At 42.5% G+C, this 547,601-nt stretch overlaps 5 protein-coding genes, 1 long non-coding RNA gene and 2 pseudogenes across 24 annotated transcripts; 4 read left to right on the top strand and 4 right to left on the bottom strand.

The window, feature by feature from the left end:
* Positions 2,863-3,699, top strand: Gm5147 (predicted gene 5147; annotated as a pseudogene).
* Positions 32,438-35,607, bottom strand: Hspe1 (heat shock protein 1 (chaperonin 10)). Its single transcript, NM_008303.4, has 4 exons — positions 35,343-35,607; positions 34,540-34,704; positions 32,953-33,042; positions 32,438-32,685 (listed from the first exon to the last, which is right to left on the bottom strand). The coding sequence occupies exons 1-4, from the start codon at positions 35,343-35,345 to the stop codon at positions 32,635-32,637; spliced, it is 309 nt and encodes a 102-aa protein (NP_032329.1). The 5' UTR covers positions 35,346-35,607; the 3' UTR covers positions 32,438-32,634.
* Positions 35,512-45,922, top strand: Hspd1 (heat shock protein 1 (chaperonin)). 2 transcript variants are annotated; one of them, NM_001356512.1, is made up of 12 exons: positions 35,512-35,766; positions 36,814-36,989; positions 38,970-39,222; positions 39,948-40,030; positions 40,593-40,688; positions 41,604-41,697; positions 41,927-42,095; positions 42,583-42,682; positions 43,408-43,653; positions 44,525-44,699; positions 45,048-45,226; positions 45,315-45,922. In NM_001356512.1, exons 2-12 carry the CDS (start codon positions 36,816-36,818, stop codon positions 45,465-45,467), a joined length of 1,722 nt encoding a protein of 573 aa, NP_001343441.1. In that variant the 5' UTR covers positions 35,512-35,766; positions 36,814-36,815; the 3' UTR covers positions 45,468-45,922. The 2 variants fall into 2 exon arrangements, with proteins under 2 accessions (NP_001343441.1, NP_034607.3); NM_010477.4 differs by lacking the exon at positions 35,512-35,766 and adding an exon at positions 35,823-35,976 and having other exon boundaries at positions 45,315-45,921.
* Positions 45,923-51,052: 5,130 nt separating this feature from the next.
* Positions 51,053-70,985, bottom strand: Coq10b (coenzyme Q10B). 2 transcript variants are annotated; one of them, NM_001039710.1, is made up of 5 exons: positions 70,765-70,985; positions 62,331-62,480; positions 59,382-59,574; positions 56,157-56,258; positions 51,053-52,119 (listed from the first exon to the last, which is right to left on the bottom strand). In NM_001039710.1, the coding sequence occupies exons 1-5, from the start codon at positions 70,878-70,880 to the stop codon at positions 51,952-51,954; spliced, it is 729 nt and encodes a 242-aa protein (NP_001034799.1). In that variant the 5' UTR covers positions 70,881-70,985; the 3' UTR covers positions 51,053-51,951. The 2 variants fall into 2 exon arrangements, with proteins under 2 accessions (NP_001034799.1, NP_080700.3); NM_026424.3 differs by lacking the exon at positions 62,331-62,480.
* Gm17971 (predicted gene, 17971) lies at positions 56,647-57,502 on the bottom strand (annotated as a pseudogene).
* Positions 70,986-96,253: 25,268 nt separating the features above from the next.
* On the top strand, positions 96,254-138,586 carry Sf3b1 (splicing factor 3b, subunit 1). Of its 4 annotated transcripts, none has more exons than NM_031179.2 (25): positions 96,277-96,416; positions 104,355-104,521; positions 106,872-106,976; positions 107,265-107,379; positions 109,193-109,272; positions 111,483-111,653; positions 116,038-116,275; positions 117,372-117,584; positions 117,832-117,953; positions 120,265-120,462; positions 120,550-120,651; positions 122,193-122,372; positions 122,657-122,743; positions 122,841-123,111; positions 123,368-123,513; positions 123,594-123,740; positions 124,003-124,128; positions 125,496-125,717; positions 126,561-126,743; positions 126,827-126,938; positions 128,269-128,389; positions 129,294-129,425; positions 133,180-133,452; positions 135,600-135,816; positions 136,263-138,586. In NM_031179.2, exons 1-25 carry the CDS (start codon positions 96,389-96,391, stop codon positions 136,419-136,421), a joined length of 3,915 nt encoding a protein of 1,304 aa, NP_112456.2. In that variant the 5' UTR covers positions 96,277-96,388; the 3' UTR covers positions 136,422-138,586. The 4 variants fall into 4 exon arrangements, 2 of the variants coding, with proteins under 2 accessions (NP_112456.2, XP_030099596.1); XM_030243736.1 differs by having other exon boundaries at positions 96,360-96,416; positions 107,265-108,886; positions 136,263-136,732; XR_003947333.1 differs by lacking the exons at positions 122,193-122,372; positions 122,657-122,743; positions 122,841-123,111; ... (9 more) ...; positions 135,600-135,816; positions 136,263-138,586 and adding an exon at positions 108,831-108,886 and having other exon boundaries at positions 96,254-96,416; positions 120,550-120,585.
* Positions 138,587-194,771: 56,185 nt separating this feature from the next.
* On the top strand, positions 194,772-478,415 carry Ankrd44 (ankyrin repeat domain 44). 11 transcript variants are annotated; one of them, XM_030254992.1, is made up of 29 exons: positions 194,772-197,615; positions 245,934-246,281; positions 295,060-295,143; positions 331,224-331,302; positions 345,398-345,468; positions 356,771-356,971; positions 357,318-357,405; positions 359,968-360,110; positions 361,282-361,494; positions 370,787-370,865; positions 380,327-380,441; positions 387,443-387,525; positions 388,696-388,759; positions 390,759-390,827; positions 393,881-394,021; positions 396,185-396,265; positions 400,630-400,741; positions 442,564-442,635; positions 456,182-456,383; positions 459,769-459,856; positions 460,984-461,101; positions 462,538-462,754; positions 464,749-464,836; positions 466,056-466,139; positions 467,949-468,094; positions 468,593-468,675; positions 469,930-470,012; positions 471,995-472,086; positions 474,155-478,415. In XM_030254992.1, exons 3-29 carry the CDS (start codon positions 295,108-295,110, stop codon positions 474,400-474,402), a joined length of 3,096 nt encoding a protein of 1,031 aa, XP_030110852.1. In that variant the 5' UTR covers positions 194,772-197,615; positions 245,934-246,281; positions 295,060-295,107; the 3' UTR covers positions 474,403-478,415. The 11 variants fall into 11 exon arrangements, with proteins under 11 accessions (XP_030110852.1, XP_011236840.1, XP_006496134.1 ...); XM_011238538.3 differs by having other exon boundaries at positions 388,642-388,759; XM_006496071.4 differs by lacking the exon at positions 245,934-246,281.
* On the bottom strand, positions 357,401-442,204 carry 4930444A19Rik. 4 transcript variants are annotated; one of them, XR_003948657.1, is made up of 6 exons: positions 441,833-442,204; positions 406,696-406,791; positions 406,105-406,244; positions 394,366-394,451; positions 394,186-394,269; positions 357,401-358,166 (listed from the first exon to the last, which is right to left on the bottom strand). It is a non-coding gene; the product is annotated as an RIKEN cDNA 4930444A19 gene (long non-coding RNA). The 4 variants fall into 4 exon arrangements; XR_003948658.1 differs by lacking the exon at positions 394,366-394,451; XR_003948659.1 differs by lacking the exon at positions 406,696-406,791.
* Positions 478,416-547,601: the final 69,186 nt, after the last annotated feature.

The following is a 547,601-nucleotide window of genomic DNA, read 5'->3' as shown; positions in this document are numbered from 1 at the left end:
TCAACTCATTTCCTTTGAAAAGTCTAATAAATGTTCATGATGATGTCAACTCTGACCTTCCTCACAGAACGAACCTTGCTCTTTAGAGCTGGCTGAAGCATTTCTACTTCACAACCTTCACATTTTCATTCCTGTCAGTCTACAGATGCTGATCTCCAGACTGAAGAGGTTTTTTAGCAGAGTAAGTTGATGGAAGGAGGGGAGAACATTATGAAAAGAATGAAGTCAAGGATGAAGTTACAGCTTAGTGCTACAGTCAGTGCTGACCCAGAAAGCAGAAAGCTTCAGGGTCCGTTCTCAGTAGTAAAAGAAAGAGACAGAGCTTGGGGAGAAGGAGGAGGAAAAGAGGAAAGGAGAGAAGAAAAAGAGCAAGAATTATCTTAATCATTCATCGGGCCAGAGAGATAGCTCAGTAATTAAAAGTACTTACTGCTCTTACAGAAGACTCAGTTTCAGTTCCCAGCACCCACAGGGTGACTCATACTGCCTGCAACTGCAGCGGCAGATCTAATGTCCTCTTCTGGCATTTATGAGCAACTGCACAAACATGCCCACACATACCCACAGACACCCTCACACCCTCACACACTATCTTAGGGTCATTATTGCTGTGACGAAACCCAGGGAACAAAAAGAGGAGGGAAAGGTTTCGTTGGCTTACATATCCTAAAGTGCAATCCACTGAGGGAAGCCAAAACAGGAACTCGAAATGGGCAGGAACCTGAAGGCAGGAACTTATGCAGAGGCCATGGATGGGTGCTGCTTACTGGCTTGCTTATTATGTCTTGCTCATCCTGTTTTCTCACAGAACCATGGATAGTCCCACCCTCATTGGGCTGACCCCTCCCACATCCGTCACTAAATAGGAAAATACCCTACAGATTTGCCTACAGAACATCTTTAGAGGCATTTTTTTTTAATCAGCTGAGGTTCCTTGCTCTCAAAATGACACTAGCTTATGTGAAGTTGGCATAAAAACTATCCAGAACACACACACTCATAAATACATAACATAAAATAGAATCTTTTTAAAAAGTCCTGATTCTCATGCTTGTAGATTATTAAGATTTTGAGCAAACTATTCAAAGTTTCTTCATTTGTAATGAAGACTGTGTTCAGCAGTTCCTTTCCTCGTCTCACAGAGTCTGAAAGCTATAATTAAACACTAATGGCAGATAGATGTGTGTAGGACAGACCATGTCTGCCAGAAAGCCAGGGAGGCTACCTGCAAACCTTTTCTTCTATGTTTCTCCAAGTCCAATCCCCCTCTCAGCCTTCCCTGCCCTCTCAATCCCATCTCCTGTGGATCCCACAGATCTTCCACGTCTAACCTTCCACTCTTCACTTGTTGCTTTGTCCCAGACCACAACTAAAGCAGGCACATTCTGCTTACCCAAGGGATGCTCCTCCCAGAGCAGCAAGTAGACTGAAGGCAGACCCACATCTCTCCTACTCTTCCTAAGATCCAATCCTCAAAGTCACATCGACTGCTCTGTAGTAGGAACCTGCTGTGGTTTTCCTTTCCTCTCTGAACCCATCCCCTAGAAATCACAAACCTTCTCCCCAAACTCATCCCATTATCCCAGCCTCCAACACCAGCAGGCATTCCTTGTAAACACACTAACTAAGCAGGGCAGAAAACAGGCAACATAGCCACCACAGTCTCTGAAAGCCCAGAGAGAAAACAGAAACCAAGGAACAAAACATACATCCAACAAAAACAAATCTAAAAATCAACATCTAGATATACCTATAATCATCCCAAACCCAGATACCTAGACACCAGAATAAAAACACAATAACATCCAGGGCAATATGTCTACACTAGATCTCAGCTTTCCTACCCCAGCATTTCCTGAATATTCTAAGATAACTAAAGCACACACACACACACAAAAAGACCCTAAAGCCAACTGCATAAAGATGATAGAGGTCCTTAAAGACAAAATAAATAAATCCCTAAATGAAATTCAGGGAAAATGGAAGAAATTAATAAATCCCTTAACTAGAACTAAGAAAACACAAATAAACAGTTGAAGGAAATGAATAAAACTGTTCAAGACCTAAAAATGGAAATAGAATCAATACACAAATGGGAAAAATTCTGGAAATGAAAATTTTAGGAATTCAAACAGAAATTGCAGAAGCAAGCTTCACCAACAGAATAAGAGATGGAAGAGAAAATCTCAGGTGTTAAAGATACAATAGAAGAAATTCATAGATGGGTCAAAAATGTTAAATCTGAAAAACTCTTGACTCAAAGCACCCAGGATATGTGGGACACTATGAAAAGGCCAAACCTAAGAATAATTGGAATGAAGGAAAGAGAAGAATTCCAGCTCAAAGGCCCAGGAAATATTTTCAATAAAATCATAGAAGAAAATTTTTCTAATCTAAAGAAAGAGATGCCTATCAAGGTACAGGAAGCATACAGAATATCAAGTTGACTGGACCAGAAAATAAAGTCCACTTGCCACATAATAATCAAAATACCAAACATTCAAAAAAGAAAAAGAATGATAACAGATGCAAAGGAAAAAGGCCAAGTAACATACTAAAGCAGACTTATTAGAATTACCTGACTTCTTAATGGAAATTCCAAAAGCCTGAAGGACCTGGACAATACGCAACAGACTCTAAGACCACAGATGCCAGCACAGACTTCTAAACCCAACAAAATTCTCAAAGACCATGAATGGAGAAAATAAGATATTTCACGATAAAGTCAAATTTAAACAATATCTATCTACAAACTGACCCTACACAAGGTATATAAAGAAAACTCCAACCTAAGGAGGTTAACTACACTCATGGAATCACAGAAAATAAAAAACCCCAGACCCCAAAAATCAAAGGAGACTCTCTCCACCAGCCAAGCAAGATGCCTAAGGGAAAGAAGGCCAAGGAGAAGAAGGTGGCCCTGGCCCCTGCTGTCATCACAGGAGGTCAAAAAGGTGTTCAATCCTTTGTTTGAGAAAAGGCCCAAGAACTTTGGCATTGGGCAGGACATCCAGCCCAAAAGAGATCTAACACGCTTCGTCAAATGGCCCCGCTACATCAGGCTACAGCGGTAAAGAGTCAGCCTCTATAAGTGGCTCAAAGTATCTCCTGCCATTAACCAGTTCACCGAGGCACTGGACAGGCAAACAGCTACTCAGCTGCTTAAGCTTGCCCACAAGTACAGGCCAGAGACAAAGCAAGAGAAAAAGCAAAGGCTACTGGCCCGTGCTGAGAAGAAAGCTTCTGGCAAAGGTGACGTCCCAACTAAGAGACCACCTGTCCTCGGAACAGGAGTCAATACTGTCACCACCTTGGTGGAGAACAAGAAGGTTCAGCTGGTGCTGATTGCCCATGATCTAGACCCCATCCATTGAGCTGGTGGTTTTCCTGCCTGCCCTGTGTCGAAAGATAGAGGTGCCCTACTGCATCATCAAGGGAAAGGCCAGGCTGGGGCACCTGGTCCACAGAAAGGCATGTACCACTGTTGCCTTCACACAGGTTAACTCGGAAGACAAGGGTGCTCTGGCTAAGCTGGTGGAAGCTATTAGGACCAATTATAATGACCGATATGACAAGATCCATTGCCACTGGGGAGGCAACGTCCTGGGTCCTAAGTCTGTGGCTCGCATTGCCAAGCTGGAAAAAGCAAAGACTAAAGAACTTGCCACTAAATTGGATTAAATGTACACTAAGTTTTCTTTTCTTTTTCTTTTTTTTTTTTTTTTTTTTTTTTTTTTTTTTTTTTTTTTTTGGTTTTTCGAGACAGGGTTTCTCTGTGTAGCCCTGGCTGTCCTGGAACTCACTCTGTAGACCAGGCTGGCCTCGAACTCAGAAATCTGCCTGCCTCTGCCTCCTGAGTGCTGGGATTAAAGGCGTGCACCACCACGCCCAGCTACACTAAGTTTTCTATACATAAATATAATTACAAAATTATCTTCAAAAAAAAAATCAAAGGAGAGAAACACACACACACACACACAGCATCACCACCATGACCACTAACACCAACTACTACAACAATGAAATAGCCGGAATCAATACTCATTGGTCAAGTCCCAATAAAAAGACACAGACTAACAGAATGAGTGTGAGAACAGGATCCATCCCTCTGCTGCATCCAAGAAACAAACCTTATAATATCAGTGATAGACATTATCTCATAGGAGTTGGAAAAAGATTTTTCCAAGCAAATGGACCTAAGAAGCAAGCTGTTGTAGCCATTTTAATATCTAAGAAAATAGACTTCAAACCAAAACTAATCAGAAGAAATAAGGAAAGATACTACATACTCATCAAAGGGAAAAAAAAAGCAAGAAGACATTTCTATTCTTAATACCTATGCCCCTAAACATAAGGGCACCCAAATTTGTAAAAGAAACAGTTCTACAGCCTAAATCATATAATTAATTACCCTCACACACAATCTTAGTTTAGGTTTCATTGTGATGAAGAGACACCATGACCAAGCCAACTCTTGTTTTTTGTTTTTTTGGGGGGGTTTTGTTTTGTTTTGTTTTTTGTTTGTTTGTTTTTTGTTTTTGTTTTTATGAGACAGGGTTTCTCTGTATAGATAGCCCTGGCTGTCCTGGAATTCACTTTGTAGACCAGGCTGGCCTTGAACTCAAAAATCTGCCTGCCTCTGCCTCCCGAGTGCTGGGATTAAAGGCCTGCGCCACCAATCTGGCCCAAGCCAACTCTTATGAAGGAAATTACTTAGCTGGAGCTGGCTTAGATTTTAGAAGTTCAGTCCATTATCGTTATGACAGAAGCATGGCATCACGCAGGCAGACATGCTGCTGGAGGAGCCAAGATTTCTGACTCTTGACCTGAAGGCAGCCAGGAGGAGACTATCTTCCACAGGCAGCTAGAAGGAGGGTCTCTTCCTCATTGGGCAGAGCTAGAGTATAAGGAGCTCTCAAAGCCCACCTACACCATGACATACTTTCTCCAACAAGGTAACATCTATTCCAACAAGGCCACACGTCTTAATAGTGCCACTTCCCATGGGCCAAGCATATTCAAACCACCATATTCTACTACTTGGCCCACATAAGCTTGTTCAAATACATGAGTCTATACATAGCCATAGCATAATGCAAAATACATTTAGTCTAATTTCAAAACTCCCCATGGTCTGTCACTGCCCGGGGCCAGCCCCAGCCTCTTGGGGTTTGGAGCTGAGGTGAAACACAGAGTTGCATGAAAGCCAAAAGACTAATGATCTCCAGCCTTGGAACTCTCCCTAATTGTACTGGGGGCTAGAAGCTGGTGGCTTCTGGAAACTTAACACTCTCTTGATCATTCTATGGCTGAAAACCCCCAGCTTCTTTTCTCTTTCACTCTCTATGCTTGAATAAACACTGGGGAAACTTAACTCTTTGTGCTTGAATTAGTGTTGATGAAATGTAACTCTTTGTTGCTTAAATAAGTGCTGGAGAACTACAAAAAGGATTTATTGCTAGTGCTCTTTTCTCTGGTGAGCCAGCCAGGAATTCCTTGCTGGCCAGGCTTGAGGTTCTGAGCTTGGTAACTCTTTTGAACCAGAGGGAAAAGATAGGAAAGGAAAGAAGCCACTCACACAAATAACAGACACCCCAGGTGAAGCAGAAAATGGCTATGCCACCTCTGTTGCTATCAGCCTTTTAATAGTTTGTTAACAAGTTTTCTATGTAAGAAAAAATTATCTCATAGATGAAATGTTACATAAAAGAGTTTCAGAAAGATATCAATAACAAAGCAATGTTTCATACTGTAATCTCATTATAAGTTCAAAGCAACAGTTTTTACATGGCCTTGCTTTATCATATAGTGCATACTTATGGCTTCTTGGACCTGAATGTTTTTCCTTGAACACAAATTTGTCCCAACCCTGTATCTCCTTTTGGTAGGAAAATTCATTGTATTTCTTACTATGCAGCCTTTACTTAATATTTGTGAGGAGTGGGCATATTCTATTCTTGATTCTAACTTTATTACATCTTTCTAGCAAAACAACTAAAACCACCTTTTAAAGATTTCTTCCTAAGATTATGTGAATCAAATCAGGAATTCTATAAAAATCACTAATTCATCTAAACAGTATTAATTCATGAAAGTTCATCTTTATGTTGATCTTTATGCAGGAAGTTTGCTCAATTGGGTGGGCTGATGCCCAGGAATCATTAGGATATGTAAAAAGACAGAAAAGTGACAGGAAGCTGCAAGAAACAATTCTGGGACAAAGTCTCTTAGGGCCTTGCCTCTTAGAACTCACCCTTTACAGACAACGCAAAAATGGTGGACCACCTCCAGGAAGGTTACTTGCTAGCCTTATCCTTTCCTAGATGGCTCCAGGCATATCACAGTCTCAATAAAGTTTAACAATCCAAAGTTCAAAGTCTCTTCTGAGAGTCATACAACTGTAGTCCCCTATAAAATCAAAATCAAAAGCAGACCACAAACTTCCAATAACATAGAATATACATTACCATTCCAAAAAAACATAGTGAGGAAATACTGGACAAAACCAAGATAGAAAATGAGCTAGGCACACTCTGAACTCTGCAGCTGGTGTCATGTCTGGTGTCAAAGTGTCTTCAGATCTTCAACTCCTTTCAGTTTTGATGATTATAACACAATTCTTTCTCTTGGGCTACTTCCACTAGCAGCTTTCCCTGGTAGATATCCCACAGCTCTGGAATCACTAACATATTGGGGTCTCCAAGGCACTTTCAACTTTACAGCTTTTTGTTCCAATGTCTGGGGTCCACACATGATCTTCAGGGCTCCTCGAAAGGGCTTGGGTCCCTTCTCCAGCTTTGCCCTCTCTGGTACTCTAGGCTCTAGCTTACTCTACTCCACTGCTGCTGCTGTTCTTGGTAATCACCCCATGGTACCGGCAATTAATCTGAATTTCTTCATCATAGTCTCAGGCAGACTCTTCAGACAAGGGCAAAAAGCAGCCACATTTTTCACCAAAACAGTATAAGAGTGATCTCCAGGCAACATACCAAAATTCTTATACTCTGAAACATCTTGAGCCAGACTCCCATAGTTCAAGTCTTCCATATTCCTACTAAGATGGCCCATTAAGCCCCACTTAGAGCATTCCACTGCTTTCCAAATCCAAAGTACCAAAATCCACACTCCTCCAAACAAAAACATGGTCAGGCCTATCACAACAATACCCCAGTCTCTGGAACCAACTTCTGTCTTAGTTTCATTGCTATAAAGAGACACCATGACCAAGGCTACTCTTATAAAAGAAAACATTTAATTGGAACTGGCTTACAGTTTCAGAGATTTGTCCCATTATCATCATGATAGGAAGCATAGCATATCTATTCAATATAGTACTTAAAGTTCTAGCTAGAGCAATAAGACAACTGAAGGAGAACAAGGGAATACAAACTGGGAAGGAAGAAGTCAAAATATCATCATTTGCAGATGATATAATACTATGTACAAGCAACCCTTAAAAAATTCCACCAGGGAACACCTACAACTGATAAATATTTTTTAACAGAGGACCTGGATACAATATTAAAAAGTCAGTAGTCTTCCTATGTACAAATGACAAACTGAAAAAGAAATCAGGGAAACAACACCCTTCATAATAGACTCAAATAATAATAATAATAAATACCTTGAGATAACTTTAACCAGGCAAGTGAAAGACTTGTATTATAAAAACTGTAAATCTTTGAAGAAATTGAAGAAGATATCAAAAGATGGAAAGATCTCCCATGCTCATGGATCAGAAATATTAATGGTAAAAATGGCCTTCCTACTAAAAACAATCCACAGATTCAATGCAATTCCCATCAAAAGTCCAACACAAATTTTTACAGATCTTGAAAGGACAATTCTCCACTTCATTTGCAAAAAGAAAAAACCCAGGGGGCTGGTGAGATGGCTCAGTAGGTAAGAGCACTCGACTGCTCTTCCGGAAGGTCTGGAGTTCAAATCCCAGCAACCACATGGTGGCTCACAACCATCTGTAACAAGATCTGACGCCCTCTTCTGGAGTGTCTGAAGACAGCTACAGTGTACTTACATATAATAAATAAATACATCTTTAAAAAAAAAAAAAAAAAAGGGCTGGTGAGATGGCTCAGTGGGTAAGAGCACCTGACTGCTCTTCCAAAGGTCCAGAGTTCAAATCCCAGCAACCACATGGTGGCTCACAACCATCCGTAACGAGATCTGACTCCCTCTTCTGGTGTGTCTGAGGACAGCTACAGTGTACTTACATATAATAAATAAAAATAAATCTTTAAAAAAAAAAAAAAGAAAAAAAGAAAAAACCCAGGGCAAGTGTAATCCCCAGAGCACCATTGTCTAGCTCTTGCCTTCCTCCACAGTCTAGAAGAGACCTGTGGGACTCCAAGAGCATCCTGTCTCCCCATAGAAACCTTTGGGGGCCCTAAAACTAGCCATCATGGAACTCTACTGGATCACCCATCTTAGTTGGATCTGACCAACCCCAGCAGGACTGCCTGGGACAGCCTGCAGAGGTGAGTAGCACACAGTCCCCTGAGCACATAAATTTAATTTTAAAAAGTTTACACATATAAAAATTGAGCTCACCATAAAGATGTTGATGAAAGAATAAAGCACACTATGACAAAATGGAAGAGAAGAGAAGAGAAGAGAAGAGAGGAGAGGAGAGGAGAGGAGAGGAGAGGAGAGGAGAGGAGAGGAGAGGAGAGGAGAGGAGAGGAGAAGAGAAGAGAAGAGAAGAGAAGAGAAGAGAAGAGAAGAGAAGAGAAGAGAAGAGAAGAGAAGAGAGAAAAGAAAAGAAGAGAACCCAGGATAGCTAAAATCCTGAACAATAAAGACTTGCTGGAGGGTACCATTTCCCTTTTTTAAAAATTATTTATTTTATTTATATGAGTACACTGTAGTGTAGCCTCCCCTCCCCAGCCTGAAACCTGCTTGCTCAGGGGTGGAACTTGCCGCTCAATTGTTCTGCCACACCCACAGCTCGAACCTGCCGCTTTGCTGTTCTGGAGCCATACATGTGGTCACCCTGCTACTGGACTCCAGGATTATTTGGTGGGAATCGGGCCCTTCTCCCTCCTTCATAACTGAGTGTCGGAATAGTAAAATTGAGCTTTGATCAGGATGACTGTCTTAGCTGCATCTTTCTCTCGCGCTGCCTTGCCCCTCTTCTCTTCCAGGTTTCCAAGATGCCTTTCCAGGCTAGAACCCAGACATGTGTTCTGCTAGCTGGACACAACACTGTAGCTGTCTTCAGACACACCAGAAGAGGGTATCAGATCCCATTATAGATGGTTGTGAGCCACCATGGGCTTGCTGGGAATTGAACTCAGGATCTCTGGAAGAGCAATCAGTACTCTAACCACTGAGCCGTCTCTCCAGCCAAACTTACCATTTTCAATTTCAAGTTGTATTACTGAGATATCGTAATAAAAACCTCATGGTATTGGCACAAAAACAGACACGTTAGTCAATAGACTCAAATTGAAGACTTAGACATGCTGGGAGCATGGTGGTGCACGCCTTTAACCCCAGCACTTGGGAGGCAGAGGCAGGCAGATTTCTGAGTTCGAGGCCAGCCTGGTCTACAAAGTGAGTTGCAGGACAGCCAGGGCTATACAAAGAAACTCTGTCTCAAAAAACAAAAACAAACAAACAAAAAAATGTCCAGCATCCTTAGCCATCATGAAAATGCAAATTCAAAATGACTGAGAGTGCATGTCACACCTTTCAGAAGGGCTAAGATCAAAAGCAAGGGATAGCTCATGCTAGAGAGGATGTGGAGCAAAGGGAACACTTCTCCATTGCTGGTGGAAGTGCAAACTAGTACAGCCACTGTGAAAATCAGAATAGTTTTTCAAAAAGTTGTGAATTGATCTATCTCAAGATCCAGCTATACTACTTTTGGGGATTTACCCAAAGGACGCTCCATCCTACCACAAGAACACTTGCTCAACCATGGACATTGTAACCTTAGTCATAATAGCCAGAAACTGGAAACAACCTAGATTGCCCCTCAACAGAAGAATGAATAGAGACTGTGGTACATTTACACAATGAAGTATTACTTAGCTGTTTAAAAACAATGACATCATGAACTTTGCAGGCAAATGGATGAAACTGGAGAAAACAATTATCCTGAGTGAGATAACCACAAACCAGAAAGACAAGTATGGTATGTATTCACTTGTAAGTGGATATTAGCAGTTAAGAAAATGACAACCAAGTTACAATTCATAGATCCAGCGAAGTTAGATAAAGAGGGGGGACCTAAGGGGGAACATGTAGATCTCCCTTAAGACAGGAAAGAGAATAGATTTTATAGCAGACTGGGGTAGGGAATGATGGAAGAGGGATCATGTTTGTGGTGAGATGGATGGAGGGAGAGAGTTTGGAGAGAGATGGCTGGAACTGGGGAGACGCTGAGGGGTAGTGTGGAAACCCAGTGCAGTGTAAACTTCCTGGAATCTATGAAGGTGATCCTAATGAGTGATCCTAATAATGGGGACTATGGAGTCTCTATAGTCTCTTACAGTCTCTATAGGCTGTCTCTTATAGCTAGGTACCACTTCCAGTGATGGGACTGGGGTTACATTCAATTGAGTTGCTGGCCAAGGGGGTTCCATGGAAATCCCCAAACAACACAGGCTTCTGCTAAGACAAAGAGTTCCTCTTTGCAAACTGACAGCAGGGACCTCATTGCTGAGGACAACACCCACACAACTCATTGAATACAGAGAAGTCAAGCTGGTGCCTGTATGGAGTGTTCACCCCTATGTTCTAGATTTTTAGGTGTTGGAAAGTACTCCACAGGCTACTAAAAGAGAAACATGGAAGCCAAACCATCCACAAAGCTTTTCACCTAAAATCTATCCAGCCTGCAAAATATTCCGTGGGACTATGAAAGGCAGCCTGTTTTCTGGTCAAGCGAGACTTATTATTACTACCAGTCACACCCCCAAACTCCTGGTATTCTGGCTAGACTCCACCCGCCCATGTGGGAACCACCCAATGCCCCCTCTCCTCCTACCCTCTTCTCCCTTAGGCCCCAGGGTTGACTGAGATGCCCCCAGGGCCCCACTTTGTTCTCAGCTTTTCCATTGTGTCCAGCGATATCCTGCGATGCCCAAGAGCTAGAACCTGTCATCTCTGGCCTCTGACGCCCAGAGACCTCAGATTGCTCCCTCTCCACCGCGCCCCGCCCCCGCCCCCGCCCCAGGACTGTGCTTTCGTGGCTTGCCACAGCCAGACGCCCACCCAGAGGGCCACTTGGAGAGCACGTGGCAGTTCTCCCCGCCTCCCACCCCCCACCCCATTTCTGCCTGCCCAGAACATCAGAACTCTGGCGGGACACGGGTTCTCTCCCACCCCCTTTATTCCTCCATGCACACTGATCCACAATATACTAGGACAACGGTGGCACAGAACTTGTGGGAGTAGTCAGGCCAATGTCTGATTTGACTTAAGGCCCACTGTACAAGAAGGTACTCATACCTGACACTGCTTGGGTAACCAAAACCAAGAGACCTAAGGTAAAACCAAATACTACTGGCCTAAATAATGAAAAAACTATCAATAAGATGACACCTAGTGATAGTCTGCTGCACTCATAGATCAGTATGAGTACTTTATCCAGTCATCATCAAAAAAGCTTCCTCCTGCAGCATATGGGAACAGATGTAGAGACCATAGTCAAACTTGCAGAGAGATAATCTAAATGGGCTGTCCTTCCCTCAGAGGTGAGAAAAAAACAAACAAGGAAGAGGAGTCAGAAAGATTGTAAGAGGCAGAGCGAATGGAGGACACCAGGAGAACAAGGCCCCCTGAACCAACTAAGCAAGGTGCACATGAGCTCACAGAGACTGGAGCAGCAAGCACAGGGCCTACAGGGGTCTGCAGCAGCTCCTCTTATACTACAGCATTAGCTTAGTATTTTATGGAACTCCTGGCTGTGAGAAGGGGTGGGTCTCTGATGATTGTGTCTGCTGTTGGGACTCTTTTCCTCCTGTTGGTTAGCATGTCTAACTTTAATATGATAGTTTGTGCTACGTATTATTTTTTATTTTGTCATGTTTGTTTTGGTATAGGGGAATTTTAATTTTAATATTGTTATATGGCTGCTTTGGCAATGGTTCACATCTGAAGACCTTCTAGGTCTTTGTGATCCAGCTAGGATACAGACATGTCCTTAGTACACGTCTTTAATCCCTAACAATGAAGGTAAGGTTAGTTTGTAGAAGGAGGCAGCCATGTTTGAAAGTAACTTTACCCAATTGGGGTGCAGAGAAAGCAAAGAATCAGAGAAATATTGACAGAATGCGTCAGAGATAGGATATGCCCAACTCTCACAAGGATGGAGAGGGAAGAGAGGTGCATGGGGTTGTGGGGAGGGGAGGAGGTAGCTTTATCAGGACAGCTTTACAGAGACACATTGCAGGTAAAGACAGAGTGAGCCAGAGAATGAGAAGGAGCCAGATGATTAGAACAGATTGCCAGAGTTAGTTTGAGGCAAAGCGGAGCAACTCAGTCAGAGGCTGAGAGAGAAGGCAGACTGAAGTTCAGAAAGAACTAGAAAGGGTGAGTTTGTCAGCAGTAAACCTCTGAGACAACAATTACATCTGGAGAATAAAAGTTACTTTTACACTTAGAAGCTAACTCTTTTCTAGTAAGAGAAAGAAAGGGAATGGATCTGGAGGGGGGAGATAGTGGGGTGGAACTAGGAGGAGTAGAGGGAGGGGAAACTATAATCAGGATATATTATATAAGAAAAGAATCTATTTTCAGTGAAGGAAAAAATATAATTCTAAAGAGCACTGACTGCTCTTCCAAAGGTCCTGAGTTCAATTCCCAGCAACCACATGGTGGCTCACAACCATCTGTAATAGGATCTGATGTCCTCTTCTGGTGTGTCTGAAGACAGCTACAATGTACTCATATAAATAAAACTAAATAAATCTTTAAAAAATAAAATAAAATTCACTTAGAGAATTTTGTTGTTTTGAGACAGGATATTGCTGTGTAGTCCAGGCTAGCCTTGATCTCTACCTAGTTCCTCCTGACCCTTAGCCTGAGAGTTGCGTACAAACTAGCATTTTGGGCAAATACTACATCTGGCTTGTTCTTTGGAGAATTTTAAAATCCAAGGGTAGTCATGTATCACTTAACATGTTTTGAATACATGCTAGAAACACCAAAAGTGATCTAGGTGTAATTACATAAACTAAGATGGCTATAAGTTCATTAGCAGACATGTTAAGGGCTTATGCATTGAGCTGAGCACTGAGAAATATGAAGATCCGTAAAATATAGAAACTTACTTCCAAGACTTTACTTGGTCTTGGTTTGGTCTGTGCTTGTTTGTTTGGGGGAGGGGCGGCATTGTTTAAAGGAGAGTTTTCCTATGTGTGGTGCTGTTTTATGCTTCTTCCCTTGGGATGTCTAGGTGCTGCTGCACACCAATGGGGAAGGATGGAGCAGAGCAGAGTCCTGAGGTCTGCCTCTTCCCTTGGGGTGTCCGGGACCCTGTGCACACAGGGTGAGAAAAGATGACTGGAAGTCAAGACTATATGGGTCAGCAGTGAATGTTGGGGGTAGGAGGTCTCCAAAGATTTTAGTTTTACAGCTCTTCCATGTTACAGCTCTTTTAGAAAACAGCTTTCTTAGAAGATGGTCAACAAAACAGATGGTGCTCTTTAGTCAGGGTGAACAAGGACTATATAAATTTTGGAAAATGGGAAGGAGTTCTTAGGGTAAAGTTTCATGGGCTGAGGTTTAAGGTTCTGGGGAGGGGATACCTCATTTGCATAGAGAGGCATCCCTGGAAGTTGAACTTGTAATTTTGCCCAGGATTGCATGGCATTCAAGGTAGAGTGTGGGGGTTGAACTCTCTAGATAGGGTAGAGAAGAGACAGCCCTGTTGGGAAAGGGAGTCCTCCGTTTTGTGCCAAGCTCAGGGGAACTATCTAGACATGGTAGATGTCAACCTTAAGCGGCAGGCAGGGTTTCCCAACAGCTATGTAGCTGTGGCTGTCTTTGAACCCATTATGTAGCCCTGAGAAGGCTAAGTTGATTCCATGACAAGCTTTAAGTTGCCAGTTCAGGAGACTGGGCCTAAGAACTGAGCAAGTCCAGGCAAACCCAGGCAAGTCAGTTACTAGCACAAAAACAAAAGCAAGCCAGGCTTCAGGCAGCTAGTCAGAAACTGCCCTGCCATCAGAAGCTGCCCCTCTGCCACCTGACCTGAGGAAAGGACAATGGGTCAGCAGTAGTTTCCAGACCTCCTCTGCAACAGTTTCCAGCACCCCCACCCCCACCCCACCCCCAGGCTCCAGCAGTGGTCCTGAAACATCCTTAGAGGTAGAGCCAAGACTAAGATAGCCATCACCAGCCTTTCCCAGGAATTCTCCTAATGTGCTTTAAGTCCGGCCTGAGAACTCACTTCAGGGTTTCTCTATCTTGGTAATGGGAAACCCCAGCATGCTGGATTTCTGCAGAGTAAAACACCCTTTGTGTTTACACGCTATTTGAGTCTGAGGTATTCTTCAGCAAATCATGGACCTTCACAGCCCAACCTGGCCTCAGATTTACAGTGATCGTCCTGTCTAAGCCACGTGAGTGCTAAAGCACACAAGACTTAAAATGAATGGAAATGCCAATGTGTAGAGAATACTATGCTACAGAGTAGAATGCTGAAGTTTTGAAGCAGACAGTTGGCATTTTGTTTAGGCTCCACCCCACAGTTACCTGGCAATAGCCATGTGCGCCTGACTCAACTATAATAGGGGTCGCTTGCCCCCTCCTCTCTCTCTTGCTTTCTTGTTCCTGCTCTATCCCCTTGCTCCTGCTCCCCCTCTCTTTCCCATCCCCCCCCCCCATGTGCTTATGGCCGGCCTCTACTCCTCTACTCTCTCTCTTTCTCTGCCTTTCTCTGTCTCTACTACCCTCTCAACTCCCTTCCCCGTGCCCCAAGGTCCTGACCCCCATGACACACTTCCTCCAAGAAGACCAAGCCTCCTAATCTGTTCAAATAGTGCCACTCCCAACGAGACTATTAAGGCCATTTTCATTCAAATCATCACAGAGTGAGGCAAAGTCAGAGAGAATTGTTGGAATGCAGCCCAGAGAACAAGGCTTGGTGAACAATGCCTTAAGGAACCATGATTGAGGCTCCAGAAAAAAAAAGGCAGAGGACCTTTTACCTAAAGTGTATTTTGTTCCCTGAATTGTTCTTGGACATGATTTCATGCCTCTGTGACAAATTTTTGCATTCAATTTATAAGACATGTTTATTCTTGTTGGATTTCAGAACATAGCTATAGAACCCAATCTGCTGAAAGGCTCTGCTGAGCGCTGTCCTCAGTGTACCCTGGATCTGGATCTGGATCTGGCCTTCTGCTTTGGTTTCATGCTTTCCCAGACAGAATCTATTGTATGTGCCAGGCAATTGTGTTTAAATCGATCTGTCCTGAGATGGCTCTGAGAAAGGGCTGCTCTGTTAGTATTTAGTATGAGCTTGCGGTCATTTGTTTACATAGTTTTCTGATTATGTTTTTCTGAACTCAAACTGTAAGACTCCGACCTTCAGTCAGTCCCTTCAAGACGCCCCCGAATGAGACACCAAGATGCAGATCAATGCAAACGCAAGAGGTTTATTTTCTGGCATGTCGGGGTCAACCCTCATCAGTCCCTTAAGGCAAGTGACAAGAAGGCGACCTCGACTGGCTATTACAAGCAGTTTTTATACTTTTTAGGGGCACAGGTTACATCAGCAAGGTAACATTCAAACTTATTGGGTAAGCTTATTGACTTTTAAATCTATTGGCTAACAAGCATGACACGCATTTGAACTCTACCTGGGACTTTCCAGAGGGTCAAATAACTATCAATCAGTACATTTTGAAAAGTTTTTACTCAAGAATGTTCCTTTGGGTAGAGAATGGAACTTGGCCTACCCTTGACCCCAGGCAGGAGGAGGAAGCTGTAAGGAGAGTGTGGGACTGGAACAAACCCTCAGGGGCCCTCATTCTCCCCCTTTTTCTTGTATAAGCTCCAATCCTAGAGCTATGCTCAGGGGTCTTGGGTAACTAACTCATATTCTTCAGGTCCTGTCCTCAGGGATATTGTTGGCACAGGACCATCAGTCATACTGCTCTTATTCTCTCTTTTATGACGACTACGCTTGGCTAGCCCTTCTTTCACCTTGGCCATTGAATCGTTAACTAGCCCCAGAATGGCCTCCAGTGTGTGCTTCCCAATGTTTCACATGCCCAGGTAGCACAGAAAAGGTGGTTGCTCCCCTCTCCCACTGATGGGCCTGCTACCGGCTTCTCCCATCTCAGGGGCACACATGTATAGTGGTTTCTCCAAGAAACGCCTCAACTTCAGCAGTCCACACCCTAAGCCCCACCCTCCAAGGCTGCTTCTGGGACACTGTTTAGATTCACAAGTCCTCGTCCCCCACATTCAGGCAATCCTTCTCCGTGTGTCTCCAGGGTGGGGATATTCCAGGAGTCAAAGCCCTCTGCTAACTTAGAGAGATTAAAGACAAGGTCCAGCCACCAGGTATAAGGCAAATGTTCCTCTGTAATGGACCAAGCGACATCCCCAGTGACAGAGTGAGTGATCTCTGACCTTGCAGAAGGGCAGGTGTCTGGAGCTTGAGGGGATTGCTTGGGTGTCTGGCTGCTATCCAGTTGGTGTCAGGTGCAGGGTCTGGTCTGACGTGAGTTACATGAACCCAGGCAGTTACTCCATCCACTTTAACTACTGTTGGGGTGGTCAACTATACCAGGAACAACCCTTTGCTTCTAAGTTTTTAGCACGATGTCTCTTAACATATACCCAATCTCCAACTCGGTACTTGTGTGGAACCTCTGGGGTACCTGCATTATACAGGGCACTAAGTTTAGGCCATAATTCCTGGTGACTGATCTGGAAAGCTTGCAATTGAGCCATAAGATCCTTGTCTGCCTGAAAAGTCACTCTGAGGGGATGGAGGGTGGGGTCAAGAACTGGGTCAAAGGAGTAGGGGTCCCATACAGGATCTCAAAAGGGGTCAGGTTAAAATGGTAGGGGGTGGGGCTGGTGAGATGGCTCAGTGGGTAAGAGCACCCGACTGCTCTTCTGAAGGTCCAGAGTTCAAATCCCAGCAACCACATGGTGGCTCACAACCATCTGTAACGAGATCTGACGCCCTCTTCTGGTGTGTCTGAAGACAGCTACAGTGTACTTACATGTAATAAATAAATAAATATTTAAAAAAAAATGGTAGGGGGTATTCCTGGCTTGGAACAGGGCCAGAGGAAGGAGCACCACCCAGTCAGCGCCAGTCTCCAAGGACAATTTAGTTAAGGTTTCTTCTAGGGTTCTATTTATTCTCTCTACCTGCCCTGAGCTCTGGGGGGTGATATGTACTGAAAGACTCTGAAAGGAGCCCCTCGCTCAGGCCTCAGGACAATAGCGGACACCCAAGAACTCACGATAGACCGAGCTTGATGTAAACCACATGAGGCTTTATTTGGGGGGAAAGCCAGAGCTCTGGGGACGACTCATATCCCACGCAGGGGTAGAGGAGTCGACCTTGAGGGGAAAGAGGTCCCAGTTTTTATAGGCCCTCGGGGGGAAAGGAGAAGGGGGAGAGTAGGGGATTTCCAGATCTAAACAATGTCTATTCTCAAGAAATGGGTATGGGAGGGGTACAAGGAAAGAGTCTGGTGCAGGTGTAGCAACTCAGGATTGGCTGGGCTGTGGTTGCTGGAGATTTTCTGACTCTTTCTCAGCAACCAATATCACAAACACCTGGCAATGGGCTTCATCAGTGGGCACACACATGGGTCAAGGAATGGTCAAAACATTGGCAGACACACGGGTTCAAGGAGTGGCCAGAGCATTGTGCACCTCTATTTTTCTAAATCAGTGAAGCTAGTTCTGCTAACAGTGACATCTATCTTGCCAATTTCAGGGCTTCTGTGACCTTTTACATTCTGTCAGGATCTTTCAGTACAATGGAGCTTCCAATTAGTCCCCAATGTCTCTGTCAACCCCTGACTTTAGAGATAAAAGCAGGACCAATATCTGATTCAATTACCTTGGGCACTCTGAACCTTGGGAAAATTTCCTCTAATATTTTCTTGGCTACCATGGTAGCTGTTTCCTGCTTGGTGGGGAAAGCCTCAACCCATCCAGAGAGGGTTCCACAAACACTAGAAGGTATTTGTAACCATATTTTCCTGGCTTAACTTCTGTAAAATCGACCTCCCAATATATTCTAGGCCGTTCTCCATTAGGTCTTTTGCCTTGTTTACTCTTGGCCACATAAGCATTCACTTGCTGGCATACCTTACACTGTTTTACTATCTCTTTGGCCCAAAACCTGAGGTCCACTATATATACTTTAAACCTCTTAACTGTTTGGACGAGCTTGTTATCCCCTAAATGAGTCCATCTGTGCATTTGGCCTAGTAAGTCTTTTACTGGCTTTTTTTAAAAAAAAGATTTATTTATTTATTTATTTATTTATTTATTATATGTAAGTACACTGTAGCTGTCTTCAGACACTCCGGAAGAGGGAGTCAGATCTCGTTATGGATGGTTGTGAGCCACCATGTGGTTGCTGGGATTTGAACTCCAGACCTTCGGAAGAGCAGTTGGGTGCTCTTACCCACTGAGCCATCTCACCAGCCCTTTTACTGGCTTTTTGAGGAGCACAGTTTTTTTCTTCTTGAATGCACCATTGCCCTTCTTCTCTAGGTAACATTTGGTAGGTTGGTTAGCAATCTGAGTCCTTTCTTCTTCAGTATATTCTAAGTGAGGCCATCCCTTAGTCCAGTTCCATTCCCCAGCGGGTGTCTCTTGCAGGCCCATAACTGTGATAGGCTCCTGCAGAGCCACTTGATCTGCCTGGTTATTGCCCCAGGCCACTGAGTCTCTTCCCTTCTGATGTCCTGGGCAGTGAATAATACTCACAGTTGCCAGCTTCATCAGGGCATCCAAGATAATCCAAGATTCCCTGCTTGATTTTTCTTTTCCCTCTGATGTGAGCAGTCCTCTTTCTTGGTATATAGCCCTGTGGACGTGGGCTGTGGCAAAGGCATACCTGCTTACTGTGTAAGCTTCGGCATGTAAAAGGCATACCGTGTAGATGTTAATTTATTTGCGGACCCCAAGTTCCAAGACTTTGGTGAGGACAATTAGCTCTGCTTTCTTCTAGGACATGTGCGGGAGAGGGGAGTGGGGGGCTCTACTAGATCCTTCTAGGTAACTTGGTCTGGGTGCCCAAGAGATCTTGGCCTAAAGACTCTTTCCCCGTACTGGTTTGATCACCTGCAAGTCGAAGGTCCCTACAGGTGGCCACCCTACTCTGAAGGTGGGACATTTGGAGGAGCAGAGAGTAACTAACTTGTCCTTCTTTACTACTACTAACAAGTTTTCTCCTCTTTCCTTAACTTCCCTCCAGTGGTTAACTAGGTTGTTTAACGGGATAGATTCAGTCTGTCCCATGTCCAAAAATAATGTCAGTCCAAGTCGAAGAACACAGAGAAAGACAATCAACACAGAGACAGTTTGCCCCTGCCACGGGAACAGAAACCAGGTTATAGCAAGACTCTGTCAGCTCCCACTGATAAATACTGTGTCTTGACATTTCCAAAAGGATCAGAGTCCTCCTGACTCCCTCCGGGGAGCCTGAAGCATCCTTCTGACTCCCCACGGTTACAGTGTTAAGGCACATCTGCACCCCACAATTGACCGCACAAGACCAGAGGCTTTCCAGCCAACATTGTGCTAATGAGCCAAAAGTAAAAGCAGAGGACAGAGAGACAAACACTTACTTAGGCACCTGTTTCTGGTGCCAAGCTCAGTCTTTTTCCTTCCGATCAGCCTAGTTGGTGGTTGCTCCGGGGTCTCCTCAAATCCCAGAGGAGGTCCGAAATGTAAGACTCTGATCCTTGGTCAGTGGAACTTACTTCGAGATGCCCCCTAGTGAGACACCGAGACAAAGATGGATGCAAAAGCAAGAGGGACTGCCGAAGTTGACTGATGGGGGATGGGGGGATGGGGGGATGGGGGGATGGGGGATGGGGGTGGGGGGGGTGTCTCCTGGACCTACATGGAGGCCGGGGACATCAGGTTCTCAGACTCTTGGGCACCCCAGACACTGCTGGATGCCGCGAAAGAGCTGGGAGCTGAGAACAGTGGGGGCTGCAGACTGGATCTAGCCAGGAGAGGAAGGGAAGGGGGAGAAGAAAGCTCCGGCTGGGTCTCTTGGCTTGGTCGGCGGGTGGCTTGGTTTGGTGGAGATGGTATCTGGGAGCACTGAGAGGCTTTCTGCAGGAGACTAGGCTCTTTAGACGAAGCCCTGCTCCATTGCTCCCCACAGAAGATCCCGATGAGAAGATCCACGGTTTTAAGGCATTTATTGTCATGACGAAGAGTGGAGATGAGAAAAGTATACCCCACTTTCTTAGAGAGGGCCTGAGGTTAAGTAACTTTTGCAGGAAGGAGTGTCTGGGAAGGAGAGCTTAATTGGCTAAGCCCTTCAGGCCTTTAGGTACCTCATTAAAATGGAGATCTGTCTTGAGGCTACATGATCTGGGGTCATGTCCTTTACCTGTGGAGGGGCTTGGGGCATTGCTCTTATGTGACTGAGGGCCACAGAAATTATGAAGAGCTGCTGCCTCGGGTCAGGGGCTTGGTGTCCAGGAGCGTGACAAAATGCCTACCATCACTTGCAGGCTACCCCCTGCGGGGACACCTGCAGGGTCACTGGGGTTTTAAGCCTAGCTCAACCAGAAACCAGACTGCCTTTCACAGTCCCACACTGGTTGACTGAGTTCCACACTCCAGGCTCAAGAGCAATGTAACCCCTGTAGCCTCCCCCAGCCTGAAGCGGGCTGGTACAAACCTTGTCGCCACTGAGGTGGGGCCACCTCCGGTGCAGCTTTCCGACTTGGCAGGCTTCTTTTGAGGTGACAACTGCCCTGAGATTCTGCTACCTCCAGGAGGCTGAACCTGTCTTCCTGAGACATTCCTGAATAAGCAACCAGCCTGGTGACCGAGTGCTGACAGAATGGCTCCAGGCACCAAGAGTGGACTGGCGGGGGCAGGGGTGGGGGTATTGGATGGGATGGGCTTTCCCCCTTATAAGCAAGGCAGAAAACGTGTCTTGGTCTCCATTAATTTCTCTTGCAGTCTAAGTCTCTTTCAGCCCCAGCCTACCTCCCAGGGGTACCCGGTTCATGTAGGCCGCGGGCCGGCATACAACAACTCCACTGTAAACAATGCATGAAGCAGCTGAAACATAGAAAACACCACTGAAGACTGAACAAAGTTGAAGCAGGGGAAATATGGCAGTGTATGTTCACAGCTGAATAAATTAATACCTAAATGTTTTTATGCATCTTCAACAAGTATTTCCTTTTGATGGATGTTGTTGTAGACATACTTTTGCACTTACAGAATATGTAACTTTGACCAAGTTGCCCCTGCTGATGATCATCGTGTAGTATTTATGCCCTTCTGCTATCATTCTCTACACTGAATAGAACCAATAGGGTAGTGTGGAAGTAACTGTGTCTTGGATTTGTTTTTATCAACACCAAGTCATCACATGTAGCCCAGGCTGGCCCCCCAAAAAGAAAAAGACAGAGGCTATCTACCAAATACAACATCCCATCATTAAGAATACACCTTATTTTTTTCTCTGCAGTATAATGTACACTTTTAATCTAGGTAAGTAGATTCAAGGTTAGCCTGCTCTACAAAGTGAGTTTCAGGCTAGCCCAGCTACATAATGAAACCACATCTCAAAAAAAGAACTTTTGAAAATATATCGTCCAATTCAAGTGAAACCCCTCTGAAAATGGCTTGAAGTGGAAACTTACAGTTTCTTTGCAAAGTAGTGTTAGATGGTGTTTTGTTAAGGCAAACACATAAAGGAACATTTCATTGAAACAGACACAGGTGAAAGACTAAGGCAGACTCATGAAGGATCTTTAGCTGAAGCAGACACAGAAGAAAGGATGTTCTGCTAAAACAAGAATGTAAAAGGACACGTGAGGAAGGATTCTTTGATAAGAACAATCATATATTGGTCTGCCTTACATTGCATAGTTGAGCCCTGTTTGTCAGGACTCCATAGAGAGAAACGTGCCAAAAAACAAAAAACAAAAAAAAACCAAACCAACAACAACCTTCTGGTGGTTGCAGTTTCTTGACACTTCCTTGGACTCAGGCTGATTAACAGAGTGATGTCAGCTGAGACAGACACATGTGCTGAGGCAAGACACATGGAGAACATGTGATGTTTTGAGGGAGTATAAAAAGGACTCACCAGAAAAAAAAGAGAAGAAAAAAGAAAAAAAAAAAGGACTCAACAGACAGTGACGGGAAGATGAGCTAGGCTTGCTACTAGAGCTACCTGAAATGCTTGTTGGTCTCAAGTCTTCCCTGATTGAGGCACAGCTGAGAACTCCTGGCATCCCTCTTGGTCCCCCCTGCTGATTAGTCTCGGAGAAATCAGGAATACAAGGCACATACATAAACACAATAAAAGCAATATACAGCAATCCAATAGCCAATGTCAGATTAAATGGAGAGAAACGTAAAAGCAATTCCATTAAAATCAGGGACAAGATGAAGCTGTCTATTCTCCCCAGATCTCTTCAATAGATTACCTGAAGTTCTACCTAGAGCAGGAAGACAACTGAAGGACATCAAGGAGTTATAAATTGGAAAGGAAAAAGACAAAGTATTGCTATTTGCAGATATGATAGTATATATAAGTAACTCCAAAACTCTACCAGAGAACTCCTATAAATGATAAATACCTTCAGCAAAGTGGCTATATACAAAATTAACTGAAAAAAAAAAACAGTAGCCCTGTTTTATACAAACAATAAATGGACTAAGAAAGAAATCTGGCAAACAATACCCTTCATGATAGTTGCAAATAATATTAAATATATTGGTATAACAGGTACAGGAAACAATTTCCTGAACAGAACACAAATAACTCAGGCACTAATATCAACTAATAAACTAATAAATGGGACCTCATGAAACTGAAAAAATTCTGTAAGGGAAATGACACTGTCAATAGGACAAAATGGCAACTTACAGATTGGGAAAAGATTTTTACCAACCATATATCTGACAGAGGGCTGATATCCAAATAACCCAATTAAAAAATGGGGTACAAGCTGGGCGTGGTGGTGCATGCCTTTAATCCCAGCACTCGGGAGACAGAGGCAGGCAGATTTCTGAGTTCGAGGCCAGCCTGGTCTACAAAGTGAGTTGCAGGACAGCCAGGGCTATCTATACAGAGAAACTCTGTCTTGAAAAACAAAACAAAAAAAGAGGGGGGTACAGAGCAAAACAGAGAATTCTAAACAGAGGACTCTCTAATAGCCTAGAAACACTTAAAAAAAATGTTCAATGTCCTTAGTTGTCAGGAAAATGCAACTCAAAATGACCCTAAGATTCCACCTTACACCAATTAGAATGGCAAAGATCAAAAAATCAAGTGACAGCACGTGCTATCGAGGACGTGGAGCAAGGGAAACACTTCTCTATTGCTGGTGGGATTGCAAACTTGTACAACCACTCTGGAAATCAATTTGGTGGTTTCTCAGAAAGCTTGGAAATAGCTCTACCTAAAGATGTAGCTATACCACTCTTGGAAATGTACCCAAAAGGTACTCCACCAAACCACAAGGACACTTTCTCAAATATACTCATGGCAGCTTTATTTGTAATAGTCAGAAACTGAAAACAATCCAGATGTTCAACAGAAGAAGGGATGAAGAGAATGTGGTTCATTTACATAATGGAATACCACTTAGCTATTAAAAACAAGGACATCATGAATTTTGCAGGCAAAATAGAACAGGATAGAACGACAGAAGTTTACCTCCGAGTGAGGTAACCCAGACCACAAAGAACATGCATGGTACTGGATACCCACACTATAATCCACAATCGCCCACAAAAGCTAAATAATGAGGGTTCAAGGGAGGATGCTTGACTTTTACTCAGATGGAGAAATAAAACAGTCATTGAAGTTGTATGGAAGGAGGGAACTGGGTGGGAGAGGGGAATGTGAAGGGGAATGGAGTGGGGGTGTAGGGAGAGCCAGGGAGAGAGGGCCAGGAGAGTGAACAGAAATAGGCAGAAGCTGGCATGGGGGAGCATCTCTAGGATGTGGCAGAGACCTGGGATGGGAGAGACTCTAGGGAGTCTATGAGGGTGACTCTAGCAGTAGGGGATATGGCGTCTGAAGTGGTCACTTCCTGTAGCCAGACCGGACTCCCAGTGGAGGGATAAGGACACCAACCCACCCATAAAACCTTTTGCCTAAAACATGTCCTGCCTACAAGAAGTGCAGGGACAAAGATGGAGCAGAGACAGAGGGAATGGCCAACCAATGACTGGCCCAAATGGAGACCCATGAGCAAGAATGAATCCCTATTAATCATACTCTGTTATGCTTGCAGATAAGACCCTAGCATAACTGACCTCTGAGAGACTCCACCCAGCAGCTGACTGAAACAGATGCAGAGACCCACAGCCAAACATTAGACAGAGCTCAAAGAGTCTTGTGGAAGAGGTGGGAAAGGATTAAAGGACCAGGAGGGGGTACAGACTCCACAGGAAGATCAACAGCGTCAACTAACTTGGACCCTTGAGGGCTCCCAGGGAACCACCAACCAAGAAGCATGCCTGGGCTGAACTTACCCCAACCCTAAAATATATGTAGCAGATGTGCAGCTTGGTCTTTTTGTGGGTCCTCAGGTAACTGGAGTGGGGCTGTCCCTGACTGTGATGCTTGCCTGTGGATCCTGTTCTCTGCTGGGCTGCCTTGCCTGGCCTCAGCAAGAGAGGATGTGCCCAGTCAGTCCTCCCATGACTTGATGTGCCAGGGTGGGTTGGTGCTGGGGCAGGGGGGGCTTTCCCTTATCAGAGAAGAGGGGATGGAAAGAGGAGTATGTGTTGGGAGGACTGGGATGAAGGGGTCTGGGATCAGGATGTAAAGTGAATAAATAAATAAATTAATGGAAAAAAATGCAGAACTCAGTTACTCCAGCACCATGTCTGCCTGCACACTGCCATGCTCCCCACCATGATGGTAATGGACTGAACCTCTGAAAGTGTAAGCCAGCCCCAATGAAATGTTTTTTGTTTATAAGAGTTGTCTTGGTCATAGTGTCTCTTCACAGTAATAAAACCCTAAGACACCCTTCATGGCCTCTGCAGCAGCTCCTGCCCTGCATGAGTTCCTGTCCTGATTTCCTTTGATGATGAACAGTGATATGGAAGTGTAAACTAAATAAATCCTTTCCTCCCAACTTGCTTTGTGGTTATGGTGTTTCATTGCAGCAATAGAAACCCTAAGAAAAACGTTAAAGTTTTTCATTTAATGTCTGTGTATGTGTAGGCATGTATGTACCATGTCGCACCTGCGGAGATCAGAGGACAATCTGAGGGAGTTAGGCCTCTCTTTCCCCTGCGTGGGTCCTCAGGTAATCAGGCTTGGAGGTAAGCTACTTTACCTGACTTTGTATTTTGTGTGAAATGTTTATTGTTGTTTTGAGGTTCAAGATAGGATCATCTTGTATAGCCATGCTGGCCTCAAACTCCTGATCCTTTTGCCTCAGTCTCCAAATAACTGGGATTACAGGCATGCACCATTATACTTGGGCTCCCGTTCCTGTTAAATATAGGGGAGCCTGGAGATGTAGCTCTGTGGTAAAGGCCCAGGTTCAATCCTTTGCACCAAGAAGGAATGAACAAACAATAAGGAGTGGATTCAATTCTTCTGTCTTTTACAGCTGAATTTAAATGTCACAAAGAATTAAGCTTTAGCTGGGCCTGGTAGAATTTGGGAGGTGCAGTAGGTAGGAGGCTCAGGTGTTAAGGCCAGGCACTGCTGCTTAATTTGAAACCAATCTGTGCTGCATGAGACCTTCTCAAACAAAAACAACACATGCGTGCACACACTCACACACCACACACACACACCACACACACACACACCACACACACACACACACCACACACCACACACACACACACCACACACACACCACACACACACACACACACACACACACACACACCACACACACACACAGCACACAGCACACACACATACCACACACACACACCGCACACACACCGCACACCACACACACATACCACACACACACCACACACCACACACACCCACACACCACACACACCCACACACCACACACACCCACACACACCCACACCACACACACCCACCCACACACACACCACAAACACACACCACACACACACACACACACACACCACACACACACCACACACACACACACACACACACCACACACACACCACACACACACACACACACACACACACACACACCACACACACACACACACCACAAACACACACACACACCACACACACACACACACACACACACACACACACACACACACACACACCCCAAATAAAGAAAAAGGAGCTTTGAGGCTTTGTTATGAAATACTTTTAGTTTTATTTAACTTTAAGATATGATTTGGAAGTTGGGTATAGAGGTCTCTGCCTGTAAAGAAAGCCAGCACTTTGGAGGTAGAGGCAGGAGGATCATCCAAGTTCATGTCTAGCCAGAAAGGCCAGGCTACAAAACTCAAACAAAAAGGAGGAAGAAGAAGAGCCAGAGAGATGGCTGGGTGGTTAAGAGCACGTGCTGCTCCTGCGAGCTGGAGAAATGGCAGAGTGATTAAGAGCGCTGGCTACTTCTTCAAAGGACCCATTTTTGATTCCCAGCACCCGCATGGCAGCTCATAACTGTCTGCTACTCCAATCTCAGGGTTTCTGATTCTCTCCTCTGGCATTCTAGGGCACCAGGCACATGTGATGGAGATATACGTGTGGCAAGATACATACACTAAAAATAAATAAAATTTAAGAATAGGTATTACTTGAGCATCAGCTTTTAAGAGACCATTACAGCACTTTTCTTGTCTATAACTGGTGTGGTAGTGCTTGCTTTTAGTGTCAGTACTCAGGAAAGAGGAGCAGGTAGAGCTCTGTAACTTCAAGGCCTGCCTGGTCTACATAGCAAGCTCCAAGCCAACTCACGTTACATGGTGAGACCCTGCCAAAGGGCTTCACATTGCAGCCCACCCTTGCTGGTGACTCATTATGTGGTGTAGCTTTTTTAATTTGCAGCAATCCTCCTGCTAGTCCCTAAATTCTGGGATTAGAGGCATAAGCTACTATGCCTGCTTTGGTTTTTTTTTTTAATAGATTTTTTATTTTATATGTTTTGCCTATATGCATATGTGTGCACCATGCGTGTGCCTGGTTCCTGTGGAGGTCAGAAGAAAGGTTTGGAACCCCTTTAACTAGAGCTGGTTGTGAACATCCATGTGCTGGGGACTGAACCCACATCCTCTGTAAGAGGAACAGATATCCTTAACTGGCAGATAATCTCCCAGCTCCCTTAGTCATTTTTATTTATTTTTATTTTTTTAAATCTTCTAAGATTTATTTATTTTTATTTATATGAGTACACTGTAGCTGTCTTCAGTCACATACCAGAAGAGTGCATCAGACCCCATTACAGATGGCTGTGAGCCACCATGTGGTTGCTGGGAGTTGAACTCAGGACCTCTGGAAGATCAGTCAGTGCTAACTGCTGAGCCATCTCTCCAGCCCCCTTTATTTTGTTTTATATTATTAATTTCAGTGGAAACTGAAGCCTTCTACATACACTACCCCTGGGCTACATCCCCAGTCCTCTTTATATTGAGATGGTGTCTAAGCAGCCCTGGTAGGCCTACAATTTATGACCCTCCTGCTTCAACCTCCCAAGTCCTGGGATTGTATGTCTGTCCACCAGGCCTAGGTTAAAACCGTTTTGAGCCCGGTGTGGTGGCACACGCCTTTAATGCCAGCACTCGGGAGGCAGAGGCAGGCGGATTTCTGAGTTTGAGGCCAACCTGGTCTACAAAGTGAGTTCCAAGACAGCCAGGGCTATACAGAGAAACCCTGTCTCGAAAAACCAAAACAAAAACAAAAACAAAAAAACAAAAAAACAAAACAAAACCGTTTTGGATTTTATGTGTACGAGTGTTTTGCCTGCATATGTATGTGCATGTGTGCACTGTGTCTGAGACAGGTAAAATATCAGATCCCCTTAAACTGGAGTTAAGAATAATTATAAGCTAAATATGGATGATTCACAGAAGACCTGTATTGTTTTTTTATAAAAAAAAATTAAAGAGCTGAGGATATGTTGATAGAGGCATGGTTTATTGAGGTGAAAGGGGGTGTCTCTGCGGGCCCATGCTAAGGCACCCCTTCCCCCTGAGGGACCAGTCATACGATGGGTTTAGTTTAGAGTTTATTTAGGGCATGAGAAAGGGAGTTGGGAAGGGAGTAGAGACAAAGAGAGGGAGAGGGAAAGAGGGAAGGAGGGGGAGGGAGGAAAAAGAGGGGAAGAGGGGAGGGGAGAGAAGGGGAGGGGAGAGGAGAGGGAGAGGAGGTCAACCAGGAACACAGGAAGAGAGTGGAGAGAGGGAGAAAGGAATCAGGCAGAGAAGGGGCAGAAGAGAGTAAGAGAGTGAGGAGGGGACGAAGAGCCCCTTTTATAATAGGCAGGCATACCTGGCTATTGCCAGGTAACTGTGGGGCAGAAGAAATGCTAACAACCTGAATCTAGGTCCACTGCAAAATTAGCAAGTACTCTTAACCATTAAACCATCTCTCCAGTCCTAAAACCACTTTTAAACACATCCCAATCACTGTTTTTTTTTTGTTTTTTTAGATTTATTTATTTACTGTATGTAAGTACATTGTAGCCATCTTTGGACATTCCAGAAGAGGGCATCAGATCTCATTTCGGATGGTTGTGAACCACCATGTGGTTGCTGGGATTTGAACTCAGGACCTTCGGAAGAGCAGTCAGTGCTCTTACCCGCTGAGCCATCTCTCCAGCCCCCAATCACTGTTTTATGTCTCATAAAAAATGAGAGAGGAACACAGGTGCAAGATTATGAAACTATCATTAAAAAAGGGCCTGGTGTGTAGTGAAAGCTGTTAATTCCAACACTTGGGAGGCAGAGGCATGTAGATCTCACACCCCATAAATGAGAGATCTGCATAGTGTGCACCCAGGGTTACATGATAAAGACTGTCTAAAACAAAACAAAACAACCTAAAAACATACCATAATAAGCTATATTAGGTGCCCTATTGAAATATGAAATGGTATTACTGTATTCTGTTGTAACTTGTCTCTTATCTACTGATGCATAAAGTTTGACCTAAATATAACAGCTTAAAGCACCAATAGAGACTAGTGAGTGGCTCAGCAGGTAAAATCCCACACTACCAAGCTGCACAATCAGAGTTCAATCCCCAGGACCCACCTGGCAGGAGCATCAGCTCTCTGAAGTTGTTCTCTGACTTCCACATGTGCACCATGGTACAAACACACACAAAGTACATTAAGAAAAGAATAAAAACCCAGCAATAGTCAGGCACTATAGCACATTCCTGTCATCTCAGCCACTCAGAGAATGAGGCAGGATGACAAGTTGAAGACCAAATGAAAGCATCTAGAGCCAGGAATGGTGGTGCAAGCATGCAATTCCAGCACTTGGGAGGCAGAGGGGGGAGGGGGAGGAGTTCAAGACCACCCTGAGCGATACGAGATAGTCTCAAAGAATACCCAGGGTTAGTTAGGGTTATAGCTCCGTCAGCTGAGTGCCTGATTGAGATGCATCAAGCCCAGGGTTTGATCCTGACCATGGAAGAGGAAGCAGTTGGTTGCATATACCTATAATCTCAGCACTTGGGAGGTGGAGGTGGGAAAATCACAAGTTCAAAGCCACCTTCAATTTACAAGTGAAGCTTGAGGCCATTTGGGGGTTACATGATACTTGTCTCAAAAACAAAACTGCATCTGTAGATGTACTTCAGTGGCAGAGTGATTGCCCATTGTATGTTAGGAGGGAAGAAAAGGCCAAGATTTAGCCAGGTGTTGTGAATCATACCTGTTGTAATTCCAGCACTTCGGAGGCAGAAGCAGAAGAGCTGCTGAGTTTGAGCAAACCTGGGCTACAGTTTTTTGTTTTTTGTTTTTTTAAATTGTTCCAAAACAAAACAGGAGCTGGGCGTGCTTGGCTTGTAAACATGAAGACCTGCACTTAAATCCCAAGCACCCGCATCAAAAAGCTGGGCATGATATACACATCTGTCCCCCAGGCTTAGCACTGTGGGGGCAGATAGGATTGCTGCTGGGGGTGGCTAGCCATCAAGCTAGCTCCAGGTTCAGTGAGACCCGACACAATACCCAGTTGTCCTCTTCTGGCCCAAACCTGTACATACACAAAAGCCAGGGACAAACTGAAAGAAAACACTTACCACAAAGAAAAACCCAAATTAGATGATTTCCTTAAGGTGGTGACTACTGACTACAGAAATCAGGAGTCCAGCCTACATCAATGCTTCCCTACTTATAATGCTGTCACTTCTAAGTAAACGTTTTGAAGACCAAGGTTAGGTTCTAAAGTTGGATTCCATTCCCATAATTACTTGGTATATTGAAAATAGCAAGGCCCAACCACACCTACTAAAAGCTTTGGGCCTCCTGTGATTCTTGACTAGTGTAATTCTTGAAGAGATAATTTTGAGACTATATTGGTAATATAAGACACAAAAGAAACACGTCTATAATCCAAACACCCAAGGAGGCTGAGGCTTCTGTCTAGTTTACAGAGTGAACCAGCACTGAGAATGTGGGCTGGTCTATCAGATCAGCTGCTTATCTTTTGTCCAACAGGAAAATAAAGAAGAAAAAGCCTGACTGGTAAAACAAAGGAAGGCAGACATAATCACACACATCTTTAAACTACTACTCTTGCTCCCGCCCTATTTTGTTTGTTTGTTTGTTTTTTCCACCCCTCATTACAGGTGGTTGTGAGCCACCATGTGGTTGCTGGGATTTGAACTCATGACCTCTGGAAGAGCAATCAGTGCTCTTAACCACTGAGCCATCTCATCAGCCCACATAAACAGATCTTAAGTCCCACCTGGTAAACACAAGTTCTAGGTCAGTTAGGACTGTGCTAATAAGATTAATTTCCAAGAACATTGTTAGCTATGTCTGCCAGAGTATAAAACTGATGACTCACTTGGATTTCTAAGAACTCATATTCTATCTAAATTTGATAACTAGGCCTTGGCATATCAAAAGCACTAAACATGTAAACACCCACATCCATACTGAAGGACACACAAGGAATTATGATTTATGCCCTCTTGTTCTGAAATTAACTGCATTCAAAATATGGAATGCTAGAGGTTTATCTCAGTGGTCGAAAGCTTCTCTAGCATGCAGGTCATGTTAGATCCTAGAACAAGAAAACAAAAACATTTTTGGGAGTGCTGCTAACCACAAAAAACTCAGTATTTTTTAATTACCTTGAACTGGATTTTATTCATGAATGTTGCTTGTTAGTGCACCACGTACACACAGGCAGGGCTTGAAGGCCCTGGAGTGGGCTACCATCCAGGTTCTGCAAGCCAAATCTGGGTCTTGGGTCCTCTGGGAGCAATGTCTCTGGCTTCCTCCCCAGCCCCTACCCCCAGAGACAGGGTTTTCCTGTGTAGCCCTGGTTATCCTAGACCTTGCACTACAGACCAAGCTGGCCTTGCATTCACAAGCCTCTCAGCCTCCTGAGTGCTGGGATAAAGGGATGAGCCATCTTTGCCTGGTCCTGTGCTTATTTTTTCCATACAAATTTTGGTTATGATTTGGAAATTAAGACATGCTCAGAAAACAAAATTTTCCAAAAATAAAAGCTTAAGGCCACCCCAATCGCTGTAACCAGAGGACTTGTACCACATGCTTCTCATACTTGTTTTACAATGCTGCTAACTTTACTTTCTGTCTGTTCCCTCCACCTCCAACTTTACACAGCCTTGGGTCACCCAGGAACTGTAAACTTCACGTGAAGTTGCAACTGAGAAAATGCCTTCATTAATTGGCCCATAGGAAAGTTGATGGCACAGAATCTTAATGATGGATGTGGGAAGCATCTCTGGGTCATGCCACCTCTCGGCAGGTGGCAGTGGGTTGTGTAAGGAAGCAGGCTGAGAAGGGGAGGAAGCTGTAACATTCCTCCATTGTCTTTGCTTCAGCTCTTGCCCAGTTTCCTGTAATACACTTGAAGCTGAGATGCACTTTCTTCTCCAAGTAGCATTTAGTCAGCAGTTTATTACAGGAATAGAATGTAAACTAAGACAGTATCTAAGTACAAGTTCCCGTGGCTTATATTATTCATCTATGTAATAATGCCAAATTCATCCCGAAAATTCATTTACCTAGAAAATCCTTATTTCTCAGAACTCTTAACTACGCAGCTTCCTTGGAAGAAAACGACCTTAAATTACCAAAGACTGTCCACTCATTTACATCATTTTATTTGGAAATGTTTGTAACAGTACAGTGAAACTAAAGGTCAGAGACAATGGCTGTCAGTTTAGGCATCATCTGTTTATTATAAAAGGGAGGCATGGAAATTATTTACATGATGAAATAGTTCAGACATCAGTGGAATGGCAGCTTCACGTGACACCATTTCAACAGTGATTTCAGTCGACATACTTTCCAAGAATGTCACTATCTCTAAATAAGAAATAATCCTGTGAATAAAGAGACTATTGGTTAAGATAGTCATAGCAAATATAACTCATTTTAAATTATTAGCTTTGCCGGGCAGTGGTGGCACACACCTTAATCCCAGCACTTGGGAGGCAGAGGCAGGTGGATTTCTGAGTTCGGGGCCAGCCTGGTTTACAGAGTGAGTTCCAGGACAGCCAAGGCTACACAGAGAAACCCAGTCTTGAACCACCCCCTCCCCCGAAATTAAAAAAAAAATAGATAAAATAAAAATTCTTAGCTTGACTTACCTTGTCATCTAGAACTACTTTGGTGCCTCCATATTCTGGGAGAAGAACTTTATCTCCAACTTTCACACTGACAGGCTCAATCTCTCCACTCTGATGAAAACAGTCACTTGTTAGCCAAGAGTCTGCTTGTCTTGTTCATTAGACACACAGTGAACTTTTTGTTTCAGTATGCACACCAGGGGCCTCCTGCCTCAGGTTTGTATTATAGGCATTAACCAGTCACATTAAACTCTGTAACTTTTAAATCACTAAATTAATGAAATGTGCCCAAACCAGTATGTTCTTAGGTACCTAATTAGTGGTTAAGCAATATAATTTACATTAAATATAGATCCCTACAATATAAGAATTGCATAGTTACAATATGAAGGAGACACTCACTAAAACTTCATTTCAGTGGACAACTAAGGCTGGCTAACTTTCTACTGTTAAATATTAACACACCCTGTAGACCAAGTAAAATAAAGCAGCTTGTACCACCAGACGGTAAATGATCATGTATGATTCCTTTCAACAAAAATTCGGCATTACCTTTCTCCGTTTAATATACATTTACTGACTGAATGCCCTTGTTATCTATCAAGAGACTGAAGTGGAATGTCTACTCCCCCTAATACTCTCGCGATTTAGTTAAGTAAAGAACACCCACAGTAGTTCCACCTCCCTTCTCAAGTCTCATGCCAACTAAAACTCAATGGTGTAAGATTAAAACTATTTCAGTGTCTGGGCTCCCCCACCCCTGCCACTTCACCCTTTCTTTTTGGGGAAGGGAGAGGGAGACAGGGTCTATATCAAAATTGACAGGCCATCAATTCCGGATCCTTCTACCTCAGCACTATACCCTTCTCCCAACCTGTGCTTAGAATTAGTTCTGTGCCTTATTAATAAATACCTCCTTCAGCTCTGAAATGGCCGTGGGGGTTTATCTACTTGCGCGATCTTTTTGTCTATTTAAAATTTGAAGAACAGGATATAAAATAGCTACAGAGGTTATTTCATATTGTAAGATTTTGTTTTACTTTTTTGGGACATGGTCTCATCCTGTACCTCCTGCTGGCCTAAAAAGATTCTACAGTCCACCTGCCTTAGGCTCCAAAGAACCTGGGCCACAGGCATGAGCCACCATCAAGGCAGGCACTTTTCAGCCTCTAGAGCTTGGGGCACTGCAGAGTTAGCTCAGTGGGTAAACAGGTAAGTAGACTTGCTATGAAAGTAGGGGAGCCCAAACCAGGATCCTAAAACTAGAGTAAAAAGGCTGTAACCCGCAACATGTTGAGGCCCAGAAACCAGACTAGTCAACACTTTACCCCAAAGGAGTAAGGTGGAGATGCCCCTGCTACACAGCATATAGACATGTGCAAACACGTCACACAAATACCTTTTGCCTTTCTTCAGAAACATAAAATAATTCTAAAACAATATAAAACAGTCATTTTCCTGAATGGGAGGTTCTTTGTGAATTGAAATTTGACTTGAAATTCTTCCCCCCAAAAATGCCATTGTAATTCATTTTTTTAATTACCAAAGGAATTCCCCTCCTTCCACATCACACTGGAATTCAGTACCACTCCAGGGGCACCAGTTTACCTTTCCTTTCCCTCCTGACCCCACAGCCACGACCGTTGCTTGCAACACTTTTCCTTGAGACTTTTCTGGAAGCATAATGCCACCTTTGGTTACAGTTTCGGCAGCACTCCTTTCAACCAATACTCTGTCAAAGAGCGGAAGAAACTTCCTAAAAGCTTGTCCAGCCTGTGGAGAGAAATGTGATCAAACAGAGTGTAAGTTCGAAGTGTCAGAACACGAACAGTTAAGACCACCGCAAGCCTTAACTCTCAACAGGTCAAAACTGACCTGTTCCAAAAAGGACAAGAAAATTCAAGTGTACTTTTAGAATATACTCAGTGTTCCACTCTATATAGGACAAACTGAGTTTCATTTCCCTGTCTGGTGTGTGTGTGTGTGTGGTGGTGGTGGTGGGGGGGGGTCTTCATTACTAATCAGCAATCGCCACCTTGATCTATTCCAAGGTCAAACATTTCTTTAATTTTTTTAAAAATTCGAATAACGGGGGAGTGGCGTCACTTTTCGAGCCTGGATCTTAGTCTTTCTCCAACATAGGACACATCCACTGAAGCCCTGCCAGGGCAGGTGGGCTTCTGCGTGTGCATCGGGTTCCCGCCCCCTGCCCCAGACGCTTTGTCGCACACGTGCGTGCGGCAAAGCCATGGTGGAGAGAGAAATGGCCTCGCTTCTGCAGAGCCATGGGCGGACACCGGACACTGACCAGACCCCGGACCCCTGTCCTATTAGTCCCAAAGCGCACAAGGGTTCGCCGTGGGCCGCAGGCCGAACTGGACCCGCAGGCCTGCCAACCACGAGACACTCACCATGACTCTCGCCTTCGCCGCCACCACCGCAGCTCCGGACTCTGAACTCGGGCCGCTGCTGCAAGGAGAGTCCTGCTGGCCGGCTGGGACACGTGAAAAGGCCGCGCAGCGCGCAGGCGCACTCAGCCCCCCGAGCGTGAGAGGGGGCGGCCACGCCGACGCGCGCGCCGATTGGTGGCGAGGGCTCCGCGCAAGGGGGCCGACGCGGGCGGCCGGAGGCGGAAGAAAAGGGGAGCACTTTCTAGGCTTTTCCAGGCCGGCCGCCGAGGTGAAAGAACGAGCCCCCCTCCCGGAAATGACGCCACTTGACCTTTCACCCACGGGACGCGCGGGGCCTTCCGGAAGGTTCTAGAACGGACCGTGGCCCAGGAACCAGCGTAGGGCGGCGGGAGAGGGCTGAGGCCGCAGAGCTGAGGCGGCTCTGGTACGGAGGGCGGGGCCGCGCGCGCCGCATGCAGATTGCAGGGCCCCGGCGTGGGAGAGAGCGGGGGGCGCGCGCGCGCACACGCGGGGCCGCGGGGCGGGGCGGGGAGGGAGGGGACTCGGGCTCATTGCGGTGCGCGCCCAGAGCTGGGTCCCTCACTCGCCGCAGACGGCCTGCCTCGCCTCGTGCTCTCCTGCCGCCGCCCCGCAGGTACGCGGCCTCGGCGTGCAGGGCGCCCCGGCGCTCGCGGGGGGCTGCTTGCAGCGCGGACCGAGCACGGAGGACTAGGGGGAGAAGTCTGGCAGCGACGCCGCAGGCTCGGCTCACTTGTCCAGGCCCAGCGGGGCCACGCTGGTTTCATCACGTGTGGCGGGGACCACGCGATCCAGGCCGAGCGCCGGAGCAAGGGCGGGCTAGGGTGGAAGCAACTTGGGCCCTCTGGTGCCACCTGCGCCTGGCGCACTGCAGGACTCTGTGGGAGGGTGGTCGGGGTCCTTTAGTCCCCGGTGGCCGCGGCGGTCCGGTGTTCACTTTGACCTTGCTCGGGGCTCCTGGTCGGGAAGACACGTGGGGCCGCGAGGCTGGACTGACCTACTGTCTTTTCCTCCGGCCTTGCTAGCTGCTGTGTTACCGTAGCTTCGGGTGGATACCTGGCGACACACTCAGAGGGTTTTGCACCGTCATGAGTACTTCTGTAGTTCTCTAGGCAATTGCATTTAGAACCTGCCTTGCTTGCACCAACTTGATTTTTTTCCTTTGGACACTTTTCGGAGTGGATCTGCTCCCAAGGCCGCTTTGGCAGTGAAAGATTAACTTGAGAGGGCAGAGTGGGTGGCCATGGGGATGTGGTTTTCTGTGCTTTGTGCTTATGCTGTTGGTCAGGCTTGGGGTCAGCCTCCATGATCAGTTGGCTAGCAGATTATGCCCTGAATCTGCAGCGCCCAGGCATGGTGGTTAGCAGAGGACAGCCCAGCTCCAATCTAGCCTCCCATGTTTTGAAGCACCGTTGGACAAGTTTGTAGTGATTTTTCTTTTTTCCTTCCCCAGAAATGCTTCGACTACCCACAGTCCTTCGCCAGATGAGACCAGTGTCCCGGGCACTGGCTCCTCATCTCACTCGGGCCTATGCCAAAGATGTAAAATTTGGTGCGGACGCTCGAGCCTTAATGCTTCAAGGTGTAGACCTTTTAGCAGATGCTGTAGCTGTTACAATGGGGCCAAAGGTACCAGTATACTTAAATGGTGTTAAAGAATATAGTAGCTGCAAGACAGCAATTTGTTATCAAGTTTTGTGAAAAATCTAATTTGCATGTGGTACAACTTAGTGGTCTAGAGGTGTTATTTAGTCAGGAGGTCTATTGGTCATTCTACCACCATGGTGTCCTTACTACTGCTCCAGGCGATTTGGGGGACTTTTGTACATTGTGATGTAATAGAGTAGTAATATCTCAAGGAGGATTTTCAAACTATAGTCATGATTTTGTGCATGCTTGCATTAAATTTTGGATCTCGTCCCAGTAGTTAGAGGGTATAGAGGGGAAAGTACAACTTAAGTCTAATAATACCTCAAAGTATATAGCTGTAATGTGAGAGTTCACTCATTGTGCTGAAATACTCCAACACATAAGGCAAAATGCACTAGCATAGAATCATTGGTTTCTGTGTTTTTTGTTTTGTTTTTTTAAGTAACTAAACCTTTTTTTTTCAAGATTTATTTATTATATGTAAGTACACTGTAGCTGTTTTCAGGCACACCAGAAGAGGGTGTCAGATCTCATTACGGGTGGTTGTGAGCCACCATGTGGTTGCTGGGATTTGAAGGTTGCTGGGACCTTCGGAAGAGCAGTCAGTGCTCTTACCCGCTGAGCCATCTTTACAAACTTTACTTTATGGGCTTTGTTGTTTGGGGGTTTTGTTTTTAAGACAGCATTTCTCCGGTAGCCTAGACTGTCCTGAGACTCAGAGCGATCCATCCACCAGCTTCTGCAACACATATCACCAGACTGTTTTCACTTGCCCTTGGGAGAAAACCTTTGTGGTCTTCCATTCGTCCCTTCATTGTACACCTCGTGATTGCTACAATTTTCACATTGCAAAAAAATTGTCCAGTTTTTGCTTTTGAGAGAGTCTCACTAGCTTAGTCTGAGTTCTAACTCCCTTGTGGCAAGGCTGTCCTTGAACAACTTACATCTCAAGTGTAGGAATTCAGTATTATACTCACAGGGTCTCTAACCATAGCTGGCCAAGTCAGCCTTGAACTCAGAGCAGTGCTAAGATCAGAGGTTGTGATCACACATTTGTGTGGCTGAATAGGGAGCTATAGTACTTTGAGGACACCATTGGATGTGGTGCACAGTCATTTTAAATTAATGCTAAACTGGTCTAAAGAGCTGCATAATCCCAACACTCAGGAGGCTTAGGCTGGTAGTTCTCTAAGTTTCAGGAAAGCATGGCAACAATAGAAATCCTGTCTTGAAAAACAAAACAACAAAAAAACCTGCATCTTTTTTTTTTTTCTCGTATTTTCCTCAATTACATTTCCAATGCTATCCCAAAAGTCTTCCACACATGCACCCCCCCCCCCAAAACCTGCATCTTTAAGAACTGTTTACATAGCTCAAGACAATAGAAGTTTGGTTCAAATCCAAAAGTTGCCAATACTTGTTGGTGTCATATTTGAAGTTTTTTATTGAGCGAACCAGAAAAGCACATTATCTTACTGGCTGATATTTAGTGAATGAATTTTAAAGCAAAACATGTTTTAAAAATAGTTCATAAGCAGGGCTGTAGTGGTAGTGGTGCATGCCTCTAATTCCAGCTAGCCTTTAGGAGGCAGAGGCAAGCAGATCTTTGTGTTTTGTGAGTTTGAGGACAGGAAAGGCTACACAGAAATGTCCTGTCTCAGAAAACAAAATAAACCTAGGTCATAGCCAAAACTCAAGTGCAAATGATGTGAAGAGTGTTCTGGGATTTGGCGATTAACATCTGTGCTTTCTTGTTTTATGGGTGGCATCTGTTAGTACCAGGGAATTCCTGTTGTGCTTCATTCAATGTTGGACTCCTGGCAAATGATCAGTGCTCATTTTTTATAGACCTAAGATGGTTGATTAACGTGGCTTTGAGATTCATGTTGCAGGATGGTTAAAAATGACAAATTTGAGGGTTATCATTGAGGGTTGCTTTTTTTTTCCCTGTCGCTGTAGGGAAGAACTGTGATTATTGAACAGAGTTGGGGAAGTCCCAAAGTAACAAAAGATGGGGTCACTGTTGCAAAGTCAATTGATTTAAAGGATAAATACAAAAATATTGGAGCTAAACTTGTTCAGGACGTTGCCAATAACACAAACGAAGAGGCTGGGGATGGCACCACCACTGCCACTGTTCTGGCACGATCTATTGCCAAGGAGGGCTTTGAGAAGATCAGCAAAGGGGCTAATCCAGTGGAAATCCGGAGAGGTAAGAGTATATCATTGATCTTATCCTGTAAAGAATTCTGTTGTCTTTATCTTTGTCCTTTTTATTACATTCGTTGTAGAGTTTGTGAGTGTTCATTCTTGGTGGAATTGCCCTTTCCTTACTTATGTGGGTTTCCAAGGTGGAACTGAGGCTTCATTCAGGCTTGTGGGTCAAGTACTTTTATCCCCTAGACCATCTTCCACATCTTGTTTTTTAACTTGTCTCAATTAATGGAAGTGAAAATTCAGGGTTCTCTGTAGACCAGGCTAGTTAGCTTCAAACTCAGAGATCTGCCTGCTTCTTCTGCCTTCAGAGTGCTAGGATTAAAGGTGGGCACTACCACACCCAGACCAAGACCCTGTACTCTTAACCTTTAAGCTATCTCTGCAGCCAAGAATGAGTAGGTCTTAGCCTTCCCTGGCATGGTGTCCTGTATAAATACATGCTGGTCTCAAATTTTTAGCCATTCTGTCTTAGTCTTTAGTCTTAGTCAGGTACTGGGATTACAGGTGTGAGCCACCACACAACATCTAGGTCAAGTTTTCAAAATGTTGTTGGTTTTCAACTTAATTATGAAATTCTGAGATTGATTGAGTGCATACTGTGTTGTTTGGTACAGTTAGGAGAGTGCTGGCACGAGGTTACATGTAAATGTTAAAAGAGTCTGTAAGTTTATACTTGGGGACCTTGATAAGCATTGTTAGTAACATACATTCTTGAACTAGGTGTGATGTTGGCTGTGGATGCTGTAATTGCTGAACTTAAGAAACAGTCTAAACCTGTGACAACCCCTGAAGAAATTGCTCAGGTAAGAATTTTACTAATTCAACCTATAGACCAGGTTGGCCTTGAACTCAAATTCCCCTGCCTCTGCCTCTGCCTCCAGAGTGTTTGGCTCATCACTGCCATGCCTACTAATTTGGATCTTAATAGGTGGCTTGTTGTTGTAGTTGTATGTGGCTGTAAGTAAGATTTGTGTTATTGTGCAGATATTCTTAGTGATATCAGTGTACTCTGTGCTGCGTGGGTTCAAACCTAGCCCTTGAAGCATAGCAGACAAGTATTTTTTTGTGTGTGCACCATATGCATGCCTGAACCCGTAGAAGGAGATGTTAGAGACAGTTGCCAGCCACTGTGTGGATGCTGGGTACTGACCTGAACAACAGCAAGTCATCTTAACCACTGAGCCATCTCTCCAGCCCCTTTAGTTTATTTATTCTTACTTTGTCAGATAATGGAAGGACTGAGGGTGTGTCTCCATTTAACCAGGACTTCATTAAAATTACTATTAACTGTAAAGTACTAGTATAGAGTGTCAAAGTTGAAAATACTAATCAGTATTTAATTTTGAAGTAACTTGGTTATTTCAGGTTGCTACAATTTCTGCAAATGGAGACAAAGACATTGGGAACATCATTTCTGATGCAATGAAAAAGGTTGGAAGAAAGGGTGTCATCACAGTGAAGGCAAGTATGGGATTTGATACGTTTTGATAGTACCTTCAATGGGGTATCTGTCACCTGTTTTCCAAATAAAAAACTTGAATCTCTTGTTTGTGCCCACACAATTCATTCCTCTGTCTTAACATCTGTAGTATGTGCTCACCATTAGTCTGAATCGGGAGCTTTGCCTCTTAACAATGAATTCATCTAACTTATTAGCTCTCCGCTAGCTGTAAATAGGCTGGTGCTTCACTCTGTAATCCTGGCTGGCCTGGAACTCTTAAGCTTCAACCTTAGAGGGATCCCTCTATCATCTCATGGGGACTAAAGGCATGTGCTCCTGTGCTCAGCTTTAGTGTGTGTCTTGAGATTTTGGTGGGAGTGTAGTTAAAGGTGCTGTGCAGCATTTCCATGTTGAACCCCTTAATGCCTATGCCATCTCTTGCTAGTTAGGTATATAATTTCAAGTGTTGGGTTTGCTCATGTTTATGAGACAGGGTCTTAACTTTGTAGATAGTCCAAAATAGGCTTGTGTTTGTTTTAAAAGATTTTTATTTTCTATGTATGAGTGTTTGTCTGCACACATGTGTATGTATGTGCACCATATGTGTACTGGGGCCTTGGAACCCAGAAGAAACAGCAGAATCCCTGGAGGTTGAGAGCCATTATGTAGGTGTGAGAACCTAACCCGGTTCTATTCAAGAAAAGCAAATGGGGCTGGAAAGTTGAATGGCTCAGAGTTCAATCCCCAGCACCCACATGCTGGTTTATGACCATCTATAATGGGATTTGGTGCCCTCTTCTGGCACACAGGTGTACATGGAGATAGAGTACATAAAATACATAAAATAAGCATATCTTAAAGAGAAGAACAGCAAGTGTTCTTAACCCCTGAGCCATCTTTAGGTTTAACTGGCCTCTAATTCTTTGACTTTGTAGGATGGAAAAACCCTGAATGATGAGCTAGAAATTATTGAAGGCATGAAGTTTGATAGAGGATATATTTCCCCGTATTTTATTAACACATCAAAAGGTAAGAGCTGGTCCAGAGATGAAATCTTTACACTATACTTTAAGCTATAAACTTACTGTCAGCTGTAGGCAGTGGATGTGGGTGGTACAATAAAAATTGTGATATTTCAAAACATTAATGATTCAGTAAATGAAGAAAAGATCATGAGTTACTGGTCTCATTGTGGAAGTAAATTGTTAATTTTCTCAGTACTGTTAGAATTTGGTTTTACTGCTCTCTGTATTTACAGGTCAAAAGTGTGAATTCCAAGATGCCTATGTCTTGTTGAGTGAAAAGAAAATTTCCAGTGTTCAGTCCATTGTCCCTGCTCTTGAAATTGCTAATGCTCATCGGAAGCCATTGGTCATAATCGCCGAAGACGTTGACGGAGAAGCTCTAAGCACGCTGGTTTTGAACAGGTAATAGATTGGGTTGTTATGTTTTTAGGTAGAAGGTGAATGCTGTTGCTTTTTAAAATTAATTCCCTGTTTTGCTTGTGTGTCTTAGAGGTGTAGTGTATGATATAGTGCTCTATGCATTATGAGTCCATCTTAAAGCGGTCTCAAATGTGCATAATCCCTGAGCCGCTGCTTCCCACAGCCTCCCAGAGAGAACTATACGTGTCTTTTAACACTGGTATGGTTAGTACTGACTCACAACTGTGTCTGCAATATAAGGGCAGCATTTGTTTAAGAAGGGGATCTGCTTGGAACAAGATTTGATGAGTAGAGGTCCCCATCTTGTCTTTTTTCAGACCAGGAGTTGTGGGAAAAGAGTAGGATTGGGATAGAGTTATATAGTACTAATAGTTGTATATAGTACTAGAACTTACCAGGAACTAAATTAGATGCTTTCTCCCAACTCCCCCTTCAGTTTACATCTTACACAGTTAAATGTTCTTTACAGGCTAAAAGTTGGTCTTCAGGTTGTGGCAGTCAAAGCTCCAGGATTTGGGGACAATAGGAAGAACCAGCTTAAAGATATGGCTATTGCTACTGGTGGTGCAGTAAGTAAATCTTGTCATACTGCTTTGCTTAGTGATGTCTATGCTTCCAGGCTGCAAATACAATGTATACTTCATAAATAGATAGGACTGTTGCTAAGTAATTTATTTATTTATTTATTTGGGTTTTTGGAGACAGGGTTTCTCTGTATAGCCCTGGCTGTCCTGGAACTCACTTTGTAGACCAGGCTGGCCAAGAACTCAGAAATCCACCTGCCTCTGCCTCCCGAGTGCTGGGATTAAAGGCGTGCGCCACCACGCCTGGCTTGCTATTTTTTTGCTTGGTACACAGGTATTGGATTAAGGTCATGTTTCTAACTTGCTGAGCCTGGCGTGAGAATGGACATAGTTAAACATTCTTCTCAAAACTTTAAGTGATTTTGTTCTGGTATACCAGTGGTCTTGACATCTCAAAGAAAAACAGCATTTCTTTTTCTGGATATTTTAAGCTTTATGTATATGGATGTTTTGTCTGCCTGTTTGTATGGTGTATGCATACCAGAAGGCGTCCATCCAGTCCCATAGGACTGCAGTTTATAGACAGTTGCAAGCTGCCATGTTGCAACTTGAACTCAGGACACCTGGAAGAGCAGAATAGCCTTCCAGTGCTCTTGACTGCTGAGACATCTTGCTAGCCCTGAAAAGCTGTTTCTTCTTACAAAATATCTGTGACATATAGTAATAAGCCTGGTATAATGGAAGCCACTAATAGCACACTGCTTTTATAGGTGTTTGGAGAAGAGGGGTTGAATCTAAATCTTGAAGATGTTCAAGCTCATGACTTAGGAAAAGTTGGGGAGGTCATTGTCACCAAAGATGATGCCATGCTTTTGAAAGGAAAAGGTGACAAAGCTCACATTGAAAAACGTATTCAAGAAATCACTGAGCAGCTAGACATCACAACTAGTGAATATGAAAAAGAAAAGCTGAACGAGCGACTTGCTAAACTTTCAGATGGAGTAGCTGTGTTGAAGGTAAGACTGACTTGCCGGTAAACATTTTAGGCTGAGTATCGTGATACTGGTTCTGTGGTATTTACCAATAGTAACTAAATGAATATCTCCTTTCCCAGAATTTTTAGTTTGTTTTGTTTTTTGAGTGTGCATATGACCAAACTTTCCATAGAGTACATGTAGCAATCGGGGGCAACTACCAGCAGTTGGTCATCTACCTTTCCACTGTGATTCCAGGAATACTCAGGCCATTGGCTTGCAGGGCAAGCAAGACCTTTGGCCCATTTGGGTTATATCCCAATGCCTTCTGAGCCATAAATAGGCATCTATCCCCTACTGGTATTATGCATGAGTATGAAACCGTTCTTGTGCTGTGTTGTGCAGTCTACCCCTACCCAATTTCCCAGTCTCGCTCTTTTCTCTTTCCTTTTTCTCTGTGTAACCCTGACTGTCCTGGAACTCATTCTGTTCACTCTATAGACAGGATTTTCAGTCCTAGAACTCAATTAGTAGACCAGGCTATCCTTGAACTGAAAATCCATCTGCCTTTGCCTCCCAAGTGCTGGGATTTAAGGCATGTGCACTGCTGTTTGGCTAGTATCCTTTTCTCACACAGCAGTACAGCTTGTGTGGGGAGGTTCAGGATTTTGTCAGTGGGACACATTATAATATATATGTTATTCTAGAGTTGCTTCTTTTGTTGTTGCTTTTGTTTTGAACTCTGCTGTAGCCCTAGCTGGCCTCAGTTGGTGTAACCCACCTGCTTTAGCCTCTCAACTGCAGGGGTCATGACTTACATGATGCTGTACCCAGCTTATGTCTGCATTCTAGGTGGCTTTAGGTGGTCATTGAATGGGAAAGGTCATGCTAACTGGAATTTCTTAATCTCTAGGTTGGAGGAACAAGTGATGTTGAAGTGAATGAGAAAAAAGACAGAGTTACTGATGCTCTCAATGCTACAAGAGCAGCTGTTGAAGAAGGCATTGTTCTAGGAGGGGGCTGCGCTCTGCTTCGGTGCATCCCAGCCTTGGATTCATTAAAGCCTGCTAATGAAGACCAGAAAATAGGTAAAGATCATCTTTCAAATGAGTTTGTGGCCTCATTCTTATTGAAAAGTATTGTTGATTAGCAATGTAACACATTTTACAGGGGGAATTATTTCACCTATGGTAGGATTGGATAAGTCTTCTCATTTACTAAACTCTTGTTTTCTTTTTAATTATTTTGTGTGTGTTGGGGGGTGCATTTTGCCTTCATGTCTTGTGTGCTATGCATTTACAGTATTCTCTGGGCCAGAAGGGAGCATTAGGTAGCCTGGACCTGGAGTTACATTGGTGCTAAGGATTAAACTAAGTCCTCTGGCTCCCCAGAAAGAGAAGACAAAGCAAATTTGTAAAAATGTGTTTGTTTTATAGGTATAGAAATTATTAAAAGAGCACTTAAAATTCCTGCAATGACGATTGCTAAGAATGCAGGTGTTGAAGGATCTTTGATAGTTGAGAAAATTCTGCAGAGTTCCTCAGAAGTTGGTTATGACGCCATGCTTGGAGATTTTGTGAACATGGTGGAAAAAGGGATCATTGATCCAACAAAGGTAAGTGATTCAGCATTTCATACACACTGGATGTCTTGCTCTCTGCATGGTTTTTATTCATAAATTATTTTACTAAAATTTTTTCTAGGTTGTGAGAACTGCCTTACTGGATGCTGCTGGGGTGGCCTCCTTGCTAACTACAGCCGAAGCTGTAGTGACAGAAATTCCTAAAGAAGAGAAGGACCCTGGAATGGGTGCAATGGGTGGCATGGGAGGGGGTATGGGAGGCGGCATGTTCTAACTCCTAGAGTAGTGCTTTGCCCTTATCAATGAACTGTGACAGGAAGCTCAAGGCAGGTTCCTCACCAATAACTTCAGAGAAGTCACCTGGAGAAAATGACTGAAGAGAAGGCTGGCTGACCACTGTAATCATCAGTTACTGGTTTCCTTTGACGATATATAATGGTTTACTGCTGTCATTGTCCATGCCTACAGATAATTTATTTTGTATTTTTGAATAAAGACATTTGTACATTCCTGATGCTGGGTGCAAGAGCCATATACCAGTGTCCTGCTTTCAACTTAAATCACTGAGGCATCTCTACTGTTCTGTGAGCATCAGGACTGTAGCGCTGTGTCACCACATGAGAGTTCAGAAGCAGCCTTTCTGTGGAGGGTGGGAATGATTGTGTACAAAGTAGAGAAGTATCCAATTATGTGACAACCTTTGTGTAATAAAATTTTGTTTAAAGTTTCTGGTTGTGTTACCCTTTCCATGGTCTTGATGGGAGAAATGAAAGCCAATCAGAGGAGCACAGTTGGGTATATAGAAACAGTCCACCTATAGTCTGTAGTCTCTTGCTTTTCCTTGGAGATAGGATTATTGCTTCGTGAGGTTTTACAGAAGGCACAACACTGGTTAGCTTGACTGATTTGGAGAGTATCATAAGTGATCATAAAGGAGTTTAGTCTTTCCTTACCATTTTGAAGTTTATGCCATAGTAAAAAGACTTAATGAGCAACTTAACATTTTAACCAGTCTTCAGTACTTGAATTTTTAAGTGAGTCTAGAATTACCAGAGATCTAGCCAAGCAAATAAGCACTATGAGGTTTAATCCCCCAACCCTCACTTTACCCTCAAAGAGTGAAGATTATTCATTTCTTGGTGTAAAAGAAACAAGAGGGCCAGATAGCAGGATGCAGAGCACCAGAAATAGTCTGAAGTCAGTTGGCCATTCTGTGAAAGCAAAAGCTGGTTGTAATTCCACAAAGGGTTTATTTGAGTAAAGGATGGAAATTTCCAGAATAGAACAAATAAGCCAGAAATGAAAAGGGGGAGCAAACACTAGTTCTTTAGTTAGTTTAGCTGTGGAAATGTACTTGCATCTACTTCAAAAATGAGTAACCAAGAGGAAAGGAACCTTGATGTACACTGCTTTGTCTGAAAAAATGCAATGGAGTGTTTCCACTGGCAGAGACCCCAGGGAAATGTGAGTGGGTCCGAAACCCTTCCAAAGTAACTGCCTGGCCTGATCTCATAGCTGCAGGTAGTCTGGTCTAAGTCAACCTGGAAGTAACAGGAAGTGCTTAAGGGCATTTTGATTGGTTCCCGCCCCCACTCCTTGCTATCCTGGTGACTGTAGACCATGCTGTTTCCCAAATACTGGGATTGAATATGTGTGCCAGTATTGCCTAGCCTTAATTTTTTTTTTAAGATTTATTTATTATATGTAAGTACACTGTAGCTGTCTTCAGACACTCCAGAAGAGGGAGTCAGATCTCATTACGGATGGTTGTGAGCCACCATGTGGTTGCCGGGATTTGAACTCTGGACCTTCGGAAGAGCAGTGCTCTTACCCACTAAGCCATCTCACCAGCCCAGCTTTAATTTTTATTATTAAACTTTTAAAAGTTTATTTTTAGCTGGATATGGTGAGGTATGCCTTCCATCCCAGCACTGAGGAGGCAGATCTCTTGAGTTTGAAGTCAGTGAATCCCAGGACAGCCAGAGCTACAGAGAAATCAGTCTTGAAACCTTGCCTTGAACTGAGGTTGGACTCTCCCATGATGATGGTTAATATTAACATGAAATAAAAAAAAGCCAGTGGTGACACATGCCTTTAATCCTAGTACCCAGGGGGTAGTAGAAGCCAGATCTCTGAGTTTTGAGACCAGCTTGGTCTACAAATTGAGTTTCAGGACAGTCAGGGTTACACAGGGAAATCTTGTCTAGGAGAGAAAAATGAAAAAAAAAAAAAACAACAGAAAACCAACTTGAAGGGCATTACAACCAACTAGGAGACAAACCTCTCAGCATGCATTGTGGTCTTTTCTTGATTAGGTTATCAAAGAGAACCACCCACCCTGACATTGTAGAACCATCCCTGCGCTTGGGTCCTAGGCATTATCAAAAGGGGAAAGCCAGTTGACCTTGTGTTTTATCACTCTCAACGTCCTGATTGGATACAACTGTCTGAAACGCCTCATGATTTCACCTTACACTTCATCTCAAACTGGGAGCCAACTGCTTTTATCTAAGTCAATGGGAAACTATCTGCAATGCACAGAAAGGTATAGAAATTGCCCTACAGAGGCAGTCTTTCTTTCACTAAGCACAAGGTGAAATAGTAACTGGTGGGTTGAATAAAAGAATGGCCCCAAGATGAGCAGTCTCAACTAACCTGGACCTCTGAGATCTCAGACACTGAGCCACCAACCAGGCGGCATTCACAAGCTGGTCCCAGGTCCCCAACACATATACAGCAGAGGACTGCCTAGTCTGGCCTCAGTGAGAGAAGATGGGCCTAACCTTTGAGAAACTGGAGGCCCCAGAGAGTGGGGAGGTGGACTTGCAACTTAGTTTTAATTTATGATGACATTTTTTTTTTCCTTTTTGAGTGTCTTATATGTAGCCCTCGCTGGTTAGATCTTCCTCTCAAGTGCTGATTAGAATTCCTTTAACTCTATTGGCAGAATGGCATGCCCTGCACCCTCTGCTGCATAAATCAGGTGTGTGGTTCAGACCTATAATCCCAGCACTGAGGCAAGGGCAGGATGACCAGGAGTTCAAGGTCATCCTAAAATACATAGTGAGTTCAGGGTTATATATAGATATAACCTGGAAAACATAAAAACTTGATTTAGATTCACTTTATATTTACTGAATGCTTATCACACATCAGCAGCCCTCACACATTAGGTAATGAAGGCATTTCCAAGGCACAGACTCCTAAAAAGAAAAGTGAATTAATTAAGAATTAAGAACAGTTCGCAGTGCAGGAAGACTGGGACAAGATGTGTGTACATGACACACTGGTCTTTCCAGGATTCCTCTGCCTTTTTTCTTTTTGGGACAATTTTACACATGGGAATCTTCTATACAAGTTGTTCTGGGTTGTTTGTTTGTTTGTTTTGATGACCCAAAGTTTAAGGTTGCTTGTATGAGCATGACTTGAGGAGTTTTTATTTTTATTTTTTACTGGATCATGAGTAATGTACCAGTGAGTACACAGTGAAAAAAATGACACCCTCTCCCTCCCTCCTCAGCAAGCATTAACTGCCAATAGTCTGTTAGGAATAGTCTGTTAGGAAGGGGTTGGCGCTCAGGAGCCCCTCCCCCATCCATCCGTGATGGAATGTGGATTTCCTCCACCTTGTACAGCTATGAGTTCCTGAGTGCAGAGGCCATGTCTTGTCCAGATGTTCCTCCAGCACTCTTATCTCCTAGTTCATAGTCTTTCTACTCTTTCACACAAAATGTCCCCTGAGCCCTTAGAGGGTAATGTAGAGGTCTCACTTAGCATAAAACACTTGAGCCACTCTCAGAAGTCTAACATATAAATCTCTGTATTAACTACCACTCATGGCACAAAGAAGATACTCTGACGAAAAGTGGCACAAATCCACAAGTAAACATAACTCCGTAGAAGGCAATTTGACAGCAGCCTATTTAGCAAATTAGAGTAGGATAGAGTATCAGGATTATGCTCCTACCCTGCGCTCCCAGGGCAAGGAGATGGCTCAAAGGATAAAGTGCTGGCTGTACATGCATGAGGACCAGTATTTTTTGGATCTCTGGCATCCATGTAAAAAGTCAGACAGAGATGGCAACATCTGGAATCCCAGCACTTGAGAGGCAGAGACAGATATCCCTGGGCATCCCATATAGCTCCACTAGCCAGAATCAGTGGGCTCCGGGTTCAGCAAGAGACTGCTACAATTTTATCGAAAGGACCCAGATGTAGCTGTCTCTTGTGAGACTATGCCGGGGCCTAGCAAACACAGAAGTGGATGCTCACAGTCAGCTAATGGATGGATCACAGGGCTCCCAATGGAGGAGCTAGAGAAAGAACCCAAGGAGCTAAAGGGATCTGCAACCCTATAGGTGGAACAACATTATGAACTAACCAGTACCCCGGAGCTCTTGACTCTAGCTGCATATGTATCAAAAGATGGCCTAGTCGGCCATCATTGGAAAGAGAGGCCCATTGGACACGCAAACTTTATATGCCCCAGTACAGGGGAACGCCAGGGCCAAAAAGGGGGAGTGGGTGTGTAGGGGAGTGGGGGTGGGTGGGTATGGAGGACTTTTGGTATAGCATTGGAAATGTAAATGAGCTAAATACCTAATAAAAAATGGAAAAAAAAAAAGAGACTGCTACAATAGCATGAAGAGCCATCAAGGAAGACACCCAGGGTCAACAACAGACCACCATATGCACACATGGTAGCTCAAATTTAGTGTTAGCATTTGGGAAGCTGACCAAGAGCCTCAGTAATGAGAGCATCTCCCGTGCCACATCGTGAGTTCCAGGCCAGCCTGGGTTAATGACATCCCATTAACACTAGATCAAATACCAAAGCTCAAATCAAATGCAAGGGACACAATTATACACAGGTCACTTTGCTCTGGCCGTGTGTGCCTTACCTACAAGTGGGAGATCCTGTTTCACTTGTTAAAAGCACAACTCAAGTCCATGTGAGCAGACCAGTGTGAGCTCCTCAAAACCACACAGCCAGTGCCTGGGAGGGAGTGACTGAGCAGAGACTAGAGCAAATTCCCACAAGCACCAATTATAGCTGAAAGCACTGTGGCTGGAAGTTTAGTATGCAGAGGTGATTTGGTTGCAGAGTGAAAGGAAGGGAGAGAATACTGAGTAAAGAATGTGTTCAGTTCAGATTTCTCTGTCTCTATGGAAGGTTTTCCCCTTGTTCTGGCAGTGCTGAGGATCAAATTGGGGATGAATATTGCATCCAGGAAAGTATTTGTAAGACATGATATTCTATAGTATTGCACTTTTATTGTTTCGGTTGCTGAAGCTGTCAATGCCACACATACCTAGTCACCTGTCACCTAGTCACCTGGGATGGGGTAGTATTAGTCAGAAACTTGCTGTCATCTGACTGACCTGGGGTGTGTCTGCGAGACATCCTGACAAGCTACTGTGGCCTATGCCATGCCTGAGCAGGTGGGTCTGCAGTGTAAAAGAAACTAACTGAACACCAGACAGGGAACAAGCCAGAAGGCCCATTCTCCTAGTCTCTGCTTTAGCTCCTGCCCTGGCTTCCCTCTGTGATAAGTGGTGAACTGAAAGCTGAAATAAACATACTCCTCACAAGTGCTTTTGCTCATTAGTAACAGGGAAGCACACTAGACCATCCGTCCAAATAGACATGAAAACTATACAGAAAAGATTAAAATAACAGCCAGTGGTGGTGATAGCAGCTATGCTTTCATCCCAGCAGAGAGGCAGAGGCAGGAGGATCTCTGTGAGTTAGAGGCCAGCCTGGTCTACAGAGTGAGTTCCAGGGCAGCCAGGGATATTACACAGAAAGACCTTATCATGAAAACCAAATAAAAAACAAAAAGATTTAAATAACCAAGGTCACTATACAAAAATAAACAATTTAACTTTATTAAGTCATGACTTCAGCCTTTCTACTGATTTGTGGTTTTTAAAAAAAAATCAGTTCAGAATATTATTGAAAGTGAATATGCACAATAAATAGAAAATGCCTTGTGTGGTGCTGGAGACAAATTAACTACTTACTTATCTGTTGCCTACAGTGGCAGATAAAATTTTGACACACAATCAGCACAAAGCACCTGGAAGGAAGTTTCAAATGTCTAGAAAAGTAGCTCAGAGCTCTGGACCACTCACCAAATAAAACAAAAAACAAAAAACAAAAGACCAGAACAAAAACCCCACTCAGTACATCTGGGAAACAACTTCCCAACAACACTGAATCATCTACTGCTACCCATAAGAACAATTAAAATACCCAAAGTGCTAAGACTTCATTAGCAATACTTTAAATCACAGTTTTAATGGTAAATATATGATTATTCAAATACCCTAAGCCATATGGCATGCCGAATAACAATAAGTTACAAATACTCTGAACCTAATAACTTAAACATGATATGGTTAATATAACACACATTGTATCTCAGCTAACCTTTTCATGTAAGGTGAGAATTAAAAGACTTGTTCATCTGTACACTCAAACGAGGAATGTGGTATCCTAGCAACAGTGATGACATCCGTTATTACAAAGGTGGTCGGAGCCTGCAAATGTACATGATACTTAGAGTCACACTTGATTGAAGAAATAATTCTATGTACAAGTGGGTCCATGTTCAATGTGCAAATTTTCAACAGCACGGGCTTAGAATCAAGGCAGGTTTAACAAATGCTTTCTGACTTCTCAACAGATGGTAAAAGGACTTCCTAGAAGTGAACAAACTAGCCAAGAGTAGGTGGAGGCAGCTAATATTTTCCTCTTAGGTGTGGTGAATTTCATGAAGCATTAATTCCCGAGGTATGTTTGTCTCTGGACCATACAGTTTACAGGCTCTTCTTTCAAAGGCTGCTACCATTTGTTTCACAACTTCATCGAAGAACAGAGTAGCGAGCTGAGAGTGCAGAAGGGAGCGGAATTCAAAAGAAATCTGTAGGAAAATGTTAAAAATTGTTTTACACATTTGCGAGGCACATCTATAATCCTAGCACCCGTGGAGGCTGGGGCATGAGTACTGGGGATTCACCACTAGCCTAGTATACACAGTGACTTCCAGGACAGCCTGAGCTGAAAACATAAACAAGGGCCGAGCAGAGCTGCCCATGGTGCCTCAGGCCTCGAGGTCCAGTTACTTGGAGATCCAAGTTCAAGGCCTGCCTGGGCTAGAGTTTAAACATCTGGTGATGTAGCTTAGTGGTAGAGCGCCTGTGCAACACACACACAAACCCTGGGTCTAAGGAGCAGTAGGAAAGTGTTATTGCCTATGCATGCACATGCATGTCACCCACAAACCAGGCAGCCAAAGAGTTACAGCTTTACATACCCATTGTTGTTCTGGACAGAATTCAAGGCACTTATTTTAAACAGTAGTATTGTAGCCTAACATCCTCTGGATATTAAAATACTTTAACTTTCTCTGATGGACTGACTGCAATGCTGACATCAAACTACAGCTTCCAGTGAGCCACACTCTGAGTACTACCCTGTATTTTTTTTTTCTTTCTTTCTTGCTCTTGATATTGGGACTTTTCACACACTGGGCAAGCTCTCAACTTTTTTATTTTGAGATAGGGTCTCACTAAGTTGTCTAGGCTAGGTTCAAAGTCACTGAGTGCAGGCACTGAACTCCTTCTTGCTTTAACTTCCCCAGTAGTTGGGATTACAGGCCTACACCATGAGGAATGGCTTCTAGCTTTTCATTGTTAAATAATTTTGTTTGTTTGTTTGTTTGAGACAGGGTTTCACTGTGTTGCCTTAGCTTCCCTGGAATTCCCTGTGTGGACCATGCTAACCTTGAACACAGAAATAAGCTTGCCTCTGCCTCCTGAGTGTGGGATTCAAAGTGTGTGCCACCACACCTGGCTGAATTACTTTCTTGTAATGCTGAGAGGGCTCAGTGGGGAAAAACATCTGCTGCTAAGCCAGATGACCTCAGTTTCAGCCTTAGGACCTGCGTGTCAGAAAGACACAACTGACACCCTTTAGCTGTCCTCTGACCTGTACACGTGTAATAAATTAAAATGTAATAAAATAAAAAAAATAGCAGAAACAAGATAAAGGATTTTTTACATACTCATCACCCCAAAATTTCCTATTTGTCTTATAACCATATAGCCATACAATTGTCAAAATCAGAAAGTTATCAGTTAGTAGGTAATAATGCTTTAATTTAATTAGCTATCCAGATTGTTTGCATTTCCAATCATCCTATTAATGTCCACTTTCAGAGTGCATCCAAGGCTCTATGTGCTACACTGTTTTGTTTTTCTGAGACAGGGTTTAACTGTACAGCTTTGGTTGGCTTCCAGCTTGTGGTCCTTCTGCCTTAGCCACAATACTGCAGAAATTACAGGCATGCCCTGCCTCTTAACTTTTTAATGAAAGTAATTCAAGAGCTGAAAAAAAAAAAAAAAGAGAAGAATATACCATTTACCCTAAATTACCAACATTTCTTAGGATTTAAAACCTGACTCACAAGTACAGAGAAAACTCATTTCCTCTTGGGAAACCAGTTAGAAATGGCTTTGCATTTACCACAGCGGACGTGATATAAGCAAGACAATTAGGAGATTCTAGATTGATTGATTGATTGATTGATTGTTTGTTTATATACTGTCTCACTATGCAGTCTTGTCTGACCTAGAACTCACTTGCTATGTACCAGGCTGGGCCTGAACTCATACAGATCACCTGCCTCTGTACCCTCAGTGTTGGCATTAAAGGTGCATGCCATCACACCTGGCAGGAGCCTCTAAATTAAAAATCATGTTCAATATTATTTCTGCATCTAATATGAAATATATAGATTTAATCTGATGCTAATTTTAGACTTCTAATAAGTTTAAATGTCTTTAGTATTGAATAGATAGTGAAATTACTTATGTTTGGTTTTGCTTGTTACCTATTTTCATTTAAGAAAAATCTCTGTAGCTTTTGCTGTTGGCAAAAAGCTCAAAGCATAAGAGAGTCTGAAACCCTCATAAAGATATAGGACATTCTGTGTAGTTAAGATGTAGGACATACTGTGTAGTTAATGGCTTTTCCCCTTGTGAATCCATACTGCTTTAATCAGTGTGTTAAAAATAAAAAAAATAGGGGCTGGTGAGAAGGCTCAGTGGGTAAGAGCACCCGACTGCTCTTCTGAAGGTCCGGAGTTCAAATCCCAGCAACCACATGGTGGCTCACAACCGTCCGTAACGAGATCTGACTCCTTCTTCTGGAGTGTCTGAAGACAGCTACAGTGTACTTACATATAATAAATAAATAAATAAATGAATAAATAAATAAATAAATAAACTTTGAGTCACTAACCAGGCCATCCTAAAAAACATGACTATGACTTCCTGCATTAAAAACAACTATTGGGAACTTAGTAAGACTTAGCAATAATGGCTAGTCCTTTTAATGGTGACCCAAATTTCCCCTACTTTACAAATACATTAGCAGATACATCCCTAAAGTGGGGCACTTGCATTGGGCTCCAAGACTCACAATGAAAGAGGCCCTAAAATTCCATGTGCTCTCTATATGCATTGCTAATAGCTATTTTAGTTCCATACTAACAAAGTAAGTTAGAATTACGGCATGAAAACATTGGTGGAACTTCACAAAAGAAAACTATCTGGACACACACACACACCTCAACTAAAAGCTTGCCAGCAAACTGTATTCAGGGGACAAGATGATGTTAACAACTTATTCTGCAAAAATTGGGTGGGCAGTTAATTTCATCTTACTAACAAAGCTTTAAAAAAATTAAGACATTAATAAAGAAAAGAGAGGGCTGGAGAGATGGTTCAGCAGTTTAAGAACACTGACTGCTCTTCCAGAGGTCCTGAGTTCAAATCCCAGCAACCACATGGTGGCTCACAACCATCTGTAATGGTATCTGATGCCCTCTTCTGGTGTCTCTGAAGAGAGCAATGGTGTACTCATATACATAAAGTAAATATATAAATCTTAAAAAAAAAAAAGAAGAGAAAGAAAGAAAGAAGGAAGGAAGGAAGGAAGGAAAGAAGGGGAAAGATTAAGCCCAGAGCCTAGGCATTCTAAGCAGACACTCCCCGCTGAGCTCCACCCACAGTCCTGGCATGTTTTATAATGTAGGGATTTGTAAACTGGAGAAAATACAGAAGGAAAGAATAGTATTGCAGAAAATAGAAGTGTTAGGGGCTGAATATGTAGATAGAGTGCTGACCTAGCATGTAGCCTTATTTGATCTCACTACCACGTAAAAACAACCGGGCATGGTGGTGCGTGCCTGTAATCCTAACACTCTTGTAAAGCAAGCAGGTGGATCTTAGAAGTCCAAGGGCAGCCTCAGCTACATACTAAATTTAAGGCCAGCCTAGGGTATATGAGGCCTTGTCTCAAAAAAACAATTAAATGACATGTTCATTAAGTAACGGTGTAGAAAACAGCATTCAATACTCAAACATTTAAGATGTTTTTAAACTGTAAACTCTCTCTTTACAGTTTAATTACAGCTTCTGGGTTTTAAAGTGTGTTAAACTAGGTGTGGTGGTGCAACACTTTACCTAGTACTTGGGAGGCAGAGGCAGGTGAATTCTGAGTTCAAGGCCAGCCTGATTTACACAGTGAGTTCCAGAACAGCCAAAGTTACATAGTGAGACAGTGTCTAGAAAAACAAAATAAAAACAAAACCCAAAACAAATCAAAACCAAAATGGGTACCATTAGCTGTGTGGTTTATATCTGCTATAATCTGCTAACACTTAGGAGACTAAAGGATGATAGTCAAGTTGAGGCCAGCCCAAGCTATGTAGTAAACTGCAGTCTAGACCAGGCTACAAGCAAAACCCTGCCCCCAAAAATGCATAAACTGGGGCTAGCAAGATAGCTCAGTGACACTTAACAAACAGGGACACATATGATAGAAAGACAGAACAAACCCTTGACCCCTGACCATAGCACACATACATAAACAAGAACTTTACAATGGACTTACTGAAAAATCCAAGGTACAAGTTCTTGGATAGCCAGGAAGACCTGGGCTAAAACGCCAAATAGTCTCCAAATGATTGAAAAGTTTCCCATCAGTACAAGATGCCTAGAACAAAATGGAAAGAAAAGAACAAGTTAAATACCTTTGATATGAGCAAGAATCTACTATGAATCAGCTCTGAATACAAGGGAAAAAGATCGCCAACTGCTCTCTCTTGCACGTGTTCACCCATTGTGCTACTTAGTTCTGTGCGGACGTAATTGCTCATGTGTGTTGGCCACAGGCATCGTTCTCAATCGCTACGCATCTTTTTGAGAGAGGGTCTCTATGATTAGAAGCACACTGGAGACAAATCTCTGGCCTATCTATAAAAGAGTATTTACATTAGGTTAACAGGGTAGCATGATTCCCAGAACCAGGACCCTGGACTTAATAAAGAGGAGGAGCTAAAGTACCGACATTTGTTGCTCCCTTATTCTTTTTTTTTTTTTTTAGCAGACTTAATTCATTTATTTTTCTTGTATAAAAACCCTTATGTGGTAGCCACAGCTGGAACCTGGGTCCTCTGAACCCAGAGACTCTGGTGTGGGTTTTCACAAGATGATCAGTGAATTCCTGATAAGGAGACTTGGTGAAGACGGGCTCTTTCCAGAGGTCAGGGGTCAGGCAGCTATAGGTCTTGGAGTTGGCATCAAAGGTGACCTTGGCAAAGTTGCCCAGGGTGGCTGAAGTGTACCAGTCATCTATACCGGCCATCATCAGTAGCTTCTTGGGCATAGGAGCAGAGACAATGCCAGTGCCTCTGGGGGCAGGGATGAGACGCACCAGCACAGAGCCACAGCGGCCTGTCACCTTTCATGTAAGTGTGGGGCTTGCCAATCTTGTTCCCCCAGTAGCCTCTCCGCACAGGAACGATGGAAAGCTTGGCCAAGATGGCAGTGGCAACCTCCTTGGAGCACTTAACACCAAGTCCAATGCGACCATTGTAGTCCCCAATAGCGACGAATGCCTTGAACCTGGTCTGCTGGCCAGCCCGAGTCTGCTTCTACATTGGCATGATTTTCAGAACCTCATCCTATAGGGACGTACCCAGGAAAAAGTCAATGATCTCAGACTCCTTAATAGGCATGGAGAACAGGTAGATCTCCTCCAAGGACTTGATCTTCATGTCCTTAACCAGGAAGCTCAGCTTGGTGACAGGGATCCACTCCTTGTCTTCAGCTTTACCTCCAATCCCTCGGCCCCTAAGACCGCTGCTGAATACTCCGCGGAAGCCCGGAAGCCTCCTAATCCTGGGCCCCGGGGTCCTCCAGGCCCTCCCGCTGCACCAGCACCATTTGGGGGCTCCCTGATTCTTGACTGTAGAGGCAGTCCAGCCAGTGAGCCTAATTCTGTTGCTATGACTTCACCAGCTGCCATGTTTTCTCTACCCTTACGAAAGGGTTCACTTGAACTGGAAGCCGTAACAAATCCTTTCTCCCTTAAACTGTTTCATGTCAGGCGTTTGGCCATAGCAACATGAAGTTAAAACAGTCTCTCACTGACCCTGGGATTCATCAGTCTGGCTAGGCTGGCTGACAAATGAGCTGAGAGATCCCGGCTCTGCCCTCCCGTCCTGGGGTTCCCACCCATGTCACCACTCCCAGCTCTCTCAGTGAGTGCTGGAGATCCAAACTCAGGGTCTTACACTTGACAAGTAAGTGCTTTACCACCTGAGCAACCCCCCAACTGCAATTCCTGTTCTGTCACTTACAGGTGATCCTGAGCGAGGTAAAATACTATATCACATTTCCTTAAGTTTTAAAACAACATACACTGTGTACCATCTCTCTGAAATGGATGACTAGTTCACAGAGCGTCTGGTCCACATCTCTAGGGTAAATTATTTTCCTGCCTGCATGTCTGTCCACTGCATGCATGCCTGGTACCCTGAGGTCAGAAGAGGGCATCAGATCCCCGGGAACTGACTAATAGATGGCTGTGAGCAAGCAGGTAAGTGCTGAGAACGGGAAGCAAGGGCCTTTACAAGAGCCACAGTGTGCTTAACCACTGTACCATCCGTCCTGACCTCTGCTTGTTTGTGTGAGGCTGTGTGGAATCATGTGTAGCCTGTGCATCCATTCAGGTGTGCGCCCACAAAGGCCAGAAGAGAGAAGTAGACACCCTCGGACTTCACTCTTTTATTTCAGAGTTCTCTATACAGTTTTGCTGAAAGTCTGCTTCTGATTCTTTGCTGTGACTAATTTTTCTGATTTTTTTCAGTGCACAATAAAAAAATGAAAGAAAACAATAAAAATCAAAGAAAAAAAAAAAAAGGAAAAGGGGGAGGGAGGATGGAATGCACGTCCATAACACCTTAAAATAAATCCCGGAAGGACGGGCATTATCCTATAGAACTTGGCTGGCCTTGAACTTGCACCTTTAATTCCAGCACTCAGAAAACAGAAGGTGAAGCTCTATGAGTTTGAGGCTAACTTGGTCTGTGATAAATTTTAGACCAACCCAAGTGAAGCCCGCAAAGAAAAAAAAAAGAAAAAAAAGGCTGGGTACTTTTCTTCATAAAAATGGTCCTCTGACAAGGGTAACACGGTTAATCTCATGTGACAGTACCTGGCAGGATAAGGATACTTTTAACTGTGTTAACAGTTTACATTTAGAGGATAAAAAAGACTCATTCGTTATTTGAATGTTTTTGCCTGCATATATGTATTTATACCAAGTGCATGCAGTCCCCAGAGGCCAGAAGAGAGCTTTGGATCCCTTGGAACTGCTGTCACAGACAGGAGCAAGCCACCACGTGGGTGCTGGGAACTGAACTAAGTCCTCAGAAAGAGCAGCGTAACACGGAGCCATCTCTCTGCTCACATTCCCCTTCTTAACACTTCTTTGACTGCTCACTGTCTTACCACCACTCCTCCAACTTACACAAAACAAACTCATATGTATGTGTGCATTCAACAAACCTATTTTACCCAGTGTATGGTAAAGTCATACATTGAAAATATTAAATATGTTAATTTTTCTTTCTTTCTTTTTAAGATAGGCTTGCTTTATAGCCAGCTAGCCTCACATTTAGAATCCACTTGTCTAAGCCGCTTTACTGTTAGGATTGCAGGCATGTGCTACCATGTCCTGTTTTAACAGGGCAAAAGTGAAACCATTTCTCTCTTCTGTGGGCCAGATGATCTATCTGGTGATCTAGCAGTCTTAAGCAAAAGAAACCCTTACCTTTACCAAGTGCGGTTTTACCAAGGTTACTATTGATGTGTATCTCTCCAGAACGGGGGGGAACCCAACTTCTAATCTGGTTTTACAGTATCCAGATCGCCTTGATATTATATCTGACTTTTTACACCAGGGAACGAAATGCTGATAGTCCTCCATTCCTGATACTACGTCATACATTTCTTGCATTGAGTACCTAAGAAGAAAGATAAATACTGTTAACAGCTAGTTCTATGAGATGAGTTTTAAAAAGAATATAAATTAATGACATGATGGAATGGCAACACAGGAAGTAAAAAGACTATAAATAGACATATATGGCAGAGGTCACAACTGGAACCTCAGGGGTACTTTTAAAATTTTTAATTACTGTCAACATTTTAAAATTGTTTCATTGGGTATGGTAGGGTTTGCCTGTAATCACAGCTCTGGAGAAACTAAGGCAACAAAATTCAAGATTTTAGGCTAGTAAGACCACACATCCCCTGACACCCTCCACCCCCACAAAAGGTCTGTTTTTTCTGTTTCTTTCTCTCTCTCTGTCTGTCTCTGTCTCTGTGTGTGTCTCTGTCTGTCTGTCTGTCTGTCTGTCTGTCTCTCTCTCTCTCTGTGTATATGTGTGTGTGTGCACGTGCACACGTGTGTATTAAGTTCCAATAGTATAAGAACTACTCCAGAGTCTGAGGCAGGAAGAACAAACCTGGTCAACATAAAAAGACCCTATTTGAAAAAGAACAAGGGCCAGGCTTGGTGGCACAGTCTTTAATCTCTGTACCCAGGAGACAGAGGCATATGGATCTCTGTGAGTCTGAGGTCAGTCTGGTCTATATAGCAAGTTCCAGGCCAGCCAGAGCTGCATAGCAACTGAGCCTCTGTCTCAAACAACAAGGCATGGTGGTTCAGGTCTTTAATACCACTATACCAGAGAAATTGAAATTGAAATTAAAGCAGGAGGAACAAGAGCTCAGTTACCCATTGCAGATTGAGTTTAAGGCCAGCCTGGACTACTAGAGACTGAAAAGAAGGAAAAAAAAAAAAAAAAACAGAAAAAGAAAAAGAAAAAAAAGCAAGAGCTGAGGACATAGTTCAGTTGGTAGAGCGCTTACTTCAGCATGCATGAAACTCTGGGTACAGAGCAACTCATTTAACAATATACACATGATTTCATATAAAAATATTACTTGGCAAAAAAGAGGAGGGGAAACCATAATTCTCATCTAGAAGCAGTCCCGTTAGGATCACAAAAATGCTATTGTAACAACCCCCTGAGGTACATACTGATGAGTTTCGATCCCTAAGAATCAACCCAGGGGTTAAGAATGCAGCCGTTCTTGCCGAGAACCTGAGTTTAATTCCCAGCACCCATACTGGGCACCTCACATTATCTGTTCCAGAACACCTTCTTCTAGACTCCAGTGATACCTGCACTTGCATGCACATACCTCTATCCCACATACACATGTGTAAAAATAAAGATCATAAAAAAATCAGAGCTCAGTAATATAGCCTACTAAGAAATATAAAAATCAATACCTTTTTTATATTAACGATAACCAGTTAGAAAACTCCAGCATAGAAATATAAAATAACAAAACCAAATTAAACAAAAACTTCAGGGCTCGAGAATGACTATGATGGTTTGAATCAAAATGGTCCCCATAAACTCATAGATTTGAATGCTGAGTTATCAAGAACTGGTACTATCTGAGAAAGATTAGAACAATTTGGAGGAATGGTGCCTTGTTGGTATAAGTGTGGCCTTGCTGGAGAAAATGTATCCCTGGGCATGAGGTTTCAAAAGTCTATGGCGGGCCCAAGTTCTCTCTCTGCCTGCAAATCAGGATGTAGCTCTCAACTATTCCAGCACTAAGTCTGCCATGCCTCATGCTATGCCTCCTGACAGGATGATAATGAACTGAACCCCTGAAATTGTTAGCAAGACCCCAATTAAACGCTTTCTTTTTTAAGAGTTGCCTAGGTCATGGTGTCTCTTCATACCAATAGACCAGCAACTAAGACAATGACCAAATAACAATAAAATCTTTGAATAGAGATAAAAGGGCAAACTGACTGAAAGCCAGACAGTTACTGTTCTTGCTCATAAAGACAAGGAAGCATGGTCGCACATACCTATAATGCTAACACTCTAAGAGGCTCTGGTAGGAGGGTTGCCGAGAGTTCGAGCCTGGCTTTCCTACACAATCAAGTACCAGGCCAGCCAGTGCTACACTTTCTCAAAACCGAAATAAGTAAATAAATAAATGCTGAACACAGTTAAAATATAACTTACCACACAATTATAATCTAACCATAAATTACAAAGAAAGTATTTTGAACAGGGTGGTGGTGGTACACACCTTTAATCCCAGCACTAGGGAGGCAGCAGCGAGCAGATATCTGAGTGTGAGGCCAGCCAGGGCTACACAGAGAAACCGCCTTCAGCCCCACCCCTCAACACAAGGGGTATTTTCGCTTTCTACAGAATTTGAGCCTTCATATTTAGTCTTTATAATCATGAAAGAATAACAAAAAATGTAAATCATAAATTATTTCCTTTAAATGTCATGGTCAAATCTATCCTATATAGTTAATATAACATTACAATCTTTTTTTTTAAATGGCACTCTCTCTTTTTTAAAAAAAAAGAATTAATGTATATGAGTACACTGTAGCTATATTCAGACACACCAAAAAGGGCATCAGATCCCATTACAGATGAGCCACTATGTGGTTGCTGGGAATTGAACTCAGGATTTCTGGATAAGCAGTCAGTGCTCTTAACCGCTGAGTCACCTCTCCAGCCCAATATTACAGTTTTTTTAACAGTATGTATAAAACAGCAAGGGCTATAGACAGGCTTACATAGCAGTGTGATCTGTAGAAAGAGAGAAAGCAGCATGCTACTCTATAAAAATGTACAAGTGCGCTTTAATAAAATGACTCTATACAAACCCTAGAATTCTTCTCTCTGAATACTCCTTTCGTTTATTTACTAGTGGCGCAGAGATTCTGAAGAAAGTTCTCGCACAGATCTCTTTAGGCAAAACTGCAGCACACGGTGGAAGGGTTCTGTTTATCAGTACACCACAGGCAGCTAAGTGTCTAAAAAACAACATTTAAAACACTTTAGATAAAAACTGAACAACAAAGTATACAGGCATTATAATAAGCAATCATATTCCAGAAGTTTGCTATTTTAGAGTAGTCCTGAAGACACAGGCATAGACTCTGAAGATATATGTCCTAGACAGCATAAAGAAATAAAACCCTCAGCTGGCAGTATAGTTACCATCTAGATTTGACTTCAGCTCGTACCTGTGTATTATAACATCCTCTTGTCACAGGCTTACTAAGTATATTCTCCACCTATTATCCAGCCCATCTTATTCACCCAAGTTGCTTCCCAGTGGGTTCTGGGGAATTTCCTGACTCCTGCTCCATACTAATGAGACCTGAAGCCAGGTCTCAGTCTCCAATCTAGACTATGGTGGCCATCAGAACTGCTGAGCCTTTGGCTCCCTAATCATTTATTCCAGCATGCCTGTCTTACAGGACGTCCATCCTGTCACACAGTGTTGGCTGTCTGAGCTGAATCTGCATACAGATGCCAGCCATGCTGCTGCTCACCCTTTTCTAACAAGCGTAGTGGGTAACTATTCTATACTCTCCAACCACTGTTAGTGTACACACTAATAAGCTCTTAGTTCACACGCATACAGCTCTTATTCCATGCTTGACTGTTAATCACTACAGTTATCGCAGTGAACAGTAAGTGTGAGTCTTACAAAGATGACACTGGAGCTAGGAATCCAAAGGGCACTGCACTCACACATCAACATTCACACACAGAACAGATACATAACTAAAAATAAAGCTTTTTTTTTTTTAAAAGTGTGTACTAGAGAGAAGGTTCAGCCTTTAACAGCGTACACTGATCAACAGAGACCGGAGTTCAGTTCTCAGAATGCAACTCTGACAGCTCACAATTACCTGCAACTCTAGCTCCAGAAGATCTGAACCCTCTTCAGGACTCGAGAGCACCTACACTCCTCTGTACATACTCACACACACACACACATATATGCACAAAATTTAAGAAGAATGTGTCAAGAGACCAGCAAGAAAACTCAGCAAGCAAAAGCATTAACTCAAAACCATGACAATCCCTAAAACCTGCGTAAACACGAAAGGAGAGAGCCAACTCCACCAAGTTGCCCTCTGACCCTCACATACACACAAATACAGAACACTTAAACCATTTTTTAAAACTGCTAAAAATGAGTGTGGGCACAGGTGATCAGAATCTTCAGATAAGATGCCCCTGAAAGCCCCGTTTTAGTGGCTTTGTCATAAATAGGACTGTGCTTACTGGCATAGGCCTGTAATCTCAAATATTCAGGAAGTTAAGGCAATAGCTTGACTTTAAGGCCAGCCTGGAGAACTTAGTAAAAGTCTGTCTCAAGACAAAATGGGCTGGGGCTATAGCTCAATAGTAAAATGGAAATACATAGGAATATAGAAACATACTTATATGTGAATAATGCAAACAAATGGGGCGGTGTAGTAGGCATTCTAGGTGACAGGAAAAGAGCTTAGCAACACCCGGACACTAAAACAGACTAACAGCCTGGCATCGCAGTACAATCCTGCAATCCCAGCACTTTGAAACGCAGAGGGAGGAAGATCAGCAAAACTTCATGGACAGCCTGGTAGGCAGAGTGTAGTCCAGGAAGCCAAAACCAGACAGGGAGACCCAGTCTCAACAAACAAGCATCGGGACTCAGGGCAGACACCTGTATTCCCGTAAGGAGGATTGGGGCTTAAGGCCATTCAATACAGAGAAAGTTTGAGGCCAGATGGGACCACATGAGAATCGGTCCCAAACAAAACAAAACAAAATGAACAGCAATGTAGGAGCAGCATGACAGGCCAGGAGGAAGAGTATTAAGAAAAACCAACCTGCAGGCTGAAGAGATGGTTCAGTGGGTAAAGCAGCTGCCATCCAAGCAAGAGGCTCTCAGTTCCCAAAACTCTACATGGAAGTCAGATGCCCAGAGCATGCTGTATCCCTGTACACTTCTGGAGAGATGGGTGGCAGAGCCTAGGGATGCCCTGAACGTTAGTGGTCGCCCCCATCTCTCTCTCACACAGACAACAAACAAAGGAAGAGAGAAACTAACTATATGGTTGTAGGGTAGCAGTGGGCTGTGCCAGAAAACTTGGTCAGGCTGAGTGGGTTCAGAAGGAAGGTAGGCTGGCTCTTCGGCTGCTCTGACCAGGCCCCTGTCATGTGACCACAGCACCCCATGGAGAGGATCCACATACAGATGAGGCATGCCTAACATCTCAGACCAGGCCAATAGAAAGCATCTGCTGTTAGACCCCTACCCACCCCATCCAGAAGAAATAAAGTGGCAGGAATTGTTTCATCAAGGATCATCTGAGAGCTTTTGGGAAAAGAGAGTTCTCTCCTGAAGCTTTTGCCATGAAAACCTCCTGGGCCTACTGTGGTCACTTCCCGAATGGCAGCCCCACCTTGGTTCCTAGTCACTGCACCTTCACTGGCTAGTGGTCGAGCACCCACCAGCTCCAGAAAAACAAGCTGCAGAAGAGAGCGGCCTCAATTCAACTCCTCCCTCCCCCTTTGGAGAGTGCAGCTCCTTGACCACTCCAGCCAGGCTGGAGTCCCTGCAGATCTCTGCAGATAGCAGATAGCATCCGGTCAGTCTTGTGTACAGACCAGCATGTGGTTGCAAGACAGAGAAATCAAGCTGAAACTGAGTTGGGAGCTTCCTCTCCACTCATAGCTACCTTCCTTTTTTCTTTTCTTTCTTTCTTTTTTTTTTTTTTTTTTTTTTTTTTTTTTTTTTTTTTTTTTTTTGGTTTTTCGAGACAGGGTTTCTCTGTGTAGCCCTGGCTGTCCTGGAACTCACTCTGTAGACCAGGCTGGCCTTGAACTCAGAAATCTGCCTGCCTCTGCCTCCCAAGTGCTGGGATTAAAGGTGTGCACCACCACTACCCAGCAGACAGCTAACTTTCACAGTGCAGGAAAGTTGCTATGGATCAAGTCATTAATAGTATTACCCATGTGAAAACCCTGTGAGCTACAATAACAACTTAACGAGGCAAGATATGCTCTCTAGTGCAACCTTGGTGTGACTACTATGTAGGTAATGGACTGTTTTCTGGTTGGATTGGAGGCCTTCTCCACAGGAAGAAACTCATGCCTGGTACTGTGAATCTTCGAGGTCACAGGCCTAGCATGGCACTTATTGTTTTGCTAAGTGGACATGTTGTCAACTGTTTTCTAAATACTTTCAATTATACCTTAATTTACTGCGGCATTCAGCCTCTGAGACTATTGCAGGATATTTGATCATACTATGAACCGAGTGGCAAACAAAGTAATAAATTAGAGAAATATTTGACAGAACAAGATATGCCCAACTCTCACAAGGGGAGAGGAAAGGAAAGCTACTTAAGAAAGAGCAGTATAGAGATTGGGGGAGGGGAGAGAGGAAGGAAGAGAGAGTTTTACCAGGAGAGTTGCACAGAGATAGATTGCAAAGAAAGAACAAACTAGACACAGATGAAGACAGAAAGAGCCAAAGAATGAGAATGAGTCAGAAAATTAGAACAGATGGCTAGAGTTAGTACGCGGCCAAGCAGAGCAATTCAGTCAGAGGCTGAGAGAGAAGCCAGATTGAATCAGTCAGCTTGGAGAGGATTTTGAGCCACAACAGCTGAGTTAAACCAACCAATCAGAGCTCAGAAAGAAAAGAGGTGAGTTTGTTCAGCAAGTCTCAGAGGCTGAAAACATTCTAGGCTTAGATTAGTTTGTACAGAGGCTAGAAGCTTCCAGGACCAAGTCTAGGTTAGCAGATGAAGGCAGAACACAGCCTAGACAACAATTACTTCTGGAGAATAAAAATTAGTTTTACATGAAACACAAGTTGTTCCTCCCCCCCCCCCCCCAAGTGGGTGAAAGTTCATAGAGAAACTCATAGCCGGTTAAGGTGCTAAGAATAAAAGACTAACGAGTGCTCAGTTCTAAATGGGACATCTATGACTATAGGAGTGGTTCTGATGCTAAGATACTGTGTTCCCCAACTGGTTCTTGATCTATCAGTCAAGAAGCCATGAGCCAACTGTTGGGCAGAAGTAATAGTTGGCACTTCTGGGATGCCACATGCAAGCTGGCAGACTCAGGAGAGGGAGGAAGGGACAGTTCCATGCTTCAGAGGAAAAACCGCCAACCAGCCATGTGAGATCTCGGGTGGAGCAGCCACAGGCCACTTCCACAGGCGAGAGACTGGGAATGATGACCTGGAACTGAAGGTGGCCGAGCAACTGAAGTTGAGTGCAGATTTAGGGTGCTGAGCTCGGAGTTCTGAGAAGGGCACACTAGCCAAGGTAGAGTGGGGGTGCCCAGCAATTGTGCCAGTAAAGCAAGCTGAAATTGAACAACTGTGTGTGTGTGTGTTTTTCATCCTCGGATCCAATGTTCTCTGGACGGGGGCTGGCAGCATGGTCTATTCCCAGGGCTTAGGTCGGGTAGCAAAAGCAACACATGCCAATGGCTCCAAGGCTCAGGGAAAGCAAAGGGGTAGTAAACAATCTAAAAACTGAAGGACGGACAGGGACTGCACAAAACAGTGTCTTCTGGGCAGAAGATGGCTGCTACACTCATGAACTCTCTACAGCTATGATTCCCAACACAAAACCAGGCCCCTTCAGGGGCTCCTAAGTTAGAGTGCCTCCTGCTGTTTCAGAGGACCTAGGTTGGGTTCCCAGCATCCACACCAGGTAGCTCACAACCATCTGTTACTCTGGTTCCTAACATCTTCTTGTTGGGGGTTGGTCTGCTGCTATATATTCAAATGCTAATTCTGTACCCAAGACCTGGTTGCCCCAAGGGGGAGGGCAATTCCCAAGTATACCACCTTTGCTGTGCAACCCTTAATTACCAATTACAAACCACTGGTTAAATAAAAACGGCTACAACCAGTTACTGGGAGAATACAGAGAGGTGGAGTTTGAGTTACCTGACTTGGGGTGGACACAGGGGAGAAGGAGAAAGGAAGAGTGCAAAGGAGTACACAGGAGGAGAAGAAAGAGAGAACAGGAAGTCTTCATCAGCAGGTATCAGAATAAAATGCCTCCCCAAGACACCAGGCTGCTAGAGCAGAAAGAACCCAGAAGATTCCAACAGCAGTTTGGGGAGCACAGTTGGAAAAGCAGCCAATCTAGTATTAGAGAATCAGATTAGAGGTAATCCTATTAGGAGTGACTGCACAGTCTAATAAACCATAGTTCAAGTCTCATTCACTTGTAGCTAGATGGGCATCAGAGTAATTCTATTATTATACACCCTCTGCCTCTATTGTACATAAACTCATACAGGTGCACATACACATACACACACATCCAGGGGGGAAACAGCCCTTAAAAAGGGGAAGTGGGTGCTGGAGAGATGGCTCAGCCTTTAAGAGCACTGGCTGCTCTTTCAGGTCCTGAGTTCAATTCCCAGCCACCACGGGGTGGCTCACAACAATCTATGATAATGGAATCTGATGCCCTCTTCTAGTTTACAGACAAACATGCAGACAGGGCACTCACATACATAAACAAATAAATCTTAAAAAAAAAAACCAAAACGAGCCTTTCAGTATTTCATCACGGATGGAGAAGGTATTCATGAGGTTCCATCCCTCGAGGGACTACTGGCAGTTGTTTGCTGGGGTGGTATAACCCCTGGTAAGTTGCCTATGCTCGCTACAAACAGCTTCCCACCCAAGCTCAAGCAGAAAAAGGAAGTGGGTAGGGAGGAGATGGCTCAGTTAAAGAACTTAATAGTTCAGATCCCCTAAGACTAGGGCCCACCTAATGCTCAGAAGGAGAAGTTGGGCTTCCACACTAGACCTATGAGTAAGCTCTGTGTTCTACTGAAAGACTGGAGGCAGAGGTAGGTTGATCTTTGTGAGTTCAAGACCAGCCTATTCTACAGAGAGAATTCCAGGACAGCCAGAGATATATAGTGAGATCCTGTTTCCAAGGGGGAAAAACAAACAAACATAAATATGATGACAATGAGCATTTATGAAAATAACATAAAATCTGTACCAAATTAATTTACAGCAAACACACACACACAAAATGAAAACCTAGTATGCAAAATGCCTAGCTGTTCATTTTCTAGGTTCAGTCCTAGCTAGCCTGAAACTTGCTAGGTAGACTAGGCTGGCCTTGAACTAGCAAAACTCCACCTGCCTCTACCTCCTTTCTCTTTTGCTTCTGTTTTTGAGACAGAATCTCATTCTGTGTAGACCTGGAAAGGCTTGACCTTGAAATCCTGTGTGTCAGTCTCCTCCAGTGCTAGGATTACAGGCATGCATAACCAACCTAGATAATAAGCCTTTTTAAAATGTTATTTGTAATTATGAGCATGTGTCTGTGTATGGGTATGTGCTTGTGAGTAATGGCGACTGAGAAGGCCAGAGGCCTTGGCTCTCCTGGAGCTGGAGTTGAAGGTATATATGAGACTTGTTCTTAGATAATAGAGGGTCCAGGTATGATGGCATACTTGTCTTCAATCCCAATACTCAAGAGGCAGGTGGATCTCTGCCTGTTCCAGGCCAGTCAGGGCTACACCATGGGACTCTTGTCTCTTAAAAAAAAAAAAAAAATGTTGCTCACAGGCAGAACATTTGCCTACCATGCATAAGGCCCTGAATTCCTGCCAGAAGAAAGACACACAAAAATTACTAAGATGCCTGTTCCTAAAGAGAAGAACTTAGAGTCAAGTTGAGTGGGAAATTTATATACAATACCAGGTTTTGTAACAAATTCATACATTGGTTTCTTAAGCCCCACAAGATACCCTTACCTAATCCTGATCATACTCCTAAGAAAACCACATATGCTTAAAACAAATTAACAGGTTTCCTGATCAGTATGCCTATTTGGTTATACTGCTCTGGGCAATACATCTATTTCACACACTATTAAGCGTTAGGGGTTGAGAGCTCAATGATAGAGCTGGTTGACATGTTCATGGCCCTGGGTTAGATCCAGCACCTCTCCCTTCAACTGCCCCATACAACTAGCTACATACACAGTCAAGCTAACAAGTGAGTACTGTAACATATTGAAAACAGACTTTGTAATCACTAATATTCCAAAACTACTCTCTCAAATAACATATTACATTAAAGGCCAGAACACAAGATAATGTAATACTTTTATGCATTTATATACCATTTTTGTTGCCTTTTTTTTTTTTAGATCCAGTCACTTGGTATTTCCCAGGCTGAGGCTGGTATGGACTTTCTGAGCATGAGCCTCGGACCATAAGCAGCAAAGCAACATTTAATCAGTAATATAAGCAGTATGTCCTGCTTGAAAAGCTATCTTTTGAGGATAAACTACCCGATTTCACAGTTTCAACATGTTTGTGTAAGATTTGGAGATGAAGCATGGCTGCTAGTTTCTGTTTGTTTTTGAGACAAATCTTACCTTGTAGCTCTGGCTGATATGCAACTAGCTACACAGACCAGGCTGGCCTCCAAAGCACCAGACCTGGCCTCTTGGCTGACATTTTAAAGTCTTCATTCAACCAAAATGTTCTGAAACCCAGGCAAGAGTTGGACTTTCTCCTCTGTAATGTATACATATTGATTCATCTCAAATACCAATTTTCTTTTCTTTTGGTCCTGAGACAGGGGCTCACTTTGTAGTTCGGGTTGGCCTTGAACCCACCGCGATACTTACTTGACTTTATTGCTAAAATTACAGGTGTGAGCCGCCACTCTGAGTTAATTTTAATTTTTGAGAATACTTTATTACAGTCTTATTTGTAATAGAAAACTGCATTGTAGACTTATAGTGTCCTTCAGGTCTCTAGGTTCATCTCCACCTAAAGGACCAAGCAGGAAAACCGAGGACAGAGCCATCTTCAAGGTTACAGGACCTCAAAGTTACAGTGTAGTGAAAAAAACAACAGGTCCTCTTTGTTGGCTGTGTTTCATTTTGCAAGCGCTGAGTGGCCGGGGTCAAAGAACTCCACAGCAAGTGAGAGAGCGTCTGACAAGCGGTTCACCGCCAGGACACGCACTCCCACGGCCCGGGAGCCGGCGCTCTCGGGCGCAGTTAAACTTTCCCGACGGCCGCCGCCCACCTCTTGGAGACCGGAAGGGCGGGAGCCGGAGACCCGGCTGCTTGTCCGTCCTCCCACGGCCGTCTCGTCGCTGACTCACCCCGATAATATGAGGTGCACGCAGACCAGCCGGCCGAGCGCCGCGCCCCGGGTCTCCGGAGCCGACTAGGGTCAGCGCCCCGGCCACAGGCCCGTCCCGAACCCGCCGCCCGGAAAACCTCCGCTCGCTACCTGACGTCGCGCGCAGACCCCCGCGCCGGGGCTTCCGTCACGGTGGTCGACTTCGGATGGCACCCCGATGCCACCCTCGCCAGGGCCCTCTGACTGGTCCGAGCTGCCATGATCATCTTTGTGAAGCCGGTAGCCAACGCGGGCACCCGGAACGAGGCGCCGCCCTCAGGCCGGCCTGGAGGGACGGCTCCTGCGCCTCTCAGCCAATCCGGGAGCCCTCTGAGCAGCTGGACACGCCTCTTCCCACTAAGTCCCTCCCAACCCCATGACGCCACGCTGACGCTAGGCTGACGCACGTGTCCAGTGCCGCCTCGGGACAGCCAATCGGGGCGCGGATCTCCGGGACACGCTCTGCTCCTGCCAGGAGTCTGCCACTTATGTAATCTTCGTGACGAACTCCTGGGTTCACCTACGGTCCGGGTTTTTTCCTGGAGCTATTTGGGGTCGAGTCTCGAGGCTCGGCTCGTGAGGGCCGCCCTGCCGGGGGAGGAAAGCCCAGGAGCTGGCTAATTATGTAACTGCCTCCCACACCCACCCCACCCAGCGCTGGCCCAGCGTGTTTTCGCTCCTGCTGCCGAGCCTGGCAGATTTTACTGTGTATTGACGATCTCAAACGGTACCTGCTGTGCTGACCCTGAGGTGTTGTTCAGAGAGCAACTTCGGGTCATACCGCCCCGAACAGGCCCAGTGACCTGTCAGTTCTAGCTGCCTTCTTCATACGTGGCCAAGATATGGTGTAGTGTTGCCTTTATGATCCAGGTTTTTCTCATTCTATACAAAGCAACAATTTTGCTTGCCACATTCAGGGATTGGATGAGGTCCTGACTTACATATAAGGGAGGGGCACACGTAACAAACGCATATGTGAAGGTCAGAGTCTTCCCATGTGGGTCTAAGGAATAAGAACTCACTTAACAGGCTTGCATAGCGATTGTTTTTTTTTAAATGATTAGCCATCTCACTGACTCTAATACAGTTTTTTAAAAAATAGAATTATATTTTATTACTATATGAATGTACGTGTGTGATGTGTGTTTGGCTTATGAAAGTCAGACGGCACATTTGTGAAGTCACCTCTTCACCTTCCATCTTTATGTGGGTTCCTGGAGATTCAATTTGAGTCATCAGACTTGCACAGCAAGTTCTACCCAGTAGGCCATCCTGCCTGCTGCATTTGGTTAGCAGAGCTTGAGGAATAAATGAGATTGTTGGTTAAACATAGGCAATAATATATTTTGAAAGACTTACTAGATGTTGGAGGTGTGAATGAGTCTGTCTCCTCACATAGCTCATATTCCAAAAGGGAAGATAGAACTAATGTGTACTGCATTATCGGGTAATTATGTGACTTGTATGTGGTGGTTTGAATATGCTTAGCCCATGGGAAGTGGTACTATTAGGAAGTGTAGCATTGTTGGAGTAGGTTTGGGCTTGTTGGAGGAGGTGAGTCACTGTAGGAGTGAGCTTTGAGGTCCAAAGCTTAAGCTTTGGCCAGAGCAGAAGAGACCCTCCTCCTGGCTGCCTGGAAAAGGGCATCTCTTCCCACCTGCTTCTGAGTCAAGATGTAGAACTCTTGGCTTCTCCAGGACATGTTTGACTGTACACTGTCATGCTTCGTGCCGTGATAATGGACAGAACCTCTGAAATCAGCCTCAATTAAATGTTGTCCTTTATAAAAAGTTGCTTTGGTCATGGTGTCTCTTCATACCAATAGAAACCCTAAGATGTGGAGAAAAAAAAAAAAAGAGTAGAGCACAGTGTGCTGTGCCTGTAATCCTGGCACTAGAGATACTGAAAGAAAAACTACCCAGGCTAGATTGAACTGCACAGGGAGATGCTTAAAAACATTGAAAATGAAATGATGATGTAGCTGGAGAGATAGTTCAACAACTAAGAGCTGCTATTGCAGGGGAGACCAGTTCCATTGCCAGAATTGATGTTAGGCAGCTCACAACATCAGTAACAGTTCGAGGATATCTGTTAACCTCTCCTGTTCTCTGCAGGCACTGACACACACACACACACACACACACACACACACTAAGGGTAAGGACTAGGGAGGTCTCTCAAGATAAAGGTGCTTTTGGCTAAGCCTGACAACACATGCTATAAATTCTTAAAAGCTTTACAAATAAAAATTAATCTTTACTTAAATCCCAGCACTCAGGAGGCAGAGGCAGGCATATCTGTGTGAGTTTGAGGCCAGCTCAGTTTAAAGAATGAGTTCCAACACAGCAAGGGCTACACCAAGACACCCTGTCTGGAAAAACACTAAATAGATAAATAAGTAAATATTTTAAAATCACTGTAAGAAGAAGGAAAGAGAAGAAAAAAACATTAAATAAATAAATTAGGTGGGTTGCTGTTTTTATTCGTTTATCCTGATTTATACAAAGCCTCTCTCATGCCCATTCTTGAGCTCAGGGAATCCTCCTCTATCAGCTTACTAAATAGCTGGGATGACAGAAGACTAATATTTTATATAGGATGGGCAGGTGGACCTCTGAGACCGTGATACTGAATGTATTCATATATATAATCACACACATGTGCATGTGTATACATAAATATACAAATAAATGTAAAACAATAGTATTTACTCAATTCCTTACCCTCTTTTCCTGTTTCTATCCTCTCTCCTATCTCTCTTCCTTAACCTAACTCCTCTTTGTCCTGTAAGACTTACCAGAGTTTCATTATCATGTTCATCTGTTTGTGTTGTCATAACAGAATGCCTGGTCTGGGGTTTGAATTCAGTAGTAAAGTTGCCTGGTGTGCATCCTGTCCCATTCTCCCAAAATAACATCTGAGACTAGGTAATTTATGAAGGTGATGGCTTGGAGCTGAGTGGAGAAGCTGGCACATGTACAGAGGGGTGTCACATGGTAATAGAAGAAGCCAGGTGTTGTGGTTGAAAAGATAATAAGTCCCCATAGGCTATGTGTTTGAATGCTTGGTCCATAGTTGGTGGAACTGTTTGGTAAGGATTAAGAAATGGACTTGTTTTCATTGGATTTGGGCACTGATATTTCAAAAGCCCATGTCATTCCAGTTAACTCTTCCCTTCTTCCTCCCTCTCCCCTCCTATTCTTCCTTTCCTTCACTCTCCCTCTCTTTCTATCCCTCCCTTTCCCAGTAACTTTTGGACTAGGATGTAGTAAGCTGTTAGGTACTGTTACCTGCCATGACAGACATGGACTGACCTTCTGAAACTATTTTGGAATTGGTATCTCTTCACAGCAATAGAACAGTAACTAATAACAGGTCAAGCTTGTTTGTTTTTAAGTTATTTTATTAGATTTGTTTTATGGGTGTGGCCTGTATATATATATATATATATATATATATATATATATATATACATATATATATATATATACACATACATATACATATATACACATATATATATGTACATATACATACATATATATATGAATGTTGCCCGTAGAGGCCAAAGGACAACCTCAGGTGTCATTCCTCTGAGGCCAAACATCCTGGTTTGTGTTTATGTTTCATTTATTGTTTTTCTTTTTTGAGTCACAGTTTCCCTGTGACCTTGGAGAAAGACTCAAAAGGTTGGAGGTGACTAATCACTAACTAAAGCTTAAGTGGAAAAGCTGGAGGCCTTTAGAGTTTCATTTCCTGCTCTGGAGACCAGAAAAGACTGATGATCAGGTCTAAGAACCTGACTAGCATAGTTTCAGATTGGGGAAATTTTCAGCGTATCTGTTACACTATGTTGCCCCAATTGGGAAAGGATTGTCATCCTGGAAAGGGATGTGAACTGAGGCCCCCAGTCCTCTGAGCCAATGGAAGTGGGCTAATCTTTCTTGTGGAAAAAAAAAAAAAACCAAAACAACAACTTGTTTTTGTGTGACTCATGAGACAGTGTCCTGTTCTAAAACTTCCTTTACTTTCCCTCCTGGGCACCAGACCAACAACTGGGTTTAAGTCATTTAGGACTGAGCCAAGAAAGTCCTGTATGTACTTGTGAGGAGGAGAGGATAACTCAGATGTGAGATCTAGCCGATAGGTACAACTATGGTGTAGTAAGACAGGCATGAATGGCTGTGTGATGGAACAAGAAGGGGTTAAAATTCCACTTAAACGTTTTCCATTAGAGCTAGAAGCTTAGTGGGGACAGGAAACATTTTACAGGTGTGCCTGTCAGAATAAGGTTGTTTGGGGCTGGAGAGATGGCTCAGCCATCTCTTAACCTCTCTACCAGAGGTCCTGAGTTCAATTCCCAGCAACCATGTGGTAGCTCATTAACCATCTGTAATGGGATCCAATGCCCTCTTCTGGTGTGTCTGAACTCAGTGACAGTGTACTCATATACATAAATAAATCTTTTTTTAAAAAAGAATAAAGTTTTGTTTGAGTTTGTTTGCTTGTTTGTTTTGTTTTTCAAGACAGGGTTTCTCTGTATAGCCCTGGCTGTCCTGGAACTCACTTTATAAACCAGGCTGGCCTCAAACTCAGAAATCTGCCTGCCTCTGCCTCCCAAGTGCTGGGATTAAAGGCGTGCACCACCACGCCGGGCTCAGAATAAAAATATTTTAATTGCTTGCACAGAAGCTGCCTGGTGCCTCTGTAACAATTAATATAAGAGCCCTTAGCCTTGGTTTCATAGACAATTTAAAGTCAGCCTGGACAAAATTTGTCTCAAAAGTCAAAACGGGGCTGGAGAAATGTCTTAGTAGTTAACAGTACCTATTTGTTGGTTGTTTATTGATTTCTGTTGTGGTTTACACTCATGAAGAGTGTTTTGATAAAGAATAGCAAGCTTAGAAAGGAAAAATACAAATTGCATGGTTAAAGAACAAAAGGTCACCAGGAAGCACAATGGAACTAAATCCAGTGTTCAAGGAGATAAACAGATTATGGAGTGGTGACTTTGGGGCAAGATCCCACCCAGCTAAGTTTCCTGTTTATACATTTGCCCATTGAACAAGGAATATCATGTTAGGTATTCTTACTACTTGGTTATTGTTGTCATTTGGACTTTTAATCTAGAATGAACAACAATCCAGATATGGATGACACACTTTTTTGATCTGGATAATGAGGAATAGTGGCCATGAAAAGCTTAGGCCCAGGCATGATGGTACACTCCTTTAATTGCAGGAGACAGAAGCATGCAGTTCTTTGAGATCTCAAGATCTGTTTAAAGAGCAAATTCCAGGACAGCTAAGCTTAGGCAGTGAGGGATATAATAGGACAAAGTGGGTTGGGGCATGTTCCAGGCCCAGCAAGCAGCAGAACTTGGCACTGGCTTTAGAGTCAAGAGTAGAAGGAGACTGCTGGGAGAGTTGGTGCTGGTTAGCTGGAGCTAAGAAATTAGCGGTGATTAAGAAGAGACCAGCATCACTGAGGTGAAATCTTCTAGGAAGTATTTTCTGAGAGCACAATGAAGCTGTGTTCCAGAGACAGCTGAGATTGTACCTCATGCTGCAGCTGGGCTTGGAGATGTGTAAGAGTCACCCAGGTGTTACAGGTTTTAAAGTCATGAAGGGGTCATGAAAAACTGCTCAGGCTTGGCACTGTGAGAGGCTAGGAAAGGCCATTGGTGAAGGTTCAGCATCAGTTGATAGCCCAGGACTGAGGGGATCATGCGAAGATGTTGAGTCTTAGCACATAAAAAGAGAGCATATGAGAGGCTATTGGTGAAGCTTAGTTTCAGTGGAAGACCCCAGCATATTGGAGATGCCAGTTCCACGGGGTGACACTAAGAACAGCAGTAGCAATGGAGCAGCAGCCAGATCCTAGAGTGTTAGAGCGGGCAGAGCTAGAGCAGTGACTTAAATCCTTTGGAGGAGCCCAAAAGATCATGTGTGGATCCCAGACATTGGAACAAGAAGCTGTAACATTAAATTCCCTTGGAGAACCCAAGATGTTAGAGATACAAGAGCCACGGAAAGCTACTAACAGGGGTGGAATCAGCTCCCCCACCCAAAAAAAAAAAATTGTGTTGCAGTCAGCAAAGGTAAAAGGAGTTGGGCACCAGACATGGAGATGCAGAGTTTGGAATTGAATTTACCCAGATGGTTTTTGGTATTGCCAGGATTTTTCCACTATGACGTTTTTAAATGGTATATATATCCAGTGATATTGGAGGCAGGTGATCTGCCTTTTGGTTTTGATTTTATAGGGGATTACAATTAAGAGATTTCATGACTCTCAGAAGAGACTTTGAACTTCAGACTTTTAATATTGTTGAGACTATTATAGACTATGGGACTCCTGAAATTGAACTAAATGTATTTTGCATTATGCTATGACTTGGTATGGCCCCCATAGATTCATGTGCTTGAACAAGTCTATGGGGGGCTAGGGAGTGGAATGTGGTAGTTTGAATATGCTTGACCAAAATAGTGGCACTATTAGGAGACATGACCTTGTTGGAGGACGTGTGTCACCGTGGGAGTAGGCTTTGAGACCCTCCTCACAGCTGCCTGGAAGCCAGTCTTCTCCTATTTGCCTTCAGAACATGTTGTAGAAATATTTACTCTCAATTGGGGTTTCTACCCTGCCTTTGACCATTCAATTCCTGGATAAAAGACAATTTTTATATTTATAATAAGTTTTAATTAGCACTAGAGCTAGTAGATATACTATTATATCTATTTCCCAAGCAATAATCCCTAGCAATATTATATAACTTGCTATGTTGCATCTTGGCTGCTACTAAGTCCAATTAGTGACATAGTGACATTTGAGTCTATGAGCAAATTCTCTCATCCCTGGGGGCAACCAGGTCTTGGGAGCCAGTATTTAGCTTTACAATACATAGCAAACAATCAAACCTCAACAGGAACAAAATGTAGGACTCTCAGCTCCTCCAACGCCATGTCTACCTGGACACTGCCATGCTTCCTACCATGATGATAATGGACTGAACCCTGAACCTGTAAGGCAGCTCAATGAAATGTTGTCCTTTATAAGACTTGCCATGGTCATGGTGTCTCTTCACAGCAATGAAAACCCTAACTAAGACATCTGCTGTTAGAAATCAAATCATCATCTATTTTGTAGTTTCACTGTGGCTCCTGGGTCTATTGGAGGGTAAGGATGGTCTGAGCCACCCATTGAGGTGCTAGATGAACTGAAAGGAAAACTGGTGGTAGGTAGTTAGGGAAGTAGTTCTGCTATTCTAGTGGCAACACCAGTGGTTATGCCCAAGACTACAAGAAAGGGTAGGACCTGAACATTCATCTGTCATGCCATGTGTGTGATGGAAGCCGGCATGGGTTCTCCACCAGGTACCACCTTTAGTCCCAGACCACCTCAGAGTAAGCAGGGGCAAACTTGAGTGCCATGCCACAGAAGACTGAGGCATTGAGTACATTTGGACATGGGGTCTGGGTAATAGTGCTCAGGGCATCATTACAGCTTGAGGAATTCAGTGTGCTCATAAAGTGTGACCCTGAGGAGTCAAAGCAGTCTCCAATACCAGAGACGGGAGGTGGGAGAGATGAGGGGAGGTAGTCATATTTGGCTCAGAGCTGTTAATGAGCTGTTGACTGACGGTAGGGCTCTCTCGAACATTAAATAGCCACATGTAAGAGTTACTCTGGACAGGAATAGGTAGGAAGAAATAGAGGAGAAGAGAGCAAGATTTTTGGATCATTTATTTGTTTGGCAGATGTTTTCACCATTGAAAAATCTAGCATGCTGATGGGCAGTGGTGCCTCATGCTTTTAATCCCAGCTCTCAGGAGGTAGAGTCAGGCAGATCTGTGAGCTTGAGGCTAGCCTGGCCTACAGAATGAGCTCCAGGACAGCCAGAGATACACAGAAAAGCTCTACCTTGAAAACAAAAGAAAAAAGAAAAAAAAGAAAGAAAAAAAAGGGGGGATCAAACATGCCAATTCTGGATATTGCTGAAGCCAAGCTGTTTGTAGTAACAGAATAAGGCTTTAATAAACTCCGAGTCCATGGAGGAAGAGTGGAAGAGTCACAAAACAAACTCTGGAGGGAGGTTCTATAGTTCCAAGTGGGAGCTGAGTGGCAAAAGAGAAGCTCAGCAGAGAAGCTGTGAAACTTTGAGGATAGAGCTGAGAGACCTAGGAGGGTCAAGGTTGAAGAAGCCCAGTAGGGCTTAAGGAAGCTTCAGTACTTAGCAGGCAGCTCCTAGAGAGAGGAAGTGTCTTAGTCAGGGTTTCTATTCCTGCACAAACATCATGACCAAGAAACAAGTTGGGGAGGAAAGGATTTATTCGGCTTACACTTCCATGCTGCTGTTCATCACCAAAGGAAGTCAGGACTGGAACTCAAACAGGTCAGGGAGCAGGAGCTGATGCAGAGGCCATGGAGGGATGTTCTTTACTGGCTTGCCTCCCCCGGCTTGCTCAGCCTGCTCTCTTATAGAATCCAAGACTACCAGCCCAGAGATGGCACCACCCACAAGGGGCCTTTCCCCCTTGATCACTAATTGAGAAAATGCCTTACAGTTGGATCTCATGGAGGCATTTCCTCAACTGAAGCTCCTTTCTCTGTGATATCTCCAGCTGTGTCAAGTTGACACAAAACTAGCCAGTACAGGAAGCAAGGAAAATTGAGCGGTATATTCCAATAGAGGGAAAGGAGCAATATTAAGCAAGTTGTCTTAATAACTAGAGCAAGTGGTGGGAAGAGGTAGGCTCTAGAATTTGAAACCAGATATAATGGGTAGCAGAAGCCAGCAGACACACCTGACACACCTTACACACCTGACCCTTACACACCTGAAGAGAGCCAACTCATCAATTTGAGTCAGTTTGAAATGCCGAGACATGGGCATGGCTAAAAGTAGAGTGGCATCTCTACCACTACCTGACAAAAGAGAGCTCTGGAAGAGAGTAGTGTTTGGAGATCCTTGTATGTTAGAGATAGGATAGCTGGTGAAGAGAAGACAGTAGTGGGCGACTCAAAGGATAGCCTTTTCTTCTTTGAGTATAAGAAGTCCAGCTGTGCCCAGATCATACAGACAAGGTGCCCGTCTTTGGATGGTATGGTCAAATATTTTTATGAGTATGCAATGGACATAAAGGAAGGTCCTAGTTGATGACTTTGGACCGTAGGGCATATCTCTCCTCCTCTGGAAGATGTAGGGCTGGGGCTTGGAGGAGTGCCTGCTGGAGCTTACAGAAGAGTTTGGCAACAGGCTGGAGGAGGGGGTCACTGAGGGACTAAGTGTTGGGTTTTTGTTGTTGTTTTGTTTTGTAACGAAATCTCAATCATTTTGGTTTTACCAACAAAGACTCAGGAGCCAGATGCTGCGGTGAAAGCCTGACAGCTCCAAGAGGCAGAGAAAGCTCCCAGCTGACCTTCCTCCTTAGCTGAGGTCCCACCAGGAATGCCCACCTCTCATGCTGTCTCAAAAAAAAATGCTTTTTCAACCTCCCTTCTATTTGTTGTGTGTGTCTCTCTATCATCCTCCTGACTCCCTGTTACACTCAGTGGTTTTTTTTTTCCTTAATAATCCCATGTTCATATCCTGTAAACTGGTTGCTTGCTCTGCTTCTTAACCTACAGTTGACTCTATTTAATGCCGTTTACAAGATTTAAGCAGAAAGCTCTTGGATTAAAGGTATGTGCTAGGGCTGAGCCACACCACAATTAGGTCACAGCATCCTGTAGTTTGAGGACACGCCCAGGACTCAGAGAGGACTGAGTGAGGACCAAACTGTTCTGTGAGTTGTCACCGCACTCAACAGGAGTCAGGGATAATAGCCCAGCTAACAGACTCAGTGTCTGGAACCTTGGCTTTCAATGGGGCCCAAATGCTTGCCTAAAGACAACAAAAAACTGAAGGCAAGAGTGAGATTTCATCCACAGGAAAGGGTTGGGGAATGGAGTTGCAAAAGCCAGAGTCCTAGATTGGCTGTGCGACTATGGTCAGCTCTGAAGGGAAAGCAGGAAAGAGGTCAGGAAAGGGTGCTGTGGTTGTTCAAATATCCTTGGCCCATAGGAAGAGGCACTGTTAGGAGTTGTGGCTTTGTTGGAGGGAGTGTGTCACTGTGGGGGTGGGCTCTGAGTTCCTATGCTCAAGCTCTGTTGTTAAAGAGTACCTCCTGCTGCTGCCTTTGCTCAGTTTTCTCAGCACTGTGTCTGCCTGGATGCGGCCATGCTTCCCACCATGATAGTGGACTGAACCTCTGAACCTGTAAGCCAGCTCCAATTAAATGTTGTCCTTTATGAGACTTGCCATGGTCATGGTGTCTCTTCACAGCAATGGAAACCCTAAGACAGTTGGGCCTAAAGAAACTGCAGGATTTCAGCTCTAAGGGTATGGGGGACAGGGTCAGGTGATGAGGACCAGCCATAGGCCTAAAGACAGTGGCGGGGTGGGGTGCATTTCCACCTCTAAGAGTACCAGGGTGGTGCCAGACACTCAATGGTCATTTTCTCAGACTCAAGAAAAGTGTTTATACTGACCAAAGGGAAACTTACATAGTTGTCACTGGTGGATGGGATGTCAAGTGATCAGTGAGCTGGAAGGTGAGTCTGTTCTTGGTGAACTGGAGATGGGGGATTAGGGTCCCAGTGTAGCTTAGACCACAAGGGGGAGCACAGACACCAGGAGAGCCTACTCGACCCACCTACCAAAGTAAGTCCATAAGTTTAAATTATTTAAAATCTACTTTTAATATGGGTTCTTAAATGCTTTAATCTCTCTTTTAGCTCACCAGAGGTAGTGAAAAAGAAAGGTTATTAGGATATGAGGGACTTGGACCTGTTTTAAAAACAATTTTTTTGTATAGGTTTTTTTTTTTAGATTTATTTATTATTATATTTATGTACACTGTAGCTGTCTTCAGACACACCAGAAGAGCGCACCAGATCTCATTACAGATGGTTGTGAGCCACCATGTGGTTGCTGGGATTTGAACTGAGGACATTTGGAAGAGCAGTCAGTGCTCTTAACCTCTAAGCCATCTCTCCAGCCCCTAAAATTTGTTCTTTAGAGCAAATTCAATCTGTGTTGTCTAGAAATCAACAATTTAATTCACAGAAATCAGCAGGGACAGCTTGATCCAATCGCAAACACTTTACAAATATACCAGCAGTCCAGTGCAGTAGTTTCAGGATAGCAACAGTGAATCAGCAGTGGTGGCATGACCTAGCAAAAACAGCCAGGTCTCAGTCGAATTAGCAGGAGTCAACAAGAACCAGGGCCAGCAGGTATGCCAGAAGCTCTCTGCTGTGCCTGTCTCCGTGAAGTGAAGACTAGGGAAGATGAAGATGTGAGACCAAAAGAAGCATTGCAAAGCTAGCTGTGCAAGCCCACTGTCTCCGTCCATTGAGTCCTTTTTATACTCCCTCTAAACATCACGTGTTCTCCCATGGGTCTTGCCTCACCATGAGAGTCTGTCTTAACAAAATTCCACATAGAAGTCCATCAGCTGACACCACTTTGCCAATCGGCCCAAGTCTGAGGAAGCAGCAAGAAGCTGTCAGAACACCACCAGAAGATTTTTGGTGTGTTTTTCTCTAGGGAGTCACGACAAACAGAGCTCAACAATGCAATGTAAGGCGAACCAATACATGCATGTTGTTAGCAAAATGTCCTTCACCATGTGTCCAGCAACAGTGTACCTACTTGTAATAATAAATAAATCTTTAAAAAGAATCTTTCATCTACTTCAGCAAAAACATTCGTTTGTGTTTCTGCCTTATGGAAACATCCTCTCACCTGTTTCTGTTTCAAGAAAACACTCTTTCACATACCTGCTCCAGCAAAAAACCATCTGACACAACTGACTTTCAAAAACAAAAACAAAAACAAAAACTCACAAAGTTCTACTTCATAAGGGTCACAGATCTGAGGGAAAGATTTCCCTAATAGTGTTGCAGCTCTAAAGGGAAAGGTATCCTGAAAGTTAGACCCACAAGGAATAACTCACGTATAAGATTTATTGGGTAAGACACAAGAGGGGAGCCGTCTCTGCTTTGGGTGAGAGGTAGCAAAAAACTGAGCAGGAAGTAGGCTTTATATAGGGTTTCTTTGTCATCCTCTGTTGGCCCAAAGGGCAATGTGGAACCTGGATGAATAGGTTCCACGGGGCTTAGGTCAGGTTGCAAACACAAGAAGTATTACAGCTTTTAGACAAGAAGCAAGGATGTTTGGGTAGCCTGTACAGGACAGGCAGCTGAGCTCCCAGGTCTCCCATTCACCACTGTGGTAGTGCCAGCACCAACAATAGGGACGGAAGAGACATGAGCCTAGCCAGCCAGATACCCTCTTACCCTTGCCCGCTGCCTTGCTGTAGTTTACAACATTGGGGAATCAAAATTCAGTGGAATCCCAAAAAGCCCAGCATCTAAGATCAACTACTTTATTGTGATATTTAAAATATCCAAAGCTTTTGAGTGGCTACTTTATTTCCCAGCTCACTAGCCCACATCTACTCTCACTCTAGTGGAGCCTTTCTGGAAAAGCTTACATTATGGTACTAGGACCCCAGATAATCAATAGTCACCAAAGCCACCCAAAGCCAGTATTGTCTAAGTTTGTTGTCTTATGCCCAAGAAGAAAAAGGAGACTCAGATGAGGATAGTAAGTAAATTCTGGAGAGTATGAGTGGCTCCAAGAGAAGAATACTTAGTTTTCATCTTAAATGTTCCTCAAAGACTCAGGTCTTATAGGCTTGGCCCCAGCCCATGGACTACTGAAGGTGAATTCATTTATTTATTCATTTTGCAGTTCTTGGGATGACCTACACCCACACATATTGTCTCAAATGGTTATGGAGGTGTGTCCTATGTTTTGAATTTTGAATTGATTAACTAGCAGTGTCAAGGGATGACAGAGTAGTTGGTATTGTCATTTCTATGGCCCATTACCTGCTTTCTATATGTAAATGCTACTTCATCACCTTAGAGAAGAGGATTCTCTAAGACTATCATGCTAAAAAAGCAAGCAGCTGTGGGGGAGGTCACGGAAGGTCAAGTTGCCCTAAGTCTGGCTAAAATATGGACTGGGTTTGTTTCTGCTTCTGGTTGACTCAGAATGAGCAAGCTGTGGAACCTCTCCTCCTATGCTAATAGTTTTTTGTATGATAAATTAATCTGGGGGTTCTGGTGAGATGGCTCAGCAGGTAAGAACACTGACTGCTTTTCCAAAGGTCCTGAGTTCAAATCCCAGCAACCACATGGTGGCTCACAACCATCCATAATGAGATCTGACACTCTCTTCTGGTGTGTCTGAAGACAGCTACAGTGTACTTACATGTAATAATAAATAAATCTTTAAAAAAAGAGAAAGAAATGAATCTGACTTTTTGTAGAATAAAGAGCTGATGGCTGAGGCTGGGGCAGAATGACAGGACAGAATGAGCAGGTAAAAGGAAATAAAACTTGAGACCTGAGATTCATGTAATTTATGTCAAATAGCCCAAAGAGTTGTTTGTGAGCTTTGAAACCTGGGGCTGAGAACATAGCAGAACAGGCCAGGACATGCCCCGGCAGGCCCATCATTGAGACATTCCTGAGGCTGCTTAGCCATAAAGATAAAGAGAATGACATACTGGACCGGATGGGCGCCTCCCTATCTCCCGCCCTTCTGACAGTCTGCTGATGTTTAAATGGACCAATCATGTGAAACCGCGCCAATTCCTCCCCCAGCCCCAGCCCCTTTTCTATAAAAACCCCTAGCTTCCAAGCCTCATGGTCGAAACCACTGTCGCCTGCGTGAGATGCGTTTCAACCAGGAGCTCTGCCATTAAACTACCTCATGTTTTTACATCAAGGCATTCTGTTCTGTTCGTGATGCTTGGGTGCACACCGAATCGGGAGTTGAGTGGGGGTTTCCCCACTAGGTTCTTTCACAGGCAGAGAGACAGACAGAGGAACAGAAGCATGGACAAGGACAGAGCAGGGAGGTAGAGCAATGAGAGCCACGTGGAAAGACACAATGACAGAGAAGCCAGCTTAAGTTAGAAGCTAGGTGAGACAATGCCCCAGCAAAAACTAGAAAGATGTCTCTGTGTCTTTATTATTAAACCACAAGTGGACCCCAGAAGCCCCACAATAAGCAGTGGACCCAACTTAAGGCTTTATGTTTGCTTGGCAACCACTTGATCACTGTACATTCAGTGGTGTTACTGGAAGATGGTAAAACCTTAAAGAAGTGGGACTCCATGAGAAGAAGTTAGGTCATTGAGAACATGACCTTGAAGGAAAAATTGGGACCCTAGCCTCTTCATCATTTTTGCTTCTCAGTCAATATGTCACATGCTCTCACCATGATATATAATGATTACCACAGGACCCAAACCAATCATGGGCCCAAATAATCTCTCCTTCCTTATAAGTTGATTATATCAAAATGATAGAAGAGCTATCTCCTAGATCAGCCCACTCCTTGCCCAAGATACACATAATAAATGTGCTGAAGCAAAGAATCCTTTTTATTCTACTTTGTCTCTACTCAGAAACTAAACCATTTGCTGTGTATCTTAAGTATAAGGTACTTTGCCTCCACAGCTGATCAGCCTGTCTGGGCTGCTCTGAGGCAAACAGTTGCAGTCTCCAGTTTAGCACCTCACAGTGAAACAGCTTTAGCACAGAATTGTACTCCTTGAAGTCTCAGGAAGAGAAGGGGAGGGAGGCCTGTCTCTGCCCTTTGTTTTCAGCACTTGTACAACTTTCAGAATGTGTTCACATGGTAAAAAGCTCAGTAAGAGTTTGATATAAATTCAGGCCATAAATTGAATAAGAGAGTTATATCTGGCTAAGCATTCATCATTTGTTAGTAGCTTACAGGTTCATGGAAAGTTAAAGACCACAACTAAGCTGTCCTTGAAGTTTTATATAGATAAACCCAGTTGAGATCTTATCTCCTGCTTTTGTACCTGTGGTCTCCTGTGCTGTATATCATCTTCATCATCATCATCTTCTTCTTCTTCTTCTTCTTCTTCTTCTTCTTCTTCTTCTTCTTCTTCTTCTTCTTCTTCTTCTGATTTATTTATTTTATATATGTGAGTACACTGTAGCTGTCTTCAAACACACCAGAAGAGGGCACCAGAACCCACTACAGATGGTTGTGAGCCACCATGTGGTTGCTGGGAATTGAACTCAGGACCTCTGGAAGGGCAGTCACTGCTCCTAGCTGCTGAGCCATCTCTCCAGCCCCGTATGTCTTCTTTATGACATCAGTTAATGGTTTCTGTAACCCCTTCAAATATGCCCTAGGTTTTAGAAATCTGTTTTTGCCTCAGAAGCAATTAAGCAGTTCCGTTATAAAAGAGACTCAAATGTCTTCATCTACATTGCCGTTCAGAAATGATGGTGACCCTAGCATGCTAGTTACAGAATAAATGCTCTGTTATTGCATAATATCCGAGTCTGGGGGCTTCCTTCAGCAAATTTCGGGCCCTTACAGAAGTTTGTTGCTGCATAGTTGGTGATTCTGTCAGAGGGGACAGAGTCACCCAGCTTTTCCGTCTTTGTGTCTGTCGTTTCTCCAGTGTGTCTTTCTATCTCCTTGTTGCCCTAGTTAGGCAACAGTGCCAAGCCAGGTGGAACTCCTCAGATGCACACACACTTCACATAGCGTGATGAAGGGAAACCGACAGAAGTACTGCTCAATCTATTCAATTAACAAGGTAGAGGATGACTAAAATGGCACCTATACCAGTTGTAGTAGTTGGTTCTGGCTCCACCTCCCAGTTCCATGCTCCCAGAAATAAGGTACAGATTCAACATGTATTTACAAATACCTTGTCCATAGAGCTAGGCCAAGTCTTCTCTGACTAGATCATAATTTAAATATTCCAATTTACTCTAATCCACATTCTGCTGTGTGGTTGGTTACCTGTGCTCAGATACCATCTGTCTGTCCCATCACATCTTCCTGGGTGAATCTCCCACACCTGGCTCTTTTCCAACATCCTTTCTGCCTGCCAGATGTCCCACCTTTTATTCTACCCTATCCTATATACCATAGGTTTTGTTTTGTTTTGTTTTGTTTTAACTGACAGGTGATGAATACATAAAATATGCAAAATATTCTCTCTACAGCAGTTTTTGTTTTGTTTTGTTTTGTTTTTAATGGTGATCTCTTGACTAAGCTACTTCCCAGCTATTTTTCAAAGCTAGACAAAGCCATTTGTCTTTAGACTATGTGACTTAAAGGAAAGCTGAGACCACAGGGTTAAGGACCACATGACATTACAATAAGAACATAGTGATAATCCCCGTGGTATTTATACAAAGAGACCTGCCATTTGCTTTAGTGACTGCACATTGATGAAAGATATACTAAATATTTTTAAAACTGTTGAACACAGGATCTCAACTGATAGTAATGTCTGAGGTATCATGATATCCCCTAAGAGTGAGGGCACACAGGGCTGGAGAAATGGCTCAGTGGTTAAGAGCCTAACTGCTCTTCCAGAAGCCAGCTCTTAAATGAAATCCTGGCCTAGATGTAGTTTATAGTGTAACTATTTTCCCCAAAGACTTCAAATGTATAATCAGAATAAATATATTCAAAGAATGGCCAAACTCCCACATCATTTCTTTGGCTTAGAATAAAAGTATGGTTATAGGAAAGATTGCCAAGATGCTGCTTAACCAAGCCTAACCAAGACAAAATATGAGGCATTATCCTATTTTACGAAATGTGACAGAGAATAAATGCCTTTATGCCTTTAAACCTAAGATCACAGGGATGTGGTACCCATCATATCCACATCAACTTCAGCTGTGTTACTGGGTGAACCTTGGAGGTCTTGTGTAGTTTGTGACCCCTGAAAAAAAGAACATAGACTCAGTCCAATATAATGAAAAGATTTATTGATTAGCTGCTAGCAGGGCAACACACTCTGAGTCAAATTAAAGATTCCATGCAAAGGGGCTGGGGGAGAGGGACGGGTTTTTAAAGGTGAAAACTGCAAGAAAACCTTGAGTATCTGCGCCAGTAAGCCTTGAGCTGTCTACTTTGCCAAGATTAAGTAGTCAAAGCAACCTCAAAATAATCCTTGACTGTTTGTATAAGTAGGTTGTAGAAGCTAAAACACATAATAATAACAGGTAGATGGTCATGGTGTAGTGGGTTGGCCTTATGCTGCTTGTATTCTAATATTTGGGGCCCTCCAAGTCTGGTTGCCCCAGAGATGAGAGATGCTAAGTGCCTGTCCCCAAGTTATTTCTAATTGGTAATAAAGATGCCAACAGCCATTATCTGGGCAGGAGAGGACATGGGTTTTCTGGGCTTGGGGTCAGGGGAAGGAGGAGAAGAGGAAGGTGCAGGAGAAGAGGAAGGAGAAGCCACCATGGGTTAAGTAAGGATTAAGAGACTGTGGCTCTGAGGGTGCCCAGTTCGAGTTAAGAGCAGCTCAGATGGAATGTAGTATATAGTAAGTAATAACTCGGGTTATCGATAGAAGAGTAGATTCTAACAGCATGGAGGATTGGTAGCTGCCCAGCTATTTTGCTGTTTAGGGCTTACTGTAAATATAAAGGCTGTGAGTGTGTCTTTTATCTGGGACCTCAACAACTAAATGTGGGGTAGAAACCCTGGGATTTAAATAATTTCTGCAATGCATAGTTGTACATTTCTGGGTGGGTGGGTAGTCACTGAGTCGTCTTCCAGGGACTGGAGTCAGAGACAAAAGTCAATGGGTACCAAGATGGATGCCTAGTATAAAATGGATTTTAAAAAAAGATTTATTTGTTTTATGTATATGAGTACACTGTATCTGTACAGATGGTTGTGAGCCATCATGTGGTTGCTGGGAATTGAATTTAGAACCTCTGCTCACGCCAGTTGGCCCCCCTCAGTCTGGCACAAAGATTTTATTTATTATTATAAATAAGTACACTGTAGCTGTCTTCAGACACACCAGAAGATGGCATCATGTGGTTGCTGGGATTTGAACTCAGGACCCCTGGAAGAGCAGTCAGTGCGCTTAACCTCTGAGCCATCTCTCCAGCCCTGATTCACATTTCTGTAGGACTAAATATTGATATCTTAATGGTGTTGACATTTATATGTGTGTGTGCATGCATATACACATGTGTAAGCTAGTTTATGATACAAGGGCATATGGTAACATCCAGAAGTGACAGGAGAGAATTTTAGTCCATTACATTCCCCGCTGGCTCTATGGTAATGAATTAGGAGATTTAATTTTAGGGCCCACGGTATTTATAGTGTTTTGTCAGAACACCACACAGGAATGGAGTTCTTTGAGGAGAATTCTAAGTGCTTGTGGGAACACTCCAAGAAAACAAGAGTCTTCTGACCTTAGTTTCTTCAAAACAAGGACTGTTCTTGGAGTGTGTTTTTCTAGCCCTCCCAGATGTAGCTATTAGGAATGAGTTTGCTTCAGATTATTCATTATTGCTTGCTGCTGTTATATGTCTTAGTTAAGGTTTATTGCTGTGAAGAGACACCACGACCCTTTGAACCTAACATTCTAAACTTTTGTTTCTGTAACTGTTTCTCAGCTGGAATTGGGGCATCACTGTTAGGGGCTGAGGAAGGCTGGGATGCTTGTCAAAAGCTGAGACAGGGCAGGGTATAATAGGCTTGCTGCCCGGGGTTCTTTTGTACCCCCCGGGGTTAGGGAAGTGCAGGTATCTTTGGAACAGTCTGGAATGCTGCTATGAAGCTGGGGCTCTAGCTGGTAGGAAATCTCATCAGAAGCATCTGGTTTACACAGGTGTCTTAGCTTGGGATTTATCTCTGTGAAGAGAAACCATGACCAAAGCAACTCTTATAAAAGAAAACATTCCAATTGGGGCTGGCTTACAGTTTCAGAGGTTCAGTCCATTATCATCATGGCAGGAAGCTTGGTAGCCTGCAGGCAGACATGGTGCTGGAGAAGGAGCAAGAAGAGTTCTATATCTTGATCTGAAGACAGCCAGAAGGAGACCTTTTTCTGGAGGCTGTCAGGAGGATGGTGTGGGTCTCACCGGTCAGACTTGAGCATATATACAAGACCACAAAGCCCTGCCTCCACTATGACACACTTCCTCTAACAAGGCCACACCTCCTCCAATAAGACCACAGTTTCTAATAGTGTCACTTCCCATGGGCCAAACATATTCAAACAATAACAATAGGCTTTCAGGAGGTCCAGGGTTTCTTCTCAATTTCAAAGGACCACCTGAGGCTACCGGGTTTGGAATAGTTGATTGAAAATCTGCTCAGACAGATATAGACTAAGGACAGAACATAAAATTAAGGAGATCAGGGGAAACCCTTTATCTTGGGTGTACATCTGAAACTCCTCGCTTCTGGTAGTTGGGAGAGTGGAAGAAGTCTTAAGATCTGGGGGAGACGAGATTTCCTTAGCAATAGGAAAAGGGCAAGAAAGGCTGTTGACCTACATGATAGGAGTGCTTATTTGGAGTTCGTTTGACCTGTAGCAGGTGGACCTGAGTCACAACCCCCTGAAGCTTACATGGAAAAATATTTTTTTAAAGATTTATTTTATGTGAGTACACTGTTGCTGTCTCTAGATACACCAGAAGAGGGCATCTGATCCCATTACAGATAGTTGTGAGCCACCATGTGGTTGCTGGGAATTGAACTCAGGACCCCTGGAAGAGCAGTCAGTGCTCTTAACCTCTGAGCCAGATTGGAAGACCAGGAGACTTTCCTATAGATGTGGAACTTGAGATAGTGCCCTATCTTGGTGAGGCAAAGAGGGGCAGTCAATTTTCCAGTGTTCCGCTTATCCATAGTTTGGGTACAGGCCTGGTGGTAGGTGAGACATGGGGCAGTTATTTGTCCAGTGGTTAGTGTTACCACAATCCGGATGTATTGTTTGTGTCCTGTCATCGTCGTCTTCTTCTTCTTCTTCTTCTTCTTCTTCTTCTTCTTCTTCTTCTTCTTCTTCTTCTTCTTCTTCTTCTTCTTCTCCTCCTCCTTCTCCTCCTTCTCCTTCTTCTTCTCCTCCTTCCTTTCCTCCTTCTTCTTCCTTAAAGATTTATTTGTTTATTATACATATAAGTACATTGTAGCTGTATTCAGATGCACCAGAAAAGGGCATCAGAACTTATTACAGATGGTTGTGAGCCACCATGAGGTTTCTCGGATTAGAACTCAGGACCTCGGGTTGTCGAGATGGCTCAGCGGGTAAGAGCACTGACTGCTGGCTCACAACCACTTGTAATGAGATCTGATGCCCTCCTATGGTGTGTCTGAAGACAGCTACTGTGTACTTATTTATAATAATAAATAAATCTTTGGGCCGGAGTAAGCAGGGACTGAGCGAGTGGGGTTGACTGGAGCAAGCAGATATCCTAAATTCAATACCCAACAACCACATGAAGGCTCACAATCCCCTGTACAGCTACAGTGTATTCATATACATAAAATAAAGAAATAAATCTTTAAAAAAAGATAAAGAAAGAAAACAGGACCTCTGGAAGAGCAGTCAGTACTCTTAACTGCTGAGCCATCGCTCCAGCCCACGTCCTGTCTTCTTTGGAGGAGAACTCAGTGCAGTGGTTCTTTGTCTAAGCCCCATGCTCTCAGAAATAAGACTCAGATCAAAATATATTTACAAATACCTTGGCCATATAGCTAGGCTCTTCTCTGACTAGATCATAAATTGTCTGGTTTATTCTAATCAACATTCTGCTACGAGGCTGGTTACCTGTGCTCAGGTACTATGCACATCTGTCTCTTCACATCTTCCAATGGGAGTGCCCTGTCCCCGGCTCTATCCCAGAATCCTTTCTGCCTCCTGGATGTTCCATCTTCTATTCTATCCTTTCCTATATGCCATAGGTTGTTGTTGTTGTTGTTTTTTGTTTGTTTTTTTTTTGTTTTTTTTAGTTGACAGGTGTTGCATCTATACAACACACAAGATATTCTCTCTACACCCCAGAGCGGCTGCTAGGAGTTAGGAGTTGGGAGTTCTGTTTATCATGGGACACTGATGTGCTCCATCACATGAAGGCACTTGGGAAGGAAATACCCCAAGATATATGTTTGCCCTTGGACATAGACAGGAGATTTGTAGGCAGAAAGTATGTCAGGATATATGCTTGCCTTGATTAGACCTGATGGGAAATATGGTGGCCCCATGATTTTGACATTTTAGGCCCTGGGAAACATGACTTGTAGCTACTCCCTGGGAACCCAGTGGTGGACTTGGCCAGAATCTGTCTTCCTGGCCAGTATTTAATTAAACCTTATTTCAAATTTGGCTCAAAACTCAAGGAACTGAGTTGTGGATTCTCTCAAGACTCTCAGGATTAACACTATCTAAAATATAAATCATTAACTGGGTGTAGTGGCATACTCCTTTAATCCCAGCACTCTGGAGGCTGAGGCAGGTAGGACTCTTGTGTTGGAAGCCAGCCTAGTCTACATAGAGAATGCCAGTCCAGCCAGTACTACATAGTGAGACATTGTCTCAAAAGATAAAAGGAATCCTTGAGGTCCATTTGCAGTGAGCTTATGGCTAGCAGTGTTAGAGATAAGCCTGAGGCCCAGAGGCTTTCCTTAGGGGGAGGTTGGCACAGGCTTTTCTCAGAGCTCTAAGAGATAGAGTTATAAGTAGTTGGCTATGTGACTGAGCCCAAGACCAGAACAGGGAACAGTCTCCAGCCTCTAGTTATTCATTAGAGTACCAATAGGATAGGGGTGTTTAGGAAGGGGGCTATGTTGATGTGAAATCTCTAAAGTCTCAGCCTATGGGATAGAGGGCAGGGAGGGATTGCTCTCCCTCTGCTCTCCCTGCTCTCCCTCTTCCCTTCCCCTCCCCATCTCCTCCCACTCCACCAGGTACTTTAAAAAAAAAACAAAAAACCACTATTCTGCTGGGTGTGGTGTGCTGGGTGTGGTGACATGACCTTTAATCTCTGCAGTTGGGAGGCAGAGTTACTTAGATCTCTGTGAGTTAAAGGCCAATTTAGGCTTTGTGGAGTTCCAGGACAGCCAGGGGTACAAAAAGAGACCCCATTTCAAAACAGACAAACAAAAAATCCAAAGAAGCAAAACAAAAGGAAACAAACAAATGAACAAACAAAACACATAAACAGAACCAAAATAAACAACAACAAAACCCACTGTCTTGTACCAAATCAGCATGCCAGACAGTCTTGCCTTTTTTTTTTATGCTGACTTTTTTTCTGTAGACTGATTCTATAGTTGGCTCAGTGATCAAAAGCACTCACTGTTCTTGCCAATGATCAGGGTTCGGTTCCCAGCATCAAGGTCATAGTTCCCAGTCATTTCTAACTCCGGTTCCAGGGAATCCAATGTCTTTTTTTTTTTTTTTTTTTTTGAGACAGGGTTTCTCTGTGTAGACCAGGCTGGCCTCAAACTCAGAAATCTGCCTGCCTTTGCCTCTCAAGTGCTGGGATTTAAGGTGTGTGCCACCACTGCCTGGCCCAATGTTCTCTTCTGACCTCAGCAGGTACCAGCCATACATGTGATTACACACATACATACAGATAAAACATCCATACATGGCATGGTGGCATATGTCTTTAATACCAGCGCTAGGGAAGCAGAGACAGGCAGATCTCTATGAGTTCAAGGCTAGCTTGGTCTACATATGAGTTAAGTGAGTAGAGATAGGAGATGGTTATTCTTAAATGGGTAGACAGCTAGGAAGAGTGGTCCGGGATAGGAGCCATCAAACTAACCAGATTCCCAGACTCTTGCCCAAAAGAAACTCCTTCATTACCCAGAACTTTTTCTTCACTGGAAGGTTACTGGGTTAACTTCCTCCCGGACCCCCTTGGGGGCCACAGACAACCCATTGGGTGGGCTTGGCAGGGTAAGCCCCTGACTGAGGGCTCATGCCCTCTCATCATTGTGGACCTCTGATAACAAAAGTGGCTTGGCTCTGAGGGAATGTTTGCCACAGGTACTTCCTCAGGTTCCCCCAACTTGTGTTTAGTCAAGTCCATACTGTCACTGGAGACGACCCAAGCAGCTAAAGGCATCTTAGCAGATCTAATTCAAGACGGAGAAACAGCTGGCCTGGGGTAGCACATGCCTTTAATCCTAGCACTCAGGAGCCAGAGGCAAGCAGATTTCTGAGTCTGAGGCTAGCCTGGTCTACAGAGGGAGTTCCAGGACAGCCAGAGACACACAGTCAGACGATGTCAAGTAAACAAACAAAAACAGAGCCAAATTTTGCTCCACACCTTATTTAAAAGCACAGAAGCAGTGTCTAGGGGGCTTATGGTGTTCCCTTTCTGTTCATCCGCCCTTGTATCACAGCTGCAAGAAATCTCAGATGTGATAGACTGCAGATCTCGACCCTGTGATTCTTTTTAAAATTTTATGTGTATGAGTATTTTGCCTGCATGTATATATGTGCACCATATGTGTGCCCCGTGCCCACAGGAGCCAGAAGAGGAAATCAGAGCCCCTAGGAGTTGCCCCATAGCTGGTTGTTAGTAACCATGCGGGTGTTTGGAAGTGAACCTGCATCCTCTTGCAAGAGCAGTCAGTGCTCTTAACTGCTGAGACATCTCTAAAACCTCCAAGTTGTTTTGTTTTGTTCTGAGACAGGGTGTCTCTGTGTAGCCCTGGCTGGCTGTCCTGGAACTCACTCTGTAGACCAGGTTGGCCTCAAACTTAGAGATCTGTCTCCCTCTGCTTTCAGAGTGCTGTGATTAAGGGGGTGTGCCACTAACCTACCTGCAGAAATTCTTTTGTTGATGGAGAAACAGACTTCCCGGGAGGAGCTATCAGGCAACACCAGAGACTACACAGCGAGACCCTGTCTCAAAACAAAACAACTACATTGCTTTAAGAAGTAAACCTGCTCTGCTCTTTTTTTTTTCCTGCTCTGCTCTTACTAGTCTCTTGACTCTGCTATCACAGTGTGAGAATGGTCTTTCCCAAAGTGTGTCTGTGGGTGTGCGGGCAGGTTGGTGGGAACAAGAAGCTGAGAGGTCATCTTCAGCCGCAGACATACGGCAGAGAGAGCAAACTGAAAGTAGACTGAGGCGAGGAACTCTAATCTTGTCTCCAGCGATGTACTTCCTCTTTCTGCAAGGCTGCACAACCTCCCCAAATAAGGAGCCTAAGGGAGCCGTCTCGGACTCATTTTAATACTCTCCTTCCTGTCCTGAACCATATTAGTATTCTTTCAGGAACAAACATACAGACAAGTAGGCTGTGGTGAGAAAAATCTTTTTTGTTTTGTTTTTGTTTTTTGAGACAGGGTTTCTCTGTGTAGCCCTGTGGAACTCACTTTGTAGAACAGGCTGGCCTTGAACTCAGAAATCCGCCTGCCTCTGCCTCCTGAGTGCTGGGATTAAAGGCGTGCGCCACCACGCCCAGCATGAAAAAATCTTATTTTTATAAAAGAGGATTCACAAGACAATTCTGGGTGATCTTTTAGTGATGTTTATCATTACTCTGGAACTCCAGGAAGTATTTAGCTTCTACAATTACCACAAATGCAGCAAATGCTCCTTTGAATCTGTTATAGAAATGATAAGCCTTCCCAGTGAGAAAGCATCCTGCACATTTGGAGGATAATAAAGGAAAAAGGTCTGGCACAGCTGGCTCTGGCTAATGCTCGGTAGGGCCAGCCTTGAATACATTTTGATAACTTAGAGACACCTTAGGCTTATTTTCTCCAAATATGAGGTTATCCTCAAATTTGTAATTTAGGTCCCAACCCTGGGTTACATTTAGTACAACTTAAACAGAGACAGAAGGCTGAAAATCTGGTCAATAGGTCACTCCTATTTGCCTGGTCATTTAGGCATCAGTTATTGCCAGAATTATTTTAAGTGCACCAGTGTTGTACTTTTTCAAATAGTTGTTACCTGGGGTCATCTTACCCATTTGGCAGAATTATGTTTCTCTCAAGAAAAGAACTGGGCTTTATTGTAGATCAGGACTTAACATTGCTTGTGACCCTATACTATTCCCTTGAGCTGCCTGTTAAGAGAAGTATTCTACCGTATCTAATGGCTGGTCAATACTGGTGAACCAACATTAACATCTTAGGCATCATAAACTTTATTTCTAACAGGCCTGGCTAGCATACTGTTTATTTTTTGGGTGTCTTGGAGGCAGTGTTCCTTTGGCTAAATTCTATTTTGTGTAATTTAATCTCTCTCTCTCTCTACTTTTTATTTTTGTTTTTTTCGAGACAGGGTTTCTCTGTGTAGCCTTGGCTGTTCTGGAACTCACTCTGTAGACCAGGCTGGCCTCGAACTCAGAATCTGCCTGCCGCTGCCTCCCAAGTGCTGGGATTAAAGGGGTGCGCCACCACTGCCAGGCTCCTTTGGTTTTATTAAAGACAGGCTTTGTCTGTACAGCCCTGGCTTCGGGAACTCTCTTTGTAGACCAGGCTGGCCTCGAACTGCCTCTTCTCTTCCGAGTGCTTGAATTAACGGCACGTTACCCACCACTGGCCGGACAGGCTACAGCCCTCTTGGGAAGTAGCCATCCTCTTCCGCGTTTAGTCTTCCCCGCGGTTTCGCTGGCTTTTTAAGGAAGCCGCCGGGAGCCCGCCCTGGCCCCGCCCACTCCCATAATGCCCCTCGCAGTCTCATATAGGTGGCAGTTGAAGTACGTGCTACAGTGCGGCGCGCGCTCCCGGGTGCGCACGCTCAGAGAGCGGCCTCTGTTTCTGGCGGCGGCGAGCGGAAGTCCTTGGGAGCGCCAGTTCCGTCTGTGTGTTCGAGTGGACAAAATGGCGAAGATCGCCAAGACTCACGAAGGTAAGCGGCCTTTCCCTTCCCACGCGCGACCTCGGCAGCCAGCCAGCCGCGGCCCTCTCTCCTGGCTTTCTGCGTCTTCGCGTGGCATCTCTGGTCTCGACCGAGGCCGCGCGGCGAGGCCTGCTCGGCTCGTCGGCGCAGGCCGCTGCCCGCGTAATGGCGTCCTCTCGCACTCCGGGACCGGCGCTTTGTTCCGCGCTGGCTGTTGGTGCTTCCGAGTTCTCTTGTTCTGACCGGAGAGCCTCGCTCGAGCGGCTTGCCCCGGGGGACTCCCGGGGAGGGAGCGGGGAGGCGGACGTGGGAGGCCGACTTTCTCGCCCCCCGGGCGCTATCGTCGGCAGTTCGTACCTGGAAAGCCCTGAATGACGGCAGCCGCTTTCGGGCCGCTCCTAACGGAGGCCGCTTCAGCGCAGGCCTGCCAATCCCAGCCTTCGCGATACAGGCATCTCCAAGGCGGCTGGATCGTGTTGTGGTGCTTGCACTAAATGATTCCGGCAGAAAATCTGGTAGTTTACTCCTTTAATCACTTGTGTCCTGGTGTTCTATCTTTTTCCCTTTGAGAGCTAGGTGTTGGAGAATCAGGAGGAAGAGAGAAGGAAAGGCAGATTTGACCAGTTGCCAAAGTTTTCTGGGTAGTCGCTTATTTTATGCTGCACAAGAGTAAACAGAGCTAGAAACATGTTGAGAAGCAACCAGATTCCATAAGGAAAGTAACCAGAGAAGACGGGAAGGAATTTGAGTCTGAGAGACAGAATCCCTGTTTCTTGGCTCCCGGTTAAGAAGCCAAAATTTACGCTGACACTAAGTCACTAAACCCGTCCTTTCTAAGTGTGTGTCTCGGTGTTAGAGAGAGGTAACAAGCTAAGGATGTCAGAAATTTGACAGTTTGATGTGGAAGCAGATGTGTGAATATTCTCTTAGAAAATCAAAGGAATGTGTACAGAGAAGTAAAGCCAGTACTTTCTGAGAAGCTGGGTAACGGAGCCATTAATTTATGCTTAGTTATTTTTGGGAGGTGGTGACGCGGCGCTGATAAAAAAGGATCAATCAGTTTTAAATTAGGGGAGGATGTCTGAGCCGGAGGGAACATCTTGTACCATGCAGTGAGTGTCGCTGTGGTAGGATAGAGGAGGGTGTAAGGAGGGAATTCCGATGCGAATCTAAAGAGATGGTTTAGGACCAATAGCTGGGACATTTGAGGAACTGAAAATACTAACACTTTTGAAAGCCAGAAATGTCCCTGCATTAACTAGTCTTTTGTCTTTAAACATGAAAGTACAACACATGTTTTTGTTTTCTTTTTTGAGATAGTCTTACTATGTAATTCCGGTTGCCCTGAAACTTCCTGAATAGAGGAGACTGGGTCCCACTTCAAAGAAACTCATCCTCCTGCCTCTGCTTCCCAAGTGCTGGGTAAAAGGCCTGTGCCTGGTTAGCCCAACACTTTTTTTAAAAAAAAAGATTTATGTGAATACACTCTGTCACTGTCTTCAGACACACCAGAAGAGGGCGTCAGATCCTATTACAGATGGTTGTGAGCCATCTGTAATTGAATTGAACTGAGGACCTCTGGAAGAGCAGTCCAGCCCCTAGCCCAACACTTTTTAAAGCCAGAAATGTTTTTGGCCTCATTATTTATCTTTAGACTACTTCAGATATTGTTTGTAAAATAATTAGGAAATTGAATCGTGTCGCTGTTTTGTTCAGTCAGTGGTAGGTTATTTATTTTAATTGTTTTCCATTGTGGGGAACCAGTGAAATTATTGGACTTCCAGAGCATGGGGGAGGGGAAGTGCTTACTGAAGGAAAGCATGGTTTACTCCTTACTGGCTTCCTTATAGCTGCATAGGTAGAGTCCCATACCCTAATAGGTTATTGATTTATGGAGATTTATGGATATTTTGTAGCTTTGATTGTTGGCTTATTGATATCTTCAATGTAGCATACTCCCAGTTGGATAAATGCAAAGTTTATTTTATGTGCATTAATATTTTTGCCTGCATGTAACGTCTGTCTGAAGGTGTCAGATTCCCTGGAATTGGATTAAAGGACAGTTGTAAGATGCCACATGGGTGCTGGGAACTGAACCTAGGTCTTCTGGAAGAGCAGCCACTGCTCTCAGCTGCAGAGCCATCTTTCTGGCCCTGGTAAATGTAAAGTTTAGGGTCCTTTCCTCTTTCCTTTCCCCTTCCCTTCCCTTCCCTTCCCCCTCCCTCCTCCTTTCCTTTCCTTTTTCATTGTAGAAGCCCAGCTAAACTTGTTTTCAAAAATTGCAATTGCTTTTTTTTTTTTTTTTTTTTTGGTTTTCGAGACAGGGTTTCTCTGTGTAGCCCTGGCTGTCCTGGAACTCACTTTGTAGACCAGGCTGGCCTCGAGCTCAGAAAATCCGCCTGCCTCTGCCTTCCGAGTGCTGAGTTTCGATTTTTTTTTTGTAAAAATTGCTATTTTATTTAGGATTATTTTATTATTGAATTAATAAAAAATATTATAGAAGTATGTCACAATTTGGTATAAGGTCCCTCAGTATAAATCTTTATTGTCTTAGTCTTTTTTTGTTGTTGTGTTGTTGCTACGTTTGTTTGTTTTGAGACAGAGTTTCTCTCTGTAGCTCTGTCCTGGAATTTGCTCTGTTTATCAGTCTGGCCTAGAACTTTTTTTTTTTTTTTTAGACAATCTCTTCATGTAGTTTCAGCTGTTCTGAAACACTCTTGGTAGACTATGCTGGCCTCAGATTGGCCTCCCAAGAGCTGGGATCAGAGTTGTGCACCACCATGCCTGTCTAAAGTAGAGTTTTTGAAAAATTTTTATATTTATATTTGCTTTGTGCAAAAATGAGAGGACAACTTGGAAGAGTCTGTTCCCACTTTGGGTGATGTAGGTTCTGGGATTCCAATTTAGGTTGTCAGGTTTGGCAGGAAGTGAGTTTACACCCTTAATCAGAGTAATCTCATTAAAGCTTTCTCTACTGTTGGTGTAAACAGGAATTTTATATACCTTAATAGCTCCAGTGTCTGGTCAGTAATGGGTATTTAAATGTTAAATCAACATTTACTTGCTAGATTAGCATGTTTTAGATTTACTTTACTACTTTTGGAGAAAGATTTTCTTGTCAACCAGGCTGGCCTTGACTTCTGATTTTCTACCTCTTAAGTGCTAGATTTATAGATTGGCCCGTGAATTCACAAACCCTGTGGTTTTTATGGGAAAAGTTTCACAGAAATGGGATCATTTATTTGTATTTTTTCCCTTATATTTATCTATTGTGTTTATCTATGTATTTTTGCTTCTATGTCCATGTGGAAGTCAGGACAACTTTCTGGAGTTGGATTCAGGTTTTCAGGCTTGCTGCAAGTGCCTTTAGCTGCTGAGCCATCTTGGTAGACTTCACTTTTGTTTTCTCTTGGAAATGGAATTATCGTGTGGGCCTGGTTGGCTGGTTGCTTTCGGTGCTTCCTTCCTTCCTTGTTTGCTTGCTTCCTTCCTTTTTTTTTCTTTTTTTCTTTTTTCTTTTTTTTTTTTGAGACCCAGACCAGATTTCTCCATGTATCCCTGACTGTCTTGGAACTTGCTTTGTAGACCAGGCTGGCCTCAGACTCACAGCGAGATCCATCTGCCTTTGCTTCCCAAGTGCTGGGATTAAAGGCATGCACCACTACATCCTCATTTTGTATCTTACTTAAGTTGGTCTCATACTTGGAGGAACCCTTTGCCTCCTGAACACTGGGATTTTTGGCATGTACCACCACTATGCCTTCTAGATCTCAAAGTTTGGGATCAATCCCCAGGATTTTGTATTTATACTACAGAGCATTTGGCATTGAACTACCCTCCCACTCTGAAAAGGGGTATTTAAAACCCAGTTTTGGTACATCAGTTTGGTCAGACAGGTAGGAAATAGCCTATTATTGTTCTGAGAATCTTCTGAATTGAGAGGAAAAGATGATTTAGCCTTAAAGTTGGAAGACTGTAGATAACTGCAAGATTTGGTTTTGGCTTCCCAGTGAATATATAATAAAATACGATCTTCCTTTCCCCAAGTAACAGATTAATATTTGTATGTGTGTCATGCATATGCATATGTGCATTTGTGTAGTATTTGTATGTGTGTAGGTATCTCCACCTGTGTGTGTGTGTTGTGTGCACATGGAAGCCAAAGGAGGCAGTTGGGCTTATTCCCTTGAGATAAGGTATCTTTTGGTTTTTCGAGACAGGGTTTCTCTGTGTAGCCTTGGCTGTCCTGGAACTCACTTTGTAGACCAGGCTGGCCTCCTACTCAGAAATCCTCCTACCTCTGCCTCCCAAGTGCTGGGATTAAAGGCGTCTGCCACCACACCCGGCCTGAGATAAGGTATCTTACTGAACCTGGAGCTATCCTGTTGGCCAGCAAGCCTGGAGTTACAGGTGTGCAGAACTATGCCAGCCATTTTAACATGGCATTTGGGGATTTGAAGTTGGGTTCTATGCAAGCATTTTTACTGGCTGAATCATCTCTCCACTCCAGATGATTTTTGTGTTTTAAGAAGAAAGTTATTGGATAATTTTATTGGAGGCAATCATTAAGTTATTGGAGTAATTGAAACTGGTCTTGGATTTGAACTTCCTGGTGTAACTAACTTCTCAATAATAGTTCTCCATATTATTAAGCACTTTTAGTTGTGTATTGTTTATTTTTTTTTAATTTTTAAATTTTTTGTTTGTTTGTTTGTTTGTTTTTGAGGCAGGGTTTCTCTGTGTAGCCCTGGCTGTCCTGGAACTCACTTTGTAGACCAGGCTGGCCTTGAACTCAGAAATCCACCTGCCTCTGCCTCCCAAATACTGGGATTAAAGGCTTGCACCACCACACCCGGCTATATTGTTTATTTTTAAAGAGATAGCTACCCCAGTTTTTACTTGAATCATTGATTATGGTTGTGTCTTCCTTCTATGGACATGTCCATCCATCTCCCCCCCCCCCCCCCTTGGCCTTTTTTTTCTGTTAATTTGAAGAGTCTCATATTGCCCAGGTTGACTTCGAACCTGCTGAGTAGCTGAGTTTGTCCTTGGATTCCTGATCCTCCTGCCTCTACCTCAGAAGTGCTGCCATGTTACCTATGTAGTATCATACCTCAGCCTCAGCTCAGCTTCCATGGTTGTGTTCTTAGGCTTTTGATTTGATTATTGAACCAAACTCTCTGTGATAAGATATGTTGCCCAGGATGACCTTAAATTTTCTTGCCTTTTTTTTTTTTTTTTTTTTTTTTTTTTGGTGACAGACTGTCACTTTGTGGCCTTGCCTGGCCTGGGTTTCATTATATAGACCAGGTTGTTTAGAGGTCCACCTGCCTCTCTCTTTTGTCTTTTGAGTACTGGGAGATAAAGGCATGGGCCACCAATATAAAAAGTCTTATCTAATGGTGGGGTTATAGGATGAACACAATACCTGATTTCTATGGGCAAAAGAACTGGAGGCTAATCTCTAATTCTAGTTTTCAGGAGGATTGCCAGTAATTTGAGGTTGTCAGCCCAGGTAACTTTGTAAAGATTTGTCTCAAGAAATAAAAAAATGAGGCGTGGTGGCGCACGCCTTTAATCCCAGCACTCGGGAGGCAGAGGCAGGTGGATTTCTGAGTTCCAGGACAACCAGGGCTATACAAAGAAACCCTGTCTCGCAAAACCAAAAAAAAAAAAAAAAAAGGAAAAAATAAATTAAAAAATGAGCTATATGTGTTATCACAAGGGACTCTCTGAGTTCCTGTGTCTGTGTGATGGTTAGGGTGCCACCCTTTTTATAGGTATATCTTTCTGATTTGGGTGGTCGTCATACTATACTGATGAGGTAGAAGAGGGATTGCAGGCTGTTGGGTGTGTTGGGTGGTGGTTTTGCTTTTTTGTTTTTTGTTTTTGCTTTTGTGTGTATGTTTTGAGACAGATCTCACTATGTATCCCTGGGCACATCTGAAATTTACTATAAAGACAGGCTAGCCTCAACTTATGTGAAATCTTCCTGCCCTGGCCTCATGAATACGGGGTCTCAAGCGTGAACTACCACACTTGATTCAAGTTTGGGTTTTTTTGGTTGTTGATGCTCAGCTTGGTTTTCTAGGGGGAGGTTTTGTTGTTGATTTGAGACAGGATCTCTAAGTAGCCTTGACTGTCCTTGAACTTGAGTTTGGCCTGGTTCTGTCTCTTGATTGCTAGAATCAAATATGAGACTCAAGTTTTAGTTTTTTGTTTTTTTGGTTTTTTGAGACAGGGTTTCTCTGTGTAGTCCTGGCTGTCCTGGAACTCACTCTGTAGACCAGGCTGGCCCTAACTCAGAAATCTGCCTGCCTCTGCCTCCCGAGTGCTGGGATTAAAGGCGTGGGCCACCACTGCCTGGCTCATTGCCTCTTTTTAATTCCTTGGGCCTGTCCCTTTCTTATTGGGGAAGGGGCCCAGCTATTCTTTGGCTACATAAACTTGTTAAGTTTTCTTAACCATCTACATTTGAGAATACAGTGTTTTTCTTAGCTGGGGCTCAGTGGGGTTGAGCAATTAATACGAAAATTTGTACCTGGCATTTGATCCCTCTAGTGAAGGAGAATCTGTCTGTAGGCTGTAAGACCTACCCATAAATTCTACCCTAACTGCTCTTAAAATTGTGATGTAGCCAACGATGTCCTTGAATTCTTGTCTCTTCTGGTTTCAAAGTTGGAGTTACTGCACTTGTTTATACAGTGCTGGGGCATTTGTTCATGCTAGGCAAGCACCCTAAGAACTGAGCAACACCTCCAAACCAATTAGTGTGTATTGAAAAAAACTAAAGAGTGCTGGTCATGCTAACTCAGACATTGTCTTAGGGATTAGGAATTTGATCCCTGAAACTCATGTGAAAAGCTAGATGTGTAAAAAGTTAGCTGCATGAAAGTGGATGTGTAATATCAGTACTTGTACTGCAAGAGGGAAAATAAAGACAGGAGAATTGGCTGGAAACTTTTGGGCCAGCTAACTACTGATACAGTTGACTCCACTGTACAGTTGAGAAACAAGACTTAGCAAGTAGAAGGAGATGGCTCAGAACAGGTCCTTTACCAGCTGGCCCATTTCACTGGCCCCAGCCTTAAGCTGTTTTATACTTGATCGTAGCTAAAGGACTGAGAAGTGATCTATGCAGTTAGTTTTACCTCTTTGGTAGTGGGTTTTATTTTGTGCTATAACATAATATGTGAAGCTGGGTACCAGATTGAGGACCTTATTCAATGCTGAGCAACTGATGTACCACTGAATTATGTCTCTTGATTAGTTCTGGTAGTGACAAGTTTAAATAATTGTGAGTACAGCCCTGGTTCTTAATACACATCAACAGTTTTAATTTTTTTGACTGCCAGGGATGGCTTAGCAAGTCACTTGTCACACAAGCTTAAGTGACCTCGGTTTGATCCCTGGAACCATGCAAAAAAGTAGAAAACTTGAGTTTTCTGAGTATCAGGCCTATAAATTTGTGCATGCTAGTGATAAATACATATATTTTTAAAGGAGTTATGTATTTTATGTGAGTACTGAAGACACACCAGAAGAGCGCATCAGATCCCATTACAGATGGTTGTGAGCTACTATGTGGTTCCTGGGAATTGGACTCAGGACCCTTGGAAGAGCAGTCAGTGAGCCATATCTTCAAGCCACTCACAAATACATATTTTAAAGTAGCTTTAATTTTCCCGTGGGGGAAGTTTTAGAATTTTGAGATTATTTTTGATAGCCCACCTAATGGTTAGGGAAAGTTGTTGAGATAGTAAATCAGCTTTGTGTTCCTTTCACCTGATGAGGTCAGGAGATACATGTGTAGATGTACTTTACAGCTAGCTCTTTTAACCTCTTACTAAAATTTTCTATGTTTCAGGATATTTTGAAAAGATCTAGTAAGGAGATAAATTATACTGAGAGCTCTTTAAAACATGAAATTTTTTTTCTTTCTTACAGATATCGAAGCACAGATTCGAGAAATTCAAGGCAAGAAGGCAGCTCTTGATGAAGCCCAAGGAGTGGGCCTTGATTCCACAGGTTATTATGACCAAGAAATTTATGGTGGAAGTGATAGCAGATTTGCTGGATATGTGACATCAATTGCTGCAACTGAACTTGAAGATGTAAGTTACAGATTATCTAGGAGGCAAGGATTTTTGTTTTGGTTTTTTGAGAGAAAATAAATAGGGGAATTTTCTGTTTGAGTTGATGGTTAAATGGAGAGAAACAGTTAATAACACATAGAGGGAAAACAGACTCTCTCTCTCTCTCTCTCTCTCTCTCTCTCTGTGTGTGTGTGTGTGTGTGTGTGTAATCCTAGCTAGCCTGGAACTGGATATATAGACCCATCTACACACATACTCATACCTGCCACTATGTGATCCTTTATGTAGTAGACCATGCTGGCCTCAAGACTCTACCTGTCTGTCTTCCAACTGCTGGGACTAAAGAGGCATGCTACAATAATCCTCCCTGGTTAGATAGAGTGTTTCACAGTTAGCTTGTTTTTGCCTGCTTAATACTAGGGTCCTCACTGGGCCCTTAGATACCTCCTAAAGTGCCCAGTTTTGAATATTTTGTGGAAGACTTATCTGAATATTGTTAGATGATATATAAAGCATTTTCACATCATTTGTGATTTAAATTCTTGTTACCTAATCCTGTCTGAAGTACCCTATGGAAGACATGACTGAACTGACTGTAAATATTTTTTTGAGATTTGATTTCTGTTTTTGGATGAAGCTTCAGGTCTTGTTCATTCTAACAAATGCTTTACCACTTGGCTAACCAACCCTTTAAATTATGTATTTTTGTTGTTATTGTTGTTTTGAGACAGGCTCTCCTTATAGGTCTGTCCGGGTGCTGGGATTATAGGCTTGTGCCACTATACTTAGCTTAAGTTTTTCTTGATTTCAGTTTTTTGAAAATTAAATATGCTATTTTTATTCTTGGAAATTTCATATTTGATTACATTATATCTTGATCTTACTCACCACCTCCTCCTCTTCCTAACTCTTCCCAGACTCACCTTATGACCTTTCAACTCTGTCTCCTTTTTAAAAAATAACTTATTGAGTCTAGTTTTTGCTGCTAACATACTCATGGGTGTGGAACATCTACTGTGGTATGGCAGCCATACCCTTAAAACTTCCCCTCAGAAGTCATCAGCTGTCAATAGCTCCTCAGTTAGAGGTTGAAATTCATGAAGTCTGCCTCATGCTGCAGTCCTGACTGGTTTAGTCTTGTACAGGCAGCTCTAAGGGCAGCAGTTCTCTCATGTCTAGAAGACACTGTTACCCTATCCTTTCCGGTATGCCTCTTAGAATCTTTCTTCCCTCTCTTCTGGAGAGTTTCTGAACCTTCAGAGGAATCTGTGATACAGACGTTCCATTTTGGCTGAAGAAAATAGAATATTAAAGTCTTTTTATGTAAATTCTACATAGTTTTCTTTTGACTATTTCAAACATTCAGATTTGTTGATACAGTTATTTAATGGGTTTTTCGTGATTACTTTTTGACACCTTATACTGGTTATGAAGATTTTTTAAAAAAAAGATTTATTTATTATATGTACATGAGGACATAGTTGTTCTTTTCAGACACACCAGAAGAGGGCATCAGATCCCATTACAGATGGTTGTGAGCAACCATGTGATTGCTGGGAATTGAACTTAGGACCTCTAGAAGAAGAGTCAGTGCTCTTAACCACTGAGCCATCTCTCTATCCCCCATGAAGATTTGTTGTTGTTGTTGTTGTTATTTAATTTTATTTAGAAATAGGATCTTACTATATAACCTTGGGTAGCCTCCAGCTTACTATGTAGACCAGGCTGGCCTTAAATTCGGAGACCTAACTGCTTCTGCCTCTCATGCACTGGGATTCAAGCTGTGTGTCCCTCAACCATGCCTGGCTCAACCTGGTTAGTTTTATAAAATTCAAGTCATATCTTGGTCACTGGCACTTTTCTTTCCCACTTGATAGAAATGTGTTTATATGATTGTCCCAAAAGTGAAATTCTAGAGACTAGTTTTTCAGAGGGTGTCTTCTTGCATATACTATCTCTATGTGTCTCTTGCTCTCTCTCATATTTGCTCGTGTTTTGAGATAGTTTTGATATTCTAGTTTACACTGATCTCATACTTAGAATCTTCATGTCTCTGCCTTAACCAAGTCCTAGGATTAGGAATTCTGTGTTGGCATGACCATACTTGGCCATAGCACTTGGTTTTCTTACCTAGTAGTGAAAGACAGTGGTGGCTGTATGTTCTAGAATTAAGAAACATTTTATTTTAAAGTAGAATGTATGAGTGTATAGTGATGTGTAAACATGTTGTTATGGAAGTTAATAGCTTTGATAACAATTATTGTTGACTTGTTTCTGTGGTTAAATAAAACTTAAGAGTTCCAAATAAACTCATGGGTAGTTGTCATGTTGCTTTTTATGTTGTGACCTTTTGGGTGTTTGATTGCAGGATGACGATGACTACTCATCATCCACGAGCTTGCTCGGTCAGAAGAAGCCTGGATATCATGCCCCCGTGGCGTTGCTTAATGATATACCACAGTCAACAGAGCAGGTGATGCCTCGCAGTTATTCAGCTTACAAAAAGGGAGTCAGTTTCCATGGGAGCACAGGAATTTTAGCAGTTCTGAGAATGTTTTGAGAGAAGAGCTGACTTGGGGGAGTCAGAAATAATTGTTTTGTAAAGGCATTCATTAAGCCAAACCTGGAGTTTTGGAAACTGATCAGCCACACATACTTTTTTTGTCTTAAATAATGGTTTATTCATTTGTGTGTGTGGTGAGGATGGGTTAGTTTTTTTAAATAGGGTGGGTATTAAAATGAGATGTGCCTTTTTTTTTAGTATGATCCATTTGCTGAGCATCGTCCTCCAAAGATTGCCGATCGGGAAGATGAATACAAAAAGCATAGGCGGACCATGATAATTTCCCCAGAGCGTCTTGATCCTTTTGCAGATGGTAATTCTTTCCCACTTTTCTATAAGTATTCAGAAATTTATTTTAATTACCTTGTCTTTAGCCCTTTGATTTTTTTTGGCATGCTTATGAATTTGCTTTTCGTTTTTAAAGACCCCTTTATAGATTTGTATAGATTTGGTTGAAGTCAAAGATGCCATATTCTTCATCTTTATAATGCAAGTTTTCTTTCCAGGTAGAAGGACAAGAAAATAATGAGCCAATGCCATAGAAACGCAAAGGGTTAAAGGTTTTTCTTTTACTTTTGTTTTGGGTACTCTTGGTATACTTTGAACAAATGTGTTTTTCTGCTCAAAATACTTTCAAATTATTGCAAAGTTTTCATTCCAAATTCTAGAGTTTTGGATTGTTACTTTTGAGAAACTATTTCTCACACTAGTTCCCCTTATTGTTATAGCTTAGTAAATGCACCTACTTTGCTCTAGTCAACTTTATATAGTTAAAACAAAGCTATATACAAAGACTTTGGTATTTAATAGTTGGAGTCTGTTTTGCTAATTGTAGTGTGCAAGGGGCATAGTGAGCCTGATGGAAGATTTCCTCAGGTGAGTGAGTCCCAGCATCAAAACTAAGTGCCTGTTCTTAAAATTAGATTCTGCTGCAGGTTTTTACAAATTAGACTTTCAGCCTGCATGAATTAATAGGGATATTCTTTGCTTTACTTGCATAATTGTAATTGATTTAAACATGTATGTCAGAATTCACAGGCCCATACTAACTGTCCTTAATTTCTTTCCTACAGCAGTACTGCTATATGCCAGTCCTGTCTGCATTCTTAAGGGTGCAGTTCAACACATCCTCTCTAGATTATGGTGAAAAAGTATTCCAAAGGAAGTCTTATCAGAGCTAGTGTTAGAAAGAATGACACTACCAATTGGGCATGATCGTCAGCATAGGAGATGTCTTAGAATTTTATTATTTTGTCCTAAATTGTAATGCTATACTACTTGTATAGCTATTGTCACTTTTCTAAAGCATAGTGTGCCTTCGTGTTCTTGTTATGCACTGTTTGGGCTTCTTTAAGATATTTTGCAATTTGAAAAGCAAATACTGAAATTTTAACCAAGAGACTGACACATCTCTTTGTACACCACTTTTCTTTTGTGTGCATTGTAGTAACTGGTAGAATAATATATCTTAAGTTGTATGTTTCCAGTTGTGATTGTACTTTCTAAGAAATAGAATTATATTTTGGGTCAAGGAAAAAACTTTAAAAAGCACGAAGCCCTTTTAGTAATGTGACGTGAGAATATGATTGTAGGTTTATTTTTTTATAATCAGAGTTTCTAAGTTACAACTGTTTAGATCACTGTATGAAGAACTTAATGTTAGTCAGTTACTGTAGTCAGGATTTTAACAGCTTGCAACAGGTAATGTTTTGAATATAAATATCTTTCCAAAGTGTTACTAATGGTAAAGAGATAATTTTCTAGGCTTCTATTCTGCTGCTTGAAGTCAGAACTGCTGATGGAGACAAAGGCACGAAAGTGTACGTATTCCGGATTAGCAACCCAGGAACCCATCACTTCTGAAGACTAAACTGTGCTGTCATTTTGCTTTCTATATGCATTAAAATAATTGTTTTAAACTGCTGTAGATATGTTTGTGTTCAAACAGGTTAAATTGATCAGCAAACTCAATAAAAAAGTAAGATGTATAATTATCAAAGTTTTCCATCAAAAACTAAATTAAATGATTATGGAATAACATAATATTAGAGCAGGGCAGAGAAATCAATTGAACCTAATACCCTTTATTTATTGTATTCTTGTCCTGTTGCTGTTCTTTTCTGCAGGAGGGAAGACTCCCGATCCTAAAATGAATGCTAGAACCTACATGGATGTTATGCGAGAACAACATTTGACTAAGGAAGAGGTAGGAACTGCTTTCTCAGTGTAATGGTTGTGAAATAATGTTGGAACATTTGAGAGAATTTTATATTTATCTAGGTTTCGATGTTCATAGCAATATTTTTTTTTTTTTTTTTGCTTTTTTCCACCCCTGAGAGAGGGTTTCTCTGTGTAGCCCTGGCTGTGCAGGAACTCACTCTGGAGAGAGGATGGTCTTGAACTCAGAGATCCACTTGTCTCTCCAGTGCTAGGCTTAAAGCTGTGTGCTACACTGTCTAGCTTTTTTTTGGGGGGGTGGCGGGGGGTTCGAGATAGGGTTTCTCTATATAGCCCTGGCTGTCCCGGAACTCACTTTGTAGACCAGGCTGGCCTCGAACTCAAAAATCTGCCTGCCTCTGCTTCCCAAGTGCTGGGATTAAAGGCGTGTACCACCATGTCCAGCTTTTAAATTACTTTTAAAAGGTGATCTCATTATGTAGCCCTGGCTGACCTAAAACTTAGATCTGCCTGCTTCACCCTCTGAAGTGCTGGAGTTAAAGGTGTGAACAATTGGACTATAGTAGTTCAATCATAGAAAGTTAAAAAAATCCCAGAATTATATGACCCTTGACACTTGATATTTTGATTTCCTGGCTTCCTGTGAGTGTCTGCTTGCCTGGGGAGGTGTTTAAGGGGTTACTAGCATACCTCATGAAGCTAGTGGTCACATTAATTTTTGATGAATATTTACTGGAGATTGGGTTTGGCAATAGATGGAGAATTTTAAATATTCCATTTGGCTTATAGAGATAATTCTGTGCTAACATGAATGCAATGCTAACAAGCCAACCCTCAACTGTTTTTGTATTTTTGGTCTTCTCATTACATTTATTTGTGTGTGTATGCTTGGTACATGCCATGGTGTGCTTGTGGAAGCCAAAGGACAACTGGCAAGAGTTCTACCAAGAGCGTTCCAGGGATTATCGGACTTGGTAACAGAAAGTGCTATTACCAAATGAGCTGTCTTGCCATCACTGGTCCTAATCTTTTTATTGTTGTTTGAATGAAGTAGGGTCTTCCTGTAGCCCAGGCTAACCTAGAAATGACTCTGTAGCCTCATAGTCATAGGCTGACGCTCCTACCTCAGTCTCCTGAGTGTTAAGGAATGACAGGTATACATCACTGAGATTCCCGTGGTTCCTGTAGCAATATTAACAATAAAAGTAGGGTTTGCTAGGCGATTTAAAGGGATCTGGAACCTCATTTTAAAATGAAAGGGTGAATTAAATGCATTTATTATGACACTAAGTTTTGTTTTCATGTTTCTAGTTCTTTTCTATTTTTGAGAAAAGAGTCTTGCTATGTATTCCTGACTGGGCTAGAACTCACGCATTGGTTGGACTTGAATTCAAACCAATATACCTGCCTAGTCTATGGATCATAGGCATGTGCTACTGCACCTGGCTTATTTTTGTGTCTTGAGTCTTAAAAACTTTCAGTTGCATATTTTTCAGTTCTCTGCTAAGTGGATATTTACTTACTGATTAGGGCGATTACAAGACTAACTTCACTAGTCTCACTGACTAGAGATTTTATTTTTCAATAAGACTTTCCCTAGCTTCAAAACATAGGCTGTTGCATGTGTACTGTTTAGAAAGAAAGCTAATGCTGTGTGTACACACACAGACACACAAACACACACAATATTAAAGATAAGGAATGATATCACTAGGAACAGAATGAGTTTTTTTTTTAAAGATTTATTTTAGTATGTATACAACGTTCTGCCCGCATGTATGCCTGCAGGCCAGAAGATGGCACCATATCTCATTACAGATTGTTGTGAGCCACCATGTGATTGCTGGGAATTAAACTCAAGGGCCTATGGAAAAGCAGACAGTGCTCTTAACCTCTGAGCCATCTCTCCAGCTCGAGTGTTTTTTTGTTTTTTTCCCCCCATTGTTTTGGAGACAGTTTTGTTATAGTCCTGGCTGTCCTCCTGCCTCTGCCTCTGCCTCTGCCTCCCAGTGCTGGGATTAAAGGCGTGCGCCATCGCCACCCATCCTGCTGTGAATGGAATACTAAATAGCGCATTGAAAAGAAATGATTATGCTAGTAGAATTAAAACTTAACTAAAGAAATTTTTTCTATTTCTGGTGCTGGGGATTGACTAGGAGCTTAAGCATGCTCGGTAAGCATAGCTACTTGAGTTTCCTCCATCTAATCAAATGATTTGCTGTTTGAAATGTTTTTCAGAGAGAAATTAGGCAACAACTAGCAGAAAAAGCTAAAGCTGGAGAACTAAAAGTCGTCAATGGAGCAGCAGCATCCCAGCCTCCCTCAAAACGAAAACGGCGCTGGGATCAGACCGCTGACCAGACTCCTGGTGCCACTCCCAAAAAGCTATCGAGTTGGGATCAGGCAGAGGTAATCTTTTATTTTTTTATTGCTATTTTCATATTTTTCTCTATGGACTGTGTTCATATTTGGGCTTGTAAAACAAGTTACTATTTACTGGATGGCTTAACTTTATATCCATTATTTCTCAATAATGGAGGTTTGAAGTAGAGGATGAAGTGGTAGCAGGATTGTTGTCTGGGGAGAATACTTTGTCACTGTTTTCTCATAACTTTTCCCTCAATCTTCTTCCGTTTCATCTAACCTTGAATGTCCCCAGCCTCCAAAATCGGTCACATTAGGGCTTACAACCTCAATACCTTAATAAGGCTTTGAGACATAGTCCAGTCCGTATGTTGAGGAATGGAACGTTCTTTTTTAGTTTAATTTTATTTGTGTCTTTTATTTTATTTTATTTTATTTATTTTTTTCTTGGAGGCATGTTTTGCTTTGTGGCCCTGGCCAGCCTGGAACTTTTTTTTATTAATAAAAAAAATTGTATTTACTTAGAAGCATTCAGAATGTCAACAAAGCAGCCACCAAACTACTGTCCCCATATATAACTAATTTGTACTCTGCACCAACAAGAACCTGCTTTAAATTTCCATGCCAATTTACAACCCTCAGACTGTACCAGGCAAGGTTAGTGGCTATTGAAAATACCACCAGGACAGGGCTATCACATTCAGTAGTGTGTTAATTATACAAAAAAAAGACATTGTACGGTTTAAAAACAAATCTTACACAGCCTTACATTACAATTTTTTTTTCTTTAAAAGGAGCGAGTTGTGTACAGGGGGGGTTAAATGCTTTTTTTGTTTTGGTTTGGTTTTTGGTTTTTTTTTTTTTTTTTTTTTTTTGGTTTTTCGAGACAGGGTTTCTCTGTATAGTCCTGGCTGTCCTGGAACTCACTCTGTAGACCAGGCTGGCCTCGAACTCAGAAATCTGCCTGTCTCTGCCTCCCAAGTGCTAGGATTAAAGGTGTGTGCCACCACCGCCCAGCCTAAATGCTTTACAGACAAGAAAAAGAAACTGTGCTACAACCAACTTTTTTTTTTCTTCTTCTTCTTCTTCTTCTTCTTCTTCTTCTTCTTCTTCTTCTTCTTCTTCTTCCTCCTCCTCCTCCTCTTCCTCCTCCTCCTCCTCCTCCTCCTCCTCTTCCTCCTCCTCCTCCTCCTTTTTTCTTGCTCTTTTCAGCCTTGACCACCCCCTTTTTTGCTGCATCAGGTTTTCCTTTAGCTCTCTAGGCAACAATTTCCTTCTCATACTTCTCCTTCAGCTTGGCAGCCTTCTTCTCATAGGCTGTCCTCGAACTCAGAAATCTACCTGCCTCTGCCCACCGAGTGCTGGGATTAAAGGTGTGCGCCACCACACCCGGCTCAGAGTTAAATATTTAAAGCCACAATAAATTTGCTCTACTCAAAGCTGCCTAGCTGTTTGTTTGTAATTAGATAGAAAAGTTTATTTTTCTTACAAGATTTACTTTTATTAGGTGTTTGTCTGAATGTACATCACATGTGTGCAGCTACTTAGGAGTAATTGTCAGATCCATTGGAATTGGAGTTAGAGGTTGTTGTGAGCTATTACTGTGAGTGAGTGGTAGGAACTGAACTCAGGTTCTATGCGAGAGCAGTTAAATGGTCTTAACTACTAAGCCTTCTAGGAAAGAATGTGTTTCTAGGAAAGTAATTAGGACTTAGACCTACCTTTCTTTTTTGCTCATTTATGGAAAAAATAGGATGCATGGCAGTAAGATTCATATTACCACCTTTTTTTTTTTTTTTTTTTTTTTTTGCATAGGAAGGGCAAATTAAGTTTGTGAATAATTCATTTTCATTCATTACTTACCTAATCCAGAGGTTTTTGTTGTTGTTACAGTTTTGAGACAGGGTTTCCCTGTGTAGCCTTGGTTATCCTGAAATTCCAGGCTATCCTTGAACTCAGAAATCCACATACCTCTATCCAGAATCATTTTTGTTTTCCCATCACGAATAAAAATCCTTATTAGCTGAGTGTGGTGAGAGTGAGGGAGGATTATGAGTTTCTGGGTTATCTTGTCTCAGGATGACTTACCCCACCTCCCCAAGCCCTGCCACCACCAAGACACTGGATATTCAGAGCTCTTTTACATTCTTGGATAAATTACTCAAATCCACTTCTAATCTTTCTTCCCTCTGAGCTTGCTGCAAAGCTTGATAGTGTGAGTTCCAGATACAAGATTCATGTGGTAGAGAGAGACAGTGCACTCCCATGGGTTAGTCTCTGATCTCCACGCTTGCTCAGTGACGTGTGTACTCAAACACAGGCATACAAATAAATAATCTTTTTTCTTTTTTTTCTTTTTTTTTTGTAGCTGGGATTAAAGGTGTGTGCTACCACGCCCGACTTTTTTTTTTCTTCATTAAGATTGGGTTTTACTACGTGGCTCTGGGTTGCCTGAAACTCAAGTCAACCAGATTGACTTTGAACTCACAGAGATGCACTTTTCTCTGGCTCATAACATATTTCTTTAAAGTATTTATTATAATACATGTGGATTCCTTCTTCCCCAGAGGTTCTAATGTCTCAGGGATCCAGTTTGGGGATGCACTAATTTCAGAGCTGAAAGTCTTGCATTGGAGTTGTAGATAGACAAAATTACATGAATTTTCTAAACTCAGAGTTTAAACTCAGTGTATATTTCAGGGTACCTTGTATCATCTGGAGATTATTACAGTAGCTTTGCTTTTAGTTTTCAATGAGCTTATTAAGTATATATCATATAAGAGTAAAAGAAAGCTACACAGCTTCCATTCCAAATGGCTGTTCTAACCATATAGAAGTTTAGTGAGCTTTGTAGACTTTTTAGGCCTGGTTATTCTGGTTATTTTGATTTATTTTTCTCAATTTACAATTTTTTTTATAATTTTTTTTTTAAAAGAGAAGTCAAAAAAAAAGAGAGGAGTTAAAGAACCATGGCAAATAATAGATTGATAGGTACAGCAGATAAATAAAACTTCATTGAATCAGGGTTTCATAGAATCAAGCACGGAGACCGCTGGAGTAGCCTGGTTAAGAGAACAAAGGTGGGGCTGTTAAGATGGCCAGTGGTTAAGAGCGCCGACTGCTCTTCCAAAGGTCCTGAGTTCAAATCCCAGCAACCATGTGGTAGCTCACAACCATCTGTAACGAAATCTGATGCTCTCTTCTGGAGTATCTGAAGACACACTACATTGTACATATAATAAACAAATAAAAAAGCCGGGCGTGGTGGCGCATGCCCTTAATCCCAGCACTCCGGAGGTAGAGGCAGGTGGATTTCTGATTCGAGGCCAGCCTGGTCTATAGAGTGAGTTCCAGGACAGCCAGGGAGGGCTATACAGAGAAACCCTGTCTCGAAAAACAGAGAGAGAGAGAGAGAGAGAGAGAGAGAGAGAAGAGGGGAGGGGAGGGGAGGGGAGGGGAGGGTCTTCTCATGGCGGAACTGCCTTCTCTTTCCTGCTGCAGCCAGATTTTTTTTTTTAAAGATTTATTTATTTATTTATTTATTTATTTATTTATTTATTTATTTATTTATTTATTATGTATACAGTGTTCTGCCTGCATGTATGCCTGCAGGCCAGAAGAGGGCATCAGCTCCCATTTCAGTTGGTTGTGAGCCACCATGTGGTTGCTGGGAGTTGAACTCAGGACCTCTGGAAGAACAGACAGTGCTCTTAACTTCTGAGCCATCTCTCCAGTCCTATAGCCAGACATTTTTATCATGGGGCAAATAATAGACGATTTAACTGTTTTCAAGAACAGTGTTTTATTTTTGGGCTCTTTTGCTATTCTTCTGTCTTCTTCCCTTGTAAAAGGGAGTCAGCCTGAGCCAGGATATGTGTTTTGGAAATAGTTTGAGACAAACATGCTTGGGTCTAAAATGGGGATTATTTCTCTTTCAGAGTTATCTTTTACAAGCTTAAGCAGCTCATGGCAAATTACCAACACATATATATTCACAAAGGTTTATAACCCAGAATGTTTTGTGTATCTTTAAAATTCTATTTATTTTAATTTGCATTTTTTTCATCTGCATTTATGTCTGTATTAGGGTATTGACTCTCATGGAATTGCAGTTACAGATAGTTGTAAGTCACTGTGTGGGTGCTAGGAATTGAACAGGGTCCTTTGGAAGAGCAGCCAGTGCTCTTAACTGTTGAGCCATCTCTAGCCTTGTGTTTTAATCTAGTGCTTTTTACATTGTTCAGTTCCAAATGAAAGCTGTAAATTTGTTTTCATCATAAGCATTTGCAAATCAGTAAGCAAAATGATATCTAACTTCCACTGAAAGATACATTTATTGTTTTGTTTTTTTTTTTGTGCAATAGAAAATTTGTAGTTATATCTCTAAGGTGTATAGGTATGTGAAACAAAATTCCTTTGCTTTGTACAGACCCCTGGGCATACCCCATCTTTAAGATGGGATGAGACACCGGGTCGTGCAAAAGGAAGTGAAACACCTGGCGCAACCCCAGGCTCAAAAATATGGGACCCTACACCGAGTCATACACCTGCGGGAGCTGCTACTCCTGGGCGAGGCGACACACCAGGCCATGCAACCCCGGGCCATGGTGGTGCAACTTCCAGTGCTCGTAAAAACAGATGGGATGAGACCCCCAAAACAGAAAGAGGTAGGTACTTTAGTGCAGTGTAGATGAGTGTGTGGATGAGGTGTTGACTCCAGCATTTTGTCTTCAGACTGAGGTCCTTATTTCCTAGTATAAATATAGATTTCTATAAATAACCAGCTGATGTGGATGTGCCTAAACCTACCAAGTTTATAAAACTTGTTTTTCTTGTACTGTTTGTCTCAGTACCCAAGCTGAAATCTGTTAGAACCTTTCTTAATAACCTTTCGACTTTGGACTGGTGACGTGGCTCAGAGGTAAAGGCTCTTGCCACCAACCAAACTGGAGGACCAGGGTATGATCCCTGGGACCCACATGGTAGAAGGAGACACCAGCTCCACAGGTAACCTCTAACCTCCACATGTGTATCATGGCATGTGCTCCCCAACATACACAGTAAAGAAAGGCAACACACTTCAACTTTGTTTAAATTAAAATTTAAAAAACTTAGGTAATATTGTACTCAATTAATTTCCCCTCTTTTGAAGAGGCTGAAGGTTTTAGGAAGAATCTTTTTTTTTTTTAAACTTAAAAAAAATTGTTGTGGATACTATTAGCCTTCTTTCTTTCCTCAGCCTCCTGTGAGTACGCTGTGTGTGTGTGTGTGTGTGTTTAAATGCACCCGTTTTAACCATTTTTAATGTGCACAATTTAGTGGCTTTAAGAATATTTCCAGAGTTGCACAGTTATGACTTTGACTGCTATTCACTTCTATGTTTTTTTCAGTGATCCAAACATACTGCATTCTTTAGATACAGATTTTCCTTTCTCCCATTACTTTCTGGCTTCTGCCAGGCTATATTTTATATCTCTCTCAGAAATTTGCCTAAATCTAGTGTTTGCTATATAGTGAAAATAGCTGGAACATGGCTCAAGATGAACAGTGAGGTGTGGATGAAGAAAGTTTTGTTTTTCTGTTTCTCATTAGTTCATATCTGTGGCTTTGTAGTCAGTGAAAAGGAAACAAATACTGGGCAAAACTTTAACTGGATCTTGTTTTAGAAATATACTCCTTTTGAACTTAATCGAATTGCATGTAGGGGAAGCAGCATTTTAAGAGTGTTAATAGTGTGGTTTTACTGATCCTTTGTCTTTCAAGATACTCCTGGGCATGGAAGTGGATGGGCTGAGACTCCTCGAACAGATCGAGGTGGAGACTCTATTGGTGAAACACCAACTCCTGGAGCAAGTAAAAGAAAGTCTCGTTGGGATGAAACGCCGGCGAGTCAAATGGGTGGAAGCACTCCTGTTCTGACTCCAGGAAAAACACCAATTGGCACACCAGCCATGAACATGGCTACCCCGACTCCAGGTACAAATTTTTTTCATCATTCTTTCTCTTACAGCTATTTTAATTTTTTTTGCTGTTTTTTTTTTTTTTTTTCTGGGTTCCACTAATGCTAGCTTTTCTATTAAGAATGTAAATATAAATATATAACTGCCTTGATTTGCATTTGCAATGTAAAAACAACTCTGATACGGACTGATGTTAACTATTTTGTATCTGAAGGGCCTAAGTCTTACACTGTTGGTCATTAACAATTTTGCTTTTTTGGTAGGTCACATAATGAGCATGACACCTGAACAGCTTCAGGCGTGGCGGTGGGAGAGAGAAATTGATGAACGAAACCGCCCACTTTCTGATGAAGAATTAGATGCTATGTTCCCAGAAGGATATAAGGTACTAGCAGTGAATATATGATGACTATGTTGTATTGAGGATATGAGTTTTAAATATTTAGTTAAAAAAGTTGCCTGGTAAATTAGCATTGGCCTTTCTGAAATTTACTAATTTCATATTTTTAGGTATTAGTAAGTGCATTTCAGTTTGAAAAAGTAATAGAGATGAAATAAGTAACATGGAGCTTTTATTACTTTGGCAATCCTAATGATTGGTGGGAGTCAGAAGTAGGCGGATCTCTTGAGTTTGAGGTCAGTTTGGTCCAGATAACAAGTTTTAGGCCATCCAGGGCTACAAAAAGATACTCTGCCTCAAACCCCTCCCAGCAGAAACTTTTATTTTGGGGGCTGGAGAAATGGCTCAGTGGTTAAGAACATGTATTGCCTTTAAAGAGCAGCAATGATCTCTTGGAAACCTGAGGTCTTGTGCTGGCCTTCCAGGCTCTGTCTTCAAGTGTACAAAGTTATATTCAGGCACACATATATACACAATTAAAAACTGTCTAAAAACACTATTTTATTTTTAATTATATGCATGAATACGTGCAGGTTTCTGCAGAAGCGAGTATAACCTTCCAGTAGAATTATAGGCAGCTGTGAGCACTGGGATCTCATTTTGAGGTGCAAGTGCTTTAAATCACGGAGCCATTTTTCTAATATCTGCTTTGAGAAAACAACAAAAGCTCATTACTTTTTGAGACAGTGTCTCACTATGTAACCATGGCTGGCCTGCAGTTCAAGGTACAGACAGACCAGGTGACTTTAAAGGCATAGAGTCTTGAAGGGTATGCTACCGCTACTGGCATTTATTACTCTTTCTGTGAGGCATCTTAAGGGCTTCTGGAGGTCCACAGACAGTGCTTAGAGAACCTCTAAATTAGTTTTGTGGGACTGAGCTCAGATAACATGCCGGTTTTATTTGTTAGTTCAATAAAACTTTGTCTCTAAATGACATAGATTGATGGTGACACAAAGAATGTTTTATCAATAATTTGAAATTTATTTTTTGTTTTATTTTACAACAGGACCTTACTCTGTAGTTTGGGTTTATTGAAGTTTATTTTGAACTAAGTACCTATTATCATGGAACTACTTGTTGGCAAAGAGCTGTCTGTGATGATAGCTAGAGTCCGGATCAAGACCTCAGGCTTACAAGGAATGGCCTTTAGAGAGCCTTTCTGTTGACTTTGTCAAAACAATGTGCTGATTTGTGTGCTACCCCCGTTGCACTTAAGCTAGTATTAGATTATTTGCTTTAGATGCACATGTCGTATTGCTTAGTGCTAGAGTATTTGCCCAGGAGGGCAAGGATTTGATTAACCACTATTAATCAGCAAAACTTTAAAAACCAAACCACCTATAGCCTCCTTGTAATATTTTGTATGTGGACAATCTAATAAATATATTTCTCAATTATAGTCCTTGGGTTCCTTAATACCAATAGGAGGAACATTTGTTCTTTTGTGAGTTTACTAATTAAAATCTTAAATACACCTTTAGGTCCTAAATGTAGAGTGACAGCAATGTGTTTGACATACTGTAAGACTCAGCGAATAAATTCTTTTTTAGTCAATAGTCCATGCTGCCCATGGACTGAAATATCTATCATTGACATTTTTAGATATGACAACTAAGGATGTTTGGAGAGGACCTGTGTTAGTCTTTATTGACCTAACAAGAAAGTGTAATTAGCAACAACAACAAAAAGAATCTTACAGCTTTAAACTCATATTTTTAAGACTTTCTTTTTTGCAATGGGTTTAATTTGGTGTTTCTTTCCAAGTGTCTTGACAGATACTTTAATTTTACTCTCATGTATTTAAGTCAAATCTGTAGAGTTTAATCTTAAAAAATGTTTTATAGTATTTAGGTCTTTATGTAAATGGTAATATGCATGATCTTTTTAATCTATTACATAAACCATATATTCATTTCCGCTGAAATGAGTAATTGTAGAATTTCTAACAGTGTCTTTTAGGAAATCACTGAATCGGGTTTTAAATTTTCCAGTTTTGTTAGTTTGACATGTTGGCTTGACAACATGATATTTCAAGCATGTTAAGGTGATGAGAATCTTTTAAAGAGTGCTTCATATATTTTCTTCTTTTCCACTTAAATTTTAATTAGCAAATAATATTTTCTATAATAATCTTAACTTTTAGGTAACATTGCATAGTGGGATATATTTTCTTCAGGTAAACTTGCTAGCTAATACATTGTAAAATCTCTTAAGTGCAGATGCTACTCATTCTGTTGTCTTAAGAGTATATGAAGCCAAGGGCGTTATACTAACATGTTTATAACTCTCTTAGGTACTTCCCCCTCCAGCTGGTTATGTTCCTATTCGAACTCCAGCTCGAAAGCTGACAGCAACTCCTACACCTTTGGGTGGTATGACTGGTTTCCACATGCAAACTGAAGACAGAACTATGAAAAGTGTCAATGACCAGCCATCTGGGAATCTTCCATTTTTAAAACCTGATGACATTCAGTACTTTGATAAACTATTGGTAAGTGGTGATAGCAAAACTAAAGTATTGCTCTTTGTTTGGGAGTTACAAATCATAAATTTGATCTATTTTGAAATTTTATTGTAGGTTGATGTAGATGAATCAACACTTAGTCCAGAAGAACAAAAAGAAAGAAAAATAATGAAGTTGCTTTTAAAAATTAAGAATGGTACACCTCCAATGAGAAAGGTAAGTTCTATTTATTTTTCTATCAAGACAGGGTAGCCCTGGCTGTCCTGGTACTCTGTAGACCAGGCTGGCCTCAAATTCACAGAGATCTGCCTGCCTCTGCCTCCCAAGTGCTGGGATTAAAGGTGTGCACTGCTACTTCCTGGCTTTTTATTTTTTTAGACAGGGTCTCTACATAGTCCTACTTGTTTTGTAATTTACTATATATAATAGGTAGACCAGGTGGCCTAGAACCTACAGAGATCCACCTGCCCCTTGTTCCCAAGTGCTCAGATTAAAGATAATGTATCCCCTTTAATAAACATTGAAGTTGTGTATCACATCTGATTCCTAGTTCTAGGTTTTTGATTTGTTATATTCATTATATTTGTTGGTTATGAATGAGATAGGTTCTTGAACTATCCCAGACTGCCCTGAAACTCGTAGCCCAGGCTGGATTTAGACCAATAGCAAGTCTTTTTGAAACCTAGTTACCTAAGTGATGGAGTTAGCAGAATAAGACATGACACTCTTCTGCCTTGGTTCTGTTAACTTTGTATATGGTTTCTGATAAGTTGCTTAGCTTGGCCATAAGCTTGTTCAGGCAGGGCTTGAGCTTTGGATCCTCTTATTCTGGACTAGCTGCTTGGGATTACAGTCTTATGCTCCCGGCTCAATGAATTTAATTCTTCTAATCAAAGGATTTTTGTTCTGATAAGGATATGAGAAGGCTAAATTCTTTTTCTCCTTGACAGCTTTAAAGTGTTTAAAACCTAGAGGTATTTTGTGGAATATAATATGACTTCCTATATTAGCATCAAATATGACTTGAACATAGAAGGTTGTTCAAGCAGAACTAAGGCATATGGCACATGGCTCCAAAGCTCTACTAAATTATCAAATTATCCTTTTTTTCTTTTTTTTTTTTAAAAACCATCTTATTTATGGGCATGTGCACATGGAGCACAAGTGGAAGGTCAGGATAACTTGCAGGATCAGTTCTTTCCTTCTGCTGTCTGGGTTGTGAGGATTAAACTCAGTTGATCATCAGGCTTGGTGACCTGCCAGTACCTTTTACCCACTGAGGAAGGAGTCTTGCTAGCCCTCTTAAGTTACCCTTTTTTCTTTTATGCTCATCTATTTATTTGTTACACACATGCATGTGTGCATGCATGGTGCAAGGATATGTGTGCAAGTGGACAGGTAGGTCATGCTCCAGGATAAACATGGAGTTCAGAGGACAGCTTTTGGAAGTTGGTTCTCTCCTTTTGTTGTCTGGATCTCAGAGTTGCAATAGAGTCATTATTAGGCTTGGTGGTATATGCACCGTTACCTCTAAGCCCTCACCTGCCACTAAATGAATTGCCCTTTTAAAATGAGTTGCTAATGTTGAACTTAGATAAGAGTTTGAATATCAAAACAATTTCGACAGAAACAAATTCAGACTACTTTATGTAAATTGTCTATAAAAGTATACAGTATATTATTCCTGGTGCAAATTGCCACTTTGGAATGTTTGCTCATAAAAAAATAACTTTTCTCATTTCTCTGATTTTCCTCAGGCTGCCTTACGTCAGATTACTGATAAAGCTCGAGAATTTGGAGCTGGACCACTGTTTAACCAGATTCTTCCTCTGTTGATGTCCCCTACACTTGAGGATCAAGAGCGACATTTACTTGTGAAAGTTATTGATAGAATATTGTATAAACTTGATGACTTGGTGCGGCCGTATGTGCACAAGGTTGGTTTGTTCTCGAAGTAGTGTTTAATGGTTTAACTTTTATTTTTCTGGTTCTATTTTTCCACTGTGTGGAATCTGGAAGTTGTTACTTTCCTTTGTGTGTATATGTAGCCCTGGCTGACCTGGAACTTAGTCCAGGCTGCCCTTGAAGGAATGTGCAATTACTGCCAGGGAATTAAAATTGTTTAACCTATCCCTTAATTAACAAATGTCTTTGATAAATTGATGTGGAAATGTATGTAATTCCTCTTTTTTTTTTTTTTTTTTTTTTTTAATTCTTTCAGATTCTTGTGGTTATCGAGCCACTGTTGATTGATGAAGATTACTATGCTAGAGTGGAAGGCCGAGAGATTATTTCTAATTTGGCAAAGGTATTCACATTAAATTCCTAGAAAAGGAAGTTTGTCTTTTGATGGGTTGAGGATTAATGGTACTAACTTAAGTGGCTGTTGTCACTTTTCTCTTTAGGCTGCTGGTCTGGCTACTATGATTTCTACCATGAGACCTGATATAGATAACATGGATGAATATGTCCGAAACACAACAGCTAGAGCTTTTGCTGTCGTAGCCTCTGCCCTGGGCATCCCTTCTTTATTGCCTTTCTTAAAAGCTGTGTGCAAAAGCAAGAAGTCTTGGCAAGCGAGGCACACTGGTATTAAGATTGTACAACAGATAGCCATTCTCATGGGCTGTGCTATCTTGCCACATCTCAGAAGTTTGGTTGAAATCATTGAACATGGTAAGTGGTGTATCTTTTATAGATCAGCTGTCCTGATGGGGAGAGGTGTATGTGTAATTAAATGAAAGACTTCTCACGCAAATTTTGAAATGGGGTTTGTAATATTTTCTGTTAACAAATTACCATTGCCTAAATTTTATGTACTATAAAAAAATTATTGCAGTTTGGATACATGGTTAGATACATTGCTAAAATTTGGATTGTATTATGAAAATTAGGTGTGGGTACCTACTCATAACCATGTCTGATTGTATAGGTCTCGTGGATGAGCAGCAGAAAGTTCGGACCATCAGTGCTCTGGCCATTGCTGCTTTGGCTGAGGCAGCAACTCCTTATGGTATTGAGTCTTTTGATTCTGTGCTCAAGCCCCTATGGAAGGGTATCCGCCAACACAGAGGAAAGGTGAATCGCTCATTAGATCAGTTTTTGTTGCTAGTAAGATAACCGAAACTTAATTTACTAACGTATATATTTTTAAATAGGGTCTGGCTGCTTTCTTGAAGGCTATTGGGTATCTTATTCCTCTTATGGATGCAGAATATGCCAACTACTATACTAGAGAAGTGATGTTAATCCTCATTCGAGAATTTCAGTCTCCTGATGAAGAAATGAAGAAAATTGTTTTGAAGGTAAGTAATTAGTTGCTCAGTTTGTGGGTATGTGCATGTTTTAGGAAGTTCAGAGAGATCTTTATAACATTAAAAACAAATCAAACCTATTTTTGTACTGTAAAAGTTATTACAGCTTGGATACATGGTTAGATACATTGCTAAAATTTGGATTGCATTACGAAAATTAGGTATTGGTACCTACTCATAACTGTGTTGGATTGTTTTGTGTTTTGCCAGTGCTGCATTTGATATATATATTTCTTTTTTATTAACCTTATAGGTGGTGAAACAGTGTTGTGGAACTGATGGTGTAGAAGCAAACTACATTAAAACAGAGATTCTTCCACCTTTCTTTAAACACTTTTGGCAACACAGAATGGCTTTGGATAGAAGAAATTACCGACAGGTGACCTTTTATTGCTAAACTTTGATTCTCATAAATCTTTTTGACTAATTCTTTACCTACTTAGAATGCATATTACATGCTATAATTTGCTTTGACTGTCTTAAAATTTATACTTGTATGTACTTTACTGTGACAAGAGATGGAATTTTTAAAGTCCATTCTTTCTGTTTGGTCTGTCTGTCTGAGATAGGGTCTCACTAAGTAGCCTAGAAATCACTCTGCAGACCTCAAACTGCTCCATCTGCTGCTGCTGCCATCTTCTATGTCCTGGAATTAAAGGTGTGCTCAGCCACACCTGGCCTCTTTTTGGGTGTCTTTTTTTTTTTTTCCCCTCCCCTCCCCTCCCCTCCCCTACCTCCAGATTTATTTATTCATTTTATTTATTTATTTAATGTAAGTACACTGTAGCTGTCTTCAGACACTCCAGAAGAGGGCATCAGATTTCGTTATGGATGGTTGTGAGCCACCATGTGGTTGCTGGGATTTGAACTCGGGACCTTCGGAAGAGCAGTCGACGCTCTTAACCACTGAACCATCTCACCAGCCCCCCCCCCCTTTTCTTTTAAAAGCATACATTTAATGTGAAATTCCCATTAACTAGTGTATTTAAAACTTAAATGTTTATTTTTTATGTGTATTAGTATTTTGCTTGGACATGTATCTGTGCACTATATTTGGTGTGTGTCATGCCTGCAAGGGGCCAGGCCATCAGATCTTGTATTGGAATTGCAGTTATGAGCCACCATGTGGGTCCTGGGAATTGAATTTGGGTCTTCTGGAAGGAACCCCACCACTATCCCCAGTTTTCTAGCCCAGGCCCTGTGTGTATGTATATATGCATATGTATTGTGTTTAAATTACACTTACTTACTTGGTCTGTATATGTGCCTCAGGGCATGCATGTGTGAAGAGAGCAGCAGGCAAGAGTTCCCTCTTCCAGATGGATCATGGAGATTAAACTCAGGTTATCAGATTTGTTGGGAAGTGCCTTTTACCTTTTGAGTCTTCCCTACAGCCCTGTTTGTTTCTTTTCTTTTGAGACAAAATTTTACTTTGTAGCTGAAGCTGGTCTCAAAATCTTGGTCTTTCTGCCTCAGCCTCCCAGCTCAACAGTACTAAGCTATGAGCTGATGGTTTTGTCTGGTAAATTGAAGCTTTAGCTAGCTGAAACCTAAGTATAGTTTTACTTAGAATTGTTTTTGTTTTGGAGATAGGATCTTAAGTTTTGGGCTGCCTTGGGCCTTGTCCATCCAGACTGGCATGGAATTTGAACGATCCATATCTAGGTGCTCTCACAATTAAAGTTTAGTATGTTTTATTTCCTTGGAAAAGTAATAGATTTAAAGAGTTTTGTTTTTGTCTTTCAGTTAGTTGATACAACTGTGGAGTTGGCAAACAAAGTAGGTGCAGCAGAGATCATATCTAGGATTGTTGATGATCTGAAGGATGAAGCTGAGCAGTACAGGAAAATGGTGATGGAAACAATTGAGAAAATTATGGGTAATCTAGGCGCAGCAGATATTGACCATAAACTTGAGGAACAACTGATTGATGGTATTCTCTATGCTTTCCAAGAACAGACTACAGAGGTAAGGGTAGCCAACCACCTTCTTCCTTGCTTTTAAATTTTATTTTGTGTGCATATGTGTGGGTGAAAATTAGAAGGAGATTTTGGGGATCAGTTGTCTCCTATCACCACTTGTCTCCTGGGGCATGGGCATGAGGCTTGGAAGCAGGCACTTTACCAGCCGAGCCATCACCCTGGCCTGTCACAAACTTGATTATTGTGGCATATTGCCATTGACTTTCATTTATGTAGAAAACCTACTTTTATTGCCATTGACTTTCATTTATGTAGAAAACCTACTTTTATTTCTTATTTTTTGAAAACCTACTCTTAAAAGCAGATATCCCTTTTATATATTTTTTAAAAGATTTATTTATTTATTTTATGTATATAAGTACACTGTGTCTGTACAGATGGTTGTGAGCCATCCTCTCGTTGCTGGGAACTGGATCAGCCCTGCTTGCTATGGCCCAAAGATTTATTTATTATTATACATAAGTACACTGTAGCTGGCTTCAGATACACCAGAAGAGGACATCAGATCTCATTACGGGTGATTGTGAGCCACCATGTGGTTGCTGGGATTTGAACTCAGGACCTTTGGAAGAGTAGTCAGTGCTCTTAAACTGCTAAGCCATCTCTCCAGCCCAAGCAGATATCCCTTAAAAGACATTTTAGTGACCAGTTGTCCTCAGTTTAACATGTTTTTTTACCTCAGATTTTTTGGTTTAAAAACAAATGGGATGTTTGGGTGGTTGGAAAGATTGAATATTATTGAACAATGAACTTTCAGTCAAAACTAAATTATATATTTTTAGTGATTTGTTTTTGTTTTTCTAAATATAACTTAACTTTTCTCTTTTAGGATTCAGTAATGTTGAATGGCTTTGGCACAGTAGTTAATGCTCTTGGCAAACGAGTCAAACCATACTTGCCTCAGATCTGTGGTACAGTTTTATGGCGTTTAAATAACAAATCAGCAAAAGTTAGGCAACAAGCAGCTGACTTGATTTCTCGAACTGCTGTTGTTATGAAGACTTGTCAAGAGGTAATCTATTCTACCAGATGTATATTTTTTAAAACAGGTATCTTAATGGAAAAAGTAACATTTTTAACATTCCTTTTATTTAGGAAAAACTGATGGGGCACTTGGGTGTGGTGCTGTATGAATATTTGGGTGAAGAGTACCCTGAAGTATTGGGCAGCATTCTTGGAGCACTGAAGGCTATTGTAAACGTAATAGGTATGGAATTTGCTGGTCATGTGAGAATTTGGCCTTTTAATTTTCTTTGTATTTTGAAAGCAAGATGTAAAGTTGTATTTAGGAGTTTGTTTTTTTTTTTTTTAATCTTCTTTTCTGGAGCACTTTAGGATTGTCAGATGTAACCAATCTCCCTTACTATTATCTATTTATATTTTACTTAAAAATGTTAAAAAGGAGAAATTTAGTACAGAAATTTAAAGTACAGAAATAGTAACAGCCCAAAATGTTTTGAGTTAATGGAAGAGAGGGCTCTAATAGAACTAGTGTATCAGCTGAAAAATAATCTAGCATCTTCTGTAAGAGGAAGGAGCAACCCTCAAGGTGTAATTTAGTTTTAGAAATTTCCTTTCTATGGTAAGGTATTTTGACTGGTTGAGATTTATTTATTTATTTTTTTTATACTATGAGTTCAAAGAAGATGACTTGGTTAAAAAAAAAGACTATCACGTCTTTTATCTATAAGTTAAAAACACAACAATCTCAGGTATGGTCACTCTTTTTCAAGGAATTATGATGAAGCAAACAAAAGGATTCCTGGGTTCAAAATCTCATTGTATTTAAACAGTGTTGAAAGTAACTCCTTTAGGACTGTGAAAGGGTTAGAAAAGGCTGAGAGTTCATAGGACCTGGCTGTTGGTAATCACTGTTCTTCCCATTTTGGGGAAAGGAGTAAGTAGTATAGAGCAGTTTAGAGCTTTAGCAGAATACTCTTTTAGCTCAGATATGTACAGATAATGACTTGCCAACAGTCTTTTAGCCACTTGTGATTCTCTGGTTTGCCAGAGTTGTAAACCATATGGTTAATCTGACAAACATGAGAAAAGCAGTGGAGAATCAGAGCTTCTAGTAATTCTAGTTAGATCAAGAGCCCTTGCTAGCTGTCTCTTTTTCTCTCTTCATAGGTAATTTCATGGAGACTAGAGGTCTGATTTGTTTTTCAGTTATAGGGACCCGTACTGATTTGATCTGACCTAGCTTTGGCTTATATTGTTGTGTTTGGCCACAACATAGGCTGTCCCCATATTTAAATGTCAGTGTACTAATAACATTTCAAAAGCAAATAAAATCTTTTTGTTACTGCATAACCCTCTTTTTTTTTTTTGTTTTTGTTTTAAAAATCCCTTCACTGATTTCTTTGATTTCTAAATGTAACAAGGAGCTGTTAATAGTTTTAAAAAATTGTAATTAGAATCTGGGGTCTTTATCCACTATCCACTGGTAGCTTATAACTTATTTTTACTGTACTGTAAAAAGAAAAAAGAAAAGTTGCAGTTCAGGTTTTAATAGTTCCTTGATTTCTGTCAAATAGGTATGCATAAGATGACACCACCAATTAAAGATCTCCTGCCTAGACTCACCCCCATTTTAAAGAACAGACATGAAAAAGTACAAGAGAATTGTATTGATCTTGTTGGACGCATTGCTGACAGGTAAACAGATTACATAGCAACAATTCTCGTTTGTATTTTAGTTCAAGTATAGGCAGTATTTCTTTTTAGATTAAGCAAGATTTCACTTTGAGTGGTAATAGGAAATAGTGGTATAGTGTTTTGTTTTGTGTGGGTGTCTTCCTCTCCCCCTCACCCTGGCACCCTGCACGGGGTTTTTCTGTATCTCTGGCTGTCCTGGAACTCACTCTGTAGACCAGGCTGTCTTTAAACAGAGAGCCACCTGCCTCTGCCTCCCTCCTGAGTGCTGTGATTAAATGTGCCACCACTGCCTGACTTAGCAGTATAATTTTTTAAAATATTTATTTATTTATTATATGTAAGTACACTGTAGCTGTCTTCAGACACTCCAGAAGAGGGCGTCAGATCTCATTACGGATGGTTGTGAGCCACCATGTGGTTGCTGGGATTTGAACTCAGGACCTTCAGAAGAGCAGTCGGTGCTCTTAACCACTGAGACATCTCACCAGCCCCCGCAGTATAATTTTAAAACCAAGTCAGGCTTGCTTTCTTTCTTTTTGTTATTTTCTTTTCTTTTGAGACAAGGTCTGACGGTATCCTTGGATGGCCAGGAATTCACTGTACAGACCAGGTTGGCTTTGAATTTAAATCAGGGATTAAAGCTGCACAGCATCACTTAACAAGTCAGGCTTTTTAAAAGGGTGATAATAGTTTTCATTTAATATTTAAGATGGATTAATAACGATTTCAGAATTGAATATGCACATTCACTCTCTAAATGCTCATTAGAGTAGTAGAACCCTTATTTGGCATTCATGGGCCCTGGGCTTCATCCCCAACACTACAAAAACAAAGCAAAACAAAACATCAAAATGCATTAACAAAATGTTAATTCATTTAATTGCATTTTTTTTTTTTAATTTAGGGGAGCTGAATATGTATCTGCAAGAGAATGGATGAGGATTTGCTTTGAGCTTTTAGAGCTCTTAAAAGCTCACAAAAAAGCTATTCGAAGAGCTACCGTCAATACATTTGGTTATATCGCAAAGGCTATTGGGTGAGTAGGTTATAATAAACCCATTGTGTTGGAAAGTACTTTCATGTAGACATATCTTTGGAGGCATAGTATAGTTAATCATTTGAAGAAAAAGCATTTTATTTAACCAGTGACCTTAAGAATATTTTCTTATATTTTTGTTTAACTCAGAAGGCTTTAAAATTTTCCCTAGCAAAGTATAGGTATTTTTAGAGGCACATTCAAGTTTTTGTTGGTCCTATTTTAGAATATTGCTTTTTTTTGTTTGTTTTTTGAGATGGGAGTCTATCCATGCATTCTTGGCTGTCCTGGAACTTGGTATGTAACCAGGCTGGCCTCAAACTCATAGATCTGCCTATTTCTGCCTTCCCAGTGCTGAGATCAAAAACATATTAAGAACATGTACCATTATGCCTGGCTGGAATATTGCTTAAAACATTAAGGAATGAGTATTCTACAGTCTTTTACTCTCCTCACATTGTCAGATTGTGGGCCTTGGTTTTAATTGCTCTTAACAAAATGAAGCTTCTCTGCGGCCAGAAAGGTGACTCAGCAGGAAAGAGCCCTGCCCATTGTTGCAGAGGAGCCAGGTTTGATCTCGGCCTCCACTTGGCTCACACAACCTATGACTATAAACTCCAGTGCCAGGGGATCTGATCCCCGGTGCAGACAGTGAACACATGCAGACAACACTCATACGTACAAAAATAAGTGAAGGTTCTCAACCTCTGATAAGGTCGAGAAGTGCACTGATTTATGGGTATAAAGAGGAAAAAGTTAGGGTGCAGTTTATCATGTCCATTAAACATAATAGTGGGCAATTACATTATACCCCTTATTCTCAAGATTTGGTGATCATTTTGGAAGAGGGGATGTAAAGATTGTAAAAGTCAGAGGTAGTAGGCATCTGCAGCAGAAGAACACTGTTTGGACACGACATTGCAATTGCACACATGAACTCACATCAGTCATGACTGCAAGGACGAGATCAAGTCAGCCAAACTAGCTGCATGGGTGGGAGAGGGATTCTTGAAGTCTCACTCTATCTGGGTAGCTATTGGCAATTGGTGACTTCTCCAGAGATTCAGTTTTAAGAGATGTGGCCCCTGAAAGTCTGTACATACTTCAGTAAACGTCTACACCCACGCACATACTACTAGCACTATCTGGACTTAGTGGGTTTAATTTCTTTTTAAAGATTTATTTATTTTATGTTTGTTGAATGTTTTGCATGCATATATATGCATGTGTGTACACCTGTGCATACCTGCTGCCATTGGCGCTCAGAAGAAGGTGTTGGATGCCCTAGAACTAAAGGTATGGATGGTTGTGAGCCATCAAGTGAATGGTGGAGTCAAACCTGGGCCCTCTGGAAAAGCAGCTAGTGCTCTTTACTACTGAGCAGACTTAACTCGGTGGATTTAATAAAAACAACATAAAGTTGGGGAGGATGATGGAGGAAGGGAGAGAGAGGAGACACATTAGAAAGGAGAGAAGGAGGGATGGATTTGATCAAACTACATTTATGTGCATGTATAACATTCTTAACATTAGGATTTTTTTTTATTAAACGTACTTAATCTTTTTTGTTGTTTCTAATTTTTATGTATATAAATGCTTTGGCTGCATATATGTTTGTATGCCACTTGTGTGCCTGTACCCTTAGGAACCAGAAGAAAGTATTAGATCTATTGGAATTTGGAATTAGAGATGGTTGATAATTGCCATGTGGGTGCTGAAAATCATACCCAGGGCCTCTGGAAGAGCTGCTGCATGCTCTTATTCTCTGATCTATGCATCCAGCCCTTCTTTTTTTTTTCTTAATTTTTTTTTCTTGTTTTTTATGTTCATTGTAACAGGTGCCACACATTTGCCATGTGGGTACTGGTAATTGAATATTTGTATATAATTTGTATCTTTTTTTGTTTGTTTATTTTTCAGGACAGGGTGTCTCTGTATAGCCCTGGCTGTTCTGGAACTCACTCTGTAGACCAGGCTGGCCTTGAACTCAGAAATCCACCTGCCTCTGCCTCCCAAGTGCTGGGATTAAAGACATGTGCCACCACTACCCGGCTTATAATTCATATCTTATATTCCGTGGTTTAAAAACTGCATTGTTCCAAGAACGATTCACATTCTCATTTGCTTTATGAATTCATTTGTGGTTATTTGCTTCTTCATCAGAACTAGGCCGAGAAAAGCAGTTAAGGTAGAAAATGAGACTATCAGTGTGTGTTTTCCAATGTTCTAATTAGCTTCAGCTGGAAGCTGGACACAGCCCAGAGTCACCTTAGGGAGACAAGGAATTGCACAGATCAGATGGGCCTGTGACCATGTGTGTGAGACGTTGCCTTGATAATTGATTCTTGTGGATAGTACATGGTCTTGGGCTATATAGGAAAGCAAGTTGAGCGTGAGCCAGTAAGCAACATGCCTGCATGATTTGTGCTTCAATTTCTGTTTGGCTCTCTGCCCTGACTTCAACCCTCAGTGATAGACTATGACCTGGATATAGAAGCTAAAATGTGGGCTGAAGAGATGGCTCAGTGGTTAAGAACACTGTCTGCTCTTAATAGAGGTTCTGAGTTCATCCTCAGCAACCAAATGGTGATTCACAACCATCTGTAATGGGATCTGATGCCCTTTTTTGGCACACAGGTGTACATGCAGATAGAGCACTTATTCATTATTTGAATTTAAATAAATTAAGTCTCTTTTTAAAAAAAGAAGCTGAAATAAACACTTCTTTCCCACATTTCTTCTGGCTAGATTATTTTTATCACAGAAGCAAAAAGGAAACTAGAATGGAAATAATTTCCAAAAACATGCAAAAGTCTGATGAGTTAGGTAGCATTCCCTTCAGGATAGGTAAACATCCCTTTTCATTTCTCAGGAGTAGAATAGAACTGTTTCAGTGGTGGTGTGATTTCCAAAAAATGCTGCAAATAGATACAGTGCAAAATTGATTAGCCCTATTGTCTCTAACTGTTAGCAAAGGAGTATGTAAAAGCTGGGTGTGGGGCAGCCAGAGCTAGGTAGGGTGACCCTGCTTAAGGAAACCATGGGAGTGGGCTAATGGGGAAGATGAGGAACAGATTGTATATGCTAGTAGTCCAGAGTTTTGGGATAGTTTTACATTTATAAGGCTGCATGGCTCTTGAGGCCATTTAGACCAGTCAAATTCCTTTATATTTCAAAAAATTTAAAGAGTAAAAAGAGTCTACCTGAATTAACATTAAGATGAATCTATTTGTGTGAAGCTTTTTTCCCTGTTTTCCTGTTTTGTTGTTGTTGATGTTTTTTTCTTTATTTACATTCCAGTCATTGTCCCCGTAGTTCCTCATCCCACTCCTCTTTCCCCTTGCCTCTAAGACGGTGCTCTCCTCCTGCCCCCTAAATAGGCATCCCCCTTGCCTGGAGCCTCAAGTCTCTTGAGGATTAGGCCCATCTTCTCACCGAGGGCAGACCTCTGCTATATACGTGCCAAGTGGGGCCTCCGACCAGCTAGTGTATGCTGTCTGGTTGGTGGCTCAGTCTCTTGTAGCTCCCAGGGATTGAGACTGCTGGTCTTCCTATGGGGTCGCCCTCCCCTGAAGCTTTTTTTTTTTTAAACCTTTTTTCCTCTTTAGCCTTTTTTATTTTTGGAAGTTGTAATGACATCCTTTAGTGATAAGAAAGTAGTGTGTTTTATCCATTCGCTTGCAGGTTTTGTAGTCTCTGAGAGCAAATTTCCTAAGTATGATAACATGCTGATGTGTTTCTTCTTTCTTTTTAGCCCTCATGATGTATTGGCTACACTTTTAAACAACCTCAAAGTTCAGGAAAGGCAGAACAGGGTTTGTACGACTGTAGCCATAGCCATTGTTGCTGAAACATGCTCCCCCTTCACAGTACTGCCTGCCTTAATGAATGAATACAGAGTTCCTGAACTTAATGTGCAAAATGGAGTGTTAAAATCACTCTCCTTCTTGTTTGAGTATATCGGCGAAATGGGGAAAGACTACATCTATGCTGTGACGCCTTTACTTGAGGATGCGTTAATGGACAGGCAAGTGACTAAAGGAAATGCAGAAAAATTATGGACAATTATGCGTCAGTGTAGAGTTTACTAAGATTACTTTAAATGTTGTATTGTTAAAGAAGAAATATTACTGTGATTATTTCACATAAGTATAATTTCTTACCTTATATTTGTTATAGTTAGGTACCCAGGTTTTCTCTCCCAGGTTCCCTATTCTTGTTAATCTTTTCGTATGTGTTAAGCTAAGTAGATTTTGAAATACAATAATGGATTTACTGTTTTTTAAAACAATTAGGGAAAAAAAGGTGAACATGAATTAGTATGGCAGAGAAGCCAATAGTTTTGTTTTTGAGACAGGGTCTCAGGTCACCCAGGGTGGCTTTGAACTTACTATGTAGCTGAACATGACCTTAGACTTCATTTCTCATCCCTCTACCTCCAGAGTTTCAGGACTGTAGACAGGTACCACTAAATGCCTGGATTTAGTTAGCACTGTGTGTAACTCCAGGGCTCCATACATACATGTTAAGCCAGTGTTCTACAAACGATCTTTATTCTCAGCACATCTGAGGTTTTTTAATCTTAACCTTATATTGAAGATGAAGATAGCTTGCCAGAGTCATAGTCTTTCCTCTGCAGCCCTCCCTCCAGTGTTCAGATGTTAGCTATTATTAGTTTAATACTACTTTTGTGTTACCTGATAGTCTTACATTTTATCTCTAGATTGAGGTCCAGAAATTAATTGTACCTACCAAGATTACAAAGGAAGTATAAGTAGTTTCAGTGCTGCTTAAGTTTTTAGCTGGTTGCTTTAGTGTACAGCTTAAAGTGTTACCTAAACTAGCCACAATGTAGCCTGTAATCTCAACTACTGTGGAAGCTGATGCTGGGGGATTGAAACTTTCCACGCCAACCTGTGCACCTGCCCTGTCTCACAACAACATTTTGAGAGTTAGGTGGGGGGTTGTAATTCAGTGGTAAAGCACATTTCTGTCATGCAAGAAGCCCATATATAGATTCAGTCCCTGGTATAGCCAGTTACTCAGGGACCTTCATAAAGGTCATTTTATAAACAGATTTAGTGAGGTACTAGGAAGTGCAGATGTAAGTTATGGAGTCAGTCTGAAAAGGCTACCTTTCTGGGACCAAACAAAATAGCAGTAAATCACCTTGCTTCTCCCTTAGACTGCTTCTTAGTGAGGAATTCCTGAACATTACAACTGTTGAGAGGTGGGACTTGAGGTTAAAAGTTTTGTTCTGAATGGATGGAATTTTGTGAAAAGAAAACATGACTTGTCTCTTCACATACTGACTACAAATAAAAGTGATAGTAGAATTGAAAATTTGGCAAACTTTCTGTTGTGGGGGCTGTTATTCATAAGAAAAAAAAGGTTCTTGAATATTATACTGCAAAATATATTTGAATCTCATATACTCAGTTAATATATCAAATTTATTTATAGAAAATTTAGACTCCTGTCAAATCTTTTTGTAATTTTCATGTAAATTTAATCACCAGAATAATTTTCTATTCATTCTTTATTGAGATCTCAACTGTTTTAGAAAGGTTTTCAAGTTCATAATATTTTGAAGTTCATAAAATTTTGAAGTTCATAATATTTGTTGCTTCTATATTTATTTTAAAAATACTGTGCTTTAGAGATTGTTTTCAATTCTAAAGAAATTTTTAGAAAGTGTGCAAGTTGAGGTAGTAACTTGAAAATTACTAAAAAGAATACTTCTTCAGCTGTGAAACATTGAAACTTTATCATTAAATAAGTTAGATAGCAAATTATAGTGTTCAGATTTTTTTCCTAATGCCTTTGAGGGGTTGTTAATATTTTGGCAGAAAGTATGAACACTATTTTGGTTGCACTCAGTATATGAATAATAGATTGATATGTCCTGGATACAAATTCAGATGCTGCTAGAGATAAAAATTCTTATTTGTGCAGGTTTAAAAACCTAGTAGATTTTTCTCTTAAATTGAATTTTTGAATGAAATCATACCAGTTTGAGAACAAATTTCATTTTGACTTGTGACTTAACTATCAAATATTTAAGGTTACAGAATTTAAAATGAGATTGACTCCTGAGAGTAATTAGTTCCGCATGTACAAGTGAATATAAAAATGGGACTGATTTAAAGAGACTTTTCCCTTCCATTATTACAGGGACCTTGTTCACAGACAGACAGCGAGTGCAGTGGTGCAGCACATGTCACTTGGTGTTTACGGATTTGGCTGTGAGGATTCTCTGAATCACTTACTGAACTATGTGTGGCCTAATGTGTTTGAGACATCTCCCCATGTAATCCAGGCAGTTATGGGAGCTCTGGAGGGCCTGAGGGTTGCTATTGGACCATGCAGAATGTTGCAGTATTGCTTACAGGTAGGTTAAATGTGGGTTTTTACTTTTTTTTTATTAAATGCGGGGATTGCTCAAAAAATTACTTAAATATGTTGAAGTCAGTCATTCCCTAATTACCATGTGGAAGACAGTTCTGTATTGAGATACAGATTAGATTAAATTAGGTTAGATTTTGTATTTACCCACCACAATTTTGTTACTCAGTTTCCAGACTTTTTTTCCTTCCCTCTTCAAAGTAAGTACTTTTGTTTTATTTTATTTTTTGAGCCTTGGCTGGCCTGGAACTTACTATGTAGACCAGGCCAGCATTGAAGTAGATAGATCCACTTGCTTCTGTTTCTAAGTGCTAGGATTTAAATGTGTGTGCCACCATGCATCATATTTATAGCTAATAGTGTATTAAAGTTTGTTTATTTATTTATTTTCCCCTTGAAGATAGAAGTAACTCTACCTTTTATTTATTCTAGGGTCTGTTCCACCCAGCTCGGAAAGTCAGAGACGTATATTGGAAAATTTACAACTCCATCTACATTGGCTCCCAGGATGCTCTCATAGCACATTACCCACGAATCTACAATGACGATAAGAACACCTATATTCGTTACGAACTTGACTATATCTTGTAACTTTGTGTCTAATACAGCTGTTTCACACCTTAAACCTGCTTCAATCTGATGATATAAACTTGTAAAACATTGCCGATCAGTGTAGAGCTGGTCATAGTGGAGGGATAGAAATCCAGTAGCATGATTTTTAAATAACTTTTGTTTTTTTGATGTTAAACAGTAAATGGCAGTAGTGACCAAGGACAGTGCTTATACACACTATACTGGAGGGATATCATTTTTTATTCATCTTTATGAAGATTTAGAATTCATTCCTTGTGTTTAAAGGGAATGTTTAATTGAGAAATAAACATTCGTGTACAAAATGCTAATTTGTGTGTGTTTTTTGAATATGACTTGTAAAATGCAAAACTTTGGTAAAGTACTGGTTTGTGTAGAATAAGTGGATTAATTTCATCTTTTGTCACCTAGTTTATTATGGAACACAGCAGCACGCAAACTATATAGTGATGGCCTGTTTGTCAAAAGCCCATTGTTTTGTTGGTAATGAAGAGTAGCTTGGGGTGCCCCTCCCCTCAGTGTAGCATAACAGTTCCAGCACCATAGAAAAGTAGCACTCTGACTGAGCTGTCTTAAGTATTATTTTGTACTTACATAGCACCTTTCACCTTGATTTCTCAAAATGCTTTATGAGCAGACATGAAGGATATATTTTACTTCTTGTCCAACTTTGGCCTGTGCTTATAAAGTGGAGAAGCTGTCTGTAACTTAGAATAGTGTATTTCCTGTTGGGAGTGAGGCTATCTAAGAAATAATTATATAGTAGGACAGTCTTTGGGCTTTTGTGTGATGCCTCTAATCAGTTTATTTATAAGCAGCTATTGAACACCTGTTGAATGCTAGCCACTGTCTGTTGAAGAAGGGGCTTCGAAGGTGCACATGATCCGGCCTTTCATGTAACGGAAGGGTGGGCGCAGATCCTTAGGTACCAGGGTGCTGTGCAATGGAAGATGCAGAGATGCCTAGATTTGCTTAGCTTGTATGTAGCAGTCAGATACTGTATTGGCTTAAGTGTGAGCATAAGCCAAAATGCCGTTCAGTTTATGAAGAACAAGCATTAAGGGGCTATTTTAATGTTTTGGGTCAACTAATGAATCAGCTTTTTTTTGTTGTTGTTTATTGTTTTTTAATTTTATGCCCCAAATTTCTTGTTTTTAAAACTTTTCTAGCCATCACTGTTTTGTCTCCCTCTGTACTTGTGTGGACTCTAAAAGGAAATAAATTCTGCCATCAGTGTGACTGGCATGTGACTCTACCACCCTCAGACTGTCAGGAGTGCTAGGCAGCTTGTGCTTCTGACTGTTAACAAGGAAGACTCTGGTGGAAGATCAGATTAGATTAGAGACAGCTTCTGCTCTGCTTTCTCAGAATGGATACTGAGCATTAACCGTCCCCATGCAGGACGCACGGATTCTTGTTCTTTGTATGTGGTCTGACTATCATTGTGTAGTAAACCATTTCCCTGTTCTTAGAAAATTCCTAGCCATACCTAAGCACTTTTAAATGTTTTGTATAGTTGATTTCAAATAACCCTTGGTAATTACAATCTTGAATTGAGTATATTTCTCAAAGTTAAAATTTGACTTTAAACCACTTGGGAACATTTTATTGTATTATTAATTAAAATACTTAAGTTTGTTTAACTTCTTGCTTTTTATTTAAAAATTAAATTTTGCAGTAGAACTACAGCTCACAGGAGACTGCTTACCCCTTAAGTGACATTTTCCTGATGGAGGTAATCTGAGAATGGATAAGGGGAAAAAATGCTGAAGGCTGCAATCTCAAGATTAGGACCAAAATAGATACTCAAAGATGTTTGGATTGTGAAATGCTCTTATTGAATAAGGAAAGCATTTTGGGATAAACCCTTGTGAAAGATGCTATGTCACGTTTTAACACTTCTCAACTAAGACCTTTTCTTTAGCACTTTGATGTTTCTTAAGGTGAAACTTAGGCAGGAGGAATTCATGTTCTTAAGGGGACAGAGGGGTGGGTTTTTCTCTGGGCTTTGGTTTTTTTTTTCTCTGGGCATTGCCCTCTGATGGAATTGATATTTCTTTGGCTGTTTGATTTTATTTTTTTTTATATTGTATTTTTAATATTTGTTGTATGGTGCCCTGTGAGCATCAAGTACCACCAGATAAATAAAACTTATCACATCTAAAGTCATAGTATACCAGTTCTTAATCTTAGTTGACTCTCTATGGTATCATGCTGTGTTTGCTTTGTTGTGGTTTACCATTTTAACTACTTAGAGCTCTTTGGGTTGTTGGTCAAGCAAGTGAACTGAGGCGGGCATGAGCACAGGCCTGTAATCCCAGCACTGGGCAGAAGCAGGAGGGTTACAAGTTTTCCTGTTTGGAGCATGTATAAGACCCTACCAAACCTGAAATAAGTTGGAAGAAGATAATTGCAGGTTTATCAGATAAGTAGGCTGGCTCAGGCTTCCAGTGGTGTTTACGTTTTGAACATTTAAATGAAGATACATTATAGCAATCCCAGAATCACTCTTGTTTCTGCACTAACAGTTTGTTTAGGCAAGAAAATCCTATGCTGGGGATGTCCTATAAATGCATCCCCAATTTTGGCTTAGGTGCCAGGAACACCCCATCTCCTTGCCTCTACGCACCATCTTTTACATGTGAAATTTTTGGGTTGAGAGACAGCTTCAGAGTTGAGATTTTGACTGGAAACTTGTAGCTCAGGCTAACCTAAAAATCTGGGCGGTCCTACCTTTACCTTCCAAAGTCTGGGATCACAGGCAGCCTTAGGCTTTCAAGTAGGACTGCTGAAGTATGGTGTATGTAGAAAGCATTTTGTTTTAAGCAATAATGCCTGCAAAGCAATTAGAAGCGATACTTAAAAATACGACACCTGCTGGTAAATGGCCACGTAAGTTCTGTGGAAGGGAAGCTGCAAAGGTGCATTCAGAGATGAGATGGCACACTTGGGTCTGGCACCCGAGGAGGCCTGCTCCATTTGGACCTCCTCAGGGGTCTCTTAAGGCCTCTGAGATGATCAGAGGTAAGTTTGGGCAGACCTCACAGCAAAATTAAGAACCCTTGAGATCTTTTAGGACTGCATTTAGCCTGCCGTCATACTGTGTATTCAGCCTGATTAGCCGGCCTCTAAGAGAATATAATCGACCTTACAATGCCTTCAATATCTCCTGTAATCATCTTTTAAAGCTAAGTTAATACATAGCAATTAAATCTTAACTTTATGTACTCTTCATGCTTCTGACCCAGAGTAATGTATATGTATGTTGCAAACAACCTTCTACAACAAATATATAAATGTTGGAAGCAACCTGTGGATACAGCTTGATAACAAAAGGAAGAAATGGAGAATTCAAGTTTGAGCACACTTTTAGTCAAATTCCAGAGGAAGTCTGTTATTTTAATGCAACAACACATCTTAGTTTTGGAGGTTGTCGTTGGTGCAGACATTCATGTAGGAAGCAGTGGAGGAGGGGCTTCTACAATCTCCGTAACCAACAGAGTAACATGCCATGGGAGCGGGTCCAGCATGCTGCTGTAGTTGGTTCAAACTTTGGGAGTCTGACCGAGTACATTTTTTTGTTTGTTTGTTTTTTACGGGTAACAGCACAACTTAGTGAAAGATTTCCTGGAAATAACTCAATCCTTGTGTGCACAATAAAGCACAAAGTAAAAGATCAGACAGGATAGTGCCAAGGTCACTTAGCTATTAACCATGTTTGCTCCCAAGTTCTGTTTCCCATCCTTTGAAAGAACAACCCTGTGTGCTTCGTTCCCCTAGTGCTTGTCTTCCTAGAGGGAGCTACTGAGTTGAGCATGACTTGCTGAGGAGTTAGTTAGCTTTGCCAGGCAGTCATGATTCATAGGCCTGAAGGAGCAGTGGCATATTTAGTGTTCATATTAGGAAATCTGGAGATTTGTTAGTAGTGTTTTGGATGTCGTGACCTGTTGGATATACACTTTGTTTTAGTCTGACTGCTAAGTTTAGGCAGGGTTTTATCTGTGGTGCTGAGGATGGAACCTAGGACCTCAGGCATGCTGCAGGGATCCTACCACAGACCCTCAGGCACGGGAAGGACGTGCTTAAAGAGATTAACCGAGTGCCTTTAGGGCTAGGGTTTCATCTGAAGTGTTATTCTGGAAACTGCTGGCGGGGGTGGGTGGGGGTAGTATCTGCAAATGGTAAATCGTTCATTCTTTGTGTATCATTACCACCTCTCTGCCACAAGCTAAAAATTGACAATAGTTTCCATGTAAAGTCAATAATAGTGTAATTCCCCAAAGGTGGCTTCCTGTAGTGAAGGGAGACCAGGCTGGGTCAGTGGGGGTTGAGAGAGGTAAAGCAGATCATTCCATTTGTTAAAGTTGTTTCGAGAACTTGGTACATGTGTGTAATGGTTTAATAACTCAGCCCCAATCTCTTCCCCTCCGGTTTCTCCTTTATCTGTCCTGCCACTTCCCCTTTCCAGCTTGAAGTGCTCTTTCTTGAAACAAGCAAACAACCCCACTGAGTCCACATAGTGCTGCTCAGACATGCATAGGTAAAGAACCTTCTACGGGAACATGCAAGGGAAGAGAACAGGGTGCTACCACAGTACAGGCTCACTCACTGCTTTTGGTGTTAGTCCTGGGTTTAGAACCTGGTATGCCAACTGTTGGTTGTGTGACCTTGGACAACTTCATCTCAGTTTTTTTTTTGTTTGTTTGTTTGGTTGGTTTTTTTTGGTTTTTCAAGACAGGGTTTCTCTGTATAGCTCTGGCTGTCCTGGAACTCACTCTGTAGACCAGACTGGCCTCGAACTCAGAAACCCGCCTGCCTCTGCCTCCCAAGTGCTGGGATTAAAGGTGTGCACCACCACACCCAGCACCCATCTCAGTTTTTCAATTCATAGAATGGACATAATATTTTTTTCCTCAGTAAGTGGCAATCTTAAGTGGAGAGGTACTGAGATAGTGTTATACATATCCCGGCATCCTGCTATAATCTTATTTTTTATTCTATTTATTGTTTCTATTGTGATGAAGGAGACTTTATGGTTTGAGGAGAGACCACTTTGAAAAAGCCAAAGAGGTCATCATAGTTAGGATCTTTATGCTTAAAGGAAACATTTTAAAAAACTATTTTATAAGCAGCAGCATGGCTTCCATACGATTAATGCTTGTACTGGCTGGTTTTGTGTGCCAATTTGACACAGGCTGGAGTTATCACAGAGAAAGGAGCTTCAGTTGGGGAAATGCCTCCATGAGATCCAGCTGTGGGTCATTTTCTCAATTAGTGATGCAGGGAGGGCCCCTTGTGGGTGGTACCATCTCTGGGCTGGTAGTTTTTGGTTCTATAAGAGAGCAGGCTGAGCAAGCCAGGGGAAGCAAGCCAGTAAAGAACATCCCTCCATGGCTTCTGCATCAGCTCCTGCTCTCTGACCTGCTTGAGTTCCAGTCCTGACTTTTATAGTGATGAACAGTTTGGAGGTGTAAGCTTGAATAAACCCTTTCCTCCCCAACTTGGTTCTTGGTCATGATGTTTTGTCCAGGAATAGAAACCCTGACTAAGACAAATTGGTATCAGCATAGTGAGGAATTCCTGTGCAAACCTGATCATGTTTTGGGGAGGGCCGTGGAAGGGCTTTGGACTTTGGAATGGGCTAGAAGGTCCATCCAGTGTTAAGAGCTCTGTGGGATATTGTGTAGGAGCTTGGAAGATAATGTTGAGAACAGTGCAGAAGATGAAGATGGAGGTCTGGCTTGTGAAGATCCAGAGGGAAGATTAAAGACTCTTATCAGGGCTGTTGCTATTTGATTGTTAAGATTTTGTGGTTCTGGTTAGCTGAGGCTGAAGAATCAGCTGTGATTAACCAGAACCACTAAAGTGAAACCTTTGCATTACTGAGACTATTGATGCTGGTTAGCTGGAGCTAAGAAATTAGCGGTGATTAAGAAGAGACCAGCATCATTGAGCTGACATCTTCTGGGAAGTGTTTTCTGAGAGCACAAAGAAGCTGTGTTCCAGAAATAGCCAAGGTTGTACTCCTGCTGCAGCAGGACTTGGTAATGTGTAAGAGTCACCCAGGTAGTACTGGTTTTGAAGGCATGAAGGGGTCATGCAGAGCAGCTGAGGCTCGGCACTGTGAGAGGCCATGGAAGGCCATTGGTGAAAGTGCAGCCTCAGTTGCAATTGATGGCCCAGGACTGAAGGGGTCATGGAGTGTTTTGGAGATGCCAGTACCATGAGATGACCACCAAGAACAGCAGCCACAGTGGAGTACATGCAGCTGGAGCCTAGAAGACAATGTGTGTGCTACAAAGGGCAGGGCTGGAGACATGACCTAAGCTCTTGGAGGAGCCCAGATTGTGAGTTGGATTCCAGAATTGGATGGTTGGTGTCTGCTTTTGGTTGTGACTGTGCCCTGATATTTTTCCCTCTTGAAGAAAGTAATTTAGTGGAGCCCACAGTTAAGAGACTTCTAATTTTAAAAAGACTTTGGATTTTAAAAGATATTTTAAAGGGATGGGACTTTTAATATGCAAGACTGTGGGACTTATAATGTTATTTAGATCTTGGGAATGAATACGAAAGTAAGGGTTGAGGCCTAATAGTGATGTGTTTGTGAAGTTGACAAGGGGTCAGTTTTACTGGCTGGTTTTGTGTGTCAACTTGACACGGGCTGGAGTTATCACAGAAAAAAGGAGCTTCAGTTGGGGAAATGCCTCCATGAGATCCAGCTGCAAGGCATTTTCTCAATTAGTGATCAAGCAGGGAGGGCCCCTTGTGGGTGGTACCATCGCTGGGCTGGTAGTCTTTGGTTCTATAAGAAAGCAAGCTTAGCAAGTCAGTAAAAAAAAAAAAAAATCCTTCCATGGCCTCTGCATCAGCTCCTGCTTCTTGACCTGATTGAGTTTCAGTCCTGACTTCCTTTAGTAATGAACAGTGTTTTGGAGGTGTAAGCTGAATAAACCCTTTCTTCCCCAACTTGGTTCTTGGTCATGATGTTTTGTTCAGGAATAGATACCTTGACTAAGACAATGCTTTGTAATTTATGAACAAATATCCATTGCTTATTTACTTTTCACAGCGGCCTTCGGAAGTAGACATTTATTCCTGCTGTCTGGAGGAGAAAGGGCTCTGGGAGGTTGGGAAGCGGCATGTAGTCAGCTGGCACTGGCTTGACTCCTAGCTGATATCACCAATGGATACATTTAGTATGCCAGGATTTTAAGTGCTGAAATTGAGTTTTGGTCTTAGTCTTGTAGAATAGTTATTTTAAAAATACCCAACCCAGGGACTGAAACAGTGACCTCATGTATGACCACACATGCTCTGTTTTGAGATGAGGTTTTACCAGGTAGCCCCAACTGACTTCAAACTGGAAATCCTTCTGCCTCAGTCCTCTAGCACTGGCATTATAGGTGTGCACTACCATGCCCAACTCAGTTCCTCTCTTGCTGTTACCTGAACTGGCTGCCCTGCCTTGGCATATGCCAAGGTTCATGGGTCCTCTTCACCTGACTGGCTCCTGCCAGTTCTTTGACAACAAGCTTCTTTGACTGTGTGGTCCAGCCTTTTAAGATATGGCAGCACCCACGATCCATACTGCCCCTCACTCTGCACTCAGGTTTCTCTTCACTCAGGTGGACTGTGTATATCAACAGAGCATGGAGGACTCCCTGCTTATCCTCCTGTCCATGGCACCTGTGCCAAGGGACTCAATCTGAAAGCTGACCCCTGAATTATTTCAAGACAGATTGTTGATGCCAAGAACTGTGCAAGAAATTAGAAGCATGAGAGTGGGCAGACATATTTTCAAGCAAACAACTCTTTGGTGGTAACTCACAAGGGGTGAAAGTTCACTGTGAAGAGCTTTGTTCAAAACATTCTGATTTCTGTAGTATACTTAGTTTCTGAAAGGGGGCAGCAAAGCCCAGGAAAACAGACTTCCCACTTTGAGTAATTTGAAAAGAGAACAGTCCTAGAAATCTGACAAGCCTTATGGATGAATAAAGGCTGCTAGGAAGGGTATATTTTTATTAAATGAATATTTACAATTACTTGATGTATGTTTTAAAAGACAAAGGCTGTTTAAAATAATGTAAACAAGCATTTCTCTCATTTATTACAAAAGTATTTTAAAATTGAGTGCTTTTTTTTTTTGCCACCATTTGACCATAATTTATAAACCTTCAAACTCAAACAGTAACTGGTAATATTCTGTGCCTAGAGCCAATGTGACTGAAGCCCTCAAGAACCACACAACAAGTCGGGCAGTGGTGTTGCACGCCTTTAATCCCAGCACTTGGGAGGCAGAGGCAGGCGGATTTCTGAGTTTGAGGTCAGCCTAGTCTACAGAGTGAGTTCCAGGACAGTTAGGGCTACACAGAGAAACCCTGTCTCGAAAAACAAAACAAAACAAGAACAGACAACATCACACACCTTTTAGGCGAGGGAGCCCGGATTCACACGTGAGCTGTTTGGCTCCAAGAGCTGATGTTTTTTGTTTTTTTCCCCAACATTTCACTCTGCTTCTTTCAGGATAAAGGTCCCCTTTTTGCTGTATATTGATTTAAAAATTAAAAATATTTATTTGTATTTTACATGGATGAGTATTTTGGCAGCAGGTATGATGTATATGCTGTGTAGTCAGGAGGAAGGCAGTGAGAGAGAGAGAGAGACAGACAAAACCTGCCTATTTCCTACAAGCAAGTAATCAAAGGATGCATTTTTAAATTTTGATTTAATAGTTTTTGAGGATACAAGGGAATACAGATTTTGCCAGAAGCACATGAGGGTTTCTTCCTGCAGTTCAGAACTGATATAGTTTAAGAGGAGAGGTAGAGAGCCAGTTGGTAGATCCAGCAAACATTAAGCTCCACAGAAGAGAGAAGTTAGGGAGAATGAGTGAGCAGATGCCTTAAAGATCTATAAAAATCTTGCCAGGACAATTTATCTTTGAACGTGGACTACTCATGGGATTCTTGGGATTTCTTTGCCTAATATGACAAAAAATAAAGCCTGGAAATAGGCTTATATAGTAAGTAGCGGGAATTTAATTGAAGTTACTTACAGAGAAATAAAAATATTGAGGCATTGGATCTTTAAAAATTAGATCAGGCTGGAGAGGTGGCTTAGCGGTTAAGAGCACTGACTGCTCTTCTGAAGATCCTGAGTTCAAATCCCAGCAACTACATGGTGGCTCACAACCATCTGTAACAAGAACTGATGCCTTCTTCTGGTGTATCTGAAAATAGCTACAGTGTATTTACATATAATAAATAAATAAATCTTAAAAAAAAAAAAAGCCAGGCAATGGTGGCACACTCCTTTAATCCCAGCACTTGGGAGGCAGTGCAGGCGGATTTCTGAGTTTGAGGCCAGCCTGGTCTACAGAGTGAGTTCCAGGACAGCCAGGTCTACACAAAGAAACCCTGTCTCAAAACAACAACAAAATTAGATCAAAGGCAGGGGGTAGGTCGCCTAGCCTATCTCAGACAGTAGAAATTTAGGCCTTGAGAATTATATAAGAGAGAGCCTGAAAACAGGTTTATATGTTAAGTAGACAGAGATATTAAATAAGTAATGCAGGCCTTGATCTCACGAAGGGCAGGGCAGGAGAAAGCAGAACACAGTCTCATCAGTTAATATTTGCTTAGATTGCTTTATTTACTTTGAATTGTTTTATTTATCAGAATGAGTGTGGTTATGAGTTTGGTGGTTATATTAAAATTCCTCTGGAAGAGAGGTCAAACTAAACATTTCATGATTTCTGGGTACTGGACCAAGGACTCGTGATGTTGAGAGTCTCTGAATTCGTGTTGACAGGATAGGAGAAGAGACTGGTGGACTCCATCCAGAGTCATATATATCAGGAGTCCTCCTGAAGAACTAGAAAAGTTTGAGAAACTCAAACAGGACAGGTAGAGATTCTTTGTGCCATCCTTTACATGACAACGAATGAAGACTTCTTATAATTGGTTATTGATAAAATCAACTCATAAAAAAGACAGCTATCCTTCACCTGCTCAAACAAGGAGTAGAATTTCATCCTTAACTGATTTGTGCACCCTGCACAATCTGCATGAAAATCTTTTTATTCTTTAAAAAATTATGTATTTGTTTGTTTATTTAATGTATGTGAGTACACTGTTGCTGTCATCAGACACACAAGAAGAGGGCATTGGATCCCATTTCAGATGGTTGTGAACCACCATGTGGTTGCTGGGAATTGAACTCAGGATCTCTGGAAGAGCAGTCAATGCTTTTTTAACTGCTGAGCCATCTCTCCAGCCCCCATATGAAAATTTTAATGGTACTAAAATTTTGGTTGTAAACACCATACATTGCAGAATGTACAGCTCTGACAAGACTCCTCTGCTGGGATGCTGAACCGACCTGCTGTGTCCTTGTTTCCAGAACAGCTTTAGGATCGCTGCTGATTCTAGGTCACCTCCCCTCATCCGACCTTTCAGACAGACTCGGTCAGAACTTCAGTCAAGTTCTGAACCTTCCAAATATGCAGAGACGGGATAACATGCTAAAGCTAGCTTTCTTAAGTCTAACCAGTTTTCTAGTTTTCCTACTCCTCTTAACCCCTTTAGAGAATTTCTCATTGCTCATATTCAGCAGGAAGTAGCTACGAAGAGTTGTTAGCCCAATTCCCTGGGTTTGGATGTCTGGTAATGGTTATTTTACAAATGATAGATAGGTTGTCGTTTTGAGGGATAATTTAGAAATGGTCATAATTTTGAACAGGGAGGAAATAGATGGGATGGATTACTAAATTTTATTCTTGAATAAAGCATTGTGTAGCCATAATCTTAATTGATAGAGATCTTTATAATTGATACAAATTGAAGTTATAATTTCTTACATTGGTACAGAATTTATATTGATACAGATTTAAGTTTTTCATTGGTGTGCATTTCTTATATTGGTACAAAATTTGAGATTAATATTGTTACTCTTAGGCATTGTGCCTATGCAACTCATTTAAGAATACAATGCTTAGACTCAGTCCTTCTAATAGCTGCTATTACAAACTGTTTAGGATGATTCAGTAATACAAGTTAAGAACCAGATAGTAAACTTATAGTTATGTTGGATTCTAATTTCAATAGAATAAAGTACTTTCAACTGACTCAAATATAAATGGCTAAGAGTAGCTGAGGTTTAAAAGTTCAAAATACTTTACATAGTCTTCAGAAACATCAGAAATCCACAGAATGTGACATTTAATGCTATTTCATTATTAAGAATCCTTTGACAATGAGACATATCTGTTCTGGACAGTTTCCCTTTTCCCCTTTAAGAAGATTTGAGCATATTTATCTCCATGTGAGGTTGCTTATTGTGGCAAGGTAGCCACAATAAAAATTGCTTATATCATCTGCAGACAAAATACTTCCCAGGAAAAGGACACACTATGTAGAATAGTTGATTGATAGCTCTGCCTATACAGGGTAAGCAGTCCTTCATAATTCTGCTTTACAAAGGTCTACCAGATGGTTCTGGTCCAAAAGGCTGAAGACAGATGCTCCAACATTATAAGAATTTAGGGGCTGTATAGATAGTCAGCTGTCTCTATAATTTTTTAAGTTTTTGAAGCCATGCTTGTTGCTTCCTACATACCCAGGTAATATTTAATTTGTTCTCAGATTTCTGAAGAGATTGAAGACTAGTTATAGTCTCATAATCAAGCTAAAGTTATTTAACATTGAGAGGGACATTATAGAGTGGAAGACATGTTTTTCAGATGGTGTTACAGGCTAAAATCTAAACATAATCTAGGGGTAGAAACATACTTCTTTAAGTTAGGAATGATGGAAAAGTACTTTATCTAGTTGACAGACATGATAGACTGGATGTTAATTGTATATCATACTTTGTATTTTATTGGACAGAAAAGATGAGATGTAGGGGGTGGTTCTGATGCTAAGGTCTTGTTCCCCACTGGTTCTTGATTGATCAATAAAGATGCCAGGGGCCAATTGCTGGGTGGAAGGAAAGAGGCTGGACTTCTGGGTCCCCGCAGGCAGGCTAAGGGATGCGGGAAGAGGAAGGGAGATTTTGCCATGCTTCAGAGGGAGAAAAGGTGTCTAGCTATGTGAGGTCTTAGGTGGAGCAGCCATAGGCCACTTCCTCAGGCAGGAGATTGGAAACACAACTAAAGCTGAGGACAGTTTTGGGTTGCTGAATAAGGAGAAGGTAACTGAGCAACTAAAGTTGAGGACAGATTAGGGTGCTGAACTAAGAGTATTGAGAAGGGCACACAAGCTGAGAGAAATTAGTAGCGCCCAGCAATTGAGCCAATAAGGCAGGTTGAAAAATAAGCTAATGTGTGTGTTTTATCTGTGGATCTGAGGGAATCTGGGCGGAGATGGTAGTGTGGTCCACCTGGAGCTTAAAGTGGGGTAGCAAAAATTGCACACTACAAGATGGTGCTCCAAATAGACATTTTAAACCATCAGTGAAAACCTCCAGTGCTAGGAATGGGTTATATCTTGTTGGGTTGATGGCTAGAAGGGTCCCATAGAAGTCACCAAACATTATTGGCTATTGTGAAGGCTATTGCTTCACCCTCTACACCTGATGGAAAGGTCATCCTGCTAAGGACAACACTTACTTATGTCACTGAACATGGAGAAATAGAGCTTGTACCCAACCAGAAGCGTGGCCTCTCCTGACTGATGTTTATGGTTCTGGAAGCACTTTGCATAGCACGAGAGGAGAAAATCAGTCATCAGTGCCACCCAGCTACAAACTCTGCCACCTTGTCTTAGAGGTCTATTGTTGTGAAGAGACACCATGACCATGGACGCTCTTATAAAGGAAAACATTTCATTGGGACTGGCTGACAGTTTAGAGGTTTGGTCCATTATTATCATGGCAGGAAGCATGGGATCTCAGAGGCAGACATGGTGGTAGAGAGGAGCTGAGAGTTCTACATTTGGATCTGCAAGCAGCAGATAAAGAGAGAGAGAGAGATACTGGGCTTGGCTTGAACATTTAAACCCCAAAGCCTATCTTTAGTGACACACTTCCCAACAAGGCCATACCCACTCAAACAAGGCCATACCTCCCAATAGTGTCACTCCTTGGTGACCAAACATTCAAATCTATAAGTCTATGGGGGCCATTACTATTTAAACCAACACCATTATTCAACTACAAACCCTGCCATCTACAACAGTGACCTGCCTGCAGTATATACTGGTGCAGTGTGGTACAGATGTTATGAGAGTAACCAACCACTTTTTGATTGGATTTAAGCTACTCTGTGAGAGGGAACATATAGCTGACATTGCTAAAGTGGTCAAGAATCTGAGACTAGATGGACCCTAGGGAAAAACCTATTACTATTTTTTTATTTTAAAAAATTATAATCATACCACTTCCATCCTCCCTGTCAGAAATCTTAAAATTTCATGCAGTTCTTGGCATTATTTCATGTCCTGTTGGAAAGTCCATGTACATATTTTGAAAAGTTTTCAATTATCAGCTTCAGAGTTTCAGGTCTCATATGAAAGTTTTTGATCCGTTTTAAACTGACTTTTGTGTGGGGTGAGATATCGCAGTCCAGCTTCATTCTTCTACCTGCGAACATCCAGTTTTTCTAGTACCATTACTGAAACGGCTGCCTTTCCTTCAATGTTTGTTGAAACCTTTCAACAAACCTTTCAACCTTTGCCAGGCAGCTGTTGCCATGTTGGCTCCTTTCTGGGTTTAGTGTTTTTGTTTTGCCCATTCTGTTTTTGTATTAATACCATTGTTACTGTGGTTCTGTGTAGTCTCCCCTCCCCCAGCCTTAGGGTTCCACTGTTTACACCTGGATGGAGTTTACCTGCTCAATCGTTTTGCCACGCCTACTGCTGGAACCTGTGGCGTTGTTGTTTGGAGCCACCCACGTGGTCACCCTGCTACTGGTCCCCCCGGACTATTTGGCGGGAATCTACCCCCCCCCCCTTCCTCTCCTTCATAACTGCGTGCTGATTTAGTAAAATTGAGCTTTGATCAGAGTTGCTTTTGACTTGGCTCCGTTCTTTCTTCCGTCCCTCTAGTTCCTCTCTTTCAGCCCGAGCTGCCATCTCAGTTAAACCATTTTTGACATGTTTGCTCTTTTTGCTGACGATTGTTTTAGCTGTTTGGAATAATTTGTGTTTCCATGTGAAGTTTAGGCTTATTTGGTTTTGTGTGTGAGTGTGAAGTGTGTTACTAGAATTTTGATGAGGAGTGTCTTGAATCTGTGGCTCTCTTTTGGTGACAGAGCCAGTTTCACAGTTTGGATTCTGCCAATCCACAAGCACAAGAGGCACACTCATCTTCTGTCTTCTTCACTTTTTTTCTTCAGTGCTTTACAGTTTCCATCACAGAAATTCTTCATTTTGTTTCGGTTTATCCTTAGGTCTTTTATTTAGAAACTTTTATTTAGAAACTTTTATTTAGAAACTCAATAGGAGTTTTTAATTTAAATTTCTTTTTGCGTTTTTGATAATTTCATATAATGTCTTTACATCACTTCTATCATTCTTTTTCCCATTTCAACTCTTCCCATGTTTCCTCTGACTCCCTCTCAAGTTCATGACCTCTTGTATAATTATTGTTATAGGCATCTGCATCTATCTATCTATCTATCTATCTATCTATCTATCTATCTATCTATCTATCCATCCATCCATCCATCCATCCATCCATCCATCCATCCGTATACACCTCCTACATTTATCTCCCACTGCTCCCATTTAGTGTTGATTTTATGTACACACGCTCAGGGCTGACTCCTGGGATTGGGGAACATATCAGGCGATCATTAACAGAGAAGACCGATTCTCCCTCCCCAGCAGCTACTGTTTCAACTAGAAGTCTAAGGATACCAGCCAGTCTAGAATGTGAGCTGTGAGGAGAGTGGGTGTGAGGAGAGTGGGTGTGAGGAGAGTGGGTGTGAGGAGAGTGGGTGAGGAGAGTGGGTGTCCAAATGCTTCCCTGGCTGTAGCAGGGTCACTGCAAATCGGGGGACAGATGCTGTTTTTGACTTGGGCTGCTATGTATGCAGAGTATTGACTTTCTTTGCCTCATTTGCTCCTGAGGAAAAAAAATGTGTAAATGTTTGCATCTGGAGTAACTTCATGTGTGCACAGGGAGGAGGCCAGGAAATGAAAACCATGTGGTGCAGATTTGGGCCTTGAAGCTCCATGCTTGCCCACAAGGAAGAAGAAGAAAACATGCCAGTGATGGTTTTAGGTGGTCGTTAGGAGGAATGTGAACTAGGCCCATGTTCCTTGCCTGCTTCTGCTTCTCTCGAGCAATAGTTTCTGTTCCTTAGGCAGAGTAACAGCAAAATCACATTTCATTTGTTGAAATCTGACAAAATTGAACAGAATAAGAGGCTCAGGATGCTGTAGTAAAAATGACCTATAAATGTAAATGACCCTCCAATGACTTGGCCTCAGGCACTGTATTAGTCAGTTTTCTCTAAGAGTAACAGAATTTATAGAATGAATTTCTCTCTCCATATAAAACAGGGATTTATTAAATGACTCAAAGACTTTGGTCCAGCTAATTCAACAATGGCTGGCTGGGAATTGGAAGTCAGAGGCTAGATGCCTTAGCTGGTCTTCAGAAGACGCTGGAATCCTGAAGACGTAGGCTGTAATGCCAGTGAAGGAATGGATTTGCTAGGAAGGTGAGGGCAAGCAGGCAAAGAGCCAACGCTTCCTTCTACCATGTCCTTAGAAAGGCTTCCAGCAAGAGGCGGGGCCCAGATTAAAGGTGTGTCTTCTTGCCTCAAAGATCAATTAGAAGTGGATCTACCTACTTCAAATTGAGTAAAAATCCCTCACAGGAGTACCTTCCATGTTTGGATTTTACTTAATTCCCGATGTAGTCAGGTTGGCGACCAAGCATGGTCATCACAGGCTCATTCTGGAGTATCATGGAGTTGTGTGAACTTGGATGATGCTTCTCCTTGCCATCTTCTGCTGTGGTGCCTGCTGGATGCTCATGTTTACAGCACGAGTCTTGAAAAGTAAGTTCTCTATTAACCGCTCCTATCCTTTCAAAGTCACCATTGTACAAAGAACTTAGTCAGATAGGGACAGTGGAGGAGTGGACAGCCAGAGTCTGACAGGGCTGGGAGGCACTGGCATAAATTGGAGAGTGGATTACAAAACAAGGATGGACATTTGTGAATCAAATGGATCAGCCATGAGTGAGAGAAGTACGAATATTATTTGATGGGCTGGTGCAGTATCAGGCTCACAGTGATCTCAGAGACAAGGGAATCCCCAGAAATTCATGGCCCAGCCAGTCGGGCATACACGGTGGTGTCGACTGAGGCGGAGGATGATAATTGACACATAGAGGTCACTCCCTAACCTCCTCATGAATGCCGTGACACACATATACACATAAGAATGCAGAGATAGGGAGAGGGAGAGGGAGAGGGAGAGGGAGAGGGAGAGGGAGAGGGAGAGGGAGAGGGAGAGGGAGAGGGAGAGGGAGAGGGAGAGGGAGAGGGAGAGGGAGAGGGAGAGGGAGAGAGAGGGAGAGGTTTTTTAAAATCTACCTTTGGAGAGTTAGCCCATGGCCTTGCATAAGTCAGGCAAACACTGATTTGCATCTCTAGACTTTCTCCTCTTTTTTATTTTGATTGAGAACCTAGCCTTTAGTGACTGAACCGTTTCTCCAGCCCTTCTTTTTACTTTGAGACAGGGTCTCCCTATGTAGTCTAGGCTGGCCTTAAACTCTTAATTCTCTTGCCTTAAAATAAAGGGAATTACAGGTGTGTGATTACAGGGAATTAAAGTATACCGTCAGGCATACTTTCAAAAGATTCTTGATCTCAGGTTGGAAAACTGATTTAGCCAAAAGGATATTGTCTGTCTGTCTGTTTGTTTGTCTATCTCTGTGGCAACAGACAGCTACATCTATACCTTGAGACAGGAGACCAAAGAAACTTCCTTGCAAGGCCTGTGGCTTAACATGGAGGGGAGAACAGAGCAATTGTTCTGGAGTAAAAAGTTAATGCTTCTAAAATTTCTTTATTTTAAAAGTTTGGATTTAACATCTGTGGTGGAGAGAATAAAATAAATCCCAACTGGCCTCCTTCTTTGTCTTATTTCTCATTTAAGCATGGGGGTGGAAAGAGGCTGCAATTGAAACATGAGCCATGAAAACACAGTGATTCACAGTTAGGAAGCCAATGGTTTACAGATGGCACAAACAAGAGAGAAGTGGGGAGGGGTAGAGAGGGGCAGGGAGACCACAGACCAGGTAGAAATCCAGGCTAACAACAACACTATCTCTGGACTTCTTGAGAATTCTATAAATTGGCACAAAGAATAGTAGAGATAGCATGTAACATGTTTTATATTTAGATTTCTATGTATTCCCAATCTGGCCCAGTCAAAATGGACATTTTTGGTTCAAGGGTTCTTCTGCTGAACCAGCGGGACCTCAGGCATGCTCAGTATGAACTCTCCTCTGAGTTCCACTTCCCTTCGTCCCCACAGGCTCTTTCCTCACACACTAGGAAGCACAAAAGGGCTAAGATGGGACTAGTTGTTATCACTGTATTAAAACTGGAACCCAACAAGCCAGTGACAACAACAGTGGTTTCTGCCCATCTCTATACGTAAGGGATGCTCACTCCTCATCCAGTAAACGCCCTAGAAATGGAAGGGTAGAGTCGGGAAGCACAGGGCGAAAAGCTTTTCCTGACACCACAGGGTGGTGGTGCTCATGAACTCACAGCAGTTGTGGCCGTTCACACACACAAAGCCTGCCCAGTATCAAGCCAGTCAGCATTACAGCATGGAAGGGTGTGGGGGAACCCCTTCCCTGGCAAGAACTCAAGAGATCTGAGGAGCTTCTGATGATTGACAGCTGCTAGAGGAGGGCGAGTCAGCTTTCTTTAGGGGTGTGGAGCTTGGTGGGTCAGTCATGGTCCTGTGGATGCCTACCCACCTTTGAGTATACAGGCAGAAAGAACACTTTGGGCTCTGTGGTGTTTGTTTTGTTCTGTTTTTTTTTTCTTCATTCAAAACAGGGTCTCTCTGTGTAGCCCTGGCATTTCTGTAACTAATTCTGTAGACCTAAGTTGGCCTCAAACTCACAGAGATTCACCTGCCTCTGCCTCCCAAGTGCTGGGATTAAGGGTGCATGTCACCACCTTCCAGCTTGGGTTCTGTGGGTTATTAAAAAGAAGACGACGTGAAGTTAGGAGAGGGTGAGGCAAGATTTCAAGGAGTAGGAGGGGTGGGGTTGAGGATAACCAAAATACACTGTATGAATGTATGAAATACCTTAGTAATTAATAAAACACATTTAAAAGTTCCCTCTAGCATTAGCTTCCTTTCAAATAGACATTTTCTTCTTCTCTCCTTCCTTCCCCTGGTCCTCTTCCTCCTCTTCCTCCTCCTCGTTTTCTTCAGAATTTTGCCCAAGCTATTGTTGAATTCAAGATCCCCCTGTGTCAACTTTCTACGTGCTAAGGTAATAAGATTACAGATATATACTATCATACCTGGCTCTCTCAATAGACATTTAAAGATTAAAAAAAAAAAGAGCCATTAAGCTCAGCCAAGTGTGGAAGTGGTAACTTAAGGGTTCTTTGGAAAGTCAGTTGTGTTGCATGATGTTTCGCTGGGGCAAACATGAAAAGGAATGTTTCACGGAAGCAGACACAAGTAAAAGGATGTTCTGCTAAAACAAGCATGTGAAAAGACATGTGGTGAAGGATTCTTCACTAACAGCATGTACATGTATTGGTCTGCCTTACACTGCATGGTTGAACTGCATGTGTTAGGAGTCCACAGAGAGAAATGCATCACAAAACTTCTGGTGGTGTGCTGTAGTTTCTTGCTGCTTTCTTAGACTCAGGCTGATTGGCAGAGTGAGGTCAGCTGAGACGGACACATGTGCTGAGGCAAGACCCATGGAGGACATGCAATGTTTGGAGGATATAGGAGGAGGCGGTGGCAGGATTTCCCCTGTTCAATCACATTAAAATATTAGTGCAGCAGGAGACCTGTGATTGGACAGGGAAGAGGGAGGCGGAGCTAAGAGTTGGAGAGATAGAGAGTGTCTCAGGGATAGGAGGGAGAGGCCAAGATGGAGGAGGACAGAAAGGAGGAAAACCAGTGTGGCTTTAGACAGCCACAGGTAGTTATGATATCATAAGGTTAGATTAATTCGGATAAAACTTTGATCATTATCAATTGGTTCTGAAATTATTGTATTGGCATCTTGTGAATTGAGAATTTATTGATAAATCTGCCTTGTGAATTGTAAGCTGCTAGAGTTTTGTTTTACTGGGTTACTGGAATGTGGGAGTGTTGACTACAGGGGTTTATGGCTGAGAAGGAACTAGCGGCTCCAGAGACAAGTGAACCAGGGCAGAGAGTTGTGGCGGCTGATCACAGGGTGGATGGTCATTGCGTGGGGCTGGCATGGCAGTGAAGGGAATTCTGGCCCTGTCAGAGTTATCGGGCAAAGAGTAGCACAGAGGGATCACTGGGACAGAGAGAGGCTGACAGTAGCGCTGGAACCCCAGTGGTCATTTTTAATATTTTCCGCAACAGATATAAATAAGACTCGAGAGACAGTGACAGAGATGTTTCTTGTGAGGCTATGCCAGTGCCTGGCAAATACAGAAGTGGATGCTCACAGTCATCTATAGGATGGAACACAGGGCCCTCAATGGAGGAGCTAGAGAAAGTACCCAAGGAGCTGAAGGGGTCTGCAACCCTATAGGTGGAACAACAATATGAACTAATCAGTACCCCCAGAGCTCGTGTCTCTAGCTGCATATGTAGCAGAAGATGGCCTAGTTGGCCATCATTGGGAAGAGAGGCCCCTTGGCATTGCAAACTTTATATGCCTCAGTACAGGGGAATGCCAGGGCCAAGAAGTGGGAGTGGGTGGGTAGGGGAGTAGGGCAGGGGGAGGGTATAGGGGACTTTGGGGATAACATTTGAAATGTAAATGAAGAAAATATCTAATAAAAAGTTAAAATGCAAGATAATTGAGGTACAGATTGTAAACTCATTATGTTAGGATAGATGATAAAATACTTTATCTAAATTGCCAAATATAATGGACTGGACATTAAAAAAAAAAAAGAGAGACAGTGACAGTGATCTTGGCTTGCTGTTGGTCTTGAGTCTTCATGATCTTCACTTCTCTGAGAGAGGCACAGCCTGAGAACTTTCCCTGGTGTCTCTCCAGGTCCCTCCTGCTGACTCTGGCTGGTACCTGCTGACTCTGGCTGAGGCTGAGGCCTGGCTGTCTCTGCTGTGTCATGCCACCACTGCTGATTCATGCTTGCTATCCTGACTCTACCATACTAGACTGCTGGTGTATCCATGAAGTGTTTGTGAGTGGATCGAGCTGCCACTGCTAACCTGTAAACCGAACTGCCGATTTCCAGACAACACAGATGGGAATTGCTCCAAAGAACCTTTCTAAACAGGTCCATTTTCCCTGTATCCTTTCTTTCCCACTACCTCTGTTGGGCGGTGGGTTAAAAGGGAGGTGAAAGTGTTTAAGAGCCATCATTAAAAATAAGGTTTGAAAAAAAAAAACAAAAACAAAGTTACAATGGTTAATGCCTGTAATCTCAGCTCTTGGGGATGGGGTATATGCAGGGTGAGATAGAAGGATTTTGAGTTCAGGGTCAGACTGGGCTATTAGCAAAACTCTAATTCAAAGAAAGAAAGAAAGAAAGCCCCCCAAAACAACCCACTAAATAATAACTAAATGAAGGGATGGCCGGAAGATCAGGATAGATGATCCTTGGTGGTCTTCTGAAAGGATTTAGTTAGTATGGAATGAGATTTCCATAGTGCTTTTTTTTTCAGCATATCTGAAGTGTAGCCAGTGTGTTCAACTATAAGGAAGATTGGCTTTGTTCACAGCTCTTTATAAGGAAAGTCACTCTTCTACACGGTGACCCTGAGTGGCTTTTGCTTACATTTCTCTGGTGGGAACTGAGTTTTATGGCCAGAAAAGATGGTTAAGAAGTTTACTCTCCCTCCTACCCCCCAGCCTCCACTCTGCTCAAACTCACCGTGTAGCTGGAGATGGCCTTGAACTTTTAATGCCCCAGCCTCAACTTACTGAAGTCCTTCCATGTACCACCGTGCCTGGTTTTACATGGTGCTGGGAATAGAACCTAGGACTCAGTGCACACTCGGCTAGCACTCTCCCTGCTGAGCTCTATCGTCAGGCAGTTTAGATCAGTTTTGACCTGTACTAAACTCTGATCCTGTATGCTAGGAGGAAGATGAAGGATTGGGGGTGGGTATTGAGTCGCTGGCAATGTGTGCCATTCACGGGAATCTACATCGAATACCCTCACCCCGTGCATTCTACTGCCAGTGCACATGGGTCACATGTAAAATGCAGAGTTTGCCATTCCATTGTCATTTCTTCACCTCTGGCCCTCAGCCATATAGTTTCCATACGGTCTTCTTTGAAACAGCACTGGCCTCTGCTTTCTTAAAAGAAGCATTGTTAAGACTCACCACAGCTGTTTGCCTCGAGGGTTCTGGGATGCATGAACCATCATCAGCCCCCCCCCCCATACCCCCACCCCTGGTATATCTTCACAAACAGCTGGAAGTAATTTTCAACCTAAGCATTTCACATTTCACGGATGGGTGAACTTTACAATAACTTTCGAAGCAAGGACTCTGAAGTGCATACATCTTTGATTGGACACCTGACTAATCTCATCTGTTCCAGTGTTGCTGAACTATCTAAAAACTCTAAAAAGGTCCTTAACTAGGGTGGTAAAAGAGATGCCAGGAAGGCAAAAAGAAAAAGAAACCAAGTCAACGTGTTGACTAGATTCCCTACCCGACAACAGGATTAGTCCCTCTCCCCTCTGCCCCCCCCCCCCCCATGAAAAGACAGTCATCTCATGTCCCTCTCTCTCCTCAGTCCTCCACTGGCTTCCAGTCATTCTGGACAAAATCCAAGGACTTTAAAATGGCTTTCCACGGGTTGGAGAGATGGCTCAGCGGTTAAGAGCACTGACTGCTCTTCCAGAGGTCCTCAGTTCAACTCCTAGCAACCACATGGTGGCTCACAACCATCTGTAATGGGCATCTGATGCTGTCTTCTGGAGTGTCTGAAGACAGCGACAGTGTACCCACATACGTAAAATAAATAAATCTTTAAAAAAATGGCTTTCCAGGCCCCTAGTGTCCTGGTCTCTTCTTTCCCTCATTGTACTCTTCCTCCTCTCCCTCCTCCTCTTCTCCCTCCTCATCCTCTTCTCCCTCCTCCTTCTCTTCTCCCTCCTCCTCCTCTTCTCCCTCCTCCTCCTCTTCTCCCTCCTCCTCCTCTCCCTCCTCTCTCTCCTCCCTCTCCTCTCTTTTCTCCCCCTCCTCCTCTTCCTCCTCCCCCTTCCTCCTCTTCCTCCTCCCCCTTCCCCTCCCCCTCCTCCCCTCCCCTCTGCCTTTGCTCTTGAGCTCTCAGGCCTTTGCCGCTGGCACCCTCCTGCCTGGTGATATTCTTTTGCCAGGTGTCTGTAGGGTCCTCTTACCTTCATTGTTCCTGCTCAAATGCCCCTCTCTGAAGTGGGTTTCCTGTCTACGATGCCCTACCAACTGCCCTGCCCCTACTGCTGTGTATCCCCAACCTACTCCATTTTTCTAGGCCTTTGTTGTGAACTAACACCATATGGTGCTTATTAAGCTCTCTATGAGGATGCTAGCCTGATGGTGTAAGACCCTACTGCTGGCCTCTGTGTTCTTAGTGCCCATACCAGTATGTATCTGGCCAATATTAGAAACATTAGTTGGATGAGAGCATAAGAGGTTTTGTTGTTTGAGAAAGAACTTATCCTATAGCCCAGGTTAGCTTATGTGTACCCTCAGCTTGTGTATATATCCCAGGCCAGTTTCTGTTTTCCCAGCCAGACAGCTGCTGGCTCTGTGTCCTGCATGCTTGGATTACAGGTATGCACTGCTTCACCTGGCCAAGAAGAGCTTTTTTGGATTGTTTGGTTTTGTGTTTGAGAAAGGATTTCTCTGTGTAGCCTTGGTTGTCCTGGAACTTGCTCTGTATTCCAGGCTAGCTTCAAACTTACAGAGATCTGCCTGCCTCTGCCTCCTGAGTACTGATGTTAAAGGTGTGTAAATAGCACACTCTGCCCTGCTGAGAAGAGTTTAAAGAAATAGATCCTATTATCACATATGAGGAAGACCAATGAATTCGTCAGAGCATATTAGGTAAGAAATTTTTCTTCAGGTGTAGAGTGGTATTTAATTTGCAAAGCTAAAATAACAAAATGTTCAATAAGTCAAGTGGTGTAGAAGCATTGAAAAGTGGGTGTGATTCTCTCTTGAGTTCCATGCATAAGGGATATTTATCATTTTTACCTGATGGCATTGTGCTTTTTCATAACTAATGCGTTACTGTCCACTTCCCTGCAGAGTTGGCTCTACACTCACGTTTCTAAAGGGAAGCTGAAAAATGCCTTCTAGATCCTCAGATCTTAGCTTTTGGCCCGCTGTAATAAACAGGTTTTGTTGTTTTTTTAAGTTTTTTTTAATTAAATTATTATTGAGACAGAATCTCGTAATGTAGACCTGGCTGGCCTGGAACTCACAAAGATCTATTCAACTCTGTCTCCCATGTTCTGTGGTTAAAGGTGTGTGACGCCACATCTAGCCTTATGTGATGGTTCGAAATTATAGTTAATTAAGCATCTGTATGTGTGTGTGTGTGTGATGTGGTGTGAGTGTGTGTGTGTATGTGTGTGTGTGTATGTGTGTGTATGTGTGTGTGTATGTGTGTATGTGTGTGTGTGTGTATGTGTGTGTGTATTTGTGTGTTAGCCTTGTGGATATTTTGGCCCATTGTCTTTATCAGTGTTCTATTGCTGTTGAAGAGACACCATGACCATGGCAACTCTTATAAAAAGAATGCATTTAATTAGGTCTGGTTTACAGTTTCAGTTTAGTCCATTATCTTCATAGTGAGCAACAGGGCAACATGAAGAGTAGCTGAACCCTCAGGGTAGCTGAGAGTTCTACATAGAGATCTGAAGGCAGCAGGAAGAGGGAGACACTGGGACTTGTTTGAGCACTTGAAATCCCAAAGCCAAGTGACACACTTTTTCCAACAAGGCCACACCTCCGAACCCCTCTTAAGTAGCACCACTCCCTTATGACCAAGAACTCAAATATATGAGCCTATGGGGACATTTTTATTCAAACCACCACACTTCGTCCATAAACTTTCCCTTTTGACCTTTATTGATTTTCTAAAGACCGATGATATTTTTAGAGTTGTATTTTCTAAGATGTATAGAATGGATGTAAATAAATATTATTTATGAGAAGTGTAAGTGAAGAACTCAGAATCATCAAGAGCATCTTTAGGTCAGCCTGGTCTACATAGCATATTCTCAGAAACAAAACAAAAAGTATCCCCTCCCACCCACCAGAATGACTTATAAATAGGAACAATTTTTAAAAATTAAATGATAATAATATAATTTTATTTTTTATTTTATTTTAATTAACTTTTTTTACACTCCATATTTTATCCCTCCCCCCATCTACCCTCCGACTGTTCCACATCCCATACCTCCTCCCTACCCACCTGTCTCCACGCTGATGTCCCCATCCCCCACCCCACCTGACCTCTAAACTCCCTGGGGCCTGCAGTCTCTTGAGGGTTAGGTGCATCATCTCTGAATGATCACAGATCCGGCAGTCCTCTACTGTATGTGTGTTGGGGGCCTCATATCAGCTGGTGTGTGCTGCCTGTTTGGTGGTCCAGTGTTTGAGAGATCTCAGGGGTCCAGATGAATTGACTGCTGGTCCTCCTATAGGATCGCCCTTCTCCTCAGCTCCTTTCAGCCTTCCCTAATTCCACAACAGGGGTCAGCTGCTTCTGTCCATTGGTTGGGTGCAAATATCTGCATCTGACTTTTTCAACCGCTTGTTGGGTCTTTTGGAGAACAGTCATGATAGACTCCCTCTATTTTGTGAGTCTCCATAGACTCAGTAATAATGTCAGGCCTTGGGACCTCCTCTTGAGCTGGACCCATTTTGGGCCTGGCTTTGGACCTTCTTTTCCTCAGGCATAAATAGGAACAATTTTATGTGTTGATTAAAAAGGATGTTTGGGCCAGGGAGATGGCTCATAGGTAAGAGTTTGCAGATAAGTCTGACCCTGACTTTGTATTCCCAGAAGCAACCTCAGACTCGGTGGTGTGTGTCGAAAATCCAAGCGCTCCTAGGTTAAGACAGGAGGCAAAGATAGGACCAGCCAGCGGCAGCTGCTGGGCCATGCCACACACAGTACCAGACACGGAAACAAAGTCTGAATCATTCTTTGAATTCCACTTGTGTGTTGTGACACACATGCCCTCACACACGTACATAAAAACCTACAAATATTTTTAGAAAAAGACATTTTACAAGGGTCAGCAAGATGACTTGGTGTGAGTGCAGGTGCCTGCGGCCAAGCCTGGAAACCTGTGTTTGACCCTGAGGAGCCACTTGATTGAGGGAACTGACTCCCACAGGTGCCCCCTGACCTCCAAAGCGTGGCCTGTTATACGTGCACCCATCCACACGGTGAATACATAAATAAACAAATACAGACAATTAAAAAATGAAAAGATGCTTTGCTAATGAGTAACCAAAGAAAAGCAAATTAAAACAATAAGTTGACCTTTTCCCCAGAAGATTGATGAAGACTAAGTATAGATGATTCCTTTGTACTCTGGTTAGAATTATAAGTTGGTTTAAAACAACTTTCTAGAGGCAATATATATTTCTTGTTTAAAAAAAATAAACTCTGAGTCAGGCAGTGATTGTGCAAGACCGTTGATCCCACCACTCAGGAGGCAGAGGTAGGTGGATCTCTGAGCTTGAGGCTAGCCTGGTCTACAGAACAAGTTCCAGGACAGCCAGGGCTACACAGAGAACTCCTGTTCTGAAAAATCCAAAAACAAACAAAACAAAAATCAAAAATAAAAGCCTGTATACTACATATTCTAGCCTTTTTATTCCTAATAATTTCTAAAGGCATATTTAGACAAAGGACAAGTAAGGGTAGGGATGCAGGGTGGGATAGTGTCTGTTATAAGCGGTCCAGTGCACATGACTATAGCATTAGGAGGCATCTTTAAAAAACAGACAGGGCTCAGATCCCCACTAGCTGTAAACTGTGCTGGTATTTCCCATCAAGGCTTTGCTGTGTGTTAAGTCCTAGGGGCCAGAGAGGTCAAATATCTCAAGTACTATAGAGGTGAGTGCCTGGGAGGTGTGCTTAATGAAAGGGCTCAGGGAGAGACTGTTCCAAACTGTGCTGTGGCCAATGGCGTTTTGTTTTGTTTTGTTTTAAATAAAGGGCATTTTCACCCCCCTTAGGAACGGTAAACTTAGTACAAAGCTTTGGATTGTTTTGTAGGGGGAAATCTTGAGTTGATTCAAAGGACATCAAGAGTAGACTCTCAATTGAAACCAGATGCTCCTGTTGTGATTGTCTTTTAATGGTCATCAGCAGTCAAACCTTAAAGCCCATATCTTCGGCTCAGTGAGTCATGCCCTGGTGGCTGGACAAACTGCCTGGCTGCTCCCTTCACGAGGGGCAGACAGCTCCCCCAGAACATGTGGTTCTGGAGGGCTCTCTACGTGCCAGGCCCCATGTCTAAGTGCAAACTCACCCAACGTCACGTATCACGAAGACGCTTGCAGAGTAAGTTTGCTTCCATTATATAAACGGAACATTGAGGATCTGAGAACTTAAATGACTCACAGTTATCCTGGAGAGATAGAGAGCCACTCATGTCAGACACTGCCGCCTGGCTCTTTGTTCCCACGCTGCCCGTCTCTTCTTCCTATATGGAACAGCAAAGCTGATAGTTGCCTGAATAATCCCATTGAGACTACAATGGGTTTCTAAAAAGTAGGATGCTTCCTCACTAATTGGGATCTAGCTGATGCCCTCGGCCTCTCCCCATCCAAGTGTTCTTCTTTTAGCTTCGCCTGACATGCCCCTGCATCAACTAGAGAGGCCAAACCTGGCCCGTTGGGACCTCCGGAATTTGGCTCTAAGGCCTTGTGCCTGGGTAGTACGTGACTTAGGGAGTCTGCACAACATCCCTGAGTAGAGTCGGGGCAGAGGCAGGGCAGCTCAACAAATTCCATCTCTCAGTTAAAGATTTCCTCATATGGGTCAATTCTTTATTTTTTAATTAATCATTTTATTCATTTACATTTCAAATGATATTCCCCTCTTCCCAGTTACCCCTCCACAAAGCCCTCATCCCATCCCCCTCCCCCCTCCCCTTTGCCTCTTTGAGGGTGCGCCACCCACTCACCCACACCCACCTCACCATGCTAGCATCCCCCCCCCCCCCATGCTGGGGCATCAAGACTCCACAGGACAAAGGGTCTCCCCTTCCACTGATGTCAGATAAGGCCATCCTCTGCTACCTATGTATCTGGAGCCATGGGTCCCTCCATGTATACTCTTTGGTTGGTGGTTTGGTCCCTGGGAGGGCTGGGTGGTCCAGTTAGTTGATACCGTTCTTCCTGCGGGGTTGCAATCCCCCTCAGCTCCTTCAACCCTTCCCCTAGCTCTTCCGTTGGGGTCCCCGGCTCAGCCCAATGGTTGGCTGTAAGTGGGTCAGTTCTAAGGTGGTCTCATTTCTACACAGCAGAATGCTGTGTGGAAACGCACATCTTTCCAAGCTTTCTGGGCTGAGGCAGATGAGACGTTTGGAGCTTTCATTCTGTGCTCTGTGCTTCCTGATAATGCCCTCAATCGCCCCATTATCTTCTTTGGGGAGAAATGGAGCCCATGAAAGACTGGGACCCGATGAACAAGAGCCTGGGGGTGAGCAGTCAGTGCTCTTAACCACGGACCCATCTCTCTAGCTTGGAATAGGCTTTTGGTTGTGTTGTTTTGTTTTCCCAAGACAGGTTTTTTCTGTGTAGGCCTGGCTGTAGACCAGGATGGCCTTGAACTCAGAGATCCACCTGCCTCTGCCTCCTGAGGAGTGTTGGGATTAAAGGCTTGTGCCACAGCGCCCAGCTGGGCAGAGGGATTTATGCGGTACAGAGGCACGGCTAGCACTTGCCGTGGGTGAGGCATAAGCAAATTGTTAAGATTGAGCTGCCTCCTAGAAAAGTCTTCTGTTGGTTGGATGTATGGGCAGAGAGAATCTGCTCAAATAATATCATGGAGCTGGGGCATGAAAATCACACACATGCTGTGCTTACAGCCCAAGTAGCCTGACTCTACAGTAATTATCACTTGTTTGTATTATCCAAAGACTTTTCTTTCGTCGAATATGTGTACGACTTGTATCAAAACTGTCACAGACTAAAATGCTTGGTACTATGAACACAACATTTAGACTACTATAGTGTATACAATTCTTTTCATTAGCATTTTTAAGACAGGGCCTTACTCTGGAGCCTTTCCTGACCTCCAACTCATGGCAGTTCTTCTGCCTCAGCTCCTAAGTGCTGAAATTTCAAGGGTGAGGCTACATATCTGATTAACATTTGCCCCAAAATCTTTAAAATTAAAATTAAAAATGGTTTGTTTCTGCGTTTGTACATGTACATGCAGTGCCCTAATGGGCCAGAAGAGGGCGTTAGTTCCACCAGAACTGAATGTGAAGTTATGACTGGAAGGTGTGTTGGGAACTGAATTTGAGTTCTTTGCAAGAGTATTACATGCTTTTAATTGTTGAGCCATCTCGATGGCTCCATGCCTCAAATTCTTTTTTTTTTTCTTTTCCATTTTTTATTAGGTATTTAGCTCATTTACATTTCCAATGCTATACCAAAAGTCCCCTATAGCCACCCACCCCCACTCCCCTACCCACCCACTCCCACTTTTTGGCCCTGGCATTCCCCTGTACTGGGGCATATAAAGTTTGCGTGTCCAATGGGCCTCTCTTTCCAGTGATGGCTGACTAGGCCATCTTTTGATACATATGCAGCTAGAGTCAAGAGCTCCGGGGTACTGGTTAGTTCATAATGTTGTTCCACCTATAGGGTTGCAGATCCCTTTAGCTCCTTGGGTACTTTCTCTAGCTCCTCCATTGGGAGCCCTGTGATCCATCCATTAGCTGACTGTGAGCATCCACTTCTGTGTTTGCTAGGCCCCGGCATAGTCTCACAAGAGACAGCTACATCTGGGTCCTTTCGATAAAATCTTGCTAGTGTATGCAATGGTGTCAGCGTTTGGATGCTGATTATGGGGTGGATCCCTGGATATGGCAGTCTCTACATGGTCCATCCTTTCATCTCAGCTCCAAACTTTGTCTCTGTAACTCCTTCCAAGGGTGTTTTGTTCCCACTTCTAAGGAGGGGCATAGTGTCCACACTTCAGTCTTCATTTTTCTTGAGTTTCATGTGTTTAGCAAATTGTATCTTATATCTTGGGTATCCTAGGTTTTGGGCTAATATCCACTTATCAGTGAGTACATATTGTGCGAGTTCCTTTGTGATTGGGTTACCTCACTCAGGATGATGCCCTCCAGGTCCATCCATTTGGCTAGGAATTTCATAAATTCATTCTTTTTAATAGCTGAGTAGTACTCCATTGTGTAAATGTACCACATTTTCTGTATCCATTCCTCTGTTGAGGGACATCTGGCTTCTTTCCAGCTTCTGGCTATTATAAATAAGGCTGCTATGAACATAGTGGAGCATGTGTCCTTCTTACGTAGAGATCCATAAGGGTGGTGTGATAGGCAGATACTTTAAGAAAACTTGCTGGCTAAGAAAACATCAGTGTGAGAAAGAAGCCCATTAATAATCACAGGGAAGCTTTTGCTCTCCATGGCGTGGGTAAGTGGTAGACACGTGCCGTCCAGTTTCACAGTTGCTCTCCATGGCGTGGGTAAGTGGTAGACACGTGCCATCCCGTTTCACAGTTGCTCTCCATGGCGTGGGTAAGTGGTAGACACGTGCCGTCCAGTTTCACAGTTGCTCTCCATGGCGTGGGTAAGTGGTAGACACGTGCCGTCCAGTTTCACAGTTGCTCTCCATGGCGTGGGTAAGTGGTAGACACGTGCCGTCCAGTTTCACAGTTGCTCTCCATGGCGTGGGTAAGTGGTAGACACGTGCCGTTCAGTTTCACAGTTGCTCTCCATGGTGTGGGTAAGTGGTAGACACCTGTCGTCCAGTTTCACAGTTGCTCTCCATGGCATGGGTAAGTGGTAGACACATGTCGTCCAGTTTCACAGTTGGATCATTGCTATGGGAATTCCCAAGTGCCTTTTCTGATGTCACTGAAGATTGGCACCGAATTATTTAGTAATTCAATCAAATTGCTCATTTGATTTTTCTCTGTCAAATAAAAGTTCTGAAGGGGTCCTTGTTTGGTCTTAGCTCTTGGCCTGCTCCTAGCAAAATTGGGCTTGAGATAGAAATGGACCTACTTATGCTAGAGTGCTATGTCACCAAACTGAAGCTAATCTCTTCATCAGGACTTTCCAGAGACCAGGATCTGATCAGATCAGAGAGATGACAGCCTGTTTTCTCTAAGTCCAGTCCTAGTGGGTATCACAAAGACGTTCCCTCTGCTTTAAGCTTCACACAGAGAAGGTCATCTGAGGTTAATACAACATTGTCTCACTGTCCTACAGGGCAATGAAAGCACTTTTGAAAGGTGAAAGACAGCATCAATCTGCACTTTATTTTAGCTTTCTTGAACTCCTTTCTGTCTGTCATCTACCTCTGCTCAGCAAAGAGGGTAGAATCTATTTTATGCAATGAAGTCCTGCCTGATTCCAGAATTAAGACACCTGGCAAAGACACCCAGTGGCTGGGTGCCAGCACAGTGAGCAAAACTGTGGTGGAGAAGAGCTGGGAAAGAGGAGTGGGAGGTTTGCACACTGTGAAGAGAGGAGGAGCTGAAAACTGGAGGGCGGCAAGGAAGACCCTGATGTGAATGCCTGCACTGTCACCTGAGGGCGGCGATGTCCTGGCCCATGCTGGTCCATAGTCCTGAAGTAGCAGGGTTCTGTGTTAAATCTGTGTCCCATCTTACCATCCAAGGCCATGCAGATGGCCTGTTCTGGGATCCCTCCTGGGGCCATTTTAGTGTCTAAAGGTTAAGGAAGAGCCAGCCTTTCCCCTTGCCTGGACAATGTGGGAGAGCCGATCCTGCCCCTTGATTGCTGCCGCACAGTAAAGTTGGCCCTGGTGGTGTGAGTGTGGGAGAGCTGGCCCTCCCTGTCACCTGGGCAAAGCTGGAGAGCTGGCCCTGGTGCGCAGGTGCAGGACAGCTAGTGGCCTAACAACACAGATATTTCCCCAGACTTTGAGTTGGTTCATTCCAACGTCTACCCCATCTATGAACTGCTGGTTTACATGAACTAGCTATGTTCATATGAGCATACTATAAAGGAGCTAGGCCTGCAGAACCAAAGTTGTAGGATCTCTATGACACAAGGTGACAACAGGATATCCTAGAGGAGACCTGGTGAGGATTGATAGTGTAGCAGAAGCCAGAGGCCTTGGACCAGACCAATGAATGACTCATTGCAACAAACATTTGCAAGTAAGGGCTAACAAGTATACCGTGGGGACACACTGTGACATACCGCAGGTTCCACAGTGAGCTGTTTTATATTTTATGTTATTTTCTTCTTTTTTTGATTTCTTTGGGGGGTTTGCAAGGGTGGAGGGCAGATATGGAGCGATGGGGGGGGATGAGTGTGATTGGGGTGTATAATAGAAAGTTCAAAAAGAATCAATAAAAAGTTAAAAACTGTAAATTAAGTTCTTATTGCAATTTTTGTCTCTTGATGCTTAATTCCAATAATAACTACTCTAGCTTACCTTTTGTTGAATTAGTTTTGCTGAATTTCTTCACTTAATTAATCCACTTAATTTCTATCTTAGTCGTTTAGGGTGTTATTATAGGATGTCATGGACTTCTATGGACAAGAATTTACCGTATTTTGCTGTTCTGGAGGGTGGAGTCTAAGATGAAGGTGATGCAGGCTCTCTGTATAGTGAAGGTTGGATTCTTAGTTTATTGAGTCCTCAGATGAGGAAAGCATAAGAGAGCACTCTCTTAGGGTTTCATTGCTGTGAATACCATGACCAAGGCAACTCTTATAAAGGAAAACATTTAATTGGGGCTAGCTTACAGTTACAGAGGTCTAGTTCATTATCATCATGGCAGGAAGCAGGGCCGTGTGCAGGCAGACACGGTGCTGGAGGCAGAGCTGAGGGTAACACATGTTAATCCACAGGCAGCAGAGGGAGACTGTGTACCACATGGGGCATAGCATGAGTACAGGAGAACTCAACCCTCCCTACACACCCACAGTGACACACTTCCTCCAACAAGATCACACCTATTCCAACAGGTCCACCCTTCCTAGTATTATCATTCTGCATGAGCCAAACATTCCAACGCATGAGCCTGTGGGGGTCATACCGATTCAAACCACCACAGGTACCAATCTTATTTCTGAGTCTCCATCCTCATGACCTAATTACCTCCAAAGTCCCCATGCTGCTAAAGTTCCTTCCCATAAGGAGACTAAGCAACATCTACCCTTCCTTTCTAGATCCCAACAAACTGAGAAATGATATTGACAAAGTTAACTCTGGAAAATCATCAGTGAGTTGGGTTTCCTTACAGAGCCTCAATGAGGGGTTACTTTCCAGGAGTGTGGACAGTCCTGCCCTAAAGGCCCATATGCATGGAGCTTCTACCCTCTTCTCTGTTGGTCTATGGACTCTGGCATCTCCCACAGGTCACTGCAATTAAGGCAGAGTTGAATACAATCGGAGGTAAGAGAGACAGGACAAGCAGGTGAAGGTCTTGTGACCCTCTCTGCACTGGTGTGCAAATAGTCAATAAACCCAGTTGGGGTAAACCTTTTGTAACATGGCTCAGTTGAACTCCCCATGATGGTGGATCCTTGGCTTGGAAGACCGTCATTCAACACATACATATACCCCTAAAGTACAGGTGTGCCAGGAGGTGGTGGCTCATGCCTTTAATCCCAGCACTCAGGAAGCAGAAGCAAGTGGCTCTCTGAGTTCAAGGCCAGCCTGGTCTACAGAATGAATTCCAGGTCAGCCAAGGCTACATAGAGAAAAACTTGTCACAAACAAACAAGACTCCTGGCATCCCTCATCTTTTACTCTTTTCCACAGTTAACACCTAGTAACTTACCGGCACCTTTTTGGTTTTTCCTGGAACTCAGAGACAGAGGGCAACAGTCTGGAAGCAATGAGTATGGTAAGCACATGCATTTGTACATGTGTGAAGATGGATGACCACATGGATGGGGAGGGGGCCTGAGAGAGAGGTTGGGAGGGAGGGCAGTTGGGGGGAGGGAGATTTGTGAGTTCTGCAGCATCCACCCGAGGTCTGCTCTAAGTGATTTCCCACTCTGTGAACTCGTACTTTCTCCTTGGCTTGAGCCACTTGAGCTGCGTTTCTCAGAATGAAAAGTCCTGAAATAGAGTAGCATCTTGGTGCCTTGGGCTTTTTCTAAAATTAAATGGTCTTGGGATATAGTCTTTTAGAGAATATGATAGGTCTAAAATTACCACTGATTTACCCTGTCTGCAGATATGTGTAGGGTTGACTTATTTCATGTGACGCCTACAAGTGCTGTGTCACAATTTGTTTAAGCTGTTGTTTATGTCTTAAGTTGAAAAGAGATGTTTGAAGCTGTGTTTTAATTTTGTTGTCATTGTGCGTGTGGCAAAGTTTTAAAAAATACAAATCCAAATTTAAAGGGCTATATCTACATAAAATACAGAAACATGTTTTTTATTAAAAATAAGTTATTACAAGAATGTCAATTTATCACTATTACAGTTTAAATATCTATGACATCTCCAAAGCTATGTTCAGTCTAATCTCAGTGTAATAGAATCTATAGCTGAGGCCTTGGGTAGTTATGCTGGGAGGTCCTCTTACAAAAGGGCTTTGGAGAGTAAATTCATTTTTCTGCCCTCTGCCCTCTGATGTTCCTCTTCAGGGGATGTAGCTACAAGCTACCATCTTGGAATCAGTGAGTAGCCCTCACTGGACACAGAGACATGCACACCTTGCTCTTGGACTGCTCAGCCTCCAAAAACATGAAAACTCTACTGCTTATGAATGACCAAGTGGTGGAATGATTCCATAGACTCATGTATTTGAATGTTTGTTCCATGGGAAGTGGCACTATTAGGAGGTGTGACCTTGTTGGAGTGGGCATGGCCTTGTTAGAGGAAGTGTGTCACTGTAGGGCTGGCCTTTGAGGTCTCCTATGCTCAAGCTCTGCCCAGCATAGAATCCAGTCTCCTCCTTGCTGCCCATGTATCAAGATGTAGAACTCTCAGCTCCTTCTCCAGCACCATGTCTGCATGCATGCTGCCCTGCTTCCCAGCATGGCAATAATGGGCTAAACTGCTGAAACTGTAAGCCAGACCCAATTAAATGTTTTCCTTTATAATAGTTGCTGTGGTCATGGTGTCTCTTTGCAGCAATAAAACCCAAATTAACAGACCCAGCCAGTGGTATTTTTATATAGCAGCACAAATGGATCAATGACAAACATATTTATAGCTCTAATATTCCTCCATTTAAAGATTTTTTTTTTTTGAGGGATGGTGATAGGATTCAAAAATTTAGGAAAAATGATTTCAATGTTTTAAAAAATTCATTTAGTAACTTATTTGACTTTGTTGTTTGTGGTGTGAGGGACTAAACAAAGGGCCTCTCATGCTAACTGAGTGTCCCACCACCGAGCCCCAACCCCAGAAGCCTCTTTATTCTACTGGAAAGCACTGCCTTGGGACATCTTTCCTGGAGTTTAGGAAACCACTGTGCAATTCTCCTAATGATAAATACAAGTAAAATGAAACTCTTCGTGTTGTAGTTGTTCAGTGGGAAAAATGCAATCCACTGTCACTCCACTCAGGACTTGGTGTGTCAGTGCCGTTTTCGACCTGGGCTAAGCAGAGCAGGGTGCGTGTGAGTCCCCGCCCTGTTTCTGTTCAGCTGCAGAGGCATCTGCTGGTGTGCACTGAGGGTGTGATCATATGTGGGATGGCTTTGTTATATTTCTCAAACAGCCTCCTGGCTTACTAATGACCCCCAGGCGTGCTCTCCAGGGAGCAGAAGTAAAGTGGAAATGGCAGAAAGGCACACTAGGGAGAGGTTGGCTGAAGGGTGTGATTTTGTGAAGAGGGAATTCAGGGTATCTGTATATATTTGAAAATCTGTGCATTCTAACTGTGAGCAGAGGGTGGGGCGCTCCTGCTGGGAAACACAACCAACATTCCACTGAAATGGAAGCTCAGACAACTCTCTGGCCACTTTGGTCTTCTGATGTTCTTGAGCCAACAGGCTGAGAAGAAATTACAGTGTTAGGAAGGGTGGCTGATCTAGATGACCAAGTGGAAATTGGATTACATGTGACACAACCTGGCCAATGAGTTTTAAATTTAAATTTCTTTTTTTTTTTAAAGATTTATTTATTTATTATATGTAAGTACACTGTAGCTGCCTTCAGACGCTCCAGAAGAGGGTGCCAGATCTTGTTATGGATGGTTGTGAGCCACCATGTGGTTGCTGGGAATTGAAGTCAGGACCTTCCGAAGAGCAGTCAGTGAGGGGCTGAGCCATCTCTCCAGCCCCTAAATTTAAATTTCTATATGTAGTTTTTTTAAAAATTAAAAAAAATCATTAAAAAAAATCCTTAAAACCAATTAATTATATATGTCTGTGCGCATGTATGCCACAGTGCAGGTGTGGAGGTCAGAGGACAACTTGTGGAAGTTGATTATCTCTGCAATGTGGGTTCTGGGGATCAAACTAGGTTGCTAGGCTTGGCAGTGAGTACCCGTTATCCCACAGAGCCAGTTCTCCAGCCCGTATTTTCATTTTAATTGTCATGCTAATTGTATGTGTATGTGGCATTTCAACACATGAGTACAGGGTATGATGATTAGGTTAGAACAACTGGGTACCCCGGACTTCAGGGATTTACCATTTCTTTGTGTCAGGGATATTTGAAATCCTGTCTTCTAGCTAGTTTGAAACATTTAATTGAGTGTTGTCTGCAGTACTTATTCCACTCTGTACAGAACATTAGAAGTTATTCTTTTTTCATGTTCAACTACACCATGACATACCCTTTCCTCCCATCCTCCTCAGAATCTGGTATTTATTATTATTATTATTATTAAAATAATAATTCAAAAGGTTTTCTTTTCTTTTTTTAAAATTTCTTATTAGGTATTTATTTCATTTACATTTCCAATGCTATCCCAAAAGTCCCCCACCCACTCCCCTACCCATCCACTCCCACTTCTTGGCCCTGGCGTTCCCCTGTACTGAGACATATAAAGTTTGCAAGACCAATGGGCCTCTCTTTCCACTGATGGCCGACTAGGTCATCTTCTGATACATATGCAGCTAGAGACACGAGCTCCGGGGGTACTGGTTAGTTCATATTGTTGTTCCACATATAGGGTTGCAGATATCTTTAGCTCTTTGGATACTTTCTCTAACTCCTCCATTGGGAGCCCTGTGATCCATCCAATAGCTGACTGTGAGCATTCACTTCTGTGTTTGCTAGGCTTTTTAAAAATTTTTTAACTTGGCCATTTTGAGGGTAATGCTTATCACATGGACTCACAGACAGAAGTTCTGATCAATGATAGAATACCTGAAAATTAAACACATTGGCCTCGACCACCTTTGGATTTTGATAGCTCATGACCCCATCTCATAACTGTAGGACCCTGGCACCAGCCCCTGCTTAAGTGCTATTAAGCCCCAGCTATTTCTCCAGACATCCTCCCTCATAACCTGACAGACAGTTTACATTCTTCAGGTCATCCTTAGCTGCATCCTCCCCGTAAGTCTCTGAGGCTGCCTGGACTCACATGAGGTTACAGAGCTCCTCTGTAGTCTCAGTTTAGATTCTACCACTCGTACAGAGCTGCTCTGTGGATGGTCACATAATATAATAGAAGCAACATTGAATCTCCTCATACTTACAAAGAGAAAAAGCTCATACCTTATGCAGGAGCTCATTTAAAAATAATATTTTAAATATATTGATTTTGTTATAGAATAAGCCATGATAGTGGTATGGCGAACATTTATGATGATTCATGGACACTTGCTAAAATGAACATATGTTTAAACATCTTTTTAAAAACCACAACATAAACCAGTGCTAAAAGCAAAATTTATTGCCTTACATGCCAAGAATATTAAGTATCTGTTAAGACTTTACTACATGTCTACATTTCTGTCTACATTTAGTAAGTAATTCAAAACCTCTCCAAATCTATTGTTAGGGCAAGGATTTTTACTATGGAAAACTATTTACATAAAAGTCAACTGCTGCCAGGCGTGGTGGCGCACGCCTTTAATCCCAGCACTTGGGAGGCAGAGATAGGCGGATTTCTGAGTTCGAGGCCAGCCTGGTTTACAGAGTGAGTTCCAGGACAGCCAGGGCTACACAGAGAAACCCTGTCTCAAAAAACAAAAAACAAAAACCCCAAAAAAGGTCAACTGCCAGTATAAATAGGAAACTATTCTGTCTTTAAAGGCATTCTTGTTTTCCTTTTAAAGATTTGTTTATGTTCCTTCATATGTGTGTTTTCCATGTATGCATGGTATGTATGTATGTATGTATGTATGTATGTATGTATGTATGTATGTATACCATGTAAATTACTGATACCCACAGAGGTCAGAAGAAGGAATTTATTCTTCTTGGAACTGGAATTGCAGATGGTTGTGAGTTGTAATGTGGGTGCTGAGAATCAAACCTGGGTCCTCTGGAAGACCAGCCAGTTCTCTTATCTACTGAGCCATCCCCTCTGGCCCCCCAAAGACATTCTTGATGATTGAATCTTCTTCCTATGGGGAGATACACTATAGTTGTGGAAGTTATTTCATAAGTCACTTTTAATGATAGTTTAATAAAGTTAAAGTTTTTGATTAAACGCTAGGGAGTGCTTTGAGAAACCACAATTTGAACAAAGTTGACTCAAATTTCAGTTAAAAAATGAGCTTGACTGACCAACCCAATCATCTTCACTTAAATGGCTCTTCAGTGACCTGACTCATTGTTTGTCCTGACCATTTTCATTAGACTTTAATATAGTTCAAACTGCAAGATTAAGGGAAGGCAAGAGGAATGGAGGGGAAAAGAGGGGAGGGAGGGAGGGAGAGACAGAGACAGAGAGACACAGACTCACACAGAGAGACAAAGAGACAGACAGAGAGATTTGAAAGACATATCACAATTGAGTGGACAAATTGTAAAATAAATTTACAAAAGACTAGAAGATTCAGCAATGCCTGTCTGATAATGTTAAAGTCAATGGGACTTTGGTTGTTGTTTTAAAGGTATGAAAATGAGATTGTGCTTATTTTTAGAAAAGAGCCATTTCCTTTTTCAAGTCCCATATTGAATGTTTGCTGATGAAATTATAAGATGTGTTTCATTGCTTCAGTAAAGGGGTGACATGCATACATCATGGCAAAGTAGAACTCACCATGAGCTGACAGTTGTTGGATCCAGGCCATGGGTAAGCAGGAGTGCATTCTGCTAGATTCCTACTTTAGAATTCGCTCTGAATTGCTGTGTCTCTCTCCCTCCATGCTGGGGGTTGAACTCTGGGCTTCATGCATGCTGGGTTAGAACTGTACCACTGAGCTGTACCTCTGGCTAGGCTAAGTTCCTTCCTTCCTTCCTTCCTTCCTTCCTTCCTTCCTTCCTTCCTTCCTTCCTTCCTTCCTTCCTTTTTCCTTCCTTCCTTTCTTCCTCCTATCTCATGTCCTCTAACTTTTATTTAATTTCTGAGGCAGGATTTCATGTAGCTGAGTGCTGGGATTAAACACATGTACCATCACGCCCAGTTCCTGTCTAAATCTTGTATCAGCTTGTTTCTTTAGGCAGTGCTGAGTAGTAGTGATAGCTGGGGCTGGGAAAACAGCTGTCAGTTAAAATGGATGGACAGGCATGGAGACTCAAGTTTGATCTCTAAGACCCCCTTTAAAAAAGCTGAGTGTGTGGGGCTGGTGAGATGGCTCAGTGGTAAGAGCACCTGACTGCTCTTCCGAAGGTCCAGAGTTCAAATCCCAGCAACCACATGGTGGCTCACAACCATCTGTAACGAGATCTGACGCCCTCTTGTGGTGTGTCTGAAAACAACTACAGTGTACTTATATGTAATAAATAAATCTTTTTTTTTTTTTTTTAAACATTTATTTATTTATTACATGTAAGTACACTGTAGCTGTCTTCAGACACTCCAGAAGAGGACATCAGATTTCATTATGGATGGTTGTGAGCCACCATGTGGTTGCTGGGATTTGAACTCGGGACCTTCGGAAGAGCAGTCGGTGCTCTTAACCACTGAGCCATCTCGCCAGCCCATAAATAAATCTTAAAAAAAAAAAAAAGCTGAGTGTGTGGCATTTGTAATTCCAGTGCTGGGGAGGTAGGGACAGAAGGACCCCTCAGGCACTCAGGCAGCTTCTCCTTGTCAGTCACTGAATTCCAGACCATTGAGAGACTCTATTCCCCAAAACAAGGTAAATGTTGCCTGAGAATTGAGAAGCCAGCTTAACCTGTGACCTATAGACAAGCAAAGGAAGTACCCATAGCTCTTCTCTTAGATTTGTTTCCAACTTTAAAGAAATGTTTCTATCCTTTCATCTTATATTTTCTGTTATGAGCCTAGCCTAGTGGTGAGCCCCTAACCTTTTATCTTTAACTAACCAATTTGGCCGATCCTGGCCTTGCAGGTTTGTAAACCCTGCTGTTTGAAGTCTGAGGCAAGAGCATTTTAAGTTCAAAGCCAGCCTATGTAACTAACTGCGACTCTGTCTCACAGGAAGGAGGGGTGGCATGAGGGCTAGAGATGGAACTCAGCAGTAAGAACACATGTGCGTGAGGCCCAGGGGGCATAAATCTTTTTTGTCAGTTTTGGTTAGTACCATATATTTTGTTAAAAAGGCTTGTCTCAATTTATAAGATTTTTTTTCTTTTATTCATCATTCACAAGTTTATTAAATGGTCTTATAATATCTGTGTACCTACTGGTTCTATACTTTCCTTTTATTATTTGAACAATGTATATTATAGTTAAAAAAAATCTAGGTGTGATGGTTTGAATAGGTGTGGCCCCCCCATAGATTCATGTGTTTCAATGCTTGGCTGTAGGAAGTGGCAGTGTTAGGAGGTGTGGCCTTGTTGGAGAAAGTGCGCCACGGTAGGGGCAGGCTTTGAGGTCTTCTGTGCTCAGGCTCTGCCCACTACAGAAGACAGTCTCTGGGCTCCTCTAGCACCATGCCTTCCTGCATGCTGCCATGCTTCCCACCATGATGACAATGGACTAAACTTCTGAAACTGTAAGCCAGTCCCAATTAAGTGTTTGCCTTTATAAGAGTTGTCTTGGTCATGTTGTCTCTTCACAACAATGAAACCCTAACAAAGACTCTGGGTATTAAAATCTATTTGTTTTTAAATTTTGTTTTCTCTCTTTCTGATAGTGACACTTAAATGAAATTTACTGTAAATTTTTATTTATTTATTGTGTGTGTGCTCACAGTGCATATGCATGTACATATGCATTTACCTGTGTGTGTGTGTGTGTGTGTGTGTGTGTGTGTGTGTGTGTGTGTGTACGTGTGCTGATGTCAGAGAAAACCTTATGGACATTAGTTTTTGCTATACCATGTGCATCTGAAGACTGAATTCAGCTCATCAGACTTGGTGTCAGGTTCCTTTATCCACTGAGTCATGTGACTGGTTGAGTCCTTAATTTTATTCAACCACACAAAGTCATCAAATTAAAATGGAACTGTTGTCACTAATACAGTGGATGTTCTTGTTGTGACTGGGCTGACTATTAATTGATGTCAACTCATCACCTACCATAGGAGAGTCTACAGAGAGTCTTCTACCCGAGAGGAGAGAGAAGGAAGTGAAAATATAGCAGTTTTTTTTCAATTAAAAAGTATTTTGTTTCATTTTATGAGTGTTTTGCTTGTATGTGTGTCTATGTACCATGAGAATGCCTAGTGCTTATGGAGATCAGAAGAAGACATCAGATCCCCCAGAACTGGAGTTACAGATAGTTGTGAGCTGCCCTGTGGGTGCTTGAAGTTGAACCTAGGTTCTCTGGAAGGGCAACTGTCTTAGCTAGGGTTTCATTTCTGTGAAGAGACACCATGACCTCAGCAACTCTTATAAAGGACAGCATTTAATTGGGGTTGGCCTACAGCTTTAGAGGCGGAGTCTATTATCATTATGGTGGGAAGCATGGCAGCGTCTAGGCAGGCAGACATGGTACTGGAGGAGTTGAGAGTTCTACATCTTCATCTGAAGGCTGCTAGGAGAAGACTGACTTCCAGGCAGCTAGAAGAGTGGTCTTAAAGCCCACTCCCACAGTGACACATTTCCTCCAACAAGGCCACACCTCCAAATAGTCCCTGGGCCCAGCATATTCAAACTACCATAGCAACCAGTACTCAAAATCATGGAGCCACTTCTCCATCCCCATGGTTTATTCTTTACTCCTATGTAGAACAGATTTCCACATTGTTGTATGGAATTGGCATACTGTGGCCTTAATAGTTGACAGTGTCATTTGACATTATGGTGGCTACTGATTTGAGAGTGCTAAAGACTGTGTCCAAGATAGGGTGTCTTTTCCAAGACTTTGAGTAGGACATTGGCAAAATATGTCTGTTAGAGGATTGTGACGCTCGGGAGACCCAGTGGAGTGTGGTGGCAAGGTGTGTGATTGCATCCTGGCCATTTGTGAGATGCTCCTGTGTCATCCCACAGTTAAAGGAGGGATTGGAGTAGGGGTCTGGGAGACTGGGGAACTTAGCTTGGAATAGATTTGGGCTTAAGTAGTGTAGCCCTGGGTTACCAGGGCTTGAGGAATCAGGGCTTCATAGCATACCTCAGTGCTCCAAGGATTTACATCAGAAGTGATTCTGTATGTCTGTGAGAGTATTAATGGAAACTCACCAGTGATCTGACAGACTTCTCAATGCGCTGATGAGATTTGATTCTTCTTGGGTGTCTTTTCTACTCTGAGCCACACATTGGCAACAGCATAGCAGAGAAATGTTAAATTTTAAACACAAAATAACTTTTTGGATTCTGTTGCTGCACTCTTGACTTTTGGTTTTTACGTTGCACCCAGCCCTTAAAGAACAAGTCAGTAAATCTTTCTTTCTTGTTTCTATAAAAACTGAGGGGACTTTCCGACGGGGTGGACATCATGGTTGATTTCTACTGGATGGAAAAACTCAACTGTATCTTTGTGTCTCTGAATGTCATTAGCTGCTTTTGAAGCGCTCACTGAAACCATAGCTGGACTTGGCAGAGCCCCTTCCTGCTGACTTTTGAGAATATGCGTATCCTAAGACATGTGTCACATATGTTCCTCATTCAGTTGCTACCAAGTGTTTTAAATCTTGCATGATAGGAGTTAGGCAGTTTCCAAACTCATTGAACCACTTTGAAAAGGTTCCACCCAAAACAGGAAGTTACAATGTGTCCAAAATCAAGTGAATTTGAATTTGAGAGGAGCTGGAGGAAGTTCAAAGCTCTTGCATCCAGCTATCGAATTTGGCTGGTTCTAAACCAGGATGCTGATGAACCTCCACTTTCTAATTGTTTTTCTGTGCTTGTGAGTGCAAGGACAAATATTTGTGTGTATATATAAACATGCACACTCTTTATGTGCTCCAGGACAGTGACTGGAAAGAAGTTTTCCGTGCGTGAATTTGGGGGGTAGGGGGTGGAGACAAACAATCCTGTGGCTATAGACCTGGAAATCCAGAATGCATGACATTTAATATTCTGTAAGCACAATATAAGTAGGTCCTGTTCTTTGTCACTTGTAAAAGTCATTAAAATAGAAGACATGCAAACCCAACTATTTACTTTAAAGATAATTTAGCATATTGACTTTTAAAATGATTTTTTTTCCGTTGGTGTGTATATGCATTTGTGTTTATGTGGGTGCGAGTGTACATGGAAAATGTGAAGGTTGATATCAGGGGTCTTCCTTGATTTCTCTCCATTTATATATATATCCAGGGTCTCTCAATTGAACCCAGAGTCACAGATTCAGCTAGTTTACCTAGCTAGCCATCTCTGGGACCCCCTGTATGGGGGTCCACAGGATTGCATTGCCATATACAGGATTCTATAGTCTCATCTTTTTTTTTTTTTAAGATTTATTTATTTATTACATGTAAGTACACTGTAGCCGTCTTCAGACACTCCAGAAGAGGGAGTCAGATCTCATTATGGGTGGTTGTGAGCCACCATGTGGTTGCTGGGATTTGAACTTCGGACCTTTGGAAAAGCAGTCGGGTGCTCTTACCCACTGAGCCATCTCACCAGCCCATAGTCTCATCTTTTAAAATGAATTTTTATGGGCTAGGAAGAGGACTCAATGGGTAGAACACTTTCTGTACAAGCATGAGGACTGGACTGCAAATCTCCAGTACTCACTTAAAACCTAGGTGTGGTGTTACCTCCATGTAATCTCAGTAGCTGTGGGGTGAGGCAGGTGGGTGGATCTTGAGTGATGGCTGGACAGCTAGCCTGCCCCAAAGTACAAGCTCCAAGGTCAGATCGAGACACTATCTTAGAAGTCTTTGCCGAAGACTTCTGGCGTCAGCCTGCATGGGTGAGCACTATTCTAGTGCCATGTGCATAAACAAACAATTACCATAGAAAGTAATCGTCTTAGACAGGGTTTCTATTGCTGGGATACCATGATCAACAATGCCCTGGGGAGGAAAGGATTTATTTAGCTTACATTTATAGTCCATCATTAAGGGAAGTCAAGACAGGAACTCAAGGAGCCTGAAGGTAAGAAGAGGCCTTTGAGGAGCACTGTTTACTGGCTTGCTTACCATTGCTAGCTCATTATCCTTTCTTGTACAACTAGGGCTACCTGCCCAGGAATGGCAGTGTTTCCCTCTAGCCCCACAGTGAGGACAATCTGATAGACACTGTCTCAAGTAAGATCCTTTTTTCCCAGATATTCTAGGTTTGTGTCAAGTTGACAAAAAGCAACCAATATACTAATGGATTTCTTTTTTTTTAAAGATTTATTTATTATTATAAATAAGTACACTGTAGTTGTCTTCAGGCACACCAGAAAAGGGGTCAGATCTCATTACGGATGGTTGTGAGCCACCATGTGGTTGCTGGGATTTGAACTCAGGACCTCTGGAAGAGTAGTCAGTGCTCTTAACCACTGAGCCATCTTTCCAGCCCCTACTAATGGATTTCATTATGCCATTTGATATGCTAACATATTATTTAAAGGACAGCTGTAGCATGTAGTTTCTACTACCACACTTTAAGCTCTGAGTAGAACATGCTATCAGCCTCCACTCTGGTTCTCTTGGATCCACAGATGAAAGATACACACACACGCACATGCATACACACATCACACATCACACTAGCTTATTTTTAATATGCTTTTTAGCTCATGGCTGGATACCTCAAAGCCTCCTGCCACTAATGTGCCCTTACCTTCACTCCCAGCTCAACACCTCTAAATCTGCCCTCAGCTTAGTTGTGTCTCTAATCTCCCACCTGCTACCCCAGGCCCAGCTAGGGAAGTGACCAGTGGCCACTCCACCTGAGATCTCACATGGCTCATGGCTCTCTCTCCCTCTGAAGCATGGCAATTTGTTTTTCTTTCTCCTGTGTCTCCTAACCTGCTTGTGGGAACCTGGAAGTCCCGCCCAGTTATTAGCCACTAGGATATTTATTGATCAATCAAGAACCAACTAGGGAACAGGACCCTCAGCGGTCACAAGCAGATCACCAATCAAAGCATCAGAACCCCCCCCCCCCACCACAGCTTTACAAGGAATGGAAAGTGTACTTGTCGTTTGCTACATGGAGATCTGCACACATAGATGAACCTCATGATGGGGGTGGGGAAGGTTAGGGATGAAAAGGGAGAGTTGAAATGTCCCAGTTTGAAAACAGCCAAACCCTGACAGCTACTATATGGTTGTTGAAACTCTATACAATGGTACTGTGAATGCTTAGAGTGGATCCTAAGTGAGGCCAGTCATAACATCTCCCTCATAGACACACCCAGAGATTGTTTCATGATGAGCCTAAATGCCGTTGTTTAGACAACCAAAAGTGAACGTCATATGGCCTACATATTAGGAGGACTAAAGCCATAACATGTGATCATGTGTGCATGGGATTAAAATGACAACTTTGGATCAAGCAGAGAGGAGTGGAAAAATAAATCAATTACCACTACTCAAAGTAGGGTGTCTAATGGCAAGAACTCAAATCCTGAAGCAAGGAGAACAGAATTAACCACGTGGGGAGGAGCTTTCAGCCAGGTGTGTGCCTGGAGCACAGGAGGGACAGCGAATGTGTTGGCTCCCCTCCACATTCCCTCAGATACATGTGAACCATTCATTTTTATTTTAAAAAATTATTTACTTTTTATGTGTATGAGTGTTTTGCCTGCATGTAGGCCTGTACCGTATTCATGAAGTGGCTATAGACACCAGAAGAGAGTCTTATATCTCCTGGAACTGGAGCCACGGGTGGCTTTAGCCACCATGTGTGTGCTGGGTACTTTAGAACAGCAACCAGTGCTCTTAACCACTGAGCTATCACTAAAGCCCAATATGTGAAACTCTGCATACAAAAATTATGTTATCGGTCAAACACCAAGGCAATACAACTTTGGAGAGCTCTCCTTGTGGAGCAGTAATGTAGGACGAACTTATTTGCATTAGAACATGTTTGACCTCTTTGGGAACTAAGGACTGACATTTACACCATTGACTATCAGTCTAATGGGCTAGCTAGTTATAAAAAACAGACACACGAGTCAATGCTAAGCTGTAACCCTAACTCCCTGGTAGTACTCAACAACCACACTTACTGAAGGCCCTTGGGCTCTGTTTCTGTTTTTGTTTCATTTGGCAAGATGAAGTCTGATCAAACTTTTAAAATGCAGTACTTAATCAAACTTCTCTTCTGCCTCTGAAGAGCATGAGGCAGAGAGATGTACTTCCAGACTTGAGTCTGTGAAGGCTGCTGGGTAGTGGAGGGGAGAGGCTGTGGAGTAGTTCATTGCAAACATGAAATGTCTTATGTCAGTGTCTTTGTTTTAAAGATGTATGGAAAACCAAGTCCATGCCATGCTATTCCAATAAGAACACTTCTGCAAGTTTACTTTACCACCTTAAATGACCTTAACTTCCTGAATGGAAAGATAGATATCCTAGGTAGCACAGCTAGTGTAACCTATGACTCTCCAAACTACAGCCATATTCATCAATGTGTCATTCATCTTCCTTCCTTCCTTCCTTCCTTCCTTCCTCCCTCCCTCTGTCTTTTTTTCTTTTTCTCCTTCCCTTTCTCTCTCTTGCTCCAGCCCCCGCTCTCTCCAGGCCCTTTCTTTCTTTCTTTGGTTGCTAAATAGCATGCACAGACATGAGGGGCTTTGGTCTGGATTCAGGCCATTTGCTGGGGCCCGTGAGTTCAGTCTCTGCTGCAGGCTGAGAAGGAGGTCACTGAGAAGATGTCTCAGGCCCACAACTAAGCGAAAGAACCAGAGGTTGAAGCAGGCCAAGGCTGAGATGGATAGTCCCATCTGCAGGGGAAGAAAGAGGTCACAGTAAAGAAGTCACATGACCCTGGGGTCCCAGGCAGCATTAGGCAAAGGACACCCAGGAGAAGACCACCATCCATCCTCCAGACCCCCTTCTGGCAGAACAGGATCAAGTCCTCGGTAACCTTTCCCATCTGTCCAGAAATCCATGAAAACTACCTCATAACTGAATCCAGGACATTGGTGTTGGAGATATGCCCATTCAATAGGAGGGTCCATCAGGTACTGAACTACTTCTTCATGCCACAGCAGGGCACTCCACCTCCTGGAGAGTAGCAAACCTAGTATTTATTACAGACTTGGCACTTAAAGTTTTCTTGTTTTATCTTGTGTGTCTGTAATGAGTACAGTTGTCTGCTTTTATATGTGTTCAGGCAAGCAATGTGCACCAGTGTGGCCATTTTTTTAGTCTAGTAGGGAAAATTCTTTGAAGAAAGAAAGGAATTAAGCTATTCCCTTTCACTGGGCTTTATCTATGAAAAATAATAAAAATAGTTTATTATTTTATACTTTATTATTTAAAGCCAGCCTTAAAGTTGTCTATTTTGGCTAAGGGTCAGAACAACGAATACTAACATGGCATTGAGGTTGCTATTGGTGTATCTTAATCCAAATCACTAGACGATTGGATGCAAGAACTTGCTTGCATTGTTTTGTGTAACTTTGTGTAAATGTTGAAAAGTAAGACTTTAGGGGCTAGAGAGGTGGCTCAGCTGTTGGGTGCTTACAGGAGGCATCCACCAGGCACTGAACTACTTCTCTGTGCCATAATAGGTCCTTTTGGCAGAGGACCTTGCTTCCCAGCACCTATGTCAGGCTGCTCACAAACCACCTGTAGCTCCAGCTCAGGATGATCCTCTGTCTCTGGCCTCCAGGGCCACATGTACTCACGTGCACACACATGTACTCATGTGCACACACATGTACTCATGTGCACACACATGTACTCATGTGCACACACACACATATTAACACACAGCTAAAAGTAACTTTAAAAGTAAAGCTCTTTCATGCAAAAAAATGTTGAGAAAGATCAGCAACTTGGTCTTTAAGAAAGAAATATGATACACACACATGTCTTAATATAAGGAAGGAGGAAGACATATTTTTACAATGGCTTAGCCACTAAAATCACTTGTCCTGTATTTTGAAACATTTGGCCAGATATGGGCTGTGTGCTCACTTCCACTGCACAAGCTCTTGTACGTGATGGGATGAGAAGGTGTGGCTCACATTTTCCCCTTGTTTCCATTATTACAGTGTCACGTGAGTTTTCCCTTCTCTGTGTACGCATTTCTTCCTGCTCTTAAGCATTTTCATACACCTTTCGTTCAAGCTTCTGATCGCATTGAAGAATGTATATTCCTGTTACTTGGACAGGGTTAAGTATGGTTTAACTATGTTAAATAACTCACTCAAGTACATGTGTTAAAACGTTTGTTTGTTCTATACATGTACTAAGAAGCAGATGCTATGAAATAAGCCAGAGACACAGCTGTGGATTAAACAGTCTCTGTACTAAGGAGGAGACGGGAACATAAACAGAAAGTTATAGGAAAAATGGAGAAAGCCAATACCAAGGGCTAAGCAGTGGGCACTAAGTGTAAACCTTAGGGGCATTCCTAATCCGAACTTGGGAGGTGGCATGAGTAAGGGAAAGCTTCATGGATAACTAAGCTACACCCTGAAGGACAAGTAGGAGACAATGAAGATGCCATTGAGGGTATGGGATTTCAGATAGGAAACATCAGTATACAAAGGCTAAGTGTGAGAAGAAACATGCTCTACCAGATATTTCCTGTAGAGCTGGCTAACACAGTGCTTGAGTGGGGCAAGGCCACTTTGTAGGGAGCGTGTGAAGTCCGGAGTGAGTGTGTACTATTGACTTGAGCACGGCCATGTCAAGGACCCAATGCTTGAGACCATTGGGATGGCACCCCCAATCTATGTTAGAATGTCGACTAGCTTGATCTTGTCCAGGTAGCCACAGCTGCAGTGAGGTCATCCTGTCAGGGCAGGAAGACACAGTTTTGCCCCAGTCCTCAGTTATGTGCTCTTACAGTATTCCTGCCTGCTCTTCTGAAATGAACCTTGAGCCTTGGATGCTACGTGGGACATGTTACAGATGTCCCATTTATGGCTGGGCACTCCACAGACGTCTGTGTTCTGTGCTTTCATCAGCTGTCTCTGTATTTAACTGTTGTCTGCTACACAAAGATGCTTCTCTGCTGGGGACTAAAAGTTTCACTAATTTACAGTTCTAGAGATGCAGATTTAGAAGGCAGTTTCATACTATGATCATTTATCAAAATAATAGTAGTAGATTCACCCTCTAGGGACTGTGAGATTCCTCAGTTGAGTTTCCTCCTATGGGGTGGTTGATTCCCCCCAATAATAGTCATTCCATTATTGCACTTCCAGATTGCAGCTTGTAGGGTTCACACTGTGTGTGACTGTTGGTGACTTTCTTCCTCCAGTGGCCTGCATAGGACTGACTGGGGCTAGGAAAGCTAGCCTTCAGGAGGAGGAGGTGTCCATGTCAGTACCAACTTGATTTCTCCAAGTACGGTGACTTGAAGTGGAAACTTCTGGTTTCTTTGGAAAGTCAGTTATGTCAAATAATGTTTTGCTAGGGCACACAGATGGAAGGATGTTTTGCTAAAGCAGACACGTGGAAGAATGTTTTCCTGAAGCAGACATAAGTGAAGGGAGGTTTTGCTAAAGCAAACACATGAAAGGATGTATGAATTAAGAAGGAAATAAATATGACCCAAAAGACGGTGGATGATGCTGGATGGTATTGGTGTGCCTTGCCATTCCTTAGTGGTCATTGTTTGTCATGACTTCATAGAAAGAAACACTTGCAAAAACTTCTGGTGGTGTTCTGAAGGCTTTTTTGCCAATTCTGTGGACTTGTGCTGGTTGGCAGGGCAATGTCAGTTGATACAAACCCATGTGGAATTCTGCTAAGACAGACTCACGTGGTGTTTTGCTAAGGCAAGGCCCTTGGGAGGACATGTAATGTTTAGAGGGAATATAAATAGGACTTGACGGACAGTGATGGGGCTTGCATAGCTAGCTTTGCAACATTTTGTTGGTCTTGCATCTTCATCTTTGCTGAGCTTCACTTTGTAGAGAGAGGCATGGCAGAGAACTTCTGGTGTCTCTGCTGGTCCTGGTCGCTCCTGCTGACTCCTGCCAATTCCATGGAGGCCTGGCTGTTTCTGCTGGGCCGTGTCACCACTGCTGATTCATGTTTGCTATTCTGACACTACTGAACTGGTCTACAGGTTTATAAACAGTCAATGCAGATTGGATTTGCTCCAAAGAACTATTTCTAAACAGGTCCTAATAACCTTTCTTCTACAACCTCTGGTGGGTCTTGGGCTAGAAGGGAGGTTAAAGCATTTAAGAACCCTTATTAAAAGTAGTATTTGAAAAATATCAGCCTACAGTGACCAAAGCATGTGATATCTTCAGTAAAGGGCCTCCTATCAAGTTCTAGTGAGCAACTAGAGCAGTGGCTATTGTCTGCATTACCCTGTAGGTCTCTGGGCCATCCCTCTCTGCAACCCAGCACTGGCTTTGTATTGAGCAACATACAGCTTCTGGGAGGCACATTATTCCTCATGGAGGGCAACTTCAATTGGTTTTCTTTTATACACATCTGTGTATCGCAGAGTTTCTAATAGATTTCTATGCAGCTTTTCAAACACCCCTTGTGTTAGCTTTCCTGTTCATCCTCTTCCCAACCCTTCTGAACATTTCTCAATTAAAAATTTCAAAAGGATTAATTTATGCTTTTGTAAATTAATATGTATGGATGTTTTGTCTGCATGTATATGAGTGTGCCCTGGTGCCTGCAGAAGCCAGAAGAGAGCTTGGATCCACTGGAACTGGAGTTACAGATGGTTGTGAATCACCATGTAGGTGCTGAGCATGGAACCCAGGTCCTTTAGAAGCACAACAGGTACACTTAACCACTAAGCCATCTTTCCAACCCCAATTTGACTCTTTTAAATATTTGCTGGTACCCTGAATGTGGGGACTGGGAGCACACCACAGCCTGCACTATAATGATACATATTCATATTTTTGTGCATTTCATATATAATAAGGACATATAGACAAGTTTCTAATATTTATAACATTTTAAAAATTGAAATTAAGTAAACAAAACCATATAGTAAGCTGCTGAGTAGACTTACTGAGTAGACTTACTAAAATCACAGGTTACCATTACTCCAGCAGTGCAGTAGGTCTCTGGGTAGCCTCTCAGTTGGTGCTTTTGAAATTGGAGGGGGCTTGCTTGGTTTTCTTGATGAAAGGAGAGAGTCCAAGCATTTGCTGGATAGAAGTCAGAAGGGTAAAGCATTTTGAAACACAGGCTCTCAAATCTCCCATTGGATATTTAAGAGGTGAAAAGTCTGTTTAATGATCTGAACCTGAAATTTAGCCCATTTATTGTATAAACTTAATGTTGTTGTTTTAAAGTTTTAATGTGCAGTGATTTCTTTTCTAGGGCTGTAACTATGCTGTTATCCAGGACCTAATCAGGAGAAGGCAAACAGACCATATTATTTTTAACATAATAACTCAATATGGAGACTACTTACTAGATGTAAGAGGGCTGAAGAAAGAAGTAAATAGAGAGAGCATAACTTCCAGAAGCAGCTGTCAATAACAGGTCTTGGAGAAGGCGTCCCTTTCCTGGTCACCTGTATTCTTCTACCCAAGGGGTCTGAACCCATCTTAGAGTTTTTCTCTCTCCCTCCCATCCACCCCATGTTTCTTTACTTATTTTTTTTTAATATGATTTTCAAAGAAGTAGAATCACAACACCTCCCCCTTTTTCTCCCTCTAGCCCAGGGGTACTCAATCTGTGGTTGTGACCCCCCTGGGGAGTAGAACCACCCTTTCACTGGGGTTGCTCAAGACCATCAGAAAAACACCGAGGTTTACATTATGATTCATAACAGTAGCAAAATTACAGTTATGGAAACTTTTATGGTTGAGGTCATGCCAACCTGAGTAACTGAGTCAAAGGGTCACAGCATTAGCAAGGTTGAGGACCACTGCTCTAGCTCCTTCCAGATACCCAACCTCCACCCTCTCCCACATCCCACCACGCTCAAGCTGATAGCCTCGTTTTCTTTGATTGTTACATACATATGTATGCATATGTATGCAGAAAATATCAACACAGCTTGTTGAGTCCATTTTTGTTACTTTTGTGTATGTGGTTTCAGGGCTGACCATTATGTGCTGGACATTTGGAACTATAGCTATCTGTAGGATAGGCATGGAGGCTTATATGGTAATCCTAATACTCAGGGGGGCAGTGCAGGAGGAGTGTCACGAGTTAGGGGCCAGCCTGGGTTACAGAGTACAGAGTGAGATCCATTCTCAAAAGCACAGAACAAAGTGGTTTTCCGTAAGCTTCTCCTATAAAGCTAAGAGCTGCCACAGAAACTCTACATCAGACAGTCCTCTCTGCACTCACAGTAATCTCTGTGTGGAAGTCAACTGATTTCCTGTTAGTAACAATGCAGCTTCCCACCCAGGGCCACACCTCCTTTTTGTCTGTTGCTCCCCTAGAGTAAGGAAACCAATGACTCAGGGTTGGCTTAAAATTCAGTGGAACCTGGGGAGATGGCTCAGCAGTTAAGAGCACTGACTGCTCTTCCAAAGGTCCTGAGTTCAAATGCTAACAACCACATGGTGGCTTACAACCATCTGTAATGAGATCTGGCGCCCTCTTCTGGTGTGTCTGAAGACAGCTACAGTGTACTTACATATAGTAAATAATAAAAAAAAAATTCAATGGAACCATTACTTTGTTTTCTGCTAGAAATATCTGTTTGTTGGGTGTTAAGACCTCTGACCCTGCCGAGCTCAAGTGACAGGTTCTAGAAACAGCAATGGTGTGAGTGGACTCTGGGATGTAATGATGAGACGAAATACTTCTACCCCTGTGACCACTGCTTGTTACCCTACGCTTGATTCTTGGACCTGTGTGTTTTGGGATAAATATTTCTGCTAGATGTGGTATGTTGATTCAAAACATACAGAGTACCCTTTCTTTACCTTAAGAAGGGATATGAAAGTTTATTGTGCTTTTTCTTATTTGGTGCCAGAGTTCAGTCTTCAGTAGGCCATCCGGTTCCATCATGTGTCCAGGTCCGCTCTAGCTATGTGGTCTGAGGTCAAGGATAAGACTGGTAAATTCTTTTTTTTTCTTAGATATTTTCTTCGTTTACATTTCAAATGCTACCCCGAAAGTCCCCTATTACCACCCCCTCCCCCGCCTTGCTCCCTAACCCACCCACTCCCACTTAAGACTGGCAAATTCTATTCGTGTGACTCTACTCCTGTATTTGCTTTGCTGTAAGGTCCAAACTATGTTTATTGGTGTTTATTGTCAGAAACATTTTGAGCATAGAGGGAAGCAATGCCTACATTATACGCCTACTATACTGAAAATAAATGACTGTGCCTCCATGATATTAAGGTAGCAAGCAAGGGCAGTGTAAACAACCAGTACCGGGCAACCTGTTTCTTTTGGAAATAAGAACTCATTGGTTGATTTCTGATGCTGTCCGATGGTAACCTTACTGCAGAGAAGCTGTTGAGCTTGCGCACGGACTTCAGTTCTGAAGGATGGATGCACGCATCTAGGTTTCCTCCTTGTCTCCTTTTTACCGATTGCTCCATCTTTGCTGTTTCTGTAGGCTGCTGACTATGCATCTGTGAGTGAACACCAATCTATGTCTCTGGGCACCTCTCAAGTCAGACGAAGACATTTGGTTTGCTGCCAGAAATGACTCCCTTTGAGGAAGTTCCTCACTGGCATTGTAAGGGTGGAATTACCAGCTTGTGCTCAGACACTGAGTACCATCTGTAAAACTTTTCATTGGCTTTAAATTCTTCAAGGAGACAAAAGCACCAGGAGTAATTATCAGATGAATCTAAGTTACCTGCTAAAGCAACTTATGCTTTCTGAGCCTGCTCAGTCTCTTCTGTGCACATTCTGTGTTGGGGGCATTGTGCTGGTGTGGACTCAGTCACATGGCTGGTAGGTCAGACATACTCAGTTCCTAAGAGCAGCTGAGGTTGCAAACTTGATGCTTCATGGCTGGTCAAATTCAGTTAGCAAGCCAGATCCCTTTTCTCAAATGGATTAGTTATCTGTAGGAGAGGAAATGGCTTGCTTTGGAATTAGTGTCTTCTTGATAGCTCTTTTAATCAAGTCCACCAGAGGCTCCATAGAGCATCTCTATTTGCCACAGGCCTTTCCAATGTTTGCTTCCTCTGAGTTATAGGGTTCCCCTATAGCATTGTTTTCTGTAAAAGCAATTCTTGGGGGGGGGTTCTATGCTCCTTTGCTCCCAGATAACTTCAAGGTGTTTTCTACTCCTGATCTGACCCATTTTAGCTCCCGAGTAAATGACACAGGGACCTGGTATTTTTATTAACAAGCTGCAGCAGTAATAGCTGGCAGATTCTGATCTATTCTAACCCAACTATGCTGCTAATACCCACCAAGTTGTATTCAGTTTATAATTGAAAAAAAAAGAGACTTTTTATTGGACTAAAAAAGGTGAATTGTAGAGAGGATATCTTGTTTCTGTGTAGATGTGGCACCTGTTGATAGTAAATCTGACAGTCTAAAGGCTTTGGCAGGAAATAGGAGGTGAGACATCCAGGAGGCAGAAAGGATTCTGGGATAGTGCCAGGTATAGGAGATTTGCCCAGGGAAGAAGTGACAAGATGGATGCATGGTACCTGAGCACAAGTAACCAACCATGTGGCAGAATGTAGGTTAGAATAAATGGGTTATTTTAAGTTATGATCTAGTCAGAGAAGAGCCTAGCTATATGGCAAGGTATTTGTAAATATATTTTGAGACTGAGTCTTATTTCTGGGAGCATGGGGTTGGCAGGAAGAACCAGACAAACTTCTACACTGTTACTTGCCATCTGGTCTTGCCCTGGCTGGCTCTGGTCCACCTGTGTCCTCATGGCTGTTCTGTCATTGCGATCTCATGGCTAATCCTCCTGGTGAAAGACAGGTCTCTCCACACCTTCTCCTTGTGGTTTTCCTCTACCCTCTCCTCTGCTTTGGGACCCCCTGACTGGGATTGGAAGTCCCACCCTGTTCTCTACTGCCCAGCTAATTGGCTGGTCAGCACTTTATTAACCAATCAGAGGTGATGGAAAATAATTTTTATATAACATTGAGACAGGAGATGCTTGGCCATGCCCTCGTGTCTGGACTGCAACCAGATGTGTTGGTATGGAAACAAGCATCTGAACACAAACGCGCACAAAATCATCCCCAACAATTTCCATGCATCCCGAATGAAAAGAGTCCAAGTATGGGCTACTTGGTACATAGGTCAGAGCACACACTCATACATGGTGTATTTTGCTTCCAAAATCCAAAGGGATACAGCAAGTATAATGTCTCTTTTGCTAGTAATGTGCCTTCATCCATGTTTTTAGTTGCTAATAACACAATGCCACAGACTTGCTATGTTATAGAGAAAAGAGATTTATTTCAGTTCAGAGCTCTGGAGGAGTTACATCTACTGACAGCCTTCTTGCTGGCTGATCCTGAACTGGGTAAAGGGTGTTACATGGCAAGAAACAGGGAGTGTGCTGTATATACGTAGGTATCTGTTCTTGACTCCTCCCCCACTTTCTAGTATAAAAGTAAGTTTATTTGGGACATGGGGAGGGGGTCTGGGAAAGGGAGTAGAGGCCGAGAAAGAAAAGGGACAGAGAAGGACAGAAAGAGAGAGGAGAAAGACGGAAAGAGGTCATCTGGGAACGTGTGTGTGTGTGTGTGTGTGTGTGTGTGTGTGTGTGTGTGTGAAAGAAGGAGGGAGAGAGACGGAGGGGGAGGGGGAAGGGGAGGGGGAGGGGGAGGGGGAGATTCCCTTTCTTATACTGCCAATAATACTTCAACCATGAGGCCCCACCCTAATAGATTTCTCTTACTCCATTCAACTGCAAAACCCTTCCCCTAGAAATACCACAGGTAGATTAAGTTTCCATCTTCTGAGTGGGGATCAAAATTTAACATGTGGACCCCTGAGGGACACTCAAACTGACACAGGGTAGTGGTGTAAAGGATGACAATTTATCTTTTACTTCTCTTGATCGCATCCAGATCTCTGGACCACCAGCAACGTCAGTAAAATGGCGAACTCCCTGGGGGTGTGTAGCCCATACTCTGGCACATATGTGTCTTGTTAAAGTATCTCACACACTTACTTTCTGTTCTGTTCTGTCTAATCATCTGAGGTGTCTTTAACACGGTGATCGAGCCAAGCTTATATTACATAAACAAGATTGAAAAGGTGAACTCATGGGCTCAGTCCATAGAAATGGGAATAGTTTTAAAAACATTTGCTCTCTCAGTAGATGTGTGCCAGGTGCCTCGCTCTGTGCCCTTTTGTTGAAGTATAGTTATAGCACTGGTTGCAACTGGCACAACTCTTACTTGAGTTAACTACGATTTGTAATTAAACTCACAAGCCCTCCTGCCAGCTGCACGGACTAATGGGTTAGTTAAATGGGGCTGTTCTATTCCACCACCGCACCCCTCCTCCACCCATCTCCTATATGTTCTATGGCGGTACTGATGTCTACATTCCAAATGAGTCAGTACTACCCCCATTCTTCTAGTCTATTAATAGTTGCAAAGGGCTTCTGGTCAGTCTGTCCTGTCGGGATTCAGACCCAGGACAAACAGCTGAGGTGCATATTTAACATACCAAAGCAGACCTAGCCTCCACGTTCTCCCAGCATCCCTCAGTGCCTACCAGGCATACCCTGCCCTTTACCTTGAACTTTTCAACCCAGAGGCTGCGTTTCCCCTCTCCCAGATGCCTTTTCCTATATAATCCAGGCATTTGGTCTCTCTTCCCTTCTCTCTCTCTGCAAGAGCTCTTTCTCTCCCCCCACCAACTTCTGTCGCCCTTCCCTGGTCTCATTCATGGGGAACACTGAACTCACCCAAGAGTGGTTTCTCAATAAATCTGCCTTTATATATACTCTAACCTGGCTTGAATTGGCTCATTTCACTGGCAGAGAAATAACTTATCACATCCCATCATGATAGCCTTCACTAAAGAAACCTTGGGATTTTGTTATTGATTATGCGTCCTGTTACATATGACACATGTAACTGTATTATAGGTCTGCAGTGACTTAGACCTGTGTATCAGATCATGGATTACCATTGCCATAAGCCTCAATTTCATTGGTGGACCAGGAGGGTGATTGGAATCTTACAGACCAGCAAGAGTTTAGAAAGTCTATAGTAGACCGGGCAGTAGTGGTGCATGTCTTTAATCCTAGCACTTGGGAGGCAGAGGCAGGTGGATTTCTGAGTTAGAGGCCAGCCTGGTCTACAGAGGGAGCTCCAGGACAGCCAGAGCTACACAGAGAAACCCTGTCTCAAACAAACAAACAAACAAACAAACAAACAAACAAACAGTCTCTAATAATCCCTGAAATGTTTGGGCTTCTCCTTTGTCCCAGTGTTTGGCCACCCTGGAAATAACAGCAGGTTCCTCTGAGGAGAATTTGAGCATATATTTATGGCAGTGTTGTAGAGTGCTCCAGAAGGGGACTAACTTCTTCTTTCAAGGGGTTCAGTGTCTGTGACCTGTGACCTGGGTCAGTAAGAGTCGGGGTGAGAGGGAGGACGCGGTTGTGATGCCACAGCCAGGTTTCAGGTGGCAGGCCCACGAGCATTGCAAAGTTTTCCCACATATTTAGTTGTTAGGTTTGATATCCTGCCAACTACTAATGTTTAAGTGCTGCTTTGTCTCTGCTGCCCATGAACATGTGTTTGTGCCAATGTCATTTGGGTACTGCCACCCCCAGCTTCTCAGTACAGCAGGAATCAGGGAGCTAGCTCAGTGGAAGCCTGCAGCCCCATATACATACATTACAGAGTTTTTCTGCTGTTGCCCTGACTAATATATTTTACAGAATCGTGACGTATATGTTTATATACATATATGTATAAAGACGCACGAACAAGTAAGTCCTGACTCTCTAGAAAGGCACTCAAGTTAATTATTTTAGCCTATATTTTTCTTTTTATTAGACACTTGGCCTGTTCAAATTTCACAACACCTCACAGCATATGTGTGTTTGTATACACATGCATGGTAAGGTACACGTAAAGAAGGTGAAGGACAACTTTGGGCAATTGGTTCTTTCCTTCTACCTTTTTTTTTTTTTTCCTGAGGTGGGATCTGTTGTTTCTATGCTGTGTGTTCTGGGCTAGCTGGCCTAGTCTCCTGTCTTCACCCGGCTTGATTACCATGGCCATTCTTGGATTACTTTGTGTCACATCTGGCTTGCTATGTGGGTTCAGGGAATCAAACTGGTACTTTTCAGGCTCACAGGGCAAATGTTTCTACCTAGAGAGTCAGCTCATGGCTGTTTTTGGTTTGAAACAAGGTCAGGCTGGCTTTAAACTTGATGTAGCTGAGATGACCTTGAACTCCTGACCTAGTCTACAGTAATGAGATTGTGGGCTCTCTGATCTTGACATTTGAGTTGCTAAACTGCACATTTGGATTGTACTACACATTGTGCTCTTGACCACAATGTATCCATAATGTTACTGCTTAGTCTTCTAGCAGGGTTGGGGCGTATGTATCATTTAGTTGTTGAACTATTCAGCATTTCTTTTTCACTTCTTACCTAATTAAAGCAGGATATTGAATTTTAAAATAAATTTGTGTAAGTAGATAATGTTATGCTTGAATTTCCATTCAGGAAAGTGAAGGCAATGCTAAAGCACTATTAATTATTTCTATGAGAGGAAATGTCTGGTAGGGTTACAGCCTGCTGTGGCGGCTCACACTTGGGATGTAGAAATAGGAGGAGAGAGAGTTCAAGGCCAGATTGCCAGCATTATAGCAAGAGACTAACTCAGAAAAAGAGGGGGTAGGGGGGTAGGGGGACTGACTCTGACTCAAGAACTCATGCATATGCATGTCCACGGTGACCTAAAGCAGATCTTGAGTGAATCTGTCAACGTACATAATTTTTTATCTCTCTTTATAAATATGCTTATATCTAGCCAGGGAATTCCCTGTCCATTTGCTTACAAATCTATGTAAGATACTAGTAAGTTGATGAAAGGCAGCATGAAGAGGTGCTTCACACAAGCAGCAAGCCACCGAGAAGGGTCTTAGGAGCAGCAACTTTGGAGTATGTGTGTCTGCTTCTCACTGGTGGCCGCAGAGACCCTGGATGGTGCTTCCTTGGGCCCCCTTTACTGCAGGAGTAGAATCACAGTGTCTAGGATAGGTAGGAGTAGCTTTGGGATTTAGCTGCTTCACCAGCCAGAGTGGGTTGAGGATAAAGGCCAGGATGCTACCTGACTGCTGGAGCTCCCTTCTCCTATGAGATCTTCGTTGAGGCACTGACAATGGGGAAGAAGAAACCTACAGCTGGTTTGTGAGTGAACTATAGAGGCAGGTGTGGGGCAGGCATTTGATCTTAACCAGGCCCTTTGTAGTTCTGATTTGTTGTTCAACAGTCCCGAAGGTCCTGCTAGGGGTACCAGTGGCTTCTTGGGTGTGGGCTATCTCTCACTTCCCTGCTTAACTTTCTTCTCTAGGTCTCAGCTTTCCCCTCTTTCAGGAAGCCTGCCCTTAGCCACTGGTCTAGTCTGGTCTTTTTTTTTTGTTGTTGTTTGTTTTGTTTTGTTTTGTTTTTTTGAGACAGGGTTTCTCTGTGTAGCCCTGGCTGTCCTGGAACTCACTTTGTAGACCAGGCTGGCCTCGAGCTCAGAAATCTGCCTGCCTCTGTCTCCCGAGTGCTGGGATTAAAGGCATGCGCCACCACGCCCAGCTTAGTCTGGTCTTTTGCTTCCTAAATACTTCTCCTTATGATCCTTTATTTCGGTTTGGAATTATATTAATCTGCAATGCCTATCTGGTTTATATGAGTGCCCTTTGAGAGTAGGCACCTGTCTTACTTACGGGCTCTAGTGTGACAAAAAAAGGAAAAGTGACCAAAAACAACTTGAGGAAGAAAGAATTTGTTTGTACTTCCGCTTCCACATCACAGTTCATCACTGAAGGAAGACAGGGCAGTAACGCAAGGCAGGAACCTGGAAGCAGGAACTGAAGCACATGCCAGGAAGAAGTGCTGCTTACTGGCTTGGTGCTCATGGCTTGCTCAGTCTGCTTTATTATACACCCAAGATTACCCCTACCCAGGGTGACACAACTCACAGAGAGCTGACCCCGACCACATTAATCATCAGTTTTTCTTAATTAATTTTCTTAATGCCCCTACCAGCTTGCTCACGGGTCAATCTGGTGGGAGCCTTTTTAAAAAACAAACAAACAAACAAACAAACAAACAAACAAACCTGAGGCTCCCTCTTCTCAAATGACTGTAGCCCGTGTCAAGTAGAGGTAAAAACTAGCCAGCAGAATATCTTACCTGCTTATGCTCCATTTCTCTCCATGCCCAGTCACTGCCGGAATTTATAAGTGCTTTTCCAGATCGCAGAAATACCAACACTTACTACGGATTGCTACCTCTGTATTAGAAGCCTAATCTGTCGGACAGCTGTCTTCTGTGTGTGTAGGGTGGAAAGTGGGCAGCATGCAACTTACTCTTGTAGGAATAAATCAGCTAGGACTTATTTAATGCAGTAATTTAGTAGGACTCTTTTTTTCCTACTCAGTTTCACCTTCAGTCCCAAGCCTAGGCTACCAAGTTAGGGTAGTGTGTGGTTTAACTAGGAGGTGACCGGAGGGTCACAGCTCCCGTTCCCACCGCTATATGTTTAGAGAAACCCTGGACTCAACAACGCATCCATGGCCTCCTTATATTAAACAAAGAGACTGTCAGCCCAGCGCCTAGGTGGCAGAAATTCGGAGCGCCGGAGCAATCTGATTAGGGAAGAGGTTTAGGGAAAGGGGGTGTGACACAGTCTGCAGGGTGAAAGTTGGTGGCCTGTGAGTAGCAAGCTTTCTGGACCCCTGGGGTGTGTCGGCGAGGGATTGCCCATCGGTGGCGTGCGCGTGGGTGGGATTGCTGGGGAGGGTCAGCGTCAGGCCCCCTCCCCTTTCGGCTGGCTCCTGGCGGAGCGGGGTGCAGGTGTGGGAGGGCGCCGGGGCCGAGGGCTGCGAGGAGCCGCCGCGGGCGGCAGGAGGCAGCGTCGGCCCGGGCGGCGCGAGGCAGCGCGCGGTGATGTCAGTGGCGGCCCGGCTGGCAGCGGCCGGCACTTCCTGTATAAAGGCGGGCGGGCCGGGCTGCGACTCCCGCGAGCCGGGGCTGGGCTCTGAGAGGCAGGCGGCGGCGGCCGAGCAGTGGCGGGGCTGTCACCTTCGCGAGCCCAGCTCCTGGAGCTTTCCCGGGCCGTCCCTTCCGCGTCCCCGGGCTCCCGGCGTTGACATCTGCGGAGCGGAGAGCTGTATGTGCGCGCGCGCGGGAAAGGAAGAATGGCAGTGCTCAAACTCTGCGAGCAGGTAGGGGCGGCGGGGAGCGGAGAAGGGGGCGCGGCGGGCGCCGAGCGAGCGGAGCGCGCCCCGGGCTGTTTACGCGCAGCCTTTGAGCGTGCACGGCCTGCCGCGGGGCTCGGCTCCCGCGCAGTCTCCGCCCTGGGCCGTCGCAAGTGCGCGTTCGCGGCCGGAGAGGGTCGGCGAGATGCGGGAGTGGCCGCCGGACGCGGGGAACGCGGGTCGCAGCCGCACCGGGAGAGGGGAGCCTCGGACTGCGTCGTGCACTCAGGAGCAGTCAGCCTGGGGGTGCTCGGGGGAAGGCTGCCCGTGGGCTCAGGAGGAGGAAGGTGGACGGCGGGAGAGAGGATCTCAGCCTCGCAGCCCCGCTTCCCCAGACCTCTCCCGCGTCAGGCAAGAGACTGGCCGGGATCCCCGCTCCCGTGCAATAGGCTATCTTCATCGGTTGGATAGGACACCCCGACTTCCTCTTTAGTTGCCCAGGGGCTGGGTGTGGGATGTGGGATTGAGGGTGCAGAGAGACGCGAGCTCTCGGCCCAGGTCTCCGAATAGGAGATGGAGTCAGGTCCCAGGCTGAGCTCGCAGGCGCTGGTGCCCCTCAGCTTTGTTGCTTTTTTGACGGAGACATCACACCCGGCAGCCCCAGAGTTCAGCTTGAAGCCATGAAATTATTTATTGAATCCGATTGACAGTCTTTGCTACAGGTCTGGACATTGACACACACGGGAAGTCCAACTAAATTGCCTGAAACACAAAACAAAACAAAACAAAACCTCACAATTCTTTACATGAAAAGGGGGGAAACGTCCCGGTTTATGCATCTACACTGAAATGAACATTGTTTTGGGGGCCTGGTAAGCGAAGAGGCGATCTTGACTTTGATACATGGTGTCAAACAGGCCAGTCCCCTCTATTAAGCACCTCCAACTTCTTAATAGGTTGCATCTGGCGTCTTGCTAGTTAGAATTCAGCCAGAATATTCTGCAACTTAAATGCAACCTTTGCGGTAGTGAGCCACAATGGTTTGTTTTGCCCCTTTAGATTAAATTTACTTCAGCTTGCTTTCCTTAAGTATTTACAGCCCCGCTTTCTTCCCCTCCCCGCCTTGGTTCAGAAGTCACTGAGTTAAAAACTCTGTTAAATTTAGCAGGGAGAGCAGCTGTTAATTGTGTGAACCTGTCCCTCCTCGTTGGCTACTGAGCATTTAAAGTGCTTGTAAATTGATATTAGGATTTTCTCTACCCTTTGTTTCCAATTTTTGCCAACTGTTAGACATCTGCTTATTTTAAGTCTTATGCTGTATTGTGTCCAGAGTCCTGTCAACGATGATGGTACACATTCCCCTACTTTGTTAATTCCTAAGTCTGCAGAGTCGAGTAGAACAACACGGTGCTAGTAGGCATTGGTATGTTAGACATAGGAAAGCATTCGGTGTAGAATTTTACTTAGAAAGATGCTAATCATTTATCCCGAGTTCCTTATTTTCTAAGTAAAACAGCTGACTGGGAAAAGCAAGAGTCTTCCTCAGGAGCCTCAGCTGTCTGCTGGCGGTGTCCACCTCCCAGGCTGCTCTGGAGGCCCTGAGATATCTCTTCTTCCTTTCAGCAGATGTGGTGAGGCAGGGCATGAAGGAGCTTCTTCCCCCAAACACCCCAGCCCTGGTGAAGGGGGTATCACTGGGCTTTGGGGGCACAGAAAGTTATTCTCCGGCTTCTCAGAGCAAGGGTTTCAAAGATGTTTGTCTTTGGAAATCTTTCTAAACACACCCGCTTTGTTCTGTTTGTAAACTTCACTTGCCATCAGGGGAGAAAGAGGTAAAACCTTCATTTGACTCCATCTCCTGACATATAGAAAGAGCCAAGGAGTTCTGTGATCCAGGAACACCTAAAAACCACCAGTCTATCTTGGGACAAAGCCAGAGGAAGATGGGGTGTGGTGGTGGTAGGGTGGGGTGGGGTGCAGTGGTGAGCAAGGATGGTTTCTGTGTTTCTTTAGGTCCAGGAAGTGTGTTCTTCTTGCCTTATATAGTCTTACTTTTTGTTTGAATCTTACTTCTTAGAAGTTGGCTTTTAACCTCAGCTACTCATGCTAACAACCTGTGGATTAAACTCCTCCCAGAAGAGCTTTGCCCCATCACTGTGGGTGGGGAGGCACCTGCATGGAATCCCTGCTTCAGCTTGAGGTGGATCAGCTTGCTCTCTCCCCAGGGATGCTGTGACCATCTCCTCATCCTTCTCTGGTCTGTTCAATGGCCTGTTTGGAAGGCGGATCTTGAGTTTTTTGGCCACAGCTCTTTGATTTTTGGTTTGAGGACACATTCCGGCTGCTGATAACTTGGATGTAGTCGCAGTGAGAGGTTATCATCAATGACTTTTTCTGTCCTACTGACACTGAAGGCTGGAACTGGCTGGGTGGCTGTGGTCATCACTTTGACAGCCAATTCTTCATTGACCTCTGAGTCCAGCAAGAGAAGGGTTATGATTTTTTTCTAACTTGTTTTGGGAAAATTAAAAAGTCAGGGGGAAGGGAGAGGCTGCTGTGGTTTTTAGTCTTCTACTGTGAAAAGGAACTGGGAGCTTGTGCGCCGAACAAGCCTGACACTTAGCACTTCTGCATTTGTCTGTCTGTCCTCTTGCTATTGTTTTTCTTTCTGGAAGTATGTTGGGGACCGTTCTCCCCCCCCACCCCCCAGGACTGAGGGGTTTCCCAGCATGTGATGGTAAAGCTGGGACAATTCCTAGCAACTGGAGGAATTGGTTGGTTACCCTCTGCAACATTGTTATTTATCTATGCAATTAATATAGTAAGATAACCATTTCCTCATATGTGGGCATTAAGACATTTGTTGACATCTTGGGAGAACTGAGATAATCATAAGGCTGAAGAACGTTTCATCACATGCAAACGCAATGTGTTTAGCTTATAATAAGTAGTCATGCAGCCTTTTGCAACTGGACTTTAGAGTTGAACTTTTATGTTGAGTTTTTAGGGTGCATTCCTTACGAATAGAGGTAAAGTATGTGGAGATTATTAGTGTACTGCCATATTAGTCTGGCACTTACCTTTTCAAAGTTACAGAGCCGGGTTTTCGGGGGTCCTTGTCTACCGTTTGAATGGTCTACTCCTGATATGAGTTTGCTAACGACAGCACAACTGCTCCATTTCTCTCGAAGAGTCTGGTAGACAAACAGCTTTGGCAGTTGGCCCCTTTGGAGCTTCCCGCCTGGAGGCCTTATGGCTTAGTATCTCTTCGCCAAGTGCTAGCTCACTCTCCAGTCACCCACCTCCTTGCCAAAGGCACTGTCTGGCAGCTGTGGCAGTGACCAGATAATAGAAATCCTGAAGCTCTGAAAGCAGGATTTCTGACCACAGTGTGAGGCCTTTGGACTTTTTTTTTTTTTTTTTTAAACAATCAAGCTGTCCTGTATTTTCAGCTACGCTCTCTGTGCTGGATTGCAAGCCAACAGTGTGTATGCAGCAGGAGCGGAAAAAGGACAGATTTATCTCGGAGGTTCTGTTCTGGTTAGACATATCAACCCATGGCATGGTTTGAGGAGTGTACTTGACGGCTGGCATTTCATGCCTGTGCATCATGGTGGCTTACAGTGATGTCGCTCTTCTTGTGTGCTCGGTCCTTGCAGTGAATCATCTCTCTTAATCCCCACAGTCACACTAGCAGGGAGGTGGGCACTCCCACTTTATAGCAGAGGAAACAGGAGCAGGGAGGCTAATGACTTGGGCAGGTCACACCCCCAGAGAGCAGTTGAGCACAGTGTCCTCCCGTGGCAGTTTGATTGCACGGGTGGGGCTCTCTCACAAGGCTATACTTTTCATAGCTGAAAAGCCAGCAACAGGTTATAGAGCTCCTGTCTCTTCTCTTAGTTATGGGGAAACTCGGGCAAGGCAGCATGGACTCCACCCCGCACATGGGGTCAGATCCACCTCGGTCAGAGCGAGGACCTGCTGCGAGGCCTCTGTACCTGCGGGACTCTACCTGGCTTGTCTCCTTAACCTCTGCACCCAGTGGATGATGTGTTGGTAGCATGGTGACTCTTTCCTCTCTTATTTATTTATTTATTTATGCGTGGCGTGGGGGCCTATAATCACCTTTAATGTTGGGCTGCCTTAGGAAACCAGGAAGCCAGACAAGCAAATGCAGGAGAGTTTTAACAGTGGAGATAACTCCTGGTGGCATCTTGATAAGCCTCCTTTAAAGCTCCTGCTTATCCAGGTACAGATTTTACACCTTCTGTGTGATAATATCAGTATCTTCAATTATGCTGATACCTGCTCTCCATACCAATGACTTTTCTAAGTAAAGTTGTGCTTCTCTTAAATACCTCACTATCTGCTTCAGGATAAATGAAAGTCCAGCCCTGAATAGATGAAGCCTCCTCTTTTAAAAGAACACTTTAGCTTTCACTTCCGTTATTCTAAATAGAGAGTAAACATAAACTTGAAAAGGCGCAGTTCTTAATCAAGACAGAGGACCAAGACGTCTTAAAAAGGCTTTATATTTCAGCAAGATAAATACGATTTATCAACATACATTTACAATGTAATGTTAAATTTCTTTAACATTTATAATTAGTATAATTTTTTTTACATTCAAGAATTTTTAGTTTTTTGTTTCTTTGTGTGTGTGTGTGAGTTGTGTTTTGCATATGTGGAGGTCAGGGAACTATGGGTATCTATTTATCACTGTTTAGAGGATCAGACTTAAGTCATTAGGCTTGGTGGCAAGCACTTTTTGCCACTGAGCTATCTAGCCATCCCTGCATAAATTCCTGAAACCCAGACATCTGATAATGCTGTGCTTTTCAAAGTTCTTTCAGATATGATGCTCAGAGAGGCAGTGGAATGGCCCAGGTAAAGTCTCTTGTTGCACAAGGCTGATTTGAGTTGGATCCCAGGAACTCATGTACAGACGATGGAGCGAACCAACTCCGTAGAGCTCCATCCCACCCTCCCGACCCCACTTAAACAATGAAAACATGATAGACCACTTTTGTCCAAACCTCCAAAGGAAATTCCATACTGAAGCTAATATCTTAAACAATGGGGCTGGGAGGGTTGCCTGTTGGGTAAGACACTTGCCATCAAGCCTGAAGACCTGAGTTCAATCCCTGGGGCCCACATGGTAGAAGGAGAGAACTGGTTCCTGCAAGTTGTCTTCTGACCTCCACATGTATGTTGTGGCTCACGTGCATATTTCCTTCCTCAAGAAATGAATAAATAAAATATAGTTAAAAAGAATCTTTTACAGTAGTGGTGCTATAGCTATTTTTAAGGATTATTGATAATATTTTTTGAAAGTCTCTTTGTATATGAACACTCCTGGTGACTGGTTCAGTATTTTGTCCTGTTTTCCTTCATGATTTCATCATGCACTCAAATATTTTAAAATGATCATTGATGATTGAGAGCTACATAGACTTTGGTGATGACGTCACTTTTGTCTAATCTAGGGTCCTTTGAGAACAGTGAGGGTGCTATTGAATATTGGCTGGAATGAGACCGTCCGGATAAGTCTGTAAACATAATCACATGTAGACTCCTCTTGCCTCTGTTTGCCCTCCTGAGTTTTGACAGTGACACCGAATGGTTTGGCTCATATGAATTAGATCTACACTGGAGCCTGTTGGCCATGTGTAAGCCCAGGGTTAGATCATGGCTTTTACTTCACACATTGGCTCTGAGCAAGTGAGGGTGGGTTGCAAAGGCAACTGATAAAGGCCTTCTGAGTCTTATTGTCAAAGATCGGGGAGGGCGTGATGACCTAATCTGTGTGTACATTGTGTGTCAGACAACACTTGGAGGTCAGACTCATCTGTGGGTTCTAGGTTCCTCTTTGTCGAATGAAGATGTGGGCTGGATGTCTTGGCAGTCCTGAGCTCTGCCCTGTTCCTTCTGTGACTCAGTTCTTATAATGGGGTTTGCTTTATAGTGTCTCCCGTGCATGAGGCTATGATGTGTGCATTTGCACATGAGCTGTTATTTGGTTATCCAGGCAACAAGGTTAAATGGTTGCAGGTTCCTAAAGAGGTTATTCATTCAATGTCAGTGACTTAGAAACTGATTATTATTCTTCCCTGCTTTGGTTTATAGATAATCTAAGATAGTCTATTTTATAGGTTGTTTCTTTTATTAGTATACTATCTTGTCTCTGGATTTCAGAGGTTGAGAGCAGATAGTTTTTCTAATCAGTGTTCATGTTTGTGAAGAGTTGGTAACCTGTAAGATTGGAATGAATGACTCGGGAATCTACCTTCACATTGTGTCATAATTTAAAGGATGCTTTCTAGATGGGCATGGTGCACATGGCTGTAACCCCAGTTCTCAAGAGGTGGAGGTAGGAAGATCAGGAATTCAGGTTGATCATTAGTTATTCTTGACTACACAGTGAGTTCCTGGCTAACCTGAGTTACGTAAAGACCAGTCTCAGAATTCTTTCAGTTGCCTCCCCCACTTTGAACTAGAAAATCACTGGCTCTGGCTCTATTACCTAGCAAGCCTTGAGCATCCTTCTGTAACTCCCCAGGCATCTTTAATACTGGGACACCATTTTGCTCCAAGGAAGTTTCCAGAGCTCTTCATAAAAATAATTAGATCTGCAGAGACACTGGTGTTGCCCTGACATGGAACCCTAGTAAGAGTTCTAACTTGTCTCTGAAAGTTTCCGGATTAAATTGCTTTAGTTTTTCTTTGATTGATTTAAAAAGATAACATCAGATTGGAAATAAATTCTTGGATTCCACTTACTATGGGTCTCTAGTAGTTACTGGCTTCAAACAGTCCCTGGCATTGGCTTTTCTTGTCTATACAGTTTCTGGCTTTCCCTTGTAAGGAAGCTGCTTTAACGGTTTTTTTCAAGCCTGATAAACATACTTTTGAGACCTACTGAAGGGACATGGGTGCTTTCCCTAAGAAGGTCTTCTGGGATCTCCAGGAGCCTGATGTAGAGACACAGACCCCTGCGGCTACTCTTAGTGTGGTTCTTAGCGAATTCTCTTGAATTGCTTTCAGGTAAGAGAAGCATTCTTCCCAGGCCCTGGGTCTCTTGTGAGTGGGCCAGCATAGCGGTTCTCATAGGTGCTGTTTGGGTAACTCCCTTGTTTCTTCCTGGAAGAATCCCTTTTCTTAGATTCCATAGTTGCAGTTGGGCCTGGCAAGTCTTATTTCTCAACTGTTGGATGGGAATTGGGTGCAGCTAGCAGGGTGATGACAGACATATCAATGACTAGGCTCTTCTGAAGATGGATCCTTGTTGGGGGAGGACACTGGCTTTGGGATCTGATACAGGGAAGATGAAAAAGAAAGACTGGAAAGCAACAGACACTATGCTGTAAAGATGGGATGCCTGGCAGAAATTCAGCTCTCTTGGAGCTAGTCACCCAGTAACTGAAACAGGGGACCAAAGCTGTTGACACCCGAAGCCCAGGATGAGCAAGGTAGGTTACTAAGCTTGAACCTGGGAAGGAAAACATGATTTTCCATATTCCTTTAAGTCTACATTCATTCCTTTAAACTTTTAAGTTTTGGGGTATTTTAGTACGCATTGTATAATAGTACCATTTAGCGTTTGCTTCTGCCTTTCACTTGCATCATCTGCGTAGCTATCACCTGTAGCTATCTTCCACTGGTCTCACCCAATCTGTCCTTGGTCGCTGCTCTCTGCTCACAATAGAGCAATCATGATGGTAGAACTTAGGCCATGCAATTCTCCCCACTCAAAAGCCTCTGGTCCCATACAGTAGAAGCTAAGGCCATTCGATGCTTTCTTCAAAGTATTATAATGGATAAGAGCAAATATGATGAATCAGTTAAAAATGTACAGAAGACCAGAAACGAGAAGGAGCACTTTATATGATTTAATCCCAATAGCATGTCCATGTAAGAACCCAGAGATTAAGGAATTTACTTGGGACTTATGAATCTGGGAGTCACAGTGGGATGGGCTTGACCCCAGCCTATCAGTTTTTGCCCTATGGCCCCTGAAGCAGGGGCACTATCACAAGAGACCGTCTCTTCATTGGTACTCAGAGTCTAGTTGTAGGATTAATGTGCATGCCTTGTGCATAGAAGACCCTCATCATTGGCTGAAGAGATGGCTCAGTGGTTAAGAACACTAACTGCTCTTCCAAAGGTCCTGAATTCAAACCCCAGCAACACATGGTGGCTTACATTCATCAGTAATGAGATTTGATGCCCTCTCTGGTATGTCTGAAGATAGCTACAGTGTACTTACAATAATAAATCTTTGGGCTAGAGCGAGCAGGGGGTGGGGGAGGGTGATGGGAGCAAGCGGACTGGAGCAAGCAGAGGTCCTGAATTCAATTCCCAGCAACCACAAGATGGCTCACAACCATCTGTACAGCTACAGTGTGCTCATATACATAAAACAAACAAATAAATCTTAAAGACCCTCATCAAATGTTGGTAGGATATATGTGACATCAAAACAGCTGTCAAGCCAGCTGGAGGTTTAGGCTACATATGGAATGCTAACTGGGGACAATAGGAGTCCAGGCATAGAGTCACTGGGGAAGGCTTTGGGGAGCCACAGAAGGTCCAACTGATGCTTAGAGAGGGAATGCTTCAGGCAGCAGTTGGAGGTGAGTGTTGTGCTGTACTTCTCAGCTGAGGGGCTAGAAGAGGATGAGTTTACTGAAGCACAGAGTTCTTGTTGGGTAGGAAGGATAGAGGCAAGGAGATAACTGCTCAGTGCCTAAACTGAATAGGAGAGGGGCTGGTATAAAGAAGGCGTCTCCCTAGTTCTTCTGATCAGTACTTTGTGTCCTCTCCTGGATGCTTGGAAAAGTGGGTCTGAGACCTTGCAAAGCTCATTGTAATTGGTACCTGCCTCATTCCATCAAGTAAATTGATATGACAGTTGACATGAGACCTTCTGGTGTCTTCTGGGATCATGATTCTTCCTGCTTTGGTGGAACGGGGCACGTTTCCTGGCGGTGTTTTGTGGACAAATGTCCACAAGAATAGCAAGGACTTCAGAGTGAGAACTTGGTGGTTTGGGTAGCACAGGACATGGGTGAAATAATGTTGTAGGTCTGAGATGGTCTGTTTTTACTTGGTAATTTTGTTTTAAAGCAAAACATTAAAATATATAGGCTATAAAAACCCTATAGGATGACCCTATTTTACAGAGAGTCTCAGTTGCAGAAGGAAGAAGTGCCAAGTAAGAATAGGCTTGAATCCTGACTTAAACAAACAGAAATATATCTTTATAAAATAAATTGGTGAAAATTGAATGTTGATTGAATAGTTGATGGTTACTCTGAGTGTGATATTGCAACTATTTCTAAGAAGAGAGTCCTCTGGCGAATTGAGAAACAAAGCCACAAACTTATCATTTGCCAAGGCGTACCTACCAGTTTAAGCCACAGTACTTCTGGAAGCAATTTCTCCACCCTCCTCCCTTCTTCCTGTTCTGTTTGCTTCCAAAGCTGTTCCCACTCACCTGACAGCTTGTCTTCAGAAAAGTTCTCAGCGTCTTTGATTGATTGCCAAAAAGTCACAGTCTGGGCAGAGTGTGGTGGGGCTCACTTTGAACCCCACTGCTTGAGGAATAGAGGCAGATGGACCTCTGAGTTTGGGGCCATCCTGCTCTCCATAGTGAGTGCCAGGTCAGCCAGGTCAGCCGGTGCTATATAGTGAGACCCTGTCTCAACCCCCCCCCCAAAAAAAACCCAAAACAAAGGACAAGCTGTTGCTGGGTTTGCTATTTAATGAACTGCAGGTCTAAGGCAGTTAGTTGTGAGGACAATAGTTGCTGGCTTAGCTTTGTTTTTTTCATAACTCATGTGACATTTGAGCATCTGTATTGGAATCTGTCCCTTCTCCCCTTTCTATCTCTCCCTCCCTCCTCCTCTCCTCCTCCATCTCTCTCTTTTGACAGGGCCTCTGTGTAATCCTGACGGTTCTGGAGTTTGCTGTGTAGTCCCAGGCTGGCCCCAAACTCACAGAGATCTTCCTGCCTCTGATTCCTGATTGATGGGATCAAAGGCACGCAATACCATGCCTGGAACCGCAACTGCCTTCTCTTGACAAGGTCTTATGGAGCTCAGGCTAACCTTGAACGTGCTGTATAACTGAGGAGGATCTTGAATTTCGGAGTCTCTCTACCTCCAGTGCTGGGATTGCAGGCTTGTGCCACTCTGCCTGTTTTCTGTGGTGCCCAGGATCAAATCCAATTCTTTGAGCCAGGGAAGCAGTTAACCAAGTGGGCTACACCCCCAGCCAAGAATTGGCTATTTGAAAGAGGGCTTGGATTCAGCTTGTCTCTGTTTGATTTTTCAGTTCGGATATTTGGGAGGGAATTTAGGTATTAGAGCTGACCAAAGTTACCTTGTTTAAAGTAGCCTTTAAAGTGGGCTTTTGTTTAAATTGCAGGGCTTTATAGAGCATGGAGAAGCTCAAAGATCAGTGTAACTGACACCTGTGTCCTCCCAGTGAGTGGAACTGGTTCTTGTTTTCAATGGTTTTAGACTTTAGGCACATCAAACTACTGCCATTTATTTCTATACATTCGATAGCCTTCTTAATGGAGACACGATTCAAGGATATCAAAGGCCAGAGGCTAGAAAGTGGCCGCCTGCAGTTTTAGTAGACAGTGCTGTCACAGCAGTGGAGATTTTAGGCACTGTGGGGCTTCTAGACACTTATTTCTTGAGATGCTGAGATGAGTGCAGACAGCATTTAGTTGCTAATGTTAGGGACCATTTTCTGCTCTTTAGTAAAAAAAGGTCTTCTATCAACTTACCAAGTACTGTACTTTTACATACACACCTTATATATGGCATCTTGTTTTAACAGTGTTCACAACCACTGTATGGGAGAACACTGAAGTTGATGTTTGGGAATCTGAGCTGTTCACACAGCCTTGCTCGTAACTTCTCTCTTAGTCTTTCTATGACACAACTTTCCTTGACTGTAAAGTGGGTACAGTAATACAAGCATAATGGGGGGACCTTTGACAGTTCAGCAAGAAATGTTCGAGTACCCCAAGTGAATGTTTGTTGCTGCTCAGTAAACAGTCCCTGAATCCAAAATGCCTAAAATCCTCATTGTCAAATTAAGCAGGTAAGGATTTTAGAGTCAACTCCAGCTCTCTCAGAATAGGTTTTAGTGATTTTTTTTGTTTAAATTTACAACCTTAATCTTGTTTTATTTCTTTCTAATTTTAAAAATTGTGGTACACAGATATTTGATTTTTATATGAAATCTCTTTATTGAATACCCTACATATTGGGTCCTACAATTTTAAAAAAAGTGTTTCCTTTTGTTCTGATTTTGTCTTGGCAATTGGCTTAGTTTATTTAACTTATAGAGTTTACATTTAGACAGATCCACTAGGATATGCAAGTGTGAAAAAGATTGGAGTTTGTAGACGTTCTTGTTTTAAGCTGTCAAAAAGGCCTTTGAAAAAGGCAAGAATGCTACTTCCTCTTCACAGTGTAAAACTGACTTTTTGAGGAAGTAAAAGCAAAACTGTTTGTTAGAACAGCCGTCATAAAACTGAAGTCATCGTGAAAAGTGTTATCATGACAGAATGCCTTAAAACTTAGGTGTAGAGTTACAGGCCTCGCATGGGTATTTACTGGGGTGAAAGCCCCCCCCCCCCCATAAGCGTGGGCTGGGGCGGGGGCGGGGGCGGGGGCTCAGTGCTAGAATGCACGACTGGCATTCATGAGGCCTGGGGTTCAATCCTTAGTCCTATGGGGGTGTGTGGTTAGAGGAAACCATTACAAAACAACAACAGAAAACACCAAATCCCAACCTATGAAGGTTTCTGAAGAAAATTGTTTAACAATATCAGGTGGAGGATAGAAAGGATACATTGTAAAATGTCATTTTAATTTAACTCGTTTTTTTTTTTTTTCTTTTAGAGTGACAGGACATTGCTTAAAAGAGGATGTAGGCCAAACATAATTGGATACATATGTGTGTTTTAATTTAAAACATACTTGATTCACCAGTAGAAATATAGGGCAAAATGTAGCAAGGTAATAGAAAAATGAAGACCAGAGCAAAACAGCAACAGCAGCAAAAACAGAACAAAGAAAGAGAAATGAGGGAGGGAAAGGACGCTAGGAGGAGAAAGACTTTTTAAAAAAACTGAACAAAGTAAGTGAGGTTGTGAACATCTATAGTTTCACTCTTTGAGAATATAAGGAAAGAGGATCAGGAGTTCAAGGCCAGCCTCGGCTACATAAGTTTAAGGCTAGCATGGGCTAAGTGAGACTAAGTTTCAAAAATTTAAAATGAAGATGAGGAAAAAGAGGAGACAGAAGAAAAAGAGACAGAGGAAAGGATCAGATAGGGACAGACAGGAAGTTGACTTTGTGGGTTTGTGCGGGGCGGAGCTAGGTAGGCAGTGATGCTCTTGAACTTCATGCTACACTGATGGTCTGGCTTCTTCTTGAAGCAATTAACACCAGCCAGTATGCTTCAGCTGCAGCCAAGCTTCCTAGGGTACTGACACTGACAGAGGAGGTTGTTAGTTAAGCCAAGTTGTAACCAGAGGCTGCAGCTTAGAGGGCTGGTGAGTTCTGTGGTCCAGCACAAGGTCTTGAGGATGGGTGTGGTAACTGCCAGAGAGAGATGATTTTGCATAGCAGGAAGGAAGTCTTGGGGCTCCTGTACCCAGGAATGGGTCCCCGTGACACCTCTGCTTTTAAGCATCCTCCTCTGTGTTGGTGAACTAAGTGCAAAGTCATTTTTAAAGATCACAGAGCTACCTTTTCATCCAACCTTTCCAGAGATTGAATATTATTATTATTATTATTATTATTATTATTTGACTCTGTTCCTACCATGAATTCCCTGTGAGACCCTGGCCAGTAATTTTATCTCCCTGTGTCTCAGTTTTCCCTTGGATGATACCAACAGGAAAGTGCCCAGTATTATTAAATATTGATCATGAAATCATTAGCTGATACAATCTAAGGTCACTGAACTGCCAGCAGGGGACAGCATGTCCTGTCTCACACAAAGGTCCATTTAGAGAAGTCCATTCCTGATCCCTGCTGATGGTAGGACTTTGGGGCTTATGAGACCAGACTGACTCCAGTTGAACTCTGTGGCTTTAACTCAAGGTAGGCCACTCTGGAGCAGGTACTATGGACTAGGGCTGTCAGTTGCTGATGGAGTCAAAACACCAATCACCAGTCAGCATCTGAAAGGAGTAGCCCTGCAAATGAGCCAGACTATCTCCCTGTCTAGACAATAAAGGCCATGGATTTGCAGTCCCAAGGCCACGTGATAGGAAGCCTGGAGTTCCCACTGCCTTAGCTGTGCTCCCAAAGCACCTGTGGAGCTAGTGATGGCCCCTGTCTCAGCAAATGACTCTGCCAGGTGCTGCTAAGCACTAAGATACATGTGTGATAGGTACTATTCTGTAGCAAACCTCAGTGGTGCCTGCCTGAGCCCTTCCATGTGTGGGTGCCAGGTAATGTCAGCCGATGTTGCATAGTGAAGAGGAGCCTATTTTGCTATAGCCTCGTGCTGTAGAAGCTAGGGGTAACATGCAGCACATATTAGCTGCGGCTTGGCAGATTCCTTTCCAGGCTGCTGTATCTTTAAGACTGGCTTTGTGCCCACTCTCAGAATAGTTAGAGACCAGACCTAGGACATTAGTCTCAGGGGTACAGAGGAGGAGGAAACAGCTTGCGCCATGAAGTACTAGCCTACCGCAGGAGCAGGGTAGGGCAGGAGGGGATGGGTTACTGTTTCCTGCAATGGCTGTCTTCTTTGCAGCAGTGACCAGAATCCAGATGTGACCAAGGCCACTTGGTCTCTGATGACTTTGACTTAAAAGATTCCCCTCTGAGCACCAGCCGCTCTCACACAGAGCAGTCAGTGGATTTGGATTTTTTTTTTTTTTTAAGAATAAAAGATTCTCAAAATTCTTCAGCCACCAGTGAAGTGATTAGACAGAATAAAAACTTCTTTAGGAGGGAGTGGGGAGAAATGCAATTCTTGGTTTACATGGGCTTTAGCCATCTACAACTCAGGGTTAGTAGACTTTTGCTTACTGGCCGAATCCAGCCAACTACCTGCATTTAAATGCCTATGAGCTAAGAATAATCATTATGTTATAAAATAGTTGAAAAGGATAAAAAATTGTATTTTACAACACTCAGAATTTTTAATAAAATTTACATTTTCGTGTCCATAATTAGACTGTGTTGGAGCATACCTTCCCTGGTCTGTTTGCTTGCACTGTTGGTGGCACTGTGAAGTGACACAGTGGAGCTGAGGAGTCGCAACAGAGACTGTAGGGCCAGCAAGGGTGAAAAGATTGGTACATAGCCCTTGCAAAGAGAGCTCTGGGGGCCTGTGTGCCACCTCAGAGCAGGTTCAGGACCACTATGCAGAAGGCAGGTGTTATGCCGTTACCTGGGCTGCACTTTGATGCAGGTTTAGCTAGATTGTGATGGGAACTGTTGCTGTTCGCTCTCTCCAGGAGAAAGTAGACTCTTCGTTACCTTTTACAGATGCACTTTTGGAACTTGGTAGAGAAGGGCCATGCGTTTATACTCCAAACCACTTGCCTTTTAAACTGCATGTTTAGACTCTTGATGTGGACCCAGAAAAACCTAATATGTACTTTAATGCACTCAAAGATCCCAGATGCAGAGGTACTCCTATGTTTGGGAGAAAAACAGAATCTTATTATTTTCTACTTCCTCTTTTTTTTTTTTTTAAATACTGTTTTTAGTTTGAGTAGACTCTAGATCTGGAAATGACTTTAATTTTATAGAAAGCTAACTTTAAGCAGATCTTTTGAGTGCAAGTCAGCTATTAAAAATAAAAATATATTTGTGCTGTCAATTTGTTTATAGTTCTCACTATTTTAGAATGTCCTTGCAGTGGACATTTCTGTGTGAGTTATGTATTCGGGTGTGTGTGTGTGTGTGTGTGTGTGTGCCTTTGTGAGTCCCTGTCCAGTGTGCATTTATTTCATCATAATTATAAGGAGAACATGGCCCACATTCCTTCCTGTGCTTTGAGTCGCTTGCCTCTGGTGACACTTCTGGACTTGGAGTTGCAGTTGGTCTGGGCAGAAGTTGTGTACTCTGAGTTGGTTTGTGGGGGAGAGGTCATCTGGCATTGTTCAGCTTCTCTTTATTCATGAGTATTAAAGGCCAATGATATTTGTTTATGAGAAGATTGATAAGTGAATTGATGGGTTATGTCACTTGAGAAAAGACCCCTGGGGAGTCCTGACACTTCCTGAAGATCATCTCAAGTGTTGAGGCACTGGAGGGACAGGAAGTGAGTACGCCAGTCCCTACTTGTCATAGGGACAACTGAGGTGTGTGCTTGTTGCTGAGCTTGCAGAGTCTTGGTGGAGGGAGGACTCTTGGCTGGATCTGAGGTGCCTGTCCTGTTCTTAAACACCACTTAATGACACCACGTGTCATTTTGACAGCTATACTTAGGATACAGCCTGAAACATTAAACACTCTGAGAAAGAAAGCTCAAGGCGGACTCCTGGGTAATTACCATTTAGGTCTAATGGAGTATCATCTGCATTATCCAGATTAGAATATCTCAGGTGCTTCTTGGCTGGCCTTGAGGGAGCCCATTGGATGCAGGGCCAGAGCTCTTGCCTTATGTTCCTCTTTGGGTGCAGAGGATGATAGTCAAAGGACAGTGGAACTCTAAAACACTGGCTTTCTCAGGCCCTTATTGTCCAAATGCTTAGACAGCATGCTTGCTTTCTTGGTTAGAGCTGTATTTGGAGCTTGGGGTGGGCTCTCTCACGGGAAGGTTATATACTTGATTAAACTTTTGTTAGATAAGTAACCTTTGTAAAAGGGTCAGTAGAACTGCCATTCTGCAGGGGGAGTATGGAATTAAAAAACATTTATTTTAGTCGTTGTTTGTGTGTCATTGTGTGTGTATGTGAGCCTGCCTGTGTGGGTGGGTGGGTGTCAGGATGGTTGGTTTTTTTCTCTCCACTATGTGGGTCCCAGTGGTTGAAGTCAGATTTGGCAGGCTTGGTGGCAAGCGCTCTTACTTCCTCATCCACCTCATTGGCCTGGGGAGGGAAATCTTTATTGGTAATTTGTTAAGTATGTAGGGAACCTGTAGCTGCACCCTTAGTGTGTCATGATATTAACAGTTCTGAAAATGCTTCCCCTCACTCCAGCAGTCACTGGTCAAGGAAGTAGTGTGAAAAGAATCTTACCAGCCAGAGGGGGAGGGGAAGGGGGGGGGAGAATGTTACCATTTCTCCAGCTCCAGGAAATGTTATTCTGTTCATCACTCTCTGTTTTCTGAGGATTTTTATTTTATCTGTGTCTATGTTTGAAACGGTTCATATATGTGTAGATGTGTGATGGTGTGTGTATATGCACAGACATCAGAGGTTGAGGTCTTTCTCAATTGTGGTGTCTCCACCTTATTTACTTATTCACTTACTTATGTGCAGTTTGTGTGCAAGATGCCTGTGTGTGGGCACACATGTTACAGTGCACGTGTAGAGGGCAGAGGATAACTTTGTGGAGTTCGTTTTCTCCTTCCATTTTTACTTGGGGGGGAGGGGGCTCCAGGAACCTGGCTCAGGTTGCCAGATTTGTGCAGCAAACGTCTTTATTATTCGTATTTTTCCTGAGGCAGTCTCTTTTCTGTGACGCTATGGCTGGCCTGGAGCGTACTATGTAAATCAGGCTGGCATTGAATCACAGAAGTCTTACCTCTGACCCCCATGTGCTGGTTTTAAAAACCCGTGCCCACCACATGTAGCTTGACCTTATTTTTAAAGACAGGGTTTCCCATTAAATCTTGAAGAGTATTGCTTGGCTAGCCTAGTGGCCTGCCAGTAAGCCCTGGAGCTCCTTCTGTCTCCCTGCCCCACCCAGCACTGAGGCTGCAGGTGTGCTCTTACACCTTTTAAGTACGTGTAAGGGATGGATCTGTCTTCGGTCTCATGCTTGCCCAGCAAGCATGCTTTGGACTGAGTCACCTCCTCAGATCTTCTGAGGATTTCAGACAGGCTTTCTCAGAGGCCGCTTTTAAAAGACTTACACAGGAAATCATGGTCAGTGGGGGCTCTGAGTTTCAAGCTTTTAGCTCAGTTGGTCTCTAAAGAGGCTGTCCTGGGTAGACTGAGGAGGCAAGCCAAGAACATCTCAGTGGAGCATTTTCACCTCCATCCCCAGCCTCTGCCAGAGTTTTATAAACTGTGTATCCCCTGAAAGTCTTTTTAGTTGGACCTCTAAAGATTTTCATCATAAAGTTGGAAAGATACAAAGGATGTAATTTTTGACACAATGTAAATATTGATTTTAAAAGTGAAAACGTATCGTTGTTTAAATTGTATGGAGTGGAGTGGAATCTAAACACTATTGTGGTTTGATGTGCCTGTCAGTAGTTGTGCCTGTCAGTAGTCCAAATTTTATAGTGTTTCTTTTTCCCCTTGAATTTTTTTCAAATGTAGTGCTTTTGTGTGTATGTGCATGGGACAGCCTGGACTGGCCTGGAACCTGTCATCTTCCTGAGCTAGCTTCCTGGGTGTTGGGATTAGAAGCATGGACCACAATACTGGATGGGATGCATTTTTGTAAAATAATTTTAAAAATTAGATTATAATTGCATCATGTTCCTCTTCCTTTTCCTTCCTTCAAATCCTCCAAGTACCTGCTCTTATTCATGTTGTGATGCATGTAAAATGATTGTGATAAATTTTAGTATTATGTTTGTAATGATTATTAACAACATATCAATGCATATCTTAAATATTGGGTTAAGTACTCATAGAGCATAAAAAGTAAGATATTCCTATTTAGAATAAATTTCATGATCTAGGAGTTAGGAAATTATTTACTGACCATTATTCACCAGTGTTTAGAATAAAATAGACAATATGCAATTGTATAATATTACCATACTATGAAGTATTTTCATGGCTTCTGTTGAACCAGAAACCCAAATATTAAAAGGATGGGGCAATGAATGAGTTGTGGCTAAAGAAAAAGCGCTCAGGTCAATGATTTGTCACATTTTGTTGGACACAGCCAGAGTCAGCTGTGGGCTCCAACATCAGAAATCCGCCTGCCTCTGCCTCTCGAGTGCAGTTCTGGGATTAAAGGCGTGCGCCACCACACCCGGCAAAGGGTAGCTTTTTACAGAGCGTAATTAATTAATGTAACGAAGTCACTGAGATTACTAGGTAGATTATTGTCTTGTGGGTTCAGTTTGATCTGGGTGTGCTGTGCAGCTCACAGTCATCTTGAAGTCATGATCTCTGCTTTCATTGTGATTGTGAGTGTGCACCACCACACTTGGCACTAAAGTAACTTTAAAAAGATACCACATTTCTATGTGCAACTGTTTTAGGAACAGTGAATAGACAGAGGAAAGTCTGGGAGCCGTGTCAGGTGTGACAGCTTTTTGGTCTATCTGGCAAGAGTAGGATTTGGAGTCTGGCATGGGAGGGTTTCTGACTTTTAACATGTTTGAGTGTGGTCTGAGGGGCTATGGTGCACCGTGGCAGGGAAAGCATGTGGCCATCTCGTGAAGTGGCATGAATTTGTGAGATGTTCATGCTGACTAGTGGTTGACCCGAGTGGGTAACTGGGTTTATCTATGAAGTGATCATGGTCTCCCTAGGTGGCTTTTACTTTTCCAGTGACCAAGTTTAGCAGTGCCATCTGACTCCAAAATGTCATCTGTGAGGGGTCACGTGATGACCAGAAATATTGTTGCTCAAGGCTTCCACACTCTGTCCCTCCATCTCCATATAAGCTGTTCTGACAGATCTTAAACCATGGAGTCAGCTCGAGCTCTGTTTCTCTGAGAGCTGCAGTTTGGGCACAGGTAACTGAAACCAGATGTGCCGAGCGAGCGAGCGAGCAAGCACGGGCTGGGCTGTGGCTTTTCTTGCAGAGCATTTGGTGGCTGGGGGGAGGGAGGGAGACGGCTTTTTAACGAACCCTTTGTGCTTTTGTTAGATGCGCGCTTTCCACATCTCAGCTGCATTTGCCCTTGTTGTACCCGAACCCCTTTTGGTATGGATTATTGGTGGACAGGGAGGAGTGAGTATCTGATTTCTCCCATACTAATCTGTCTCCTTTGCCTGTTTCCCGAGTGTACACTGCACTTGGCCTTCTGGGGCCCAAGTTGATTTTTCTCACCTGGCAATTACTTGCTTGGTGGCCAGTTAATGGAGGCCCCTGAAACCCACTAAGGGACTTGGGGTTTGCGTTGTGATTGAGAAGCCGAGGAGACTTCAGGTATGTGTGTGTTTGTGTGCGTATGTGCACAGTGTGTTTTAGGACTCAGAGTCTCACTGGACGTAGAGAATGAATGGCCTCTTAGGCTTTCTTCCAATTCCATCTGACCATTTTGGTGCTCCAGTGGGTTCCCTGGCATTTAGTACGATCACCCACGGGCTTGTTCCTTAGAGGGGGATGTGCTGTCATTTTTTTTTCTTCCTCTTATAATCCCCAGGGACAATATTTTATCAGTCTCTGAAATGTGGGCAGCATGAGGGATATGCAATCTGCTCTCCAGTACAGCCCTGCTGAGCTCAGCCCTGCAATCATGTGGTTCTGAAATACTACCAGCCTGAAACCATAAGAAAGCCTCCGCTTCGCCTGACGTACTCATACTGCTTGACATGAGAAGCTGACATTTTGAAGGCTGTGGAGAAAACAGAATTGCTGACTGCACAAAATGCACATGAGAACTGCATGTGGGCAGGGGCTCTTTCCTTAGCATCGGTGGCGTTCTTCAATGTCCGCTCCATCTTGCAGCACCTGTATCTGCTCTAAACGTTCCCAAGGTCGAAGGTCTCTACCTAGGAGATTTGATCCACTTGCTGGTTGGTGACCTACATATCCGCTCAGGGAAGAGAAGATGGGTAGAGGGGTCCTCAGGGCAATTAAAACTGAGACCATGGCTGTGGCCTGAGTGTGAGGAGAGCCCCTCTTCCCTTTATAGAGATAGGAAATAAGTTCGGATCTATCTGGGTGCCCATTCTGAATGCAGACAGAGCATGGTGCAGAATTGGTGTGTTTTATCATCATTGCCACTCACCACTGATTATTTTTGTATTTCTCTACTGGCTCTCGGAGTCTTAGTGCTTTACACCTTAGTGCACCTAGCCCCTTAGCACCAGCCGCTGCTTTGCTTCCAGCCTTGTTTCTGCCCGGCTCTGCCCGGCCCCCTTCCCACCAGTCCCGGGCTCATTGCTGCAGTCACTTGCTGTTAGGCTGCCCGGGAGTCTGTTGATTAAGTAGGAACTGGTCAAGTACAAGCTGCTTTGAGCTGTTGTTTGGTTAGTGGAAGCCAGGAACATCCGGGTGCTGAGCCACTTCATGTTTTGCTGCAAGCTCCACTAAGGCACTGCCCCTGTGATTCATGGCTCCTTATCTATTTGGTGAGAGCAGAATACTTACACCTGTCCTCGAGTCTTCCCAGCCATATGTGAAAAAAAAAAAACCCTCATTACTGGTGATTTCAGGTTATAACCCTGAATGTGTACTCTTGACAAGGCTAGTGCTACCTGTGTAAAAACCCTCCCAGTGCTGGGGGTGTCTCCAAAATCAAGTGCAAGTGTTTGGGGAGATACCTAACATCAACTTAACCTCCATGTGGACCTGCGTGCGTTCATGCGTGTGCACACACACGCACAGCAAAACAAATCTAATGCTAATAAAAGAAATATGAAAAGGATTTATAGGAAAATAGTACATCAGTGCATATAGCCACATTGAAGACATGAGATGATCATATTTTTAGTCTTATAATAAATTAATCGAATCTGAGAAATACCCATCAAAACTTTTTATATAACTTTAGAAATAAGAGGCCGGGGTTGAAGTATGGCTCAGTGGGAAGGCTCACCATTCACACTCGTGAGGTCCTGGGTTTGATCTTAACCACCACAAAGGGAGGGTACTAAATAAGCCTTATCTTTCTAATCCCTAGACTATGTGGACTTTCAGTGTAGACTCATGCGGGTTTTTTTGTAGAGGTGATTTGTTATCTGTGAGCAACATTCCTGTAAAAGCTAGGATTTCCAGAGCTAGTAAAAAACTTGGAACTTTGAATAGAATAAAATGCACTCTCTCATTTAGGGTTATCAGATTCATATAAAATTCAGTGTATTTACAGTGGAAGCTTCAGGAATGGGAGCCATGGCTCCTCTGTCCACACTGCCTTGCAGAAGACCTGGACTTAATTCCTAGCATCCATCCAGGCTCACGACTGCACATAACTGACTTCAGGGGGAATCCAATGTTTCTGGCCTCTGGAGGGGTTCCACATGTACATACCACCCCACAGTCCCACCCACATACATGCAATAAAAAATAATGAGCTAAGTTAAGATGTTTCTTGTTTTTTACTTCATGGACTGGAGAGATGGTTCAGTGGTTAAGAGCACTGGCTGTTCTTCAGAGGACCTGGGATCAGTTCCCAGTGCTCGAGTTCTGGGAAATCCAACACCCTCTTTGGCCTCTGTAGACACCAAGCACAAATATGGTACATATACATCCAAGCAGGCAAACATTCACACACATAAAATAAAAATAAATACTTCAAAATATTTGCTTATTTCACATCCCAACTGTAGTTTTCCCTCTCTCCTCTCTTCCCACGTTCTCCCCTCCCTCTCCCTCCATCCACTTCTCTTTCCTTTCTCTTCAGAAAAAAAGATCTGTCTCTATGGGTACCACCCAGCCATGACACATCAAGCTGCAGTAAGACTAGGTACCTCCTTTTCTATTGAGGCTAGTCACACCAACCCAGTAGGGGAAGGGCAGGCAGCAGAGTCAGAGACAGCTCCTGCTCCCTCTGTTAGGAGCCCCACAAGAAGTCCAAGTTTCACAACTGTGACACACATATGAAAGGTCACTCCCATACAGGCTTCCCTGGGTGGCAGTTCAGTCCTTGTGAGCCCCTGTGGGCTAGGTTAGTTGACTCTGTGAGGTTTTCTTGTGTCGTCCTTGACCTCCCTGGCTTCTACAATCCTTATTCCCTCTCTTAGGAGTACCCAAGCTCTACCCAGTGTTTGGCTGAGGGTCTCTGCCATCAATTTCCAACAGTTTGCCAGGTGAAGCCTTTTTGATGACAGTTGGGTTAGACGCCAGTCTATGAGTGTAGCAGAGTATCATTAGGAATCATATCATTGACTTTTTTTCTAGTTGTGTTTGGATGTATCATAGGCTTCTGGCCGATCCAGCCTCTGCTCCAGGGTCCTCCAGGAAGTGTCAGGGGTGGGCTTCCTCTCATGGCATGGGTCTCAAGCTGGACCAGCCATTGGTTGGCCACTTCCACAACTATTGTGCCTCTTTTACCACAGCACATCTTAGGCAGGACAAGTTGTAGGTGGAAGGTTTTGTGGCTGTGTTAGTGTCCTACTCTTGTTTGGTTACATGAGATGGCTGGCTCAGGCTCTGTTTACACCCCCCCTCCCCCATTGCTAAGAGTCTTAACTAGGATCACCCTCAAATTCCTGGTAGTTTCCACTCCCCCCCCCCTCTAATTGTCTCTCCCAGTACTCTTTCCCTCCATCTTCCCCACACCTGGTACTTCCTGTTCCGATCCCTAACCCCTACCCCTGTCCAGTCCCCTCTCCTTATCCATTGTGATGTCTATTCTGAATAAACTAAAACTTTGTTTGTTTGTTTATTTGTTTAAATTAGGTCCTTAAAAAAAGAGAGAGAACCTTTTAGGAGCTCAGTAGGACTCTAGAGTTCATTTGCTCCATCTCCCAAAGCCAGTAGAGCCTCCAGTCATCATGATAACCAACAGCAACGCCCCCTTCAGCTCCAAAGCCTTGAGAGCAGGCCCATTCTACAAAGAACTGTAGTCTTAATTTTTTTAAAACTTACTTTTAGTAAGGCTTCTTAAATGTTTTAACCTCCTCTAGCCCACCACCCAACAGAGGTAGTAGAAAAGAGGTCATTAGGATACTGGGGAAGTGGACCTGTTTAGAAATTGTGTTGGTGTCCCAGTTCCTTTATTGGAGCAAATCCAATCTGCGTTGTCGGGAACTCAGCAGTTCAGTTCGCAGAAATCAGCAGCGGCAGCAAATATGTCACAGATACCCCAGCAGCCCAGCTCGGTAGTGTCGGGATAGATAGCAAACATGAATCAGCAGTGGTGGCACAGCCTAGCAGAGACAGCCAGGCCTCAGCTGAATCAGCACGAGTCAGCAGGGGAGACTAGAACCAATAAGGATGCCAGGAGAAGTTCTCTGCTGCGCCTCTCTCAACTAAGTGAAGATCAGCAAAGACGGGAGACCAAAGATGTGTTGCAAAGCTAGCTATGTAAGCCCCTCTCACTGTCCATTGAGTCCTATTTATATTCCATCCAAACATCACGTGTTCTCCACGGGTCTTGTCTCACCATGTATCTTGTCTCAGCATGTGAGTCTGTCTTAGCTAACTTCCAGGTGATTCCGTATCAAGTGACATCACTCTGCCAGTCTCCTGAGTCTGCAGAAGCAGCAAGAAGCCGCTAGAACGCCACCAGAAGTGTTTTGGTGTGTTTCTCTTTATGGAGTCATGACAAACAGAACTCAGCTACACAATATAAGGCAGATCAATACATGCGAGTCTTTAGTGAAGAATCCTTCATCACGCATCCTTTTACATGCTTGCTTTAGCAGGAAAACACTCCTTCATGGGCCTGTCCCAGCAAAAAAAAAAAAACACCATCTGACACAGCTGACTTTCTCAAGAAACCATAAGTGTTCACTTCAAAGAACCACTGTCCTTGACAGAAAGAGAAGGCTCTGAGCTCTCAGCAAATGCCCCATCTGATGGCATTTGTACGTATTTGGTGAATGAATGAATGAAATGAATGAATGAGCAAACCAAATATAAGACTTGAAACAGTGGTGTGGTTGCTTCTTTCTGTAGTCTAGGTACTTAAAACTGAGGGAGGGTAATGTTGCAGGTTGAGCTCTGCTGAGAGGCTCTCCTGGGCTATAATGTGTTCATTAGGAATGGGTGTCTACAGTGGGAGCAAAGCACCTTCAGGCAGACCAAGAAATGGAAAACACCTCGGCTACCTTGGTAGGAAGCTTGGGAGTGAGCAGCCATGGTCTCCAGCTTTGAGCCAATGTTGCTTGGACATTTTGTGTATGCCTGTCAGCAGCCAGAGCAGGATGTCTTTGCAGGCATGGTGGGAAAGCTGTGATCTCAGGGGAAGTGGCTGTCTGAAGTTGAGGCCTCCCTTGTGGGAGCTGGTGGCTATACTCTGCTAACCACGTGGCTGAGCTGGGGCCAAGTCAGTCCTTGATGAAGGTTCTTGGGTGGCTCACCTGATAGAAACAGGCCATCATATCTGTCACATCGCTCGTGCTTCATAGCAGCCTTAGGACATGACTGCAATATTCATTTCCATTTTATAAATGAGATAACTGGTTTAGGAGAGTTCCTCTGTATCCTGTGTTGTAAGCAAGGACAGGAACTCAGGCCTTCTAAATTCCAGGTCCTCTTAGTGATGCCTACGATGGTTACCACCCTCCCTTCTTCCCTCCTCCCCTCTTCCCTCCTCAGTCATTCAGCTGGTATGAAGATGGCTGAGCCTCATCTGCACTGGGGCAAGCGAGCTGCTGAACACTGTCCCCTCATCTTGTTGCTTCTAGGGTTAGCCAAGGAACTTATAGGTTGATTAGCACAGTGGAATGGAGGTTTCATGCTATTATCATTTGATCAGCTTAAGGAATTAATTAAAACAACCTTTGACATGTCAGAAAGCAGCTTGCTCTGTGTCAGGTTTCTCCCATGGGTTATTTCTGGCATGGATGAGGGCCTGCGGTTTATGGCCTCTGGCAGAGTGCTCTGAGGCCTTTAGAATTTCACCTGCTAGGGTCCAGCTAGCTAGTGCCTGAGGGTGAGCAGGCTGCTGGCTGACTCAGGAACCTGACCTGCACATGGACCAGGCAGTGCTTGGCTGTGGACTCTCTGGCATCCTTTATAGGTCACTTTAGTTTGGGCTCTGAGGGGCCCATTGGGAAGACTTTCCAGCCACTTCTAGTCCCTCAGAAGGGACTACAGTTTCTTAATCTAAGTCAAGGCTTTTCCGTTACCGTTTGTTTCAATCATTTTGGCTTTTGATCAGACCTAGTGGGGATTGACTGTTGGACTAGGCCACAGGCGTATGGAGGGCAAGTGTTAGAACCATGATCTTATCAGCCCTGACTAACGAGACTGATGCAAGGTAGCAGAGCTTTTAGTAAAACAGCTGGCTATTGGGGGGCTGGAATTGTCTTACAATAACATTTCACGTGAAGGAGCTGAGTTCAGGGGTGCGGTGGGGTGCAAACAGGCTTCTGCAGCCATAGCAATTGGTTCCATAAAAGCTGTTTCCCCAGCCCAAGGGGCTATTGCTCTCAGCATTCTGACATGCTAATAGGAGACAATGGACACATTCCTCAGAGCCCCGATGGGCTGAGACACCTTTCTACTGATCCCTGGCCTGTTTGCCCATCCTTTTCTTTGAATTACTTTTTCATTTACTGTGTTTTTAAGAGAACTAAGGTCTTCCTGTTCCCTGTGACCACTCTGAGGTCACTCTTGTTGGTCCCCCCAAGCCGCCTCTCCCCCCATGTTGGCTTCTTTTCTCTTTATTTCCATAAGTCTTTCTACCACAGGCTTCCTTAAGATCTGGAGAAATGCAGGTCTGCTTTATTCTCAGGATTTATGGCCTGTGGCCTATCAATCTTCTAGAGGCCTAACTAAGTTCATAGTACAAATCACAGGGGCGGGGGTTATTTTTGAAATTAAAAATATAATTACATCACTCCCCTTTCTTCTAGTTCTCGCCATGTTATCTCCCACCCCTGTCCACCCTCAAATTCATTGGGGATGGGGAGTTTCCATCAACTTCATGAATACTCAAATGCAGAATCTAGGCTAATATGTCAAGTCTTTCACAACTCAAGATGTAGTTACTCCTAACTCAGGAGTCGTTTATATTAAGCGTGGGAGAGAGTTACCTTCTCCTTGGGACTTACAAATAACAGGAGTTTTCTAGTATGGGTGCTACCTGGTAGCTCACCTTCATCTTGCCAGGGGTGTCACCTCCCTTCCCGATGGCATGGTCAGCCCTATGGTGCCAGATGGCTAAGCCTGCTCGGTGTCTCAATTTTCTTTCCCCCAGAACTCCTTCCTGACTTGTTTAACAAGTTGGGGAATCTACCGGGGGTGGGAATGGCCTTGACATTCGTGTGGCAGAATGTAAAGGTCTGTCATCCCCACTCTGGATGCTCTCCTCAGCAGTTAGCCAGCTGTTTGTTGCTTCTTAGTGGTCTAGATGGATGCCTCTCAGGCGCGCTATAGCCTCCTGTTCTGCCTCGCCTCACTGGCCCTTTCCAAACACACTCTTATTTAACACCCATGGCCTTGATCAGTGCTGGTCTTGTTTACTACTATGTCCAAGAGGAAGACCTTGGGGCTCATTCTCCATCCTCTGCCTCCTTAGACACCGTGAGCAGTCATGTCTTGTCGTTGGTCTCCCACACCATTCACTGCTTTTACAAACCATTCTCTCTTTTTAAAATTATGTAGTTTGAACCTTGCTGGGGCTTCCGAGAGGCTGCACTCTGGCCTCTGCTGCATCCTCATCCTTGGGGCTTAGCCTCGCCATGGCTCTATTCCTAGTCCTTTACTTCTCCATTGGAGTGACAGCGCCGTCTTCACACTCCTGGGACATGTGGAAATGAGGATCATTCTGGTTATCAGAGTGATTAGCAGCTGCTGCCAGCAATTAAGGGGTGGAGCTAGAGATGGCAAATGCCATGCGTGGGGAAGTGTTTTGCATATGGAAGTGTTCTACCAGAATGCAGGTCCTGTTGATCAACAGGATCGTGCTGTGCCTTTGTGCCTGTCCTGCCCTTTGCCCAAGATGCCCTATCTTTACCTTCTCTGAAAAACTCTTACATATTTAAATTCCAGCTTAGAAAAACTGCTACATTATCTCTGAAGCCTCTTATCACTCCCCCAAACCCCCATTTTCCATGCCAAAATCAACATTATATGAATGTGACTTGAGTGTGTGTTTCCTGCAGAAGGGATGGCCTTATTCAGCTTTGCGTTCCTGCAAGAAGCACGGAGCTGCAGGCAGTTGTAAGGTAAATAGGATGGAATGGCTCTAATCACGGAAAGGACTGATCCTTCAGCTGTGTGGTTCTTGGATTCGTTTACTTGTCAGGTTTGAATTGCCTTTCCCTTCCTCCCTTCTCCTTCCTATTTCTCTACCTCTTCTTTCTCAATTGCAGCCTTTCTAATTTTGGCATGTGCTTCCTCATTACTACAGATTGGCTATCTTCCATAACTACAATCATCTGCAGTTCCTTGAGGCATTTAAGAATTAAAATAGATCTTGGCCATCTTTGCTACGAGGTGTGATTGCAGTAGTTACAAATCCTGTTTCCAAGGCAACAGCTTTCTGCTTAGGAGTAGCATGCTTTTTGTAGCTAATCTCCATTAAGAGAGAGGAGTTTTATGGCTTACATCTCCATATTCAAACTTTGTCTGCTCTATTGCTTATAAAAGGCCAGTTTACATGGGACTAGGGCAGGGATAAAAACATCTCTATACTTGCAGTTTAAAAGCCTTGCTGAACATGTTAAGCATACAGAGGTTGAGGACACACAGTAAGTACATGTATGTGTTCATGAACATACCATGTAAATAGAACCCTAGATACAAAAATGACAGAGCACCAGCATTTGAAAGCTCAATGGTTATTAGTGTCAATACTGGATGTTTCCCAACATGTATTTCTTATTTTATCTAAGATTCAATTTTTATGTTTCTTTGTGTGTATGTTTGTGCAAGAGTCTTGTAAAAGTTACAAGAGGACATATGATCCCCTGGAACTTGACTTATAGGTGGTTGTGAGCCACCCTGTGGATGCTGGGAACTGAGTGAACCCAGGTTCTCTGCCAGAGCTGTGAGTTGTGAGTCGATTCAGTGAAGGAGATGATTTCTAAGGCTCCTGAAAACTGGCTCTGTGGATATCATGCACCCTCAGAAGGATCTAGGGAAGCTCCACTTCTCTTGGCTGTTTCCCTTTCCTTTAAAAAGGAAGTAGGAGGCATGGTTTGATTCTGCAGGTAGGGAGAAAGTAGACGGGAAAGGTGTGGTGACTAGCCTTTGTGCATACAGAGGGTTAGTGATACCCTTTTGTCTGTTTATTTTGTATTGCTGGGGACTGAACCTCTGAACCCAGGGCCTTGCCTATGCCAGGCAAACTCTTCTACCCCTGAGTCATGCACTCAGCATCAAGTGATTCTCCTAACTGCCCCACAGGAAGATTCCTCTCTTCCAACCATGTTCAAAAGCCCGGGACTGTCATTCAGTTTGTGTAGGGGTGGAGGGAAAGCCCAAGTTTTAGAATATAAAATGGTTAAAAACTGCAGAGCTTTAAAGTTTGTTTAATCAGTCCTTATCCTTGGCTTCCTTAGTCAGGTAGAGTTGAGCTTGGCTTGTATGTCAGTGGCTTAACTGGCTCTTTTAAAGATGAGATTTCAACTGTAATTTTCCATTCTCCCGTGCCCTCTGGCATCTTTGTAGAATGCTCTTAGCTGTTATTTGAGGCCTTCCAAGAATTATCAAAATGAAACGGCTCCTTCAGCTTTAATGCCAGTGCTTAGCCAGACGGACTGGGGAGGATGGCGCTTTGTGGGGGTTGCCCTTCACGTGTACCAGTGTCTCCCTGAACTTAGGCTTGAGCACAGCATGCACGCACGGTGCCAGCAGTGGCCAGAAGAGGACATTGACTCCACTGCAATGAAACTACAGATGGTTGAGAGCTGCTGTGTAGGTGCTGAGAATTAAATCTAAGTCCTCTTAACCACTGTGCTGTTTCTACATGAGGTGCCACGGTGGAGAATTCTTTAGATGGCCACCTCAGGTTGGTCCCCTTCGTACTCAGCTGCAAAGCCCTTATAAGCTTCCTCTACCCGCCTAGCAGTTGTTTCTTCTGCTTAGAGAGCTATCATTTGGTTTCCTCCTGAAGATCATTTCTATATAGGGATAGGTCGTGTGCTCTACATTTAGTATACAGTAAAATACTTTACTGTTGGATTTAATTTGTGAAAAACGGAGGTGATTCAAATTGGCTTCTGTTGTTATCTGCTCATTGCCAAAGGGTTGAAATAACAGCTTTCTTTTGGTCTGTGTTGTTAATCCATGGAAAGTCATACTCTCCCAAGTAATAAAGGGAAGTGACAGCCAGCCATTGTGTGTGTGTGTGGCAACATTTATTATGCTACATTCATAAATGGTCTGTATTACAATATTCTTTACATATGAGAAACCCTACACTTAGGACTTAAGAATCACAAAGCAAACACCCAATCACCTTTATTATACAAGGCAGAGGCAGCTTAAAGAAATAAATGAAAAGGGCAACCTGAGCTTTCAGTTTTAAAATGCTTTCACTAATGACGCTTGCTTGCGTTTCTGTGGGTGCAATAGGAGGAAACCGCCTGGCTCGTGGAGCATGTTAACGAGGCGGTTTGCTCTTGTTTGGATTGGGGCTGGTGTGTGCTGAATTCCGTGGGTGGCTCACTGGGCCTTCTCAGTGTGCCTAAGATATTTTGGCTGCTGACTCTTGTCATTTTTGTCGGGGAGCCAGCTGTCCTTTTATTCTGTAAGTGGTGATGATGGTTACTGCAAAATGGCTTTGGTGTCTTTTAAAGCAAATTGTGATTTTCTTTTTTCTTTTTCCTTGAGACAAGGACCCATGTGTTCTAAGCTGGCCTAGAACTTACTGTGTATCTAAGACTGACTCTGAATTTCGGATCCTCTTGCCTCTATTATGGGCTCACACCCTCAAGCCCTGTTTATTTAATGCTGGATATCCAGGGCCTCCTGTGTTCGAGGCAGCACTTTACCCTGAGCTAAATCCCCATCCCAAATAGTGAAGGCACTGAGGAGCCTTGTATTAGTCAGGGTTCTCTAGAGTCACAGAACTTATGGATAGTCTCTAGATAATAAAGGAATTTATTGATGACTTACAGTCGGCAGCTCAATTCCCAACAATCGTTCAGTCACAGCTGTGAATGGAAGTCCAAGGATCTAGCAGTTACTCAGTCTCACGCAGCAAGCAGGCGAAGGAGCAGGAGCAAGAGCTAGACTCCCTTCTTCCAATGTCCTTATATTGTCTCCAGCAAAAGGTGTAGCCCAGATTAAAGGTGTGTTCCACCACACCTTTAATCCCAGATGAAAGGCATAGCCCAGATTAAAGGTGTGTTCCTTAACTCGGAGATTCAATCTTCTGGAATCCATAGCCACTATGGCTCAAGATCTTCAAACCAAGATCCAGATAAGGATCTCCAAGCCTCCAGATAAGGGTCACTGGTGAGCCTTCCAATTCCGAATTGTAGTTCATTCCAAATATTGTCAAGTTGACAACCAGGAATAGCCACTACAATCCACCCCTTGTCAACTTGACACAAATAATATCTCATGTTCACATGAAACAATAACAAGGTTGTAAATACGCCTAACATGATATAACTATCCCTCGTACAATCGCAAACGCATTAGTAAATTTACAATGGGCATTCATATTACTTTATAATCCTCGTTTCTGCAACTGGTTACGTGGCCTTAATTGGTATTTATAACTACCTTCCTCTACTACCCATTCTGTATTTCCTTCACCTTCAGCCAGCACCTCAGCAGGTCTTGGCTCTTTTCCTGGAGGATTGACCCATACCTTCATTCCTGATGGGTCTGCGTCCTTTGTCATCCTGCTTGGATTAGGCTGTTGTAGTTTCCCATTGACTTTAATCACAGGACATGGTAGTACTAAGAGACGCCCTAAGGGATCTCCTGCACTCCAGACATAATCTTGCTTACCACCATTGTGAAGAGGTAATCCAATTTCCCCATGGTAATCTGGATCTATCACCCCTCCTAACACTGTTATTCCTTTTTTAGCCTGTTGGTTTAAGGGCATTAGAAGCCCAAAATGACCAGGGGGAAGTCTGAGCTTCCAGTTCAATGAAATGTTTGTTGTAGCTCCTGGTAGGAGCACTCCCCTCTCTGGAGCCAAAACTTCTAAGCCAGCAGAACCTAGAGTTATGGGGACAGGAAGCAAAAATTTTCCTAGAGGGTCACTAGGAGTGATAGTAAGTGGAACTATTCCGTTTTCCACCCCTTGATTCCTGGACCCATGAATCCTGGCTATGGGTGAAACTGTACCATATATCGAGCGCTGATTCAAAGCATATACTGCCTTCTGAAGAACTCTGCCCCAACCTTCCAAGCTGTTACCACCTAATTGGCACTGTAACTGCGTCTTCAAAAGGCCATTCCATCTTTCTATCAGACCAGCTGCTTCAGGATGATGGGGAATGTGGTAAGACCAGTGAATTCCATGATCGTGAGCCCACTGTCGTACTTCTCTGGCTGTGAAATGAGTTCCTTGGTCAGAAGCAATACTGTGTGGAATACCATGACGATAGATGAGGCATTCTGTCAGTCCGTGAATGGTGGTTTTAGCAGAGGCATTACGTGCAGGAAAGGCAAATCCATAACCAGAATAAGTATCTACTCCAGTAAGAACAAAACGCTGTCCTTTCCACGAAGGAAGTGGTCCAATGTAGTCAACCTGCCACCAGGTTGCTGGCTGGTCACCTCGAGGAATGGTGCCATATCTGGGGCTCAGTGTTGGTTTCTGCTGTTGGCAGATCTGGCAATCAGCAGCAGCAGTAGCCAGGTCAGCTTTGGTGAGTGGAAGCCCGTGTTGCTGAGCCCAAGCATAACCTCCATCTCGACCACCATGACCACTTTGTTCATGTGCCCATTGAGCAATGACAGGGATGGCTGGGGAGAGAGGCTGACTGTCCACAGAACGGGTCATCTTATCCACTTGATTATTGAACTCCTCCTCGGCTGAAGTCACCTTTTGGTGAGCATTTACATGGGACACAAATATCTTCACATCCTTTGCCCATTTGGAGAGATCTATCCACATACTTCTTCCCCAGATGTCTTTCTCACCAATTTTCCAATTGTGATCTTTCCAAGTCCCTGACCATCCAGCCAATCCATTGGCTACAGCCCATGAGTCAGTGAATAATCGTACATCTGGCCACTTCTTCTTACAAACAAACTGTAATACCATGTGTACTGCCCGAAGTTCTGCCCACTGTGAAGATTTCCCTTCACCTGTGTCTTTCAAGGTTGTCCCAGAAAGGGGTTGTAATGCTGCAGCTGTCCACTTCTGGGTGGTACCTGCATAACGTGCAGAGCCATCAGTAAACCAGGCTCTAGTCTTCTCCTCTTCGGTCAGTTGATCATAGGGAACACCCCATGAGGCTATAGGTGCATGCTTGGCAGCAGATGGCATTGTAACAGGAGTAGAAACCATAGGCATTTGAGCAACTTCTTCATGTAACTTGCTTGTGCCTTCAGGACCTGCTCTGGCCCGATCACGTATATACCACTTCCATTTGATAATAGACTGCTGCTGTGCGCGTCCCACTTTATGACTTGCAGGGTCTGATAGTACCCAGCTCATGATGGGTAGTTCAGGTCGCATAGTAACTTGGTGTCCTATTGTCAAACGTTCAGTTTCCACTAAGGCCCAATAGCAGGCCAAGAGCTGTTTTTCAAAGGGAGAATAGTTGTCTGCAGATGATGGTAGAGCTTTGCTCCAAAATCCCAAAGGTCTTTTCTGTGATTCACCTACAGGGGCCTGCCAGAGGCTCCAAACAGCATCTCTATCAGCCACAGATACCTCAAGTACCATCGGGTCTGCTGGGTCATATGGTCCAAGTGGTAGAGCAGCCTGCACAGCAGCCTGGACCTGTTGAAGGGCCTTCTCCTGTTCCAGGCCCCACACAAAGCTAGCAGCTTTCCGAGTCACTTGGTAAATAGGCCTAAGTAACACACCCAAGTGAGGGATGTGTTGTCTCCAGAATCCAAATAGACCCACTAAACGTTGTGCTTCTTTCTTGGTTGTAGGAGGGGCCAGGTGCAATAACTTATCTTTCACCTTAGAAGGAATATCTCTGCATGCCCCACACCACTGGACTCCTAAGAATTTCACTGAGGTAGATGGTCCTTGAATTTTGGTTGGATTTATTTCCCATCCTCTGATACGCATATGTGTTACCAATGAGTCCAAAGTGGTTGCTACTTCCTGCTCACTTGGTCCAATCAGCATAATGTCATCAATATAGTGCACCAATGTGATATTTTGTGGAAGATCCAAACGATCAAGATCCCTTCTAACTAAATTATGACACAGGGCAGGAGAGTTAATATATCCTTGAGGCAAAACTGTGAAGGTATACTGTTGGCCTTGCCAACTGAAAGCAAATTGCTTCTGGTGGTCCTTATGGACAGGTACTGAGAAGAAGGCATTTGCCAGATCAATAGCCGCATACCAGGTGCCAGGAGATGTGTTAATTTGCTCAAGTAAGGAAACTACATCTGGTACAGCAGCTGCAATTGGAGTTACTACCTGATTTAGTTTTCGGTAATCAACTGTCATTCTCCATGATCCATCTGTTTTCTGCACTGGCCAGATAGGAGAGTTAAATGGAGATGTGGTGGGAACCACCACCCCTGCATCTTTCAAGTCCTTGATAGTGGCAGTAATTTCTGCAATTCCTCCAGGAATACGATACTGTTTTTGATTCACTATTTTCTTTGGCAGAGGCAACTCTAAAGGCTTCCATTTGGCCTTTCCAACCATAATAGCCCTCACTCTACAGTTCAGGGAACCAATATGAGAATTCTGCCAATTTCTGAGTATATCTATCCCAATTATACATTCTGGAACTGGGGAAATCACCACAGGATGTGTCCGGGGACCTACTGGACCTACTGTGAGTCGGACATCAGTCAAAACTCCATTAATTACCTGCCCTCCATAAGCCCCTACTTTAACTGGAGGGCCACAATGTTTCTTGGGATCCCCTGGGATCAGTGTCAACTCAGAACCAGTATCCAGCAGACCCCGAAAAGTCTGATTATTTCCTTTTCCCCAGTGTACAGTTACCCTTGTAAAAGGCCGTAGGTCCCTCTGGGGAAGAACTGGAGAAAGGGTAACAGCAAAACCTTTGAGTGTCTTATCAAGATCCTTCCTCAGAGGAACCTGGCCACCCCTTCATTCAAGGGGTTCCGGATCTGCAAACTGTCTCAAGTCTGGAAATTGATTCACTGGCCGAGATTGCTGTTTACCACGATCTAATGTAGCCTTTCTTTCATTTGTTTGAGAATTTTCCTGCTTATACAGATCAAACAAATATGCAGTAGGCTTCCTATGTATTTCATTCCTGGAAACACCATGATTGATTAGCCAGTACCAAAGGTCCAAGCGAGTCATGCCATTATAAATTTCACCTCTCCTGTGCTGACCATTACTGGGTATGTTATTATAAACATTCTTTTGTCTACGCTGTCCATTATAATAACTAGGATCACCTTGTCTCCGGCGATTCAATGCTGCCACCTGGCCCTTGTTACCTCGGGATCCAACTAAACCCAGTGAATTTAATTCATCTAATTGAGCAGAAGCATCTCCAATGCTAAGATCTGGCACAAGGAAAAGGGAAAGAACAAAACCCTTCAAATGTGCTGGTGCCCCTCTCACCAATTTGCGTCTTATAGAGCTGGTGAAAGGCATATCTTCTGGACCTTCCCATTGTGGACAATTATGCTTTACACAATATATCCACTCTAGCATTGCAATTTCCCTAAGTCTTAAAATCCCTTCATCAACACTAAGCCACGGAATATCAGGCATCTCCAAGTCATTTCCAGTAGGCCATCTTTTGATAAACACCTCAGCCAACCATTCAAACAAACTTTTGACACCTTTTTTAACTATGCGAGCTTCCGTATTAAACCTAGAATCTCTACTCAGAGGACCCATGTCAATAAACTCAGCCTGCTCTAGTTTTATGTTCCTTCCACCCTTATCCCACACCCTTAAAATCCATTCCCACACATATTCACCAGGTTTCTGCTTGAATGAATTAGCAAACTCATTAAGCTCCTTAGTAGTGTAGCGAATTTCCTCATGGACTATACTTTCTACCTCCCCTCTAGGAGCCTGTTTTGCTTTGAGTCTGGTTACAGGTCTAGAAGAAACTATTGGTGGGCCGTGAGCAGACTCTGCAAAATTAATTTCCTCATGTGGGGAAGGCATTATTTCAAGAGGTGGGGCTGAGGGTACTACTTCCTCAGGTGGGGCAAACCCTTGAGAATCTGAGGATTCAAAATTCTCAGCTTCAACATGGTCTTCCCACACATCCCCGTCCCATGTTGTAGGATCCCATTCTTTGCCAATTAGAGCCCTTACTTTAACTGTCGACACACTCTGAGGCTGAGACTTGAATTTTCTCTGTAGTTCAGCCAACCTTACAATGAGAGTTTCTGTTTGATTTTCTGCAACTTGAGCTCTATTGCTACAAGAGAGAAGATTCTCCTCAAGGACACACTTAGCAACTTTTAGATCGTTTACTTGTGTCTGGAGCCTTTCGATTTTATCACACAACTCCTTCCTTTCATTCATCATTTTTTCCACAGATACTAAGAGCAGCCAGCCAGTAAAATCATTTTTCGATTTTTTTCCCATCTTGTAGAAAGCTTTGTGCACTGAATCACCTAATTCATTAAGAAAATCAAGGGCATTAGCTTCTTTAAGTTCGGAATATAGTTTCAACCATGGGTCTTCAAAATTCTCTGAGCTCCCAGGAGGGAGAGAATCTGGAGAGGTTTCAATATTTGAAAGTGCTGGTGGATCAACAAGCCAATTCCAGTATTTTAAAAGATTCATCCTTGTACTTCTGTTACTCTAGAACCACTCCTGGTACCAACTTCTGTATTAGTCAGGGTTCTCTAGAGTCACAGAACTTATGGATAGTCTCTAGATAATAAAGGAATTTATTGATGACTTACAGTCGGCAGCTCAATTCCCAACAATCGTTCAGTCACAGCTGTGAATGGAAGTCCAAGGATCTAGCAGTTACTCAGTCTCACGCAGCAAGCAGGCGAAGGAGCAGGAGCAAGAGCTAGACTCCCTTCTTCCAATGTCCTTATATTGTCTCCAGCAAAAGGTGTAGCCCAGATTAAAGGTGTGTTCCACCACACCTTTAATCCCAGATGAAAGGCATAGCCCAGATTAAAGGTGTGTTCCTTAACTCGGAGATTCAATCTTCTGGAATCCATAGCCACTATGGCTCAAGATCTTCAAACCAAGATCCAGATAAGGATCTCCAAGCCTCCAGATAAGGGTCACTGGTGAGCCTTCCAATTCCGAATTGTAGTTCATTCCAAATATTGTCAAGTTGACAACCAGGAATAGCCACTACAAGCCTATACAACCTGACCTGATAACTTTGACCTAGGTGTATGGCCCAAGTGTACAGAGTCTGGCGTTTGATTCTTCTTGAGCTAGAAGAATGGCACCTCCTTAGACTCAGCTGTTAGGAGGAGGTTATGATGATTCTCCCATTTGATTCTATTCTGTTTTGGTTTATTTGAGTCAAGGTCTTGGTGGGTAGCCCAGGCTGGCCTAGAGCTAATTCCCTGGCTTGAGTCCTCTGAGTGCTGGAGTTACAACAAGTGCCACCACACTGAGGCAAGGGTCTAACTTTACAAATGATGGGGAAGACTCTGGTGCCTGGACTTGTGTTGCCTTAATGACTGCACACAGGTGTGATGTGTGCGTGCTGGGTGACTGACACAGGAGATAAAACAGACTGCTTTCTCCTTCTGGAAAGGTGCCCGGCCTGAAGGATTGCTTTACATGTGATTTTGTATATATGTAAAAACTGCAACTAGAATCTCAGAAACATGGCTCATAATAGCAAAGGGACACCAAATCCCCACGGTTGCTCATATCAGGAAGTTTACAGTGCGTCCTAGGAAATGGCTGCTAGTGGGCACAGTGGTGAGCGCACATAATTTGACATATGCCAGGTAGAGTATGGAGGATCAAGCACTCAGGATTATCCTTATCTATGAAGTGAGTTCAAGGTCAGTCTGAGTTATATAAGATCTTATCTGAGTCTCTTCCCCCTAGCCCCCCAAGTGGCTAGTCAAACGAAAAAACAATGGCTGGATTCATAGTGTCTCGCGAGATGTGCGTTAGGCTGTGCAGTTGCTGGGCACTAACAAGGCAGGAACTGATTTAACTCTGATCTGTAGTGGTCTGAGCACAAACTAGCCAAGGCTGGAAGAATGATTCCACAGAGCTTTCTCCCTTCTGCACATGGTGGGGGCGAGCCTGTGTGCGTGCATGTGTGTTTTACGTGTTTTAGTATAGCTTCCACTTTTTTTTTGGCAAAGATGGTTGCTTGAATTTCTGCTCTAAAATCTTGAGCAGAGATAGCAGGAAGAGGGCATAATCTCTTCCTTTTAAGAGCGTTTTGTGGTCAAGGGCCCATTGGTCAGAACCAGTCACATGCTGACTTATCTGCAAGGGTGGTTGAGAAATAAATCTTCCCCTAGATAGGCATGTGCCTGTCTGAGTGTCTATTAGTGTGGAGGGAATGGAGAATGTACGTTTAGGAGACACCCAGGGCCTCTGCTGGGGAGGAATGCTGACGCTTGCCCCTTACGGCTGTGGTTCTCAGACATGCTTGAAATTGACACATGTCTCTTGGGAGGCATGATGATTATTCAGTGATTGCCCCAGCATGTCATGCAGTGCTCTCTTTCTGCTGAACGTTGGTGCTCAGACATCTATGTTAGGAAAGTAACTGTGGAATGTACTGTCATTCTTAAGTTAAAAGCACGGTGCTTTCTTTACGCATTCTTTTGTGGGAAGGTTGGACTTATTTTAGCAAGTAGAAGTTTTAATAGAGAATTTCCATGTGCACAAACCCACATGTGTCAAAACGAGAAAAGGCTTTGCAAAGGCTGACCTCCAGGGATGAAGTAAAAATATTTCATTCTGGATGGGAATTGGATTCTGGCACTGCCAGTGGTCAGTAGTTAGAGCTGATTTCATGGCGCTGATTCTAGGAACGGGGCCAAAACATTCAAAACTCACTTGTAGACCCTACTCCCCTCACTGACCATATTAACACACATTATAGTTTGGCTCTGGGCTCTGTAATGATTCTGTTAAAATAGAGCAATATTTCTTGTTTTTCTACAAGGAGATGGGGCCAGAACGCTCTGCCTTTATTCTCTCTGGCTACTTCCTGTCTGGATTTTGTTTATTGCTCTCTGCCCAGACTGCTCTGTCAGAGGGAACTATTACATGACCAAGAAGGTTTGTTTGTATAAAAGTGCTTGAATATTTTGTTTTAGATGACAGGGTGATCTGTCCCTGATATTTGGATTCTCGTTGTAAAGCCTAGCACGTATCATATTTGATAGAATTTAAGTTGAGAGTTCTAGTTATGTGTGTGCATTTTACATATCTGTTTTCCCTCCAGTTTTTTTCATATTCCCATCACACATGGAAAATATGGTTTTGATATTTGAGACTTTTTGGGTCCTAGTCTTCTCTTAGGGGAAGACTTGGACTTGTTTTTTTGTGAGTATCTCAGAATAATCCAGCAGGCCTCCCTGTCTCCTGTTGGCTTCATCATATATATTGTGGCTCAAAACATCTTTGTTTTGTTTTGTTTAGCCACAAAATGTCTTATATTCTCTGGGGTCCCCGTTGCAATTCCACATTAAATAGGAGATCAGTAGTAAATAGCTACAACAAAAGATATAGAGAGTCCACAGTCATCAAAGCTTCATCAATGGCACGGAGGTGGCAGGGGAAAGTTTGCTTTAGAAGAGGTTGTTTCGGGCTGGTGAGATGGCTCAGTGGGTAAGAGCACCCAACTGCTCTTCCGAAGGTCTGGAGTTCAAATCCCAGCAACCACATGGTGGCTCACAACCATCTGTAACGAGATCTGACTCCCTCTTCTAGAGTGTCTGAAGACAGCTACAGTGTACTTACATATAATCAATAAATAAATCTTTAAAAAAAAAAAAAAAAAAAAAAAAAAAGAAGAGGTTGTTTCTCTTCTGGTATTTTTATTTTGAGTTGGCAAGAAAGTGTTTGGTAAATTTCCCTTTGCAGGATTGTTTGCTTCAGGTCTCTGTGCATCTGCCCTAATTGTCTGTGGGGGAGCCCATTGAAATGCAGGATTTTGCTCAGACCACATAGAGTGACCTGTTTTCTTTATTAGGAGACACTAGTTTTAATAAGTTACTCTCTGCTTATGGATCCAGGGTGGTTGGTTATCTGCACTGGAGACACTTCAGGAGTTTTAGGGAGAGCCCAAGGAAGGCAGCCTCACTTGGTGGGTGGGGAGTCTCAGTGTTAGGGACCTGGTCCATTGGGCCCACAGTGATCTGCAGAGCATCTTGCCTGTTGAATTAAAGACCATGCATTGCAAGACAGTTAAACAAACAAACAAACAAACAAACAAACAAACAAAAAAGATTTGAAAAAGATTTGGAGGTAATGTGTAAACTTTCTCAAGTCCTCTCAGTGGGGTTAGATCAGCTTATACATAGATGGGAATTAGATGCTATGCAGTGGTCAGACAACCTTGGTAAAGGCAGGCAAGTGGAACTGAGACCCTAGCAATTGAAGGGCCACTGCTTCAGAACTGGATCTTAGCCTCCCAGATTCCTTCGCTGCCTGTGTTTGTTTTGCTTTGTAGATTGGCTTTAAGAAGGGGGCTGCCTCTTCTGGCCTGTTGTGTTCTCTGCTAGCCCTGGAAGGGGGATGGTAGAGCATGGGTGTCGGGGAGGGGTGAGGAAGAGGAGGATGTGGGGAGGAGTGGGAGGGGAGGCTGAGAGGAGAAGTAAGGAAGAGTTGGAGAAGCTACATCCAAGCTTATAGTGGCACCTGTGATACTAGAGTCCCAGGTCCATACTTCTTCAGCAATGGACATTATTGGCTCTATCAGAGTGTGGGATTCAAGGCTGCTTTGCCCAGTTTAAGAGCCTAGAAGGAAACTTTTGGGACTGTCTTCAGGTTTTAAAAGGAGGTTGAAACCTCAATCATGGAAATTGATTTCTTTGTATTAGTGTGTTGGAAGTTGCTCCTTAGAGATCTGGAGCATCTAGGGTTATCTACTTAAAGCAACAACTACATTCCTATCCCGCTAAGAGAGCTGAGGAAACAAAATGAGATATCTTGAAACACCATTTAAAAGAGCATGGAGCAATCACTAATCATTAAGGACCTTAATGCCAATCAAAGCTACAAAATGAGATGTGCCTCATATCCATTACAATGGCTATCCAACCAATTAACTGAAGAAAAGCCTAGATTAAACAGGAAATGATGCTGAGGAGAACTTGGAGAAGTGGGAAACCTTGTGAATTGCTGGGAGGAATTTAAAATGCTGTGGACTATACAATGGGACAATAGTATGGATCTTCCTTAAAACAGTTAAGCAGAATTGTTTCCAGCCAGTAATCCCATTTATAGGTGGTGCACCAACAGATGATCATAACAGATTATTTACAATGTCCTCAAACTGGAAGCAACTCACATTCTAGTGACAGATCAGTGGGTCAATAAAATGTATTTTAACTGTACACACAGGGTATTATTAATTAGCTTTTGAATGAGGGATTAAGCTGTAGATCAGTGGGGAAGTACTTGTTCTAGCATCCAATGGGGTCTTGGGTTCAATATTCTGTGCTGGAAAACAACCAACCAACCAACCAACCAACCCCAACCACCCACAGTCAAGTCAGGAAAGGTTGGTGTACATTCCAAAGCTGTGAAAGTAGCTGATGATCATGAAAATGAAGCAGTACCTGGACATGCCAGCCCAATTCTAAGAACAGTCTACGTACACAGGCTTGGGTTTAAAACACAGGTCCTCAACCTGAGCCCATCTTGGGACCTGCATGGTGGTGTGGCATGGCCATTGTACTCATGGGTTCACAGCAACTGTGGGGACCTGCATAAGACCTGCATAAGATGGGCCCTGTCAAAATTCTATCAGGCACTTTGAAGGCCCCACCCCCTCCTTTAGGAGCAACTAGCAATAAGATTACTGAGTGAACAGTCATTTTCTTTAGCAGTGTAGCCACCAAAAATTTCCCTATGTTCCTGTCAATATCCCATGGCCATTGCTCATGGAAACTATCTTAAACTCAGTGGGTGTGGTGGCATGAATATGCTTGGCCCAGGAAGAGGTACTATTAGAAGGCATGGCCTTGATTAAGTAGGTGTGGCCTTGTTGTGTTTGTTTGTTTGTTTGTTTTTTCGAGACAGGGTTTCTCTGTGTAGCCCTGGCTGTCCTGGAACTCACTCTGTAGACCAGGCTGGCCTCGAACTCAGGAATCTGCCTGCCTCTGCCTCCCAAGTGCTGGGATTGAAGGCGTGCACCATCACACCCGGCAGGCATGGCCTTGTTGGAGGAAGTGTGTCACTGTGGGTGTGGACTTTAAGACCCTCCTCCTAGCTGCCTGGAAGCCAGTCTTCTAGATGTCTTTAGATGAAGACATAGAATTTTCAACTCCTCCTGCACCATGCCTGCTTGAATGGTGCCACACTCCTGCCTTAATGATACTGGACTGAACCTCTGAACCTGTAAGCCAGCCCCAATTAAGTGTTGTCGTTATAAGAGTTGCCTAGGTCATGGTGTCTGTTCAGAGCAGCAAAACCCTAACTAAGACAGTGGGTCACAACAAAGCAAACAGAAAGACATGAAAGTGGAAGGGGGGATTGCTGGAAAGAAAGATTTAGTGAGCACGTGAAAAGAGTGAGAAGGAGTAACAATGTGGGGTGAAAACACCAAATTCAGTATTTACATGTATGAAACTGTCAAAGAATAAGACAAAAGCAATGAAGAACCTGGATGAAGCTTGACAGAATGGTTCAGGGAACATTATGTTCAGTGAAAGGAACTGGACATGAACTAACTAGATGACATGTACTGAGGTATCTAGGGTGGTCAGTTCATGGAAGTGGGAGGTATAAGAGTGACGACCAGGGTCTAGGGGAGAGGCACAGGATCTGTTGTTTGGAAAGCGTTTCAGGTGAACAGGTTCTAGAGGCGGAGAATTGTGGTGACTGCCTAAGAGAGTGCAGGGACTTCATTATAATTATAATTAGCCCATAGAGTTTGTTATGTACATTTTCCTATAATATAAAGGAATTGTATTAAAGTAATGAAGAATTCTAAGGTATGAAGAAAAATAAGTGGAGCCAAAAGAAGTTGTGATTCTTCCCTCCCCAATTCTTTTAGTTTTGTTATTATTATTTATTTTTACTTTGTACACTTTCAATGTTTTTTAAAGAATATCTCTTAACAACAACTGGCTCTGGACTTGGTGGTGTGTATGCCTGTAATCCAAGCACTTGAAGTGGAGGTAGAGCTGTGATATCTGTTCTCAACATAAAACCCCAAAGCAAAAACCCCTCAAAGACTTTTGTCAAATTATATTGAAATCAGAAATATCCAGCTCTGCCAGTGAAGTCTTCATTGATATCTGTGTTTGGCTGGATGATTTCCTGGGTAAAATGACCTAAAATGTACTCGGTCTCCTGCCCTGGGGAATTCTGGAAAGTGATAGCTGCCACCGTGCAGGTCCCAGGATGGGCTCAGGTTGAGGACCTGTGTTTTAAACCCAAGACTGTGTACGTAGACTGTTCTTAGAATTGGGCTGGCATGTCCAGGTACTGCTTCATTTTCATGATCATCGGCTACTTTCACAGCTTTGGAATGTACATCAACTCTCCCTTTCCTGAACCTTGGAGGTATCTGAGGCCTGAAGATAGCTTTTCTTCTTTCATTGTTGACTTTGTCTTTAAGCTTTGATCTCATGAGGCAGCTGAAGCCCCTGACAGGTCAGTTTGTTGTTAGTTGATGGTACCGTGACATTTAGGACTAGGGTCATGTGGGTAGCTCAAAGTTCACAGGAAGTAATTGGCCCACACTCTCAGCAGCTTGGCTTGTTTATAGGCTACAGCCTTGGGTCACTTCTCCTGTGTCATTTTCTAAAACAGCAAGGCCTTTGCTTTAAAGCTGTTTCAGCTGGGGTTAGAGTATTGGCTGTATATGATGCCTTAAACAGTGGCTCTTGAAGATGTCTGAGCACAGCATTCTGTTTCCTGTTCGTCTTGTCTTGTTTGGTTTCTTTCTGGTACAGTATGCCCTGGAGGCAGTGCTACAGGGTGCCCTGAAGGAAGTGTTACAGAGTGCCCTGGAGGCAGTGCTACAGTACAGTGTACCTTGGAGGCAGTGCTACAGTGTGCCCTGGAGGCAGTGCTACAGTACAGTGTACCTTGGAGGCAGTGCTACAGTGAGCTTTGGAGGCAGTGCTACAGTGTGCCCTGGAGGCAGTGCTACAGTACAGTGTACCTTGGAGGCAGTGCTACAGTGAGCTTTGGAGGCTGTGATACAGTGTGCCCTGGAGGCAGTGCTACAGTACAGTGTACCCTGGAGGCAGTGCTACAGTGTACCTTGGAGGCTGTGATACAGTGTGCCCTGGAGGCAGTGCTACAGTACAGTGTACCTTGGAGGCAGTGCTACAGTGTGCCCTGGAGGCGGTGCTACAGTGTACCCTGGAGGCAGTGCTACAGTGAGCTTTGGAAGCTGTGATACAGTGTGCCCTGGAGGCAGTGCTACAGTACAGTGTACCCTGGAGGCAGTGCTACAGTGTACCCTGGAGGCAGTGCTACAGTGTACCTGGAGGCAATGCTACGGTGTGCCCTGGAGGCAGTGCTACAGTGTGCCCTGGAGGCGGTGCTACAGTGTACCCTGGAGGCAGTGCTACAGTGAGCTTTGGAAGCTGTGATACAGTGTGCCCTGGAGGCAGTGCTACAGTACAGTGTACCCTGGAGGCAGTGCTACAGTGAGCTTTGGAGGCAATGCTACAGTGTGCCCTGGAGGCAGTGCTACAGTATACCCTGGCGGCAGTACTACAGTATAGTGTGTCTTGGCTTTGTTGTTTTCAGGTAGGGAGGGTATGCTTGGATATCTGATATTTGACTGGGGTGAGCTCATATGTGTCTCCTGTGAAGCTGTTAGTGAACAGGAATCACATATTAGAACCTTAAGATTAAAAGGCCTTCAAAGGTACAGATTGGATAACTGGAGCCTTCTAGGGAGACACCTGACATCTAGGATTTTAGTCCTCCCTGTCTTGGGGTTCAGAATTCTGGATGTAGAGCAGCTTGATCCATTATTATCTTCCATGTGCTATTTTGCTGCTGCTTCTCACTTTCCCTGTTGAATTTAGTTTTTCTGCTCATCTAGAGAATTCCAAGAAAGTGCTGTGTATTGCATCGAGTTCTACTTGAAAATGACATCACATGTTAAACATGGTCCCCACAAAGAATGTATCAATTAAAAATATTTTAAGACTCCTTTCTGAATAGTTTTGTAGTTTTCAACCAGGTAGGTCAAGAGTCCTTATTTTTAAGCAGTGTACATAGGCAGAGGGATACACTATTGCTTTATCTTGTGCAAAGTCCTTAAGCAAGAGCAAGGTCCTGCTGTTTGCGTTATGTGACGACAGGCAGGGGCATGGTCAACTGAGCCAGCATTCCAGGTCTGCCCTCCTGGTTCACTTGTTTTGGACAATATGCAGTTGTTCATGGGACACTCTGGCTGGGGACCATAGGCCACTTCCTTTCACACCATCAAGAGAGTGGTGGCAGTGAAGTGTCAGTCACTTTGCTACTGCAGAGTGGCAAAAAAGAACGTCAAAGTGCTATCCAGGACAGGCCTGCAGTTTTCCTTTGGACTCATAACTTGTAATTTTCAGATTCTCAGTTCCAAACTGTCAGTTAAAGGCATTGTTAGGTCTGCTTTCTTCTTGCTAGGTAAGCAGAATTCCTAGTTTACATTCAAGCAAGAGCTTGCGTGGTTGTTAATTGAGTTTGGTATCTTTCTCTACCTCAGAATTGTTGAGGCAAAACATAATTGAGCACAAGATTTGTATCATGTGACTTAGGCCTAGGCAGCCATGTTTTGTCTATGATTTTTGTACCTATGTTTCTCAAATGAGTGCCTTGTGACATGCTGAGGTGAGCACCTCAGGCAGCCGATCCTCCTCTGGGATCTCGGTCCCAGAGGATGGTCCATGGTTTAGAGTCTGCAGGGAGAGAGGAGACAAATTTCCTTCCATTTCTTGCCTTGGGTTTTTGTCTGCACTGTCTTAATTGCTTCCATTTCTGAAGACCATCCCTTTTGGATTTTATAGAAAGTCAGGGCTGTGTTTTTGGACCTCAGTAATGGAATACCTGCCAAGGAGAGACAAACTCTTGCTCTGTTCATCTCTCTCTCATATTCACAATATTAGGACCCTGCTTGGCTTCCCTAAAGTGGCTGTTTCCCTGGTTTAGACAGCTCTGGCCCAGGGCCTTTGGGCAGCACACTGGATGACTGGTTCTCAGGGATGGCTTTTGGATGTGTTTCACAGATGGCACCTAGAGCATTTTGAATAGATAGATATTCAAATAGATGACAGATATGCACCTCATTGGATATCTAGTATAAATGTTCTCTAGAAATATCAGTTTTAATTACCTGGAATATTTTTTACTAGCATATACTAATGACATATAATGTATGATTTCATTATGATACTTACATACATGTGCATAATGAATTTCAATCATATTCCTCCCCATTCTTTACCCTCTCTTGTCATCCCTCCAACTTTTGATAATCTTCTTCTTCCCAACTGGTCTTCCTCCTACTGTCATGTCTTCTTTGTTTCTTTCTAACAACTCAAGGAGTTTCCATAGGGTTGTTTGAAGGAGCCTGGATGGGAGTTTATAGGAGCATGGATAGTGCCAGTGGCTGCATCACTGAAGCAAATGCCTCTCCTGGCCCATCCGCTCTTCTCTGTGTATAAGAACTCAGGGAGAGGTGAGGCCTTATGAGCTCCCCCCCAACTCCCATGACAGGGTGGCAGGCCCAATCTTGTAGCGGTCTTGTACAAGTAATTAATCTTCTGTGCGTTCAGAAGTTCAGCAAATATATCATGCCAGGGAGTGAGGCTTCTATAGCACTCCCCCTCCTTCCTGCCCCCACCTTCCTCTCTGGCGTTTCTATTTTTTTCTGCCTTTCTTCAATGATGGAATATCAGCTTTAGACATAGTTTTAAAAGAAATGTAGTTTTTGATATTAACCCAAATACACATGTTTCTTTTCTTACCATATTGAGGGACTAGGCTAGAACATCTGCAAACATTCTAAAGATAACCACAAGGGGACACGTGGACCACCATGCTCTGCTGATATTAGGAGTCTTTTGTGGGACAGCTTAAGAAATACCGAAGTCTCTGTCCAGTCACAGGATCCAGCTACAAGTCTGACCTGAGACCCTGCAATAAGATACAGAATACCTCTGCTTGTTTCAGTTCATGGGGCCTGAAGATTTGCTTCCTGTGTAGTGCAGAATTGGGTAAAGAATACTCCCACTGGGGTGGCTGAGCTAAGAAATATTAATGTCAACTCTCAAGGGCCCTGGATAGATCATAAATGTTATTTCTAGAATGATGAGGAATAATAAGAGCTTTCTCTGCTGGAGATGACAGTGTGCTTCTGGACAATTTTCTTTTATCTTGTTGCAGGCAGGCTCACAGAGCGTCTCTACCTGCTCCTAGCCCACCTCATACAGCATGGTTTTCGTTATCCGAGGGCAGCAGAATGTAAGCTAACCCGAGTGCCTCATCCACATATGGCTAGGGCCCCTGCTGGCATACTTTTTTGGGATGAAACATCTATATGGACAGACCTGGAGAGTTAGTACAGAATCAACTTAATAAAACATCTGTATTAATATCCTCCCCGTTTTCAGTTTTTTTCTTTGTATAATTCAGAATACAGAAGTTGATGTTATTGGAGACATTATTGAACTACCGTTTTATTGACATATGTGGGATGAGTAGGTAATATATAATAATTGCATAATGCACATATCAGCGTTACTGAATACATTGACTATTGTGTTTATTAACAACTTAGACTAAGTTAGTAATACTGTATAGCTGACAGAAAGGAGTGCTCAAGGCAGCTGACAGATAAATTGGAAGTTCCACCAGATTTTGATTCTCATTTATTTTCCCTTAAAGCATGGATGGCTTCCACAAAACACTAAATCTTGAAAAATAAAAATTATTAATGGATGTCCCACCTTCGCCCCTTCGCCCTGGAAGATTTTGATTATTTTTGACTGGTTTTTAAAAAAATAAACCAGCCACTGGGCATGCTGGCACTCTGTTCTCAGAGCAGAGGCAGGTGGGTCTCTGAGTTTGAGGCCAACCTAGTCTACATAGTTCCAGGACATTCAGGACTAAATAGACCCTGTCCCAGAAAGCAAAACAAACAGTATGCCCCCAAACAACAACAAAACACACACCCAGTGAACAAAGCACAACCAAAAATTTATACTAGAACAGAGAGTTCTTGATTCCTTCCCTTCAGGGAATATCCTGGAGATAAATTACAATTAGGTTGTAGGTCCTGAAACAACGTGATAAAAGTCCCAAGGCCAGGAGGGCTGTTTGGGACTTCATGTGCTATATAGGAGTCAGACTTGCTTCGGCTCTGCGGTGGTGTAGGTAAAGGGTTAGTTAAGAGTAAATTGTCTTTTGGGAGCTCTTTCTCAAACACTGCAGAAATACTTAGCGGCGTGTAAGAACATAAATATTAGCTTATGGTTCTTAAGGCTTAAAGTGGGAACTGTTGAGGAAAAAATATTTGAAAACTTGGGGAATATTTTTGAAAGTGTGGATTTGTAGGCTGTAACTAAAGATTTTGGTTGGATCTGGGGCAGTAGGATAGGAATCTGTATTTTTAAAACACTCAGGGATTCTGGTTTGAGAATAAATATTTAGGTTACAGCAATATAATAAAAATAGACACAGTGGAGGAGTCTAAACACTGCAGGCTATGGTGTGCGCAGGCTATGGTGTGTGCTTTATTTCTCCTCTTTTTTTAAAAATTTGTATTTTGAGTTATTTTTAAAATTTGAACAACAAACAAACAAAAAAACAAAATAGGAAGATATCGTTGTTTGCTTCTGATTTTCATACCTACCTAGCAATTTCAGGATAAAAGCACAGGCCTGACCATGGCAATTATCCCAGAATAGTTCCCCATGTGTAGAGTGACCATGAAAGCAAAAGCCAGTGTGGAGATGCAAATACACAGCACTGAAAATATCCTTGTTCATAATTCTACACTAAGACTGAAATTCCTGCCTCAGTTGTTGAAATTTAGGAGGTTGGAGGAAACAGCTGGGCTTTGGGTGTATCCCAGTGTATGGGTCTATATCAGTGCTTGTCAGCAGCAACCGTTCATTCAGTTTCAAGCAGTTTGCAGAAATGAAATTATGCCAGCATTGTTTTGAAATCTCTGAATCACAACAGGACTAAGACTCAGGAAGAATTATGGGCAAAGAATACTCAGACTTCCACTGGAGAAAACCCTCAGCAACGTGCACAGAGAAAAATCCCACCACACTGCAAAGAAGTTAAAGGAGCAAAATTACGGTCATCGAGTACATGCAAATACGGATAAAAGGAAGCTGGGGTGACGTCAGAAAGCGGGGAGCCTCTTACATCTCTGGCAGCTGAGTTAATTAGCTTCATTCTGTTGGAGAGCAAATTGGCCTTGGATAAAGGACGCCATCCAAGTGCAGCCCCCTTGACCTCGTAACTCCTTTCTTTGGAACTTATTCTAAAGAAAACCTCAACAAGAAAGCTATAAGAGTGAAGGTACTGTTGCGTTTTTATTTCTCATGCTAAACATTTTAAAGAATTCAGCTGACCAACACTGGGTAAATAAAATATATAAAATATTTTTCAGCCATTTACAAGGACAATCAAGAATGAGGGGCGGGGAGGGAGTGACGGGGGGGGAGAGAGAGAGAGAGAGAGAGAGAGAGAGAGAGAGAGAGAGAGAGAGAAGGCTTGGGAGAAAGCACCATCCAAGTGCAAACACTGTAGTCAGGTATGGAGGGTATGTAGCTCAGTGTAGGAACAGGTGCTTAGCATACAATAGGTTCAGTCCCTAGTATCAAGCCACCAAACTACTCCGAAGCAAACATCTTTATCATGATTTAGCTGTGTGTATGCACATGTAGGCCTGGGGTGCAGCTCATTGCTAGGCTCCCTGCTTAGCATGAACGAGACCCTGGCTTTGTGCCCCCGTTCTACAAGAGTAAAAAAAAATTAGATTCTTAGCAATATTTGTGGATTTAAAAATATTTCAAAATTGATGTTGGAGACACAGTCAGAGGTTCAGAGCACTTGATGTCGTTGCAGAGGGCCTAGGTTCAGTTCCCAGCACCCACGTGTCACTTTACAAATATCTGTAACTCTGAATTCCAGGGAGATCCAACACTGTCCTGTGGCCTATGTGGGCAGCATATACATACATTGTGTACAGACATACATGTGGGCAAAATGCATATTCACATAAGATAAAAATTTAAAAAAGAGGAAAACCTTCAAAAATACTTCAACAATAATTACTAGGAGATATTTTTAAAGGCCCACCATAAAGTCCGCTGGGTCTGTAGTCACATTGCTCAAATCTAACTTTTGCTGGCTCCCGGCCTTTTAATTCTCTTTATATATCTTCCTTGGTACAGACCTCAGGAAAGCTCTGTGACCACTCCATGCCTCAGTTTTCTCATCTGAGAAATGGATATGATAATGGTCCCAAGCTAGTGATAGTTAAATGAGATAATACATATTTGGTATATAAGAATACACTTTATTGTATACTCTGTACAACAGTACAAGTTACTCTTTATACCATCTGCGGGGGCGGGGGTGCTCTGAATTGCTGTTCCTCCCTTTCTTCTTGCTAACAGAACTCAGACTCCTGCAGACATCTAGTTGTAATGTGTTAAGCCCCAGGGAATGAACAAGGTTTCTCTGCTAATTGTGACCATCCTATTCTCATTTATTTCAAATTGCTCTGAAATGAGCCCGAGATTCTGTTCTGGTCCATGAAACTTAATGGAAAGTCAGCTGAGGTCTGCTGGGAAAGATATTTATCCTGTATACCAAGAGAGAAGTAGAGGGACTTAGGTCACCCTTGTATCTCTGTACTCAGCTCGTCTACACTGGACGTTTGTGTGTGATGGTGTGTTCTTCTAACAGCCATCTTTGAGTCACAAGGGGACGGTTGTCATCAACCATGACTATAAAGCCAGAAGGTGGGTGAGTCTGGACCTCCGATGGACATCATAGAGCCTGGGTTGGCTCGCCTCTCAAGAGAGAAATGTCCAAGTTGCTTAGGTAAATTTTAGTTGACTATTCTGTTATTGTAGCAACAATACCTTACCCCAGGAATGTTTGATTGACATGGTCTACTGTAGTACTTTAATAATTATTTTATGTGTATGGATGCTTTGCCTGCATGTATGTTTGTGCACCATGTATGTACCCGGTACCTGAAGAAGCCAGAAGAGAGCATTGCATTCCCTGGAACTTGAGTTATGGATGACTGTGGGTTGCCATGTGGGTGCTGGGAACCAAACCCAGGTCTGCCGGAAGAGCAGCCAGTGCCTTAAACTGCTGAGACATCTTTCCAAGACCTAATGGAATAGTTTTTATTAATTAAATTAATTAATGCAACATTTTAAAAACTATGCCATCAGAAAAAGTTAGTTCAGAATAGATTCATATTTCTGGAATGTCTTTTTATTTAAATATAAACTTCTTATCATATAATACTTTGAAATTTAACCTTAAATAGTAATGGGTCGTGTATTTTATACCTAGACATTCTTTGAAACTACACCGTAATAAAACTACAGTATGGAGGAGCTTGTGTGCTTTAATTATCAGCAGAAAAAATATTCTCAAAATAAATGTTGTAACAGTGTAAGGCATTTTGGTGAGAACGAATGTAAACCTTAGCTCTGTAATTGATGGCCCAGCTGCAGCTGTGGTAAGAGAATGCCTTAAATATTTTGACTATGTGTTTAAAAATAAACCTTAGTGCAGCTGATGAAGAGATTGTGTGTTTCAGTGGCTGAGTTTGCTGAAATTACATATCTAAGGTAAGTAGGAAGTGAAGTTTTTTTCTTTGCTCTGTTGTAGAAAACACTGGATTCCCAGTGGCATGTTTGAATGCTGCTGGCCACTGGCTTCTGCATCATACCGAGTGGACAGAATTGCAAAGGTCCGGTTCTTCCACAGACAGAATCCTGCCTTATTCAGGAAGCTTAAGTGACTTGATAAAAATTCCCTGTCAACTGCATTTCTAGCAGTATTTTGGTAACCAAAGTGATCTTTATATCATTTCTTGTGTGTGTGTGTGTGTATCTCCAAATTACCATGTTAACATATTAAAATTGTTACATTATTATATGTCTAGTAGAGTTAACTCTCCACACCGGATAAAAATAGTAGTCTTCCCAAAAAGCAAAACTTGTATTCAACCCCAGTGCCTCCACCAACTCTCACACACAGAGCTGAGTATCTGTGGATATCACATGGCACCCCGTCTTAAGTTTCTTACTATTCTGTCCAGAGAATCTTCTTCCTCCGCAACAAGGGTGTTGTTTAGTTTTTGTCAAGTTGACTCAAAGTAGGGTCACTTAGGATGGGAGAACATCAATTGAGGAATTACCTTCATCAGATTGGCCTGTGGGCATGACTGCGGGGGCTTTTTCTTAATTCATAATTGATATATGGGAGGGCCTGTTGTACTGTGGGAAGAGCCAGGAGCAAGTTACCAGCCCACTCTGTGTGTAAGTTTGTGTTTCTGGAAAATGGGATCCTGAGCAGCAGTGGGCACTCAGAATTTAAGCCCCAGTTGGAGGGTTGTCTGACAGGCTGAGCTGAGAAACGCAGCGTCATTTGAGGCAGGATGCAGGCATTTATGTGATTACAGGTGGATCTCTATCCTTCCTTCCACGTTCTTCAAATGCTGGCTCATATCAGGGCCCCACGTGACTGTGTTCTGCTCATCACTGGGCAGTGGAACCTTAGTTGTCGGGCTTTGAGGGAGAAACCAAGATGACGTTCCCTCCCTGACTTCTCTCTCTGCTTCATATCTATACATCTTACTTCAATCAGGTGAAATCTTGTCTTAGCTTTTATCTGCTTTGAAAAACAAACTTTTCATAGATTTTTTTTTTTTCCTGAAAGAAAGCCTCCTGTATATCCCTCCAGGATTGGCCACCCACAGTCTGCCGCACATACATGTGCCTTTGCTGGGAAGAGAATATAACAGGTCAACCTGGGTCAGATGATGACTGAGATGGTTAGCATGCCTGTTCTGCAGGAAGGGTGGGCTCTTTGCTAAAGTGTCAAGACGAAACTCGACATTGCCTGGGTTCACTGTGGTAGAAGGTGACCAGTAAGTTGTTCTTGGGATTTTGTAATGTTCCCCAGCTTTTGATTTCCTATTGTTTTGGCAATGGTTTTGATGGATGTATGAATTCCAGTGTCAGACATGCATGGTCTTGTGTTGCAGTTCTTTCCCACCCTGGTAACAATGACTAGAAAAGGTTATTATCGAATTATATCAGGGGCATGAAAAACAGGCAAGAGGGAGGTTAATAACAGTCACTGCTCCTGTATGTATCCCCCACAGTCCCTTGGCTGGTGACACCTGCTACCAAGTTAATAAGAAATAGGAAGTATTTTGCTGTAAGTGTCAATTGTATTCTGTGAGGTACACATTTTTCCTCTATAATACTGATGTGAGTTGTTCAAGAGAGTCTTGTCGATGCATTTGAAAATTACTTTATTTAAAAATTCCTCTTGTAGACACGAGCTGTCACAAGACCTGAAACTTTGCCAGCAGCTGCTCCTTCTGTCAATTACAACCAGGAATGTTACTTTTCATCTCTTCCTGCTTTGGAAGAATGGCTTAGATCTGTGAGGAATGCTAAGCCACTTTCCTGTGTTTTAGCCTAAGATGGGGGTCTTTGTATGTGTTGTTGTATGTTTGTATTCCTCGTTGACACACGGTAAGTAATCCCATGCTTGTTAGTAAAGCTGTTTGATCATCAGCCCCTTGATTTGGGGGCTGTACATCTTTCCCATCTCCTTGCTGTGGTTCGCAAATTTGTACATGCCCGAAATTCCAATGTTGAAAGTTCCTTTGCACTGTGGCGGCATGAAGTGCTGCCTCTGTGGAGGGGATCAGAGAGCTCTGTCTTCATGAATGGGATTTGGGTCCCAGTGGAAAACACTTGAGACAGCCTGGCTCCTTGGTCATGTGTGGATGCATGGAGAATGGGGAGAGGGGCCACTACCAGACACGGTATCTGTTGGCACCTTGCTCTTAAACTTCTCAGGCTCCAGAGCCGTGAGCCATGACTTTTTTTTTTTCCTTTTCTCTATAAAGTGTTTTTCTTTTTAAAAAAGGAAACAAAAAAGGGATTTTTTTTTTTAGTGTTATTTTCAATTTCCAGTTAAATCTGTGTAATGGAAGTCACACAGATTTTTCTCTTAGTAGACTTGTTTTTTGCTATTTAGAAAAGACAATTTCATCTTCCCTGAAACTGATAACAGGAAGAGCCATGACATTTTGTGTTTATAAAATTACCCACTCTGAGGTATTTTGTTACATCACCCCACACAGATAGCAACCATCCTCTTTGTAGGTTTTTGTGACCTTAACTCATGTCTTAATACATTAGTTTTGGTAAAGCCTCACTAACTTAAGCAGACTGAGTTAGTACTAAGTAAATTTAGGGTCCATGTCCACCCTGGTTAGCTTTTTTTTTTTTGTCAACTTCATACAAGTTAGAGTTACATAGCAGGAAGACCCACAGTTGAGAAGATGCCTCCATTGTATTGCTTGGACAGAATCTTGAGGGTGTTCTCTTGATTATCATTGACGTGGGATGACCCAGTCCACTGAGGGTAGTGCTCCCCCCCCTTCCCCAGCAGAGGGCAAGCCATGGGGGACAAGCTAGTAAGCAACATTCCTCCACTGCCTCTGTTCATTTCCTGACTGGTGTTTCTTCTCTAACCTCCCTCAGTGAAGGACTGTAAGCTATAGGCTGAAATAAACCCTTTCCTCCCCAAATTGCTTTGCTTTTGGTTATGATGTTTGATGAAGTTCAAGCTTGTTTTAAATTAAGATTCAAGTTTCTTTTATTTATAAAAAAATGTTGTTGTATTTATTTATTTTGGTATTAATATAAAGCTGTGTTCAAATCTGAGACACTGGATTTCCTGTCTCTTCAGTTCTCTAAAAGCCCCTCCCTCAGGCCTCATTATGTACTCTTGGCTGACCTGGAGCTTATTAAGTAGACAAGGGTGGCCTTAAAGTTACAGAAATCTGCCTGCCTCTGCCCCCTAAAGTGTTCCTCACTGGTGTTGTCTGGGATGGTGGCTTAAAATTTATTGATTATCACTGTATGTTCATGTGGAGATCAGAGGACAACTCTTTTAGGTCATTTCTCTCTTTCTACCCTTATGTGCTGAGGTGGTCAATCTTCTTTATCAATTTGACACACTTGGGGAGAGGGAAGCTCTGATGAGAGATTGCCTCTATCAGATTGACCTATGGGCATATCAATTTTCTTGACTGCTAATTAATGTAGGAAGGCTCAGACTATTGTGGGTGGTGCCACCCTATGCAGGTGGGCTGGGGCTGTATAATGAAGGTAGCTGAACATGAGCCAGGGAGCAAGCCAATAAGCAATATTTCCTCTGTGGTTTCTACTTCAAGTTCCTGCCTTGGCTTCCTGCAAAGATAGATTGCAGTCTCTTTTGGTTATGGTGTTTATCAGAGCAACAGAAACCAAACTTAGGCATTGGGGCTCTGGAGATTGAGGTCATGTTGTTGGACTTTTGTGGCAAGCATCTTTACCAACCAAGCCATCTCACCGGCCCTGGAATGGTGACTTTTTAAGAAGGATTCAGCAGTGTGAAGTAGGATCATATATGTATTCAGTGAACATATGTCTATAGAAAACACTACAGTATAGTAATTTTGTTTCTCTTTGGCTATTTGTGGCATCTTATCTCATAGTTGAACTTTCCTAGTGTAGGCTGTTAGGGTGTCATTAGGATACTTGTTCAGGGTGACTGAGGGATGCCCCCCTTTGAGTTGTTCCAGTGTGTCTGTGAGTAGAGCAGGGTGATGCCCTTTTTCCAAGCTGATGTGTTTTCTGTTTATTTGGTGAGCCTTTTGCTGTCTCTAGAAACGTTATGGTTTGTGTCTGAACTGCCTCCTACTTGTCCATGCTCTGAATGATTGTCCACCACCCAGTGGTGGTGTTTTGTAGGGGTGTGGAGCCTTTAGGGTCCGGGCCCTAGCTGGTAGATGTAGATCACTAGCCCTGGGTCTTTGAATGACAGCTCTGTTCCCCTCTTGTGTTCCTGGTCCACTGTACTGTAAGGAGTCTCTGCTACTTGTTCCTATAGCCTTGAATTCTGCCACATCCTTCCTCCATGACGGATGGATGGGGTCCAAATAAACATTTCCCCATTTAAATTGTTTCTGTCATGGACTGTGGATGTGAAAATAAGGAACATGCAAGTAAAGAACTTGTGCCTATTGATGGCTCTTACAGATGTGAGCTACAGTGGAATGTAGTGGTGGATGGACAGGTCTGATGCCTGACCTGCAGCTGAGGTCGTCTTGCACATCCTGTCCTTTAGAGAGATGTACAGAGGTCACTGTGAGACTTGTCAGTCTCTGCCTAGGTGGCAAGATTCTCATGAACACAAGGCATGTCCTCTGTCCCATTGAGCATTGATGTCCCTCTCAGCTGTACGGAAGGGGGGATACTGTTTGGGGATGGGGACAACTTAGCGAGTTGGCAGGAGAGGCCTTTCAAATGTGAGCCAGGAGACGAAGTAGTGCATTTAGCTGGATGATTACCTACTAAAAGAACTTGTCACGAAGAAGAAGAGTTCATGCTCATGGATTCTCTAACACTAATCAGCACATTTCCTGGTAACAGGCGTTTGGCATATGAATGAGAGAAATGAATAATAAAATTTAAGTAAAGCTGTTTTGACCTATCCAGTTTTTATATATAAAGTAGTTAAAAAAAAAGTGAATTAAAAAAGAAAGGTGAGGGGGCTGGAGAGATGGCTCAGAGGTTGAGAGTACTGACTACTCTTCCGAAGGTCCTGAGTTAAAATCCCAGCAACCACATGGTGGCTCACAACCATCTGTAGTGAGAACTGACGCCCTCTTCTGGCATGTCTAAAGACAGCTACAGTGTACTTACATATAATAAACAAATCTTTTAAAAAAAGATGAATCATAAAAGAAAGGTGAATCAAGACAACACGTGTAAAAGGATATAACTTGGTAGAGTCCTTGCCTGCTGTACACAAGGCCCTGGGCTCAATCCCAAGCACAACAGAAGCAAAAGATCTTTTAAATTATTGGGGAAGAGAAACACAATGGGAAAAGCATGCATGTAGGCATAATGTCATTGTGCACTGTGTAAATACTCATATGCTGATTTCTGTGCCATGATATCTGGTTGCAATCCTTATTTTGAGAATCTCCTGTCTCAGTGTTATATAAACATACTTCCCCAAATATTCCCTGATTGGTCCATAAAGAAGCTGATCACTCAGTGATTGAGCAGAGGGAAGCATAGGGCTGGACTTCCTCCCAGCCAGGGGAGTGGGAGGGAGAGGGAGGGGGTGGGGACGATTTGCCATTAGAAGAGGGTCCAGAAAACACCCTGAGAATACACCTGGAGCAGGGAGAGCCGGATCAGTCCTAAAATGCGCGGATCTCAGGGATTTTGGCTGGGAGGTAGCCAGGTTGGTTTAGAGGACTGAAGTAGATTAATTGCTCAGTTGTGCCTTAAAGCTGTTAAATAAATCTAATAGTCCTATCTCAATTATTTGGGAGCAAGCCAGGTTAAGAGAAAAACTACAAAACTTGTAACTTTGCACTAACACATATGTTTTTAGAATTATTGTAAAAGCCTTTTCCCCCCAAGTTCATTTTATTATTATTTTTTATAACCTTTATTTTTACAGTCCAGTCATTAACCCCCTTCTAGTCCATCCTCCCACAGTTCCTCCTCTCTCTTCGAGAGGATGTCCCCACCCCCTCACCTCACCTCTGCCAGGCCTCCCCACTCCCTGGAGCCTCAAGTCTTTGGAGGGTTAGGTGTGTCTTCTCTCACTGAGGCCAGACCAGGCAGTCCTCTGCTGTATATGTGTTGGGGGCCTCATATCAGCTACTGTGTGCTGCCTGGTTGGTGGCTCGGTGTCTGAGAGGTCTCAGGGGTCCGGGAGACTGCTCATCTTCCTACGGGGTCACTCTCCTCCTCAGCTTTTTCCAGCCTTTTCTTAGTTCAACGACAGGGGACTCAAGCTTCTGTCCATTGGTTGACTGTAAGTATTTGTCTCTGTTTCAATCTGCAGCTTGTTGGGCCTCTTAGAGGACAACCATGCTAGGTTCCTGTCTGTAAGCACACCATAGCATTAGTAGTAGTGTCAGGCCTTGGTGCCTCCCCATGAGTTGGATCCCAAGTTGGGCTGGTCACTGGACAGCCTTTCCTTCAGTCTCTTTCCCATTTTTGTCCCTGCAGTCTCTCCCTTTGGGCTTTGGGGATTGAACACAGGTTGTCACGGCTCAGGTTTCTTTGTCCACTGAGTCATCTCAATGACCCTGAATCAGGGCCATTGTAGGGCTTGTGTCTGAAAGTGAATCAGCTTAAACTCTGTCGGAAGAGTGTGCAGGATGTCCTAGACTGAGGGAATGGTCTGTAAATATGCTGAGGAGAGAGGGAGCTGGGGCAGTTTCAGGAGGGGAAAGGTAGGTAGTTGGTGGTTGGCTCATGGCAAGCAAAAGCAGTGGGAACGACGGGAGCTTGCTTGCTGCTCAGTCACTTGTGTAGGGAATTAAGCGTTGTCTTTGGTTTGGAACTGATTTCAGAGCAGCCAGAGTTACAACAAGCGGATTAAAAAGCGTCTGAGCTTTTGTGTTGTTGGGTGTGAAGGTCTGGCATGTGTAGTTAGCGGCAGTTTGGTCAGTGCGATCTCCTCTGTGGTGCTTTCTCGTCTCACGTGGCTGTTCATTTGGGCACGTGCATGGGTAGGTGGGCACACATGGGGTTGATGCTGAGGTGCCAAAACCCAAACCCTTCTGTGCACTGAGAATTCAAATGCTAGAAAGTGTCTGTGAGCACATGTTGTCTGAGTACAACCCTTTCTTACAGAGATGAATTTCACAGTAGCGTGAGTACAGACAATTTTGTTTGGGAACCCAAGCTATGCTGAAATGATACTTTTAAAGTTAATGAATGCCAAAGAAAGTGAGAAGAGCAGAGGCAGGGGAGTGGTTGTTTTTGTAAATGTGTTTTACTTATAGATCAACAGATTCAGAGAAAAGATGATTTAATAATCTGTTCCTTTTTTGTTTTGAACAAACATAGTGTTTTGTGCCTTTTCTCTAGGCATAGTAGCTCGCACTGAAGTATTTGAGGGTGAGGCACTGTACAAGAACAAAGCTCTATTCTCAGGGATAAAATAAGACAGTCAGCTATTGTGCAAGACCCACAATCGATAGCAAGTGACTTAAAAAGAGTTGCGTTTGGTGTAGAAGCGGGTCTCCACAGCCTCTCCTCAGCTCAGTCACAGAGCTGCTCCCTCTGCCTCCTGGCCTCAAAGAACGCTTTGTTTCCTTCAATCTTCTTGACTTGTAGTGTAACAGTGGCGTCTCGCTACTCCCTGTTTTGTCTCTAATATTTCTGAATGCAGATGTCTTTGCTGCTGTTAGTTAAGGACAGAGTAGTGGACCTTCCTCCTTCCTCTCTGCCTCCCACCAGTGTAAACTTGGGACTGTTTGTACAGTGATCCTCCCCAGGGGGACTGTATTTCTGTAAGTCACTAGAACATTTCCCTTCCACTTTTCTCTCTATTTTTTTTCCTCCTCAGAGTCTCCCCGCTCCCTAAGTAGTTTGTTGCAGGAAGAGATTAGTAGTTCAGGATTTAGGTCAAGACTGTTTTTGTGATAAATAGAGAAAGAATGTGAAACTCCTTTAGAAGGTCCATAATAAGGATACAGGCCACACTTGTGGTAGCAGGCTGCTAGGAACTACTGACGTGCAGAGACCAAAGCAGGTCTCAGCGTTATAGGACTGAATTGAAACAAGAAATCTGTCTGTCTGTCATCCATTCATCCATCTATTATGCGTTATCTTTTAATGACTTTTTAGAAATATATTATTGCCTCTTTTAAAGCTCTTGGAAGGCAGAGGTTGGGTCTTCACACAGGGCTGAGGGCATGCCCATGCAGCCCATGCAGCCCATGCAGATGCCCATGCAGCCCATGCAGCTCATGCAGATGCCTATGCAGGCCATGCAGATGCTAGGGCAGTCTCTACCATTGAACTATGGCCTCAGCTCCCAGAGATTGAACTTTAAACTGGTTTTGAGTCCCTTTAAACATAAAATAGCCAAATAGTTCAGTATACTCAAGTAAAAGTAATTTTGCTCATGTAGTGGATTATCTAGTAATATAGCTAAGGAATTCGCATGCACCCTTCTGTAGTCTTGAGGGAGGAGATGGGAAGAAAGGGGAGGGAGGGAGGAAGAGAGTGCAGGGGGAGGAGAGAGAGAACAGAGGGAGGGGGAGAGTGTAAGCAGGGGGAGGAGAGGGAGAGGGAGCAGAGAGAGGGAGCAGAGAGAGGGAGCACAACAAGGGTAGGAGAGGGAGAGCAGAGAGAAGGAGGGAGGGAGGCGGGAGGGAGGGAGAGATCATGAACTGGAAGCTGAAATCTGTAGTTCCCCACAGGAGAGCCATGGGTAAAGGGCCGTACTAGGTATTTTCTAGTGACTATATTGGTTGGAGGTACTCGGTATCTGGGAAGAAACTATGGCATACATTTCAGATTGCTTCTCAGTAGTTTACATCCTTGAGCTTCAAAGGGCAATGGTGAGGTGTGGCAGGTATCACCGCTGCTCAACACAGGAAGGAGACTAGTGGCATAAGAGTCACAGAGCTAGCAAAGGACAGAGTCAGAGTGGATGGGGCTGTGTTCTCCTGGTCAAACCTGCCTGGGTTCTACTGTGGACCCTAGCAGGGAAAGGTGAGGAGGAAACATGGGCAGCAGAGGGGCCTCTCAGCCTGGCTGCTGTGTGGGCCAGATGGGCTCCCTGCCTTCAGCAGTGGCTTCTTTCTTGGAGGGAGTGGGCTGAGCGGCAGTCTGGGAAGAGCTGACTGCATCTGCAGACAGGCCCAGCACGCGCACAGGTGATGTGTTAGCAGACTTGGAAGCTGTTGTTAATAATTATGGGCATGGATCCCTGACGTGTAGGCTTTTTCAGAGACAGTCTGAGTAGTCTTACCCATTACCCCTCATTCTACCTGGCTTCGCTGAGTAGAAACTGAAGTTATAAACTTTTCAAGGAGGCGAGGGATTGCTGTCTGGACTCTTAGAGGTTTCTATCCTGTGTAGAATGATCTTGAATGACAGGTGCCTTTGGAATTGTGCCTGCCTCCCAGTGGGTGCCATGTTTGTGGAACATGGATAGGAGACATTTATGGAGCGTTCAGGTCATATGATCTCCCCTGTGTGGCTGTCACAGGCGCAGCTTCCTAGAGCTTGTGTGTGTGAGGTTGTGTTGTCAGCTAACTCGTGCACTGTTGGTCCTGAGGAACGTGGGGCTGCCATCCATGTTGCTAGGGCCAAGGAGGGGTTTGTGGGGTAGGACAGCATTAATTGGTTGAAAACTCAGCCTTAGCAGAGTTTCTCCTTAAGAAGCACGGCCTATGACAGTGACTCGGGCCATCTGTCTAGTTTTGAGAAATCTAGATTGGCTTCCTCCCCCCTTCTTGAGTGACAGCACTAACACTCTATTTCATCAGACCCTTTTCCTCTTGGGCCCGTTTTGCAGTCTTCCTTTCAGAGGGACGGGCCAGATAAGTGAGTTCTGGACAGTATATGTCCCCTCCCAGACCCTGTGTATGTGACTACTCTCTTGTTCCTATTGAATCTCCCAGGTGTTCTTTACCATGTCTCTCTTAGTTTGGAGGATGTAGCCCAGGATCTAGCAGAGAACCTCACCCCAAGGTTCTGGGATACATTGTAGCCACTAGGAGGACAGACTGGAGACCATGAGCAGACAACAGAGGCACAGTGTATAAGTTAACTCTAATGATTACATAACTCTTCTGGAGACTGATCGCATGTGGCAAGGGCTTATAGTGTTTCTTTTCTTTTGTCACCCTGGTGTCTGCTTCATGGCCTGATTCTACAGCAGACAGTGCCTAGGACAGAGCTGTTTCCTCTCCTAGTTCCACACAGTTTTCCTCTTCAGAAACTTCTGTGAAGGATTCCTGTTTGAATCTGTCCCCAGCTGGCCTTTGGACTGGTGGGTCTATGGTCACGGTGTTAGGGATTCTGGTGGCAATGCAGGCCGAATGATTCCTGAACGTTGAGTTCATAGTTGCCTGACTCCCCACACAGTTCGGATGCTGACATCTTAAGACAGGAGTTGGGAGAACAGTCGGCTCTTTATTTAATTCTGGCAAGCCTGTGGCTTATGGCGCTCTGGGGGAAAGGCAGCCGTATCAACCATTTTCAGAACTCTTGGCAGCCAAATCTTTAAGTAAGACCTAAACACAGGCAGCGCATCATCCTGGAGGACTGGTGTTGGCCACATGTAATAATGACATGCCACTTTCCAAGCAGCGTCCTGTCTTGGCGTATGGGACATGCATTATTTTAATTCTATTCTAATCAGCGCTTGTTTCTCAGATCACTCAGGGGTGTCGTGACTCTTGCCTGATGGGTCCTTTTTATAACCGCCTCAGCATTCACTGTATCTTTCTGTGTATCTTTCATGGCCCTGGGATGAATGAGTACAAGGCAGTTTCTTTTTAGAGTCTGTAATAGCAGAGTTGAGCCTCTCAGAGTGGCCACTATTGCAAGGTGACTAGGAAGTCGGACTGCAGGGTTGAGGGTATAGAGGGTTCTCCCCGCTTGTGTAGTGTCCTGGAATCATTACCAGTAATGCATGAAACTGAGTTGCTATGCACCTATTCTGGGAGGCAGAGGCAGAAAGGTCAGCAGTTCAAGGGTCACCCTTGACTACATTGTGAAGTTCCAGGTCAGCCTGGGCTAAATGAGACCACACCACACACAAAACCCAGACAACTCAATTAAATGCTTGGAGTCTAGAGCCCTGCTACGTTGGTGCTAGCTTCATCTGGTGTTTCACCTACTGTGTGACTTTTCACCTACTGTGTGGGTAAGATATCTGACCTCACTAGACCTTTGATCCGGGGCAACTACTATACCCACCTAATGGAGGAGTTGTGTGCACTAGAGGGGTTAATTTATGTATGGACTTTAGGGATTGCCTAGTACAATGTAAGTGCCTCATAAATCTCATTTGTTAGTATTAAGGGAATCTTGCATTATGTTTTCATATGTCTTAATATTTGGCAATTAAAAGGAGAAACTTGCCACCATTTAATTCATAATATCTTTAAGCATCAGTTATTTTTTTTTTAAAAAGGTTTTTATTTTGTGTGTTTTGCCTGCATAAATGTATATCATGTGATTGAAATGCCTATGGAGGCCAGAAGAGGGTGTTATGCCACTTAGAACTGTAGTTAAGTGGTTGTGAGCCTCCTTGTGAGTGCTGGGAATAGCATTCTGGTCCTCTGCAGGAGCTGCCAGTGCTCTTAACTGCTGAGCCATCTCTTCAGTGCTCTCTTGTGCTCTTTAAGGATGTAATTAGTGAGGGATATTTTTTTTTTTGAGAGAATGTTTAATTTTATGCACAGACAGGAAAATGTATGGACAAAGTGTGAACCTGAAGACCTGGCCTTGTTTCTGAGAGGTTGTGGATTATCTAGGTTCATTTTTTTCTCACTTTCATATCCTAAGTTCCTACACCCAAGGCTGTATTATTTGTAGAGTTTTTGTTAAGAAACTCAGCTAATATTTTTGTATTTCTGAGAAGAATGTTACTTGTATTTTATGTTTTTGTGATTTGCGTGAAAAGGCATCTTAAATAAATGTTTGGTGCCTTTTAATTTTAAACTGTATTTATTTCTGTGCGGGTGTAGACTGTGTGTGTGTGCATCCATGGAGCAATGTGGAGGTCAGAGGCTCTCTCCTTCCACCTCTATGAGTTCTAAGGATCGAGCTCAAATTGTCGGTCTCCTGTGGCTAATGCCTTTACCCACTGAAACATCTGCCCATGCTCCCTGCACTTTTTTGTGTGTAGTTTTCCCACCTTATGTTTCTTTATTGAAGTGAATGTGTCATAGGGTCACAGCCACTCATAGCCACTCATAGCCACACACACACACACACACACACACACACACACACACACACACACAGCCATTTACAGCCACACACTGCCACACACACACACAGCCACGCATAGCCACACACTACCACACACTGCCACTCACTGTCACACACAGCCACTCACTGCCACACACAGCCACACACTGCCAGTCACAGAGACTTCTAGAACACAGCTAGCTGCCAGTTTCCTTTTCTTATATCTGAAAACTAAGATAGTCATAGCCAGATTCTACCAGCTACCCTGACCTGGCAATCAGATCTGGCAGCACATATGACTTATACTAAAGATTCCCGCATTTGCCTTGAGAAACCTGCTGACGATTTAACAAGGCAAGCCTGTGGCTGAGATGGGAGGTAGTTACCCTGAACTCTTGTAGTCTCTCTGATACTTACTCAACTCATCTAATGAGGCTTAAAAAAAATCTCTTGGTGAAGAAAGAGAATTTGGAAACAGCGTCTTTTACTGTTTCTGTGTCTATCAGAAGGGAGGGCTAATGGCTGAAAGAATGAGGTCCACACACCCAGTGCTTTCTCTGTGTCAACAGACAAATCTGGTTCCCAGGGTTCACCCCTGCCCTGTAGGGTAAGGGATGCAATGGTCACCGTGGTAACTGCTACTCAATCATGACCAACAGGTAGCATTTGTTAAGCACTTAGCACATGCTGGCATGGAGAGAAATGATCTCCATGATTAATGTATTCCAGCCTTGCCAGCCTACCAGAGTAATGAACCACCACGTTCCCCATGGCATGGTGAGAATGCCCAGGCTGTCTGTGTGGAGACAGGACCCCAGATCTCTCTGGCTATTGTGTGGCTTGCTCCTCACAATTTTACCCTCCTGGTTTCGGTACTGAGTGCTTTGTCTTCTGCTCATTGATTTCTTTTAATCTCTTATTCTTCACATGCGGATTTAGAAGTATGTTTTTATATAAATTACCTTTAATTTGGCCTTTATAACCCACACATGGGGTATGTATGTTTAGATAGATACTATCGCAGCCTTGTCTATGAGGAAGTGGAGACTTCTCGAAGTTCACCATAAATGGCAGGAGCGGGACTGGATTGACGTCTTTGGATTCGTGGTCTAGGTTTCTTTTAATCCTGTCATGTTTTGATGCTTCTTTCTCATAGGTCAGCCTTCCATTTTCTCTTTGTCTTTAATATATTACACTTTAGTAAAGTGAACACTTTTCTGATCATGTATAATAGTAATCTGGTCGTATTTGAGCACACTGGGTCAGGCAGGACATCTGAGGGATGTGACCTCTCAGAGGTGTCTCTCTTCAGGCTGCGCTTATCAAGAAGTGTCTGCTGCAGCAGCTGTGTAGGCTCACTGTGCAGAAGACCCTGGGCAAGGACAGCCATGCAGCAGGCCCCTCTGCAGGCCCCTGCACTGCTTCTGTGGCCCTAGGCTCAGCTCTCATCAACACAAAGCCCCAGGCCACTCACTGTCAGCAAATTATCCTCTACTTGAGAAGTTACCCTGAAGCCATTTCTTTATATGAAGGCTTTTAGTTCACTCTTGCACCAGAAATTCAATTTACCCTCAAATGAAGTTTTTTTTTTTTTATTTTTTGAAGCAGTTGTTATTATTTCTCTGAAAGAACTATCAGTGGAACAGTGGTTGGTGGAAGCAATAAAGGGAGCCATTAATATAAATTGAAAATCAGGCCACTGTTTTGGGGTGAGCATGGCAGGGGCAGTGAGCCCTGCCTCACAGGGTGAGCTAGTTATCATGTGCACAGCAAACTCCTGGGCATAAAGGCGGCTGTGAACTGATTGGTGAAGAGATTGTTTCTGATAGCTCTCAGTTGAGCAGGCCCAAACTCTGAGATTTGTCAGGAGAAATAGAAATGAAAGAGGGGGATGTAACAGAGAAGAAAGAGCCTGATGATTTGGGTCCTAATCCTGCTTGTGTGACTTTAGGAATGTCATGTGACAGCTCTGAGCCTCAGGGGCCCTTACAGCAGAATTAAGTTGTTGGACCAGGTCAGTGGCCTTCACAGTGCACCAGAATCACCTGTCGAATTTTGACAGATGATTTAATTGATGATTGGTTGGGATTTCCCCTGGCTTCAGCATTGTTAAAGCTCTCCTGGAACTCAAATGTACAGCCTGCGTTAGATCAACTCTAAAATCCCATTCAGTTCTAACAATTTTAAAAATACATATTGCTGGTCTCTCACCAAGGGCCTTGTGCGTGGCTCACTGTAGTGAAGGGCACTGATTGTGTTTGTCTTGGAAAACATAAAACTGTTATTAGAGATATTGACATTTTGTCATTGACTTGTAAGGCTGATTCTCCAGGGAAGGCCATGAAGAGCACTTCTGTTCTGAGACATCAAGGCTGGAAGGAAGCTCTGTAGAGAGTTTACCGCATCCAGGAAGGGCTTGTGTGCAGGTCTGCATTTTCACTGGGGGAACTTGTTCATAGGACTAGAAGAACAAACACGAGAATTCTAACCACATTACCCTCCACGTTCTTTTTAAAGAGAGAACGCTGGATTTTGATGAATGTAAGACCATTAGTTCTGTTTCTGGGTTAAAATTCCATTGTCAGTAATTCTTCCTTGGGAACCAGATTGGCCAAAGTAGATTTATTGTGAAATGTAGTGAAGGAGAAAAGCCTAAGCTTAATGTCCTTTTTACTTAGTTAAAAATGATCAACTATACATGAATTAGGCCAGATTATTTTTATAGTTTATACTTGAGTACCAAAAGAAAAATAAATACACATGACACAAAACCTGATACTAAAGGTTTCCACAGAAATTCTCTCTGTTCAAAATCTTCAGCCTCTCAAATCCACCATGTGACACAACTGAGCCAGAGTCCATCCAAAGCCAAGGTCACCTCTCCCCTCCCCCTCCCCTTCCCAAGGCACACTGAGAGCTTTGGCTAGCTAATCCTCTCTAGGGCCAGAGGAGCTGGGTGAGATTCAGAACTGTGCTGTATTCTACTCCTGGGTGCAGGATAAGCTTTGAATTTGCTTTGTATTTTCCAGCCACTGGTCTAAAACAGTTTTGATTCATTATGGTGGCTGTTAAGTGACTTGTGTATTGGTGAGAGGTACTTGAATCTGTGTCTAACAATCAGGTTTACAATTGCTACTAGCTCCTATACTCCTTACCTGGGGATGGAGAAGGGTGGAAGAAAATTGAAGGCGTATTTAAAACTTCTATGAGGCTTTAAGAAAAAAATTGGTGTTGGTATTTTTATATATAGAAAAGGCAAGGCAAACAAAAATGCCAAAGTTAATCATCGACACAGCCGTGTCAAAGAGGCTCTTCCAGTTACCAATTTTTAATAGAAAATTTATTTTTTAAATGAGGCTAGAACAGAAGCAGCACTGTAATAAATTCTTATAGGATAGCTCTTTTAATTCCCTAACAATGGTTATAAGGCACAAACTATTTGAAATAAATTTAGCTATCCCCGCTTGGCAGTGAGAAAAGGTGCTGTTTTATCATAAAGCACATGGAACTTCAAGTGCAGGAAGTTTCCACTACTCCTGATAAGTAATTAGGCTGCTCTGCAAATTTGGAACCAGTCTTAGAACTGCCTCCCACCTGACCCATTGGTTAAAGTTTGGAAGTGCAATATTTAGTTCTAACAATTCTTAAAAGGATGCAGCAGATTAAGATTCTGTATTCAGGGAGAAAAGACCAATTATGGCTAAGAATTTAAAACAACCAATTTCTCATTTTTCCCAAGTATCTTCATGCTGGTAAGGATGTGGGCCATGCAGAGCTGTTCTCATGAGATGGCGGTGGTGGCATTGGCAGTGTTTGTGGTGATGGTGGTGGCATTGGTAGTGTTGGTAGTGATGGTAGTGGCAGTTTTGTTGGTGGTGACGGTGATGACATTGGTGTTGACAGTGTTGGTGGTGATGTTAGTATTGGCATTGTGGTTGGCTGTGATGGTGGTATTGGGGGTGTTGCCAGTGTTTCTGACATTTGTCTCATGAAGTCTTGGACTTGGTTTGCTTTCCAGGACATGTTTATCCCCAGGGAGCATCTTAAGGGGTCAAGAGCCTTTCTGTAGATGTAACCAACATTTAGAAGCCACTGACTGGCTCATAAGCACAGGTAGAAATGTCTTTGTCTCAATGCATTCTGTTGCACACATGGAGATGCACCCATTGCTTTTGGGGGACTGCTTTTGTGTATGTGGAAATGTGTATTTATTAGTTCATCAACACTTTTATTTAAATATTTTGGCATTAACGTTTATTTGTTGCATTTTAGTCATCTCTGTCACTATAGCAGAATATTCAAGCTAATTAAGTCATGAGGAGGGAGGTTTGATTCACAGTTCTGTAAGTTCTAATACGCGATTGGCTGATCCTGTTGTTTTTGGGTTACGGAAGGTGGCACATCATAGTGGGAGCGCATGAGAAGGAGGAATGGAGTCTCACAATTCCCTCTGTGGGCACTCCTCCAAAGACCTAGTGACCTTCCTCTGGGTCATGCCCCTTAACGGGCCCACCACCTCCCAGTAGTGCCACCTGGGGCAACATTCCAGAGTAAAGGATAGCAGTGAGCACACGTAGAGATAATCATGTTTACAGAAAGTGTTTAGAAATGAATATGGGAAGTAACAAATGCTAGAAGTGAGTCAGGTGAGTGAGTTCTCAGTGAATCGCTGCTCCTGGTTCTACACGTTGTTCAGCATGGTCGGAGAGGATTTGTGTCTAGCCAGGCTGAAGCTCTGTAGACATCTCTAGGTTGTGATCTTACTCCTGGGTTCACACACCTTTCATTTGTGTGTAGGCAGAGAAGCACGAGATTGTTTATAGCATTGTAGTGAAAGCAGCCAAGCGGCCAGCAAACCTAACTGAAATGGAGTGAAACTGGCATTTAAAACTTATTTTTAGTTATGTGTATGTGTGTGTATCTGTGTGCACGTGAGAGTGCATGTGCCCACAGAGGCCAGAGGAGTTGACTTCTTTGGAGCTGGTGGCTCCAGTTACAGGTGGCTGTGTTTCCTGATGTGGGTACCAGGAATTGACTTGAGTCCAGAAGAGTAATTTATGCTCCTAACCACTGAGCTATCTTTTTAGCTCCTAAATTTTGGTACTTTTCATGCAGTGAATACTACACATAAATGAAAATGAGTGACTGAGTGGAAAAGGTAAGCTTCAAAAGGGTTTGTATGGCAGAATTGCATTTATTTGAAACTTTACAGTATTATACTCTTCTGTTCTCCCCCTCTGTCTCTCCCTACTCTCCCCTTTCTTTCCCCTCCTTTTCCCTCTCTTCCTTCTTCCTTCTCTTCTCCCTTCCTCCTTCTCTTTTAGGCAAGGTCTCTCTTCATAGTCCTGGCTGTCCGGGACTTGCTATGTAGATCAAGCTGGACTTGAACTCACAGAGATCTGATTGCCTCTGACTCCAGAGTGCTGGGATTAAAGGTGTGTACCATCATAATTGGCTTAATGTTACAATGTTTATGATTATAAATTTATACAGAAAATATTTTAAAATATGGATGTGGCTTGGAGATATAGCTCAGTGGGGTTTTATTGCTATGAAGAGACACCATGACCATGGCAACTCTTATAAAGGAAAGCATCTAATTGGGGCTGGCTCAGAGTTCAGAGGCTTAGTCCACTGTCATCATGGTGGGAGGCATGTTGGCATGCAGGCAGACCTGGTGCTAGAAAGGTCACTGAGAGTTTTCCATCTGGACCCACAGGCAGCAGGAAGAGAGAGAGAGAGAGAGAGCTTCTGGAACCTCAAGGCCACCCCAGTGACACACTTTCTCCAACCAGCCATACATACTTCACTGAAACCACAGCTCCTAATAGTGCCATCCCCTACGGACCTGTGAAGACCACTTACCTAATTACCTTTTAATGTTCTTTCCAGATGAGGGGGTCCTTCCGAGCTGTAATTCAGGTTGGGGCTGTTTTCAGTGGCTGAGTGTTTTTGCTCTGTTTATTGTTTTTGAAACAGATCCTTTTGAATTTTTTTTTTTTTATATTTGTTAACTTATACTACACATTTTTCTTTTTGAGTCAGAATTTATTTTTTGGATGCAAATGACAGAAATCTCACACACCTGGGGGTGGACCATAGAGACAGTTGAGCGCTCTGGGAGTGTACGGTGTACTTAGACTGCAGAATTGCCCATTGGTGTGTATGTGTTCGTGCGTGCATATTTGTGTGTTCACGTGTGTGTGTGTCCAGTTGCATGTCAAACTTAGGTGTTGATCTCAGGTGCTGTCTACTTGGTTGAGACTGGGTTGCTCAGCCTAGGATTTGCTGACTCAGCTAGGCTGGCTAGCCGGGTGTCACCCTTTCCCACAGGTTTGTTTACCTCCCTAGCACGGGGATGCTAAGTGTCCCATCACACCTGGACTTTTTAAGTGAATGCTGGGGAATCAAACTCAGGCTCTTAGGCTCACACAGTAGGCATTTTATCAACTGAGCTATCTCCTTGGACCTTAACATGTTATGATAATGCAGTTTCAACTCCCATCCCCTCCCCCCACACTGGGAAGCCTACGGAGGCTTCAGTCCTCTCCACCTCTGCCCTATTCCTACTTATCTCTGTCGTTTGCTTTCTAGAGTTCAATTCTTGACTTACAGAAATGGAGTCTTCCTTCAGTCCATGACAGAGACCTGTGGGAAGTGGGAAGTGGACTGTGAGATGCCCGTGGGGCTGGAAAATTGGCCCTTCAACTGTGGCGTTGGTGTGGGAGCAGCCATAGAACCAGCCTCAAAGAGAAGGCAAAGCTAGCCTAGGTGTGTTGGCAGGGAAACCCAGACACAAGTCCCTTGTATCAGTGGTACCACATGTGTGTATGGCCTAACCACACCCTTCTGTATGCTCCCAAGCCTCTCTAGGCTGTGTATAAAAAATACTCAGCATAAGTAATGCCATGTATATTGTTTCTATACTAAGTCACTGAGGGACTAAAAGTAAGAAAAAAAAATCTGTGTGTTCACCTCAGATAGAACATTTTGCTCGAATCTAAAGATGTGGAACTATTTATACACAGAGGCCGCTGTATGGAAGAGCTGGAAATGGTGCCCGGGACCAGAAGCAAGTTCCCGCAGTTCTAGACATGTCAGAGGGGCCTGTGGGTCATGGCAATTGCTTCTACTACTCTGAGAAACATGACTGAAAGATTGAAAGATTGTCCTGTAAACAGTGTTCCTGGGTGAATGTCAGGGCTGGTTAGCAGAGTATTCTGCTCTTTGCTGTTTTTAACAAGACTCCTTCTGTTGATGTGGTGGTTCATCCTATTCATATGTTAGCTCTCTCTCTTTCATTCTAATGTTTTGACTGGACAGCCTCTTGTCTACGACTTAAGTCCTCAGGTCCCTGCCCATCTTATTTCATCAGCAATAGGAAGCAGAAGGGATGAATATTTTCAACCAGGAGTGGAGGGCTTTGTTGCTAAAAGTGATTTCCCGTGGGACCAATTGCTCAAATGGTTTTCTGGAAACTTTGTGGGAGTTGTGTCTTCTGAGCTGAACTGTGGCCTTTGGGATCTGGAAAGATGAACAACAACAATAACAAAATGTGCCTCCCAATCTCCCATTTAGCAGATGAGAAAACTGGATCTCGTGGTTGCTAACAACCCAGCATAGTTTTCTATCTCCCAGGTCAGAAGGGTGAAGGGTGTACCTTGGGGAGGAGAGATTCTGAGCCATTATGGCTTTCCACAAAATTGGAAAGCAGCTTCTTTTGGACCAGGTACCCTGCCATTTTCATGTTGCTTAATTTTTTAACCGTTTTACCTGGTGATTTCAAGTACCTTTCAGATCCGGGGGGCTGGGTTTGCTGTCCTTGCAGGAGAGTCTGTGACGTCGTAGTAGCTAGTCTATCTCTTATTCAGACAGTGCAGGTTTGGTGCCTCGTGATGACACCAACGCTTTACAAATGGGTAGGATCTTTTTTTTACCTTAGTGCAAATCCCAGGGGCTGGATAGCTTTTGAGCTTCAGAGTTGGCTCTAATTTACAGGACACCCTGTTGGTATTTGTGTTATATTGGATACCCTGGATCTTTCTTTGTCTCCTTAGGGATTTAACTGGTCAAAGCTCAGGAGCCAGCCAGTAAATGGAAGTTAATTGTGATCTTTTTGGAATGTGTAATAATGTGGAGCTTATTAGATCAAGAAAAGAAGTAGAATGTAATGATAATATTTTCCAGCAGAGCCAGGTCACTTGCACGGACAGTGATGAGAAAATGGCCCAAAGCTCCTCTTGTGCTCATAGGAACCTCTTATATTTCCATGATATGAAATACTGATAATTCTGCTGGGACTGTTTGCTTATAAGATGCTCAATCCTTATTTGGGGTGGTAAGTAGGTGTCTGCCCACTTCCTCTGTGGCTGGAGGAGTGATGTTGGGTGGTTGGTTTTGTATCTGGGTGCTTGCTTACAAAGCCAGCTGAGGGCTCCCTTGCATTTCATGTCATTTCAAGGCAATGAGTCTTTCTAGAAACTGATGCTTGTGAGAATGGAAAGGAGTTTCTTTGGGAAACATTGTAGTGGAAACAGTGATAGTATTAGTGCAGAGTTACTTCCAGATCTGAGAAGAGGGAGATGGTGACATGTAGCTTTCTCTACACAGCAACCCATGCTCCCCTAACATTAAGTCAGTGCCTATAAAAAAAGACTCTGGGTCTGTGCCTACCTCAGCCAAAGGCAGTGAAGAGCAGGCGTGTCTGAATCACACCTGTTTAGGAGGGAACACACCTGAGATGGAGAGAGGCACCGGGATGAAAGCCTCACTGATTTTTTTCCCGTGGTGACAGCAGGATGGTGCATGGTTGGTTCACATAGAGATCCAGACACAGCTTTTAGATTTCCAGGGAGAGCGAGATGTGGGGTGAGCAGTACTTTTCTCCTTAGAGACTTTTAAGGTGAGAGGCAACTTGTCTCCTCTCTTGACTACAGCTCCAGCTCTCAGGAGCATTTTCAAATGAGGCAGTACGTTTTGGAAGCTGTAGTGGACACGTGGCACCTCACACATGGACATTAGAGCCTGTGCTCTCACCCAGGGCTCTCTTGACTGCAATGGCTCACAGAGCGGGTGGTGTTTCCGTCTCCCAGTTTAAGCAAGTCAGGCACCAACAGGGTGCAGAGTCCATCCTGGAACCTGGATCTGTTTGATTGTAACCTTTGGGTTCTTTCTGCCTCAGTGCTGTTGCCTGGTGAGAGCCACAGATGCAGGGGTTAGTCAGAGCTCTGACACTGAATACGAATTGGAAGACAGCAAGGAGGCAGCAGCCTCATAAATCCCCGCCTCCTCCCTGGGCCTCTGCTGCCACATAATTAGCCCCAAAGCCTTAATTGCAGGTTGATTTCTAAAACTATCCCCCCTGGGCCTCCAGAATTTATGCTGAGACATTAGTTTTAATTAAATGACTACTTAGTGACAGTGCTTAGATGTATATCTTTTGAAGTACCAGATATTTCTTTCAGATACCGGGCCAACCTGGAGCACATTGCTTTCTCATTGGCAACATGTGGCGTTCAGCCAGAAACCTTTCTCTCTGCTAATTGAAGCCATTCAAGACCATCCTCAGTTACTCAAGACGTTTTTTTTCCTCTAATCTGTGGCTTCAGGAGTGGATGCGCGGCACACACGGAGCTCATTCCTTCTTGTGCTTTCATTTCCAGTGTTCAGTTGAGGTACCGTGGCTGTCTGACACCTGTGTGTAAGGGCTTCATGCTTGCAAAACCTTCAGCTGCTGAACATTAGCATGTGAACACTCAAAATAGTCTTCACTTGGTCCAACATAAAAGCAAACATCAAACCAACCAACCAACCAACCAACCAACCAACCAACCAACCAACCAAGCAAGCAAACAAAAACTTGTGGTGAAAATTTGGCTGTTTATTTTTTTAATGTTCTTCACAGAGTGAAATAAAAATGGTGTTTTCTGCCCTTAGGTTTGATGTGTCAGCCCAGCTTAGGGAACCACACTGGGGCAGTAGCTACAAAGCACACATGTGCTGTCCCAGCACAGCTGTGAGTGCTTCTAGCCCAGAATTCCACTTTGACCCAGCAGAAGGGGAGTCTGTGACCTGCAGGAGGCCTTGCTTCTGCCATAGCTGCTGGGGACTTCTCACTTGGCTTCGGAAGGCCTAGCTAAGGAGGAGTTTAACTCCAATGGCTGATTGTGCATTTCCTTTTTATGTTTCTTTCTATCTCCCAACTGTATCAGAGGTAGACAGGTAAACTGTAAAGGGTGGAATATACAGACGAAGAAAAGACAAAAACAGAAAAGAATTCACTTGTAATCCAATGACTAAGAGATAAATGTTGGTTGTTGAGTTGATACTTTTCCTCTTAAATGCTCTTTATAATAATTTATATATTTACTTAATAGATTTTGTCTCTCATTTATATATTAGTTAGTTAGAGTGTGGAGCTAAGCATAGCTCATTGGAGGGCACAGCCAGCACCTCTCTGCCTGGGCTTTGACTCCTGTCTCTGAAATGACTCTATTGCTTAATGTGATCCTAAATTTTCCAAAGCATCAAAGAAACCTAGCATAAAATATTCTGTATTCTTAATGCTATAAATACATACAACTCTTGGAGTCGACGTAGTTGAGGTATATACTATTCTAAAAGATAAAAGAAAAAGAACTCTAAGGTTGTTCACTCAAAATGTCTAGTAAGCCAGGCCATTAAAGGCGTTAGAGTTGCCTTGGTGATGAAAACACACACTTGGCTTACAGTGGCCAGAGAGACAGAGTCGATCTCGAAGAGACAGGTCCAGTTATGTTACTTGTTCAGTGACATTTTTATGCTTAGCACAAAAGGCTAACAGTGGTATTATGATAACATGACACAGAGTACTGTAAGCAGTGCTTAGCTGGAGTAGAGAAAATATTTACCCATTCTCTGCTAATGAGCTATTCTTTTTATCATCTAATTAGGTGGATTTATTTTAGCTAAGGTTAAATGTGCTTAATATATTTAATAAAGATCTTGAAATAGCGTGTTGAAACCAATTAGAAAAAAAAAGTCCAAACCATTCTGAGTGGGCTGTCTGGAATAATCACCTTGTGGATAGCTTGGTTCCTCTTAGGAAAACCAGGAAACTGATTGAAAGATGGTATGCTGGAGCCCGAGCCTGTGCTGAAACCGGAGCCCGTGCCAAAAGTAATGCGATCTACATCCCACACTGCTTTTACAGGCCACTCGTGTGAGCAGATGAATAACGCCCTCCCCTAAAGCTCTCCCTTACACTTTGGAACCTCATTTTAGGTGATGCATCAGGCTGTGAAGACGACTTGCCGCTTACTGAGTGAGGGGCAGTGTTTCTGTCCCTTACAAGATGTGTAAAGCTTGTAGATTCAAAGCTACCTTAAAAGTCCTGCGAGGGTTCAACTTGGCAGCCTACCCACTCTGTCTTCTTGAGGCCAACACAGCCAGTTTTGCCTATAGAGTTAAAACAGATTGCCATTTCTTTGAGCATCAGATCAATAGAGACAGTTTGCATTGAGGGGCCAACTTGTATGGCCTTTGCCTTTGGACATCAGAAATCCTTTAAGCTCTATGTAGTGTGGTCCTACTGTACTGAGATTGAGACTGATGGTTCTGTGGAGTTGAGTATCCATTTTTCTTTCACGCTGGCGCTCGTGGGCATTGGCTGCTGCTTGGAGATATGTGTGTTCATCTTCTTCTCTTATAGGTATAACTGAATTCTTTGGAGCCAAATCGTGTATGATACAAAACACTGCCATCCCTGGAATGTAGAATATTTACCTATGTGGATGCTTTTCTGTGAGATGATCTTATTGATTGATCATGTGTTACAAACTAGAGTAGAAGAGGCAGAGTGATCCAGCGTGTTATTTTGAATGAGCATGACTGCGTTGGAATGAATTATGAGTATCGAGTTACTGAGGACATGCTCTGTGCTGGAAGTTAGGGCTGCAGTGGTAGACACCAGGGAGGGAAACATAGAATTTTGGTAAATTCTGTCTTGGCAGCAATAGACTGACTGACTAGGCAATCATTAAATCTGTGGGAAATGAGTTTTTGTACAAACTCTGTCTCCTTCTTATTTGGGGTTTAAATCAGGACTGTATGATAAAGGTGGTTTCATTGAGGATTGTCTTATGAAAATCAGTCTCAGAGGACGGCTTACTTTGGATTACTAATTTCTCATCACTGGAGTGCTGTTCACAGACCTGTATGGAAGAGAAAGTGACTGGGTTACGTGTATGTTCTCTGCTCTCTTGGTTTGGGGTCTGTCATCATTATAAACCATATCTCAGGTGAAGAAAATATGAGAAGAGAGGACCCAGTGTCTGTAAGAACCACAGAATAACTGGCCTTGAAGTCAGGAGAAGGTGCCCAGAGAATGGTTGACCTTAGCCACATGGGAGGGGTGGGATGCAAGGAATGGTCTCCGAGAAAGGGTGTGGGGGGGTCACACAACCCTTTATGTCTCTTAGAACTCAGGGCACATTAGAGGTCACAATGGTGAATGGACATCTGTAAATCCCCCAGATGGAGGGGGTGGGGTCGACTCACAGGCCCATTCTCTCTGCAACACTGCTCTCACTCAGCACACTACCCTGGATATTTACCGCTCGCTTGTTCCCTCCATGTGGGCAGGACCGTGCTTGCCCTTCAGCCTCTCACTCAGCTGCAGTTTCTGACCTGACTTGGTTGCGTGTGTGTTATGCTCTCTTCTGCCACTGTCTATGGTTCTGCTCCTGTGCACTCCCACTCGAGGGCGGCCGGGGAGTCCAGGAGGTATTTTCAAGCCAGCTTTGGAGAATTGTTTACCTGAACTATGACACCTACTAGACTGTGTTTACTTTGGTTGTCTGTGAGTTTCAGATTTATCCTATCCTGGGGTCATATATTTGCATAAGAAATGAAGAGTTTTTTGTATAATCAGAGTTAGGATCTTGAGGACCATAAAAACGTGGCCCATTGAAAAACTGCCCAGATCGTCTTTCTTTTTCACGTCTGAGAAGCCATGAGCATGTAAGCCACAGCAAGAAAATGAATCGTGCTCACAACTTAGTGAGCAGCCCAGAGAGCTGCCTCTAAGTATTTATTGGCTGTTAAGTCTATTTTGCCTTTATTCTAAATGCCTGTTTTTCACATAGCTGATTGGATGATTCACACCATGTCCAAAGAGAGGCAGGCAAATAGCTCAGACAAAACGGGTCACTTACATGGGGTTGTTATACTCCCAGGGTTCTGTTAGAACCTACTTGACAGCTTTGGATGAGAGAACAGTTAGTGAAGTCAGGTACTTGATTTAGCCTTACCCAATTACCTCTCCACTGAGAACCGAGTCCCATATTTGGAGATTAAAACTTACTTACCTCAACTCTCATAGGCGGTGGAGAAAGGGGATGGTGGAAGATGAATTGCTCACTCTTCCCAGCCTTCCCTTAGGTCTCTCCTTGGTGCTTGGAGCATGTGGCTGTAACCTAACACCAAGCATTCACCTGGAGGTCACCTGTGGCCTGACTGAGCTTCCACTTTGTTTATGAGACTTTTCTGTGAAGTTCGTTAGAAGGTATCTAAAGTAATTAACAAATCTTGTATGTCTTTGAGGGTCTGGAACATATATTATACCTTGACCAAAGCAATGAGTGTATCCAGGAAAGATGGCTCACCACTAGAGGGTCTTCTCAGTGACTTTGGACCCATGGCCATGATTTGGGCTGTGTTCCAGGAGAGAAATGGACACGATTGGAGGCTGTTTCATTTAATGCACTTTCTTCTTTGATTCTGGAATGATAAAAGGGCGGAAGAGTCATCTGAGGGGTCACAAAAATAGTAGTCCCTTCTAAGGGAGAAGCAGCTCGGCATGTCGTAGCAAGCACAGCTGCTAAACAGAGGGTGGCTGTTGCACTAGGATGGGGTGAAGGAATGGCAGGAACGCCTCACTGCATTATGGACAAGAAGAACTGGTAAGGACACCCAGACACACCAGGAATCAGAATGCACACCGGGTGGGATCTGTGGAGACGGAGGCAGTTTTCAGACACCCCTGCCTACCTCAGAGCCCCAGTTTCCTGGTTGCCTGTTCTAGACCAGCTTCTGGGTACACTTGTTTCAATAACTCCTAGTTACTGTCCCTAGTACGACAAAAGAAATTTTCATTTGAGTGAGCACAAGGCCACATTTAATAAATTTTTGGTAATTTTCTAATTTATTAGTTTAATTTCCACCTCTACTTAAAAATAGGTATTTTTACTCGAGGAATGATGGATTAGGATGTAGGCAGATTCTTTTTAATTTCCTTCAGTGAAGCAGGACGAGAGCATATAATCCTAGATGATGGATACTAGGAACACAATTCTGAGGAGTACTGACGACCATATTATGTGGTCCTGATGCTTAATGATTCTTTGAGAGTAGTTGATGGAGGAGCCAGATCGTCTCTTCATTACTAATAAACACATTCAACCGGTGAACTTTTTCTATGTTATTTAATACTTCTGAAATCACTTTTCTGGACATCTACTGCTTAGCGGAGGACTAATAGAGCAGGTTCCATGGTGCTTGCTTTTGGCTCTCCTGCATGTCTAGCCTGAGCATTCATAAGAAGGACCACAGTTCTACCATATTACTCAGGCATAAAAAGGACTACAATTCTACCATATTACTCAGAGAGGGCGCATGTGCCATTGCTGCCAATTAGCATCTTTCCTGCTACTGCTTTTGAGTGGATTCTGGCTGACTTACTACCACAGCAGTCCCCATGTGGTCTCCTTGCCTGAAGTCCAGTTTTGCCAGTCTGTTTTCATACCGTGCCCGGTCTGTTCTACCATGGAAGTCTGAGTATATCATTCCTTTGGGCTAAACCTTGCATTCGCACTTCCGGTTTATTTGCCAAGAGTGGCAAAGACAGCATAGTACACATGAGGTACCTCAGCTTTGCCCTGTAACTCATGACATCCTGTGCTCCAGCGCTACCCTGGCCTGATTGCGTTTTCCTATGTGTGTTAAGGTCTCTCTGAGCACTGTTCCCCCCTTAGCCTGGAGTCCTATATCTCCTGTCAGCTAGGGCCTCAGTTTAACAAGAGCATATCTAGAACCCTTCCCCTCTGACACAGTTGGGTTGGAGTCCCTCTTTTTGATACCCCCACCCTCACCTGGAGATGCCATTGTTTGCTTCTGTGTCCTTTCCTTAAGATTGCAGAGGCTGGGGACTGTCCTGGTAATACACCTAGCACACTGTCACATTGAGACATTGGCGTTTTGTTGTTTGAATGGGTAGGAAGAAGACCATGGTTCAATGGAACACCCATGACATATGGGCCAAAAAGACCTTCGTAAAAGATCTTCATGGCAGGGACCTTGGGATACCCTTAAACTCCACAGTCTTAGTTTCCCCCTCAGGAACCAGGTTAGAGACTTCTGATCATGCAATCTTGCTACCAGGCAAAGTTGGCTTGTGCATGCAGCCAAATCTAGTTGTTACTGTAACCTGACACATAATCCAAACTTAGTTAAACTGTAGCTATGCTTCAGAAGTTGTTGGAAAAACCTGATCATGTGGTCCTCAGCCACACACTTGTAGATGACGTCACTGTGTCACATGTCCTGTGAGCTGTGAGGACTTCACTGAGGTACTGTAGACACCTGTAAAGCTCAGCCCATGATGAGCTCCAGGGACCCATTCCTCCTTCAGTCCTTTTCTGCCTCCTTTAGCTGCCATGGTGGGGTGGGAAAACCCAAGGTCTCCTGGACATAGTTTGAGTGCTAGCAGGTAGCTGAGGCACTGTCTGAAGTCATCTCAGGTCTGGGAGTCTAGTCGAGAGCCTTAGGTCTAACCCACCTTCCAACCCAAAGCAGGAATCCTGCTTATTAGACTTTGTTGGATCACCACAAGGACAGGAGTCACTATATCCTCCATCTCCCTCTTTGCTGATGAACACTTGCTCTGTTGTTAGAAAACACACTCCTATACTGTGTCCAGTCTGACCTCCTGGAGGGGAACCCCTCCTCTTCCAGCCTCTCACTTGGCCATTTTTCCCCTTTCTGATAGCTGTAACTATAGTCTTTCAAAGTACCCCCTTCCCCCACCAGGGTAAACACTCTTTTTCTATGAACTAGAATTTACCAACTGGCGTCTGTGGGCTACATCTGGTCTAAAGATGTGTTTTGTTTGGCTTGTAGTGTTTGAAACATATTGAATAAATTTCCAACTTTGTAAAAATTGGGGCATTTTACTGACGAGTCTGCAGTCTGCAGCTTTAGGGCCACAACCCCAGCTTTGGGCAGGATGGGCTTCCTCCAGCTACTGTGGCCTCCGCCTCTAGGGCTAGCAGGGTGTGCTGCTGCTGACTTCTCTTGACATGTGGGTTTAGATTTCCTCATTATTTATTCTCTTTATCTTGCTTGGCTGTGCTCCAGACTATCAAGAAGTCATATCTTCTAAAATTGTTGTTTCAGTTTATATTAAAAAAATATTTTATAACAAAAATAGTATTATGACCTGGGGGGATGACTCACTGGGTTGAGTGCCAGCCTTACAGGGGGAAGTTTGATCCCACATCTACATAAAAGCCTTTGGGTAGCAGCGTAGCATCCAACTCTAACCTCAGAACAGGGCAGTGGGACGGGAGGAGAGAGGTGGTCCCTGGAACCAGGCTAGCTCAATTAGTGTCTTCTTGGTTCAGTGAGACCTTGCCTCAAATAATACAGAAGAGGGTGACTGAGGAAGACATCTGACTTTGACCCATGGAGTCCACGTGTGTGCTCATGCATTCATACGCACAGGTGCATATACGTATTAATATGCACATAGACTTCCAAGTGATGTTATAGGAACTGCAAGAAGTTACAGAAGAGGGAGAGCCACAGCTCTGCTCAGTGTGTCAGTAGAGGTCTTCCAGCCCTGCTCCCTGTGCATCCTTCTGCAATAGGAAGCTGCACTCACACTGTTAGGCATTGTTCTGTTTTTATAGTATGGCAAAACACACCTTGCACACCATTTTGACAGTTTTAGATGCAGTGCACAGTGTCATCCAGCTCATTTGGTTGTTATCACTATCTGCTTCCAAAGCATTTCATTGCCTTAGAAAGAAACTCTGTATCGTTAAACAGCTGCTTTCCCTTTCCTCTTATTCCTAGCCCCTAGGTTTGAGCATTTCACATAAATGAAATCTGGCAACAAAGTAGCCTTTTGTGTCTGGCTTCTTTTATTTAGTATAAAATATTCAAAGTTCACTCATGTTCTCCAACATTATGTACTATATTTTCTCTTATGGCTGAGAAATATTCTGTCACTTGTCCACACTACATTTTGTTTATTCATCCACTGATGTTAATTGATGGGCTCCTACCTCTTACCTGTTTCTGCTTTTTAGCTACAGTATATATTGTTACTGTGAAAGTACACCCAGTTTGAATTCTGGTTTTCAATTCTTTGGGTTATGTATTTAGGAGTGAGATTTCTGGTCTCATTGATAATTCTGTGTTTAACTGGTTGAGGGACCATCTAGCTATTATCTACAGCAGCTACATTGTTTATAGGCATAATTATCAATACACTTGTTTTCTCACATACTCACCTATATTTGTATTTTGTCTGTCTGCTGTTTCTTCCTTTTATTTTAGCCATTAATATTTATGGTATCTCATGATGGCTTGGACTTACCTTCTCTAACACCCAATAATTGATGGGCCTTTTCATGTGCTGTTTGGTCATTCTGTCTGTTGTGGGTTTGCACGTTTTTGGTTATTTAATAACTCTGTCAGCTTTGATCTTTCTGCTATTACCAATAGCATTACAAACAATCTGAAGTAAAAATTGTCTGATCCTCTCTTTGAAGTGGTAATCAGAGTTAAAGGAGTAACTTTTCTGAGGTATTCACCAAAGAATTAGACTCCACATCCCATATGCACAGACATATCACTTGGGGTTTTCAAAGTGCTGATGTAAAAGATTTCATGTCATGGGGCTTACTGGGTGGTAGGTAATTTAACCTAACTGTTAGCTTGAACTCTTCTGTAGTTATTTAGGTCTTGGAACAAAAAAAGAAAGAAAAAGAGGTGTTTTAGAACTGTGCACAATTGGCCCACCACTCTGCTGTGACCAGCTGCAAGCACAAGGGTTCTCCGGCTCTCTGGGCTGTGTGTGGTAGGCCAGTGATTCTGCTGGACTGTCAGTGTGAGCTTCTCTTACCAAGACCTCCTCAGAGGATATTTTTCCTCATAAAGTCAGATATTCCCTGCTTCTCACTAGTAGGGAGTTAGTAATTTTGAACCCATGTTTTCTAGTGAGGCATGAAGCCTTGTGACTTTCCCTTAGTGACCTAACATCCCAGTGAATGAGGTTATCCCAAACCAGGTCTCTAGACGCTCAGATAATTTCTTTCTGTTTCCCTCCTGGCCTTGTTACCACATTCTTGTTTGGTTATGATTCAAAAGCCAGAATGTTGTCATGTAGTGCCAAATATATTCAGAGATAGCTCCAAGTGGGAACAAGCCCCCACATGTCTGGGCAGGCCATTTCTATCTCATCCTTGGCTTTACTGCCTTGGCCAAGTGTAGTTCTGTCCCTGATGCTAGGAAGGCAGCCAGATCCTCCTGAGTCAGAACAATGGGGCCATGATCTCAAAGGAACCACCTATACTAACTAGTATACATTATATATATAAATGCCAGAATAAATTGCCTATATTAGGGGTAATGTGATGTTGGTGAAGGGTAGGGTGTGATGTCACCAGAAAAGGAGTGACCTTGGTTCCAGCCCATTGACCATGGGGGCCTAAGATCTCACCACCCTGATACTGTGTATTGGGTCTTCATCTTTGTGGTTGGCCCCATGTAGCAGATGTCAAGGGTAGTGGTGGTTTTTATTTCTAGTTTTATTACCAAATAGAAGCAAAAGCAACTGGACTCAACCTAAACTCAACTCATTGCCCTTACTAGAAGTCCCGATTTTCTGCAGTTTGACTGTCAAGAGTATGTTTTCAAACTTGCTGTTTGGAAACTTCCAGCTTAGCATCCTGGAAGTAAATTTTGTTTTCCTAATGTTTAAAAAAATGCTCAGAGACAACTTTAAACCAGTCAGGTGAAAATGAGAATCCTAGAGGTCTCTGTAGGTCTCTCAGCCTATATATTTCACAGCACTTTACGAGAATGCTTGCTCCGTCTGTGGAACTTCCTCACTGAGGCACCTCTGTCAGTGTTGGCATAATGTGCAGGCAGCTTATGTACTGGGCTCTCAAATTATATTTGCTAAAAATATGTTGGAGTTTAAAGTACACCATTAAACATGTAGCTAAATGAATTTAGACATGTTCTAAACATAATTGTAGCATTGAGAGGAAGCTCAACACTGGGGTGACTGTCAACATCAACATTTTCAGAGTTTTTGCTAGAAAAGGATTTAGCTAGGTGTGCTGACACATGGTGTAATCCCAGCACTGGGGAGGTGGCTGCAGAAGGAGTAGGAGTTCAAGGCCAGCTTCAGCTACTTAAGTTTGAGGCCACCTGGGCTGCCTACATGGGACTATCTCAAAAGCAAGCAAGCAAGCAAGCAAGCAAGCAAGCAAGCAAGCAAGCAAGCAAGCAAGCAAGCAAGCAGACTTGATGATTTTGTTAAATCTTAACTGCTTAAGCTTCAGCGCTACTTTCTTTCTCCACGTTATTCATGCTGTTTTCCAGATGGAGGGGGACAGTGTGAATGATTGCTCACAGCCATATGTGTGAGTGAGCACATGTGTTTACATGCATGCTGCTCAGCAGTAAACACAGGAATGATGGGACAAAAGGACCCAGGGGACAGTCCCAAGCTTACGCTGCCTGAAATCCCACATTAAATCACTCTCAGGGTAATGCTGTGGGTGCCTAAGCCTGGATTCCTTTACATCTTTAAGGAGCTGTGTAGAGATGAGGGGCATGGGAGAGGAAAGTGCTCAGAAACCCAGGGACCCCTGGTCGTCACGCCACATGAACACATGTTGAACAGCAGCCTGGTGCTGTCGTTCATTTGTCAAACACCTTCCCCCTCTTTTGTGTGCCCTAGCCCCTATCTAGGTCTTGTTCAAGTGATGCCTCCTCCCTAGGCTGACTCCTGTGCTGTCCTGGTCAGTTAAACAAGACTTCTGGGATGGTTGAACAGAGGAGAGCCCTCTGAGCTCTCTGCAGTCTATCTTGGTGCAGAGGGAAACCTGGCAGCTCTTGCCTCGGGTCTGGGGAACTCTGGAGTACCATCTTGCACATTTGTGTTGTCTACATGGGGCATCCTTATTTGCCCAACTCTATTGGGCATTCTCCGAGGAATGGACTACAATATACATTTCTTTTGTGTATTTTATAAAAATAGCATACCATAGGCATTCATAAAATGCTTTCAGCTCTGTAGCTCTTCTTTGTGCAACACATGGCCAGGCTATGTTACAATATGTCTGTATTTCTAGAACACTATATCCCTGTAAAGAAATTAGGTAATCCTGTAGCTTAACTGGGAGATAACCACAGTATGTTGTTGTTCTTACAGGTTTTAAGAGAGGGATGTAGTAAGAGCCCACTTTAGTGATAACTCAATATCTTATGTATTGGTATTTTTGTGTTCAACAGCAGCATCCAGGAAATGTGTCAAAGAGTATATATTAGTCTATTATTATGGGTGATAGGAATGGTTATCAAGGTTTTCTTTACCTGACTTTGTATTGTTGTAGTAAAAAATTACTTAAGATATAACCTAGCAAACACAAGACAAAGAGACAATGCATAAGGGTTTGATGCCCCCTTGTCATTTTTTTCTGGTTTTGAAACTGCATGATTGAAAAAAAAAAGGTATCTTCTAAGTTTTGAGTTGGGAACTAAATATAGAGAAAGGTACTACACATTTGCTGCTGTTCTTCATTTAGCTCATAGCACAAGGAGATCCTCCTCTGTTAGTGAGACCTGGACTGAGCAAGCAGTACTCAAACCGGAAGCACCAGGCTGTGATCTTGTGGTCGTGCTGCGGATGAGTAACAGGTCCTGCAGATGTGGGATGTGCTACCTTCAGAGGCCCTGCAACTTCCGGTCTCTGTCAAGGGAGCATCGCACAGCTAGCAACTGGCTTTCCCCAGCAAAGAGGATCACAGCTCTACTACACTCCTCCAGCAACCTCCTGCTGGTGCCTGGGCTGGCTGCTGCAGAGAGCCCTGCACTCTGCCCAGTCAGTGAGAGTCTTTAGGCAGCTCCAATGGAGTGGGCTGCTCAGACCAATCTAAAGGTGTGGAGAGCACATGTACCCTTTAGATTGCAGACTGGTCACAGAGACCCTGTTTCCTTGCATAGTTGAGGAATACCCATCCCTGAGAGCTCTCTCCTAAACTGGTACTGTCATCTTCTCCCTTGTGTCACATTTCTCTTAGCTTTTACACAATCTACTACGAGGCTTATTATTTGGAAAAAAAAACAACTCTTTTTTTTAAATTAATAAGCATTCTATTAATTTTTATTAGGTATTTTCTTTATTTACATTTCAAATGTTATTCCCTTTCCTAGTTTCCCCTCTGAAAACTCCCTATCCCTTGCCCTCCTCCCCCTGCTCCCCAACACACCCACTCTTGCTTCCTGGCCCTGACAGTCTCCTATACTGGGGCATAGAACGTTCACAGGACCAAGGGCCCCTCCTCCCATTGATGACTGACTAGGCCATCCTCTGCTACATGTGTAGCTAGGGCCATGAGTCCCACCGTGTGTTTTCTTTGGTTGGTGCTCTGGGGGTACTGGTTAGTTCATATTGTTGTTCCTCCTAGGGGGCTGCAAACCCCTTCAGCTCCTTGGGTTCTTTCTCTAGCTCCTTCATTGGGGACCCTGTGCTCCATCCAATGGATGGCTGTGAGCATCCACTTCTGTATTTTTCAGGCACTGGCAGAGCCTCTCAGGAGACAGCTATATCTAAGACAGGGTCTCGTGTAGCTCAGGCTGGACTTTAACTTATCTATTAGCTGAGGATAACTTTGAACTCCCAATCCTTTGCCTTTACTTTCCAAGTGCTGAGATTATAGGTATGTGCTACACCATGCCTGGCTCTACAGTTCTTCTTTTTCTTTTTCTTTTTTTTCTTCTTTTCTTTTTCATGAAACACTTTGTTTTTATGTGCATGCACCTGCTTACATGTATGTGCACAATGTTCATACAGTGTCCATGGATGCCAGAGAAGGGTGTTGGTTCCCTTGGAGCTGGAGGTATAGACAACTGTGAACTGTGTGATGAAGGAGCTGAGAATCAAATGTGGGTCCTCTATAAGATCTGCAGTTCTCACTGAGGTGCCTCTCCAGCCCCCCAAACTCAACTCTCAAGTCACCCTCCCCCTGCAAAAACAGATTACAGCTTGCCAATTCTACAGAAGAGAGTCCAAATGTAATAGGCAGCTTTATCCTCAGCTTCTGTGATCTTACCCCACTGACTTCTTTCCCTCCATCCATTCACCCATGTTCACCATGGAGAAAACTGTTCCTTCTACTCACACCCTTCAAAGCGTGAAGGTGCTTGCTCTCTTTCCACTGACACCCCATCTTTTTAAACCCTCACCAACCTCCAGTCCTTAATTCAAAGGCTGCATCTTCCAGAGGGCCAGACACAGTTTCTCTCTCATTCATGTTACATATGCTGTGTGCTTCCTGTTACGTGTTAGAGCTCTCAAGGGAAGGATGGCAAGTTTCATATGCTTAGTAAATCACTGTGGACCAGGACTGAGTGTGGTTGTCAGAATGCACTTGAGTCATGTTTTGAAAACATCCCTTATCAGTACCTGGGTGGATTGTAGTTAGAGAAATAAAGTAAATATGAACGGGGCCACTGTCTTTGAAAGGAAGTCAGATAGGCCTATCTGCTTCTGTAAGAGTTCCCATTTCCCATACCAACTGCTTTCCAGCCCCACAGGCTCCTCTCTCTTCCTGCTGTCTTATCATTTCCCTTAGACATCTGTCAATGAAGGCCCTTGCTATGATTTTGTTTGGAGAAGCCAAAGATGCTTCCCAGAAGACTGTAGTCTTAGATTCAGGCTCTTAGTGATGTTCCTGGCGTTGTGGGTAGCAGGGCATCTTCTAGTCATTGCAGGCAGAGGTGATTCAGGCTTGATTTGAGTGTCAGCACACCAAGGCAACTGACAGCAGTTTGCACAGTCCCTAGTCCTCCATTTGTAGAGACATAGTGAGAGCTGAACTGTCATATCTTCCTTCTACAAAATGCTAATGGAGATCAAAGAGGAATCCACAGACAAGGAGGACAGGGCTCAGGAGGAGCTCATGTAAGCTGTGGAAAGGGATGCTTGTGTAAACATTGGCTTGCTGCTACTTTCGAAGAACTCAGACTATAATAGATTTCAGACAAGCTCAGTTTGGAGTTTTCCAGAATCATGAGTGACTTAGTTTGACTAAGTGAGTCTATGTTGTTCAATGGTAGTCCACTCCTTCCCCAGTCAGCAAGATTCATTAGGTCCTAAGGAATGGCTTTTGTATCTACATGGTGATCTTGTATTTAATGCAACTTAAATTGCCTTATTCATCTTCTGACTTCTGAGGCTGCTGCAATTATAACTGCTTAAGTGGCCACCATGAGAAAAGCATGCCATGATAATAGGTCATTTTTTGGCATACATTTTTTATAAAGGAGGAATTTAAAACATATTATCCCTTATGATAAGGGAGAGGTGTATTAGCTATTAACAAAAGTCACATTTTATACCCTACAATTGAAAACTGCTTTATGTCTCTGAACAAAGACATTTTGCTGAGTGTTGAAAAAAAGCCATCGTTAAGGTTTTCCCCACCACAAAGATCTCCAAAATGGCTTGTATTGATTAACATCATTAAACCACCATATTTGAGCTGGGCGGTGGTGGCGCATGCCTTTACTCCCAGCACTTGTGAGGCAGAGGCAGAGGCAGCTGGATTTCTGAGTTCGAGGCCAGCCTGGTCTACAAAGTGAGTTCCAGGACAGCCAGGGATATACAGAGAAACCCTGTCTCGAAAAACCAAAAAAAAAAAAAAAAGAAACCCACCATATTTGAAATGTGATTTGATATGCTGTAAGGTACAGTTGTAGAAAGAATGTAAGCAAAACAGCTAGGAAATAAAGCCTCTAGACAAATTGGTAAAACAGGAACTTAAAGAATGATTTATATGTTCTGTTTGTTTCACTAAGAATATTCTGATTTACATATTCTGTCCACAGTGTTCTCTTGGTTCCACTGTGTTCTTACTCAAATAGGTTGTTAAACATTACATTTATTTGTGTGTATGCACCCATATGCACAAGTGCGCCGTGGTGTATACACGAAGGTCAGAGGATGGCTAACTCAGGGCAGTTCTCCCCTTCCGTCAAGTGGGCTCCAGGGGCGGAACTCAGAGCATCAGGCTTCTTGGCAAGGGCCTTTATCTGTGGAGCCATCTCCCTTGTCCCGGTTCTCTTTAAAAGTTCTCTCCCCAACACTATTTAATTAACTTAGCTAGGGTTTAGATTAGATCTCCAGCCATTTGAAACTAGACAGAGTTTTAAAAAAAAAAGATCTGTGTTGTTGGCAGCAGATCCTGATGGAAATATGGAGCCTGGCAAAGCGTGTCTGCCGTGTTTTGTTTTCCGTTTCTCTTTATGGATATGGCCTATTTTTGAAATGTTATGATTTCGATTCAGTGCTCAAGTGTCAAGCCTGACAAAACAGAGCTTACACATGCAGAGGTTCTGTGTGTGGGGTGGGATGGGATGGGAGTGTTCCAGAGCTAAAGGAAGTAACCTCGATTTCACCTGGAAACATTCACGTCTTGGGGCAGGAACTCTGGGCTATCTATAAAGAGAGAAGGAAAGTAGCCAAGATACTGAGCCAAACTTGCATCCAGGAACAGAGCAGGCATTAAAGAGTTGAAAAGAGTGTCCGTAGTTTCCACCGCATCCCTGTAGGTCATTCTTGGCGAACCTGTCACAAGGCAGACCAGAAAACGCCTTCCTGCGGTAGCTTAAATTGTGACAATCGTCTTCCCACTGGGTCTCCAGCTCCAGGGTCTCCTCCTCCAGCACACAAGTTGTGGCCAGAGCACACGCTTGCGAAAGCTCCATGCCTTTCTCTTGCTCAAGACCTGAGTTCCTGTTTGTCCGAAGATTAGGTTAGAACTCCTTTTGCTGGCTCAGTGCTTCTCCCGGCCAGCCACTTACTCTTCCACCCAATTCCTTTGAGAGCTCTATTCTTAGCCCACCCGTCACAGACCTCACCTTACAGCCTGCTCTCCAGCTTTTTGGTGACACATATCCTCAAAAGTCTCCCTTCCTCTATTTTGTTTTCTGACATTGTGTTTCAGTGTTAGCTTTTAAAGAGTAGTCATATCAGGTTTGGTGGTAGTGGATACATGCCTTTAATCCCAGCATTCGGGAGGCAGGGGCAGGGGCAGGGGCAGGCAGATCTCTGTGAGTTTGAGGCTAGCCTGGTCTACAGAACTAGTTCTAGGATAGCCAAGGCTACACAAATAAACCTTGTCTCACACTACCCCCACAAAAAAGAAATAAAATCTGTACTACTGTGTAGTGTGACTATCCATGCATCATAGAGACTGTATCCTCCATTTGGTAATGCTTTGTAGGCTACTAGGTATTTAGTATTTGGGCACAGTGGCTCACACCCATAATCATAGTATGTAAGAGTTCTATTGAGAGCAGTAGGCCAACCTGGGTTACATAGTAAGTTCTAGACCAGCCTGAGTTATATGTAGCAAGGTCTTGTCTCAAAAAACAAATTAACACCCCCAAGCAAAAATAAAAGTAAAACAAGATGGGAGTATGTAGAAACTGAGGCTGGATTGGTCTTAGGCTATCATAGCTATTACGTCATTCATGCCTCATTTGCGTGGCCTGTGAGAGAAGCCTCTGACTGGGCAGCATTAGGAGATCATAAATCTTTCGATTCAGTTCTCACTCGCAGATAAACTGTTTGACTCTTCAGAGGTCCAAACAGGGAGGTCATTTCCTCTGTAACCAAGAGATCACCAAAGGCGGCCTAACTACACGTTTGTTTGCTAACCTTCAGCAGTAAGATCAGTTCCCAGTTCTATCAAGCAGGGATAAATAAATACACAGCACATTTCAAAGTCAGCATATGTTAAATCTATAAAAGAATGGGCCCACCATTTTCATGCATGTATGTAATATTCTTTGCTCATAATCATCTGTGCACTATGACACAGCTTGGTCAAAGAGAGGTGGTGTATTTTGTTAGTAAGTTTCTATTATGTGGCTTTTTGAGTTAGAGTTCATACAGAAGAGCTGTGTGATATTCTTGAGGTTTTTCCAGTGCAGCTGAGATGAATTCAGGCTGTTGGATTTCTGCTCTCTCCTAGCAGGGGCAGCCCTTCTGCCTCAGAGCTGCTGTTGCATGGATTAGGGCCCTAATCTGATGGTTGTCCTACAGTTGTATTATTTTACTTAATAATAATAATAATAGTATATCATAATAACATTATATATTATATGAAATGTAGAGTATATTAATAACATAATATATAACATTACATATAAATGTGTACAATAAAATTCTTATCATTGTGTGTGTGTATGTATATATGTGCATGGAAATCAGAGAACAGCTTTGGGAGTCCTTCAGTCACGGATTCCAGGGATTAAACTCAAATTCAGGTCTTCTGGCTTGCCTGGCAAGCCTTTTTACCCACTCAGCCATCTCACTAGCTCTTACTCTACAGTCTTAGAGGAAATCTATTCATCCAGTTTGTAGGATGGTCACAAGGAAACTCACTGTAAAAACATTTGAGCTTTTTACCTCCAAATCAGAAAGGACCCTTGACTTCATGGCGGGAACACTAGGCCTCTGGCCTTGTATGCAGTTGTCGAGTGTGTCTTGTAAAATGGCTACTATTAGCTCATCTTAGAGATGAGGAGACTCTGCTTGGGAGACTCCCAGTCAACTGGCTTTACAGCAGCAGTCTCCCTACTGTGGTAAAAGAGCAATCATCGGTCAGGAAAATCAGTCTTGCCTCAGGGTTCAGTTTAACTGATCTGTGGTTTCAACATTTCTTTTTGCCCAGCTTCTCCTTTCATGTTCTTCAGTAGCTAGTAGGAGAGTTGACGTATCTGGACTTCATGTTATCTTGGGCTGTCTGTCCTCTGGGGAAGATGAGTGTCCTTAGAGAGCAGAGCAGAGTGGAGGAGCATCAGGAGAGCAGAGGAGCAGCAAAGCATGTGACTGTCCCCCAGCTTGGGACTTGGTCCTCAGAACCCACTGCCGAGCCGCTGCCTCTGTGTTGTTTCCATTTTGAAGAGGTTAGGTGATAATTTACCCAGTTTCTGATTAAACATGCTTCATTTTTCATTCTACTTAAGTAGAGGACTTCTTACTATAACTTGGGATTTTATGTATTTTCTTTTTCTTTCTGGTAAATACCTGGAAATATTATAAACACTGACTTTGTAACATGTGCCATAGAAACTCTTTCTCTCCACATTCCCTCCCTCCCTTCTTTCCTTCCTTCCTGTGTGGTTCATGTGTGTGGGTTCACATTTATATGTGTGTCTGTGTGTGTGCATATGTGTGTATGTTTGCGCATATGTATATGTGTATGTGCATGTGTGTATAAGTGTGTATGTGTGTGCACATGTGGGTGTATGTGCCTATGTGTGTGTATGTGTGTATGTGTTTATGTGTGTACGAGGGCATAGACTAAAGGATGATGTTGGTACCATTCCTCAAGCACTGTCTCTCCCCCTCTTTTTTTTTTTTTTTTTTTTCCAGAAACAGGGTCTTGGAGCTCTCTGAGTAGATGAGGCAGGCTAAGCTCTGGCCTAAGCACTGGGGTGACAATGGTGACTCATCAGGACTTGCTTTTTTTTTCTTTCTTTCTTTTACAAATGTGGGTTCTGATGATGAAGTTATCCTTTTACTGAGTCCAGCCTTTCCTAATTAATTAATTATTAATTAAGAGATGGGTACTTGCTGCTTTCCACACTGATCTGAAACTCATGATCTTCTCCTCCCACCTCCCTGCATAACCCAAGTACCGGGTTCCCAGTGTGAGCCACCACACCCAGCTGAGAGCCGTTTTCAAACGCTGACTGCCTCACTCCATAATTACGAATTATGCTCATAAGGACTGAGTGTATTCCGTCTGGGTCTTACAGTACTTAGGGAGACAGCTTTGATTTTCATGATCATCATCATCTTATGATGGGGGGAGCTCCCCAGGTAAGATGATCTACAGTCGGGAAGCACTCAACAGAGCCCATATCTGGACATCCCATATCTGGACATCCCATATCTGGACATCCCATATCTGGACATCCCATATCTGGACATCACATATCTGGGCATCCCATATCTGGACATCACATATCTGGACATCCCATATCTGGACATCCCATATCTGGACATCCCATATCTGGACATCCCATATCTGGACATCCCATATCTGGACATCCCATATCTGGACATCCCATATCTGGACATCCCATATCTGGACATCCCATATCTGGACATCCCATATCTGGACATCCCATATCTGGACATCCCATATCTGGGCCTGCTGGTGAGAACACTGCACGTTCTGTTCATTAAACCAAGTGACTTGAGCAAATTTTATTATCCCTTTGCAAAAATGCAAGCTCTGCCCGTTTCTTAGTGAAGTGTTCCAGGTTACTCACATAAGCTGGTGGTTTTATGTGGCCAGAGTATTGGTGTGTCAGCGATTAGGTACCAATACCATGCCCCCATCCTTCCTCGGTGATGCCCTGTGCCCAGAATGCTCAAGCATAGGCAGATGTTTAGGAATACCAATGCTAGTGGCTATTGATTGATCCCAGCATCCTTTCCTGATCGGAATACAAGATGCTCGCTTTTTTACATTTGAGGTCTTTAGCCACAGGATCTCATCAGAGAAAGGCAGGCAGCACACCAGGGATGTGGAGCACAATGCTAGGGCAACTTCTAGATGTGTTTGGATTTATTACCCCTGGCTTGGTCTTGGTCTCAGGGAGCCCCTCTCCCCTGCTTCTCATCCAAAGGCTGCTTAGATTGAAAAAAGCTTGCAGCTAACCACAGGAAGGCCACGTGGGCTCAGCAGAAGTCTAATTAGTGGTTTCCATAGAGCACATGAATTTTGTTGTCGTTATATTGATTAGACCCTCATGCATGCTAGGTTAATAATCTACCAAGGAGATACGCCCCTAGACTCAAGCTTATCAGTTTGTTTCCCCCCCCCTGCCAGCTGCTCTGACTGAACCCAGAATGAAGCACCTTCTCCAGCCCCGGACTTTGTTCTTAATTGGATGGCAGAATTGAGAGAAGGATTGAATTGTGTTTTTTTTTTGTTGTTGTTGTTGTTTCTATGTTGATGTGTGGTGCATGTATGTGCTCATGTTTGTATGTGTGGAGGCAAGTGCCTGTGGAGGACAGAGGTCGATGTCCAGTGATTTCCTTATCACTCTCCACCTCATTATTTTCATTTTGTTATGAAGCCCTGGCTGTCTGAGAACTCACTATGCAGACCAGGTTGACCTTGAACTCACAGAGCTGTGCTATCACACTGGCCTCCACCTTATTTTTTGAGGAAGGGTTTCTCACTGGGCATGGACCTCCTCCATTGAGCTAGGTGGGCTGGCCAGTGGCTTGGTGGATCTCCCCGTCTCTGTGCCCCGCCTCCAGCACTGTGCCTGTTTTTCATGAGTGCTGGAGATCTGAACTCGGGTCCTCGTGCCTGTGTGGCATCGACTTTACCAATTGAGTTATCCCTTTGTTCTCTAATTGTGTTTTCAAATGATGAAAATGACACTCTCAAACCTAGGATTTATCCATATGGTCTCTTCCTAGTTCCGGAAACAATGGGCCCTCATGGCTCAGTAGAAAAGTGGGGTTTAAACAATACTGTTTGATCTTTTTCTTTCATTTACTTTACCTTTTTTTTTTTTTTTGGTGTGTTCATGGTTGTGTGTGTGTGTGTTTGTGTGTGTGTGTGTATGTGTGTCTGCTTCTCTCTAAGAACTTTCTTAAAGCTGAAGTGGACCATTTAATTCCCTTCCTTCCCTTTATATACCACCTGTACATTGATAGGATAACAAATTACTATCTTGCGCCCCCTAGTGGAATTATAGCCCTACTTCATATTTGGGAATAATGTCTCACAGGTCTTACTTTTGAAAATGAAATTTCCTCCCTCCCTCCCTCCCTCCCTCCCTCCCTCCCTCCCTCCCTCCCTCCCTCCCTCCCTCCCTCCCTCTGTCCCTCCCTGGTTTGTTTCCCAAAGCTGAGAATTAAAAAGAACAATTCTTCTGTACTAGGATGAAAGGGCTGTGAGAAGGAGAAGTGGCTTTCTGCTGAGTCTTTATTTTTTTGTGTATGTTTGCTACAGAACTCACAATGGCTATCAAATACAAGGAGCCCTCTGCTCCTCTCTGCTCTCCATACAGGCCATGTGTCATCAGCCTGTCTGCCAGTCACCTCTAAATGTGTCTGTCCTCCCTTCCAGGAAAGATGGGAGTGGATGGAAGTGGGAACAAGTCCCCATCCAAATACCCTGCCCCGACCCCTTATGCCACTGGGAAGCCAGACTGGGAATGGCAGCTGCCTTCTGGGTCACTCAGGGGATGGTGCTAGTATTCACGGCCTGTGCAAGCATTGCCAGGGTGTAGCTGCTGAGGTGCAAAGCAAATCCTAGTAATATAAGTTGAAGTAACTGCTGCATCACTGAAAATACTCTCTTTCTCCCGTTATGGTTTTTTCACAATTTTGACTCTTGAGAGTGAGTTCACCAAATCCTGCACTGCACAGCCTTACATTGCCTATATTTGGACTAAGGTATTTGGAGTTTTTAAAAGAATACAATAGTGTCTCCTTACCTGCAGGGTATGTATCCCTAGCACCCCAGTGAGGGCCTGAAACCACGGATTGTACCACACCCAGTGTGTACGACGCTTTCTTTTAATCATGTGTGTTTGTACTTCTTTATGACCACACTTGATTTATAGATTAACAGTAATGATCAGTAATCAAATACAGCAATTATGCTGTAATAAAATGACCACCACCACTACTGCTACGTTTTGGGGACATTGATAAATAAGGGACACTTGAACATAGCGACAGATGATCTGATTGCTGAGGTAGCACCGAGACTCGCGGGCAGGTAGTGTGTTCTCATCCTAGGCAGGATAGAGCAAGGTGGCACAACATTTTGTGATGCTTTTTAGAATGATGCATAATGTAAAAGAAGAAAAATGTTTATTTTTGGAATCTTCCATTTAATATTTTTGAACTGAAGTTGACAGCCCCTGACTGAAAGCTATGTAGAGCAAACTGTGGGTAGCGGAGACCCATTGAACTGTGCACCCCAAGGCACAGCCTTGTGCCGGGGAAGCTTCTCTTTTAAGGCTTAGCACCACTAAGGCAAAAACTGGGAATGCTATAATGATGAATAGGTGGCAGAGGTAACCCTCCAGTACTGATGGAGAAAAGATTGTAATTAGAATAATCGTGCAGGTAAATGTTTACCCGAGGTTGAATTCCCAAAGAACAGAATTCCCTGAGTATTTTCTGACTGTGTTCTCCGTGGGAGAGAGAGTGAAGGAGAGAAAGGAAGAGAGAGGCCCCTAAGTCTATAAAAGAGCACGACTTCCCGGAGAGTCACTGCAAACATGCAGTCTTTTTTTTTTTTTTCTCCTTTTACTAGGTATTTAGCTCATTTACATTTCCAATGCTATACCAAAAGTCCCCCATACCCACCCACCCCCACTCCCCTACCCACCCACTCCCCCTTTTTGGCCCTGGCGTTCCCCTGTACTGGGGCATACAAAGTTTGCGTGTCCAATGGGCCTCTCTTTCCAGTGATGGCCGACTAGGCCATCTTTTGATACATATGCAGCTAGAGTCAAGAGCTCCAGGGTACTGGTTAGTTCATAATGTTGTTCCACCTATAGGGTTGCAGATCCCTTTAGCTCCTTGGGTTCTTTCTCTAGCTCCTCCATTGGGAGCCCTGTGATCCATCCATTAGCTGACTGTGAGCATCCACTTCTGTGTTTGCTAGGCCCCGGCACAGTCTTTATGCAAGCAAAGTGTCTGTTTGTGAAGTTCTGCTCTGGAGCCGGTTACACTTGGGTTCACAGGTGTGAAGACAGTGGGGACAGCTAGACAGCATAATGGAGAAGACAGGTCTGTCTGGCATGGGCTGTGGAGAACAGGCGTGTTTACAGGGAGTGGGAGGTATCTATAAGTGATTTAACACGTGTCTCTATGCATACATGTCAAAGCATAGATGAGGATGTGCACAGTGCATGTATGTACGGTCGTGGGTGTGTGGATGCATATATATGTGATGGTAGCATCGGAAGACACTCAAAAGTTCAGCTTCCTCCCATGGAAGCCAGGGAATCTGCGTCTGACCATGTGGTATGGGAAGCAGCTCTGAGCAGAGCTAGGCCCGGGGCCTTTGGGAAGCTAGATACACCTCCATGTGCTTAGAAACCACTCTGGCACCCTTCCCTGGCAGCTGTGTCAGGGAGCCTCTCCTTGGGGACATTCCAGCCATTGCTTGGGAGGTTTGCCTCGCCTGAGGAGACTGAGGACTTAATGCGTCCTACAGAGTGTCTGCATTCCTTGTGCTCATGAGAGAGGCCCTGTGCGGATCACTGTGTTCTTGTTCAGTGACTGACCATTGGCTCGGTGATGCCTGGGCTGGCCTCACACCTCAGACTCTGAGTCTGTCAGCTGTCATACGACCTCTGTTCCTCTGTTGATTTAACACTACAGTCTGCCAGACTCTGACTCTGTCTCTACATGTTGCCTTATGGCTGTTGGTTTTTTTTTTTTTTTCTCCACCAAGGTTCATTTAGGCAGAAACTCACCCAACACCATTTTGCTAAAAGCTCAGCAGACAGAACAGTGTGAAAAGATTGGCGTGGTTCTGCTGGGGACTTGGTTAGCAGGCATGGGGAGGATCTCTTTGTAGAGCCACTTGAGGTTAGTGTTTGCTTCTAGCTCCAAAGAGTTAGGTGTTGACTTATTCGATTCCACACTCACAGTCCCATTCTCTAGATAAACGTAATCAGGATTCTCAGGAAAGAGACGTAGGGATCTTATGTGAATAAGCAGCTCGGATGATTCTTATGCTGAGTCAAACTTGGGGCACTGCCATCATCCAGCTGTCTGTTAGGACTAAGACATTTACAGAAGTTGTAAGCAAATACATATATGTAGTTGCCAAGATTTGAAATTTAGGGGGAAAAGAGGCCAAATATTCCATATTGATAGCATTAACCATTTTTTTAATGAAAACATTATTTGAGTAGAGTTGAATGGTCACATAAAAATTTCTCACTATGCCATTTGGCCCTATTAATCACCATCTTATGAGGGGCGTGGCCAGCGATGGCCATGCTTAGACTCAGATTCCATCAGGGAAGTGAAAATGGTGGAGTTGGCTGTGAAGAAGATCTTTTACCATGTGGGGCAAGTCAAGCGTCAGCCCCTGAACCCAGCACGTTCCCACAGTTATCACTCACCCCAGTGATGGTTTCTGGCAGGTTCTCTGCACATCCACTCCGTGCATACCTTCTCTTTAGGATGGGCTGCCCTTCTGTCTCCATCTAGAAACCCACACTCGGTCATTGAGGTGCCTTCCTTCCTCTTATCCCACAGAGCTCACTGTCCTTGCAGTTGGGTCACACTTTATAGTTCCTTCTTCTATATAATGGATTCTTCTCTGCTCTTCCAAACCCCCATTCTCTAGCCCTTGTTATATCTTATTTTAAACTAGTAGTTATATAATCATTGTAAGACAGCCAGTGCCCACTGGCTAAAGCTATGGAAGTATTTGGGAACAACTGCAAGGTGTTTTGAAGATTGATCCACAAGTGTTTAGGTCATAATATCCTCCACAAAGGGCTTGTCTTGGATGTGAGGGCAATCTCTATCCCTCCCATAGCTGTACATTTGTTTGAAAGAAGATGCCCTTCCCTGAGTAGAGGACCAGTCTTTTGTCAAGGTACAGAGCATCTGTGATCCTCTGCTAGAACCTTCCAACAGCCCGCAAAGGCATAGTCTTCAGTGACTTCAACATCTGAATTGGCAGTGACAAGGGTTAGTCCTTAATAGGGTCTGAATATAGAGACCTGTGTTTGGTCATATTCTTGACAAGGTCTTTAAGGTCTCAGATACTTTGTGCGTGTAGGTGGAGTCTTATTTATTTCTGCCTGCTCATTGATAATTCTTAATAAACTTAGAGGGAACAAATATCCTTGTTGCTGTCTGCATGCAAACGCAGGTATGTATATTAGTTATAGTCCTAATACTCAGTTTCTTGGTTTTGCAGCCACCACTGGTCCAGGCAATCTTCAGTGGCGACCCAGAGGAGATTCGCATGCTCATCCATAAGACTGAAGACGTAAACGCACTGGTGAGAGACTGTGGTTGTTGTATGGGTCCTCCTGTGGGGCAAGCAAGGCCTCTTGACATTTTCTGTGCTGTGAACCCCTGTAGAAAATTGTGAGAGCTCAGGGCTGCTTTTTAGACTATTGTTTCAAAAAAAAAAAAAACAAAACCCATGGAGTGAAACTCTAGGGTTAGACTAAATCAATTATGTTGAAATATAGTTGTAAAAAAAATTTAAAGATCAAGGGACTGAAGATGTCACTCCAGGGGAGAGTGCTTACCTAGCACGCAAAAGGCCTGTGTTAGACCCCCCAACACTGCAAAACAGAGAAAAAAAAATCAAATTTAGGATGCAGTAATCTGTATGCTTATCAAAATTGACCTTATTCTAATCAACTCATAAATTAAAACATCACACAGTGTTTCAAGGCCCCAAACTCTATCTCAGTGAGTGTTTATACAGTTGCAGTGACCGTCTTGAGGCCATGGAGTTTCATTTAGGGTCTTATGCTTTCCCTGTCAATCACACTCATTCATCACAGGAAAAGCAGAAACTATGAGTTGAAACCAGAAGGGGGAAACCCCTACTTTATATCCTGTCTATGACCCATTAAGATACAGCGACGCATCTGGCAGCGAGCATTGCGTTTTGAATGACCTGCCACTACCTCTTGCATAGCTGTGATGTCTCCTGGTGACAGTGTCACACCGACTGCCACTACTCCCGTGGTTTGCTCTGTATATCCACAAAGGAAGGATGCCGGCCCCTATTAAGAAGGCAATGATAGTGAAGCTATACCATTTTTCTTTCTTGATGTAATGTACCTTGGCTCTGGTGAAATTTGGCAACCTGGGCCTGTGGACCACCAGATATGAAAACTTTTTGTTTTTTTCCCAGTGATTGAAGAAAGATGAGGAGAATAGCATTTTTAGACATGCATGGTTGCTAGGAAGTTGAAACAAGTGTCCAGCGGCAGTTTTGTTGGAGTGTGGCTGTCCATCTTGCACACATTGTCTCTGCTGCTCTCACACTGCCTTGCTGAGCCCGGGGTCTGGACTGAGCCAGGGCCACTCAAACCCTGCCCTTTGTAGGAAAAGTCTGCTGGTTCTTGCCCTAGGGAGTCCATGACCCTGGGATGAACCATTGAACTCTCTGCAGCTCTTACTCCCGTGCTCTTTGAAGTTGTTGAAACCTTGTGTGTGCTTCAGCATCTTGCATATTTTGCTGAGAAAAGGGTCAAGGTATTTCACTGAATTCCTAAAAGGACCTATGGCACATCTATCAAAAGATCTACACATAGACTGTATCTGGGACATTTCCAAACAGATCAGTCACTTGCACCAAAGGGCACAAGCATTGGCCAAGAAGTGACCCTTTTGATAGTTTCTTAGAGTCAGGCTGAACAAGCGATTAGGTGCAGGGTGTGCTGCTAATTCACTTAACACAATCTGATTATCAAAGTCCTCAGGTCCCTTAGGGAGAAGAGTCCTCTTTACAGTTTAGTGTTCAGTAGAAAAGACAGGGCGAGTCGTCCATCTTCAGTGTAAGCAGATCTTTTCCCTGGGGTGATAACCTGCCTTTGAGGAGGTATCTCTCTCAGGTCTGCTGGCGGGCGGCTCCCTTCCAAGACAGGTCCTTTGGAGCAGCCTTTGTCTGAGGCTGTCCAGATTGGTGTGGCTTTCTCAAAAGCCTTTTGGCAGCTTCTCCTCAGCTGGCAGTAAGAACAACAGGGCAATGTTTTGAGATGTGTTTTTGCAAGGTAAGCCAGGATGAAGTCAGGGACAGAGGCCTTGCAGAGGCAGCTGGGCACTGGTCCAGGACCTGTGGGGTGGAGGCTATGAAGCAAGTTCACTGTCAAGAGCTTTGACATCACAGGAATTTGCCTAGACTATTTGGTGGCTGTGGGCCAAGCCCTGGCAAGCCTAAGGCAAGGTTACTATCTTTTCCTAATAGTTACAAACAAACAGAACTTTTAATCATCTACATCTCGGGAAATTGTACTGACCTTTGAATGACCTTTCTTTCTTTTTGGAAAAGTAACAACCCGTTGCTGATTGGCTACCTAGGCTTAGCTCTGTAACACATAGATGACTAATGAATGTTTGAAATCCGGAGCTTAGTTCTCTCAGCAACACATGGGAAGAGTGTCCCCTTTTTACGTGGGGTCTGAGGTATGAATGTGAGGTTTTCTAAGGTCACTGTGAGGGTCATCTTCAGTCTGGCTGAAGAAAGAACAATAAACCTAGAGGGGAAGCATGGGAAGGTTTTCCTGGGTCAGTGTGGAGTGTGTATATCCCTTCTGCTCATCCTCCATTTTGGTGACCTGTCATATAGCCACACCTAACTCTGGGGGAGGGGCTATCACTGTGCTACTGCGCCCCTGAAAAGTCAGCACAATCAACTTTGATCTTACAAGCTTCCAGGGAGTTAAAGTGATTCCACTAAGTTGTGTTTTGGCCATCTTTTTCACACTTCAGTTATTTACTGTGTCGCAACTCTGTGCTAAGCATGAGAGACACAGCAGTGGCAAGACAGTGGGCTCCACTGTGGAGCTCACAAAGTGAAATCAAGAAATGAGAAGTCACTTTCCAGGGTTTGCTGGAGGCCAGTCTGCAGGGTCTGAACTGTGATAATAAGCACGGGAGGCTAAGGGAGGTGAAGGGAGGAGTCACCCTGTATCTGCAGGGGATATGCAGCAGAAAAGGCAGCGAAGGAGGACTTGAAGTTGCTGATGACTGAGTATATCAGTAGAGAGACCAGGCCCGAGGTACTCAGTGGGATCTTTCACATTTTGGAGGCTCATTGCTCTTTTTGTTCCACCCACAGCTCCCAAGACTCCCTTCCTCCCCGACTCCCCCTGCCATGTGTGTAAAGGAGATCTTGAATCCCACTCTCACAGGCCTGTAGGCTGTGTTGAACCAATCTCTCACTGCCAATGTAGGTCATTTGGAGCAAGGCTCCTTAATCATTTTCCACGTGACACACACTCTGTGCAAGACATTTTTTTTATGTAACCTTGGGTATAAAGGCATATAAAATAGGTTTGATAAAAACCAAACATTTATTGGCAATAAATTTCTTTTAAAACAACTCCTTTTTGGTATACATTTACTTTTATTGCTTATTAAAGATTAAGGCCAATTTGTATATTAATGAGATCGATATACTTCTAAAACGTTTCAATTTTGCATTAGATATGTGTGTGTCTGTGTGGGTAGGTACATGTGTGTGCAGGTGTGTGCCCACAGAGGCATTGGGTTCTTCGTAGCTACATCTGCAGCTGACTGTGTGTCAGTCAATCAAGGTGGCTGCTAGGAATGGACCATGGGCCCTCTGCAAGAGCAGTGAATGCTTTAACCTCTAAGGCATCTATCCAGCCTCTTGATGGACTTTAAAATTTTTACATAAAGGATCGAATCTTGGATGAATATTTGATGCTGCAGGGTAGAGTATCTTCCGTGTCTTTTAGTTTTTATAATTGTCAGTGTGGTGAATACATGCATGGAATAAAATGGCATGTGTATGTTTAGGACTTTTCAAAAAATTGTTGGAAATGCCATTATTATCCAAATTGAACAGTTTTTCTTACGAAATTCAAACCATCAGTTCAAGCAACAGTTTTGTGTGTACCTCTGTGTGTGCGTACATGGGTTTGTGAGCAGGTATGGACACCTCACTCGTTTTCCTGGGTTCTGGTGACTGGACTCGGGTCCCCATGCTTATCAGGCAAGTAATATTTACCACCTGAGCCATCTCCCATGCTCTTAAAGAACAATTTTAAAATAAAATATTCCAACACAATGAGACCCAAAGATAATACTAATTTGATATATACATGCTAAGGAATGATAGTAGGGAAATAATAAAATTCTTTGTTTTCCACCACTAAATCACAAAATTTCTAAACAAACAAAAACTTTGTGCAGTAAAACCACGGATTTCAACATACAGCAGTCTTGAATGAAGCTGAGCATTGCAGGAACGACTTGTTGGGGTGTGGCCCGATGGCGTGCGCAGTGTTGCATGCATGTCTTATGTTCACAAAGGCACAGTGAAGTCCCGAGGAACAGCATGGGCCAGCTGGATGGAAACACCGGGGTTCCTTATGTGTTTGATTTTGAACTGAAATTTGATCGTTCCACATTCAGACACTTGTGAGGATTGCCAGTTTTTTCATGACCCAATGGTTAAGAAGCAGAGGTCGAGAGAAAGTGAGGTTAACAAAGGGTGTGAGGAGGGAAGACACCCAGTGCTTAGAGCTCAGTAGTTTAGGAAGCGGGTGAAGCTGATGATATATGTATGCCAAGGAAGGAAGTGACCTGGAAGGCGATACCGGCCACCTCTCCTTCTCACCCTCTGCTTTCCTAGCTGACCCCAATGAATCATTATGCTGGGATCAGGCTGTGGACACGTGCTTTACTCTTGGAGTATGCCTCATTGCTTTCATTTTTCAGCTCTGACATTTTCACCTTGATTTACGTTTCATTTGATGGGCCATGGGTTCTTTGCTGCACACCACCCTTTGGTTAGTTGATCATTGCAGAGAAAACAATGCTGTTTGGATTGGCCTCTCTGTGCTTCTCCAAACTTGATTGCCTCCGCTTACTATTCATGGACTCTACACTTCATCTAGATTGAGTTGCCCAATTATGCTTTTCTCCTCCTGTGTTGACTTCTCTATGTTCCAGCCTTATCTCCCCTCTATCCCTACTAATGTCTCCAGTAAGTTACCCTAATTCTTCCTTCTGATGTCTTTATTACCTCCTCCTGACCCAGAAAAGGGAGTTCTCTCAACTCCCACAGTCCTCTCTTTGTCCCTGACCACTTTAGTCTTCTTTCTGAGTCAGTTAATTGTGCCTGCCTGTGTCATAGGTTCAAGAGATGGTGTGTGCAATGACATGGTTGTGCTCACATTCATTCTCACTGTTCAGTTACCCAGCAGCCCTGGCAACACACTGAGAGAATCAGTCAGCCTCACTTATTTCTGATGTCGAGTCACCTTGTTGTCACCTATGTTTTAGTTCCCAGAGAGGACAGATCACTGAACCAGAGGAAGCAGCTGGCTGAGCGAGTGTCCCCAGGTTGCAGCTGGAAAGTGGATGAGCTGTTTGGAAGGCTGACGTCGTGTAGACTGAGTTGAGGAACCTGTGAAATGGCAGGATGATCGCTCTGGATCCTTCTGTTGCTTCTATCATGAGTGGTGTATCAGAGTCTAGAGATGTGGGATAGCTGTTGTATATGCCAAGATATCTATGTAAACTGACCCAGATATGGGTGATCACTAAGGACATTATAGAATCTTCCATTGTAATAATCAAACTGAGCAGAAGGTAGATAGAGAACAGCATCTTAATTTACAACCTCAAAGTTCCTGTCTTTAGCAACTCCAAAATCAGACTTGGAACTCAGTAGGATCCCTTTACAGCAACCCTACACCATGAAGATGGTCTTACTGTGCCACACAGAGACTAGGAAAGAGACAAATTGGTCCTGTGCTGTAGACTTAGGACAGGAAACCATTGCACACAGCTCAAGTGAACATTGTCGTCACATTAAATTGGATCTACGCTGTCATTATGCCAGGTGGTTGTAAGCTACAGCAAGAAGATTTCAGCTCCAAAGCTAAGAGACAGTATACAGGGCTGTCTAAAGAGGAGAGGAGTGTCTTTACAGATGAGACCCTGGAAGGCCATTAGACAGAGCTCCTACAGACAATGCCTGCTACTGCCTCAGATAGCCCCAGCCCTGCCTTGTGCTCTTAGCAGCAGTAGTACTTCATGGCGCTGTTTCGTCTTCTTGTTTTAGTGTTAGAGATACTGGTAGGTTGAGTCAGCATGTAAATCGTCGTAACTTCCTTCTCAGCCTGAAGTAGCTTTAGAGAGCCTTGTCTTCCAACTGTGAAAGACTACACTTCGAAGATTTGTGACTCCTATGTGACACCAAATGTGAGGTGCTTATTTCCCATTAAAAAGAACCACTAACAGCAACCTATGCACGCACACACAGATGTATATGCATGTGCACATGGTGTATACATGCTATACATTAGTATAGCAAATGAAATTAGCAAGTATTCTTCAGTATCATTTAATGCTCAATACATACTAATTAGTAGTCTCAAACAGTTGAGTTGTCCACAAGTTGTTGATTTTAATTTACTCATTTTATACAAAAACCAATTTCGTCATTCATGTAATATTTATCATTTGCAGCAAAGTTTGACCCAAGTACACATGCACTTTGCTTCCTTTCTCTGTTCTGTGAAAGGAGGGGCTCATATGTGACTGTAATAGAATGCATCTTAAGTTAAAAGCAAAGAACTTATAGCAAGCAAAGGGGAAGAAATGATTCATGCTACCACTTTGACTACAGAAAATAATGTAGGTGGTGGAGGAATGTTAATCTCAAGATGCAAATGAGAGAAAAAGAAACTGATATTTTACAAGAATGGGCTTTTTAAAGAACAAGACAAATGAGAGTAGTGAGCTTGTAATTTATCTGGGTATCTGTTAGGGCAGATTACTAGTTCTTTAGAAAATAGAATGCATTTTTAATTCCACTCATGAGCAGCCTGGAGAGATGGCTCAGCAGTTGAGAGCACTGACTGTTCTTCCAGAGGACCCAGGTTCTATTTCCAGAATGCACATGGCAGCTCACAGCTGTCTGAACTCCACTCCCACAGGCATCTGATACTCTCTTCTGCTTTCCGCTGGTACCAGGGGCATACATGGTGCACAGCCACACATGCAGACAAAATACTTAAATACATAAAATATAAAATAAAATTAAATACACTCTATGTGGGCTAAATCATTTAGTCTCTACCCAAGGAATTCAGAATGATCACTTTGCCACATTCCTACATTCGTTAACGTTTTCTCGGCCTGATTTTCCCGTGTTGACTTCCCCGAAACCTTGGAATATAGATTCTATAGCCTCTAGCCCGGCTTCCCGTGCTTCTGGATCTTCTCCTTTACAGATACATTGTACCTTCTTCTCCTTTACAGATACATTGTACCTTCTTCTCCTTTACAGATACATTGTACCTTCTTCTCCTTTACAGATACATTGTACCTTCTTCTCCTTTACAGATACATTGTACCTTCTTCTCCTTTACAGATACATTGTACCTTCTTCTCCTTTACAGATACATTGTACCTTCTTCTCCTTTACAGATACATTGTACCTTCTTCTCCTTTACAGATACATTGTACCTTCTTCTCCTTTACAGATACATTGTACCTTCTTCTCCTTTACAGATACATTGTACCTTCTTCTCCTTTACAGATACATTGTACCTTCTTCTCCTTTACAGATACATTGTACCTTCTTCTCCTTTACAGATACATTGTACCTTCTTCTCCTTTACAGATACATTGTACCTTCTTCTCCTTTACAGATACATTGTACCTTCTTCTCCTTTACAGATACATTGTACCTTCTTCTCCTTTACAGATACATTGTACCTTCTTCTCCTTTACAGATACATTGTACCTTCTTCTCCTTTACAGATACATTGTACCTTCTTCTCCTTTACAGATACATTGTACCTTCTTCTCCTTTACAGATACATTGTACCTTCTTCTCCTTTACAGATACATTGTACCTTCTTCTCCTTTACAGATACATTGTACCTTCTTCTCCTTTACAGATACATTGTACCTTCTTCTCCTTTACAGATACATTGTACCTTCTTCTCCTTTACAGATACATTGTACCTTCTTCTCCTTTACAGATACATTGTACCTTCTTCTCCTTTACAGATACATTGTACCTTCTTCTCCTTTACAGATACATTGTACCTTCTTCTCCTTTACAGATACATTGTACCTTCTTCTCCTTTACAGATACATTGTACCTTCTTCTCCTTTACAGATACATTGTACCTTCTTCTCCTTTACAGATACATTGTACCTTCTTCTCTCCTTTTAGTAATTGACTTGACTGAGGGTGGAAGCTCTGAGATGTTGTGCTAGTAGCTAGCATCTTGGATACTACAAATTAGACTAAATGAGAAGCTGCAGGAATAAAGAAGCTGCAGGCAAACTCAGCTCCATCCATGATGTAGGGCATCATTAGTGAGGGGGATGAGCTCCTTAGCCATTTTCAGTGCTGTGCAGTGTTGGGGTGCAGTATGACTGGACTTGTAAAGGCTTTTAAAAGAAAAATACAAGAAATTTCTAACATATTAAATGTTGGTTCTGACATTATTCATGCCAAAGAAGCTACTGTTTGCGTGGGCCAAACCCAGCCTGAGGCAGTTTGCTAGCTGTGGGTGACAGAGCAGAGAGATGGATATTAGGGCTCCCCTGGTCACTATGTATGCAGTGTAGTTGCTGTGCCTTTCATACTGAATACTGGTCATCTGGGGACAGCAATGTCTATGTTCTTCAAGTGTGCACAGTATTTACAATGGAACCACCTTTTTGTCTGTCCCCCAAAAGCTGTTGTATTGACGATTTTATGCTTATAAATTGCAAAACAAATAATCCTATATCAACACACATGCACAACCAACAAATCAGGATCTGCAATTGTTCTTTTTCAGTATACAGGCTTGGCTTTCCAATTCACTGACTGTGTGAATAAGTTCAGGTTGTGTAATAAGTAGGGTGTATTTTGGGGCACACTTGAGACCCACAGTGATTCACACAAGGACTTTTCTCCTGGGCCTAAGTGGTGGACTGCTCTTTCCTTTTGTCACAGTGTCCCCTATTTTCAGGGTGAACCCCATTTTCAGAAGACTGTAATTAGGTATGGGTGAGAGTCAAAATCGTGGAGTCTAGTTTTTTTCTAACTTCAGTACATGAACAACATTTTATGTTGCCAATTATGGGAAAATCATTTTGTTTAGAGTAAAAAGTCAACATTTCCTGATGCCTCTTGTTTTTTACATGGATGATGTTGTTTCTCTCTTTTCTTGTGGCTGTTTAGTTTGTAAATTCTTGATTTTTTTAAAAAAACTTTTTATTAAATTTATTTTTAAACAAACATACTCATTCTCTCTCTCGCTCTCACACACTCTCTCATACACATGCTCTCCCTCTCCTTCTTTCTCTCTCTCACTCACTCTCTTTTTCTCTCTCTCCTTCTCCCTCTCTCTCCCTTCCCTCTCTCTCTTACACACATACACATTCTCTCATACACTCTCCTCTCTCTCTCTCTCTCTCTCTCTCTCTCACACACACACACACACACACACACACACACACACACACTTACTTTCTATCTCACACACATGTTCTTCTCTCTCTCTTCTCTCTCTCTTCTCTCTCTCTCTTTCTTTCTCACACATACACACACACACACTCACTTTCTATCTCACACACATGTTCTCTCTCTCTCTCTCTCTCTCTCACACACACACACACACACACACACTTTCTCTCACACACAGACTTCTGATTCCACTTGCTCCCTCTCTCTCTTTTTTTTTCTCTTACCTCCCTCCTGACCCTGTTACCTCCCTATGAGTCTCTTTCCCACATTCATACCTCTTGTTTCCTTTGGACCCAAAGAGTTTAATCAGGCATCTATGTGATCATGGATTGGAACTATCATTGGAGCATGATGATTCTGTCAGTAGGTACATGATGGAAGACAATATCTATCTTTCCTCCAGGAGCCAAAAGTTTAGCAGGGAGGGGTAGGGCTACATGGGCCCTTCCCTAATCCATGACTGCCCATTGATAGATATTGTCCACAGTGAGGATACTCTTGGAGAAATGTAAGAAGATTTGTGAGACAATGACAACTCATATTTTAAAACTGATTTTGGCAGAGATAACACACTCAGATTATCCTTAAAGATGATGACTATGTTACAAGGTTGAAGGTGTATTTATAGCGATTGGTTGTTGCAGCTATGCTGTTTTTTAGGCGGGTCTATTGTTGAATGAGTGCAAAATGCTGACATTTGAGTCTGAGGGCCTTCCAACTCTTGCCCGATAGATATGCTATTACAGCTTTGGTTACTAACTTCAAAAGAGAGAGAGAGAGAGAGAGAAAAGAAAGAGAAATGCTAAGCATATTTTATGTAGTCAGAATAGAAGCCTGGTAGTGATATATTTATTGCCGATGTTGCATAGCTGGTTAAGTCAAGTTAGGTGCCACTTACACTCCTGCTTAAGGGAGTGTCTAGGATACTATTTGTATTTGCTAGAATATCTGTGACTTTAATGTTTTCTTCACTGTTCGTTTCTGCCTTGAAAGCTGCTCTTCTTATTTCCTATTCCATTATGCACAGTATGTTAACTAACCTACTGTTGCTGAGAAAAACAGCCTGAGGAAACAGGGCTCACTTAGCTCATGGTTTCAAGGGTCCATTCTACAGTCAGCTGCCCCACTGCCTTTAGGCATCATGGGGAAAGGTGTAGCAGAAGAGAGCTACTCATTCCCTGGCAACCAAGAGGGAGAGGGATATACCAATATGTTTTATTTATTGGTAAATAGTTATACAAACTGGTAAATAATTCTTTCACTCACACCAAAATGCAACTCTGGATATAGAAAAAAGACCCTGGGATTGGGACAGAGGGAGAAATCTTGAGCTCTGGGTGTCCTTGAGCAAGTGATTTTCCTCTTCTGGCTTCAGGTCTCTAAAATGGGCTCAATAATAAGTGCTACCTAAAGTTAGGGTCAGGGAGATGAGGTGCTGTCTGTGGATAAGGTAGTAGCTATGATTATTCAAAATAGTAGGTTTTAGTTAAATAGAAATGAATAGAACTTAGTAGTAATGACTTTATTTCCCCTGTGAAGCATGTCCTGGGAGACTGTCCTGGAGTGGCCTGGTGGTCCCTTATATCATGTTCCAGACTTTGTTTCTTTCTTAGCTGTCATCTTTAACAGTCATCTTCCATCTTACTGTCTAGAATGGCTGCTAAGCACCAGCCATCACATCTAAATCCCAGCTGTTATGAAGGAGGCAAGTAGAAGAAAAGTACACCCTTCCTCTTTAAGATGCTCCTACTGAAAAGACAATTGGTTGTATATTGTCCAGACCCATATCCTATGGTCAGGTGCTCAGCTAAAAGTTAGGATTTCTTTGATGAAAGAGAGATGTTGGGGGGGGAGGGGAGACCAACATTCTGCCATAGTATGTAAAAGCCGTTTGTGACCTAGGAATTGGCTCTGAGTATAAGAAACTCATCTATATAATAGCATTATTAGGTAAGTGCACATATTCCTCCATTTGTCACATATATATCAAACGCCTCTTATAGATAAGACATTAGCACCAACACCCCATGTTTCCTTCCTTCTGTACCTTCTCAGTCAAGTTACACTATCTGAAGAGATTTGAGGGGACTCTGTCTTTTTTTTTCTCTGCTTTTTCAAAGCGTATAGAAATACATTACTATAAGGCCTATATTCCTTTCTTTGTAAGGTGACAGAGTGACACTGTAATGTGTCTTGAGCTCAGTGGTACAGGTGGTGTGTTCCCCTCTAGCTCATAGGCCTGCCTTTTGTAAGAGTACTTCCTGTTGGCCTACCCCTGTTAACACTTGGCCTGTTGCTATGTATTATGATGCTAAATACTGGCCCCGGTTGCCTTCAGGAATGAGAGAATCCTCATGCACACCAAGTAATGGTGTGATCTTGTTCCTTAATTCAAAATGATTGGTTAAATAAATAAAGATGCCAACAGCCTATAGCTGAGCAGAAGAGAGGTAGGTGGAGTCAGCCCCTGGGGCTTGGGATTGGAGGAGGACCACAAAGGAAGAAAAAAATATACGCCATGGGATAGGCCAGTCATGAAAGCATGGTCATGAGGGTGGGCCAATTAGAGTTAAGAGCAGCCCGAATGGAACATGGCAAGTTATGACTCAGGGTTATTAATAGAGAAGTAGATACTAATAGCAGGACTACATAGAATAGTTAAGTGATGGTGAGATGGGTCAGTGGGGAGGGCATGTATCTCCAAGCTTGATGTCCTTCAGTCACTTGCATTGTGCCTGCATGGTGGAAGGAGAGAACGTACTCCCCAGAGTATTACCTCACATGTGTGCCACAGTACTTGTGCATGCTCAGACACACACATGCAAAAATAAAGTAGAATTTAGAGTAGTTTATTACAAATCCCGTGCTCTGGGGACCAGTGTCGTGGCTCAATGGGTATAGGTAATTACTGGGCAGCAGGTCTGATGGTCAGGACCCACAGTGGAAAGAGAGACCCTCCTCCTGAGAGTGGACTTATGACTTACACACACACATACACACACACACACACACACACACACACACACACACAGAGAGAGAGAGAGAGAGAGACAGACAGACAGACAGACAGAGAGAGACAGAGAGAGAGAGACAGAGAGAGAGAGACAGAGAGAGAGAGAGATACTATACACAAATAACTCGCAGTATACATACAGAATAACATACATATCCACTACACACACACAGAGACAGAGAGAGAGACAGAGAGATATTATACACAAGTAACTCCCAGTATACATACAGAATAACACACATATCCTCTATACACACACACACAGAGTAACATACCACACAACACACAGACACACAGTAAAAAAAATTAGTGAAAATATTATGTTATACCGATTCATCTTTCTTCTCCTGTCTTAGGGGATTTCTTGTTTTATATTGCTGAATTTTAACATAACCTGAGTGAGAACAGGCTGTCTGAGATGCAAAATGGTTGCAGTGAGCTTCACCCCAAAGCTGTCTTAAATAGATATTCTGGACTGGCCTTGGACTTAGTGTTAGCTTCTTTGGTCACCTGTGCCTCTATGAACTGCCAGGTTTGGCACAACTGCCCAAAATGTCTACCTGTGCTTGTGCGTTAAATCCTGCAGCTTCCCAGTTGCCGCTCCCAAATCTCCCCCTCTCTATCTGGGCATCCTCAAAAGCTCCCCACAACTCTTCCTGCACAGATCTGACTCTGTGCTCCTGCAGGCTGGGAGGGCCTCTGGGCTCCCGATGTCGCGTTACAGTGCAAACAGTCCTGTTTGCTTTGAGAGAAGCAAATGTTTTCTGTGTTCAACTGAGCTTGTAAGATTTCATTAAGAAGCCAATCATTAGCCCTGATTAAGTAAACACTGGGTGTTTGGTATGAATATTTTATCTTCCTTTGCTTAAGCTGGCTCAGCTTTCTCAAGGTTACTGATTGTGAGCTGGGACCAATAATGTTTCAGTCACCTGAACAGTTTGCCACTTCATTATCAGGAATCTCTACCCACTGCATTAAACCAGGCCCTGGATGGGAATTGGTTCTCTACAGCTCCATTAGGGGAGCATTCTGACTAGGGGATTTCCCTGCTGCTCACCGACACAGAACAGGATATGTGACACTGTTGGAAATTGCCGTTGATCTTGGAATCACCACGGGTTTCCACTCTTCTCCGTTTGGCCTCATAAACATTTCAGGCTTTCACAAAGACTAGAGTTCTCTTTTTACTGGTGTGTGTGTGTGTGTGCTTAATATTAAGCATTTATTTTCAAATCTAAGATCAAAAGAGATGAATATGGGTAAAGCTTAAGGCAGCTGCCGCAGTGTCTCAGACATTATTGCATGACTATGTTAGTACTGCTGTGGGCACAATGACCTGGAATGATGCTAAGGCTTCCCTTTGGGGAACTTCCCCATGGCAGCACTTTCTAGGTGTGCTTCTCAGAGTCCAGAGTCTCCTTCCCAAGGAGCCGGAAGAGGTAATTCAGCAGCCTAATGAATTTGGAAGACTCTTCTATCACATATTCCCTCATGTTTTAGTGATTTATAACATATGGCTGTACAAAAGACTGAAGATTCCTGCCCATCAGACATCAGTTTGACAAGATGTTAGTCAAGGTATCTGACTTCTAAGTCTTTACGAATTTTCCTAGTTACTTCTAACCTAAGACAACAGACGACCCCAACGAAACCTCCAGAATAGTCTTCGGTATTGTTTCTTGAACTTCAGGGTGCAACAGAATCTCAGAGGGTATATTAACACAGGCCGATGGCTGTTACCACAGGGTTTCTGATCTGGCATGTACCAGGAGGTACCCAAGGGTCTACACTTCTAGTAATTTTCTAGGAGTTGCTAGCATTGCTGTTTGGGGACCATACTTTGAGGACTGGCCCATGGACAGGCTGGAAATAAATAGAAGAAATATTCTAATGAGTGAATAGGAGATATCATAGGCCTACTGCTATGTGATGTGAAAGTCGGGATACTCATTCAACAGCTACAGGTGCTGTTTCCAAGCTCTGTGCGAGGAATCGGGATGCGCTGGTACTGTATATGGGCCGGGACTCTGTCTTCAGAAGCCTGTAGCGTAGTGGAGAGACAGACAGTGATCTGGTAGAGAAGGTGGGTCAATTGGTACTTATAAACTAAGAAGCCTGTTGAGAAGGGAGTTATGACACCAAATCAAAGGGACAGAAAAGCCTCTGCAGTGGTAGTGACATTTAAACTGAGACTGGCCATGAGAAACTGGGCATCTTGAGAAGACTGGAATATTCTTCAGGTTGGATGAAGACGTGAGCGCAAACTTCTGCGGTGGAGTGGAAGCATGGGCTTGCTGCAGTGTTCATATGGCTTTCTTAAATGTACTGTGGGTGGCCAGGAGATGCACAGTCTGTTTCTCAGGAGACATGAGGCAGGTCACTCAAGTCTGTATGGTAGGTTAGATGGGAAGAGCACTGAAGAGCTGGCTGCCAAGAATGACACCTGGCCCAAGCAGCAGAGAAGGGAAGTGACGGGGCGATACCAGGATCTAATGTGTTTCTGGGAGAAGACAGAAACCAAGGCTTGCTTTTCAGGGTGCAATGAAGTGATCATTATTCTGCAGATACAGTAATTGGCTGTTTGTTGGAAAAGGGGTTGGGGCTTAATACATGTTCTTGTTGACTAAGTTCCCTATCTAGTGGATATCCGTGACTGCTTAGCTACTTTGAGTTGGAGAATAAATAAGGCCATTGAGCAGTAAACAGAATGTATCTTTCTGTAATAACCAGAGTACCTAAGGGTCCCCGAGACTGTGCTGGTTGCCATGTGACAAGCACGGGACAGCTACTCTCTTATGCTCATGGCTTGTCCGGGTCTGGAATCCTGACAGGCTCAGTAGGATAGCTCTCACCATTCCAGGACATCTGGGATTAGCTGGAGAGACCTACCAGCTGGATGATTTCATAGAAGGATAAAATATTTCTGGGGTTCTTTGCTCATAAATCTGTCAGCCTGAGCACAGCCTTTCACGTGTTTGGGGTTCTCTCTCTACAAGACAGCCACAGTGAAGTTCTGACATGGCAACTCGAGGATCATAGGTGAGCATGTTTGTGAAGGTGTCAGATCTCTGAATTATGTAGGCAGGTAGCCAAACTCAAATTCTGCTTCAAGGAGGCCCAGGTGAGGAGGGATTGGTAGGGTTTGCAAGCTGCCTCTGGCAAGAGGTGACTCTTTGGGAAAAAGACCCAAATGAAGGGGAAGAGTTGAGCAGTTTTGCGTTAAATCCTGTGTTAATGACTATCTCTGGCCTGGAGCCATGTGATAAGTAGCTTTTCCAGTCTCTTCTATGTGTCCAGCCCTCAGAAGTGAAGCAACCAACCCTAGTTCATGCTATTGGATAATTAGAGGATGTTCATAAACCAGGGCATGAAAGAACAAGGCTTGACCTGGTCACAGGTTTCCCAAGAGGCTTGCTCTAATATATTCTGGTGAGCTTCATCCTCAGAGTATCAGTGTACAGTGTTGGAAACTATTCTTGATGTGGCTCACCGTAAATAGTTAGAAAACACTGGTCTGCATTAGTTGATCCAGGCCCACGATAAGTTCCTTGATCTAAAGGAATCTAAGTAGATTCCCCAAAGGGTAGCACAGACATCCTAGGAGTGTAGATGCTGACCCAGCCGGAAAGTGCAATATCTACCTCAGTGACTTAAAAAGATTTTTAAATGTGCACTTAATGTTCACGTTATCGAACAATGGTGCAATGCATTAGTATGTTTTTTTTTTAATTTACAAATGCTTAGTTAAATACATTTGCATATGTTTAATTTGTTTTGGTAATGGACTAGATACTGCTTTCTAAAATTTTATCTTTTAACAGTTTAACACATGAATGCAATATATTGAGATCACATAGCCCTCCCTCAATTACTCTCTCTGATCCCTTTCATCTGCAGTTGATTCTCTTCTTTCTAAATCCCCCTCCTTCTTCCCTCCTCCTCCTCCTCCTCTCCTCTAGTCTTGGGTAGATGGTTGTGTTCATGATAGAAATGGCTATGCCATGCAGACACTCATTCACAATGCACTTCCCCATCCTTTTGGATCTCACAGTCTTCCTACTCATTCCATAGTGTTCCCAGGCTTTGGGCTTTGGAGGATGTGGTAAATACATCTGCTTAGGACCAGCCAGTCAGTGGGCACTTATTTTCAGCACTTTGACCATTTATAGGCCCCTGCATGAACCACCACCCACCGCGAAAAGACACTTCTATGCCCAAGCTGTGAGCAGCATTGGTCTAGGGTATAAATACAGGCATTTAGAAGGCTGTTTGGCTTCATGCTCTTTTACCATAATAGTAGTAGTATATTATTTCCCAGGGCCTGTGACCTCCAGACAGTCTTTTGACCAGGTTTGCAGTACCAGGTACGTATTCCTTGTGGAGCAGGCAGGACTCGAATCCAACTAGAAAGCAGTTGGTTACTCCAAAACGACCACGCCACTTGTGCATCTTGCCTGGCAGTTCAGTAGTTATTTTAGTACTCAGGGTTCACAGCTGAGTAAGGCTGTCAACATCTTCTTCATAACCCCGACCCCCAGGCCCTTATAACAACTAGCATTAACCCATTAACAACCACTGGCACTAACAAACTAGCCAGTGGAGAAAGCTTCCAGCTCAGTTCCAGCTTGACTTATCTGTATCCTATATCCCAGGTGCATGCTGTCTCCAGCAGTGGGGTCTTAGCATCTTGGTTTGATGGAGAGCAATGGCATTAAGAATTATTGGGAAGGTCACCTGGGGGCTCACTGGCTAACAACTCACAGGATATACACACAGCATCTCACCCTGGGGTTTCATTTAAGCATCTATGGTTTCTGGGGAAAGCATTCTCCATCCACACAGGGTATGTCTGCTCAAGTTCTTACTTACCAAAAAATTATTTTTTAGTTAGCTTATAAAGTGATAGGTTTTCTATGTGGTTTTGGTTGACCCTCCCCCTGGCCTGCCTTTCCCATAGCTTGCATCCTAGATTCCATATTGCATGTGGTACCCACCCCACCTTTCCCTTACCTCCCCACCTCTCTTGGCTCCTCTCTCACTTCCTGACCCCTATCGACACTCGCTTCAACATAAACACAGGGACCTAAAAATGTGAAGCTAGCATCCACACATGAGGAAGAGCAAGCATATGGTGTTTGTCTTTCTGGGCCTAGTTACCTCAGAGTGGACACTGCTTAAAGGCATCTGTCACAGTATTGCATTTATACCTGTAGCTGATGCTTTCCAAATGTTAGTGTGCATATAAATCACCTGAGAAATCTTACTTTACTCAGTACAATTTTGGGGAATAAATCCATATTACTGAAGCTCACAGGGGATAAACTTATAGCACAGACCTTGCATTTATTAATTTCACTAGCTTAAAAACTCTTCCTGTTATTCACATCTGTTTTTGAAGATGTTAATTTACTCAGCATTTGTAAAACAGTATTGTACCAGAGTTGGCATGATGAGCCTTGAACTAGTATGAGAGGATTTGGGGTTCCTAAAGGAGATTTGCATGGAGCTCATATGGCCTAGAAGTGGGTTTATCGGTGAGGCGCAGCAGAGTAGTGATCATGAAGGTAAGCTTTGGTGAGTGGGCTCCCTGGGCAGTGTGACCCTGGGCTAGGACACTCAGCTCCATGTGCTTCTGTCCCTCCGGTGTGATGGGGTGTTAGAGTCCCTTCCTGCCAGTCTGCGTGTAACTCATGACAACTGCACGGAGAAGACCCCAGTACCTTGAAGAGCACAGCCAGGGTCAGCGATTCTTTATTCTGACTTTATTCAGAGGGATGGCTCTTTCCTTATCAGCAAACCTCAATTCTCTGACATTCATCTTCTTTGGCATTCTTGCGTTGTTCTGTTTAAGCTTTCTGTTTCTGCTTGGATGTGGATATGGCTCCGTCTCCAAAGGTTCAAATGTTGGGAGCTTGGATCCTAGCATGGGGTTGGGAAGTGGAACTTCCAACTGCCTGGGAGAAGTGATTCCCCCAACCCCCACTCCAGGAATGGATTAATGCTGTCTCATAGTGCTGATACAGGGCAGGGTTGTTACGAAGTTATGACATCTACATGCTTGGCCTCTTCTGCAGAGGCCAGCCCCTTTCTACTTCCCCATGTTGGGACACAGCCAGATGATGACATTGTGTTCTTTGGACTTTCCAAATACCAACCTTACCCCCCCCCCCACGATTCGGGTATTTTTGTTTTGACAGTGCACAGAATATCTTAAGCCCTTTTAGAACAGGATTCTTACCCTTTCCCCCCAAAGGATTGCCATGCCTGCTATCAGCAGCTGACTGTATCAGTTTCTGTGGTTGCACTGCCTCAGAGCCTGTCTTTGGATTGCAGCTCCTTGGTTCTCCGTGGCGTTGCTTTTGGCAACTCAAAACTCAAAAGCCTGTGGAGTCCAGGAGACAGAAGTAGTACACAAAGAAGGTGTCGGAGAATGGTAACAGCTGTGTGGAACTGCAGCAGTTGTGGCCGCAGTAAAGGCGTTTCAGGGAGTGGTGGTACCTTCCTCTAACCCCAGCACTTGGGAGGCAGAAGGATCTGGAGTCCAAAGGCAGCCTTGACACAGTGAGTTTGAGATCAGCCTGAGCTTCGGGCTACAAGAGAGGTTGCCCTAATCAAAGTCCACACCTGCATCAACCCAAAAGAAAAAAACTCAGCCATACCCCAAATAAGATATTCTAATTTATAGTTAAAAAATGCGTGGTAACCAAACAGATCTATAGGTAAATTTGGGGTCCTGATATAAATACACGCTTGTTGCTTCTGCTGAAATAAGGACTTAAGGGTTGAGTGAAGTGTCATTTCTTCCCTCCTATTTATCTTAGAAAATCCTTTCATTTTATAACGATCTGTCATCCCTTTGCCTTTTTTTTTTTTTTTTTTTTTTTTGAGGCAGGGTTTCTCTGTATAGCCCTGGCTGTCCTGGAACTCACTTTGTAGACCAGGCAGGCCTCGAACTCAGAAATCTGCCTGCCTCTGCCTCCCGAGTGCAGTGCTGGGATTAAAGGCGTGCGCCACCACGCCCGGCCCCTTTGCCCTTTTTGAGCCATTGTTTTAAAAAGTCCACATTTATAAGCTGCCCGCATAACTCGGTTTCTCTGTCGGTTGGGTTGTGAGGTTGCACTGTTTTCTTATGCACCAGTGGCGCCCCCCACAGTGGTGCTTCCACAGGCTTTCTTTCCGGTGTTGTCCCTAAGAGAGCTCCAGCACTTGGCCATTTCTTCATCGCCTTCTTTATGTAGAATGTTTTCTGAGTGTCCTAGTGTTAGAACCCCTTGTGAGCTTCCTCCCCGGTTGCCAGTCCCCATTCTAAACTCACAGATGGGGACACTCATGGGACCCCTTTACTGTGGTTGGCCCCAGTACATATTGTCACCCAGTAACTAGCCTACAAGAGGTTTTGGCAATGGTAAGCTAGCATGCATTCACCAGAGAGGCATGTGCTATCAGTTCCCGTCACTCTTCTTCAGAAATCAGCATGTTTCCATCTTGATCTCTAGACCTAGAACCTACTGCAGGAGGTATTTGGCCTCAGACATATTTACTCTTACCTGCTTGGCTGAGGCCATCTTGATTACTCTGAATTTAGACCAGATTTGGCAGGTGCCTCCTTCATCTTCTCCCAGACCCATCTCTACCCACTCTGTCTTTCCTTCTTTTTCCCATCAGCAAGCCAGAAGGGGCATGTTAGGGAAAGAGTAAAAAGAGGAGCTAGCTGTGATGGGCAGCAGTTTCTGGGAAGTGACCACACAGCAGGAGTCCTGCCAGGTACTTTCTAAGCAGAATCTCACCCCACAATTCAGGAGAAAAAAGTCTGATTATTATGTTCATTTGACAGAGAAATGATGGCTAGAGAGGGGGCTAGCGACTCGTCCAAGGTCATTGTTCCTGTTTGATTTTAACCTTTGACCTCTGGAGTCTGCTAGACGTACTGCCATTCAGGTGGCTAAAACCAGATGTGGGATAAACAGTGAACCAAATCCAGACAACTGAGGGGTAGAGAAAATGAGGAGGAGGAGGAGGAGGAGGAGGAGGAGGAAGAGGAGGAGGAGGAGGAGGAGGAGGAGGAGGAGGAGGCGGCGGCGGCGGCGGCGGCGGCGGCGGCGGCGGTAGTTCTGGCCAAGAGGCAGGCCTGGTGGAAGAAAATCACAGTGGCAGAAAGTGAAGGCCCAGGGAGAGGTTGGGCTCTCTAACCACTCTGTTCCTTCCTCAGTGTGTGGCCCTGCCCTAGCTGTAGCTGTGTGATGGGCTCCCTGGGCACTGCTCTTCAGCTGACAGTATATGAACTATGAGCCACACAGTGTGCTGCCTCCAGAGATCAGCCTGGCACCTCAGAGGGAAAGGGAAAGTGTGTCGAGTGTTGAGCCCTCAGTGCCGCCTGGAGATTCTAGTAACCTAGTAACTGTGCTCCACTGCCTCTCCAATCTGTCCTTGCGTTGCTGTTGGACATGCCCATATGCAGTTGTCAGTGTCTGAGGCCATGCTACTAGTGACCCAAGAACTATAGAAAGTTTCTATCTGCCTGTGTTGGAATTACAGTAGCTTCTCTTTCTATGAACTGAATTTCCTGTAAACTTAGGTTCTTGTCCCATGACATGACCAGGAGGTGGATCTCCCAGCTTACCTCATTGTCTTTGGGAGTTGACCCTTGGAAAGTCTTGACACTGTAATCCTGCTTCCTTTTTATGTTCTTTATGAAGCCTGTGGATGCTGACTTTCCCCCAACTTCAGTTCCAGCCCTCTCATTTTTAGAAGGAGGGCAAGCGTTCCCTGCCAGCAATTCCTCTCTCCCCAGATTCTGGCTTGCTTTCTAACTCCATTGATAGTTCCAGAATCCCCATTTCCTGTGCCTGGAATGTTCTTTACCAGTAGTTTTATTTTAGTGAGGTCTGATCATTTCATGTGTACTCTGAGGCTAACCAGAGACAAATATAGACTTCAAAACAAAACAAAACAAAACAAAAACCAACCTTAGAGTCAGTGTTTCTGACAAATCACTGACCTCTTAAGAGTGGGACTTTAAGAGACAGGTTTGGAGTCACATTAATGCCACTCTTTGGGTCTTATTGTTGTAGGTGAGGTATCACAGAAAACATAGTTCTACAGCAGGCAGCCATCACAGAGGGGGTCTAGCACCAGCTGAACTTCATGTCCTGCCTCCACCTTCTCATAAAAGCTACATTTCTCACTCATTGGATTTGACTGCAAATATGGTTCTAGTTGAGAGCACCCCAATGGACGGGAAGGCTTTGAAACAAGGCCCATGATGGGATCCAGGTTGATCTGTTCACTCAAGTTTAGAGGATGTACAAGATACCTAAGAAAACATGGCTCCCACTTAGTTCTGTCTTAGCACAGAAACCTGCAGGCCACCCTCAGAGGGGCAGGTCTTTGTCCTTTGGGGTCATAGGCTTCAGTAGACACTCTAAGATAAATCAAGTCATCAGACATGTGTTGAATAGGCACTGTGCACAGATGTCGTGATATATTGGATAACTACACTCTACCTGCCCTCTGTCCCCAGCTCAGGTTCTGTGACAGCCATCCTAGAACCTTATGGTGCAGCCAAGGTGCAGTGTTGGTGGATCAGCCGAAGAGGTTTCAGAGGAAAGGGTACTAAGCTAAGTGTGGAAGAATTCTTCCAAGTGACTGCAAACCACAAATCAAGGACTCCATAGTTTGTGGTTTTAGGGTCCTTGTGCTGGAGGCTCCTGCTGCTTCTCCAGGGATTTGCTTGGTGTCTCAGAGCATCATGTTTCTTTATTTCCATCTGACTGAAATTTGCTTTTTGAACAATGTTGAATTTGGCAGGGAAGACGACAGAAGGATTTTTAGATGTAAAATGGTGCATAAGAAGTGGGCCAAAGGTTATAACATATGATTTCCCATTGGTGCTCAGAGATTTAAAAACTAAACATCTTATCACCTATAAGACAGTAATGTGCCCATTAACTGTCTGAGAATCCCAAAAGACCACCAAGCAGCCAATTCTGATGCAATCACACTACAGTGTCTTTATTCAAGCTCAACCTTGTGCTCACTGCCAACCCTGACACAGCAGGATGGAAGGGTGCAGCCCCAAGCCCAGCCTCAAGCAAGCATTTACAGAGGCAAGCAAATCTGATTGTGGGGCTATTATGGAATTTGCTGTCCTTTAAAATGATTGGCTGGTGCTGGGAGCCAAACCATAAACTTAACTTCTGATTGGTGGTTGTTAGGGAGTGGCCTGGAAACTAGTGCTAGGTGTAGGCTTGTTGGTTAACTCAAGTTCAACCTTAGGTCAGGTCTTCTAAGATGGAGCCTGAATCAAAGATGGAGTTGGTCTGGTTTCTCAGTAACAGAATCCATGTTAGATGAGTTGTACTTAAAGTGAAAGCATATAATTTTGGATGAAGCCGGGGCATCATCCAAGATTAACATTAAATAATATAGAAGCTGGCTGGCATAGGCCAACGGTCCCAGCTACTTGAGAGGCTGAGGTAGGAAGATGAAAAGTTCAAGGCCCACCTAGGCTGCAGAGTGGATTCAAGGCCAGTCTGAGCAACGTAGTGAAGCTTTGTCTCAAAGGGAAAAGTAAACAGAGGGCTGCAAGCCAGGCAAGCAAGTGTGTGCCTCTAGACCTAGCACTCTTAAGTCAGGAAGATTAGGAGAGGAAAGCCAGCCTTGGTTACATGTTGAGTTCAAAGCCAGCCTGACCTGCATGAGATCCCATCTCGCTTCCAACACAAAAGGAAGTGGGGCTGGAGATGTAGCTCAGTGTTAGAATGAATACTCTACTAAGAATGTATGAAGGCCCAGGCTCAGTCCCCAAACTAAGCAACAACATCAAGAAAAGTTTATGGGGTTAGAAAAAGCCACCTAGCGGAATATGCTGTGAATTATGGGACTTTGTCTTGCTAATGGTGAGGGGACCTTTGGGTGATTTCAAGACTGAGCATGAAACACATTGATGACTGGGGCTGATGAGTAGGAAGCAGGGGAGGGTGGTGTGTCTCACCAAGCTATGAGGCTTTGGAAAGGGGGTGAATCAACAAGTTTCTCTATGAAAAGCTGATGTGCTGGAGAGACTGCACATCACCCTGAGGTCAGTCAGATTGCCACAGAGCCAATAGAGACTTCAAATCCGGAGCAAACCAGGGGTGATACAAAGGACCCTCATCTCATCAAACCATATATCATTTATGTTAACTTTTTATTATTTTATAATTCACTGGAAAGAATTGTTTTTTTATATAACTTAAAGTGTAGATGGCTTTCAGGAGTGCACCAGTACACAAAGAAAGCTACATTTAGGTGAAAATGATGGCTATGTAAGTTCAATAGAGAAAGCATAAAGCATACCAGCCACTCAAATAAACAACCAGTGTTTGTGCGTCTATGAGCACCACCTCCTGGGGTCTTCTCTGATACCGAGAGCAAAAGTATTTGAGATGTTTGTAGGGGAAGACCCTATTCTTGCCCTTCTCTTTGCTCTCAGAAGCTAGATTATCATGTGAGGATCCTAAGGGCTTAGTCCATGTGAGAAAATAATAGGTTGCAACTGCCAAGCTGCGCAAAATCGAGTTAGAGAAACATTTCCCATCAAGTCCAGTTCTATAACAGGCACTTGCATGTCCATGACTCGGCTTGTGGGGCAGATTCTCAAGAAGTCCAGGTCTATTGGAGAGCATCTGGAGGTGGGAAGTGCCTCCTTCACATCCTGCGTCTCTGAGAAGTGCGGCTCTGTGGCTCTGTGGCTCTGTGGCCCTGTGGCCCTGTGGCCCCGTGGCCCCGTGGCCCCGTGGCCCTGTGGCCCTGTGGCCCTGTGGCTCTGTGGCTGTGCTCTCCCAGTTCTGGGACCGCCCACAGCAACCTGTGATTCAGGGCTTGGGAGGCTAGCATCGCATTTGACCCTCTAAACATAAGGCAATGTATAGGATATATTGTAGTGAATTTGACTTTCTGTCCATTGGCTCAGGTTAGAAAGGCCATATGGGAATGCTTCCTCGTTTGCTGATGCAGAAAGTGGGTCCCAGACTTATCTGTTATGAGAACTTTTATATGTCTGTGGTGGATTTGCTTATAAGTACTAAGGAGGAAATTTTATTTAAAAAAATAATATAAGGGTCCCACTCTGCAGAAAACTTTCAGTGTCAGAAGGTTTTGGTGAGGGTCTATGCTTAGGGTGCCCAGTTCTCATGACTTAGGAAAGGAAGGAAGAGGTAACATATAAGACTCTCAGGACAGGGCCCGAGCAGAGTTGGGATCCCCAGAACTCACGTAAAAGCCACACGCAGTAGCACAAATGTCTGCAATTCCAGAGGGCCCCATGGCTACACAGGAGGCAGCACAGGGGGAATCCACGGATGCTCAAAGGTCGGTTTGTCTGCCTTACTCAGCCGGGGAGAGACTCAGTGTCAGACAAGCAGGAAAGTTGAGGCCTACCATCTGAAGGCTGTTGTCTGACTTCTGCACGTGCACATTTACACACACACACACACACACACACACACACACACACACGCACACGCGCGCGCGCGCACAATTAAACACCTCCCCTCCAACATCTCCATGTGTCCAGGTTTTATCCAGTCCTTTCTCTGCTACTGTTGAATGAGAGAGAAGGGCCTACCACAGGCAGGACATTTTCTGAGCGGGTAATGTGCCGAGATGTGTAAGTACTTGAGGTAGTTCTGAGAGGAAGAAACTGATCTGGGTCCCAGGGGACTGAGGGTAAAGAATTTTAGGGTTTAGGTCAAGGGCAGTGGTTCTCAACCTGTGGGTCGTGACCCTTTCGGAAGTTGCATGTCACATAGCCAACACATCAGATATTTACATTATAATTCATAGCACTAGCAAAATTACAGTTATGAAGTAGCATATGGTTGGGGTCACCACAACATGAGGAACTGTATTAAAGGGTCCCAGCATTAGGAAGGATGAGAAGCACTAAGCTAGAGTGTGAGAAAGGCTCCAGTCATCAGTTGGCTTAGGTAGGACAATTTATAATAGGATACAGGCTATAACCAGCGAGTTAGCTACTTGATGGCAGGGATAATCAGGGGCGGAGCTACTATTGGTTGGCTTTGGCTCTGATGATGATAATCACATCATTTCTGCAAAGATACTTTGTCTCCTTGTTCTCTTCTAGAATCACCAAGGGAGCCGGAAAAAAAAAAAAAAAAAAAAAAACAAGATAAGCCACAAAGAGTAATAATAGCACAGCTGTTTTTTTTGTTTTTGTTTTTCTAAATCAGCATCCCCATTGTGTCTGCAAGGGAAGCAATACTATTTTTATTTTGTAGAAAAGGAAAACAAACCTTAGAGAAGTTGATGTATTTGTCCAAACTCACATAGTTTATGTGACTCAGATGGAGTCAAGTGCAGTCTGAGTTCCAGACTCTATTCTTCCCAATGGGAGTGTGTGTGCTCCTGTGACTGAGAGTCCCACAGGCCCCGGGATAGGAAGGCCTCCAAAGCAGAGGCACAGCGTCCTCAGAGAAGGTCTACGGGTAACACTTTCCGTGGTGTTCTCAGAGAGTCCAAGGCCGCCAAGTACTGTTTTGTGACTTCGCGTCGGTCGCTCAGCAGCTTGGCATGAGCCTGCACACATGTCCTGGTGACTGAGGACAACGGCACTCACCGGATTGCTTGCCCTCATTGCTCTAAGAATCTGTGGCAGCACTGTACAGAAGAGTGTTTGGGTAACTTTCTGGAACATTAGGTAAATTATAGGTTTATCATCACTGATCACAGATGTAATGGTTTGTTTATTTGCAAAGATATAAATTGACAAGTCAAAAGTTTAAAGCCTGCTGTGAGATAATGAAGGCTTTGGACAGGAAAGCAAGCCTGGGCGCCGTTATTTTTCTGTAATTGCTTTAAACCAGCTTAGCTGAGCAGTCCTGTCTTTGTTTATTGATAGCTAAGTCTTTTATTACTTACAAAAGGGATTTGATCTTCCTGTTTCTAAACTGCAGTTGTTGCAATACAGTCAGGAGAGAGCAGGCAGAGAGCACCCATAAAAATTCACCCAGAGGAAATCAAGTGCACATATCGGTGTGGTGCACTGATGGTTTTTTTGTTTTGTTTTGTTTTGTTTTGTTTTTTAGAAATTACTTATTTACACCTCAAATGTTGCCTCCCAGTCTCCCCTTGAAGAGTTCCTCCCTGTCCCCCTCCACCATATCCCCCCCCCCCCGTGAATCAAGTCTCTGCAGGATTTGGGGCATCCTCTCCCACTGAGGCCAGACATGGCAAGATGCCCTGATTTGATACCTTTGGTCCAAACAACTGCATCAGTAAATTTTATCATCAGGGTTACAAATAAACTCTGTCTCTAAAATATCCACCTAGACAGGGAAAAGGAAAAAAAAAAACTTTGTTAAAGTACTAATCAGCCTAGTTAAAATAGTTAAAACTAGTTAAAGTAGTTTTCTGTGAGCCACAACACCCCACAAAGGCTTTAGTTTTTAATTTATTCAGAGAGAGGGAAAGAAGGGTGAGGGTGAGGGAGGAAGGCCTAACAGTCACTGTTGGGTCTAAAGTGGATCTGAGTGTTATTGCTTCCTTTCATGGAATACATCTATCCCAACCATTTTATGTATGTATGTATGTATGTATTTCTTCTTCTTCTTCTTCTTCTTCTTCTTCTTCTTCTTCTTCTTCTTCTTCTTCTTCTTCTTCTTCTTCTTCTTCTTCTTCTTCTTCTTCTCCTCCTCCTCCTCCTCCTCCTCCTCCTCCTCCTCCTCCTCCTCCTCCTCCTCCACCTTATAATCCGCTCACTGGCCCCCTCCTGACCACTCCCTCTCACAATCCTTCTCCCCCCAACCCTGTCTCCTCTGGGACTTTTTCTAGCACTGTGCCATCAACTCTTTTTGCTGATGGTAGAGTTTAATTGAATGTTGAAGTAGGACGTCCACTGCCTGGAATGAGAGAGCAAGGGTGTTTGTTCATTTGTCTGTTTGGCAGGGATTCTGCCTGGCTATAGCCTCAGGATTGTGCACAATGCTTGTCATGTGGCAGACCTCCAGTAATTTATGGGTTGAGTGAAAGAGCCTACTCCATAATACGGTGACAGCACAGTGTGCCCATTTGTTGTTGATGGATATATGGATTACTTCCATTATGTGTATTATAGTAAGGCTGTTGGATATACCTGTGCAGGTCTCTCCATGGACATAAACTTTTATTTCTTGGGGGAAATCTCAAGACTGAGTGCTTAGATTGTATGGTCCAATCTTTAAGAAATTGTCAAGCTGTTTTCCCAAGTGGTTGTACTGGTTCCACCGGCAGTATATGATAGTTGGGTTCCTCTACCGACCATGTGATACCAACACATGGTATTATTAGTCATTTCACTGTCAACAATCTTAATGAACACTTAACATGATTTTAATCTAAGAATGAATGGTGTTGAACATTTTTCATGTGCTTATTTGCTCTCTGTATATCTTCTTTGATGATATACCTGTTCAGGTCTCCTGCCTAATTTTAATCAGCATTAAGTTCTCCTTTAAAGGTCTGTAGAAGTTATCTGTTTCCAGGTCTTTCTTTGGATTTAAGATCTACTTCATGAGATGAAACACATATCTAAACCTGCTAACGTGGCCAAGAGCCTGAGAATCAGATAGCACATGGGCCCTAGACCTGTCACTATTATTCTGCTTGAGGAACATAGCAATAAAATGACTCCTAAGGACATATTCCTATACCCATAGATCAATGTGTCACTCAGCCCTCACCTTTGTAGCAGATGGGGATTAGCAAAGAGACCCACCACTGGACAATGAGCAGAGAGTGAGAGCCTTTGTAGCTCTCAGACCTGAATGGGATATCTTCATTGGAGTTGGAGATGCTGTTACAGTTTCAGTCTCATTTCTTGTTATAGATCTGCTTAAGTTACTTATATTCTCTTGATTCAATTTTGGTTGGTTCTGTGTGTCTAGGAATTTATCCACTTCTAGATTTTCAAGAATTTTTGAATACAGTGTTCTGCACTACTCCCTTATGATTCTCTGGATTTTCACTGGCATCTGTTGTAATGTTCTTTCTTTAAAAATGCAGTATTTTTAGTCCACTTATTTCATTATATACCATATTACGACTGTAAGGCTAATGTCCCCCTTTTCTTTCTAACTTTAATACCTTGGTTCTTGTCTATTCCTTTGGTTATTTTGCTAAGTGTTTGTTGGCTCTAACATTTCAAAGATGTGAATCTTTATTTAACCGAATCTTTGTATTACCTTTTTACTCTAGTTCGTTAATTTCTGCCTTGATTTGGGGTTTGGCTCAGCCTCTCTCTCTCTTTTTTTTTCCTCCCTCTCCAGGGCTTCAGAGTGAATTGCTGAGTCATTTACTTACATCTCTGTAACGTAAGGGCTTACGGCTAAAGACTTTCCTCTTAAAGTTGCCATAGCTGTACCCTCATAGTCCTGCTCAGTTGTACCCTCATTTTCATTTGATTCTAGACAGTTTAATTTCCTCCCTCTTCAATGTACTGACTGTCCTGCAGCCATCCCAAGTATCTATGCCTTGAGTCATATTTTTATGTGATCTGATAAGCTAAAAAAATGATTTGATTTATTTTCTATTTGTTAAGACTTGCTCTGACTCTTAGAATGTAATCTGTTTTGGAGACTACTCCGTGGGATGCTGAGACAAATGTCTTTTTCCCAGCCATTGAGTAGAATCTTATGTCTGTAAGATCTGTTTGATTTGTGGGGCTGGCAAACTACTTTTGGAATGTATTTGGCAACACCTAATAAAAGAAATGTGTGTATTCCTCTGTGTCTAGAGCTTCCTGTCCTTGGGCTCTGCCCTAGAGAATGCCTCATGAGCACACACAGAGGGGAGTATGTGAAAACCCACACTACAGCACCACTTAGGGGGAGAACTGAAATCAATCTGTCTGTCTGTCTGTCTGTGTCTCTCTCTCTCTCTCTCTCTCTCTCTCTCTCTCTCTCTCTCTCTATCTCTGTGTGTGTCTTTCTCATGTCTTCTGTCTTCTGTAAGGTTTGCTTTGTTGAGCTGAGCTGTGGAATTTTAACTCTAGAGATACTTTTCAAACAGGGCTTCTGAAGCAGACACGGGTTTACCGTGTTTGAGTTTGCTGGTGGGCATATGTTGGCCTGTTACATAAATACCTCTCGGTATTTATGTGGAGTTCAGTCGAAAAATAAACACACCCATTTTGGAAAAAGGTTGATATTTGTTTCCTTTTTTCTTTTCTTTCTGTTTTTTCTGTTTTACTTGTTTTGTTTTGTTTTATAGCCTTCCAGTTCCTAACCTCAAGACTCAGCTTCCTTACCATTTTATGCTTTTTTAAAAAATTTAAATCCAAGTCTCTTTTCTTCACATGATTGAAATCTCTCCAAGGTACCTATTACGTGCTTCTTCAGACATCTGCTTGTCTCAGGCAATCTCTATTCATATCAAGTTAAGCTAGTTGGACCCAAGTTGTCAGTTATTCTCCAGCATCTTTGATCTTTAGTGGAAGTTAGAATTGAAGAGACAACTCAACCTCTAATATTGCTCCAGTGTGTGCATTGGTGTGCAAATTAGTCATACCTAGGGAAGAGACTTGTTTGTTGTATGACAGATATTTAGAATGGGAAGAAAATAATGCCCTTTCAGCCAAGGATTCCCAAAGTACAGGATAAGCAATTCTTCAAGACAGAGGCGTGGGGTACCCCTCCTACTGCTTGTCTAACAGTGTCTTCAGCTTCCAGAAGGGCCTGGCCATATCAAGCTCACTGTGTGCTCATACTTCAACTTCCTCCTTTTCTTTCATCTGCTTCTTCGTGGTAAACAGACAACTTGGGAACTTCCTCTGCTGACCATCTCTGCCATATTGCACACTTAGCTCAGAGCCCAGCTGGCACTGTGTGGCTCTGGCTATTCAGAGAATGGAGTGTTCATCTGCTTTCCTTCTGGAGGACATGGGTCTTCTCTCGTCCCATGTGTCTCTCTATGTGCATAGGGTTGTCTGGCATTGGTGCTAGTGGGTTGTACTGGCTGGTTTTGTGTCAACTTGACACAGCTGGAGTTATCACAGAGGAAGGAGCTTCAGTTGAGGAAATGCCTCCATGAGATCCAGCTGTAAGGTATTTTCTCAATTAGTGATCAAGGGGGAAAGGCCCCTTGTGGGTGGGACCATCTCTGGGCTGGTAGTCTTGGTTCTATAAGAGAGCAGGCTGAGCAAGCCAGGGGAAGCAAGCCAGTAAGGAACATCCCTCCATGGCTTCTGCATCAGCTCCTGCTTCCTGACCTGCTTGAGTTCCAGTCCTGACTTCTCTGGTGATGAACAGCAGTATGGAAGTGTAAGCTGAATAAACCCTTTCCTCCCCAACTTGCTTCTTGGTCATGATGTTTGTGCAGGAATAGAAACCCTGCCTAAGACATGGGTAATGGAAAGGGATCCTCCTCTGTGATAGCATGCTCAGGAGCCAATTCCAGATGCTGCTAAGTTATTCTTTCCCTTGTATTCAAGGGTGTTGTGAAGAGTTGAGGGATGAACAGTCACTTTGTCATGGTGAGACCAGTTTGATGGAAGATGAGAAGAGACGTAAATGGTGAGAGTACTCAGCTCAGCCACTGTGTCCAGATGCTACTTTGTACTTGGCCTGGTCTTGGTTTTCCAGAAACTCCCCTCCAGGCATCCTATGACGCATGTACTAGGCTTTGTGGTTGGTTGAGGTTCTCAGATAAACTGGGGCCATTAGAGAAAGACTCCAGGGCCCCTGGGTAAGACATGTTTATTTTTTTCAGTTTCCAAGTGATACTTTTTCATGTCCTTTGAGACTTTCTGTCCAGACTTGTTCAGAATAGGAGGAGTGTGGGAAGAATTCACTATGACATGTGTTGATTTTACCCCAGCATTTGGCACCATGGCTGTCACAGTTATTCTGCTATTGTTACCTATAGTACTGTCCTGCTTTAGGGAGGTGATAACTAGACCCCACGATTCTTCATTGTGAGAGAACTGGATCTGTTTAACTTTGTACTCCTAATATTGTTCACAGCATGTTGCATTTGATAGCTTCTAAGCAGATATTTACGTGAGGAAAGATGGCTGACTGTTAGGGAATACACATCATAGTCACCATCCTTTTCCCCCATTCTTCCAAGATTATTTTTTCTTTCTCCTGTAGTTTCAGTATTCTTAGACAAAAATTTTAGATAGTTTGAATCATAATAGTACTGCTTCCCATACTGCTTCATCCATATATATTTACTATTTTCTCTTTAAAAACCATATAGCTTTGCTCTGTTGCCAAGGTTGATCTTGAAGTCCTGGGTTGAAATGATCCACCACCTCCCACATGTTGGTACAACAGCTGTGTACCACCATACCTGGCTTCCATACTTTGCTCTTTTAAAAACAATGGCTTTTCACCTTAGTCTTTGTCTTTTGTATCTTAAGTTTAGACATTATACATAATTTTTGCTTGGATTCCTTGTTACCTTAGGTTCTTGCTGACTTTGTCTGTCATCTTTGCTTGTGGTGAATTGTTTCCATAAAGGTTTTCTGTCTTGGGATTAGAAAGAAGTTCCTCTTCAGTGGAGATTTCATCTGTATATTCACAGGATTGCCTGGACAGAGAGCATATCACTCCATCGAGGTTTTGGTCTTCTTTATAGAAACAAAGGGATACCATTGATCTAGGACTAATTTTTAAACCCATTTTCAATTTGAAAGTTTATATATTACAAAGTTTTTTCTGGCTTTATTGCTGTAAAGAGACACCATGACCAAGGCAACTCTTATAAAGACAAACATTTAGGTGGGGCTTGCTTATGGTTTCAGAGGTTCAGTCCATTATCATCATGGCGGAAAGCATGGCAGCACACAGACAGACATGGTGTTGGAGTTGCTGAGAGTCCTAGATCTTGATCTAAAGGCATCCAGGTGGAGACTATCATCTGAACTAGGTAGAGCCTGAGCATAGGAGCCACCTCAAAGCCCACCCCCACAGAGACACGTTTCCTTCAACAAGGCCACATCTTCTTAGAGTGATACTTCCCATGGGCCAAACATTCAAACATGGGAGTCTATGGGGGTCAAACCTATCAAACCACTACACTCAGGTATTATAAATTCAAAATTCTAAATCACAGAGGGGAAATCCTGGGGACACAGGTGCATAGTAGAGAGTTTCACCCCCTCACCAGGAGCCCAGGACAAGGTGCCCCCTGCTACCTGCCTATATGAAGTCTTGAGTTTTCTTCAACCCAAACTTAAACTTGAAAGGCCAGTCCTTCTGTGAAGGTCTCAGTGCTAGCTCTGCATTCCATCTCCCCTATCCAAGTTGGGGTTGTAGGTCCTAGTGCATCAACATGGCCTACTGTATAAGCACCTTCTGCTTCCAGCTTCGCTTCCCAAGTCACTTTCTATTGTCTTTTTTTAAATTATTATTCAGTTTCTTGTAAGCTCCATTTTAAGGATGTTTACTATGCTCATTGCATATCCCCTGATGGGGTTTAGGGAGGACTCTAGAGGAAAACTATCCTGGTTTGTTTTTATTGTCAACTCAATACAACCTACTTCATCTGAGAAGAGAACACTTAAAGACTTGCTTCAATCAGATTGGCCTTGGCCATGCCTATGAGAGAGCGTCTTGATTGTTGTGTGAGGGCCAAGCCCACCATGGGCAGGACCATCCTTAGGCTGTAGATCTAGGCTGTATAAGAAAGTTTAATGAAGCTGAGTGGTGGTACATGCTTTAATCCCAGCACTGCGGAGGCAGAGACAGGTGGATTTCTATGAGATCAAGGCCAGCCTGATCTACAAAGCGAGTTCTAGGAAAGCCAGGGCTATAATGAGAAACACTGTCTCAAAAAACCAATCCCTCACCCCCCAAAAATCAAAGTTAGCTGAGTATGAGACAGTAAGTAACATTACTTCATGGGTTCTGCTTGAGTTCCTGATCTGACTTCCTCAATGATGGGTTGTGACCTGGAAGTATAAACCAAATAAATCCTTTCCCCTCCAAGGTTGCTATTGGTAGTGTTGTTTATCCTTAGCAACAGAAAGCAAACTTAGAACAAAAGGAGTTTAGACTGCCAAGCGAAATTCTAAAATGATATCCTTGCTTTCATTTTTATTAAGAAAAATATTTCACATTGGGACCATGACACATAATTCTCCCACATCAATTTGCTGTGTTGGGAGAATCTATAACCTGGGCAGGGCTCAGCTTCTTTTTTTTCTTTTAAATGACAATAATAAAATTTGAGAACATAGTTGTGTGTCTCTGCCAGCAGGGATGTTTTACAGCCAAGCAGTTTGGAAAAGGTAAAATGAGAGTGCTATAATTACCAAATAGGCATGCCTCTTCCAAATGCTCTGGGGTAGCGCTGGCTGCGAACTTCTAGCCTAGAACCCCTTCCCAGCAGGATCACAGCCACTCTCTCCTTTCTGAGATCTATCCTTGCCTCCTGTCTTTGTGTTGCTGACACCAGTGGCTTCACTTATGACAGAGTGATATCTAGTGACCTTTGAGTTTCAGCTTGTTGAGCACAACAACACTGTGACTCTGTCTTTCAGCCTTGGCTCATGGTCCTTCTATATTGCTTGTTCCTTGCTGTGGAGAGCAGATGTTAGCAACCTTGGTCAGCAATGAAGATGTACTGTTTTTGGCTAAGATCTTTCTAGCCCATGATTCTCTTCTTTGCTTTGGTAAACAGGTCTCCATTTGCAGTGACATGTATGTCTACCATGTCACTGAAGGGGGGACAGTAGTTCTTTTGCAGTTGAAGTAGTTCTTATGTAAGCTACTGGAATCCTTTTAATGTCTATTAATAGCACTACTTGGATTCATACTAAGAATTTTTACAATACAATCTCATACCATACACTTTCTAACTATTATTGAAACTTAAGTTTGAACAAGCTGTGTCATATAAAGGACCTTGGAATCAGCAAATCCAGCCATATAATGATAGACCAACAACATTCACAAGGTGGGGAGAGAAGCTGGAATCTATTTTCTTTTTATTTGAGTCCAAGTTCTCAAACAGAGCATTACTTTGCTTCAGGTAAGATGAAGTCATAATTTGAGCTAGGATTATCATTGTTTAAATCACTTGGGCACGGCTGAATTTGTTCAACCAAGCCCTGGATCTAATTCCATCCACAAAAGAACACACAATTATATAACTTTTGCCCTAATACCTGAGGAAATTTAAGCAGGCATAGTGAGTAGTTTTGAGAAAGTAGGAAGTTAAGATAACAAATGTTTGTAGACGAATGGAAAACCAATGAAGAAAGAGAATATTTGTGTCTTAGATGGTTTTACAGTTAAATAGCTAAAAGCATCTACTTGATTCTTATATTAGCATGTAGGTTTTCAAACAGTTAACCTTTGTTCTCAAGGCTAGGGTAATTCATAGTTCACGGTGGTCACTTATATGATTGCTTTTTAGTTGCAGACTGTTTTGTTCTTAGTTATCAGTAGTGTTGCCTGCACATACGTGCATGGTGTAAGTTCCCATAGAATTCAAGCTACTCATTTTGTTTAGTTAATGTCAGTCCATAAAACCACTTACTAGGTCTCCCAACGGCTTAAGTGGTTTGAAGATCAGGCCCTGTCTCGTCCCCTGTCTACTGTCTGTTTCTGACAGGACACGCACAAAGCAATAGTTTAAAAGAGACAGAGGGAAAGGGAGGGTCTGGGCTTCGTGAGAAAATAACTCAGGAGAATATTATCCTTGGGCTAATAAAAGGTCATTAGGTCAATTGTCTAATAAAATGGTGACAGGAGTAATAGAATCAACAGTGAGTCCCAGGAATCTCAGGCAATGGGGAAAGTTGTGGAGGTGGCCATGCTTAGGGGCTGGTTCAGTTCAAGCTGTTTCCCCGAGTGTCTCAGTTGTGCCAGAGTCAGGTCAAGGAGGAGTAAGAGCTGTTATTTACATCCAAGAAATTTCAACCCTGGAGGATTTTTAAAGTTCATTGCTGAAATTAATATATCTGACTCTCATTTTAGTGCACACATTTTTAAACACCATAGCTTCATTTTCAAAGCTGGGTGATGCAGTCAGTCTTTCTGCCCCCTCTTCTGTATTATTCTTGAGTCATAGATGCAGTAGCCGTGCTACGGTTAACTCCACTGGGGCTGGGCTCCTCGAAATCCATTGAACACCTTTGCGTTGTATTCAGTGGAGATTTACTGTAGAGAGAAGCTTCTGTGATGAGAGATGATAGCAACCCTTATCTGTATATAAAGATAAGATCTAGAATGTAGCTGCAAAATGGTGCCAGGCTAGCACAGTGGCGGAAGTAGATTCTGTTCTAAAATCCATGGACTCATTAGCCCTGGGGAAGGTTGGCTAAGTTTCTAATACCAGGCATGGTCCTGTTCTTGTTGATTGGCCTTACATCCATCTAGACAACTGTTGGATACCACCAACAGGTGAACCCCACTGTTACACCTCTGTGGATATCTTGCTATATTGATTTTTGTTATGGGTCATCGGTGTCACAGCTGGGTAGACTGTTATGATAAATTTGACAGTACATGCAGTACTTTTTGGTACTATAGAAGATAGACTGCAGGAAAGAGACTTTCAGGTGAGATCCAGCTAGAATATGTGTCTCATGTCCTAAAGTGTCCTGAGTGTGCAGTATCTTCAGCAATAGGGGCATACTTTAATCCTTTGAGAGGAATCTAAGGGCATCAGCAATAGTCTATATTGTTTTGGGGAGCCATTTGTATTATCTAACCAACCACTTACAGAGAGGTTTCTCATGATTTGTACTGGGATTTTTGTTAAACTCATCTGCATAGGTTGGCCTTCAACCTTACTCTACTAGCATGGACCTCAGAGCGAATGGCGACCATCTTAACATCCAGCTTCCACTGACTGTTGCATACTTTGATATTGTGTATTTTAGGATTCTGAGAAACGAACCCCGCTTCATGTGGCTGCATTCCTGGGAGATGCAGAGATCATTGAACTCCTGATTTTGTCAGGTAAATAACTACTGTATTCAAAAGCCAACTCCATGGAAGCTTGATGGGCAATTTGCTAGATTGGCACTTAGAATGAACGGAGCAGAACTTCTTTGCTTTGCTCATCCAAGTTTATTTGATCAATAATTTATCTGCACATGAAATACAAAAAAAGAAATTGTTTGGCAATGATTCTTAAACAAAATATTTTATGCTTTAAAAGTTTGATTCCTGTCTATCACTCTGTATAGCACAAAGCATATATACTAAGGGCACATATATACATATATTTAAATATTGCAAAATAATATTATTTCTTACACACAATTATGATTACAATAAAAGTTTAAAAACAGAAAACAGAGGTAAGGGGCCATGTGAGTTTCTAATTAGAGGTGTCTCTAAGTAGGCAGGTGGGGTGTTAAAATATCCCCCTTTCCAAATTTTATAGGGGCCAAATATGTGAATCATGTCATATCTAATCTCCATTTCTTCTGGTCTATATATTCTCTTTTTCATTCCACTGTACTTTTAACATTTCATTGGATTTAAAGGTGTGAATGCTTTCAGTTCTAGAATCTTCTATGTTCAGAACTTCTTAACCAAACAGGTTTCCAAAACCATTATGTGATTTTCCATTTGAGTGCTCACTGGACAGACCCCTGGAATAATCTTGATCACTGCTTGTATGCCTCAATGCAGACTGTATGCAGGCCAATTTGCTTTTTCTTCTCCTGTTTTTTGTTTGGAGAGATTAAAATCTGGAGGAAATGCCATTGTGAACAAACCAGGCAAAAGGCCTGTACTAAGGGCTTGCCTTTGTCTGCAGTAGTAATGGGAAATGCTAATGTGCCAATGCAGAACAAAGGTGAGTGCTGGGTATGTAGTTACCAGCTGTGAAATGCACCACGGTGAAGAAAGAGCTGTGCTGTTTCACAGGGAAGGCTCCTGTACTGGCTGGTTTTGTGTGTCAACGTGACACAAGCTGGAGTTATCACAGAGAAAGGAGCTTCAGTTGAGGAAATGCCTCCACGAGATCCAGCTGTAAGGCATTTTCTCAATTAGTGATCAAGGGAGGGAGGGCCCATTTTGGGTGATGACATCCTTGGGCAGGTAGTCCTGGGTTCTATAAGAAAGCAAGCTGAACAAGGCAGGGGAAGCAAGCCAGGAAGTAACATCCCTCCATGGCCTCTGCATCAGCTCCTGCTTCCTGAGCTGCTTGAGTTCCAGTCCTGACTTCCTTGGTGGTGAACAGCAATGTGGAAGTGTAAGCTGAATAAACCCTTTCCTGCCCAACTTGCTTCTTGGTCATGATGTCTGTGCAGGAATAGAAACCATGACTAAGACAACTCATGTTGCTTTTGGGTTTATGGTGTCCCCGTTCTGGATGTGTAAAATAAAGAATTGTAAGGTTACAATGCCTAATGATCCCAAGCAATAATATCATCACCAAGACAGTATCATTCAGGGTGAGCAGCATTCCCTTATCTGAACGTCTAAAGCCTAAAATGTTCCAAGAGCCGACATGATGCCATGTGATGCTGCAGTGTTAGTTTTGCACCTGACATGATGTGATGAGCCACTGTAATATGTCTAAGGCATGTATGAAGCAGAAACGAAGTTCATGTGTAGGATTGGGTCGAATAGACCAAAAATCTGCCCTCCAAATTAAAACTCTGCCACACTTGTGGGCTTAGGCAGTTTGGATAAGTGATGTTCAGCTTGTATTAAAAGATGCCCCAGAGACAGCAGACATGGCTCTGTGGGTCAAAACATCATCCCAGAGGACCTGAGCCCAGTCTTCAGCATCCACATCAGGCAACTCAGAACTGCTTGTAATTTCAGTTCCCAGGGATCCAACACCCTTTGTATCTTCTGCAGGTATTTGCATGTACACACAGACTCACTCTCTCTCTCTCTCTCTCTCTCTCTCTCTCTCTCTTTATATCACAGGGAGGGAGCCAAGGCAGGGAAATGGGCAAGGGGAGTGGCTGTGAACAAGTTAAATTAGCCCCAAGTTCATGTTCCACCTGCCTTTGCTTTGATTTTTTTTGTTTGTTTGTTTGTTTGGTTTTCGAGACAGGGTTTCTCTGTGTAGCCCTGGCTGCCCTGGAACTCACTTTGTAGACCAGGCTGGCCTTGAACTCAGAAATCCACCTGCCTCTGCCTCCCAAGTGCTGGGATTAAAGGCGTGCGCCACCACTGCCTGGCTCTGCCTTCGCTTTGATAGGGAAGCTCTTAATTCTACATCACAAGGGTCACCCATATGGGACCAGTGTGCCTTGATAAACTTGGTCTCATGTCACCTTTATGTAACACAGAATCCTCGTCTTCTGTCCCTGTGGCTGGTTCAGTAGTATCAGGAGAAGCTGTTGTATGCATCTTAATCTGTAGACCCATTTGGTCTTGGAATTACTGATTGGTTAATCTCTTTCATTTAGCGTTGGTTCAGTTTGCGAGACATTGTCTTTCCTCCTCCCCCTTCCACCCATCAAATTGAGAAAGTTCTGTAGCAATTTATTCAACAGAGGCCAACTTTGGCAGTGCACGTAGCTCCCATTTTCCCTGAAAGGACTTTTATTCAATTTATATTTTATATCCCTAAAGAAATATCATACGACTATAGTGATTTCAGTCCTGAGATTTCATCTGGCAGCTGACCCTTTGGGGAATCCAGCCACACTGTTCTCTCATTTCGTAATGAATGAGGCGCTAATGATTCCCATGTTGAACAAATAATTTAACCTTGCCAGAATAGCTTGTTAAAGCTGTGCTCTCTGCTGCTGGGCAAACTCTCAGAGCATGCAAAGACCCAAGCTCACTAAGTTATTACTGACTTTGTCTCCTATTAACCAGGCAGCTAGAACCCTGAGTGTCTCTGTGCGGCCGTGTTGGGGGGCAGGGCAGTGTCTTCAGGATGAACAGGCCTTGCTGAGTCTTTCCACCTTCTTATCACTGCCTGTCACTCTGGCTTGATTTCCTCATCTGACTCAGCTTCTGTTTGGGAAGTGGCCAGGTCAGGATCAAGGCACAAATGGGCAGAGTAGGCAGTGAGAACTAGTCCGTGGTGGAACATCCAGGTCATGGTTGAGGTAAGGAAAGCAGAGGGCCCACAGGAAAATGGCCACAGCAGAATATCTTATAGCAAAATTCAGGGTGAACTAGGGTGACGGAGCCTTGGGTTGGAGGAAGAAATGTGTATGCATGCTCTACTGTGGGAGTTTGTCAGGTCTAACTGCTCAGTACAAAATGAACTTAGTACGTACGGTCTGGGGAGGTAGCTCAGTCAGCAAAGTGCTTGCTGTGTTAGCGTAGGACCTACATTTGATTTTCAGCAGCTATATAAATAATTGGGCATGGTGGTATGTGCTTGTGATCCCAGAATGGAGCAAGTAAAGACAGCAGGATCCCAGGTCTGCTGGCTAGCCAAGATAACCTAATTGTGAGCTCTGAGTCTCAGCAAGAGACTTTGTCTCAAAGAACAAGGTGGACAGATGCTGAGGAACAATCATGTAGGTTGACCTATAGCCTACATACTGGCACACACACACACACACACACACACACACACACACACCATCTACATGCCTGCACAGATACATAAGATAAAATGAAACTACATGTACCAAGTGATAGTTTTGCAAAATGATTTCCTGTAATATTTTTCCCAGTTATGGTTGCTAGTTATAGTGCCAGTTGTCTGCAGATCTGGTGTCACGTGGTCCTTTATCCCTTTGTGCCTAAGAGATATTCATTCTTTGTACGTGGATTTTATTTTATTTTTTTAACCTGGTAAAGGAGTTTGATTAAGCAAAGCAGAGCTGATCATGGACACAAATCTGGTGCAATATTAATTAACATGTCTGGTGAGTGTGTAAGCTAGCTCTAGCGGCTACTTCAAGAAGCAATTTCCACACATGGCATTATCCCACATGTTTCCAAGGTGACTCCTGAGCTGCAGGAAGATCTGGTCTGTTTGACAGAAAGAGAAATCCCATAGCAATGCAATTGTTCTGTAGTACAGTCATACTTCGTCTGCTTCTTGAGTGTTTCTTCCCTCAGCAAGCTGATTAATCAGTCTTTGGACAGCCTCACCTTCTGAATTGATTGCCTGTGGTCAGTAAGGGTCTCTCCTCGGTGCCCAAGCTGATATCCTCACTGCTCTTTTTCCCCCTTACACTTCTAGATGACAAGGCTAATAACAGAAATACTGCCTCTGGAAAAGATGCCAGAGTCCCCTTTACTCCCCAGACTCAAGGACTGCTTCCTTTAGTCTCTGGGACTGAAACAGAGAGGTGATAGGGATAAAGGAAGGCCCTGCCTTATTGGGAGTTAGAACTGCACTTGCTAATTCTTAGCTGAGCTTTTGTTCTAGAGAGCCAGTTATATTTAATGCTTATTTTTGTGATTAAGAATTGTAATGTCCTTGGGTAAAAGAGCATTTGCCTCTAAGTTGTTAGCCAAGCAGACTGTGTCCTTCAGTGGTGCTGACAGGCAGGTAAATAACACAGGATTTCCTTTGGAAAAATCAGTTATGAATATTTGATGAAGGACCCAGTCCTGAGAGGTAAATAAAAGAGTCTCCAAGGTGTTGAGAGGAAGGGAATGGAGAGGCAGGGGGAAAGGGGGGGGAGGGGAAGGGGGAGAGGGGGAGAGGAAGGGGGGAAGGGGGGAGGGGAAGGGGGAGAGGGAGGGGAAGGGGAAGGGGGGAAGGGTGGAGGGGGATGGTAAGGAAGGGAGAGGCAGAGGCAGGCTTTTGTCCTAGCTCATGGAGCTTGGTGGCCTAGCCAGTGTCCTGAGGAGCCTGCATGGCAGAATTGAGGGTAAGCACAGTGACTAAGGAATCGGTGTCTTCCACTTTAAGGAGAGTTTGCCAGTTCTCAAGCACCTGACAGTGTCCATGCTGGTGGGCCTGCACTGCCTCAGACCCAGCAGGCAAGGGACATGTTCCTCCTTGGGACCATTTTAATATAGAAAGCCATATTTGTATCTGCATAAACTAAATATGATCAGTATGTAATAGTGATAGCGATAACAATGCCACTAGGTAAATGTACATTCAAAAACTATATGAGAGAAATGGACAGAGACTATGAACTAAGAAATTCTCAGAAAATGTATTACAAACATAATGAAAAATGTTTGAACTTAATATTAAAGAAAAAATTGAGACGGCATTTCCATCCAACTAGATTTGCAGTATTTTTAAACTTATACTATGTGCACCCCCTCCCCCAATTTGGTGAGTTCAGGCATTTGCAAATACTCTCATGAAATCATTACTGTAATAAAAATGAATCTACCTATCATGTCCAGAAGTTTCTCCCCCCATCTTTTGGGATATAACATGTGCTCTCTGTCCTCAAGTAATCCAATGTTGATTCAGGTTCGTCATACTTAAGATAGCAGGTAATATAAAGTATTGGTGAGTACATGGGAGAGCTAAGCAGTCTTAGACTCCGTGAGTGTGAATCGCTATGCTCTGAGAGCTTAGGCACCATCAAAGCAAAAGCTGTGCGTTTGTTACCTGTGACACATGAAGTCCATCTTTAACTGCCTATCAGAAGTCACTTTATGAATGCCTGTTATTTGCAGGTATTGGAAAGCTATTGGGAATGACCAAATTATCTATCACAATAAGAACTGTCTAGAGAATGACGTATTTATATTGGAACACATGTAGCAATGAGAAGGGATTAACTCACTTTATGGCAACCTAGATGGATATAAAATACATCTTGTTAAGTGGAACAAGGAAATTGAGAATGAGAACAATACAACTTAGGTGAAACACACACACCTTATATTTTAGCCAGACATGGTGGCACATACCTATAACTGCAGGACTTGAAGGCTGAGATCTGAAGATTGGTGAGTTCCAGGTCAGCCTGGACTACACAGGGAGTTCCAGATCAGCTTGCACTAAAGAATAAATCTGTGTCTCAAAGAAAAAAATGAAATTAAACAACTTCAGGAGAGCTTATTTTTGTGTGATATCTCTCTCTCTCTCTCTCTCTCTCTCTCTCTCTCTCTCTCTCTGTGTATGTGTGTATGTGTGTGTGTGTGTTATGTGTGTGCTTGTGGAGATCACGGGTCAGTGTTGGTTGTCACCTTATTTTTGAGATAGGGTCATACTACATATGATTTTATGTTTACTGATTGGCCATACTTGCTAGCTAGTGAGCTCCAGAGTTCTCTGTCTTTGCCCTCAGCCTGGCTTTTAAAAATGTGGCTTCTGAGGATGTGAGCTTAGGTTTCATGCTTGCATGACAGGCAGCCTACTGACTGAGCCACTTCTCCAGTTCCAGCAGGATTGTGTGTGTATGTGTGAGTGTGTGTGTGGTGCGGGTGTGTGTATGAGGAGTAAGTGTGTGTGTGTGTTGTATGTGAGTGTGTGTGTGAGGATTGAGTGTGTGTGTATGTGCATGTGTGAGTGTGTGTATGAGGAGTATGTGTGTAAGTGTGTGTGGTGTGTGTGAGTGCACGTGTGATGTATGAGTGCGGGTGTGTGTGAGGAGTGTGTGTGCATGTGTGAGTGTGTGTATGAGGAGTATTGTGTGAGTGTGTGTGGTATGAGTGCATGTGTGATGTATGAGTGTGGGTGAGTGTGAGGAGTGTGTGTGCATGTGTGAGTGTGTGTATGAGGAGTATTGTGTGAGTGTGTGTGGTATGAGTGCATGTGTGATGTATGAGTGTGGGTGTGTGTGTGAGTGAGTGAGTTTGAGGACCTTGTGTGTGTGTGTGTGTGTGTGCATGTGTTTCTCAAGGGCATATGAGGGATGTATTGTTCATAGCATGGACACATGTGATAGGTTTTCTTAGGTGATGGCGTGTTATTGTCCCTACCCCTTGAGGAACTGAGCAGTCCCAGCTCACTGGCGCATGCCTAGTCTGCCTTTACTCCATACCTTTTCTGATGGCTCACTCTTGCATCCTACTGCTTCCATCAGTTTGGTCAACATCATGAAGTAGTATGTTAGCTCTGCCTTCACATCTTTATCCTGATGAACTTTTAGCATCTTTCCATGTTGTCTTTTGGCCATTCTTCTTGCGTCAACTTTTTGTATAAAAAAAGAAACTAAAAGAAAACACAAAATGTACTTTGTCAAACTGTAAACGCTAGGCCTGTATCTAGCTCTTAGGATGGTGTGAAGCCTGCTTGGTATTTGTTACCTCAATGCCAAAGAAACAGCTTTAAAAATAATAACCATGCACTTAGTTAACTAGAGAAATGTGGTTTAAGCACTTTGTGCTTCATTATACATAATGAAGATGTAAGAAAAGGTGGGTGATTTTAAAGGGATTGACTAGCTTCCAGAATGTTCTACCAGGAGATAAAGGGATGAATGCCATTTCTGTCTAAACCAGAAAGCTGTATAGCAGCAACCACTCTCTTGGTTCTGACACTTAGGGAAAAAAAAAATCTCAAATTTCTTTTTTACCAATGGGTTTTTATTTTAAAATTCACCATTTTTTTATTTTATTCTAATCACAACTGGGTTTCCTTAGCTCTAGGACTCAGTAACACTTGAGTTTTTACTTTAAAAAAAATGCTTAATGAGGTTGGAGGGAAAGCCTAGGGGGTAAGAGTCTTTGCTGCTCTCTCAGAGGACAAATTCAGTTCCCAACACCCACCTGAGGTGACTCACAGCCCCTGTAATTTCACCTCCAGGGGATCTGACACTCTGTTTTGTCCTCTGTGCACTCCCTCTCCCCACCACAGTTCTTTAAAGGAGAAAAGGACTGCGCTCGGGGCCAGCAAGAAGAACTGGCAGGTTAAGATGTTCACCAAATGCCAAGCCTGACAATCTAAGCTTTATCTCTGGATTCCAAGAACCTAGTGGAAAGCATACACACAGATTAACGTAAAGGAAATTAAAACGGAAAGGTGTGCATTTGGACCCTTGCTGACTTGCAGAAGGCCTAGGTGTGGTTCCCAGCACCCACACTGTGGTTCACAACCATCAGTGTCTCCAGTTGCAGAGCTTGTGGAATTTTGACCTCTGTGGATACCAGGCATGCACATGGTGTACATGTACACGTGCAAGCAAACACTTGCACACATAAAGTAAATTTTAAAATTTAAGTTAAAATCTGGAAGAATATGCTTATTTGTTATTTCATAGTTGATAGTTCTTTGTGTTGAACTATAATTTTCGCAGCCATTGAATATCTTAGCCATAGACTTAGGGGTGGATGAGATATTGGGGTGACTTTGAAATAAGAACTGCTAATAAATTTCTAGTGCTTCGTGATATGTGAAATGACTTCCCACCCCTCTGACTCTCTCAAGCACCCAGGAAAGCAAGCAGGGAAGTATTGGTTAGTACGTGCTTAGCCTTATTCTATAGATTAGAAGCTTTGAGTCCTTGGAATAGTGGCTGCTGAAGTCTAAATACAAATTCCAGGCTTTGTCCATAAACCTCACTGTCTGTCCAACCCATTTCACTTCAGAGCATTTAGCTCAGGGATTCTCGTTCTATTGTGGTCTTCATACAGGTAAGGGCCTTAAAAAACCATTTAGACTAGATAAAATTCGTTAAAGTTGATTTTCAAGTTATCTTAACTTTGTTTAAAATTAAGTTTGTTACTGGCTCTCAATCTTGACAGTGTGCTACAATAATCTTGAGTTCTCAAAACACAACAACACTTGCTTGTGACATCTCAAACCAATGAAGTGAGATGGGAGGGGGAGGGGTGGGTGTGGGTTCCCCTTTGTTTGTGGATTACACTGTTTTCCCTGATAAATGCTGTTGATGGTACTTGTTTTCAGTTAAAATTACTATTCTGTGTTTAACCTCTGCTTCCACCTGACTCACTTACTCAGCTCTTATCCTCGGGTTGCCCACTCTTTTATTCCTTTTCCTTGCCCTTTTAATTTCTTTTTTTTTTCCATTTTTTATTAGGTATTTAGCTCATTTACATTTCCAATGCTATACCAAAAGTCCCCCATACCCACCCACCCCCACTCCCCTACCCACCCACTCCCCCTTTTTGGCCCTGGCATTCCCCTGTACTGGGGCATATAAAGTTTGCAAGTCCAATGGGCCTCTTTTTCCAGTGGTGGATCTTTTGATACATATGCAGCTAGAGTCAAGAGCTCCGGGGTACTGGTTAGTTCATAATGTTGTTCCACCTATAGGGTTGTAGATCCCTTTAGCTCCTTGGGTTCTTTCTCTAGCTCCTCCATTGGGAGTCCTGTGATCCATCCATTAGCTGACTGTGAGCATCCACTTCTGTGTTTGCTAGGCCCCGGCATAGTCTCACAAGAGACAGCTACATCTGGGTCCTTTCGATAAAATCTTGCTAGTGTATGCAATGGTGTCAGCATTTGGATGCTGATTATGGGGTGGATCCCTGGATATGGCAGTCTCTACATGGTCCATGCTTTCATCTCAGCTCCAAACTTTGTCTCTGTAACTCCTTCCATGGGTGTTTTGTTCCCAATTCTAAGGAGGGGCATAGTGTCCACACTTCAGTCTTCATTCTTCTTGAGTTTCATGTGTTTAGCAAATTGTATCTTATATCTTGGGTATCCTAGGTTTGGGGCTAATATCCACTTATCAGTGAGTACATATTGTGTGAGTTCCTTTGTGAATGTGTTACCTCACTCAGGATGATGCCCTCCAGGTCCATCCATTTGGCTAGGAATTTCATAAATTCATTCTTTTTAATAGCTGAGTAGTACTCCATTGTGTAGATGTACCACATTTTCTGTATCCATTCCTCTGTTGAGGGGCATCTGGGTTCTTTCCAGCTTCTGGCTATTATAAATAAGGCTGCTATGAACATAGTGGAGCATGTGTCCTTCTTACCAGTTGGGGCATTGACCATCTAAACAGTCCCATATCACCTAAAGAAATAGAAGCAGTTATTAATAGTCTCCCAGCCAAAAAAAGCCCAGGACCAGACGGGTTTAGTGTAGAGTTCTATCAGACCTTCAAAGAAGATCTAATTCCAGTTCTGCACAAACTATTTCACAAAATAGAAGTAGAAGGTACTCTACCCAACTCATTTTATGAAGCCACTATTACTCTGATACCTAAACCACAGAAAGACCCAACAAAGATAGAGAACTTCAGACCAATTTCTCTTATGAATATCGATGCAAAAATCCTCAATAAAATTCTTGCTAACCGAATCCAAGAACACATTAAAGCAATCATCCATCCTGACCAAGTAAGTTTTATTCCAGGAATGCAGGGATGGTTTAATATACGAAAATCCATCAATGTAATCCATTATATAAACAAACTCAAAGACAAAAACCACATGATCATCTCGTTAGATGCAGAAAAAGCATTTGACAAGATCCAACACCCATTCATGATAAAAGTTTTGGAAAGATCAGGAATTCAAGGCCCATACCTAAACATGATAAAAGCAATCTACAGCAAACCAGTAGCCAACATCAAAGTAAATGGAGAGAAGCTGGAAGCAATCCCACTAAAATCAGGGACTAGACAAGGCTGCCCACTTTCTCCCTACCTTTTCAACATAGTACTTGAAGTATTAGCCAGAGCAATTCGACAACAAAAGGAGATCAAGGGGATACAAATTGGAAAAGAGGAAGTCAAAATATCACTTTTTGCAGATGATATGATAGTATATATAAGTGACCCTAAAAATTCTACCAGAGAACTCCTAAACCTGATAAACAGCTTCGGTGAAGTAGCTGGATATAAAATAAACTCAAACAAGTCAATGGCCTTTCTCTACACAAAGAATAAACAGGCTGAGAAAGAAATTAGGGAAACAACACCCTTCTCAATAGTCACAAATAATATAAAATATCTTGGCATGACTCTAACTAAGGAGGTGAAAGATCTGTATGATAAAAACTTCAAATCTCTGAAGAAATTAAAGAAGATCTCAGAAGATGGAAAGATCTCCCATGCTCATGGGTTGGCAGGATCAACATTGTAAAAATGGCTATCTTGCCAAAAGCAATCTACAGATTCAATGCAATCCCCATCAAAATTCCAACTCAATTCTTCAACGAATTAGAAGGAGCAATTTGCAAATTCATCTGGAATAACAAAAAACCTAGGATAGCAAAAAGTCTTCTCAAGGATAAAAGAACCTCTGGTGGAATCACCATGCCTGACCTAAAGCTTTAATTTCTTTTATTCATGCCTCTATTCCACCCTCATGAGCGTCTTCACTATCCTAAGACCTAAATGGATGCCTCTTACTGCATCTATAGGTACCTTCTTCCTCTTCCTGTTCACAGCTCTTTTGTGAAACAGTCTCGAGCTGTATCTTTTTTTTTCCCCAAAAGTGCCCCCATACCCTCCTCCCCACTCCCCTCCCACTCCCACTCCCACTTCTTGGCCCTGGTGTTCCCCTGTACTGAGGCATATAAAGTTTGCAAGACCAATGGGCCTCTCTTTCCAATGATGGCCGACTAGGCCATCTTCTAATACATATGCAGCTAGAAACACGAGGGGGGTGGTACTGGTTAGTTCATATTGTTGTTCCACCTATAGGGTTGCAGACCCCTTTAGCTCCTTGGTTACTTTCTCTAGCTCCTCCATTGGGGGCCCTGTGATCCATTCAATAGCTAACTGTGAGCTTCAACTTCTGTGTTTGCTAGGCCCCGGCATAGTCTCACAAGAGACATCTATATCTAGGTTCTTTCAGCAAAATCTTGCTAGTGTATGCAATGGTGTCCGCATTTGGAGGCTGATTATGGGATGGATCCCCGGGTATGGAAGTCTCTAGATGGTCCATCCTTTCGTCTCAGCTCCAAACTTTGTCTCTGTAACTCCTTCCATGGGTGTTTTGTTCCCAACTCTAAGAAGGGGCAAAGTGTCCACATTTTGGTCTTCGTTGTTCTTGAGTTTCATGTGTTTTGCAGATTGTATCTTGTATCTTGGGTATTCTAAGTTTCTGGGCTAATATCCACTTATCAGTGAGTACATATCATGTGAGTTCTTTTGTGATTGGGTTACCTCACTCAGGATGATGCCCTCCAGGTCCATCCATTTGCCTAGGAATTTCATAAATTCATTCTTTTTAATAGCTGAGTAGTACTCCATTGTGTAAATGTACCATATTTTTTGTATCCATTCCTCTGTTGAGGGACATCTGGGTTCTTTCCAGCTTCTGGCTATTATAAATAAGGCTGCTATGAACATAGTGGAGCATGTGTCCTTCATACCGGTTGGGACATCTACTGGATATATGCCCAGGAGAGGTATTGCTGGATCCTCCGGTAGCACTATGTCCAATTTTCTGAGGAACCACCAAACTGATTTCCAGAGTGGTTGTACCAGCTTGAAATCCCACCAAAAAGGAGGAGTGTTCCTCTTTCTCCACATCCTCTCCAGCATCTGCTGTCACCTGAGTTTTTGATCTTAGCCATTCTGACTGGTGTGAGGTGGAATCTCAGGGTTGCTTTGATTTGCATTTCTCTGATGATTAAGGATGCTGAACATAGTTGGGCATGGTGGCGCACGCCTTTAATCCCAGCACTTGGGAGGCAGAGGCAGGCGGATTTCTGAGTTGGAGGCCAGACTGGTTTACAAAGTGAGTTCCAGGACAGCCAGGGCTATACAGAGAAACCCTGTCTCGAAAAACCGAAAAAAAAAAAAAAAAAAAAAAAAAAAAAAAAGGATGCTGAACATTTTTTTCAGGTGTGTCTCGGCCATTCAGTTTTCCTCAGGTGAGAATTCTTTGTTTAGTTCTGAGCCCCATTTTTTAATGGGGTTATTTGATTTTCTGGGGTCCAGCTTCTTGAGCTCTTTGTATATATTGGATATTAGTCCCCTATCTGACTTAGGGTAGTAAAGATCCTTTCCTAATCTATTGGTGGCCTTTTTGTCTTATTGACAGTGTCTTTTGCCTTACAAAAGCTTTGCAATTTTATGAGGTCCCATTTGTTGATTCTCAATCTTACAGCACAAATCATTGCTGTTCTATTCAGGAATTTTCCCCCTGTGCCCAATCTTCAAGGCTTTCCCCCACTTTCTCCTCTATAAGTTTCCGTGTCTCTGGTTTTATGTGGAACTCCTTGATCCACTTAGATTTGACCTTAGTACAAGGAGATAGGAATGGATCAATTCGCATTCTTCTACATGATAACAACCAGTTGTGCCAGCACCATTTGTTGAAAATGCTGTCTTTTTTCCACTGGATGGTTTTAGCTCCCTTGTCAAAGATCAAGTGACCATAGGTGTGTGGGTTCATTTCTGGATCTTCAATTCTATTCCATTGGTCTACTTGTCTGTCGGTATACCAGTACCATGCAGTTTTTATCACAGTTGTCCGAGCTGTATCTTAGTTAGGGTTTTACTGCTATGAACAGACACCGTGACCAAGGCAACTCTTCTAAGAACAACATTTAATTGGGCCTGGCTTACAGGTTCAGAGTATTAATTATCAAGGTGGGAGTGTGGCAGCATCCAGGCAGGCATGGTGCAGGAGGAACTGAGAGTTCTACACCTTCATCTGAAGGTAGCTAGGATGAGGGTCTTAGCATACACCCCCACAGTGACACACTTCCTCCGAGAAGGCCACACCTACTTCAACAAGTCCACACCTCCAAATACCCCACTCCCTGGGCCAAGCATATTCAGACCACCACATGCTGACAGGAAAATTTATCAAAATCCTGAACCAAAGATTTGTATAGGATGTTTCTATTGTTCAAATGTATCATTGATAGTCTTGATCCTATGGGAAATTTTGGAAATGTCAAGGGAACAAGTTGTATTCTGTTTTCCAGGAGTCCATTCATAGGTAGCTTTCATTCATATCCTGTGCTGTGACCTGGCTTCAGTGCAGCATGGGTCATATCTCTCAGTATGAGCCAGTTTGTCATGGGCTTGAATCTGTCTATCTGCTCCATAGCATGAAGTTATGAACAATCTGCATAGGCTCTTGTCTGAAAACTTCATGCAACATGGATTCTTGTATCAAAATATCTGGCTAGTACTAGAGAACTAATAGGACTTCAGGACAAGATAGATTTCTGTTGGCCCCTTTATCCCATATAAAATCCCGTCGAATTACAACTGATAGAGAAGATCTGCTGGCTGGCTCTACCAGGCAAATAGGAGCAACATGTAGCCCTTGACTCCGCTGTGGCCCTAACTTGTGCTTTTGGTTGCAGGAGCTCGTGTAAATGCCAAGGACAACATGTGGCTGACCCCACTGCACCGGGCTGTTGCTTCCAGAAGTGAAGTGAGTGATCTCCCCATTCAGTCTAACACCTTCTATGGTCTGTAGGAAAAGAGTCCTTTGCATTGAGTCCTTAAAGGATAAGCAGGGACCTAGCAAACTAGAAGGAGAGAGGGACGAAGCAGAGTAGGGGGAGTGAGCCAAAGTTAGGTGGAGGTTCCTGGGGCAGAGAGCATAGTACGGGGTCAGTCATCATTGGGCTGCCAGAGAGACTACCCGTGAGCATTTGGCATCGGTCTCAGCAGATCTTCAGAACCGTCCCCATGGTGGCAGGGTGGAAATGGGGCTGGATGCAGGAGCTCAGAGAGGGTTGCCAACAAGAGCAATAGGAGAAGGCTGGGGGTGGGGGGCGGGCAGAAGACCAGTCATTTCAGAGATCTTTAGTGGCAAACCTCACAGTGTTTTGGCATCTCCGGAGAATGGGTGGAAAAGAAGCTGGCAGTGATGTCCTTCACTGAGCAGGCTTAGTGGGGTGGGGTGGGGTGGGGTGGGGTGGGGTGGGGGTGAGGAGGTTGAAGGCCTGGAAACTAGCTTGTCCTTTTCAAGGTACAGTCTGGGAAATCTGTCAGTGGAACGTAAGCTCCATGGGGGCAGGAGGATTTTACTGCTATTGTTGTTGTTGTTGTTATTGTTATTATTACTATTACTATTATTATTCTATGATGGATCCCAAATTTGGAATGTTCTAGAAACAATTGAGAGTGATACTGCAAAGTTAGTTTGTTGTTGAATGCTGGAAATACGTAAAGATAATAAATATGTCGCCATTATTTATGTAGGTCTGAACTTCAGGGGTGAGGATGGCCGTGGAAAGCAGGGCCAATGGATCAGATGGTCTAGTGGGAGGCTAATGGACAGAAAGGGAGGGCCATTGTGGGACAGGGCTGGCAGGGACCCAGTAAACATCAGCCTGGCCAGAAAGGGCACAAGATTCCTACCTCAAAGGCACTGCACATTGTGTGGCTAACCGTGACCAGCAGAGCTTCTCCTCTGACATTGGAGGAGGTGATGATGTTCTCCAGTGAGCTTGCCCACATTCCACGTGTCTGTGCCTGGCCTCAGTGCCAGACGTTCCTCTTTGGTGGCTATCTGGGAATTTCAGAATCTGCTTAGTACGTGGCAGCTCAGCTTATTATCTTCCTTGTTGTGCTTCGTGTTTGGAGTTGTTTTTTAAAGGGGGTTGGCTGTATTCTCTTTCCAAGCAGCCTGTATGGAAGGAGTGAGGTAAAGAATCCTGAGCTACCTTCACTCAGGTACTAGGGAATTCATCTGAGGTTCTATGTTATATTTCTGTTGTACCTGAGAAAACATCACAATGACTGCTTAAGATACGAAGATCAGTCGCAAGAGACCAGCTTCTTCATATGGGAGTACCTCAGAGGCTAAATCCTGAGTAAATTTAATGTCTTTTAAAATATGTGAACACATAGTTTTTTCTTCCTTACCAAGAATGAGATCTTCTTAGCTAAAAGAATCTAGACACTTTCTATATATCAGGAAGTGTATATGTAGATAGAGCTGCAAAGCAGATGATACACAGCTACAAAAGTTGTGATCCCCAGCCTTAGGGGATGGAAGGACATACAATACATGGTTGCAGTAGCCCATAATCTTGTTGTACTTACAAGATACAAAAGCTTAGATCCATAAGCCATCATCTGTTTAGCCAACAGAGATGAGAAAGACTGGTGGCTTCTGGAGAGAGTCCGTGAATACTGTGAACAGCCTCCTAGGCTTCCTGTGCCCACTGTACTCCTCTTGCTGCTTTGCTGTGCTTTCTGGAATAGCGCACCTGTGAGGAACAGAATCAAGTGCATGCAACCCTAGAAATGAACATGGGAAAGCCTAACACTTGTGTGTTCAGGTGTACCGGGTGGATGCACTGTCAGCTGTGTTGCATGGCTTTCAGGGAGTGCACAGCTTGGCCTCGGAGGTTGTGATGTGTGGGGCCTGAATGTGAATGCCCTGGCGTTGGACACGCCTTCCTTCCTTCTGCTGTGATGGGTCAGACACGCCTTCCTTCTGCTGTGATTGGCTGAGGGGCGCAAAAGGGGAGTTTCTCAGCTTTTCACTTCCCTGTTCTAAAAACTATGTTTGGGTTAGAAAAGTTAAAGTTTGCATCCCGATTTGGGGGTGTTGGACTGAGCACATTGTGTTTTTCTAAACATTGCTATTCTGAGAATTCATTGAGCATTCGCTGTGTGCTATGGACCTTCTGAGCATTAATCTTCTTTAATCTCTGAGATTCTGACATCGTATGAAACCGAAGACTGGATATTGGTGATACTTTTAAAGAAATTCATATACTGTCTTAAGTTAGTTATTTAAAAACTTTACAATCTTCCCCCACCTTAAAAACAGAAATCTCCCTCTGGCCTTTATGAGGTGTCTCCCTATTTGTCCATTTCCTGTATGCATTACGTTTGGTCACCTTTATGACCCTGTTTTCTTTAACAAGAGTCATCTATGTAACCATTAGCCTGGAACTTTCCATCGGAGCTCTGTGGAGTACCAGTGAGCACACGTTTGAAGGCAATGGGACCCTCTTTCCTTGAATCCATCAGTTGAACAGATTTTAGCAGTAAAGTGTTCATGCCTGGGCCATGTCTGAGCCCATTCTGGGACAGAGCAGGTTGTGTCACCCACTGTTGCTGAGGGCTTGTGATTGCAGCGATCATGTACTGTCCAGAAGATGGCCACTTGCAGCCTTTCCTCTGGCTCTTATATTCTTTCCAACTCATCTTCCCTGATGCCTCTGCGCTTTGGAGGTGAGAGTGTAAATATTTAGTTTAGGGGTGATTCTTCAGCCACCATGATGGCACCCTTTTCACCATGAGTGTCTGCATTCACTGTAGACCACTGGGGAAAGGCCCCTCTGATTAGAGCTGAGAGCGGTTATTGCTGTGTGTGAAGGTGGTTCTGCCCTTTGTTAACTTGGCTAAACAACAGAAGAGGATTTTCTCTAGTACCTGCCACATGCCAGAACCATGGACTTCTGAATGGGGTTTATAGTGCCAACTATGGAGTTCAGAAGTGCGTCTCAAATCCAATCAGGGAGATGTTGAGTTACCTCCATAATTGTCATGCCACTATAGTGCAAATAAGCACATTTTACCTGACAGGTTGATATCATATTCCTAGGCTTCACAGCTGGGTAAGATTGTTGATGCCTTTTCTCCCACAGCCCCCATGCATAACATCTTCCAGGACTGTGAAAGCTAGCCAGTAGGGAGAGATCCAGTTCACTATGGATATTTTTGTGTTTGTGTTTCCTAACATTCAAAAACAAGGTTTCATGGATAGTCTCCATAGAGTGTTCGCCTATCTCTAAGTCTTCAGTGAGCACCTTTGTAGTGCTAGGTTGTAGAATAAGTGTACCCTAATAATAATTACAATAGCAGGAGAAGTTTAGTTTGATATTGACACTTCTAGAAGAACAATCCCATTAATTGAGCAAATTGTTTAAGCACCAACTTATACAGTTCTTACAGAACATGAGAATGCTATAATCAATATGGGATAAAAGCCCCCAAAGGATTACAGTACTACAGTCTAAGCCTTCAGGATTCGTGTGTGGCCTCGGGAACATTAGTGTACAGCACAGTAACTGTCCTGTTAATATGTGCTAGTTATTATTTACAAACCTTGCTGGTGATTGCGTCCCTGTATTTATGCCACCCAAAGTTACTGAATGTAAAGTATGTGCAAGGTACCAGCTAAGCTCTGAGTAGAATACAGAAAGTTGTCTTAAGACCCAGAACCTGGTCTAAAGCAAATTATAATTCATTAAACCTGACATTGCTTATGCCTGCAAAAACTATGTCTAGTTCTAAGCCTTACTTCTCCACAGTGATTCGTAGCCGAGGTAAATGCAGTGCACGTTTGAGAGTAAAAAAGCAGAAGTGGATGTGGAAGTCTGAGGATGTGTGCAGCTTTTCCTCATCTTTCCCATGTGCTGGCAGTGTATGCATCTACTCATCTGGAGGACAGACAGAATGTATAAAGACAGAAACCCATAAAAAGTGGCAATCCAAGTCAGGCCCCTCCCACTACCCCCCACCCCCCCATCTGCATCTTCTGTAGGACAGGCCTCTACAGGGCATCGTCCAAAAAGGCCTCCAGCCTAAGACTGAGCACTAATGTGGCTGGAACTTTCATTCAGGAGAAATAGTAGGATTCTCCCTAGTGTTTGTTCATTAAAAGAGAAAAAGGGGGCTTTGAGAGAACACAGCATGTTGTGGCCTGTGCCCTGGGGTCACCAGCTCAGTACTGTGATCTACCTGTGAGTGTCCAGAAACTCTGGAAGAAATTGAATGACTTCATACTTGGGCATGGTGACTTGTCCTTGTAATTGTAGCATTTGAGAGTCTGCCACCGGTAGATCTTGAATTCAAGGACAGCCTGTGCTTCACAGGGGGCCACACCTCAGCAAAAGCTGACATCCAAGCAAAAAGAAAAGAAAAATGACTCACGAAAGAAAAATTCCCTACCTCTCAGGCTTAACAATAAGTCAATAATTTTATCCTTCATTATTTTCATTCTAATTGCTTTCTGTTATATTTTGCAAAAGTTCTGGGTTCTGAAACACTGGGAATAATAATAATAAATGTTTTTGAGACTGGGTGTCATGCTGGTTTTGGATTTGTGATGGTTCTGCTGCGGAGAGCTGGGATTATGGTATGTTACACTAGCACATTTAGCTGAAAATGTATTTATTAAAAAACTAGACCCCCTTAGCACAGATAGTTGAGAATTTTTTCTTAGTCCAGAAAGTACTGGCCTCCCTCCTCCTGTGTCAGTTTCTTCTTCACCTTGTATATTTAAGTTAAGAAACTCCTAGACATTAAGTTTTAGCCAGTGTGCAAATATAGGAAAAGAAAACCATCTTTGATTTAAAAACTTAGTCTCCTAAGTAGCCAAAAAATCATTTCTTCACAAAACCAAGTTAAAGCATTTCAAAGGTTAGCATGCCTGAAACAGGAACACAGCTTTAAAATCAAAATCAAAATAGTTTTTAAAACAAGGATTTGGTGTGGTCTGAATATTATATTAGACTTCTATTAAATATATTAAGCCAATTTGGCAGGATAAGCTACAGCTTAAAATTATAAATAACTAAGGAACTAACATTTGGGTACATTTATGCCAGGATATTGACTTGGCTGAATTCAAATCTGGTAGAAATCGCTGTACCCCTGAGTCAGCCTGCTGATGTGTCATCTGCCTGAACCTCAGCCATCTGCCGATGAACCGAGGCACAAAGGGCCAGCTCAGGGGACCACAAGGCCTGCTCCGTTCTGTGTTTGTGAATTTAATGCCACGGTCTTTGTTGCTGTTGTTTTGCACTGGTCATTAGTTCTGGGATCTTGTGCACTATGGGTAAGGGCTCTATCTTTAAGGTATACCCCAGCCCTCAAATCATCTGAAGCATCATTATAGTTTTTAAAAAATACTATTTTAATTTTTTGAGATTACAATGTGTTTGCATCATTTAGCTCTTCCCTTTCTTCTCTGGGAATTTCCATATACTTCTCCTTGGTGCTCTTTCAAATTTGTAGCCTCTTGTTTTTTATTAGTTGTTGTTGCATATATATATGTATGTATATATTTAATATATTTAAAACAAATATATAAAACATAAAATAATAAATGCATATAAAAATAAAAACATAAATAAATATATAAATATAATTACTACTTCCTCAGTCTGTATAATATTACTTGTGTGTATGTTTTCAGGGCTGACCAGTTGGTATTGGATAACCAGCCAATGTGCTTTTCCCTGAGATAGACAACTTCTCCTCCTCCCAGCATTCCTTGCGTGTGGTTCTTCATGCAGGTCATGGGATTTTCCCTGACCATTTTAGTGTATCTATTGTTGCTCAACTCACATTTGGACTGTCAACTTGGTGAAACTTTGAGTGTAGTTTCTGACATTCCTAGAAGACACAGCCTCACAGTAAATTTCCTGTCCTGCCTCTCACAATCTTTCTGCCCCTCTTCTGTAATGTTCCTTGAGTCTTAGGTGCAGGAACTGTGCTGCAGATATTTTCATGTTTTAAAAAGTAAATTTTTAGAAATTAAGAACTCCTTCACACACTCTTTCTTTCTTTCTTTCTTTCTTTCTTTCTTTCTTTCTTTCTTTCTTTCTTTCTTTTTTGGCTTTTGTTTTTTTTTGTTGTTGTTGCTGTTTTTTGTTTTTTTTTTTTTTTTTCCCAAGACAGGGTAGCCCTGGCTGTCCTGGAACTCACTTTGTAGACCAGGCTGGCCTCGAACTCAGAAATCTGCGTGCCTCTGCCTCCCGAGTGCTGGGATTAAAGGTGTGCACCACCACACCCGGCTTGTTTATTTCTTAATAGAGCCCTCTTACATTAGAAAAGTAGAATCATGGAGTAGACAGATATAAAAAATGAAAATGGAAAATGTTGGAGGAAAAGCAGGTAACGAAAGTAGAGAGAAAAATAAAGGTCACGGCTCTTCAGGGTATCCCTGATCTGTAAGAGCTGGGCATGAAAGGCCAGTGTGGTGACATTTGCAGTCCCATGGGAAAAGTTCACAGGAAAGAGATTTCCTGCCCTGTACATTAACCCCAGCTGATAATAAACTTGAACTCTTGAACTGCAGCCCAATGTCAGTCATGATTGCCTTGGATTCAGAACTGATAAAGATTACGTAAGGACCACATGCCCCATCTTGTACAAGTCTAGCATTCTCTTGGTGATTTCAAAGGTCTGGGGAGATGTGGGTTGCTGCTTGTATTTGTATTCCCTGCATTGGTCTATCTAGTTAATGTGTTTGATTTTGAAAGTTTGCTCTTAGGTGCTGGCATCCACCTCTCCCTAGCACACATGGCTCACAAAGGACTTTTTACTCACTATGCAAAACACAGAAGCCCTGTACACCCTCCACCAAATTCACAACTGACACTTCACTGCATAGCCAGGGCCTTGCTTAACACGGAGGCCTCTGATTTTCAGCACAGCTTCCTCTTTAGGAGATACCGTAATTATAAGCAACATTTTCCCAGCGAATAAAACTTTAATCAGTCTTGATAATTTTCAGTTTCTGATCATTCAACCAAGGGCTATTCCAGGGATCTTCAAACTTTTTATGCAAAGGGATAGATAGCATGTTCACCTTTGAGGTTTGTAAAAGTAATTTTTAGTCACCCTATGTAATTGTCTTAGAGGCTTACTGCTGAATAAGCTCACCCTTGCTAGTTTTTTCTGAGCTTTGGCTGGCTGGTTCAACTCAGCTGTTCTGCCTCAAATTCTTCTCCAAGCTGACTGATTCAATCTGGCTTCTCTCAGCTTGTCACTGGATTGATCTGCTTGGGATCAAACTAACTCTGGCAGTTTGTTGTAATCTTCTGGCTCCTTCTCATTCTCTGGCTTCATCTACCTCTCCAGCCCTGCACTAAACTGCATGAACTCACAGATGCACTCAACCCCACTGCACTCACGGCACTGACTCCCAACTGACTTTCTCTCCCCGGGCTGCTCTTACATACATTTTCTCCTGAGAGTTGGATGTTTTCTATCTCTGACCCATTCTGTCAAATCTTTCTCTGATTTGTCACTTTGTCTGTTCTTCTGTTAGACATCACTGTTTGGGATTAAAGGTGTATACTGAAGGATTCCAGCCAGAGGAATTGAAGATGTGTCCTCAGGACCTGTTGGCTTTCTAGCTGGATCCCACACCTAGAAGGTCTTTGGATCTGATCAGAGCAGCCTCGGTGCTGGATTAAGATTCCTCCACAGTAGTTTTCCATCTCAGCTTCTCAGCTCAGCTGTGTTATCATGAAAACAGACATGAACACTTTGAAAGATGAACTGTGTCCCCCTCAAATACGTTTTTACAAAAACAAGACACAGTATGTGTGTGGTTAAAATACTTTAAAGATACTGGTTACAGCACAGGCCTTGAACTCAGGATCTTCCATGCTTCCAAACAAAAAGCATTTATTTATATGTAAATATCACTTGCATATAACTCTATATGATCTTTGCTTAGCATATTGCCTTGAATAAATGAATTGTGAATGATTCTTAAACATTTATTTAGATGTATCTAGGCTACGTCTTACTCGCCTCCCCTGCATTATGTTAATAATCACACATTTTCTGCTGAGAATATTGGTGCTGGTAGAACAGTGGTTTAACATAGACTCTGTGTTTGATTGCCAACACTGAGAGAAAAAAAGATAATTATATTTTATTAACTTTCAATTATAAATTTCTCCTGAATTCTCTAGTCTTATCTCCCAAAAGAATAAGTTTGTGAATCATCTTGAATATTTTATTTTATATGTCCTAAATTCACCTAACGGAAGCAAGAACCCACACAAGCACAGTGAAATGACACTGAACCAAGGCAAAGATGTTCAAGTGACTGTGTATTATTGGTTTGCTGTGAGTGTGAGAAATGGGTGCTACCATTTTATGTCCTGTATCCACAATATACACAAAATAGCATGTATGTCCAAGATAGGATAATTTATTTATCTTTTGCTTATACAATCATGAAGGTAATAGTCTTCTAATGGCTTTTCTCTGCCTTGGCCATGCTCTTGTCAGAGCTGATTAAGCCTGTCACTGCTTGTTACTCCCAACTACAAATAGTGTAAAGCTTCCCCCAGAGCTGTAAGAAGCTTCAGGGCTAGGACTATACTTGCTGTTACTGTTGCTATCTCTGGTCCTTGGGTACCTTGCACAGACCTCTTCCTCCATCCCCCAATATTGGGAATTGAGCCTAGGGCCTCATACTCTAGACAAGCATTCTTTCAATAAGCTATATCCCTGTCTTAGGGTTTCTATTGCTGTGAAGAGACCCCATGACCACCTCTTATAAAGGAAAACATTTAACTAGACTTTTACAGTTCAGAGGTGTAGTCCATTACTGTCCTAGCAGGAAACACGGTGGTGTGTGGGCAGATGTGGTAGAGAGGTAGCTGAGAGTTCTACATCTGGATCTGCATGCAGCAAGAAGAGACAATCACAATAGGCCTGACTTGAGTATCTGAGACCTCAAAGCCCATCTCCAGTGACACACTTCCTCCAACAATGCTACACCTATTACAACAAGGCCTAATAGTGCCAGTCCCTATGAGTCTATGGGACCATTTTTATTCAAATTACCACAATCCCTAACCCCCTTTTGACTTTTCTTATTAAGACAGTGTCTTACTAAATTACCTGGGCTGCCCTTAAGCTTAGTCTGTAGCTCAAACTGCAATCTTCCTGCCTTAGCCTCCCAAATAGCTGAGATTACAGTTCTGTGTGCTACTAGATCTGGGGAGTTTTAGGGCTCTTAGTTTAAAGGCGCTGTGATGGTTTGTATATTCTTGGACCAGGGAGTGGCACCATTTGGAGGTGTGGCCTTGTTGGAATAGGTGTGACCTGGTTGGAGTAGGTGTGTCACTGTGGGTGTGGGCATAAGATCCTCACCCTAGTTGCCTGGAAGTCAGTCTTCCACTAGCAGCCTTTGCATGAAGACATAGAACTCTCAGCTCTGCCTGTGCCATGCCTGCCTGGATACTGCCATGCTCCCACCTTGATGATAATGGACTGAACCTCTGAACCTGTAAGCTAGCCCCAGCTAAATATTGTTTTTTATAAGACTTGCCTTGGTCATGGTGTCTGTTCACAGCTGTAAAACTGTAACAAAGACAGGCACACATTAGAATTTGTAAGTGCACTTTCGCTCATCACTGTGCACTGAGGTCCAGTCAGAGGAAATGGAAGAAAGGATAAGGTTGAATTCTTCAGTATTGTAGAAGCCCCATTCTTTCCCAAGGATTTCTCTATGTAAGGGAGGAAAGAGACAAGGGCACCGTGCCAACCCCAAGGTAAATATCAGCTACAAGTGGAGATTAATTTCTTTTGATCTTTGCAGTTCTAGCAATGTTTTATGTGCAGGTGTGTGGGACCTGTGAGATGGCTCATCAGGTGAAGGCTTTTGCCATTAAACCTAAAGACAGAAGCTCAATTTCTAGAACCCACATGGTAGAAATAGAGAACTGACTCCAACAACTTGTACTTACACACACAAATAAATGTAAAAAAAATACATATTTATGTTTTACTCTAAAACAGGCTCATGGTGTATTGAGTATTTTTTTCAGGCTTCTGAGGGTGGGCAGTGTATATATCTAGTCTTTATTTGTGTCCCTGAATTTTACTTGCATCATCTAGAAGAGGTTCCCAAAGTTACTATACTTTTCATTTCAATTGTATAAGTTTCTACGTTTTCTTTTTGCTCACATTTTACTGTCCAAGTTAGCTGTTTATCTCCATGCATTGCTACTTTTGACTCACAGAAAACTCTTTTCATAAACATTTACATGGACTCAAAATGCTGATTTTGCTGAGTTCATATCAGTTATCTGGGACTTGCTATTATATAGTCATATGATAAAGTAGTTTGTCCTCTGGCTTCTATACTATAGGTAGAGCTGAAAGTTATAGGTGAAGAAATGGGTAAGCTGATTGAGTCAAGGAAAGGAAATCACAATCAAAAGTCTAAACAATTGTGTAAAAAAAAAAAGAAGATCAGAACAGCAAAAGAAGTTGCTCACTATAGCCAGGCTTGGTGGTGCACACTCATAGTCTGGTCACACAAGAGGCTCAGATGGGAGGATCATGAGTTTAAGGACAATCTGGGTTGAATTGTGAGTTCCAAGCCATCCTGGGACAACTTTCCGAGATCTTGTTTCAAAACAAACTAATGGAAAACCAAACCAAAACAAAAAAAGGTTTACTAATTGTAATGGAAAACTTGGAATCATTTTATTATAGCTTTAAACTGAGACAGCCACTAATTACGTCCTTTGCATAACAGCCTCACAAGATGGAAGGTCACATGTTACACATTGGCACAGAGCACCTAGATTCAAAACGTGGTCCAAGAATGTTTGACAGGCTTTGGAAGTTTGTTGGTTTATTTATTCCCAGACTTTTCTCATTTTAGAGAGCATTTTTTTTAACAGATCTTTTGCCTGATATGCACATCTGCACTCAGGTGATCCAAGAATGCCTCATCAGAAAACTGTGTCTTTAGAAGGTGAATGTCATCTCAGATGATGGGGGCCAGGCTTTTGACCTGAAAGAGGAAGATGGAGAGATTGCCTCATTTTGTGTTACTCCTCAGATCTCTACCTCATATGACTTGGCTTGTCCACAGCCTGCCTGGGAAGGCAGCAATCTTTCCTTTCTTAATCCAGTTCTTTTGTCCAGAGAAGCACCTTACCCACAGGAAGTATTGACTGGGCATTTGTCAGTGATCCTGAAAACTGTTTCTGTTGTAGGAGGCAGTGCAAGTATTGATTAAACACTCGGCTGATGTCAATGCAAGGGACAAGAATTGGCAGACCCCCCTCCATGTGGCAGCAGCCAATAAGGCCGTCAAGTGTGCAGAAGTGATCATTCCACTACTGAGCAGTGTCAATGTCTCCGACAGAGGCGGGCGCACAGCCTTGCACCACGCCGCTCTGAATGGACACATGGAGGTGAGTGTTCTCAGCATTGGGAACTGGGCCACACTACTCAGACCCTATTAGCCACAGATGGAACCACTTTTGAGACTTTATGTGAATGTGAGAATAAGAGAGGTATGTTGCTTGGGCAGTTATATCCATTTTCAAATCAGACCATAATGAGTTGAAACAGTAGATTGTCATTTCAGTCTTCTCCTTTGACATGAGCAGTGTAGCCTGTCTTGCTAGCCTGTCTACCTGGTATGAATCCTTGAGCTGCTGTTAGGCTTGATGCTAATTTGGTTTAGATCACCTGAAAGCAACAAGGAGCTGTCCTCATTAGAGGGAACACCAGAATTCATTGTTTGTTATCTTTCAGATGGTCAATTTACTCTTGGCCAAAGGGGCAAACATCAATGCATTTGACAAGAAGGACCGACGAGCTCTCCACTGGGCAGCATACATGGGTGAGTGCTCTGTGTGTGGAAAGCAAAGTGCCAGGGTCTTTGCTACCGTAATGGTAGGGTAAGGGCCTACTGTGCACAAAACCCTGGTTTTCATTCCCAACATATCATACAACAATTAAAGACCACAAGCAGATGACCTTGGCTACATATGCCATGGGCCTCTTGTTGACCATGTAGGACAAATCTGACTTAAGTGTTGGCTTTCACTTGAATGAAGATTTGGCCTGTTTTCCTGGCATCTGTAAAGTGCTCTACTTGGACAGTTGCCTTGTCAGAGGTTTATTTATCCCAAAACAGGGGGAGGATGACTCATGGCCTGGACCTCTCTGAACATTCTTCACTCTGGATTGGAAACTACAAACATTTCTTGTATGTTAGTTTGTTATGGCATCAAATAAAGTGTTTAGGAAAGAAAGCAGGCTGATTAACAAAGCAAGGACACTATGCTCCTTATCTTTGTGCTTCTAATTATTTTTGGAAAAGACAAAGGGAAGGAAGAGAGGGCAGCTTCCTCTGTATATGGAAGTGGAAGATCCTAGTAGCTCAGGCTTCTGCTGTGCTGGCACAAGTGGAAGCCCACAGACTTCCCTCTGTCCACTTCACTCAGCTAGAGTTGAAAAGATTGCATCTCTGTTTTGTCCTTTCCTTTCGATCCGTTGCAAAGACCTTGGATAAATGATAGTCCTCAGAGTTTATCCTCAATGCAGATATGAGAGGTGAATAACTAAGATCCTTCTGTGTGTTTCTGATTGGAGAAAAACCTGCAGTTAAAAAAAAAGATAGGGTTCTATCAGACTTAGATGCACACAAGCTGATATCCATCTATGGGCTATTGTTCTGCCAAATCCCAGAAGCTCCACACAATGGGACACAGAAGGGAGTACAGCAATGGTGGCCATGGGAATTTATAAACATCATGTGGCACACTAAAGGGAGATGCATCATAAAGAACTATATTTAATACAATGATATGTATAATATTTTCTATTGCTGTGGAAGATTCTATACAGGGAAGGGAAATTTGGAAAAAAAATACTGAAATCGTAGATGGTATCTCCAAGAATTAGTGATTATTTTTTATTTTGTTTTGTTTTGAGCATTTTTGCTTGTTTGAGTCAGTTTCATACGCATACATATCTGTTATCATCATTTCACAAATTATCATTACTTGTAGGATGGAAGGGAGTAGATTGGGGTGAGAACAAAATAAATCCCACAGCTACGGGTTTCTGAATGAATTCTTAGACTTACAGACGCCAAGAATCTTTAAATTTTGTACGAATTAACTCTGTGTAGGAAAAGACCTTAGACTGATCCTCCTTCCCCTCAAGTGCTGGAATTCCAGGTGTGTGCCTCCGTGCCCGCTCCTTCTTTCGTTCTTGAATAGCACAGACCTTTGAGTAGGCTAAAACCAATTACATCTTCGCATACAATGTACATGGAATGACTCAAAGAACCTGTGAGGGTCTAGCTTATGCTTTGCTGATGTGTGGTTAAAATATTTTTATGACGCAAAGAAGTCAAATCATTATTGCTCATGCCATCAGGTTATAAATAGGGTGACTTACAATCCTTAGGAGACAGGGGATAAAAGCTGGGGCAGGTAGCTTGAGTCGGCACCACGTAACTGAAAATATTTTTCTATATAAAAGATTTTGTAGATAAAGAATTAGATTTTGATAAAGCAAGCTATACCTCTTCCCCCCACCCCCTCAGCCTCCCATACAAACCGTAGGTCTTGGAACCAGTATTTGTCTCCTGCTCTTCAATTAGCTGCAACATTTATAGCAATGAACTTAAGCTTTAAACGATCTTCAATTATAAAATAAAGGCCAAACACATGTGCCATAGTGAACTAGGGAACAGATCTCAAATGCCCACAAAAGCCGAGATTTAGAAGGTTTTCTATTTAGTGAATGATTTAGGGGAGTTAAAACATGGAAACATAAAAAAATTGCCTTTTAATGGATTAAAACCCAACAAGGCAATGGTAATTTCAGATTAAACAGTAGTCTGTAAGTATTCTGATTTTTTTTTAAACTGGTTTTCTAAACTAAAATTTTACTGGTCGGCTTTTTTGGTGAGGATGGTAATTGTTTTCATTTTAACACAACCCTTGTTGCTCTTACTGTGTCTGTTTTGTTGTCTAGCTGGTCTGGAATTCATTCTGTATCCCATGCTGTGTCTTAATTTGTAACTTGCTTGCCTTTTCACCCAAATGCTGGGATTCTGGGATTACACACTCAATACCAATACAACTTTTAAAAGGTGGTGCTACTAATATATTGTCAAACAGCCACCACCTTTGCTACATCTCATTCGAGTCTTAGTTATGAGTCATCTTTTTTCTTCCCATGAGATTTATATAATGTCCAGTACATATTAGGTACTCAATAAATGCTCATTGATTATTTTCAATGAGGCAGCTTCCCCCTCTCCTCCCGACTCCCAGATCAGGAAATACTGGTGGTAAAACCAGCTAAGAATGATCTTTTTTTGTGTGGTGAGTTGTCGCATTGTCTTATAAAATTTAACTATGGTCTTGCTGCTTTATTTGTCAAGGTCACCTGGACGTTGTGGCGCTGCTCATTAACCATGGTGCAGAAGTTACCTGCAAGGATAAGAAGGGCTACACCCCGCTGCACGCTGCAGCCTCCAATGGGCAGATCAGTGTTGTCAAACATCTCCTGAACCTGGGGGTGGAGGTAAGCTCTGATGGCTGTATCGCGGTGGGTTCACGTCTTTCTGTCTGGGTTTTCTTCTGCTCTGAAGTGAAATCCTGTTTGCATTTTTATTCAAGTGGAGAAAAACTTATTTCCTTGGTTCATGTATTTATTAGTTTATGTGAGCTGATAGAGTGTGATAGGGACAAATAGCAGGAAACCAGAAACAGACTATAGACATAGAGAAGTATACAAATGTTTATATTTCATTCTTTTCCTTTTTTCTTTTTGGTTTTGGTTTTGGTTTTGCCTTTTGAGACAGAGTTTCTCTGTAACCCTAGTTGTCCTGGAACTTGCTCTGTAGACCAGGCTGGCCACATGCACTGTCACCTCCCAGCAAACATTTATATTTTGTGCAATTTGTAATAATCAGTCATTTTAAAAGGCCTGTCGGAAGCAGACCTTGGAAGTTGTGGCTCACAGCAGGAGGGAATAAATGGATGGCAGGGATTGAATAAGAAATGTTGATGGTGAGCTTGAACCATTAGCCAGTCCCTTCTCCTTCAGCTAGGAGCAGTGATGCCCAGGGCATCTTACCTCTAGAGGAAAGGAGAGTCAGGTGCTGTGTGAGACAAGATGCTAACATCCAGATCCTTGAGCAGGTCTGGGAAAGTGATAGGGTGCCACGGACTACATACTTCAGCTCTGCAGGAAGACCAGCCCTGTGAGGTGTCAGGCTCCAGAGAGAAAGCAGAATTGATTCTGAGCCTGACTTGAGGGCTCGGGGTTCACATGCCACTGTCTTGCTAGCCCTGTCCTCTCTCTTCATGGCCATGGCTGCCAAGCCCGTGAGTTGGGCTTGTCCTTTTCTTTTCTAGCATTGTGAAAGTCTTTGTTTTCCATTTTAGTTATCCATCTCTGTCTGGATAAACCCCTTTGCAGGTTGAAACCTCTAATAACCTCGTGGCTTAGTTTTTTTTTTTTTTTTTTTTTTTTGGTCATATTCAATTTCGCTTCTCTTTCCCCAGGGTGTGTGTGTGTTACACTCGCTCTCAGCTCTCAGGATAACCTGCTGGGGAGCAAGTGAGCTCTGAATAATTATTCTGATGGGTGAACCTTCCCTTTCTCTCACCAGAGCCATTAGGCCTTTTGTGGCAAATGGAGTAAATTGGCTCCAGTGATTTTAATTGCCCTTGTTGGATGCTTTTTGCAGATTGATGAAATCAATGTCTATGGAAACACAGCACTTCACATTGCCTGCTACAATGGCCAGGATGCTGTCGTTAATGAGCTGATCGACTATGGTGCTAACGTGAATCAGCCCAACAACAGTGGCTTTACCCCTCTGCACTTTGCAGCGGCGTCTACTCACGGTGCTCTGTGTCTGGAGTTGTTAGTGAACAATGGGGCCGATGTGAACATTCAGGTATGACATTCAGTCTCTCTGCCTTAAACACTTTTGCACTGAGCCTTTGAGCTAACCTAACTACTGTCAGTTATGCTGTGTTTTCATGAGTTGGAAGCACTTTGATTCACACAGCCTGGCCCTGGATTGAGATGCTGTGGAAATAGTTGGGTCGCCTCTCTAGGTATGACGATATCAACACATAGGCACCAAGGCTCCAGGAGGATCTCCTTTCCAGATTAATGAATGCTCCAGGCCTTAAAGGTGCTAGCCCAGCCTGCATTTTAGCACAACATAGTTAGTTGTTAGGGAAGAGCTGCTGAGAATACAGAGGAGTGACTAACTCATGATTGTTCCCAATCCTAGCACTCCCTTCAAGTGCTTTTCTCCAGCAAGCTGTTCCTTAGTGAAGGAACATTGACCAGATAGTGGTGAGCATTCTTTCAGCCATGGAGTTGCTTAAGGACTGCCCTGCTCTAAGTTTGAGAGTGGAGTAGAATCTGATCAAGGGATATGATCTTTGGCCATTGCAGATTCACAATATAGGAGATAAAACACACTCAGACACTCGAGGCAAAATGTGTTGAGTGCTGAGAAAAAAAAAAGAGGAATGAAACTTTGCAAAGTAGATGATACATGTGTTAGCTTGTCTCTTGTTTGGGGACAAAAAAAAAAAAAAAAGCTCTTTTTTGAGCAGAGAATTTGAGAGGAGCCCCAGAAATAATTTGGGAGAGGGCATTCCAAACAGAGAACGTTATGAACGAATGAGGGAGAGATGAGCTGTGAATAAGAAAAGCTGTGTGTGAACTGGTGACTTCTCAGCTCACCGTGATGGCTGATGAAGGCAGCCTATGTTGCTATGCAGTCAGTATTTCCCATCTGGGTTGTACTAAAACACCCTTGGCCTGTAGCAGAATATCCTGAGCAGTGCCCCGCACCATCAGCCTCAGTTCCTTTTCTGCTTGCATTCAGGACTCCTAGAGCCCAGTTTCAGGATCTTCCCTGGATATGTTGAAAAGTCAGGATTTCAAAGATTTAATTTCAGAACTAAATTTAATTTCAAGATATTTTATAACCTCTGTTTACTGTTAAATATTTTTATATTTTTTCTTATAGTCTCCCACAGTGAAGAAATGTGAGACAACTGATCAGAATAACACTTTATTAGTTGAATAGAGCATAAGTTGGCAAAGGAACCCACACACAGTGAACATATGAGAAACTAAAGCAAGAGGCTCATGCCACAGCCAGGATCTTGGGCTTCCATAGACTGTGGGAACTCTGACCGTTGTAGAACAATTAGAAACAGCAATCTAACTGCAGAACATGGAGGCCCAGAAAATATGCAAGTGTATGAATGTTTCAAACTCTTAAATGATAAAATAAAATAAAACCAAAAATGGAAAAAAATACAAGCTCTTAACAAACAAAATAGAGCAGAATGGCTCATGGAAATTTCCATGCAGTATACATGACAATATATTTAATATGCTTAATATATAAAGAGTTCATGATAAGAAGAAATATGGTAGGCTACTAGAAAATTTAGGCAAATATGGAGCACAAGAGAAAATTTGTAATACCCATGAAGCCCATGAAAAAGTATTCTGTATCATCAGTGATTTAAAAATGCAGGTTAATACTTTAAGGTTGACAAACATAAAGAATATTAATGCCTAGACCTCGTGTTATCAGAGTAAAGTAAATATATGCAATCTCCTTTTTATTGTTTGTTTGTTTTTGAGACAAGATTCACTTTATAGCCTAGACTGTCATGGACATGCCTTTCTTCTTGCTGGTTTGAATCTGGATTCTAGGTGGAGACACCATCCCCAGCTTTACTGCATGTGTCTGTGTGTATGCACAGAAAGGCCATAAACTACCTGGAGTAATATCAGTTATCACCTGCAGAGACAAAATTCTGATTTGGGATTTTAGTTTTCTTTTTGTATTTTGGAAAAACTCTCTGATTTTGATAAGTGGCCATGTTGTTTTTAAATTCAAAAGAAAGCATTTTTTTTTTATTCTGAGGGGGAAAAAAACCATAGCTGCATCTGACCTATAAATGGGATGGCTTTAAAATAACTGAAAGTTAGTGAAATTGGAGTAGGTAATGAGTCATGAGGATGAGGAATGGGAGGGGCCAATGAGGAATGTGAGGAGCCAATGAGGAATGGGAGGAGCCAATGAGGAATGGGAGGAGTTCATGGGGAATGGGAAGAGTCCATGAGGAATGGGACAGCCCATGAGGAATGAGAGGAGCCAATGAGGAACAGGAGGAGTCCATGAGGAGTGGGAGGGGCCCATGAGGAGTGGGAGGGGCCACTGAAGAATGGAAAGGACCACTCAAGGGGAGAAGTCTTGCAGAGGGAGAATCATCAAAGGTTGGCAAGACAAGGGGTAGGACCTGAAGATGAGGAATGGAATCTTGGAAGGGGCATGACACTATAGAATGCACACATGTTTTGTTCTGGGGCTAGACTGCATTAATAAAATGTAACCTATCTGTGCTTTGTAAAATAAGGGAAATAATAGCATCTTCTTCATGGGCATGTTGTGGAGATTAAGCATAGTTGTCATATCTAATTGTACAGCTCAGAGCTATCATACAGTAAGCACTTGATATTGTTCACATTCTCCGAGAGGATGCCAGGAGCAAGGGTAGGCATAGGAAGCAAGCTGACTCTTTTTATTTTGTGTGTGGGTACAGTGTTTATGCCATAGCACACGCCCATGTGGAGGTCAGAGGACAATCTGCAGGAGTTAGTTCTCTTCTTGTATTAGGTGGGTTATGGGAATTGAACTTGAGTACCCTGGCTTGGAAGTGAGCACCCTTCCTTACCCACTGAACCATCATCTCACAGGTTCTGCATTTAAATTTTGAGAACCTCATGTTGAGCCAGGTTGAGGACACAGTAGTGGAAAATGTCATGTTATAGCATAGAACAGTAAAGGATATGAAAAAATAGGACTTAGGTTGCTTCAGTCACATAAAGATGACAGGAAGGGGCCGTTGTCATCTGCGGAGAGAGTATATAACAGCATGACTGGAGAAGCTGAGGGAAGTCTGAAGGAGCTCTTGACCCTTAGGGTTGGGAGAAGGAAGATACAGAGCAAGGATGAGAAAGAGATAGGAAAGGGAAGAAAGAACTGAAGGGAGTGTGATATCTTCACGAAGGTCTGAGGGATGCAGAAAGGGAAAAATAGAACCAGTGAAGAGTGTTTCAGAGCTCCACATTCTATATACGGAGCCCGTGCAGGGTCTCAGGGAGAGGTGAGAAGGCCTTAAAGCAAGGGAGAGACCAAGGAGACACAAACCAAAGTGACAAAGAGTTTTTGTGTGGGGTAGAATTTACAGAGTCTGGTAGTCATGGGGAGAAACAAGCTCACAACGGGCCTGTGGGCATCTGTGGGTTCTTTCAGACTAAGGTGGAGGATGGGCATTGGATAAAGGCATCATCTTTGTGACCCTCCACTTCGTTAACTCACAGGTTGTCTGATATTCCCCATACCTTGCAAAATGCATCTTAGTGCTCTTGCTGTGTCTGATGCCCAGATATGCCGCCTCCTGCCATGCCTGCCTGCTTCTTCCAGTTGGCTACCCAGTACTCAGTTCAAATCAGATAATGGACTTGTTACATGGTCAGCTTATCTCCTTTACCATAGACCAGAGGGGCTGGAGAAATGGCTCAGCAGTCAATAGTTCTTGACACTCCTACAAAGGACTTGGTTTTGATTCCCAGTAACTAAATCCAGGGGGTTTAAAGCCACCTATGACTCCAGTTTCAGAGTTTCTAATGTCATCTTCTGGTATCTGTAGGTACCTGCACACACACATATAGTGCACATATATGCACTTAGGCACACATGTACATATACATTAGAATAAATAATATATACTTAGCATTGATGCTTAATTTTTCTTATAGATCATTAATCATAAATAGGATGCAAGAAATGGCATCTTAAAAACCATAGATGGGTTTAACTGTATCTACTTTCTGTAGAGGGGTTTTGAATGCACATCTAACCTTTCCCAGCCTCTCTTTATCTCCTGTCTATCTGGTCTGAGTGTGTGACCATCAGATCCTCCTTTAAGGTTCAGTGTACATTCTAAATGAGCCCACCACCTTCCCTTAAATATAGTCTTCCTGTCAGTATGTAGATTTCTAGTTAAAGTTGTACTATGTTGCTTTTAGATTTTGAAAATGCATGTGGATATTATTAGACAGTTTGGGTTTTTTTTTTTAAGATTTTTTTTCAAGTTTAAGAGAAACAGCATATTGAAATGCAGCCAGCACCCATCAGTGTTCACTTGGGTTTCCGCCACACTTATGGAACCCTGAGTGACGTCTTTATGAGCGGTAGAGTGGTGGAAAAGGGAGACGGTGTATGTTCCATGTGCACGGCACAGTCCCTGTTCCACTAGCTTCATCTCATCTCCCTAAGCTTTGGCCTTTCACTATTGAACCTCGGTAAAATAATAAAGGCATGTTGTTTTATATAAAACTCTATTGAAGATTCCCTTGTAATTTGCAATTAAGAAAAAATGTGTAATTTTTCTTCTCTATTACAGATTATAAGTTCTATAGTATCTCAATGCTTCTCTCCCCCAACAGTCAGACTTCAAGAATGTACTATATACAAAGCCACAGTGGAAAAGATAGAAAACATCTCAGATAGCTGCAGCCACATTGCTCAATTCCTGGTCACTAACATTTAGTCTGGTTCACTTGCTGCCTGTGGACCTTTGGAACATTTATAGCTAGGAGACTGGATCCTGCCATATATCTGCTGAGTGTGTCAGTTCTCTTATCTGTATGTTCTGGGGCTAATTTGTAAAATGGAATTTATCACAAACTGGAACAGGCAGAAGGAAGCGGCAGAAGAAGCATAGCCTTGGAGTTTGGGAGAGGAAGTAAAGAAAGGAAGGAAGGAAAGAAAAAGTGAACATTTGAGTCCACACGTGTCATATTTTGTATTTGAATCGTTAAAAACAGAACAAGCTGAACTACACGTGGCTTTTCCCAGTCAGCTTTCAGATACTCTCCTACTGACTTAGGATTCACTCGTGGGTAACTGAGTTCACATAATGACGCCCCTATCCTGACTTAGTGTGATCCCATAGCAACCTTATTGTCTTGAGATGGGGCACTGACTCCTGTGACTCTAGGATGCCACATGCCACAGAGCATGTCGTGTCTCCAGAGAGTCGCAGTGCCATTGAGGGAGGAAGCTTGGGATGTGTGAGAATGAACCCAGAATGCATTATGTATAGAAGAAAGGCTGAATGGGCTCCCAAGGAACGTGATGGGCAAGACAACTTATATATTCTATTTAGTTCAAGAACGTGTTGGGTTCTACTCTACATGAAGTACTAGTATTTGTCACACAGTTATCATAATTCTTGCTAATTTCCTCTTACGGCTCAGGACTTGACCATACTTAACAAAAGGGGTTCTTGTTTAATCAAGTGAAGTCTCAAAATACAAAATCCAATGTCTTAAATCTGATGGGAATAATATACACAAGAAATTGGAGGGATATTAGGAATTAATAAAAGTATTTCTTTTCCATAAAAGCAAAGCCTTGAACAAATAGAAGGATTGAGCACAATTGTCCCGGGTACACAGGCAGTATTGCCCTGGTCCAAAGTACTGGGGACAGTAGCAACCACAGGTCCCAGGCTGAAGAGGCAGAAAGGGAAATGTAGCAGGGTTTCTACTTTCAGCTTGAATACTGAGTTCTAAATGTTAAAGACTTAAGAAGGAACATTGACTGCCTTTTGAATGTCCTTGGTTGTCAGGTTTTTATTTTTTATTTTTTTGAAAGAATGAATACTCCCTACATCCGTACCATGTAAGCACAGCGGCCTCCAAATGGCAGCCATGAAGCCGAGGACAGTTGGTTATGACCCAGACCCCTGAGTAGGCGAACAAAGCCAAGTCTGCAGGGATAGATCTGAGATGAGCGCCATCGGCACCAGGCAGCCCAGCTCTGCATTGTATCAGCTGTGGTCATTCCTGCTTCTCTGTCCCTATACCAAAAGCCCAGACACTCCCATTGGGTAGAGCGTGGTGGTTGCTGTCTTCCACTCAGGACTGACTTTGCAATCTATATGCTAGTAATTGCCTGCGCCTGCCCTGGCTCGCAGCTGCACTATATACAGCTACCAACTGAGGAATCCTCAGTAGAGACTTCAAACTCTTTTCCAAGCATGGGAAAGTGCCTGCTTCAATATTTATCAAGATATTTCCTAAACATGAAGTATTCATAGCTTTATATACATTTAATTAAATCATAATTACTTCAGTTTTATATTAAATCTAAGCGCTAATACTGAAGCAAAATTTAAAGAAACAGCACCACCTACGGACAAGTCAGTGTTAACTCTGAAGTCCCACCTTCACTGTCCATGAGTCTTGGACTATAGTCCCTGTCCCTCTTACTTGGTGTGTGTGTGTGTGTGTGTGTGTGTGTGTGTGTGTGTGTGTGTGTGTGTGTGTATTCATTTCTCCAGAGTGGTCCCCAGGTATTAGAGTTATTGGAACTGTCTCCACTCCAGACCAGACTCTGGAATTATGTGGCTTTTGAAATGTCTATGAGTGTGCCAAGGTCAGCACTGTAGACAAATATTCTTCTCCCACTGGCTTTTCCTTTAAAAGGTGTCAGTCTTACTTCTACCCTTTTTCAATATTTGCTGATTCAGACTCTATTAATATTATATGGGTCCTAATATCTTCCCTCCCATATACCAGAGAAAAATTTTAACTTTATTGTTTGTTTCTTCAATTGGGTTGTAGTTATCACTGTGATCGAATCTTTTGTTGGCAGAGACTTTGTGTAGCTACAGTCCTTTTTTCAAAGGAATACTTATAGGATATAATAAAGCTAAAAAGCAAATAAATAAATGAAATAAACAGCAAAACAACAGCAACCAGCACACCACCACCCATAGTCTAAAGCATGGTTCTTAGCCACGGCTCTTAACGGTACAGTTGTACTGTGCAAGCTTGAGGAGATGATGGGGATGCTGAGACTCAGTAGGTATGAGTTAGTGCACAGAATTCATGTCACAAATTAGAGCCCTGGGTAGGGGTGGATCTCCTCTAAGAGATACTTATTTAACAATTATTTGCTTTCAATTGGGGACTTTAAAAACCACTTTAAAGCCTAGATGTTTAGATTTTATCACAAGATGGAGTACTCATGTGTGTCACTTTATATTTTAACCTGAATTTGAAAAAAGGTTTTCTACAGATATTTAGGAACTAACAGTAACAACCATCTAAAACAATTCCTGAGGACAGTAAGCTGGCTCAACAAGTGAAGAAAGGCTCCCGCCACTAAGCTTGTTGACCCGAGTTAGAACTTTGGATACCACACGATAGAAGATAAGAACTGGCTTGCTCAAGTTACACTCTGACTTCCATATGTACATGGTGGCATATGCATCCACACACATATACATTACATACATTAAGTAAAATGTAATAAAGTTAAAAAGCAACGCTTAAACGCTTAAGATAGAGGAACTTTTCATCATAAGTTTAAACCTATCAGAAGTTTAAAATGCCTTTAACAAGTTTTCTCCCCACACTGAGCATCACTAGGCAGCAGTCCACTGCAGCATGTCTGCTGCTCACCTGCACGCTGCTGCTCACCTGCACGCTGCTGCTCACCTGCACGCTGCTGCTCACCTGCACGCTGCTCACCTGGACGCTGCTCACCTGCACGCTGCTCACCTGCACGCTGCTCACCTGCACGCTGCTGCTCACCTGCACACTGCTCACCTGCACGCTGCTCACCTGCACACGGCTCACCTGCACGCTGCTCACCTGCACGCTGCTCACCTGCACGCTGCTCACCTGCACGCTGCTCACCTGCACGCTGCTCACCTGCACGCTGCTCACCTGCACACTGCTCACCTGCACACCGCTGACCTGCACGCTGCTGTCCTCCCACCATACCTCCAGGGTTTCATACTGCATATTGTAGCCCAGAAAAGGAGCTACTTTGAAGCGTCAAGGCACAGTTTCTACTGAATATGAATAGCTCCACACGATCCCAAGCTCAGGAATGCCATATAGAGGAGCTGTTGTAGTTGAGGGAATGTCTGTACACCTGCTCCTCTGGACATTCTTTTGTTCCAGAATCAGCCAGGTTCTTTCAGATGCACTTTCATCTCTTAATTAACTGTGGGAGTCTGGTCTAACGGTCAGTAGGTAAGTTCTGTACATTGTCTATGTTTTGTCTTCGTCTGTTTTAGGAAATTTCCCAATTTTTCTGTCATGAGTAAGACATAAGTAAATTCAACCCACATTTACTAACTACCAATAAAATGCAGGGAATGGTTAGGGTTTCCCCTTGAGAGTTGCATCAATTTAGCCAGCAGTAGGTCAAACAGGCCCATGCAAGTTCACAATTGCTTACCTTTCTAGACACTGAGACAAACACCTCAGGAAATGTCCTTTGTCAATTTGATAACAAGGGAGAAGAGAACATTTGGGATGATCACTTCTCTAAGATTTTTTAAAGATGTGCTGTTAAATATGTATATATATATATATATATATTTTTTTTTTTTCAGCAGGTAAGGGTAAAGGTGAGCCTGTTACCTGAGTTTGATCCCTGGAACCCTCAGAGAGCTGGAAGGGGATAAAGGATTCTGCAAAGCTATCTTCTGGCTTCCACATGTACACGATCCCTGTCCCCCTGCTTCCCACCATTGCACATGTGTGTGTGCGAGCACACACACACACACACGCACACAAATAGTAATAATCAAATGTTAATGTTATGATGTTATACAGTAACTGGAGAAGTCTTGTATGTTGCATCTTTTATATAATATTTTTATTTTTTGAGAATCTCATACATGTATACAGTGTATTTTGATGAAATCTAACTGTTCCCTCCATAGATCAACTATCCCCACCGTGTATGCATGGATGTGGGGTCATTCACTGGAGCAGGTTAGGCCTACTAGGGACCCCAGCCCTAAATGCAACAGACTGCTCTTCTATTAGCAGCCATCGGTGATCAGTAACTCCACAGCCTGCTGCATAGGTGTTGAGGAAGCAGCAGGAGCTGCTGTGAGCCCTGAGCAAATCAGCCCTCTCGCGGGTCTGGGAAACAGTTGCCCTGTTCCTCTTAGACTCTCATTATTTCACACTTAATCTCTTCTTTGTCGAACACACTTTTAAAACACAACTGAAATTGATGTTCCCAGGACGTTGCGAGCGGCTTTCACGGTGATGATTCAGATCTATGATATGGCTCACAGCTTCCTTTCTCCTTTCTTATTTTGCAGAGTAAGGATGGCAAAAGTCCTCTGCACATGACAGCTGTCCATGGACGGTTCACGCGGTCACAAACCCTCATCCAGAATGGTAGGAGGCTTGCCTTGGTGGTGCTTCAAGTTTTGAACAGTTTTTCAGACTGATTGCATTGGTTTTAAGCAGCTGCATAAAAATCGATGCTGTGTTTGGGCTTTAGCAAGCGTGGGTTTCCATGAGGCTTTGCAGGCTGCTGGATGCTCACTGTACCCATATCCTCAGTTTCCCCCACTCGTGGGGAGAACATAGAATAATGTAGTCAATCCTCAGACAGGTGAAAACACACACTTGGCTCTTGGGAGAGATGGACAGGTTTGGTTTTTTAATTAGATATTTATTTACATTTCAAATGTTCTCCCCATTCCTAGTTTCCCCTATGTCCTCCCCTGTCCCCCTGCTCACCAACCCACCCACTTCCACTTCCTGGCCTTGGCATTCTCCTACACTGGTGCATAGAACCTTCACAGGACCAAGGGCCTCTCCTCCCATTGATGACCGACTAGGCCATCCTCTGCTACATATGCAGCTAGAGCCTCGAATCCCTCCATGTGTTTTCTTTGATTGGTGGTTTAGTCCCAGGGAGCTCTGGGGGTTAGTTCATATTGTTGTTCCTCCTATGGGGCTGTAAACCCCTTAAGCTCTTTGGGTACTTTCTCTAGCTCCTTTATTGGGGACTCTGTGCTCTGTCCAATGGATGGCTGTGAGCATCCACTTCCGTATTTGTCAGGCACTGGCAGAGCCTCTCAGGAGACAGCTATATCAGGCTTCTGTCAGCAAGCTCTTGTTGGCATCCACAAAAGTGTCTGGGTTTGGTGATTGTATATGGACATGTTTTAGATTCTGAGGTGTTTCACTTTTAATGATGCTAAGCATTCATTGCTTGCATTTTCAATCAGCCGATCTGGGTTATTTTAGATTGTTGACCCAGTAAAGTTCCCCAAGTTTGAGCTCATTAAACTACTCAGACAAAAGTAGAAAAAAGTAGGGTGGGTGACTCAAGGTTTAAGCAGGTAAGTCTGTGATGAAATCCCAGGCAAGAGAGAAAGAGAGAGAGAGAGAGAGAGAGAGAGAGAGAGAGAGAGACAGAGAGAGAGAGACAGAGAGAGAGACAGAGACAGAGAGAGAGAGAGACAGAGAGAGAGACAGAGAGAGAGACAGAGAGAGAGACAGAGAGAGAGACAGAGAGAGAGACAGAGAGACAGAGAGACAGAGAGACAGAGAGAGAGAGAGACCATGAAACAGTAATTTTCCAGGCTCTCAACCCAAGTGTTCTTTGAACATCACCAGACTATCTCGGACACCAAAGTCCCTGTAGTCTCATTCCATGTCACAGCTTATGTCACCCCGAGGGCCATGGTTGACATCTGTGAATGGGTTAACTCTGACAGCACAGCTTCTATGATCTGAGCAAGCTGAAGAGACAACTTGAAAGCAAAACCAGCAAAACACAGGTTTGCATCATGCATTTAAGAGGACATTCCTGGTCAATTTGGTAATGCCTAAACTGTGTTTAGCAGACTCAAACTTTAAATTCTAATGTGAGTGACTCTTCTTGGATTTCTCTGTTTTGTAACTATAAGAATTTTGGGCAATAGGGAAAGTTAGTGGCACTGAGTTTAACTTAGGCACCAAAAACAAACAAACAAACAAACAAACAGCATGTGCATCTATATAGAGAAGCAGGCACCGACGATGCTCCTCGGGAAGCAAAAGCCACAGTAGTGCAGAAGACATTACAACCATGTTTGCCAAGACCATAAGAGGGTGTCATATTTCTTGGGATTGGAGTGACAGGCTGTTGTGTGCATACATAGGGATGCTAGGAAATAAACTCTGTCTTCTGCAAGAACAATGGTATTCTTAGCTACTGAGCCAGGTCTTTAGCCCCAAGAACACTTTAAAAAACAAATATATGAGCTGCCTTTTTAACTAGTGTATCCATCTGCCAGACCACACCTGCATCTCCTCCATTTCAGAGTTTGGCGCAGCCTCCCTCTCCCATCCTAATGTGCTTATATCACTCTTGGAGGCTGCCTTGACTTCTCCATCAGTCAGACTTGGAGTTTGCTATACTTTAAGGTTAGAACAAGAGCTGAGAGTCTTAAAGTTTATCCCACCATTGATTAGCTGGTATCTGGCTTATAAGTGGGCTAGGATCCTCAGACCTGAACTGATGACATACGGTGACTGTAATACAGAGGTTGGCACATGTAATGATAAAGCTAATGTTGGTTAAATGTTCATGCTGTGCCAGGCTCTTTGCCATATATCCCATCTATTTCCTCCTCACAATACCAGGAGGAAGGGGGTGCTATCATCAACTTCACAGTGAGGCAGTCAGAGGTGGTGGGTTTTCTGAGCAGCATGTGGGGTCAGGAGTTGGAACATAGTCTAGCGTTAGAGAGCCGCTTCTCCGCCACTATCTGTATGCATATATATCTCCCCAGAAGGACAGTGATGGTTGAAGATTTTCTCTTAAACTTGAATTTGATGCAGTGTAAGAGTTGCCTGCATTTGAGAGAGTTGTCCCCGTAGATGGACAACTTTGTGGGTTTTTTCTTTCAGCTTTTATTACATCCATGAGAACTGTCAGTTCTTCCATTTGACCTTTCTGGGCATTTGAAAAATGTTCCTAGGGAGCAGAGGAAGTTCTTTTCTTTCTTCCTGTTTATTTTGTTCCTTCTGAAAAAAAAATCCTGCTCTGGCTAAGACCCTGCTTTCCCAGAGGCTCATTCCCAGGCCTGGTGTCCATCTCCAGAGCTTGTCATCACTCACATAAACTGCTCTGTGCCAGACCTGAGAGGCTCTATCATGAGGGGGCACAGTTATCTGCACACTGGGGAATGTCCTTTGCATGTTTGTTTGTTCTTAGATTGCTTAGATGTTCTGCCTCTGTAGAGTAGTCTCCTCTTTCTGATCCCAGCCAGGGTTTTTACGTATGCATGAAAACCTGACTCCTCCAGCATCACTCAACTTTGGGAAGGCAATCACTCACACAAACAAGTACAAAAGCCATGACTTTTCCTTTGCTACTTAAAAAACAAAATGTACTTGGGCTCAAATCACATTGTTTCTTGTTGCAGACCACCCTGTCACAGCAAGAGAGGGATGGGAACTCTTAAAGAGGACACTGTGTGGAATCAGAGGCATTTGGTCCAGCTTTTGGCACGAGGCAGCTGCCTCAGAGGCTGTCCAGGGAGTTACACAGTTCATAAATGAGGTTGCCTTAGACTCTTCTGGTACAGGCTCTCTCTATTTTTAACGCTTCTGGAAGTACTAGCCTATGATGACACAATATGAGATTTTTGACCTTTTGGCTCACAGTCCTTCTGAAGCAACTTAAGATGACCATTCTTGCTTGTGCAATGAAAAGCTAATTTCAGATGAGTGCTTATAGTCCCTTTTGAACACGCTGTGCACACCTTTAATGTGATGAAAGCTTATTTTACTCACTGATTATTAATGATCAGTTTGCCGCGTTTAACTTGTAGCCTTCAGACAAAGGGTAAAAAGACATTTAATGTATAATTTAATGTATACTCCGAGAAAGGCTTAAAGATTTTCAAGTGGAAATAGAAATGTCTGTTGAGTGCTGATAAACTAAAAGCTCAGCCATCCAGAGGATTTATTTTAATAGAAACACATTTTCAGATACAAATGCAAAATCTCTCTTACTTTTCTATTGTTATGATGCTCCCCTGAAATATATTTGAAATGACAGCAAAAGCATATACATATGCCAACTATCCTTTAAACAGATTTATAAAATGACAGCATCAGTGGAAGCCTTTCAGACTCAGGCGACAGTGGTTTCCTCCCCTGTTGATACTTGCACCATCTTCTTTCTCTTCTCACTTTTTGTCATATTTGAGGGTGGTAAACCTAGATGCGAGCTGGTCTTGAGAAACCGTTGGTGGGTCTCGGCTTGGAAGCGTGCCAGGCTGTGTAGTGGTGTCCAGAACAAAGGCTTCTAAAGTCTGAGCATCTCCTTCCTCATCTCCCTAGCTCAGGTTCATGGCTGAGCTTTTCGGGGAGATCACAGCTCAGGTCCTTAGATAGATATCTACACCCAAAACTGTGCTGGGGAACAACAGGAGCCAAATGGCTGCCCTAGATACTATCAGGTCATAAAAATGATTTAAATGGAAGCCTCTAAAATCAGGCCACAGTGAGATCGCTCTCTAGTCCCTAGATGATCACAATAATTAAATTAACTTTATCATTTTTGTTATTACAAAATAATTACATTTACTGCAAACCAAAATGAAATCATTGAAAGATCACCCTAATCAGAATTTATATTGGCAATTTGGTAAAAGTTTTCAAATTTTATATATATATACATATACATACACACACACACACACACACACACATATATATATATATATACACACACATATATATACATATACATATATATATACACACATATATACATATATATTCTATAGAGAGATATATAATTATTATGCTTACAAGAATGATCATAGTGTGTTTGTTTGAATAATTCATTCTAAAAATGAATGCCACAGCAGAGAGACACAGATTTGAGTTAGAGAGCAGTGTTAGATTCAGGCAGCCTTTGATAGTTCTCTGCCATGGTCAAAGGCAAGAGGAGTTACCTTCTGTAAACAGTATTAAGTTGTCAGCCACATATGCACAAACCTGTCAGCAGCAAATTGATTCTTCGAGTAAAGACTAAGACACACACGTCTCTTAGACGGGGGAAGTCCCTCGGATCTTTCTGTGATAAGCATAGTTTTTGTTGGTTTTGCCTCCTCTGCAAAGAGCCACACACTTTTTAGTATTTTATTTTTATTGCAAAGATTATCAACTGTCATATTTTAAAAATATACTTATCCAGTAAAAAAAAAAAATTACTTCCTGAAAAAACAACCTCGGTGAAATGAACCAAAGGAGGAATGAAGAGATGTGCAGATGTTGGGGGCGGGGTAATATTTTTATCACAAGACATTGGAGCCTGGCCAGGAAGACTCTGAGGTAATGCTTGAGAATACTTCACAGGGAAGTAAACCGGCACCGCCTTTCTCAGAGGCTGTTTGTCTACTGCTTATCCAGAGCCTTTAAAAGGTGCAGACTTTTGATCCAGCAGTTCTGTGTCTAACAGTGCTGCTGGAGGAAGTGAGCTGCAGGGTGAAGAGTCTTCAGAAATTGTTTATTCTTCTGTTCTTCTTAATAGCAAAAGCCTGGAAAGAGTCTCTAATGTCTAGTGACTGGGGACTTGTTAAGTAAATGCTCCAAATTATAGATATTATATAGCTGTTTATAGTTATATTAGTGAAAAAAATAACACATAGAAATCTTTCAATGCAGCATTAAGGGAGAATGCAAGACACAAATATTTCTACACTATATGAGTTCAGCCATGGAAAATTCTACATATAATCCACACATGTACACACATGAATATGCACATGCATAGATGCACACACAAATGCACACACACATGCACACAGTTATGACATGAACATGCACACACTCACAAAAAATGAAAGAAAAGATTCCAGAACACTAGTACTATATTATAATCAGTACATTTATGAATAATTTCTTTTCTCTTTTTTGTCTTTTCTTTGATTATTTTTATCAATAATCCATTGTTTAGAACAAAATATATCTTTATAACTTGATCAAAGTCATTCATTCATGTATTTTCATTTCTTATTTTGGCAAATACAGTGTGCATGTGTCTAGGTGTGTGTACTAGATATACTAATATTAGTATATCTTGTGAAAAATGAATATATTAATATGTTGTTATAATTAATAATGAAAATAAGGTCAAAGGTGGTGGGACTTGGTTGACTAGTGATTTTTGGTTTTCATTTTTACAGTACTAGTGAGTGAGGTAACTATTTGGTTAAGCATAGTCCTTTACTGAGATATACTCTATACCTGTTATCTATGAACATGGTCCAATAGCTCAATAATGTACAGATTTCCATAATGATACAGAGATTTATTTCTGAATAGGATAACCAAAAGCTAACCTTAGAATGACTCTTCTCTGCTCTAATACTGGATATTTGTATTTTTAAGTACAGTTAATGAGTATGTTTGTTTATGTGAACATGAGGACCTATTGTGGTTCATCCTCCCTGCAGTCAGCCCTCTCTACTTGGATTCACCCTTTCATCTCCTGTATCTCTCTTCTGGCCTCAAAATTTTCTCTCTCTCTCTCTCTCTCTCTCTCTCTCTCTCGTGAAATGAGGTCTTGCTATGTAGCTGAGGCCAGGCTAAAACTCACTATTTAGCCCAGGATAGCCTTGAACTCACCATTTGTCTGCCATAACTTCCTGAGTCCTGAGATTCTAAGCCTGAGCAACCATGTCCATTAGGCTTTATTTTTTAAGTTGAGATCTAAGTCCTATCCAATTCAGCAGATTTGAGTGTTTTCTCAAGGTTACACAGCTATCATCACACGTAACTCTAGAACATTCTTATCATTCCTGGATTGAACCTCATTCTCATTAGCATTCATTCTCCAGTCTCCCTCCCCAGACCCTGGCAACCGCTAATCTTCTTTCTGTCCTTATGAACTTTCAGGCCTTTGGGGAACATTTATTTAGTCAGACAATTTATATCACAGACATTAAAATAAACTTCAAATGGGTCAGCCATGTCAAGTTAACAGATGCTTCCAGTGCAGTAAACAATGGGTTAATTTCCTTGCTACTAGACTGTGCAGAAAACCGTTCTACTTGCAACATAAATGCAATAAAGGAAAAAGTTTATTATCTTTTAACCGAATGAAAACACCATAAACAAAGGTGAAGACAAAGGAAGACTAGACAAAAATATTTGTAGCATGTATTACTGGTAAATGCATAGACCCCACCACCACCACCAAAAGTCTTTAGCACCTTTGAAAATAAATGAATAAAAGCCCACACACAGACACACAAATTTAGAACAATGGACAAAAGTCATGAAAAATTCCTTCAGATAAGATAAACAAATGTCCCTTGAAACAGAAGTTGATGCTCCACTTCCTTCATAATAAGATAAATGCAAATGAAATCCCACTGGGATGCTGGTTCTCAGCCATCAGATGGCAGGTATTCAAAAGCTTGAGTCTGTGGAGAAGAGGCAGACTCATTCAGTGCTGGTTAGCATGCAGGTTACACAGCACCTACAGAGGGAGAGTTGGCAGAACCCAACAAGAAGACACATCCATTTTCTTAACAAATGCAAATAGGATACATACACATGAGAGTCTTCACTTCAGTGTTCCTGGTAATAGCAAAATGTTGCTTACAACCCAATCCATAGGATATGAGTCTGCTAAGCTAGTTCATCCAGGCAGGAGGAACAACACAATAGCATAATATTAAGGCTGTCTTTAAGAAGTGACCATTCAACTAGAGTTCCAGGGTATAGTTAGCAAAGACACTGTCAGAGAAACACAGGAAGCATATGCTAAAACTGATGAAAATGGTTATCATAGGAAAACTGTGAGGATGAAATGGGGGAATAGGAAGGGGAGTGTGTGTGTGTGTGTGTGTGTGTGTGTGCATGTGTATACACACAACCACAGACACAAGCACACAGGCATGCACACATCGCAAGCACAAGCACACTCATACACACTGACACAGGCCACCTATGAGTGTCTGTCCTTAGTAGCCATGTACCTTGAGTTTTTGAGGCAGGGTCTTTCACTGGGAGTTGGAGCTTGCTAATTAGTTGCTGGCCAGTGAGCCCTGTCTCTGCCTCACAAGTGCTGGGATTGCAAGTGCATGCCACAGTGCCCGCTTTTTACACAGGTTCTGGGAACCAATTTATGTCCTCACGCTTGCATGGCAACCACTATGCCATCTGAGATATCTCCTAAGCGTGAGGCTTTTAAAAATACATAATTTTGATTTGTGAAGCATAAATATTTTAATACGAATAAAACACATTAAATTGAATCTAGTTAAAAATTTAACGCAGAATCAAATGTACCAACTATATATCAAGGCACTAGTGCAAATACACAGTAGTCAGATAGCTTTTGCATGGAGTACTCCCTGTATGAGGGAAATCGTTGTGGAAAAGTTTTGCTTAAAAATAGCATATTAAATTTAAATTCACACAGCCTATAGGATGTGTTGGCAGGTAACATCTTAAGTACTCAAATGGTTTTCTTTTTTTAAATTGAAGTAGAATATATAAAACAGAAACATCCCCATTGTAGCTATTTCTAAAGAATTAATAATTCGGGACTGAAGAGATGACTCAGTGGTTAAAAACACTGTCTGCTCTTCCAGAGGACCAGGTTCAATTCCCAGCACCCACACATGGCAGCTCACCACTATCTGTAACTCCAGTTCTAGGTGGTCCAATACCCTCACTTACACACATGCAGGCAAGATACCAATGCATGTAAAATTATACATAAATGGATTTAAAAAGAATTCATAGTTCAGTACCATTAAGGGCACTTGCTGGTGCTGGGATTGCAAGTGTTACACAACCACCGTCAGTAGCTTCATCTTTCCACCCTGAAGCCCTGTGCCTGTTGCGTATAATACCGTATCACACCCCCCAGGATCAGAACGACACAGCCAGCATGTAATGAGGAAGTGCCATGGAAAGACCCCATCTGTCCTGGAGTATCCTGGCCAGCATGTTTAGTGGGATTCCAAAGAGGAAACCATCAGGCAAGACATAGATTTAGGATATCCTACAAAGCGTGGCTTCATTTCTAAAGATATTAATGGTGTGAGGGAATCTTAAATAAACAAAATGCAGAGTAAGGTATGAAAGAGATGCTGTCAGAGTCCACAGAGTTGCACAAAATTATAACAATGTTCATTTTCTTCAGTAAGAGAAGGAGATACATTTGTGCTTGAGAATAGTTTGCTCTTAAGGGAAACATATACAGGGGGGAATGCCACAATATCTAATCTATTCTGAACACTTCTTCTGATAACTAACTAGACCTGTTGTGTCCATACAAACAGAAAGGGAAGTATGAAATAAGATGTTGGAGAAAACAATGCAAAATAAAACAGGAAAATGAAAATGTTATATGAAAGAAAGGGTTGCAGGTCACTACAGTGATATTTATAATAAATATTGGCATCTTTGGCATTTAATTCATGCCTTTTCTCATCCACATTTTAAGTTGGGTCACTGCACTTCACAAACCTTTCCCTGGGTGCTCTGTCTTATTTGGATTGTGTGAGGTAATTTCCATAAGTCTCTTGGGTTGTATTTTAAGGAATTTGATTGTATTGTTCAGTTAGAGCTAGAAAGTTTTAGGTTCTTGAGACAAAATAAATTTTTCTGCATTTCTAATAAACTTCTCTTTCTGCAGACATGGCACTGCTACAGTTTTGGAAAGTGAGCCATCTCCGTAACTGTCATTTTTATACTATAGAGCAGGGATGCACACTGGGGTAGACAGGAAATCAATAGTTGGTGTTCCCAATGGTTGGCTGGTAGGGTGTGGTACCCAAATCAACCTGAAACCTTGCCTGATGCTGTATTAACATCTCTTCTAGGAGGTGAGATCGACTGTGTGGATAAGGATGGCAACACACCTCTCCATGTGGCTGCGAGACATGGTCACGAGCTCCTGATTAACACCCTAATCACTAGCGGAGCCGACACAGCCAAGTAGGTCACTGGGAAAATACAGTGGCCTAACTGCCACGTGTGGGAGTGAGCTCTGGCGAGGGAGGCTGTTGAACAGTGCAGGGCACCCATTTATCCAGGGTAAGGTGGATCTATGCCATTATGCTAAGCACAGATTACATCTGAACTCAAGGAAGGCAGTTTAATGACAGAGCCCAGGAGGCACCAGCTGGTTTCAGCTGCATCGAAACCAGGTCTATTTTGCCAGAAACATTGGACTACTTTTATTAGTTTTGCTTTCTAGTGTTTTTGTTTGTTTCTTTGTTTGTTTCAGCATCCACTGTCAAAGAGGAAAGATAACCAGGCAAATTCAAATTTACTCAGCGTTTTTGCTCAGTTTTAAAAACAGTGTTATAGCATACAGTCGAGTCCATCTGCCACATGGAGAAATGTGGCGGTGTGACTTTGTTTTGCACTTAATTCCACACAAATGGCAAAAGCGTATCTCTGGATATGGGGCTGAGTTCTTAGGGAGATTCATGAGCAGTTACCTGCCTGCATCTTCAAAGAGCTCATAGTTTTGTTGGTCTCAAGTCTCACTTACGACAAAGACCCACCAAAGACAGTAAATCAGAATTCTAAAGGAAAACAGGCCTTCTGTGGCAAAATGCTTGGTGTCTATGTTGTCAAAGTTGACAGGAAAGGGAAAACTCAATGGTGGTGGTAGAGGTTTTTGAAAAGGCTTCAAAGAGATGAGACTTGGGCAGATCTGGGGCTTAGGTTGAGTGGGGGTGTGGCTATGTGTGAGGAGTGTGCAAAGGGGCTGGAGGAGAATCGAGCAGAGCAGAGGATGGCAGTAGCCCACTGGAGGAGGAGAGCAGCAGAGATGGGTGGGCATACCTCTGTGGGGGCTGTGACTCCTCCATTGACCATAGATACTCCTGGGAGCCACAGTCCACCCAGCGGCACTGTATGGAGCTTGGAAACCCAGGTTTGCTGGACTAGTCTGGGCTCCATTTCTACCTGCTTCACCTTGGAACTCTGTGATTTTGAGCCTGTTGCTCAATCTCTCTGTGCTTTGAAAAATAGAAGTAATAATGGTACCTATCTATGGGTTTGTTAGTAAGATTAAATGACTTAATTACCAGGAAAGCTCTCTGGTAAGATCTGAATGAGTAGAAGCTATTTAAATACACCAGGAAAGTTTATTAAAATGATAATATTTTTGAAAAGCTCTCTGAACAGTACCTAATACGCAGTAAGCTATCAATAAATGTTAATTATTATTTTATTACCTAATAATATGTAATAGAGACAAATTCAAGAGTACCTTAAATGCTTAAATGCAGGGGTTAGTCTTGAACAGAGAGACTAACTGTGGGTAGCCGTAACTGAATTTTTAGGAGGGAAAACATATATTAGGAATTCTGTGTTTGTCAAATGTGTGTAAATATAACTGAACATCTTGCCAAAGAATAAATCAAAATTAAGATGGTTCATGGTAGCCCTGGTGTGTTCTTTATCAAATTCACCAAGGGTCAGATGTTTTGGAGTGAACTTTAAGGAACACGTAGCTTTGTAGTTCCAGTGGCTCACCTTCATTAATTGTTATGTTGAACTAGATTCCCCTGACCTCCTGGGTGCTGGCCTGGTGATGGTGGAGGTCACATAGGAGCAAATGATTGTAGTCTTATGTTTGTTACTGTGGAGCTTGGCAGCTAGCTTTTAAAAGAGTTAGGGAAATTCACTCTTCAGCACTTCCAGAAGACCTGACATTCCAGCAGAGGAAAAATTGGATAGAAGGTTCAACAGAGTTGGGGGCTGGAAGCAAGTCATAAACAAAGACCTTTCATGGAGAGTAGCCCCCCTCCACAAGGACACAAGCATATTACCATAGTGAAGAAAGCCCTAGGGCTGGGTGACCTGACATGTGTGAAGGGGTTGGAAGAAATGAGGGAGGAATGGAGGAAGAAGAATCTAGAAGAATCTCATATGTCCTGCCAAGGAATTGGATTCTATCTGGAGGCATTCGGAAGCTGTTAAGGAATTATAAATGGGTGTAGGATGGGCTGTGTCTAACAGTCCCATTTGTGAGTAAGAAAGATCCTCTGATAGCCATCCAGACAGACTGGAAGCCATCCAGACTGCAGACACTTGGCAGCCTCTCCCATGTATCCTGGGTAGAAAAGATGAGGTCGTAGGCTAAGGATGAGGCTGAGGACCTGCAGAGGAAGGGAGCGCTGGCTAACAGTGTTGGCTGTGTGTGTCTCTCAAGATAAAAGGGAATCTACTTTTAGCCAAGCCCTCCATCTCACTGATTATGCCCTTAGTTCTTTCTGCAGCCATCACTGCGGATTTACAGTTCCCGAAGTTACTTAGATAACTGACTGTGACACTCCATTGTTGCATGCCTCTTGTAACCCACTGTGCCAGCTCTGGGGTTATATAGGCTACTGCTCTCAAGAAACATATAATCTATTTGAGGACAGATTACATTAACAATGACTATCCTACAAGCTAAGTATGTAACTAGAGCAATTAACACTGCCACTGGGATATAAGAACATGCATCAGACAGAATCCTGTCTTGTAAGGCCAGGACTGGCCTCTGGGAAGAAGCTGGAGTCAACTAAGACCGAGATGAGCTTCTGTTAATTAGGTCATGGTGGTGAGAGAATTTCAGATCCTCAGTGTAAACTTATTTTCATTATTATTAGTTGAATAATAAGCATTAGCCCAGCTACAACTTCTTGGATTTTTGATGTTACCATATCAGTGAATGTTTTAAAAACTGTAAAACGTATGCACATAGACAAGAACATTTGTGTAAAGTGCTTAACTTAACAGCAGTATAGTAGCAGACAACCATGAGTGCTTACCTAGGCTAGGCACCACTCTAAAGGTTACAAGTAACTATCACAGAATTTCCATAGGGTAAGTGCTCTGTGGTTAGCACCACCATTGAAGCTCACAGAGACAGTGAGGAGTAGAAACTGAGAGCCTGTCCTTGGCCATTTGGGTCTGGAGATCCAGTATACCAACATATGGTCCATTGCCAGTCTGATAACATGTGTGGTAGTGCCTCAGGCTGTGCAATGACAAACCACCATCTCTGTGAGACTGTGGCAACTGAGCTGCTGAGCCTTAAGGGTTCAGTGTGTATTGCAAGGGGGAAGGTGGGGCAATGGGCTCAGTGCCCAGTACCGTGCCCCTTATTCTAACTCATTATGCCATCTTTTGTTTAGGCAAAGATCTCAGTGTCCTTATTCCTCCCTAGGCTGAGATACAGCTTATGTCTATGAGAGCTAACTTTTTGTCTTTACCATTGGCCTATGACAACTATATTCAAACTATGTTATACAAATACAGTTAATATGAAGTGCCAATGCCAGCACAGGTTTGGCATAAACAGGATGAAAAAAATGTCATTCAGACGAACCCAAGTGTGCCTTAGTTCTAGTCTTTAGATTATTATTAAAAAGAAAAGATTCTTCTGGAAGACTTTTTAGATCCCAAAGGTATTTGCAGTGACCTTCAAGAGTGTGTTAACAAGTTTAAGAAACATTACAAGAAGCAGCAGGAAAGATGAAGTGTCAGACAGGGGGACCTGCATGTGCTTGGCTCTCAGGAGGAGTGTAAAGATGTTCACTGAGAATCTAGCATCTCTGTAGATTGGGCAATGGCCACTCAAGAAAAAACCTTGATAGCCATGTTAGAGTGTTTGGGCTACTCAAACCACTGATGGCATTGTTGGCTGCAAATGCAGGAACCAGTCTTAGCATTATCAACTGTACACAAATACCTGCAATAATGGTTGGAATGACAGCTTTCCTTTAAAGTTTTGAACTTTACAAAAAAAAAAATGAGGACAAGTCAGGTTAAATAATTATAAAATGATTCCATTCTAAGTTAAGAAATGTGTCTTTGTTTCATGTTTTGTGTGCTTTAGTCCAGCAAGTCCTTCTAATTACCCTGTGATGTAGACACTGTAATTTTCTTTAAGTTCCGGATGATGGAGCTATTATATACTTGCCAATCATCAAGTAATTAGGAAAGAGCAAAGCTAGTACTCAGGGCTTCTGACTCCATCTCCTTAAACACAGTGTTCTTCACTGCAGCGGGAGAAGAGAAATTCTACAGTACATTATGTATAGGAAGGAGCAAACATGTCCCCTGATACAGGAGGAAAATTAAAAAGACCCCAATATTCTTCTAGTACAAAAGCCCCTTCACCTCTGATAGCACTCCACAGGAACATCTTTCAGACCTCATTTATTTTGGAATAGCTGAGTAGGAGTTGCCAGCTAACTGTTAAATTAGAAATAGCTAAATACAAATGGCTTCCATTAATTTTATGACTTGCCAAATAAATGCAGCAATTTAACTGGAATTAGTCTCCTCTTTCCTGTAACTTATGCATTGTTAACTTTAGGGTGATTTGGCAGTTTTAATCCCAGTTCTTCTCAATGTGTGCCTGAAGTTAAGACCAAGGCTTCTTTCCTAACTATGACAGCCATACCCAGATTTTTCTACTAAAGATTTCAAAATTGTTCCTCTATGAGCAGTTTTATTACAATAAAGAATGTTTTTTTCAAATGTTAAAATCCTTCTACATTATTCAGAGATTCTGAGTTCTGTTCTTCTTCCTTGACTTATGAATCAGTTTCATATTCAAGTTCAAATGTCAATAGTAATGGCACCTATACTGATACTATCAAACCCTGCACTGAAATGACTCCTTACTAAGTGCAGAATAAGATGTAATGTAACAGAGTTTTTGCTAGAAAGTCCAAATCAGAGTAGTTTTATTTATCTTTCTAAGTAGCAGTGTCAAAGAAAATAATTAGTTAATGTAGATTGTGATAAATTACTAAAAGTGGAAAGATTGATCAAAAGTATGGGTAATAGGTTATAAAATATACTATGCAATTGTTACACCATTGCTTTCTGTTTTATCTAGTGTCTTACAGATGCTGTTGTTATTTCTCCAATTCATGCTTGCTCTGTTCTATATAAAATATATTTTGTCATAAAATATATTGTTTCTATACACACATGTATACATGTATTATGTATATAAACATGCATGTGTATATAGTACCCCTTTATAAAATACATTGATCATTTGTGAGTATATGCATGTATATGTATTATTGTCTTTATAAAATATGTTGTGTATCTCTACATGTATATATGTATATGGGAATGTATATATTTAAAAATGAGGTTCATTCAAGGCATCATAAGAAATGCAGTCTTGACTCAGACACATTTCTTTAGAAACTTAAAAATGTCATAGAAAATAGTCTATATATTTTTAAAATTCCATATATTCTTCATAGCCTCTTTCAAAAGCCCAGAAATATTATTAATCATTTATTTTTGCTTAACCTCCCCCAAACAAATCAAATTATTATATGATAATAACATATAATAATTTAGCTTCCAAGTTTCCTTTAGTTTTACAGAATATCATAATTTTTAAAAAGAACTGTTTTATTAAACCAAGTGGGAATGATATAAATAGTCGCATAAATAAGAACCTTTCCTCCCATGCTCTGACTCCTTTCCTTGGGCATCTAGATTATCGTTGATGCAATTACCTTTTAGAATCTTGTAATGGGGGTGGATAAGTGACAGGAGAGGCAATTACAAGCAGCTCTCCTGCACATGATGTTGCCTGGAAGACTGGAAAATTACATCTCTTGATGGATGCCAGCTATTGCATTCACTGGGCTGGAAATCTCCATATATGGAAAGGAAAACTAACAGAAAATGGAAGAAAATACCATCAGAGGCCAACATGGAAAGAGAAAGAGAGGCTCATTCATGACATGTGGTCTTTTGCAAAACACCGAAGACTAAATTATCTGTGGCAATGTGTCTACTTTCAGACATTCACACACGTACTAAGTAATAACTTGGGATGGAAAATAAAATATTTACAACCAAAGCTTAACAAATTCACATGATATGTGTTCCTTTATGAAGCATGAAATCTGAGAATGGACTGCCTTGTGTCTGAGAATGCACCTGCATAGTTAATGCTGCAGGGCTTGTGCCGAAAACTTACAAATCTAAAATGTATTATTTGGTTAAAATGAGTTGCTACATGAAGTGTTTACGGATACATAACAGGTGCAGATGAAACTGTTGGTTCTGAAGCAAGGATGGTTTGGGGCCTTTGTGCAAAGAGAGGTGGAGAGGGATGCTCAGAGGAGCATTAACTAAAGGCAGGGACTGCCTGCCCTTCCAGGGTCGTCCTGAGGAGGAGCTCCTGTGTCAGGCTTAAATCCTTTTCGAGATTCTTTTTGTCATAGCTTTTAGGGAAAAGCACGCTAGGTTTGTGCACTATGTGCTCAGTGATGTTTATTGCTCCTGCAGTTGTGACTGGGATAGTGGTGTGGGTTGGTGTATATCAGCATGGGTCATTAGGAAGATGAACTTTTGCCTACAAAAGGTAAACAGTTAATCTTACCAACATTTTATTTCTCGTAGTACAACCACTATTCGCTCTTAACAAAACATGGACACATATTAGATCAATAGTAAATATTTATTGAATCAAGAAACAAGATAGGTTGCTTTCCCAACTTGAGAGTTATCTTGCTTAGCATTATTAGCTCTGGCAGTAAGCATAGTATCTTAGGCTTACAACCTGTTGAACAAATGGATAAATGATTAAGAGAATGAGTGAATGAACTAATGAGATTTCCAACAACTGAGCTGAAAGAAACAATAGATTAATAATGTTTAACTCTTCATGTGAAACAGGTTTTTTAAAAATATGTTTGTAGACATACATATGTCTACAATACATATGTACAAATATACATAGACACACATCCCTATGGTTATGGGCTTTTAATTGGTTTAGAACCAAGGTCATCTTGTTTTAAGGTAGAAAATGGTTGTATAATTATTTATTGAATGGAAAAATGACAAAATTACTTCAGGGGTCCTTATGGGAGTTTTCAACAGAGGACTTTGGAGGGTAATTACTTTTGGGATCTTTTACTGTGAATGGTTGTTGTTCTCCTTAGGTGTGGAATCCATAGCATGTTCCCCCTACATTTAGCCGCCCTAAATGCTCACTCTGACTGCTGCAGGAAGTTGTTATCATCTGGTAAGTGAATCTGTGCCAACAATCAGGCCTGATATGTCCTGTCAATGAGCCAAATGGCTTTAGGTGTCTGGTCTCAGTGGCTGGCTGCACATGGCCATTGTCCTACCTTGGCAGAGTGAGGTGGTTCCATACCTGCTTGCATGAGACAGCTCCTGGCACTCCTCAAAGTCAAAACTGTTTGGATGCCAGTGTTGCTACCTAGAATGAGAGTCTTGTCCCATTTTTTGTGGTTCTGAGTTGGGTGTGGGTAATAGCCAGAGCTTACATTTGGGAATCTTAAATCACAGAAAAAGAAAAAAAAAATCTTTGAGGCCTAAATTGGTGACTTAACAGTTAGTTCTTTTCAACAAAAGAAAATGGCCTGCTCTTCCAACGTTTCAGTCACAGAAAATAACACGTTATCATCCAATTCCATGGGCATTGAAACATCATCAAGGCAGAGCCCCTTCCGAGAAGGTTTAGTTTTTTTATATTTTTAATGCGGAGCTGTCTGGAACCAGCCTGCTTTGGAGCTTTGCTGGTCTTTCTTATCCCTGCTCCTGCCAATCTCCATATATTAAGAAGTTCCCGGGCTTTTCGAAGTGGTAGAAGCCTGCAGGGCGAAGATTGTTTATGAATTCATTCGTTAGCTATCCCAGAGGCGTATTTCTCTAAGTACTTTGCCTATGGTGGATTCAGGTCTCACTGCTTTTGGCATGCTTAAGAGTCATCCCTGCATGACAGCGTTTCCCACATCTCAGACCCATGGGAAGATCGGGGCGCACTTAAGGAAAAATGTCCAGTCCTGCCTGTTAGGGTTGTTCCCCTGCCTCCCATGTTTCTCACATGTCTGTCTGCCTGTCCACTGCCCTACTTATCTCAAATTGGTTTCATAAATTTCTATCCTGGGATTGAAAAATGTGGCCGTGGCTTACCGAGGGCTGAATGCAAAAAAAAAAAAAAAAAAAAAAAAAAAAAAATCCTTCTTGACTTCATGGTGCTTCCTATAAAATTGCCAAGCCTGAGCAGTTACTACTCGTTTCCATGACAACCTCTTTCTGACTACAATTGCTTGCCTTCTGGTTTTCCTACTAACTGATTTTTCTGTCTCTGCGGTGTTTCTTGTGGTTTAACTAGGACAAAAGTATAGCATAGTGTCCTTGTTTAGTAATGAGCACGTGCTGTCTGCAGGCTTTGAAATAGACACCCCAGATACGTTTGGAAGAACGTGCCTCCACGCCGCTGCTGCAGGAGGGTGAGTACTTCTGAGTGGCAGTGATTTCATGACTTGATGAGTTCATATGTCTTAATTGACATGAATTGCCTGTGAACTGAAGGCAATTTCCTTGGTAAATGGGGTCACAATCGCTTCTACCAAATATCAAGTGTCACTAGCTCCATTTCCGCATCACTCAGATTTTGTGCTTCCAAAGAAAAACAAACAGTCCATCCTGTGTAGCTCATAGGCCTTGTGTCCTTATCTCCCCCAACACACCCCAAGCTGGAGACATCAGACTACACAACATGGATAGCTCCTTGGCATATTTTCTACCAAAAGACAGGAATTTGAACTTTGTTCTCAACTTTTCCCTTCTTTGTTGCCAACTAATAGGTGGTGATTAAGAGTATGTATAAAGGATTGAATCCATTTATGCTCCGTTTATAGATATTTAGTAATAGAAATGAGCTTTGAAATTATAGAATGATTAAATGTGAACAAAGGTCAAGGAAATCCTAAAGATAAAATAATAAAATATAAGTAAAATAAAATAAGATAAAAGTGATTTAATCCTTGCATTTTTCTCTTGTAGTAATGAGCTTTGTTTCATCAGCTTTTTTCTTTTGCATATAAATGGTTAGATCAAAGCTCTGATCAATCTATTGTTGATACATGATCACATATTGACCAGACATAGTGTCTCTTAGATGACCTTGTATTGGGAAGGTATAGGTTTTTAAATCAATTTCCTAGTACTTAAGGGATTCTCCATTTATCATGTGTGTTACCAAAGACATTACCTATTTATCAGAGGCAAATGAACCATGAATCGGTAAAGCCCTTATTTCCCTGGGTCCCTTCTGGAGTCATAAACTAAATCTTATATGGAGTTACAGTATTCTGCTGAAGTGAGCACACGTTAACTGTATTTTTAAAAAGAAGCCACTTCCCCCAGCCCCAGTCCTCAAACCAAATGAGACTCATGAACCACACAGGTTGAATTCCCCTGTATCTTTGCTCCTTTTCCATCCACCATTCAGTAAGAGATAGGTGCTGCGTATTAGCCAATGTGCTGTACCAATTCATATGAGCCTTTTAAAATTCATGTATTTTTGTGGCTCTTATAAGCTCGCTCTCTGAGAAAAGCAGCTATGAAGGGTAAATGTAGAAAGGCGAGAGCCCTGCTCAGGCTTATCACTAATAGGATCATTTTTCTTATTTAAATTATAATAAAACAATACGTTCTGGGCCACTTTTTAGCGTTTCAGGTTTAGAATGGTGATTGATGGCTCTGCCTAATATGAGACCTGCCCAGAAAGTGGCCACACATCATGCTGGGTTTATATTTGAAATGTCTATTACAATGAATATTAGCTACATGCCCTTCAACAGGGAAATTTACTTCAGTGGGTCCTTCTTCTCTGTTGTGAGTGATTTATGGCTTTTGTGAATGGCAAAGCTTCTTTGAATGATCACTGTGCTCTGATCTGCTACATTTTTTTTTTTTTAGTGTTGGTCCAGGACACTTTTTTTACCTGGGTTACAAAGACAGGGAAACGCAGCTGTCTCTTTCCCATTAAGGAGTATGGAGTTGAAATGGTTATTGTGGGGATTTACTATGCTGTGATAAACGGTAGTGCTCAGCCACTTTGCCTCATTGTTTAAAGGTGACACGGAGTTATTAGAGGCTGAAGTGGTTTCATAAACTCCTGATGGTTTTGAAAAAGAATTTTAGGATAAATGATGAGGCTATCACCAGAGGGCTTAATCATGTCGTAATCATTACATTCCTTAGTCAGTGGGTTGAAAATGTTCCATGAAGCCCTTGCCTTTATTGATTTATTAGTTTTGGGAAAGGATATATAGATCTTTACAATGCAGCATTCCTGGAATTTGTCCAGGCTATTTCTTATTAGCAGAATTTTGGTTCTGAGGCTCTCGTTTCATCTCATCCCACAGTCGGAGGGAAGCAGCTCTGAAGGTATCTTAGTAATTAACCCTGGCCATACTAATTATGTTTTCCCTGTCTTTCTAGCAATGTAGAATGCATAAAGCTCTTGCAGAGCAGCGGAGCAGATTTTCACAAAAAGGACAAATGTGGGAGGTATGTACGCAGGGCTGACCTGCCTCCAGGATCTAAAAGAGAATATGGAATAGTCCATTGAGAAGTCCTCTTCTCATCATTGAGATGTCACCATGGGACAACTGGGGTGACTCCATCCCCAGAAGGCATCCTTCCTTGTAGGGAAACATCAACAAAGCTGACAGGAAACACAAGTTGGGGTCTCTCTCAGCTGCCTTTTTTTTTTTTTTAAATTGCCTACCTGGATATGTTTTAGAAAAACAGCAGAGTAAACAAGCTGAGAGCACCAAATTTGAAATATGGACTGGAGAGATAGCTCAGCAGTGAAGAGTGTATGCTGCTCTTGCAGAGGACTGGAGTTCAGTTTCTAGCACCCAAGTCTGGTAGCTCACAACTGCCTATATAACTCCAGCTCCAGAAGTCTAGTGATGCCTTCTGAGACTTTCCCAACTCCCCAAACACATAGAGACAGACACAGAGACATACAGACAAACAGAGACGTTTACACAGACAGACATACAGACACACAAATAAAATTAAAAATTTGAAATATGGTCAAAAGAGCTATAGAATGTCTTTTCTGTATTGGGCATTTCATCTTGAGATAAATTTATAGTCATTTGCAATATGAAATAAACACAAACCAGCACTGGAACATAGAACTTTTCTTACCTTCATAACCCCTTGTGCAGTCAAACTATTATGATGCCAGCTCGTTCGTGGACGGACACACAAACACATACACACACACACATGCACACATGCATAGACACACACACACAGATACACATAGACACACATGCACATACAGACACACATGCACACACACAGACACACATGCACACACACACAGACACACATGCACACAGACACACACACAGATACACACATACAGACACACATGCACACACACACAGACACACATGCACACAGATACACACACAGACACACACACACAGACACACATGCACACACACAGACACACACACACACACACACACACACATGCACACACACACACAGTCATGTACCAAGTAGCGACATTTAACTCAATATTTAATACTTGACCACATACACCATAGTGGTTCCATATATCTTAAATGTGTATTAGACTATATCACCTAGTTTTTATTCATACAATGACAAAACCACCTAATTCTGCACTTCCTAAAACACATCCTGCTTGTCATACATGACTGTATAGATGCATACACATGACTGTATGTAGGTGTGTATATACACATACTCTCCCTCTAGCAATTCCTTCTAAGCCTTTACCACTTGCCCCTCGCTCTTTGATATTGACCAGCTGCAGATAAAATGGAACTGTCTCATAATTCTAATGGGACTGTCCCTCTCTGTGTCCCTTATCACTCTGAATACTCTATAACCACTCCTTACTAGTGGGGTTTTTCCTCATCTGACTGTACAGTCTCCTGAAAACAAAAACTGTCATTTTCTCTTTTCCATTCCCTTCCCTCCCCCACCTCTTCTCCTCTCTTTTTCTCTTGTCTCTCCCCACCTCGTGTGTGTGTGTGTGTGTGTGTGTGTGTGTGTGTGTGTGCGCGTGCATGTGTGTGTGTGTGTTGCTTTGAATCAAAGCCACAGTATTGCACATGCTAAGCAAGCCCTCTACTATTGAGTTACATCCATAGACCTTGCATTTAGTTTTGAGCCGGGCCTTGTTCTGTAATCTAAACTGGCCTTGAACTCGCAATTCTTCTGCTTCAGCCTCCCCAATGTGAGGGTCATAGGCAAGTGTCCCTGCATCTAGCTTCCTCTTTGTCCTTAAGCTGCTAATGCCTAGCCATTTTTCAGTCCCATTCATTAAAAGCAATCCAATAGGTAAAATATTATAGCTTTATAATTGTAATTCTTCCTTTTGGACGGAAGAGAGAAATCAACCAGTAAAAGAGCCCTGGGTTGTCTATAAAATGAAGAAAATACTTGAAAACTAATAAAAAATTTCCTGAGCTAAATATACTTTATTTTTAGTGTTTTATTTGGTTATTATTCCCGAGATATTGGCTAATCACACCAGAAAAAAGACTGTCAATAATTGAAACTAAAAATAAGTAAATGGCCGGGCGTGGTGGCACACGCCTTTAATCCCAGCACTCGGGAGGCAGAGGCAGGTGGATTTCTGAGTTCAAGGTCAGCCTGGTCTACAAAGTGAGTTCCAGGACAGCCAGGGCTACACAGAGAAATCCTGTCTCGGGGGAAAAAAAAAAAAGTCAATGTTTCCTATATATCTCATGCAAAGAACTAGCTTCTTGAACAGGAAGGGTGGATGCAGCTTGGTGGGTAGGAAGGGAGAAGTGTCCACGGGTGAAGGTGAGGTGTGAACATGATCCAGTACCCTCGTCATCCAGTTTGTGTTCATTAGTGAGTTCATAATGTGCATGGGTATGAGAGACGCTCTGTAGAAGAAAGTGAGACAGCTCAGGAAAGCCTTCACTTCCAAGCTGAGAAATCCAGCCTTTGTCAATGGTGGAAAGACTCATGGTTTTAAAACAGGATTGTCATAGGTGGGGATTGGTCCTTTGAAAACTCAACCAGAAATTAGAAGAAGCTTTATAAGAGTTAAGAATGGTCTGTAAAAAAAATCATTAGCATACTCCAATTAATGCAAAATGATGGATTTCACTGTGACAGTTTCATACATGCACATAGAACATACTTTATATTTATACACTCCATTGCTCTCTCTTACCCTCCTACCTCTTACAAACCCCACCCCTATCTTTTCCCTAGTAGTATCTAAGAATGGTCTCAATGAAGATGATCTGGACGGTTCTTCATGGGGCAATCTTGCCATGAACAAGAAATGGCTTAGCTCTAACCCAGGGTTGGCACTAGGAATAGAAAGAAAAGACAGTGCCACTTAGGCTGGCCTTGCCAGAAGCCACATGTCTTTGCGGACTCAGCTTTGCTTCCCTCAGCCTCCACACACTGAGAGTGGAAACAAGACTACTACAGTCAGTGCTTCTGTTAGTGATGAGTCTATTTGCTAGACTAAGTAAAGTAAAATAGTAATAACGATAATAACTGTCACTATTTGTTTTTTTTTTTAGAACCCCATTGCACTATGCAGCTGCAAATTGCCATTTCCACTGTATTAAAGCATTAGTGACCACCGGAGCCAACGTTAATGAAACAGACGACTGGGGACGGACAGCTCTGCACTACGCTGCTGCATCAGACATGGATAGAAAGTAAAAATCACCTTGTTTGTGCTTCATCTTGGGTAGAGCTGGGCGGGGGCAGTTATGCTTTTTTCATACTGCCTCCTAGAAACTGCACACAAGGAATCTCTCATTCAGAGTGGAGGATCACCCCTACCCCAGGCTTCCCAGTTCTCCGTTTGATTATTACTCACCATTGCGTAATCTCCTTCTTCTCTGCTCTTGGGTTCAATGCCAAGTAGAGCTGCCAAGCCCAGGCTTTCCAGTTCTTTGGAAATCTGTTGGAATTTATTTGTCATACACAGTAGTTCCCACCATTATCACATAAATGTTTCATCTGCTAATATATATGTCCTGTGTTAAAAAATACCCACCAATGAATAACTCCAAGTGAATGCAGCCTTGGTGATGAGATTAGGCACTGTTCTTCCTAACCTGGGCACGAACGCTCATTCAGCAGCTGCAGAAGAGGAATGTCTTATTCTGAATATGTGTGGACTGTAGGTGTCTAGGCTCGGAAAGTCTACAACACTGAACCCTCCTGTAAGGAAGAGGGGTGCGTGGTCCCACAGCTTGTGTAGTTCTTAAATTCATAGGAAGATTCTGATGAGTTTGCATGACAACTGTTGAATTCTTTGCTGTCCCCAGTGGTGCATTTGATTCTGGGTAAGGGGTAATGGCAACTTTTCTAGAACAATGACATCTAAACATTCAAGTTTAACATATAAATAGTTAAGCTATACCACCAGCCCTTTCAAATATTTAAGATGGTGAACCAAATAAAAAATAATCTTATGTCATGATTTAATGCACATGTTCACATACATGTTTATACATGAGAAATAAAAAAGATCTCACAAACCATATTTACATTTATTGTAGTGATACTTTATATCTTCCTATTTTGATAACTTCAACGTAATTGATTTCACTTAGTAATAGATTGTGATCCAGTGTTTAAGAAATATTTATGAAGAACCAGGAGAGGTGGCACATATGTGCAATCTTGGCATTTTGCAAGTGGGAGGAAGGGGATCAGGAATTCAAGTTCATCTTCTGATAGTTTGAGGATAGCCTGGGCTACGTGAAATTCTGTCTTAAAGAACAAACAACAAATATATATACATACATGTATACACACACACACGGCTGGGGAGGTAGCTCAGCAAACATAAGGTCTGATTTTGATATCCAGAACTCACATACCACCCAGGCATCTAAGCTGAAGATATGTCTTAAGAGAGCTTGCTGCTCTTTCAGAGGACCCACGTTCAGTTGGCTCACGATCACATATAACTACAGCTCTAAGGGATCTCTCTCTCTCTCTCTCTCTCTCTCTCTCTCTCTCTCTCTCTCTCTCAGGATGGCATCTCACACGTGTGTCATTCACCCACACAGACACACATATACATGTAAATAAAAATAATAAAAGAATAAACCTTAAAAAACAATCCATGCACTATGACAGCTTGCTGACCAGTGAATCTAGCCTACAGGATGGCCTGCAGAACAATGAGGAGGATTGTCTCAAAAAACAAGGTGGATGGCTCTCAATAAAGCATGCCCAAAGTTGACCTCTGGCCTCCACATATATGTGTACCCACACATTTGCACCCAAATGAACATGCATGGCCCAGCCTCATTTTGTGTTTACATAAATATTTTTCTAATAATACTTGGATTTTATAACCACACACGTTATTAATTGAGCGATGCTTTGCACTAGGGAAATATCGTTGAAGGAGGGGCTAGGGAACAAATATGTTTCATATTTTAAGAGCTAGAAAGGAAATTTTAAATGGAAAGTCATTCTAGGAAATGAAGATCAAGAATGCACTAGAGGATGTAAGATGCTGGGCTGGCCAGAAAGCATGAGGGTATGGTATGGGTGGAGGAGCCTGAGCTAAGTTGTTTCTTTTTTTTTTATTTGGAAAGTTTTAGGGTACCTATACTTGGGTAGGCAACTTGATTCTGGTCTTAATCACTCATAGCTAGGAATACGTTTTAGGAAAGTGAGATGTTCTCAGTTGGGTTCCTTGGGAGAACATAGATTTTCTGGATAGCCTTGGAGAGAACCAATGTGTCCCTTTTGGGTTGGATAAAAATCACTGAGATATAATTGTGCAAAAACTGTCTACAAGTTTTTAATTAAAAAATTAATTGTGATTTTTTTCTATCTCCTACATTGAACAGTAAGATGATCTTAGGAAATGCCCATGACAATTCTGAAGAACTTGAAAGAGCCAGAGAAGTGAAGGAAAAAGATGCTGCACTGTAAGTTTCTTCTGAGTGTAGGAGTGGGATGCCCTATTCTTTTGTCTCTCTGGGTTGCCACATAACTGCCTTTCTTCTGAGGGTTTTCTTTAGAATCCCGAGGAAGGGGTGGGATACAGGCTCACCTTTAACACATCCATCTATTCTACTCTCCTTGTATATGAAACTTTTTATAAAATTATATGCTTTCTTTGACCACCACTGTGACAGGCCAGCATCCTTATATGATATCTGATAATAAATATCATATCTGATTCTGTCATGTATCAGATGCCATGGGGACATGCTGAGTTTCCACTTGGGACCTTAGGGTCTACTTTGGTGACCTGGGGATAGCTATTTATCAGATTCTATTAGACATAGGTCTTCAGATCTTGGTGTGACATTCCCCTCAGACCCTTGACTTTCAGATAACCTCATGCTTTTTGTAAACAATTTGACCAGTTTCACCTCCCCTGCCCCTGACTGGCTTCTGACAGGGGCTTCACTGTTGCTGTGAAAAGGTCTTGGGTATTTGCCAGTGCTCAGGGGCATCAACACATGGGTACTTCTTTGTTGTCTGATCACAAACAGAGCAGAGATCTGTGGCCAGTGATGAGCCCGACACCTAGCTAGTACAACAACTATCAATAAATGAACAAGCAAGTGAACCAGTCTGTCTACTTTGTGCCTCATCCTCCCAACCCCCTAGGGACACAGTGCCCCAAGAGTCTGCAGGCTGTGGTCCAGAATGTGTTTACTTTTTTCTCAACTTGCCAGAGGGAGGAGTTTCCGTGCCTGAGTGCTGTGTTCACTCTAAGGCCCCTACATTGCCCCTTCTGTTCTCTCCTCATGTCCCTGGGTCTATGCTATGGACACAGAAGATAGCCCTGATGCAGGTTAAAGGACATATCTGAGTGCTTCTGGGATAGGGACAGACACTGCTGTGAATAAAACATAATGACCAAGTTTCTCCTTAATACGCCTAGTTTTAAAAGGATGATGTTAAAAAAACAAAACAAAAACAAACAAACAAACAAACAAACAAACAAACAAAAATTTCAATTTACCCCAGGAAGCTTCCCTTTCTCCACTGAATTGAAGGCTTGCCCTGTGACCACCCAGGATCACTAGGGAGGAAGGGCCAGAAACTGCAGGCCTGAGCTCCTTCTTGCTAAATGAGACCACACACCTGTCCAAGTCAAGGACCTGTTGGTTTTGCATCTCAAGTGGTTGACCTGCCAGTTCGCCCCGGCGGTAGGAAAGACAAGTCTCACCAGTTGGACACTGGATTCCTCTTTTTCCTTAGGAGCTGTGTGGAGAATATCCAGATTCCACGGTGCTTCTGGTGCCGTAGCTGTACACTTGTCATGTAGTTTATCCATGTTCTGGACTGAATAAGTCTCTAGGAGGAATTCTTAATATTTTCCAGATTATAGATTCAGCATATCCAATGATTTTTTTCAGCCCAGTCAGAGCCTGGGAGTTGTGTATCCACAGAATGCTATTCCTCATGAATGATTTATGGAAAGAGCTATCTTCAGTATACGATGAGTGATGCACAGGACCCTGTCCATGGACATTGAATAGCTCAAGTAAAAAGGCACTTCCTTTTAAGGTGTGAAGGACCAAAGACAGCATGATAGGAGGACCTTAGCAAGAGTTCAACTTATTTTGGAGCATTTTATAGATAAGGATGGAAAGTAGATTGTGTTTACAAATTTATTTTTCTTCAGTTTTTTTAAATGTATTTATTTATTATGTGTAAGTACACAGTAGCTGTCTTCAGACAGCTCCAGAAGAGGGCGTCAGATCTAGTTACAGATGGTTGTGAGCCACCATGTGGTTGCTGGGATTTGAACTCAGGACCTTCGGAAGAGCAGTCAGTGCTCTTAACCGCTGAGCCATCTCTCTAGCCCTATTTTTCTTCAGTTTTGTAGAAAATAAAGAACTAGTTTGTCTTTTAAATCTTTTGACCTTAACCCAAAAGGTAGGTAAATGTAACTTCAAAGTTTATGAATAAACTATCTAAAGTTCCCACAGCAAAGTCTTATTTAATGGATAGGCTTACATTTAGAATCTTAAAACCCAGAGAGCCAAGCATGGTTGGTGGCTCCTCCTTGTAATATCAGAACTTGGGAGGGATAAGGAGGAGGGTTAGAAATGCCAAGTCTCCTGGGCATATATCCAGAAGATGTCCCAACTGGTAGGAAGGACACATGCTCCACTATGTTCATAGCAGCCTTATTTATAATAGCCAGAAGCTGGAAAGAACCCAGATGCCCCTCAACAGAGGAATGGATACAGAAAATGTGGTACATTTACACAATGGAATACTACTCAGCTATTTAAAAATTGAATTTATGAAATTCCTAGGCAAATGGATGGACCTGGAGGGTATCATCCTGAGTGAGGTAACACATTCACAAAGGAACTCGCACAATATGTACTCACTGATAAGTGGATATTAGCCCAGAAACTTTGGATACACAAGATATAAGATACAATTTGTTAAACTCATGAAACTCAAGAAGAACGAAGACCAAAGTGTGGACACTTTGCCCCTTCCTAGAAATGGGAACAAAACACCCATGGAAGGAGTTACAGAGACAAAATTTGGAGCTGTGACGAAAGGATGGACCATCTAGTGATTGCCATATCCAGGGATCTATCCCATAATCAGCTTCCAAATGCTGACACCATTGCATACACTAGCAAGATTTTGCTGAAAGGACCCAGATATAGCTGTATCTTGTGAGACTATGCCGGGGCCTAGCAAACACAGAAGTGGACGCTCACAGTCAGCTAATGGATGGATCACAGGGCTCCCAATGGAGGAGCTAGAGAAAGTAGCCAAGGAGCTAAGGGGAACTGCAACCCTATAGGTGGAACAACAATATGAACTAACCAGTACCCGGAGCTCTTGTCTCTAGCTGCATATGTATCAAAAATGGCCTAATCAGCCATCACTGGAAAGAGAGGCCCTTTGGACTTACAAACTTTATATGCCCCAGTACAGGGGAACGCCAGGGCCAAAAAGGGGGAGTGGGAGGGTAGGGGATCGGGGGGGGGGGGTGAGTATGGGGGACTTTTGGGATATCATTGGAAATGTAAACGAGGAAAATACCTAATTAAAAAAATAAATTAAAAAAAAAGAATATAAAGAATTCAGCAGAAATCAAGGGAAGCGTTTTATATGAATTTCTTTTATGGAACTTTCCATAGACATTAGCTATAATAAAGATTCCCCATCCTTTGATACTGTCTATATAAATTATCTAGAATAAACAAATCCATAGTTACAAAAAAAAAAAAAAAGCCAAGTCATCCTCAGTAAGTGGTGAGTTCGAGCCCCGCCTGAGTTACATGAGATTCTGTAGCCCAGAGAAGTCAAAATTAACAAATCTTGACTAGAGTAGGAAATTGAATCAGCGTGGACTTGTTGGGGACACATTTGTCTCATGGTGACGGAAATGGTACTGCAACAAGCTAGTTAGTATTGCCTCTGTGCACCCCAGGGTGCTGGTGTTCTAGAGCTCGGGGCTCTTCAGCAAAGGTCAAACCAAGCTCCTCTGCCAAGTGCATCTAACCTTGCAAACATGATTTTGTCATTGCAGAGACCCCTCAAAATGTGTTAAGTCAGTTCTCTTTTCCTTTGGGCCATATTTGTAGATATCCTTGGCTGCATGTAGACCATGGGCCATAAGTTAGACATGCTTGTGGCCCATTTTGTTACTATTTCAGAAAATTTACAACTGTTCCAGAAAAGGCTTTTGAAATTCATAATTTTGTCTAGTCTGTACTCCTGATGGTGCGGCTTAAGTGTCTCTCTTCAAGTGTAATCACTGAATGAATTTATGTTTTTTTAAGTGGTTGGCCACTCTTTGGGTCTTTTTATTATTCTGCCTACTCTCAGGTTCTTTTCTTCTTAATCTATTTTAAACTTCCAATTTTTAACAACTTAATCTTCACCTCCCATAGTGATGTCAGAATTAGTCCCGTCTCCATTTGGGCTTTCCCAGTTGCCAGGACTTGACTACTCCTTTATTACATTTGAGACTTGTGAACACAAAGATGATATTCTTATTATCCAGTAATCTTGATGACAGATATGCTCTCTACATTAGGATAAGAAGGGGGGAAAGGACACCTAATTACCCACTTGTTTTAAAGCTTTTCCTGCCTTCTAGAAGTGTTATTTTAAGATGAACTGAAGACAGATAAAGAGAGCATTGGTGTCCCCCATCCCAGCACATAAAGCTTTATTGTAATGACTCCTTCACACTCTTCAAGGTGATTTGTGCAATGCCCACAGTAGAGGCGTTTGTGGTAATTATCCCTTCTGCCCCAGAGGTGTTTCTGAGACTACATCCTTATGCTTACAGATGTCTAGAATTTCTGCTTCAAAATGATGCAAACCCATCCATCCGGGACAAGGAAGGCTACAATAGCATCCACTATGCTGCTGCCTATGGCCACAGACAGTGTCTAGAACTGGTAAGTTGTCGTCGCTTGTTTTTTTCTAGCATAATAGTGGCCCCAAACTCTCAGTATCCACCCTCGCCACCTAGTTCAGTCACTACTAGGAATTTCTGGGAAGATAGTTTCTGCTAAGTGAAAAAAATGGTTAGACCTTACGGGATGTAGAGTTCTTTGATCCTATCTGTCCTCATCTGACTGGTGGTGGACTCATTTGCAGTAATTTTGGTAGGAATGTTAGATCTGTGTGTAGACATGGCTTTTGTTTTAAAGATAATTAGGATGTGTTAATTATTCCAAGTAGCTCTTTCCAAAAAAGAACTTAACACTGCAGTACTTACAAACAGTACTATAACTTGGTACTTGACTTGTTCAGTTATTAGACATATGGGTTCGTTTGGGCCAGTCCCATGTCTGGAGTGGAAAGAAAGACACTGGCAAGGGACAAGAACAGAATTTGAACGTAAAAAAAAAAAAATCCAATGATTAAAAGATACCTGGGGGCAGGGGGTGTTGAAATCTGAATTCTTCTCTTGGTTTTGGTTCTAAGACCCAACATTCAAATGCCCACAGTGACTTGAAATATGGAGGGGAAGTGAGCTCAGGTGTAAGACAGTCAGGCATGATGGGGACTACAGCAAATAGAGGAGATACAGCCTGTTGGAAGAGCAGGAAGGAAAAGGCTGCTGTAAATAGTGTATGTGTGCATGTGTGCACACGCGCATGGGTGTATGTGTATGCGTGCATATGTGTGTGTTGTGTTCATGCGTGTGTCACAGCACATATGAAGGGTAGAGGACAACTTTATGGAGTCAGATTGCTCTAACTTTATTTACGTGAGTTCAGACTGAAATCAGATCACCAGTTTGGTCAACAAGTACCCACTGAGCCATATAGCCAGGCCTAAAATCTGACTTTTTAATGTGAAATAATCTGTTTTGAAATCTTCCTGGAGAGGCTGAGAGGAAAGTTCATTCATAGCCATATCCAGCTATAGATCACAATTTGCTGCTTTGACACCACACTTGGTCCAGCTTCATCATAGTACGTGAATGTTCAAACTCACTGTCCATGTGGGCTGATGACAAAGTGCCATTTTTCTTTAGTGTCCTTGAACGTGTTTATATGTCTCTGTGTTGGTTTGAATGAAAATGGCCCCATAGGCCCAAAGGGACAGGCTTTATTTGGAGGTGTGGCCTTGTTGGACTAGATGAGGCTTTGTTGGAGGAAGTGTATCTCTGGGGGATGGGCTTTGAGGTCTCAGATGCTCAAGCTAGGCCCAGTGTCTTTCTCTTTTTCCTGTTGCCTGCCTATCTGGATATAGAACTCTCAGCAGCTACCTCTCCAGCACCATGTCTGCCTGTGTGCTGTCATGCTTCCCACCATGATGGAAATGGACTAAACCTCTGTCAGAATTGCAAGCCAACCTCAATGAAACATTTCTTTATAAGAGTTGCCATGGTCATGATGTCTCTTCACAGCAATGGAAACCCTAAATAAGACTGCCTGTAAATCCAACATTTGGGAGGCTGAAGCAAGGGGTCCTCAAATTTGAGGCCAGTCTGGGCTTATAATATTATCCTGTTTAAGAAGTAAAGAAGTTGTGTCATGTGTGATGGCACAGACCTTTTAGTACTTGGGAGGCAGAGGCAGGTGGGCTCTAAGTTCAAGGCCAGCCTAGTCAATCTAGCCAATTCCAGTTTAGCCAGGGCTACATAGTAAGATCCTGTCTCAACCTACCAACCAATCAGCCCTACTTTCATTTCTTTTTTCCCTACTACTTTCCTGTGTCATTTCACTAAAGAACCACAAAATATCTACAGTACATTGTTTACTAAGACAGACATGATGAGGTAGGGAGCCAGCAAGCCAGTGTATCAGTGTTTGCAGAACTATGCGGAGAACTAACTATCCTTTAGCTACTTCCACTTAGGGTCAGCCTTGTTATAATTCCTAATTATTCTTCTATTATTTTTCATTGGGTGGGTTGGTGAAATGTATTTGCCTTCACCATTCTTAAAGAATTCAGTATTACCTTTGTCTGGGGGCCCTGTGAATACTGAAGAGTTCCTTGTTTGATGTTGAGAATAGGTAGCAGCTTTCTGTCTTGTTTTATTCTTTTCAGTTGTTTATTTTCTTCCCCTAGTTCCTCTTCAGTTACTCTGACTGCATACATAATAAATTACCCCAAAAGTTAGTGTCTGAAAACAGCAGTAGAGATGTGCTCTGCCGCACGTTTTTTTTTTCATTTTATTTTTTATTAGATATTATCCTTATTTACATTTCAAATGTTATCCCCTTTCCTAGTTTCCCCTCTGAAAATCCCCTATCCCCTATCCCCTCCCCCTGCTCCCAAACCCACCCACTCCCATTTGTGGTCCTGGCATTTCCCCTATATTGGGGCATAGAGCCTTCACAGGACCAAGGGCTTCTCCTCCCATTGATGACCCACTAGGCCATCCTCTGCTACAAATATAGCTAGAGCCACAAGTTCCACCATGTGTTTTCTTTGCCAGTATAGTTCCAAGGAGCTCTGAGGGTACTGGTTAGTTCATATTGATGTTCCTTCCATGGGGCTTCAGTCCCCTTCAGCTCCCTGGGTATTTCTTTGGCTCCTTCATTGGGGACCTTGTGCTCTGTCCAATGAATGACTGTGAGCATCCACTTTTGTATTTGCCAGGCACTAGCAGAACCTCGCAGGAGGCAGCTATATCAGGCTCCTGTCAGTAGGCTCTTGTTGGCATCTGCCTAGTGTCTGGGTTTGGTGATCATTTATGGGGTAGATCCCCAAGTGGAGCAGTCTCTGGTTGGTCCTTCCTTCAGGCTCTGCTCTGAACTTTGTCTCTGTCTTTCCATGGGTATTTTGTTCCCCATTCTAAGAAAGAACGAAGTATTCACACTTTAGTCTTCTTTCTTCTTGAGTTTCATGTGTTTTGTGAATTGTATCTTGGATATTCTAAATTTCTGGGCTAATATCCACTTATCAGTGAGTGCATATCATGTGTGTTCTTTTGTGATTGGCTTACCTCACTCAGGATGATATCCTCCAGATACATCCATTTGCCTAAGAATTTCATAAATTCATTGTTTTTAATAGCTGAGTAGTACTCCATTGTGTAAATGAACCACATTTTCTTTACCCATTCTTCTGTTGAGAGACGTCTGGGTTCTTTCCAGCTTCTGGCTATTATAAATAAGGCTGCTATGAACATAGTGGAGCACGTGTCTTTATTACAAGTTGGAACATCTTCTGGGTATATGCCCAGGAGAGGTATTGCTGAATCTTCTGGTAGTACTATGTCCAATTTTCTGAGGAACCACCAAACTGATTTCCAAAGTGGTTGTACAAGCTTGCAATCCCACCAACAATGGAGGAGTGTTCCTCTTTCTTCACATGTTCACTAGCATCTGCTGTCACCTGAATTTTTGATCTTGGCCATTCTGACTGGTGTGAGGTGGAATCTCAGGGTTGTTTTGATTTGCATTTCCCTGATGATTAAGGATGCTGAACATCTTTTCAGGTGCTTCTCAGCCATTCCTTGGTTGAGAATTCTTTGTTTAGCTTTGTACCCCATTTTTAATGGGGTTATTTGATTTTCTGGAGTCTATCTTCTTGAGTTCTTTATATATATTGGATATTAGTCCCCTATCTGATTTAGGATTGGTAAAGATGCTTTCTCAATATGTTGATGACCTTTTTGTCTTATTGACAGTGTCTTTCACCTTAAAGAAGCTTTGCAACTTTATGAGGTCCCATTTGTTGATTCTCGATCTTACAGCACAAGCCATTGCTGTTCTGTTCAGGAATTTTTCCCTTGTGCCCATATCTTCAAGGCTCTTCCTCACTTTTTCATCTGTAAGTTTCAGAGTCTCTGGTTTTATGTGGAGTTCCTTGATCCACTTAGACTTGACGTTTGTACAAGGAGATAAGTATGGATCTATTCGAATTCTTCTACATGATAACGGCCAGTTGTGCCAGCACCATTTGTTGAAAATGCTGTCTTTTTTCCACTTGATGGTTTTAGCTCCCTTGTCAAAGATCAAGTGACCATAGGTGTGTGGGTTCATTTCTGGGTCTTTAATTCTATTCCATTGATCTACCTGTCTGTCACTGTACCAGTCCCATGCCATTTTTATCACAATTGCTCTGTAGTACAGCTTGAGGTCTGCCTCATGGTTTTTGTGCACTGGGGGACTTCTGGAATGGCTAAGCTGTGTCGTTCTAGGCAAAGGTATCTGAAGAGGCCACATGCTGGGCTAGCACAGTCTCAAGGTCTGTTCTTTCCATGGCATTGTGGGCTAGAAGGTATAAACTGATACATTTTGTAAGATGTGTGTTAGCCCTGTGTGATCTTGTGTCTCCCTTCCTCCTAAACCCTCCCTTCTCTTCCCCTGTACCTGTCCCCATTATCTATCTCCTCTTCCCAAATGAACCCCTTTATAATTTTGTCATCTAACCGGGTTGGCCTCAAACTCAATCCTTCTGCTCCTACATCCTCACTTCCGGGATTATACCTGTACCCCACTATTCTCTGGGTTTTTCCATGTTCTAGTGTAGCTTGATATCTTACATTGATCTTGACTCAAAATCAATCAGAGGGGAGAAGAGGAAGGAGGAAGGCTGTGGTTGCTCTTTGAAAACTACTTGAAGTTTCTGCGTGTCCACTTCTTGAGGAGGTCATAAAATAGGAAGAGAGGAGGGAATAGGGTAAAGTGTTAGCTCTCTCCACAGCAGGATTAGGAAGCCAGTGATTCCAGGACTCCTGAGCACTGGCTGTGATATGGATGGAACCCCAAGTGGCCAAAGAGCAGCCACTAATCATGCAGGTGAGCAAACACATCATGGAGGCATTAACCAGTTTGTCCAAAGTGATGGCATGGCCTTTGGAAGTGTGAGGACTAGGAATGGGACATTTTATGAGTTCCTATTTTAAAGGAAGTGGTTATTCAGCAAACCGCCACTTTCCATTACAGATTAAAGTCCCACTCACCCCAAGTCTTTCAAACAGAGCTGATGCTTCGTAGGAACTGGCTTTGAAAGGGAAATACCATCTTTGCCTCTTAACTCCAGCATTTGCAATGGTACTTGCTCTAGATTTACAAGAAGTATGACTTTGTGTTTAGACCTTGTATACACAAAGCTCCTTTCAATGTGTGCACAAGTATAAATGTATACTGTCTTCTCTGGGAGAGTAAGGGCTTACTCTTGTAATTACCCATTATGAGCCTGTCTTCTGAAATCTACTTAAGATACAGCTGTCTTTAATTGCTTTCCTCCCAGAAAAACCATATGCTATAATTAGATTTATGAACTTTTATCACAGAGCTTGTTGTTATACTCTTAATACTGTGTGCTGCTCTATGGAGCTATAATGAGTTACCTTCAGTCCTGCAGCACACAGAGCATAATTTTCTGGTGACGCCTTCTCTCTGTCCAAGTGATGTGTTGCGTGCACTGTTTCCATTTCTCAGGAATGCCATTTTAGGGGCAGTATTTCTTCTATCCAACAAAAAGATTTTTCTGTCCAAAAGGCAGAAAAGATTCTTTGATGAAATCAACTCTTGCCTTTGTAATTGCAGAGGTTCTTATTCATGGAGATTAGGAATAATCTATAGTAGGTATGGGAAAAAGTCCTTGATCTTCACTTGTAATGTTAGTTGAATCAGGACAGATTATCAATATAAATTAGTAGAAGCATCACCCTTGCTTGCCTTTAAGAAATAACCTCCGTGAGTCATTTATCACACAAATAGGATTTTCCTGAATGGTTATTGTTGGATCGAAAGGTTTATGTGTTCCATTTTGGAGTGCATCCTAAAATTCCTCTTGGGCACAGTCTGTACTTAGCAAAGTTCCTAAGCAGGCTGTGGACATTTTTAGAAGCCCCCACAACACTGAATAAAAGCAAACAGAGCAGAGAACAGTCTTGCACCACCCCATACACCACGTGTTCTTACACACACACACATACCAGTCATGTAGCACTACTTTGGCAGGTATCTTATCCTACTGCTAGCTCATCCAACAGTGAACCAGTTTGGGAGGAGATGGGATGGAGACGAAGGTTCTATACGAACGGGAAAGAAAACAGGGTCATCTCTGGGATAAGTGTTAAATGAAGAAGTAAGGCAAAGTAGCTTTTCTTTTTTTTTTTTTTTTTTTTGTATGGGAGAGCGTTTCTAATTTTTCCTCCCTCCTTGGGAACGCAATTCCATCACAGTCCCTAAAATCCCCATTACCTTAGGCACTAGATGTTAGGAAAGCAAGCCAATGAACCATATACACAAGGGGCAGATTTCTCTGATCCACTGTCATGCCAAATACCCCTTATCTCAAACAACCCCTCTTACCAGAGGTCATCTTTTTAACCAGTTGGCCCTGGTTCTTTGCCTGGTTTTTCCACAAATAGTCCTGTTTCAATGTACTCTGGGTCATTTATTAGAGTCTTTGAGCCAACTTTCTTCTGAGAAACCATTCTCTGTCTCTGTCTCCCTCTCCCTCTCCCTCTCCCTCTCTCTCCCCTCCTTCTCTGTGTCCCTCTCTTTATTTTATGTTCATTGGTGTTTTGCCTGCATGTATATCTGTGTGAGGGTGTCAGAAACCCTGGGACTAGAGTTACAGATAGTGGTGAGCTGCCATGTGGATACCGGGAATTGAACCCCGGTTCTCTGGAAGAGCAGATGGACATATGGCTCTTAACCATCTCCCCCAAAAGGCCATGTTTTAGTTCACACTCCCAGGCTGTGCTCTGACCTGTAGAGGGAACAGAATATAAATGAGTAATTTCCTCTAGACCAAGCTTTGTCTTTTGGGAGCTGCAGTGAGGTGAAGGCAGGTGGCCATTGGAACTAGCTGACTTTTGTACAGTTGGGGTCCTTTGCTCCCAGCCCCTCCTCTTAGCTAGTCAAGCTATTACTGATTGTATGCAGATATTAAATATGTATCATAAATTTTATGCATATGTATAAATGACTTTGACATTTAACTTAGTATATATTTAATTTTGCTTGGCATTCATGGTTTGTGGCTCTTGTCTATGATTAAAAGCTTAGAATTTATAAACCATACTTTTGTTTTCAACTTATTTTGCTGCAGCCAAAATGGAACAGAAATTACACACACTGTTTTAACTCTATTTTTGTATTTATACTGATTTTGAGCTGGTTCCATCAACAAAAATCTCCTAGAAAGTGATGGATTTCTCAGTCTTGACAGAAGAGCCAGGTTCGGGATTCCATCCCATCCACCTGCTTAAGCCAGTGTTCTCATTGCTTTTAATCAAAGATGCATGTCTTGAGCTTGCTCCAAAACTCTGCCCACCAATGTGTACAAAGAACTGCGATCAGTCAAATTCAATTGGACTCAAACTATCAAAGCAAAGCGCAGAGTTCATGTCTAATAAAGCACCTTGTGTCTGAATCAAATGCTTGCTAGAGTGGAGGAAGAGAGCTGGCAGAGGGCTCGGGCCTCTGCATGCAGCTGACTAAGAAGACAGAGATGCGGGAAGCATGCCCCTACGTGGAATTTCAGTTTCTGTTGGCAGTCCAGTTTTCTTTTACAATATCAAACATTTGTTTGTGAACACAAAGCCTCTAAGGACTTTGACTTTTAAAGTGGAAGAATGCATTTTCTAGTGTAATTACATAAATTGCCTACACCACTTTTAGAAAAATGGGGTGGAAAATAGACTTGAAATTAAATTCAGCCCAACGTTTTGCTAAGTGTAATCACTTGGAAGTTGGCTGTTTTCCCGGGATCTCCTGTGAACTTGAACTTTAACAATAAGAGTAAGTAGTGGGAGCAGACAATCCCTGCATGTGTATTCCAGAAGTGTCATGATTCTCTAAAGACAGCTATGTTCTGGGCAACTAAAAACAAAATCATGTTACATTCATATAAACTAGATGTTACTCATTTTTATTACAGACTTGAGCATTGTTAGCAACTGTCTCTGAATAGATACGTGTCTGTATAGAATGTTTTTCAGTGTCTAATTAAGCTTCTTCATTCATAGTAACAAAGTAGGGTTTAAAGGAGCTAGTCTTCCTTTTAAAAAAGTTACTTTTATGGTAGGAAGCAGTCACATCTAAAAGAAAGATCATCTGATGATAATCAGTGAATTTGAACCCAAATCTCCAGCAAACCTCTAAAAACTTGTTTCTGTCCCAGAAGTTCTATGAACTGCTCTTAGAGTTTGTGACTTTGAGCTTGCAGGGTTTGCATAAGAAGCACTGTGTGACCCTCAGCCATGCAAATGTGACCACTTGGCTGTTGACCTCAGTAGAAAGATGCACAGCTCTTAGATGGAACTCCAGGGAGGGGTCCAGATGGACACAGGCCTTCTGATGACACTAGCAGCCTTTCACTGTTAAGATGAGTCAGATGTAGGACATAACTATATATACATATACGTATACGTATACGTATACATATACATATATATTCAGAGCACTAGGGTAGACAATTTAGCAAGAGGTCTGATGCAGACCCTCATTACAGGATGTAGAAGATTCTTCTGGCTTCACTATGAATCAACCTAGCCATTGATGAAAGAACCACTTAGCAAAATCTATTATGATAAACACCTTCAGCTTTATCTTCCCTGGAGGGTCCAGAACAGTCGAGCTGTTGCCCCCACACTTCAAAGCTAAACACTAGTGCCTTAGCCCACTTAACTATGACTAAAGTCTAACTGGGAGAGACAGGAAGTTTAAGATCATGGAGAGATTTTTTTTTTTTAACTTAACTGTGCTATGTATCACACCATCCCCATGACAGGGAGAAAGGCTGTCTTGACCAAAAACCAAACAACTCAGCGAGGTGGCTTAGATATCTAATACATGTTCATGCACTTTAGTGAGCACAGTGGTCTAGCATATGATAAGTATAAAGGGCTCAATCAGACGTTGCTTTGCCAGGAGGCCATATAAAAAAGCCCATTGTGACATGTTACTCCTCTTTCAGGAGTGATGGAGGGGATGTGTCATATGTTTCCAATGCCCAGATGTGCGTCTGAGTTCACAGCTAGTTAAGGCACTCCTGAATCATGCCTTAGTTACCAGTGGTAGTGGAGGGAGGGTGGCTCAGTGCTCCTAGAGCAGAGGAGGGAGAGTCAATTACCAGGAAGCAGGGGAATTACTTAGGACAAAGGAGCTGCGAGGTCAGAGGGAAACCTACTATGGTATCTGAAAGAGAAATAACGTGAGCATTTAACCCAGGCAGGCGTCATTGCCAAAGGTTCATGCTGCTGATAAGACCATTGTCTGCTGCCTACTTAGCCTCTTCTTTTCTATCCTTTTCAGCCTTAGAGGGAGGGAGCAGGCATTGAGAGGACAAGAGGCTCCAGGCTCCAGGATAGGGAGAGAGAGCCCCCACCTTATCCTGCCCTCCACGTAGCCTTTGGTAGGGGGAAGCTCCAATGTTAGGCAGCCTTTAGGGTTTACCGTTCTTTTGCTGGAGCAGACTGACTGATTGCTGACATGCAGCTACGTTTGTAACGGAAACACTTTTAGTATTTAGTATTTGTTAGAGATTTTTATCTTGGGTGGCAGTCTCATAATGGAGACGCCCCTGGTGTAGGGAGAGAGAACAGAGCTATAGATGGATTTACTGGTGACTCACTCCTTAGTCACACACTGGAGCCACTGTGTGAGGGAAGACTAGTGTTCAGCTTGAAAGAAAAAGAAATGATTCTTGACTTGAAATACGCATGGATTTAAACTTCAGCCTTATAAGATGGAATGTCCTAATAGTTTCAAGCACTTATTAGGTGCCAAAAAACATTGACCAAAAGTGACACACTGCTGAATGATCAAGCTTGATTTAGGGATAAAAGGCTAAAGGCTAGCTTTTAAGTACTTAGTGAGTCTCTTGATTGTTTGGAAGATTTTCATAAAAGATGGCAGGCTTGAGAGGAAAAGGAAATTTATATTTTTATGGACTGGTTTTCTCTTTAGATGTGACTACTTACTAACAGGAAAGCATTTTCTTATAATCTCTCTTATTATCTTTATTCTTTAATAGCTACAAACCTGTGCTAATATATGTAAAACGTTGTAAAGACACTTGACAAATTAAAAGTTATACACACACATACACACACACACACCTACCTCTAGTAATTTTTTCTAGATGTATAATATAGTGGGCACTAAGAGATTCAAACAGGCATCACTGTCTCTAAACAGGAAGCTTCTAAAGAATTGATGTAGGGAACATAAGGATTCTTAAGGATGGTGTAGTTTAAGTGTGATCTGGAAACAAAGTTCATCTGGTGTGTTCTCCCCTCTTCCCCACCCTGTCTCTTCTCTCCTCTGTCTTAGTTACACTTGTATTGCTGTAACAGAACCCCAGAACCAAGGCAACTTGCAGAAGAAAGAGTTTATTGGGGCTTGCAGTTTCAGAAGGGGAGCCCATGACTATGGTGGGGAGCATGGCAGTAGGCAGGCAGGCATAGCATTACAGCTGTAGCTGAGAGCTACATCACCCACAAACAGAAGGCAGAAAGGGCTAACTAGGAATAGCATGAACTTCTGAAACCTCAAAGCCCACACCTAGTGAAAACCTTCTCCAACAAAGCCATACCATCTAATCCTTCCCAAGCAGTTCCACCAACTAGGAACCAAACATTCAAATACCTGAGCCTATGAGGGCCATTCTCATTCAAAACACCATACCTCCTTACTTAAAACCCATTAGGCAGCACTCAGTGAGACAAGACAGCAGCCTGGTTGGGGCTTGCCCCATCAGCCGATGTCAGGAAAACATCCCAGGAAGGATAGAAACCATTCAAGGATAGTGGCCTGCTTGAGTGTATTTGTTACTTTTCTCATAGCTCTGTCAAAATCTTGACAAAGGCAATGTAAGAAAGAAAGGTTTTATTTGGGTTCATGATTTGAGAAGGGATATAGTTCATTGTGGTAAGAAAGGGATGGCCCCAGGAAAAGGAATGACTTATCACATTGTGTCAATGTCACAAAATGGACTAGGAGTAGGATTGGGTTATAAAACCATAAGATGTGACCCAGTCCCTTCAGGGAGGCTTCATTCCTCAGGATATCCAACCAAGAGCCTACAAGGCTGTATGTGGCCCAGGATAACTATCAACCCATCCCAACACAAAATCATAATCTTAAAAACATTTGATTCTTGGAATGGAGTAACTTGAATGCACGTTTTTTAACCATGAACTTTGTAGATGACAACATCATGTTGCAGCGTCATGCAAATCAAATGCATGTATTCTCTCACAAACCACAGACCATCAACTGAATAGCCCTGGAAAGTTACACAACATTCTAAAAACAGTGCTATCAGTTGGAACCAAGTGTACAAATCCATGGGCCGGTGAGGACCTTTCACATTTGAACAACAATGTATTTCACACTCAACATATTATTTAAGATCCCTCCCTTTTAAAGTTTGTACATTCTTCTCTTGCTCTCATTGATATAGAACAAAGAAATCATGTCATAGGAGCACATCAAGTATCATTCACTCTTCAGTGAAGGAATACAGTAATTATAATGATGTTTGATCAAGATTTCCTGTGTAATGGGGACTGACTATACTTAGAACCAGCCTTCAGTGAAGTTGGAGGTCAGGGTGTACTTTCAGCTTTTATACATTTTTAAATTGTGTTAGTCTTCATTATAAATCATCAACATCTTATAAGAGCATCCTTTATAAACTTGCAGTGAAAAGTCTGGGGACTCATGCTCATCTGCTCTGGCAGGTGGAGCCAGTTAGATGATTAAGAAGTCTCCTTCCTCACTATGGAATGGGACCCAAAGGAAGCAAGTTCAAGTTGATGGATTCTGATGTGGTGACCTCAGTGGACCCCTCTTACTCAAGGCCCTCTCCTATGCCATCAGAATACACTGGCCCCTGGTCCAGGAAGCTTGTCCTCTAGACAGACAGAGAGGCCCTTACCACTGTCTTTTTTTTTTTTTTTCTATAGTTGATGAAAATTGAGCTTCTTCTAAGGTGTGGTTTCTTTTATGTTAGCCACCTTATAGTAGCTGCTTTCCACTTTCCAAAAGATGGAGATGACTTAGAGGAATGTATTGAGATCTGTGGTTGACACAGGTTACTCATGGGCATAACTTTCAAAGAAATCAGGAACTAGTTTGAAAGATAAAACCATTCTACATAAATATTGGTTCAAAATAGTGTCCACATCTCTTAAGTTCTTCACAGGATAAAAATAGAATTGTAATAGCTACCCCTGGCTCTTTATCTGGCTCCACCCCTTCCATTTTTGTTCTGCTTGCCTCTGATCCAGCTCCTGCCAAAGAGCTTTGGCATGCTGCCATGTGGTCTATACATTTTTTTCCCCAAGCACAACATGGCTGCTATTTCCTTCCTCCCTTTCCATGCTTTCTGGTGGCAGTATGTTCAGTTACCATCTGCATTTCAAAAGTTCTTTGGTCATAGATGTCCAGAAAAACTCGTTCCTTGCACTGCTAACCCATGGCAGGGCAGAGGCTGCCAATATCTGTGCCAATGTGTAGAATTTACACTAAACTACCTCCTGCAGGGCCACTGTTTGGTCCCAATACTGCTCTCCCTACCCCTCACCACACACATGACAACACCACACACATGACAACTTAACCTGAGTCTATGGAGCTTGGCGAGTCAGGATGGGGTGGGATGCTGAGCTTGAAAGTTCATGAGTTCATGGCTTTTTTTTTTCCTGACCTGAGGAGAAATATCCAATTCCAAGGTCTGTAAGCATTTACTTCACTTCCGTGAGGCCCCATATCTTGCCTTAGCTGTTAAGTGGAGCTTAGGTTATTTTGAATAGGAGAAAGCAAGTTGAATAGAACTCTCCTATTGTGTCAATCCCTCTCCTGGGTATACATTCAAAGAAAATAAAATCAGTATTTCTGAGAGATTTGTGTGTTCATGGAACTGTTATTCAGGGTAGCCAAGTTTTGCAAACAGTTATATATGTATGTGTGTGTGTGTGTGTGTGTGTGTGTGTGTGTGTGTTTGTGTGTGTGTAAAATATATATTCTATAAAATATATAAAACTACATATAACCATATATACATATATACATATACATACATATATATACATATACATACACACACACACACACACACACACACACACACACACACACACACAGACTGCCATGTAATATTATTCAGCTTTTTAAGGAAGTCCTGCTTGTCACAGTGACTGCACAGTTAGAGTTATGCAGGATTCTGAGTATCTGTTCAACAGCCCAGTGACTGTAGTTAGTAATGCTGAATTACAACAGCACAGTGACTGTAGTTAGTAATGCTGAATTACAACAGCACAGTGACTGTAGTTAGTAATGCTGTATTACAACAGCACAGTGACTGTAATTAGTAATGCTGAATTACAACATCCCAGTGACTGTAGTTAGTAATGCTGAATTACAACAGCACAGTGACTGTAGTTAGTAATGCTGTATTACAACAGCCCAGTGACTGTAGTTAGTAATGCTGAATTACAACAGCACAGTGACTGTAGTTAGTAATGCTGTATTACAACAGCCCAGTGACTGTAGTTAGTAATGCTGAATTACAACAGCCCAGTGACTGTAGTTAGTAATGCTGTATTACAACAGCACAGTGACTGTAGTTAGTAATGCTGAATTACAACAGCCCAGTGACTGTAGTTAGTAATGCTGAATTACAACAGCCCAGTGACTGTAGTTAGTAATGCTGAATTACAACAGCACAGTGACTGTAGTTAGTAATGCTGTATTACAACAGCCCAGTGACTGTAGTTAGTAATGCTGTATTACAACAGCCCAGTGACTGTAGTTAGTAATGCTGTATTACAACAGCCCAGTGACTGTAGTTAGTAATGCTGAATTACAACAGCACAGTGACTGTAGTTAGTAATGCTGAATTACAACAGCACAGTGACTGTAGTTAGTAATGCTGTATTACAACAGCACAGTGACTCTAGTTAGTAATGCTGTATTACAACAGCACAGTGACTCTAGTTAGTAATGCTGATTTACAACAGCACAGTGACTGTAGTTAGTAATGCTGTACTACAGGGAGAGAGCAACTGTTCTACATGCACATGCATGCAAACATACATACATACTCACAAACACAAACTTATACATACGTACACACCTGTAAGGTAGTAGAAATTTAGTACTTTGTAATTATCAGTTCACTGTGTGTGCAGGCTTTAAAACATTACATTATCTGCTTTTAATACATATATATATATATTTTAAATTTTACTTCAGTAAAGTTGGGCAAACAAAGACTATAAGAAAATTGCTTAGCATGGTGCCTGACACATGGGAGATAAAAGCAGCGGCAATTGGTGTGTATTCGTCGTCTGTAACTTAAAGATACCCCATCTTCTGCACACTGCGCCATACCTATGAATATCTAAAAGCTAAAAGAATGCTGTACCTGCGATCTTACTACCTAGCAATGGGAACCAGCATGTAAGAAATAACTGTGAAAGTTATTAAGATAAAGTAAATTATCTTACTGGGATTCTGTATTTCTGTTACTATTTTTTTTTCAAGTCATTATCTAGAATCAATCAGGAGTTCCAGAGGTGCAGGAGCAGTGCTGTGGGAGTGTCATGGTTAAAGAGATGCTTGCTGACTCTCATAGGGTAGTGTGTTTGCTAAGCATCTCTCCCTGTCACCATTAGTCTTGTCACCATTTGTGTGACCGTGGGGTAGCAACATGAAACTGGAAATGGACTGAATGAGGACAGGTGGGGGTGTCTGAGCTTGCTTGGCTAAATCAAGGAGTACTTGATTTATAAGATATCAGAGAACCTGGCTAGTAATGGCGTCTTTGATTTTGATGATATCTGCTTTGCCCACTAAGTGAAGCAGTTGGAAATGACACGATATGCTGGAGCAAAAAGAAACTAGATGCCGTATTAAACTCATGCTTCTGACGGCACCACCATCTGGGATCAGCCATTCATAAAAGATCTGATGTGAGGCAGGCACGTATCTGAATATGCGTGTCAAGTCTCTCCCATCTGCTTTGACTTTGCTTAGGATAATAACAGCTTTCTTGCCACTTACTTGAATCTGTGCTGATTCTTTTACTACTCATTAGGCAGACATACGCAGACACAGTCTTTGTGGTCTTTGGCCAGAGCTTTTGAGTCCCAACAAAATTAGCCTTAATTGTATCAGTAGAAATTTTCATTAAAGCTGTGTATTTTATGGCCTGGGACAGACTCAATGGATGTATTGATGTTTACAGCAGAAAATTTATACTGTCATCGAACATTAAGAGATGGCATCTAAAGGACATGTGTATTGCTGGCACATAGACTTGGTGGGGGCTAGGAGCAAGCAAGCTAGAAGTCTTTCTGAAGTGGGATGCCGTCACCATCTCCTGTTTTTTACATTTTACTTTATAGTTAATAATTTTGCTTTCAAGTCAGTTGTCTTCTTTATTTTTGTTCTGTTTTTTTAATTATATCGCCATGCCTCTGAGCTTCCGCATCTCTCCTACCCCTCAGATAAAAACCTCCATTGCTCAAAGCAAATGAATTGCACCCTGACCTGAGGCAGAAAGTAAATTAACACAGTGATGATTCAGGGTAACATGGGAATACCATCCAGATGAAAACGACTGCTGATTAAAAGAGTAACTTTTATGCTTGAACGTTGCTCTCAGAAATCACCATGGAAACACAACACAGCCATCCTGTTTCCTAGTGAAACACAAAGAGCTGTACCTGCTCAGCGAGTGGAGTCAATCAAATGTAACCCACGGCCCTGAATATTTTAGAGCTGACCACCTGTCACCCTTTCAAGGTGACTGTCACTTACTGCAATCAAGTGTCACACAGTGCATGCACGACTCCAGCTAATTGAGCTTTCTAAAGAGTGCTTGTGTTGATAGACAGGGATGGTGGGGGAGAGGTGAAGACCCTGCTGTCTTTCACATCAGCCCAGATGCTTGTGTTCCACGAGCCCTCATGTTTATGTGAGGTGCCTAAGGAGTGAAGCTCTTATAGACAGCATTCACATGTTTATCATTGAATTAATAATGCTCTGGGAGGTGAATGGTCAGGAAAAATGGCACTGTATCTACACTTTCTCATTGAAATCGCTTATCATTACCTATTTTATTTTCTATGGAATGTAGCCCTTCTCCACTTCAAGAGGTTTTAATTTACAGAGCATTTCAAAGAACTGCAATGATTCGCAGTCTCCTGCAGGGGGAGACTCTGAGTCTCCCAACCCGTTAGTGAGTTTCCTTTGATAACTTTGAGCCAGATTTACATAAATATGTGAGGACTGTATTGGTGTCACATGTGTAGCAGAGAAGGTTGTTTTTAGTGTGTACAGTAACTGCAATCCAAGAGTATTACCAGATAGCACTTAAAAAAAAAAAAGATTTTTGTTTGTTTGACTTTTGACAGAAAGCCACTGTTACCTAGAGTGGCTCCTGAAGATGTAGGGTCAATGTCACTGTGAATTTATTAAGAACACACGTTGTATGAAGTATCACTCATCAGAGTTAGACCCTGCCCCATCTTGATGGATTTAGTGTATTAATTTGATAGTGATACAGGAAACAAGTGAGTGAGTTACTCTATTGCAACAGCAGCTTCTGTAATACTTGCTAGTTCTATATGAAACAATACAAAAGATTAGATAAAAGAACTACTAAGTGCTTGCATTAGTGTGGACAGGGAGTAGATGTTATAGTTTTTAAAAAAGATTTCATATTTTAGTTGTGTGCTTATGTGTTCTTCTGTATATAAGAGCACGTTCACACAAGCTCAGATACCCATGAAGATCAAAAGATGATGCCGGATCCCCAGAGTTGGAATGATACGTGGTTGTGAGCCACTTGCCTTGAGTCCTGGGATTGGACTCAAGTCCTCTGAAATAATAGTACACAGCCTTAACAACTGTGCCATCTCTTTAGTTCTCAAAAGCTTATCTTTAAAAAGAAAAATATTTCCATACAACATAGAGGAAAAAAAAACACTTTAAATGAAAACTTGTACTGAAAAAATTGACATTCCTAAACAAAATGTCAGTAAATTAACTGCAACATATTGAAAGGATAATACATCATGGCCAAGTAGAGGTGTTCTAAGAAGACAAGTGAAGGGTAACATTGAAAAACTAAGCAAGGTAATTTACCATATGAAGAGAAGGGGCAGGAAAAAATATCAGCAAAATAGCTTAGTGCAGTTAAAAAGCATTAGGCAGAGCTCAATGTCTGCATAAAGAATGAAAAACCTAGCAGACTGTGAATACAAAGAAGCATCATTAATCTGATAAGGATTTTCACCAAACCATCTTTGGTAAAAATCCAAAGCTTAATAGTGAAACACCAAAAAGCCAAATATGCACAGCACATACTGTTTTTTACCAGTTTGGGATGGCAGTATCAGGGCTTGGGAGAGGGCTCAGTAAAAGGTTTGCCTTACCAGCACTAGAACGGGAGACTAGATCTGTAGAACCCATGTAAACACTAAGCTGATACGGGATCTACCTACAACCCCACTCTCAAGAGTCAGAGATGGGAATCCCAGGGAAGGCTGCAGAATCGGCTAGTTCTATGTTCACTGCGGACCTCGCTGTAGTAAAGTGGAGAGCAACCAAGGAGGAACACTAGATGTCAACCTGTGGCCTCTATGTGCATGGGAACCTTCCTAGGCGTGCTCTCACACACGTGGACACACATGCACACACACCACACTCCCCTTGAGCCTGTAGTCCAGTGTTAGGGCACTTGTCTTACATACATCAAGCCCTAGGTTCAATTCCTAGTACTAGGACCAAGAAAAACTTCATGAAAACATAATAAAGGGAAAGTTTGGAGCTAGGAAAGCTTCCCAATGGTGACAAAAGAACTGTGCCTATGTAATTAAGTTACAGAGATTAAGGTAGTGATAGACTAATTGAATATGCATAAAGTGGGTCATCTCCACAGGACTTGATTTAAGAAGGACTGTTAAGGAAAGAAATAAGGCTGATATGAACCAAGCCAGGATACTTCTTTATGCTAGCCAAAGAAAAGAAAAGCAAGCAAGCAAGCAAACAAACAAAAACAAAACCATTTAATGTGACGTGACTTTTTGTCAGTAAGGGACACTTGAGGAACTCCAGGCCAGCGTAAGAGCAGAGCTGATGAGAATCTACTGATCTAAATGATAGCCTGTTTCCCTCAAACTCTCGTGCCTTCAAACCATCTTTCTCCTATATTCTCCCAACATTGGCCTACATAACATCCACACTGAAGCTCTTCTCTAAGTGTTGCTTTAATCAGTTACTAGATTACTGTTTCTGACCAACCTAGTTGCTTATTAGTGTCTGAACCTAAATGGTTACTAGGTTTCAAGTTTTGGGTTTGGTTGGTTGGTTTTGTTTTATCTTGTTGTTTGCTTGTTTTGCAGCGTAGTTTTTTCTTTGATGTATGTTAAGTTCGGTCAATGCCTTAAGTTTAGGCATTGGAGTTTTATTAGTATCTTAACAAGACACTTCAATTCTTCCATGACCATGAGATGTAGGCATTATGTGTGTATGTTATCTCGCACATTAAAGGACATGTTTGTACTTAAACCAACATTTGCTATAACTGAATGTACAGGTTGTATGTAAGCTAGACATTGAGCTTAAGCACATCTCTACTGCAGATCCTTCACATGATTTGAGCCGTACGTTTGCAGTATGTCCTATAACTATCCTGTGTGTGACTTGGTATCTAGTCTCTCCCTTGGTCCTTCCCTTTATCTATTCATGCAAAGACGTGTACTAGCCCATGAAAAACAGATTAGAGAAGACTTTGGACCACTTTGTTCTTAGTAGTATATTAGCCTCTTATGTATAATATTGGTTAAGGCTTAAAGTTCATTAATATCTATGACTATTTATCTTCTTCCAACATGTACAACCATGCTGATATTTAGAAGGTAGCTGTAGAAGCAGAATTGGATTATAAGAGGTGAATGGAAATCTGTGATTTTTTTCCTACCTAGAGACAACCAACTTCTATATTTTGATTAATTTTCTTCCCTTTGTGTATATACATGTATGTGGGTGGGTGTTTGTGTGTTAGAGTACATGTTAATTATCTCAAAGCAAAACAAGAACCCATTTTTTTTTTAAAGAACTGAGTTTAGGTGATTAAAAGTGAGGCAGTTTGGCATCAATCTAATTTAAACTTCAGCAGAAGAAATAGTTTGTTTGGAGCTTGGCTAGAAGAGGCACATTAGGGCCATCTGGTTTTAATCCCCTGCTTTCCCAACTTATCCAAGAAACTCACCTTCTCCCCAGCCTTCCCTTTTCATCCTGTTTGGCAGACTTAGATACGCCCTGGCATGGTTACCAAAACAAATTAATGCTTCTTAAGTCTGCTTGTAATTAATAACTCCCAACAGAGCATGAGTCTCCTGTAGCCTTGGAATTTTGCCTAATTTTCTCCAAGATAAGTAATTAGATGCATAGGACTGATAAAGCTTTTCCTCTTGAGCATCTGCCACACAGTCTGCATCTGGAATAAGGGGTAAGGTGATTAAAATCTGAAATGGCTGCAGCTTTTCTCAGGTGTCACAACATTGATGGTATTTATTACTTCCCTTCACCCCCTAAGCCAAATGTATCCCCAAAGAAGAAAAGACTATCAAAAGGCTATCTATCCCTGAGTCCATTTGTAGAGTTTGGTTAATGTCTCTTGTCTATTTCACTCTTCCTTGCATACATATTTTATAGCAGAGAAGCTAAATGTGACAGATGGATTTTTCAATATCAAGTTGGTGACACTTTCTGTGGAAACCATTGTGCTACCAGTGAATCCACACTTCTGAATTCCTCCCTGAGAGCACACTGGGGCCCTTCCCTCATGGGGCTTCCCTGAGCAGCTTGTCTGAGATGGAATCCTGACTCAGATCTCTAGTCTGTGGGTGGTAATCCTCCCCAACATTTCAAAGGGAATACTTCTTGTCTAAGTTTATCTCACTTCCCTAATGGAGGGCTTCCCAGCCTTTGTGCTATTAATATCTTGAGAGGGAAAACTTATGGGGGCTGCTTGTCATGGGTGTTACTGTGTGCATTCCAGGATGTTTGTTAATTTTCCAGGCCTCTGCTTGCTGGGCACTAATGGCTGCCCTTCTTTCTTGACTTCCTACATTCAAAAATATTGCCAGACATTTGCCAGAGGTTTACTGGGGATGGACGGTAGATTATACGTCCCTGCTTGAGAACAATATTCACAAGGCAGCAGTAACAATAAAACAAATAGATCTCTACTGACAATATATAGTTGGAAACCCAGTTAGAATGATTTATTCATCTCTTCAACACATCAGTGAGAAGGCTCATGTGGAGAACAGCTGGTTGAATACCTGATTTAACCAATCTGGTACCCATTACTGGTTGAATGTGAACGAGACTTTGGTTTTGAAATGGACAAGTCCGGTTGTTCAGGAAGTACAGGGACATCTCCCCATGTAGAGGTGTCCATCCTAGGGGCTCAGTGCTGTATCAACAGTGCGGGGCTCCTACGAAGCCCAAGCACAGCCAAGAATAAGCACAATTTACTTCTACTCATTGTAGAAAAAGTCTTCAAAACAACCAACTCGGCATCTCACCCACAGACGGGAGCTGCAGTATTCTTTAATTAAGCCAACGTAATTATTGTGGGAGGGGATTTAATTGAAGCAAAAGATGTGGTGAATTTAGAATGTGGGAAAAGTAGAGAGCCTCAGTATTGGTGTCTAATATCCTGACCAAGAAGTCATAGACTAGGTTGGCAGAGAAAATGGGACAGTCTCTCAGTGTCCATAGAAGGCTGACCCAGGACCTCTTATGGAAACCAAAATCCAGAGATGTGCAAATCTCTTATAGATAATGACTTTATATTTGCATGTGACCTACATTCTCTCTAAGGTACTTATAATACCTGATACTTCATACATATGGAGTAGTTATGCTTTGCTACTTAGGGAATACTAACAAAATGTGTGTGTTCAGCATGGCCTTTTTTTTTTTTTGTCATTTTTATTCTACTGTTAGTTGAGTCCATGCAGTTTGAAGAATCCACAGATAAGGAAGGACTACCTGTGTTAAAGTAGAAAAGGCAATCATAGGTTGTTTTTATTTATTGCATTCAAATCACTTCTGGAATCAAGTTCTTAAGGTTGAGATGCAGAAAATCATCTGTTTGCTCAGTAGTAAAGTTTTTCTCTTGGTGTCCAGTTACATACAGAGGGAAAATGAAGGATCGTGAAAAAAACAATTGGCTATATGAAAACAGATCTACTCAGAAGAACAATCTAAAAATAATTTTTATAATTTCAAGAAATCCATATAAATACTTATTCATATGGCTAGAAGTAAACGTTATAATTGAGGTTCTTGGAAGACTAGAAGGCAGGATGGTTCAGTGGGTGAAGGAGTGTGCAGCCAAGGTGATGACCTGAGTTTAATCACTGTGTCCCAAAAGGATGCCCACACATGGGAGCAGTACCACAGATACCACACAAGCACACACACATGCAGACACTCATGCAGGCATGCACATACGCGTGAGCACACACATACAAACACAGAGACACTTACATGTACATACACACACTCGTTCAGGAATGCATGCGTAGGTCCTTTTTCCCATCTGTGGGTGCATATGGTCCTTTTTCCTTTTGCTACCATTGCTGCTTCTCTTGAAACAGAGGCACTTGCTATAGACAAGTCACTAGGTTTTTAAATCCTCCTGCCCCAACATAGGGACCCTTTGGAAAAGGTGGCTGATGCTCCTGGCTCCAATCAAGCACTCATGTTCAGTAGTTTTGTCATTAAAACTATTATCATACTCCTGTTAGAGGAGAGATTCTTTCTCTATTCATTTACAGTGTGGTTTTTACTAAAATGAACAAACTTCTTAACTCCCAAGCCCATAATTCTTAGTCCAATCTGCCTATATTCCAAGAACTGTTAAGGCTCAATTCTAAAATCCTGGTAGGTAGGTGCTGTGACATTTGTGCCAGTAATATTTATGAAATGTCACCCATTGGTGGTAGGTTTAGAATGGAAATTCTAATAACTTTATTTACCAAGGAGAATTAAATGTTTTTTGTTTGTTTGTTTGTTTTTGAGACAGGATTTCTTTGTGTATCCCTGGCTCACTCTGTAGACCAGGCTGGCCTTGAACTCAGAAATCCACATGCCTCTGCCTCCCAAGTGCTGGGACTCTAGGCATGTGCCATTACTGCCCAGCTAGAATTAAATGTTTTAAGAAATTTTAATAGCATCATAGAGTCAGATATTCATAGATAGCTATAAGATTTTTTAAAGGCTAAGTTTTGTGTGTGCACATGGGCACGCATGCCATGCACTTTTATATATGTGCATGTGTGTGTGCACATGAACAACGTATGCTGCATGCATTTTTGTATATGTACATTTGTGTATGCATGCATTTTTGTATATGTACATTTGTGTGTGCACATGGGCATGTATGCTGCATCCATTTTTGTGCACATGTAGAAGTCAGAGGACAACCTTGGTTGTCTTTGCTCTCGGTCACCTATTTTGAGACAGGCTGTCCCGCTGGGCTGGAGCTCACTGGATAGTCTAAGCTAGCCAGCCTTTGAACCCCAGGGACGCTCCTGTCTCCCTTGACTTCCCCAACACTCAGGTAACAAGCCCACATCACCATGCCTAGACTCTGGTTCTGGAGGCTGAACACAGGTTCTCAGGCTTATAAAGCAAATACATTATTGACTTAACCATCTCTCCAATCCCAGCGCTAATTTTTTTTTATTCTTTTCTTTCTCACAAGCTGAAATTACTCTTGTCAAATTTGTGGGAAAGATGAAGTTTTGTTGTAACTTAAATGTGATTCAACTCATAGTTTAAGAATGAGCACAATTAATGCTGGGCAGTGGTGTTACACACCTTTAATCCCAGCACTTCAGCAGCAGAGGCAGTGAATCTCTGTGAGTTCAAGGTCAGCCTGGTCTACAGAGTGAGTTCCAAGATAGCCAAGGCTACACAGAGAAGTCCTATCTCAACAGCAAACAAAGAATGAGCACAATTAAAATTTGAAACATTATATAAAAAAGGATTAATCTTCTAAAATGTGCTTACTGCTACAAAGAGAATGAAGATATGTGTACACTCTCCCATCCCAGCATGAAGGAACAGCTGGAAATAGCCTCAGAGCTGTTTCCAATGAGGCAAGTTTCCTTTCTCTTTGAGGTTCAGTAACAGCATCCTTGGAGAGTGGCTGATTTGATGAGACTCACGTATAAAAGCTTAGAGATAGGAGTGAATGCACAGGAATGATGAACCAAGACCTAGCAAGTGTGTCTGCAGGCACCACACACCGAGCTATGCGAAACTTTGGTTTAGATAACTAGAAAGATCCTTTGTGCCAATTATATGTCAAAAGCCTTGATGTTCTGCTTCTAATTTATCATCAGGAAATTGTGTGAATATTCATGTGGATTAAGCTGCACAAACATGTATCATTCTTAATAGCAGTAGCAACACCACCAGGAGAGGACAGACTAGAATAGCGGTTCTCAGCCTATGGTTTGAGACCCCCTTGGGGAGTCGAATGGCCCTTTCACAGAGGTCACCCAAGACCATCTGAAAACACAGATATTTGTTTATATTACAACTCATAACAGAAGCAAAATTATAAAGTAGCAACAAAGATAATTTTATCTTTGGGGTCCGACAGCATGAGGAACTGTATTAAAGGGTTGCCGCATTAGGAAGGTTGGGAACCACTGGTTTAGAAATTCAGCACTAAGGGAAAAAGATAATTACTGATGCAATGCTGCACTGACTTACTAAGATTTTACAATAGTCACTAAATGAACATTGCAAAATAATATTTAAAACATGGAAAATATTTACTACATATTGAAAACAGAAAAATTATTTTAAAGTTTCATTATTGTCTGTCCATGTTTATGAGCTATGATTACATTATTAGAAATTCATTAAGTCTGTGCCTACTATGATTTGTGGATCATGATTTCTCCTTTTTAAAATCTATATTTTAAAGATATGTTTATAATTCTTTCATATTTTCTTTTAAATTCATGCATGAAATGAACATTCTTTCTGGGACAGGTACTTGTTCAAGCACCATGTTAAATACTATACCCATCCTTGATATAAAGCAGTTTTTTAAGTTTTGTGTAACAGGCCAGTGAAGGGCCTGAGGGTGTAGCTCAGTGAAAGGGTTCTTGCCTAGGGCAGACAAGCCTCTGGATTCTGTAATCAGCGCCCCCACCACCACCCCCATCCTCACCACCCAAAGTATAAAATGTGTAAATTTTTTTTCTTTTTCATCGGGCTTTCATTTTTTTACACATTTTATTTATTTTTAAGATTCATGCACTAGCACAAATGAACATTCTTCCTGGGACAGATACTAGTTCAGGCACCATGTTAAAAAATTTTATTTATTAGGAAAATTGAGCCCATCAAAGTGACTGGGGGTATTGGGGAGAGCAAGTGCCCAAACCTGTCTTTAAACAAAGGAAGAACACAAGGTCCAGATGTCAGACCCCTTCTCCCCCTGCCCTGTGCTGAGGGTTATGTGGAGGCTGATGTAAAGAGGGTGGAAAGAAAAAGACACCCTGGGTTGGAGTGTGCCTGACTCAGTAAAGGATCTTAAGTGTCTCCTTGGTCAGTGGCTGGTCCTGTGAGAAATGTGCAATGTCTCAGAGCAGGGTAGAATCCAGCTCCACTTCCCAGAGGGACAGTGGACCATGGTGCACCTCCCTACTGCAGCAGACAAAGGAGATGATAAGGACAAAACTGTCCAAGACAGGATCAGGTGTGAAAGCCTGCCCACTAAGGCAGTGTACACAGCCTATTCCCTCTATGGAGGGAAGATAAGTTAGAGTCCAAACTGTGCAACTGTAGAATCCCCAGAACCTCTCATGATTCTTTTGTATTTTAATAAGACTCATCATTAATGTTTAATGTTAATAGTTTTGAGTTAATCTTTCCAACCCAGCACCCTCCCTAAGCACAAACTTGGAAACTTCCTTCGAAGCTCTTTATAATGAGTAAATGCTGAAATTAAGCTACAGTTAACATTTTCTTGCTTAAGCATGGGATTTCTATTTTATGGCTTCTGTAACCTAGCACAGAATTTGTGGTCATGGCCTCTTCCCAGGGTGATGGGAGGCTCCACTACCTGAGAACCAGGTCAGAGCTCAGCCTGCACTATGCTGTGCTGTTGGAAAGAGGATGGTCACCAGAGCTGGGTCATCACAGACAGATGAAGGCCCTCACCTAAGGAAGACATTATTCTTGACCAGGCTTTAAGACTGGAATGTGCAATAGATAGCTGCAGTCCCAATACTGGGAAGGCTGAGGCAGGAGAATCATAGCGAGTCACAGGACAGTTTGGGCTATGTAGAAGAGAGCCTGTTTTATAATAGACTAAAAAAAAGATTCATGGCGCTGATTCTTTTTTTCTTAAGTTAAACCCTAACTAATCCATACATAGACTTAGAGACCACGAGGTGAGGGTCCTCAGAGGGGAAATTGGGTTCAGTTTTGACAAATTTTACTACACAGCAAGTAAAAGTGGCCCAGTCTCCACCATGCCAAATGAACAATGGGGCAACCTGTTTTTCCACTAGGAGTGGGTATGGTTTTTTTTGGCTACTTTTCCACTACATACTAATATATTCTACATTTTTTAAAATTAAAAGCAAAGAAAACCCGAACTGTCTAAATTCACCTTTTCTATAACTTGTTAGAATATGCTAATTTTAAAAGATGAATTTTTGCTAAACTAGAGTGAAATTACTCTGTTGAAAACAAGAAAAATGTCACATATATATAGAACGCTGTTACAGAGCTCTTCTGAATGACAGTCTCATTGCAGTTTCGTGTTTGTTTATGAATGGTGTGAGGAAGTAAGGTAAGGTGGTGGGTGACAGAAAAAGTTAACTTCAGCCCATACTTTGACCTCTCTTCAACCATTCGTTGAAACTTTCGGCCAACATGGTGAGATTCATTGCTATAAGAATGTAAAAATGTTTGTGATTTGCTTTGCTAAGTTAATTAAATATGGCCCTCCACACAGCTTCTATACAAATAGCCAAATAAGAGAAACAAAAGACGACAACAGATAGGAAAGGAGACAAAGACACCCAGATTGGATTATGAGCATCTAAATCCCGAGAATAAAATGGCTACACATGTCCCCACATGCATTTATTTTCTATTTACGTATTTATTTATTTATTTATTTTTCTTTAAAGTTTGATTCAGAATTTTTTTTCAGTTTTTCGAGACAGGGTTTCTCTGTATAGGCCTGGCTCATCTGGAACTCAGGCTGGCCTCCAACTCAGAAATTCGCCTGCCTCTGCCTCCCAAGTGCTGGGATTAAAGGTGTGCTGTCTTTTTTCCACTGGATGGTTTTAGCTCCCTTGTCAAAGATCAAGTGACCACAGGTGTATGGGTTCATTTCTGGGTCTTCAGTTCTATTCCGTTGGTCTACCTGTCTGTCGATACGAGCACCGTGCAGTTTTTATCACAATCCCCGCGTGCATTTATTGTAGTTCTATGTCAGGTACACTGCTTAAGATGCCATTCTGGCCCTCAGCTGAGCACAACTGTGATGGTGCTATGTGAAAAGGGTTAGAAGGACTAGGAGGTGTGACTGTTGGAGAAAGTGTGCCACAAAGGTTGGCTTTGAGAAGTCAAAAGCCCGTACCAGGCTCAAGCTTTTGCCAGGCAAGCGAGTGTGTAGCTCTCAACTACATCTCCAACACTGTGCCTGCCTGCCTGCCTAATTGCCATGCTCCCTGCCATGATGATAATGGACTAAACCTCTGAAACTGTAAGCCAAGCCCCAGTTAAGTGCTTTCATTTATACGAGTTTCCTTGCCCATGGTGTCTCTCCACAGCACCAGGATAGTGACTAAGACAACAACTTTCAAAATTCCCACTTACCCAAAAAGTGCCTGGCAGAGACATAATATCACAACTCATTACAACTCATGCACTATCCAAGAGCTTTCTGGATGTTTGGTCTCCAATTAGACGTTGCATGGGGGCTGGTAATTGGAAGCAGGGTTTGTATCTTCGCACCAGAGACTGAAAATGTTTCTATATGAGGGCAGATTTTTGTTTTGCTTTTTGGTAATAAAGGGGAAACTGGAGAATGAGAGAGTAAATTGAAAGAAATGAGAATTAAGAGAGAGTTAGAAACAATACCCTTCCTTCCTTCCTTCCTTCCTTCCTTCCTTCCTTCCTTCCTTCCTTCCTTCCTGCTGTTCTTGAGAAGGAAGCTTGCTTCCCATTTAGCAATACATAGGCAATGAAAGAAGGAGTCATTTGGGGTTCATGGGGAGGATGGTCTTAGCACATCCAAGGAAACAAATCCAGGAGGGTTAGAGATGCCAAAACTCAAGCCCGCAGGCTGGCTCCTGGTACACCCTCCAACGAAGGAAACATGTAACACTTGGGCCAGAGTGTGTGGCAAGAGTGAGGCCTACGGTGAAGGAACCCACAGAATAAACCACTTTTTACATTGACAGGCAAACAAAGTTAGTTTTGTAACATCATGGTTTCATAATGTTACAAGAAGATGAAACTGGTATAATTTTTTGTGTGTATTTCATCTTTTTAAAATCTAAAAATATTTTCCTCGTCACTATGCCCTTGAAATAGCAGCCATCTTACGTAAATGAAAGCATGACTTAATGAGGTGAAATGTTATGAGCTTTGAAAGAAAGAGCCCTTTGCACTACCTTTTCGGTTAGTGTGCTCTTGCTTTGGGCTTGGTAAGCTGCTGTGTTGTTGTTGTTATTGTTGTTTTAATAGTGTTCTTTTTTCTCCTGCACTGAGCTTTAGTTTTGAAAAGAATGCAAGAGAGATAGAGGGTTCATTTATTGAGCTTTAGCCTTAAATCCTGAAGGCTTCTGGCAGGGGTGAAGTCCCTTGTTCCTGCTAAAGATTTGAGATAGGAAAGAAGCCAGCAAAAGTGACATAGGAACAGCGTGAGTTCCCACTCAATGTGTGCTGTGCAAAACTAACACTGGGAAAAAAAATGAAGTAGATGGCAGTCCTTCTAGTTACAGGGAGAAAGGTGATCAAGTGAAAATCATGTCTTCTGTTGGCTCGACAACCCACTGGTAGGTATGTCCAACCTGCAGCCTGCAGGACACATGTGTCCCAGCATAGCTATGAACAAAACCCAACACATCAGTAGATAGCATCCTCATATTGCTATGACAAAGGCTGGGCATTTCTAGATGTTAGAGTCAAGCCACAGGAAGAGCCCAGGGGTTCCTTTGACATCTGCAGAGGAGAAGCCAGAGAAATCAGGGGTGGGGCAGAAAGGAGGGTTCCTGTGAGAAATGGTCCTTTTCTATAAGGGCAAGGTTGCTGTGCATTGCACCTCAGAGTCAAAGAAGAGCTGGCTGGGAATCCAGTGTGATTGTTTCCTGATCTCATGACTGCACAAGCTCTGTCTGCTCTGATCCTTATCTGGCAAGCTCCTCACAAAGGGAGAGACTTACCCAAGTAAGTTGTTTAAAAGTTCCTGAGAAAAGAATTGATCATGGGATGGTGAGGAGAGACTGGTATGGGCATCTCCCAAGAATACTGATCAGGCACTGCAGAGGTGGCTCAGTGGTTGAGAGCACTTGTTGCATCTTGGGTATTCTAAGTTTCTGGGCTAATATCCACTTATCAGTAAGTATATAAATATATAAAAGAACACACATGATATAAGTGCATATCATGTGTGTTCTTTTGTGATTGGGTTACCTCACTCAGGATGATAGCCTCCAGATCCATCCATTTGCCTAGGGATTTCATAAATTCATTCTTTTTAATAGCTGAGTAGTAATACTCCATTGTGTAAATGTACCACATTTTCTGTATCTATTCCTCCATTGAGGGACATTGGGTTCTTTCCAGCTTCTGGCTATTATAAATAAGGCTGCTATGAACATGGTGGAGCATGTGTCCTTATTACAAGTTGGAACATCTTATGGGTATATGCCCAGGAGAGGTATTGCTGGATCTTTCAGTAGTACTATGTCCAATTTGCAAAACACATGAAACTCAAGAAGAAGGAGGAAGACAAAAGTGTGGATATTTCATTCCTTCTTAGAAGGGGAAGCAAAATACCCATGGAAGGAGTTTCAGAGACAAAGTTCAGAGCTGAGACTGAAGGAAGGACCATCCAGAGACTGCCCCACCCAGGGATCCATCCCATAACCAACCACCAAACCCAGACACTATGGCAGATTCCAACAAGATTTTGCTGACAGGACCCTGATATAGCTATCTCTTGTGAAGCTATGCCAGTGCCTGGCAAATACAGAAGTGGATGCTCATAGTCATCTATTGGATGGAACACAGGGCCCCCAATGAAGGAGCTAGAGAAAGTACCCAAGGAGCTGAAGGGGTCTGCAGCCCCATAGGAGGAGCAATATGAACTAACCAATACCCCCAGAGCTCATGTCTCTAGCTGCATATGTAGCAGAAGAGGGCCAAGTTGGTCATCAATGGGAGGAGAGGCCCTTGGTCTTGTGAAGATTCTATGCCCCACTATAAGGGAATGCCAGGGCCAGGAAGCAGGAGTGGGTGGGTTAGAGAGCAGGGGGAGGGGAGAGGGTATAGGGTACTTTCAGAGAGGAAACCAGGGAAGGGGATAGCATTTGAAATGCAAATGAAGAAAATATCTAATTTAAAAGAAAAAACTTGTTGCTCTTGTTTGGTTTGGTTTGGCCCTGGGTTTGGTTCAAGGCACTCACATGATGGGTCACAACCAACCTCACTCTAGTCAGAGGGTCTAATGCCCTCTTCAGGCCTCCTCAGAAACTTCACACACATGGTGTAAAGATATAAATTCAGGGAAAATGTTCATACATACTTACATACATACATACATACATACATACATACATACATAAATACATACACACACGCATACATCTTTTTTAAAAGATTGTAAGACTTTTGAGGATGTGTGTTAGGGTTGGGCTGGTGGAGAGAACCAAAGTATACTTTTCAAAAGAATGCAAAGCACAACTCACCTACAAAGAGAGAAGGAGAATCTATTAAAGATTTAAAAAGAATTCTCATTAAGTAGTGAAAGAATGAATAAGATGCAAAGCTCACCTAAGGACCATTTGAGAAACATCAGTTAATGCAGTGGTGGGATGGGACTACGAGGCTACACATTAAACTAGTTAATATCCCAAAGGACAACAACGGTAACAACTGGGTTTTCTTTCCTAACAGCTAGGGATAGTTTGTATCTCTGCTAGGAACAAATCTACAAGTTAATATGTAACTTTGCAGAGAATCAGCCTTTAATTAGCATTAGACTATCAAATGAATGGTTGACTAGGCATGTTAATACTTTTGAAAAGATAGGGAACTTTCCAAGTTGACTTATGTACAAGTTTGGACATCTGGGGCATATGTCAGTGGTAAGTGCATGCCTAGCATATGGGAACCCTGAGATAGAGCACCAATGTTCCTCTTAACAGTGGGGCATCTATCAGTTGCCTTTGATATCTACCAGGCCCCTGTTGTTTTAAATCATGAACTCTTGTTACCAGTGCATGTTGGCTAACTAGCACTGACTTCTGTTTTTCCTCTTTTGCCCCTACATAACACACATACACACACACACACACACACACACACACACACACACACACCACTGCTACCACCACACATGCATACATGTAACACAAGAATGCATAGGAAAAAGAATTAAAAAAACATGAGATGCCTTTTTCACAGGTAGAATACAATATGTTGAACTTACTAATAGAAAAGGGTGACGTTAACTTTGAAATGCTCTCAAGATTCAAGAGATTAATAGATGTGATTTGCATTTGTTCCTTTTTTTAGAAACATCAGGAATAGCAGAGTTTTTTTCTACACTGACATTTTCTTGTAGTAAATGTTGCCATTATCAGAGTGGACTTGTGCACATTCATGACCATGTCCTAAGTAGGTAGGAAGGGTTCTCTAGGAAGGTTTTTGCTGTGTCAGCAACCAAGACAACCAATCACTTTGTATCAGGGCTGGTATTTCTAGAATTTACTAGTAGTTGTGGCCCACAGTATAGGTAGTTGGTTCTGCTCATAAAGCTTAAATAAAGAGTGTATTCTCTGATAGCTAATCTTCACTGTCAGCTTTATAGGAAACAGAATTATGCAGGGAGCAAACTTTTGGATATGTCTGTGGAAAAGTCCAGAGAGGTTCGGCTGAGTTGAGAAGTCCCTCTCTCAGTGTGGGTGGGACCTTCATGGGTTGTATCCCAATCTTTATAAAAAGGAGAAGACACCAGAAGGCCAGTTTTCATCTCCCTCCTTCCTGACTGTCCACACCATGTGCCCAGCATGCCTTGAGCTCCTGCCTCCAGGTCTGCCCACCATGATGACTTCTACCCTTTCTTAAACTGCCACCCAAAACAAAGGTTTCAGGTATCTTGTCAAAGCAACAAGAAAAAGTAACAAATTCAACTCCGCCAACAACAAAACTGGCAGGTATTGCTTTACAAAACGGACTGGAAATAATGTAGAAGACAGCCAAAGAAACGTCGGAAGTCACCCAGTTTATCCATCTAAGTTTTAAATAGAAATATCTCTTAATTTTTATGATAACAATGTTTATTCCTGAAGGAAGTTTAGAATGTGAGAAAGCGGGAACAGGAAATGAACACACCCTTAGTTGTGACCCTCTTCTCATCATTGTTAACCTTTTGGTAGATTCCCTTCACATTTTACACACATACACACAAACACACACACACACACACAAACACACACACACACACACACACACACACACACACAGTGATATGGATCATACAATCTTATGCACTGTTTTTTTCCCCATAAAATATTATGACAGTCTTATTTCAGTGATACTAATAACTCTTGGTCAATATGCAAATGAATAAGTCATATTCAGTTATTAGAAGTCCACAATTTAGCTATAGTTCCATAATTTAGTTTATACTGTGACTACTGTATAGCTGTGAGCATAAATCTTTCTTAGGATGCAGGGTCTGAAGTGGCTTTTACTGGGTTAAAAATCTCTTAACATTTTCAGAGCAGGACAGTTTTCATGCAGCTGGCATCTTGCATTGGCTTTTTCCGTCACTGTAAGTTTGATTAGCCTTTCTTTACACACCGTACAGGCTCTTATGCCTTTTAATTGGCAAGGAAATCAGCAGGAACTGAGCACACACTGGAGGGAGGAGATAAGCAGTCATCACAATCAGCTGCTAAGAGGAAATGGAACTGTAATCCAGCCAAGCTTCCAACAGCACCCTCCTCGATCTGTGTTATCGCCTCTTAATGTGGCATAGCGCTTGATTTACACACGTGAAGAGTTAATGGTTCCTTATTTTTGGAATTTGGGGTAGGGGGAGTAAGTGGAGAGAGAAATGAGAGTGCATTAAATTCATACCTTTCTAGAGTTAATGAGTTCCTGGGAGTATCTTTTTCCTGTGAAGGGATGTGAGCAGAATCGTGAGAAGCTAGTCCGTGCTGTTCTTGACGCGGGCGGCAGCATGGGGAAGCTCTTTGTTTGGGGTTCGGATGAGCATCTGCAGTGAGCAGAGAGGCCCGGTGCCCACAGATGTCACCATGGTTTGTCATATTAGTTCTGATATTAAAAGGCCTCTGGGATCTTCTGAAAGCTAACTATCCATTCAACCTAGGAAAGCTATTTCTGTAACAACCTAGACTATTATCTAACATGACCATAAGTTTGATGGATTGACAATTAACTTGTGTTTCTTAATTATCCTAAACAGTTTGTAGTAGCAGCTTTCAAATGACCAGAACTTCACATTGCATTTTTCAGAATTGCATAGGTACAATACCTAAAATGAGTTGATACATAGTATATTGTAACCAAATATAACCTTAATTTTGTAACAATATACAAAGATATATACCAATGGGAGATTTTTGGCTAGTATTAGCTCTATAGTTCCAGAGTAGATTAAATAATCTACCCTGTATTACTATTACTCCTATATTATACACTATACCCTCTGTTTTCTTTTCATCCCTTCTTCCCTCATTCCCCTTCACACTAAATAGGAGAGAAAGAAGGATAGAGGAAAGAAAAAAGAGAGAAAGAGAAATCCCTGAGTCTAACCTCCATTTTGCTTCTTCCCTGATCAAGATTATAGCAACTTGTAACCACACTCCTTAAATGATGACAAACATACATCATCCATTAAATGACCAAAAACTATCCACATCACCTCTTGCGAATGTGAATATGGCTCTCTTAAAAACGGTTTCTGCCGATTTGAGGTGTTATTTTCCTTTTGGGGGGCCCATAAAAAGTGGGATATTGGTCACTGTTAAGAAAGCTAGCTATAGCTTTGATGACCAGTCTTTGCATGCTGAGAAAGTGCAGGCTCAAAGGAATTTTGAAGGAAAGGTGGTATTGACACAATGGGGTGGTTTGAGACCAGCTGGCTCAGTCTCTTTAATAGGTGGATCTATTCTCTCTCTCTCTCTCTCTCTCTCTCTCTCTCTCTCTCTCTCTCCACACACACACACACACACACACACAAACACACACACACACACACACGCTGAGAAGCTAAGGTATGTTCTTGGGGTTGCCCAAGAAGCATTTCATCCCTAGGCATAAACAAGTGGAATATGAAATAGGACTTCTGGCAGAGGTGCCAACTTCCCAGGATTCTTTTCCTGTACCGAGCCCTTCATAGTCTGAGCAGGTTCTTACTGCTAAAAGATCAAGGACTCCATCTCCAAAACTCCTCTTGTCTTAGTCCCTGTGGGCATGTCTCCTATTCATGGACACTAAGTATGGTATCAGAGTCTAACCAGAAACAGGCAGAGCAGGGTTCTTTCTCAGATCCACTAGCCAGACGTTCCTGCTTTCACAGTCTGAACCACACTCATTCTGTTTTCTTAAACAGAACATTTAAGAACTAGTTTAGCTCAGCCTGAGGCCCTTGGGATCCCTAAATTTTTCACTGCCATATTTTCAACTAGAGAGAGTTTATACTATTTATAAAGCTTGGGTTTCCAGATCAAGTGCAATATTTATGTGTTCCTCACAGAGTTCAATGAGATGGTTGTTGCACTGGCCTAGCAACCAGCCAGCCTACCACTGAAGTTCATATTTATCCTTTATTTTGTTATCACAAATGCACTTTGTAAAAGACGGTTCGAACTCTGCTTGTTCCATCTGCTGTCTTCTAAGACATTAAGATGCTCTTTGAGTGAGCCTTCTAGTCCTGGGGAAATGCCTCTAGGTTAAAAAAAATGTGCTGAAAATTGTGTAAGCTCAAATACAGCCATCTGTCTTCCCTGGCTGAACAAGATGCTGAAGGTCAGGGGTGGAGTCACTCTGCAGTCCCAGCAGTCAGGGCTTGAGCCCATGGGCTCAGAACCAGCCTGGGAAACACGAAGCTATCCCCAACAACTGCAACAGCAAAATCTAGCTGCCGAACCAGCTTCCACATAGTCCTATGAGCCAACCTATGATCAAGATGGTTGGAAAGTGAATTTGCTTATTCTGTCTCCTTTCTACTCATCGCCTCATCTGTACCTGTCTGTGGGACTTGGGAGTGGCTGTAATACTAAATCTTCTGGGTTTCTGTACCCAAAAAGAGTCTTGGCAAACTGATGCTGGTTGGACAAAGCAAAAAAAAAAAAAAAAAAAAAAAAAGACTAAGCGAGCTCAAGCTGTGTTTTTTTTTTTTTTTTTTATGTAGAGGCTTTATAGTTGATTGCTCAGTTGAGAAGAGAATGAACTTCAGAATTTTAGAGGTAGCAAGAGATACACAAAATAGTCTGTAAGATGGTTTTATTAAGGCAATCCTCAGGATAGGTACAAATTTTATCGAGTCCATAAAAGTCTTTGGCATCACATTGGGTATGTACATATTGGATTTATGACATTAGGTCTGGGTATAGTTCATTATGAATCCATGGACTGTGTGAATTTGGATAAGCATGTTAATTGGAAGTATACTTAAGGGAAAGTTAAACTGATATCCTTTCTATCAGATATGTAGTCATATCCCCTGATTTGTAATTCCAAGATCTCTGCACTCACTACATCCTGCAAACTGCTCTTTGGCATGTGGTTTTACCTAAACTAGTCTGTGGAAGAGCCATTCCATTGTATTCATTCATTCGTGTGTGTGTGTGTGTGTGTGTGTGTGTGTGTGTGTGTGTGTGTGTTCTATCTTTTTATTAGATATTTTCTTTATTTATATTTCAAATGTTATCCCCTTTCCTAGTTTCCCTTGTGAAAAATCCCCTATCCACTCTCCCACTCCTGCTCCCTAACCCACCCATTCCCGCTTTCTGGCCCTAGCATTCCCCTATTCTGGGGCATAGAACCTTCACAGGACCAAGGGCCTCTCCTCCCATTGATGACCAACTAGGCCATCCTCTGCTACATATGCAGCTAGAGCCACGAGTCCCTCCATGTGTTTTCTTTGACTGGTGGTTTAGTCCCAGGGAGCTCTGGAGGTACTGGTTAGTTCATATTGATGTTCCTCCTATGGGGCTGTAAACCCCTTAAGCTCTTTGGGTGCTTTCTGAAGCTCTTTCATTGGGGACCCTGTGCTCCATCCAATGGATGGCTATGAGCATCCACGTCTGTATTTGCCAGGCACTGGCAGAGCCTCTCAGGAGACAGCTATATCAGGCTCCCGTCAACAAGCTCCACAACTATCCACAATAGTGTCTGGGTTTGGTGGTGGTTTATGGGATGGATCCCCAGTTGGGGCAGTCTCTTCAATCTCCGCTCCTAACTTTGTCTCTGTAACTCCTTCCATGGGTATTTTGTTCCCCTTCTAAGAAGGATCAAAGTGTCCACACTTTTGTCTTCCTTGTTTTTTTGAGTTTCATATGTTTGTAAATTGTGTCTTGGGTATTCTGAGGTTCTGGGCTAATATCCACTTATCAATAAGTATATATCATGTATGTTCTTTTGTGATTGGGTTACCTCACTCTAGGAGCCATTCAATTTCTGGTTTTGACAAAGTAGTCTGAGGTTGATCTCTGTAGGGCAATGCTATTTTCCAAACCTATTGCAAGCTACAAACCATATCATGAATTGTGGTATGAGTACTCTGACTCTCTCTGGCCCACATATGCCTCCAGGGAGGGGTTAATGCAACATATAGTGTCTGAGATGCATGGAATCTCTGCCCTACTCCCTGTGGTTGATATATTCAGCATCAGATTGGCAATTGGGAAGGAAAGTTAATTCAAATCATAAAAGCTAGTTTTAGATGTCTTGAAGTTGTTTTTCTTTCTACCAGGTCCACACTGTCTTCTTAACAAAGGACAAGTCTCTAAAGGAAGGGAGAAGTTAGTGGACCAGGTCCCAGTTAATGTCCCCATGGAATAAGACAAATAATTATTGCTCTTCATGAAACAGAGTCACACAGATTAAAAGACATTTTGATGTTAGAGAGAAAAAGGTTCGTGTGCTTAAAATACACTCTACTTTGTTTCCTGTCCCTGATTCCAGACTTCTGTGAAATACCAAGAAGTTTCAGCTGTCTGTTCATCTGAAGGCACTGTGGTACAGGCTAGAGAAGCAGGTGTGAGTTAGACCAAGGTTCCATCTCCTCATCTGTCACTTATTGTGCCCATGTGAGGGTGCTAGTTTTGGAGACTGCTTTAGGCTTGATTGAGATGACTGAGTAAGGTTCATGAAGTTCTTGGTTTAGAGTAATTGCTTAGTAACTTAGCTGTCACCAGTGTGTCTGTTGCCATCATTTGTCACGGTCAGTACCTTCAGCGTTGTGATCATTGTTGTCATCACTCTGTCTTCACCTCCCTGTCCTGGTTTTCTCTTGCTTCTGTCAACATTTGTCCACTTTCAAGTCCTCATACAACAGTATTCTTGGTGTTACAGCCCAAATCCCTCTGCCTTTTCTCATTGCACATTCTTCCCAAACAACCTCATATACAAGGACACTTTAAACAAGATCTCTATTCTGAGCTGCATACTTTTATATTTAGCCGGCCATGAAACCAGTGGTCATGACCCCTTTGGATTTGAATGTCTCATAGGGGTTTCCTAAGACCACTAGAGAACACAGATATCCACATTACAGTTCATAACAGTAGCAAAATTACAGTTATGAAGTAGCAACAAAAGTAATTTTCTAGTGAGCGTCACCACAACATGAGGGGCTGTATTAAAGGGTCTCAGCACTAGGAGGGGTGAGAAACACTGCATTAAATTAAACATATCCCACTGAATAGCCTCACTATTATTCAAACCCTAGTTCACTGCACAGGTCTCTTCTATGACCTTGCTTGTTCTTTCTTCTGTTACCAGCTCTTCTATCACCAACGCTGGTAAGCTGGATGTCATCCCTGATTGTAATCATCTCACGCTCTCTGACGTTCAACCAATGAAGCATGTATATTCTACTTTCTAGATCCTTAGTGCTGCATGGGTAGAGTCTTTGATCAGAGCTGTGATCTCAGAGCCTAGCACAATCCTCAACAAATAATTATTGAATGGATTCTGCTCACGAAGGAACGACTGAGACTTCTGCTTCCTTTTGCTTCTGTTGCTTTTTCCTTAATTTGAGAATATTGGTTCTTTCCAACTTAAGACATGATTTAGAAATTCCACAGTGGAAATATAACTGGCTCCCCATTTCTAGGGTTGAATTCTTCCCCCCTCCCAGCATCACTACAGTTATTGTTCACATTGTACCCAGAATGGCTTTTTTTTTTTATCAAAAAAGCCTAGAATGTGATCATAATTATGGTTCTTCCCTACCTACATCATTTTATTGACTGAATAGTGTCCTTATTCTAAATCTACATTTAAAAATAATCTCCCCAATTACTCTGAAAATGACCTAGAAGCTGAGAAGATAGTTCATAAACATGCCAACCTGAATTTGAATCCCCAGAACCTGTGTAGAAGTCAGACCCAGCAGAGCATATCTGTAATCTCAGTAGCAAGATGGGAGTGGAGACAGGAGGATCACCATCAGCTCACAAGCCAGCCAGGCACATGCAGCACAAGCAACAGATAGACCCTGTCTCAGCCGAGATGGAAGGAGTGACCTGACACTTGAGGTTGTTGCCTGTCTTTCACCTGCATGGCATGCTCCCTGTGCTCATGTGTGCGTTCTGTTGCTTGAACATTCTTTCTTTCTCAACCTGGATTGCTCCTACTGTTCAGACCTTAGGCTGGGTTTTATTCACTCTGACTTTTATAATAGGTTTTATATTGGGCTCCTAAATGGTCTCTGTACAGGTCCCGGGCCAGCTCTCTTCCTCCTGGTTTACCTGCTAACAGCTCTGGGTTTTCTGAGAGCCTCCAAGTTCTATCAGCTGCTCACAGCACAGACTGAGTTCTGGTGCTTCCTCCCACCAGTATTTGCTGACTGAGTGAAATAAGGCCTCACGTGCTGGTAGAATGATCAAACTATGTGTGGGGGAAAATCTTATTCCAGAATAAACATCATGGGGACATACCTAATCTGTGTATTCAAGACATGTTGTCTTCCTGCCCCTGTTCATCGTGTTTGTAAAAGTGGGGGAAATGGTTCCGTGTTCCTTTGGTTACGGGTTCATTCTAGGACAGGATTTGGAGCTGGTACACACTGTCAATTCCAGGAAGTCTTGTAGGTGATAATGTTGCAAAACAAAGAACAGATGTTTACTGGCCCTGTCAGGCAGCAAAGACTCCTTTTATTTCAGCTGTGTAAGAGAGATGGGTTTTTTAATCAGTGCCTTTGAAGTTAAAATTAAATTTGTTTTCATTATTTTAGTATATCCTGAGTGTAAAGTCTAGATTCTATTCTCATATCAATGAGGAACAAACACAAAATATCTCATATTTCCAATGTAGTTGCTTCCAATGTAGTATCTGTAGGTTTAAAATGGCATGTTTTGAGCTGTTAATCTCTATACTTGTTAGTTAATCTACCAATGTCTCTTAATGATAACATTCTGTCCCATGCATATTGACTCTGGAAAGGTGTTCTGTACCCAACTGAAGATCTGAGGACATCATTCTTTTGGTTACATGGAAATTTAAGAACTTGTTTTAAAATAGAATTGTTTTAGTCATTTTACTGATTACAATATGGTCTGGTTTGCTTCCTCTGTGATAAAACACTGACCAAAGCCAATTTGGAGGAGGAAAGGGTTTATGTCACCTTACACTTTGTAGTCTTTCGTTGATGGAACTCAAAGCAGGAACTTGAAGGCAGGAACTGAAGCAGAGACCATGAAGGCACTCTGCTTGCTGGTTTGCTTCACTGGCTTTCTCAGCTATTGTTCTTACATAACCCAGGCCCATCTGCCTAGGGAAAGTACTGCCCACAGTGGGCTGGGCCCTCCTTAGCAACCCTTAAATTTTCCTCACAAATGGGGTCTACAAGCCAATCTGATGGAGGCAATTTCCCATGTGAGGTTCCTTCTTTCTATGCACATCTAAGTTTGTGTCAAATTGACAAAACTAACTGTGACATGGTAACAACATATACTCACTGTGAGGACAAGAGGTTGGGAAACAGAAAGAGGGAGTTAAATGTTCTCCAATTCTATTAGACTGTGCATGTCTGATGTTTCCTGAATACATTGTGTTCATTTGGGTGGGGGTGTTGTTGTTTTAAAGTGAAATTAGTGTTGTTTGCACTTGTGGCTTTGGAATGTGTGTTTCACTTGACAAATTTAAGGAATTTCAAGGACGGAAGTGGGTGATATTCTTTTTAGGAAATTTTGACTTTCAGGGTTTGAATACTGTAATTCTGCCTTTATCACTCTTTTTAATAAGAAAACCTCAGTTGCTAGGTATGATAGCACACACAGTATGTAATTGCAGCACCTGAGAGACAGAAGCAGGTAGGTCTGTGAGTTCCAGGCTAGACAGGACTATACAGTGAGACACTGTCCCCTGCCCCCTGAAGAGTTAAAATAGAAAACTTCTATAAAAATCTGTGTCGGCTTCATTTGCAAGACATGAAAACATGATACCTATCTGAAGAATAAAAGATAGACTTTTATTTAATGGGTGTCACAAGGCTATTAGAATGTTTAGGAAAGTGAGTCTAGGCTGGACCTCTAGGAACAAGCCTGAACTGATGTATCGTACTGGCTACCTCATTCCCATAATACTGGAGAGAGCGAATCCGAAGGCAGCCACTACAGTGTCTGACTCAAAGACACACACCTTTGCTGATATGTAGGGACACTTCTGCCTCTAGAGCCATCCAGATTTCTGGCTGGATGCACCCTGCCCTCATCATGGATGTCGGGTATCATCTCCTCTTTCTTCTCTACTCTCACTGTTCTGTGGCCTGTGCATGAGAAGCTGAAAGACAAGCAAACACAACTCCACAACTGGGCTCCCCTTCAGAATGACAGGAGCTTAGTCTATCAGTTTCTGTCTTCCAACATTCAATTAGTGCATTTCATTGCCAGAACTTATTTCTTGTCTTGAGCCTTTGCTCTAGACAAGGTGTTATCTAGAAAATGTCATTTTTGAGTTGTCTAACCTATGCCACATAGGGCAGTCCATGCCCACCCACCAGGAGAGTCTGGCGTGGACATCACTAGCCATTGTGATCACCACACAGCCATCCAGGCTCTGGATATTGGACTGCTGTGCCCTTTGTATGTACCCCACATGTGAAAAAGAATTTGAAGGCAAGAGAAAGAGGATCAGAAGGGGTGAGCCTACCCTTTGTTTCTCTTCATATATTCTGCTCAGATCATGGCATCTCGATCTTTCTGTCTGTTTGTCTGTCTGTGTTGTGTCTGCTGAGGCCTTCCCTGGGCACTGTAGTTGCAGTATGATCCCCCTCAAGCCCTTTAGACCCCATCTCTGCAGTGTTTTCATAGCACCGTGTGCTATATAATGAACTCTGTAACTCTTATTGTGTGTCTTCCTCCATGAGAAAGTTGACTTTTACTATTGGAACTTCAGTCCATTGCACAACATCTAGGCATGTAGTAATCATTCATTAAATGTTTGTGACATGAATACATTTCTGTATATATACCTCATGGTACACTCATCTAAGTATTAATTGGGGATTTGTTGCTAGAATGAAAAGTATGCAGAAGTAGTAAAACAGGGTCTTACCCACGTGTCCTTCCCGCAGTCGTCCACAAGCCTGCCATTAGCCTCTAACTCTCCCGAACCGCAAGGTGATACTTGTTCCTCCAGTCCCCTCATTCAACATATCGTCCACTCCATACATTTCATTGGCTCTTCTCCCAGTGCTCTCTTGTTACAGTATGGTCTCTCTAGAGCCTGCAGACTCTACATGTCACCTTGGCGAGGCCTTCTGTCACCGTGGCTTAACCCTCCACCTCATAATCCACCACCCTGTTTTGTTTTCATGATGTCACTGCAGATGCTTCTGTGTTTTATGTTTGTCTCTGTGTTTTATTTCTTTTTCTAATCCATGTCATTTCAATAAGGAGACTCACCAGTCTTTCCGACGTTATTTCTAGTACATGAGTGTTTGATAATGGAATAAACACTAGCTATTATTTTCCACTATAATGAATTCTCTCAGTGCAGTGGATGTAATGTACATTACTTTTCTGGACCAGCAAAGCTGAGCATCTTTTCAAGTACAAATTTTTTTTTTTTTTAAGTAGCTAGTACGTGCCAAGTTGATGTGGAAACATAAATGCTTGGCTTGCCTGTCGGTTTGAGGTGGGTGACTCTTGATCTCTGACCTTGGTTTGCTGATACTCTGTATAATGTCTTAGCGTTTGAAGCCTCCTCTCTCATTTATGTCTGCGTTAGTGTCCAGAAACCACAATTCCTTAGTGACTCTTGCTTTTCATTTTTTGTCGCCACAGCTTTTGGAAAGAACCAACACTGGCTTTGAAGAATCAGATGGCGGTGCTCTCAAGAGTCCACTCCACTTAGCAGTAAGTGAACAGCTGTGGAAAGGTTCCTCTGTTTTTCTCATAAAGAACAAGTTCCAAAAACTTACCCTGGTCTTAAGATGTAGCCCCCAAAAGGCAATGGTCAATGTTAATGATAGCAGCAGGAGGGTTGAAAGCATGGGCTTTCGAGAGAGACTACGTCACCTTCTAGATCTGCCTTCCCAGCTGGTGCCCTTAGATATAGTTACCTACCCTGTCCGCAGTGTCCTCATCTGTAGAATGGGAGCAAATAAAAATATGAAGCCTTTATAAAGTTGTTACCACATAAGATGTAATATATGATCTGATCACCTTAAGCTCTATTCATTTTTTATATAAAGGAAACATCTCAGCTAGAGAGATGTGATTATAGAATAACACATAAACATTAGACCTAGGAATAATCAAATGTCACATTTTCAAATGTCACAGCTAAAACCTGTGTGGGTTTTAAATAAAACTCTGTGAGAATAGAAGGTGCAAGTTTAGAATAGCAGCTCTGTCATTCTTCCTGGATTTGCCACTGGGCCTCAGAGGAGGGCTCTGGCTCCAGTTCTCACACTGAGAGAGCTGGAGGAGCCATTATAGTCCTCATTAGCAAAGCCTCCACTTCACCTCCCCGTAATCAAAGGGAAGATCTTTGACACTCAAACTCTTCAATGGGCTGGGGGAGTTATCACTCCCATAGCCCTGCTTCAAATGGTATCTGGTTCACCCTCAGGGATCAGCAGCTGTTTGAAAGACCCCTGCTGCCTGGCAGTCATACCCAGCCACAGCCAGCTCTCCTGCCCACCAAGCTGCTGAAAGTTGAACACTCAGTCATGGTCTGGTGGTAGAGGTGGAGGTGGTAATTAGATGTATCTTTATTTAGTAAATACAATGGAACAGGATTCAAGAAGAATGGGAAGGGGCCAGGTCTACATTGAACTGGTAAGGTTTACCTATATGATGCCCAAACACTTCTTCAGTGTTCTGGTGAGCCTTTAGAGAGGATGTTTCATTAATAGACACAGGTAGACATTCATGCAAGATGAGAGGAGACAAGGCCGTTATAGAAGGGAGTGTCCAGGGCCAGAGGAGCCCACCCTCCACTGCCTGTCTCCACACATACAGAAGAGCACCTACAGAAGCCCACTCAGAACCTCTAAGACACCCATCAAGAGCACATCCACTATACACATAAACAAGTGCACAGGCACACATACATTTTGAATGCTGTGAAATGAGCCATCCATCTTAGTTCAAGGAGGTAGACTTAAGTGGAGAAGGAGAGTGGATGGTGGGTGTTCCTGTGGACAAAGCTTCATTGCAGTTGGCTGGAAGAGCAGAGAAGTCTGCTCTTTAGAATCCCTGTGCAGCTGTCAGCTGTGCCTGAGCAAAGATTCCCCAGAGCTTGGTATGCACAGATGTAGCTAGCCCTAGCTGCCCTTGGTGGGGCCACGTGGGAGTATTACCCCTTTGGATATGGGGCTGATTGCATTACTACTGAGAAGAGAGTTTCTAGGTGTCCAAAAATTCTATCATCTTTTTTTTTTCTCTCTCAAAAATTACTTGCTTTGTGCTTAGCATGCCAGGTACACTCCTGAGCTCTTTGGATCTCCACTAATAGAAAAGGGTGGTAGAGTCATGGCAAAGACTGGGCTTTGGTAGTGCCTCAGCCGGCAGGGGCCTGAGAAGACAGAGAACACTATTCACATGACCAACTCATCCAAATATGGTATTCTCCACTGCAAATTACAGGGAGCCAGTTAGTTAAAGCTTAAAGACCCTTTTGAGTTGGCCGGTTTATTTGTTAGCTCTGTAATGTTGTCCAGGCACCTAAGGCCTTGTGTCTCAGTTTCCCCATTATCAGAAGAAAGGAGCAGCAGTATGTCTTCAGGGGCCATCGTGGGAACAGCTTGAGCTAATCCAGGTAAAGTAATCAGAGGAGTGCCTGATGGCTAGTGTGTGCCAACAGCCAGCTTCACCCACATGTTTTCACATGAGTCTTCTCCTCCGTGTGACACACACTCTGGCTGTGAACAATGCCAAGCACCCTTCCAGGAGGAGATAGTACAGGGAAGGGACCCAGCTTCTGTCCTTGGAGAGGTCCCCATGCTTGAGAGATCTTAGACAAGCAACAGCATGACAGACAGCAGTAAGTGCTACAAGAGAAAAGAAAACAGAATCCATGAGATGGAATGTTGAGGTGCAGGTAGAATGCTCTTTTACAGAGCACAGAGAGTCACACTTGCACATTGGGCCTGAGAGCGATTCACATTGCTACCTGACAGAGGAAGGTTCTGGGCACAAGAGTAAAACTCTTAAGAAAGAGAAGACTTGGGGTGTCCACCGAACAGCAATGTAGCTACCATAGAGGGAACTCCGACTTTTACTCTGAGAAAAATAGAAAACACTTGTGGAGATTTGAGGAGATGAAAGAGGGTGGCGTGAATTGCCTCAAAGATCGCAAACTTACAAAAGAACCGAAGCCAAAGCCAGAATTGAGAGTGACTTTGCCCAGAACGATCTCAACTGACCTGTTCTAGAATTATTTCATTCTTCTCGCTACATCACCAGTTCTCAACCTGTGGGTCTTGACCTCTTTGGGGGTCCCACATCAGGTATTTCTGCATATCATATATTTACATTAGGAACCATAACAGTAGAAAAATTACAGTTATAAAGTAGCAATGAAATAATTTTATGGTTGGGGTCACCACAGTGTGAGGAACTGTGTTAAAGATTTGAAGCACTAGTCTAGATGCTAACACTTAAAGTTATTTTCTTCAAGACACACATAAACACGCTCATCACCCTCTCTAGGGTTTGCTGGAACATTTTGTTCTTGGGTGGAAGCATTCTAGCAGGGAAATTGAACCAGATGCCCCTAAACCTTGACCCATAAAGAGACCTGACCTGCCTTGAGCTCCTATTTCCTGCCTGAATGATTTGAGTCTCCAGGGTTATCAGCTGATAGAATTTCATATTCATTTCATCCACTTGAAAAAAATTAAATTAAGAAATGAGGTTATGCAAATGGGAGGCTCCAGCTGTTGCAATTTCCAGATGGACCTCTGGTGTCCCTGAAAATGTGTTAGGCTCCCAAATTCCTTCTCCTTGTTTGCCCATAGTTTCCATCTTAAAAGGCTTAAGCGAATTAATCGTGATTAATAAATTTAAGTTGCCTAATGAGATATTTCTTGAAATAGTTTAAATTAATAATTTAAATAACTTTAAAGTTTAATGCACCAATGACATCTCAGCATAATGAAATTTACCCCTACCTAGGAAGCTATTTTCAATGCTTACCTGCTGGCAAAGGGAAAAAGAAAATCTTTCTCTCCACTGGAGTCTCCCTGGGTACTATCCAAAACAAAATGAATGCCAGAGGTCATCATCATTGGTGGGTTTTGTTCAGTGAGCTTTGTTTGTTTGTTTGGCTTTAAAAAAATGTTACTGGATTTTTGGTTTTATTTTCATTTTTTTTTTTGTTTTTGTTTTTGAGACAAAATAAGAAAATAAATTTGGGTAGGTAGAGAGGTGAGAAAGACTGGGAGGAGTTAGGGTAGTGGGAAAATATGCTCAAAATATACTGTATGAAAAAAATGTAAGGGGAAAAAAAGGAGCTGCAAGCAAATGAGGAGGCAGGAAAATTCTTCCTGCAGGGGAACCTGGCTTTTGAAGCATTCTGAGTATTTTCATGTTCCTTGTGTACAAGACCATCCGAGCTGGATTTGAAAAGCTGCACTAATTAGCCGGGGTGCATCTATTGTATTTTATACTAAGCCACTTTAACCTGAAAACAACAAATGGATTGTTTTAAAGTGCAAGGATTAATGGGGACCATGCAGGGGCAAGTGCCTTCATTACAGCTGTCCTTCTAGAAATATGTCCTGCTTCCTGCCAGGTGTTGCTCCTGTCCCCTGTGTGTCTAAACCTAACTGTGCTAGCAATTGTTCTTCGTCTACATGCATTGTGAGTTCTCCTAGGCTAACTTAAGTGAACAGGAATGAAAATGTTTACTATTCTTGTCAGAATGGCAGGGGGCAGCATTTGACAAAAGTAGCTGGACCCTGCTGCTCTCTGCTGGGCGTGTTTCCCTTCAGCATGGAGTCATGAGTTCTCAGTCAGCTGATCCAGTAACTACCATTTACCAGAACAGTGGAAGGTGGGAGGCCAAGGTTTGGAAAGTTAGTTCTCAAAAGAGCACCGGATTCACATAGGGAATAAATTCTAACAGTCTGATTTCTGTGTGGATGTATCTGTTACTCAGTTCTTAGCTTCACATTAGATGCTTCTGAGTTGGCCTGTGTTGGTAATGGCTACACTTGGTACAGGATATATGGAAAACATTTGACTATTTTCTTTTCTTTGTTGATGTTTGGGATTCCCCATGATATGAGGCCAAGACATGCACCTTCCTGCCATATTGCATGTCCATATTCTCTCTCCAGAGGGCTTCTGGGTCAGCCTGCTTTACCTGAAACCTAGTTCTTCCACCCAAAGCCACATACCCACAGCATAACTAGGTTACTCTGCTCCTCCGGGTCCTCATCAGTAAGACAAGAATGAAAGGAGCATCTAAACTACACACTGGGGTGAGCTCACAGCAAGCAGCAGCTAGTGATTGCTTTAGAATTTAGGGTATAATACAAACTTCCTGTCCTGTGCAGTTACAGCTCTTAACTCACAGGAATTGTTTTCCTGTCCCTAAAGATGCAGTAGTGTATAGTAAAGGTTCAGTGGCCTCGGAAGATGTCCCCAGAATGTCCCTTCTTCCTCCATAGCTAGGTTCAAGACATTTCACATTTCCACAGAGCTTTCTGCAGAAGGAACTTAAGTCTTTATTCAGCATTTGTTATTCAGCCCTATTCCATTATAGGCAAACACAAAAAATGTTTAGCCTTCCAGTCAATCAAGTGGAATTACCAAGGGAAAGTGTGTGCCTGTCAGACTGCGGATTCTGAGTTCAGAGCCTGGAGCTGTAATGACCTAAGGACTTTTTAACCTCTGAAAACAAATGTTTACAGTAGATGCGGTGACTTGTATATGCAGTTCCACACACAAGCTAGGGCAGGAAGACTAAGAGTTTCAATCCAGCCTAGGTTGCATAGCAAGATCCTGTCCAAAATAAAATAAAATAAAATAAAATAAAATAAAATAAAAGATATTTATAGGTCATAAACAAGATGTGGAAGTGATTGGCATGATGCCCATCACATAGAAATGAATGGTTGCTAATATCAAAGGCAAATCAACAAATGCATAATTGGTATTTCATGGCAATAAGTGCTTTGAAGACGATGAATTAAGTGGGCTGAAGCGTAGATGATCCTTTTATATGTGCTGGGACGCTTCCCTGGTAAGGTGCTGTCTGCATAGAGCTACTAGGACAGTCACAGGGCTGTCTTGATGAAGCACTTTCCAGGCAAGGAACAGAAAGTGCAGTTGCAATGGCCTGAGGAAAAATTCATGCACTCAACCATAGAGGGCAATGTGGCCACCCAGAGCCTGAATGTGCTCCGACTGCATGCAGGGGAAGGCCAGAGCTAAGCACTGGATTGGTCTTGGCAGGTTTTGGATTTTTCTGCTATCAAGAGAAGCGTTGAGCTGTGTTTGCAGCAAGCAGTTTGACTGTAGAAAGGTTTCACCTGTTAATGGTGTCCATGACAGATCACCAAGGGACAGAGAGGGAGGGGACACTTTTGCTGGAGTTCTGGCAAAACAGTATGGGAAGAATGTGCAGTGGGCAGACTTAGATATCTGTCTCTGAGACACAGAAGAAATGGTAACGGTGTCTTGTGAGTGGCGTGGAGGGCTGCTACTGTTCACACAGCATCTTTGAGGACAGTAATGTGGTGGCCTCTGGTGGTTCCCGAGAACTCAGAAATGTGCCATGTGAGTTCTTCCTCTGGCGAGACACGGCCCACTCAGACTAAGGCAAGGCACAGAGGGTGCTCCTTGTCAGAATCCATTCGCACTACTGTCCCAGATACTTGTTCAAGGTTGCAATCAAGGCGTAAGAGTTAGGAAAATAGATGTGACAAAGGGCTGTGGTCTGATAGTGAAGCTGCCATTTGCAGATGGGAAGGCTGCGGGCAGAGGAGGTTTGGGGAAAGAAATCCAGGATTCACTGTACAATGCAGACACCAAGCAGAGTTGGACCTATACACTTAGGAGTACAGGGAGACCTGGAGACAGGGATATAAATAGGGACTCATTATCATATGATTTATAGTACCTGTTACATAGAGGGCACAGTTAATATGTACAAGTTATCCTAATCACTGACAAAGATAACAAAACTAAAACTTTTACTTTTAACTTATCAGTACTCTTAATTCTTATGGATTCTTTTAAACTTAATTTTTGTTATTGCTGTTAACTATACTCTGGGGAAAATTATCTAAATTATTTTAGTAAGTTTTTTCAATTTTTATTAGATATTTATTAGATACTCTCTTTATTTACATTTCAAATGTTATCCATTTACCTAGTTTCCCCTCCAAAAATCCCCTATCCCCCCACTTCTCCTCCTGCTCCTCAACCCACCCAATCCCATTCCTGGTCCTGGCTTCCCCTATACTGGAGCATAGAGCCTTCACAGGACCAAGGGCTTCTCCTCCCATTGATGACCAACAAGGCCATCCTCTGCTACATATACAGCTAGAGCCACATGTTCTACCATGTGTTTTCTTTGATTGGTGGTATAGTTCCAAGGAGCTCTGAGGGTACTGGTTAGTTCATACTGATGTTCCTTCTATGGGGCTTCAGAGCCCTTCAGCTCCCTGGGTACTTTCTCTAGCTCATTCATTGGGAACCTTGTGCTCTGTCCAATGGATGACTGTGAGCATCCACTTCTGTATTTGCCAGGCACTGGCAGAGCCTCACAGGAGACAGCTATATCAGGCTCCTGTCAGCAAGCTCTTGTTGGCATCTGCCTAGTGTCTGGGTTTGGTGATTGTTTATGGGATAGATCCCCAAGTGGGGCAGTCTCTGGATGGTTGTTCCTTCAGGTTCTGCTCCAAACTTTGTCTCTGAAACTCCTTCAATGGGTATTTCATTCCCCTTTCTAAAAAGGATTCTGAGCTTCTGGACTAATATCCACTTATCAGTGAGTGCATATCATGTGTGTCCTTTTGTGATTGGGTTACCTCACTCAGGGTGATAACCTCCAGGTCTATCCATTTGCCTAGGAATTTCATAAATTCATTCTTTTTAATAGCTGTGTAGTACTCCATTATGTAAATGTACTACATTTTCTGTATCCATTCCAGAAGCTTTGCAATTTTATGAGGTCCCATTTGTCAATTCTTGATCTTCCAGTACAAGCCATTGCTGTTCTGTTCAGGAATTTTTTCCCCTGTGCCCATATCTTCAAGGCTTTTCCCCCACTTTCTCCTCTAAGTTTCAGTGTCTCAGGTTTTATGTGAAGTTTATAAGTGGAGTTCCACTTATACTTGAGCTTTGTACAAGGAGATACGAATGGATCAATTCGCATTCTTATACATGATAACCACCAGTTGTGTCAGCACCATTTATTGAAGATGCTGTCTTCTTTCCACTGGATTGTTTTAGCTCCTTTGTCAAAGAGCAAGTGACCATAGGTGTGTGGGTTCATTTCTGGGTCTTCAATTCTGTTCCATTGATCTACCTGTCTGTCACTGTACCAGTACCATACAGTTTTGGGGGTTTTATTGTTGTTGTTGTTTTGCTTTTTTTTTTTTTTATCATAATTGCTCTGTAGTACAGCTTGAGGTCAGGCATGGTGATTCCACCAGAGGTTCTTTTCTCATTGAGAAGAATTTTTGCTATCCTAGGATTTTTGTTATTCCAGATGAATTTGTCAATTGCCCTTTCTAACTCTGTGAAGAATTTAGTTGGAATTTTGATGGGGATTGTATTGAATCTGTAGATTGCTTTTAGCAAGATAGCCATTTTGACTGTATTGATCCTGTCAATCCATGAGCATGGGAGATCTTTCCATCTTCTGAGATCATCTTCAATTTTTTTCTTCAGAGACTTGAAATTCTTATCATACAGATCTTCCACTTCCTTAGTTAGAGTCACACCAAGGTATTTTATATTATTTGTGACTATTTTGAAGGGTGTTACTTCACTAATTTTTTTCTCAGCCTGTTTATCCTTTGTGTAGAAAAAGCCACTGATTTGTTTGAGTTAATTTTATATCCAGATACTTCACTGAAGTTGCTTATCAGGTTTAGGAGTTCTATGGTGGAATTTTTGGGGTCACTTATATATACTATCATACCATCTGCAAATAGTGATATTTTGACTTCTTCCTTTCCAATTTGTATCCCCTTAATCTCCTTTTGTTGTCTAATTGCTCTGGCTAGGACTTCAAGTACTATATTGTGTAGGTAGGGTTAGAGTGGGCAGCTTTGTCTAGTCCCTGATTTTAGTGGGATTGCTTCGAGTTTCTCACCATTTAGTTTAATGTTGGCTACTGGTTTGCTGTATGTTGCTTTTATTATGTTAGGTATGGGCCTTGAATTCCTGATCTTTCCAAGACTTTTATCATGAAGGGGTGTTGGACTTTGTCGAATATTTCTCAGCATCTAATGAGATGATCATGTGGTTTTTTTTTTCCTTTGAGTTTGTTTATATAGTGGATCATGTTGATGGATTTCCGTATATTAAACCATCCCTGCATCCAGATGAAGCCTACTTGGTCATGATGGATGATCGTTTTGATGTGTTCTTGGATTCAGTTTGCAAGAATTTTATTGAGTATTTTGTATCTATATTCATAAGGGAAATTGGTTTGAAGTTCTCTTTCTTTGTTGGATCTTTGTGTGGTTTAGATATAAGAGTAATTGTGGCATCATAGAACGAATTAGGTAGAGTACCTTCTGTTTCTATTTTGTGGAAGAGTTTGAAGAGTATTGGAATTAGGTCTTCTTTGGAGGTCTGATAGAACTCTGCACTAAACCCATATGGTCCTTTTTGGGGTGGGGGGAGATTTTTAATGACTGCTTCTATTTCTTTAGGGGAAATGGGACTGTTTAGATCGTTAATCTGATCCTGATTTAACCTTGGTACCTGGTATCTGTCTAGGAAATTGTCCATTTCATACAGGTTTTCCAGTTTTGTTGAGTATAGCCTTTTGTAGTAGGATCTGATGATGCTTTGGATTTCCTCAGATTCTTTTGTTATATCTCCTTTTACTTTTCTGAATTTGTTAATTAGGATACTGTCCCTGTGCCCTCTAGTTAGTCTGGCTAAGGGTTTATCTATCTTGTTGATTTTCTCAAAGAACCAGCTCCTGGTTTGGTTGATTCTTTGTATAGTTCTTTTTGTTTCCACTTGGTTGATTTCAGCCCTGAGTTTGATTATTTCCTGCCATCTACTCCTCTTGGGTGAATTTGCTTCCTTTTGTTCTAGGGCTTTTAGGTGTGCTGTCAAGCTGCTAGTGTATGCTCACTCCAGCTTCTTTTTGGAGGCACTCAGAGCTATGAGTTTTCCTCTTAGAACTGCTTTCATTGTGTCCCATAAGTTTGGGTATGTTGTGGCTTCATTTTCATTAAACTCTAAAAAGTCTTTAATTTCTTTATTTCTTCCTTGACCAAGTTACTATTGAGTAGAGTGTTGATCAGTTTCCACGTGAATGTTGGCTATTATTTATGTTGTTATTGGAGATCAGCCTTAGTCCATGGTGATCTGATAGGATACATGGGATTATTTCAATATTTCTGTATCTGTTGAGGCCTGTTCTGTGACCAATTATATGGTCAGTTTTGGAGAAGGTACCATGAGGTGCTGAGAAGAAGGTATATCCTTTTGTTTTAGGACGAAATCTTCTATAGATATCTGTTAAATCCATTTGTTTCATAACTTCCGTTAGTTTCACTATAACTGTTTAGTTTCTGTTTAGTTTCTGTTTCCAGGATCTGTCCATTGATGATAATGGGGTATTGAAGTCACCCACTATTATTGTGTGAGTTATAATGTGCTTTGAGTTTTAGCAAAGTTTCTTTAATGAATGTGGCTGCCCTTGCATTTGGAGCATAGATGTTCAGAATTGAGAATTCATCTTGGTAAATTTTACCTTTGATGAGTAAGAAGTACCCATCCTTATTTTTTTTTTTTTTTGATAACTTTAGGTTGAAAGTCGATTTTATTCGATATTAGAATGGCTACTCCAGCTTGTTTCTTGGGACCATTTGATTGGAAAATTGTTTTCCAGCCTTTCATTCTAAGGTAGTGTCTGTCTTTGTCCCTGAGGTAGGTTTCCTGTATGCAGCAAAAAGTTGGGTCCTGTTTACATAACCAGTCTTTTAGTCTATGTCTTTTTATTGGGGAATTGAGTCTATTGATATTAAGAGCTATTAAGGAAAAGTTGTTGTTGCTTCCTGTTATTTTTGTTGTTAGAGTTGGAATTCTGTTCATGTGGCTGTCTACTTTAGGTTTGTTGAAAGGTTACTTTCTTGCTTTTTCTTGAGCTTTGTTTCTCTCATTGGGTTGAAGTTTTCCCTTTATTATCCTTTGAAGGGCTGGATTTGTGGAAAGATATTGTGTAAATTTGGTTTTGTCATGGAATACCTTAGTTTCTCCATCTATAGTAATTGAGAGTTTTGCTAGGTATAGTAGCCTGGGCTGGCATTTGTGTTCTCTTAGGGTCTGTATGACATCTTCCCAGGATCTTCTGGCTTTCATACTCTCTGGGGAGAAGTCAGGTGTAATTCTAATATGTCTGCCTTTATATGTTACTTGACCTTTTTCCCTTACTGTTTTTAATATTCTTTCTTTGTTTTGTGCATTTGGTGTTTTGATTATTATGTGACAGGAGGAATTCCTTTTCTGGTCCAAACTATTTGGAGTTCTGTAGGCTTCTTGTATGTTCACAGTCATCTCTTTCTTTAGGTTAGGGAAGTTTTTTTCTACAATTTTGTTGAATATATTTACTGGCCCTTTAAGTTGAAAATCTTCTCATCTATACCTATTATCCTTAGGTTTGGTCTTCTCATTGTGTCCTGGATTTCCTGGACATTTTGTGTTAGGATCTTTTTGCATTTCACATTTTCTTTGATTGTTGTGTCAATGTTTTCTATGGTATCTTCTGCAGCTGAGATTCCCTCTTCTATCTCTTGTATTCTGTTGGTTATGCTTGCATCATTGGCTCACGCCTTCTTTTCTAGGTTTTCTATTTTCAGAGTGGTCTCCCTTTGTGATTTCTTTATTGTTTCTACTTCCATTTTTAGATCCTGGATGGTTTTGTTCAATTCTTTCACCTGATTGGATGTGTTCGACTGTATTTCTTTAAGGGAGTTATTTACTTCCTTCTTAAAGTCCTCCATCATCGTCATGAGAAGTGACTTTAGATCTATATCATGCTTTTCTGATGTGATGGTGTATCCAGGACTTGCTATGGTGGGAGAATTTGGTTCTGATGATGCCAAGTAACCTTGGTTTCTGTTGCTTCTGTTCTTATGCTTGCCTCCTGCCATCTAATTATCTCCATTGCTTGCTGCTCTCAATATATCTGATTGGAGCCTGTCCTTCCTGTAATCCTGGTTGATTCAGGACTCCTCAGAGTCCAGCTTTCTCTGTGATCCTGTGATTCCAGGATCCTGTGAATCTGAGATTTTTGGTGTGTCATGCTTCTTGGCAGTCATGCTTCCTCTGAGACCCTGAGATCCTGGTGTGATCAAGCTCCTGGTATCCTGGTATCCTGGAGTCCTGGAATCCTAAGATCCTGGGCATGTTAAAGTGCCTGGAAGTGGTGTCTTCTCTGGGGACCATGGGGCTGTCTGCTGTGTTCAAAACCAAGGCATACCAGCACCAACCAGAAGTAACCTGAGCCGCTGGTCAGGCAGGGCTCCTGTTTCCTTGGTTCTGCTGTCCCAGGCCTGTCACAATTGGTTTGGAACAGATGTTGCATTCCACTTACCAGTGATCCTAAGATCCTGGGCATGCTAGGACGCCTGTGGCCTGGAGAGTCCTCTGGGGACCTTGGGATCATCCACCAAGTTCGTGCCCAAGGTGGCCTGGAGCTGGTGCCAACTGGAAGGGCATAAGCTAATTTAAAATACACATATAGCTTAATACCCCTTAGTTCTAGAAGTGACCACTATTATTGGTTTCTCTGGTATCCTTCTGAATTTTTCCTGTGACTATAGAAGTACACACAAATATAAATATACACACATACATTTTCTTTTTATATAAATGAGGCCATGCTAAATATATTTCCTGCAATGTAGTTTCTTAAAAACCTCTTTTGGACACTTTCTTATTACGCTCCGCAAATGTCATAGCAACCTATATGCCCATCAGAGTGTCTAGGATTGCTTCCCCTGTCTTCCTCCCCACTCACAGTTTTAATGATATTAGGGACCTGGCCAAACTCTTCATTCATTGCCCAGGTAATTACAAAATAGCACTATAAACATTTTACATAGTGTTTTGAATATCTGTTGGCATTTTACACTTCTGTTATCTCTGTGAACTGCATTTTTGGGTCTTTTGCACACTTTCCTAGTTTTCAAAACCATTTACAAAAGTTCTTTTTATATTAAGAAAATAGTCCTTCGTGCTAAATCTTTTGCAAATACATGGATCCTTGAGGAGCAGTACAGAGAAAATTGCAAATGGCAAAGGACGTCTGAAGCCACCTAAGGCAGAATTTTCCTATTTCTCTCTCATCTCTCTGACCCACTTCCCCCTAGACAACCTTACCTCTTACTCTCTTTTATTTTCAAGATCCTTTGCTTATGTATTGTAGGCATGTGACTAATATTTTTTCCCTTTGTAGACTAAATTAAAAGTCTCAGACTGTCTATCTTGTTTTTAGTGCTACATAGCCTAGGACCTCATAAGAGATCTGAACTTGGCCCTCGCCCATGTCCTGCATTTCCCTAACTGGTTCAGTGGCTTCGTTATGATCAGTGGAAGAAATAACAGGGAAGAGAACAGCTTCCATTGCATATCAGATCTTGTGCAAAGCCACTGCAATTATCTCTCTTCATCTTTGTGGCAGCCCCAGGAGGCAGCTTTTATTGCTCTCATTTTATAGATGAGGATACAAAACTCTAAGTACAATTAAGAAAGTCACCTACACCCTCATGGTTAGTCACATGATGAGCTGTGAGGGAAGATTTGCATTTGTAGATTGAATTAAGAGTCCCCAATGTTTCCAGTAATTTTTCCCCTAGTTTTATTAACAGAAAAGATTCCTGAAAATCTTTTTGTAGTGTCCATTGATTTGTTTAGGACTCTCCTGAGAGATGAGCATGTAATTCACACAGCCATTTGTCTAAATTAGATTTTTAGATTGTAGATCTAATAAATGTATACTGATGGATGTAATGCCTTTGAGCAAATTAGTTGACAAGGGAAAAAAAAAACACAAAGGCATTTACTTGCAACCAGAGGTTCATGAACTAGTGTTTCTGCCTAACCTCAGTGTGTGGGCTTTAGATTCCATCCCAAGTGTTGTTACAAGGGGATCTTTGGAGTTTGTGACTCAGGAGGCTCAGCACCTCAGGTGGGTTGTTGTGGGATTTGAGGCAAGTAAGGATTCGATTTGTGGCTTTCTCTTTTGCAGGCATACAATGGGCATCACCAAGCCTTGGAGGTCCTTCTCCAGTCCCTAGTGGACCTGGACATCAGGGATGAGAAAGGCCGGACAGCTCTGTACCTAGCTGCTTTCAAGGGACACACAGAATGTGTGGAGGCACTTGTTAACCAGGGCGCATCCATCTTTGTAAAGGACAATGTCACCAAAAGAACTCCACTTCATGCTTCAGGTAGGTCTTGTGTATTCCTGAGTTTTACAACTCATGTACAGAGTTAAATAAAAGGGTAAAATGTGTCAAGGTGGCTTCACAGGCATTAATGGCATCATTAGGACTGTTTTGCAAAGGGGCTAGCAGACAAGGAGCTAATAAACACATCCTTCTATCAACCTGCACACTGCTTTATTCAGTTTTCACTTTGACCCTTGACGCATCTGATATCAAAACAGAAACCCTTAACATGTGCACATCAGTCAACAAGGGATGGGGCTTTTCTGGAATGTTTCTGCACTACATATGAAGGGATATATACACATATATGAAGGCAAGTTGGGGGAATCTCTGGCCCTGCTAAAGCCCGAGTACCTTTTGGCTCAGACGATTCCATTCTGGTAACCTTTGAGAAGGATGGAATATGACATTTTTCAAAAGAGAGCAGAAAGTGGGCGTGGCCTTGTAGAGGAAGTGAAGGAATGAGAACACATTTCTAAGAGACTTGCATGATTCTCATTAGTTGACTGTTTTCTAGGGATGCTAGACAGTTAGATACATTTCTGTCGGAACTGATGAGATCCTGAGGGGGTGGGGTGGGGGGTGAAAGTTCTTGTTGCAAGGCTACGGCCTGAGTTTGATCAACGTGACCCACATGGCAGAAGAGAGAACTGACTCCCCTCAAGGTGTCCTTGGGCCTTTACATGCTTACCATGACAAATGCACGACAATATAAATACAAATGTAATTAATTATTTGTAAAGAAAAAAAAGAAGCACATTTCTATCTATATCTCTTAACTTCCAAGTCACACCATACAAAAATAGAGGAAGCCTACCTGTTGCCTGACTGTCTAGAAAGAATTATTGCCAGGAAAAGGTCAGTAATGGCTGGGGTGGCCAATTATACATTTTTGTTTCCACCAGTATTTTTGCTTCTTAGGGCATGCTTTCCTTGGTATGATTGTCAAATCAAATTTACTCATTTTAAAGAGTGGTTGCCTATTATTAAGCCAGAAACTCACTTTGTTACTATGTAATTCCTAACAATTGCAAATGGCCTGGATCGATTGTGGAAGGCTGCCTTTGAAACTTGTGAATAAATTAAAAAAAAAAACAAAAAAAAAAAAACCAAACCAAAACAAAACAAAACTGGTGAATAATGAAGGGCCATCCTCACCCATTTGCCACTGTGATGTAGGTGTGGTCCAAGGGTTCCCTCTAGTGGTCAAGTAGATTCACTCTTGATTTCTCTCATGCCATCTATTTAAAAGACAGGCTGTCATTTAACTGTTCTCCACAAAATGTCTGCTGGGCAGAAGCTTCCCCCTGGGATTCGAGGATCAGCTTAGCTGGATTTTTTCTTTTTCAGTTCACTTGGAAGCCTGTTCCTTTGGTCGAGACCCTCAGTGCTGTGAGGAGGGGCAGCCAGAATGAACACTGGAGGTTTTAGCACAGATAAACACTGACAGTTGTGGCTTTGAGCAGTGTCAAAAACGGCTGTCAGAGACTGACCCAGTCTCCCAGAGAGCTGGATCTGGCAGGGGACAGCTAACAATGCTAATATCTTTCTTCTAGAAGGCATTAGGGGGCGGGGATACAGTACATGGGAACCCAAGGAGAACTGAGGTTGCTACTCTTGTGTGTGTTGGGGAGGGGGGTCCCTAAGTTTTCCTTAGGGCTGTGAGCTCAATTCAGACAGCTAAGCAAAGAACAAAAGCCTCTCTGGAGATGACTTGTGGCGCACCGGTTGACCAATGTGAACCGAGATGGTTTTTTTCTTATGTTTAGCCAAAATTGAAATGTCCTTGGAATGATTGTGAGCATTAAAGAATATCAAATATATCAAATTGATACAGAAAGAAAAGCCAAGTCCTGTTGATTCCATTCCTTGAGCCATTGATGAGAGGATTTAGCTGTCAGCCCTATGCCAATCTTTTCCTTTTGGGGATACATTAAACTCCCTGCAAATTTCAACAAGATAACAGGCTTTTGTATAATTTTGAGAATGATAGCAGAGGTAGCCTTGCTAGGATGTGGCCTGGAACTCCAATCCATCATATGTCCTCCCAGTATGTATGTATCAGTGGATGCTGAAAAGGAGCTGAACAGCATGGCGTTGTTCCTGCTGTGCATTTGAATGGTGTCCATGAATGTGAGCTAATTCTAATAAACGTTGTTCCAGAAAACCGTGGAAGTTAAATTACCATTCTTTAATGACTGGCCAGCAATTAAAATGACTGTAAAACAGCTCCGAGAGGAACCTTTCTCAACACAACCTCATTGTATCCATTCAGTTCTCTCGCTGTATCCAGAGCGAGGGAAGTCTGGTGTTCTTTGTGGGGTGTGCATTGCTCAGAGAGTAAGCCATGGCCAGCATGTTAAGGATAGCCATCCTCACCTTATCTCCTGAGTGGATCCCTTGACAGCTGTAAGGCCTTGCAAAGGTTCTCCTCAGGACACCAGGGGACATGCTTTATCATAGAGGAGGAGTTTACCATCCACCCCATGAGATCTGCTTCCCAGCATCCGTTTTGGGGCCCCACCTCCTAAAGGAGCACATTCAGTTATGCACAGGGCACACACACCCTGGTACTCGCCCTCAGCCCCATGAGGCAGAGACGGCATTGGGGTTACAGGACACTTCCTGCCTACTGCGGGGTAGCTGGGGCAGGTAAGGCTCAGCAGCCCTAATGAGGGACCTGAAGATCTCTGGGTCCTCACCCAGCAGGAAGAGAAGGGACAGCAACTGCACCTGCTGCAGCACTCTTAAGACCCTGCAAGGGCAAGGCTGCAGTTTGAGGATCACCACCACCACAGAGCTCCCGTGCTGGTAAAGAGGGACCACCCAGGCTATGCTCACTCTTCTGCTTTGGTGTTCTATGTTCAGCCGCCACTAACCAATGAGAACTGTAGGTGGAATATGGAACTTAGACTTCACTGATCTACAAGAGTGGTCACCACTCTGTTTCTCTCTCTCTCTCTCTCTCTCTCTCTCTCTCTCTCTCTCTCTCTCTCTCTCTCTCTTCCTCTCATCCCTATTCTCTTCTCCTTTTTTAGAAAGAGCTGGAGATGGGCTAGACACAGGATGGTTATATGGAAGTAGAGTGGACTGACAGCAGGCGGGGACACTTACCAGCCCTCTACAGGGAGATAAGAAAGGACAGTGAGCTTAAAAAATTCCGAAAACAGAAAGGGGAAGGCAAAGATGGAAGTGTATGGATAAAAAGAAAGGGGGGATACAGGGTTTCCCTGAGCCACCTGGGCCATCTTGAACTGGAAGCCAGGACAGTCCATTAGCAGCCGTGAGAAATAACTGACTTGTCCACAAACTTCGCTTGGGAGAGAGAACCTGCCATGTTGATTTATGTAAAAAAAAAAAAAATCTCTGTCATTTTCTTTTTCAGTTATTAATGGTCACACACTGTGTTTGAGGCTACTACTTGAAACAGCAGACAATCCGGAAGTGGTTGATGTGAAAGATGCCAAGGGACAGTAAGTGTTTTCATGTTGGCCTTCTGCTATGATCAGTCACAGGAGCAGCTTGGTTGGCTTGTTGAGTAGTGGATAGGGATGAGTGCTGAGTTCTAGGATAGCACCTCTCTGTGAAACTCATGGGTCAGGAGCCTAGAACCCCGAGGTGTGGCCCGCCACCAGAGCCTGTACTAAAGGGAAGAAAGCACTCAGTGTGCGCGTCTTATTGACAGTGAGCGCCTTTTTATCCCTGCTCTAGCCATGCTTCCCAGTCGTTAGTATTTCCTCTTTCTTCCTACCTCTGACATTTGTTTTTGTTTTTGTTTCTGTTTTTGTTTTTCAAGACAGGGTTTCTCTGTGTAGCCCTGGCTGGCCTGGCACTCACTCTGTAGACCAGGCTGGCCTCGAACTCAGAAATCTGCCTGCCTCTGCCTCCTGAGTGCTGAGATTAAAGGCATGCGTCACCACACCCGGCTCTACCTTTGACATTTAAAGCTACCTACCACTTACCCACTTTCTAATAATAGCAAAATGGCAGACCTGGAGAGTTGGTTTCTGTCCTGGAAATAATAAAGAATTCCTTCAGATTTATATCTTCTCTTGAGTTTGTTTTCAGTTTCTATCTGTTGGCCTAGTCTTCGCCCGGGCTTTTCTTACAAATAGGAAGTGCAGACAGAAAGGCTCTAGGTCTGTCCCCAGGCACAGGAGCTTGAGTGACAGCTAGAGCAGGGCCCTGGTCTTTCTTCTACACTGGCCAGACTTGGCTTCAAAGCATGGAAGCTCTGTCCATCCAGGCAGATCTTGAGCAGAGACCAACATTGATTGCTAGGACAGCAGAGGCTGTGACAGAGGCAAGAGGCTCTTCTGCGTGTGCACACGCCCCAGCCGAGCCCCAGCCGGCTGGCATGGAGTGGTCGCCACATGGCCTTTGAAAATGTTAGAAGTAATGTGACTGCCCTATATGTTAGCCAACATTCCATGTGGCTTGTTCTACATGACATGGAGTAGCGAGTTAGAAACATAGGAAATACTGGGAAATTTTTGATAGAAAGAGACCTCTTCTCTCACTGGAATTAGTTTTGTTTTTGTTTTGTTTTGTTTTGTTTTGTTTTAAATCTCCTTTTAAAATACCAATTTCTCTCTCCTAGAACCCCGCTGATGCTTGCAGTAGCATATGGACACATTGATGCTGTTTCATTGTTACTTGAAAAGGAAGCAAACGTAGATGCGGTCGACATAGTGGGATGCACGGCTTTACATAGAGGGGTATGTCCATCTTCCTCTGCTTCAGTTAGGTTACCTCCTCAATGAGCTTGCTTCAGTGTTCTCTGTGTGAAGCTTTAGGGGAAAAGATGTTTCATAATATATCCAATTAGCTTCACAGTCAAAACAAAATTACAGAATTTTATACAATGACACAAATGAAAGCTACAGTTTGGCCCTGCTCTTAGGAGTTTGTGTTGGACTGTGATACCTACTGTTGGAGGGGTTCGCTCTCCTTTCTGATTACAAAATGCAAAGTGTAGAAAATTTGCAAAGTGAATTTTTTACATACAGAAAAAGAAAATCAAAATCACCAGCAATCATACTTCCTGGAGATAATCACATTTAATACACATATGCACGAGCATGCGCAGACACACACCGTGGCCTCTCTTTTTCTTAGTATAGATAAAGGACCGTTCTCCGTGGCGTAAAATATTCTTCTGTATAATTTTGTATGCAGAATTTATAATACTCATGTGTGCAGCTGCCAGAATGAATTCAGTGGTGTTGAACATTCACACTATATCTGTTGCTTGGAGCAGCAAACGATGACAATCTATGTGTCCTGTGGCCAAGTCTTTTTACACATCTGCTGATTTAATTTTTGAAGGACAAAAAAAAATAGGCTAACTAGACAAAGGTAAAAATTATAAAATTGCTATGTAGAAGTGATGTAAGCACCCTAGCTGGTGACTAAAAGTATTTTCCATGATTATCAACATAATCACAGTTCTGGTTTCTTTGCACTTCTTTTGGGCCATGCAGCAGTCTAGGGGACATCACATATATATGTCTGTCAGTGATAGCCTGTGCATACAGCAGTGATCTCATACGGTTAGAATGGAGCTGAAGACGATTCCTTTCTTGTGTAACTTTTACTGCACCTTTGCTGTTTAGATACACAAACCCTTGTGACCCCATGATGTCCATTAGGGTAATGTGTTGTGCATGTTAGCTTAGGCTTAACAGCTCTCTTGGGCAGCCTAAGAGGGGAATAGGCTGTGCTTTCTAGCATTGTGTACAGACTCTCTGAGATATTCCCAGAATGCATCCCCGTGCCCGCTGCACAATGTAAGTGTGTTGTCTCTTTAGTACTGGGCAACCTCTGAGGTCATTGTTTCTCTGCCTTCTCATAGTGAGTATACTGAGTCAGAGAAAGGCCGACTCACTTGTGTCTGACAGGGGTGGACAACCAGGATTTAACATATTCCTCCTTGATTCTGAAGCTAGTATTTTCTAAGGTATCATGATACCATCCGTAGTTATGTTTGGAGAGAGAGCTCCAAAATACTTCTCCTGGGCTTTTCTGGTAAGGATTTTTGCTAGGGTTGTTCTGCCTCCTACCTCTTAGGCCAGGTGGGGGAAGCCTTCTACTCTCAACAATTCTATCCCCAGACAACTGAGCTTTGTCTTGCATTTTAATTGCAACATGCCAGATTATGACAGGACATGAGGAATGTGTGCAAATGCTGCTGGAACAAGAAGCATCAATCCTCTGTAAAGATTCCAGAGGGAGGACACCCTTGCACTATGCGGCTGCTCGGGGCCACGCCACATGGCTGAATGAATTGCTCCAGATTGCCCTTTCTGAAGAAGACTGCTGTCTCAAAGACAACCAGGGATACACGCCACTGCACTGGGCGTGTTACAATGGTGAGTCGAATGTCATCTGAGTCGAATGTCATCTGAGTAGAATGTCATATACTAGACTTTCTAGCCTCGCACCTCTGTGACCTCAGTGGAGGTGAGAACACTGCTGTATGCTGTGGTTACTGGTGTCTGCACCCAGACACTGGTGTCTGTCTTATGTTGTTTTAAACATCCCTCATCCCCACCCCTGTGGCTGTCATGATGCTGAGTAAGGTTTAGTTTGTTTCCCTCTTCCTGTGACACCTCATCAGAGTCGCCAATGGACTTGAGCAACTGTAATCAGAGTTTCTGATCTGCACCAGATAACCAGGAACCACATGAAGTATTAAAACAATGACGGTAAAAACAAAACAGCATACAGTATAGTTCACATACAGTAGAGTCACTCATAAACGCTAGTAGATGTGTAGTTTAGATTTTGGTATTTTTTTTTAATATCCACATTCCACATTTGCTTTGTTGTGTGTGCTACTTGGAATATTCAAATTTTTTATCTCAGTTATTTGGAACAAAAGAGAAATGTGTGCTAATTGTATGCATGTCTCATAATTTTTCCTCTGAGATTATAAATAAAAAATATGCATATTCTTTAAGTGGAATTATACCACAAGTCTCATCCCATAGTTTTCTTCCTTTTTTCTTAGTGCTCCCTTAAAATCCTACTGCAGGCTATCCTTAGATACCATATGCACAATACATAGTTTTAATAGTAATATACTGATAGCTACACACATGCACACCTGCATGCACACTCACACACATACATTCACGTGCATGCACATTCCTTAGAACTTGCTTATTCAACCCGATCCCCCTCTGATGGACTTTTAGGTTAATTTTAGGGTTTCTTTCCTACCATAAACACTGTAGCAGTGCATATTCATATTATAACATGAAAATCTCATTAAATATCCAGAAGTGAATTTTTTAAATAAAAGGCATGTTTTTAGAATTTTAAGGAATAATATTTTGTACAAAAGGTTGCCCTAATGTGATAAAAGTATTTTTGCTACAACTTTGCCAGCCCAGTGTGATTGTATTTCTTTATTTTTGGTAACTTTTTCTTGGTTAAGTTTGCATCTCATAATATAATTTATTGGCTATAGTTCCCTTTCTGAATGTGGCCTTTCACCCATGCCTGCTTTCTCATGGTGAACCGCTTACCTCTTCCCTTGCATCTGTAAGAGCAGGGTGCCTTGGCTATGTGGCTCTTCTGTATTGTGTGTTGGGAGTGTCTCTGTTCCTTGTTTTGAATGCCTTTTGCCATGCAAATGTTTTGAAGTTTTGTGTGGTTGAATCTATTTTGTGGTATCTCCATAATCAGCCTTACGAAGACCTCTTACCCCCTAAGAGAATGGATATCTCATATGAATATTTCTAACTCTACTTCTGCAACTTTATATTTGCATTTCAGTTCCACTAGGATTTTTAGTTTGGAAATTGTGATTATGTTTTCTGGGAAGAGTTTCTGTGCTCAATTACATTGAGTTAAAACTACCTGTGTTTTCATTAGTCTTCGCATTCATTGGTTCTGCCTTAATAAAAACTTATTTTTGCTCTTATCCTACCATTGGCCAGCTGTAAATTTTTTACCTAAAATAATATTTTAACCTGCAACTTGTGAGCTCTCTCTGGCAAGGGAGAAACCACAACAGGAAAGGAAAGGGTGTGGAAGGGTGCTGAATCTGAGGGCAGACACAGGCTGGTCACACAGACTGCATCCTCTCCCTGGGGTTCGGCTTCTTTCTCTCTCCCCACCAGGCCATATGGCATTCACTGTTTGATTTCTTCATTATATCTCAGAACACCTGTGAGCATAGTTAATAACATTTTAGCGTTTTGTTTTATTCTACAGAGAACAAACATTGAACTCAACACTTAATGGGGAATTAAAACCAAACCAAATCAAACAAGACAACAACAAACAAACAACAAACCACCATGACCAAAGTTTGTTTCTTTCTTGTGAGCTCTCTAAATGTGTTTATTCCTTGCAGGTAATGAAAACTGCATAGAGGTACTTTTGGAGCAAAAATGTTTTCGAAAATTTATTGGTAATCCCTTCACTCCACTGCACTGTGCAATGTAAGTAGAAACTCTCGAAAGGCAACGCGGCCACTTCTGTTCCTTTAACTTCATGTGGAAAAGGTGTCTTTTTACAGGTGGAGAAAGCATTTAGATTACAGATAAGACTAATATATTCTATTCTGCTGCTAAAGACAAATAGGCCTGCTAGCCAAGCATGCAACTCGTGTTAATGATTTTCCAGAGGCTACATTTCCAAGGTGACTCATGTACCACATGAGGAAACTGAAGGTGGTGGCCTGAGAGGCATGGTTTACAGATGTAAAGAGATCTTCAGCAGTAGCCTCCATCACCCCCCAAACTCTGAAAAATAAGTCAAGGTTGATAGTAATATGTCTGTAACTGGTTAGAAATTTTCTACCAGGAAAACGTTTCCTATAATTCTTGATCTTCATCCTCGTCATTCTCCTCCCCCCCCCCCATTCTCCTCCTCCTCTCCTCCTCCTTTTCCTTCTCTTCCTCCTTTTCAAATTTAATTGTTATTGCAAGTTCATAAAGAGAACTTGTTGTTCAGAGAATGCAGTGACCTTAAGTCGGAGTTCTGAGAGTCAGCCTGGGATGCAAGGCTTGAAAGTGCCTTGTCTTTACATTGTCTGTGGGCTTTGCATGAAGCTGGGTCATTTGACTAGAAGTACAGTAGAGGCATGAAATCAAATCAGTACAGAAAGAGTAGGTAAGAAAGAATCAGAGTGACTTTAGGGGCTGGAAAGATAGATCAGTAATTAAGAGTACTTGCTGCTCTTGCAGAAGACCCAGATTTGGTTCCCAGCACCCACACTGTGGCTAACAGCCATCCATACCAGTTTCATAGGATCTAGTGCCCTCCTCTGGCATCCTCCAGCACTAGGTACACATGCAGTGCCCATGTATACATGCAGGAAAAACACTGACACACATAAAATCAAAATGAACAAACCTTTAAAGTACTAACCAGGATGATTTCATGTGTGAAGGATCTGTCTTTTCCACTTTGGTGTCTGGATGTCACCTACTTGGGACCTCATGGGAGTGGTGTTCCAGAGTCTCTTACAGACACAGAGGCCCTTAATGGAATCAGTGGAGGGGGTCAGTGTACACTATTGTAGCTTGGCTCAAAGCTTGGCATCAGATTTCTAAAAATAGATCAAATTGTTGAGTATGCAATGCTTGTAAAGATGAGGTATGAAGGACTATATAATTTTAATGAGGTTTTTAATACTGAACTCTATTTTCATTTTAGAATAAATGGTCACGAGAGCTGTGCATCATTGCTCCTGGGGGCCATAGATCCCAGCATTGTCAGCTGCAGGGATGACAAAGGCAGGTAAGCAATGCAAGCTGTCATATTCTTGGTCCTGAGTCTCAGCCTTTGTTTTTGAATTTTGAATAGTAAACCATTTGCTTTCAATTTTATATAAACTTACTTTTGGTAGTCCTGAGGATTGAATTCAGGGCCTTAGACAAGCCAAAAAGTACCACTGAGCTACAACCCCAGCCCTTAGTGTTTAGAGTCTTGCTGTGTAGCTCAGGCTGGCCTTGAACTAGCTATGAAGCCCAGGCTAGCCTCAAACTCATAATCTTCCTCACTGTATACATGCACAATCCTTGGCCAAAAGAAAATATTTTTTAATTGAAAAAGTAAGGCATAGTATGTGTCTTAGTCAGGGATTCTATTCCTGCACAAACATCATGCCCAAGAAGCAACTTGGGGAGGAAAGGGTTTATTCGGCTTACACTTCCATACTGCTATTCATCACCAAGGAAGTCAGGACTGGAACTCAAGCAGGTCAGGAAGCAAGAGCTGATGCAGAGGCCATGGAGGGATGTTCTTTACTGGCTTGCCTCCCCTGGCTTGCTCAGCCTGCTCTATTATAGAACCCAAGACTACCAGCCCAGAGATGGCACCACCCACAAGGGGCCTTTCCCCCTTGATCATTAATTGAGAAAATGCCTTACAGTTGGATCTCATGGAGGCATTTCCTCAACTGAAGCTCCTTTCTCTGTGATAACTCCAGCTGTGTCAAGTTGACACAAAACTAGCCAGTACAGTATGTTTTTAAATCAAGTATTATAAAGGGTGTAGACTTTTAGAAATTGTCCTTCTTGGTCTAGAGACTCAAGCCTCTGAATTATAGAAAGCAAGTATACATCAGTTCTTCCCACTGTTTGTATTCTCTTAAACAAATTGCATACATGCCTACAAAATAGACATTAAAAATACATATATATGTCATTTCTATGCAAATGGACTTTATATTACCAAGTTCTACTTTTAGTGTGTATATGTATATCTTTCCATACCAAATATAAAGATTTACCTTGCTTTGTAAAGCTGCACATTATTTCATTGAATGAATACATAGCATGTTGCATACCTGACTTCTTTAGAAGAATATTCATATTGCTTTCAATATTCTGCTATTTCTATTAAGTGGCACAGTATATACTCATATGTGAACCTGTTTACATGGGCAAGTGTGTATGGGAGATGGAATCCTAGCAATGGAGTTATTTCATCAAGGCTAACACTTTTCCCCGCTTGATGAGAAATGCCCATCTGCCCTCCCCAGAAACCCACCATCTGCATTAGATGATGCATGCTTTTAACACTTTTAGCTAACCAACCAATTAGCTACAAGTTAACCTTTAATGTTAAAAGTATCTGTCTGCTAGAAGAGTGGGAACTCACCAGAAGTCAAGATTAAAAGGTCAGAAAGAGGGCTGGAGAGATGGCTCAGTTAAGAGCACTGACTGCTCGTCCAGAGGTTCTGAGTTCAATTCTCAGCAACCACATGTGGCTCACAACCATCTGTAATGGAATAAGATGCCTTCTTCTGGTGTGTCTGAAGCTACAGTATACTCATATACATAAAATAAAATTTTTAAAAGGACAGAAAGACAGTAATTTCCTTATGGGGTCATTGCATAAGACTCCCCTTGAAACCTAAGTGGTACCATTCATATAGGTGATACTTCAGTAACCACCCTAAGTAGTTCTTTCTAAGAACTCTGGTCATTATCTCTGTCAGCCAAGAAGCTTTAAATCTTTAGAAAACACCGTACACATATTTCTTGGTAGTTTCTGCAGATAAAGTTGAAAGGCAATAAATTCATATGTGTTTGAAACCTTCAGGACAACCCTCCACGCGGCAGCCTTTGGAGATCATGCGGAGTGCTTGCAGCTGCTTCTGAGACATGATGCTCAAGTGAATGCCGTAGATAATTCAGGGAAAACAGCACTGATGATGGCCGCTGAGAACGGGCAGGCAGGAGCTGTGGGTATGTACTTAGGCTGTGGACAAGAGCCAGCTCTGTTCTAGCATGAACATCTGAAAGGGACCAGTTTACTGAAGTTGCCCATGAACTCAGTCATCTCTAGCTCTTTGTAACTGTATCACTGGAGGACTACATCCAAGTAAGCTAACACTTGAGTGAAATTGCCCAACATTTAAAAACAAAATATGATAGCAGAATCATCTTGTCTGGAAATCCCGACACTGTATTTGGGTTCAGCCTAGAGGCTGAGGACTGGTGCCCGACACTGTATTTGGGTTCAGCCTAGAGGCTGAGGACTGGTGGAAGAGCAAAACTCTGCAGGGAATGCACACTAGCCCAGCCAGTGCCCATTTGAATGGAACAAATCTGGCAGGAAACTACTCCTTAATTACAAATGTTAAATATTATTGTAATCTGTATTCACTTATGTTGTTTTGTAGCCACGTTGAACTATGTGATTGGCATTCAGTCTAAGTAACCTTCTCTTGGCTTTGTCTATAGATATTTTGGTGAACAGTGCCCAGGCTGACCTGACTGTGAAGGATAAGGACTTGAATACTCCCTTACACCTGGCTATCAGTAAAGTATGTAATGTGTTTAAATCATGGCTACTTAATGTTATAATCAGAACAATAGTACCTGAGACCTCTGTCCACCTGGAACCTACATAGCATGGATTTTACTTAGATGGCCATTTCTTAGGATGCTGTCAACTGTATATGAAAATGAAGGGAGAGAAGAAAGGGTCAATGCAATAAAAAAATATTGAAAAAAATCCCTGTTGCAGGGTTTCTTTTCACCTTACACCATTTATGTTCTTGAATTAAAGACACACACAGCCTTTATATTTTAATATTCCTTAGACAGCACAATGCTGTTAGAATCTACCTTTCTATCAATAACCCCATTGTTACATACTATGTTCAATCTGGGCTGCTCTTAGCTCCAATTAGGCAGCCCTCTGGGCCATGTTCTCTTGACCCTTACTTAGCCCATGGAGGCATATTCTCTCTCTCTCTCTCTCTCTCTCTCTCTCTCTCTCTCTCTCTCTCTCTCTCTGTGTGTGTGTGTGTGTGTGTGTGTGTGTGTGTGTGCGTGCGTGCGTGCATCCTCATGCATCTACCCATCCATCTGTCCATCCCAGATGGACAACATCTCTAACATCTCTGACACCTAGATGATACTAACAATGGTTGTCTATGCCCTTCATTAGCAAAGGCTTAGTAACCACGACCCTAGACCCAATCATTGATATTTTAATTATCAAGCATCGATTGCCATGTTATGATCCAGAGATGCCTGAATTTTTTTGGTTAAAGAAACAACACATACCAGAAACAGGGTTTCTTCAGAGCATCAGACAGAAATGAAGATATGTGATACAGATATCGGGTGTCATGGTAACTCCAGGAGAAGTGGATCACTGGAGTAGTAACTGAAGGCTTGAAGAAGGAGGAAAATGTTGTATGTTTAAAAGGCAGTGCTGAAAGATTCAAAGGATGCTGCTGACTCTGCCCTCCGTCACTCTCTGACCTAGCTAGGCTTGCATTTGCTTTCACTCTCTGGACATTAATTTTAAAAATTACCTTGGAAATATTCATATTAAGTATGAATATTTTAGATCAGTCACATGTTAAACAAGTCATAATAGGCCCTGTGTAGAAGCTTAAGAGTATCTTGGGTCCGTTTACTTTTTAGAAAGGAATTACTCAGAAAATAGTCTTGAATGTTTTCAGGCAGAGGAAGCTGGTACTCAACTGAAAGTACAATCAAGTTAGCATTCAGGAGCTTTTTCTATATCGCTGTCTCATGTTTCTTGCTCTTCTTTTTTAAATCAGGGCCATGAGAAATGTGCCTTGTTAATACTTGACAAGATACAAGATGAGAGCCTTATCAATGCGAAGAACAGTGCGCTGCAGACGTGAGTGTGACAATTGTAGCTTGACTTGGGCCCAGAGTCACAGGAGTTTACTTGTATTTATTCTTTGGGAGCTTCTTACATATATACAGTGAAATATAGCCATATCCACCACCATTTTCCTCCTCCAACGTCCCCCAGATCCCCCTAGCACATCCCTGACTCAATTAACCATTTTTTCAATTAACCCTTTACATCCAGTTTGTGTACATGCATGTGGACCATCCACTGGAGCATAGGAAACCTACTAGTGGCTACATCCCCAGCAATGACTCTCTCCCTGCCCCACTGCGATCCCCCTCAGTAAGGGGCAGGACCTAGCCTAGTGATTATTCATTTCATTGATGCTGGGATTTTTGCCTGGATTGATCTTGTACAAGTCATATGCAGTTAAACACAGCTACTGTGAGTTCTCGAAGGCAGTGGTTGGGTCATGTCCCAAAGATAGCATGCCACAGCTTTCCTCCCTATCTTCTTCCCTGAGGTGTTCCCTGAGCCTTGGCCTGTGGGGGAGGGGTTGGTAAAGATGTCTCACTTGGGGCGGGGCCAGAGTCATAGTATTTATCCAACACTCATTAAGAGCCTGACACATGCTAGTCTAATCTGAGAAGGAGTGCAGTGGTAGGTGCCAACCTAGCTTCACCTTCATGAACCTGCAATGTTGACAAGAGATGCATGATTTCAGGTAGAACTCTTATTTTGATATGACTCATATTATTTGTAAGATCTTTGTTCTCCTTACCAGTGTTGCTGTGCTTCATGATAAATTTAGTGAGCTTTTAGAAAAATCTTCTGGGCTTATGGACTGACACATCTGAGGAAAGTGTTTGTTTTATGTATTAGTGTTTTGTTGTCTGACTGGAAAACGTCAGGTTTATAAATCAGGTTCCCAGAATACATTCGAACTGTTTCTAAGCTTATTTGTTGTAATTATATTTTAATATAATTCAGTGTAGCCCTCAGTGTGAAGGATCTAAAAGCTGTTTCATTTTCTATTTTGGGAGATTGCTTGTGCATTTGTTTTAAAGGCAAAGAATATTAGAGGTTTTTTTCCTTCTTTAAGATTGTTAAAGGACATGGCACATTATACTGAGTGCAAGACTCTTTTACAAGGTACTATAATCTAGTGAGACATCTATGAACATGTAATAATAAAAAGATCTAAGAGTATATATTAATACCACTCATTCCAATGAACTGTGCAAAGTTCTCGAAAGCAGTAGTTGGGTCATGTCCCAAAGACAGCATGTCAGAGCTCTTTTCCCCAATTTGAGTGACTCAATTAGCCAGTGAAGGGCCTTTTACAGAATACAACAGAGCTTGACTGCTTCTTCCAGTCTCCTCTGTACTTTCACCAAGACTGTTTACGATGTAGGCTATTTATAACACTGCAGAGAGATCTGGGCCAAACACATAAGAATAACTGAATCAATGATACCTGGAAAAGATATGGTCAACATGTCTCATCTCAAAAGCAAAAATAGCTATGTGTTATTTGTAGATTCTTAAATATAGTTTCCTTTTAGTGACATAAGTTAAACAAATGTCACTTTTTTTTTTACTAAGAATTGGCCTTCCTTTATATCAGATACCCCAAGGAATCATGAAGAGAAAAGGCTTGTTGGGCTCATAGTTTTGTGTTTCAGTTCATGATTGGTTGGCTCCTTTGCTTTGGATGAGGCAGCACATGTTGACAGGAACCTGTAGCTGTTCACCCACAGGACAAAACAGAACAACACAAAAACAAAAACCAAAACAACAACAACAACAAAAGGTGGGAAGGACTAGGGTCTTACAGTGCCTTCAAAGACTTGCTCCAGTGACCTGAAAATTCTCACTGTGCCCCACAGAACCTTGCAGGATCTGCCACCTCCCTCCTCCACCAAGCCTAGGGACCAAGCCTTTAGCATGCAGACCTTTGAAACGTCCCAGCTATACCACTCACAGAAACATTATCAAAGCTGATATTCAGTGTTGTCTTTCAGACCCCTCCATATCGCTGCACGCAATGGCTTGAAGGTGGTAGTTGAGGAGTTGCTGGCGAAAGGAGCCTGCGTACTTGCTGTAGATGAAAATGGTAAGTAAGAAAAATTAAATGTTGATACAGATTGTGTTGGTTGAAGCCAGAGGACAGAGAGAGAGATAGGGGTTGCTTAAAAGCCTGTAAGGGGTTTCTTTCCCTTGGAAACGTCTTATGTATAAGAAATTGAGCTGGTAGTATGCTCCATCTGTTTTTCTGTACAACACATTATCTCCCTGTAGCCCACCATTGTTCTCCATGTTGCATGTAACATCTGAGCATAGTTCAGTCAAAAACTTTCAGCTTGATCTTGGGAATTGCAACTGCATACACTAAGGAATAAAAGAAACACACATCATTAGTGCACACTCCACGGCTCTACAGAGACAGAGCTTCGCAACTCAGCTCATTCCAAGATCAGTTGTCTTTTGTAAAATATGTATCGCAACTTACAGTCTTCATAGAGAAGGCTGAGGAACATGAAGAAAATGTTTTAACTGAGGTCTAGGCTGGACGTTTCTCCTGTCATTTATGACTTGCCTTCCCTAAATGAGCTAATTCTTATCATAAGCCTTCCTCTCTCCTTCTACATTATAAAAACTAATGAATACTAGACTCCTACTAAAAGACCTTTGCACGCCCAATGCCTTTTAACCGTGGGAAGCAAACGAGGAACTCATGGGTATTTATGAATTGAGTAATTTTTGCAGTGTGACATCTAATTAAATTATTCCGATATGTTAATGCTACTCAATTAACTGCTCAATACAGGTTCTGGAATTAGCATTGCATGCCTGTTTCTCAGAAGTAAGCAGCCACAGTAACATCTTAGCTGCCCCATGTATCCTAGCCTGTACCCTGCTCTCTCCCCAACGTGGCTCACCTAGGAAGTACAGAGAATTCTCTTACCCCCATCTCCTTTGTTCTCCATCTTTTCTTCCTCAACCTTGATCAGCACTATATACCTTAAGCTTAGCATGAAGACATCTGCTTGTTTTTCTCCAAAATGGAGATGCTAGAATAAATTGGTGTCATCATGCTCTTAGCTCTATCCGGTCTGTATCTATGGACACCGGAGCTCTGTGTCACTAGAGCCTGCCTTTCTCAGAGTTTTCTCTGTGCCCAGTGGCTAGAAACATTTGGAGACCATTCTGTATTACACTGCACTAATAATCCCTTCACTCATCACCTCCAGCCCAGGAATGAAGTGTGTTTTCACTCTGTAATGATGAATAGTCTCTTTGGGGATGAGAGTGCAGAGGGCTTTCATGTCCAGTGACAGGAGACAACAACCAGCTTTTATCAGAACAGATCCTCCAATTGACTGAGAATGCTCACTGCTCAATAGCAAGTACATCTCAAGGGCAGCTCAATCCTTAGGTTGTGTGTTGGGGTCCAGCTTTTGTATGAGTTTCTGAAGCCTCAAGTCTGAATGGTAGTGTCACATAACTATGGCAAACAGCCATTTGTCCCGAATTTATGATAGTTCAGGTTTGTGGCTTTAGTTGGTGACATGATTTTTTTTAAGTTCTGTTAAAATTCTCTTAAATGGTCATTACTGACAACCAACCTCCTATGTCTGATCTCTTTAGATGGTTTCCAGGCTTAGAGTAATAAATTGTTGTGTGCTTTCTATGACATGTATATAAAGTGACACCAGTTACTGGTTTTACCCTTTCTGCTCAACACATGTACTTGCCATGGAAAATGGCTACTATCAGAATGAGGCTCCTCTGCCAGGTTGGCGGTTCATGGTGCTCTCCACAGGAACTCCCTCTTGGATGTCCTATTGCTAGTTGTTGTGGCTTGTGTCCCCTATGTCCCTTCCTTGCCATGTGTTTCTGTCCTCCAGATGAAGGCTGAAATCTGCCTAAGGATAATATTGTGCTTTTTGTAGACATATGAGCCAAAACTAAACCCAGAACTTCCATGAAATGTCACGTGCTCCCTGTCCCACTCAAGTCTCACCCCCAGCATGACTTGTGAGAAGTAACTCCTCTTACCTGGCATGAATTCTAACTCAACATGCATCTCCACTCTCGAGGTTGTAGGAGATGTACTGTGGAATGCCATGCAGCTCTGGACCCCCAGGACTAACCACTGCCTTGTCTGCATTTATGCCCAGGTCATACCCCGGCCCTGGCTTGTGCTCCTAACAAAGACGTGGCTGACTGCCTGGCCCTCATTCTGGCTACCATGATGACTTTTTCTCCTTCCAGTACAATGACGGCTGTCAACTTCGTTTGTTTTAGAAAAGACAATTTGAGCAGAATGACCCACTCCAATCTGGGTAGTAGGGTTAGTCTTTGTAGTAACAATGTGGGCTCTGAGGATGGGTACAATGAAAATGACTCTGATTCGGAAACATTCTAACTTTGGGCTGTAGAGGTGTTTCCCCCAATACCTGTGTTTCAGGAAGGAATGGAAGCTTGAATTCCAGGTTACATTGTATTCAGACATTTGAGGCCAAGCTTCCAGAAGCCAGCAGAAAAGGAGTCAGTCTAACCAAAAGAGGGCAACTAGGTGGTAGGCTGAAACACACCCAGATGGCCTGGGTTTTGTTTTGCTTCGTGTTTTCTCTAGGTCTAAGGTACTTCTGTGAAAGTCTACCTCTCATTTTAAGTAAGGACAAAAAAATTAAGTATTCTTCATCTTTGGGGATAATGCAACAGAGAGACACATATTCAGTCTAATGAGTTGTTTTTTTCCCACATCCTCACCAATGAGTTCTGTGAGGTGGGTCAAGGTGAAATTCATGTCTCCTGGAGGGGCGGGAAGAGGAGATGGGAAATGCTTGCATGCTCTTCTCACTCTGATGTTTACTTCTTCACTAGAAGTCAAAGGTCAAGGTTCATCTTTAAACATAATTGTCCTCTTAAGGGAGTCTACCCCTCCTCCTCCATAGGAAGTGTGTAAATGCCTAGAATTTCTTCCTGGGATCTCAGTTAAAGCTGCCAGATGAATGTGAACATTGTTCATGCTCTTTCGTTAAACACAAATGAAATAGCACCCGAAGAAATGTGTGAGTACGTTTTCAATGGAGTAATGGATCCCAAATTTATCCAATAACATTTCAGGTGAAATTATATTGTGCCAAAACTTGAAACAATATGCAAGTCAAATAAGAAATTACCATTCATTTGAATTTGCTCTAAGATGAAAATACTAACGTTGTAAGGGCATCAGAATGGCTGGTACTGTCCTTCAATAGTAGGGTAGCAAATTAGCTGCTCAGCCAAGGTCATGCCACAAGTGACAGTGTGCCTGAAAAGGAGCCAAGGAAATGACAGCAGGAAGCAGAAATGGTTGGTGTGGAAGTGCAAGCCAATTGCCAGTTGTTTGGTAATGAAATCAGCATTGTGAATACTGTGTCTGCTCCCTCTGCCAAAGCTTCTAGGTCGAATGGACCCCGTTCTCCACCTGGAACGGCTGTACGAAAGGAAGAATGAGACTTTAAGAATTATGCACATACACATGCACATATGTGTGTATATTTACGTATGTACTTCATCAACCAGCTCTCCATGAGGACCAAATTGCTTCTGCCTAAACTGGGATATTTTAAATGTTTTTCTTTCTACATGCAAGTGAGAACTGTAGTAACTTTTCTATGGGGTTAAAAATGTAATCTTTTTTGCATACCAGTCTTTATTGTATTTTATATTTCTAATGATGCAGATTTCTAGTTGATGGCTTGACAATTTGTAACTGATGACGCGTTGACCATAGGTTTTTGTTTTCAAACTAGGGAATATGTCTGTATACTTTGATGTAAATGTGTTTATATTTATTTGAAATGAAAGAGATGCCAAGAAATACCCTCTGTTTAGGCTTGCTCTCCGTCTTCGTCTCTGTCTCTCTCTCATCTCTCTCTGTGTCTCTCGTCTCTCATATCTCTCTGTCGCTGTGCCTCTAATCTCTCTGTCTCTGTCCCTCACTGTCTCATTGTCTCTCTCTCTCTTTCTCTTTGTTATGTACCTTATTTAGAATAACAAAGTACATGGGAAAATACCCTTGACTCTGGGCTAACCATTAGCTCTGGGGTTAAACCCAGCATTTCCCACTACTACCAGCTGACCCTTGGGTTTGTCCGTTGCTTGACCCCATTCTATAGCCAATCAGAGCCTTTCTGTGTGATGAAAACTGATGTAGCAGATCATATACACAAAGGTAGCCCAAAGAAAGACCCAGAAACCACAGAAACCACACCAAAAATGACACATAGTCCTGACACTTAAGAGGAAATGATGCCAAGTATGGGCACTATGCCAAGAAAGGGAATTAAAAAGCAAACATGAGTGAGCCTGAGTGCTCTATTCCACTAGCTGAAGACTCGGGAGAGAAGTCTGCAGCTGCAGGGCATGCATTTGCGGTGTTTTACTGTAGGCTTTCTCTTCTCCTTTGAAGTTTATATTTTATAGCATTTTGAGAGTTTTAAAAATAATCCTATCATAGCTGGACCAGACCCGGATAATGTGTTCTATCATTTTCATCAAGCTGTAAGAGGCTTTGCCCTTACTATTTTAATATCCTGGATTTAATTAAAACTCTTGTTGGTTCTTCACAAATGAAAACTTGTTTGGTAGTTTTATAAAATTGAAACTGATGTTGTCGAAAAATTTTACACCAGCAGCATTTTGTTTTTGCACTTTGGGTATAATGTATCCCTCCCTCTGGTCCTTTTGTTTAGAGCAGGTACATTTGAAACAAGTAGACAGACCTACTACTGAGCAGCAATGATCTTATCTTTAGGGAATCCTGAGGATTGAGTGAGTGCTCACATTGAAGAAGTGTGATGTACTGCCCTTTCTTTTCCTAGAAGTGAGTAGTGGAAGTCTTGCTGGGTTGGCATTTAAAGCAGTAAATAAAATGCCTGCATTGCTAGTGATGTAGCCCATAGCAAGGGGGTCACTTCCACAAGGCAGTGACCTAGCAGGAGACATTGTGTCCATGGAGCTATACTGGCCTTCCCTGGCTCATTCTGATAGAGGATGTGTACAAACACAAGGAAATTAAGCTTACAAAGAGCCATTCTTCTGAGTTGCTTTGTCTGTCTGTCTGTCTGTCTGCCTGCCTACCTGCCTGTCTCCCCATCTCCCCTTCTCTTGCTCTGTTTCCTCCCCCTGCCCAACAAGACCAAAAATTTTTTTAAAGAAATAACTTTTGAAAACTGAAATTTCTATGTATCTAGTTATCTCATAAACGTTTGCAGCATCGCTTTCTGAGGGGAAATGTTTTTAGTAGTCTTAGTTGCTCAGTGCTTTTACCTAAATGCATTGTTTTCAGACTGTATGTCAACCACAGCCACAAGGACCATGTTTGACAGTACCTCCCTAGTTACTGGTGTCTGCCTATCTTTGGTAAATTCATTACTTCCTCCAAATTGCCTAAAGTCCTAGTAAACAATAGCTCAGGGGATTTCTATCCATCACTACTAACAGGGCACCGTGGTAGGTCTTGGTACTTTGGGCAGCAAGCAGCCGCTTGACTTGTCATTGCTTGGGGACAAGAACACCGGGTGGATTTGCTGCACCAGCTCCGCTTCACGCTATTGAGCAGCTTGGGTTGTGCATCCATTGCACTTGTTGATGAGCCCATCCCTTTGTGGTCTTGTAACATGACGTTAGAGTGCCTTTTTATATTTGTATATCCTGGAAGTGTTCTGTGAAGCATTTTGTATTTTTTCATTTGAGTGTTATTGGAGCAATATGATCCTAGTGAGTTTCCCTTTCTTTGAATGTACCAAGTGTCTCCTTTCCTAGTCCTCTCCTCCTTTGCTTTGAAATGAAAATGCTCACGTTTTCTAGAGGAACTATGTTTGACTTTGCAGTACTAAAATGCTTTCTTCTTACAGAACTGTAAACCATAGGTCAGTATTATAGGGGAACAGCGTTTTAAGATAGTGACAATCTGAGCGTGTTTGTAGAATGTCATCCTGTGTGTTTCCTACATGGTGATCTGAAGACTCAATGCAAGTATCCTTTGTTCAGTAGCTTTGTCTACAGACGATGCTTCAGCATGTGCAATATATCCTTGCAAAGCACGGTGATACACATCTTGTGCCAGTGTTACATTTTGTAAAACATATGTGTAACAGCATAAACTATTATGTGATGATTTCAGTGGGAGTTTTGTCTGTACTTTTAAGATGTAGACATTGGAATTGAATGACTTTGATAAATGTTCTGAGTGTAAAAATGAGGAAAAATGGCTTTCGGCTCAGTGAAGGACTTGGGGCCGGTGTGAATCTTCTCAAGCACAGTTTAATACTTTCCTAACTACTGAATGCTCTAATAATGCAATGAAGTACTTACCTGTAATATACAGTGGACATGCATTCAGATGGTTATTTTTTACAAATAAAAACGGTACAAATATTGTTGCAATGTGTGTTTTCTTTCATTTTTCAAATGTATGCTTTTTCCAAATTATTTTAATTTAAACCTTTGCCCTACCTCAACACCAAACCAAATTAATTCTAAAAATAATCAAGAAAGCAACCTCTAGATTTGTTGATTATACTCAAATTGTCACATTGGAGTGGGAAAGATTCATTTACTATGCCTCCAACGTTTTTCATAAAGAAGTTAAGCTGAGTTAAAATGGAATTCATGTGAGAAGCCAGAAGCCGAAAGTCCATGCAATCCTAAGGACCATCAAGCTTCACACAGTAGCTGTGATTGAACTTGAAGTTGCTCTAAACTTCCTTGTGGTGAGAGGGCTGTGTAATAAGTCACATCTATCAAACAGGAGGGGGTCACATAGATCCTCAAACTTGTGAAACCTATTGTCTGCACTGCTGTCACCACTACTGTGTGTGGCTTGACGACAGCTAAAGACTCGGCCTCCACACCATCCTTAAGGGTAGAGTAGGAAGTGCTTCTCCATAGATCCTAAATTTCTCCCCTGGTTTATTAGCTTCAAGAACAGTGCCTGGAAAAGCTAAGGAACAACCCTAAAGATGGTGTCTCTCGCTAATGAGAAAGAGACTTGGGGCAAATGACTTTCCCAGGTACCTCAAGTCACAGTGTCACAGAATATGTGTCATCTTAGTTCTTAAAGACCAGCCCTGTCACCAGCTTTTTTCATGAAGAAACTGAATTCAGAGAAGGTCTACATATGCTCAGATCCACAGAGTTCATGGCATGAAAACAGGATTTATGCTTCGGAGTGTCCCCTCCTCCTCTGAGCCACTCTGCCATAAAGTGTTTATTTTTTTCTAACAAATATGTTCTGGAAAGTTCTTGTATTTTTCTCTATCTAAATGTATAAATCTGGATTTTTCCTTAAGGACTGTAAGTCGTGAACCATACCGTAAGTGAGTGCTTCCTGTCCACTGAGAGTAAAATGAGCCTATTAGTTATATGTAAACATGTAACAAATGCCCCCAAACTCAGTGGCTTAGCAACAAATATTTATTCTCCTGTTTTCCATGAATCTGTCATGCTTTTCTTAGGTCTTCTGCTACAGAGTTTCTCATATAGTCCAGGGCTGACCCATATCTAAGCTGTGCGGATGGCTATTGGCAGGATTCTTCATGGTTTGTTGGGATGGAGGTGTTTCTTTATGCCACCTGGCAGCTTTTGCTGAGTGGACCTTTCCAAAGTGAAGTTCACAACATAACATCTTCCCTCAGGAGAACAGGCAAAGTGAGAAAATCTGGAGTGAGAAAGAACAAACTCTGGTCTTTCCGAGTCTTAGAAATGATACCACACCATTTCCCTCATATTCCTTAGAAATAGGTTACTAGATCCCTCCTATAGTCTTGCGTATAGTATTACTGCAGGTGAGGACCAGGAGACAGACACCATTGGCAGCTCCTGCTCACACTGGCCTATTACCTTGTCCTTGGGACTTCTTTCCTTAGCTTCATAAGTCCCTTTGAAGAGTAATGTAAAGATTCTAATTTTACTTGTGCTGTCATAAGCAAGGAAGGGGAACAATGGCTTTCCTGAAGTATAATTGTACAATTATCATGTCGATGCGGCTCTTTCTCTACAAATTGCTTATCAAAAGATCCTTCTCTGATTCCATTCAGTAGGGTTGGATCCTCCAGTTAACATGCTTAACATGTTCCAGAATTAGCTTAAAACACTCAAAAGCTTTCAGCTTATAAGGCCATTAACACAATGTAAAGACTTGTGGAGAAACACACCTATGGATTGCCTCGTTAGCACATCTCACTCTGAAGGCACATTGGCTGTGAAATGAGGAGCAGGAAATGGCTGTGCTGTTGGTTCATCCCCAAACTCTCAGGAAGTAGTTGGAAGTTTGTGGTTGGCCCAGTGACTGGGGGTGAAGATTTGGAGGGCCTATGAACAGCATTTACTGTTTGGAGACTCAGGGAGACCAAATATGCCATGCAGTTTGGTAACCTGTTGTTCAATATCTCACCCAAATGCCAGTGGTTCCTTACTCCTTGGCTCAGCCACTGACTCTCCTCTTGTTTCTCAATGACTCCTTCGTCATCTTAGAGCCTGTGAAATCGGTCATATTTCCGTATCTCCCCCAAGGAATAAAGAGGCTCTGATATGTGTTCCACCATAAGGAGAGTTTACATGAGAAGGTAATCTAAGGTCATGTACCCTGGTTGTTTCCCAAGAGACATTATAAGCAGGAGAGTGAACAAGAGGAAAGCATTGTGGCTTCAAGGTGAGTATCTAATAGGAGTGAGCACACTCATATGTGCACACATCCATATTTCTTGTCTTATGCAAGGATCATTGTATCTACTTTTTAGGTAGGAAAACTTCTTACAAAGATGGGAGCACATGGCCCAGTGCCAGAGAGTAAGGACTGGAAAGCCAACACTGTGTGTTCTACATACTGGTGGATACAGTCTCTATCTTTAAGTGACAACTGGAGTGTGTTTAAATGGAAGAAAGTTATGACTTTCAAAAGTAAAAATATGCAAGAATTTAAAGCACAAAAAGTGTACCTGCATACATTCACTTGAAACTGTTACCAATGGCATTTGTCTAGAGGGTATTTCCAGGTCTTGCTATTTTGTTCAGAGAACTAAGGTACACACAGATTTCACAACAGCAACATTCAGAAAATGCAAGTACAGAATAGATGCATTTCAAATGAACAAGAGGCTGTGAGTGAGATTTACTCAAGAGCACTGGGTGATACTTGTATAGTACAACAGGGAGAGGAGTTGGCTGCATAAGGATAAGACATGGCGATTTCATTGACAGGCTTACATAAGTCTTTGGTTACTGTGCATGCCCTTTCCCATGACACATCTGACTTTAATTTTACATACACCCACAGGCATAATATAGTAAATAAGGAAAGAAATCTCTAAAAGTTTAAAAGAACCAATTTGACTTTCTGCACATGCACCCCAAACCAGTTCAGGCTAGTTTGGCCTAGTTTCCTTACTTACAGGGTATGTTTAGGATGTGTTTAGAGAAGATCTGCATTGTTTAGAACTGGGTAAATGTGAAACTTGATGTAGGTATTGGGTCTCAGGTTGCTGAAGGTTTGTTTGTCAAGCCAAGTGGCATCCCATTTACTAAATTATCCCTGTGCTGGCCTGCCTCTGAAATCTCTGCGACTTTGAGAAGCTTCAGTTACTCGTAGTTCTTATTTTTTATTTTCTTATTCTTTTCTTTCCTTCTTTTTTAAAAGACAGATTCTCGCTGTGCAGCCCAGGCTGGTTGGTCTCGTACTCCCCATCCTCCTGCCTCAGCCTCCTGAGTGTTGGCATTACAGGTGGCATCATCATGCCTGGCATAAATGCCAGTCTTTCTTATTGTTTGGTTTCCTAAGAATGGCAAGCACTGAATTTGTGCTCTTAACCACAAGAAGTTGCCAACTATGGAAACAGCAGGCAGGGAAGACTATCATCAAAGAAATGCAGGTTTTCTACCTGTGAGGTACTTGAAGGTCAATGTAGATGGGGTAGGGGTTCATTTCTTGTTTGGCAACATGGAATCATCAGGAACTATTGAAAGAACACATGTGATAGAGTGGTGTTGTCAGCCATCCAAAAACCATGGACTGAGGAGAGAGAAAAGATGGAAGAAAGCAAAACAGGGAAAGTCCCTAGGAAGGGTTTGTAGAGGCTGTGAAGAATATTTTTATATAGGAAATATAGCATGATGGTGAAGGAGAGATCTACATGAGAGCAGGAAGGAATTTTGGATGGGACGGGAGATTTAGGCTTGGAAATAACTGTGGAGTAGGCTTCAGAACACTTAAGACTTAGAGCATGAACTTTAAATATACGACTATCCTTACAGACCTTTTAACCAGATGCCAGGATGCAGGCACAAGGTAATTTGAACGTAGAGTTTGAGCAGAGATAGAGCTTTGCCAGTTGAGCAGGCGGAGAGGAAGGCAGGTAGACTTCATTATGCCTAAAGGCCATAAATATTCCAACCCAGGTCAGTAGGCAAGCTAAAACACGAGGAGGTGATGCAGAGTTTTTAAAAGGGTACAATCAGTGGGATGGAGATGAAGTGCTGGAAGAGTTGTTGAGTTGTAGCACTAATTGGTGAGCTGGCTTTGGGACATTGGCCATGGGAGTGTGTGGTTGAGGGTGATTAAAGGAAATGCACTGGAGGGGGAGAGCCAAATCCTGGAGGACTCAAGGGAAGTGACAAGATGGCTCAGGTGGTGCAGGCTACCCAAGCTTGAGAAACCTGAGTTTGGATCCCTAGCACCCACATAAAAGATAGGTGTGATAGTATACATCTATAGCTCTAGAGGTGGGTAGATAGAGACAGGAGGATTCCCCAGACCTTTCTGGGAAGCCAGTCTAATCAATTGGTGAGCTCCGCACTCTGAGCTCAGGAAGAGACCCTGTCTCAGAAAACAAGGTAGAGACCTATTTAAAAAAAAAGAAAGAAAGAAAGAAAGAAAGAAAGAAAGAAAGAAAGAAAGAAAGAAAAGATACCTGATGTTGATCTCTGTCCTCTAAATGAACACAAACCTGTATATATATATGACACACATACACACTGTATACATGTAGACACAGAATTCTAATTATTAAAAATATTTTTTAAAATCCCAAAGAGGCACAATATGGCAAATGGCTCTTTGAGCACACCCAGTTTGAGCAAAATCGGTGAGAAAGTCAGGCTACACTGAAGCATGTACTAGTCAGGTACTTTACTCAAGTACACACACTCAAACCTGACATTGTCACACTGGAGACTGCTTTCAGGATTAAGCTGAAGCTCTTAAAGGGAAAGGGGTCATATTTCTGCTAAAAAGAAAGAAAAAAGTAGCCCTTGTCTACGACGCAATAGCAGGTTTTAAAGATCATATGTTTTAACCTAAATGTGTTTTTCAGGCTCCTCAAAAAACATGACAGATGGCTGAGAGCTGTGGAAGAACAAAAGAGTATGCAGATCTGACAAGCACGTTAGAGATAATAGTGAAAGATGGAACCCTTCCCAGGGGCCCTCATAGGGAACAAAGGACTAACAGCACTGGAACTCAGTGAAGCTCTTGAACTGAAAACTAAACGGGCTTTAAAATAATGGTTTGTTTTTTTTTTAAAGACATTAACTTCTAACTGAAAAAAATAATATGGGTTCTAATTCCTTTGGATTTTTTTTTTCCTTCAGAAATTGTTTTACTTCCAATTCTGTGGTTTTATTTTACATGTATTTCAGGTCTGAGATTTATCCTGACTTACTGTGTTATGACTTAAAACCTGTAACGATTCTGCCACAGGACCATTACCTATTAATTCATTGACTCTCTGCTGAAATTCATTCACAGGAGGCTACTCCTCTGCATGTAAATTTTGATCAGGCTGCCAGGCACATTTTGTTTTGGCATTGAGGCTAAAGCCACTGATAAAGGGCCCAGTTGGTGCCATCTGGGAGCTTGCTTTGTGATGTCACAGCTGACACTAGAAATTAGATTGAGAAAACCAATTAATTTCTCACAATGTATTTCAGGTATTGAAAACGAAAAGCCTTTGAAAAGTGCTAACAATCGGTCCTAGAGATAAAAGCATTTATCCTAGTGTGTATTAGTGGCCTACCCTCACCAGCCCTGCCACCGCCTCACGGTCTGAGCATGAGGTGAATGATGCAGTACAGGAGACAATCTCACTAAACGTCACTTGTGATGAGAACTTTTGTGCCACAAATGAAAAAAAATCACCTTATTAAACTGCTTACTGCCTTTCAGTTGGAACAAATCCTAAACAGTTAACACACTCTGGGCTCCTACAGTGTTGAATACCTTAGATACAAGAGCTTATTGTCTCCACGAAGATATGGCTGCCTAGTGACAAATTTGGCCTCAAACATTGTCAAATGGATTTAAAAACATCTGTACCCTTGGGTCTTCTATATGTGGAATACAAACTCCTTTCTGTAGCCTTTTTTTGTTTTAAAATGAACACTATCATATGACTTAGCCTCTGGGTCAGTATATAGGAGGGATCAGGAATGACTCCCCAAAGCTGATGTGCATAAAGGCTTGGCCACATCCTGTGGCACTAGTAGGAGGCTGTTGACCATGGAGGAGGCGGGGCATAGTGGGTACTCATCCCTTAAAGGGGATGATGGGGGCCCTAGTCATTCTCATTTTTCTTTTCCAATCCTGGCCATGTGTGAGCATGAACTCTGTCACGTGGACCCATCATGATGTGATGCCCACCCAAAGCAAAGGGACCAATTAATCTTAGACTGAATTCTCTAAAATGCTGAGTCAAAAGGAGCACCTTTGAGAAACAGCTGAAAAAAATGTTCAACATCCTTAATCATCAGGGAAATGCAAATCAAAACAACCCTGAGATTCTACCTCACATCAGTCAGGATGGCTAAGATCAAAATTTCAGGTGACAGCAGATGCTGGTGAGGATGTGGAGAAAGAGGAACACTCCTCCATTGTTGGTGGGATTGCAAGCTGATACAACCACTCTGGAAATCAGTCTGTCAGTTCCTCAGAAAATTGGACATGGTACTACTGGAAGATCCAGCAATACCTCTCCTGGGCACATACCCAGAAGATGTTCCAACTTGTAATAAGGACACATGCTCCACTATATTCATAGCAGCCTTATTTATAATAGCCAGAAGCTAGAAAGAACCCAGATGTTTCTCAACAGAAGAATGGATACAGAAAATGTGGTACATTTACACAATGGAGTACTACTCAGCAATTAAAACAATGAATTCATGAAATTCTTAGGCAAATGGATACATCTGGAGGATATCATCCTGAGTGAGGTAACCCAATCACAAAAGAACACTCATGATATGCACTCATTGATAAGTGGATATTAACCCAGAAACTTAGAATACCCAAGATACAATTCTCAAAACACATGAAACTCAAGAAGAAGGAAGACCAAAGTGTGGATACTTCATTCCTTCTTAGAATGGGGGGAAAATATCCATGGAAGGAGTTACAGAGACAAAGTTCTGAGCTGAGATGGAAGGAAGGACCATCCAGAGACTGCTCCACCTGGGGATCCATACCATATACAACCACCAAACCCAGACACTATTGCATATGCCAGCAAGATTTTCCCAACAGGACCCAGATATAGTTGTCTCTTATGAGGCTATGCCAGTGCCTGGCAAATACAGAAGTGGATGCTCACAGTCATCTATTGGATGGAACACAGAGCCCCTAAAGAAGAGGCTAGAGAAAGTACCCAAGGAGCTAAAGAGGTCTGCAACCCTATAGGAGGAAAAATAATATGAACTAACCAGTACCCACACCCCCCCCCAGAACTGTGTCTCTAGTTGCATATGTAGCAGAGGATGGCCTAGTCGGCCATCAATGGGAGGAGAGAGGCCCTTGGTCTTTCGAAGATTATATGCCCCAGTACATGGGAATGCCAGGGCCAGGAAGCAGGAGTAGGTGGGTTGGGGAGCAGGGTAGGGGGAGGGTATAGGGAACTTTCTTGGGATAGCATTTGAAATGTAAATGAAGAAAATATCTAATTAAAAAAAATGAAGTGTTTAAAAAAAAAGAAAAAAAACATTTAGGGGAACCGTATAGAGTGCCTCTTGTCTTCTATATGAAGAAAGAGTCTTTAAACCAGAAACAAAGGGTACTGACATTGGAGAAAAGCTGTTAACTCATCTAAGTCACTTGAATGAGGGGGGAAAGTCTCCGAGTAAATCTGAGATGAATTCTAACATACTAAATGAACAAAATGCAGTCCCCTTCATTTTATGCAAACTAGTCAGAAAAAGGCAGCAGCATAGAAAAAGAGAAGTGACACACACAGACATGAGAAGAATGAGCAATGCATTGGAGAGAAGGTGCTTGTCTCGATGTCAAGGGAAACTCAGGTTAGGGCCATAATCATATATGGTTCTATAACTGTTAGGTTGATAAGCAAGCCATGCCTCTCTGCATGAAGCTACCCAAAAACCTGGTCACTGTAGGTGGGATAGTAAAGGATGCAGTAACTTAATAAAACAGTGTGCTCATTACATGAAAAAACAAAAACAAAAAAGGATCAGCTTTTCTCAGTAAGTTGATCATCTCAATTGTTGAAGTAATGGAAAGCTCACACACAAATGGGCTACAATAGTGAGTTTGGAAACTATGACCTGTGAACCCAAACCAGTATCTAAAAAACACCAGCATTAGGACCAGCAAAGATGGCTCCGTGCAGAAAGGCATTTGGCCACCAAGCCTGATGACCTGACTTCTGTCCCTGGAACACATGTGGTAGAAGGAGACAACCAATTCCAAAAAGCATTCCTCTGATCTCCACATGTGTGCCAAGCATATGGATAAACACACACACACACACACACACATCTATTTTTTAAAAGAAAATCAGCTCTTTTTTTGAGATATGATTGACGTGCTATAAAATTGACCCCTTTAGAGTATACAATTCATCGGTCTTTAGTAATTTTTTAACGTTACATAATCACTACCACTAATTTCAGAAAGGTTCTGTTATCTTAAAAATAAGACCTATGGAAGATGCTTGAATCTCACTAAGAAGGGGAAATAAAATGGCCGTTTGAGGTAGATGGAGGGAGGGGGGAACTGGGTGGGGAGGAGGTAGGGAGGGGAACAGGGCTGAGGATCAGGTGTGGTGTGGGAAGAGGGCTGGGAGAGAGAATGGAAATCAGTAGGGGGAGCGCCTCTGGGACAATTGAAGACCTGGGATGGGGGAGGTTCCTGGGAACTATGAAGGTGACCCTAGGGGAGACTCCTAGCAGTGGAGGATGTGAAGCCTGAAGTGGCCACCTCCTGTAGCCAGGCAGGACTTCCAGTGGAGGGAGGGGTACACCAACCCACCCTCAAAATCTTCAACCTAAAATTTGTCCTACCTACAAGATGTGCAGGGATAAAGATGGAGCAGAGATTGAGGAAATGGCTCAATGGTTGGCCCAACTTGAGACTTATCCCATGGGAAAGAGCCAATTCCTGACACTATTAATGATACTCTGTTATGCTTGCAGACAAGAGCCTAGCATAACTGTCTTCTGAGAGCCTTCATCCAGCAGCGGGTAGAAACAGATGCAGAGACCCACAGCCACACATTAGGCAGAGCTCAGGGAGTATTGTGGAAGAGTGGAGGAAAGAATTGGGGGTGGGGGGGAGTCAGGACACCACAAGAAGACCTACAGAATCAAGTATTCTGGGCCTATGGGAGTTCACAGAGACTGAACCACCAACCAAAGAGCATTCTTGGGCTAGACCTAGGCCCCCTACACATATGTAGCAAATAAGCAGCCTGGCCTTCATGTGGGTCCCCCAATAGTTGGAGCCAGAGGCTGTCTCTGACTCTGTTGCCTGCCTGTGGATACCTTTCCCCTAGCTGAATTGCCTTGCCTGGCCTCAGTGGGAGAGGAGGTGGTTAGTCCTGCTGTGGCAAGTGCCAGAGTGGGTTGGTATCTGCAGAGCCCTCCCCTTCTCTGAGGAGAAAAGGCAGAGGGTTGTGAGGGTAGGACTGGGAGGGGTCATGACCAGGATATTAAAGTGAATAAAAATAATAAGCCCTATGCCTATTGCCAGTTTTTCTCTGGCTTTTCTCTTTTTATTCTCTGGTACCCACTAGTTACATTCTGTCTCTATGAGTTTACCTATTCTGGGTATTCATATAAATGAAATAATAGGGTGTGTAACTTTATGTGGTTGTTCTTTCATGTTTTAGCACATGTCAGTACTTGATTTCCTTTAAAGGCCAAACAAGATTCAATTGTGTAGACACATATAACATTGTTTTCTTCTCACTCTTCAGTTGGTAGACATTTGAGTTGCTTCTGGTTTTGTGTTGTGAATAATAGCAGATATTTGTGTGAAGATAAGCTTCAATTTCCTTGTGGGGGTTTTGTGGCTGTATTCACAAGAGACATTAGCTTGTATTTCTCTAATAAAGTCTGTTTCTATATCTGGTATAAGGTAATACTGGTTTCATAGTAAGTTTAGAAGTTTCTAGATTGCATAGGAATATAGCTTTTGTCTTCAAATTGTAGCCTATGACAAAGTGCATATTCTCCTTAATGAACATTAGCTTTCACTGAGTATCTTGCATACAGGTTCCTCTCAACCCCCAAGCATGCTCTACTCCCAAGCACCTCTGGGCTATCCCTCTGTGATGTTTACAGTAGTAGCAGGATGAGCCTGGGCTGCAGGGAGAACTCATGTAGGCCCTATAAATGGGCTCAGGCCTTTGGGTTAAGAATTCTAGCTTATTTTTTCTTTTTGTTAAACTAATAAAATTTATTTTAAAATATACAACTCATTATTGACATTTTTAAGACATCAAAATAATTTATAATAGTTAAATGCCTATTAAATATACATGATATTTTCTGAAGTTAAAAGCAATATGCACTCAACCACTTTTTTAAGTCTATTTGGAACATTAAACATGATAGAAGTAGAAAAAATTGCTTATGAAGTCCTTTATGAAAGGAAATTGTGACAAGTTCCTGATTAGACAGAAATCATTCCATCTCCAAGGGAGAATATGCAGCATAACTGTGGCTTCATAGAATGAATTGGGTAGTGTTCCTTCTGTTTCTATTTTGTGGAATAGTTTGAAGAGTATTGGTATTAGGTCTTCTTTGAAGGTCTGATAGAACTCTGTACTAAACGCATATGGTCCTTTGGGGAGGGGGGAGATTTTTAATGACTGCTTTTATTTCTTTAGGGGTTATGGGACTATTTAGATGATTTATCTGATTCTGATTTAACTTTGTTATTTAGTATCTGACTAGAAAATTGTCCATTTCATCCAGATTTTCCAGTTTTGTTGAATATAGAATTTTGTAGTAGGATCTGATGATTTTTTAAAAATTTCTTCAGTTTCTGTTATATCTCCCTTTTCATTTCTGATTTTGTTCATTTGAATACTATCTTTGTGCCCTCTGGTTAGTCTGGCTAAGGATTTATCTATCTTGTTGATTTTTTCAAAGAACTAGCTCCTGGTTTTGTTGATTCTTTGTGTAGTTCTTTTTGTTTCTACTTGGTTAATTTCAGCCCTGAGTTTGATTGTTTCCTGCCATCTACTCCTCTTGGATGTATTTGCTTCTTTTTGCTCTAGAGTTTTCAGGTGTACTGTCAAGCTGCTAGTGTATACTCTCTTCAGTTTCTTTTTGGAGGCACTCAGAGCTATGAGTTTTCCTCTCAGCACTGCTTTCATTGTGTCCCATAAGTTTAGGTATGTTGTGCCTTCGTTTTCATTAAATTCTAAAGTCTCTAATTTCTTTATTTCTTCCTTGACCGACTTAACATTGAGAAGGGTGTTGTTCAGCTTCTATGTGTATGTGGGCTTTCTGTTGTTGTTGTTGCTATTGAAGACCAGCCTTAGTTCATGATTATCTGATAGGATACATGAGATTATTTCAATATTCTTGTATCTGTTGAGGTCTGTTTTGTGACCGATTATATGGTCAGTTTAGGAAAAGGTACCATGAGGTGCTGAGAAGAAGGTATATTCTTTTGTTTTAGGGTGAAATGTTCTATAGATATCTGTTAAATCCATTTGGTCCATAACTTCTGTTAGTTTCAATGTGTCTCTGTTTAGTTTGCGTTTCCATAAACTGTCCATTGATGAGAGTGGAGTGTTGAAGTCTCCCGTTATTACTGTGTGAGGTGCAATGTGTGCTTTGAGCTTTAGTTAAGTTTCTTTTATGAATGTGGGTGGCCTTGCATTTGGAGCATAGATGTTCAGAATTGAGAGTTCTTCTTGGTAGATTTTTCTTTCGATGTGTATGAAGTGTCTTTCCTTATCCTTCATGATAACTTTTGGTTGAAAGTTGATTTTATTAGATATTAGAATGGCTACTCCAGCTGGTTTGTTGGGGACCCTTTGCTTGGAAAAGTGTTTTCCATATCTTTACTCTAAGGTAGTGTTTGACACTGAGGTGGGTTTCTTGTATGCAGCAAAATGCTGAGTCCTGTTTATGTATCCAATCTTTTAGTCTATGTCTTTTTATTGGGGAATTGAGTCCACTAATGTTAAGAGATATTAATAGTGATTGTTGCTTCCTGTTATTTTTTATGTTATTTTTATGTTTGTGTGGCTATCTTCTTTTGTGTTTGTTGAAAGAAGATTACTTTCTTGCTTTTTCTTTCGTGTAGTTTAGCTCCTTGTGTTGGCATTTTCCTTTTACTATCCTTTGTAGGGCTAGATTTATGGAGAGATACTGTATAAATTTGGTTTTGTCATGGAATATCTTGTTTTCTCCATCTATGGTAATTGAGAGGGTTTTTTTGGGTGTAGTAGCCTGGCATGGCATTTGTGGTCTCTTAGGGTTTGTATGACATCTTCCCAGGATCTTCTAGCTTTCAAAGTCTCTGGTGAGAAGTCTGGTGTAATTCTGATAAGTAACATATAAATCTTTCCCTTACTGCTTTTAATATTCTTTCTTTGTTTTGTGCATTTAGTGTTTTGATTATTATGTGATGGGAGGAATTTCTTTCTGGTCCAAACAATTTGGAGTTCTGTAGGCTTCTTGTATGTTTATGGATATTTCTTTCTTTAGGTTGGGGAAGTTTTCTTCTATAATTTTGTTGAAGATATTTACTGGCCCTTTAAGTTGGGAATCTTCACTCTCTTCTATACCTATTATCCTTAGGTTTGGTCTTCACATTGTGTCCTGAATTTCCTAGATGTTTTGGGTTAGGAGCTTTTTGCATTTTGCATTTTCTTTGATTGTTGTGTCAATGTTTTCTGTGTTATCTTCTGCACCTGAGATCCTCTCTTCTATCTCTTATATTCTGTTGGCAATGCTTGCATCTATTACTCCTGTTCTCTTTCCTAGGTTTTCTATCTCCAGGGTTGTCTCTCTTTGTGATTTCTTTGTTGTTTCTATTTCCATTTTTAGGTCCTGAATGGTTTTGTTCAATTCTTTCACGTATTTGGTTATGTTTTCCTATAATTCTTTAAGGGATTTTTGTGTTTCCTCTTTAAGGACTTCTAGCTGTTTACCTGTGTTTTCCTGTATCTCTTTAAGGGAGTTATTTATGTCCTCTTAATGTTCTCTATAATCATCATGAGATGTGATTTTACATCAGAGTCTTGCTTTTCTGGTGTGTTGGGGTATTCAGGGCTTGCTGTGGTGGGAGAACTGGGTTCTCATGATGCCAGTTAGCCTTGGTTTCTGTTGCTTATGTTCTTGCCATTGCCTCTTGTCATCTGATTATCTCTGGTGTTAGCTTGTCTTGCTATCTCTGACTGTGGCTTGTCCCTCCAGTAAGCTTGTGTGTCAGCACTCCTGGGAGACCAGTTCTTTCCCAGCAGGATTTGTGTATGGAAAGCATATCACAGGGTCACCTCCAGGCCCAGATGGAAACTGGAAGGATCCTGTCCCCAGGATGCTCCTCAGTTCCTGTGTCCTGAGGGCTCTGGACGGGTCCCTCTTGGGCCAGAAATTTGAGTAGAAGTGGTGGTCTTACCTGTGCTCACAGGTGTGTCAGCACTCCTGGGAGACCAGCTCTCTCCTGGCAGAATTTGGGTACAGAGAAATGTGGCACAGGGAACTTTAGCTTCTTGGATGTCAAAGTTGTTCAAAGGGTCTTGAGGTAACTGAGCACCTCCTCTTTGGCCCATAGTCTATTTGTCCTATGGAAAATGTTATGTATAGAGTGTTGGGAGTGACCCTGTTTGACTGTCCCGCAGGCTGGAACAATAGAGGGTCCAAGGGTTCTCTGCAATGGAGCCTATGTGTGTTACTACAGCTAACCTGTGCCTTCTTCTGGCATATACAGCTTCACTATTAATCCTTCAGGAAATGAGATGTACATGCCGAAATGTGTGTAAACTTTTTTGTAGCAGTAAAAGAAAACTGTAATGTCATTCTAGTATATTCCCACTATGAAAAACATACAACTGTTAAATTTAAATGTGGGTAAGTATCAAGGATGTCTATAAGAAATGAATTTTAGTTAAGCATTGTGGTTACAAACTTAAAAATATTAAAAAAAAAACAATCTGCAATTGAAGAGGGGGAATAATTTTCTATGGTATAACCACTGTTAAGTTTCCCATGTTTTTCAAGGAGAATGAAGACTGAAGTGTGGACACTATGCCCCTCCTTAGATTTGGGAACAAAACACCCATGGAAGGAGTTACAGAGACGGAGTTTGGAGCTGAGATGAAAGGATGGACCATGTAGAGACTGCCATAGCCAGGGATCCACCCCATAATCAGCATCCAAACGCTGACACCATTGCATACACTAGCAAGATTTTATTGAAAGGACGCAGATGTAGCTGTCTCTTGTGAGACTATGCCGGGGCCCAGCAAACACAGAAGTGGATGCTCACAGTCAGCTAATGGATGGATCATAGGGCTCCCAATGGAGGAGCTAGAGAAAGTAGCCAAGGAGCTAAAGGGATCTGCAACCCTATAGGTGGAACAACATTATGAACTAACCAGTACCCCGGAGCTCTTGACTCTAGCTGCATATATATCAAAAGATGGCCTAGTCGGCCATCACTGGAAAGAGAGGCCCATTGGACTTGCAAACTTTATATGCCCCAGTACAGGGGAATACCAGGGCCAAAAAGGGGGAGTGGGTGGGCAGGGGAGTGGGGGTGGGTGGATATGGGGGACTTTTGGTATAGCATTGGAAATGTAAATGAGTTAAATACCTAATAAAAAATGGAAAAAAAAAAGTTTCCCATGTTTTAATAAATAACTCTTTCATGAAAGCAAGCATAATTAAACTCAGTGGATCACAAAAAAGACAAACAAGAATAACATGAAAATAAGAAGAAGGCTTACTAGGAAGAAGAAATGGTTCACTGAGCATAGGAGGGGCATGAGAGAGAGAGACAGAGAGAGAGAGAGAGAGAGAGAGAGAGAGAGAGAGAGAGAGAGAGAGAGAGAGAGAGAGCAGTGCAGGTGAAAATGACCAAAAACATACAACATTCATGTCTGAAGTTGTTAAATAATAACAATTTTTAAAACTTAAAAAAAACCTGAAACTTAAAAAATAAAAAATATCAGGATCCAGCTCAAGGGGAGGTTCCAAAGCCTGACACTATTACTGATGCCATAGTGTGCTTACAGACAGGAGCCTAGCATGGCTGCCCTCCAAGAGGCTCAACAAACAGCTGAACGAGTCAGAGCAGATACTTACACTCAACCAATGGACAGAAGCTGAAGACCCACCCCTGTGGTTGAATTAGAGAAAATCTGGAAGAAGCTGAGGAGGAGGGTGACCCCATAGGAAGACCAGCAGTCTCAACTAACCTAGACCCATAAGATCTCTCAGACACTGAGCCACCAACCGGACAGCATACACTAGCTGAGAGGAGGCCCCCAACATGTACACAGCAGAGGACTGCCTGATCTGGCCTCAGTGAGAGAAGATGCATCTAACTCTGGAGAGACTTGAGGTTCCAGGGAGGGGTGGAGGGACATCCTCTTGGAGACAGGGGTTGGGGGGAGGAATGGAATGAGGAGCTGTTGGAGGACAGACCGTGAGGAGGATAACACCTGGGCTGTAAAAAAGAGATTAAAGATAATTTTTTAAATTAAATAAATAATAAATTTTAAAGGAACAATAAATTAAAATCCACCTATATAGTCATAGATATTTGTTTGTCAGATGATCATAGACAGATATGATGGAATTCATAGTATGTAGGGAGACACATGTATGGCAAAGTGGTAATTAAATGAGAAAATTACATAATGCTAAGTGAGAATATAAAATGTAAAACATGAATTTGTTTCCTATCACAAAGTAAGTAAAAAAAAAAAAAAAAAAAGACTATGCCTAAGCACAAAGACAGAAATGTAACAGAGTAATTAAAATGTTGGTTTAATCAAGTGACAGAATTGTGGGAAGATTTTCTATGGAATTTTGCTCTTAATTGTTTTTCCAATAATTTTTTTTTAAAGAAAAGAGATTGGAATGCATAACTGGGAACTGGGAGGTGAATCAGTTATTCTTCCTGCTGGGAAACTGGTCTGTGCTCTGTGGTCAAAGACAAATGAAGAATACTTGGAGATGCTCCAGTGAAAGCCACAGGGATACTAAGCATTGAAGAACATTTCCTTTTATGAGAAACAAGTGAACTTAAATAGCTTAAGGTCTCTTTCAAATGTAAAAGACAGATGGAGCAGTAGTTTCTCATACTCTGTTCTTTTTGGGCATTTTGCAACGCTTAGACTAGATCTTTCAGTCAGCAGGATAACTATCCCCAACCCACAGCTCTAATGCTGCAGAGTAAGCACACATGAAGATGCCCAGGAACCATCATGTTAAAGGCTAACAGCATCGTCAGCTTTCTGCCATAGGAAGACAAAGCAGAGGTGTCCTTCTTCCTCTAAGGTAGCAAACAGAATTTATTCTGAAATTACAAATTTAGGAGGTAGGAACTTGTCTGAACTATATGTACTAAATACAAATTGACTATAAAGTTCCCATGAGTGGAGACTTATAAAATGAAGTGGGCTCATCATTGTCAGATGTGAACCAATGCTCTGCATACGTCATCATTCTGTCATTGTGCAAAATACATTTCCCCTGTTTTATGAATAACCTGTTGTCTCTACCATATTTGCTATTACCAAATTTATTCTTACCCTGTAAAGAAGACCGCCTGCATTGCTCAATGTCTTTGTTAACGGTATCCACTCAGCTTTAAGACCAGTCTCAGCTGCCCGTCCTAGGTATCCTTTGAACTCATTACCTAACTCCCTTATCAGCTTCTCTTCCAGCCCTCGTCATAGGCTTTCTATAGCACTGTAAGTGTGTCCTTTTGCCTGCCAGCTTTCTTGTTTTGATCCTTTTTCCAAATTGTTGCCGCAATGTTTTTAAAATTCAAGTGCTTTGATTTGATGAAGCATCTGCTAATCCTCCATCTTTATTTTGTATCACTATGTTAAGTGCATCCATCCACTTGCACAATGACGTCATGGAAGAACTGAAGCCCTCATTGTTGATGTATTCATGCCTTTCGAAGTGTCCATCATTTATTCGGGATTCTGCCCCCACCACTACGTGATGGTTGAGCTCAGTTTTTTCAAATGTCGTCTGTTCAAGTCACCTCTTTTTGAACTTCTTCTCAAAAGTGTAAGAGAAAAGTGAGTGTATCTTCACTTACATGTTCAGAGTGTGCCTCACATCCCACACTAGCAGGTTTGAGTCTATCTTTGTGATTACATGATTCTGAGTGACAAAAGTGACGTATTTACATATATTTACATACCTCCCACCCCCACCCCCCACCCCCGTCATACTGAAGGGCAGTTTCAACTTGTCTACTTCTGAATCATTCCTAGGATGGAATAATAAAGAATGATTTCAAGCCAGAACAGAAAGAGTGAAGAAAAAGATAAGAACCCAGTGAAGACAGCAAAACACATTGACAAATGAAGAGTGCAGAGAGACAGAGTGTGGCCAGCAAGGTCAGGGAAGGCTTGAGAAGATTAGCATGGGGGACCTGTGGGAAATCAGAGTCTCTAAACACAGTGAGTTAAATTGAGATTCTCTTAATATTGTTTGGAAAGCGCAAATACTGGAACATAATTTAAATTACCATTTGGAAATTATATTGTTTTCCACATGAGACCAAGTTGCAAAAAGTCAAGCTTTGCCTAGAATACACGTGCTTCTTGGCTCCTTCTCCCCTCAATGCTTATTTTGCCAGTATGAACATAGTTTAAATATGGATAATGGACTCAAAGGGCCTTCATAGTAGAAGCTTTGTTCCCAGGACAGCACTGTTGGAAGGTTCTGTGAACCTGAAAGGCCATGTTTATGGGCAGACCGTGGGTCATGAAGAGCAGGACCTCCACTGATTGTGGAGCTCTAGCCAGTCATCTTTCTGTTTCCCAGCTCAGGATTCTAGCAGATTCTTTAGCCACATCCTTCTGCCATAATGTGCTACCCTAACCAGAAACCCAAAGGAATGGTGTTAACTAATCTTGGACTCTAACTCCAAAAGCATGAACCAAAATATCCTCTTAGTAAGTTAATTGCCTATGGGGTAGTTCATTATCGTAGGACAGAGATGACTAGTGCAAATATTCAATGTAGTTCATGATGACTTGACAAGTTAATGTGTGAGTGACATACATATATCTTGTGCGTAATTTTAAAGTGCAAGCTAGGTCCTAGCCTGGTCTGCTTGTCCAGCGCCACATGCCCTCACGACTTAGCTCTCAAATCAGGCTGCCACTGGTTCCACTTCCATCCCGCCTGCCTGTTCCTCCAGCTGGCACCACTAAGCCGCCCGCCCAACAACCTTCCCTCCTGAGAACTCGCGGAGCTACCGCTCCTGTTCCACCGACCAACCATCCCGGCAGCCTAATTTCTCCTGCTCATCTGAGTAGCTGTGGATAGATAACACCAGACAGCCTTAATATTTTAAAACCAGCCAGATAACACAGCGTCTACCTGCTGTCCTAAACTCATCAGCTATCTTAATATCAGAATTCCTCCTGTGGCAGCCTCCACCACGTTCTAATAGCACCCAGGCCAACATGATGTCAGTCTTCCTCTCTCCCAAGCCTGGCCCCAAAAGCCCCATCTCTATCTTGTTTCCTCCTCTTCCTCCTGAGACCCAGAAATCCTGCCTCTTTATCTTTGCCCAGCGATTAGCTTTTGCCTTCTTTATTAACATATAAGCTCCTCCCCCTAACATATAAACATGTTGTGTCTGATCCCTTCCAGAAGCATGACCCAGATTCCAAAATCAACGTCAACAAGCATTTCTACATGCTGGTATATTGCTGAATGCCAAGCGCTAGTAGCCCTTGAGGCCATGCCAGCAGACAAGAAGACGGTCCACAGGTTGTGTAGAAGCAGAGAGGCTCCCATCTCTTAGTCAGTGATCAAAGGGATGAAATGGTGATAATAGCCAAGAAGATAACTACTAAAGGGCTGCCAAGAGCCAGATAGGCAAAGGCTTAGGAGTCAAACAAAGCCAGAGGGTCCAGATGATGTCCATGTCCAGACTGCCAGGCAAGTGAGGCATTTAGGGGAAAGCCCTCACATTGTGTCTTTTGCTTGGTCAGAGGCAGCTGCTGAAAAATATTAGGTACCACTCCCACCAGGGAAGTAGGCAGGCTAACTACAGATCTTCATCTCTCCAAATCCAATCCCCTAGTCTCATCCCCACCTGTGCAGCAGAACACTTGCAGCAGCCCCCTCCCCCCACTACCCCCCACTCATCTCCAGTGGACTATATACAGGGATCACACAGATCCTTCCCCCCAATCATTGTTCTTTCCCAGCCCCCAGTTTCAGCAGATACTCCCTGGGAACCCACAGGCCACTCTGACAAGGGAAGCAAAAAGGCTAACTGCAGATCTTCATCTCTTCCTCTGTTACTCTCCCTGGTTAGTCCCCAGGCGAGTAACTAAGCAGATCCTGGTAGAATACCCTGCTTTCCTCCCTCTTGTGAAATCCCACTAACATCCCCAGCCCTTACACACTCCTAAGTCTCTGTTTCTAAAACCCAGAAACACCTTTTGCCTGGAACCCTCAGTGCACACACCTATCAGAACCCTAGAAGATTTTCCTATAGGCAACAGACAACCACAACACTCTCTTAAGAACCAAAGAGAAAACAGAAGCTATGGAGCAAAACAAAGATAAGATTGGATATTAGCACCTAGACTTACAATCTTCCAAACCCCAGATGCACCGACACCAATGTAAAATCACAATTACAACCAGGATAATATGTCTCCACTAGAGCCCAGCAACCCTACTACATCAGAACCTGATGTTCCCACACAGCTGAGGCACAAGTAAGATACCTTAAAACAGCTTCTATGAAGATGATAAGAAGTCCTTAAAGAGGAAACAGATAAATCCTTTAAAGGAATCTATAAAAACACAGAGGAAGGAAATGAATAAAATATTTGAAGACCTGAAAGTGGTTTTAGAATCAATAAAACCCAAACTGAAGGAAAATTGGAAATGAAAGATTTAAGAACTCAAACAGGAATCACTGAGACAAGCTTCACTAACAGAATACAAGAAATGGACGAGAGAATTCTGAAGCATAGAAGAAATAGACACCTCAGACAAAGAAACGTTAAATCTAAAAGACTCCAGGCATAGATCATCCAGAAAATATAGGACACTATAAAAAGACTAGGAATAGAGAAAAGAGAAGAAATCTAGATCAAAGTCACAGAAAATATTTTCAACAAAATCATAAGAGAAAATGTCCCAAATACAAAGGTGAAGCCTATCAAAGTGCAAGAAGGACACAGAACACCAAATAGCCTGGACCAGAAAAGAAACTGCCCAAGGCATATAATAACCAAAACACCAAAAATATAGAACATAGAATATTAAAGTAGCCATGAAAAAAGACCAAGTAACATATAAAGGTGGGCCTATTAGAATTACAGCTGTCTTGTCTTCTCAATGGAGACTCTAAAAGCCAGAAGGGCCTGGACAGATGTGCTATAGACTCTAAGAGAATAAAGATGCCATCCCAGATTACTATACCAAGCAAAACTTTTTAATCACTGTACATGGAGAAAACAAGATATTCCACAATAAAGCCAAATTAAAACAATATCTACAAATCCAGCCCTATAGAAGATGCTAGAAGAAAAACTTCAACCTAAGGAGGTTAACAACATTCAGTCAAACACAGATAATAAATAATCTCACACAAGCAAAGTTAAAAGAAGACACACAAACACACAGACAATAACAACAACAAAATAACAGGAATCAACAGTCATTGGTCATTATATCTCTACATCAACAGTATCAATTACTCAATAAAAAAAAGACACAGACTAACAATCAATGTAAAAATAGGATCAATACTTCTGCTGAATCCAAGAAACATACAACATCAAAGATAAACATCGCCTCAAGGTAAAAGGGTTGGAAAAACATATTCCAAGCAAACAGACCTCAGAAGCAAACTGGTATAGTCACTTTAATATATGACGAAAGAGACTTCAAACTATTCAGAAGAGATAGGAAAGGACACTACTCAAAGGAAAAGTCCACCAAGAAAATATTTCAACCTTAACATCTGTGCCGCAAATACAAGGGTACCCATGTTTTAAAAGAAACACTACTACAATTTAAGTCATATATTGACCTCACGCACTGATAGTGAGAGGCTTCAATATCCCACTCTCACCAATGGACTGGTTATCTAGACAAAAACTAAACAGAGAAACACTAGAGCTAACTGCCATTATAAACCAAATGGCCTTAACAAGTATTTACAGAATATTTCACCCAAACACAAAGGAATATAACTTCTCAGGATCTCATGGAACTTTCTCCAAAACTGAGCACATAATCAAAAACAAAACAAGTCTCAACAGATTCATGGAAATTGAAATAACTCCCTGCACCCTATCAGACCAACACAGATTAAAGCTGTCAACAATACCTCATGCAAACTTAACTCACTACTGAGTGAAAAATGTCTCAAGACAGAAATAAAGAAAGCAAAGACTTTTTAGAATTCAAATTCAATGTATATAAAATTAACATTGAAAATATACAATGAAAAATATACAATATAGGCAAACTTATGGGACATAATAAAAGTAGTTCTAAGAGGCAAGATCATAGCACTAAGTGCCTACATAAATAAACTGGAGAGATCTCATAGATGCTTAATAGAATACCTGAAAGTTCTAGAACAAAAAGAAGAAATCACACCCAAGAAGGAATAGACAACAAGAAATAATCAAACTCAGGGCTGAAATCAATAAAATAGAAACAAAGAATCAATGAAACAAATAATTGGATTTTTTGAGAAAATCAATAAGGTTGACAAAACCTTATCCAAATTAATGAAAAGTCAGAGAAATAAAACCCAAATAAACAAAATCAGAAAAGAGGGACATAACAATAGATACCAAGGAAATCCAGAAGATCATAAGACATAGTTTAAAAATGTCTACTCTACCAAATTGAAAAATCTAAACAAAAATCAAGATCAGGTAAGCATTTAAATAGACTTATAACCCTTAGTGAAATAGAAGCAGTCATTAAAAGTCTCACCCCACATCTCTCCCAAAAAAGCCTAGGGTCAGATGGTTTTAACACAGAATTCTACCAGAATTTAAAAGAAGAGTTAATGCCATTACTCCTCAAATTATTCCACAAAAGAGAAACAGAAGGAACATTGCACAATTCATTTTATGAGGCCACAGTTACCTACATACCCAAACTACCCAAAGATCCAACAAAGAAAGAGAATTACAGATCAATTTCTCCATTATGAACATAGATGCAGAAATACTCAATAAAATACTTGCAGATTGAATTGATGAACACATCAAAAAGATCATCTACTAAGATCAAATAGGCTTCATCCCAGAAATGCAGGCATTGATCAACATACAAATGCAATCCACTGTATAATGAAACTAAAAGAAAAAAAAATATGGTCATCTCCTTTGACAAAACCCAACACTACTTCGTGATAAAAAGTCTTGGAAAAATTAGGGATACAAGGAACGTAACTCAGCATAACAAAGGCAGTTACAGCAAGCCAAAGCCAACATCAACTTAAATAGAGAGAAACTCAAAGGAATCCCACTGAAATCAGGAACAAGACAAGGCTGTCTACTCTCTCTCTATATATATATTAAATATAGTGCTTGAAATCCTAGCTAGAGCAATAAGGCAACTGAAGCAAACCAAGGGATACACATTGGAAAGGAAGAAGTTAAAGTATCTTTATTCAGATGATACGATAGCATACATAATTGACCCTTAAAATTCCACCAGGAATTCTGCATATTATTCTGAAGACAAACAGGAGAGGACTACTCCCACATGGCTAGGAGGAGATTCTCAAAGCCCACCCTCACAGTGACACACTTCCTCCAATAAGGCCACACTCACTCCAACAAGGCCACACCTCTTAAAAGTGCCAGGACAGCCAGGTCTATACAGAGAAACCCTGTCTCAAAAAACCAAAAAAAAACCCAACAACAACAACAACAACAAAAAAAACCTAGTATTCTAAAAGTGCCACTCTCTGGTCCAAGCATATTCAAACCACCACACAGTCCTACCAAAAGCAATTTACAAAATCAATGTAATTCCCATCAAAATCCCCAACACAATTCTTCACAGACATTGAAAGGACAATTTTCTACTTCATTTGCAAAACCAAAAAGCCTACGATAACTAAAACAATCCCAAACAATAAAAGAACTGCAGAAGGTCTTGCCATTCCTAATCTTGTTATACTACAAAGCTATAATAATAAAAACAACATTATATTGGCATAAAAACAGATAATGAAATCAAATTGAAGACCCAGACATAAGCCCATGCACATCTAGACACCTAATATTTGATAAAGAAGCCAGAAATATTCACTGGCAAAAAAAAATTACTACTTTGAACAAATGGTATTGATCAAACTGGATGGTAACATGTAGAAGAATACAAATAGATCCATACTTGTCACACTGAACAAACTCAAGTCCAAATGAATCAAAGACCTCAACCTAAAACCAAGTACACTGAACCTGATAGTAGAGAAAGTAGGGGACAGTCTTGAACAGATAGATACAGGGAAAGACTTTCTGAACAGAATACCAATAGTACCGGCACTGAGATCAATATTAATTAATGGGACCTGATGGAACTGAAAGCTTTTGTAAGGCTAAGGACACTCTTACGTAGACAAAGTGGCAACCTACAGAATGGGAAAAGTTGGTTTTTTATCCTACTTCACATTCAATAGAGGGCTAATATCCAAAATACGTAAAAAAAAAAACAAACCTTGATTAAAAAAAAAACAAATAATCCAATTTAAAATGTGGATCCAATTTAAAAAGAGCTAAACATTCCCAATAGAAGAATCTTTTTTTTTCTATCTCTTCTTTTTTTTTTTTCCGAGACAGGGTTTCTCTGTGTAGCCCTGGCTGTCCTGGAACTCACTCTGTAGACCAGGCTGGCCTCAAACTCAGAAATCTGCCTGCCTCTGCCTCCCAAATGCTGGGATTAAAGGTGTGTGCCACCACTGCCCAGCTCAATAGAAGAATCTTAAATGGCTGAGAAACATTTAAAGAAATGTTCAATACCCTTAGCCATCAGAGAAATGCAAATCAAACCTACTTTTAGATTTCATTTTGCACCCATCAGAATGGCTAAGATCAATAATGCAAATGGAAGCTCATGCTGGTGAGGATGTGGAGCAAGGTGAACCCTCTTCCATTGTGGTTGGGAATGGACCCATTGGTACCTTGTTCAGCCTTCATCAGAGAAGCTTCCTCTTGCAACAGATGGAAACAAATATAGAGACCCACAGCCAGCTATTATGCAGAATCTTACCTTGGAATACTTGGCCCTAAATGGGATGTTTTCATCAAACCTCTCCCCTCAGAGCTTTGGGAGCCCCGTGAAAGAAGAGGTAGAAAGAGTGTAAGCCAGCGGAAATGAAGGACACTAAAAAAATCAAATCATCTAAATTCACGTGATCAAACTCATATGAGCTCACAGAGACTGAAGCAGCAAGCACAGGGCCTGCACAGGTCTGTCTGCACCAGGACCTCTGCATATCTAGTAAAACTTCCAGTTCAGAGTTTTTAGGAGGTTCCTGAGTGTGTGAACAATTGAGTCTGATTTTTGTGACTTCTCTTGGGCTCTTCTCCATCTTTTGGGTTTTCTCGTTCAACTTTGATCCAATAGTTTCTGGTTTAGCTTCTTATGTTTTCCTTTAGGATACTTTTTTAAATGAATGGATGGATGAAAGAATGAAAGCTTAGACACTAAGGTAAAGGTTAAAAGTGGAACTGTCGTTTAATACACTGGAGTGAAGCTGGGTACAACAAATACTCCAGAGTAGGCCTCATGCACAGGAGAAGCTGACTAACATAATGGACCCCAGCTTTTCTGGATATGTGTTCTTTTACTTGGTTAGAGTTTGGTGGGTTTGGGCAGGAAGGTTATTTTGTTTCGTGTGTTTGTTTTTTTGGGTTTTGTTTGTTATCTTTGTTTTTTCAGGGGTATTTGTTGTTAAATTGGGTTTTTATCCTTTGAGAAAGAACTCAAAGTTGTGTGGGTAGGGAGCAGGAGAAGATCTGGAAGGACTTAGGGGAGGAGAAGGATATGATCAAAATATATTTAAATTTAAATTTTGTTTTCTAATGCAAAATATAATTTTTAAGTGCCCCTTCTAACCACATGGCAGGGCAGTTCAGAGTATCCAAGGCAAGTTTTATCAGGTAAAACTGCTGGTGGCTTAGCACGAATCACTCCCTCTAACTGGTTCCACACTGGCAATCATTGTATTCCACTTCATCATACACTTGTGCTAAAAGAGAAAAAAATAAGGTTCAGGGAAAACTATCTCGGAGCCAGTACTATGGCTCGTGCTTGTAATATCAACACCAAGGAGGGAAAGGCAGGAGCATTGTTGCAAGAAAGAAGCCAGGCTGGGTGATGGGGTAAGATCCTGGCTCAAAAACAAAACAAAACAACAAAACGCCCACATCAACCAAACAAACCCGTCTCAGAAGACACAATCCCAAACTCTGTTATAGCTTTATCTACAGAATGTGGGAATCAGTTCTTGGAACCTATTTCTGTGGAGTCCTTAAGGAAATCTAACATTCTTCAACAACTGACATAAGTTTCTACAATTGGACCTTTCTGATAGTCTTTGAATGCTTTTCCTTATAGAATAGATCATTTGAGCCACTGTTGCATTGACATATAACACTATAAAAATCAAATTCTTGATTTTAGTACTATTATTTATTGAACAGATAATTTAACATCAGCTTTTGTTGCTAATGTGTAGAAGGAAGTCCTATAATGTTCACTGCATAAAATTCTTTGTGGACGATTTTTTAAAATGTATTTATCCATAGTTTCATATTATTGTCTAATCCTAACTTTAACCTTTCTTCCTCCCATCTAACCATTTACTTTTTCCAAGTCCTCTTCCCACTTTCGTGTGGGTCTACATTTTGCCTCGCCACTTGTTGGGAGCCGCGCCCACATTCGCCGTTACAAGATGGCGCTGACAGCTGTGTTCTAAGTGGTAAACAAATAATCTGCGCATGTGCCAAGGGTATCTTATGACTACTTGTGCTCTGCCTTCCCCGTGACGTCAACTCGGCCGATGGGCTGCAGCCAATCAGGGAGTGACACGTCCGAGGCGAAGGAGAATGCTCCTGAAGAGGGACGGGGTTTCGTTTTCTCTTTCTCTTGCTTCTTGCTCTCTTGCTTCTTGCTCTCTTGCTTCTTGCTCTCTTGCTTCTTGCTCTCTTGCTTCTTGCACCCTGGCTCCTGAAGATGTAAGAAATAAAGCTTTGCCGCAGAAGATTCTGGTCTGTGGTGTTCTTCCTGGCCGGTCGTGAGAACGCGTCTAATAACAGCCACTGGGGTGTCAGAACACTGCTTTGGGAGGTGAAATGCAGAGGCACTAGGATACATTCCATTTTCCCTGTTGGGGTACCAAGCCAGCAAGACACCAATACTGGCTCAGGAACGACAAGAGGTAGCCTAAGATAAGGATACCAGCTTGTGTTTCTCTGGGTGAGAAATGGCATGGACTGGACCCGAGGCTGTGGTTCTCAAACTCCTGGGCACCCAAACACCACTGGGAACTGTGAAGAGTTGAGAATGGGAGCCCTTAGGTCATGAGCCTGGGACACGGGGAATCTGGCTTAGCTCAGAGCCAATGCCAGGAATATGGAGGGGCCTTTTGTGGAAGATTTAGATGTGGCTGTCTGAAAAAGGCTTGCCTCTACAGTGGTCCCTGAGGAAGGAGACAATCCTTGCTTGGCCAAACTGTTTATTCATGGTGGAAAAGGATGCATACAGCTTAGAGTAGACCAGAGATTGAACACCTTTTGCAGGAAGAAATGTCCAGGAAGGGAAGTTTATTGACTAGGGATTTGGGGCCTATCTAGATACCTTATTAGCATGGAGAACTCTAGGTTTCTATGCTAGATGACCAGTTTCATGGTCCCTTAGTGGGGTGTCATGGTCACATGCTTCAGGACAGGAACCAGGTTGGGAGCAGATTCAAATGCCTACCATTCTCAGTTATGAAAATTGACAGGGTTCCTTGATCGGCTCTACCCTACCAGTTTTTCTGTCTGATGACAAGGTTCCACTTGCCCTACACTTTCACATATTTTATTTATTTTGGTTAACTTTTGATGCACACTGTATTTAATTGGGGATACCTAAATGAGCATGGATGGGGGAGTTATATTTGAACGACAGCAATGTAGTGGTGGTTACCACTGAGAAATATGACAGCTCTTCCCTTAGCTGCCTATACACCGTCCCAACCTGTGTGTGATGGAATGTTGCTATGGGTCATGAGTGCAAGAGTTCTGTCATTACAGAAGCATCTGCACCCTCCCTCCCAGTCTCTAGTTCTTAATTTTTCCCACCTGTGATGGTTTGGATATGTTTGACCCTGGGAGTGGCACTATTAGAAGGTGTAGCCTTGTTGGAATAGATGTGTTACTGTGGGTTTGGCAATTAATACCATCATCCTAGCTGCCTGGAAGCCGGTATTCTGCTAGCAGCCTTCAGTTGAAGATGTAGAACTCTCAGCTTCTCCTGTACCATGCCTTCCTGGATGCTGCCATGTTCCCACCTTGATGATAATGGGCTGAACCTCTGAACCTGTAAGCCAGCCCCAATTAAATGTTGTCCCTATAAGAGTTGCCTTGGAGCTAGGCAGTGGTGGTGCACACCTTTAATCCCAGCACTTGGGAGGCAGAGGAAGGCAGAATTCTGAATTTGAGGCCAGACAGGTCTACGGGACAGCCAGGGCTGTACAGAGAAACCCTGTCTCATAAACCCTAAATAAATAAATTAATGTCTTGGTCATGATCTCTGTTCACGGCAGTAAAACCCTAAGACACAGCCCTTCTTCTCCCTGTACGCTGAGCCTTGGAGGGGATGGTATAGGATGTTTGGTGTGGAGTTGAGTCCTCAACAGTCCTGTCTCAGCTTGTTGAGCATCATGCAGTGAACTTTTTGAAGCTCTTGTTTGAACTTTTAAAATGGGGCACTGATGTTCTAATATTTTTCTTACTTGAACACGCCCCATCTTGAGAAACAAACATAATTGCACACGTTCTTTTTCTAACCATTCAGGAACTAAGAACAGGAGGCATCTACCTAGCAGTGTCCCAAGGAGACGGTTATAAATCCAAATGAGCATTATCCCAGCTCAGAGCACGAAGGGTTACCGTCTGCAGGAGCTGCAGTGGCAGAGGGGGTGAAGCACCGGATATTCCTGGCCTGGCAATGTTTAGTAGCACTTGTCCTTTATCTTCTACTGGGAACAAGGTACAAGAAGCTCCCCCTTCCACTTAGAAAATAGAACAGAGTATTTGCTAATCTAATCAGAGAGAAGTGATCAACAGTCCCGAAATACTCTCACATTCTTTCCAGATTGTTAAAGACTCTCTAGGTGAAGCTTTAAGTCATCATCGTTGTTGTCATCATCATCATCATCACTACCACTACTACAAGATGTTGGGTATTGTAAGCCATAACTAGAAAAGTTTGTCATGGGATGAGGGAGGGGCCAATGTCTGCAGAACCAGCCTCTGGCTCAATGGTTTTTGTCCTCCGTTCTTCATTCCACATGATAGGGTCCTTTCCATTGGATGAAAGTGAAAAGGAGGAAGGTGAGTGATAAGTAGGAAAGTCATTGCAAATGGGAGTCCCAGTGTGGAGAGAGCCAACCAAATAGCGTGTGGAAAACAAGAATGTGCCGGATAAATAACATCCATTTAAGTGGGAAGGAAAAATAAAACCTGCCCTGGATTATTAACTTGAGAGCAAGTCAGGGATTGACAACACGGAAAGGAATTTGATGGTATTTTGAAGTTAGCTTTGATCTATACAAAATAAAGTACCACACTTTTCGAGGGAATCCTACAAAATTAACAACTTATAAAGTTTAATTTTAAGAAAAAGGTTGGTTTTCTTTTGGTTCTGAGATAGAGTTTCACTATGGACCCCAGGCGGACCTGGAACTCACGGTGTAGTCCAGGATGGGCTTGAATTTATGACTCCCCTGACTCAGCTTCCTGAGTGTTAGCATTCCCGATGCGTGCCATCATATCTGGCAGTAATCTTTCTTACTTCATATTTCAGTTTCTTTTGCTGGTAATAGCATGCAAGGGGCTAGAGAGATGGTTCAGTGGTGGAGAGCACTTGTTGCTTTTGCAGAGGACCCAAACCCAGATGGCAGCTCACAGTTGCCTGTAACTCCAGTTCAGGGAATCTGACTGCTTCTCCACTTTCCTTTGTCATTAGGTATGTCTGTGGTACACAGACATACATGCAGGCACTCATAAATACACATAAAATAAAAAATATACCTTTAAAAGAAGAAATAGCTTTCATAATGTCATATCATTTACACCATTCAGTTGCTCTTAGGTGAATAATAACAGTCGTGTTTCAGGGAATATTATTTGCACCTCCACTTTAATTGCTACGGTGACCTAGACTTCATTTTCCTCTCACGACATGGGATCAGCAAACAGTTTGAATTTTGACGAGCACTGCCAATATTTGAAAAAGGCCCAGATTCCCCTTCCTGGGTTTTGGTTTTGTTTTTGTTTGTTTGTTTGTTTTCCTTTTTATTTTTTTCCTTGTCATTTTCTGTAGGATTTGTTTGCAAAGTGTGGTTCTTTACTTCTGTATAGTCCAGAGTCTCCTTCAAAATATGATGAAATCAAATCCAAAATATGTTTTTGCCCCTCTCGGTTTGTTCCTCCCAACCCCCACACTTTACATATAGCAGCTTTTCCATGGTGTCAACCATTGACCTCTGATATCCCACAGACCCTTCAGAGGAGGGGGGGGGCATTTTCATGATAATTCTAAGACTAGCACCTTCCTCACTGAAGGTGCCAAACCCAGCATCATAGCATATAAACTGCCATATAAACTGCTCAAGGTCAGCGAAGGTACTGGAACTGTGCTCGCTGTCATCATAATCTACCCGGTCAGGCTTGCTGCTAACAAACAAACTGGAAGAAAAATCATCGACTTCATGAAATGTCAGTCCTTGAGGAAATCAAAGCACACAGAGAGTGCTTAGGCCATGGCCGGCCAGGGTACGGGTGTTTGGACTCCAATTCCAGGAGCAGCTAGCTGAATTGGCTGCATTTCCACAGAACACACTATTCCCATGGGAAAACACAACCGTGGGATGAATGATGATACTTACGCAAACAGTGATAGCTGCCAGGCATTTTCCTGGAAAGGAACAAAGGACTCTCACTAGAGGGAAAACAACTAACATTATTTCTATCTTTTTAAAATGCTTATGTGCTGATTGTTGTTTGTTTGTTAACTGGACAGGAGCTAGAGTTATCAGAGAAGAGAGACACAAGGAGAAAACGCCTCCTTAAGACTGGTTTGTAGGCAACACTGTAGGGCATTTCCTTAATTACTGATTGATATGGGAGGGCCCAGCCCGTTATGAGTGGTGCCAACCCTAGACAAGTGGCCCTAAGGTGTACAAGAAGGCTTAGTGAGCGAGATGTGGGGAGCATGCCAGGGAGCAGAACTTTCTTTCCAGTGGTCTCTGCTTCAGATCCTGCTTCCCGGGTCCTGCCTTAAGTTCCTGCCTTAAGTTCCTGTCCTGGCTTCCTTTCATGATGGATTGTGACCAGGCTGTGTAAGCTGAAATAACCTTTCCTCCACATTTGTTTTTGGTCACAGTCTTTATTATTGCAGTAGAAGCCTAATGGAGACGTGTGTGAGTGTGAGTGTGTGTGTGAGTATAAGCACTCATTTGACACAGTGTGTGTGGAGGTCAGAGGACGAGCTCGGGTATTAGTCCTTGCCTTCCACCTTGTATGAGGTTGGAGGCTTTTGTTGTTCATGTCTGCAGACACCAGGCTAGTTGGCCCCCCCACTTCTGAAATTCTTCTGTCTCCATCTCCTCTCTTGCTGTAGACAAGCTGAGCTTGCACGTGTGCACCCACACCTGCCTGCATTGAGTCTACACAGGTCCTGGGAGTCTGTGTTCCATCTCTCACACTTACTCACTTACTTAATCCATCTCTCCAGCCTGACAATATTTTTAAAGGAATTAAGAAGCACTTTTTTAGATCTCTCATCTAATATAATAAATATCAATAGGTATAACTCATGAACAAATATTCTTTAGGGCCCTTGATAATTTTTTACATAAATGTCAGGCAATTCTGAGACCAAAATGTTTGAGACTGAGTTCTATATATATAAATGTTAACTAAAGTGTGTTCTTTTTATGGTTGGCCCTTGAGATATTCTAATTCTGCCTTATTTTGTGGAATAATCAGTTGCCACATTTATTGAGTTTTTTCATACCTAACTGTGGTCACTGAAATGTACTCACAGGTACTTGTGTGGGTGCACATTTGAAGTGCGCACCAGCCAAGGTGCTGTCAGTGGTGCAGCACACACCTTCCCGTTCCCATTCACTTACCGTGTTCTTTCAGAAGCCGAAGGTTCTGCCAATGTCTGCAAGGAAGTAGTGCTTTGATTCGTTCAGGTGTTTCTCAAACTTTATTTGAATGCAATACTTTATCACCTGAAACCAAATCCCATGCTATGAAACATACTTTGAAAACTGTCATTCTGCCTGTTCCAAGATTGTTGCCCTGACTGTTGTGTCTGAGGCAGCACTATAATCACACTCCATGTCTCTTTGTTATCCTGACTGTTCTGTACCAGACGGTGCTATAATCACGCTTGGTGTCTCCTTTGGTTGTCCCTGGATATAACAAACGCTATAGAAGCTCAACATCTAGATCTAAATTCTCCTACTTGGCTAGCTCCCAGAAGGAATGTCCACCTATTGCTATGTATTCTTGTTGTGTTTTACAAAAAAGAAAAGGAAGCCAGGGATATGTTTGGTATAGGTGCAGAATGGTGCAGAAGATGGGGATGCCTCTGCGGGCCCATGCTGAGGTACTAGCCATATGACAGATATAGTATGGAATATAGTTTATTTAGGGCATGGGGAGGGGAATTGAGAGAGTAGTAGAGACAGAAAGGGAGAGAGAGAGAGAGAGAGAGAGAGAGAGAGAGAGAGAGAGAGAGAGAGAGAGAGAGGAGGCCAGCTATGAACATGTAGGGGGCGGGGGACGAGGAGAGAAGGGGCAGAGAGGGAAGAGAGCAAGAAAGCAAGAGAACAAGAGAGAGAGGAGGGGGCAAGTTGCCCCTTTTATAGTGAGTCAGGCATACCTGGCTGTTGCCAGGTAACCATGGGGTGGAACCTAGAAGGAATGCTAACATTCCAATCAATCGCTCTTCTGGTTATTTCTGCTCTTTCTATGTGTTTACCAGAGGGTTAGATATTTGAATTTCCTATGTAGAGTCTTGAGACTTCACCTTTGATGGGGAAACTGTAACTTTGAATAAATAACAGGATATAATAAGCATTGCTTTTAAAAGTTACTTTCAGAATAGCTGTAGATCCAGAAACAAACCACCACGGTCACAGGGAACCTCATACAAACCGCATCCAGTTTCTCCTGTTGGCAATCAATATTCTGATTTGTTCGCACACTCTGCTTATAAACTTCTGGTGTAAAATAAGCAGGTTCCTTTATTACTTTCTAATCAAGATAACAATATTGACCCGCTCTGTAAACCATATAGACTCCCACAGACCACCACAAGAATCATTATTCCAGGCTTCTCTCAGTAATGAGCTTAGACTTCACATCCTTAGCCTGAAGTCAGCCCACACTTACATACACCCAGAGGCTGAGCTGCTGGGCTGGCGCCTTAAACACCTGGAATGTGAAGAGGCGGAGCAGATTGAACCTCCTCAAGAAAGTCAAAGTCTCGTGGCCTTGCTCCCAGACAGGGCCAATATGACCGTTAATATTTATTGCCAACTTAACAGGAACTACAATTACCAAGGAGCCAAATGTCAGTGAGTTCATTGAGATGAGTAGGCCCACTTTAAATCTGGTGTCGCCATACCATGGGGTTCTGAATAAATAGAAATCAGCATCGGCATTTGTCGCTGCTCCCTTCATGGCTGTATGCGACGTGACCAGCTGCCTTAGCGCCTGCATCGTGGCTTACCCATAATAATGGGCTGTACCTACAAACTGTGAGCCGAAAACAGTTCCCTCCTTATATTTCTTTTGCCCCGCATGTTGACACTGCAAGGAGAAAAGTAGCTAATGTAGCCAGGGCCCCCGAGTCATGAACACATGATGCGCAGCTGTGAAGTGAAAGGTCAATGACTACACCCTGCAGAAGCCGGAAAAACTTGAAAGACAGGAAGAAGAACAGTGTGAATGAGATAGAGGAACACTGCTAACACAGTGAGCTGCTATGGATGAATTATGCATTCTTTATGAGAAATTACTGTATTAAAATCATATGTATATTGATTAATTTATATGCTGCTTTTTATTTTTCTCTCTTAAGAGTTTATGAATATTCATGAATATGCTGATGGTTGCATACATAAAAATAATCCTGAAAGACTGCAGCAAACTTTACTCAGTGGCTACTTCTGGGGTAGGAACTGGAACTGGGAGTAGGAAGGGGGAATGCTAGGGGCAGCTTCATCACTACAGTCCTACAGTATTTTAAAGAGTTATTTTAAAAGTTAAAAAAAAAAGACATAAGCAAAATAAAATTGAGAACTACTGAAAAGCCAATGTAAAAAATATTATAATCTTGTCACCACACCACTAGAAGAGTGGCATGAATTATTTTTTCCCATGACTCTCTCTCTTCCGTTTTAGATTTGCTTGCTTTTATTCTTGTATGTATGGGTGTTTACATGTACATTTTCTGCATAGGCCAGAAAAGAGTGTCACAGCCCCTGACACTAGAGTTAGAGACAGTTGTCAGCCACCATATGGGAATCAAACCTGGGTCTCCTGAAGACCAGCCACTGCTCTTAACCACTGAGCCATCTAACCACTTTCTCCCTCTCTCGTGAACAGTTTTAGATATAGAAAGGAGATATGCAGTAATGGTTTTTGCTTGGTGGCCTCGAACATCCTTCTGAACCTACTCAGAGACATCTCAGAGGTCCTCATGTTCTTTATCCGATTCAACAAGCATGGAATCTTGCCTTAAGATGGAGTCCAGGTTATCCACATAGGTCCTGGAGTAGCCATGAGACCTGCAGGCATGTGCTGGCTAGGGATTAACAGGACATATGATGGTGAAAAAACTCTGTGGTTGTAAGCAGCAGAGAATTTTGGAGCATAGCATAGTTCAGAGTGTCTTGACTGACAGGAAAGATAGATATTGCAGAGAATTTTGGAGCATAGCATAGTTCAGAGTGTCTTGACTGACAGGAAAGATAGATATTTGTGAGAATGTGTGTAAATGTAACTATATGTGGAGATATATATATATATATATGTGTGTGTGTGTGTGTGTGTGTGTGTGTGTGTGTGTGTGTGTATACATATATATATGCATATGTGTGTGTGTATGTTGCATTACTATGTATATGGGTTAATTTTGTATCATCATTTTGAGGCTTACTATTTTAATTTTAAAAATTTCCTATCTTGCAGGGCATAATGGTATACATCTTTAGTCCCAGCACTCAGGAGGCAGAGGCAGGTAGATATTTGTGAGTTTGAGGTCTACAGAGTGAGTTCCAGGACAGCAAGGGCTATAGAATGAAACCCTGTTTTGAAAAACAAAAAGTCCAAGGTGGTGAGAAAGCTCGGCAGGTAAAGGTGCTTGCCCCAGAAGCCTGATGGCCTAGTCAATCCCTGAAACTACATAAGGGAGAGGGAGAGAATACATTTACTCCTCAGACTCTCCCCACCCCCCTCTCTCTTACACACACACACACACACACACACACACACACACATACACACACACTCACACACACACACACACTCACACACACATGAGCATGCATGCACACACTCACACATAGACACACAAATGCATACACATGCATACACATGCATATGCACACTTGTATGTACATATATGCACACACACATACATAACACACATGCACACATGTACACATACATGCTTAAAGACAAGGTAGATGGCTCCTGAGGGATACCATCTGGGGTTGACCTGTGTGTGCACATGTGTACACACACATGTACCTGGATGTGTACTCGTTGTACACCCATGTGTGCATACATGTGTACATTTTCCCCATCTTGACACATAGTGTATAAAAAAGTAAAACGTAAAAACAAAATTCTAGGCCTTTAGGCCCAGGCTTGGGAATGTGACCTTTGTGACTCAATGCTCCAAGGTATGCTAATCATAAAACAGATAGCAACATTCCTCCACCCACCCGCTTCCTGGGTTCAAAGAGTGTTCATTTAAAGAATGTGCTATTGTTAGGGGCTCTTAGAAACTGTCTTGAGAGATAACCTGAACAATTACCAGGTATTCATTGTGACACTTGTGACTTTGCACTTCCTTGTAACTCTTAACTGGTATCTTTGGTATTTTCCAACCATGCCCTCCCCACTTCCTTGAGTTGTGGTTTCTTCCTTTAAATACCCCCTTACTCGGGCACCATACCCTTGCGTGGTGTATGACCGTGGGCTGGAGAGTGCTCTTGAATAAAAAAAAAAAAATCCTCTTGCAATTTGCAGCAAGACCGTTTCTTGTGGGTGATTTGGGGTGTCGCCTCTTCTGAGTCAGAACGTGGGGGAGTCCTCACGTTGAGGGTCTTTCAGTATGGATTTTTTTTTCTCCTTGTTTTTTGAGACAGGGTCTTTCTGACTGAACTCATGATCCTCCTGCCTCAGTCGTACAAGGCCTTGGAATACAGTCATGTGCTAATTTTTTTTTTGAAATTAATATTTTAATGGCTATGTGTCATTCTATTTCATAGTCTTAAACATAATATATTTATCTCCCATGGGCAGACATTTAGGTTGCTTCCACATTCGACTCATAAATAATCAGTAAAATATTCATCCATATCTCTCTACCTTAGGATACATTTCATCTTTAAGATAAATATGAAGACAGCAGATGATGGCTAAGTTGCCGAGTTGTTTCATGTCTATGATGTTCCCAGAATCAATAAGTTAGAACAGTTCAGCTGATAACCCACAGGCACACAGAGACGTTAAACTTCCTGCCAGTTTTAGTAGGTAGGATTAAAAACAAAACAAAACAAAACAAAACAAAACAAAAAACTCATTTCTTCCATTTCCCTTTGCGTCAGCAAATACAGGTTTGAGGCTTTTTAATTTTTTTTTAATACTTACGAATTTTCATTAAGGAACCAAGAATAAAACAAACAGTATTGATAAAACACAACTTTCTGCTTCTACCTACAGACTATGTTTTAGGCTATTCTGAGCTCTTATATTAGATGTGATGTCTGCCAGGGTCCTACTCCTAGCCTTCTCCGCAGAGCTTCCCCTTGGGTGTGCTTTCTGTAGCTCCCACTTTTGCTCTCTGTTGTAGCTATTGATCCCCCTCTCCGTACACACTCTGGGCTACACAGATCATAAGGGCAGAGCTGCTTTTCATCTCAACAGCCAGAGTGATTAGCATAGAGCCCAAGACCTCATCGATTTGACTACTGCACGGCTGCATGAATGCAAGCTAATGAATGAGTCAACAAATAATAGCAAGGAGATATGAACATGTATTATATTTCCCATCTCGAAGATCTGAAAGGGAGTACCTTCCTGCCTCCTGGTAATTAAGCTTCACATCTAAATAAGTAGTTCATCTCCAAATTGTGAGTGCTTATGAAATAGATATTCATAACTTGGAGTAAGCGGCTGTGGTTTGGGAATAGTTTCTGTCCTATAAGGGATTCTCTACTCAAAGGTACCTCTTTCCAACCTGAGTTGTTAAGAGGATGAAGATGTAATTCACTGTGGATTTTAAAGATAAAGCCTTTGCAATGTAATCAAATTAGGTGGTGGTTTCCTGATTGAATATTTGTGGCCTTAAAAAAAAATGAACAGGGATTAAGGCATCTTGTTATGCTGTGTTCAGTTGATAGCACTAGGATACCTGCTTTTTTTCTGAAGGGAAACAGAGGAATAAATAGTAAACTAGGGGGAGAGGAGAGGTGTGTGGTGGGGCACTGGGAGGAGTGATGGAAGGAGAGGCTGCAGTTGGGATGTATTATATGAGAAAAGAAAAAAAAAAGTGGTGGCAAGGGAAACCAGTTCAAGGTCAGCCTAGGCACATAGTGAGTTCAAGACCAGTTTCTAAGTCAGCCTTCTATTGCTGTGATAAAACACCATGGCCAAGGCAACTTATGAAAGTATTTCATGTGAAGCTTATGAGTTCAGAGGGTTAGAGTCCATGACTATCATGGTGGGAAACATGACAGCAGGCATGGTACTGTAGGAGCAGCTGTGAGCTCATATCTTGAGACACAGCAGAGAGGCAGAGGGAGCTAACTGAAATGTCCTGGGCTTTTGAAACCTCAAAGTCCACCCTCAGCAACATACCTCCTCCAGTGAAGCCCCACCTTCCCAATCAATTCCACTATCTAGGGACCAGGTATTCAAATATATGAGGCTATCTGGGTGTGTTCTCATTCAAACCACTGCATTCTTCTCCCTAGCCCCATAGGCTTGTAGCCATATCATAATGTAAAATACATTTAATCCAACTTCAAAGGTCTCTGTAGTCTTTTCCGGTTTTAACACTGTTTCAGAATTCAAAGTCTCTTCTGAGACTCAGGAGGATCTCTTAACAGTAACCCCTGTAAAATAAAAAATACAAATACAAGTAACATACAGTGGCACAGAATATCCATTACCATCCCAAACAAGGACACACCAAGGAAATACTGGACCAAAACTAGACCAAAACCCAGCAAGGCAAACTCTGCATCCTGTAGCTCCATGTCTGACATCAGTGGGCTTAGATGCCTCTGCCCTTCCAGCTTTGTTGACAGCAACACACTTTCCTTTCTTGGATGGGTTTCATCCCCTGCCTGCAGCTCTCCTTGGAAGATGTTTCCTGGCTGGCTTCATTTTCACAGCTTTATGCAATGGCTTCTCTGGCCCTTCATGCAGGGACTCCCCTGCCACATGCCTGGCCTCCATGGCTCTCATTAACTAGAGAGGAAGATCATGTAATCCCTTAACTTATCCTTATGGACTCAAAAGCCAGAACCAGATTGGACAGACTTTAAAGTTCAACCGCTATCTTGGGATAGAGCTCCCCCAACCCCCAACCACTTGAATCACATTTGCATAAACTTACCATTGTTGTTGCTTTTCAGGGGCTGAAAATTCCTCAGGCCTTTCCTTTTTCCTGGGTGGGGCCTTGCTCTGAGATTCCCTTCCTGTACTCCATTCCAAGGCAGGCCTTTCCTTAATCTTTTCCTCTCTTTCAGCACAGGCCATGGCTCAAACATTAAATTTCCTGGTGCATTTCTTTTTATCTTCAAATTGTACTCCTCACTTTGCTCTTTTTTGTTGTAGACTTGCATAAGATATATATATATATATATATATATATATATATATATATATATATCACAGAGTCAATATTAAGCTGTCTTGAAGTCTTGAAATCTTCACCCAGGGCTACCACCTTCATCATTTTGAGGTGCTTTTCCCAAGGCCTGGGATTTCCCACCCCGGGCTTCTGTTTGTTGGGGCACTCTCTGGCCCAGTGGCCCCTCTCCTTGCATATGCACACTGGTTCTTTTCAAGGGGTTTTCTGTCTCTCTTTGGTTGGACTCTCTCTTCTCTGCTTTCCCTAACTTCTGTAGCCAAGATTCTCTGTAAATTCCTTTCCTGTCGCTTTTCTTTTCTTCATCTACCTTTTGTCCTTTTCCTTTCTATTTCTTTACTCCTCCTCCTCTGTCTCCCTGTTATGGTAGACTTTCTCAGCAACCTGCACTAAATCCCTCAACAACTTATCCTGTAGTCCCTCTAGCCCCTGAAGCTTTTTCCTGATATCTCTACTAGCCTGGTCTATAAAAGCCATAGTCACAGTAGCATTGTGATCCTCGCTGCTGGAGTCATAGAGTGTTTACTGACAGAATGCCTCCATGAGTCATTCTAGAAAGGCTGTGGGCGACTAGTTAGGTTTCTGCTTAACCTCACATATCTTGGTCAAATTTGTGAGCTATTGTGCAGCCCCCTTGATACACCTGCCAACAGAGCCTGGCGGTAGACCTTCAGGTACTCCTTATCTTCTGCCATATTAAAGTCTCAGTCAGGTCTAGTCAGGGGAAACCTGCTATTCGTGACAGCCTGGTCAATTGATGGTGCCCTGTGTCTGAGGGAACATTCTTTCTGACTTCCCGCAAAATCCTCTCTCTTCTTCTGTCATAAAGAACACTCTCATTAGTTGTTGGATATCATCCCAGGTGGGCTGATGAGTAAATAAAACAGTCTCAAAGAGATTAATAGGTTCCTTGGGGTTATCTGAAAAGGGAGGTGTGGGGGGGGGGAGCTTCCAGTCATACAAGTCAACCAAAGAGAAGGGACAATATTGCATAGCCTAATTCCCTTATCATCTAGAGGCCCATATGCACTCAGTGGGAGCGCCACCATAGTATCAGGGGAGATGGCTTTTAGACTTTGGGTCCCTATGGTGGGACCGGGAAGTTGGGGGTCTCCTCCCACTCCTTCCTCCAGTAAAGGGGGGGGGGGTACAATGGTCCTGATCCTGTATAGGCTGAGGATCGTAGAGCTGGTTGCTGGCTCTGACTGGGCTGTCTGGCAGCACATGTGGGAAATAAAGGGGGGTGGGAGAGAACCTGTGGCCCACCAGAGTTTAGGTGCTCTGGGCAGGCAGACTCGGGGGACTGCTGTGCGCTCTCCACATAGTCCCAGGTGGATGTCTGGCTGTGGGAAGCCACAGAACCCCAGTCCATGGGGAGTGGAGAGGGAGCAGTCTGAGGTCTCTGGGCCTCATGGAGGCCATAGACGACAGGTTCTAGCTCTTGGGCATTGCAAGATGTCACTGGACACTGCAGAAGAGTTGAGAACAAAGTTGGGGTCCTGGGGACAGCTTGGTCAGCCCCACAGCAGAAGGGAGAAGAAGGCAGGGGGAGGGGGGCACTGGGTGGTTCCCACGTGGGCTAGAGCCCTTGGTCTGGTCAATGGCGGAGTGCAGGAAGGCCTTCCAGCAGGTTAGACGTGGCTCGTTAGAGGAAAGTCTGCTCTGTTGCCCCAACATATGGAGTCTCGATGAGCAGAGATGATCCATGGTTTTAGAGCTTTATTGTAGAAGGGCAGAGAGAAAGAGAGAAGGTAGAAAAGGAGAGGTCAGCCATGGCCATGTGGAAAGGGGCAGGGGGAAGAGAGCTAGAGATGAGAATGAGAAGTAAGAGCTTAAGAGAGAGAGAAGGGGCCAAGCAGCTCCTTTTATAGTGGGCTGGGCTACCTTGTTGTTGCCAGGTAACTGGTGAAGAGCATACCTGGCTAAAGCCAGATACTGTGGGGGTGGAGTCTAGCCAGAATACCAGGAGTTTGGGGATGCGACTGATAGTCACAAGATTATAGAGCTGGGGGCTCCGTGTTATCAGGAGCCTATGTCTGACTGGGAGCATGGCTCACTGTTCAGTCCCTTGTAGAGTTTCTACTGGGTCTCTGGAGTAAGTCTCCCTTGACCAGAAAACAGGCTGCCTTTCACAGTCTCACACTGGGCCAGGGGGATAAGGGTATGGAGGAGGAGGGTCTTGGAGAAACAGGTCTGCTGTTGAAAGGTCTTGAAGAATCGACTTCTTCTCATGTCTGGATCCTTCCTCCCATTGTTTCCTTTTACCTGATGGCCAGAACCTGTGAGATGGGTCTTGGGTCTTTTATCCAAGGGGTGGTGGTGTGGGAGGATGTTGACTAAATTCTTCCAGGTAACTCTATAGGGCACTTGGTCTAAACCCTGCGGCAAAGAAAGTTATCTAGGAATGATGTGGACTTTTTGAAACCTCAAAGTCCCAGTAACATGCCTCCTCCAACAAGGCTGCACTTCCTAATTAATTCCAAACAGTTTCACAATCTGGAAACCAAATATTTAAATTATGAACCTATGAATCTCATTCTCATACTGTAGAAATAAAGGAAGATAAAGGCAAAGTCATTGCCACCATGTCCCTTTTGAGCAAGAGACAAATTCCTCAGGATGTTCGTATAGTCTGGGAAGCTTACAGGGAGTATGAAACTCCTTGTCAGTACTGCTGGGAATGGTCATTGGTGCAAACATTTCCAAACTATCCAAAGCAGTGGTTCTCAACCTTCATAACGCTGTGACCCTTTAATACAGTTACTCATGTTTGGGTGACTCCAACCAGGAAATGACTTTTGTAATCTCACTGCTGTTATGAATCATAATGTAAATATCTGATATGCAGGACATCTCATTTGTAACCCCTGTGAAAAGGTTGTTCAGCCCTCAAAGGAGTCACAACCCACAGGCTGAGAAGCACTGATCTATAGAGTGGCAAGAAGCCTTCCAAAATTTAAGAACCCAGACTATACTCTGCAGCAACCTTGCTTTTAGTTCATGCTGAGGGTAGCAGACTTAGCCCACCGTAACTGGAGAAAGATACATATGAAGGATCGATGCTGGGGAAACAAGTCCAGGTTAAATGGAAACAGTAAGGAGAACAGTGAACACAAACTCTTTTCTTTGTGTGTTTTTGAGATGATCTCAGTCTGTAATTTTCTGGCTGGCCTAGAGCTCACTACATAGATCACTGGCTGGCCTTGAACAGATATGCAACTCCACTGCCTCCCAAGTGCTGGATTAAAGGGTTGTAACACCACCCATAATAAACAAAGATTATTATTGTTTGAAAAAATTAATTTCATATATATGGATATTTTGTCTGCTTGGATGTCTGTGCACTATGTGGGTGCCTGGTACCTTTGGAATCCAGAAGAGGGCATTGGATCTCCTGGGGCTAGAGTTGCATACTGTTGTCTTCATCTGCCATGCAAGTGGTGGTAGTTAAACCCCGGTCCTCTAAAAGAGTCAGGTGAACTTCTGAGCCATCTCTCCAGCCACAACAAAGACTCTTTTTAAGCAGTACTTATTTAAAGCATTTCATAACCAGTGAATCAATGTTCAATATGCTATTTTGTTTTTTAAACTAAAATACACTGTAGAGAAATAATTTGAAGTAAGAGATACCATACGCTAGTACATTGCAACAACAGCTATAAGTGTCTCATCCTTTAAAACTATTTTCAGTGCCAAGTATTCTGATTTCTTATATATTATAAAATTTAATATTCTTATTTATTTATTTACATCTCAAGCACTGCCTCCCTTCCAGGTCTCCCCCTGCCCCCCACCAACTGACACCCTTTGCCCATTCTTCCTCCCCTTCTCGTCTGAGAGGGTGGGACCCCACTGGGTATCCCCCAACCGTGGTGCATCAAGTCTCTGCCAGATTAGGTGCATCTTCTCCTCTGAGGCCGGAAAAGGCAGTCCTGTTGGGTAACAGATACCACAGTCAGGCTACAGTTTTAGGGAGAGCCTCTGTTCCAGTTTTTGGGGTACCCACATGGAGACTGAGCTGCGCATCTCCTACATATGTGCCCAGGGCCTTATTCCAGCCTGTGTGCATCCTTTGACTGATGTCTCCTTCTCTGAAGCTCGTAGAGGTCCAGGCTAGTTGATTCTGTTGGTCCTCCTGTGGGGTTCCCATCCCCCTCAGGGCCTTCAGTCCTTACCCCAACTCTTCCCTAAGAGTCCCCAACCTCCATCCAGTGTTTGGCTGTGGGTGTCTGCATGCTCCCAACCCCCTACCAGAAGTTGGAGGACTTGCTAGTTCTCATCTTGATTCTCGACTGGCTGTGGGTCTATAGGCCTTCCATACACAGGAAGGAAGACCGTCTGAGACAGCCTTTTGCTTTTGTTTTTCCCAGAAATGTCCTTCTGTGTCTGTCTGTGTGTATTCTGTCTGTGCTTTCTGTCTTCTCATACAAAGTTTTCTTTGATTCCTAGGATGGAACAAGCACAAAGCACCTACTGGGCTTGTTCTGAACCATTTTAAGGATTTTTTGCCAAGTTGCAGAAGACTTGGGTCTGGTTGTTCATCCCAGCAAACAAACATCCTTTGCAGGAATGAATGGCCCACCTATAGAGTAGGATGGCCCGAGGAGGGGACTTTCCATCTCACCATTTATAGGGTGAAGGTTTAGTTTATGAGGCCTGGGGCCACCCAGATTAAGTGCCATTTATAACCATGTGGCAATGCCTGGTCAAGAAGACCCTGTTTGGATGAGACCTTTTTTTGTTATGGACGTTGCCACTCCCCACCCTCTTCCTCTAAAGAGGGGTCAGCCTCAACCCCCTGTCTTGCTCCCCCTTTCTGCTCCCCAGGAGGATCCCTGTTCCCCTCTTTATGTTCCTGCTCCTGCTGCCACTGTCCCTGCCCAGCCAGCATGGGAGGAGGGAACAGCCTTACTCCCCTGACTCTCCTGACTCCACTTGGAGCCACCTCACACTAGGGTTTGTACTGCTCGGGGGGCCAACTCTACTATGGCCTTACCCTTTGGACTATGAGCTCCCCAGATGCTCAGGGCCCATGGTTCATGAGATATGTGTCATTTGGATCCTCAGACAGTATGGCCGACTTAGGGTTGTGCCGCAGACCCTCTGGGCCCCTTTGTCTGCGTGGAACGGGTCTCTAGTCGCGGGTGGACAAAGCGTAGGATGAGTGACAAACAGACGCACACAGGAGAGTTCGTGTGGAATCTGAATGTAATTTTTCAAATCGAACATGAGACTTTTTATGCAGAAGACAATAAGGAAGTTGGGTGACATACCCGCAAGGTACAAATGAGGCAACCAGATGCTTAATGACTCTTACACAGAACAGATGAATGAGAACGCAAAGACCAGCAGGAACTGGGCAATAAAATAACTGAGACAGAGTCAGCCCTATCTAAGGTCAGCTATAGTCTTAGAAGCCAGGTGTGAGAACTTTACTCTCCTAGGCCAAGGGCTTTCACACCCAAGTCATGGTTCTAACTAGGGAGTTCCGTTCTAGCTAACCATCTCATGAATAATGCAATACTCTAAAACCACAGCCCTATCTACTTCCTATACCACTGTAAATTCCTGTATATGGGAGCGACTTGGCTTTTATTCTAAGTGATAGTGTAGCACCAGAGGCTATTCTGAATGTCACTGAATAGGCAACACTCTTACTGAATTCCAAGCCCATGGTCTTGCTCAAGGACATTCTAGGACTGTTGGAACACTGGCGGAAGGCTTTAGCTATGTCAGAATTCAATCTTAAAAGGCACTTATAATAAGATGATACTGAAAGAGAGCACGTGGATCTATACACTAGACTAACGTGGAAATGGAACGCGGGAATGAAAAATTAATGTATGGGTAGAGAACGCTAGACTCCAGGAGGAGAGCTTCCTTGAAACTCTTTTGCCTCATGAGTGACTTTTAAGCCTTTCGGCTTGTCCAGCTGACTCAACCGGAGAGCGTAGCAGGGTTGGTCACACTTATTTCAAATTGTCTGTAGCATCTCTGGAATAACCCGTTCGTCAAGTTTTTAATTTGAGTAAGTGATTACTTTATTTGATTACTTTTGTTTTGTTTCTTTGCTCTTGGAAGCCACTATATGTTTCCCTAACAATGCAATCTCTCAGTCTTCCAGGTTATACATAGGGATGAATCCTTTTCCTGCCTGCATTCTATGCTGTGCCTAGAATCCTTGGGAGGTAACCATATCAAACTTTTTTCAACTTCACTAAGGATTAAAATGCCCCTTATGACTCAGCTCCTCACCCCCACATTACACACCTTCAAGGTCCTTTTGTTTGCTCATTTGTATTTATCTTTAAATAGTTAAACCAATTTAAACCAGTATCTGACCACATCCTCCTACTGAATAGAGGCGAAGCTCACTGAGTTCTTTGCACTGTGTGCTTTATTGCTGTAGGCTGTGCAGAGTCATCAGGTTGTAAAAATAACTTTGATTGTTGCCTGGAGGCTCATTGCCTCCATCTGCTAACCTAATCTTGGAAGCTTCTAGCCTCTGTACAATCTAATCTAGGCCTAGAATGTTTTCAGCCTCTGACACTGACTGCTGCTTAAGTTCACCCCTTCCTAGTTCTTTCTGATCTAGCTAGTTGATTCAACTCAGCTGCTCTGATTCAAACTCCTCTTCAAGCTGACTGGTTCAATCTGGCTTCTCCCAGCTTTTCCTGAATGGCTCTGCTTGGGCTCACACTAACTTTGGCAATGTGTTCTAATCTGGCTCCTTCTCTGGCTTGTTCTATCTTCACCTGTGTCTAGCTTGTTCTCTTTCTCTCCCTCTCTGTGTCTCTTTCTCTCCCTCTCTGTCTCTGTCTCTATCGCTAATTAGAAATTTTTAATATAACCTTTAACTTCCCCCAATTAGAAAATTTTCAAGTACCTAGCTCCCCCCCCCCCCCCCAGGATGCCAGTTTGCCAGAGAAATCTGCTTTCAGCTTCCATGTAGGAAGTCAGTTTGAAGGCTTAGCCAACAAAAGAACAAAAGCTTCCATTTCTGAAGCAAGCTATCCTCCACTGTTGCCCGCTTTCAACACTAATGTTCTAGCCTGACTTAAATTTAAACGCGTTTATTTTTATTAAAATACACTTTATACGGTTACCCCTCCCCCCATCCTCTTTCAAATAACTCTCATCAACCCCAGGGGACAAAAGGCAGGCTAGAGAAGAGAGTGGTTTTTCTTTCCCTGATTTGTTAAGTTTTTGTGGCTGAGGGAGAAACCTGCCATGAACAATTTAACAAGGAGATATTTATTTTTGGCTCCTGGTTTCAGAGGTTTCAGCTCCTGAGTAACTGGTTCTGTTGCCATTATGTTTGTAACAAAGCAAAAGTATCATGACAGAAGAACATGGCCAAGGAAAGTTGCTCAACTCATGGCAGCCAGGAAACAAAGAGACGTAAAAAAAGGAGCCAGAGCCAAGACACCTTCTACAGCAGCAGCCCCAAGGGTCTGCTTCCTCAATACAGACCCCCACCTATAGTACCACTACCTCCCAAAAGTCTATCTATCTATTCAAATTTTAAATCCATCAGTGGCCTAAAGCAACGATGGAGTCAGAGTCCCACAATCCAATCATTGTGGAAACGTCCATCCTCCATGTACAGGTTGAGGTGTGGTTTACAAACCTTCTGGTTAGCTCTAAATTCCCGAAAGTTGGCAAGATAACCCATCACAGGAGATAATATCTTTTCAGATAAATGGTTTTTAAAAAATGGTTTTTATAATTATTTTAACATCTGATAATGACAAGATAGAGTTAACATTCTATTGAATTGGGGTCATGATAAACTAACTGAACATCTTCATCTCTAAATGGTCCTATTTGTCTATAGAATTTATATTCCATTGGTAAAACATTTACAAAACTAGCTTATCCCATGGCAGCTTCTCCCCAGAAGACTGTCTGACCCCTCTCCAAGAATATATCTTGACCTAAAATATTTGCTCAATTAATTACATGATAGAGAAGAAACTATTTGGCTTAATTATATGTTAGTCACTATTTTGGGGATAAATTGATTATAAATATTATTTTTATAGCATCAAATATTTGTCACAGGTCATGATGGTCAGTTGATTTTGAAACAAAGTATAAAAGAATTATGCTTCTTTGAAATAAAGAAAAATTAATCATGAAAAAACACTTTCCTTTCTATTAATATTAATTAAAACTATGAGATAGGCAAGTGCCATTGCATATCTTTAAACAGATTATGGGCCTTTTCAATTGTCTATAAGTTAAAGACTTATAATTGCCATCCCTGATATCAAACTCCAAGCCCTATTGAGTGATGTGTCTCCAACCTCTAGTGATCTTAAAGTACCACTGTGGCTCAGGTGCTCACTCCCAGTTGCTGGTGGTTTGCACAGTACACGGAGTTACTCTCCTCAAGTCCCATGACCAAACCATCAACCTACAGTTTATCCCTTCTATCCTGGGAATTAGCTTGGAAATTCTAGTGGAAAGATTAGGGAAATAGAGGGATGGGATCTGTTGGAGTTTTGGAGTAGAGCAAAGTGGGAGAAAATCTGGCTCGGTTAGAATTTGGAACACAAGCTATCACAGCAGCAGTGTGGTTACTTGTATTAGGTTTCATATTCCCACGTGTGCTGTATTTGATGCATAATTAAAAGCTAATGAGTTACCTTAAACCAGAAACAAATTTGCCATGCAGTCTGACTTGCAGGCAGATTGTGCTCCAAATGTTCATTTGGAAATCGAGATCTTCATTCTCATCAAATCAGGAAGAAAGGGCATGTGAGAAAAAAAAACAGTTCTGATTATATATAATTACAAAAATAGCACTTGAAAGTAATTGCCAGGGTAGGAGAGAGGCTTTCATGGCATGAGACTGTGCCTTTTGAATTTTGTGCCAAGTACATGTGATATTTATTCTCCCTGGAAGGTTTGTTTTATTTTAAAATGTTAACAGTAACTGCTAAATATATATATTTGGAACATCTTTCTAGTGTGAAACTGAATATATATTGTTTCTTTAAATTCTGGCCGCTTTCCCTCTTCTGCTGTTGAACTTAAATGTCTGGCTACGTCAACAAACTTGAAATGGTATCTATCACTGTATAAGACTTGCACACATTGGTTCTCTCCCAGTAAAAACAAGTGTGTCATCGTGAGGTAGCCTGTTTGCCTTAACTATAGAATGGACTCCTTTCTCAGCAGCATTTCTTCTTTACCCTCTGGTGGGCTCTATTTTTCCCAAGTAAAGAGATATCAGGTAGTATAACTCTCTTCACTTTTCTAGCTAGCTACTAACTAGGTCTAATGCTGCCAAGCTTCCAATATTAGACTAGATCAGACACATTCAGGGTGGCTTTGCCATAGACTCTCTTGGCTTCTCTGAAAAGACTTGCCTGACTATGAGTGTAGGGTCAAGAATGAGAGTCCCATCTTGTTCCCTCCCTTGTCTTGGAGTCCAGTTGATTATAAGAAGCATTAATCTCTACAGTCCTGGATACCCAGGTAGATAGCCAGCCTGACTGGGAATGTCAGTGTAATTTTGAAGGTCAATATTGACAGAACTAGGGGGTGGGTCCCAACAAATTCACACCATACAGCAGGTCTCACATGGGAGGTTTATTGGGCGGGAAAATAGAGGTAGCCTCTAGGAGAGGAAGGAAAGACAAGAGAAGGGACAGGGAGACCATGGCTTTTATTGGGCCCCCATGAGCAAAGGAACACACACAGCAGTGACACTGTCACGGTTTCACCACTGGGTCTCTAGAGAGCTGGCTGTAAAGATGCCTGATTGTCATGAAGTCACTTCTATCTGTCCATGGATGTGCCCGATTTGCCAACAAATATTGCTCACAGACATAAACCATATTTCCAACTAGCTGCTCTACTGGCAACCAAAATATGTCCACCCAAATCTTTCCAGATTATTTCAAGACTCACCAGGAAAAAAAGAAAACAACCACAGATAGTATATATTAACAAGTACATGTTACTCGCTAGATCGTCAGTGATGTCTTAAAAAATTAGGGAGAAGATGACTCAGTCATTAAAGGGCTCACCACACTAACCTGAGTTTAGATTCTCAGTACTCACATAAAAAGCCAGGCATGGCAGCAGGTACCTTTAATTCCAGCACTGAGGAGGTAGGGACTAGAGGACCTTGTAGCCTTCTGGTCAACCAGTGAGCTCCTGGTTCAGTGAGTGATCCTGTCTCAAAAACCAAGTGGAAAGCAATGAGAAAGACAGCCAACATCAATCTTGGGTCTCCACTCATGTGCACACATGGCCTGCACGTGCAGACACACACTAGGGAAGAACAAGACTGACTATGTAGCTAATGCACATGGGTAATTTGAAAAACTGCTAAAATGAGGCAAGTCTAGTAGTGTCCCGTGGATCACTCATTCATCTTTCTCTGGTTTTGTCTCTTTTACTATTGCCTGGCTCCAGCTACAACCGTATTTCCATATTTACTTTGTTCCTCCCTACTCCATTCAAGCATTTAATTAATTTCCACATGCCAAACTAAGACTGTAGCACTCCAGGATGACTAACACAAAGTATGGTGGGAGTGACAGTAGCACACATTGCTGATGTGTTGTACTGCTAAGTACAGTTCCAGAGAAGCAGGCAGGAAATTTTGGAAGCTTCTGTGCTTGATATGTATCTTAAAAATTCTCTCATATATTAATCCCAACTATAGTTTTCCCTCCCTTCTCTGCTCTTCCTCCTTCCCTCTCACCTCCTCTCTCCCCCAGCTCCACCCACCTCTGCCTCCCTCCAGAAAAAGAGGAGGCCTTCCAGGGACACCAACTAAATATGGCAAAACAAGCTACCATAAGACCTGGCATATCCCATCACACCAAGGCTTGATGAAGGAACCCAGTAGGAGGGACAGGGTCCCATAAGCAGGCAAAATAATACCATGATCATCACCAGAGAGACCAGACAGACTCCATCCAGCATCTGGTAGGAGCAGATGCAAAGTATCACAGCCCAACATTAGGCAGTAAGACAGGCTAGGATGACTCCGTGACAGGCTTTATATTGGCAGTTCCAGAGACTAGGTCTAAATCTTTGTTTCCAAGAACTAGATAAGTCCTGGCAAGTCCAGGCACAGACACCTGGCCTGAGGGAAGGACAATGGGTCAGCAGCAGTTTCCAGACCTCCTCAGCATCAGTTTCCAGCCCCCTCTATCAACCCCCATGTCCAAGCAATGGTTCTGGACTGTCCCTAGAGATAGAGCCAACAGATTAAGATAGAGGTCATCTACCCCGCCCTAGAGTTCCCCTAATGTGCTTTAAATTGGGCCTATAAACTCACTGGGGCACCTCCATCTTGGAAGATAGTAGACCCCAGCATGCTGGACTTCTGCAGAATAAAACACTCTTTGCTTTTGCAGACTGTGAGTCCAGAGTATCATTCTTCAGTGAATCATGGAACCTTACAGCAGAGCTCTGGGAGTTCTGCAGAGGAGGAGGAAGGATTGGAGGAACCAGAGCATCGGGGACACTACAAGAATAAGGCCCACAGAATCAGTTGTCTGGGAGCTGACAGACATTGGGGAGCCTGTTGAGGTCTGACCTAGGTCTTTTGCATATATGTGCTGTATAGTTTTATGTCAACCTGACACATGCTAAGGTCATCTGAGAAGAAGGAACTCAGATTAAGAAAATTTTTCCTTAAAGTTTGGTTGTGGGCAAGCCTATAAGGCATTTCCTTCATTGGTGTGGGGGAGGGGGGTGGAGGGGCAGCCCACTGTGGGTGAGGCCACTCCTAGGCTGGTAGTCCTGAGTTCTATTAGAAAGCAGGCTGAGCAAGTCATGAAGAGTAAGCCAGAAAGCAGCACTTCTCACTCCTCTAAGTTCTCTGCTTCAGCTCCTGACTCTAGGTCTCTGCCCTGACTTCCTTTGATGATGAACTGTGATGTGGAAGAGTAAGCTGAATAAACTCTTTGTACCCCAATTTGCTTTTGGTCATGGTGTTCCATCACAGCAACAATAACCCTAAGGCATCATCAAAGTGTGATGGGAAATCTAATCTGGCCAGGGCAAATCACAGAAAGCTCCTTCAAGATGCGAGCCTGAGAAACATCTATTTTTTTTAAAGGAAAAATAAATAAATAAATTTGTGAAACAATTTAAATACTTTCTTATTGCTGCTTTCATCTATTGTCAGAATCTACCCCTCATGCAATCATATGCACAAAACCATTTCTGTCCAGGCACTTCTTTGGAAGCTTTGTGTCTGTCTAGCCCAACTGTGGCCCAAAGTGATAATTGAATGACCACACCCAGGACCAACTCAACCAGTGGGGGCAAAGTCAGTAAGTGCACATTGTCTGGCTCTTCTGAAGAATCTGATAGGCATTCTGATGACTGCTTGGAGGTTCCTAACAAGTTGAGCTTCTATTGCCCATAGCAAAGATATCTAGAACACAGCAAATTGTACCAGTCTCTATGAGTCTCTTCTTCCCTGCCTCACAATGCTGCCTCCTATTGTCAACTAGAAAGTATTCTATCTGCTCCCAAATCTCCTCCATATGCTCTATGCCCAAGAAAGTCCAAACAAGTCAGGCAGTGATGGCACACGCCTTTAATCCCAGCACTTAGGAGACAGAGGCAGATAAGTTCGAGGCCAGCCTGGTCTACAGAGTGAGTTCCAGGACAGCCAGGGCTACACAGAGAAACCCTATCTCAAAAAGAGAGAGAGGGAGAGAGAGAGAGAGAGAGAGAGAGAGAGAGAGAGAGAGAGAGAGAGAGAGAGAAGTCCAAACAAAAACACTAGTCTAGTCATGTAGAAATAAAAAGGCATGGGTCCTCTGAACGGGACATAGATTCTATTACAAAAGTGAGCCCTTCTATCAATCATACCAGCTGGAAGTGTCTCAATAATTCACAATCTCTGTTGGCTTTCTAACTTTGAAAAGGTCTTTTGCTGTGAAATGCTTCCTCTCTAAAGAAGAGAGAAACCTTTAGCATAAATATATGATTTAAAGAATGAAGTGGGCACCCTTGGACCAATTCACCCAAGCTTAAGAAACTGAACAAAACCACTGCTTTAAAAACTCCTTATGTGTCCACCCCTTCCATCCTCATAGGTCCATTTTGTGTTGCTTGTTTCATTATAACAAAACACTATATAATATTATCTGAGTTAGGATTTTAATTCTGTGAACAGACACCATGACCAAGGCAACTTTTGTAAGAACATTTAATTGGGGCTGGCTTACAGGTTCAGAGGTTCAGTCCATTATCATCAAGGAGGGGATATGGCAGTGCCCAGGCAGGCACTCAGTACTCTCAGGAGGAGGTGAGATTCAACATCTTCCAAAGGCAACCAGGAAAAGACTGGCTTCCAGGCAGCTAAGATGATGGTGTTAAAAACCCATGCCCATAGTGACACACTTCCTCCAACAAGGCCAACATCTCCAAATAGTGCCACTCCCTGGGCCAAGAATATTCAAACCATCATAAATATTAATGTAAGTATGCCTCTCTAAATGTTATATAGTTTTGTCCTTTCTGTTTTTCTTCCTGGTTCTTTTCATGTCATAGATAATTTTAGTTGTCAACTTGACATACCTGGGAAGAGGAGACCTTAGAGGAGGAACAGCCACCATTTGTTTGGTCTGTGTTCATATCTGTAGGGCTAGTTGATGTAGGTAGAGAGTCTAAGTCCAGATTAGGCGGTGTTATCCTTTGACAGGTAGGCCTGGGGCTAGGAACAAGCCAGCAAGCAGTGTTTCTACCATGGTTTCTGCTTCAGGCTCCCACCTTGAATTCCTGCCTTGGTGTCCGGAGGTAAAATGTTATCTGCAAGTTTTCTATTCCAAGTTGGCTTTGGTCAGTATTTTATCACAGTTACTAAAAGCAAACTTGAGCACTGAACACCAATCTTCTGACTTCTCTATGGTAGTTTCACTATAGCCTGGTACAGAAACATAAGACTCTAGCCATTGTATTATTGATGGACATACAGGTTGCTAGTGTCTGTTACTTTGCAGTAATGGAAATGCTATGAGCATCGTTGCACATCTTCTAGAGTGTGTGCACAAACGCTGCACAGTATGGAAAAACTGGGTTATAAATGTGCATGATCAACTTTGACATGTGATACCAAGCCATAGCATTGATTACCATGCTGCAGAAACGGTGTGATAACTCCCGTTTTGCTACATCATCTCTAACATTTGGTAATGTCTGATTTCTTTTGCTAATATGGGAGGGGTTTAATTGTGTTCCATTGATTGCCTTTGGTTCCCCTTTTCTATGATTACTGAACAAATTTACCTAAAATTTTATTCTATTTGTGGTGCCTTCTGCAACATTGATGGGTTTTTGTTATCCATGCACATAACCTCAGTTTTATTTAGATTTTTGTTCATTTATTTCAACAGAGTTGCTTTTCCCATACAGAGTTTCTGTATCTGTTGCCAATATTTTTTGCTAGGTACTTTATATTTTTTGGAAATGCAAGTCAATTTTACATGTTAGATTTGGGAACTGGCAATTTTATAAAATTGTAAGTCCAAAAGTTTGTCTAGAGATCTCCTAAATTCTCAACAGAGAAAATTGTATTGTGTGCACACTGCCCTTTTTTCTCATTCCTTTTGTTTCTGTTTATCTTCCTTTTTAAAATCTTCTCACAATGGCTAGTATCTCTGGTTAGCATGGTAAGCATCTAAATCATAAAATAGAGAATGGAATAAAAGCCATGATAGTGTTTTTGTCTTATTTCTGATCTTCAAGAGGACTTACCAGTAAATATGTGGTCTGCTAAAAATATTTTGTAGAGAAGTATGTCAGAATAAGGTAGTTCCCCATAGTCTTATTTACAAAGAATTTCAAGACTAGAAAATTGGATTTTATTTAAAATGTTCTCCATCTACACAACTATATATGTCCCCCTAACCTGTTAAAATATCACATATATTTATAATTTTAAAGCATCAATCATGTAGATCTCCCCTGAACTGTTAGGGTAGAACATATATTTATAATGCTAAATAAATCTTGTATTTTGGAGGAAAACAACTAATTGATTAAAGCCTATCTTTTTTTTTTTCCTAAACATTCGTAGACATCTTCATTGTTTAGAATTTTTGTTTTCCAAGGAAGTAATCCCTCAACAAACCAAAAAGAAGACAGGCACAAGAACAGAATGCCAACTCTAACAAAAAAAAATAATAGGAAGAAACAATTACTTTTCCTTAATATCTCTTAATAACAATGAACTCAATTCCCCAATAAAAAGACATAGACTAACAGACTGGCTACACAAACAGGACCCAACATTCTGCTGCTTACAGGAAACCCATCTCAGAGAAAAAGACAGACACTACCTCAGAGTGAAAGGCTGGAAAACAATTTTCCAAGCAAATGGTCTGAAGAAACAAGCTGGAATAGCCATTCTAATATCGAATAAAATCGACTTCCAACCCAAAGTTATCAAAAAAGACAAGGAGGGACACTTCATACTCATCAAAGGTAAAATCCTCCCAGAGGAACTATCAATTCTGAATATCTATGCTCCAAATGCAAGGGCAGCCACATTCATTAAAGACACTTTAGTAAAGCTCAAAGCACACATTGCACCTCACACAATAATAGTGGGAGACTTCAACACACCACTTTCATCAATGGACAGATCGTGGAAACAGAAACTAAACAGGGACACAGTGAAACTAACAGAAGTTATGAAACAAATGGATCTGACAGATATCTACAGAACATTTTATCCTAAAACAAAAGGATATACCTTCTTCTCAGCACCTCCTGGTACCTTCTCCAAAATTGACCATATAATTGGTCACAAAACAGGCTTCAACAGATACAAAAGTATTGAAATTGTCCCATGCATCCTATCAGACCACCATGGACTAAGGCTGATCTTCAATAACAACATAAATAATGGAAAGCCAACATTCATGTGGAAAATGAACAACACTCTTCTCAATGATACCTTGGTCAAGGAAGGAATAAAGAAAGAAATTAAAGACTTTTCAGAGTTTAATGAAAATGAAGCCACAACATACCCAAACTTATGGGACACAATGAAAGCATTTCTAAGAGGGAAACTCATAGCTCTGAGTGCCTCCAAAAAGAAACTAGAGAGAGCATGCACTAGCAGCTTGACAACACACCTAAAAGCTCTAGAAAAAAAAGGAAGCAAATTCACCCAAGAGGAGTATGAAAGACAGAGAATGATTTTTGAGGAATCAGTTCTCTCCTACCATGTGTGTCGCAGGGGTTGAACTCAGATTACCAGGTTTGGTGGTAACCACCTCTACTTACTGATCCAGCTTGCTGATCCCATAAAGTGTATTTTTAAACAGCTTTATTGATATATTGATATTTTGACAGATGACAAACTGCAAAGTTTTAAAGTGTTTAAGTTTTGACATATGCATATACCCATAAAACTATCACCACAGTTAAGGTAGCAAATATATACCCATTACCTCTAATGTTTTTCTCATGTTCTTTTATAGGCCACTTAAGAGTACTCTAGAGAACTGTGGGTTTCTATACTAGCTAATGGAATCATTAGTCCTGCCCTTATGTAGTCCTGGGGCATTGCTGACTTTTGGCCCCTTTTCTGCCTCTGGGTAGTTTCTTTACAGCATATTCTAGGTGTTCTGTGCAACTTGCTGCATCCTGTGCTCTGCCCTACAATCTCCAGTCTGTTGGTGTCTTTTGATCCTCAGCTCTGGATCCTCGGGGAAAAACAACTCCTCAGCAAGGTAAAGAACTTGCTGGACTCTGCCTTGTCCTCATCCATCAGCTATCTGCTGTAAACACCCAAGATGACAGTAGCTTGGGGTACCCATGGGCTTTTCTCTTCTTTAGAATCATGTCCAGTGTCTTGCAAATTGGTTTTTTTGTCTATGTTTACCTTTAAATGAGTGTTAACTCTTCTGGGCTTGTCTGATTAGTCATTTCAAGAAACCAATATTTGATGACCTTTCCTATTATATATTTTTTCAGATCTATTTATTTGTACTCTTTATTTTTCATTATTCATTATTAATTCTGATATTCCAGTAATATGATGTCACATGTTCATTTTCTTGTGTGAGCACTGAGCTACAATCCTCAGGCTGTTTTTCCACTCTTGATTTTTAAGAAATTTCTAAACTATATCTTCACTTTTTTTTTTTTTGATCCATGAATTTCTAGAAAAATTTGTAAATATCTAAATAAAATTTCCTAGGTTTTATTAGTAATTTCTAACTTATACTCAGAGAAAGTAATCCTTAATATTCTATTGTCAGATAATAATAACACACACATACACAGAGAGAGAGAGAATATACAGTTTATAATTGGCAGCAGATATAATACTCATGGTTCCATTGCCACAATCAAATAACAAAGGCACTCATTGTCATCAGATTTCTCTTTATCATCTTTGCCCAATATTTCATCACTCAAAGGATTGGCTCGTGTAAATGTCAATTGTTCTATTATCTGACATATTTCAAGTCTGAGTGTTCAGTTACTATTAGATAACGTTATCAAAAAATTATTTCAAAGGAAGAACCATTGGAAAAAAACAACCAAACAAAAACAAAAACCCAAGCCCAAAGATCACATAGGTCATTGTATATGTTGAGGTCTTTTGGGACTTATAGAATGGAACCATGTTAGTAAGCAATTGTCTTCTTAAGTGATGGGTTCTGAAGTTACCAAGGGTAAGAATTTGTATCCCCCTTAAGAAGTGATAGCATATAAATTCATCTTAAACACACAGCCCATGGTGTTCTCTCATGATATAGTCAAGGGAAATTATTAACCAAGTCATTTCTCCACTTTAAGTAACCCTCTAATAGAAGAGAACTGAACATGGTCATTTATTTCAGCTTTATTGAAATATTAGTCTCCTCCCAAATTAATTATCTTTATTGAGTTTTTAGATAGTAAAAAATTGCATTCCATTCTATCAGCTAGCTCCAGCTTTTCATCAAATTAAAGGGCAGAAGCCTTACTTCCCTTGAAACACTTTTTGCACAGTGCTATAAATGCAAGAGACTGCATAATATAGCAATTGCAAAGTAATTAATTTACTCTGGGAAGCTCTGAAGCTATCTTTCTCCCTCTCTGGTATCCACTGGAGGCAATACTCTAGGGTTAAATATCTCCATAAAGGCAATGTATATCCTTGTTCTTTTTGTCTATAAATCATCTGCCACAGGGTAAAGTGGTTTCCATCTAAGTGGGGAGGATGAAAATGGCAGGAATGTTGTCTTGGCTTCACTCCTAAGATTCAGTTTTCAAAAGATGATAGACAAAAGTGAATAGGTAAATGTTCACCCAAACATAGCAGAGAGATGGCTGGACTGCCAAAAAAAAAAATGCCTGTTCTAATTCCAGCATGCTTGGTACTGTGCTAAATCCTCTGTGTCTAATCTTCCAACAACCTGTGTGGGTTGATACAACATTACCCTAGTAGTGGGTTGGCCTCATGCTGTTTGTATTCTAACACTAATTAGGGGACCCCCCCACAACTGGTTGCCCCAGAGACTAAAGAGTCCTTACATAACCCTGCCCCCAAATTATTTCTGATTGATAAATAAAGATGCCAATAGCTAATAGCTGGGCAGAAGAGACACAGGTGGAGATTAGGTTTCATAGGTTTGGGGTTGGAGGAGGAAGATGAAGAGGAAGAAGAAAAGTGCAGGAGGGGGAAGGAGAAGCTGCCATGAGTTAGGAGTCAAGAGAACAGGACCCTGTGGGCTGGCTAATTGGAGTTAAGAGCAGCCCAGATGAAACACAGTAATAACTCAGTGTTACCGATGGGAAAGTAGATTCTAACAGCATAGAGAGTAGTACTTGCCCAGTTCTTGTGTTGTTTGAAGTTTATCATAAATATAAAGGCTGTGTGTGTCTTTCATCTGGGAATTTAAATGGTCTAAAGAAGTGTAGAAACATCAGGTTGGGATTTAAATAGTTACTACAACATACCTCAGTTTCACAGATAAAGAAAACAGAGTCTAGAAACGTTAAGTAACTTGGCCAGAAGAACTCAATATTATTAGAAAGTGATGTTGCCAGATTTGGTCTGAAGCTTCACCACTACCTTAAGGCAAGTATAATAGATATAATATCTACCTGAATTTAAGTAATTTTTCAAGTCTCTTCAATAGTTCTTGACTTGGACCTTCATTTTTACATACTTGAAAAGAATGAAAGATACAGAACCAATCATTAATATCATACCCTCCTTAATGCTAGAGCCATGGCTCTCATAGTGTTATCTTCAAATCAGAACCTCTTCAAATGGCCTCAGTATCTCTGTCACAAAGCTTTTCAAGTGGTTCTGTTAATAGTATACTCTAGCAGGCATGCTTAACCGCCTTGACCTTGTCACAGAACATTGTCATCTACAAAGTTCATGCTGGAGAACTGTACCATCAAGTTACACATACACAAAACCCCACCCCAAACTCTCATGATGTTTTAGGTAAGTTTATAATTTTGTGTTGGGCCACACTTGGCCACATGCAGCCCGTGGGCCAGGGATCACATATAAGAGAGCATCTGGCCGTAGTGCAGCTCTCCTCCAGCTATCGCACCCCCAGGTCAGGGATGGCCGTGGCCTACACCCAGTCTCCCAGGTCAGGGTTGGTCGTGGCCTATGCCCAGTCCCCTCTTAGCCTTGCTCTGCTTCTCTTGAGCTCATCTGTTGGCAGATGACTGTTGAGTTTGGAGTCCTTGCTGCTGAAGACTCAAGAATTTCTGCAGCAGACAGTTATTGTAACCAGTTTTTTATGCCTCCAGTTTTACACAACTTCTGTTTTTGTCCCTTGTCCTTCCCCCCCCCCCCCCGAGCATACTGTGCTCTGCATGACACATTGTCCCAATGTCTTTTCTTTCCTGCTCATTCTCATAGTGGGATTAATTACTTCTCAGGAAAATGTCATTTTTGTTTAAAAAAAAAAAGATTAACTTCTTGGCAGCATGAAAAGGAAGATACTGCCATTAAAAGCAATTCCTAAAAATTAAAACATACCTTCTTAATATACTTTTCTTTCCTACAATCAAGAATCATTGGATTTCTCAGTGAAAGTGCCTAGAGGGATCACATATAATGCATGTGTGTGTAGCCAGTATAAGAAATTATCTTCCCGCTGGGCGTGGTGGCGCACGCCTTTAATCCCAGCACTTGGGAGTCAGAGGCAGGCGGATTTCTGAGTTCGAGGTCAGCCTGGTCTACAGAGTGAGTTCCAGGGCAGCCAGGGCTATACAGAGAAACCCTGTCTCGAAAAACAAAAAACAAACAAACAAACAAAAAAAGAAATGATCTTCCCAAGGCCGTCACTCATGCTTAAAATCTTGTGGTAAAATATTTATACCAAAAATTCCATCACTTTTATCATGTTTTTAGTGTACAGGTCAGTGATATTTAATATATACCCAGTTGTGCAACGGTCCCAGCCTTCCATCTGTATATCTCTCCTCACTAGAACTGAAACTAGAACTGAAACTCTGAACCCGTTAAGCAATAACTCTTTTCCCTCCCCCCCAGTGCCCCCCAGAATCACAATCTACTGCTATAGAAATGCAGCTGAGTCCCCTGCTGACGTTTTAAAGGTTGAAAGGAATGTTTTTTTATATAACGTTTATTAAGGAAAACAGAAATAGGAATGGTTTATAGAGAAAGACTCTCTAGAATGGGAGAGGGTAGTGAGGTGGAAGAAAGGCATCCACACAGGAGGCTCAGGAAGCTTTATAGTAGCCACCTCTCCTAGGTCTGTGTCTCACTGGGATTTTTCTACTGCTTGTTCTGCTTCTTTCTGCAAGAAGCCCAGCGACTCACTGCAATGAACATTTGCCAGTAAAGATGTGATACACTACAGCTTCCATGATTCATTCTCTCTCTCTCTCTCTCTCTCTCTCTCTCTCTCTCTCTCTCTCTCTCTCTCTCTCTCTCTCTCTCTCTCCCCTGCTTATTGATTGGTGGGGTGAGGTTGCAAGAGTGGAGGGCAGATACAAAGGGATAAGGAAATGAATGGGATTAGAGTACAAGATGTGTGGGTTCCCAGGGAATCAATAAAAAGGAAGAGAAAAGAAAAAAAAGGAGGATGAGGAGAACAACAACAACAACATGCAGCAGCAGCAGCGCCCAGGTGGGGAAGGGCCTCCAGTCTTTCTTAGCAACTGGCTTCTTTCATATGTTAATTTTACAGCTCTTCGTTGCTTGGACACAATGCTTTTTTGTCTCATAAATACAACCACCCTGTGTACCTCAACAGGAAGTGTTTGTCCTTTCTGGGTTTTTTCCACTTTGCATCTCATTAGGGATCAAGCATGTAGAACGGGTCAGAATTTCCTTCCTGTGTGTGCGTGCGTCGATGTGAACGTTCAGGTGCCTGCCTCTCCTGGGCGTTCACCCCACTCAGAATAAATTCACGTGGAAAAACACAGCCTGCTCACTTGGGCCACTTCTTCCTTCTGTCCTTGGGCTGTTGTAATGTAAAATACTTTTGTAATACTTTTAGACCTCCCAACTGTGGTCAACTTGGGGAACTTAGATTAGAAAAGGAGATATTGGTGAGGAAGAGTAACAGGCTGGTGCAGGGAGCCTTTGAGGTGTGTCTAGCCCACTTCCCTATCAGCACTAGGCCAGCCCCCCAGGTCCTGTGGCTCTGCACTTATTTTTGCTTTGTTCTTTAGGCTTAACTTCTTTCTTTTCTTCCTTTCAGACACGGTGTCTCTAACTGTTGAGGTCTGCTCCTCTTAGCTTTTCTTTCCTCAGCTGAGACAACTTGTTACCTCTTCAGGATACAACACCTGCTGTTCTCTTCACTGTTTAAAGGGATTCATCTCAGCACTGATTTTGTGAACAAGAAAGGAGGGAGGGATCCACCCCTGTTCTTCTAGCTAGTCATCAGAATAAGCACAGCTGTTGGAACTCCTGGAACAGAGCTAGCAGATACGGCCACCTACCTGTACATACCTGCTTGCCTAAAGTCTCTATCATGTGATCCACCCACAAGATGCAGAAAAAGAAATAACAGATTGAAAAATCAGGCTAGCTCCTCTCCTCTAGGGACAAATGGTTATTAGTCATACAGAGCCTCCAGAAGGGAGCTGTTGGAGCTTGTTGTGTGTGTGTGTGTGTGTGTGTGTGTGTGTGTGTGTGTGTGACTCATTGAATTCAGGATCTTAAGAGCAGAGCCAGTGACCTGGGTGCACACCTTCTTTAAGTGTTGCCTTTTGCAATGTGCCACAATATGAATCTCTAAGAATTTTACTTCTAGGAGGCTTTCAAACAGAACTTTGGCAGCAGGCAGGGATTGAGCCACGAAGCTTTCAGATGCACAATGGCAGCTCTAAGTTCTGAAGCAGGCCTTTCAGTAGCAGAAAGAAAAACCAGTCACACAGCTAGCTGTACAAACAGCCACCAAACTGAAATGCTCAAGACAGCTGCTTTGGGCCTTTGGTGTGTTGAGTTCAAAATTGTTGTGATTATAAAAGAAAGAAAGAAAGAAAGAAAGAAAGAAAGAAAGAAAGAAAGAAAGAAAGAAAGAAAGAAAGGAAGGAAGGAAGGAAGGAAGGAAGAAAGAAAGAAAGAAAGAGAGAGAAAGAAAGAAAGAGATATAAGGATATGTTCTAGCTAGGTGTGGTGAGGTGTGGGGAAAGGGGATGTCTCAGTGGGCCCATGCTGAGGCATTCCTTACCCCTGAGGGACCAGCCACATGATGGTATAGTATAGAATAGAGTTTATTAAGGGCATGGGGAGGGAAGTTAAGAGGATAGTAGAGGCAGAAAAAGGGAGAGAGAGAGGGGGGGGGGAAGAGAAGAGAAGAGAAGAGAAGAGAAGAGAAGAAGAGAAGAGAAGAGAAGAGAAGAGAAGAGAAGAGAAGAGAAGAGAAGAGAAGAGAAGAGAAGAGAAGAGAGGTAGAGGCCAGCCATGACCACATGGAGGGGAGAAGAGAAGGGGGAGAGAGGGAGAGAGGGAGAGAGGGAGAGCAAGAGGACAAGAGGCCAGAGAGAGAGGCAAGAGTAAGAGTAAGAGAGAGAAGAGGGGGCAAGCAGGCCCTTTTATAGTGGGCCAGGCCATTGGGGGAGGAGCATACCTGGCTGTTGCCAGGTAACTGTGGGGGTGAAAGAAAATGAGATTTTGTATCTTGTGATTCATGTAAAAGAGTTGTCTATGAGCCCCCGACCTGGGGCCAAGAACAAAGCAGAACAGACAGGGCTGTTGTCAAGACATTCCTAAGAACAGCTTGATTGTACAAACAGGGCTATCTTGTCTGGGTCAACACCACCTGGCCGGAACCTCCCCTCTGTCTACTGCCCCTTGACCTGGGTAAAGTCATACATCAACTGGTTGCTATGTGAACAAAGATAAGCCCCCAGCCCACAGGAACAAAGTCCTGATGCCCTGTAATCTTTCTGTTAATGTTTGAATAAGCCAATAGTGTGTTGCTATGCTGAATTCCACACCCCTAAGCCCCTTACCCTATAAAAACCCCTAGCTTTTGAGCCTCGTGGTCGACATCCGTTATCTCCTGTGTGGGATGCATGTTGGTCTGGAGCTCCGTCATTAAACGTTCTCATGTAATTACATCAAGAGATGGTCCTTCATGATTTTTTGGGTGCACGCTGAAGTGGGAATTGGGTGGGGGTTTCCCCACTAGGTCTAAGAGGGGTTGAGTCCAGATGGAATACCAACAAAAATCAATTACCCATAGAAAGTGTGGGTGTCACCAAAATATCCTTCCCTTCTTCACTAGCCCTGAGAAATAATCTCACTAGCTGTCTGATACCTTTGGACTTCACATCGTTTTTCATTAAATTAAGATTTATGAATATCAATTTTATGCAATAACCAGACTTTGACAGAAAGATGACAGCCTTTGTGTCAGTGAACTTCTTGGTTTGTCCTTTATCTCTGGTACCAGGAAAATGGTTTTTCATTGTAGAGACAAGCACTAGTCTTCCTTAATAGGCAAATGTTTTCCTTTATAGTATTTTCATATTGGGGTTGTATAGTCACGTGGGTGCATATGTGTAAGTGGGTGCATATGTGTATGTCGGTACACATGTGTATGTGGGTGCATATGTGTAAGTTGGTGCATATGTGTATGTGGGTGCATATGTGTAAGTGGGTACATATGTGTATGTGGGTACATATGTGTAAGTGGGTGCATATGTGTAAGTAGGTGCATATGTGTATGCAGGTGCATATGTGGGTAGAGGGCAGAAGTCAGTCTCAGGCTGTCTTTCTTCAGGAGTCATCCACCTTGTTTTGTGAGAGAGAGTTTCTTACTGGCCCGTTAGGGGAGCCCAGCTGATCAGGAAGTTCAGCATCCTCCTGTCTCTGCCTGCCTAGTGCTAGAATCACAAAAACACTACTTGACAAGTTTGTTGTTGTGGTGGTGGTGGTGGTGGTGGTGATTTTTTAATGTAGGTTTTCATAGTAACAAGAGCTACCATTTTTGAGCCTATAATATATTCAGTATTTAACACAGAGTTATGTAATGGTTTTAACAACACCAAGAGATAACTTTTCTTCCCATTTTGTGGATGAGGAAACTGAGGCTGGACGAAATTATAAGTAACTTCCTAGGTCATAGAAACAAAGCATCAGAAGTAAGAACAGAGCTAGGGCTCCTTGTATCACAGCTAGGTTGGAAGTCTGAATTTCTTGGAATGCCCTTCTGTGACTGACAGGACACAAGTAACTGGCCTTAGAAAACTGATTTATCAACGAAGCAACAATCTTTCTAGCAAGTTTCAGTCTGTTTCCATCTTCTTACCATTATGTCTTAAGCAGACATTTATCCTTCAAGTATAATGGAAGAATCTTTAATAACACTGTACTATTTAAGTATCTTTCCCCCATCAGTGGCTCATCTTCAGCATCAGGGTAAGACGTACGTATTTGAGTTACTATTACTATGGTCTTGGCCTATTGCTGTAACCAAATTATCTCTACTCAAATTGCCCTGGTGATGGCTGTACATGCTCCTTCCTACCCACCCCACACACGGCCTTATTTTTAATATGCCTTAAACAGCTCAATGGCTGAGCCCCTTCCAAATCTCCACACTGCTGATGTACTTTCTGAGAATCCCAACTCATCATTTACTAAACCCATATTCCATCTTGGCTGCCCCGGACCCAGGCGTGCAGCTCTCCTGGGCTATGATCTCTGACTCTTACATGATGATGAAAGAGTAATAAACTCAATGCTCCAAGGTATGCTAATCATAAAGCAGATAGTGACATTCCTTCCTCCACCCACCCGCTTCCTGGGTTCAAAGAGTGTTCATTCAAAGAAAGTCACCCTGACCCACCCTGACCACTACTGGAACCCACTATGCAAAGGTGCTATTGCTAGGGGCTCTTAGATTGTTAGGGACTCTTAGAAACTGTCTTGAGAGATAACCTGACACTTGTGACTTTGTACTTCCTTGTGACTCTTAACTGGTATTTTTGGTATTTTCCAACAACGCCCTTCCCACCTCCTTGAGTTGTGGTTCCTTCCTTTAAATACCCCCTTACTCAGCTACTCGGGGCGCCACAGTCCTCTACCCCTGTGTGGTGTATGACCGTGGGCCCGAGAGCGCTCTTGAATAAAAATCCTCTTGCAATTTGCAGCAAATCCGTTTCTCGTTGGTGATTTTGGGGTGTCGCCTCTCCTGAGTCAGAACGTGGGGGAGTCCTCACGTTGTGGGTCTTTCAATGACTGTACCCCTCAGGCCTGGCATGGCGACTCTCTCCTTTCTCCTTCCTCCTTCCTAGTCCCTTGCCTGGGAATACTAAAGTTCCGCCTCTGTCTCATGGCCCAGCCATTGGCTGCTGGCAACTTTATTTACCAATCAAAACTAATTGGGGTCAGGGATCCTCAGTGTCTTACATGAAGATTTTTGTGCAATTTTGGGGACCCAATTAACATAATATAAGCGTTAGACCAACTCCACAACATTGGCCCTTAAAGAGATAGCAAGATTGAAAATAAATTTAAAGCATTTATATTGCCTTAAATTTCCATAGAAGAAGGTTCTTTATCATATGTTTGAATATGCTCATAAAGTATATTAGGTAAGTATTTACGATGGCTCTCTTAATAAAGTTAGTTATAATACAATATCAAACAGTGTCACATTATTTTATATATGCAGTGACATATAGGACTTGGGTTAAATTCACCACATTTAGCCAAAATTTGAATTATAAGCCTGAAAGTTCTTTGCAAATCTCCCTGCAAGCCAGTTTTCTTGATTGATATAAATTCACATTGGCTAACATTAACATTTACAAAAAAAAAAAAAAAAAAGAGCATTGACTATGGAATGCTGAACTAGTTATCTCCTAGTTCGGGGGTTATTAATCATGGCCAACAGTCCAAATGTGGCTCATGCACATTTCTGTAAACAGAATGATATTGGCTCACAGCTGTCTTATTCGCTTGTCTCACCTGTATTGCTCTTTTCATGCTACAACGGCCGAGCAGCTTAGCTGGTAATAGAAGCTTTATGACCCACATGGCCAAAGACATTTATTATCTGTCCTGTGCAGAGAGAGACACTGCTGGTCCTTGACTTAGTCCAACTTTGTTAGCATAGAGATGAGTGAGCACGGCTGGAGCCTTCACCAGTACTTCCATGGCCCTCAAGTTCTGTGCTTTGCTGATGCATGGACATACGCTTTAACCCAAACCCATCATCTGTGTGCCTTCCCCATCGCAAGGCGAGCACATGCTTGCTTCACATATTGTTGGAATCTCCTTTTAACATAACCATATGTTACTGGTACTTTTTTAGCATAGAGTCTTTGATGTTAACTGAGCTAATTTTCTCAGCTCATATTCTGTTCTCAAAGACCTTTTCAAAAGCTGTTAGTATCGAAACTTGTTTGTAATATATTGGCCATTGAGATATTTTTAAATATTGCAAATTTTACATTTCATGGCAAGAGGCTCCAAATCTAGGGAAAACCTTTAAATAAAAGACTGAGTGTTAGTCTCCTCCTGGCTGCCTTCAGATCAAGGTGCAGAACTCTTGGCATCTCCAGCACCATGTCTGCATGCATGCTGCCATGCTTCCTGCCATGATAATGGACTGAACCTCTGAACCTGTAAGCCAGCCCCAATTAAATGTTGTCCTTATAAAAAAAAATACAGTATTACATAAATAAATTAGGAGATCAATTCAAAATACTTGTGTAGCATGTCCAATTACTTCCTTTATTGTGGCTTAGGTATAAAAAATGACCAGAAATCTCATACAGCACAGGCTTTTGCGAAGCTTGAATTGTTTGGAGGGTTAGCACACGAGCAGACTATAGACACACAGAAGACAACCAATGATGGCTGTGCTCTTCATTCTTCCCCACTAGGGATAGTGTCTGAATTTCACTATTTTCATCTGATATTAAAACCTCTTAAATGATATTTCCATTAAAGCACATTTTTTATTATGCATGTTACCCCCTCCCCAAATTCTCTGGTTTAACTAATTTTTTTTAATAGAGGAAAACTGCCTTTATAAAATACATAGCAATCCTGGATAACAAACAAAACAATGCTAAACCAAGCTTTTGAAAACTACAGAACCAAATATCTAGGGCTACCATTTTTGGCATCATAATTGTTATCTATAGTAGGTATAAATTCGTGGAACAAGGGGGTTATAATAGTATTTTTTTCCATTTTAATGGAAATCCAATTGTTTCCCCCTTGATAGCTCTCCTTTTTCCCCCATTCTATATGCTGTCTCATCTCTTTTTATACAACATTTCATGTCAGAAGTTTTTATCCTTTAATTATAAATTCACATTGCTTTCTTATATATTTCCAAGAAATATGAATATTGATAATGAATAATATATGCATCAGACAGAGGTTGAAGCACACCAGGACAGTCAGTAAGCTACACAGTGCTTTATACCCACAGGGTTCTCTTCACGCTTGTGGAGTATAGTTCTCTCTACAAGCCAACCAACCCACAACCCAAAAGATCCTATTTTCTACTTCGTTTTAACTGCGAGAGACAAAACAAACAGAAGTGAGTGTTGGTTCCCAGGCTGGGTTCTGCTGCCCGTTAGTGTGCAGCAGTGGCGGCAGAACGGGTAGAGAAGGGTAATCAGCTTGAAAATCCTTATTTTGTTTTTGATGATCTCCTCTCTGTTGCCATGGAAACCAAGCTAGCAGCCACACAGCTGCCAGAATTGCATTTTCTTGTTTTCTTTTAAAGCTTTAAAGCATCAAAGAAAAGGTGAGGTTTTATGATTGTAACTGTACGTTCTCACTTATTTTCAAATAAATTATAAACAAATATTTTTTTTATTATCTGCTGCATAGAAGGTGTGAGCGGTGGGTGTGAGAATGCTTTAAGAAGTGAGTAGACTATGTTAGTTCCTAAGACCTAATCTACTGATAGTGTATTTTTAAAAAGAAATCAAGCTTATTTTTAAAACCTGTAATAAAGCATTAAATCTAGCATAATTTAGTAAGATGAATTTTGAGAAACAACTTGATTTCCACACCAGGCAGGATTCTCTTTCTCTTCCTAAGTCTGGGTGTCATGGTGCTACTTTGTGTTGAGAAGAGAGTTATTGCTTCAACAAATAAATGAAAGTAAAAGAAGCTTTAAAAACAGCCTAAGAGGTTTTTCTGAGAGCTTGATATACTGATACATGTAATAAGTATTTTAATTGAGGGGTGGTTGTTAACTGATCAGATGAGCTCTTATGGAAACTCACACTAACTGATATGTAAAGGCTTACAGAGGAGCTGAGAAGGATGCTGAAGAGCCCTTGTCTAGCAAGCACAAAGTCCTGGGGTCTGGCAATTGGACCTTTTAAAATTGAGTTTGACAGCTTAGGACCCTGGTATTCAGAAGTGAGAGGCTCATGAGCTCAAGGCCACCCTTAGAGCTCAAGGTTAGCCTGAGATACCTGAGACCCTGTCTCAAAATGAAGAAAAACAAGATAAAATAACCCGATTTGAATATATTTAAAATACGCCATAGGCTTTCAGAAATAATTGATCAAATACAGTTTACCCAGAGGGAGAGAGAACACACACACACCAGAACAGAAAGTTCTAGAACTCAGGTCTCTAATCCTATGCTCCTTGTGTGTCCATTAATCTACCAGGTGACAAAACTTCAGCTTCACAGAACTCTGACATGCTCATCAGCTGCAACAACCCAGGCTGAAGGAAGCAAGCACTAGAAGGACACTCATTGTAATGGAGGAGGCTCTGACGGTCACATTCAAGGAGACGGAGAAGAAATCACCAACCTCACTTTCCAGAACATTGTCAGAACTAAGCGTCTTCTGAAAAATGTTCCCAAGGCCTCTTGGTACTTTGAACTGTGGGAATCTAACTGCATCTTTTTTTCTATCCACGGCCATCTGTCTAACCAGGAACTCATTCAGCCAAGGATTCAGTGGGCACTGCTTCAGCTCTGACAATAACACTGTGTACAGAATGTATCCGTGGGGACCCACTTTCCTGTGTCAGTTATACACTTCACTCCATGTTCATATCGCTAATACTTGTCAGGTGGCAGCTGATGAGCATGTCAGAGTTCTGTGAGACTGAGATAAATGAGACAGTCAATATTATGAAGCAACAAACCCCCAAGAGTGGCCCTGTTGGTAAAATGCTTGCTAGGAAAACACGCATAGCCAGGTTTGGATCTCTAGCACCCATGTTATCATGGCAATGCAGTTATGGTGTGTGTGAGTGTGTGTACCTGTGTGCATGTGGAGGTCAGAGGAGACATAAGGTGTCTTCCTCAGTTTCTCCCCACCTTACTCTCGAGACAAGGTTTTCATTGAACCTGGAGCTCCATAACCAGACTGACTGGCTCGTCACCAGGCCCCAGGACTGCTCTGTCTCGGCCGCCTCAGTGCAGGGATACCGGTATGCCTTACCACGATACCTCACCCACCCGATAACATGGGTGCTGGAGAACCAAACCTGGGTATGCGTGTTTGTGTAGCAAGCATTTTACCAACAGGGCCACTCTGGGGGTTTGTTGCTTCATAATATTGACTGTCTCATTTATCTCGGTCTCCATTACAAAGGTTGGCACAAATGGTCAATTAAATGTTTTGTGACCACATAAACTCTATCTTTGTTTTGGCCTTGATGAAAGACATACTGCAAAACAAACAAACACAAAAATCCATATTAGCTGAGGAGACCAGCAATATTGGGGAGCAATAGAGCAGAACGCCGCTGATGAGGTCTTCACTATTGATCAGGTCTTTATTGATTACAGTTCATTTCTCCAGCAGTAATCCCAAGCTGTCACGTTCTGAGTACCGAGTCTGTCAGCCCTTATTCCTAGCTTTGGAGTCCCTCCTCGGACACTCAGACCAGCCAGCTCAGGCTTTATTTTCTTCCCTGTTTTGTCTTGCAGAGAAAGATTTTCTCCTCCTATCCTCCTCGTCTGATGGCATGGCCTACCGCTCCATATCTGTCCTTTCATGAGTATCTTATAGTTCTTCTATAAAGGTGTTGAGCACAATACTTTCATACCAACAGAGAGCTGATTAGCAGATAGATAGGTGAGGAGTGGGGTGGTATGTGTTTAAAGCTTGTATTTAGAGTTTGTATTGAAAGTCTTAACATTCCATTCCTTGAAACACCTTACTCAGCCTCCTCTCCTCCCCTCACTACTCATTAAGTAGTGATCTCAAAAGGATTTCTGCCTTAGGATTAAAAAGGTATATGTGGAGCTATAGCTAATATCTCCAAACAACTAGCTTACA

Source organism: Mus musculus, chromosome 1 (assembly GCF_000001635.26).
Source record: "Mus musculus strain C57BL/6J chromosome 1, GRCm38.p6 C57BL/6J".
Taxonomy (NCBI): domain Eukaryota; kingdom Metazoa; phylum Chordata; class Mammalia; order Rodentia; family Muridae; genus Mus; species Mus musculus.
Note: the sequence above shows the minus strand (reverse complement) of the source record. Positions and strands in the feature narration are given on the sequence as shown.

Bases quoted from the DNA above. Each gene is read 5' to 3' on its own strand.
- Hspe1 (NM_008303.4), bottom strand. The intron at 33,043-34,539 runs GTAAACTGGTGC...TGTTTTCATCAG, and splicing joins GGTCAGGAGGGAAAGGAAAG to AGTGGAGAGATTGAGCCTGT. The intron at 32,686-32,952 runs GTAAGTCAAGCT...CTTTATTCACAG, and splicing joins AAGTAGTTCTAGATGACAAG to GATTATTTCTTATTTAGAGA.
- Coq10b (NM_001039710.1), bottom strand. From the start codon at position 70,880: ATGATCATGGCAGCTCGGACCAGTCAGAGGGCCCTGGCGAGGGTGGCA. The intron at 59,575-62,330 runs GTTTGTATAGAG...CTTTCTTCTTAG, and splicing joins TCAGAGAGAAGAATTCTAGG to GTACTCAATGCAAGAAATGT. The intron at 52,120-56,156 runs GTAAGTCCATTG...ATTTTCCTACAG, and splicing joins CTTGTACCTTGGATTTTTCA to ATTTCTTTTGAATTCCGCTC.
- Ankrd44 (XM_006496070.4), top strand. From the start codon at position 197,589: ATGGCAGTGCTCAAACTCTGCGAGCAG. The intron at 331,303-345,397 runs GTAAATAACTAC...TTTTGGTTGCAG, and splicing joins TGAACTCCTGATTTTGTCAG to GAGCTCGTGTAAATGCCAAG. The intron at 466,140-467,948 runs GTAAGCAATGCA...TGAAACCTTCAG, and splicing joins TGCAGGGATGACAAAGGCAG to GACAACCCTCCACGCGGCAG.
- Sf3b1 (NM_031179.2), top strand. From the start codon at position 96,389: ATGGCGAAGATCGCCAAGACTCACGAAG. The intron at 109,273-111,482 runs GTAGGAACTGCT...AATGTTTTTCAG, and splicing joins AACATTTGACTAAGGAAGAG to AGAGAAATTAGGCAACAACT. The intron at 120,652-122,192 runs GTAAGTTCTATT...GATTTTCCTCAG, and splicing joins GTACACCTCCAATGAGAAAG to GCTGCCTTACGTCAGATTAC.
- Hspd1 (NM_001356512.1), top strand. From the start codon at position 36,816: ATGCTTCGACTACCCACAGTCCTTCGCCAGATGAGACCAGTGTCCCGG. The intron at 40,031-40,592 runs GTAAGAATTTTA...TGGTTATTTCAG, and splicing joins CCCCTGAAGAAATTGCTCAG to GTTGCTACAATTTCTGCAAA. The intron at 40,689-41,603 runs GCAAGTATGGGA...TTGACTTTGTAG, and splicing joins AGGGTGTCATCACAGTGAAG to GATGGAAAAACCCTGAATGA.